General features: G+C 42.9%; 6 protein-coding genes and 1 long non-coding RNA gene across 19 annotated transcripts in view; 4 read left to right on the top strand and 3 right to left on the bottom strand.

Moving 5' to 3' along the window:
• Window positions 1–207,490, top strand: part of PATJ (PATJ crumbs cell polarity complex component) — a 215,077-nt gene extending 7,587 nt beyond the window's left edge. The window contains exons 4-46 of one of the 5 annotated variants that reach the window (XM_054037446.1): window positions 1,617–1,811; window positions 3,990–4,129; window positions 9,894–10,089; window positions 11,679–11,807; window positions 14,422–14,634; window positions 20,070–20,172; window positions 21,119–21,207; window positions 22,693–22,834; window positions 23,130–23,264; window positions 31,361–31,437; window positions 32,969–33,025; window positions 35,291–35,425; window positions 40,530–40,697; window positions 45,265–45,396; window positions 62,788–62,997; window positions 64,620–64,739; window positions 66,142–66,519; window positions 68,157–68,247; window positions 74,812–74,965; window positions 76,210–76,281; window positions 77,745–77,922; window positions 79,885–79,995; window positions 84,715–84,792; window positions 88,912–88,950; window positions 90,962–91,067; window positions 120,086–120,282; window positions 127,005–127,096; window positions 137,369–137,441; window positions 141,527–141,619; window positions 148,830–148,904; window positions 149,415–149,532; window positions 151,296–151,432; window positions 176,552–176,635; window positions 181,522–181,715; window positions 183,514–183,661; window positions 184,839–184,925; window positions 190,761–190,878; window positions 192,330–192,367; window positions 192,798–192,920; window positions 195,668–195,772; window positions 199,707–199,813; window positions 201,391–201,514; window positions 205,631–207,490. In XM_054037446.1, the coding sequence (XP_053893421.1) occupies window positions 1,617–1,811; window positions 3,990–4,129; window positions 9,894–10,089; window positions 11,679–11,807; window positions 14,422–14,634; window positions 20,070–20,172; window positions 21,119–21,207; window positions 22,693–22,834; window positions 23,130–23,264; window positions 31,361–31,437; window positions 32,969–33,025; window positions 35,291–35,425; window positions 40,530–40,697; window positions 45,265–45,396; window positions 62,788–62,997; window positions 64,620–64,739; window positions 66,142–66,519; window positions 68,157–68,247; window positions 74,812–74,965; window positions 76,210–76,281; window positions 77,745–77,922; window positions 79,885–79,995; window positions 84,715–84,792; window positions 88,912–88,950; window positions 90,962–91,067; window positions 120,086–120,282; window positions 127,005–127,096; window positions 137,369–137,441; window positions 141,527–141,619; window positions 148,830–148,904; window positions 149,415–149,532; window positions 151,296–151,432; window positions 176,552–176,635; window positions 181,522–181,715; window positions 183,514–183,661; window positions 184,839–184,925; window positions 190,761–190,878; window positions 192,330–192,367; window positions 192,798–192,920; window positions 195,668–195,772; window positions 199,707–199,813; window positions 201,391–201,514; window positions 205,631–205,777 (5,508 nt within the window). In that variant the 3' untranslated portion in view covers window positions 205,778–207,490. The other 4 variants (XM_054037444.1, XM_054037443.1, XM_054037442.1 and 1 more) reach the window with 4 other exon arrangements.
• A 28,988-nt stretch (window positions 207,491–236,478) lies between these two features.
• On the bottom strand, window positions 236,479–290,048 carry KANK4 (KN motif and ankyrin repeat domains 4). 2 transcript variants are annotated; one of them, XM_054037785.1, is made up of 10 exons: window positions 289,652–290,048; window positions 264,933–265,013; window positions 261,048–263,126; window positions 259,867–259,978; window positions 256,345–256,575; window positions 255,120–255,207; window positions 252,964–253,183; window positions 249,890–250,032; window positions 244,097–244,297; window positions 236,479–238,617 (listed from the first exon to the last, which is right to left on the bottom strand). In XM_054037785.1, exons 2-10 carry the CDS (start codon window positions 264,946–264,948, stop codon window positions 238,516–238,518), a joined length of 3,192 nt encoding a protein of 1,063 aa, XP_053893760.1. In that variant the 5' UTR covers window positions 264,949–265,013; window positions 289,652–290,048; the 3' UTR covers window positions 236,479–238,515. The 2 variants fall into 2 exon arrangements, with proteins under 2 accessions (XP_053893760.1, XP_053893759.1); XM_054037784.1 differs by lacking the exon at window positions 289,652–290,048 and adding an exon at window positions 269,967–270,253.
• A 31,828-nt stretch (window positions 290,049–321,876) lies between these two features.
• USP1 (ubiquitin specific peptidase 1) lies at window positions 321,877–336,022 on the top strand. Of its 3 annotated transcripts, none has more exons than XM_054037415.1 (9): window positions 321,877–322,041; window positions 322,836–323,061; window positions 325,151–325,274; window positions 326,778–326,885; window positions 327,513–327,673; window positions 329,034–329,743; window positions 330,569–330,739; window positions 331,243–331,444; window positions 334,445–336,022. In XM_054037415.1, exons 2-9 carry the CDS (start codon window positions 322,892–322,894, stop codon window positions 335,181–335,183), a joined length of 2,385 nt encoding a protein of 794 aa, XP_053893390.1. In that variant the 5' UTR covers window positions 321,877–322,041; window positions 322,836–322,891; the 3' UTR covers window positions 335,184–336,022. The 3 variants fall into 3 exon arrangements, with proteins under 3 accessions (XP_053893390.1, XP_053893388.1, XP_053893389.1); XM_054037413.1 differs by having other exon boundaries at window positions 322,817–323,061; XM_054037414.1 differs by lacking the exon at window positions 321,877–322,041 and adding an exon at window positions 322,153–322,346 and having other exon boundaries at window positions 322,817–323,061.
• Window positions 336,023–344,576: 8,554 nt separating this feature from the next.
• Window positions 344,577–516,665, bottom strand: DOCK7 (dedicator of cytokinesis 7). 5 transcript variants are annotated; one of them, XM_054036949.1, is made up of 51 exons: window positions 516,581–516,665; window positions 497,979–498,084; window positions 462,181–462,356; window positions 461,857–461,925; window positions 458,728–458,857; window positions 458,405–458,617; window positions 457,880–457,965; window positions 454,364–454,430; window positions 452,861–453,010; window positions 449,540–449,620; window positions 447,196–447,361; window positions 446,377–446,519; window positions 443,787–443,880; window positions 442,231–442,393; window positions 412,828–412,945; window positions 412,015–412,085; window positions 408,794–408,932; window positions 408,272–408,373; window positions 407,932–408,018; window positions 407,066–407,297; window positions 404,446–404,610; window positions 403,450–403,619; window positions 399,891–399,983; window positions 398,551–398,640; window positions 397,444–397,539; window positions 397,180–397,320; window positions 396,917–397,030; window positions 395,767–395,937; window positions 394,386–394,525; window positions 385,624–385,793; window positions 383,427–383,581; window positions 382,184–382,366; window positions 381,406–381,541; window positions 380,060–380,156; window positions 379,610–379,627; window positions 376,199–376,295; window positions 375,136–375,270; window positions 374,015–374,167; window positions 372,257–372,415; window positions 371,840–371,940; window positions 370,015–370,207; window positions 369,346–369,489; window positions 368,030–368,161; window positions 366,419–366,433; window positions 356,888–357,013; window positions 355,400–355,489; window positions 354,401–354,637; window positions 352,938–353,081; window positions 350,938–351,044; window positions 349,682–349,849; window positions 344,577–346,906 (listed from the first exon to the last, which is right to left on the bottom strand). In XM_054036949.1, exons 1-51 carry the CDS (start codon window positions 516,616–516,618, stop codon window positions 346,864–346,866), a joined length of 6,414 nt encoding a protein of 2,137 aa, XP_053892924.1. In that variant the 5' UTR covers window positions 516,619–516,665; the 3' UTR covers window positions 344,577–346,863. The 5 variants fall into 5 exon arrangements, with proteins under 5 accessions (XP_053892924.1, XP_053892920.1, XP_053892921.1 ...); XM_054036945.1 differs by lacking the exon at window positions 399,891–399,983; XM_054036946.1 differs by lacking the exons at window positions 366,419–366,433; window positions 399,891–399,983 and having other exon boundaries at window positions 356,888–357,022.
• Window positions 427,761–439,235, top strand: ANGPTL3 (angiopoietin like 3). The gene is made up of 7 exons (XM_054036950.1): window positions 427,761–428,289; window positions 429,435–429,545; window positions 432,068–432,185; window positions 433,061–433,174; window positions 434,481–434,576; window positions 436,495–436,767; window positions 437,607–439,235. Exons 1-7 carry the CDS (start codon window positions 427,795–427,797, stop codon window positions 437,786–437,788), a joined length of 1,389 nt encoding a protein of 462 aa, XP_053892925.1. The 5' UTR covers window positions 427,761–427,794; the 3' UTR covers window positions 437,789–439,235.
• Window positions 516,666–534,123: 17,458 nt separating the features above from the next.
• LOC128842604 (uncharacterized) lies at window positions 534,124–537,250 on the bottom strand. The gene is made up of 3 exons (XR_008446036.1): window positions 537,163–537,250; window positions 536,171–536,289; window positions 534,124–534,260 (listed from the first exon to the last, which is right to left on the bottom strand). It is a non-coding gene; the product is annotated as an uncharacterized LOC128842604 (long non-coding RNA).
• A 2,448-nt stretch (window positions 537,251–539,698) lies between these two features.
• ATG4C (autophagy related 4C cysteine peptidase) lies at window positions 539,699–570,758 on the top strand. 2 transcript variants are annotated; one of them, XM_054037845.1, is made up of 11 exons: window positions 539,699–539,836; window positions 543,826–543,954; window positions 545,711–545,794; window positions 546,504–546,737; window positions 551,198–551,528; window positions 553,484–553,554; window positions 555,775–555,911; window positions 559,619–559,697; window positions 560,363–560,439; window positions 564,655–564,774; window positions 569,286–570,758. In XM_054037845.1, exons 2-11 carry the CDS (start codon window positions 543,879–543,881, stop codon window positions 569,454–569,456), a joined length of 1,380 nt encoding a protein of 459 aa, XP_053893820.1. In that variant the 5' UTR covers window positions 539,699–539,836; window positions 543,826–543,878; the 3' UTR covers window positions 569,457–570,758. The 2 variants fall into 2 exon arrangements, with proteins under 2 accessions (XP_053893820.1, XP_053893821.1); XM_054037846.1 differs by lacking the exon at window positions 569,286–570,758 and adding an exon at window positions 568,843–569,275.
• The last annotated feature ends 5,958 nt before the right edge of the window (window positions 570,759–576,716 follow it).

Genomic DNA, 576,716 nt, shown 5'->3' with positions numbered 1-576,716 from the left:
GGCCGTAGAAGACCTATTTGCATGTACATGGAAATACATCTAGGAGCAGAGTTTGTGGCAAGTGCATAACAAATGAATACCTGGAATATTCAGAATCGTTATTCAAAAAGTTGATTTTGTTCAGGTTCCTTTTAAACATACTCCTGAGCGAGAGAACTCTTTCTCCTGCTTGGCATGTCAACATTTGTAATTCCCAGGGGAAAGCTTCTGCATTTGTTAGTTGACTGGTGTTGCTATACATTGAATTCCAGCACCTAGCAATTATAGCATGTGCAATCTGTTGCTTGTGGACCAGACCCAGCCAGGGGGAACACAGGTGTGGCCTGTGAACTGGAGAAAGCACAAGTGGCTCTTCTGCTGTTGGTTCTGCTTTCCTGCACTCTTGAGTGGTAACACACTTTGGCTGAAATAACTGAATCAAGGAAGGCTCATGAGACCTGGGATAAAATTTTCAGAAGTGCCTAGGGCTACATCTACACTACGGGGGGGGTCGATTTAAGATACGCAAATTCGCATAGCTGAATTCGACGTATCGCAGCCGACTTACCCCGCTGTAGGGACGGCGGCAAAATTGACCTCTGCGGCTTCCCGTCGACGGCGCTTATACCCACCTCCGCTGGTGGAGTAAGAGCGTTGATTCGGGGATTGATTGTCGCGTCCCAACGGGACGCGATAAATCGATCCCCGAGAGGTCGATTTCTACCCGCCGATTCAGGCGGGTAGTGTAGACCCAGCCTAGGTGTCTTAGCATAAGTCCTGTTGACTTGCAGTGAGACTTAAGTCAGGTCTACATTACAAACTGTTACCAGCATAGCTATATTGATCAGGAGTATGATGAGATATGATTTGTGACCGCCATAGCTGTGCCAGCAAAGGCCCCTTGTGTAGATGCAATTATACTAGCAAAATTGTGCTTTTACCAGGATAGTTATACTGGCAGATAAGCCAGTATAGTTTATTTGGCTCAGTTTTGCCAGTATAAGCTGTGTCCACACTAGGCTATAGCCATACTAACAAAGCTTTCCAAGTGTAGACCTGGCCTTAGGTACCTAAGTCTCTTTTGAACATGGGACTTAGGCGCCTAAGTGACCCAGGTACATTTGAAAATTTAACCTGTGGTCTGAAGGCTATTTCGACACTCACTCCTTCCACATGTGTTTAGCTCCTGGGGAGGAGAGGGAAAAACAGGAGAGTAGGAAAAGACCAGAAAGAGGGATGTAATAAATATAGGGAGAATGAAAGGGAAGAAAAAATATTTTTTCATTTAAAAAATAGCTGAAACATGGAGGGATTGTATTTTAATTCTTTTTTTAATACCAAAGGAACACTGTTTTGGCTATTGCTGGTGTCATGCTGCATATCTTTTTCTGGCTCCAGCTGATTCTGCATTCTTTCTGCCTCTTTCTTTTCCGCCTGTTTTTATTTTGTGCGCAAATTAGATGTCGTCCCTTAGTAAGTGCCTGTTCCTGTTAGTCCTTTCACACACTTGGTGAAATAGTTTAGGTAATCCTGATGTATGTACTAGGTATTAATATTCTGATTTAAAATGCTGATAAATTGTTTATATGGCTGGTTTTGTACAAAATATTATACCTGCAAATCTGTTTTTATAACAGCTCAATTACATGCCTTCAGACCGTTCAGTGGACTTTGATTTTACTAAGAGAGGGTTACTAGTATTTGATGCTGACAGATCCATTACTAATGGGAACATGTATATGGCTTATAATTCATCTGGACCCAGAGTAGATCCACTCAATCCAAAACTAGGAGCTGATGAATTCAATATGATGATCCAACAGATGGCAAAGGTAAAGTCCTGTCATGGCCAGTGTGTTTAAACTTATTTTCAACAAATGTTAATTCTTTTGCATACATTGTGTTGCAATAGATTGCCAAACATAACTTTCTGTACTGTATCTGGGGGCGTGATGTCTTATAACTCAGTAGGAGAGTAGAGTTGGTTGGGATTCCCCCGCGGTGGAAAAACTTTGACAAGAATGGAATATATTTCGCTTTTGTTGACTTTTTTTTAATCTGATAATCAATACCCCAAAACAGAAAAAATTCAGTTGGCGAAAACCATAATTATTTTGCCTATTGATGAAATTTCATGGGAAATAGACATTTCCTGAAAAAATTTCAGTTTTGAATTTTAACCTGCTGAATAGGAACGTGTAGTGAAGCGATGACTCACCAGCACGGCGCCTCCTGCTGGTCATCTCAGGAATTAGCTCATCCAGCACTCAGAGCGCCTGCTGCTGGCCGATTGTCTCATTTGCCTCAGGCCCTTATGTCCCTCCCAGACCCCGGTGCCCCTTACCTTGAGGTTCTGCCCTCTGGTCTCCCCTCCCAAGGAAACCCCCAATCCTCTAAACCCACCTTGCCTCAGTGGCTACTGTCAGTCATCATCCAGCCCCCTTTCCTTGGGGCAAACTGCAGTCTGGAATGGCCACTCATCATTGGCAAGGGGGTCAGGCCAGCTGCCTCTGCCTAACCCCGGGCTGTAACCTTTGCCACCCCAGTACCTGTTTTGGCCTTTTAGCAAGGCCCGCAGCCTGGGGATTTACCAGGCTGGAGCTCCCCAGCTCCTCTTGTCTTCCCCCAGCCCTGCTTCGTTCCCTATACCCTGAGTTCCCAAGGCTGGCAAGAGAGTCCTACAGCTCCTGGCCCACAGCCCTTTTATCAGGGTCAGCTGCAGGGCTGGCTCCAGGGTTTTTGCCGCCCCAAGCAGCCCAAACAAACAAAAGCCGCGATCGCGATCTGCGGCACTTTGGCGGGAGGTCCTTCACTCCGAGCCGGAGTGAGGGACCCTCTGCTGAATTGCCGCTGAATAGCTGGACGTGCCGCTCCCCTCCAGAATGGCCGCCCCAAGCACCTGCTTGCTAAGCTGGTGCCTGGAGCCGGCCCTGGTCAGCTGGGCCCTGATTGGGCTGGCCCCAGCTGTGGCTGCTTCCCCAGTCAGCCTAGCTTGGCTGTTTTAACCCCTGTTCTCCAGGAGTGGGGCAGCTGTCACACTACACAGAGATATTAACAGTGAAAGTGATTTAAAACATTTTATATACCCCTTAATTTAATTTTAATACAACTTGATTTTAAAACCTAGTCAGACTGGTACTAACTTCATGAACATAGGTGGTGTAGCATATTCGTGATATCACTATATATGCAGAGCCATTGTTGAACAGGCACAGGGATCCAGCCATGTAGGACTGGGCTTACCCTATGCATTTAGACCTGGGCATTGTTTTCATCAGTTGGGTTAATTGGTTAGTCATTCCTTTCTATATTAAATAACTGTTTCTAATTGACTACCTTAATGTAACTGTAGTGTTTTAAGCACAACTTTTCTCATTAGTGTGCCATTATAGCTAAATCTTTTACTGGTTGAGTTAAAGACTGAACATTATTTTAAATAAAACAGATGTGATTAAAGTATTTTTTCATGGGTATTTTATGCCAGTAAACAAACGCAGAAACTCTGTACTGGAACTGAAAAACAGAACAGTTGGGAAAAAAACAACTGGTTACTCTTAAGTGTGAAATTACAGGGGGAGGGAAAAAATGTGTTTAAAAACCATAGCCTTTGAATACAGAGCTAAAAACTCATCCTTTCTAAAGCAAAAAGCAGCCAAAACACAAGTTATTTGGTTTAGTTATGCAATATTTCCAGAAATGCTAAATAAATTTCATTAATCAGCATTTTGTTCATACTTTTTGTCCAGTTTGGAATTCATCTCATAATCTGAATGAAGTGTGAAAGCAGCTCTTAAATTTCCTGAGGGTTCATAACCTTGGGCTGCCTGTATATACTGCATTCTATTATATGAAAAATAATAAATAGGAGAGTTTTATAGAAATAACATATGTTCTAAAAAAAATAATAAAAATATGCAGAATTTTGAAGGGGAAAGACTAGTTCTCCTTGTACTCATAAATTTTAAACAAGATCATTCTACTGTGTTGAAAATTAACCCTTTTTTTATTAGGGCAGGCAAATAGAATACATAGATATAGAAAAACCATCTGTTGGAGGTCTTGGTTTTAGTGTGATTGCCCTTAAAAATCAAACGGTGGGAGAAGCTGGTATCTTTGTCAAGGAAATCCAACCAGGAAGCATAGCTGCCAGGTAAGAATATGCATAGTTGTGTTTTATTAACCGTTATTTTTTAAAATCCTCTTTCAGAAGTGTGGCAAAATTGTGATTTTTTGCGTGTTTAAAAAAATAATTGCAAGAAAAACACTGGCTAAGATTTCAAAAACTGACTAATAATTTTGGAAAAAAACGAGGAGTCCTTGTGGCAACTTAGAGACTAACAAATTTATTTGGGCATAAGCTTTCATGAGCTAAAACCCACTTCATCAGATGCATGGAGTGAAAAATAATTTTGGGTATGCAGTGTTGTAGATGTGTTGTCCCAGGATATTAGACACACAAGGTGGGTGAGGTAATATCTTTTATTGGACCAACTTCTTTTGGTGAGAGAGGCAAGCTTTTGAGCTTATACAGAGCTCTTCTCCGGTCTCGGAAATGAACTCAGAGTGTCACAGCTACAGCAGACGAAACCACACTCTTGATCATTACATTGATTTCTGTGGGGGAAAAATTGACTATGAAATCCTTACCAAACATCTTAACCCCCACAATCTCTCCATCACCTAGAGCAGGGGTTCTTTCTGAGGCCCCGCTCAACATGCTAGAAAAACTCTGGGGCCCGGTGGATGGACCCTGGAGTATAGGCATAGTTTGATTTCTATGGGAGGGTGTGGGGAGGGGAACAAGGGCTGGCAGGGCTTGGCCCAGCTCTGCATAGCAGGGTCCAGGGAGGGAGTGCTACCTCCAGCCCTGGCCACCCACCTGTCGGTGGCTGTGTGCCGGTGGCTACTCCCCGAGGGCTCTGCTGGGCCTGGAGATGCCTGAGTAGCTCTGACTGGCTGGGTGAGCAGTCAAAGGAGGCTGGGAGTTGAGGAGCAGATGCAACCCAGGCACCAGCAGCAGCAGATGGGGGAATGCCACAGCTGCCCACTCCACGGCACCACCAGCCAGAGGAGCAGCTGCCCCTCACTGCCTGGCTCGGTCTTCCTGCCTAGGATCTGGCCAGAGGGTAGGGGCTGAGGGAAAAGAGGAGGTCAGGGTGTGTGTGTTGAGCTGCCCCCAGGACTACCCCACTCTGAATAAGGTACTGCAGTTTGGGGAGCAACACCGTTGTGCCCCTTCAACTCTGCCCAGGGGCTCAAGGTTTCTCCTGGCATCAGGGGGACGTGGGGAGCTCGGGGTTTCAGCCCTGCACTGCTCACGGCTTCAGCCCCCCATACCGCTCCCTGCTTCAGCTCCATGTGTGGCGGGTGTGCCGAGCCCCGGTGCCGTTCCCCACTTCAGCCCAAATGAGGTGCCTGGGCTTGCAGCTTCAGCCCTGTGCTGCTCTCTGCTTCAGCCCCAGGGGAGGTGCTGGGGTTCGGGGCACCGGGTTTCAGTGGCAGGGCTCCGTGGCCCCCCTGAAAGGGCTTGCAGACCCCTGGTTGAGAACCGCTGACGTAGAGGACAGCTATACAGTCCCGATATTCAACTACCAAATACTGATCAAACCAGTAGACAAAAGGGGGCGCCATCCTAGTCCTCAACCAAGATGACTCTGTTAACGAGGGCAAGAGACAACTCTGTGTCACTACCTACTATAAAGAGCTCAAAGAAGATCCCACACCACAATTTACCCAGGAATTTACGGATATCATGAAATCCTTCCCCAAACAACCTCAAGAGATACTCTACAACCTCATCCCCCAGGGACCTTCTACATGCTTCCCAAGATACATACACCAGAGAACCCAGGCAGACACATCCTATATGGCCACAGCATCTTACTGAATGAATATTGAGATTCATAGAAACCATCCTCAAATCACTCACCACACAAAGGGCCAGTTTCTTCCAGGATACAACCAACTTCCTCCAGAAACTCCTCTACATTAACAACATCCCTTACAGTGACAGCATTGCTGCCTGCATCAAATATTTACAAGATAATCGACAACCCTCAGCTATCAACCCCAAACACCTGACCAAATTCATCCTCACACATAATTTAATATTCAACAACAAACATATTGTCGAACCATGGGTACAGTCATGGGTACTAGGATGGCTCCAATATACTAATCTCTTCATTGGCCACCTTGAAGAAGAATTTTTGGAGAGATGTACTATGAAACCAATGATATGCCTGATAGTCTGTCCAGAGGATGAAAATATCTAAACTCCCTCAGATTTCCACCAGAACTTCAACAATCACCACACATCCATTCTACTTGCTACAGTGGGAATGTTCTAGAGAATCAACTTCCTGGACACCACAATCAGCTTCAACAATGGAATACTGCAGACAACTGTATACGAGAAACCCACTGATCTCCACACCTACCTTCACAGATTCAGTAACCACCCCAAAATGCACCAAGAAATCTGTTATCTACAGACAGGCACCACAGTATATGCCCCAAGGAGAAAGTCCAGGACATATTTCTTAACACGCTTAAATACCGACTTCACCAAACAAGGACATTCCATCATAGAAGTAGATTGCATCATGGAATAAGCCACCCAAATACCAAAGGGAACGTGCTTCAATACAGAAATAAAGCTCCTTCTGACCACACACCTCTAGCTGTCACCTATCACCCCAAACTGGAACTCATATTGGGGTATCCTCAAACAATAACCCCTATTGAATGGGGACCACATCTGGAAAGAAATTTTTTCTAACCCCGCTCTTCTGACATTCAAACAACCCCCCCATCCTCCTCAAGCTCATCATCAGAAGGAAGCTCCCCACAGACTAGGACACATGAACTCAAAGTGGCACCAGACCTTGCCTGAACCACAGATGCAAAACCTGTAGTCATATCTTCACTGTTACAATGATCAACACTCCCCACAACACACCTTTCAAGATCCATGGGTCCTACACATCCCTATCACACTGCACGAAATACCCCTATAATAACTATGTGGGTGAACCCTCTTCACGTCGCTATCACTGACCTTTCAAGCGATGTCTGCACTACTGCAGCATTGATGCTCCGATAATCGGTGCATCGGCGGTCGATTTAGCAGATCTAGTGAAGACCCGCTAAAACGATGGCAGAGCATTTTCCGGTCAACCCCCGGTACTCCACCGGGAATGAGAGGAGTACGGTAAGTGTGTTTCCCGTTGACCCAGCACGGTGTAGACACTGCAGTAAGTCAACCTAAGCCACGAGTTGCGTAACTTAGGTTGACTTACCACAGTAGTGTAGACAAAGCCTCAGTCCTCATCCTCAAAGGAAACCTGCACAACACCTTCAAAGGATGAGCGTGGGAGCTTAAATTCATAATTTTGCTAGATACTAAAAATCATGGACTGAATACAGACACTGGATTTATGGTTTATTACAATAATCGGTAACCCACCTAAACCCTCCCACCCCCAATTTGTTTTCCTTTCTTCCCCTATGACTGGAGGGGTGTTAATGGGCCATTTCACCTTGAATGGTCCCTTGAAATATATGTTAACTACTTATGCTAAATAATCTGACCCACTTTGCATTTAGCTGTGACGCTCCACGGGCAGATCTATACTTAAAATGCTGCATTAACACAGCTGCACTACTGTAGCACTTTAAAGAAGAAGCTTTACACCGATGGGAGTCCTGTCAGCATAGTTAATCCACCTCCCTAAGAGGTGCTGTCTACAAGGGGGGTTAGATTGGTGTAACTACGTCGCCAGTAGGTGTGGATTTTTCACACTTCTGAGTGACCTAGTTATACTGATGCAGGTCTGTAGTGTAGACCAGACCTAAGTACGTTTCTCAGACCCAAAGAAGAATTCTGTTTAAGTTTGAAAGCTTGTCTCTCTCACCAACGGAAGTTGTTCCAATAAAAGATATTACCTCACCCACCTTGTCTCTCTAGTAGTTTGGGTGTCTTAATTTGTGGCTGCCCACCTTTCTGGGACCATCTTAAAAAAAAAAAAAAAAAAAAAAAAATCATGCCCCTTTATCAGAGGACATGTGCTCAGCACTTTCTGAAAGTTAGGCCCTTTTACATGGCTGAGGTTGGCCACCCAAAAATGGAGGTGCCAAAAATCACTAGTCACTTTGGAAAATCTTGGCATGGCCGCTATGATTGATTAACCCACCCCATGAACATTCAAGGGACACAAGGAACTTAAAAATCATACGCCTGTTTGAATTTTTGAACGTGCTATTAGTGTCCCTGAAAGAGATTAGAGAAGAAGGAACACTATTCACTTTACTTTGTGCATACTCTGTGTATAGTCAGTTTTACTGTTTCCCATGTAAAGTTCGGTCCCGATCCTGCTGGAGGATTCCTGCACAGATCTCCTTGGAGGATCAGGGTTTTAGGCAGGTCCCTCTGTGGTTCGTGTGGGTCCATCACATAGAGACACAGGACATCCTTTTAAAAAACAAATGGCAAAATTACAAAACTTGAACCCCCCTCTCCCCCCCCCCCACTGCATGTGCGCCCCACTGGCAAGTGTAGTGTCTAGAACTACTTTTAATGCATTTAAAGAAAATGTGACTAGGCTTCAAAATGATGGTGTCCTTTCTAAAAGAACTCATCCTGGAGTGTACCAACACAAGATTACTCTTCCACCCCCACCTCCCTATCGCGGGGAGAGGTTGGAATGCAGAGGGCACACTAAGGAACACTTAAGAAAAACGTACTAAGCTGTTTAAAAGTGGAGAAAGGTGAATTCATTTTGATGTCAAAGGGGAATATTACACTTCAGGGCATGCTGGCCTGCTGCTGACACGATGTGATCATGAGATATAAAATCATGATCTCTGAACAGACACCCATTAGGGCAAAGTTCAAGGAATTTATTTACCAAAAAAACCTCCATGTTGTTGGTTTTGTTTTATTTTTAAATTCCACTTAAATGCTTCTCATTTTCCTATATGCATCCGAAGAAGTGGGCAGTAGCCCACGAAAGCTTATGCTCTAATAAATTTGTTAGTCTCTAAGGTGCCACAAGTACTCCTGTTCTTTCTGTGGATACAGACTAACACGGCTGCTACTCTGAAACCTTTTGAGATGAGATCTTCTGAAGGTGACATAGGTTAATGGTGGTTCCTACAAAATTCTGGATGCTGTTTCTGTCCCAGTAAGCATCTGGTCTAGGTCTCTGGAAGAATAATTTTATAAATATTTTTATGAAGAGGATAAAGATTTTCTAATCACAGATGTAAATTCGTCAATAATGTGAACTAACTTCGTAGGAGTTGTACCATCTTAGGCTAGCAGTAAATTGTACCTCTGTTTCCAGAAGAAAGCAGATTCATAAAAATTAGTGAATCTTCACCAGTTAAGGGAGTTGAGTTTTGGTATGTTAAGGTGGCTATTGCAAAGTTTGTTGAAACACAGTACCCTCTAAATGTACATCTTAACAATCTTTAGGTTGAATAATGAGAGAGAGCCATGTCCTGCTGTAAGTACTTGGAGATAATGTAGCATAGTGCTAAAAGGAATGGAAAATACTCTTTCTCTACCCTATGCCCCCTTGTGTAACTACAAGAATTAAATATCTCTGGTATGAAGCATAATCAAGAATGAGCTAGAATTTCATTGAATTTTGAATGGGAACACACTGAAAGATCTAGATGTACCATAGTAGTGTTGCAGCAAAAATCAATTTGACTGGGTTATTAAATAGAATGTGGTATGCACATAACTTGTATGCTAATGGAGACAGTGTAATAAATTAACAATTTTAATATAATTCACTTAATATTGCATTACCGTCTATTCTGAATGTTCCAATTTAGATGACAAAATCCTGTTATGCAGTTACATCTTTTAAAAAATAAAAAAAATCTTTTAATCTTTTATCAAGGGATCAGAGATTAAAGGAAAATGACCACATTCTGGCCATTAACCACACCCCGTTGGATCAGAACATTTCCCATCAGCAGGCTATTGCACTGCTCCAACAATCCACAGGATCTTTACATCTGGTTGTTGCTAGAGAGTCAGTCCAAAGAAACAGCGGAGCCTCTGCTGTCTTAAGTGACACACATCGGCCTGAAACTGTGAGTAATGATGCTCTCAATCAGTTTTTGGAAGGTGTTAGTGCTTTTTAAACATATGAAAGGATTTTTATAGTTTTAACTATTTTTGTTTTACGGCAGCTAATGGTATGTGCTTTTTAATTGTGTCTAAGAATGCAGGTATTTCATTTTAAAGTTATCGTGCCCTAAATATAATGTTTCCATTGCAAAGCTGCCTGAATTTGTTATAAAGTAGATACTGGGTTTTTTGTGGGGGACCTGGAGCTGACGCTTTAGTCGGTTGACCTATTCTCAGTAGCGGAGCCTACTTAGGGTAGGGCAATTTACAAGTTCACCCAATGCAAACCATTTTACCATGGGCAATTGGACTCTGGTTATGACTTAAAAGAGGGTAGGCAGTGTTTACTTTCAGCAGTCTCCACTGATCAGAATACGATCTACTAAAACCTTAGCTCCCCAAAGCAATGTCTTATTTAAATAAAGTGATGCATACATGCATCACTGTGAAGGGAACATCTTGATTGTATGGTTAGTTTGCCAGTTTTTCATATCAACTTTTATATGTTGCTAGTCTCCACTGATTGTGAACCCACTAATTTTCTTGAGCGTGAGCGCTTATAAACTCAGTTATGTGATTTCACAGGCCCTGATGATGTAGTAGGGCCACACATGCCTGAGAATGGGGTTTGCAATATTGGGATCTTAATTTGTTATATTGGAAGCTTTGCTGGAGATCTTTTTAAGAGGAATTTTTGTTATACTGGATAATTATTTCCCTCATGAATATTGTAGAGCTAGTGAAATTTGAAGGTTTTAGTGGATAATCAATATTGTTTATTGCTCTGAAAATTTTAAAGAATTAAATTTTAACTGCTTTGTCATTAAAGCATTTGCATCAAACAGACTAACAAAATAAAATAGAAATATATTTCTCTGTGGGGGGTCTTTAAACTTCCTTTATGATTTTTAACTGATCTTGGCCAAGATTTTCAGTATACTAATAAATCCTTTATTCAAAGAAGTCTTAAACCTGCCTGCTTTGCCTCATTTTGGTTTCTATGTGAGGAGCTAATATGACAGAAAAAATGGCTAGCGGTTCAGTTGTTTAACAGAGTTGTTGTTCTCAAATTGTCTTGTACACCACAAGGTTGCAGTGCAAAATAGCTGAGAGATATGCTTCCGATTCAGTATGGACAAATTTATATTGTGCTATTCATACAGAGTGTACTGGAGCTCTATACAGCATGTAAGTGAAATAACAGAAGTAGGAAACTAATCCAATATTAAACAAAAACTGGGCTAATGCAGACTTCTCGCTATTTCGCCCCCTATGGGTTGCAGTACACTTGCTTTACCAGAAATTAAAATGGTAGTCGTTACTATTGTAAGAAATCGTAAAATTGCCTTTATGTAGTCCAGAATGGTGTCTTACGAAAGTGAAAAAGCAAAATGTATGCAAAACCCATTGACTGACTGACCAAGACTCAATATGGCGCCTGTTTATATGTGGGGAAATTGCTCTGAATAAGATTATTAATAATTACCGGCGGAAATGAAAGCTGGAAATATTATTAACTGAAATTAAAATCTCCCTCTTCTATTAATTGCAGATTCAATGGGGCCATGTTGAAGAAGTTGAACTGATTAACGATGGCTCAGGATTAGGTTTTGGAATTGTAGGAGGAAAATCGAATGGTGTGGTTGTAAGGACTATTGTTCCAGGCGGATTAGCAGATCGGGTAACTTGTTGTTTTATGTCACTTCTTCTTTGGTTTTAAAGTACAAGAACTTCTTTTGACAGTCCTAAAATAAACTAATATATGTAAACAAAAGGAGTCTGATAGCATCAAAGACTGAATGCCAATATATATATTGTATATAGAAATAAATACATGTTAAAGGTATGATGACTGACAAAAAGTCAACACTGGAACTGAGCTAAATTACTTCTCAGGCACGGCATGGCTTTTATTGCATTCCAGATCAGATAGAAATATTAAAAGCTTGCCCAGCATTATAATTAGCATTCAATAAAATTTCAACCATTCGTCATCGGTGTTGGGACAGCTGCTCTTAACAGACATACAGATTCTATATAGAATGTGTATATTTGGTTATAATTTTATAGGGGCCAACTCTGCAAACTCACGTTCTCATATGTGTAATCCTTAATCATGCAGGTTGTCCCACTAAAGTCATTGGCACTTACTTGCATGCAGGGCTGGTCTTATGAGTAAGCAATGTGGGCGACTTTCCAGGGTGCAGTGGTCAGGGGGGTGCTGTAGTCAGGATGCAAGGAGTGGGGTGGACCTGAGGTAAAAAGCTGCGGAAGGGAGCTTGGGGAATGGTGGGGGCAGAGGGGCCCAGGCTTGATATGGGCTGGTGGGGGAGCTTGGGGAGACAGCAGGGGCTAGGGGGTGGGGAGGCAGCAGGGGCCAGGATGCCAAATACAAGTTCACCCAGGGCATCATTTCCCCAAGGCTGACCCAGTTGCATGAGTATGTGTTCAAAGATACAGTGCATGGGTTATTTATAAAGATTATTTATTTTTATATGAAGAGGCTTGGGCCTATGCAGAGCCCCACTAAAGTCCGTGATACCTACACAGGTGCATGCATTCACCTGTCTGGATCAGATTGCAGCCTTGGGGTCTTAGTCTTCAAAGACCCAATCAGTGGGGGCAAAAGACAGATCTGGCTTCAAGACTAAGCTTGATAAGTTTATGGACGAGATGGTATGATGGGATAGCCTAATTTTGGCAATTAATTGGTCTTTGACTGTTAGCGGTAAATATGTCCAATGGCCTGTGATGGGATGTTAGATGGGGTGGGATCTGAGTTACTACAGAGAATTCTTTCCTGGGTGTCTGGCTGGGGTCGGGAAGGAATTTTCCTCCAGGGCAGATTGGCAGAGGTCCTGGGGGTTTTTCGCCTTCCTCTGCAGCGTGGGGCACGGGTCATTTGCTGGTGGATTCTCTGCACCTTGAAGTCTTTATACTAAGATTTGAGGACTTCAATAGTTCAGACATAGGTTAGGTTAGGAGTTTGATTCTGGAGTGGGTGGGTGAGATTCTGTGTCCTGCGTTGTGGAGGTCAGACTAGATGATCATAATAAGGTCAGAAGGGACCAAAGTCTATGATTCTATGACCAGTACCAACTACCCTCAACTGAAGCATTTAACAGGGTTGGGATTCAATGAGAGCTCATCAATGACTAGTTACTAACTGCTGCCCATAACCTTAGATGTGCAAAAAAAAGACATGTTGCGTTTTAAAATATCAATGTAAGGCAAGAGGCAGGTTATAGGATACGTTCCAATTCAAAACAGAAACGAAAACTGGATATTCGACGAGCTGGAATGGAAAAAGTCTGCTGTTGCTTGAGAGCCTCCTCTATAAAACTGTCTGAAGTAATGAATGCTTCTTCACTTACTGTGAAACACCTCTTTTGCTGTGAGGAACAAAATATTTTGGCTTCCAATGACAGCTGTAAATTAAGATATGACTGTATCAGTTTCAATTAAACAAGAGGTGCGATGCAGTTAAAAATGTGAAATAAGGAGCATGTATATGCTAAAGCTCGATTAAGTAACACCTGGAAGTAACACCAGTATTAATGTGCATGTTCGTTATTATGGGGCCAAGTCCTCAGCTGGTGTAAATCAGTGTACTTAAATCAACAGAAATATGAAGGTTTACACCAACTGAGGCTGTGTGCCCTATGTATGTTTAGTATGGTTCTTTCTTACATTAAAAATAACAGCGTGGGTCTTGATCCAACTAGTGTATCGTTTGTTTGTTTTGTTTAAACATGAGTATTCCTAGTTATGAATGTAGTCCCGTTACATTCAGCAGAGTTACTCACTTGACTAGCCTTTACTCAAGTGAGTAAGACCTGCAGGGTTGAGTTTTTAATATTTGAGCTGTTCAGGTTCTTCAAATAGCTCTAAATCAAAATGTTATGCTTTGTATCCCTAAAATCCTCTTCTGCTATTTGATAGCATAGTTCTCAGAGAAAATCTCCGACTACAGGATTACAAAACAGTGTCCGCATTTGTTTCCCAATAAATATGAAATTTAACCTTTCTGATGAATTGTACTAACAGTCTATATGGTGTGTATTTTTTGTTTTTGTTTTTAAACAGTTTGCTGTAGAACTGGCAACTGTGGAAAAAGCAATGGTTAATTGTGTTAGCATTGCCTTATGTTATTTATTTTGCAGCACTGATTAATCTTATGATATTTGCGTGCACTAGCTGCCCCATGAAAATATACTACTCAATTTCAGTCCTGCAATGTAAAATTTTGGTCCAGTTACTGATTTTTTTTTTTTTAAAATGTTCCATGTTTGAAGGATGGGAGACTGAGAACAGGAGATCACATCTTACAGATTGGAGGAACCAATGTACAAGGAATGATCAGTGAACAAGTTGCCCAAGTGCTGAGAAACTGTGGAAATTCTGTTAGGATGGTGGTTGCAAGAGATCCAGCGTGTGAGATTACTGTGACGCCACCAACCCCTCTGAGCCTGCCTGTTGGTGCATTGCCCTTCTCTCCAGACAAAGGTGTAAGTATCTGACATTTCCTCACAATTCTTCAAATAAGTTCTGCTGTGGTTTACAGCCAGAAAGAGAGAGCACAGCCTTCACAAGTGCTAAAGCGCTTCAGACAGACTGCAACATATTTTGTTCATTTGAGCTTCCAAATATACCATAGTATTAAATGATCTTTTATTTTAGCCATCAGCTCAGCCTTCTGTAGTCTTCTACAGTATACTATAAATACCTGTTATCTCAGGGCCAGACTGACCAGGGCAGTTTCAGTGTTGCAGAATTTATTACAAAGTGAGTGATTTGATTTAACAGGATCATAAACATTATCGATAAATGGAACATTTAGATCTCCTTCCTGGCTTATTACATTCTTGCTCATCTGAGTGGATTTAAAAAACAATGCTGACTTTTTCTTTTCTAAAATCCAGCATGCATTATGACCAGAACAGAATTATTCAGCCCAGTGAGCTACTTCTCTTCATGAAACATAAGTGTAACATCTTCCTAGTCTACGCAACTGTCTTTGATGGGAAATGTATTTTAAACATTTGAATCTTGTTTTAGCAAATCTCCTCCTGGTCATATCAAAGTTGCTTGTTTTTTTTGAAGTCATCCTCTTCAGTTTTGAGTAATTAAAATCAACAGATGCTACACTACATGTACGGTAGGTCTGGAAACATCAACAAAGCTGGGCTTGTACACCATCTGCTACTAATGTCTAGTTAGATTTAGGTGTGGAATCTCTGAGTAGCCTTTTCTTTCTTCTCTTGTTCTTGATTATAACTTGGAATCTGAGAGGAGCTGTTCTTTAAAACACTTTATGTTTGCACTCTTTCCCACTGGACCAGGTTGCTCCAAAGGCATCTCTTAGCTTCTGGTGGGGGAGAGTACTTCACATCTCTCTGGAGAGACCTGACTCGCTGAAGATAGGTGATGTTGAGCTATTATGGGGAACCTGTTCAGTTCTCCTCCTCTGAAGTGAGGCTGCAGTAATAGCAGAGGACTGGGGAATGGAAAGAGCCTACACTCCAAGTAGAAGAGAATGGAAATTTTCCTACTTCCTCCTGTCTTCTCACCTGCCCTCTCGAATTTTCTACCCCTTCAGGAGATTTTGATGCAGCCAAGAAAACATTGGTTAAATAAATGTCATCCTGAGTACTTTAAGCTTGGTGTCTTAAAAAAGGAACATGTTTAGTGCTCTGAAAACAGGCATTTCATAAAGAATCTATATAGTCACGTAGAACCATTTGCTGGCTCGGTCACATTTTCTAAGACTATATATACAGCCTTAACTTTTCCTTCCCTAGCACGTATTATTTTCACATTTCCTGCTTTAGAGACTGACCTTGCAAATTGACTTGTTCAGCAGTATACGTGTGCCATAGATCAAGCTGCAGCATCCTGCATTCTCTAGCTGCTGCAAGCCTTCTAAAATGTCCTCCTTTCTGGTGTTAGTTTTTCCCACCCCTTTCCAGGGTCCTTCACGTTTCTGAGACATCTAGAAATAAACTCAGATATTGCTAGTCATGACCAGGGGTGAAAGTAAGTCCAGTGATTTATCGGTACGCTGGGGCCAGCTCTGGCCCCCGGAAGGGGTGGGGCCTAGGGCGGGAGGGGCGTGGCTGAGGGAGTCAGAGCCAGCCCACCCTGTAAGGTAAGTGCCCCCCCCCGGGGTAGCAGCAGCAGCCCAGGGCTCCGGGGGGTATTTAAAGGGCCCGGGGCTCCCCTGCTTCTACTGCCCCGGCCCTGTAAATAGCTGCAGGAGCCCTGGGGATGCAGCGGGCAGGGGCGTCTCTAGGCACCAGCAAAGCAAGCACATGCTTGGGGGCAGCCCATTTGCAGAGGTGGCAGGGATCCAGCATGGGAGCTGAGAACCAACAGGGGACCCTGGGAGCTGTAGTTCCTTGGTTAGCTCCCTGCCTATAGAGCCAGCCCTGGAGCAGGGAAAGAACTACATTTCCCAGCATTTCCTTGGCCACTACCAACAGGAAAGAAGGGGAGGGAGTGAGGTAGCGGAGACCTCATGCTGCAGCTTGCTATGAATGGAGAGCTGCACTCTGAAGGGTAGGGATACCATATTTCAACATTAAAAAAACAGGACACTCCACAGGGAGGGAGGGTAGCGCCACCCTGCCACCATCCACCCCCTCCGATTGCCCCGCACAGAAACCCCAACCCATCCAACCCCCCCTGTCCCCTGATCACCCCCTCCCGGGACCCCTGCCCCTAACTGCCCCCCCAGGACCCCACCACCCCCTACCTGTCCCCTGACAAATCCCCGGGACTCCCATGCCTATCCAACTTCTGCCTGTCCCCTGACTGCCCCCCCAGCCCCTGACTGCCCCTCTGAACCTCCGCCCCATCTAACTCCCCAGCCCCCTTACCATGCCACTCAGACCAGCATGTCTGGCTCCGCGCAGTGCTAGACACGCTGCATACATGCTGCTGTGCACCCCCACGGAGTCACAGGCCACCCTCCCCCCCCCCCCCCCCCCCCCCCCGCCTTCCAGATTTGAACACCTCAAAATTCAGGAGTGCTCAAGCTCAGTTTGGGCAGCTGTTACTTCATTTCTCCCAAATCAAATATACTGATCCACTGTAACTTGCTGTAGAAAAAGTAGGATAAAATTGAGCAAGAAATGCTTCCCAGTGGTTATTGGGACTGGAATTGCTATTTTCAACAGCCATTGTTTGTTTGTTTGTTTTAAAATGAAGACAGTGATATTGCATTGGCAAATTCCCCATAGAAAGAAAGAAAGAGTGGAACAAAACAATAATAAAGGCACCTCAACTTTTCCTCATTTATGGAGGACAGTCTTATAATATGCATCCAGATATCCTCCAATCACACAAGCTGAAAATTGTTCCACTTTACTGCAGTTCTGTAACCAGATGGGAACCAATCCTGTCTGTGTTCTGTGCACATCTAAAATTCACGCTGAATGACCTGCCGTGGGAGCGAGTTACCAGTGGTGCAGGTAGGGGAGGGTGGGAGAGAGCCCAGGGCTGGGGCAGCAGGAGGTGTGTGTGTGGGGGGGGAGGGGGCGCAATGGTGGGGGGGGAATGAGGGAGCCCAGAGCTGGGGCGGCAGGGGGCCGTGGGGGGGTGGGGAGAGCCCAGGGCTGGGGCAGCAGGGGGGTGCGCTGAGGAGCCCAGGGCTGGGACAGGGGGCAGCCAACTTTTTTTTTTTTTTTGCTTGGGGTGGCAAAAAACCTAGAGCCGGCCCTGGCGGCGGAGCTCCAACAGCTATTTAAAGGGCCGGGGCAGTAGAAGCAGCGGGAGCCCTGGACTTTTTAAATAGCCCCCAGGGCTCCAGCAGTGGGGCTCTGGTGGCAATTTAAAGGGCCTGGGGCCCCAGGCCCTTTAAATTGCCCCCTGGGGAAGCCGGGCCACCCCAGTATGGCAAACCGGCTCTTGCCGGTACGCCGTACTGGTGTGTACTGGCTTACGTTCACCTCTGGTCATGACATCAATTGCATTCTTTGTTGGCAGGGCCCAGGCATTTAGATTGAAGAAGTATCTGGTCAATTTGCTGGTAGATTAGTCTTTGCAGAAATTGACAGCGGTAGCTAATGTGAATGTGTTTTTCCTGCTTCATTTATTGTACTTTTTAAAGGCAGGTCACGAAAATCACTTTGCACCAAGGAATCTACTGCACAAGAAAGATAGCAATTTTTTACTACCAGAATCTCGTTCTCCTCTGACTTCTGAGAAGGCTTTTACTAGCTGAGAATTTTACAATGGCAAGATTTTTCCAGCATTATGATTACCGCTTAAATCAGCAGAAATATGTCTTGAATTGCCAATTAGTTTGTTGTATATTAAACCACTAGTTTTGCATTAAGCTACCACAGTTCTCTACCACAGTTTCTAAATCCACACTCCTTTGTGTATACACATGTAAGGAAACAGAAAATCTTATACAATTAGTCATGAGCAAGGCACATACGTGCAAGGCACATAGCTACAACCCACCAATTTAGCCACAGCTCGGGAATGGGTTGTTATGTTTGGGATTGTGTGTCTATATTTCCCAGAATCCACCCGTTAAGTCCATATTCTACTACTCCACTTCCAGTAACGTTCCATAGATGAATATTTTTGCAGAACTAGGAAATAGCGTCAGTCATTCTGTGAAGTGCTTCTGGTGCTAAGGTTTCTGGTGTTGCCTTTGAAGGAAAGGTCCTGGACTGTCAAAATGGCTCTGTGGGGAGAAACACAACTAAAGATCAAGTGAGCAAATCCAAAACGGGGGATGGTGAGGGCCAGCTTCAGGGGACATATCCGTAAATTTCTCCTCGGATCAGATCATGTCTGAATACCTTATTAGATTGTAGCTATTTATCTAAGAAAACATTGAACAGATGATTCAGAAGCCAAAAGAAGTGCCAAATTATGTACTATTCCATTCTTCTCTGTTCTAGTTTCCCTTGTTATGATGAATGGTCTCATTTTTTTTTTTTTTTTTTAAAGCTGTAAAGCTTTTAAAAAAATTCTCCAGATTTTCTCCCCGCTCCCATGATTTAACTTGTACTCAGTGGAAGTGATTTTTAATGTGGCTTTGACTTCCTGTTATCACTTCACCTTCTAAACAAGTCCTTTGAAGCATCCACTTCTCTGTACAGTCCAGTCCAGTTCAAATCAGGATAGTAATCATTTCAAACTTGCCCTTAAATGTAATTAAGTAGATATGCATATGATTGATATAAAATAAAATGGTGTCTTGCACACCTAGCTTTATCTTGAACACCATATTTTAAAACGTGCTATATGCATTTGTTGGGTATAATTACCAAAAAGTGCATATCATTGGTTTTTTTTCTGGTAGCACCCACAGTATGTTGGATGCTTTCCAAACATAGGAGTGTAACAATTTCTGTCCGAAGGAGCTCATGAGCACGTTTTACACTAAAGAGAACACGTGTGTGGTTTCTTTAATAATTGTAAGGAATCAAAATACTTTCCATTAATAGGGTCCAAGAGAAAAATAATTTTTGATAAAGCCAGGGGACTGAGAGCCAAGTATTTTCTGTCTTCCACTGGCATGGTGTCATGATGTCGTGTACCTGAAGCAATTCTCTATTCCTAATTAACCAATAGAGACTTTCCAAAGCACTTACTCTGTGGCATTAGGTACTGTGATAAGCATGGCCCCTTGGCTGTATATGAATATCTTATGTTTTTATAGACACTTGTTTCTGATATCGTATATATTATATAGCCAAGATTTTCAAAAGTGACTAGTAATTTTGGGTGCCCAAATTGACAGCTTTATTTTCTAGCCTCTGGAAGTGAGACCCCCTTTTGAGGTGTCTGAAGTTGGTCTACCAAAATCACTGGTCACGTCTTCAAACCTTAGCCTGTAGTTTAAAATGTCAGTGATATAACAAACATTTTTACTGTAATGTGGACATTCAGTTTTATAAACTGTATAATATTTTATTTCTAGGCTAACACCACTCTTTTTGATACCTATGACGTGGAGCTTACAAAAAAAGATGGACAAAGCCTCGGTATAACAATTATTGGATATACTGGAACATCTGATGTAGGTGAGTTATACACTGACTGATTATGAAAGACTAGAGCAGAGGTTTATCAAATGCCCAGACTGGCCTTATGTTTTTGCTGAAGTCTTTGATACATGCCACATAGCTCAACATGCACTTTCATTTCTTTAATGAGTTCGATGTCTGAGATTTAAAGACCTATTAGATTATCCAGTCCATCTCTCTGCCAGTGCAGGACTGTAAGCATCTCAACAGTGTTTAATGTGTGTGCCATCTTCACGAGGTGATTCTTTTTCAGCAGATAGCTATTTCATACTTTGCACTAGCGTCTGAACTCTGGGAGCACACCAAAATATCTGTACGTAACTACGGGTGCACAGAGTGCTTTTGTCCAACTCTACACATGAGAAAGAAGGAAAGCTTTTTGTGATTTCTATATATCCCTTACAAAATATATTTATACAATAGAAAAGTGCATTTGTGTGAGATTTTTCACAAGGGATTTGTCTGATTTAAATTATTGAATTGCTAAAACTAAATGTAAGAGGATGAGCGAGGCCTTGATCCAGCAAAGCACTTAAGCACATGCTTCACTTCTAAGCATAAATACTCCCCTTGAAGTCAAATTTATCATTTGTAAGTGATTTGGTGGATCAAAGCCTGTATAGGCATGGAAACTGACCTATCATAGAAAGGGACTTTTCTGAGCAGGGTAAATCAACTAGGACAGTATAAGGTTGCTTGCATTGCTGCTCTTCTCTTGAGTGCAGATTTGGAATCATGCATAACTAGTAAATTATGTGAGTGTTGTGATTTCAATGTTCATTTGTGACTAGGAGGAGATGCAACTTCATTCCACTTGTGGACCCAGGTCTCCAGAGGTGCATGGTTCTTAAGCTCTAAATAAATGTGTGCTTAACAAAAGGCCCAAATTAGTACTTTCTTTTATTTATTTATTCATTTGTTTTTGTTTTATATTTTAAAGCAGATTCTTCAGGGATCTTTGTGAAAAATATAATACCTGGCAGTGCTGCAGATCACAGTGGCCTTATACAAGTCCAGGACAAAATTGTTGCTGTAAGTGAAATATTTCATTGGATCAATTTTGGAACTAGCGGTTATTTTACATATATCTGGATATTTAAAACACACTCTACTAAAGCTTGTTCTTCATTCACACTAAAGCACCTCCAGGTTGTAAAAGGGAGGAACGTTGGCAAATTTATGACTGTCAACAAGAATTACTATTTGAGCTAATAGCTCTGGTTTGCAGTGGTTAGATTATTAGTGTACTACCAAAAATGTGAGAGAATCGTAAATAGTAAAACAGGATAGATGTTTGGATTGAAGCATCTTAGAGCAGGGATCTTGACTTAGGGCCTGATTAAAGTACTGAGCATAGGGTGACCAGACGTCCCCGAAGATCGGTCGGGACACATTTTGTCTTAATATCCGCCGGCCGCACTGTGTGGGTTTTTTTTTTTCGTTTTGCTCAGCCGGCGGCTCCTCACCCCACCCCCCCCCCCCCCCACCCTCATGTGTCCCGATATTTTCTTCCCCTCATCTGGTCACCCTAACTGAGCATCTTCAGTTCCTGTTAAAGTTAGTGGGATTTGAAAGTGCTCGATACCTTGCAGAATTGTGTCCTTTATGCCCATCTATAAGTATTTAACATTGGGTTGACATCACCAAAACATTAGTAACGCAGATGTTAAAAAAGATCCTTTTCTTTATAGGTGAAAAAATTTAAAACCGGCTGGATAAACGTCAGGGCCACGTTAACATGTAATGGCTAACTTTGCATTGGTAATACAAGTAGGAATAACTCTAAAGATTTCTTATCATGAAAAGAGAGATCTGACTTTTACAAAGTGCATATAAAATATTTGGGAGCAGATGTTCTGTAGATACAATGCCTAAACTTTCAAAGCCTGGCCTCTCCCTCATTTGGTTCCCACTTGTACTTACAGCTGCAGTTTTGTGTGTGCATAGTCTAGTCAAGGGTCAATAAAGTTTACCCACTTCTCATTTGGGGACTGTGGAGTCCAGGTTGGATTAGTCTACCCACTCCTTTTTTTACCATTATGCACTGATTGCGTACGTGGTTATCTGCATATTTATGTGTGGAGGCTTGGTAGAGGTTGGCAGAAAACTTATGCTATGATCTGAACAGACTGTTAATCTCTCAAACTCATCCAGGAAGCTCCATGCACAGTACTGTGCAAGCTGCTGTCTGCACACAGTATCTCTGCTGAAAAGCAAACGTATTTTACGTTTCTGTAAATCTAGTAAATTGCTATTTTGTATTGGCCCACGCCTGCTATCAAGGAGAAGTTTTTATTTTTGTATTTTTCTTTTAAGAAGAAACTTTGAAGATGGCATTTATCTGATTATTTTGAAGTAGCTGAATTAATGCAATTCTTCTTTTGCAACCAGTGCAGTCTGTGAGGGCCATCAGTATAACTGTGAGAGACGAGTTGCACTGTTGGTTTACATATCTCTGTGAATGTTAGAACTCAACTGTAATCTGATGTCTATAATCTGATGGTGTTTCTGTACTAGGTTGATGGGATTAATGTTCAGGATTGCTCCAACCAAGAAGTGGTGGAGGCGCTGCGTCGCACTGGCCAGGTGGTGCACCTTACCTTGCTTCGACAGAAACCTTCTCATGCTTCTTTCTCTTCAGGAAGGTCTTTAGAGAGAGGTAGTCCTTTTTCTCCCTTTGCCAATGGTTAATTTAATTGTTCTTCCAATTTATAATGACCAAAATAAACGTTTAGGGCCTGTTTCTGTGAGGTGCTGAGCAACCATAAATCTTGGGCTTAAGGGTCCTCTGCACAGAATCAGACCCTTCGACATAGGATGTAAGGGTGTGTGGGGAGTGGAGTTGAGAGCAAAGTTTCTGTAAACTGAACAAGGAAGCTGCTAGTGGATACTGGTTAGCATATCCTATATCCTCTGTACTACCTGGCTGACTTGAAAGTTTTTTGGATTTACAGAGCAGCCAAATATGCCAGCCTTAGTCCTGTCTGGAGCTGTAGAGACGGAAACTAATTTGGATAGTGAGAATGAGGAGGATCAAGAGGACAAAGATAATTTTGAAAATGAAAAGAAGCAAAATCTACACAAAATAGGTATGTTGCTGTTTATTCTCTCCTGTATATCTACTGTATATCTACTGACTTCTTGAAATTCATTTCTTTAACCCAATTTTCATAGTGATGGGACAGTTTGGCTTTCTTTGCCTTGCACAATTTTAATTTTCTGCTCTTCAATGCTTTTTTATTTAACTGAAACCAAAATCTAAGACATGAGGCAGTAAACCGTGAAGTTTTTCAGTGGTGGGAATGAAAAGGCACAGATGCATTTCTGGTTATGCTAGAGGGAAAAACGAGCATTTAGCGACTCTACTTATGTAGAGGCAGAGGAGTCGATGATGCCAAGGGACAGGGAAGGTGATAGAGTTGCTAAAATAATGGAGGCGAGAGGGAGGTTTATTTGAAGAAAGATGAGTGCAGGTTTTGCCATACTGAGCTTGAGGTGCTGGCAGGACATCCATGAGGGAGAAGCCAGAGTGAGAGTTGCAGATAGAAGACTGAACGGGGTAGTGCCTCTCTTTATCCATTTCTTTTCAGTAAGTACTTCTGTACAAAGGCTCATCTGTAGTCTCTCAGCTCAGTGTGCTGGAATTTAGGCAGTGTAGGCATTATTGATATTTCAGACAGGATATAGTGCAGTTAATCTGGTGATGCTGGGTTTATGAGTACTGTTGCTCTTTAGACTTCTGCAAACTAATGACATCGGAATGGTTTTAAAGCTAGGTAAAGCTATCTGTGGTATATAATGTCCTACAGCCCTAATCAAGAGTCCATGTTTGGTAGGACTCAATTTCCTTACAAAATTAAAAAGGCTCAAGATACTCACATTTATCAGCTACAACGTGCTTTTTCATAACCTTGTATCTTTTTTGCTTGCCTAAAATTTAAAAGCATTCATTTAGTTGGAAACTTTGTTCAGACTGAAACGTGTATAAAATTTCAGCCTGGAACAGAATTTAATGGCCAGTTTAAATTCCAAAAATGGGTGCTTATTTTGGAAATGCTGACAGGCTCTTAATTATAATGGGGCTAAAGTAAACACTGCTAATTTAAGGCCCTGCCTAAACTCTGGAAGTGCCTTTTAAAAGTTAATGTAAAAGGTGTGTTTTATAAAACATGAACTATTTTCCTTTAGGCCCAATTGGACTAAATTTTTATTAAATTTTCCTGAAGAGGTATTAAATAGTAATGCTGGCCCGCTAAACCGTGTTTAAACAACTCTGTCATGATACATGGTTCAGGAAACAGTGTGCATGGGGCCTTAAACTTTCTGCTAGCAGACTAGAGAGGCAATTTAACTTACAGCTGCATCTGTAAGAGTGAAGACTGGACGAGAGTGCTTGTTTGTTTCGTGCAGCAGTATATAAAACCTGAAGAGAGAAGCTAGTTGTTTAGTCAGAAAGTTATGAATCCAGACCTGGATAGAGAACAGCGTGTAACATTAGGGAGGAAAAAGCTGTTGGAGAAATCAAAAAGCTATGCTGTTTGAGAAATCTTTAATCCAAAGCGAAGGACACATCGCTACATAGTGAGCCTGTGAGAAGGGGAGATCTTCAAGACAAAGAAAAAGGCCAGGGTTTGAAAGTTCCAGGGATCTTAGTCTACACTTAAAAGTTAGGCTGGCATACTTACGTTGGTCGGAGGGCTGAGAAAACGCACCCTTGATCAACATAGCTATGTTAACCTGCCTCCAGTGTAGGAGCAGCTATGTTGACAGAAGAATGCTTCTGTCAACAGAGCTAACTTTGGTTGGGGAGGTGGTGTTCCTACACCAATGGAAAACCCCCTATCATCGGTGTAGGCTATGTCTATGCTACGGGGTTATACCAACAGAGCTATGCTGGTAAAGTCTCTGTAGTTTAAACACACCTCAAAAAAGGCATTGTATTCCAGGAACCCAGTGCTAGTAAGGTGGGGAAGAAAAACTACATGAAAGCAAAAGTAAAGAGGCAAAGTTCTGATGATATAGAACGTTACTGCTAATGCAAACCATTGCTGGGAAACAATTCCATTTCTGAGGCCTTGTGTAATATAGCATGTACCACAAACCATGAAAAACCAACCCAGAGAAGTGACCAAAAAATTGGGGGTGGGGAGAAAGGAATCTCATGGTACTGGGTGGAGGCACTGGAATGAGATATCTTGAACCAAACCTATAGATCCAAAAATCTTTTCAATTTTCAGGAAGTTCTCTTTAATGGGCTGAGCCCCAAAACATCAAATATGGACATGTGAATTTAGGGATTGTTTTGGGTGTGGGGGAATGATCTTAATTTTCAGTTAACTGAACACATTAAGAGCCTGATCCTGAGAGGTGTTGAGTGAGCATTCCTGGTGGCATAGAAGTGCATATCGGACTCCACTGGGAGTTTCAGATGTTCAACCCTTTTCAGGTTCAGGCCATAATTTTGTAACAGAAAAAGGGAGTTCATAGAGTCATATTTTATAAAGCCAGAAGGGACCATACGTCTGTAAGCAAACTCTGGTTAAACTAACTGTCTCTATCTGGATAATCAGGACAGAGGTGACAAGTCTGGTAGATTCTGGGTGTGGTCAGACCCTGGTTTGGGACCACCTAATCCTGAATCCTGAGACGGGGGTGGGGGAATTATTTTCTTACCGGGTGTCCATGGGGAGGTTAAACCCTATCCTAATGCGTGGATGCAGTTGACTGTAGGGGAACACAGGAGGCTCCTGTTAGCAGGGCTGGCCTCAACGCTGACCTACTCCATTATCTGAGGACAAGATTGGGAGTATTTATCTGAGTTACTGAATGGAGTTAAGACAGGCCTGGATTGCCCAGAGAGGCTAACTCAGGAGATCCAGTCCCTGGGGTGTTGGTAGCTATAGGTGAGGAGCTACACCCTGGAGTTGGGGTGTCTGGACAAGAGGATGCTCCCTCAGAAGCCCCACATAGTGACGAAATGATGCCAGTGCCGCAATAGGACTGGGGCATCCTAACTAGAGGGACCAACTTGGCCAGAGATCAGAGGGAGGATAAGACCTTCAGCCAGGCCTATGACCAGGTGTCAGTGGACGACAGAGAGGTAATAGACCCACATCGAGCAGAGCAGTACCCACAATTTAAGCTCCGGCCTGAGCGACTATACCAGCAGGAGAGAGACCGACCGACTCGTGAAATTTGATCGCAGTTCCTCGTTCCTCAGTCTCATCAGTGCAAGTTCATGTGGCTGGTTCATGCTGCCTCCACTGCAGGCCACCTCAGCATGAGGAGATTATGGCCAGGATTCTAGGCTGCTTCTACTGACCCGGAATTCACCAAGAAGTCAAAGACTTCTGTAGCTTATATCCCAAGTAGCAGCTCATTGGGCCTAAAGAGGGGTGACCAAAGCCCTACTAGTCCCATTCCCATTTGAGAGAATCGGGATGGATCCGCTCAGACTCTGAGAAAAGAGTGCATCTGGTTATAAATGTATACTGGTCAGACCTGATTATGCCACCTGATATCCGGAAGCAGTCCCATGGCACTGCTCCAGTGCAAAGACTACTGCAGCAGAACTTCTAATGGTCTTTGCCCACATCAGTGTGCCTAAAGAAATCCTAACCAACTGAGGCACTAATTTTGTCTTCCATCTGTTGAAGGAGACTTGTGAACTATTAAAAATAAAGACCCTACAAATGTGCATCAATCACCTGCAGACCGATGGTTTGGTCAAACGGTTCAACCAGACCTGAAAAGGATGTTTAAAGAAGTTTATTACTGCATATCCTAGACACTGGGATCAACTGATCCCCCTCCTTTTTATTTGATAGTTTGGAGGTACCCCAGTCATCTACTAGATTTTTCCTGTTTGATCTCTTTTATATGAGAGACTACCTGGGGTATCTTAGACTTTGTCCATGAGATGTGGGATGAGCAGGCTTCTAGAACAGAGAATGTTGTACAGTACATACTAAAGCTCTAGGAGAGGCTTGAAATCCTGGGGGCCTTCACCAAAGAGAATCTGGCCCAATAGTGAGCCTTTAACAAAGGGATGCATATGTGTGTATTTAAACCTGGGTACTTCTTCTCCCTAGCACAATGTCCAAGCTGCTTACTAAGCATTAAGGTCCATATTAAGTATTACATCAAGTGGGGCCTGTTAATTATGAAATCAGACAAGAGGAAGACAATGCAGATCTACCAAAGTAACCTCCTGAAGGCCTGGAAGGACCGGGAGGGCTTGTTTATAACTTCTTATCCATCTGAGCCAGAATTGGGACCCCAAACGTCTACATTCCTGGACCCTGACTCAATACAGATTGGGGGGAAACTTCCATCCAGAGCAAAGGGTCCAAGTGAGAAACCTTATGAATGCCTTCCTGATGGGGTTTCCACCCCAGCCAGGATGAACTCACTTTGTTCAACATCATGTCCAGATAGAGCAGGGACAATGCACCTGGGAGAACTCCCTACTGCTTCCCAAAAAAATGTGGGATGCAGTGAAACAGGAGCTCTGCACCAGGTTGGAGCTAGAGGTCACTGAAGAATCCCACAGCGACTGATGACACCCAGTTGTCCTGGTCCCTAAACTGGCTGGCATGATCCAGTTTCTGTATAGATTTTTAGAAAAGTTAATGCGATCTCCAAATTCAACACATGTTGAATGTCCTGGGTGGTTGAACTACTAATCCATATGGGTGAGACTCAATATAGTACAGCATTAGATTTTACCAAGGGATACTAGCAGATCTGTCTCATACCAGAATCATGTGAGAAAACTGTCTTTGCTGCTCTGGTTTATATCCTTTAAGGACTATGCCCTTGGCCTCCATGGTGCCCTAGTGACATTTCAATGGCTCCAGTGACCCAAGTTCTCCGATCTCATGGTTCATATGCTGCAGTTTATTTACAGGATGTGGTCTTCTATGGCTGAGACTGGGAAGCCCACTTGCAACTAGTTGCCACTGTCCTCCAGTCCCTGTGGGAAGCCAGCCTAACCACAAACCCAGCAATGTGTAAAATTGGAAGGATGACATCATCCCACTGGCATATCGTGTGGGGAAAGGTCAGGTCCAATCCCTGTAGACAAAGTTCAGGCCTTAAAAGCCTGCCCAAACTCGACCACAAAAAACAGGTCTGGAGATGCTTAGGGCTTGCAGGTTATTACTTCCAGTTTGTGCTAGGGTTTTCCATGATAGCGGCACCTCTCATGGACCTGATTAAGGACAGCTGTCCCTAGAAAGTTTGATAGCCTGTCTGCAAAAAAGCATTTAAAAAAATGGATAGGCCACTTGTGTAAAGAGCCTGTCCAGTTCACCCGAAACAGAAAACCCCCTGCTCTGTTTTCGAAAGAACTTATTTTGCAGACCAATGTGTCGGAAGGAGGCCTGGGGAGGCAATCAGATCCCAAGAAGTAAATGGAGAGAAACATTCCATGATATTTTTTAGCCACAAGCTATTCCCTCAGGAACTAGCATGTTCTGTGATAGAAAAAGAAAACCTGGTGGTGAAATGGGCTGTGGAGTCTCTCTGATATTACATCCTGGGAAACCCATTGAAGCTGGACACTGATGGTGCCCCTTTGAGGTGGTTAATTGCAGTGAAAGACACGAATCCCTGCCTTATGCACTGGTACCTGTCTTTCTAGTCATATGCCTTTCAAGTACAGCATAGAGCTGGAAAGGCTCACCAAAAGGTGTGTTTTTTGTTGTTTTTTTCCTGAGGGACAGAGGGCATAGACAGCTGGCCTGGTTCCTCTGATGCCATCTTGAAGGGGAGGGGGTGTGATGGGGTATACAAACCACACATTGGGCAACATTATAGGGTTAATGAGCTGATGTGGCTCAAGTGGCTCCACCCCACTACACCTGTGAGAGATGTCAGACATGGAGGGAGGAGCTCAAAATGGGGAAGCCCAGCTCAGTTGAGGGCAGACAAGAGCTTCTTGGATGGCCACAGCCTGGTAGTCCCACCCTGAAGGATGGAAGGGCCTGCTTCACCTTTTGAGAGCACTATTCCTCTGTATTTGCCTGTCAACTTAGTTGGGGGCCACAACTTGACAAGGGTTTCTGAAGAAAGAGAGCTTTACCACAGTTGTGGAATAGTTCATTTGTGTTAATTCTCTTTGTTCATTGACAAACCTGGAAATGGCAAATTAGTTGGGGCTCTGCCATAGGGCTGAGCCTCTTATGACTGGAACTGGGGTAGAAAAATACCTGGATGGAGGAGAGCAGAGGCGCAGATGAATGCTGGGACCCAGCCCAGGGCCTAGGGGGTGGACTGGAGCAGGAACTCTGATGACACTCCTTGGTATTCCTCTGAGTTGGAAGGATTGTCTGGATGTCCATGCACATGGGCAAGGGTAGGCATTTGTTTGATAAAAGATGCATGATAGTAAGTGAATATTTTTGTGTTTGTGTAATTATGGTTCATGCTTGAAGCAGCTGGAGGGTAAACATAGTGCTCAGTCTGTACCTGATAATGAAGCGAAGTGGGGCTAAAGAAGAGCATCTATTGACATAAACCTACATTTAATGGTTAAAGAGAACAATACTTATCCCATATTTCATGAATTCAGGAGACTTCAATGTAGACCCAGTTAAAAAAGACAGTGTTCTTTGACGAATCCATAGTGTAACTACAGAAGCCTATCTCTAAAGAATCTATTGCAGGCTTAATTCTTGATATAGTTCAATAAAGAAACAATGATCTGACTAAATCTGACCTGAAATCCTCCTGTGCTTGCATCTCTTGAGTCTGAGGTCAGATGTATATGTACAATGGAGACTTCAAATTGAAATCTGAGCTGCTTGGTTCTATACAGAGAAATTCTGGTTAGACAGCTGAAGTAAACTTGGCTGTCTGCTGTGACAGAAAGTGGTTGGTAGGGATCTAAAGCTACATGGGGCTCAACATTGGGAGGGAAAAATAATTAGCATAGAGACCTGATCTCTTGGGGGTGTTGCATTGTAATGCAAATAACTCCGAGCCTTTGTTTTTAACTGTTGCTATTTGATTCTTCCATTGTTACTGAAATAATTGAATAGCTTACAATTCCAAGTAATAAAGCGATATAATGAGGATTGTGTTGCAAGTCTGATTTGTTAGTTCTATCCTCTAATATTGAAAAGTGAAGGGGAGATTTTCAAAGGCACCCAATTCCTCTTGACTTTTAATGGGAGTTACGCTTCCAACTCCTAAGGTATTTTGTTTAACAAAACATTCAACATTCAAAATGACATGCACGCACTTAAAGACTGAAAAGGGCTGCTGTTGTGATTTGCATTCCGATTCCGGTAAGATGACATGTCAGTGATACCAGTGTTCTGTTATTTGTCCAGACTTGTGACAATATTATGGCCATTTAAAAATAGTTTTCAGTAAATTCATTCTCCAGTTGCTGCTGCTAGTTGGAATTTTGCTTTAGAGTTTGACTCTTACCAGCTCAACATTACTTAGGCTAGGAACTTTATATGTGTGCGATGAGCTTCTGGGTGAGGTCAAATGCAGGGCAGCCAGTCATTTTATGCTGTCTAGCCCTGTCAAATTGTCTTACATGACTATAATACTGCCTTGGTTGCATAAGTAAGAAAGCTGAAAAGATATAAATGTCAAGATAGCCAAGTTCCCACGGAAGACTGGTTTAGAACTGGAGCTTATATTAAAGCTCATGTTACTCACTGGCCTAATTAAACCAGACAAGCCTTTATACCTGCCAAATGTATAAATAAAGTCTGCCGCTGCATTGTGCTGATGCAGTCCCTTGATAACGGCAATGTCTTGTCAGGTGTTTACTTCTCAAAAGGGGTTGGTGTGGGAAGGGGGGTAGCACTGCTCTGTAGTGGTGAATGTTTAAACAGCAACAAATTATAAAGCCATGTGAAATTTGCTTTGCAACCTAAAAGAGTGATTTATTTACGGTATTAAACGGTACAGAACTCACATCTCATCAAAGCAACCATTACCTTTTATGCTTCTCAACTGAATAAATTTCACTTCAGCAGTAGCTGACATTTGCATTGTTTTTCTTGCAAAAGTCTATTCTGATTTGCACTGCTTGATAGACCCAAATTAATGTATTTTTATTCTTCTGATCATTCTCCATAATATTTTATTTAAGCTGCATCTTTATTGAAGTAAATGTACTTGGCAGGGTTTAGTAAATTTAACATTCACTTTTATATTTTAGGAAGAGACCCAGACTCTCCAGAAAAGGAGTTGAAATCCAAATGGGGAAAACTGCTGGGACCTGATTATGAAGTCATGGTATGTTATCCTTCAATAAAGTACACTCATTTATGTTTCTTTAAATTACAATGCTGTGAGCTTAACTTTACAAGCTGCTCAGGGGTTGGAACAGATCAGTAGAGTAGCATTTTTTGTTTTCCCTGAACATTCAAGGATGAAATATAGGGATGTTATAATTAACACATTTTTGTTCTGTTTATATCTGTACTATTGCGTAAGTGTGAGTAATGTTTTTTTTTTTTTTTAAATCAACCTCATTTTAAAATTTGTAACATATCAGCCACTTAAAATATTTGGCATTTTTATGATTGTTTTTATGATCTGTTTGTTTTATTGTACACTTAGAAAAGGCTCAGGATATGAGTCGTATGTTTCATAATGAATCTTACATTTTTATTAGAAGAATGATTATCAAAAGTATTTGGGAGAAAAGGAAGTAGTTCAAGTTAGGGGCAACTTTGTGGTGCTAACTGCCCTTTAGATTTTTCTTCACGTCTTATTAGAGAATTGTCAAGGAAGAGATTGATTACATTTCTAAATACGAGTCATCACAGGGGGAATGACCGGGTTTTTTTGTATTCATTACTGCTTTTTAAGACTGCTAACTGAGTGCGTTTTAAAATAAAGCATTCAAGCCAACATCCTTTTCTGATGACCTTAAAAAAATGGTTTATCTTTGCAATACATGTCCACTTGATTCAGAGACTTATTTTTACTGTTTGGCAGAACTATCACTCCAAATGTCTTGCTGGAAGATTTAAAGTAGAATTAAGAGGTGTCTTGAGGAGCTCCCTTCTCTGCAATCCATTAGTGCTCTTTTAAGAACTTTGAAGTCCATATAAGACTGTTTTGATTCAATAAATCTAGTTACCCATGCCAACTGCAAGATATCCCCATCCTTGCACTGCCAGAGCCTGACATTACTTTCTTTAGCACCATCCCATTTTCCAATATATGTATGGGAAGTAAAGCTGATTCATGAAGCTCAGTGGGACAAATTTTCCTTTCATTGTAGCAAATGTGGTTGTGATGGTGAAAATGTCAAAATTTGGCCCATCTGAATAATAAAAGATCATGGTTAACCAGCACCTTTTTCAAAGTCTTTGTTTTCTTCCTTTGCATATGCCTCTTTTCCATTTTGCAACACCTCGCTTTACCATGACGCACAGTTTGGTTTGAGTCTGATAATGTAAACCCTTACATTGTCCTTACAGCCACACACAGCTTCATTTAAATCTATAGGACTACTAAAGGTTTGAAGGATTGAGCCCTTTCTGATCACTTTATCAGCCACCAAGACTTTCTGAGGTGAGGGGCTGGTTACCGAGTGTGGAATTTAGATCCAGTCACCGGCTATGTGATTTTGATAGCTTGTGGTGATAACTCCTAAGGCACCAAAGTGGACCAAGACATGAATTAAAAAGCATAATTTTCTTGTCCCCTTATTTTACTGTTGGCTGTTCTTATAATCAGTCCTTTACTATAATTCAGCACTCTATTAAAGTTTGTATACTAGTAGTATTTAATTGTCATGGTGTACAATTTTTAGGTGGTTCGTGTGGACATGCCAATTACAGATGATGCTGAGCTCCAGAAATACTCAAAGGTATGGAATCTTATTTCATTTTCTCTTTTTTTTTTTTTTTTTTTGAGATGGGCATGAACCAAAACCCTAGAGATGAATACTTCTGAAATATGGGTGAGTTCCAGCGTTGGCTCTAGCTCACCTCTTGGAGAAATACTGCCACTTGCTGCCAGTGCTGCTTAAGTATACTGGGTCTGAATTCCTTCACACGCCTTTTCTGAAAGAAGAAAAACCCAAAACCAAAAAACCCCACATAGGAAAATAGACCACGTAGAGTGTCCTAAATCTCCTCAGACTCTGTCGGGCAAGTGGGGAGCATGACTTTCAAGAATCTAGGGCCTCTCACTTCTAAATCTGGGGGCTGCTGGCTTCAGTGCTTTAGCTGATGCCAGCTGTTAGGATAGGAGTTGGAGAGAAGCAAGAGTGGCACCTTGAATAATACCTGGAAACCGGTGCAGACTATGGAGCAGAGTGTCACACTGACTACAAGAAACTTTTTGCTCGGTAAGGTCCTAATGCCGTACGGGGTTTGCAAGTATGGACTCTTACTACTGTATGGAGTCACATTGACTGCAGTATCAGAGCCTAAATGGGCATCTGTCCAGAAGCAGCTGGGTACCAGCAAGATCACCAAGTTGTGAACTTGAGTGATAGAAGTCAGGCAGAGTTCCTAAATCAAGGGAACAGATATTATCTCTGCTATCTTCTTTGTTTCTTCACAGCCTGCTAGCTTGTCTGGATTGAGCCTCAGCTAGCCTACTCAGAAAGTTTTCCTAATGGTCGCAGATATTTGCTATGTGGAGATTTACTAGAGAGGAATACAGTGTTGAGGTTGTCCCTAGGAAAATGGCCAGCACAAAATCAATGAAATTTCTTGTGGAAATATGGATACAAGTGATAGCAACTATTTGCAAAAGATGCTTCAGAGAGATGTTCCCTGCCCCAAAGCCTGATAGAAATGTCATCAAGAAATGAGATGACTGATTGTATGGTTAGGTTTTATTGGCTTCCTCTAAAATAGTGATTATGATCCTGTGACAGATGTGGCAATTTCCTGCAATACCCTTGAAAGACTTTATTAAGTTTATGTACTATTGTGGACTGGGATTGTATGTCATCTCTTTAGGGGGAGAGATGTGACGTGACTGACATAAAACTTGGAAGTTCAAAAGACTGTACTGAAAATATGTCAGACAAGTATAGACTTTTGGGACAATAAGTGTTACATGGATTTCCTGGGGAATACCTAAGGAGAGGTTAATGCAAATTCTCCAACTCTGGTTATGCAAAAACCTAGAGTTATGAAGCTATGCTCTGAGGCAAGGGTCTTGTCTGCTGATTACCTGTTAGGGAGTGCCAAGACCAAAGGGCCAAGCTGTAGAAAGAAATAGCAGATCTACCCAGCCTGGATTTTGGTTCTGGGTTCAAGACAGATATGAACTTGTATCGAGGAAACCCAGTGGTTGGTTTTGAAGGACTAAAACCTATCAGAGCTCTAGGCTGGAGTTGGGTGACCTCATAATTTTTTTTAGCATATGTGTAAGAACTTTTATTGTTTCTAATGTTTTCTCTGTAATGCTTTTACCTTATGAATAAATGTGGTCGCTTAGAAGTTGTATGGTGACTTACAACTTTGGGCAGTAAACTGTCCATAGAAAGCAAAGCACAGACGCTAGCCTTTTTAGGCAATCTGACTTGCTGGGCATATCACAGTGGAAGGCGCAAGGAGCTGTATAGCCTTAAAATCCCTGATCAAGAGGGAGTGGGACATAGGTCTCTGCCTAAGAGAGGTGATGACTGGGAGCTGTAAGCCTAAAGAGAGTGCCCTTGATTAACCATGGAGGGGGAATACAGGTGCCTTTACCGTGAAGCTGTCACAAGTAAGATCTTCCTCTTTTGGATATGCCTTTAGTAGAGAGTAACTCAAGTTTTAGACAGAGGATAGATGTCAGGTGCTCTTTTTAGGGGCAGTCTTATACATCCACCTCTCTTCTGGTTGTTTTTTTTTTTTTTTTCCAGTTCATCACTGTAGTGATATTTTTGAGAAGAAGATAGTGATGTACATTTTTCCAAAAGACAGACTGTGCAAGGAAAAAACAGCAATCTAACTGAATAGAAAAATTAACAAAATTTGTGTGATGCAACACTAGTTATGTCAGAGTTAGGATTTAAATATGCTAATGTGCAGCTAGTTTAATTTGAATTGGTCAGTTATTGAAAGTTGAATGCATTTGTTACATATAGGAATACATGTTTGTAAACATAGGCACTGCTTATTTTTTGCAGCTATTGCCTCTCCACACTTTGAGATTAGGAGTTGAACTTGATACATTTGATGGACATCACTACATATCTTCAATTGCTCCAGATGGTCCAATTGCTATGCTTGGCCTACTGCAACTAGAGGATGAACTTCTAGAGGTAAAGTCCACAGAACTAGAAATGAAGTGTTGTTCTTTCTGCTCAGACTCTTTAAAAATATGCTTTTATGACATTTTAGGTTGGCTAATGCATGTGCACAGTAGTATCTTTTAAACAGTCAATGGGTAGGAGGAGCATGGGGTTAGGAGTCAGAAAAGCTGGGTTCTGTACTATTCTGGCTCTGCCACAGGCTTCCTGTAAGATTAGGGACAAGTCAGTAAATTGGTTTGTGCCTTAGTCTTGCTGTTGGTGAATGGGAAAATAATGCTGCTCTGCCGTGCCAAGGGTCTTGTCAGGTTTATGTAATTATTTGTGAAGTGCTCAGATACTAAGGAGATGAGTGCAATGATGATGTTTCTATTAGGCATACTTTTTAATCTATGGTACCTGAATTAAGAGTCTTTGGCCTTGTCGAAAAGTTGATCTAAGCTACACAATTTGAGTTACGTGAATAGCATAACTCAAATCGACCTACCTTAGATCTATTTACAGTGGGGGCCACACTACGCAACGTCGACGGGAGACACTCTTCCGTTGACTCCCCTTACTCTTCTCTAGCAGGTGGAGTACAGGAGTCGACGGGAGAGCGATTGGCGGTCAATTTAGCGGGTCTTCACTAGACCCGCTAAATCGACCGCTGATGCATCGATTGCCGCAGGGTTGATCCTCTGGTAAAAGCCCTTTGAATAGTTAACTTTTGCATTTCTGTGGTTGGTAATCTCTCTTTCTGAATATTAACCACCCCCCAAAACCCTACAAGCACCCAGTCACATTGCAGTGATGGTTTGTGTTATTCCTTTCACTCTCTGGAACTTGGATATTGAATTCAAAGACAAAACTTGTGTGTATGAGCAAGCAGAGTGTGATTAATCTGCACAGAGTAGGTATTGGGGTGTGGGCTTGTGCTGCTTTGGTGTGATCAGACCAGAATAAGGACCTGTTTACTTTGGAGAAATACATATAAATATTTTTAATGGCAGGATATCAAGGATAAAACAGTAATTTTTTTCAATTGATTTTTTTGCTGTTTCTTTATTAAGACATGGAAAAAAATTAGCTATGTAGGGTGGTGACGTGTAGGGGTGAGAGTAATAGACTTCTTAAATTGAGCTTTACTGGACCTGCTCCTAGTGGCAGCAAAGAACAAAGACCCACTGACTTCAGTGAGAAAAGGATCAGGGTCTTTGCTAGATTAGTTCATCTTTGGTCCAGGGCTCAGGTGGCCTGGGCTCTGGTTATTATTAACCCTTTAGCACCAAAAACGCTTACTTGTATCACTGAGAACTAATGCATGTTCTTGTATTATTGCTTAACAGAGGAAATCTGGATTTCCACATGACAGGGTTAATGGAATGTTGAAAGTGTTATTTAAATATCTTGGCCATTAAACAAAAATTTGAATACTAAAAGCAAAAAAATCCACACTCTGGAAAAATGTTATTGCATAAATAATAAAGAAAAATTGTTTCAATTTATTCAAGTCCACAAGTATGTCCAGCGCTAGTGAATTTTATAATTTTTAACCCCCCGCCCTCCCCTGTAGCTTAAAAAACAACTGAAACAAAACTGTGCTCTAGGGCTAAAACTATATATGCCAAGTTTCAGCCTAGAGCATGTTTTTACAGCCAAGCTATAAATCCTCTTAAATAGGGGCTTGTAATGGAAATTATGACAGTCCCTTAACTAAAGCGAACAGCATTACACAGGTGCTGATATAACAACTGGAGATAGTTTGGATTAATAATGAATGAAGGAGGTACATTTTTAAATGTATAGCAAGTTTAAACATTTATAAAGGTCTGTTTGATAGGAATCATAGTACTTACAAAAAATTCCTGTTTTAACTGATTTTCTTGTGTTTGTTTTCATGGTGTCCGTTGCCTCCTTGTCACTCTTCCAATCCATTTTGTTCTAAAACCTCCATTACTGTCATTCGGTGGAATGGCTAGTATGAAGTGATCAGTGGATGGGGCATCTGGCACCCTTCCTGCTTAGAGATTGATCTCCAGCAGCTATAAGAGAGCAGCGAGGGAGTCCCCAAGTCTGCTGGTGGACATAGAGTTGCCCTTGTCATCAATCACAGAACGCTGAGAGATGATAACTTCCCACCACACTAGCACTCCAAATGCATTTTAAAAAAACAACAACTTTGCACTGATATTTTTGTTTAAATAATTAATTAACGGTTTAGCCTAATAGCTCAGCAGTCACGGCCATGCTGGATTACAGTTCCTAGAGCTCGTTGAAAACATCTGCCGTTTTAGAGGGCAAGAAAACAAGAATTCCAGTTCACAACAAACGTCAAGGTTTTGACTTGCAGTTTCGTTCTGATGTGGAACGAAAACGAGGCCTTTCTCATGAGTTTTTGCCGAACAGCACCATAGAGTTAGGTGATGCCTATGCTTATGACAGCATGTAAAGTCCTGGCATTACACATGTAGCTCCATACAGCAGGGAAAGGCTCTAGAAGCAGGACACTACATTGCTAAAAATGACAGTGCAGACGTGGGAGGCACTGCTTAGGCATCTAAAGAGCCAAGTAGGGTATACACCCTTAAGGTTCAGGCATGTAGAGCACACTATTTGCCTAAGCAGTGCCTCCTGTCTACATTGCTACTTACTGCACTGCCTACTGCTACACTGTGCTAGTTGACCGTGCAGCATCTGTACTCTACACGCTGCTGTAATGTAGACATAACTCCAGGTCTGCGTGTATCTGTCTCTCTCCTGTTGAAATTGTTCTGCTTCATATAAATAATTGTTAGGCCAAGATAAAGACATTGACTCCATTGCCTCATAGTTAAGACATTCACCTGGGATAGGAGAGCCTCAGATTCAAGTCCCTGCTCTGAATAGGGCAGAGTAGGGACTTGAACCTGGGTCTTCCATGTCCCAGCTGAGTGCCTTTGTCAGTATGCCATTGGCTATTCTGAGGCATGTCTCTCAGTCTCTCTCTCTTGAGCTGAGAAACCTTTGTGATGAAAGTTTTGTTGAAACAGAGATGCTTCTGTGACCAGCTTGTTTTGTAAATCAGCGTTTCCCAATAAAATATATTTTGTGGGAAAATTTCCTGACAAGCTCTGCTGACTGTATAACTCTAGATCAGCGGTTCTCAAACTGGGTCGGGACCCCAAAGCGGGTTACGACCCTGTTTTAATGGGGTCACCAGGGTTGGTGGTAGACTTGCCAAGGCCAAAGCCGAAGCGTGAGCCCCATCACCTGGGGCCGAAGCCCGAGGGCTTCAGCCCTGGGTGGCAGGGCTCAGATTACAGGCAGTCTGCCTGGGTCTGAAGCCCTTGAGCTTTGGCTTCGCCCCTCTCCACTCCCACCCCAGCTGGGGCGGCGGGACTTGAGTGGACTCAAGCTTTGTTCCTTGCTGCTGGGGTCATGTTGTAATTTTTGTTGTCAGAAGGGGGTTGCGGTGCAAAAACCCTGCTCTAGATTATCTCCTCAGTTGTGTTACAAAGTTGAGAGGAAAATGGTAGGTTCTTAAACAGCATAACTCATATTTAAACTACATAAACACAAAGCAAAAGAGGAAGAATTGATCTTATCTAAGGAAAAGTGATGACTCTGGAAGATAGGTATATGATATAGTATGGGGCATGTAATCTTAACCAAACCAACCTAAATCACATCCACAGGGATGGAGATACTGGAAATGACATTGGGCAGATCTTGACTTCAGTAGACATATGCACTACTTGATAGCTGTAGAATCAGGGTGTTTTGTCAGGCCATTGACACTTGGTGAAATTCTGCATTCTTTGTATATGTAATATTTTTACAGTGCAACCAAGTGTAACACCTAGATACGTTCTTTGTGTGGACACTACCAACTGTTAAGTTGAGAGAGGGTGGAAAACTCATCATATTTAGGTTTCTTAAAAAAGAGGGGGAGGAAAGAGTATTATTGCAGTAAGCCACTTTGAAGGGAATATTATTTTACATAACCACCATCTGTGGTTGTAAAAATCATTAGCGATTGCCTTGCGGTCTTCCGTTATCACTGAGCAGCTAAAGTTTATGGGATGATAAGGCTTAACTTGTCAGGACTTTCTGCTGAATTGCTTATTGTAATTGCTTTTTCTTTTTATTGTGTAAAGCATTTGTGTATATTCTCTCAAGGATCTAGTTCATTTCATCCATTTGACTATATTTTTAAAGCCTGCAACAATTGTTGAAGTTTGGACTTGGTGCATTTGATTTAGAACAGCTCAAAATCATCCAGATCTTGAATTGTTGGTGAAATATTTCCTCAAACTCTATTTTTTGATGCCAACACACCAATTGCCTCTCCAGAATGTTTTGGGATTTCCAACCAGCTCTACTTTGGCTTCATCATTGATCCTAACTGGTATCCTTGTTGGCAGACTTGGCAGAGAAACCATGGATTGACTGGGACATGGAGAATGAATAACACTCTCAATCTGGCCCACGTAGAACGTAATTTGGGCACATGGGTGGGACAGTGGGCAGGAGTTTGCATTGCCAGTGGGATGCCTGTTGATGAAAAGAGCACTTCAGTCATGTGGGCTGTCAAGCCAGCAGTTTATACAGGCACTGAAAAGCGCTTAATAAATAAAGCGTTCTGACATTAGGACTAATTCTAAAAGCACTTTAAACTAAAGTCAAGTACTGCTGAAATCAGTTTTCCTGTCTGTGCATTGTGGGAGGCTGTGAATAACTTACCTGGAAGGAACCCAGAAAGAATGACTACCATGATGAAGGGATTAAGACCAAAATGCCTGCTGTAGGAGGTGTTGGGACTAGAAACACAGAGGGCAGGAAATAAATGAAGGGAAGCTGAATAAAACAGAAGACATGGATCACCACTATGTAATAACAATAAAGTCACCAGAATCCGGAGATGGAATAACAGTCTTACAGTAATTTATGTATATTTTAGGGGGTACATTAACTAAACCACTCAAGCTTCACTGGAATCCCTCAGTGAAATTAGACCTTTATACAGTTGGGGAGGACAATTATTGCATATAATGTAATGGTTTAAAGTAAACAAGAGAATATTTTTATTGCAGAACCTGATCAATATCCTTTTAAATATCTGAATGGTGGTGCATGTTTTCTCTTTTCTGCCTAGGTAAATGGAGTTCAGCTTTATGGAAAATCCCGCCGTGAGGCAGTTTCTTTTCTGAAAGAAGTGCCGCCTCCGTTCACTCTGGTTTGTTGTCGGCGCCTGTTTGACGATGGTGGCGAATCCTTTGTGGATGAGCTCAGCACCATCGAGGTTTCGTCTCCGGAGCCAAAGGTAGCGCTAAGAGATTGTTTAGCTCAGTTGGACAGAAGTTCACTAACTTTCTAAAGACAGTGGTTTTTTGGCTTCCCTCTTGTTTGCTTCAACCAATTTCAGCTCTTTAAAACAAAAATGTCTGAAATCCATTTGCGTGGATATGTACATCAGCTCTTTGTACCCAACTGTCTTGCAAAATGGTCTTTACATCTCATCACTGTTTCACATGGAAATGCCAAGCAGGTTAAAAGACATGAGAAACCAGCTCAGTAAGAGGGATTTACTTTGTACTTATGTAGGGTCATCACTTCGAATCTTTAACAAAGGCTCGTTGTATTTTGTCCTGAGGGTTATCCATGTGCTTGGTGCTGTTGGAAACATGAAAGATAACATCTGTTTCCAATCCCAGTAAGATAAACAACACAGCTCTGATATCATAATACAACCAGATGATAGGATTCAGCACTGATTGTTTGATTTGTCAGAAGTTGTTGATTTGTTCAAATCGCTTTGCTATGTCCGATGTCATCTGTGGTTTTTCAAACACCTTTCAGAATCCTTTTCTTTCTTCTTCCTTGCATTAATCCCATCAAATGGTTTCCACTCTGTGAGTTCTGTCCCTCCAAAGTGTTCTGTTCAGTGCCATATACTTAGGGCCCTACCAAATTCATGGTTGTGAAAAATGCGTCATGGACTGTGAAATCTGGTGTCCCCCGTGAAATCTGGTTTTTTGTGTACTTTTATCCTATACTATACAGATTTCACGGGGGAGACCAGCATATCTCAAACTGGGGGCCCCAGCCCAAAAGGGAGTTTGCAGGAGGGTCACAAGGCTATTGTAAAGGGATCACAGTATTGCCACCTTTACTTCTGCGTTGCCTTCGGAGCTGGGCAGTTGGAGAGTGGTGGATGCCGGCCACCCAGCTCTGAAGGCAGTGCCACAGGCAGCAACAGCGCAGAAGTAAAGATGGCAATACCATATCATGCCAGCCTTATTTCTGCCCTGCTGCTGGCAGCGGCGCGGCCTTTGGAGCTGGGGTCCCAGCCAGCAGCTGCAGAACTTTCTGCAGCCAGGGGAGGTTCCTGGAGATGGATCTGAACCAGCCTTGGGAAGGGCCCCTGCAGGGGAAGAGGAAGTCCTGTCTCTCACCAACCCGGCCAGGACCTGCAGCTGAAGTGTGGTGTATGGTAGGAGCCCTCAGCCAGGGTGCCCTCAGCCCCTTCCCCTCCCTAGGTCCGGGTCCAGCACTCGGGGATTAAAGGGGTCTTGGGCTGTCTGTGGGTGTGTGTAGGTGGGTGTGTGACCACGGAAACCTGCCCCCAACCATGGTGCCCTGGGTGGTTGCCCATAAGGCTGGCCCTGTCCACCCACAAAAGTGTTCTCCAGCTGCCCAGCTCTGAAGGCAGCACCGCCATCCCCAGCAATAGCACAGATGTAAGGGTGGCAACATTGCGACACCCCTCCCCCACTACAATAGCCTTGCGACACCTCCCCCACCATTGCCCCCTTTTGGGTTGTGGGCCCCACTGTTACAACACTGTGAAATTTCAGATTTTAGTATCTAAAACAGTGACATTTATTATTTTTTAAATCCTATGACTGTGAAATTGACTGAATTTGGTAGGGCCCTACGTATTCTCTATCACACCACATGCTAACATGTCTTCCTTTATGCCATCCTACCACTTCTTGGGCTGGCCTTTCTCTTTTTCATTTAGTCTTGGTATATTGGGGTCTTTTACTCACAGTTTGCAGGACTGTGGTTTATATGCTCATGCCATTTGAGTCTGTTCTCATGTTTTTTTGCATTTTGGGGGTGTTACTCTGAGCATATCTCTAGCATACACATTCCTCATCTGGTCTCTCTTGCTTACACCACTTGTCTATCTCCAAATTCGTATTTCTGTGCGACATCATTTGCTCATGTTTCTTCTTTGTTACCCAACACTCAGCAGCATACTTGAAAACTGGATGAACCACAGTTTTACAGACTTCTCCTTTTACGCTTACTTGTATCTTCCTTTCACACCCTACACTACTTACCTCTTTCCTTTTGAGCCAAGCATTCATTATCCTCACTCTCTTATTTAATCCTCTATTTTCTCAGGTTCTGGACCCCCAATACTTGAAACTGCATTTTCAGTATTGACTGCGTGTCTAGTTTGAAGGATAATTCTACAGTGTTCATATAATTGAAATTACATACCATGTTCTCTTTCTCTGCTTATTTTGTGCCCCTGTCTCTCCAACACATCTCTCATTTTATCAAGATCCTCTTGTAGACTATTTTTCTTAGTGTATAGAATGATATAATCTGCAGACAACACGCACCAAGGTGTTTCCTTCTGTATGTTCCTTGTGGAGGTATCCAGGATGAGGTTAAACAAGAAAGGGCTCAATGCTGATCCCTGACACACTCCCACCTTTAGCAATAGTTTGTCTGTTTCACCACTAGAAGTTCTGAGTGTTGACCTTGCATCTACATAATGGTTTGAACAAGCCACGCATAGAGTTCTGATACCATTTTCTGCCTCATACACCACCAGATGACTTTCCTAGGAGACTCAACATCTTTTTAAAGTATGAACACGAAATCGGGTAGGAAAGTTTGGAGCATCGTGACATTTGTGCTTTTACATATATAAATACAATGTGCCAAGGTAGCTTTTGGTAGTGGATGTCCCAAACTCATTAACTCAATGAGAGCAGGACTTGGCTTTAATTAGTGTAGTAGTGACAGAATAGCCCAAGTCTTTGGGTGGGTTGAAATGAACCATGGTGAGATATTCTGGAACTTAAATAGAACACTGTGAATCTGCATGTGAAAATTATATTTCATTAAACAATAACAAATCTAACTGATTTAGTGACATTTTCTCTTTAAAGCTAAAGCACAAAGTGTTCAACAGAGACCCAGGAACACTTGACTAGAAGGTGCATGGATTTTGAGTGATGCTTTGACTTTTTCATGTTCCTAGGCTATGACAGTATTTTAGGTAATGTGTTTTCAGTGAAAGATATTTCATGTTCGCAACTTTAATGTTTACTCAGGTAGGTTACTAAAAACTTCATTGTACTATAAATACAAGGTATGTAAATCACTAAGCTAGCATGCTGACTATGTACATCAAATACATCATTCTTCAGCTTAATAGGTGAGCAGGAGCTTTGAATTATACTAAATCTAAGCCTTGCTCCCATTAGCTGATTACTTCCATCTTGCAAATCAAGTTTTTATGCAAAACTGGGAAAACAGGAGCCTTAGCACTTATTTCCATGGTAGAAGCCTTAAAAATCCCAAATTAAGTGTTGAATCTTGTAACATTTTTCCATTATAAAATGTATTTATTCCTGGTTGCCCCTTCTCCCTGATCTAGATTCTGCTTGGTAGGATGGCCTTCCTAGGAAGATAGGTTGGCCAGTACTATGGATATTTTGTTCAATAGTGGAGGCACAAAGAGGAACCATGTGCCATTTGGAATGGTCCCTTCTATTGTTATAGAATTCCTTCTTCCTTACTACTTGACTTTGCCTTTTAATGAATATTTTTCATCCGTATGACACCAGTTAAGTGCATTTGCCAACAATTGATACTGACTGAATGACCCAAAGACTCTCTTGCTCCTTAAATCCACCTCCACAATATTTCTACTTTCTTCTGATCTAGGGAGCAAGAAGCCATGTCTGTGATTATAGCTTCTTTATCCCTTTGGGCCAGTGGTGATGGTTTGTGATACCTGCGTGCTTACACAATGAGCTGAAATTAAATGATTGCTATGTTAATAATGGAAGGTCCTCAAGTTTCCTGATGACAATTTCCATTCAAACTTCGCAGAGATCATGCTACTTGCCTGCGGACTTCCTTTTTTTTCTTTTACATTTGCAATATTTTTTCTCTCTACAACACATGATGCAATAGCAATAAAATTTGTAATCTGTATTTTATCTTAGACAACAAGGGATGATTTTTTTCCCAAAACTTTTTGAAATACACTTGTGAAGTCAGTTATTTTTAGAGGGATTTGTGTTTCTCTCTCTTCCAGAGTTCAAAGGTTAAAGGAAAAAAAAAAAAAGTTTTTTCAAAGTCATGTACTCACATAGTTGCAATTTGGGATTGATTAAGATTCTAATACTTAAAATCCTCAGGACCTTCTGTCTTTTCATGGGCTTTCCCTTATGTGGTGGTTAAATCCTTGTGTTGAGAAATTTATTTTTCCTTTTATGCATCTAATGGGATGGCCGAAGTCCATTGACATGTAAAAGGTTAGTGCCATTAGTGTAATTAGAAATAATCCTTAACGTTATATAATTACATCTCAGTATGTGTGTGCAGTGTTAGGCCCTGATGGACATGTTTAGCTTTGCTGTTGGGAGTGGTCACAATGGGACTTCCTGTGGTAAATGCATAAGTGTTTGCAAGATCAGGACCCTAGTCTGGATGGAATTAGAGAAAAAGGATATATAATATTTCAGATGAGTTCCATCTTGGATGAACCATTAATGTAGGAGGAATATTGAATGAATAAACTTCCATCCAGAACTAAAAATAGGGATAGTATTTGCAGCAGATATTTTATTTTTCAGATGAAACCAGAAGTAGACCTTCATCCTGAAGAGGAAGGAGATGGTGAACTAGCATTGTGGTCTCCTGATGTGAAAGTTATTGAACTAGAAAAAGACTATAAAGGTTTAGGATTCAGCATTTTAGATTATCAGGTATGCTATTCCTTGTACTGTATATATCAATAAATACTGAAAATACCTCTGATCCTCTCTTTCCCTTTGTACTGTGCCTAAAAATTTCCTGTAAATATTGTTATGATGATTTGGTAATATATTTATAACATACTACAGTGACATTGCACTTGGACTTTGAAATTTGGGAGAAATTATTTGTTCCTTTGAGGCCAAATTTTCTTGTTACACTGGACCAACTATGTAAAGTTGGTAGAACATTGTTTTAACCCAGACTAATTACTGGATATAATAAAGTGCAGTTAATCATCCTCTAACTCCTAACTTTGTGTTTAAAGGCTATGGGTTCTCTTAATCACTGGGAATTACTTTATAAATAATTGAGTAGTGAGAAAGCATTTAGTATCACAACATTTTTTTGCTATTTGTTAAATGTTTTGTCAATTTCCCCTCTCCCTCTTTCAGTTAAAAATACATTTGTGATGAGCCTGTTAGTACAGTGCTTTGCACAGGGGCTCCTAGGTGTCACGGTAATACAAATCAATAACCTGATCCAAAGGCCATTAAAGTCAATGGGAAGACTCCTGTTATGATCAATAGACTTTGGATCAGACCCTTAAAGCACAACTATTCATTTTCCAACTTAAGGGCCCTTGATGCCAAGTTTCACCACAATTGACTTCCATGGTGAGGTTATAAAGCCAGAAGTGACAAATGGGGTCAGCATGTGAAACCCAATTCAACTCCTCTGCTAATAAAGTAATAAATTGCTTTAATTTCATGTATTGTATAAGAATAGGGTATAGACATTAAATAATTTTGTCTCTTGACTGCTTTAAATTTTTAGACCAATGTACTTGGGGCACAGAATTTTTTCATTATTTTTCTTAAAAGGAGCTGAATCTCAGACCCCAATAATAGCTTAAAGCAAATTATTCTTAAAAACAATCTTTTTTTTTTTATGTTAAAAAAAAAAAAAAAGTTGTGGAACAGATTTCATAGACATGATCCTAAAGCTCCTTAGTAATTAAGAGCCAAAGTCTCTGCCAGTGTAATTGGGTAAAATTCTATTGAATCTGTGCCCACTTACATTAGTAAAGAATTTGGCCCTAAATAAAGATATAAAAAATATCAGAATTTTAAGGTTAGGATGAAGTTTTTAAGGTTATCCGTCAATGTGATATTTTAAAACCCCTAAGCACCATACTCCTAAGAATTAAAATTGCTGGATTGCTTTTCGTAATAACATAAACATTTGAGCGCTGCCTAAACGTTGTGGTTGAAGGAAAAAATGTAATCTATCATTGCACATAAATGTCAAGTGATATAAAAATCAATTATATTTTATACAATAAGACATGAATCAGGAACAGATTAAAATAAAAATACTTGGGGTATTATGCAAAACCATTAATTCCGTATTTTGCCAGTGTGATTTAAGATTACTGAAAGTAGATCCTGTTAGTCATTTTTGCTGATATGTGTTGTGATACAGTGCCAGTTTTTCAGTAGAGTCCCTGGGACTCTACAAAGCAGCAATACACTGATTTGTTTTTAAGTTCTCATATAATCAGAATTAATGAAGGCTTTAATAACAGGCTTTTTATTTACTTATTCACAAATGTAAATACATTAGTAATATTGGGATCCTTGCAGATTTAAATACTTTCAGATCAATATTAAATAAACCGTAATCCACTTAATCTCAACTCTATAATTACAAGATATTGTGCTATTTTTCTGTTCAGGATTGCCTTGTAAAGCTGTGTTGCTCTTCCCAGAAGAGGGGAGTGTGTGTGTGTGAGAGAGAGAGAGAGTGCACTTCATTTAAAAAACAATTAATAGTCCTCAGTCATGGAAAGAAGTGGTCTGAGTTTGCCTACTGGAGAATTATCCAGAACTCTTGCATGGGGTGATTTTGAAAAGCACAAATGAGAGGTGCACAGCTCTCACTGAAAATCAGTGGAAACTGGGTGCCTAAAATCCCATTTCTGCCTTTAAACTTCCCCCTCCTAAGTTAATACTGCTTTAAAAATGTAAGTGTCCAGCCCCATGTAGTTTGCTTCTAAAGCTTTATTGAGAAAAAATTCAAGCTTTACAATGGCAAATATACTGTTTACAAGATGTTTTCACTGTTTATACGTAAAGTGCATAAATAGTGTCCATTTAGGTGACCAGTAACTTTAAAATTTAAGTTTGGTATTTGTGAGATAATTGAGTTATAACATTTCTTGCTGTGAGTGATTTAGATGATAAATCCAAATGAGTGAAACTCCTTTTTTGCAAGGCAAAGGAAAGATGATTTTGTGGAAGAACAAAGACCATATCTGTGACTTTCAGTGTTTCAGGTATTAAACTGTAAGCTTCTAATGTATAGGCATATTGGACCAGAAGTCTGTGATAGTGGCTGTTACCAGACGCTTTAGGAAAGGTGCAAGAAAACCCTGTTGTAATCATTTATGGAACTACCTGCCTCTTGGGATGGGTGGTTGGCGGGGGGGGAGGGTGTTCTTCTGACTCTCATCCTTGAATGGCTGGTGTATACTCTGAAGCAAGAGAGTTTATTCCTCCATCTTAATTTTTGTTATCCTATCTATCTGTTACGTTCCTGGCATACACATAGAGAAGTTTGTTTAAAAACATAAAATACTTTTGCTGAAAGGTTGCAACATAACACTGTTTCTTAGAATTCAGAATGATACCGCACAAGAACCCAAAACCAGAGATAAAGCAGGCTCCCCATATCTTACTCTAGGCGGGCTCTCTGCAGACTGACTTCTGAAAGACCCTGATTGCATGCTTCCCTACATAGCCTCCTAACCTGCAAGCAGGACTAGGGAAACCTTTAGGATTTAAAGTGACAGGTTGTAATTTTTACACTGTTTTCAGTACAGCACGCTATCTGATATAACTGTGAGGGTATGCCTACACAGCAAAGAAAAACCCCGGGCTGGGCTGGCCTGTGCCTGCCGACTCGGGCTCACAGGGCTTGGGTTACGGAGGCTGTTTCATTGCTGTGTAGACTTCTGGGCTCAGGCTGGAGCCCAGGCTCTGTGATCCTGCAGGGTGGAAGTCTACACTGCAATGAAACAGCCCCCGCAGCGAGCCTGGAGTCAGCTGGCACAGGCCAGCTGCAGGTGTTTCTTTGCTGTGTAGACAAACTGAGTGTTCTCATTATCCATATAAATGTTTAATCCTACATTGAATCCTATTAAACTATTGTCCTGAAAGATCTGTTGTGTCCCAGTGTAAGTTTTCTGATACTTCATAGTACAAACCCATTTGTGCTTCCGAAAAGCAATACTAATAAAAACTCTTAGCGATGGAGAATAGGAATTGAGAACTGAGAGAGTGAAATTATTACTCTGGCATATTAATTTTTAATGGACTATCCTTCTCATGATGTTACATCTATAAAATAAATAAGCGTATCCCAAGTGATCTAAAAGATATTCCGAGAAATGTATAAATGTAATGTCAGCTAATTTATACTTAACTTACATAACTTTAATTACAAATTAATTATACTGATTAAGAGTGACCAATAATATTTCTACCTTTTCCCTACATTTTGTTTTTGTTTTCCTTTTTTGTGTTTAGTAACTTAAGTGCTTGAAATCAGATTTTTTTTTCCTATTTACAGGCTCCTCATGGAAGGATCTATTGCTGAAACATATGGTATCACTACACGAAGAGTGGGGCGTAGCCTTTGTGCTACCATAGAACATTTGTCTAAATTTTAAGCTTGGGATTTTCAGCTTTGCATGGTCATTTAAACTTAATAGATCTATTTGCATTCACCAGATCTACTAAATTGCAATGAGAAGTTTTAAAACTACTAAGCTTAATCTTGCAGGCAAGATGCCATGCTGTAGAAACAGGTGATCCCATGATGGAGCCCCTAAAATTGTGTGATATGTTTCACTGGATTCCTCCCTGAGGGGGTCTGTTTATTTTAAATAACAGCCTCCCGCTCAAGACTTGGTTGCTTAAAATGAATAATAGTGCTGATGTTGTAAAAATACAATGTGGTGAGATCAGTCAGATCTCTTAATTTAAGCCTGGTCATTCTTGGGGACAGTTTGGATGGGATACCTCTGAAGGAAAATCCCAGGTACAGTGGTACGTGATGATGGAGATTCTACAAGCGGTATGCCGCCTTCTGAGTTGACTGTGAACCTATATCTCAGTGGAGTCATGAGGAGCATTGTGTTACTGAAGATTCCATCTTAAAACACAAGTCCTGTCCACTTTCTAGTTATTAAGGAAGGCATGGTGTAAAGTTTAGTATCCTGGCCAATTTCTAGGTTGAGCAATATTCTTTATCTCCTTTAATTTTCCCCATAATTTCACTTGGAGGAGTTACTCTGCTCCATCTCCTAATTAACTTTTATGTAGCATTGCTGACATGTTCAGTGGTAACTACATTGTGGTGGTGGGTGAGTGATCCTGATGTTTAATCTGTAAAGTGCTTTGGGCTCGTTTAGGATATAAGGTGCTGTACATGAACATTGTTCTCTGCCAATAGGGGTGAAAGTTTTGCTTATTAGCAACTTTGACTATCACAAAGAAGGGGTGGAGGTTTGGTTCAACCAGAGGACTAAATCACCCAACCAGCCAGAGGAAATATAAATGTTTGATGAATAGCCACCATTGCTAGTAGTAGTGATACTTTTTTTCTTTCCTTTTTAAGGAAAAGGCAAGAGAAAATGATGCTTCAATCGGAAAAATGGGAAACACTGTTATATAAAAATGAGTATGATCATGTGGGGGTAGATAGGGAGGAAGGAAATTCAGCACCCAAGATATAGACATTTAGAGACTGATGAAATCAGATACTAGGAAGGATAGTCCATTGAGCCTTGGGTTCTGAAAAAATAGCCTTTAGCATAGACCTAGCAGAGCAAAGAGATTCCATAACCAATTAGTGATGTGTTACAGACGTATAGGGAAAACCACAGGCAGTTGTCCTGCAAATTTTGTGCAATTGTATTAACCAGAAGCTGACTCTTTATCAAATTAAACAAGATGCTGAACAGACTTTTCATGGAGCGTAATTGCCTGTGTTTGGAATTCACAGTACTTTAAAATATTTGATATGTGAGTACAGCTAGAACGGTGGTGAGGTGGTATGGTAGTGCTGGAGGTATAAGAATACTGGCAGAAAGGTGGGCTTGCATTGTACACAGCATCTTTAATCTACAAAGATTCCAAAGTACTCTTTGAATTGCTTCAGTCACACCTGAAACTCAGTGACTACTGGGGCCAAATGCAGGTGCAGTTGAACAATGCATAACAGAATACAAACAAAAAAACCGCACAACCATTTCCAAAAGAGGCCCCAGGAGTTTTAAAGAGAGACACCCTAATCCATTCATATGCTGCTTGGAGTGTTCACCAGTTTGATTTGGGCTGGAGCATTGTATAACATCCCTCTTCCTAAACACTTTGCGCTCTTACAATTTTTGGGGCTTAGGCCACCTTGAAATGAATGTGTTTTGGACAGAGAGGCATATTCACATCCCCATGAAGTACACTTTCACCTGTTCATGTGATGGAAACCAGTGGCTTATTGGCAAGCATAGTCATACAGCTATATTAAAAAGCAGTTGTATCGTGGCTATCCGCTTGGTACTGGAAAAGCTGATGAAGGCTGCTTTTCTTCCATCTCTACGACCCATCCATATTTATTAACATCGAAGTACTGTAAGCCTTAATGCCAACTGTGCTGAAGATCTTGTCTGACAGAGAATTTGCATCTTTCCCTTTATGGGAAAGTTCCACATCCCTTAAATCATATTAAGCTTCTTGATTTGAAAAATAATACTATATAGTGTGTTCATGAATGTAGCTATTGAGAAAATTCTCTCATAGTTCTGCTTAAATACTGCTTTTCAGTACTGAAAAGGGGATGAATGGAATGAACACATTCCTGATGGAGTTTCTAGGGTACTTGTGATGAGTGACTTTCAAAACCTCAATACAGCAGTACTAAAGGCATCAGGAGTGCAGAAGCCACTTTAACAGATCAGAGGCTTTATATATCAGCATGAGATCCAGATGGGATAGACGGAAAAAGTTCACTGTTGTAAAGAAACTAAAGAAGAGTTGAGATGGAAAAAGTTCTAAGAGGACTTGGATCTGTGCTGAGGTGCAGTTTGGGAATGGTAACGCTGATTTCTCCCAGAATGAAAAGTTAGGAGAGAATCCCATGATGTGTTACAGGAGGAAGAAGAAGAAAGAAGTAGTATTTGTAAAGGGGACTGCCGTATCCCATGGATTGGCTCTCATTATGTTTCTTGGGGTTTTTTTTAAGCAGATTTTGCTTTGTGAACTGTCATGGTTGTTTTCCAGGTAAAATACCTGATTTTGGAGAGATCTTGGGCATTAGGCTGGAACATCTGTTCCTGTTCATTCAGAGTCCTTGAAATAACTAAAATAATAAACAGTAGTATTAAAAGTTAGAAACCTTTCCCTCCTCCTCCAGTAAATACAGATTGGGTCACTTTTGAATTTCTTGTCTGCTGCAAGAAAGTCTTTTATCTTTAAATGTACAGGAAATCATCATCATTATTCTGTAGGACAGGGTGGGAATTTAAGGAGTCAGTACTGTAGCTTGAACAGTAGTTAAAAAGCGAAGTGTTTTCTAAAAAATTAGTCATGAAAAGACTAGAAAAAGCTGTATGAATGATTGGTGGTTATAGAAAGGCTCTGCAGTCTTCCTGTGACAGTTGGAAGCTCATTTATGGCCCCAAGCAGATAAATGTGTGTTGGGACACATTAGAGGTGATAGGTGAACCTGAAAAGGTTCAGAAAAGTCCCTGAAAGTTAAACATCTCCACGTTTTCTCAGCATCTTCTCTTTCTCCCAAAAAAAGATGCAACTCATGAAATCTAGTCAAGATTTACCATTCTGACTATGTCCGGTTCCCCTTCGAATCCTTTCCCTGCCTTCTCCTTGCTGCCTTCTACATCAGTATTTAGAATACTGTAAATAAAATACAGTATTTAGAAAAGTGAGCTTTGTCCTCACTTTTATGTCTCTCTACAATTCTTCCTACTACCATTCTGTTCTCATCCTTTTCTCGTGACCACTTCACTCCACCAAAGCTCCCACTCCCAACAGTCTTCCTTCAGCCTGGCCTGCTGCATGTAGACCCTCATCCCTGAACTGTCCAGCCCTGTCTCCAGTGTCCCCTTTAGATTCCACAGTCCCTCCCTATTGCAAGGGAATGGCTGTTGCTTATATCCTATGGTAGTCCTTCCTAGAATTCCTTGTGCCTCTAACTCCCATCTTTAAAATTATTACCCTGTGCTCTGTCCAAACTACCTACAGTACATCCTTACTTCCCCAGCACATGAACCTCTTCCGAGCAGTAATTAGTCTGTACCAAGAAGAACAGGAGTACTTGTGGCACCTTAGAAACTAACACATTTATTAGAGCATAATAATAAATAATAAATAATGTGTTAGTCTCTGAGGTGCCACAAGTACTCTTGTTCTTTTTGTGGATACAGACTAACACGGCTGCTACTCTGAAACTAGTCTGTACCAAACTCGGTGGCGGTTTGAGTGAATAAATGAGTAAAGGCCATTAAGTTCATTCCACTTACAGTAGAAGACAGATTTGATTTCAGACCACCAGGAGTGAAGGGCTAGTGCAGAAAACCCATTCTGCCACCTACCCCTCCCATCCAGTTATTTATCTTTCCTCTTTTTCTGTGTTTTGTTTTTCTTTCTCTCTGAATTCCTGTTTCTTTACTGACATTTCTCACAACAGAAGTTTTGATTAATGCCAGCTGTGAACTAGTTTCTGAAATTCTTTTGCTTTATTCCCTCACTGCAGATCAATAAATACCCATGTTTTATTTCCCAAGCTTTGCTTTCCTCCATCCAAAAAAAAAAAAGCAACCTCGCCTTTTTTCTGTTTCAGGTTTGTGTTAAAGGTTCACATATTAATAAATCTGTAGTTTACCCGCTTGCTAAGGTATAGGTTCTTTTTGTGTGGAATAGTTATGAGTAAGTAGTGTTATTGGCTTCAATTTATCATGAGCAGGAGTTGCAGAATCAGGTCTTAAACATTTTGTATTCCAGTCCAGTTGTCTCCGGAGTCTTGAGTTTGCTGGTGATTGACTGCAGGGTGGAGCGTGCAATGGTAGAAAATAGCCAGATCTAACAAACTATTAGCTCTTTCCAGGAGGTGAAATTTTGAAAGACATCTTGTAGAGTTAGGGCAGCTGTAACTGTTTTTAGAATTAACTTCCCTCCTCACACCAATGCTACAGGGAAAGGGCTTTGATCATTTGGGCCATTAGGCTTAAACCGTCATTGCACTAACCCCAGAGAGGACTGGGAAGGGAAAGGGACTCCCATCACAATTTCTCCTCTGCTCTCCTCTTTCCTCCAAGGGGAAAGTAAGTTCCTGCACCTGAACAGGGTTCAGCTTACTTCTGTCCCCACAGTTCTAACTAGTTTGATGGCCGGCGTGTTGAGGAGGCTTTGCAGAAGGAGTAGTGTCCATGCTTTGCCTGAACTCTTAACTGGATGTGAAGCCATGGTATAAGCATCTCTAATTCAGCTACGCTGGGGATTGACCAAGGGGTGAGGAAAGGGATTTCCTCCTGTCCCTGGCCATTTTCGGGATAGTCAAAATCAAGCCCTTGGTAAATTACCCGTTAATCCTCACCATACTATTATCTATGGTTTGCTTGTTCTTTGTTTGGGGCTTAAAGAGGGTTATAATCTGTCTACTGCTCAGTGCTCAGTTTTTGCTGAGAAGTTTAGTTTGTGAAAGTGTGTGTATGAGGTTATTTTCTCAGTACGTGTAATCGTGATCAATTTCTCAACATTTTGGTCAAAGGGGAAAACAAGGTTTTGGTTACATACAGCAGAACAGAAGAAACAGCAAAATTAATGACTTTGGGAGGTCTCTTGAATATGGAAAAACTGTCATAAAAATAATGCTGGGAAACAATTTACATATTTGGTTTTGTGCTTTTTCTAGTAGAAGTCAACATACTTTCAAACAGACAAATTCAGCTTAAGATTTAGGTCTGATATTATGTTTAATTTTTTCTTTTAAATTTTGAATATCTGGGATGTTTTTTGATTGTAACAATGCTGGCTTTCCTATACTAACCAGAGATCTATCTGTCTGATAAATATATTTCATGTGATTTGCAGGCCAAGCTGATTTGCATTAATGGACAGAATAAATTTGAGCAAACTGTCTGCTTATGTTGGTTGAATCATGTTTCCTTTTTCTGTTCAATATTTTTCATGCCTTAGCCCAGTTATTACTAGTTAAACTTGATTATATGCCCTTGGTTAACTTTATACCTGTTGAGGTGAAAGATTGTAGTTTGAATATCAGAGAGAGATTTAAGTCTTATTGAATTCAAGATACAAAATGAAGGTTGTAAAAAAATAAATTGATATACATTAGTACTGTAAGTGATCCCATGCAAAATGTAATGTCACAGTAACCTAATTAACATCCTCTGATCTGTAACATGTTTCTCTTGGCTCTGTCTTATAAATCCCGCACTACACAAATTGGCAGATGCAAAATTGTTCAGATAACTTAAAATTGGTACAGAAAAACTGTCTCAAACGGTTTCTTTTGGGACTGTTTACTGTACCGTGCAGTACTATTCTTGGTACACATTAACAGGTAAGTTCTTTTGGGGCAGCAGGCAGTTTCTTGCAATGTTCACGGAAGTTGATCCAGCCTAACGCAGATTTTAAGTGGTGTCAAAGCTAATACATTCTGAAACTAAGGGAGAATAATAGTGTATAGTAAATGTCAGTCACCTGCAGTTGTATATTTTCACATATACTCCTTCTACGTGAGTCTAGGTATGGTTAGCATTAAATCTATACTTATTAGGCTGTTGCATTCAGAATTTTGATGCATATCCTCGGTGCCTAACATATTGTGCAAAATCTGATAGCCCAGCAGAATGGGATGCATGTTGTTAACCTAAAACTCCTCTGTTATTGTGGGTACTGTCACTGGTCTTTAGTGCCCTCTATTGGGTAACACAGAAATTTCATAGGCTTTGAAAATAATAAAGGCATCAGTCAATGAGTATCATTTTTAGAGTGACCAGACAGCAAGTGTATAAAATCAGGACAGGGGGTGGAGGATAATAGGTGGCTATATAAGACAAAGCCCCAGATATCCGGACTGTACTGATACAATCATTTTTTGTATAAAGAAACTTGGTAGCTGAGAGTTGAAAACCATCAGTGTCTATGGTATGTGTAACTATTGCTTCAGCTTCACTAAAAGTATGAACTCCATCAGCATAGCCCCATGGGGTTATGCTGACATATGCTCATGGGGCTTATAACAGCATTCCAGCAAGCTCAGCTTTTTAAGAGACTTCTTGCAGTTCAGAACCAGGACCCCCAGAGAGAGCAATTCAGGTGGCCTCTTTTTGACTCTTGGCATTGTTAAATGAATCCAGAACAAATGAGGCTCTGAGAATGGCAAGGCAAACATGACACCCTAGCTCAAGGAAAGGTTTGTGGGTTTTGAATGGAAAAAACTATGGTTAGACATAGTATATTTCACATTTGTGTTAAATCTGAGTAAATTGTGACCATTTCGTGCAAGTTCATATGTACTAGGTCAGGCCTAATGCAAAGGTAAAAAAAGACAACTACCAGGCCCCATTTCCTAAAGGGATATTTGAAGGTGCAGTCACCTCTTGTCTGTTGAGTTGTGAACATGGTAAAATGTGCCAGATCTTTTTAGTCTTGTTTGATCCCTAAGGAAATAAATTTGTCCCAGTGACCATGATAGTAATGGAAGCTCCCCACCATTTTCCTCTCGAGACCTATTAATTTGCTTTTCCTGTTTGCTTATAAATAATTTTACCATTTACTTTAGAAGTGCTTCCTTAGACATATATGTCTAGTTTTAGACAGAGGACTTGTACTGGAGTGAATTTGGCTTAATCTGTTTTTAGTTCTCCCAGCAAGATAACATTTTAACTCTAAATTGGGGTTTTCCCTAGTCTATCACACTCATCCTACCTCCCAGGTAAATGAGCCTCTTACCTGGAAGTCACTAGCTGAAATCCAGACATGGCTGGTAGTGACTAAAGACAGCCTTATCTGTTGGCTTAATGGTGGCCTATATGAAATGAGTTGATAGCCTCAGTCTAGAAGATAAGTATTCAAGATATAAAACTCACCATGATTAACACTCTTGTTGCTAGTGGGAAGAGAGAGACCATGGATCAATGTATGAATATAGAGGAGGTCACTACAGAGCGCCACAGGCACCTTAGCAGGGCTGTATGGAGGAAACTTGCACTGCCATTGCTTGCACAGCTCCTGTGACTACATAGAAAACTCTGGCAGCCAGTGCTGTCAACATGCTGCTAGGTTTCTAAAGTCCATTTTTATTCATGGTTTACAAGACACAAACATGAGTTAACTCATTTGCTATCAGCATTTAGCAAGTACTGTTTTTTCATAGTGTCTTTGTTATTAGTTTTGAGTTAAGTCATTAGTAAGAGAGGGTCTTTGTTAAACGCTTTCTTTTCTTTTGAAAAGAAAAGTAAAATGCAGTCCAAAGATTTTAGACCAAAGCTATCCTCCCAAATTATACAGCTTATTTATTGCCAGGTAAATCTTTATTTTTTTTAATAGCTTCAGACCACAGAAAGCAATTGTTATGGAAAGTTGTCTTCTGGCCATCACGTTGTGATGCATGGCTGTTGGTGACAAACTATTCAGCTTGTCTGGAGGACTGCTTAGGTTTCTGACTGATACGCCACTGTCACTGTGGTTTACATTGCTCTTCTCTTCCTGTACAATAGCTCCCTCTGCTTGAAAACATCAGCGTAATTATAACCTAGAGCAGAATGAGACCCTTGTTTTGTATTAGCCGGATTGGTGATTTTTATACTAATTCTTCTTCTGTGTTTCATTCACTGATGTTTAATCTGCACAGATATTTGGCTTGCAGTGGGGGCAAGTGAGACGCTGCAAAATAATAATAGTCCTGCCTTTTGACATCTTACCCTGACCAAGTCAATATAAAGAATTGTGCAAGTACTCTGGCCTTTTCCATGTTAGCAACAGAACCAGAGCTGGTTGGTATATTTTCAACTAACTGAAATTTAATTGAAAAAAGCTGTCTCGTCAAGGCTAAAAAATTTTGGTTTTGATGAAGACTTCATCAAAAGGAGAGAGAGAAACTCGGACTATAGGCTGGTGGTTACAGTGCTTGTTTGCAACAAAGGAAACCTCAGGTTCAAGTCCCTGCTTTGCATCTATCCCTGATCTGGGATGAAAATCTCTGCAGAGCAAGGATTTGAACCTGCCTCCCCCACATCCCAGGTCCTAATTGCCAGCTTCATGCAGATTTTTCTTTTCCCCACCACCCCTAGAAACTTTTTCTAGCATAATTTCCTGACATAGCTGTGCCAGCAAATCCCTAGTGTAAAAGCAGTTACACCACTAAACTGTGCTTATGCTGGTATAGTCTAAGGGCTAGTCTACACTACAAAATTAAGTCGACTTTATCTAATTCGACCTCAAGCCCCCAAATTAATGAAGTCGATTGTGTGTGGCCACACCAGGCTCATTGTCTCGATGAGTGCGTTCTCAATAGCAGAGCCTGTATCAATGCACAAAGCAATGCATCATGGGTAGCTATCCCAAAGTGCAACTTGCCGTGGTGTGTTTTGGGAATTTTGTGATGGGAACATTGTATCGGCATCCCATGATACACTGTGCTCCCTCCCTCATATCAATGACACACAACCCAGTGGTTTTCGCGGTTTAAAACCACCGCGCGTATGCCATAACCCCAGAAGCATGGAGCCTGTTCAATTGTGCACTCTTGCTGTGAGCATCTCAAACACCTTGCGCCTTCTTCTGCAGTATTTCCAGAGCTGAAGTAGGGCCCACCGCGTGGAACATAGTGATGTCCTGCAAGCAGCCCTGCTGCAAGCCATTGAAAACACTTCACAGTTGCTGCTGGCAGTCACAGAGCAGCTGCACTCTGTTGAGTGCCATTTCTGGTCCCCTGAAACAAGCACTGACTGGTGGGACCGCATAATTTCGCAGGTATGGGATGACGAGCAGTGGCCACAGAACTTTTGAATGCAGAAGGCCACCTTCCAGGAACTTTGTGCAGAGCTTTCCCCTGCTCTGCAGTTCAGCAACACAAAAATGAGAACTGCTCTGACAGTGGAGAAACAAGTGGTGATCACGATTTGGAAGCTTGCAATGCCAGACAGTTACTGGTCAGTCAGGAATCAATTTGGAGTAGGTAAATCAACCATGGGAGCTGCTGTGCTCCAAGTTTTCAGGGCTATTAATCGACTTCTGCTACGAAGGGTAGGGTGTCTAGGAAATGTGCAGGACATAGTGGATGGTTTTGCCACGATGGGGTTCCCTAATTGCCGTGGGGCGATAGAGGGCCCGCATATCCCCATCTTGGCACCAGACCACCTTGCCAAAGAGAACATAAACTGAAAGGGATACTTTTTCAATGGTGTTGCAAGCGCTGGTGGATCACAGGGGACATTTCACCGACATCAACATAGGATGGTTGGGAAAGGTTCATGACGTGCGCAGCCTTAGGAACTCGGGTCTGTTCAAAAAGCTGCAATCTGGGACTTTCTTTCCGGACCACAAAATTAACATTGATGGCGTTGAGATGCTATAGTTGTCCTGGGGGACCCAGCCAACCCCTTGCTCCCATGGCTCTTGAAGCTATATACTGGCCGTCTGGACAGCAGTAAGGAACGGTTCAACTATAGGCTCAGCAAGTGCAGAATGGTGGTTGAATGTGCCTTTGGTCGTTTGAAAAGGCACTGGAGAAATCTATTAACAAGGTTGGACCTTAGTGAGGAGAACATCCCCATGGTTATAGCAGCCTGCTATGTGCTCCATAATATCTGGGGGGAAAAGGGAGAAATTTTCCCCAGGGGTGGGCAGTTGAGACAGATCGCATGGCAGCCATTTTTGAGCAGCCAGACACCAGGGCAATAAGAAGAGCACAGCATATCTGCGAGGCTTTGAAAAGTCATTTCAGTGATGAGTCACAGTAATGTGAGTTGCTTGTCTGCATTGTGCTTTCCCAAATCTTCACCTGGCTTGTATCACTTCACCTGGCTTGTCCCTGTAAAGCCAACCCCCTGCCCAAGCCCACTGCTTCTACTCAAAGTACATTTATTTCTCGAATCAATTTGCTTTATTTAAAGAAAAGTAAGTAAAGAGGGAGAACAGAAAGAAAAGGTAACTCTGGGGAAAAGGTTGTACAGTTGGAATGGGAGAAGCGTTTTCGGCTGTGTAATATAACACCACATTCCAGACCATCAAAGGTCTGTAAATGGGCACCTTCTGTTCCTTGTACCCTCCCCCCACCTTTAGTTAAGTGAAAGGGATAATGGAGTTTTTGCCCATGCCTCATGGAACGCTTTGGGAAGGGTGATTCTGCATCAGGCGATGCTGTCTGTCTGTCCACCAGGGTCTGCAGAGGAACTCTACCCTCTTGCTTCTGTTCCTGCCATTCAACCAGACGCCTCAACATGTTTGCTTGGTCCCTCATAATCTGAAGCATCTCATCCTGCACCACATGCTCTCACAGGGCTCCAGGGTTAAAATATTTCCTGGCTCTCGGGGAGAATAGAGCCACTGCTCGCCTGTCTCCCATTCGCCTCTTCCTCATCCATCATATAATCTTCCTTGTTGTCCCTAGACTCTCACACCTGTGAGGTGTTCACGTTGCTTGTGGGGTGCTGGTAGGGTCCCCCTTGAGAATCGCATGCAGCTTGTTGTAGAACTGGCATGTGTGGGGTTCAGCACCAGAACGACTGTTCACCTCCCTTGCCTTCTGATATGCTGGGCAAAGTTCTTTTATTTTCATGCGGCACTGCTGTGTGTCCCTCGTGTAGCCCTTCTCCCCCATTCCACGAGCGATCTTTGCATAGATGTCAGCGTTTCTTCTGCTGGATCGGAGCTCTGCCTGTACAGACTCCTCTCCCCACACAGCGATGAGATCCACCACCTCCTGTGCAGACCAGGCTGGAGCGTGTTTGGGGCGTGCAGTCTCCATGATCAGCTGTGCTCAAGTTGGCACACTCTCAATGCTGATCAACCAGGAAATGGGAAATCAAAAGTTCATGGGTCTTTATCAGGGGGTGGGCTTTTTCTGTGTACCTGGCTGCAGTGCAGCAGAGTTGAGAATGATCTCCAGAGCGGTCACAGATGAGCATTGTGGGACACCACCTGGAGGCCAATTAAGTCAAATTACACAATGCTGCGTCTGCACTACCTCGCAGTTGGCCCATGAAAATGAAACTAAGCGCTACTCCGCTTACAGACGTGGATTATAGAAGTAGACATCAGAGGCGACTTAAGTCGACGTAAAGGACCCGGTAGTGTAGACACATACATTAACAGGTCGACTTAAGGCGGCTTCCTTCAACCTAACTCTGTAGTGTAGACCAGGCCTAAGTCAGTTTGGGGAACCAGTGTAAACTATACTGGTATAAGAGCAGTTTTGCTAGTATAAGCTACAACACCTTTTGAAAGTTTCCACAAAACAGAATTGTCGTCCTCTGATCAGCTCTAATCAAACTCTTCACTGCTCTTCTGTTTAAACATGGCTTTGGTAGTAAGGGTGGGCAAAGCTTGCTGTGTCTGTTTACTAGGGGCAGACAATCTCCCAATTCTGGAGATCCTTCTTATTCCGCCTCTTTGTTTTTAGGGCATCTGATGGGTTCCCCCATTCCCCTCCTCTCTAGTGTCAGATGTAACGTGGGGGCATGTAATTGTTAAGTCTTTACATAATATGAGAGGCTTGGCATTTTAAACAACCAAACAGCTGTGCATGTTCACAGGTACGTGCACGCACAAATCTCTGTAGGAAGTTTTCTACCCAAAGATGACTTGTCAGAGGTGCACTGTGTAGGTCTGAGCACAAGTAACAGGACAGTCGAAGCATGCAGGCAACCATGCAGTGAGCTGTGCATCAGGGCCTGGAAAAGAGAGATTACTAGATCTGATTACCAGACCCAATTCATGCAGGGAAGGGACTGGTATAGGGAGTGAGTGTCCAGTATTTGGGAAGTGTCTAAAACGGAGTCAATCTTGGAGTTGGCTGAAATTAGCTTGTTTTACCTTAACCTGATTCAGCTTCAGGCCTTTTCCTTTTTTTCTCCTGAACTGATTTACCCCTCTCTAATTTCAGTCTTTTGCTGACGTTGCCCCACCACCTTTAAAAAAAACTAGTTAATTGTTTATTTGGAGGTGCTTTCTGTGTGTGTGTAACCAAATATGAATAAAAACAAAGTTAAAGGAACATTGTTTAGCTTGCAAAGTCAAACAGTCAAAAGTTAGGAAGTGCCATTTTTATGGTGGCCTGTGCAGTCTTAATTCTGCCCCCTTGTGCATCCATCCTGTGCACTGAATGAGCTGGGTCCTCTGGAAAACCAATATGTGCTCATGTAATTATAGACACAATGCATGCACATAAGGGGTATTACAAGCACTAGAGAGAGAGCGAATGTGTGCCAGAATCTTAAAATAAATTATGCATGGTTTAACAATTATGAAAGGTGTTGCAGTGTATATTTTCTGCTACTATATAATGATTGAAATCTTTGGTCATTTTATCTTATTGGACTGAGGATGGATTTTCAAATGGGTAGACATTTGACGGAAGTGGTACATTAGACATAAATCAGAAGAAAAACAATTGAAAAATATTCCTAAAAGGAATAAGCAACTTTCAAACCAGTTTATGAATCAATGATCATGAAACATCTGTCCATCTGTGATCTTTCCTACTTTAAACTTTCCCATCTTTTCAAGCACTCGTTTATCTTCATTAATAATCCTCTCCTGAAAACAATCCTATGTCTTGTTTTTTAGCACTGTAAGTGTCTTTCTGTGTATGTAAAGCACCGTGTAAATGTATAGTGCCCTATATTACAATAATCTGAGCAAATGTAACTGCTAAATCCTGAACACTTGTGTAAATTGTAAGGATTTGTTTTAATGTAACTTTTGCTGACATGAAGCCTTTAAAATCATGTGCATGGATATTGTCTGGCTTTTGGTCACAATAGGGCGGATTGGAGGGGTTGTGAAGGAGCCAGCACTGCTTTTCCATCTGCAGCTTGGCCTGTCCCCTCCTCCACTTGAGAGAGCTGCTTTAGGAAGGCATAAATCAGCCTGTTCCAGAGCCTGGATTTGTTAATCTTCTGAGCATTGCCCATTTTTTCCCCTCTCTCTGTCTTTCAGGCTGTTAGGGCGGTTATATTCATGGACCGTCCTTTTGTTGTGTGTGTTTCTAACCTATGGATTAGTTATTCTTTTGTACATTCAAAATAAATAACACAACGCATTTATTGGGTTTTGTTGGGGCTGCTTTTTCAGGATCCCCTAGATCCAACAAGAACGGCCATTGTGATCAGCTCTCTGGTAGCGGGTGGAGTAGCCGAACGCGGGGGTGAACTGTTACCAGGCGACCGCCTGGTTTTTGTAAATGAGAAATATTTGGACAATGCCACTCTAGCAGAGGCGGTAGAAGTGTTGAAATCTGTGCCCCCAGGTACTATTCGCCTTGGCATCTGCAAGCCTTTGGTGGTAAGGACTGATTTTTAATTTATTCTATGTTGTCACAACAGTGACACGTACGGATGTAACGTGAGCATAGTCCCCAATTCAACAAAGCACGTTGTTTAAGTCTGTCCCTATTCAAGACATCACCGAAGCAAACGCTTAACTTGAAATATGTGCTTAAGCCCCAATCAGTAGGACTTAAGCATGTGTTTGAAGTCAAGAACATAAGTACTGTCCTGAATAGGGATACTTTTTGGATTCGGGACCATACAGCAGACTTGAGAACACTGTTTCATTGTTCATTAATTAAGTTTATTTGTGTAGCGCCATATAATAAGACCCGAGGCCATGAAGTGCTTGCAGTATAAACAAACAAAGAAGCACTGAAAGAGTAATGTAACAAGACTTTTGGATTCTTTCCTTAAAAAAAAAAAATAAAGTATATACTTGCCCATATCCTTATTTAGCTTCTTTCTTTGTCCCTTTTTAGGGCTGTCAACTAATCGCAGTTAACTCGCGCAATTAACTCAAATTAATCGCGATTAATCACAGTTTTAATTGCTCTGTTAAACAATAGAATACCAATTGAAATTTATTAAATATTTTGGATGTTTTTCTACATTTCAAATATATTGATTTCAATTACAACACAGAATACAAAGTGTACAGTGTTCACTTTATATTATTATTTTTATTACAAATATTTGCACTTGTAAAAATTAGACAAAAAATAGTGTTTTTCAATTCACCTCATACAAGTACTGTAGTGCAATTTCTTTATTGTGAAAGTGCAGCTTACAAACAGATTGTTTTTGTTTGTTACATAACTGCACTCAAAAACAAAACTATGTAAAACTTTAAGGCTACAAATCCACTCAGTCCTACTTCTTGTTCAGCCAATCACTCAGACAAACAAGTTTGATGCCAACGCCTGTTCTCACTTTCGGGTGACATTGTAAACAAGAAGCGGGCAGCATTACCTCCTGCAAATGTAAACAAACTTATTTGTCTGAGTGATTGGTTGAACAAGAAATAGGACTGAGTGGACTTGTAGGCACTAAAGTTTTACATTGTTTTATATTTGAGTGCAGTTATTTTTTGAACATAATTCTACATTTGTAAGTTCAACTTTCATGATAAAGAGATTGCTCTACAGTATTCATATGAGGTGAATTGAAAAATGCCATTTCTTTTGTTATTGACAATGCAAATATTTGTAATAAAATATAAAGTGAGCACTATACTCTTTGTATTCTGTGTTGTATTGAAATCAATATATTTGAAAATGTAGAAAACTTCCAAAAATATTTAAATAAATGGTATTCTATTATTGTTTAACAGTGCGATTAATCATGTGATTAATCACAATTATTTTTTAATCGTGTGATTAATTATAATTAATTTTTAATTGCTTGACAGCCCTACTTTTTTACTTTATTTTTTTATGTAAACCCATCTTTTTATCCTTTCAATTTATAGTAAAACAAATTCTGATCTCCTTCCCCTTCCTCATTCTCTCCTTCTCCACGGTCATTTCCTCCCTCTCCCCAGCAGCCCCACCTTTTTATTTATTTTAAGAATTTGGGGCTTTTTTGCTTTCCTGACGGTGTTTTTAATGCTGATGTATGTTTCAACTGCCTTTATAGGGAGAAAGCAAAGAGGAAGAGAACTTTTGCATTGTGGATCCCAGCACCATTGAAGACCACTCTGCATCTCCAGCACCAATAAATGATATTCATTCATCAATAATGCTCGAGGCACCACAGGTATTTGGCTGCTGTTTCGTTCTATTTAAAAGAGATAAGAAGGAAATGAGTTTCTAAAAGCCCCCTTTCACGTCCCAAAAACAAGTGTCCTTCAGAAGAGATGTCAATCCAAGGTTCATTCTGACTGGTGGGAAAATGTGAGTCTGGGATGAGCCTTGTATTCTGGTAAACAATCCCTCTCTAAAACAAATCCCAAGATTCAAGGCTTTTTGTGAGCAAATGCAGAATGTGTATGTGACACCTTGCTTACAGAGATACTGAGCTACCTTATTTACTAACCCGTTGCATTAAGATGCATTGTCTTACCTTGTATATGAAAGGTGATATGAAGTAAGACTGTTAGATCTACTGCTAATAACAATCAATTATTGATTCAAGAAAAAAGAATGGTATGTAAGCAGGATTTCTTTAGAAAAAGGCAGTCTGTTGTCCTAGGGTTGGGGTGCTAGCCTAGGATCTGGGAGTCCCAGCTCTGCCACAGACTTCAGGGACATGAGGGGCTGGAGTTTGATACCTTCACTTTGATACAGAAGCACCTTACTTCATATTTTGACTTCAGTGGGCTTCTCATGGAGTAATATACTACTTAATAGCAGTAAAGGTATTGGAATCTGGCCCTAGAATGTCAAATTCTCCTGTAACATGTCTCTAGCTGTAACTGCTTGTAATGAACCTAGTGTGTGTAAAATAGTGTTTGTTTGTTTGTTTGTTTTTAACCCCCCCCCCCCCCACCAAAACTGGTCTGTCACTCACCAGTGTTAGTTATTGCCTCAGCCCACCAATTTGCCTAATCACTATTGTGTCAAGTTGGCACACTTCAAAGAAAGCAGCTCTAAAAAGGGTAATGGCAGGCACCCTTTCTTGGATTAGTATTTCAGCTGTGAGATGAGTGGATTGATCTGACTGTGGAGGGTGAGATGTTGACCTTTTAATTAAAGGATTGTGTGGAATAAGCAAAGGATGCCTTCCTGTTTAAACTGATGATGATGGGGATAATGTACATGTTTGCATAGCGGGATGGCAGATAAATCCTCAGAATGTTTTGTTAGATTTATTTATGCTTTTCCCTGCAGCTCTTAAAAAATACTGTCTAACAATTCCCGTTCCCCAGCTTCCACCCAGACTTGCTTTTTCCTATAGTTCCAGGAATAGCTGAGCAGCTCCCAACTTTCATTTCTTTATTGTTTTTAAAAAGTCATATCTATATTCATAAAAATGGTAAATCAGGGCAAGTTTCAACGTTCCAGTTTAGCTGCTTCTACTAAAACATAAAAGTTAACGGATACTCATTTAAAAACCAGAACGGTGGTTGTAATTTTAAAATGTGCCTGACATAAAACACAACTGTAAGAGAGCTTGCAGGAAACATGATGTCAAATCTATACTCTAATGTTTTATGCAGGGTTTTAGAGATGAAACATTCTTTCAAGAAGAACTTGTCGATGAACCACTTCTGGATTTGGGAAGGCCATTTCAGCTAGCTCAGAATGAAACAGAACATAAGGAGTCCTGGGAAATGCATGAATTCCTTAAGGCTAAAATGGAGGAAATGGGTGAAGAGCGGGAAATGTTAGTGGATGAAGAGTATGATGTGGACCCGGATTATTTTACATATGCCTCATCACATGTAAAGGACACAACTCCACCTGCTGGGAAGAACCTGGTTTCTATTGGAGAATGGGCGAAGCAACTTGAGCCAACTAAAACACCAGATTTAAGATCCCTTATTAGCACAAATGCTAAGCAGTCCCCACATTACCTGTATGATGATGAAGAAACGGTAAGAAATGTTACCCTGGGTTTCAATCCTGCATCAGGATCAGCTAGTATGGCTCCCTTGTAACTATACAGAGTGCTAGTGAAGTTGGTAGGAGACCAGCTAGCAGATACTGATGCAGGATTTGGACCTGTTTTCTATCATGATTTTTATACTCTTGTTTTTTATGGTTAGGTGGATTTTGACATAATTTAGACAAGATCTCTCAGTACATCGAGTAGATACCAGTGGACATTATTCTCTTGCACATAACACATTCTTAAAATCCCAAAACTAAAATGTATTTCCTTGCTGAATTTTGATCACCATTTGGCAAATAATTTGCTATGTTGTTAACGCTGCAGAACTAATGATGGCTCCCTTTGTGACCCTTCTGTCTGCATCTTTAATATAACTTGGCAGGTGTGTCTTCCATCATCTCTTATTGGCGCACAGGGAGATTCAAAGCTCTCTTTGCCGTCTTCTAACTTCTGTCTCTTGTTTTTCTGCAGTGCTGCAGCACGTCAGTGAAACTGACTGTCATCCTGATCTCTTATCGCACCAGTGCAGAATGTCTTGAGGGCTGCCTGTGCTGCATTGTTAGCTCAAGCTATAACTCGAGCGTTGCCCCTAACCCAGCTGCTGTTCATGCACACACATCTCTAGCTCGAGTTCAGTGGTGCTTTAAATTCAAGTTTGCCAGCCTGTCGGGGCCATGGGTTGAGGCTCGCGTACCGCTGATGCTGGAGCTAGTAGAGCAGTGGGGACTACTATGTGCTGCTAATCCAATCCCTCTGTGCGGCTCAATTATTTTGCAGTGGAACTGCTGTTACTTAAGCTACTCTAGCTCGAGAGAAGATAACTGATAACTTGAGCTAATGCGGAAATGAAGACAAGCCTTAGAGATCTGGATGTTTGTCAGTTCCACTGAGGGCAGCTGATCTGTAAGACACTGAGTGGAGCAGTACATCAGGAAATGATGAGGGGAAAGAGATTGTGACAGACAGATAATACTGGGGAGGGGAGAGGAGGGAGGGAGACCGCATAAGGCTCAATGTGTGAATGAAAATTTTGCATCCTCTATTTACTCTGAGAATTTCTTTCCCCTCTGAGTTTGCTTTCTGTTCCTGCATCCCCCAGAAAAGAAAGTGATTAAACTGGTTTTCTGTGCACCTAGTTTGCCTATGCAAATCAATTTTACCCTCAGTTTCCAGATGAAGAAATTGAGGCAGAAATGTTAAGTGACTTGTTTAGGGCCACAGAGCTTTTAGCGGGGAATACAAGGTCAGGTCTTTCATCTCGTGTAGTCCTGTGCTCTCTATATAAAGATGCCAAAATGCAGCTTCTGGTGAATGTGATATTGATCTAAAACTGTTGTTATTCCACATAAGTGTCAGGTGAAAAACCTCTTGCTTCCTCTCTGGGTTGCAAAACAGGTAGATAGTATGAAGTTCATTTTATATTTTAATCACACCTGACATTGTTCGCGCTCATTGTTGTTGCCTAAATGAGCAATTAATTTCATAATTATCCAAAAAAAATTAAAGCAAGTTACGAAAATGTGAATGTTTGCTGTAAAATCAATGTTTATGTCAAATACTGCTATATGGGGCAATACCAATGCTGTCTAATTTTTAACATCTCTTTTCTCCCCCATGAAGTATGAAGCCACAGTGGAGAACAACTGCCAAACAGCCATATTTGATGATATTGAAATGACTGAGTCAGTAGCAAAAAGCAAACTGGATTTAGGTTTGTAAAAGGCTTTTTTTTTTTAATGCATTAATCTTATTTACAAAATTAACTTTCATTTTGCAATACAGTTTTGTTCATATCTTTCAAACAAGGTAGTATCCACAGTATGAATCAGACTCACTTAAGACGATGGTTTGGCTTTGATGCCTTCCTTAAAAAGGGCCTCCTCCAACTTCAAAATTCCATGTGTCTCTGAAAATATTTACCTACTTATTGTTACAAGTAACACTTAGTGACTGTAGCTGAAAGAGACCAGAGAAAATAATGCTATGTTTCTCAATTGTTGTTTTTAGCATGTTTGCTGTGTGCATTTGACTCTTGTGTTGTCAGTTTCCCCTATATAGTAAGGATTCCATTGGAACTACTTATACTCCGTAAGTGTTTGCAGGATTGGGCCCTAAGTCAGTTTCCATTGTTGGTTGTGAAGGACCTTCACTACTACTTTTTTTTTTTTTTTTTTTTTTTTTAAATGATGGTAGAACCTCAAAAATGAAGCAAATTTTACTGCAAGTAAATCTTTATTCAGTTTTTATTTTTATTAACCTATATTCGGCAATATTGGAATCAATAAGAGGCATTAACAATTTATGATGGGGTGCTGTCTATCGTATTTGTGCAATCTCACACTCAGTGTTTGGATGGACAGAGTAGACCTTGCTCTCAGTTTGAGCCCCAAACTTTAAAGCTGGCAGGTGTAGTAGATCCAAGATGTTCCCTGGAGAATGGTCCCTGAAGGAGGACATCGTCCACCTGATCTCCAGTCATTGGGGTATGCCAGCAGTGGACCTGTATGTAACACACAAAATGCAAAGTTCAACAGTTCTGCAGCAGGTATCCAGCTCAGAAAGCTGCAGCTCATGATGTGATCACCACCCTGCCTAGCCTACATGTTCCCTTTGGTTTCTCTTACCTTCTGAATGTAGTCCTAGATGGGCGTCCGCTGATCCTCAGACTTCTGGAGTGTCCTCAAACGCTCTGGTCTGCAAATCTGACCTTGACCAGGGGAGCAAGTTTGGGAGGAACTGGTTGAGAATTTGAAAGTGGAAGGCAGCTTAGGTGAAAGTGATCATGAAATGCTAGCGCTCATATTTCTAAGGAATGGTAGGAGGGAAAACAGCACAATAAAGATAATGGATTTTAAGACGGCAGGCTTTAGCCAACTCAGGGAGTTGGTAGGTAACATACCATGGAAAGCAAGTCTAAGGGGAAAAACAGTTCAAGAGGGTTGGTAGTTTTTCAAAGAGACATTATTAAGGGTACAAGAGCATAGGAAAGATAGGAAGTATGGCCAGAGACCATCCTGGCTTAACCAGGAGACTTTCAGTGATCTGAAACTCAAAAAAAGAGTCCTACAAAAGTGGAAACTAGATCTAATTACAAAGGATGAATTATAAACAAATAACACAAGTATGTCAGGACAAAATTAGAAAGGCCAAGGCACAAAATGAGACTATCTAGAAACATAAGGGGTAACAAGAAATATTCTACAAATACATTAGAAGCAAGAGGTAGACCTAGGACAAGGTAGGCTGATTACTCAATGAGCGAGGGAAGACAATAACAGAAAATGTGGAAATGGCAGACGTGCTAACTGACCTGCCCCCTCTCCCCCCCCTCCCCAAAAGGTTAGTAGCGAATTGATGTCTAATATAGCGAATGCCAGTGAAAATGAGATAGGATCAGAGGCTAAAATAGGGAAAGAACAAGTTAAAAATTACTTAGATGAGTTAGATGTCTTTAAGTCACCAGGACCTGATGAAATACATTCTAGAGTACTGAAGGAGCTGACTGAGGAGATATCTGAGCTGTTAGCGATTATCTTTGAAAAGTCATGGAAGATGGGAGAGATTCCAGAGGACCGGAGAAGGGAAATAAGGACAACCTGGATAATTACAGTCCAGTCAGCTTAACTTCAGTACCTGGAAAGATAATGGAGCAATTAATTTAAGCAATCAGTTTGCAAACACCTAGAAGATAATAAGGTGATAAGTAACAGTCCCATGGATTTGTCAAGAACAAATCGTATCAAACCAACCTGATAACTTTTTTTGACAGGGTAACAAGCCCTGTGGATGGGGGGAAGTGGTAGATGTGGTATATCTTGACTTTAGTAAGGCTTTGGATACTGTCTCGCATGACCTCATAAACAAACACAACCTAGATGGAGCTACTATAAGGTGGGTGCATAACTGGTTCGAAAACCGTTCCCTCAGATGGGGGTTGTGGTGCAATGAAGTTTGAGAACCCCTGGCATAGAGAGTACACTTCTAAAGTTTGCGAACAACACCAAACTGGCAGGGGTCGCGAATGCTTTGGAGGATAGGATTAAAATTCAAAATGATCTGGGCAAACTGGAGAAATGGCCTGAAGTAAATAGGATGAATTTCAATAAGGACAAATGCAAAGTACTCCACTTAGGAAGGAACAGTCAGTTGCACACACACAAAATGGGAAATGATTGTCTAGGAAGGAATACTGGGGTCATAATGGATCACAAACTAAATATGAATGAACAGTACACTGTCTCAAAAAAAATAAACATCAATTTGGGATGTATTCGTAGGAGTGTTGTAAGCAAGACACAAGAAGAAATTCTTCTGCTCTACTCTGTGGTGATTAGACTCAGCTGGAGTATTGTGGCCAGTTCTGGAGGCCACATTTCAGGAAAGATGTGGACAAATTTGGAGAGAGTCCAGAGTAAAGCAACAAAAATGATTAAAGGTCTAGAAAACATGACCTATGAGGAAAGACTGAAAAAATTGGGTTTGTTTAGTCTGGAGAAGAGAAGACTAAGAGGGGACACGATAACCGTTTCCAAGTACATGAAAGGTTATTACAAGGAGGAAGGAGAAAAAAATGTTCTCCTTAACCAATGAGGATAGGACAAGAAGCTTAAATTGTAGCAAGGACGGTTTAAGTTGGACATTCAGAAAAAAGCTGGGTGTTGGGGGGAGGTCAGGGCAGAGGGCTGGAGGGGGTGGGGATGCAGGGCAGAAGGCTGGGGAGGGTGTGGGGGTGCAGGGCAGAAGGCTGGGTGTTGGGGTGGGGGGATGCAGGGCAGAAGGCTGGGGTGCTCGGCTCGTGGGGGTGCCCCTGCCCTGAGTGGCTCAAGGCAGGGGACTGGGAGGGATATGCCCTGTTCCACCCCCTTCCCCAAGGCCCGTCCCTACCTCTCTCTGCCCGCTTTGCGGAGCTGCGTGCACGCTGCCACTCGGCTCTGCTCTGCTCCGCTCCCCCTCGCAAGGGCCCTTGCCGGCAGGGAGGGGGGGGAGGAGGAGGGGCCGGAATGCACCACGTTGTGGGAAGAAGCAGGGGAGCGGGGGGGCTTGGCTGCCGCAGGATCAAGCTTCTGCCTCCTGCCCCCGCAGGAGAGAGCGGTGGGCAGGGGGGCTGAATGGGGCGGGGGGCCGGGACCCCCCCCCCCACACACACACACACTGCTCTCCCTTGCAGAGGCAGGAGGTAGAAGCTTGGTCCTGCGGCAGCCAAGCTTCCCTCCTCCCCCTTCTTCCCCCAGCGTGGCGCTTTCCGGCCCCTCCGCCCCCCTCCTCCTCTCCTCACCGGGCAGGCAGCGTGCCACTCAAAATCGGCTCATGTGCCGTGTTTGGCACGCGTGCCGTAGGTTGCCGACCCCTGGTCTAGATAATACTTAGTCCTGCCATGAGTACTGGGATCTGGACTAGATGCCCTCAAGAGGTCTCTTCCAGTCCTATGATTCCCTATATGGGTGGAGTTTCCTAATCAGGGACCAGTTGGTGCTCTCTGTAGATGATGAATGAACAGAAGGGTAAATTATAACAATGTGATGGACACCACTGGTAGGGCTTAATGTTTTACAGGCAGTTTCCATTATGCCACCATGTCAGGACAAGGGTAGTAGTGAACACCCTGAAAAGCTCAAGGTGCTCCCTAAAAAAACATTTAAATAGCATTTTCTTAATAATTTAATCTTTGGGACTGGGCTGGTGACATTTAATTATTTTCACCACTATTCCATGATTTGTGATGTCTCTGCAAGGCCAAAATCATGATTTTCCTTAAAATTGATGGTAAAATACTGTTCTGTCTACTTTCAGTGGAAGTAATTTATTGGTCAGTCTGGGAAAACACTCAGTGGCTGGGTGAGGGAGATTGATTTTTTTTTTGTTTTGTTTTTGTTATGCCATCCCCCTCTTTCCAGCAGAGAGAACTGTGTGGACAGACTCTTGCTCTTACACAGAGCCTATGGAATGAAAAATGAATGACATCTCCCTTGATTTCAGTCGGATTCCAGGCAGGCACAGGCATCTGTCTGCACAGTTCTCTTTGTAGGATGGAGGCCTGTATTTGCTGTTTCTAAGCACACTTCTCAGTGTATCATATTACAAGGAGCATCTCTCATTTCAGTCCTCTAGCATTTCTGTTGTCTCTGAAAATTATTTACACCAGAAATGCAGAATTGCTGAACTGAGATTATATTATTTATGCAACAGGAGTGAGTCCCCAGCAGCATTTTAAGTTTTCTTCATGAATGTTTGTTTTGTCCCTCTTTGAGTCTTAGTTGAAGAATATTTAGATAAGTTAATGTATTCAAGTCAGCAGGCCTGATGAAATTCAAGGTACTTAAGGACTGAAGCAATCTTTCAACTGTTAGCAATTATCTTCGAGAACTCCAGGAGGATGGGTGAGGTCCCAGAGGTCTGAAGAAGGGCAAAGATAGTATTGGTCTTTAAAAATAGAACAAAGAGGACCCAGGGAGTTGTTATAGACTAGTCAGCCTAACTTTGATACCTGGAAAAATACTGGAACAAATTATTTAATCATTAATTGGTATGCATCTAGAGTCGTGGTTCCCAAACTTGTTCTGCCATTTGTGCAAGGAAAGCCCCTGGCGGGCTGGGCCGGTTTGTTTACCTGCCGTGTCTGCAGGTTTGGCCAATCGCGGCTCCCAGTGGCTGTGGTTTGCTGCTCCAGGCCAATGGGAGCTGCTGGAAGTGGCGGCCAGTACGTCCCTCAGCCCGCGCCACTTCCAGCAGCTCCCATTGGCCTGGAGCAGTGAACCATGGCCACTGGGAGCTGCGATCAGCCGAACCTGCGGACGCGGCAGGTAAACAGCCCGGCCTGCCAGGGGCTTTCCCTGCACAAGCGGCGGAACAAGTTTGGGAACCACTGATCTAGAGGATAATAGGATTATAAGGAATAGCCATTGTGAATTTGTCAAGAACAAATCATACGAAACCAACCTAATTTCCTTCTTTGACAAGGTTACTGGCCTAGTGGATAAGGGGGAAGCTGTAGATATGCTATATCTTGATTTTAATAAGGCTTTTGACACATTTCCACGTGATATTCTCATAAACAAACTAGGGAAACGTCACCCAGATGAAATTGCTGTAGGTGGCGCACAACGGATTGAAAGACCATACTTAGAGTAGTTATTAATGATTGGCTATCAAACTGGGAGGGCATATTTAGTGGGGTCAGAGAGCGGAAAGTCCTGGGCCTGGTATTAATTCAGTATTTTCATTAGAGACTTGGATAATGGGGACGAGATTATTCTTATAAAGCTTGCGATGATGCTAAATCAGGAGTGGTTGCAAGCACTTTTGAGGACAGGATTAGAATTCAAAACTATGGGAACAAATTAGAGAATTGTTCTGAAATTAACAAGATGATAGTCAATAAAGGCAAGTGCAAAGTACTTCACTTAAGAAGGAAAAATCAAATGCACATCTACAAAATGGAGAATAACTGGCTAGGCAGTAGTATTGCTGAACAGGATCTGAGGGTTCTAGTGGATCACAATTTGAATATGAGCCCACAATGTGATGCAGTTGTGAAAAAGGATATTATTAACAGGAATGTCATATATAAGGCACAGGGTAATTGTCCCACTTCACTCATCACTGGGGTGGCATCAGCTGGAATTCTGTGTCCAATTTTGGGTGCCATGCTTTTGGAAAGATGTGAATAAATTGGAGAGAGTCAAGAGGAGAGTTTAATAAATATATAAATAAATAAATAAAAGGGTAAAAGGTTTACAAAACCTGACCAGTGAGGAAAGGTTAAAATAACTAGGCATGTTTAGCCTTGAGAAAAGAAGATTGAAGTGGGACCTGATGATAGCTTTCAAATATGCTAAGGGCTATTATAAAGAGAACAGTGATCAGTTGTTCTTTATGTCCACTGAAGGTAGGAGAAGATTAAGCCCATTACTTCTGCATCAAGGGAGAATAGGTTAGATATTAGGAAAAACTTTTGAACTATAAAGGGTAATTAAACTCTGGAAGAGGCTTCCAAGGGAGGTCATAGAATTCCCATCATTGGAGGTTTTTAAGAACCGGTTAGAAAAACACCCGTCAGGGATGTTGCAGGTTTACTTGGTCCTGCCTAAATGCTGGGAGGCTGGATTTGATGGTCTCTCCAGGTCCCTTCCAGCCCTACATTTCTATTACATCTCACTTTTGGGCCTTGGTTGGTTGAGAAGTATGCTTCCAAGTATAGTAGTTTCTAGACAGTGTTAATAGTCAAAAGGACAATAGATATAGAGACATTTACATCTAGCTATTTTATACCATTCAGGTACGAGGCTTCAGAACGACTCAAAAAGACGTAGGTTAGTTGACCTTGAAACAGCTGAAAGGGATGAACAAAAGATGGAGGATTACATTCTTTCCAGGAACCAGGAAACTGGGAGAGCTGTCACTCCTGCTCAGCCTGCAGCAGTGTTGTCCAGGTATGGAGGAAGTACATGATTTACACTTAGTTCTTTTCTATTTTCCTCTTGCTTTAAGTTAGCTGATTAGTAGAGCAGAAAGTTTTGATGAACTAAATGTAACTTTAATCCATAGAAGTCAAATCTTTGACCCCTGCACAAGCTAGAATAAACTGAATTTTGCAGATGATCTCTGCAGTAACCACATGACCTGAACCCTCACCACCCAGGCTGCAGAGCACTAACAGAACTGTATCACCTTGGCTACAGCCCCTGCACTTCCCCTTGGTAGAGGTTTTGGTCAGTGAATCTGTCTCATCAGACCTGTCGATCATGTCTTCAGCCTTTCCCTGACCTGCCTCTAACCAGGGCCGGCTCCAGGCACCAGCCTGGCAAGCAGGTGCTTGGGGCAGCCACTCCGGAGAGGGGCGGCACGTCCAGGTATTCAGCGGCAATTCGGCGGACGGTCCCTCACTCCCGCTCGCAGCGAAGGACCTTCCGCTGAATTGCTGCCACAGATCGCGGCCAAAACCCTGGAGCCGGCCCTGCCTCTAACCTTCCCTCTGAGGTGTCGCAATGAAATCTGCTGCAATGCATGTGCCGATGTGGAGTCTTTGCCCCACCTTTCACCATTCTGCTCCCCTTTTGTAGTGTAACTGGCAGTTTGGGCCCTCTGCGCCTGCAGAGAATGTGTGGAGAGGGCTCTCGTTCTGTGGGAGCACCTACAAGTGCTGCTTTCTAGTGGAGACATGCCACTGGAGTCTCCTGTTGGGGAAGCCTGGGCTATTCTTTGAATAGATAAATCACATGTGGTATAGCACTATAATTAACATCCCGCTCTCGGGGACAGAATGGCATGCTCAGGATCTGCTCACATTACCTCTCATTTGGCTTTAGGAAGAGTTTATGACTTGCCAGTAGACTAGACTGCCTTTTGTGGCTTGCAGTGCACAATTCGTGTTATTGATAGCATATTGGCAAATGTTTACTGCCTAGAGAGACCTGTAGAACCAGTAATAAGATGCACAAGTTTAATACATAAAAGTTTAAATGTGCTTTCCCCCCATCTTATCTGGCTTATGTTGCAACCTTAACTGTGTTTGAACCTATATATATGTAAGTATGGGTATCTTGTCTCCTGTATAGCATTTTTGATTTAAACATGAATATGCTAGAATGTATTATGTGCTATGGCAGAAGTGGCAACGCCTGTGTGAGTATGTGTGGAATGGAACATGTTTGTTTTTTGTTTTTTTTCCAATTAGTGAATTACCTGAACGAGAAGAAGGAGAAGGAGAAGAAACTCCAAACTTCAGTCATTGGGGACCATCCCGAATGTATGTTGTTATAATTACATTCTTTCTTTTTGCTTAGGAAACATTTGACACCTTGGGGGCTCCAGGAGTTATTACACTCCTTACTGTAGACTTTTCTTACACATGTGTGACTGTTTTCATGGCCTTTTATTTTAGAGTGCTCTAGAATAGTGTTAAGGTAGTTAGGTGCTCTGGGCTTTATTAAATACTGTAAATGCTAACAGACGTTCAGTGGAGAAGGTTTATATATTCTGTGTATACAACTAATTTTAGAAAGCTGCCAGCTTTGTGTTGCAGTTGAGCTGAAAGTTCTCGTTCACCTCTTCGCTACTGGTTTGAAATGTTACACATCAGAATTCTGCTGTCAGGTACATGGGTTACTCTGCTAATCTTAGTGGCATAACTCTGAATTAACACAAAATTTGGTCCAATAGTGTTTGAATGTCAAACTACCGAAAAATATTTCTAATCTACAAACTAGATAGCAAAGTGAAATAATTCCTTTGATATCTCTCTTTCCAGTCTGTGTATGTTGTATATCTTTTACAAAACAAAGGCCATCTGTCAGTTAAGGAGGCCTTGTCAAAGTTATTTCACTTTGTTTTGAGAGACAAGTTTGAAGAGGGAGTGGGGAAACAGAGATAAAGCAATTTAAAATACAGTTGACAGTATTGTGTAATTCTGAACTATTTGCATAATGTTGTTGCATGACAACAGTTTTATTATCAGAACAGTTTATTTTATTTCTGACATTGAAATACGGTGGAAATTATGAATACGTTAATATTTACCTTGAGAAAGGTAACTGTCATCCAGATAAATTTATATGCCATTTGATCAGATGAGTTTTCTCTTACAGAAAGAATTGGTTACTTTAGCTTCATTTTTATACCTTCTTAAACACATTGGCTGCCTGCAGTTCAAAGGTCATGTAAAAAGGTGTGATTCAGGGTTAGGCATAAACAAACCTAAAACTTCAGCACAAGTAGGAGCCTATTATATATGACCTCTGATACATGGCAAACAACTTTAAGATCTTTTCAGGAATCCTTTTTGACCTCTCACTAGTATGTTCAGCAACCTGAATATCAATTGACGTTTTCTGTATTGAAACACTTAATATTAACAAATTAGTATCGCCAGGTTGGTTCAAGCTGTTCTCAGTAGGAGCCCACCACTCTGGAATTTGATTTGAGTGATAGAACTCAACTGTGTTTATCTCGGTACCTATTTTTTACACAGACTTTCTCTGAAGGGAAAGGTCATAGGAGGGGAAGCAAGTTGGTTTGGTGGCAGAGTTTTGTTGTTATATTTGTTCACTGATGAGCTCACCTGGACTAGCAACAGGTGCTTCTTTTAAAGATTATTGCTAGTAAATTGATGAAACCTGAAAAACTATGTTATAGATTTTTGGAATATTAAATATTATATATTTAAATCTGTTAATAGTTATAAAATTATATGGTATTGCTTGCGTTTTACAGTGTTGAAATCTTCAGAGAGCCTCACATGTCTCTTGGAATCAGTATTGTTGGTGGGCAAACTATTATAAAGCGCCTAAAGAATGGAGAGGAACTTAAAGGTATCTTTATCAAACAAGTCTTGGAAGACAGCCCAGCTGGAAGAACAAAAGCCTTAAAAACTGGGGATAAAATACTTGAGGTAAATGCAGATAAATTTCCTTTTCATGCTTTAAAAAGAGAGCATAGCTTCAGAGAGCTGTCTAGAAAAAGAAAAGTGGAATTAAGCATTGAATATATTGTGAATGTGATTTTACTCCTCAGCGTGCATTGTTCTATCTCTTTTAGAAAGGTCTTGACTATCGATTGCTTCTGTTAACATCCTATTGTACTATTTCAGAGAAGTTAAATAGGCACTGATTTTAAAAGTGGTGTTTTATGAAATAAAACAAATAGAAATCCTGCTTTTCTCACCATTTTTTATGAGCCATTCAATTGAAGAATGTAAGTTATTCTGGAATAGTTGCATGATTTGAGTGGTTCGTTCTTCATGCTAAGTTTTGTGGCATTTTTAGAAGGTATTCAGTGTACAAGCTAGTTATATATTACTTGTGGAGTCCCTCATGTTAGCAGTTGCTTCGTTCTTTGAGAGGGGAGAGTAATTTTCATAGGTGCCATTATCACTGGACACCATGTTGCAATTTTTTGGATACCATGTTGTGGTTCTTCACTCTCCCCTGAAACTGCTGTGACAATGTGATTCACTAGGTCTGATATGCTGTCTTATAGCTAGGTGGAGCATTGTGGGGCTTTTTCTCTGTAGTCTTGCTAACCAGGACTGCTAATGGTCCCCTTTTGCCTTGGCCCTCTGGCCAGGTCATTTTTTGCGTCACCCCCTTCTGGGTAAAACACCGTTGTCTCTCAGGAGTCCCAGGACCTCACAACAGATTGACTGTCCATATCCAGGCCCAAAAATCCTCCCGGCCCTCTGTCTGAGGATTTCCCACTAATCTTCCCAGTGAGGCTATAGAGGAGTCCTGTCCCTCCCTCTGCTCAGGGTTCCAGTCCAGGGACCCTTGTAACAAGCAGTTAAGGTCTGTCTGGTCAGATCTGTTGCTTGTTCCCTGGGCTACTTCCCACATTGGCTTGCCATCTCCACAGGGAACTCGTATTCTCAATGCAGTGTGGGCCCGGCCCCAGGGTTAAACTCTTAGTTCCAGTCCTCCAAAGCAATAAAGGAAATGCAATTAAATTAACAGGAATAAAGAGCAGCATCAGCTTCTCTTTCCTGTCAGGATCCTGGCCGTCTGTCCTATCGCTCTGAGATCGCAGGCAAACAAAGGTAACTTGACTCTCTGCTGTGCTCCTTTCTGGGAGCTGAGGATGAGAGGTCTGTCCACCTCTCTGCAGGCTGGGTCCCTCTGCAGTGGTGCCTGAGCCCAATGCTGCCCTTTAACCCCTTCTTGCCTGCTTTGGGGTTTGTGTATCCCATGAGATCCCCCAGAATGAGTACTTCCACATATGATGTTCCGCTGTCAGAAAACTGACTGTCCTTTTTGTGTCTGCTGCCTTCCAGAAGTGATGTGCTTTGAAAGTTGCTTCAAAACATAACTAGCTTATTCTTAGGTAAATTGAGGATTCATGTGATACCAAGCATTCTCTGATTTTATCTGAAAGTAGAGTCTTTGGTAAAATACAGCATGTGCCTTTAATTGTGAGCCCCTGACAGGGCCGGCTCCAGGGTTTTGGCCGCCCCAAGCAGCTAAAACAAAACAAAAAAGCCGCGATCGCGATCTGCAGCAGCAATTCGGCGGGAAGTTCTTCACTCTCAGGCGGAGTGAGGGACCGTCTGCCGAATTGCCGCCGAATACCTGGACCTGCCGCCCCTCTCCAGAGCGGCCGCCCCAAGCACCTGCTTGAGAAGCTGGTGCCTGGAGCCGGCCCTGTCCCCTGAATACTATACCTCTGCCCTGCTTGTTCCTCAAAGTGTTGAAGAAATATACATTATGTAGTGTTTTCTTAAGTATTTTTCTATCCTATGAAACCTTTTGGTGACTTCCTCTGATGTGCTAAGCTTCACTGTCAATAAATGCATGTAAATCTCTTGTTGTAATTTATGAAAAAGACAGATTGCCTAATAATGAAGATACACTCCATTTGTTAGGTGTCTGGAGTAGACTTGCAAAATGCCACGCATGAGGAAGCAGTGGAAGCTATCAAGAATGCAGGAAATCCTGTTGTTTTTGTTGTTCAGAGTTTGTCTAGTACCCCAAGAGTAAGTTACCCTTTTTTCCTTTCCTTTCTTTTTTCAAAACTTAATTCCTTTTTAATATGCCTTTTATTTGAAACATGGCCAAACTCCTTTCAGCAAGATTTGGTCATAACACAGTTTCCCTTGCATACTCTGACACAGTTTCCAGTCAGAGACCATATGGTTACTTCTTGGGACAGATTCTGGTCTAAATTACTCCAATATAAATTCAACTGACTGTGTTGACTCAGCAGCGTTTACCCCACGGTAATTGAATTAGAATCAGCCCCCTTGTGTGTTACCTGGTATTCTAAAAATATTTCCTCTATTAGCCAACTTTTTTTAAAAACATAATGTAATGAAACTTGATTGTAGAATAGCATCCTCCATACAAACTGTCCCCAAAGGCTTAAAATACAATTACAAGTATGAACAATAATTATCCGAGATAGAGGAAAAACTAGGAAATACAGGCAAAAGAGAAAATGATCTCCCCATCTTCTGGGCAGTGAGAAGAGGCAACAATTATAGTCTACCATCCCAGAAGTTCATGGAATGTAGGGCTGAGGCAGGGGGTTGGGGTGTGGGAGGTAGTGCAGGGTGTGGGAGGGAGTGCGATGTGCAGGAAGAGGCTCAGGGCAAGGGGTTGGGGTGCAGGAGGGGGCTCAGGGCAGGGGGTTGGGGTGAGGGATGCAGGAGGGGTTTGGGGTGCAGGCTTCAGTCCGGCGCTGCTTATTTCGAGCAGCTCTGGGGTGGCAGCGGTGCGCAGCAGGGCTAAGGCAGGATCCCTGCCTGCCTTGGCCCTGCGCTGTGCCCAAAAGTGGCCAGCATATCTGGCAGTAGCTCCTGGGCGTGGGGTGGGGCAGGTGGCTCCGCCGTGTGCTGCCCTCGCCTGTGGGTACCACCCCCAAAGCTCCCATTGGCTGGGAATGGGGAACTGCAGCCAATGGGAGCTGCAGGGGGCGGTGCCTGCAGGCGAGGGCAGCGCATGGAGCCCTCAGCCCCTCCCCTCCCCCAAGGGCTGCAGGGACGTGGTGCTGCCCGCTTCTGGGAGTGGCGAGGGGCCAGGGCAGGCAGGGAGCCTGCCTTAACCCTGCTGCGCCACGGGGCTGGCAATCCCACGGGCCAGATTGAAAGCACTGACCGGCCGGATTCGGCCTGCGGGCCGTAGTTTGCCCTCCCCTGACCTAGTGAGTCTCTCTGACAACTCATTAACCACACCTTACACAATCTGGCACCAAAATGTCCACTCCTTCTCCACAGCCCCAATGAATCTCTGTTCTGTGATGACTTGCAGCAATCAAAGTGAGAAAGGAGAATGTCCAAGCAGTGGTGGCAGAAAGCATAGGCACCATACAATGGGCATAGTTGTGATAATACAATAACTTCTGTCTATATATTTGACCCCTTCTGAGAAGCGTGTCAGGAAAATTGAGTCTTTTCCTGAGACTCTTGTCCTTACCCTTCTAGGTCACTGAAAATGGCCTCTGAGAAGGCATAAAGATAATCGGGGACCCTTAGTAACTTTGGGTGCCTCTGTTTTTGAGTGCTGAGGCTTATACACCCAGAATCTGACTTTCAGCATTGCTGAGCACTGGCAGCTCCCATTGACTAGTGGGAATTGTGGAAGCTCAGCACCCCCGAATATCAGGTTCTTGGTCAAAGGTGAAGCACCCAAACTTAGAATTTATTACGGAGGTTGGAGAGGAAGTAAATGATCACAGGTCACATAGCAAGTCAGCAGCAGAGCTGGGAATGGGACTCAAAACTCCTTATTTCCTTTTGCATGGCCTAACAACGCTGCCTCACCAGTACTGAAGAAGATGGAAGCACATTGCCACTTCAAATAGCTGGACATGTACCATCTGTAGTAGTTAAACTTACTGTGGTATTAGCAATATTTCCCATTCTCAGTATAGGGAATACCACAAATATGGTATAGGTACACACCATGGTGCTTAGACATCCATTTGTTTCAGTGGTGTAAACTGCACCTTACGTTGGTATCTCTACTACCAATAGCTGGGGTCTCAGAGGTGTTTTGTTTTGAATTTAAGATAGTATGGTTTATACATAAGGGAGTTCCTTCCCTGCCAGGTGTTCGAAACACTCTGATATTTGTTTCAGAGTAGCAGCCGTGTTAGTCTGGATCCGCAAAAAGAACAGGAGTACTTGTGGCACCTTAGAGACTAACAAATTTGTTAGTCTCTAAGGTGCCACAAGTACTTCTGATATTTGTGCTGCTCTGCTTTTAGTAGTAATTTCTACTGCCTGCTTTGGGATGGTACACCCATGTTTCATACCAATCATTCTGTAAAGATATTCTATAGCATTCATATTCCTGTCTCATTTTTAACTGTTGCTATGGTGAAATACTATTCTCATGTTGTTTTGAATATTGTACCATTATGCACCTTATTGAGGGACCAAGTGTTCCAAATTACATTAGTCAACAAATATTTTACAATATATAGTATAACATGGTACTCTCTTGCTTGAGGCATTCCATGTAAAGGACATTAATCAACTTGGAGTAATTCAAGACTAGCCCCTTATATTTCATTAAGGGTCCTTACAATATACTGAAGAATATATAATGAAAAGAGCGAGAGAGAGAGATTCAAATTCCAGCCTAAATAGTTAGTTTGGCAAAGTTTTATAAGCAACCGAAAACAGGGTCTTCTAAGGGGAAGTATTCGGCAGCCTTAAGAATGGTGGGGGGGGATGTGAGGGGGGAGCCGATAGCCTCCTCCCACATTTTTAAGGTTGCCCAATACTTGTTCTTAGAAGACCCTGTTTTCGGTTGCTTATAACTTTTGCTAAACTTAACTCCTTAGGCTGAATTGTTCCATGCCAGGTGTCTGTGCCAGGCTGATTTTTTTTTTTTTTTTTCATGGTGGTGGTGAATTTTAGCCAAAATGGCTCAGCCATTCTGAGAATGAGGATAAGAAAAAGGAGCTGGAGGCTAGGGGGTAAAGTTCTGAGATTAGATGTGGGGCCGAGAGAGAGAGAGAGAGGTTGGGACTAGGCGCTAGTGGAGACTAGGCGCCTGGAGGCCTGGGAATGGGAAAAGAGAGAGACAGTCAATGAGGAACAAGGTGCGTATGGAGGACTGGGACTGGCTGTGCAGGGAGATTGGTAGGACTGGGCACATTAGGGGAGGGAGGACACTGGGACAGGGAGTCTGTAGAGGGATACTAGGAACTGGCGGGGCAAGGAGACTGAGGCTGGGATGAGACGATTGAGGAGTGGAGACTGGAACTGGCAAGGGTGAGGAGAAAGGGACTGGGACAAGAAGTCACAGGTGGAGAAGACAGGATTGGAACAAGGACGGGTTGGACAGGGCAGAAAGAGGCAAACTTGGGGGTAATGGGCAGAAAACACTGAGCACACTCCCCTCTAGAAAGAGTCATGAGTCTCACCATTCCTCTGCTATCAGCAAATACCTGTGGAAACTCCCTGGCAGAGTGTCTCATCCCACTCTAGAGCTGGTCTACATGCAGATTGACAACTTATTACTGTTGTTAGTTACTTCATTAGCTGAAGTGGCAGAGTTCAGTGTGGTGAATCTGATGGTTCAAACCTGCTGATGATCCATGTGGATGTCAATATGATGTCACGTGATGGAATTTGTTTTTTAAATTTGATTTAAAAAAAAAAAAACCTAAGAAACTATATATATATATATATATTATTATACACACACACACACACACAAATTATGTTAAGGGAAGATTATTAATATTGCAAACTCAAGTTCTCAAAAGTTAGAAAGTGCAATCTTAATTTGTGCATATGCATCATGATGCAGTCTTTAAATGATCACATACTAGTTTTTCCACAGGATTCCTGCTTCATTTAGTGCACTGGATGGATGATGTTCACTTAATGAGAAGCTGTTCCATATTTTTTTTTTTTCTCCTCATTGTTCAGTGTGTGGCCCCTGCCTAACATACTGCCATTATTCAAACCCTGCTCCTAAGACAGCATTCTGAATTTACTCTTTGGCTTTTCTGTGATGCTCCTCACGCTAGATCTGAGTGCATCACAAACATTAATTGATCGTCAAAAAAACCCTGTAAGATGAGGAGGTGGGATAGACAGATGAAGGTACTAATTTTGGGTGCCTTGAGACCTTGGACCTGATTTTTCAGAATATTTAGCATTAGATAGCACTTCATATATTCAAAGCACAATTCCTGTTGTTCACTTGCAGCTGTGAATGCTCAGCACTTCTGCAAATCAGGCACCCAGAAAATGAGGAATTCAGAGTTAGTGACGACTTGTGAAAAGTTTGGTTTCAAGTAACTTGCTTAGTAGGCACTCTTTAGCAAAGAGAGGAATAGAATCTAATTCTTCAAGGCAGCATTCAGCTACGTTAACTGTGTGACCTTTCTTTGTCTTCCTGTAGTCTCTTGCCTCATTCACTACACACCTTCCAACTTTTGCAACAATTGAAGCAAGTGTTCTACAGACAACAGTCTACTTTGCTACTCTACACAATGCTTATTCTCCCCATGGCAGCTCCATACTGTGCACTGAATGAGGCAGGTGTCCAGTGGAAAAGATAGTATGTGGTCATGTAATTAAAGTCTGTATCATAATGCATAAGCACAAAGCCCAAACCCAGGTTGTACAGTCAACCCTAATTCTGGCTTTTCTGATTTTATGAGTGCTTGACTGTGCATCTATGTCTGTCTGTCTGTCTATCATATGCGCATGTCTATTTCTTATGTTTTGCAGGTGGTCTCCGTGGTACAGTCTAAGATAAATAAAACCAAGAAAGATCAGGACACAGAAAGAGAAAACAAAAATGAGAAGGTATTATTTCATTTGTGTATCGTATCCAAGCTTTACTGGGTCAGATGATATAACAATGTAGTTTATAAATGAATACTAGGCTTTTTATCTTAAATAAAAGGGGTAAAATGCTACAAAAATGGTATGTATGTTAACTACACTGAGTAATATTTAATATAAATAAAGTTTAGCACTTTATCTGTAGATTTCAAAGTGCTTTACGAAGGTGAGTAAGCATCAGTATCCCCATTTTACAGCTTCTGTCATAGCAACTGCCAGCCACTAGCTATAAAGTGGAATAATAGAAAAGTAACTGTGTAGTTTCTTGAAAAAAGGTTAATGATGTGGGTCTTTGCACATATTTGGCGTTGGGAGTAATGTGTTTCTGTTGAGACAGTGGATGCTGGTATATATTTGTTAAGATTGCTTTCAGAGCCTTAATTCTGAATTTCCTGACTTTCAAATGTTTGGATTTTTTTCCTGGTAAAAACTACCGGCCCAAATTTTCATACTTGGTTGCCCTAGTTAGCACAGTGCTTTTTGTGTCCACACACAGAGAAATGCCCCAGGTGATGTATAGTTGGTTTACTAATGGTCTAATATAATCACTTAGGATGATGTACCTTTCTGCAAACTTAATAATTGGTTAATTAACCAATTGATTAATTTTAATGACTGTATGGTAGCAGACATACTAAAACAGTTAATCTGGTTTCCTATATCTGTCCTGCAAAATCTCCCCAATCACATTGCTTCTGGAAGCCAAGCTGGGGATTGTGGCATACGTACCCAGAAGGCTTTGCAACTGAAACAGTGTAGGGATAGCACTATTGTGGATGTTGGCCAAACTTAAACCAATTCAGCATGGCTAGGTTGGGTACGCTGACCCGTGTGTGCTTGAACTGGTTCAGTCCTCGAATGTTAAACTCAAAGGCCTTGTTGCTTTAGAAAATGTTTTGCAGGCTACTTAGTGATTCAGAATCTGGGAGTTTTCAGGTTATCCCAGGAAAGCAAGGAAGCTAGGGTTTCGTGGCAGTGAGCAGTACTTGAAATAAAGCAGTTACTGTACCCCTAGCTTGGTTTTATCTATCTTTGTAATCTAAAAAGCACATCCACTTGCAATTTTGCTGTTTTTAATCTCTAGGACTCCAGTGTGTGGAATGTTTAAAACTGTAGGAAGTCAATGAGTGAGCCTAACCTTTTTCAAAGCTGTTAAAAGTAACCCTTCTATGGGTGCTGTAACGTAGATGAGTAGAATATAGAACAGCTTCAATGAATAAGTGAGGAGTTTCTTTTTAGCTTTGAACGTTAATTCACAAAGCAGACATCATGTGCTTCAGCAGGGGCAGCTCTCAGTAAAAAAAAGATATGGCTATGAGTGGATTATTAGCTTGCATTCCTATGGGAAATCAGTGATATTTCTAGTCTAGTCGTCAAAGTGTCATGAAAGAACTAAGTTTGAAAGCAAAATATCCAACTTGGAAGTGGTTGCACAAACTGCATTCAGTTTAGTCACTTTATAAAGGTTCAGACAATTATTTTTCTCCTACGAAGGAAATGGCAGATCACTGTAACTCAACTCTTTTGAAGGGGTTTGAAGTTTGTATTCTTGTCTGTTACATCAAGTAACAAAAGGCTCAGTGGGAGGTGCCTGGTAGCCGAGCCTAGGGAGAGGCAGAGGCCAAAGGAGCACTTGGTTGGGGAGAGTGGGAAAGCCGGAGCAAAGAGGGCAGATGGGAGGACCTTGAGAAGCAAGTGGGATCTTGGAGGGGAGCTAGAGCAAAGGGAGCCATTCTGGGGCAAGTTTCTGGGAGATCTTGTGGGAAGAGGGATACTGGGGGAGAGACTGGGAACCTGGGAGCAACAAACAGAAGGGAAAAGAAAAAAGTCTTGTGTGACCTGAGTGAGGGATGACTGGGCCTTTCTGGGGATGAAGGAAAAGAGAAGTAGGGATTTGGCAGAGAAAAGAAGAGTTGTATATACAGCACAAGTAAAACAGCATCACCCAGTTCAGGGAGAAATGTGTGAAAGAGGAAAAAAAGGCGACCAACACTGGAGGTGTTTAGCAAGTGGCTGGTGGTCAAAGAGATCTGGGGGCACGAGGGTATAGGGTGGAGTTGAATTGAAAACCGGGACAGAAACTTTTAAACTGGAAGAAGAGAGGAAGGAAGCCAGTGAAAGTGACAGAGATTAAGAGTGATGATCTCATAGCCTGAAGCGTGAGAATGGTCTAGCTGAGGTATTCTGAATTCCCTGAAGTTTAGAGGCTACATAAAGGACAGAATAGTGGTAGTTAACTGAGTGATTAAGGCATGAAATAAGGATTTCAGTAGTGGCAGTTTCAAAACGAAGTCTAATTTGGCCAGTGTTCTGGAGGTGAATGTACAGATAAAGGAGGCGTGAAATGAAAGAAAATTTCAGGGTCAAGGCTGACACCACTGCTTCTGACCTCAGGAGCAAAATTAAGGAGAGTTATCGCAGGCATGGAAAATAAAGAATTTTTTTACTCCGGGGGGAGGACTTAGCTTTTAGAAGCTTTAGAGTAGCAGGATGTTATGCGAAAGCGAGGAACTGATTATCAGGAGGAAGTGAGAGTTAGACAGGGCATAAATGTATATGTCATTTGTGTAAAAATTATATCCAGGGTTGAAGCAATGAGATGATCCAGGGTGAAGTGATGGAGAAGAGGACTAAAATAAGAGCCTCTGGGAATAATTTCTTGAGAACAAGTAGGAAGTGAAGAGAGTGAGATGTGAGATTTTCTGGCTAATGATGGCCAGCTGGTACATCCCATTCCTGGAGGCAGGCAGTTTCAGTTTTACAAAACACTTTGAAAACAAGGCAGAAAGCTGTCATGGAGAGGTGAATTTGGAGAAGGCCCCTTTTTCATTACTATGTGGGAAATGAGTTTTCCAGGTATGGCAGTGGACGATGAGCACCAGCTTGTAGACCCGGGCAGAAAATCTCGACTTCACAGAGGTGATCCTTGTACCAGTGTGAGCAGATGATGTATGAGAGAGGGGGAGAGAGATTGGGTTAAGAACTGATAAAGTATACAATACATGAGTCCTGGTGAGGAGCTTGTCAGCAAATGAGGCATTGAGGAGAGTGGCACATGGGAAGGTTTTGGTTCTAAGAATAGTTTTAAAAGAATTTCATTTATTGTCTTTGAGGCATATCGATCGGATAGATACTACAAATCCATGCCTGGAATTGAAACTTCCTTATTCTGCAACCTATAAATATGCCCCTGATGCAAATGAAATACCAAGTGTGGTCTGAGGACACTGTTCAAGACAAGTGGGAATCTCATGAGGAATTTCTTCAGAAGTCAATGTTTAAATTACCTTGTAGGAACCTGCTGGTAGAAGCTGCACTGTTAAGTTAGACATGATCCCTGACTGTTCATAAAATGGAAAAAATGCAGTTAGTGACTTCTGTTATTATGTTAAGCTTTGCTGTTGCTGAGGTAAAGTACAAATAGTGTGTGTGCCTTAATCCAAAGCCCACCCAATTTAATTTAGAGACTCCCACTCATTTCAGAGGGTTTTGAATCAAGGCATGCACATAAGAAGTCCCATTGTTGGGACAAGATGAAATACCTGATCAACAAAATCCCAGTGTCTACAATCCTGAATTGTAGTATTTGCTTTACAATTAAGATCAGGTGCTATACAAAAGTGAAAAATCGGACAACTCTGGCCCAAATAATTTGCAGTCTAATTCTGCTATTCTAAAAAATCCCAATTATTTAAACTTGCAACAAAATAGCAATGGATGCCAAATGGAGATGCTTTTTCTTATTCATGTTTGAAAGTGTGTCTAATTTAGAAACATTTCTGTCATTCTATCTGCTGCAGCATTTTGGGCTTGTGCCATGTAACTACCATTAATGTTGTCTCTTTTTAAAAAATTATTGAGGCCCATTGTCAAGCTTTTCTGAAATCCCACTTTGGGTCAAGATGTAAGGAGTAACAAACTTAATTTTATTCGGTTGAAATAGGAGTACGAACCATTGCTAGAAAGAAGTGAGTTTGGAGTAGGATTTGAGGAAATAGGGTGGCTTTGTGGCATATAAAATCAGAGGATACACCAGGTTAAAGCTATTTTAACTTTGTTAAAATCTTTCTTTAAATATAGGAACTGCCAGCTACATCCTCCAGCCCCACAGAAAATCAGGTAGGTCCCATACTCATTTTGCTGACTCTTCCCAACAAATGTTCTGTTCCTTTCTCTGGGCAAATTCCTGAACTTGTCTGAAGTGCTCCAGGATGAAATCTTACCACTTTTACAGGAAACCAAGGGGATAGGGGCTGTTTGTTTGCCTTTTGAAAATAGACTTTCATTTTCTTGAATATCAGGAATTTGATTGTGAATCTTTCACACAACTCTAGTGAATAATGGAATCTACAGGCAAGAGGTTGAAGTTTATTTACATTTTTGTATTGAGTATGTTGACGTCCGTGAATTGGCAAAATGCTCTCTTTTGGAGGACCTGATCCAAAGCCCATTGAACTCAATTAAAAAAAATTCCAGTTGACCTCAGCGTGCTTTGGATCAGACTCTACATGACGATATTTACAAAAAATCAGGAAGTGATGGAACAAACTTATGTTAGGCTTTTTAGAGCCCTGGCCAGTAAAGATCTGCTTTGGCTATAAAAACCATTACAATCCTTTTAAAGGTTCTGTAAGTTTAATAGAATAGGAAAACAGAGGGCACCTTGCTTACCTGGGGCTCCGAGGAGCTTTAATATTGATCTTGAAAGTGCTGAAAAAAGAATTGTAAAGAATAAAAAAGGCTAATAAGTGGACTCTAAAGTATTAATGGTTCTGATTTGTCACAGGCAGTTGGAAATGTGCGGTGCAAGTTCTCCAACTCTACTTATTAAAGAATTTAGAATACAAAAAATGAGTGGCACTTGCTGGGCCTCTTGTCTTGGTTTTATTTTAGTTAGTTTGTGTATGTGTGCGTGTGTGCGAGCTTTCTTTTGTTGGGTACTTTTGGGGAAAAAACTGTTGCTTTCTTAAGATCCTCTCATTAGACACCCTTACTACAAATTGGTGGAATTCACTTGATTTATTACTCTTTTGCTGGCCTCAGTGCAGCACTCTGCTGTAATAATTTTTAAACGGACAGACGATATTGTATTAACTCCTACAATTTTGTATTCAGATTCCGTTGCGTATTAATGATTAGAATATTTTAACATAAATTTAGATTAAAAATATTTTATGAATCTATGTGCAGGTCCTGTTTTCGTTCTATGCAATGGAAAATATTATTTCAGATCTGATGTTTGATTCCCAAATGGTAATTCCCAGCGATTAAAAAAAAAAAAAAAAAATTCATCGCAGGCATTTTTGTTGCTCTAATGGCCTACTGTACTCACTGTTCACTTGCTAAAGTGCATCCTGCTATTAGTGGTGTGATTGTAGGGGATGTAATTGAACATAATTTAGTGAAATCATGTAGCTAACCTAAAGCATGCTCCAGTTATTTTGAACCTATAAAAACAGTTGCTTGGATGTTTCAGCTCCCGTTTTCATTAGATTCCAGAGTCCTCTTTTTATACCTGATATGCGTCGCTATATGCATCATTATAGGAACTGTCTTTATTTATGTGAGGTAATAGAATTTTACTGTAAGTTATAATTCAAATGATATTTTAATTGGTACAAAAATGTAGATGAAATATGGTGTCGTATTTTACGTGTAGGAGCTATAAGAGGCTTAATTCTGATTTTGCTTGCTAAAAGTGTTTTTTATTTTAAACTGCAGCAGGAAATGGTAATGGAAGATGAACAAAGGGTTTAAAATCCATGCTGGGATAATATTTAATGTTCTGTTTTTAACCCCTTCATTAATGGTCACATGTTTGTTGTACTCCACTAAGTAGGTGTACAATGAAATACCAGTATTGTTCCAGTAAATAAATGTGCAGTCCATTTCATATTATTATTTTCTTTCATTTCTTTTTATCTTCAGAGTCTCTTAAAATATTTTTCATTTGTAAAATTTCTTGGAAAAAAAAAAGGAGTGAAAGTGCATTATTTTTAAAAAACTGTATTAAACTGAAGAGTATGTACGTACATGGGTAGCCTTTTAGTGTGTGGAGAAGAAAGAGAAGTAATTTGTAGGTATGTGGCAAAATGTTTGAAACCTCTTTATTTTGTTTTTAATCCATCAGAGAAAAGTGGGGGCACCACCTCCGATGAAGTTGCCACCTCCTTATAAAGCACCCAAAAGACTCCAGTCAGAGGAGGATGCTGTGGAGGAGGATTTTTATACCGAGGGTAAGTAGTACCGCATTTATCTAAGAAGCGCATTGTATTTTTATGGACTATAATCGGTCTGTGTGATGGTGCTACATAGCAGTGACATTGTTATTACAAGTACTGTGCATGGATTAATTTCCGTCAGCGTGAGTAGTGCTCCATAGGATGTGGAGAGCTGGTCTCAAACTTCTCTTTACTGTAGACTGATCTTTTTAAGGTGGAAGCTCTTGCCCTTCCAACTGCAACCCTCGAGCTTCCCTCTTTGCCGGAGTGCGGAAAGGTGCTTGAGTCGTTTTTAGTTTAGTTGGTCAAAAAGCAATGAACAAGATCTAAGCTGACCTACAATTTGCAGGGGAGTGTCGCTGCTTGAAGGCAGATAAGATGCTTCAGCATTTGTGACAGCAGCAGCTGTGCAGATCAGTTTGAGAACCATCAGTACTCAGACCCCACCCCAAAGAGCTTGCAGTCTAGATTATACATCACAGTGCTGGCATTATATCTTTCTTTAAAAAAAAAAACGCAGGGGAATTATTATTGGAATTACGGTTTAAGGATTTTAGGGCAGAAGCATGATTTTAATGAAGGTTTTCCGTGAAGAGCCTGAGGGAGTGAGAGAAAGTTATGCAGAAAGTGGGTAATTAAGAGGCTTGGGTGGAACAAAAGGAGCATCAGGTCTGTCACAATGGGCTCCTTGAAAGGTGATTTATTTTGTATAGCACCCTTAATCCCCAAATGCTATAATTTCTACAGATATTTCACATTGATTTATGCTTTGATCAGCATGGAAGTGCAGGCATCTATAAATCGGAACACTATGTCTGTTCAGGAGTGCCCCGCAACACTTCCTAGAGGTTCAGGACCTATTCGGGTGGCTCTAGCTTTAGATAAACAGAAAGTAATTACGCAATAGGAGTGACTCTCAGATGACCAACGAGAGGTGATTTGAGAATTATCTATATTGCACTCAGCACCAGAGTAACTGAGAAACTTACAAAACTAGTCAATGTGTTGATTTCCTCTCCTCTTGTTCCTCTCTCCCCCTTACTATGGACCGGTACTTGTGTGTGTTCCTGTGTGTGGTGTTATGAGTATTTTTGTTTGTTTGTTTATTTGTGGGAAAGCCAGAGGAAAGAGATGCATTTTGCTTTTTGACCTGTAGGTGGTCAGGTCTGTGGCTAAGTCTTGTTCTTGTGAATAGAAGTTCTAAAGCCATAGGACTGCTGATGAGGAAGGTCTCTGACCCGCTCTTATAAATTTAATCCTTGTTGTTAGCAATGCCATTTTACCTCTCAAGCACAGTTGTTGTAAGCCTTGATCAGAGGCTGAGACAGTCATCAAGATGGTTTTGGGTCTGTCCCATTAAGATTTTGGAGGTGAGGATCTTGATTGGTTATTCTCTGGGGAACCAGCTAAGGTTATGTCTACATTACCACTTATGTCGGTATAATTTATGTCTCTTAGGAATGTGAATAAGCCACCCCGCTGAGCTACATAAGTGAGACTGATCTAAGCGCCGGTGTGGACAGCGCTATGTCGGTGGGAGACCTTCTCCCGCCGATGTAGTTAAAGCCGCTCATTGGGGTTGGATTAATTAAGTTAATGGCAGAGCTCTCTGCTGTCGGCTTAGAGTGGCTACACAAGAGAGCTTACATCGGCGCAGCTGCACCACTGTAAGCTCGCTAGTGTAGCTATAGCCATAGTAAATGGAGCATAGGGTGATGTGTTTAAGTCCGCCTCTGTTGCTTAATTGGTGAGCTGCTGTATGTTGAACCAGTAGGAGCTTTTCCAAAGTTCCTACTTTCAATCCCAAGTACAGAATGTTACTAGAAATGAGTCTGGAAGTTTATAAAAGTGTCGTAGGTCCTTATCTGTCAGGTTGGATGAAGCATCTGGGCCAGCTGAAAATAGAAGAAGGCATTGCGGGGTGCTGTAGCTGTTTGTAATAGGGAGAAGAAATGCATAGCATTTGACTCCTAACTCTCTCTAGTTTTAGGATAAATGGATTTTCTGCCTTTCTGGATCCAGCACTGCCTGATGAGGCCAAGGTTCCAACCAAGTGTTTCATGGCAAATGTGTAGCCCCAGACCACTCCTTTACCTCACTCTCAGTTGTAACATTTAAGCTGGGATCGACATTCCCAATTTAGTGTATCTACAGTCTGCTTCAGAAAGTGAACCAGGTTCATGCAGGATAAAAGACAGCAAGATAGGATGGTCTTCAGCCTGAAATAAAAACTTCAGAATGGTTTGTTTTAATGACTATTTTCAGAATATTAAAGAAAATGTGTGTGGGAGGGTTTTTTATTCTTCTCTTGGGAATGATTTTCCATGGTGGAGGAGTAGGTTAGTAACCCACATGCCCTCTGAACAGTGGGTTTCAAATAGATATTTTTTTTTAAATGGTGTAAAATGAAGCCACTTGCACTAGCAATAAATCATGGCAGGGTATACATCAGTGGGCATTGGTGTGCTGGTTTCGTGGTTGAAGCCCAGAAATGTGCACTAAGAATTTGCCAATAGACCACTAATGCACACCTTGTTGTAGCTTATTACTAAAATGAGGGGTTGGGAGTGGAAAGGGAAAAAAATTAGTTTGTAAGTAGAGTTTTTCTCACGGTTTTCCATAGGCATTAGGAGCTATGGAATTTTGTTTGACTTTATAATTGAATTATATGCACACGGCAGAGGGTCATAATTTATCCTAAAAAAAAAAATATACAAAAATTAAAAAATTCAAAGTGAGTGGAGTAAACCAGACAGACGTTAACTCTGGCAAGAGCTCAGAATCCTGTCATTTCAAGAGGCATTTTTCATTAACTTCTCCCTTTTAATTAGAAAATGAAATTGATCTGATTGATTCACATTGGTTTTTAAAGTAAAAGAAAAACGATTTGTAAAGAGTGGTTTTATGGTGATTCAAGCTCTAGACTAGGACTCAGGATACTTGAGTTCAATTCCTGGCTCTGCCACAGATTTCCTTTGTGTATTTGGGCAAGTCGCTTAATCTCCCAGCACCTCAGCTCCCCATCAGTAAGAGGGTATAATAATACTTCCTTCCCTTTGCCTTATCTATTTAGACAATTTGAAGTCAGCGGAGCTGAGTGAAGGCATAGGGGTCTATCTTCATGGTGCTCCTTGCAGGATTCTTGCCTTAGGTTAGTTATGAGCACTTAAGGGCAGGACTGTCTCTTTGAATATGTTTTTACAGATGCTAGCACAATGGAGCTCTGATCTCAGTTGGAACCTCCAAAAGCTTCCCTAAAGCTGATGTTTCCAGAAATACCCAAACTAGTGAGATGTGATGACTTATTCTTTTTTCATAAAATCAAACATCTACACCTTTAAAAATGAATCTATTTCCCCACCTTTTTGTCAACTGTCTGAAATGGGCCATCTTGATTATCTCTACAAAAGTTTTTTTTTCTCCTGCTGATAATAGCTCATCTTAATTAATTAGCCTCTTAGAGTTGATATGGCAACTTCCACCTTTTCATGTTCCCTGTATGCATATATATCTTCTTACTATATGTTCCATTCTATGCATCTGATGAAGTGGGCTGTAGCCCACGAAAGCTTATGCTCAAATAAATTTATTAGTCTCTAAGGTGCCACCAGTACTCCTGTTCTTGTTGCAAAAACATGCTGTACATTTAATGCGCAAAAATATAAAATTACAAAAGGAACCAAGAAGGCCATAAATATCATGAAATAATGACATTAAAAATATTAGAATAGTCAGATTACTGAATAATTGTAAGTGTTTGAAAAAATGTCAGAAGTGTTAAGGATTAAATTGACTTTGATAAATCATTGAAGCTATTGGGGGATCTGGTTGCTTAGAGAACAGGAGTATTTGTGGCACCTTAGAGACTAACAAATTTATTAGAGCATAAGCTTTCGTGGGCTACAGCCCACTTCTTCGAGTTTGTCAAGTCCTTTTGGGTGAGGCTGCATTGTGAAACAAGAAAAATAACACAGTGACACACTTTGCAGGGGACTGGAGTAGATGACCTCTCGAGGTCCCTTCCAGTCCTATGACTCTATGATTTTCATTGCTGCTGCAAAATATAGAAATGTTTACTCAGAGACAAAGACGAGGAAGCTTTTGCAGTCAAACACTGCCTCTCCAATAGATGTCACTACAATCAACAGCAAATAGCAATGAGGGTTTCAAAGAGTGTAAAGATATGACCAGGCAAAAATAAGTATATAAACCTTTATGAAAGGCTGAGGCATTAACAATTTCTAATATTTACAATGTTAATTTTGGTAAATGTACTAACAAGTGTATTCAGCTTTGTGTGTCTTCCTAGATAATGCAAAATACCCAGGATTACACAAATAAAGCTGACTTTCATTTTTGAGCTGCATGTTAATCCTTATTTAATGTGTCTCTACACTGCTAATCTTCTCTTTCTATTCTTATTCAGACTTGTAATTAGCTAAAATACGTAGGTTTCTAGCTCACCCCTAATAAAAGGACCAGAGAGGCACTGCTTTATAATTTAGAGCGTCCTTGCAAGCCTTTGTACCACATGAGGATACAGACCCTGATGTCAGTGCCCTTGTTGTGTTTTTCTCTTACGTTTATGAATCATACACATAAACTTTCTTAATCTGGTGTAGTGCTGCAATATTGAAATTACATTCTCAATGAATTACTGGTAACATTGTAACTGGAAACATTTGTGTCTGGAATTTTACTATGTACATGCGTATAATCCACTGAACAGATGGTTTCTCTGTGTGTGTTGTGCATATATATTACAAAGAAAGGTTAGATTATGTTAAAAATGAGTGAATTAATGGTGATACAAAATAACTGAATTACTCAAGAGAAAGCGTCACTATTTGGAGTAAAGAATTAATAGGCAATTCCTAACATGACTACATTTAGAAACTGCAGTTATAAACCTGTAAAACTTGTAACCATTTTTAAATGACCAAAATGAGAAATTTAACATCTCTTTAACGTTTCAGTTCAAGTATTCACATTACAATAAAACCAATACTGCTTGTTTAAGAGTGGTGATAAAATACAATCACTGATGAAGTTGAAAATTTTTGCATGCTAGTAATGGTAAGATAGTTTTGTGTCTGACACATAAAAATGATGCAAGAACACCGTTTAGTAATAGAAAATTATAAGATGATACATTTGTTCAAGTCACTTAGATTAGCAAAAGTTCACTGATAACCCTTGTAATTTGCACTAAAAGGATGCACAGATATAATTAATGCCATTAACTATTTCTCTCTCTCTCTGCAGTAAGAGTGGCTCATTAAACACAATATTAACTGCAACTAGCTGTGAAAAACATAAATGGTTATGTTTTAAATAGACTTGTTTCTTGGGATAGAGATGTCATTTTTAATGCTAGCAGGGTAAGCCAGTGCAACAAACAGCAGCCGTAGAGCATCAGTGGGTCAGATGTGGGAAACCAGAGATTTGCTTCTCCCTGCGTACTTTTATAGGCAGCTTTAATCTGCTGACAGATGTAACTGTTAGCTTGTGGGTAGCTTGAAATTAGCGTAACTGATTGCATCTCATAATAGAAAGAGACGGACAGTTTGCCCTTAAGGAGAGAAAATTCTCAGAAAAATAGGCCCAAGGTCGTTGGAAGAAAGACGAGCACTGAGTCTGTGTATGATGAGGATTTGAGCTGCTTACAGCATTGAATGTTTGTCAGGAATGCAGATCTCTTGAAGTACATGCTGGTACAGCAATGGTACAAGGGGGGTTCCCAGGTAAGGATTCATATGTGTGTGTGTGTATATATATATATGCATTGTAGTTGTTTCCAGCAAGCCATTTTAAATATTTTAATGATCATTCAGAACTAATGAAGTCATAAAGGCAAGAGAATAGTATAGTAGCACAAACCATTTTTCTCAGCTGAGAGCATGTACCTGTACTATGTAAGACTCTTAGATGAATTCAGTACCTTTAAATTATTTGTCTTATGTTTTATTGTCAATCACTGTTCTAATATACTTGAATGCATGACACCAGCATGCAAAATTGACAACAGCAGGTCAGTGCTTTAAAGTATCAGAATTCCTAATACTAAATTTATTTTTGGTACATGGAATAATCTACTCTTTCTCATAACTGTTGTTGTGATGTGGAGACAGATGGCTGAATTTTCTTCACTTTGCCTGGTAAGAATGTGTTAGGTAAATATTTTTAGAGTAGAATAAAAAGCTGCTGGGGAAACCTAAACTGAATATTCAGCATTTTCATTGTATAAGGAAGCAGAATGGGAATAATGCAACTTGGTAGTAGACAAGCAAGAGCTATTGCAATGAAGTGTGATCTAATCTTTGTGTTGCCTCAGATCTCATTTGATGTTAGGTATGATCATTTTTTCTGACACAAGCCAGGTGTCCAGGTATTAGTAGTAAAGCATTTGTCATGAAATATATTTTGTCTTGGTATTGAAAGGTTTGAATATTAAATTCTTCAAAACATGATAAGGGTGTTGGGGAAACCTGATGTGATCTTATTCAGATACTGCAGATGCCTAACTTCTCCTAACTTATTACTGTAGAAAGTAGGGTTTGTGTTGTAAAACTGCGTACAAAAGGCATTACTGTACAAACATACTTAGAGAGGATTATACTAGTAGATATCTCTATTACTTTGTCACTGAAAAACACAGTATCACTGCAATGACTTGCAATTAAAAACGTGGCATGATTGGACAGGGAAAATGTTTTTGAGTATTTGCATGAATAATGAATCAATACACAGGAAGAGGCTATGTGTCTAAATTATTGAACAGCTGATTTTTAGATATCTTTCAGCTATAATCACAAATGATGCTATATTACTGTGGGGGGAAGAGATATGCAGCATGTCTGATCCAGAATAGGCAGAGCCCAACTTCCAGATATTCTTGGTTTTAAGCAGTAGCCATTGGGAATACAAAGTGCTAATAATCCTCTATAAGAAGGAAAAATAAAAATGTTAATGTCTATTTTTTATATAGAGATCAGTTATTAAATTGCCCATAGAATGACAGTAATTGAGACCGCAGTCCAGCCTAATTTCTTTAACTGTTCAAGAAAGTCAAAATTATTTTTCTCGCACATCAGTAATGTGCATTTCCCCCCTTGATCCAACATACTCATTTTTAACAACTAGTCATCAATATTCCTTCAGCTTTGTACAGCTATGAAATACATCCAAAGGCTGAACTAGAATTCTTAGCCATAGGTATTTGAGATACATAACACAATGACTGCCTGTTTTAAAGTATGCTTTTATACCTGTGGAGTGCCAATATACATGTTGAAAAGTAATTGCATCTTGGCATTTTGCCTATGATGTGTCACACAGATTGACATCTGTTTTTCTAATCTATCAGCAGTTCTAAAGCACCTGTCTCCATAGTATCTAAGTGCAGTACAGAATTAGAATTAGAAGAAACACAGTGGGAACAGAGGGCAGTCAATTTTCTATCCTACTGTAGAAATATGATGAGCCTCTAATTGTTGGTATGATCTTACACATCATGAGTGGGTTCATCAGTGACTGGAGGCTGAAATTTTCTCTCCTTGCTCCTACCAAAAGTAAATTATTACTAAGGCTGTAAAGTCATCAAATCACTGAGCTTTTGGTGACCTTAGAAGACAGTGGCAATTTGTTGTGCTTTTGGTGGTAGCATATGTGTGCGCATATGTATATAAACATATGGACTATGCGAGGGGGGTGGGATAAGTAAAGGTTTGAGCAGCATGATTTTGTAAGGGCTGCATTACTGCAATTACAATGACAAAGCCATGAGTGAGCTGTGTAGGTCATCTCAAACTAGTGTCCGGAAAACCTTTTGTCGCACACTGTTTCCTGTTCTGTAGATGCCATATGTATTATAGAAAAATATTGTGGGAATGTTTTGGAGAGCTTTTGAAACTTGCACTGAGACTATTTTTTGTATCCCTCTATCTGTAAAGTCAAGTGCATTAATTACCATGAGTCTAAATGCACAGCTCGGCGAGCCATAAGAACCTGTAAAATTAGCTGAAGTTGCTTATCTAGACCTAAAAATGTTGCAGTTTTAAGGACCATTACATCAGGGTCTTACAGGGTAGAAGTGAAAGCTGACTCCTGCTGGGAAACAGAGACTCTTCCCTTCTCTTGGTATAATGCTTCTGTTCAGAGGCCTACAGGGCCATGAGATATTGGATGCAAGTCCCAACATGTAGAAAAGCTGCTTCTTGCCCCAAACTGAATCTTAACCAGTCTGGGCCTTGAGCGGGGGTAGATTGGGTGGAAATTGCACATTTATGAGGAGGAAGAGGAAAGATTTGAATTTAAAAAAAGAAAAAAATAGTTGTTAGAAGCTTTCCCAGGCTTTGGAATGTTAAAGTAAATGCTAAGGGAGCATGTGCTCGTGAGGAGGTGAAAGATGCATGATAATCTTATCACATTTGTTCTGTCTTTTGTACAGCACCTAGCACAATGCGGTCCTGGTTGATGATTAGGGCTTGTAGACACACACAATGTATGTGTAGGGGGAGGATAGCTCAGTGGTTTGAGCATTGGCCTGCTAAACCCAGGGTTGTGAGTTCAATCCTTGAGGGGGCCATCTAGGGATCTGGGGGAAAAAAATCTGTCTGGGGATTGGTCCTGCTTTGAGCAGGGGGTTTGACTAGATGACCTCCTGAGGTCCCTTCCAACCCTGATATTCTATGAAACAGGGCTAAGTTATGTCTCTTCAAGCTGTGCCTGCGAATAAGGAGGATTATACCAGCCATACTGTTCTTGAAGGTATTGTGGTATTCTATCTTAGTCCCTCCGTACGCTGTGGGATCAGGTCAGCTAGTGGTACCACTTGCTACACGTTTTTATTTATTTTTTTAAAGTAGGCTGCACTTCCCCTATGTAATGATCCTGGTGCTGTCTGGTTTGTTGGGGTCACGGCTCTTTCCTGGCACAGTCCTTCTTGGCCTTTTGGCACTAACAAGTCCCCTGGGTGCCCAACTAGGGCTGAAGGGGCTCCCTGGGCGCTCTCACCCTTCCAGCATACCGGCACCAGGTTATCCATGGTTTAGTCCTTAAAACCTAGAAAGCCTTCTTCATCAGATTACTAAAACTGACGATAAACCAGATGTAAAGGTTTAATTCCGTTCTTTCCTGCCTTAAGTTGTGACCGATTATCCTAGGAGTTGTTTTGAGAATAATACGATATAATTTTATAGTGTATAATTCATGTGTTCATCTCAGGACGCACAGTAGTGTCACATCTTGGGAAGTCCTGCAGTGAGAAGGCGTGGGGGTAAGTGGGCCCACTAGACAAGGAGATTCATGAAGCACTGATGACACCATGCCAGCAATACAAGCTAGTTGATGGTATAGATGAGATTAGTTTTGAATATTAATTTTGAAGGGGGGAAATTCATGATGTGCGGGAACTGGACAGACTGTTGCACATAGCTGGTGAGGTCGAGAATGGAGAGGGGGAAGAAATGCGATGAGTCCAGAACTTGCCTCACAGAGGTGGAGGTATGTGAAGGGATGAGCTTAAGGAGGCATATGGAGAATGGCTATGAAGGGCCTTGAGGAAGATGGAAAGGATTTTGTAATGGAGGGAGAGTTAGGCAAGGCCCTTTAGGATCAGGCATGGTTGGACTAGATGACCTCCTGAGGTCCCTTCCAACCCTGATATTCTATGAACAGGAGTACTTGTGGCACCTTAGAGACTAACAAATTTATTAGAGCATAAGCTTTCGTGGGCTACAGCCCACTTCTTCGGATGCATATAGAGTGGAACATATATTGAAGAGATAGATATACACACATACAGAGAGCATGAACAGGTGGGAGTTATCTTACCAACTCTGAGAGGCCAATTAAGTAAGAGAAAAAAACTTGTGAAGTGATAATCAAGATAGCCCAGTACAGACAGTTTGATAAGAAGTGTGAGAATACTTACAAGGACTAACATAGCTGCTACTCGGAATCCAGAATGGTCAGATCTGCTTTCTCACCATTAGCTAGCCAGAAATGCTTCTTCAGGGGGGCCACAGTATCCACCCCCTCTTCTTCTGACTTGGACTCAACACAGAAACTTCTAGATTATTTTTGCTTCTGTCTTGCAACCTTGGGTGGATCAGCCAATGTTAAGTTTTGATTATCACATACCCAACACATTTAGAAAGTGTTGTGCAAACATTAACTAATTAATTAAGCTGAAACTTGGTTTAAGCTGCTAAACCAGATTTTTTAAATTTAAAAATAATTCATTAAGCCAATGTAGTTCTTGTCAAATAACTCTGATTTTACATAGCCCTACACCGGATTCGCAGCTGTTAGTGAGACTCTGACGTTCTCCTTTTTCAGAGGTATCAATAAGTAGTCTAGACTCTGAGCCCCTTTTCCTCAGCAGAGCAAGAGTCAACATGATGGGAACAATCATGGCAGAGTTCCCTTTCTGTGGCTTCAGAGGCCTCTGGTCTTTGCCTTGCTCTGCCATGATGAAACAGGGGGGACAAATTGAAAGGTCATAATAGGTAGGGTGACCAGAAAGCAACTGTGGAAAAACGGGACAGAGGGTGGAGGGTAATAGGCGCCTATATAAGAAAAAGTCCAAAAAAATGGGACTGTCCCTTTAAAAACGAGACATCTGGTCACCCTAATAATAGGTGATCCCTTCAGGGAGACAAGTCCCAGACATTTCAGCTCTGTGGGGGACAACAGAGAATGAGAAACATATTGCTTATTCTTTCCTCCAAATCAGCTTTAAAACGTAGGATTGCAATGGATAAGTGAGAGGGTTGAACTGCCACTCTGTTTGCACCACTAGGAGGAGGAAATTTGGAGCATGCGGGGAAGGCACATAGCCCACAGTGTTGAAGAGAAGTCTGAGCTCCCTCTGGTATTTGCAGGAAGAGGAACACATCTCAGTTTTTCCACATTGAGGAAGCATGGATTAGGGTTACCATACATTCAGATTTTCCCGGACATGTCCATCTTTTTGGTCCTCAAATCACCGTTTTTGGGGAATTGCCAAAAAGCCGAACGTGTCTGGGAAAATGCCGGCATCCCTGCCCCAGTCCCCTGCTTACCTGAGCAGCTTCGGCAGGCTGCGAGCTGCAGGCAGATTTCCCGCTGTGGCGGCAGCTGCTGCTGCTCCCCCCAGACATCTCAGCTCTGTGTGGCTGAAGAGCCAAGCTGCCCGAGTGCTACCGGCTTCACCGTTTGCCGGGCAGCCCCCAGACCTGCAGACCCTGCGCCCCGGGCTGGGCGCTTCCCCAGAGCAGCCGGAGCCCGGGAGGGGAAGCACCCGGCCGGGGGCGCAGCGGGTCTGGAGGTCTAGGGGCTGCCCGGCAAACTGTGAAGCCGGTAGTGCTCGGGCAGCTGTTTCGTGTGGCTGGGAGGGAGGAGGGGGAATGCGGGGCGCTCAGGGGAGGAGGCGGAGTTGGGGCGGGGCCAGGGAAGGAGCGGGGCCAGGGCCCCGTGGGGTGTCCTCTTTTTTTAAAACCTTAAATATGGTAACCCTAGCATGGATGCCAAGCCAAAAAGCACCGCAAAGAATTAAGGCTTTCACAGCCATCTTTATTCAGTCCCACAGCACACCCCTTCTTCCATCAAATGAACAAGCAGTGTTTGATTACCAATTTAGAGAAGCGCTCTTGCATCTTACTGGTGAGATGAAATCCTAGCAGACAGTACACATAGGTGCGAGCTAGAAAACCTTCATATAGCAAGAGGAACCTAGGGGAGAGGTTTTCTGTCCCATTTCTGGCTCCCTCCAAAAACCAGTGGACATGGCAGGAGTTGTGGAAAGACATTCTGGAGCAGGGCCTGGGGGATCTCTTAGACTACATACCGATACTTTTGCGTACATGCACCCTGACATGACTATGCATCCTACAGACGTGCATTTATACAGATCGTTCCTGCAGCTTAGAAAGGTTGGTGTTGTCTAGATCAGTGGTCTCCAAAGTGGGGTGCGCAAGAGGATCCTTAGGGGTGCACAGCAGGAGGAGCGTTTTTCTTTGTTTGTTTGTTTTTGCTTCGTCAGTTCGGACGGGAGTCCGAGCGGCTTTTTTTTTTCAAGAAAAAATGGTAGAGCCGGCGCGGCAGGGGGTGCGTGCTCAAAAATTTTTTACTGATAGGGGTGCGCGATCAAAAAGGTTTGGAGACCACTGGTCTAGATTACAAACATGCATAGTAACCTGGCTGTTGCAATACAGATTTGGTATTATTTCAGATTAGCCCGGAAGTTATAGATTTACAAATAGCGATGAATATTTTTGAATATTTCATATTGTAATATCTCTGGCTTTCTAAAGAACCCTGTTAGGTATGTAAAGCTGCCAAATGAGCTGGGAATCTCTCCGAAGACTTGCTGTACTGTACCTGCTCTAAATTCCAGGATTTTGTGATAAAGCCTTTTAAGCCTTCTAGTTTAGCCCCTGAATAATGTAGGATTGTCCTATACAGTGAGTTGTCTACTGCTCTGTCCAGTTACATATTCAACATCCAAAAAGATGGAGTCTCTGCCACCTTCTGTGGGAGGCTATCCCATGTCTAGATGCAATAAAACTGTATGGAGGGTGCTGCTATACCCTTAGTTCAAAATGGGCTCAAGTTTTATGGGCTCAAGTGTCAACCTTAACATGATTTTAGGGTAGCCGTTTGTGTTTTCATGCAGGATTTTATCACAGGAAAAATTACTTCAGCACTGTTTGATTGCATTTAATCAACTCATGCCAGTATGATGTTCAACCAATTAGTAGGTTTTGTTTCTTTCTAATCTAGCTAAAACATCCTGCATTATCAGCAGCTAGGCAGTAGGGAAGAAATAAGCTGGAAGCTTTTGCCAATCCTCTGCACCAGAGTACAGAGCTCTGCAGGATTCTCAGCAGGCCCTGAGACTCTCTAAACTCAGCAGCCAGTATTTTACATGAATAACTGATTGGTAGATCAGAGTACCCAAAGGAGGTCACGTCTATGTAGGGATGAGTGCTTTGATGCTTGTTAATATGCAATTTGAAAGGCAAATAAATAGGCAGAAGTGAATTTCATTCATAAGGAACAACTGCACAGCATAAGAGGACCCTGTACGGCAAATTTTCCCTAGACTGGCAATTTTTTTTAAAGAGGCTTAATTTTTCATAGATAAGGAGGTGTGTTTTACATAGGATCATAAATGTACGTAGCAGTTCATAAAAAATATAAACAGGAAATGTCTCTGCTCCTAAGAACTTAGATATGATATACAGTATGGGTATACTGTAATTATGGTCTACTGATGACCCTTCAGGTGCAGGACTTGAAGTAAGGATATAAGATAGTGGTGCTCTTCCAAGCTGTGCTCAAAAGTAAGCTCCATCTACTTGAGAAGCCATGCTGTGTTTGGCTCCTTAGACTTGCCTTTCTTTTTAGTGGGATTCAAATTCTAGACTTGGTTCTGCTCGGCTCCTTGGGCATGGCGTTTTAAGGGCCATGAGGGGGAGAAAAAATGAGTGGTGGCATGATCGCTAATGCCATCCACTTACGTGACCAAAATGAAATGGCATTCACCATAGGTTGTGGAGATCCTTATTATATGATTGCCCTTCTATCTTTTTACCTGGTTTGATCAGCAATGAAATGCTTAAGTGTTGTCACTTATCAAGCCTCTGCGTTATTACTTCATTCAGATGAATAGAGGCAGTTCTTCCCTCTCAGAGCTATTTCGGGCTCTTTGCAAACTTGAGTGAACGTCATAGCATCAATTACTATTCCTGAGGGAATTCTGTACCAAATAAATAAATAAATAAATAAATTGGTGCACAATATTTTAAAATTCTGCAAATTTTATTTGACAATAAATAAATGTGGAGGCTCCAGCATGGCAGTGGGGAGCACAGGCCACTCGTCTCCCAGGACTTGGTGGTGAGGTTGCACTCAACCCTGATACAGTAAAAGGGCTAGGCCTGCTCCAGAAACACCCCAGGGCCCTGCCTCTCTGCAGCAGGTGTAAGCAGGCAGGCTCAGCCCAGTAGGGTCCAAGTGTAGAGGGGCTTATTGTTGGGGGGGATCCGGGTGTGGGGTTCAGAGGGTTCCATGTGGGACAATCTGGGTGTGGGCAGTTCAGTGGAGGATCTGGATGCACAGGGGTTCATTGGGAGGTTCTGCGTGCCGGGGCAATGGGACTCTGTCCAGTTGAAGCTGGTTGGGGCTTGGCGGGGGGGGTCTGGGTGTGAGGAGGATGGGGCTTAGTAGGGGCAATCTGGGTGTGGGGGGGGCTTACTGGGAGTGGTCCAGGTGATGGGGGAGAGGGGCTTGTTGGGGTGGGAGTCTGGGTACAGCTGGTTGGGGCTCAGTGAAATGGGGGTCTGGGTGTGGGGGGCTCATTGGGGTGGAGCAGGGGGCCTACTTAATGGGGGAGCCCCCATCCCTTCCTCCATTCACCCCAGCCTCCTTGCCCTGCCCCACCGCGGGCACTCAATTATTGTACAGAAAACAGAATAGCTCCTAGCACACAGAAGGGGAGTGTGATCAGCACTAGGACCTGGGAGGTGGTGTACAGCTGCAGAATCAGAGAGCTAGAGCAGAACCCTCCTTCAGCCAGGTAGCTCTGTGTTCTTAGAAATGGTGGGGGAGCAATGGTACATGACCCCATGTGTCCCTCCATACCGTGCCTCTGTGTTGGGGAGGCTATGCCCTCCTTGCCTCTCCCCCCCCACCTCCCCTCCTGCAACTACACCCATGGACGTCCCCTCGCCCCCACAGGTTTACCTCTCCACCGGTTGCTCTGGGCACTGGAAACCATGCTGGCATGTGACCGCTCTTGTGGCTTCCCTGTCATTTTCTGCAGGGATGCAGAGAGATTTGTGGGGAGACATGAATTCTGTGTGCACAGTGGAGCAGAATTCCCCCAGGAATAAGTTGCATTCAGTTAACATTAGGCAGGTTTTCTTTACAACCATCAGGGCTGGTGACTTATTTGAAAAGAGCGGGTGGGGAGTTTAGATTCTGGACCACGTGATAGTAGTTTGCAAGGAAGGGGAATGCCATAATTCTGTATACTCCCTCTACCCCAACCACCTGTTCTAGACACATGGAAACAGCATGTTTGGGGAGTAAATGCAACTCTGTTTGGGAGATATGAAGCAGAGCTGAACAAATAACAGTAAATAACATATTGAATGAAAGTAACTTCATTCTATTCACCAGTTGTCTGAAAACAGATTGTCACTTCTTGCAAATACCATTTACTCTATGGCTGCCTGTTTGAAATTTGGAATCTGTGATACAAGTTGTGTTGCTTAGTTGTGTTCAGTCACATAAGTCAAATGATATTGCTTCTTTTTGTTGACTAGATGGGTGTAACTGTTATAATCAGGTTTATAGTAGATAAACTCCAGAAAGCAAAATTTAAAAATTGTTTTCTGTAAATACTTGTGATAGTAAAATTCAATCAAAGTTCAGGAAGGCAGTCACCACAGGAGGAAACAAACATGAAAATCGATCCCATCAAACTAACTTATCTTTTTTGATTAGATTACAAATTTGGTTGATTAAGTACATTACATCAACACTATTACTTTTGACTTCTGTAAGGCATTTGACTTGGTACTGCATGACATTTTGATTAAAAAGATGGAATGATATAAAATTAATATGGCACACATTGAATGTGTTAAAAGCTGGCTAATTGATAGTTCTCAATGTAATTCTAAATAGGGAATCCCCATTTAGTGGGTGTGTTTCTTGTTTCCTGCAAGGAATCTCTTCTTGGTTCTATGCAATTTAACTTTTTTTTTTTTTTTTTTTTTTTAATCAATGACCTGGAAGAAAACCTAAAATCATCACTGATAAAGTTTGCAAGTGATAAGAAAATTTGGGGAGTGGTAAATAATGAAGCGGGCAGATCACTAATACAGAGAGATATTTATTGTTTGAGTGCAAGCAAACACTGTGTGTTTTAGTATGGCTAAATGTAAATGAATATATCTAGGAACAAAGAATGTAGGCCATATTTACAGGTTGGGGGACTCTATCCTGGGAAGTAGTGATACTGAAAGAGATTTGGAATGTGGGGTGGATACTCAACTGAACATGAGTTCCCCATGCAATGTTGTGGCCAAAAGGGTTAACATGATCCTTGGGTGCATAAACAGTGTATTCTTGAGTAGGAGTAAAGGTTATTTTACCTCTGTTTTTGGTGCCCGTGCAACTACTGCTTAAATACTGTGTCCAGTTTTGATTTCCACAATTCAAGAAGGATTTTGATAAATTGGAGGCGGTTCAGAGAAGAGCTACAAGAATGATTAAAGGATTAAAAAAACATGCCTTATAGTGATTGACTCAAGGAGCTCAATCTATTTATCTTAACAAAGAAAAGGTTATGGGGTGACTTGATTACAGTCAATTAGCACCTACATGGGGATCAAATATTTAATAGTAGGTTCTTCAGTCTAGCAGTGAAAGGTATAACATGATCCACTGTCTGGAAGCTGAAACTAGCCAAATTCAGGCTAGGTGTAAATTTTTAGCAGTGAGAGTCATTAACCACTGGAACAATTTACCAAGAGTTGTGGTCAATTCTCCATCACTGGATGTTTTTCTAAAAGATATACCTCTAGGAATTATTTTGGAGAAGTTCTATGGCCTCTGTTATGGGTCAATCTAGATGATCACAGTGGTCCCTGCTGGACTTGGAATCTGTGAATTCAAATGGATATTTTGCAGAAAACATTTTTCCATCTCTTGTAATGAGGTGCTGCAAAAGAGAAATGGGATTTAAGGAAAAATTTGAAGGAGGTGGCAATCACCTGCCACATGGAAATGAGAAGTTATTTCAAGCATTTGACAAGGCATGAAAGAAGATGGAAAGCTAAGGCCTTGGCTACACTTGAGAATTCTACGAGGGGAATAACTTGCAGCGCTGCGAGCGAGCGTTCAGCGCTGCAGGCGCTGATTACACTGGCGCTTTACAGCGCTGCGCTCGGGGGGGGGGGCGTTTTCACACCCCTGAGCGCAGCAAGTTGCAGTGCTGTACAGCACCAGTGTAGCCAAGGCCTTAGAGTGGGAGTCGGAGATGAGGGAAGCAGTTAGGAGAAAGGAAAACAGTTTATAAAGATCCCAGATAATATTAACTCTCAAAAAACAAATAGGTACAAAAAAAAAAAAGAAGCCTGAAAGTTAGCTTAAAGAATATTTTGTCATTAATGCTCAATGCATACTGCTTATACAGTTCTCCTTTATGAATGGACTAGTTTTATTTTCAAGGATAAAATCATCACATTTTCACAGATCATTTTTTGAATCAACATTTATTTCCTTGCCTCAGGTCTTATGAGAGATTGATGGCATTTAATACAGATAATGCGCGCGCGCACACACACACGCACACTACAAAAATAATGCTATAACTTCTCACCTCTTCTGGGACATACATATATAAAAATAAGAGTGAGAGAGCTTCTTGTTTTATGGTAGGCATGGGTTGGGAATGTGTGTTAGTCTTTGTCAGACACTTCAGCTAATAGAAATGCTGAGGTTACACTTGAAAAGTGAAGTAACATACTTTGAAGGTAAATAACTTACATCCAGTTTGCCAGTGAAGCAGAGCCCTGGTTGGGGGGCTGTGTGTAGGTGCACAGTCCCAGAGAACTGCAGGAGAACATTGTGCTTCAGAGAGGCTGCTGCTGCACCATCTCATTGGTGAGGTACACTACACCTCACTTCTCAGCCAGCTAGCTCTGTTGGCTGGTGCAAGGTGGGGAGGGGAAAGGGGCTTCATCCCTGCACTTTTTGGAGGTGTTAGTACCTATGGGATGTTAGCCCAGTCCTTGTGCTCAAGGACCCCAGACCTGAGGTCGGGAAGGCATTTTCCTCCAGGTCAAATTGGCAGGGACCATGTCGGTGTCGGGGGGTCCATCTTCCACTGCAGCCTGGGGTATGAATCACCTGTTGGGATCATCTGGGCGTGTCTCATTTAATTCCCTGCCATTGTAAAGTATGTCTACACAGAGTTCTAAAACCCACAGCAGAGAGTCTTAGAACCTGGGTCTACAGAGTCAGACTCACACTACAATGCTCAAAATAGCTGTCAAGATGTTCGGGCTTGGCAAGAGGGGTGGGTTTCAGATGCTGAGCTCTAGCCTCTGACATACAATGTCTACACTGCTGTTTTTAGCACTGTAGTGTGAGCTTGAGACTGTAAACCTGGGCTCTAAGACTTGTTGCCTCAGGTTTTCAAAACTCAGTGTAGATATACAGATAAAGGCCTCGAGCGAACTGGTGGTTCCCCTGTCTCTCCTGTTCTCAGCCTGTGATGCACAGCAGTTAGGTTTCCTGAGAACTAAAATACTTCAGTTAAACTAAAGTTATCGGCCTCATCATAGGCACATTTGGGTGAAATTTATAGTTTGTGTTAGGCGGTCAGACTAGATGATCCCCTCTGGCCTCACACTCTGTGGAAGAGCTGCAATTACGGCGAGCCCCTGTGCCTCTTCTCCTGTCACTTGGTGTGGGGACTGACCACAAGGCAATATGTGATGTTTCCAGTTAGGTCCATGGGTTCTGAATATATCAACGCTATATTTTAAATCCCATTCATTTTCTTCTCCAAATGTCTGCTTTTATGACACCTAAGTAAACGTTAATGAAATTCTTTTGTCCATCAGTGGTTTTGAACACAATGGGAAGTGTTATTTTTTAGATAAGGTTCATGGAGCTCTTTGCCTCCATGGAGTTGAATGTGTGGCTAGTGGAAAGATCACTGGTATAATGTGTTCATTGTTTGAATGTCAAGAGAATTCGGAGCCCCAGTTTGTTAAATTATGGCCTTTTTAATGTGCTCATTTAGGCTCTTGTAAATTGTAATCAGTAAATTAGATGTGTTGCCCTCACAGCATTAGGGTTAGCATTCCAGGGACTCCCTGCTCTTTCTTTTCTTTTCTTTTCTTTTCTTTTCTTTTCTTTTCTTTTCTTTTCTTTTCTTTTCTTTTCTTTTCTTTTTTATGTTTAAAGTGAAACTAAGCAGGGAATTAGTTGTTTGATATGCGAGATTGGTTCTATGTTGTGTACGCTAGCTGCATGCCGATGTCGATCAATGCTGAAGGAAGAACAGTGAATGCAGTATTTCAGCCCAAGCAAAACTATCCATGAAAAAACGATGGCTGTAACAATGTCTTGTATGATTTGATAGAAATTGTAGCCCTGGGTCATAAAAGCAAACACAGAGGGATGTATAAGGCCATGACAAAGTCTCCAAAAGAGAATATGTGGTGTTATTTGGAGCAGGGATTCAAAGATTGCAATATCAGCTTCTACATAAAAATTTAATCTGTCAGTCTCTTCAACACATGCCCCCCCTTCTCTTCTGTCCCACATACCACCTCATGGTTCAGCACCCTTTAAAATAAATAAATAAAAGCTACCTAGTAGCTCAATCATCCGGAACTTTTTTTCTTCCCCTTCCATCATTATCTTTCTAGATAAATTTTCTTTTATACCAGGAAAATACACATTTTTGGTGGTGGGGGCAAGCTTTCCCCTTTCTAATTTCAGCTCATTTAACTGGAGGTGAAGATCCAGCTGGTCAGAGTTCTCATATTTGGGAAGCAGTTCCCGGAACCTCTCAAACTGGGGGTCAGGACCCCTCGGGGTCACAAGATTATTACATGGGGGGGTCCACAAGCTGTCAGCCTCCACCCCAAACCCCGCTTTGCCTCCAGCATTTATAATGGTGTTAAATATATTACAAAGTGTTTTTAATTTATAAGGGGGAGTTGCACTCAGAGGCTTGCTATGTGGAAGGGATCACCAGTAAAAAAAAAAAGTTTGAGAGCCACTGCTCTTGTGGGACCGTCCTATATCTTTGTAACTTCACACTTTACACAATCTCTTGTCTTCCTGCAGGATGGTGGCTGTCTTTAAATAATGATGCACTATATTTGTTTCAATATTACAGCACCAATGTTCAAGTAATTTGGGTTGTAATTGGCTAGCCATATCTCCTACTATTTATTTTCTTATTTCTCCCCATTTAATGTAGTGATAGTCAGTGGAGCAGGAAAGCATTGTGACAGCATAATGGCAGATTGTTTGAAAGCAATTGTCTTCCGTTTCCAAGGCTTCTGTTTAAACTGCAATAATTATCTGCTAATATATCTGGGATACATTATTGCAGGATTGATTAGTAAAGAACTTGTTGGTGCTATGGTCCTATTTAATTATGTACATGTTTGTATGTATATAATATATGTATTGTAAAAAGAAACTCTGTAGATGCTGCACTAGCTGGCTAAATATTATTTGTAAGATGCATCTGCTGAAGTTTAGATAAGCTTATTGTTCATGAAATGCGGAAACAACTCCATATAGTGACAAAACTCAAAGAACCTAATACCCTGGGTGTAATGCAATAACCACAGAATTACAATTGCCTTGTGTAAAGTATCTGCTAATGAAGGCAGATAATAGAATTCTTGCAAATGCTAACTGGCTCCCCAGTGCTAGGCAGAGAACTGAAAAGTGGTACCAGCTGGAGGAAAAAGACATCTAAAAATGCATTAAAAGATGCCTTAGATGCATGTTTGTTTCAGTAAATACTTGTATAAATGATCTTATGAGAGTCTTATTAAGAGGCAAACTGAGAATACTAACAGAATGTTATAGGAAATTATCAGGAAACCCAAAGGATATTTGTATGCAGACTGGATAATGACAGTCCTGGGAATAGTATGGTAGCATTTACACTACAATCACCTAGCACAGAGGACAGCCCTTTGAGGAGTATTTAAGTAGTAGTAATAGGTGGAGCTTGTAAAAGCCAATACTTCCTATTATCCCAAATAGTAAAAGAATGCCCTGCTGAGCAGAGATTTAATTTTAAAAACAAAACAGAATATCTGTAGTGTGTGTGTGTGTGTGTGTGTGTGTGTGTATTTTTACACATGCATGCATATAAATTGCATTTACTGTAGCAGTAAGTGATGAATGTGCCCTATTACCAGACTAAGAGGGGCATTCAGCACATGAATCACTCTGTGTGTAATTTCCTCTGTAGTTCCTTAATCTTTCAGCATTTTACCACTCTAGTCTCCTCAGCAGGGATACTGTTTCAAATAATTGCTTCCTAAATAGATATGGTAAGTTCATGAAGAGCCCAGCCCACACAAAGGAAGTGGGTGTATGTGGGTTTTTCACACAGCAATGGGGAGAGAAAAACATTTTAAAAAGAAATGGTCCCTTTAATAGTCAACTTTTTAACACTTCTGTGCTCCTTTCTGCAACGACCTATTGTTGTCTTTACAGTACCTTATAGTGCACTTCTGCTCTGCTAAGTAACATTGTGGGGTTGAACTTGAAGCACTGTTTGGCCCTGCTGTTGGAACTTCATAAATAACAATGACGAGCCACAATCAGGGCCTGGTCTACACTATGAGTTCAATTCAAATTTAGCAGCGTTAAATCGAATTAACCCTGCATCCGTCCACACAACGAAGCCATTTCTTTCAAAATAAAGGGCTCTTAAAATCGATTTCTGTACTCCTCCCCGACAAGCGGAGTAGCGCCGAAATCAATATTGTCATTTTGAATTAGGGTTAGTGTGGCCGCAATTCGATAGTATTGGCCTCCGGGAGCTATCCCACAGTGCACCATTGTGACCGCTCTGGACAGCAATCTGAACTTGGATGCACTGGCCAGGTAGACAGGAAAAGCCCCGTGGACATTTGAATTTCATTTCCTGTTTGCCCAGCACAGGAGAGCACAGGTGACCACAGAGAGCTCATCAGCACAGGTAACCATGCAGGCTGATAATCGAAAAAGAGCACCAGCATGGACCGTACGGGAGGTACTGGATCTGATCGCTATATGGGAAGAGGATTCAGTGCTAGCAGAACTTCGTTCGAAAAGACAAAATGCCAAAACTTTTGAAAAAATCTCCAAGGGCAAGATGGAGAGAGGCCACAATAGGGACTCAGAGCAGTGCCGCGTGAAAGTCAAGGAGCTCAGACAAGCTTATCAGAAAACAAAGGAGGCAAACGGTCGCTCCAGGTCAGAGCCGCAGAGCTGAGCTGCATGCAATTCTAGGGGAGGCCGCCACCACTACCCCACCTTTGACCGTGGATTCCGAGGCGGGGGTAATCTCATCAGCCACACCTGAGGATTCTGCGGACAGGGAAGAGGAGGAGGAGCTTGCGGAGAGCACACAGCACTCCGTTCTCCCCAACAGCCAGGATCTTTTTCTCAGCCTGACTGAAGTGCCCTCCCAAGCCAGTACCCAAGACCATGACCCCATGGAAGGGACCTCAGGTGAGTTTACCTTTTAAAATATAAAACGTGGTTTAAAAGCAAGCGTTTTTTAATGATTAATTTGCCCTGAGGACCTGGGATGCATTCGCAGCCAGTACAGCTACTGGAAAAGTCTGTTAATGTGTCTGGGCATGGAGCGGAAATCCTCCAGGGACATCTCCATGAAGCTCTCCTGGAGGTACTCCAAAAGCCTTTGCAGAAGGTTTCTGGGCAGTGCAGCCTTATTCCGTCCTCCATGGTAGGACACTTGACCACGCCATGCTAGTAGCAAGTAATCTGGTATCATTGCATGACAAAGCCTGGCAGCGTATGGTCCCGGTGTTTGCTGGCATTCAAGCAACATCCGTTCTTTATCTCACTGTGTAATCCTCGGGAGAGTGATATCGCTCATGGTAACCTGGTTGAAATACGGGAATTTAATTAAGGGGACAGAGGTGGCTGAAAAAAAATCCTTCCCTGTAGTAAGCCAAGCGCGGGGGGCGGGGGGAATTGGCGCTGAGCTTTTCACGTGTGGCTAGCAGGGATCTTCCCTGATACCAGCCATGCGGTGGGGGGAGGGATAAAGCGATCATCCCAGAGAATTGGATGGGGGCGGGGGGTTAGTTTGTTTTCTGCTGCTGAAGGTTAACAGGAAAACGGCAGCACTCAATGAGCTTTGCTTGAATTCTGTTGCCCGGACCTGCGTCTGTGATCTGTAGCAGCAAAGCCACAGGCACTCAATATTAAGAGGCAAAATGCGACCTTGCACAGAAATCACATGTGCTATGTAATGTGAATAGTGTTGGTCACTGTGAAAGAGTATAAGCATTGTTCTGTAAAATGTATCTTTTTAAAAAATTCTCTCCTTTTTTCCCTCCCTCCAGCAGCTGCAAATTTCTCAAGCCTCCCTCCTCCGTCCCGAAGGCTATCTCAGATAAGGCGTCTGAAAATGTGCTTAGTGTGGCCGCATACATTCGACTTTATACAATCTGCTTCCAAAATTCGAATTCTGTAAATTCGGATTAATCCCGTAGTATAGACATACCCAAAGTTTAGTCCCTTTTTCCTTAGGGGTGTGGGCTCACCAGTACTAGTAGGACTAAAACTTCTTATTGTCACTTTAAAAAGTGAATCTGACTCTGAATAAGCAGAGCCGAGAAGAAAGTGCTATTTTTATTTGTATATTCACTTCTCGGAGTCCAACACTGCTTTAAGTACAGTGTGCTGCAGTTTCACAGTGCTGAGTAGAATATTTATAATTAAAATACAATCTGCTTTAATGCATCAATTATTTTCAGTTCCAGAATATAACTCCATACACAGGTATTGGTTATAGAAAGTCACTCCAGCAATAAACCTCTCCCCCTGCAGAGTCTGTGTACTCATGCTCCGATTGGAGAGCGGGGCTGTGCTATGTGTTCCTTCCATTCCCTCTGTTAGAGTCTCAGCTGAGTGAGCAGATGGCCTGACTGCAGGTTACCTGGGCCTCCTGCCTGGTTATGGTGTTTCCATGCCAGTGTTGTGGCTGCAAAATCAGAATTGGCCCTGCTGATTACTTCTCAATTATAATTTTATAATCTTTATAATTATATGTAACTAGTACAGAAAATTTTGATCATCCTCAAGGTCTACTGCCTCACAACTGATAGAATAAGGAAAGAAGCTCCAGCAGCTAGGGCACAGGGCTCCAGGTTAGGGAAATAGTGGTTGTATTCCCAGCTCTGTTCTGTGACCTTTTTGCAGCTCACTTATCCTCTCTGGCCTCAATTCTCATAGCTGTACAATTGGTGTAAGAAGTCTCAACCCCTAGGTGAATTAGGGAACTATTAATTCATTAGTGATAAGGCATTTTGGATAATACACAAATAAATATACAACAGCAAAGTGTCTGCTTATTGTTATGAAATTCCTGGCCAGGGTAAATAGATACCCAATCCTGTGTCTTAACCACCAGTCCAGACAAAGCTTAGAATTGAGAGTTACTAATAATAGACTCTGCTGATAGAACACTGAGCAACTGGTCTTCCTGCAGCCTGTAACAGTGCAACTCATAACTTCAGCCTCAAGCTAGAGCATTGAAAGGAGTATTAAGGATCTGATTCTGTCACGGAGGTCACGGATACCATGACTTCAATGGACCTCCATGACTTCTCTGGGTTCTGCCTGCAACAGCGGGGCTGGAACAGCTGTCAGCCCCCCACCCAAGAGCAGCAGCAGGGCTGGAGTGGTGGCCTGAGTCAGAGCAGTGGCTGGCAGTCTGCCCATACTGCTGGAGTAGTGGCTGCCAGAGCAGCGGAAAGGGCCGGGTCAGCCACCACTGGAGCAGATGCAACCGCTGCTGCCACAGGAGCAGCTCCCAGGGCCAGAGCAGGAGCAGCGGCTGTCAGGGCCAGCAGTCAGCCATTGCTGCAAGAGCAGCGGCCGGGCTGGGTCAATGCTGCAGGAAGAGCAGCGGGGTTGGAGCAGTGGCCTGTAGTCATCCCATGGCTCTTAGGGTGTTTTTAATAAAAGTCACGGACAGGTTGCGGGCTTTTGTGAATTTTTTTTATTGTCCGCGATCTGTCCATGACCTTTATTAAAAATACCGGTTGCAAAATTTTAACCTTAAGTATTATTGACAGGAGGAAGAGAGTGAGAACAGATTAGTCAAATTTTAATCTTTCTTTTTAATGGTCAGGCTGAGACACATGTAACCATCAAAACCTATAATTTTCCATTTAATTTGAGAGGAAATAAGTGCCAATGCCAACTGTCTATATTTTTTTAAAAGCCTAGTTTGTTTTGGAATTGGTGTTTGGGGGGAATAGAATTTAACAAGTAAAGTTTATGGCAGATATCTGTATTATTTTATGAATATTATGTAAACCTCAGTTTGATTGCTATATAGTTTAAAGGGTGTCAACTCCTGCCACAGCTCACCCCAGGTCAGGAAGGCAGACAATGACTTTATATAACCCAGTCACTGGTACTTAACTGACAATACAGGTGTGAAAACCTTTGAAGTTTTGCCTCTGACCAAGCTGGGCCCAACATCCATTGTTTTGGGATATGGGAGGGAGCCTTCGGGCAAGAAACTTGAAGCAAAGAACTCTAGAGTAGATAAAATCCTGAGGCCCTAAGAGGCAGTGACTGCAGAGAAGCAGTCTGAATCCCAGTCCTCAGAAGTGGACGTACCTAGGATAAGTTGGGGTTACCTACGCTTTGAGGGAAATGTTAAAAGGGAAACCATATGTGTGTGGGTCTCTTGTTTTAGCCCTTTTCCTGTGAATCCTATGTTCCTATGGATAAATAAATAATTGTTTTGAAACAACTATTCTGCGTCCCGGTATTTACCTGGTGATCAATCGCTCCCAAAGGGAAATCTCTCTTGCAGGTGCAGTTAGACCTGCTGAGAAATCATGGCTGGGTTCCTTAGCTCGGACTATGAGGGAAAGAATCATGGGATTCCACCCTGAGATGAGTGAAGGCACAGGGCCTGTCACTTGAAAGGATGCAATGGAGAGAGAGAGAGGAGGGATCAAAGCTGCAGCTAATCCTGTAACTGTGATCATGGGGTATTAATTTTAGTCTTTGAATCTGTGTGTGTAATTGGTGCATATCTTTGATTGATTTAGGGAATCGGGGAATGATCCTAAGTACTGAGTACCCTCAATTCACATTGAAGCCAATGGAAATTGAGGGCAATTTTGCAGGATCAAACTCTATGGTGAAAGTTTTTCTTTTTCTTTCTTTTTCATAGCTATTTTTATTCACTTTTTATTTTATCTCTCAGCGCTTCCTCCTGTTGCCATGGCAACATGCAGTAGCAGTTAAATTGTACTGCTAACGTGCCTTTTCCTGTAGTAGAATGGTAATAGCTAATATTTGATCTAGCCCAAGTGCTGACTCAGGGATGCAGTTGTACATATACTCTCCCTCTTTACTCTTTTTAATGAATAATGCATCAGTCTCATTCACCTTGTGCTTCTTAAAAGTGATATCCAGTCACTTAACTTACAGTTAATTACTTCAATTTTCTTTTTTGATGCCTACACCACTGAAGTGTTGGAATTAGCTGATGTTATCAAACTGGCTTTAAAAACTCTGCTGAATTTGGAACAAAATGGCACAGGACAATGAGCAGCATGAGACTTATCTTTCTAAGCAAAAGTTGTAGAAATCTACATGCTAGTCGGAAAGAATCTACCCCATATTTTTCCCTTTGGAAAAATGTAAATAGAGATTTTCTCTCCGGCACATTCACTTATATAAATCTAACATTGCATTCTAACTAACTTTTAAAAACATCACCATTTGCTTTGTAGTGCTCCATCAAGCTGAATGGAAACTTTTTTTTTAAAAAAAAGCCCCACCATAATAGAAGCTCAAATTAAATGTATACCCCCAAATTTAAAAAATAGTAAGAGAATCAAAAAAATGTCGCCATGGCTAAACAACAAAGTTCAAGAGGTGGTTAGAGGCAAAAAGGCATCCTTTAAAAATTGGAAGTCAGCTCCCACTGAGGAAAGTAGAAAGAAGCATAAATTTTGGCAAGTCCAAGTATCATTAGGCAGGCCAAAAAAGAATTTGAGAGCAACTAGCAAAAGACTCAAAAACTAACAGCAAAATATTAAGTACGTCAGAAGCAGGAAGCCTGCCAAACAATCAATGGGGCCACTGAACCATGGAGGTGCTAAAGGAGCACTCAAGGAAAACCAGGCCATTGTGGAGAAGCTAAATGAATTCTTTGCATTGGTCTTCACTGCAGAGGATGTGAGGGAGATTCCCAGACCTAAGCTATTCTTTTTAGGTGTCAAATCTGAGGAACAGTCTCATATTGAGGTCAATAAAGGAGGTTTTGGAACAAATTGATAAATTAAGCAGTCATAAGTCACCAGGACCAGATGTATAGAACTACTAATTGTGGTATGTAACCTATCACTTAAATCAGCCTCTGTACCAGATTACTGGAGGATAGCTAATGTGACACTAATTTTTTTAAAAGGCTCCAGAAGCGATCCTGTCAATTACAGGCTGGTAAGCCTAACCTCAGTACCGGGCAAACTGGTTGAAACTATAGCAAAGAACAGAATTGCCAGGTGCATAGATTAGCACAATTTGTTGGGGGAAAGTCAACATGGCTTTTGTAAAGGGAAATCATGCCTCACCAATCTATTAGAGTTCTTTGAGGGGGTCAACAAACATATGGACAAGGGTGAGCTAGTGGATATAGTGTATTTGGACTTTCAGAAGGCTTTGGACAAGGTCCTTCACCAAAGGCTCTAAGCAAACTAAGCAGTCTTGGGGTAAGAGGGAAGGTCCTCTCATGGATCAGTAACTGGTTAAAAGACAGGAAACAAAGGGTAGAAATGAACAGTCAGTTTTCTTAATGGAGAGAAGCAGTGCCCCCCAGAGATCTGTACTGGGACCAGTTCTGTTCATCATATTCGTAAATGATCTAGGAAAAGGGGTAAACAGTGAGGTGGCAAAGTTAGCAGACCATACACAATTACTCAAGATCGTTAAGTCCAAAGCAGACTGTGAAGAGTTACAAAGGGATCTCACAAAACTGTGATTGGGCATATGAAATGGAATGTTGATAAGTGCAAAGTAATGCACATTGGAAAACATAATCTCAATTATACATATAAAATGATGGGGTCTAAATTAGCTGTTACCACTCAAGAAAGAGATCTTGGAGTCGTGGATAGTTCTCTAAAAACATCTGCTCAATGTGCAATAGCAGTCAAAAAAGCTAACAGTGTTAAGAAGTACACCTTTACCCCGATATAACGCAACCTGATATAACACAAATTCAGATATAACGCGGTAAAGCAGTGCGCTGGGGGAGGCGGGGCTGTGCACTCTGGCGGATCAAAGCAAGTTCAATATAATGCGGTTTCACCTATAACGCGGTAAGATTTTTTTGGCTCCCGAGGACAGCGTTCTATTGAGGTAGAGGTGTATTAGGAAGGAGATAGATAATAGGATGGAAAAGAACATAATGCCACTATATAAATCCATGGTACATCCAAACTTTGAATGCTGTATGTAGCTCTGGTTAAAGATATATTAGAAATGGAAAAGACACAGAGAAAGGCAACCAAAATGATTAAGGGTATGAAACAGCTTCCATATGAGGAGAGATTTAAAAGACTGGGACTTTTCAGCTTGGAAAAGAGACAACTGAGGTGGGATGTCATGGAGGTCTGTAGAATCATGACTAATGTGGAGAAAATGAAGAATAAAGAAGTGATATTTACCCCTTCACATGACACAAGAACCATGGGTCACCCAATGAAATTAATAGGCAACAGGTAGGAAGGAACTGGTTTTTCACACAATGCACAGTCAACTTGTGGAACTTGTTGCCAGGGGATGTTGTGAAGGCCAAAACCATAACTGGGTTCAAAAAAGAATTGGACCTATCCTCCATGAATTTATCTATCAATGGCTATTAGCCAAGATTGTCACAGATGTAACTCCGTGCTTTGGGTATCTCTAAGCTTCTGACTGCTAGATCCTGGGACTGGATAACAGGGTATGGTTCACTTGATAATTGTTCTGTTCTGTTCACTTCCCTTTGAAGCATCTGGCATTCACCACTGTCGGAAGACAAGGTACTGGGCAAAATGGACCATTTGTCTGACCCAGTATGGCCTTTTTTATGTTCTAATTTTATGCTGGGAAAACCCCAAATGTCAGAAACCTGTAGTGATGCTGAGAGTCAGGTAATGTGTAGCACACCTATATGTGTTCACAGTTGGCTGCATATAATTTTATTTTGTGTTTATTTTGTTTTATTTTTGTAGAGAAAATCAGACAAAGATATGCAGATCTGCCAGGGGAGTTGCACATTATTGAGCTTGAGAAAGATAAGAATGGGCTTGGACTCAGCCTTGCTGGCAACAAGGACAGGTCTCGTATGAGCATTTTCATAGTTGGCATCAATCCAGATGGACCTGCAGGAAGAGATGGAAGAATGCACATTGGTGATGAACTTTTAGAGGTAAGTGATTCCTTCAGCTATATGATTGGGTTGGTGTCAAGAGAGGGAGGAAAGCCTGTGAACCTAGTAATGAAATACAAAATAAAGATTTGGTGCCAGTTCCTGGAACTGTGGTGACTTATGCCAGCTGAGGATCAAAGAAACAGAAGAAGGTATTAAGATGACTGGAAAATAGGTAACATTCACTATGCAGATGAGACAATGCTGTTGGCTGATTCGGAAGGTCTGATGAAGTTATTAGAGGTTATATGTGAATATAACAAAGAATATGGGTTAGAGTTGAATGTGGACAAGACAAAAACTATGGTGGTATCCAATGATCCTGCAATCTTCCAGTGAGCAACATAGTCATATAGTAAGTGAGAAATTATTGCTACTTAGGAAGCATTACAGAAGATGGAAAATCAGATATTGAGGTCAGCACCAGAATAGCAAGAGTGAACTCTCAAAGAATAAACATCTAATGAGAAAGGGACATAATTTCTGACTGTTTAAAAACTTATGTATGGTCTGTGTTAAATATTGTGATCCATTTTACTCAGTTGTTAGAATTTAAAACATTGACTTCTTTCTTTCTTTCTTTTTGGTGATGTCTGGTGCAAACTAACCCACAGAGCAAGTTTATTCTATCAGCAAATAAAGTATTTCTTCTTCCTTTCTCCTCGACTCCTTTTCATCTTCCGGCTTGAAACACATTTCAAACCTTTCGACCTGATATTTGACTACTGCAGAGTGGCACTTAGTGCTGAGGGTCTTTTGCTATTCCCGCAGTAGTTCCCACATCATGACTGCTTTACAGGTTTGAGAAATCATTCATCCCTGTGGATGTTTCTCTTCTCAAGAAGCTTTCACTGAAGAGTAGGTATGTGCTGACCTACTAGACTCAGTGGGAGGTGATGTTAGATCTTTCAGCAATTCTGTCTCTGTGTTGTATGAGTACTGAGTATTTTCTCTCATTTCTTAAACCTGAAAAGGAGAAGTCTGTCTAGAGATGCCTTGGGAGCACTTAGAATTATCTAAAGATTTGTCAATGTCTAATTATAGGTTTTCAATACCCATGCAGTGTAAGAGGCTTGTTTTGAAATAAAGTATCACTGTATGAAAATTTGTCTCTGTTAGGGTGATAAATTGCGTTAAAGTCTCTGTCTCTTGCTGAAATAATGACAGGCAAATTGCCCTTTCCTGCAAATTCCTGTTGGTCCATGCTTCAGTTACTATAGAATCCTAGGGTTAGAAGGGACCACAGGGGTCATCTAATCTAACCCCTTGTCAAATGCAGAATTTGTTGTTACAACTTTCAAGGGACCACTACATTTTACAGAAATGTTAAAAGGTAATTTGTCATTCTTTCTCACACTTGAGCCCTAAAGAAAAGATAATACTTTAGGCTTTGTTCGCTAAAGTCTAGTAACCTACCCACACCTGTATTCTTTACTGACTCTCAGCTCAGGCAAAACTCCCATTGATATCAGTGGATTTGTGGTTCAGGCAAAGAATTGGGGGAAAGATGGTTGCCATTAATAGGTCTGGCACAGACTTTCTGGGTGGTCTTTTTAATCTCCATCAACTTCCTGGTGCCTCAGTTTCTCCATCTATAAAATGGGGGTAATAATACTTCCCTACCACACAAGAGTGTTACAAAGCTAAAATCATTAGTGCTTGTGAAGTCCTTTGACCTCTTCAGATGAAGCAGGGGAACTAGAATGGGCATTAAAACTTAAGACTGAGAGATGGAAACGCATGATGAAGTTGCAAGTTATTGTTTGTTTATTATGGGAGTTTGTACTTTGGCAGGAATGTAGATTCTGAAATGTACAAAGAATTAAAGATGAGTTGAACTAGACTGATAAATCTTGGGGGTGTACCAGCCCAAACAAAATGGACCCACAAATAGAATAGGTGTTATGCTGCTCAGAGATCAGGTAGTTTTGGATGCTAGCTCCCTGAACCTTGGAGGATTTTTACACCTATATGCTTACACAGATAGGGGGAGCCTCTGAGGTTTTCGCCTGACTCCTAAATTATTCCCTGCATCATATAATCCTTCTAACCATAGGTACTGCTGTCCTTGAGAGATGGGCCATGTGGCATTTCTGGTGAATTTTATAAATATTTATTTTTAAATGTTACTTAGTAGATTTTTGGAGGGTTTGGGATTTGCATATGTGCTGTATGGTTGCAAGTTGCAAAAGAACTTGATGTTGGCCTAACTCTGCTCCCTGTGAAGTCAGCGATAGAATCACGATTTCTACAGTGGAAGAAGAGTAGACCAGTGCTCACCATTTCTGAATTGAACAAACCATTCCACAGGCCTATAAGTAAATGCCACCTTTTGTTTACCTTTAGGATCAAATCAAACTCACCTCACTAGTGGCCAAAATTTACCATGTGATTACTTGACTTATGTGAAATGATTGGGAGGTCTCAGTTCAATTCCAAGCGGGCAGAGGTCCACTGCACCAAAACATCTAGAGTTGAAAAAGGAGTGAATTGTGAATCAGTCCCTTGACGTTCCTGTGCGCTGTGAATTATTCAAACCAAGTGACTTATAAAGCCAAGTAAAGCTTTAAAACACCTCAGTATTATATATATATATATATATATATATATATATATCAGTTTCGGCAACAAGCATAAAAATTGGAAGGGCTCTAAATCCTCATGCTGCAAGATATAAATTGATCACTATTTGGGGTTAGATGTCAGACCCCCTCCACCAATGGTATAGTGTTATGCAGTTGGCTGGGTGTGCTTTTATCTACCTATATTAAACACACACACACACACACACACACACACACACACACACACACACACAATAATTTAAAGAACATTAAGATTGCAAAGTCAAGCAGTCAAAAGTTAGGAAATCCCAGAATTAAAATTCCCTGTGCGATCTTCATTTGATCCCCATTGTGTGTATGTGTTATGATATCATCTTTAATTACATGATCACATTCTATTTTTCCCACAGGAACCATGCCTCTTTCAGTGCACAGCATGGACAATGCTCATTTAATGAGAAACTGCTCAATATTTTGTCACATCTTCATTGGTCAGTGGAGGGCCTCCTGCTTTATTTATTCCATGCTATTTATACCCCCCTCTAAAAACATTGTTTGTTTCCTCCTGGGCTTTTTTATGGCACTTGTCACTTACAGTATCCGAGTGCTTCACAACCATTAATGAATTTGTCTTTACAACACCCCTGTGAGGTTGGGAAATACCTTTATCTCCATGTTACAGATGGGGAACTGAGGCACAGAGAGATTACCATCAAAAACGCCCACTGTTGTAGTGCCCAATTTGAGACGACTAGCACCTGATTTTTTCAGCGTACTTAGCATTATATAGCACTTCATATGTTCAAAGCACAGCACCCATTGACTCCAGCTGCAGCTCTCAGTGCCCAAGTTTTCTACAAAGCAGACCCCAAGGTTTCAAGCAGGGCCCGCAGTTAGTGAAGAACTGTGAAAAATTTGGTTTAAGTGACTCGCCCAGCATCACGCAGATACTCTTGGGCAGAGGCAGGGATAGAATCCAGTTCTCTCGTTCAGCATTTAGTTGCTGAGACCGTCCTTTCTCTTCTTGCAACTCCCTGCCTTATTCACTACGTATCTCCAGCTTCTGCCACAAATGACAGAGGGGCCTAAAGACAGCAACCTTCTTTCTTATGTACACTAAACAAGACAGGGAGCTTATGGAAAAATAATATAGGATCATTATATTTTCCCAAAAAAAGTATTTTTAGGGTGTATCTATAGCTATACACTGAGTGGGAAAATATTTATATTTATACAATAGGTTCAGCCCTATCCTCCTACTCTTTCAGAAGAAAAAGATGTGAGGCCAGAGCCCGCTCTCCTTACACAAGCAGGTAGTCCCAGTGATTAAATAGAATTATTCCTGTTAGTAAAGTGAACAGGATTTGAGACTCTGGCTTTCAGACCCTAGAAGATCCATTGGAGGAAGTGATGTCATCTGAGTCCCTCTGTTTGGCCCAGTCTCTCAGGATCAGAACAACAATGGCCAAACAGTGTTGGAGTCCCAGGAGATGGTGGGAGTAGGGGCCACGGTGGTAAAGCTTGCTGCAGTGGTTGTTGGTAGACAGTTATGGACTTGCATGTCATTTACAGATTTAAGCAAGTGAATACAATGTGAGATACTTCTTAAGCTTGTGAAACCATCAGATAAAACTTCAGTTGCCCAAATCTATAGTACACCAGTTGCTATGCACTGGATGCTGCCTGGACTCAGCAAGCACGTCCTAAAACAACATAACTATTGCCATAGTGACAGAATAAAAACCTGTGCCTACTGACCTGATAACCATCATAACCAGGTGATGACACAATTTTTTCTCTCTCTGTGATGTCTTGATCTTTTCAAGAAGACGTGTTTTTTTTTAAAAAAAAAATCCATGTAGAGAGCCCATTGAGTCACTATGTTCATATCTACTTAGTTTTTGTTTTTTTGTTTTAGGGATAATGGAACTTTCTGAAGTTATTGTTAAGCATAGCAGCAAAAGAAAACATTTAACATAAGCAAACTGTAATGCAGAAAATCAAACATAGTTTCCAAGTAGCTGGCTGTGGGTTTTGATTCCCACAAAATAAAGTATGGTAAATATCCTACCGTATTTTGTGGCTCTGACATGTCTCCCATTGAAAAGAGTTCAAAAAGGTGGCCCTTGTTGAAATTCTAGAGGTTCTCTTGCAGTTCCATTTCTGTAGGATTTTATATAATCCTTCATCACTGGGGTATCTGAGCAGCTAACATAATAAATTTTCTTTCCAAAAGAAACCCTTTTCTTTAATAAAAAAAAAAAAAAATTAATTTAGGCTGTCACTGAAGAATAACTACATGGGATAGTTGAAAACCTCAAGGGAAATATATTACTTTGACTACATTTTCATTTTTGGATAATTAAAATAATTGTAACGTAACTCCAGCTAATTAAATTTTGGACTCTGATACATTTGCAAAGTAGGATTAATTTAACCAGTGTAAGAAATATAAATTCTAATCTAAATAGGCAGTTGTTAAGAAAAATTGATGGCAATTCTACTAAATCCAAACTATTTATAAAACAGATATGTTATCGCTAGTGAATATTTTTTTTAAATTGAGAAAAAAATTTATCACAAATTAATCTGCTAATTTGAACTCTGAATGTCTCTATGGAAGTATTCCCTTTTTGCCAATTTCTTAAATTTTACCTTTGAGTTTAGTATACCACCTCCAGAACTGTATCTCCTTGTGTGGTAATTGCAAATAATAATAACTTGAAGCTCTTCAAACTTTGGGGTAGTGTTATTTCCTTAGTGCCTGATCCTTTCATGTTCTGTGTATCTCAAATTGCTATTGACCTCAGAGGGACTTTGGAGTATACAAGGAAAGCAGAATCAGATCTTACTATGCAAATATATTTAGGCACTCCCAAATATCAAACTTTTGAAAGGGTGGTGAGGAAATGAAGTGGGGAGGGGGGAGGGGAAATAAGAAATATATTTTGCAGGAGTATTTGTAAAATATGGATATGATTGTCATACAATTTGTTGCTGGATTACTTTAACCATTTGAAGAATATTTACCTGTTGATTTCCCCTTGGAAAATAACCCCAACAACAGAAAATGAATGTCTTTTAAAATGTATCATGGGTTTTTGTTGTCCTCAGATGGAGAAAAGAGTCAGCATCATGTGACTAGCAAGTGCAACTTGATCACTATTGACCTGTAGGCCACAGTTTAGGATCAGCTGTTAAAAGCTGTGTTAGAAGTCAATTTTAGATAACATTTCTCATGTTGAATTTTTTTAGAACTTGCCATAGATGATCATTAATTTGACTCTGAACACCAGACATTGTTTATTTTCTTTATTTAACAAAGGTTTGAGCAGTGTAGGAATTCTCTGTCTCATTTGTACTGAGTGATGGAAATAGCCACTAGTATAGGCAAAACTTAATTCACTATGAAGCTGCTCATTTCTTGTATTAAGCATTATGCAACATGTTAATCATTTTACAGCTCTCCTGGAATACTTTCAGCTTGGCAATATTAATTCAGTATAAAATATATATATTGCTTTGAAAATAAGAGTGACTAAACTGTAGAAAATTAGCATTTTTCTCAATCTTGAAGCTACAGCTTCATGGTCTATCTTGAAATCCTGATGGAGAAATAGGGTATTCTTCAAATAAATTCCATATCTATTTTTTCCATAAGAGAAATGATAGAAAAGCTAAATTAGTATTATAAAGTGTTACCTCTGAATTAAGTATCACATCCTGCCCTTCTCCTGCACATGAACTGATGGCAAGATAATAGCCTGGATTGTCCAAATCAAAATTGAATTTCGAGTGAGTGCACTGACAGAGGTTAGCGTTGTTTACTTTCTCCTGTATGCTTCTTCATACACTATCTTACCACAGTGCATTTGTGCTTGAAACCTCTTCCGGCATACTGATGTCTTACTAAAAGGAAAGTAAAAATGTAATGTGCAATGCTGATATGCCTATTTTTAAGATCCTCATAGGCAATGGGATTTATATTTCATGCGCCCCTCATTTTCTCTCTATCGCTTCATCTTCCTTTTAGCCTGTCATCATCTTTGAAGTGTTGGATTATGCACTATAATTAAGTTCAAAACAATACATATTTAGCTTTAGTTTTAATTAAATACATTTGTACATGAACCATTTTTTCCCCATTCTTTTTAACAGATAAACAATCAGATATTGTATGGAAGAAGCCACCAAAATGCCTCTGCAATAATTAAGACTGCTCCGTCAAAGGTCAAGTTGGTTTTCATACGGTAAGACCAGTTCTCATCAAAACATCTAGTTGTAGTTGAGCCCGTACATTAATAGCCTCATTTTCAGAGATGCTGAGCCCCCTTCAGTTTCCTTTGAAATAAGATAATATTTTTCTTAACCACGTTTCTGAGCATTGTTGAGAAGATCTCTGTAATGTTTTTTAAAATATCTTTCCAAGGATAACTGTGATGGCCTGCTCACCCTCTGGTGAACAGCTGACACAGATGCTTAGTGACTGTTTATCTGGTACCTTTGCTGCCACCATTATGTACACCAAGTATTCACTCTTTGTCTCTCTTAGATTTACAGTTAAAAGGTTTAATCGTTTCTCCCTAGGAACTGGAAACCCAGAAATACACTCTAGCATGTGTTGGTTATTATGTAGCATCACTTTGAGAAGTAGCAGTTATGTGCTACTAAGTTATTTAGACACCTATCAGGCTTAGTCTTAGAGTTAGTGCAAACAAAGCATCTTATTTATTACACTAAGGACAACTATAATCTAACATGGAGTTGGAAGCATTAAAGAAATAGTTTTATACACAGAAACTGCTCAACTTACCAGGTCTATGTAACTCTACCTTGAGTGTCTTAATTATTTACAAATATACATACATACTGTGCCAGGACCTGCGTGTCCGTCACTTTTTCTGAGAAACTCTGCCCTCCAGAGCCCACCGCAATCTACCTATATGGGAAGCTTCTGGGGGCTAGGGACACCAAGCTGAGCTCTCTTCAGGTTTCCTCCTCAGAGCTCTGCTAACCCTTATTAAGTGAGCCACCTTCTCCAGGCAAGTCTATCTAGACCTTCTGTCTGACCCTCCAACTCCCTGTTCCCTGTGACTGCCCTGTCAACCTTCCCAGACCTCCCTTCTCAAGATCCACTCTCCAAATGTCACCCTGACCAACTCCCCCCCGAGGTTCCACCCTCTGGTGATGTCACTGCAGATGATGTCACCAGCCTCAGCAGTTCCTTAACAATAACTTTGTGGAAGTCTGAGAGATGCAGGGGGCAGTTCACACCTCGTAGAGCAGGGGGTCTCAAACTGGGGGTTGCGAGGTTATTACATGGGGGGGTCACGAGCTGTCAGCCTCCATCCCAAACCCTGCTTTGCCTCCAGCATTTATAATGGTGTTAAATTAAAAACACTTTTTTATATATTTATATGGTGGGGTCGCACTCAGAGACTTGCTATGTGAAAGGGGTCACCAGTAAAAAAAAAAAAAAAAAAAAAAGTTTGAGAGCCACTGTCTTAGAGCTCTGGTTTCAAGCTGCCTGCAAATGGCATCATTGCATCATTCATGGTTTCATGCTTTCTTCTGTAGCCATCGGGTCTAGAAACTAGGATTCTCGTGTTGTCAAATGTTTATGTTGTGTATGCACATGCCTGTGACTTAATCTGGCCTGACTGGGAAGGGAAATCATAGAATCATAGAATATCAGGGTTAGAAGGGACCTCAGGAGGTCATCTAGTCCAGTCCCCTGCTCAAAGCAGAACCAATTCCCAACTAAATCATCCCAGCCAGGACTTTGTCAAGCCTGACCTTAAAAACCTCTAAGGAAGGAGATTCCACCACCTCCCTAGGTAACCCATTCCAGTGCTTCACCACCTTCCTAGTGAAAAAATGTTTCCTAATATCCAACCTAAACCTCCCCCACTGCAACTTGAGACCAGTACTCCTTTTTCTGTCATCTGCTATCACTGAGAACAGTCTACATCCATCCTCTTTGGAACCCCCTTTCAGGTAGTTAAAAGCAGCTATCAAATCCCCTCTCATTCTTCTTTTCTGCAGACTAAATAATCCCCGTTCCCTCAGCCTCTCCTCATAAATCATGTGCTCCAGACCCCTAATAATTTTTGTTGCTCTCTGCTGGACTCTTTCCAGTTTTTCCACATTCTTCTTGTAGTGTGGGGCCCAAAATTGGACGTAATACTCCAGATGAGGCCTCACCAATGCCGAATAGAGGGAAATGCTCTTTCTCTTGAAATCACTCCTTGTAGCTTCTGTAGGACTCTTTGGTTTTACTTGGCCTGCTACAAACCCATAGAAAACTAAGCAGTTCCCATGCAGAATGGCTAATTTCTAGGGTTTATATATATAGGCCACAAAGGGATGCTGGAGGAGGATGGGTTTGGCCACTGGGAGGAAAGGCCAGGTTAGGCTGTCTGTGATGAGTTCCAACCAGCTCTCAGAACGGGTTAGGCAGCTGACTTCACTGTTAGAAATAGAGAACTTTTCATGGAACCCAGAAAAGTTCAGTCTTGAAGAGAGAGCCCCTTGGGGAGAGTAGGCAGGTGGGAGTATGAGGCTTCTTGCTTGATATGGGAAGTGATTTCTTCTGAGTGGCTTTTGATGGGGCTAGAAAGCTGGGGACGGGCTCATTTTTAAAGAGGTATGCAGCAAATTGGACTCAAGGAGGGAATAAGGCCACCTTTGTGGTGGTTATGTGGGGGAGGGAATGAGATACTGCAATGCACCAAGGACCATTATATGTATCTTTCAGTTCCTAGGGATCAAAGATGGGTGTATTTCTTATGTTTAGATCTGCTCAGGAACTGAAATTTCTGTCCTGCAAAAACGCTTTCATTTTGGAGAGGTGGCCGGGGGAGATTCCAAATCAGACCAAACAGTGAGAGATGTGAGATTTTCACTGGGAGGGACCGAGATGGAGTTTTTCAAAAATTTCCGGTCCCAGCTCTCCAGCCTTTCCAGCTCTGCAGCAGCCAGTGAGCCCATGTTGCCAAGGAACTGGGGAGGTGTGCAAAGAAGCTGTCAGGAAACCAGTGAAACTTGCCTGGTTTCCCTCAAAAGATTGATCAAAATCAACACATTCTTGTGGAACCTTTTGATTTTTGCCAAATCAACATTCTCTGACAGAAAAATGTTCCACTGGAAAACTTCTGACCAGATATACTTCAATTCTAAGCAGGAAAACTCTGTATATTATTCTGGCTGTAAATGTATTAAGACATCCTAACTTCCTCCACCATAGTCCCAGCCTAATTAGAGCTTCCATTGTTATAATTTGCGGGGAGGAGGTATCATTAGAGTGAGGACTGTCTCTTGCACACAGTTCTAGCTGTATACACTTTAATACTCAGGAATGATTAATTTAGGACAAATGTGTCTAGTCTAGTTGTGGCTTGCCTCATTTAATTATGCCCATACCAATTGATTACATGGACTTCTAACCCATATATATTTGTGTGGCATATCCTATAATTTATATAATTTATTCATAAATACATATTGTAATTGATGTATAAACACATTTGTGTGTGTTTATACTCACACATCTGTCTTTGAGGCACAGTATACACAAATATAATGGAAGAGCTGAGTTAGAGCAATGAAGAATGAGTCACTGTACTTGGCAGTGCAGAGGATTCAGGGGAGATTAATGACTTTGCCTGCAGCTCCTGTGTAACTTTCCCCAGCCATTGAAAATTAAATGTCACATACGACAACTCACTCTCCATTAGTTAATTGCATGTGGAATGTGTGTCTGGTGTGAAAGCTCCAGAGGCTGAAGCAGAACATAGGAAACTGAACCCCAGAACTAGATTTAGTGCTGACTGTCGGGCCATGTCTCAGAAGAGCAGATTGCTTGCGAAATCCGCCACACTGCATCGATCAGACACACGTTTCTTTGAACTTTCTGTAATTAAAAATATCACAAGGCTCCTCATAAAGGTATCTCACTTGCTGCAGAGTCACTTTGGATTTGAAAATTTCTAGCATGTGTTTTGGATCACATTTAAAAGATATTCATCTATAAAGGCAATAGAAGTGCTTGCCTCAATCTTCCTTTTTTTTCCCAGTTTTGGTCATCTATGAATGAATCCACTGGAATGAGAAGAGCTTCTTTTTAAAAATAACAGTTGCTCAACTACATGCCCTGAATTGGATTTGCTGTAGCCATTGAATTTGTTCCTTGGGCTAGAAAAGGTGTCATTTTAAAAGTTGTTTTCCAGGTTATAAACATGTGTAATGTCTTTAGACTTCAGCAGAACAAGTGTCTTGTCACTGCTGTCTACATTATATTATGGTGCATTGACAATGGATGTATCTGTCTGCTTGACCTGAGCACCCTTTCAAATATTAATGGAAAGAAAGCCTCTTCAGAGGAAAGTGTGGTTAGCAAACAGAGCAGCAGCTGCAATGAGTAGGCAGTAAAAGAGGGGGGGGGGGGGGGGGGGAAACAACCGCAAACTCACTGTGTCTAGATGTACACTCACCCTGTAAGTAAACCAAATACACTACAAAAGTTTGTTTCAGAATCCTGCAAAAAACAAATGTTACAGGCTCGAAGTCTAGTTAGACTATATTATACAAGAAACCATAAGCTATTTAATATAAACTGTTCTGGGCCCAATCATCATCATTCTATTTCCTGAAACCCTCTTCTCTATTGTCTCATTAAAAAAAATCCCCATGTCCCTCCCCTTTCTACTGGGTTGTTTATCTTTTCTTATTTAGACTATAAACTCTTTTTGGTATGTGATTGTGTCTCCGTTTGTATGCGTATACGCTGTTTTTTCATGTGATGACACAGCTTCCAAATTCTGTCAGCCCCAGAAGTGGTTCAATTTAACAGGTCTTTGGAAGCTTGTTTGCTCACTTCTTTTCAAGGCTTTTTCTTAAATCTCTTCCCCATAATATTTCAATGAAAATATTGAAACACAGCTAACTCATACCTCGTTGCTAACCATATTGGGATTGAAGAGCTATAGACATCTTGAGTCTCGATGCATCTTTTCTGTCTGCACATACAACAGCTTTTTCAGCTAAAAATGTAAGCGGTGACCGTATTAATGACTGCAAACTGTGCCGATGGGTTTGCTGCTTGGATGACTTCAGCTGTGTCCCTCTCAGCATTAAGGATCTGGAGAGAGCGGAGTGTTATTGCATTTATTATGGTTGAAAACTGGGGATGAGTCACCCACAGATAGCAAAGAATTTTATCTATAAAGTTTCTCTTGTTAGGAGTTTCTGGTACAGCTCCACCTTACCTTGTTGTACCAGAAAGTCAGAACTAAATAACTGAAGTGATCAAACATTAAGTTGCACAGAATAGCAACTTCAAAGCAGATGAACTTGCCCGTTCTCCAGTTGGATGTCATATGGGACCCTATAGATTGGTATATTATACAGGTGATGAGAATCAACAGCCCCAAGAATAGCGATTCATCCAATGTAATAAACTCAAGTAGAAGCAGCAGCAATAGTGGATAGTGTTTGACTTTCCAGTGTGGTCCCTAGTTGTGAGCTTTCCTTACAGTGGAATTGGGTTATGTATAGCCAGGACATCTGGTCACCCTAACTGGTACTGACAACACCTAAAGAACCAACCACAGAAATGAGGCATAATGGATCCCTCAGGGTCCAGTGGATGAGAGTGAATGGGTTGTAAAATGAGATGAAGGGCTTAGACATTTTATTGCATGTATAGGGTTGGATGAGCCAGTCATGACCATAGAAGAAATACAAGGTGTCTTCAGCCTTTCCATTTGTACCAAGAAACAAATCCCAGCTCAAAAACTAAAGTGCAGTATGAAAAACTTGTGTGATATTTTCTCACCTCTAGATAGTGTTAAAAACTGCATTACCGCCCGTTCCCGAAACTTTTGCTGTTTAGACAAATTGCTGTAATTGCAATGAGGAACATAGAAGTCCCCTTGTATTAGAAAGTTTTTCACGCTAATTTGTGATCTTTTCCACTATAAAGTTGACAAGCTGTTTCTGGCCAAACTCCAAAACACAGGCCTTAATGCAGCACTGTTTCCCAACAGCCTTGTTAGTTAGTTACATAAACTTGTAATAGCACATGAAAAGTTCATAGTTGTATTATCACTGTGGTTTTTATTTAGATTCAGCACATGTTGGTATTGCTTGGCTTTCTCCAATAACAAACTGGAAGACATTCAGCCTGTAAACATAGTTTGTTGTTGGGTTTTTTTTTTTTTTAAATCACCTGAGCATTGTAAAGTATAATCTTTTGGGGAAGCAGAGCTCAATTCAAGCATTGTACTATATTGAGTGGTAGGCAATGCTGTTTTCTAGCTAGTATGGCAAATGGGGCTTGTCTTTGTGAATCCCAAGTACTGGAAACAATAACTATCTTGGCTGGGATTTTCAAAGGAGCCTAGAAGAGAGAGGTGCTCAAATCCCATTGGAAATTCAGTAAGAATAAAGCAGCTAGTTTCCTGAGGCTTTTTTGACATACCCAGCCTTAGCCCCCAGTGGGTGCAGTTTGCCAGACAAATTTTGAAATGTTACTTGACAGTAATCTGGAAGAGTAGTGGAAATTTTACTCTGATATCTAAAATATTTTAAGGTATTTTTGTTGGGAGATTCTGTCGGGCTTTGCTTTCCAGAAAAGATCAAAAATGGGCTGATGCCAAACACTTTATTTCCAGGTTTGAAATTCTCCCATTCCCCCATATATTTTTTTTAACTTCCTCCTAGGCTTCTCCTGTTTTGGTACTTTATATATGATGAGCAAGTCCATATGTCCAGGAAGTTAAGACATTCATTCTCTTATTTTTAAGATTGCAATGACCCAGCCTACCCTGCAGCCCAGATTAAATGTTCATTTTTAAATGATTGTCATAAAATAAGCAGCTAGTTAAGTGTAGACTGGAAAAAAAGGGCAAAGGATGAGCGGGGGAGGGATAGCTCAGTGGTTTGAGCATTGGCCTGCTAAACCTGGGGTTGTGAGCTCTATCCACTCAGGGATCTGGGGCAAAAATCAGTACTTGGTCCTGCTAGTGAAGGCAGGGGACTGGACTTGATGACCTTTCAAGGTCCCTTCCAGTTCTATGGAAATAGGTATATCTCCCAATGCAGTAGGAAAAAATCTTTCAAGCTGATGCATAATAGCAAAGAGTCACTGGGGGGACAGTTGTTAGAAGCAATATGCCCCTCTATCAGCCTGACCACTTCTGTCTAACAACTGTCCGTCTAGTGACTCTTTGCTGGTGTGTGTGTGTGTGTGTGTGTGTGTGTGTGTGTGTGTGTGTATATGTATACACACACACACACACACACACACACACACAAATTTGCTTCCTGTTAGGTAGAGGAATGTCTAATGGTTTATACTTAGTGTGGTGAAGAGGAGGGAAGTATGGTAACTTGCTCAAACAGGCATGTGGGAGAGAACTGCCCTTGCCAAAAGTGCAAGCTTTCTGCCACTTATGCATTGGCTTCAGTCCGGCTTGCCTTGATCCTTTGCACTGAGTTTCTTATCGCTTCAGCACTATGAGATAGTGACTGCTATTGACGTAACCAGTCAGCACTCTTTTACCTCTGACTAAAGTGAAAACCTGGGGAGCCTTCCATCCTAAAGTGCTTCACATCATATAGACGTACAACACCACTGAAATGCAGACACGTCTTTGGTGTGAGTTCAACAATCGGGTGGACAATATGCACGCAGCATCCTACACAAACTATGGAGGAGAGTTGGAATAAGGACACTGGCATAAAATTATGGGATGTTTAACATCCTTGCAAAATGGAGAGACATTTAGTTTTTTAGGTTATATCGTCAAGACGAGCATAGTGTGTAAATTGCATGAAAGTTGCTTTGACCTTGAAAAAATGAAGGACTGTCTCGACCCTGGTGAGATGTGAACATGTGCTTCCAGGAAATCTATGCACAAGTTGATGTTGGGCAATATTTTGCATGAGGTGGTATCTTAGAACAGGTTTCTTAGTGGTAACCATAGTAACGAATGGCTCATGTGCTGAATTTTCATTTGCAACCACTGCAATTCAAACGTGATGCTCAGACCACTAAGCATCTGCTCCAACATCAAAAGACGATGATAATTCATTTTCATTTTAAATAAATTCCTGTTTTAATCAAGGAAATTTCTGGGAGTGGAGTGCAAAAAGCAATTTATTATTAGCACTGTGATTTTAAAATATGTTCCCACTTTGAAGCAGTCTCCATTGAAGAAGTATTAAAGTGTTTGAATTTGTACAGTTATAACAGGGATAGATTACAAATTGTGACTTTTTGCAACCCTGTTTTCCCCCCCCCCCCCTCAGGAATGATTGTAATTTCTTATTATATGGAATAAAAATGATCATTTGTTTAAAATGACATACATTTGTAAACCTGATGATACTGTATGTAAGTTCAGTAGAAACTATTTTATGTAAGTAAAAACAATGTTATAATATTGATATTAAGATTTATGTTTAGCAATGTTTTAGAGTTATAACAGCATTTCTCACAAAGATTAAGATGAATGCATTACCATTAGGTTATACATTTTGCATCATGAGCTGTAGATTATGCTAACTTTCATGCTATTAGTGCTTATGTAAGACTTTATCCATTGCGGGGGGGGGGGGGGCGGGGGAAGCTGTATAACCTGAATTAATAGTAGGCAAAAATTGCTAGGTTTCTTAGACATCTTAGATTTGCTGATTAATTCTCATATGTGAGAACTGCCATGTAATTGCAGTGTACCATTGTGAAAACAAAAGCAGGAAGAAATGTCCTTGCCTAATATGCTGTTCTGGTACAGTAATACATGCTTGGAAATCGTGATGTGAAGATAAGAAAATCTGATGCTGCTTCTTACGTCAGATTTCTGCCATGGCCTCCTGCATGCGTGAATTGGTGACACGGGTCATTGGAGCGCAGATATTAGCATATTTTCTGAGTGCTGCGAAGCTTTGAGGATGGCCAGAAGGAGAGGCTGAGAGAGCCTAAAAGTGATCATGATCAATATAGAGACTTTTTTTTTTTTTTTTTAACAGCATGGCTGCTTGGTTGAAGATAAAGTAAATGAATTCACCAACCTGTGCATGTAGGATTTATCAGTTCAAATGCTTATGATTGCGTTCACCATCTTCTGCTCTACTGAGGGGTGTTGATCTAGCATTGTCTTTCTGTCTGAGTAATCGGGCTATCCTGGATTTACATGTTTAACCCTTTGAGGGATAATTGACAAACCATACCCATGTTTTTCCTCCAGACATTTACATTCTAAAAGTGATTTTATAATGTACATTTGTCTAATGTCTTATTTCTGTAATTAAAGGAAAGAAAATCTTGTGCTTAAGACACTGGAATGTGGGAGATCTGGGTTCAAGTCCTGGAGCTACCACAGGTTTCTTGTGTGACCTTGGTCGTGTCACATAATCTCAATCCTCTGTCTATAAAGTGGGAATGATGATGTTTCCTTTTATCTGTCTTGTCTATTTAAACAGTCCCAATGAGCTTACAGGCTATGGTTATGGAGCACGTAGCATAATGGGGTCCTGAACTCATTTGGAGCCTCTCTGCACTGTTGTAATATAAATAATAAAAACATTTTTGTTGTTTCATTTGTACAGCTTTTTAAAAGCAAAACTGGAACTCTCCCTTTTTTTCTGTATGTCAAATACTTCTTTAAAACAATATAACAGCGTTAGCTACAGTCTCCTTGGTTATGTTTTATTAAGATCACAAAGGTGTTTACCTAATTTCTTCAGCCAATTTTGAATGTCACTCAAGACATCCTCTAGCAAGGCAGAACGAATATCTGTCAGCCTTCCATAAAAACATCTTTGATAGTTGCAAAGTAGTCAGTTGTTTTAGGAGCACATAGTCATCCAAGAGGAAAAAGATACTTCAAATTATTATTTAAGGATTATCTTTGAAGAACAATGCATTAATACATAATGGATTTAGTGTTTTGTATTAACTGATTCCCCATCCCTCATTAAAATAATGGTAAGTTTGTTTCAGATTTTCAGAAATGTATACAGCAAATATGAACTGAAAAGAAAAAGCTATTTTACTAACACAGGTAGTAGATACAATAGTAATACCTATATGCCTGATAGGTGAGTGCATTAGACATGCGATGGATAGATACTAGGAGCCCTTTTCTGAAGGGATTTTGAAATGTTTTTATGAGCAGGAAAATAAATACCCATGCAAAACACTTTTTAAAGGTTGTATTTTCATTTCCCATTTACTGTTCTCTAATACTATTGAATTGCTCAAACCCTATTGAACATAAATTAAATTATTTCCCAAGTATGTGCTATGATCATATATTAACTAATAAGGGATGCAAACAGAAGTGAAAAGTGTGCTTTTCTAGGCTCCTAATGTTTTTACATAAGATATATTTTACTAATAAACTGTACCTAAAAAAAAAAAAACATAGTACATGAGGCAAGGACCAACTTAAAAAATAGTTTAGCCTTTGTGTCTGAATGTGTAATAAACTGATTCTGCCTCTTTTGATGTTTCATAGAAATGGAGATGCAGTTAACCAAATGGCTGTTACTCCTTTCCCATTACCTTCAAGCTCCCAGTCTTCCATTGAGGTAAGATGTGTTTTTTGATTAGGGTTTACTATTTTAGATTAATCATAATTAGTACAATATACATTCAAACACCTTGTCTGATTAATCCCTGAAAGCTAATATGCATTAGGTAGGAACTGGATCAAATGTGTGTGTTTTCCCTTGTTTTTTAAATGAAACAATTGGCATGGTGCTAGGTGACAAGATATTGTCTTAGTTACTGTGATACAGCAGGAAAATAAATCATTGAATGAAAGCCTTGCTGTCTCCTGTCACGATTATTTTTGAGAAAGTTGAAAGTTTTGTGGTGGGGAGATGTTGCCTGGAACACAAGTGAAATCTGAGGATCCTCCCAGTGAAGAAATTGGCATTTTCTGTGGGAGACATGCAGGGAGACATCTTGTAAGTGAAGGCCAAGCAGGGCCGCCCAGAGGATTCAGGGGGCCTGGGGCAAAGCAATTTCGGGGGCCCCTTCCATAAAAAAAGTTGCTTTACTATAGAATACTATATTCTCGTGGGGGCCCCTGCAGGCATACTAAGGCCAAGACGTCCCACCAGGTTTTGATTCCCTCGCCCGCGCCGCTTCCCGCCGCCCCCATTGGCCCGGACGGCGAACCGCGGCCAGTGGGGGGGCCACGATTGGCTGAACCTGCCGCATCAGCAGGTAAATAAACTGGCCCGGCCCGCCAGGGTGCTTACCCTGGCGAGCCGCGTCCCAAATGTTGCCGACCCCTGCAATAGAACTATTTCCATATTTATTATTTGCATTACAGTAGAGAGGTAGGTCCCAACAATGATTGAGGGCCCTGTTGCACTGAGCATCATACAGTTACATGGTGCAAGATCATCCCAGCTCCTAAAAGCTTTCAATCTAGATAGCCAAGGGTGTAAGGGGAAACAGGCACGGTGAAATAACTTGTCTGTTTGGCATGACCAGGAATAGAACCCAGGACTCCTGATTCCCAGTCCTGTGACCTAGCTATTAGACTATGTATGTGATTTACCGCCATGCTGTATACTACATTTCTGTAGTGGAAATGACAGTATGTTACTATATCTGACGTATTAACATGGAGTTTTAGTGTATAGTATCATAATATGCATCTTAGCAACTAAAACCATATGGATGTTTGTTTGTTCTCCTCCAACAGTAAGAGCTTCCTCGGTGTGACAGTGCTGTTCTATATTATGGTTGTTGCATCAGCCCTAATGTGACTCTTTTTATCCCTTTGAGCTTTATGAATGCAATGTGCTTACTACGCAATGCAATCTGGAATGTTACCACATCGTTATCAATTTGATGTCTCATCATCATAATATAACTGAGAAATATGGTACTTATTTGTAGATATAGCACATGGCTAGCCTTGCTGCTGCTTATTAATTCTATATCTTCTTGAGCTAATAAAGCAAAGCAGGTTTAATAAGTCAATTGGGGCTTGGTCTAGCCTTGAATTGTAAAATTCTGGTCATTAGTACATTTGCTTTTTGATATTTTAATAAGCATTATTACAATCATGCAGCCTTAGCTCACGCTTTGCAATGTTAAATGGAACTTCTGGAGCATGCTTTTTGCAGTTTTCAAGTTACAGTAACATTTAAGGCCATTTATTGTACATCCATGATGCAATTCAGGTGCTATTATGCTGTACAGAAAAGCCACATTAATTAGCTTTTGTTTCAGGAGAACTCTTTAATTAAAACCCTGGGTTTCATTTACCTATTTTGTAAAATAAGAATATTGCCTTTTGAACTGATGCTTCATGCTCCTTTGGGTCCTGGTCCATGCAGCCAGAATCCTTGTTCGTCTGCGGTTTCTAGGGACCAAGCCTTTAAGTTCACGTTAAAGTTTTCTTGGTCATTTTGTGATGACCTCAGTAGCTGCTGTTGTCCCCTACACTATATCTAGAACGCCTCCCTTCTCATGTTGGTAAATAGTAAAGGTAAGACAAGTAGTAACTTCAGCTGCTGTGTTCTTGCACCCTCATGGTATTACCTGTTACCCTGCCCTTGAAGGGTTCATTCCTGTGGAGCTGCATGTTTAATAACCTTCACTGAAAGGCAATATAAATTTTGAAGCAGCTTTGTGCAAATGTACATTTGGGGGAGAGAGGGAAAGGTTTGTCATTTTATTTGAGTGGTTGAATAGCTCAGGAACTGGTGATAGGTATAGAGCCTTCTACCTCTAGTTTTCCATTTTCTAATTTAAGTCATCAGACTAGAAGTTGTTTTCATGTGATAGTTGTGCCATATCCCATGGAACTCTGTTTGGTAGTCTCACTCCAGGTTGCCATGGTCAAGTTTTTATATCACCAAAATCTACCACTATGCAGGAACCAAAGAATTCTGTCCCTTTTGCTATTTGACCCTTAAAGGTAGACCCAGTAGATGGGTAAAGTTACGTGCAGTGAAGGGACTTTTTTTTACATATTTTGTGGCTAAATGCAGAATTTTGATTTCTAGGGCTATCCATCAGACATTTGACACCACTTTAAAAAATACTTCAAATGGTTGTCATAATTATGTAGGGCTTTATATTACACTTTTTGCTGTAAATTAATTGTTCATATCTTAAAATGTAGACCATATTATGTACTTTCAGAGGAGAGACTACGCAGATGTTTAACAATATGTATGGCTTGTAGTTTGCATAAGAATTTTTGTATCTTATAAACAGGCCTGGAGAGACAAGGTGGGTGAGGTAATAATTTAGCAGTATGTTATGATGCCTACATAAATACAAAATACTATTACTAAACAGAATTAATGTTGATCTCTTCATTTTGGTTGAAGTAGTTTAATGAGAAAAATGGCTGACTAGCAAACATTCCTGTAACATGGGGACATTTTTATTTCTGTGAAACCATAGGACAGGACCACAATAGACTTGTACTGGTACAAAATGAGCTAGTTAAACCAAAATATAGTGTATAAGTCTAATAGAAGCTGTTTGCAAGAACCTTTATATATCATAAAGCCACCTCTTACATAATGTTTTGTAACTGGGATGAGGCATTGTTTGTGAATATTGAATGGACTGAGCCTCCTAAAGAATGGAGAGAAGTAGATTACCTCTTCAGATGGCAAGATGGCCATTTGCATAATTCCCATTTTACTTGTTCAATGCCTAACAAGAATTTAGAATAGCCTGGTAAAGAAGTCTGCTAGTGAAGATCTTTGCAGGAAATTGGATTGGTAATATATAGTTAATTTTGCTTTGTAAGGAAGTGTGTGCTTCGGATATAGAGCAATGACTTGAATTAATTTGAATGATTAAAAAAAAGAGAGGGGGGGGGGGAACTAGCCCTAAAAACAGCCTTCGTCTTCAGGAGCTGGGTAAAAGGAATAAAATTCTCAGGTAAAAATATATCACATGTTTGCTAGGGAGAGAAAAGAGGCTAAAGTTTCTACTTCTGTACTCTTGGTTTGGAATGGTTTTTTTTAAATACAATAGCCCTTTCTTAAGCATGTGCTGCATCATTTTCCAGTCATGATTATGCTCTCTGTATATATGTGGAAAGCACAAGTCACCATGGTATCTATGCACCAAGTACCAAATAATGCTGAAACTTAATTTTTGTAAGACCATTTTCTCTGCTTCAACTATGGTAGCGTTGTATGTTCCATTGCCTCTTCTTGGTGTGAGACCTCTAAAGAAGGAAGAAAACTCCTCATCTGGCATATTACTGCCTCTATTGTGCAAAGGGTGTATGTTGCATGTGCTGTAAAGGAGGGAAAATGTGCTCATCTTCACCTATTGCAGAAGGGAGTTCCATAGCTGAGCACCATTCAGTAAAACACCTTTTCCTCCTGGTTCATGAGCTTCATCCTCAGTAGGGTCAGAATAGTTGTCCCCTAAGTGCTGATTTCAATATTCATGGAGTGATGTGTAAGAAGAGGTGGTCCTAATGTAAATTGATCCTTGACCAATAAAGACCAGCACTTGCCTTCTGAAACGTGTAACACTGATTTTAATCAGTGATGGTTCATTGTGGATCTTCTTCCTTATTTCAAACAAGCATCACATCAAATAAATGCTGTCTAATTTTATCATGAGCTATTTAGGGGTAACGTTTTGTTTTGTTTTTTAAAACAATCTTTACCAGGATCACAGTGGCACTGAACATGCAAGCAGTGAAGAAGATTGCAGCTCAGAAGTTGTCATGAAAAGCTTGACTGATGATGAATGTATCAAAATGGTAAGTGTCACTATCTTTAAAGAAATGTGTTTAGTCCTCCACAAAATTCAAAGCTTGAGAAGTGCTAACATAAAATGGGTTTGGGACACTCCCAACTGTGGTGCAAGAGCACAAGTACCAACCTCAGGGCAGACTGTTAAAACACTAGGGCACAAACCCCAGATTGGTCATGAGTCCTAAACTTAGATTTCACCAACCAGCTGCATTAAGTGCAAACTCCTCAAGTGTATTAACAGCCTAAAACAAAATCACAGGAACTTCCCTTTGATACTCTGGTCTGTCTTGTCACCCAGATGAGGTATCTTTGTAATAGATGGCCCTTAAACCCAAGGATCACAGCAATATTCATTTTACTCCTAGTCTCAAAATACCAGTCACTTTCCCAATACCTTGGATCTCACATGGAAGACAACGCTTGTAGCCATTCCTATAATAAATTATATGGAGATATATTAAATAGGAAAAGGAAGCTAGTTATTTACATGGTTAAAGCAAGTGAATATAGACAGGTGAATTAGTTAGGTTTTAAGGGGTAATAGAGGCTTCTATAACCAGCAAGCTCAATTTGTCCTTTAGGGTTAACCCAGAATAAGCAGATGGGGATCTCTTCCTTCCTAAGAAACTCCTTGCTCTTCCAAAATCCCTCCAACACAGAGATCCTTAGTTCCTTTCGTTTGGTGTTTTTATCCCCCTCCTGCCATATGCTCTCAGTTGCAAACTCAGTTGATGAAAATAAGTCATGCAAGTGGACTTCTCTCCCCTCTGGGGGGGGAGTGGGAGAAGGGTTGCAGAACAACTCTAAGAGCCTTAAGTACAGTGTTTCTCAAACTATTGTACTGGACACCCCTTTCACATAGCAAGACCCCCCATTATACATTAAAAACACGTGTTTATATATTTAACACCATTATAAATGCTGGAGGCAAAGCGGGGTTTGGGATGGAGGCTGACAGCTTGCAACCCCCTGATGGGTCCTGACCCCCAGTTTGAGAACCCCTGCTTTAGTACTCTTGTTGACGATTTCTCAATCCAGATGTAGGGAGTTGCCAGTTGTAAGATCCAACCATGGCCAGTCTGGTATCAACGGGTTTCCTCTTTCCAGATGGGTGTATAAGGAGCCTCTCTCTTCACACTAATTAATGGCCCTCTCCTGTATGGTGATTCATGCAGTCATAGAGGCTCGTAATACATCCCTTCAAATATTACATTGCAATATGGAACGCAGATATTACAAGTCAGATTAATGAACACAGCAACTCACAAGCATTCAATAGAATCCAAACACTTTCTTATAATTCTAATGCCTATCCTATCAGTATTAACCCACAAGTGAGCCAGACAGATTTCAGCTATGTATATATCAGAGTTCAGCGGAGACATGGGGACTTTGGCATGAGCTGGTGCCTGGTCTGCCAGCATCACAGGCCTCATTCTGTTTTCACGCTATTGTAGTACAACTGAGTTTTAGTGAGTAACTCCTGATTTATCTAAGCGAGAGGAAAATCAGGTGTATGATTTCCTACACCTGTTCATATGATTGAGATGTAAATACAGTTCTATATTGAGGTACAGCAGTTGCATGCAGCTCCCTGGTCCTTCTCTGGAGCTATACTCAGCAACAAGGATTTCACATCTACTCGACAATATCTTCCGTGCCCCAGAAAAAAGCTTGTGGCTGTAAATCACACTCATATTTATATTCTAGCGTCATAGATTTTTAAAATCAAAAGGACCATTATCATCCTCTAGTCTGTCCCTCTGCATAACACAGGCTATAGAATTTCTGCATCAAATCCATAACTTCTGGTTTAATGTGGCTCTGTCAGAGTGTGTGCTGTAATAAATATCAAACTCTGCGTTGATACGTGGTGGTGGTTGTTTAATGTGTTAGGATTGTGGGTTATCAGAAATCTAGAATTCCTGGGGGTTGTGCCTTAATCTTCTTTTAAGGCTCTGTTAGAGGTTAAAATAGAGAAATCCTAAGTATGCTGAGGAGTGACTAACCCACAGAAACATAAAATTTCTTGGGACAATCATTTTGTCTGCCTCCCAACCCCCAACCATCCACCCCAGGGCCAGCTCTGGCTTTTTGGCCACCCCAAGCAAAAAAACTGCGGCGCGGCCGGAGCGCGGGTGCAGGGGGACCGGCTTGGGGGGGGGGGGAAGGGAGGAGGAGGGAGGGAGAGAGAGAGAGAGAAGGGGGGCAGCCAGGGCTACAGCAGGGGCGCTGCCACGCGCCCCCTCCCGCTGCGCCGCCGCCTGCCGCAAGGGCTCCGCTCCGGTCGGCGGGGAGGGAAGGAAGAGGACTGCCCTGCAGGGCGCTCTGGTTCTCCATGCCGCCGCCCCCTACAGCCAAAGCGGAACAAGAACAACAACAAAAACAACAACAAAAAGTGGCCGTGCCGCCCTAGGATTGGGCAGAATGCCACCTCCAACAATCTGCCGCCCCAAGCACCAGCTTGCTCAGCTGGTGCCTGGAGCCGGCCCTGATCCACCCCACACTGTTTAGTATAGTTCTTCAGGTAGTGCATTAATTGAGACCTGCTATTTATGCATAATCTATGTAAGATATTTTCATTGAAGGAATGGCTTTTTTGTTTGTTTTGGGGGAGTTGTTTTTCTTTTGCTTCACAAAGTCTTTGGTTTTTGCAAACCTATTTGTTTTTTGAAAATATTTGAACATTACAAACAAATACTTGGAACTCCACTGAGTTTTTGCAAAGAACCAGAAGTTGATATAGTATTTGAGCATTGAAATCAGCCACCAAGCTAACATTGGTTTGTTTGTATTCCTGATTGACAAAGCACTCATGGGTTGAATTTGTGCATTTGAATTGTCCAAACCACCCCAGAAGTTCTGCAATGTTAATGGGCTTGAATACGAATGAACTGGAGTTTTAATGCATGAATTCTAACTGTACATGCAAACTTTTGTTACTCTACCTGCCTTATTTGGCATACTGCAGCTGGGAAACTGAGATACAAATTAATATGAAAAAAATACACAAAGTCTGAAGTGGGTGAAAGAGACAAAGAACAGTTAGAAGAAAAGCTTGGGCAGATATTATGGAGTGGATTACAGTGCAGGAGATGAGGGCAAGAGATGTAGTTGGGGGTGGCATTTTGGAATTCTTTGAAAATTAGGAGGTGAAGCATGAGTTTAATGTAGAAGAGTGGAAGCTATTTCAGAGATCCAAAAAAGGAGCGAGGAGGAAGACGTGGCTGGAGCAATGGGAAAAGAAGATTATGTTGGCAACTGCATTTTGGATGTAATGGAGCAGAAAAGTTGGGAATTGGGGAAACCAGTGAGGACAAGGTTGTAGTAATTAAGACAGGAAGTTATGAAAGCATGAACTAAGTCATTGACAGTAGGGGCGGACAGGAATGGATGAATGAGGGAAAGAGTCCAAAGAAAACAATGGAAAGATGTGGGGAAAGAAGGCATCAATGTGATACTCAGATTATCATATCATTATCAGACGGGAAGGATGTTAGTGTGTCAACAATGACAGAGAGCAAGAAGAGAAGAATTTAAGGGGAAAGATAAGATTGTTTTTATAATAATAATAATAATTAATACCTAGCTCTTATATACCACTTTTTATCACAGATCTCAAAGCACTGTACAATGGAGCTCAGTATCATTATTGCCATTTTACAGATGGGGAAACTGAGGCACGGAGCAGTGAATTGACTTGCCAGAGCCAGGATTAGAACCCAGGTCTCCACAGTTCCAGTCTAGTGCTCTGTCCACTAGGCAGTGTAGTCTTGATCCTGTATATGTTGGTGTACATCCACTGAAGTGACTGGATTTACGTTGGGGTGAGTTTAGACCACTGAGTCTATCAGTAATGACCTTACACTCAATGGTCTAAACTCACCCCAATGTAAATCCAGTCACTCCAGAGTCAGTATCATCTATCCATCTGTCTATCTATCTAACCTATCTATGGAGTTGTCAAACTGAAGAGAAGGTGAAATTTGGAGGATTTGGAGGTTGGATATAGTGCTATTAGGTTAACCAGGAACATCCTGGTGGTTTCAGATGATACTGACCCTGGAGCTAGGGACAGAATAGGCCGTAAAAATAGTGGCGACCGGGTGGAAAGTAAGCTGTGTAAGATCTTTATCAAAATCCAAATTTTGAAAATTGCTTGGTGAATCATGGCAAATCACTCTAGAATGTGGAGTTGATAAAGGGTGTTGGAGATTTCAATAATATTGGCTATATAAATACTCATTTTTATAAGTGGCTTAACAGTTGTTGCTTTCCTCCGAGCCAGAAAGTTGTGTGTTCAAGGCCCATACTGCTACTTGAACTTTTTGCTCTTTGCTAACATTGCAGGTCTATGCTCAATGACTCATTCTTTAGATGAGAAGATAAACAGAGATTCCTGCTGCCAGTCTCTTGGTGACTGTCAAGGCTAAAGGAAAATGATGTCCTATTGCTGAGAGCATAATATTTCTGCTATTGCCCATAGTCATGTCACCACGAGTGTTTACCTTATTTGTAAATTTATGACAAAAAATACGAACTTATATGCAAAATTCTCTCTCAAATGAGTCCAGCTGAAAGCTGCACCATGACACCAGACATTCTTGATTGTACCAGCTGACTGAGTGCAGAATGTTTTCATTTATGTTCGGAGGTTCTAAGAATGTAAACAGCTCAGGACATTTTTGACATGAAAGTTTTAAGAGGGACTTCCAGCAGACTTGCGTTTTCCACAGCATGGGTGACACGTCCAACCAGGTGATGAAAGCTGTAAAGTGATTCAACTCACTGTGTCCATTAACTCTTGGTAAATTTGTCAGGCTGCCCCGGGGGACACTATGCTGCCAGTTCATCGCTTGTAGAAGTGCAAAGTTACATAAATGAATTGGTCATGGACCTGTTTGGATAGAGGGAGGAAAGAAGGGAACTTATTTCTCAGCTGGGATCAATGAAAGTGCTACCAACTAAATACAGTGCTAACGGGGTAGTTGAGGTTAGCTGACAGAATGCTTTGACGTTTTCTGAGGATCTGGCTATGCTGATTCCTATGAAGGGTCATAGAAAAAGAATGAAATTTTTTTAAAGCCATAAAGCAATTCTTTCACAATTTGGATCTTGACTGAGATGAAAATGGTTTGAGTGATAACTGAGGGTACTCATCAAGCAGCTTGCATTCTTGATGTATGTGGGGCATGCATTGCTACATCATGTAAATAGAAAGGATAATTAAATTAATATTAAACAGATAGCATTGTATTCAAGATATCTGAACATGGAACATTGATCTGTTTTTATGCAGCTGAAAGCTGTGTTCTTGTCGCACCCAATGTGTAACCGAGGAATTTCCTAAAGTGGTTTCTGGTACATTTGAGGGGATTAAACCCTTGCTGAGCACAAAGCATTTGAGAAATTTTCAGGGATAGATTCACAATAACCCTTGTGTTTTTCAACAAGTTAATGTCTGTTAATATGAATTTGAAGCTAAGAGTAATAAAATAACTTCTTAATGTGCAAAGACTTTGATACATGTGAGATGTAGTTTCACGTTTTGAATCCCATAAAGCAAAATGAATAATGAAGAATAATAATAATGAATGATGGAGCAAATGAAATAATTCCCCACAGCTCATTAGAATAATCCCTTAGAAAGCAACATCTGTAATCTTTCCTTACATATTTTTTCCTTTGCCATGTCTAGTAATAGAGTAAACTTTCTCTACCTTGTCTTCCTGCTATCTATGCAGACTTTAAAGGAAATCTTTAAAATAATTTAATGTATTTCTTTTACAGTTGCAGAGGTCTCCTTCTGTTTTTCTTACCCTTAGATGATTAATTTTTATGAGACTTGAGGAAACAGGGCCAATATTTTTCAAATGTGGGTACTTAAAATTAGACACTCAAACCTATATTTAGGCACCTTAATAAGTGTCCTGATTTTTTGCACTGGTGCTGAGTACCAATAATATCCTTTGAAGTCAATGCCCAGCATTTCTGAACATCAAGCTGCTTATGTAGGTGCTTTAACATGGGTATAAAGAGCTGTGTTTAGTTACCTAAGTCTGCAAATGTTGGCATAAATTAATGTAGCTTGGCTAAAAGACAATGAAGAACAGTCATGACTGTCTGGAAACATTTGAAGAGGGTATACGCCAAAGAAGGACAGGAATTCTTTAGGATGTTACAAGGAGATAAAACTAGTAGTGGGATGAAATGTAGGTTAGAAGAATTTAGACAGAATATATTAAGGAAACTCTCCTAACAGTGAGATCTATTTGTGTCTGGAAAGAGACTGAAGCACCTTTGTTTGAGATATTTATAACAAGACTGGATGAAACATTATTAGTATTTATTTTGTTGTGGAGAATAATCTTGCACTGGCAAGGGAGAGATGGATTAGATCACTGTTTAGTTCTCTCTTATTTGTTGGCCCAATTCAACAAGATCCCATGCAGGGCCGGCGCAACCCCTTAGGCGACCTAGGTGGTCGCCCAGGGCACTACAATTTGGGGGGCGTCGACCGTGGTGGTATTTTGGCGGCGGGACCTTTCGCTGCCTCTGGGGGGGCAGCATTTCGGGGCGGGACTTCCGCCGCCTAGGGCGGCAGAAAAGCTGGCGGCGCTCCTGATCCCATGGGATTACTCAATATGCTTAAAGTTAGACACATACCCAACTCTAATTTCTTAGGTACATAGGAACATGTGAATTGCCAGACACATGGCGCATCTAATCCAGTAACCTGTCTCCCACAGAGGCTAGTACCAGAAGCTTTAGAGGAAGGTGCAAGAGACCCCACAATAGACAGATGTGGCATAATTTCACCCCCTTTTGCTTCCCCTCTCTGCCTCCCCAGGAGTCTAACCTCCCAACCTCTATATTGCATCTAAATTAATAGGTTTCAGAGTAGCAGCCATGTTAGTCTGTATCCACAAAAAGAACAGGAGTACTTGTGGCAATTTGTTAATCTCTAAGGTGCCACAAGTACTCCAATTCTTTTTGCTAAATTAAGTACTTATAGCCCTGGATAATCCTTGGCTTCAGCATCATGAGGTAGCAAAGAGTTCCATAGTGTAATTGTGTGTCATGTGTAAATAGTATCACATTACAGAATCAGAGGCTTGATTTCTCTGGTTTTGAAGAAATTTAATTTAAATGAAAGTTGAAGCTGATGTGACTTCTTACTTTTTTTTAAATAAAATTACCCTTTTCCCTGTTTAGGATGTCAGAAACAAAGCTGAAAAACAGATGTTGATGGTAGATCAGCAGGATTTGGTGGAGCAACTTCCAGAAAATGTATGTGTGTTTATATGTGAGGATGAGTTTGGGGGGAGGGAAGTTCAATTGAAGAAATGTTTGTTGTATCACAATTTACGCTACCAGGGCTCGTCTATAACTGAAAAGAGATTGAACTAATTCTTATTTGAACACTGAATGGTGTAAAAATATCCTTCTCTTTAAATATGTAGAAATAGTCATGCAAGACTGTGTTAAGAATACAGTTTCCTGTTTTTAAAAATTCAGAATGTTGTCTCTCAGATAAGTCTCTTATACCAAATGAAATTCCATCAGACTTTCTTTGCAGGAATTTCTGGATTCACAGTATCAAGCCTACCCAACTTGGCTCTTTTTAAAATATTAAATATTCTTAAACTGAATTTTCTATTGCCAGTCCAATTAATGTAAAGATCTTCATACTGTGCATTAATCGATAGCTACTGTTGATTTCAGAACAACACATGCTGCCTTTGTATTTTTTTATTTTAACAATTGAACTATTTTGATTTCTCCTTTCCTTTCTTTTAGGTCCTCAATCAGTTAAAACAATCAAAATCTTCAACCAAAGCACCCACCAGTTTACATGAGATATCTTTGGCACCAACACCTTCTTATCTTTCTCCAGAGGCAGAGTTCACCAGCCATAGTGAGACCCAATCATTTCTTTCTGCCAGATAGCTTACATTAATGGCAAAGTTATCCCAGTAGTATCATAGCAAGTACTGTCAAAATGAGTTATAATATTCTCCTATAACTGGGATTGTTTTGGTCCTTCTTAGACACGTTTTGCTTTGTTCTTTTTATTTTAATGTTCCAAAGGGTCAATCATAGAATCATAGGACTGGATGGGACCTCAAGAGATCATCTAGTCCAGTCCTCTGCACTCATGGCAGGACTAAGTATTATCTAGACCAGGGGTTCTCAAAGCCAGTCTGCTGCTTGTTCAGGGAAAGCCCCTGGTAGGCCGGGCCAGTTTGTTTACCTGCCGCGACCGCAGGTTTGGCCGATCGTGGCTCCCACTGGCCACAGTTCACTGCTCCAGGCCAATGGGGGCTGCAGGAAGCAGCGCGGGCCGAGGGATGTGCTGGCCAGCCTTTCCGCAGCCCCCATTGGCCTGGAGCAGCGAACCGCGGCCAGTGGGAGCTGCGATCGGCTGAACCTGTGGACGTGGCAGGTAAACAAACCGGCCCGGCCCACCAGGGGCTTTCCCTGAACAAGCAGCGGACCGGCTTTGAGAACCACTGATCTAGACCATTCCTGACAGGTGTTTGTCTAACCTGCTCTTAAAAATATCCAATGATGGAGATTCAACAATCTCCCTAGGCAATTTATTCCAGTGCTTAATCACCCTGACAGTTAGGAAGTTTTTCCTAATGTCCAACCTAAACCTCCCTTGCTGCAATTTAAGCCCATTGCTTCTTGTCCTATCCTTAGAGGTTAAGAAGAAAATTTTTTCTCCCTCTTCCTTGTAACAACCTTTTACGTACTTGAAAACTATTATGCCCCCCCCTCAGTTTTCTCTTTTCCAGACTAAACAAGCCCAATTTTTTCAATCTTCCCTCATAAGCCATGTTTTCTAGACCTTTAATCGTTTTTGTTGCTCTTCTCTGGACACTCTCCAACTTGTCCACATCCTTCCTGAAATGTGGCACCCAGAACTGGACACAATACTCCAGTTGAGGCCTAATCAGAGCAGAATAGAGCGGAAGAATTACTTTTCATGTCTTGCTTACCACAATGTAACAATTTTTTTTAATATAAAAAGGTTTGAAACATTTTCCCCATTATTTAGTATTCTTTTAAAAGTTTGAAGGAATTTTTCTTTCCATATTGATTTCCTGTTCCACTGGTAAATAGTAGGGTTTTTTCTCCATGTTAATAATAATAATAATTAATAATTACAAGAACGTGATCATAGATTGTTTAGTTTTTGTTTGTCAAAAGGATGGTCATTAGTAATATCAGAAGTGCTCTTGTGTCACAAATATCTTGGGCCACTTTTGCTTTTGGATAGTTGCCCTTTGCAGCTGCAGAACAAAAGTGTTGCAACAGTGCATATGACCCACGTCTAGTTCTAAGTGACAAGTTGATTTTAAAAAATCCTGAATGTAAGCCTGAAAAATCCCCTGTGTTTCACTGCCATGACACTGCGTTGTCACATCTAAATGTTTTGTCATACTGATCAAAATCACACAAGTCACATCTCAATTTCTGAAGTCAATTTCACACCAGATTCTAATAGTTCTAAGCTCAGATTTTAGGTTGTCTTCACAGTATTCCTCCTACATGACTGTATAGGGATATTGAGCAAGTTTTTTGCTCTTTAATTACTAATGTGCATACTTATTAGATCAGTTATATACACATTTAATATTGCTGACTAATTTCTTTTTCTTTTAATGTTTTTAGGCAATGTACTGCCTCCTCTGTTGCCAGTGGATCCAGCCACATGCCCAATTGTTCCAGGGCAAGAGATGACTATAGAAATATCCAAGGGGCGATCAGGCCTTGGTCTCAGCATTGTAGGAGGGAAAGATACTCCACTTGTGAGTTTGTTAAGCTATTATTCATTACCTTAATTAAGAAGCAGAAAAAATAAGGAAAAGAAAATTTTGAAATAAGCAATACCATATATCCAGTAGGCCTCTGCTAAATTATTCAGTGTTGTGAATGGCATACAGCTGCTTTCATAATAAACTTGGTAGTTTTGCCTGATATGTAAGATTCAGTATTTATTATTTCCTTTTAAATTGACAGTTATATATATTTTCACTACTATCTTCCATTACCATCATAATTGTTTATTATGTACCCCACTTTCTACAATTTAAGCCATATAAATTAAAGGTTTCGATGAGTTCCCATTGCTCACTTTTATTATTCCTAGAATGAGCTCTATTTATTTTACACATAAGCCTTCTCCCTCTCATTTTAAAAAAAAATAATGAAATTGTAAATTACTGTATTTAATCTGAAATGTCCATGACTGGATCACAAAATGAATGTCACAGCTTCGCTTTGTGCTAACACCTGCATACTTTAAAAACACAAATGCTTATTTTGTGCACTGTTTAAGCAGGACACCTATTAAGTCCCTGCCAGTACCACCCCAGACTGGACACAGGTCGGCAAAGATAATTTTATTACTTTTGTGTGTGCTCCTTGGTTTAGTCTACCCCTCCAGCCATGCTGCTTAAAAAGTTTGATTTTTTTTTGTCAGTACCATCCTAATTTGTATTGTATTCAGCACCATTAAAGTATATCATCGATATGCAAGTTCAAAAGGTTAGCTAGCCTAAACTTTTTCTTTCTTGTTTGTGCTAGGTGATTTGTTATTTTAGTTCCTCACTCTTTCTCTGCGAGATACAATATAGTACTATAATTTAACAGACTTTCAATATTAAATTCTTGGTATCAGCAAATTGAGTCTAGAGTTCTCTGTATACAGCTCTGTTGCAGTTTGCATGAGAATTGGGTCATCTTGAATCTTGCCATGAAGTGCGTTAAGCTGATAGAGTTGCTTCGTAATCTCTTTACATACAATTATTCAAGAAAATACATAGTAATACATCTTTAAGCAGTAAGGTCTGTTACTCTCAGCAGGTACAACTTGAAACATTTCAGAGGAAGTCACATCTTAAGCAAAATATAAATGAGAGGGACACAGCACAACTGGGTGATTTCGTTTATAAATTGTAGGCCATGTCCTGGTTTTATAATATTAGAACCCAGATCTGAAGTAGTTCAGAATTTTGGTCCCATTTATCTGAAGCTCCAAAATGTGTAGGGTTCCAGTAAATGATTCTCTTTCAGATGGAGTTTCGAAAAACTGGGTTGAGCTGGTTTAAGGTTTTCAAACATCATTGGTTCAGTTTTGGTTTTGTAAAGCTGTGGGATGGTTTATGTCCAAGTTCCATTTTATCAAGATCCCTAAAACTCAGGGGATTCAAATATGGGGTTTTATATTGAGCCATCTCTTTTTGCTTCTTCATTTAAATGTTTTCAAATTCCAAGTGGCATCCTGTCATAACTAATCCATTATAAATCTTTCCTGAGAATTTCATAGTAATGAAATACATAAAAGTTTCTGCTGAGGGGCAAACAGGAAAAAAAAAAAAAACACTGTGCTATAAATTCAATAGCTATTATAGACTGGATTCTGTGTTTGTTAGATTATTTATTAAAGCGTCCACCTAGAAATTTGTAAAGAAAACAATTTATGAAGTTATCAACTTGCTTTCAGCAATAGAGAAATTCATCGTATGAAGTAAATTTTCAAACATGTCTGACTTCCTTTTTTAAGTTACAGGACCTGCCAAAATAAATCTTAGCTGGTCTTCATCTTGTTCATTTTGAGCATTCAAAAGCATGCAGTATTACTTCATAGTAAACAAGTTGCTCTTATTAGACCAGAGGTTCCCAAAGTGGGCGATACCGCCCCCTGGGGGGCGCTGGAATGATCCAGGGGGGCAGTAGTCGCCTTGGTTGCAATTGGGGGGCGTTGAATAAAAATAAGGGGGCGGTGGAAGCATAAAGAGAATATAAGAAAATTTTGAAAAAACGTTCGTACATGTTTCATCTGTTGTGTAAAATAGAGTTAAAGTTATAGTGATTACTCTATTTTCCAAATAAATTCACAAATTATAACCGATCAGGTGTCAAGTCCGCCAACAGCTCTTAACAAGCAAGTGTTGGCAGGCGAGCGTGTCGCGCATTGTCGGGAAGTCCAGCATGCATCGGCAGGAATATGTGCGTGTAATGACTTGTTTACAATACAATACTATAAATAGGCGACATGTATGAAATCTAATTTAGATTGTTTCTGACTTGCGTAAAAAGCAGTTAATAATAGTGCAATAAGTATTTAAAAATTTTTATTCATATTCGATACCTTCGATCTTTACGGATTACGGATCACATACAAAGCAAATTGTATTATTGTTGTTTCAATAAAACAGCAATTTACCCGTGAGTATTTTTATACATTTTCTTACATATCTACCGTACATTTCTGTGTCTCTAGTGCTTACTAATAAAATCGTAGCAGGCTTGTGTCGGTACAGTACTATTTGAAGTGTACAGTCAATATATTTGTCATATTTTATTACAATATTAACAAAAACGGGGGAATGAAATCGTAAAAAAACTGTTAACTATTAACATTTATTTATATCTATCGAATCATCTGTGTTAAGTGGTAAATAAGGCGTGTGTTAATAAGGAACAATTATTTAAATAAGGGCAAACTAAGTTAAAACTATTAACTGATTTTTAATTGCATGTTGATTATTTTTTAAATTAATTATTTCTTGATAAATTTAGTTTGATATTTGACAATTCAATATCAAATACATATATCTAATGCTGAGCAAAGAACAAAACCCAGTTTATTAGTTTCATTAGTATTTTAGTTTGGTTGTCTTTTGTCGTCTTATGCAAAAACCACTGTATACCTGATGTCGTGGGCGATATTCTAATAACACATCTTTCTTTACTATATTGTAGGACGTAAGTAGAAATATAGGTACATAAAAGAACGCAAATTTGTCACTGCATCTTTCTGTTTGTTCGCTTAAAGAAGGTAGATTTCCAGGGGGGCACTGAGTAATTTTTTTTCTGAAAAGGGGGCGGTAGGCCAAATAAGTTTGGGAACCATAGTCTGGTCTGCTAATTTACTGTGGGGATCTAAGGGATTCTTTCTTCAGTTACATGCACACAATCTCTCTTCGCTTCAGTGGGACATGCATATGCATAACTACAGACAAATTGTAGACCTAAAGGGGCCAGATCTTCAGCAGGTTTATTTGACTTAGATCGGTTAATAGAGCTGATTTACACCAACAGGTGACCTGGCTCTCAGTATTTTGATGCCATGTTTGTCACTAGGGCAAAGAGATGATTGTTTTGTGGTGTGATGGTGAAAACTGAGAGAATAATAAAACAAAACAAGGAGCAGTGGAGGGAAATACCATCTGCGTTTGTTAGAAAAATTTCTCCTCCTCCCTCTGGCTCTGTGGGATATAAGGTAAGAACAAAGGAGTGGAACTATTGATAGCTAATTAGCATGCCCCATGCTTCTTTTCATTCTTCATTTTCAATTATGTGGGATAGGTGGGTAAATTTTATATTTGTAAAGCCAAAATAATTGACTGGTAGCTTCACTGCTTGTGAGTTATTAGATACTCAGGGCCCATAGATATCTGCAGCCACTTCAGGCCTATTTATGTGGCAGGAAATTGTGCCCATGGCCTGTAGTTTTCCATAGTGAAGGGAAGTTAATTTGAAGCTGGCTTCCACAACATGCTTGCATTTGATACTTTAAAAATATATTTTTTTCAAATGCGGCCATTGGGAGTTCTTGAGGTCAGGGAGCAAGCGAACAGGAGCACTATCCTGTAGGCCTCCATTTATTCTGTACACTCTCATGTCTGAAAGAAATAGGGAGTTGATGTCTTGCATCCCTAGAGTATAAATGCTACAGGTAGAAGATAGGAATGAGATACCTATTGTAGGTGTCACAGAGATGTACTCCATATGGGGATAGGCAAGCAATGGTAGAGCAAGAGCAGGCTTGTGCGAATGGCACTTCCTTTCACATTGAAGCTACTGAAAAATTTCCCTCTTCACTGCTCTCTCAGAAAATCAGCCAGTAGCACATATTTCTTCTTTCCTTTCCTTCAGAGTTACATCTGATCCTCCATGTGTTTTGTGTGTGGATAACTTTGTGGAAACATTTGAGGGGGGAATTATGTAGTCATTGAGTTGTGAATAATAGGTGCTTTAGTGATATACCTTGGCTCACAATAATACTGTGATGTGCTAATATCACAGCTGATCCATGAAGAGCTTGTGTATTTTTGCTAGGGCTGTTTAATCTAGAAAGAAAGCTAGGGTAAGAACACAAAGACCTAGCCCAGTATGTTTTTTAATATATTTGCAGCCAAAATTATTTAATTATTCATTTGCTGCTCTGGTTTTTTTACTGTTAACACAGTGAACCACAACAGCCTTCCTCATGGAATAGAAATGTCCAGTTCAAAATTATTTTGAAGCTCCTTTAAGTTTATGATATACTGCCCTGGCTTTTGGCATTGTAAATCTGGCAGCCCTGAAAAAATAAGCACCACTTAAAAATGAAATACATTCTATGACTTTTAAGTTATAACCTTGAATATCATAAAAAGTCACAAACTAGAGGCATTAAAATATGGCAGAATGTTACAGCGAGGATAATTTCCACGGGAGATGAGAATGCAGTTTCTTAACTAAAATATTGTTTATCGGAAAGAAGACCTTAATATTCTGTTTAAAAAAACTTGTCAAGGTGCATGCATTGTAATTGAGTATTCTGGCTGCACTCAAAGGGGAAGCAGGGAGAGCACTAGACAGAACTAATGTAATTGTTGGGAGGACAGATCTGGAGAAGTCAGGATTGTCCTTGGAAAAATTGAAATGTCTGTCAGCATTTTTGTTGGGATTGTCTTCTCTTCTTGGTGCTCTCCTAGCATTTTAGGAAGAGTAGTTAATCCTTTTCATTCTGAGAGCTGGTTTTCCCACTTACCTTACATTGCATCTCTTCAACACATGGTCTCTCCTTTATAGCAGTTAAATTGGGGAAGCCTCTGTGTGAATTTGACCAGCAATGAATTTTGTAAGAGTAGTGTGGTAAGGCTTCTCCTTTCCTTCCAAGTAAGTCATCTCTGATATAAACAGTCTCCTTTAACTTAGGGTGTGGAAGTAAAGAACAACAAAAAACCTTAGGAACCCACCTGGTATTACATAGCACTTACTCAAGGCCCCATACATCACAGCAACATTGACCTAAATTCTGTGTTAAAGGACCTGGCTTCTGTGGTGTGTGAGGCTGGAAGTTCTGTGACAGCTTCAGATAAAGTTTTAAAAATGAAGCATTTTTAATTGATTTAAATATGAAAATGAAAAACACAACCAAAAAAGTACTCTGTTAATCAAATTTGGTATTAAGTTTAATTTATGGTGCCCCAACATTTTTAATTCTCCGTTTACTGAAGAGCACTCTTGAAAATGCATACAGTATCTTCACTGTAGAATTTATTGGAGGAGGAAGTCAAGCTAGAGGAATTGGTACCAGGTAGGGGACAGTTTAGGGCTTTTAGCACCTGGGGAAGCCTTAGGTTGGTTTACTATAGTGAGGAATGTTTCTGCTAAAATGTTCAGCAATTAAATAGTTAACACTATTGACATTTAAGTTGGCATCATTAAGTTTCAGGGTCAACACCTCTTTGAAAGCAAGTTCACACCTCTTAAAGCCATTTTTTCAGGCTGTTTGCAATGACTACATTGGTTACACTCAGTTGAAGTTTGCGAGGTTTTCTGTACAATCACTAATAAGAGCTAGTGCTAAAATTTATTTGTAATGGAATACATTTGTTGAGTTACTCTACTGATGAAGAGCATAATATTGTCCCCCGGAGGATAGTAGTAATATATCGCTCCTGAATATTGGTATAAAGTGTTAATAGTCTATTACACAATGAATGAAACTATAAACAAAAATGGCTATAGAAATCTTATGTTTTAAATCTTTTTTTATTATCCAAGAGAAGAAGCAAATGTGGTTTTGAGGGTAAAATATTTAATTTTAATTTCTTAACCATGCTTTTATAGCCATTTGATGGGTGTAACTAAAATGTCGTACTTAACTTAATCTGAACACTGGAAGTCAGAAGTTGCTTCTAATTATGGCTTGCAAAATTCTGTGGATTTTCAGGAAATCACTTACTCCCTTTTCACATCTAGTTTTCTCTGTCTACAAGATGGGGGATAATATCTACCTCTTGGGTTGTTGTATGAATTAATGCTTTTGATGTGATTTAAAAGTAAAAAGTTATAAGTGCTAATTATTATTACTAATGAAAGTTTGGATCTTTTTAATGAGACTAGAGATTTTGTAGGCAATAAAATATTTGCCTTTAGGCTCTGTCTGATGTAGCTATATCTGGATATCAAATATATACATACACAAGCATGCTACTCTGATACTGTATCATATGTAGAAAAGAGTACTTCTAGACATGTTGATCAGTCTCACGAGTTGACCTGTTCCAAGTCCTTAGATTAACTAATGCAATTGGGAACAAAAAGTAGTCATAAAGGCATCATCCTCTTGGCCTTTGTGAATTCTTAATGAATCAATGAGGCTTTTTTTTTTTTTTTTTTTTTAAAGTCTGTGTGAATTAAGTATCTGTGATCATACTTCTGGGATTTACATAGACTTCTTAAATACCGTGTGCTTTTGGGGGGCACCATTAAACTTAATGGGAATGTTTATTGTTAACTTAAATGCGAGAATTATCGGGGCCTTTATTTCCATCTCTTTGCTGAATGGTGTGCACTCAAGGAAGGATGACATAAGTTCAACTCATTCTTTTTAGTCTTCAGTATATGAAGTACACTACTAATCAACAGGCAGTCAAGGTGGTCAGTAATCATTAAATAGACCTGTAGTGTAGATGCTTTAATCTTTGTGCCAGTAGGTAGAAACTTTGAAAGCTATGTATAAATGAGATACTAGTCTCATTTAACATTGTTGGCACCCTCCTATAGAACCTTGTTTAAACTTAATGTAATTTCTCTAAACTTTAACTTTAAAATATGGTTCTGTAGGAAGGTGCTAATGGAGATAGAAAACTGTAAGTTGATAGGGCCTTTGATGTTTCAAGCAATGAGAAAATTCTTCAGCATTCTGGATAGTTTTGCCTCGGTGTGTGGGCTAACCTAATTGTGTAGTTGTGTAAAATGGTTCAGATGGGCCAGTGTAGATTGCAAATTGGACAGGTATCTCATATAAGTGAATTAATTGTGAGTTGTTAGTCTCATCATCAAATTTATAAAATAGGAGGCAATTTGATGTCAGCTGCGTTAATGTCTTTGACTTGAAATAGTGGAGAACTGGGTTGGTTTCTTGAATGGATAACATAAAAATGAGATTGGTGGGTTCATCCTTGTTCCTAATGAACATTGGCCCACAACAAGAAAACATTGCATACAAGTCATCACAAAGAGGAGTCTAAATAAACAAGAGTTGCAGATCATATACTTGATAGCCTTCAGTAACCTGTATCCTTCACAAGAGCTCTACTTTGCCAAGAAGTGTCTACTTTTAGAGGGTCAATCACTTTCAAATCAATGACAAAATTTAAGCTAAAGCTATTCAAAAGCAATAGGACATCTCAAAAAATGATTTCAGGAATAGCTGTGCCTCACAGGTAGTTGAAGCAACTTAGCATTTGGCTTCATGTCTCCTACACTTTCATTCTTTCATGCATCTGATCTACCCTATGGTATACATTGGGTCCTGGGTATTTTCCTTCACAATTTTAATTTAATTAAAAAAACGAGAGTGAGGGAGTTAAAATTTTGTACATGGTCCTGCACTTTTTTTATTCCCTCTAAAGTGAGCATGTATACGTTTTCAAAACCTTTGGTTTGCTTTGGCATGTGATTCATAGCTCTTTCTATCATTCTTTCTTAAGTCATATATTTTTACACTAAACATCTTATTACCTTAGTTTTATTATTTCAGAATCAAAGGAGAGTTTGCAAATGTCTATGACTGCAGACTGAAGGAATGTTAATGAATAGTGCCATTGAATTTTCAGGTTTAAGCTTTTCTGATCTTAATTAATATAACCGTAAGCAAAAATATTATGCAAGCTGAATAAAATTTGAATAAATATGGACCAGATGTAACTAGAGAGGCCCATAAAATGTAATACAAATATTATCCATTTCCTTAAAATAAATCTATATTTTAGCATGAAAAATTATATTCATATTGAAGTTGTGGGTTAACAGTTTTTTTTTAAATGGAACTTGGCAAGTGAACATTTCATGCAGGGGTTTGTACTTAAATGGGACACAGATTTTTTTCTTGACCTTCTGTAGAAAAGTTTTTCAATATTGTGAAATGAAAAATATTTTTATGTTAACACAGTAATACATTTTTACGTTATGTTGCCTGTTTTATTACAGTAGTGTTTTGGCTTTGCATTTTGGGTATCTGTTAATCCTTTGTGAATGTTAGTCATTGCAAAGCATCTGGGTTCTGGAAAGGACTCTGCATACAGCATGGTATGTTAAATATACTACTTACATAAGGTAGGCATTTTGCTATTAATCAGCCTTTGGTTGCTCTTGCTGAACTTTTGTCTTCTGGGTTACATTTAGATCTGTGAATTTAAAAACAAATACTCTATATAGCACAGTTTATTTGGTGTAACTTCCTCTGCCTACAAGTAACCAGCAGCTGGATTTATTTTAAATTCTGGAAAAATCCTTATATGGGGCCAAATTCTTCAATGACACCCTTCATGCAACCAGCTGACTTCTACTGTTATCCATGAACCAGCCTTTAAAAGTGTAATGACAGATTTATAAGGTCAGGCACAAAATCTGTTTTCTCTCCCTTTACTGTGATGATTGATGATAATGAAACAATTAATGATATTTTACTAGCCCTGGGTGAGTGGATGTGTCTGTAATCCTGTAGTACTACTAATCATTGGAAGGTCCTGCCCTCTTTATCAACTTTAATAGCTATGTTTATTGGCTGCAATATACTTTACTGCATGGTGAATTGGTTTGAAATGTGTTATTCTGGGTTAGGCAAACAGTACGATCGGTTAATCAAATCAGAATACAACTATTTCCTCATAAGACTGTGAATATTAAACAAAAGATTGCTCACATTATCATGTGTATAATTTACCATCCATAGTTCCCCTTTGGGAAATGCTTGAGTTCATATAGAATACTTCACATCTTACATATTTTATATCAATAAAGTCTTCTTGTGACTAAGTAACAAGAAGTTGTAAGACATAAAATACTGCCTTTAAGAGAGCCTCTGGGAATTAGTTTATTTTAAAAGCCTTTGAGTTAAGAGATTCGATATTATTGTTCTTTAAATCTGAGACACAGTAAGTAATGTGTCAAACATTAATCATATATTTTTAGACATTTATTTTCCTGTTCTCTTCCCATACAGTTGCATTTGTTGTATACCTCTCTTCTCCCATTGTTTGTATATGGGAAATGCAAATAACTGCACTTCTTGGGAAGCAAAGAGTTAAGATTTGTCACTTATGGTAAGAGTTATCAGCAAGAGTCTACCTACTTCCTTCCAGTTTTTTGTCTTCTGATAGTGAAGGCATGGAACACCTGTCTCAGCCCTCCAGCTCTGCCCCCTTCTCTCTCTCTCTCTTCCTTAGGAGAGAAAAAACTAAAAGATAGAAAAAGACAATGGAAAAAGGATTCAGACACAAAGACAAATATTTTTTTTATCTCAGTGGTGATGCCCTTGACTGTGCCAAAGTGGTGGCTAGATATTATGGAGGTTGTGCTGGTGGTCCATCTAGATATCTGGCTCAGAGACTAGAACAACACATTGGAGACAGGGCAAATCAAAATTAACTGATATCCCTTTTATGGGGATTAAGCTTTTCGGAGACTATCTGGACAAGGTAACCAAGGACCATTCGGTGTCATGCAAAAGAAGCCTCTTCATCAGAAGTTCAGGCCTCCTCCCTTGTCTAGGCCAAGGTTCTGGAAGTGGAGGATTTCTTCTCTCCACTTCTTTCTCTTCCTCAGTATTCTTCACTTCCTCTTTTGTTCTTGGCCAGCTTGGTCTCTCTTTTCTGCTTCAGTTCTTGCAGGCAGGGCTCATTCCCTTGCATCTCCCCACTACTCCCCCAAAGCTCCATCCTTCAGCTTGAGCAAGCAGGCTGACTGGAATGAAGTGCCCCTCCCTTTCACCCCTCCTCCAGAACCCCAATATCTCGTAATGGAGGTCCTCTGAGCCAATTGAGCCTGGTATTTTACTTCCAGTGTTTCCTGGACCTGACACAGATTGAGGCTTCTGCCGAATCCTGGAGCTGTGCTGCTTCAGCTACTGGTTCCATAAGCTGTAGTTCTCTGTGGAGGCCCTCCCCCATAATCCCTTCTTATCTCCCTACTTGCCAGGGGACTTCTTTTGAAAGAGGATGACTGTCATTGATTAGTAGGGTGCATTTTAGTTTCATGATCCTTGCATTTGTTTTTTTTTCCCCTTTCCCATTGCCCCAAATGTTTGCAAAGGTCTTGATTGGTCTTGTTGCCAACTTGCATTGGGAAGAGGCTCCTGGTCGAAACGCCACTTCTTGTCCTTCTGAGCAGGAGGAAAGAAATATTGCAAAGGGATTAACTCAGTTGCCATTAGCTCTCAACAAATGAGTGTTGGAGTCTCAACCAACAAACGTAGAGTTTCAGGTCTACCACTGATGGGATATGCCTAACTGTAGATGGCTTATGTCAGAACAGCTGGTGAAATTGCCCCATGATTGTCTGTGATTCTCGAGCCTGAGGGCTCACCAGGTCAGTGCTTTCCCTGTTTAGGAAGCTGATTTCATTCATCTCTCCACAGTCACATAGCTTCTCTGAAAGATCAGGTAGAACAACCTGTGGGTAACTATGTTCATTCTCTGATGCCTGTGCTATTTGTGGTTTTTAGACCTCCAGGCCTGGATAGGAGGGGATCTCTGACCAATTGTTCCTTCTTCACTGACCATATGAACCAGTATATTCACCTAAATCTCACTCTTCCTTGTGTGAAGAAAAGCTTCACACACGTGACGTAATGAGAACATGGTCATTCTATCCAGACAGAACAAGATCCTTCAAGAATACATGCAGGCTATTTATGACCTTTGCTGCCAGAGTCTAGAGACAACCTATATCCACATAGAGGTTATGTGAGTGGGTCTTCGACTATGTAAGAAAATGCTAGGAGTTATCCAGAAAAGATTCCCCCAAGCCATGTTAGAGCTCAGTGCATTAGAGCTCAGGCAGCCTCCTGTTTGGGGAATATTCCTCTACCTGAGATATGTAGAGCAGCTATGTGGAGCTTGAGCCACACGTTTACCACTCACTGTTCCCTCATATAGGTTTCCAGATCAGATATCAGTTTTGGGAGGGCTGTCCTGCAGTCACTATTCAAGTAGGACTTCCTCTTACCCATGTTCAAGCAAATAGACAGCCGCTTGTTAGTCATCGAGAGTGGAATCTGTGCGGCCAATCACTGAAAGAAGATGGAAAGGTAACTTGCCTACAATAACTGTGGTTCTTCGAGGACAGACTCCATAACCCTTCCCCCCACCATTATGGAGTCTATTCCTATGAGATTCTGCACTGAAGAAAGAACTGTGTGGTTGGGCCTGTTGACCCTTTATGCCCTCAGCTAGAGTGGGCCTGAGGGTACCAAGGGCACTGGTGCAGTCCCAATAGACACCATTGGCCAAAGAGAATCTGATCTTGTGCACATGCGGACTAAGGGTTGAATCTATGAACAACACATCTTGAAGAACCACAATTACTGTAAAGTAAGTAACGGTTCTCTTGCTGTAGTTTCCCTTTGGCTTCAAGATATTCCCATCACCTTTTACTCCTGGTTCCATAAATATGGATGTTTAAAATTTTAGAAGTCTGAAAATTTCCTGTTTAACATGGAGCACTGCTGTTTGCATATCCTGGCATGTACACTGGGCCTTTCAAACACACATGAGAGCTATTAAATAGTATTTCACTTTCTGATTTGTATAGTGTTCCGAGATTAATGGAGCATGCATTGTCAAAATACTCAATGATTAAAATGTCTAGTTTCGGCACTTTTTTGCCTAAATAAATAAATACATAAATAAATAAAGCAGCATGTATTTTGTAGCAAATAAATATCTTACTTTAAAGAACCTTTTACCTGATATATTTTTGAGCTTCTTTTTTTTTTTTTAACTTCAATTTTTGTAAAGTGCCGAGCTTACCCATAATGCCAATAGGAGCTGCAGATGCTTACTAGCTCTGAAAATATATAGTATTTTCGTTGTTTGCAGTGTTGTTGTAGCCGTGTTGGTTCTGTGTTGATATCAGAGGGATGAGGTAATACCTTTTATTGGACCGACTTCTATGGGTGAAAGAGACAAACTTTTGAGCTACACAGAGCTTTTCTTCAGTATTTTTGTTCACACATAGGGTGACATGTTTCCCTTACGGTGTGATTCTAGTAAAATGCAGATCAGGGCCGGCTCCATGCACCGGGCAACCAAGCACATGCTTGGGGCGGCACCTGGTAAGGGGCGGCCAATCTTGGGGCAGCAGGGGGCAGCGCGGCATGGCATTCCACTCGGGGGGGGTTCCGGCAGCGCGGTGCTCGGCGGGGGTGTGGGCTCCGGCGGCGTGGCACTCGGCAGGGGGGGCAGCGCAGCGCTCGGCGCTCGGAGGGGGGGTTCCGGCGGCTCGGCGGGGGGGGGCTCGGCGGGGCGGCGCTTTTTTTGCTGCTTGGGGCAGCAAAAAAGTTAGAGCCGGCCCTGATGCAGATTGTTTTGAAGAAAATAGTGCAGATCAAAAATATATGTGTATAGTCACATATGTTCCTTTATAAATATAAGAGAGCACAATCAGAAAATAAATGCATTGCTGCAGTATACTGCCTTCGGCTGGCCGGCCCTCAGAAGTGTAAAGCTCTGACTAAAAGCAAGTTGACATTCTCCTTTGGTAGACGTTCTCTTTCAGTAGATGTGGTTTTTGTTTTGGTATCCATAGATCATGGCTTCTGTCCTTGGGACCCCCAAGATAACCATGATATCTTTGTACATTGATGGAATCATTACAGATTGCCATTCAGTTGTTGGATGGCTAGACTAGGATAGTGCACAAGACCAAGACAGGACATAAGACACCTATATAGCATACATATAATATGTAAGCAGCTTTTTAAATATTAACTATAATAGTGCCACTAAGAATCCCTAACTGTAACTTAAATGTTTTTTGATAATTGTACGTGTATGTTCAAAACAGTATAATATAATACCCTATGCATATAAGGCCTGATCCAAAGTCCATTGAAGACAATGGAAGACTACCATAGAGTTCAATATACTTTGGACCAAGCCCAGAAACAATAGGAGGAAGGATTACTGTTTGTTTAGAACTGTAAGTTAAGATCAGTCTCTTTCTTTCTTAGTGCTGTTTTAAAATCTTGACTGTGCAATCAGCATCCATTGGTTCAAATTGTTTGCATCTACTTGACAAGTCTGATTAAAATCATCTGGCTAAGACTATGTAAGAAAAATAAGACTTTGGCAGGTCAAATGCATTTTTTAAATCTGGAAATGTTCTTTATCAGAATAAGTGTAGCAATGACAACAGCGTTCCTTTTATTACAGTATATAAATTGTGACTATATAGCCCACTTAAATTTCTAACATGTGCAAGGACACCAGTTTAATGGGGAACCAACTGCTTTCTCAAAGAATGAATGTAAGTGATTCAGGCTAATAGTTTTTGACATTTCCTGAATCTAAGCCTTCAAGAAAGAGGGTGACATCAGTAGTGTTTTTAAGTATCTGGAGATTTGTATGTACCAAATAATATTGGGGAAGGTTGGTAACTGACTGGGCTAGCTGGTTTTAGAAGGAGCTGTGAATGCTGCCATTAGATTGATCACACGCACAAAAACTACGTAAAAGGAATTAAATACAGGGTCTTACAGTGGAAATTGTTAGGCAAATTAAGCTACAGATAACACTACCATCCATCTATAACAAGGCTTATTTAAGTTAGAAAGTACTTCACACTACAGGCACTGTGGAATAACCTGTAAAGAAACTGAGTATTCAAAAAAAGAACAGGAGTACTTGTGGCACCTTAGAGACTAACAAATTTATTAGAGCATAAGCTTTCGTGGACTACAGCCCACTTCTTCGGATGCATATAGAATGGAACATATATTGAGGAGATATATATACACACATACAGAGAGCATAAACAGGTGGGAGTTGTCTTACCAACTCTGAGAGGCCAATTAATTAAGAGAAAAAAAACTTTTGAAGTGATAATCAAGCTAGCCCAGTACAGACAGTTTGATAATAAGTGTGAGAGTACTTACAAGGGGAGATAGTCAATGTTTGTAATGGCTCAGCCATTCCCAGTCCTTATTCAAACCAGAGTTGATTGTGTCTAGTTTGCATATCAATTCTAGCTCAGCAGTCTCTCTTTGGAGTTTGTTTTTGAAGTTTTTCTGTTGTAATATAGCCACCCGCAGGTCTGTCACTGAATGACCAGACAGGTTAAAGTGTTCTCCCACTGGTTTTTGAGTATTTTGATTCCTGATGTCAGATTTGTGTCCATTAATTCTTTTGCGTAGAGACTGTCCGGTTTGGCCAATGTACATGGCAGAGGGGCATTGCTGGCACATGATGGCATATATCACATTGGTAGATGTGCAGGTGAACGAGCCCCTGATGGTATGGCTGATGTGATTAGGTCCTATGATGATGTCACTTGAATAGATATGTGGACAAAAACCAGTGGGAGAACACTTTAACCTATCTCCTATCTCCCCTTGTAAGTACTCTCACACTTATTATCAAACTGTCTGTACTGGGCTAGCTTGATTATCACTTCAAAAGTTTTTTTTCTCTTAATTAATTGGCCTCTCAGAGTTGGTAAGACAACTCCCACCTGTTTATGCTCTCTGTATGTGTGTATATATATCTCCTCATTATATGTTCCATTCTATATGCATCCGAAGAAGTGGGCTGTAGTCCACGAAAGCTTATGCTCTAATAAATTTGTTAGTCTCTAAGGTGCCACAAGTACTCCTGTTCTTCTTTTTGCGGATACAGACTAACACGGCTGTTACTCTGAAACCTGAGTATTCAAAGTTTCTAATGAAGTATTTATTTAAAATTGTGATAATGGAAGTGTTTTATACAGGTTTATCTCCAATCCTTAAATCAGCTCTCCAGATACAGTGTGTTTATCCATGTATTTGTACAATGCCCAGGGCACTGAGGCCTAATCCTGATTAGGATTGTAAGTGCTCGTACTGTGCTATTGCATGGTAACAGGAAAAATTGTATTCAGAACTCTGAGTTTCAACTCCTTGCCCATACTGCATATCTTGTACTGTGTATCTGCTGTACACCTTCCTACTATTTGCTCCTCTGTGTCCGAGTAGAGTTGGGTGGGAAACAGTTTTCCCATCCCATGAGAATTTTGGTATTTTGAAAAAATTCTCTGTCCTAACTCAGGACAAAAAAAAAAAATATATCAAAATCTCGAAATTTTTCATGACATAAACATCTCAAAATAGCAGCAGCAGCAGCAACATCTTCAGATCAGGTCAATCGTTTGATTTTGACCTTTTAAAAATGATTAATCTGAACATCTCAACGAACCTTCCCCGCAAATAGTTTCGGGTCATTTTCTGGATTTTTTTTTTTTAAAGTTCCTTGAAAAATTCCCAGCCAGCTCTAAAAGTACACAGTACTTGTTGCTGTGTACTGCAGACTCACAAGTCTCTGCTGACTTTTCCTAACATGTTCCATGTGCTGAGTCTGCTATTTCAAGTAGAACTGATAGAAATGTGAAGGACTGGACTCTTCTCAAATCTTGCATACCTTGTCTTGGTTCTACTGCCCCAGTACACCAGTTTGCATCTGAGGTTAATCAAAACTCATTGCTGATACCCATGACTAACTTCAGATTAGAATATGTTTGTCAGCATCATCCCAGGAGCTTCAGCAGGATGAAAAGCCCCAGCACCAGCACTTTAACATGATCTTTCATTTTTTTAAAGAAGATGTAAAACCTGGAGGGGAAAAAAAGATTGACATTGGAGTAGCATGGGGTTTTGACGCATGAGGCGTTGATTGCCCAAACGTAAATGAATTTGTTGTCACTTAGTTCTTTTGGTGGCAGCTGCTTAAATTATTTCTACAAAACCCTGCAGTTCTTCTTCGAGTGCTTGCTCATATCCATTCCATTAGGTGTGTGCGCGCCGCGTGCACGATCGTCGGAAGATTTTCTACCCTAGCAACACCGGCGGGTCGGCTGTGGAGCCCCCTAGAGTGGCGCCTTCATGGCGCTGAATATATACCCCAGCCGACCCGGCGCCCCCTCAGTTCCTTCTTACCGCCCCTGACGGTCGTTGGAACTGTGGAGCGCGGCATAGCTGTTCTCCACTCTCCCTAGCTTAGTTAGTTATTCGCAGTTGTAGTTATAGTTATAGTTCTAGTGTTTGTAGTTTAATAGTTAAATAGTTTTTAAAGTTGTTAGATTTGTTATAATAGTCCAGGGGACTAAGGGGGTCGTCGCCCCCTTTCTCCCCCGGCCGCGGGCCCGGGCTCATGCCCAGAGCTCCCGGCTTCAAGCAGTGCGCCTCCTGCGCTAAACCTATGCCCACGAGCGACCCGCACGACTCCTGTCTGAAGTGCCTGGGAGAGTCCCACCAAACAGATAAGTGCAAGATGTGTAAGGCCTTCAGACCAAGGACCAAGAAAGAGCGGGACTTTCGGCTCCGGCAACTCCTGATGGAGGCGGCACTTAGCCCGGACACTCCTTCTACGAGCCAGGCCCAGGCACCTAGCGCCTCGGTGCACAGTGCCCCAGCAGCACCGGCAATGCCGACAACGCGGGCGGTGTCGGACAAACCTCCCCGGCACCGGACCTCGTCGGCACCGCAGCAGGCACCTCGGCGCTGGTCATTATCCCCGGGGCATAAAAAAGCCCATAAGACGGGGACCTCTGTACCGAAGACGCCGGCTCCCCCAGTGCCGGGGGTAGAGCCGAGTGCGCCGGTGGAGCACCGGAAACAGGTGCCTCCAGCACTGTCGACTCCGGCACCGAGGCCGTTGAGTCCGGTGCAGATAGCGTCTCCACCGAGACCGGCGGTAATACAACTCCCGTCGACTCCGGAGACCTTCGTGGCGGCGAGAGACTTGATAGCTCTCACGGAGCCGGCACCGCCTCAACCACTGGCACCGACGGCACCGTTGACCCGCCCGGTCCAGTCAAGGGGGAAACCTGCCTTGATGCGCCCTCCATCACAAGGGCTGGAACCTCGGCACCAGTCCAGGTCCAGAAGCAGGTCCCCACGCCGCTCGCAGTCCCGGCACCGAATATCGCCTCGGCACCGGTCGTACTCGCGGCCAAGATCTTCGTCGCGGCACCGGTCTACGTCTCGGCACCGCTATGATCGTCGGCACCGATCAACGTCGAGACGTAGTTCTCGGCACCGCAACGGTCGACGCTCGACGTCGAGAGGCCGCTCCCGGCACCGGGCATACTCCAGGTCCTCGTCGAGGTCCAGATCCGGCTCCCAGATCATCTCCGGACCGGTACCGTGCGGCACCGCAGCCCACGGGGATCGTTTCATCTCTCTCGGCACCGCCATGGCCGTCAAGATCGGTGTCTCGCTCCTCGGAGGACCTGTCGAGATCGGCATACCACCCTCAAGGGCAAGCCGAGGAACGGAACTTGGGCCATTGGCAGGAGATGGCAGAGGACCACTCTCATGGACCATCTCACTGGTCATTTTGGACCCCGTGGGCGTACCACCAGGAGCAAGGGGCTCCAATACCATCGACCTCTCGCTCGGGTCACTCGGTTAGAAGGGCCCCAGAATCCACCATCTCTCGGCCTCCGCCAGGGGGCATGGAGGCTTCCGTGTCCACGCCACCTGACACCATAGACCCGAGTACAGGTGATGCTCCGGCCCAAGAGCAGGGGGATCAGGACCCCCCCTTGGATCCAGTACCACCGGAGGCGTCTTCCTCCTCCTCTCCGGATGAGGCAGTGGTGGGCACTTCATGTACGGGTCCCCCTCCGATAGATCTTCGGGCTCACCAGGATCTCCTGCGTAGGATGGCCCGTAATATGGACCTGCAGGCGGAGGAGATAGTGGAAGTACAGGACCCTATCGTGAACATCCTCGGAGCGGATGCCCCATCGAGGGTGGCGCTACCCCTGATCCGCACGATACAAACCAATGCGGATACGATATGGCAAACTCCTGCCTCTATCCCACCCACAGCGAGAGGGGTGGAAAGGAAGTACTTTGTCCCGTCTAAGGACTACGGGTACTTGTATACCCACCCCCAACCGTGTTCACTGGTGGTGGAATCAGTGAACGCACGAGAGCGCCACGGCCAGCAGGCTGCAGCGCCTAAATCAAAAGAGGCTAAGCGGCTCGATTTGTTTGGCCGTAAGGTTTACTCAGCCGGAGGGCTGCAACTTAGAGCGGCGAACCAACAGGCGCTATTGAGCCGTTACAATTTTAACTCCTGGAACTCTATGGGGAAGTTTAAGGAGTTGATTCCCCAAGAGTCCAGGGAAGAGTTTGGAGCCATGGTAGAGGAGGGTAAGAAGGTGGCTCGGACCTCCTTGCAGGCCTCCTTGGACATAGCAGACTCAGCTGCGAGGACCCTGGCTTCGGGTATCGCTATGCGCAGGATCTCCTGGCTTCAGGTTTCGGGTTTGCCTCCGGAGCTGCAGCAAACCCTACAGGATCTGCCCTTTGAGGGACATGGATTGTTCTCGGACAAGACGGACTCTCGCCTGCAGAGCCTCAAGGACTCGAGAACAATCATGCGCTCCCTGGGGATGCATGTTGTGGGCCCTCAGCGCAGACCATTTAGGCCGCAGCCTCAGCGCTTCTACCCCCCCCCCCCCGCCTCGTCAGAGACAGGACTCGACCCGGAGGCGAGGGCGAGGTGGTAGAAGAAGGTGGGCCGGCCCTCAACCCGGCCAGAACCAAGGGCCACCTAGACCACCTTCAGGCCCCAGGCAGAACTTTTGAAGGTGCGGTCGAGGACGGTGCCCCAGTCATCCCCCAGGATCCAGCCCCCTCCTTTCGGGATCGTCTCTCCCACTTCCACCGTGCTTGGTCCCTTATAACTTCGGACCGTTGGGTCCTCCGCACAGTGGAGAGGGGATACACTATCCAGTTTTCTTCTATCCCCCCCTCCAACCCCCGTTCCCCGTCCCTCTTCAGGGACCCTTCTCACGAGCAACTTCTTATACAGGAGGTTTCCACGCTCCTTGCTATGGGGGCCATAGAGGAGGTTCCAGTAGAGTTAAGGGGCAGGGGATTTTATTCCCGTTACTTCCTGATCCCCAAGTCCAAAGGAGGTCTGCGGCCCATCTTGGACTTGCGCGGACTCAACAAATTCGTAGTAAAGTTGAAGTTCCGCATGGTCTCTTTGGGGGCCATTATCCCTTCCCTCGATCCTGGAGACTGGTTCGCCGCCCTCGACATGAAAGACGCATACTTTCACATCTCAATTTACCCACCTCACAGACGCTTCCTGCGATTCGTGGTAAACATGGTGCACTACCAATTTGCAGTCCTTCCCTTCGGCCTATCCTCGGCCCCAAGAGTGTTCACGAAATGTATGGCTGTCGTGGCAGCGTACCTTCGTCGGCAAGGGATACAGGTGTTCCCGTACCTAGACGACTGGCTGGTACGCGGTCGCACCAAGGAGCAAGTTCAAGCTCACGTCCACATAATAGTGCACACATTCAACGAGTTGGGCATCCTACTCAACAAGGACAAATCCACTCTAGAACCTACCCAGAGAATAGAATTCATAGGCGCAGTTCTAGACTCCAGACGTGCACAAGCCATCCTGCCAGACAACCGATTTGGCACCATCACGAGCCTCATTCAAGGGCTCCAGGCGTTCCCAACTACCACGGTGAGGTCGTGCCTTACCCTGCTGGGTCACATGGCCTCCTGCACGTACGTAACCAGGCATGCCAGACTTCGGCTTCGCCCACTCCAGACCTGGGTGTCGTCAATATATCGACCACATCGGGACAGCCTGAACATGGTGGTCACGGTCCCGATCTCGGTCCTGACCTCCCTCACCTGGTGGCTAGATCACAATGTGGTCTGCGAGGGGATGCCATTTCACGCCCCACAACCCTCTCTGCACCTGGTCACAGACGCTTCATCTCTGGGTTGGGGCGCCCATCTCAACGAACACCATACCCAGGGCCTGTGGACTGCACCCCAGCTAGCCCTGCACATCAATGTTCGGGAACTGATGGCGGTGCGCCTGGCGTGCCAGGCATTTCTCAACCTCCTACGTGGCCGATGTGTGTTAATTCTCATCGACAACACCACGGCCATGTTTTACATCAACAAGCAAGGAGGAGCACGTTCGTCAATTCTATGCCAAGAGGCCATTCGCCTGTGGGACTTCTGCATCGCCCACTCAATCCATCTCACGGCATCGTTCCTCCCTGGAGTCCAGAACACTCTAGCGGACCGACTCAGCAGGTCCTTCCAGACGCACGAGTGGTCTATCCGTCCGGACATCATACATTCCATCTTCCGGAGGTGGGGGTTTCCCCAGATAGACCTGTTTGCATCTCGAGACAACAGGAAGTGCCACGTGTTCTGCTCCCTACAAGGTCGAGCTCCGGGCTCCCTCTCGGATGCGTTTCTCCTTCCCTGGAAAGACCACCTGTTTTATGCCTTCCCTCCGTTTCCTCTGGTCCACAAGGTACTGCTCAAATTGCGCAGAGACCAGGCACAGGTAATTCTGGTTGCTCCAGCGTGGCCGAGACAACATTGGTACACCACACTGTTGGAACTCTCGGTTCAGACACCGATCCCGCTTCCGTTGTGTCCGGATCTCATCTCTCAGGACCACGGCCGGCTGCGTCACCCCGACCTGCAATCACTCCACCTCACGGCGTGGCTGCTCCATGGTTCACCCAGGCAGAGCAGCAATGCTCACACTCTGTCCAACAGATTCTGCTGAGCAGTAGGAAGCCCTCAACACGCACCACGTACCTGGCCAAGTGGAAGCGGTTCTCCTGTTGGTGCGAACAACGAGCCATGTCCCCGTTGCAGGCACCCATTCCTCTCATTTTGGAATATCTCCTCTCCCTAAAACAGCAGGGGTTGGCGATATCTTCAATTAGAGTTCACCTGGCCGCTATATCGGCCTTTCACCCAGGGGAACTTGCGTCCTCGGTATTCTCTAATCCGATGGTCGTTAGATTCCTCAAGGGCTTAGACCGGATGTACCCACAACAACGTCAGCCCGTTCAGACGTGGGACCTCAACCTGGTTCTCTCCAAGCTCACAGGTCCTCCATTCGAGCCACTGGCCACCTGTTCACTTTTGTACCTATCCTGGAAGACAGCCTTCCTTGTAGCCATCACCTCAGCAAGGCGCGTTTCTGAACTCAGGGCGCTTACATCCGAGCCCCCTTATACAGTTTTCCATAAGGATAAAGTGCAGCTTCGTCCACATCCTGCCTTTCTCCCTAAGGTGGTTTCTCCTTTTCATATCAACCAGGACATCTTTCTCCCGGTCTTTCATCCCAAACCACATGCCACTCGCCAGGATCAACGTTTGCATTCCCTGGACGTACGAAGGGCCCTGGCCTTCTATATTGACCGCACAAAGCACTTTAGAAAGACGACGCAACTCTTCGTTGCAGTGGCCGACCGAATGAAAGGCTCACCGGTCTCCTCACAACGCCTATCCTCCTGGATTACGTCTTGCATCCGGACTTGCTATGACCTGGCAGGTGTCTCAGCACCGCACCTCACTGCTCACTCCACGAGGGCCCAGGCTTCCTCGATGGCTTTCCTGGCACAAGTTCCGATCCAGGACATTTGTAGAGCAGCGGTTTGGTCATCAGTCCACACATTTACAGCTCACTATGCACTAGTGCAGCAGTCCAGAGACGATGCTGCTTTCGGATCAGCGGTTTTGCACACAGCAATGTCTCACTCCGACCCCACCACCTAAGTTGGGCTTGGGAGTCACCTAATGGAATGGATATGAGCAAGCACTCGAAGAAGAAAAGACGGTTACTCACCGTTGTAATTGTTGTTCTTCGAGATGTGTTGCTCATATCCATTCCAAACCCGCCCCCCGTCCCCACTGTCGGAGTAGCCGGCAAGAAGGAACTGAGGGGGCGCCGGGTCGGCTGGGGTATATATTCAGCGCCATGAAGGCGCCACTCTAGGGGGCTCCACAGCCGACCCGCCGGTGTTGCTAGGGTAGAAAATCTTCCGACGATCGTGCACGCGGCGCGCACACACCTAATGGAATGGATATGAGCAACACATCTCGAAGAACAACAGTTACAACGGTGAGTAACCGTCTTTTACCGTTGGTATTGTTCCTTAAATTGATCTGTTCTTTTGATTTCTTAATTATCTCTGTTACTTGATTACATAGCTCATAGTATTTTGCATTCCTTTATGCAGAATGACATCTTCTTTTTCCTTTTTCTTTTTTCCCTTTTTTTTTTTTTTTTTTTTTTTTTTGCATCAGGGATATTTATATCAGCTGTAATCCATTTGTGATAACTGCCCCCTGCCCCGCCAGTTTTGCTCTGGATAAATGGTGTATATTTATCAGAGAACAGAGTTCGATAATGATGCTGTGCTTCAATAAGAGCAGAGTAGTTGTAAATACAAGTCTACATCATTAAAACAAGCAGTAGTGGGACTAAAATGGAGGAAGCTTCTGGACGTTTTCTTTATCACAGGATTAGCCTTTGGACATTTGATTTCCCCCCCTCTTTGTTCAGGTTACACCACGTGCGCCAATAAAGTATCACACAAAGATACTTTTCTCTTGTCATGTAACCTTGCGATGAGTGATGTATATATGCAGCATCTAAAAATGTTTTTAAAAACATGAACACACTTTATATGCTACCAGCAGCAGCTGTTTCCTACTTATATGCAGTCAGGAAGGGACTGCGAAGCAGGGTCTGCACTTTACTACCTTACAGCCTTGTGCTACAAAGCCTGGAGAAAGACTGTTTGTTCATAATATATTGGGCTGATAAAGGGACTCTGAAACTATAACATGTTTGTAGGTCTCATCTACTCAAGAGATGAGTATCTGATACCCTCAGACCTGAGATCACTACACATGATTATCGGCTGCATTGTTGCAGCCAATGATTCTTTGTGTTTCAGTGTTTGGAGAGGACAAGGAAAGAAGGAAAGTTTTATATATACACTATAAAATGGCATATCTTTTTTGATGATGAGGCCAGTTGTCAGAACTGTGGCCTAAGAAATTAGGGTTACCATATTTTGTGCCTCCTAATGGAGGACACTCCCGGGGGGGCCGGCCCCGCCCCCAGCCCCGCCCACGCCCCCCGCCCCAACTCCGCCCCCTCCCAAAGTCTCCGCCCCCTCCCCTGCTTGAAGCCTGAAGCAGGTAAGGTAAGGGGCGGGGGAGGGAGAAGGAGGCGCGGCGCGGCCCAGGCTGGCCCCCGGCGGCTCCAGCCTGGGTCGGCTCGGGCCCTGGCCGACCACCCCCGGCGCACCCCCCGGCTCCCAGCCCCGCGGCCCGGCTCCCAGCCCCGCGGCCCGGCTCCCGGCTCCCCGACCCCGCTCCCGGCCCCGCGGCCCGGCTCGCGGCCCGGCTCCCCGACCCCAGCCCGGCTCCCGGCTCCCGGCTCCCCGGCTCCCAGCCCCGCGGCCCGGCTCCCGGCTCCCCGACCCGGCTCCCCGACCCCGGCTCCCGGCTCCCAGCCCCCCGGCCCGGCTCCCCGACCCCGGCCCGGCTCCCGGCTCCCCGACCCCGGCCCGGCTCCCCGGCTCCCAGCCCCGCGGGCCCGGCTCCCGGCCCGGCTCCCGGCTCCCCGACCCCGGCCCGGCTCCCAGCCCCGCGGGCCCGGCTCCCCGACCCCGGCCCGGCTCCCAGCCCCGCGGCCCGGCTCCCCGACCCCGGCCCGGCTCCCAGCCCCGCGGCCCGGCTCCCCGACCCCGGCCCGGCTCCCGGCCCCGCGGGCCCGGGGCCCGGCTCCCGGCCCGGCTCCCGGCTCCCCGGCCCGGCTCCCGGCCCCGCGGCCCGGCTCCCGGCCCCGCGGGCCCGGCTCCCGGCCCCGCGGGCCCGGCTCCCGGCTCCCGGCCCCGTGGGCCCGGACCGGCCCGGCACTGCGACCCTGGCCCGGCCTGGCCCCCGACCCGGCTCCCGGCCGGGCACCATGCCCCCGGCCCCGCACAAAGAGGCCCCGGCCGAGCCTCCCGATTTTCCCGGACATGCCCGGCTTTGGGGGATTTCCCCCCGGACGGGGATTTGAGCCCCCAAAAGCCGGACATGTCTGGGAAAATCCGGACGTATGGTAACCCTAAAGAAATACTGCAGTGGGGTAATGGGGGTGAAGGGAAACAATGCAAAAAGAAAGCACTAGCAAAATAAGAAAATGCTCTTTGTAATGCTTTTTCTGTGGGGACATCTACTGCTGGCAATAAGAGTGTATCACTGAAACCTTCCCTGAACTACATCTGCCACTGCCAACAGTTTCCAACCTCAGTAATAAACTAGTATTTACCATTGTTCATTTCTTCTGGATTTCATTTCTTGCAGATCTAACCACCCTATTCACCACACGGCATCAAGTTCCTGCCTAATGCTGAGCATCTATGCCAAACCCTTAAAAATACTCATAACTCTGAAAAGTCTGGTTTTAAATTATGTCATAAAAAGTAAATGATATTAATGCACCAGTTCAGGTAGAGTTCATATATTGCTGATGCCAATGTATAAAAATGATAGAAACTTAGTCAGAAATACTACTCTGAAGTGGTGAGCAAAATATTTTTAACCAAAATGTAGATGATAGCAGATGAATGGGTGTAATAATTTTCTTATAATCTGTAGCACAGCCTTACTTGTCTTCACATCAACTAAATCATGGAATGCTGTGTCTTTGGTGGTTCTCAGTTATCTGCTGCGTGATGTGGATGAGTAACTATCAATTTTAAGAAACTTTTGCAATGGATGAGAATTAATGCAGAAAATTTTGTTTCTACAGGATGCTATAGTTATCCATGAAGTTTATGAAGAAGGGGCAGCAGCTAGAGATGGTCGACTCTGGGCTGGTGATCAGATTCTTGAGGTAAATTAATTATGAAGCCTATTTAAATAGCTTTGTATTTAATCCAAAATTGCTTTCTTCAGAGGACCACTCTAACCACTTAGTAGATTCTGATACTTGTAATGAAGACACCGGTTATAGTATGTTCAAGAAGCTTTTTTTTTTTTTTACCGATAAGAAAATCCCAGGAAATAATATTTCACAAACTGCTATAAATTACCAATTACAGTTTGAAAATATATTACATTTTATCAGACAAGATAGTTTTTGAATTACATCAATGTCATGTACAAATGTACAATAGTTAAGAATCATCCATCTGTTTAATCTTTTATTTAGAAGCCTGCTTTATAGTGTAACCTTTAGTACCTTTGTTATGCTTTTATGTTCTGCAATATATATGTAGAGCATGTCATTGCTATTCTGGTCAGCATTAGTACAACATCTTCAACAGATTAATAATCGTAAGTGTGTATGTTTCATCAATAATCAACATAATTATAAAGGTGTACCATTTTTACTACCCTTTTTATAAGCTTGATATTTTATCTGGACCCCAGAGCCTTTTAAAGCATTATACTGAGAAAAATAGTGTGTTTATGGTTTATTTTTTAATGTATTGTCTAACTGCTTGTCTGTAACTATACATGGGCATAAAAGCTGAGCTTTGCAGGATATTGTGCAAATAAGTGGGTGACTCCAGTGTCATTCCAAACTATTCATGCAGGCTGATCTATGGAGCTTAGTCTGTGGTGTAAAACCTTTAGGCTTGTATTTTGCTTATATAATTAGAGTAATTTGATTGACTAGTTCTATATGCACATGGTCACCAGAACAATTTTATTTGTACCTTAATGTAACAAAAAGACTGACACCATAATTGTTAGAGACAATTCAATAAATTCAAATATATGGAAATCTAGAGAGGAAAGGGTTAAGAGAGGGATGTTGTTGACTGCAAATTAGACTTGAGACAGGCTCTGGTGGTTCTAGTACAGCTGTTTTTAGTGTCTCGCTGTCAGATCAGGACAAATTCCCAGCACACCCATTTTGCTGTAGTGCATGGGGTTAGAAAAATAGTGAGGGGCACTTGGGGAGTCTTTTTTACAACTCCTGCACAGAAAATATTTTTTTAACGTTAAGTCTATATTTATTTTCGTTTTATAAACAACTGTGTCTGAACAACATATGATTATTAACCATGTGATAAAAATGCAGAAGGTTAATAAATTCTTCACTGACCATGCAGGAAGGTGCAAATGTGTGTATGCCATAATGTTTGTATGAATTGTAACCTTTAAAACTGCCCTAATGAGGCAAACGTACAACATGTGTAGACATATGTGTGTAAAGAAAAATATAGGCGTGTATAGCATATTCATAAATATATGCATCCGATTTAGAATTAATGAACTTAGTGTATTTTATGACTAATATATGACTATGATATGATTAAGAGTACAAAGAACTGACCTTTTCCCTGCATAGTAACTTATAAAAATAAACACTATTGTATTTGTGTCAGTATTATATTCTATAATTATTGTATTATACTTTATACAATTACTGTTTCAGCTTCCCTATTAAACTTTTAAATTTTGACACACTAGAATTTTTTTAATATATGACAAATAAATGAATACACAGAGCAAATAATCTGAAGTTGGCTTAAAGTAAATTTGAAGGATTAGATTTTTATCTGTAAATGTCAATTTCACCATACACACACAAACCAAGGAAAGAATATTTCCATTGATGGTAATCGAAATTTACAGATGGGCAAAGTAACAAAAATGCTGCTTGAGAATTTATTAGAGTTTGATTTAAGGATATTTACTTTGTATAATTTGACATGTGAAGTTGACAATTTGCGTATTAACATGTATAAAGCTTTAACACTTTTTGAATCTCAGCATCTACTGTCATTAAATAATTATTTTCTCTCTCTCACTCACCCCCACCCCCATATTTTCCTGCATCTGTGAAAATTTAAATGGATAAAAATTGGGGAGAGGGGGATGCTTTAAAACTCATAATTTTATACAACTGTGAAAATTTAAATTGATAATTTAAAAGAAGTTTAAAAATAAACATTGGTATCGATTGACATTATGTAAAAATAAAAATTGAATTCTGCAAAGCCTACTTTAAAGGATATTGATACAGATACTATGTTTGGCTAGATCTGGAATCAGAATTCCAAGTTTCAGTACTTTTTGAATACTTCTAAATTTGCTCAGACCCATTGCACCATTCAAACTCAATCTGAATTTACTAACCTATAATGCTTTCAGATTAGGTCGAGAAGCTTAACTGAGAGCTTCTGTAGTGGTCTTGTGTGCCATCTATTGGAACAAAGCACAATAATCATCTAATAGCTACCTCTTTAAAGCTAAAATATTGTCACTTCCTAACTTTTCTGTAAGTTTACATTTGAAGATAGTGAATCTACTAATGAGAATTAGAGAAAATAATGCTCTCTTACCACAGATGAGAAGATCTGGTTTCCAGCCAGCACTTAATTTTTTCCTTATTTTTTCTGTTCTTCAGCATTGTGATATTGGGGGGAGGGGGAATCTAAGCATTCATACCAGCAAAGAAAAAGCAACAGAAATGTATAATGTGCAGAGGAGAAAGATAACACTTTCACCTCTGATATTGGGAGCGGAAGTAGCTTTATGAATGTAAATGAATTGAGTTTGGTCGTTTCTCCCCATTGTTCAGTAGACAAGAGTGAACACTACAAAGCCACCAGCTGACAGCTTTCTGATCAGGAGAGGCCAGGACAGAGTTACCATAAAAAGTACATCTCACTTCAAGTTGAGGTGACCCAGTATAAGGCATCGTAGGAAAGCTCACAGTGCAATGTGTAAAGCTTGGCACTGTAGAAGCATTGGTCATCAGAAAATGGTGCTCAGCACCTCAGAAGTTCAGGCCACTAAGTTTGAAAATTTTGGCCTGAAGTCATGGTAGGTGGTGGGTTTTTGTCTATGGATATCTGCAAGTGTGAGTTTTCCCACAGTGGCCTATACCCGTCACCTCCACTCAAGATGAGAGGTGACAAACTAAAATGTCGATTTGATTCTCCTTTGCTTTTCGCTAGCTGGCTTCTTTATTCACCTCTGTTGATAAAGGCAGTGGGGAGATATCTGCAAATACCAAATCACTGAATACCACATATCTTGCAGTCAGTTTTAGTCGATAGGAATTTTGCCTGCGTAAGGACTGAGGGATCAAGCCTCAAGTTAGAACCTACTGAAAAGGTTTTAGATAACATTGGGAATTATTATACAGTACTCTTTATGATGTTATTGCACCCATATTTTCCAAGAAAGGAATGCCCTGGTTTGCTGTGCAGTACTTTAAAAACAGCGTTGTCATAACTGAAATACACAAGGTCAATAATCAACCATGTCAAATTGGTAAACCATAGGGTAATGTAAGAATGGCTAATATACAGTAGATAGATGGATGGTGTTGTGGTTAAGGCACTAGATTGGGACCCAGGCAATCTGGGTCCAGTTCCTGCCTCTGCCACAGATTTCCTGTGCGACTGGGCAAGCCAATTTCTTGCTCTGTGCCTCACTTTCCCTCTCTGTAAAATGGAGTAAGAATACTTCCCTGCCAGACAGTGCTGTTACAGGGATAAATACATTAATGTTTGTGAGGGGCTCAGATACTGTGGGGATGTAAAGCTCATTAATAACTGTGTGACGGGTTGGATCACAGAACCCCCCTTGGAAGCGGCCAACTGATGTGCCAAGACTACTTCTGCCCCTGCTTTCCTGCCCTGTCAGCTTAGGACTTCAGTGCCCTGCCTGGTTTGAGCCAGACCCGCTAGCCTCCTGCAAACCCAGACCCAGGTCTGAATCACGTCCCCTAACAGCTGCAGGCTTAACTGAAAGCAACTTACAGAAGTGTTCCTGTCTTTAACACTCAGATGTCCGACTCCCAATGGGGTCTAAACCCAAATAAATCCGTTTTGCCCTGTATAAAGCTTATGCAAGGTAAACTCATAAATTGTTCGCCCTCTATAACACTGATAGAGAAATATGCACAGCTGTTTGCCCACCCAGGTATTAACACATACTCTGAGTTAATTAATAAGTAAAAAGTAATTTTATTAAATACAGAAAGTAGGATTTAAGTGGTTCCAAGTAGTAACAGACAGAACAAAGTAAGTCACCAAGCAAAATAAAATAAAACACACAAATTTATGTCTAATCAAACTGAATACAGATATTCTCACCCTTAGAGATGCCTCAGCAAGTTTTTTTTCTCAGACTGGACACCTTCCAGGCCTGGGCACAATTCTTCCCCCTGGTACAGCTCTTGTTCTGGCTCAGGTAGTAGCTAGGGGATTCTTCATAATGGCTCTCACCTTTGTTCTGTTCCACCCATTTATATATCTTTTGCATAAGGTGGAAATCCTTTGTCCCTCTCTGGGTTCCCACCCCCTCCTTCTCAATGGAAAGACACCAGGTTAAAGATGGATTCCAGTTCACGTGACATGATCACATGTCACTGCAAGACTTCATTCCTCCCAGCCTGACTTACAGGAAGGCTTTCCTGCAAACAGAGCCATCCACAGTCAGTTGTCCTGGTTGATGGAAGCCATCAAGATTCCAAACCACCATTAATGGCCCACACTTTGCATATTTATAATAGGCCCTCAGAGTTATATTTCATATTTCTAGTTTCAGATACAAGAGTGATACATTTATACAAATAGAATGATCACATTCAGTAGATTATAAGCTCTGTAATAATACCTTACAAAAGACCTGTTGCATGAAGCATATTCCAGTTACATTATATTCACTCATTAGCATATATTTATAAAATCATATAGAGTGCAACGTCACAAACTGTAATTAGGAAAAATAACAGTTTGATGGTTATTCCAGGTTAATGGCATTGATTTGAGGAAGGCTAGTCATGAAGAAGCTATCACAGCCTTGAGACAGACACCTCAAAAGGTGCAACTGGTTGTTTATAGAGATGAAGCTCATTATAAAGATGAAGAGAATTTGGAGATTTTCTATGTAGATCTACAAAAGAAAACAGGCAGAGGACTAGGTCTAAGCATCGTTGGAAAACGGTAAGAACTTCTGTGTTTTACCACAACTGCGTTCCAAGTGAGACTTTATTTTGCCATACGAACAATTGTAGCCGTTACATAGAATGTGAAATACAGAAAGAATGGCTCCAGCCACAAAAGTCAGGATCTGAACTTCTCCGTGGGGGTTTTGGGGTTTTGATTTAGACTCCTCTAGAAATAACAGTGGCGTGTATGTAATATAACAACACTATTTCCAGGGCTATTTGTTGTTTCCCTTAGCATTTGGCATTTTGTAGCATAACATAATATTACTAAGAATATCAGTTTGCGAAGGGTGTGGTCTAGTGAGCAAACAAAGGACTGAGAGTTAAGCGCTCTTGTGTTTTATTCCCAACTCTGCTTGTGTCTGTGACGGCTGGCAAGTCCTAACCTACCTGGATTAGCTTTCCTAGCTTTAAAATGTGGATAGTACTACTACCCACTGCCTGGAACTATTTTGAGGATTAGTTGGAGAGCTCTACAATCATTAAATATAAAATACTAATAAGAACACAATGTGGAGTCAGAAAGGGTACAGTCAATAATAGCTGCTTAAAAAGTAAAAGTAGCTTTTTACTAATGTATTTTTAAAGCATTTCTTTTAAAGTTGTTTATACTAAAGCTGTGGTATATTAATTTATCTTTTATTGCTAGAGAAAACTTATAGCACAAGCAAAGTCATTGATCAGTCTCTGTGTGTAAAACTCACAGCAAGTGCTGTTTCTTACTGCCAAAAAAAAAAAAAATCATCATGTAGTTATCCAAACGGCTTGTGGTCAGTAAGGATTCTATGGCAGTTTTCACAAGAGATGTTTAATACTGGTGTTGTGAGCAGATTCTCATATAGGTTATTTAATTCTATTTCCTGAAACCTGATATGGTATTCTCCAGCCCTCCCCACAACTGCCTTCATGCTGGACTGTTGTGTAGTATTGCTACGTGCTCCTATGGCGCGGTTGCGTTTCCCTCCAGAGCTAGCTGAATTTCTGTGGTAGATTAAATTATCCCTGTGTATAATTAATATTATTATATACCATTTTGTTTGTGAAGCACTTAGGTTCCTTCAGGATAAAAGAAGTTAGTATTCACCTGTCTTTGGCCCTTTACTTCCTCCACACCAAGCTGAAGTAGCTGAACTAAGTACCAGGAAGTTCTTTAGGGACTGAGGAAGTAATTTTCCCTTGTTCTGTGGCGGGTGGATCCACTGGTCTTGTCCCCTTCGTGTTTTAACCCACCTCTACCCTGCTCTTGCAAGCCTCACAGTCTAGGTACTTGGGACGTCCCACAGAGCTGGGCTCTGTGCTGCCCAGGGTGCATAAATTCATGTGCAAGCTACAAAAATCTCTGTGCAGTGCTCTGTGCTCTTCTCTGTGCCTTGGGGCGCTCCAAGACTGCAGAAAAGAGATAACATTTGGTCCTGTGTGGAAAAGGAAAATCTATAGTGAAGCCACTTCTTACCAAGCGTATCAAGAGATAGTCTAACTCTATCCTTAGCAGATTGTGCCTTGGTGTCTGGGCAGTATTTTTATATTACAGTAGCATATGCTTTTCTTATCTGAACAGATTGTACACACCAGAACTAATAGCACAAGGGGAAAGGGAAATAGTGCATGGTTTCCTATTTTAATGGGTTTAAAATCTGTAGCTTATAATCACCTCAGAAGGTTAGGTGTAATCTAAAATTAGTTTTTCTCAGCTCCCAAGTTTCTTTTAATGTCTCATAAATGTATGTAATCTGAATTGCACTCACAGAGACTAGTGGATTGTGTAATTAGCCATATGCTTCTTGTATTATCAGAAATGGAAGTGGAGTGTTTGTTTCTGACATTGTTAAAGGAGGAGCTGCAGACCTGGATGGGAGATTAATACAAGGAGATCAGATCTTGTCTGTTAATGGGGAGGATATGAGGAATGCCTCACAAGAGGTTGTTGCCACTATCCTCAAGGTGAGTACATAATACATTCTTAGATATGAAACTGCAGTTACTGAGTGTATACAAGGTAATTATCTTGGGGTGCTATTTACACATAGCCTGGACAACCTGAAACTGATTATCAAGACAGATAGGGAATTTGATAGGGAAATTACATTGGGAGATTCATTTAGTTTTAGCTCTTCATATAAATTTATGTAGTACATAGTAGCAAAATGAAGATACAGATATCACTTTAGGCATTTATTTGAGAATGTAACCATTTATTTCAAGCAATGGGAAAATGTTATGAAAGCTGAGAGTCATAAAATTGTGGAACTGAATTGGAATGAGATGCTTTTGGGTTTGCTGGCACTAACCTAGCAGCCATAGAACTGCAGTGTAAATTTGTTCAAGCCCAGGCTTTCCTCACATGTTGGTGCTGTTGTCCTGAAGTACTGGGGGACAAATCCTGGCCAGAAATACATCCAGAGCGTGGACAAGCCTGCTCAAGGAGACTCTGCCCCCTCCTTTGCTACACATGCACAACACTTTCCATGGGACTGTGGGAAAGGACATTGTGGATGGGCCAAGGAAAGAATGCCTGTGTTAGGGTAGGAGGGGACAGAAGACTGTGGATGCGATTTCAAAGCATATTATTGTAGCCTGCTACCTCTGCCATCTACCTGAAATTATGTTGGGAGGAGAGGTCTCTGTCCTCCAGATTCCATGTGCAAAGTTCTTTTATTCAGGCTTTGCATGAGGGCAAGGATTTGGACCATCTAGGAATCCGCAAGCAAGGGTATGAGGATGTGTTATTAAAGTGAATCTGCTTATGTCAAATTCAGATTCATTCTGTTTTACAGTATTTTTCCTGCTGATGAATTGTTTTCTGTTGGACAGGTAGGGTGGGGTTTGCTGCTGGTTTGTAATGGGTGGCTGAGCATCTAGCTCCTGATCAAAGGGTCATTCAGTCAATGGAAAGACCTATTGAAATCAATAGATTTTCTATGAAGTCCTTAGAATCTGGGATGGATGCCTTTTACGTTGTTCAGATAAAACAAATGGAATAAAAAATTAGGTTTTAGGTTTCAATTTTCAGTGGTTTCTTCAACATTATGGCCTGAAAATATATGTGAGTAAGTCTAGGAAAGCAGAAATATTGTAACCCTGTTTAAATACCGTGTATTATATGTTATTATATTCCAAGTGTGCTCAAGGGCTAGTGCACCTAGAGATTGGAAGACTGAGAGCTGGTTCTTGGTTATCATCACGGAAAACATCCCAAAGCAGTCAGGTTAGTGACAATTGTATCAATAGACAATAAAGTCGTTGTAGTCTTCATGGAACATAGATGAGGGTCTGTCTGGAGCAGCTGACAGAATCTGGGACGTGGATTACTGTTTTAAAATTATCATTATACAATGCTGTTCTTTTTCAGTAGTTTTAAGTAAATCTCATTAATCTACAAGGTGTTTAAATTAGGTGTCCTACACTTAAATATTGGGCAAGGAAAAAGAGGAATGGACCAGGGCTTTCATTTTCAGCATGTCTCTGGTTTGAGCATACCACAGACCTTTAATCACTTTTCTGTCTAATAAGCCTGCCCTCCCCCCAAAATTGGAATGCTACGTTCCTGTAGCTATTTTTGTAAACCCAAAATAACTTAATGACACTAAAGTGTATCTTTGCCTCGCTTATAATAGCAGAGCGGTGTGCAAAATATTGCACTCAAAGAACACACAGAACAATTTTCTACTTTACTTATTTTTTTTCCAAAATAAAGGAAAATGCTTCCTTTTTCAACCAGGGCAATTTTTTAGCACTTGCACTGTGAATAGTGTTGCCATCAAAACTGAAATCTGTGTGCAACAGTGGAGAGTGGCATTATGGGATGCTGTCTCACCTGAATCATACTGTTTTGACCAGGAAAACTTAAGGTCATAATAGAGATTCCTTCTGGGAACTCTGACTCACTCAAAGTATTTACATTGTGCAAATCAGATTTCTCTCTGGGGGCACCAGGAAATATTTTGAGACCACATTATCGTGGTTGAAGATGCAGCATACTACCTCCTCCTCTGTACACAGCCAGCTGTATGGGCAAATACATAGTGGTATGAAGCCCAGCCTTACCCCACTCTCTCAGGCAACTAGCACCCACACATGTGCTGGGAGAGAATAAAGGCTCTGCTTCCTAGCAGGATCTTGATCATCTCCTGAAAAAAGGAGAGAGCTCTTTGCAGCCTTCTCCTCTCTTTGTGGAGCCACACAGGAGTTGCCCAAAATCTGGTCCATGGAAAATATGCCAGCACTGCCTGTCTGTGCTTCATAATTGTTAAAGAGTGTAGCTGAAAAAGAGGAAGAAATACTGAAACTGAGCGTGGATGAGGGTCAGTCAGCAAGAAAGCAAGTGTTGGTTGTGGGGAATCTTGGAGTGGATGCGAAAGGGTAGATACACCTACAAAACAAAAAAAGGCAGTGGAATAGATGCAGATTCAGAAGGAAATGTGGAACACCTAAACTGCAAGGTTTCACATGTAAAAGTTAAAGTTTAAGATTCCACTTCAGATAGTGTAGGTAATGGTATAACAGCTTCTGCTGTTCCTCCTGGTAGAATTAGAAATCTGGATGGATGTATCTCCAAAGTCAGTAACAGAGAAGATGACTTGAAAATTGTACTTGTTCAATAACCACTCAGGAGCCTATGTTCCATTTTCAAAAATGACATTTAGGAGGCTTGAGTCTTACTGAAAGTTAATGGGACTTAAGCTCCTAAGTGCTAGGTCACTTTGAAAGTAAGATTTATGCTCTTATGAAAAAATTTACCCTGAGTTCCTGAAAACCTCTGTTTTCTACAAAGGAAGAAGGGTTGAAGTTCTCTGCCAGGCTTTGAGCCAAAATTAATACATAGAATTATGATGGCGGCAAAGCACAGCAGAAACTCCTCCAGGAATAGAACTCAGCACCCTACTCCAAGCACTATACAACACACCCCAGGTGACTGCTACTAACATGTTATCCGAGACCTTGGGACCCTCATTTAACTTCTGTGTTTCAGTTCACGCAAATGAGGATCATACTTCCTGACGAGGTGTATGTAAAACTCAGATGTTCCTCAGATGAAAAGTGCTGTATCATTGTGTAACCACACAGACCAAAATTTTCAAATGTTTGTGTCTAAAGTTAGGATCCTAAATCCATATTTAGGCATTTTCAGAGGTGCTCCAATACTTGCAAATCCCACTGAACTCAATAGAAGCTGCAGGTCCTCAACACCTTTGAAAATCTGGTCCTTTTTTTTGTTTGTTTTTTTGGGGTTTGTTTTTGAGTGCCTAAGTGTATGGATTTACGAGTTTTTGATGCCCATGTTTTGGTCGGTATTACTATTATTGACACTGAAAGTGTCTGTCCTATAGAGTATGCATTAGTTGGGGGAAGTAGGGTGAAAATTGATTTGAGTTCTGATAATTGCATGATGTGTGGATTCTTGAAATCCAGGGCTAAATGTTCAAAGTGGCCTTAACATTTGTACTTTTTTTCCCATGTGCAATTCTAAGTACCTCAAAGCTTGGATTTTGCAAGCAGGTCAATTGCAAATACTGAGGTATGTGAACTAAGAAATGACTTTTGAAAACCTGGCTTCCACTCAGTTTTCCACATAGATCCACCAAAGTTTAAGTATTCTATGTTAACTTATATCAGTTGAAGCTGTAACTTTGTAAGTGCTATGTGGATCAACATTTTTAAAATGTTCTACATTAGCCCAATAGTCCAAACATTTAAATTTGGTGATTGGGCAAACAGTTCTTAAGTTACTGTAAATTGTGGTACTATAAAGAGAAGATTTTCAGGTGTTATTGTAGCTTTATAAAACTACACAGCAATGAATGTAATTCCATAGGTAAATACAGATTTTGTGACAATCGATTTATCACTCTTTTTTGTTTCCATTTAATGGTACACATCCCCTTCTCACTACATAAGCACATGTGCCTTGTTTGTACTGCATATCTAAGATTTGCCTCACTCTGAACTATTCAACAGAAACTTGTCTGGCCTACAAGCATTTATTTCCGAGCTTTATTCCGGACTAGTCCATGGAGCTCTCCAGAGAGCTTGTGCTAATGAGTTCTCCATACACTCTAAGGAACACTAATCCTGATTCCCCAGAAATTTTATTAGCACTTTGTGGCTTGAAAATCTATTTGACTAGAAATGTTTCTTTGGCGCAAAGCATACATGGCTGCAGCTTGGCCGCTGGGATTCAAGTAGGGATGGATGAAAAACTGTGGAAAATATCCAGATGGACTGGAACCTCTCTGTTCCTAGATTTGGATAGAAATGAATAGTACATTAAATGGCTTGTCACTCACCTAGTTCTAGTTATCCAAACAACAAGTTTGCCCTTTGTCCCACTTACTTTTCTATCTCATTCTGTCCTTTTCTATACCCAGGGATTGGACCTGTACTCAAAATAAAAGTATCCATTTAGGATTCTCTGCTTCTCTCTACCATCACCAAACTCAACTTTAATCCTATTGGCCCATCCCACTTGCAGTTCCTTTCTGCTTTAGCTGTCTAATTCTTTAATATCACACACACACACACACACATGTCTCTCAGGTAGTAGGGATGTCCCATGGATTAGAGAGTTACTCATTAAAGCCAGTAGCAGGAATGATATGAGTTTGAAGAAGCATAGAAAATACAGTCTCCCTCGCTGGATACAAATCCAGGTCTTGGGGTGGATTTATCCTAGCCTTAGCTAATGTGACAAAGTTCCTCCTCTGCCTTGGTGGGTCCTGCACTTATTGGCAGATTTGCTCGCCTCAGAGATTCACAGCAGCCCTCAGTTTGGCCACTTTGGCTAGTGGCTCAAACCTGCCGTTCACTCATCACTGGCCGGCATGGGGAAAAGGAAGGAGAACAATCCTCACAGTCTCTGCTGATCCACCTAGTGGGTCGAGGGACAGGCCAGGGACCTTCCCCTCTGGTGGGGCCCACAGTCCAGGTCAATTTCTCCTGTATCCAATAGGGAGTTGGGGAGATGGGGGGAGCCCAGGCCTGCCCTCTACTCCGGGTTCCAGCCCAGGGCCCTGTGGATCACAGCTGTCTACAGTGTTTCATGTAACACCTGTGTGACAGCTACAACTTCCTGGGCTATTTCCCCATGGCCTCCTCCCAAAACCTTTATCGTTACCACAGGACCTTCCTCCTGATGCCAGATAGCATTTGTACTCCTCAGTCCTCCAGCAGCACGCCCTCTCACTCTCAGCTCCTTGCACGCCCCTCACTGACTGAAGTGAGGTCCTTTTTAAACCAGGTGCCCTGATTAGCCTGCCTGTCTTAAGGGATTCTAGCAGCTTCTTAATTGACTCCAGGTGTCCTAATTAGCCTGCCTGCCTTAATTGGTTCCAGCAAGTTCCAGATTTGTTCTGGAACCACCCCTGTTACCTTACCCAGGAAAAAGGGACCTGCTTAATCTGAGGCTAATATATCTACCTTCTATCACTCTCCTGTAGCCATCTAGCCTGACCCTGTCACACTAACAAATCCCTCACCAGGTTGTCCAAAGGAAGAGAGACTTTGATTGATGAGGTTTAAGAGTTTAGATGGGCCCAAAAAATAACTCCCCACCCATCTGAAAGCATATACGATTCCTGCCCCAAACCACTTGTGCACAGGGCCAGACTGAGAATTTTGGGGAAGTTCAGCAAGACAATTAATGGGATACAATCCAAAGGTCATTGACTCCTATCGTGAAAAAAGTGTCTGTGGGAAGAGAGGAGGTTTTGGTCCCCCACCACCCCACAGTGGCCTGCTGCAGAAGTTAGAGCCCTGCAGCTGTTCCCTACATCCCTAATTCAGACTGTATATATTTGCATTTTCAAGGCTGTCTTTGCAAGGCACGGGGCTAGAAACTTTTTGTTCAACATGGAAGCTGAGTATTCTATGTGTAGTCCCCAAACACGAGCCCCATAATCCATCCCTTCTACAGAAAATCCTCTGGCAGAATCCCGAGGCAGGGAAATTCCATGAAAATCCAGAGATTTTTTTCCCCAAATTCCTTCAGTGGAGTGGGAGCAAAGTGTAACATGCTCCACTATAGAGGTGGTCACGTCTGGCCACCAGAATTCATGGATCTTCTGAGATTTCTGAATCTCGGGGATCTGCAGAAGGGCACAGGGTCGTACATCCAGAAGCCTCTGCAGTGGCTATAGCAGGGGTGGCCAAACCGCAGCTTGTGAGCCGCATGCAGCTCTTTTACAATTGAAGTGTGGCTCACGGAGCCCCCCACACTTCTTCTCCCCCCATTCTCCACCTACCAGACTTGGGTGGAGGGGAGCTCAGGGCTTCTGTTTCAGCCGGAGCGGGGCTGAAGCCCCAAGCCCTGACAGGTGCCTCCCACAGGGCAGAAGCCACGAATCCCAGCAGACACACCCTGTGGAGCTGAAGCCCTGCACCCCAGCAGGTGCACCTGGCTTTTGAACTTCTGAAGATTATCTTATGCAGCTTAGAGGGTCAGTAAGTGTGGCCACCCCTGGGCTATAGCCTTCTATAGCTCCCTGGCAGCATGACTGTGTTGCTTTTCCTACCTGCAGCAGCCATTGGCACACTCTTTAAAGGGGGATTCCTCAGCACAAAAGAGGCTCGGTATTAAAACTGATGTCCCCTCTGGCTGTACTAATGCACCTGTAGAATTCCCATAGGCTGCCAATGGAAAATGCACCATCCCTCTCATCCATCCTTACACGCAGTCCCAGAGGCAAATGGAACTGTGCCATGGAGGTGTCTGATCCCCACTTCCATGGGGCCAGGAGCAGATCAGCACCTGGGTGGTCCCCACCGTAGGTGTATCTAAGAAGTGTAGTCTGGCCCTTTATGACTAAGACCAGTATTGTGTATCTGACCAGGGATGATAGACCACTTTGGAGAGGAATGTGGAGTAGATGCCTGAGTTTCCAGTGCAGAAGCCCTGTGGATGCAGGAACTAACCAGTCTGAAAACCATTGAACCTATCTCTAGTTTCACTTCTTTGGCACAGATGGGCCCTCACTTCCAGAAGAATAAACCTGGGGATAGCGCATTTGGTTTGCCCCACAATTACTGGTTTTATCTTTATTTTCAGGTGAACCAACACAGCATGCATAGTCACTTTCATCCTGCACTGGCTCCAGTCATCACTACCTTACAGAACTTTGTCAGCACCAAGAGGCTGTCGGCAGATGCATCTCAGAGAAATTCAGGTACAAACTAGAGAGAGATGCCAAAATCACTGTGTGTGTTATTCCTCAGAGACATGAACCTCTGCTATGCTGGTTTAAAAATAAAGTCCTATATTAGCTGAATCTGGTTTCCTTATCCATCTCCCACAAGATTTATTCTGACATTCCAAACCCCCTGAGCAGCTTCCAGCAAATGCCATTATTTTTAAGTAAATTTCCAGAGAAATGTTTCCTTCTTCTCTAAATATAGACTTCCCACTCCCCTCCCCAGTTTCCCTTACCTGAGGCCCAGAATAGGCAAGATTCTTTCCTATGTTAATAACACTTACTTCTATCCCTGAGAGGGCCTGAAATATTGCCATTTCTTTGCCATGCCTTCCATAATTCACTTCCAGCTTTGCAACTCATTAGCAGTGTGCCCATCCCAAACTCAGGCTGAGAGAACCTTTATACCCCTATAGTACCATTCTGTATTGTATTTGTGTGCAATATAATATAGATATCATCTGTAGAGAAAATTACTTCTATATATTAATCAAAATCATTAACTCTTGAAAGAGACTGATAACATTAATCTTCAGAAACACATCTGATATATTTTAATTAAAGCCAACACAGTTACTGAGAAATCCTTTCTAGAGACTTACCCGTTAAAACCCTGGATCTGAATACTCAAACGTTGAGGCCATTTAGCTCCAGTTTCATATTTTTTGCTTCTAGACCATCTCCAATTCTTTCATATAATTTTAGTGCTTTTTAGCTGGCACTGTAGCTAATTGTCTGCCACGAGGAATCTGTGCCAGCCAGACTGATTAACTGGATGTCTATTATTTACTAATACAGCACAAATTAGAAAAGGAAATCAATAGAACTTTAGCAGGCACAAACCAGACATATACACAAAAAGAAGAACAGGAGTACTTGTGGCACCTTAGAGACTAACAAATTTATTAGAGCATAAGCTTTCGTGGACTACAGCCCACTTCTTCGTAGTCCACGAAAGCTTATGCTCTAATAAATTTGTTAGTCTCTAAGGTGCCACAAGTACTCCTGTTCTTCTTTTTGCGGATACAGACTAACACGGCTGTTACTCTGAAACAGACATATACAGTACCCTTTGTGGTGGGGACACTGTGATTTATGAATAATAAGCTGATCTTTAATTGAGTGCAACACACAATAGGTCTATATTCCCTAGGCCAGCAAAACACTGCTATTTAATAGATTATGTGAGCAACTGCTGCGTAAAGTGGATGTCACAATGGCATCTATCAAACAGAGTGATTGTATCCATGTTTATCACTTGGTGAAACAGAAATCCTGTCCTTGTCACATGATCAGCGCCCGAAAGGGCTCTGCTTTGTTCAGTGATAACTTTGGCTAGTCAGCCAGAGATCATTGTCACCTGACAGTGTTATCTCTTAATTATATTATCTCTTAATTACAGAAGCTAATTGTTTCCTTTTTAGTAGGAGCAGATATGGACCTGAGGACTGTGGAGATAATGAGGGTCAGTGAGTTATTTTCTGAAAGGTGTTTGTTTCCAACGATAGCTGTTAATTTTTCACTACTTTTTGGCATGCAAAACTGCATTATTATTTAATTGGTGTTGGCACTTTATGGTTTTAATTCTAGCTAGATATGTGAGGTGTTGTTACTGAATTAAATATGTCCAACCTGCCTGGGTATCTCAGGTTCTTTTACAGGCTTGGGGCCCTATCCTGCAAACACTTGCTACCAGGCATAGTTCTCTGTACAATGTGGCTGCTTATAGTAAGTGTATAGTAAGCCCCATAGTAATGTGTAGAGGACCAGACTGTCGCCTAACAGAACTGTTGTCTTGAATCACTGAGTGCAGATGGGGAATATATATATAGACACACACACACAGCTATACATTGTTACACTGTGAATTGTTTTGATACGTTTCTTCCTTTTAGGGACCAAATGATGCCCTTGGTATCAGTATAGCAGGAGGGAAGGGAAGCCCATTAGGAGATGTTCCAATCTTTATCGCCATGATTCAAGCCAGTGGAGTAGCAGCACGTACCCAAAGGCTCAAAGTAAGTGGAAGGGGGAATATATATCACCTCCTCTAGTATTCACTATTTTATCTTGTGCTCGTTTAGAAAAGGAGGTCTCAAACATTTGTAAGTGTGGATCACTCCTGGATAGGCACCTTGTCTCCTAGACCCTCTCCCCTCCCATTCATGGTCAGAGATGGCCGGTGCCTGCTGCTGCTGAGTGTAGTACATCCCTGTGACAATTACATTGATTGTCTATGTGAAAATGTAACATTCCGGAAGTATTTAAATGTATTTGCAACAGTCTCTTAATGCAGTCCAGTAGCTGGGAACAGAGGGGAAAGTCAGCACTACATGACCAGTCAGCTCTCTGCAAGGATCAGAGGCAGTTGCTTCACAGGCCATAGGTGGTCCATGGACAACTGGGGCACCCCTTAGATCTTATACAAAACAAAAACTCTGGCAACACGTAACTGATTTTAAATTGAAACTGACTTTTTCAGGTGCCAAAACAAAAAAAAATGACACTTTAAATTCGAAAGACTGTTGCTATTATGTTTCAGTTTTTGATGAACTACTGTGTTGAACATCCCACAATTATTGGGTAGACTTTCAGGATAACTATCATTATTAAAATGATTGCAGTCTATAAGTACTTACGTGAGGAACAAAAATGAGGGAATGAGCTCTTAAATCTAGCAAACAAAAATATAACAAGATCCAATAGCTGGAAATTGAAGCTAGACTAATTCAGACTGGAAATAAGATGTAAATTTTTAATAGTGAAGCGTAACTAACCATTGGAACAACTTATCAAAGTTGTGGTGGATTCTCCATCACTTGCAATTCTTAAATCAAGACTGAATGTTTTTCTAAACGATATACACTAGTTGAAATAACTATTTCAGGGAAATCCTACATTATTGCTGTACAGGAGGTCCGACTAGATGATCTATTCCTGGGGGAATTCTGCGCTCAATATTTTAAAATTCTGCAAAGTTCTGCATATTTTATTTGTCACAATAACACAATATAATCATGCCAGTTTCAATTATTTTGGTAATTTTTTTCAAAATACCTGTCAGCAAGTATATCTGTAATAATATAGACAAAAAAAAGATTCAGGAAATATTTTTTTTTTTGACAAATAGATTCCTTACTATGCAACTTAATACAGAACTTTGAGTAATTTGTTTAAACTACAATACAGAAACATATTTATTGCACCCCTTAGAAGCAGTATAAAGGCTTGGGGAAGTCAGGGGTAGTGGAGGAGCTGAGGGAGAGGGAAAGAGCCCAGGAATGAACCTGGAGGGTTGTTGGGTGTGGGTGGGAGAAGTAGGAAACAGGTTTTTTGTTGGGGGATTGTTAGGGAGTTGGGGAGCCTCCCCCATGCAGACCCTGACTGACACTCTAGCCTCTCCCATTCATTCAGTCAGGCACATCTGCCCCTGTCCTTATATGCCCCTGCACCCCCCGTCCCTGTGTGCCCCTGCACCCTTTTACCCCCTTGTCCCCATGTGGCTCTGCAGCCCTCTATCCTCCACATTCTCATGTGGCCCTGCAGTCGTCCCCCCCCCATTCAGCCTCTGGCTCAATGCTGTCACCCCACTAGCTCCTGTGTCCCCACCCAGTCTCTCTCCCCTCACTAGCTCTTCTGAACATCAGTCTGTGAGCCGCCCCACTCTCTGTTCTCCCCCTACACACACCCACATCCTGTGCCTCCTAAACTGGCTCCACGGGCAGGGTGGTGTGATGAACACAGCCAGCTGCTGTGGCAGCGGCCTCTGGTGTGTGAAAGGCAGAACTGCAGCACTTCTGGGGAGGGAATATATTTTATGCACAGGAAAAAAAAATTCTGCACATATGCAGTGGCGCAGATTTCCCCGAGAAGTAATGATCACAGTGACATGTCTGCACTGCAGTTAAATACCTGTGGCTGGCCCACGTCCACTTGGGTTAAGGGGCTGTTTAATTGCAGTGTTGACATTTGGGCTCAGGCTGGAACCTGGGCTCCAGGACCCTCCCCACTTGTGGGGTCCCAGAGCCCAGGCTCCAGCCCAAGCCTGAACATCTACACTGAAATGGAACAGTCTCTTAGCCTGAGACCTGCAAGCCCAAGTCAGCTGACACAGACCAGCTGTGGGTTTTAAATTGCAGTGTAGATATATCCAAGGACCCCTTCTGGCCTTAGAAGCTATGAATCATAATCTGTGGAAATTACCTACTTGAAAGAAGAATATACATAATATGCACAGGAAAGCCATGGCTCTGATCCTACAATGAGATCCACTAGCATAGACCCGTGCTTAACAGAACTCTGCAAGGGTGCTAAGGCCTGGTATATCAGCAGCATACGTTTTTATTAGACTCAAAAGCTTATATATTTACTCATTTATGAATTAATATGGATAGCGTCTGCTTTCTTATATTACAGTTAAAACACACACCTGCACCCCTCTCCTTATCCATGTATGTGGACATACATGTGGCCTTTCCACATGGAATGAAAATGGTTGGTTGCTAATGTCATTCTCCTTACTTGCAAATGTAATCAATAGACTATGACCTCTCTTTGTTTATCTGGGCTGTTATTTTTTAAGAAATGTGCATTATCCTTACTCTGAAGAATGCTGAATGATCAGTGGAAATACAGAATCCTCACAAAAGACATACTGTATATGAGAAGGATGAGTCTGCAGTGCCAATTTCATAAGGAATTTTAAGCATCCTTAAATTTAATTTTCCTTAATGCTAGTAATTTTCCATTACTGTTGTACTTTTAGGTTGGAGATCGGATTGTCAGTATTAATGGGCAACCTTTGGACGGGCTGTCTCACGCTGATGCTGTTAATCTACTAAAGAATGCTTATGGGAGCATTATCCTGCAGGTATGGTGATAAATTGAACATGCAGCTGCATGAGGGTAGATAAGTGGTGTTCAAAAAAGACTAAGCATCACTGGCACAAGACATCACAGCACAGTGGGGTGCTTCTTGATGTGAATTATACAGGATGAAAGCAATAAATTATTATTTTCATTCAAAAATTCTTTATTGCCACCCATACAGACTGTGAGTATGATTATATAAAAGCATAACAGGGGGAACAAAATGACTTGTTGCTACACATGATAAAGCAACAAAGCTTTTAGCTTCCAACACTTTTTTTTAAAAGTAAGCTAGCTACAAACATGGAATGACTCCTTTTCTTGTGCTGCTAGACTGGGACTGAGCTGCCCAAAGTGTTAATTTCTTTGTTCGTGGAAGTGAAAAAAACCTAAAACTCTAGTTGGGTTTGGTATAAATTATTACATCTCAATTCAATATATTAGTGTGTAGGACTGATTATCAACCAAATTACAGTACTTGGGTACACCGCTGATAAATGTGGCAATTAAGAGTAAAAAAATACTATTGAAGAATGTGTAGTTTTTATTTTTGATTACAGCAGCCCTCTTCTGTTTCTCCAATATACACAACTTGAACCTGCTAAGAGGAAAATACTGGATACAAAAATCTCGTATATAAAAGCTGAGAGTTTTTTCTCTCACATTCACAACTGCTAGATAGCTTAGAATTTGCTTAATTTCTCTCACATTTTGTATTTTTATTCTCAATACAATGCAGTCCTTTTCCACAAATAAAAAAAAGTTCCTTTTGGGAAACTAAGAAGTTACTTTTTATAATACAATTAGACAGGTAAACAAAGTATTCAGGTATATTAGTGGTGGCTGTAAGTATGATGAACAGGAAATGATTATATTAATGCTAAGTATTGGTACTTTTCATTACTTTTTTATTAGAACTATTCCACTTATATTGTTTTATCAGGCTGATAATCATGACTGACATGTCATTAAGTAATTGTATTTATTATCAAGTTAGACCACCTCATGGCAAACTGCACTGAAAGGTCAGATAATTGTGTTCACTGGGGTGGAAAGGCTTATTATCGGGATGTCCTGGGAAGGGTGTTAAAGGAGTTTGCAAATGGAAGATTAGATTCTCGGGGGAACAATCGTCCCTTCCGGCTGTTTTGATGCTTCGGTTTAAATTAATCTGCTTTCTGCAGGTGTAGTAATGAGATAAGCTTTTTACAAGGTTGTTGAACTCTGATACATTCTTACTGCCACAGATTTGTGAATATAGATTTATTTTGCCATCGGGTTTTATTTAACAAGGAAATATGACAACTTTCCCCCCTGCTGGAATATTAGAATACATTTATTTACAACCGCTTCTAACTTCTGAACTATGTGCAATTCTGCTGTTGTCCTGACAACCCCAAAAGGGGTGAATTATGAGCCTGAAACCTAGAACATGAAACTCACATTAAAATTGTGGCATTCTGGTTTTTGCTTGAGGATTTTACTAAGGGTACATCTATACTTACCTCCGGGTTCGGCAGTAAGCAGTCGATCTTCTGGGATCAATTTATCGCACCTTATCTAGACGCGATAAATCGATCACGGAAGTGCTCGCTGTCGACTGGGGAGCCTGCCTGCTGCGTGTGGACCTGCGGTAAGTACCTTGTAGTTCAAACTAAGGTAATTCGACTTCAGCTACATTATTCACATAGCTGAAGTTGCGTATCTTAGTTCGAACTGGGAGGTTAGTGTGGACCAGCCCTAAGAATCACTGTTTGATGGGTTAGGACAGGGGTTCTCAATTTTTTTTTTTCTGAGCCCCCTCCCCTCCCCCTCTCCCCCCCACCGTACTATTAACAACTCTAGGGTCCAGTGGGGAGCCTTGCAGCTCTGGGCTTCAGCTGCCCGGCAAAGGGGGCTTGGGGTTTTAGCCCTGCAGGGTTCCAGGCTTCGGCCACTGGGGGGAGGGGAGGTTTTGGGCATAGATGTATTTTGATTTCTATTGGGGGTGAGGGGCCAGGGCCTGGTGGGGTATGGGCCAGCTCTGCATGGCAGGGCCCTGGGAGGGAGTGCCACCTCCACCCCCTGACTCACCTCAGCAAGCCACCAAGCCAGTCTGGGTTGTGGGAGGAGGGCGCAACCAAAAATTATAAGTCAAAGCAGGGTGGGGAGGGTCAGCTCAAAAAGTCTGAAAACCTCTCGAAGTGCAGGCAGGGGGTAGCTAGGAGCTGTGTGCAGGCAGTTGGGAGGGGCACAGGGTGTAGGCGAGGGATAGCTAGGGGCTATGTTCTGGGAGGGGACACCCCTCCCTGAGCGTCTGCTCCCTGAGGGCTCTACCACCCCTGGCGCCAGCTCCACCTGCCCGGGCGGCTCTTATCAGCTGCACAAGCAGTGAAAGGGGGCTGGATGCTGAGGAGCAGCTGCAGGCACCAGCCAGGAGCACTGCCAGCTTTTTTGCCGCCCTAGGCAGCAGAAGGTCCCGCCCCCGAAATACCACACCCGACAGAGGCGGTGGAAGGTCCCGCCCCTGAAATACCGACGACGACCGGGGCGGCTGAAGATCCGGCCGCTGCGGTCACCGCCCCCCAAATGTTAGCCCCCTAGGCGACCACCTAGGTCGCCTAATGGGTTGCACCGGCCCTGGCACCAGTAGCAGCAGGAGATGGGGGAACACCACAGCTGCCTGTTCCGTGGCATCAGGCAGAGCAGCAGCTGCCCTGCACTGCCGGGCTCCAGCTACCTGTCTCTGACCTGGCCAGGGGTCTGAGAAGCAGGTTTGCTGTCTCCTGGAGTCATCTGAATCGTGGCTGTAGAGTGCTCACCCAGGGGAAGTGAAAAGCGAAAGCTGTTCACTAATGCGTGGCCTTTACTAGCTAATGTAGAGAGGCATTTCTGAGCTCCACATTTTTACATGGCTCCTTTACATGGCCCTCAGAGAGTAAAATACATTGCAGGAATACAGACAGTGTCTAGAAGAGAAGGGGAGATACTTTATTGGAGACAAGGCATATAAACAGAGAACTTGAAAGAATGGATTGAGTTGAAGCCCTCTATACTTCTATGTTTCACTGAGAAAGTAAATCATCCTTGAACTTAGCTTCACCTTACATTTCACCTTTCATGTCACTGGTTTCATCTAAAGTATTAAATTCCTTTGTGTTCTCTACTCTACTACTGTATGTGAATTGCCCACATAGTGATGGTAGTTGAATTTGTGTTTGTGGGTGAGATTACCCAGATATAAGGTGTAGAGGGAGAAGGAGACATTAGAATTGGTGGGGGCAGAAGGATTAAAATGAGGGCCAGATTTGCTCCCTCCAATGAGAAATAAACAAACAACCCAGAGATATGGGGGAGAATGAAAAGAAAAATTGAGATCTCCATTCAGTAGCTTCCAACAGATTGGTCTTTTGGAAGGTTAGGGTTATTTTGCTCTACAGGATGAGTAGGAGTTTCAGCCTCATGGATGTTTGTATCTCTGGGATTCACCAAAGATCAGGGCCTTTGCTTCGTACCAGCTTTGATGCCCCATTTGTGTCCCTAAGACCTTCCTAACAGCTCTGGGGCACCATTATGTCCCCCTAATGTGGTCCCTTCATCTGCTGTTGACCTTGGAACCTGGCCTCTCTCCACCCACAATGCAGGAACATGTACAAAACTTAATATTGTATGAGGCCCCAGGGTAATCTGGCCTTAAATTAGAATAAAAGTGTTGTGCTGTATCCTTGCAGAAAATTGGTGGTCCTCTTACATTTTCTTCATGAATCTGTGATTTGAATGTAATTTGAGTTCAATTTATAAAGGACTTAAAAGATTTTAAAAAGATTTTATATGAAGTTTTGATTGTAAAAAGTAGCCATTTTTCTTAACATACTCAGTATTTGTTGTGTAATAAGTAAAGATGATGTTTAGCAGTCTGACCCCTTGCTGACATTTTCTTGCATCCTGACTTTCAGGTTGTAGCCGACACCAATATCAGTGCCATAGCTAGCCAATTAGAGAGCATGTCTGCTGGATGTAATCTTAACTCCCCTACTCTTGATTGTCATTCTGAAGATCCAGAGTAAGTATGCACTCTTTGATGTTGGAGTACTCTAGTTCAGAGTACTGCCTGAAGGATACTCAAACATTTCCATTCCCTCGCACAGGCCTGGACAGTGTGTTTGCTCTCTTCTCTTGTCATTTCTTTTTCAACTAATTTTTCAGCACCTTTAAAATGCTCACTATTGTCCTCTACTGGCGAGGAGTGGAACCATACCTGCCTTCATCTGGTAATTTAAGTGTGAATCTTCATGCTTTTGTTTTTGATAGATTTCCAAAAAGCACATCTCCGTAGATTTTCCAGTTGATGTGTTGTCATGATAGTTCTGCTCCTGTTTCGCAGCTTCCTCTTTGAAATGAGTTATGACAACTGCAGTTCAAAATAATCCATCATCTTGGGGATTAAACAAGAAGAGGTTTTTCGAAAGCAGGGGGATTGATGTAAAAGTTCCAAATGTGCATGTATTTTGCTGAGCTTGAAGATATTCATTTATATTAAAGGGATTCTGTCTTCCATTAGCTTTTTCATTGTATTGTTCCTTTAGTCAATAATAATAATGCTTAGCGCTGTGGAAAAACAAAAAAATCACAAATATTATCTCAAATTGTTGCATGAATGAGATTTGTCCATGCCTCTCTTGTGTTCTCTTTCCATGAATGTACATCCAGCCAATTTGAACTCTCACAAATATTTGAAAAAAGGGAGTTTTCATTTGAAGTTAAGAAGTTGTGGGAACTATTTTAAGCTTGCACATGCTAATATTTGCATTGAGTGCTTGTGCACTTCTCCAGTCAAAGAGCACAAATCAGATTGTTTTGACCAACTCAGATTAGCAAAATATCAAATACTCTCAGTCCATAAAGTTTAAAAAGTGTGTTACATCTGTAAATTACCTTGTGCTCATGAACTAGTAATGCTTCAAAACACTGGTGAGATAGAGAAGAAAACCACATTTTTCATATGAGGAAACTGAGATATGAATGATTATGGGCCCAATACTGCATGTTACTCCAGGTTGGTGGACTTCTGAACCTGCACAGAGAAACTTTCAAAACTGGGGACTTTGCCACCTTTTGGTCCATGCTATAAGGGTGTGATTGAGCTGAAATTAGCACTCAGGAGTTCCTGACTTCCAGTTTTACGTTCTGTCCACTAGACAACATTGCCTCTGAAGTCAGGTGATTATGTTGTGTTGCTATGAAATGATGTTGCAAATTCACTTCTCCTAAACTGGGGCAGAAGATGGACTGTCCAGGGAGCAAATCTTATTTAAAAACACATAGCAATTGTGTGGGCCTTGCTCCTGAATCACAGTCTGCTATTGGGGAATAATGTGCTCTTTTTGAATCCTATTAAAGGAAGTATATAAAAAATGAAGTCAATGGGACTCTACTTAGGTTCACGGGTCCATGTTAGTGCATTCCAACATGGGATCAGAGCCATGGTTTGTGAAATTATGAAAAACATCTTAAAAGGAAAATGGGTGTTTCTATTTGAATCTATTTGAAAGTCTGCATCTATTTGAAAGTGTTCCTTCTACAAAAAGACCCTCACTTGCTATATATTGTTTTTCTAAGTGGTATTCATTGTTTTTTCAGGGCTCCTCAGCCTAAGATTATTGCTTTGGAGAAAGGTTCTGATGGCCTGGGTTTTAGTATTGTAGGGGGACATGGAAGTCCCCATGGAGACCTGCCCATTTATGTCAAGACTATATTTGCCAAGGTATCTTTTTTTTTTTTCCTTTTTGCATATATCTTTTAAAAACCCTAAAATTAGGAACAGATAACAAGTCTAATGCAAAAGAATTGTGTTCCAAACTCATTGTCTGGGTATGTGTGATTTGATCATCATTGCCGGGACCCAAAGCTCACTATCAGCTAGCAAGGATGAGGGAAAAGCTGCTATTTTATTATACTGACATGTGGAAAGAGAGACCTTATCTGAGCAAATACATGTTACTCTGTGTATTTGGGAAATGTCTTTAAAATAATCTGTATAAGGCTTTATTTATTTGTAGGTCTCAAAGTGCTGTGCACCATAGGCGCCAACTTTTCCTGGCGCCGGTGGGTGCTTGCATCCCCTCATCCTCGACCCCGCCCCGACTCCACCCCTTCCCTGTCCCCTTCCGCCCCTGCCCCACCCCCATTCCAACCCCTTCCCCAAAGTCCTTGCCCCTATTGGACTCCTTCCCCAAATCCTCACCCCGTCCCTGCCTCTTCCCCGCCTCCTCCCCTGAGCTCGCCACGTTCCCACTCCTCCCCCCCTCCTCCCACAGCTTCTTTCGCTGCAAAACAGCTGTTTCACGGCGGCAAGCGCTGGGAGGAGAAGCGGGGACGGCACGCTCAGGGGAGGAGGCGGAGGTGAGCTGGGGCGGGGTTCAGGGTGGGGCGCTGCCGGTGGGTGAAAAGCACCCACCAATTTTTCCCCGTGGATGCTCCAGCCCCAGAGCTGTATATGCTACTTATACACTTGTGCACAGCATAGGCGCCGACTCTATGGATGCTCCAGCCCCGGAGCACCCACAGAGTCGGCGCCTATGCTGTGCACAAGTGTATAAGTAGCATTTTACATTTGGGAAATAGTTGCAGAGATGTTAAATGTCTTGCTAAGGTCACAAAGTTAGTTGCAAAGCCAGAAGTAAAACTCAGGTCTCTGTGGTCAGACGCTCCCTCACATCCATGTTGTGGCCAACTTGGATGAGAAAAGGGGAAGATGCTATCAGCCTGATTCTCCATTGCCCTGTGTGTTGTGAGGTCACTTACACCAGTGCAAACTGGGTATAAAATGCTACCATATCACAACAGTAGTGTTTCACACTTTGCACTGGTGTAGATGACTTCACAAGGGGCAGGGTAATGGGGAATCAGGCCCTACCGCTTTGTTAATTTTTAACTTACCTGTTTCCAACTTGGGAAGTGCTCAGCACCACCACAGCCTCCCCCTTCTCTCCTTTTTTAACTTTCAAAGTTGTAGTTTCAAAAGCTTTGAAAGTGGCTGTGGGGGTTTTACCTGCTGTGCTCAGCTCTTGTTCAAGAGGAGGATTCCTGCCTGCAGCCTGACAGTCTTGTTTTCTTGCAGCTAAGGTCCTATGTAAACATGGACCGAGACACAGAATTTGCATTGGGCTTCAAACTTACCTAAAGATATGGCATGCATGAATCCAAGATCTTGGTTTGGCCCATTGTAAAAATAGGGACTAGTCATGAGGTGCAGATCCCCATCCTAATTTCCCCATCACTCACTGATGTCAAGATCTGGAATTCGGGCTCAACTGAATTCTAGCCCTATTGAATTAGGAATGCTTAACAGAAAGATGTGTTAGCATAAAGTCACTTTTATAGTACAGTCTCAGTGAATTAGACCAAACAGAAAAAATGGTAGGGGACCGATGTAAGGCTGCATAAATATCTGGAGGGTTCCACAAACATCTCAGGCCAGTGGTTTTGTAGAGTGTTCAGGGCAGTTAGAATTGATTTTCTCTTCAGTGAATCCACAAATTTCAATAGAAGAAAAGACTATGGGACTAGTACTTACGTTTCAGAATGGCTTTTTGTCTTTACCTTCAAATAACCTCTTGCGTAGACTCTCTAGGCATGTTTCTAATCACTGGTTTGCTTTATACTGACTCCAAGGCCCATCAGATGCAGCCCAGATGGAGAGAAGACTGCTTTTATAAGCTTTTGGCACAAGGCCAGAAGTTTAGTCTTAATTTTCTTGTCCTAAAGCCATCAATGCATTCACGAACCCTGATGTGACATACCTACTGCACAATAATACAAATGATTATTAATAATAATAATGCCTCCTGCCTTTTATGTCATTGGGAACCTTATGCCTTCAGCAATACATTTAGTTGTTTTAGTGGAACATCTTATAGTGTTTTGCTCTGTTTTATGTAACTTTACCTACATTTTTTTTTTTTTTTTTTGGAAGGAAAATAAAGTCCACCCTTGGCACTGAGCAAAAAATAAATAAATAAAACTAAAAGCTTCCAGGTTTCTATAAATACTTTTCTCTTTGATCTTCTATACCAGTTCAGATACTTGGGTTAGGATTCTTCCCAATAAGCAGATGAACACAGAACAGTAAAGGCCTGGTTTTCATTTGCATGGTGGTCCTGCTAGACTACTTTTGGCAGTGTAAAGGGGCTTTAAAGTGAGTGTGTATAACGGGGCCATTGTGTAAATGAGAATCGGAATCTGTAACTTTGAGGGTGTCGCTTCCCACCCATATGAGCAGGGCCGGCTCTAGGCACCAGCTTAACAAGCAGGCAGGGCCGGCTTTAGGCCAATTCCACCAATTCCCCCGAATCGGGCCCCGCGCTTAAGAGGGCCCAGTGGCAGGGTTGCCCAGAGTTGGGGGGGCAAGTGGCAGAGAATCCCTTCCCTGGCTAGAGGCACCTTTTTAATTTTTACTGACCCGGCGGCACTCCGGGTCTTTGGCGGCACGTCCTTCAGTGCCGCCGAAGACCCGGAGCGAGTGAAGGACCCGCCACCAAAGACTAGGAGCGCGGCCCGGTGAGTACAAGCCCCACGTGTTTTTTTTAACGTGGTTTTTTTTTTTTTTTTTTAAGTCATCCCTGTCAGGGCCCCGTCGAAACTGTTCGAATCGGGCCCCGCACTTCCTAAAGTCAGCCCTGCAAGCAGGTGCTTGGGGCGGCCAAGGGAGAGGGGCGGCACCTGCGGTAATTCGGGGGCAGCAGGTCTCTCACTCCCTCTAGGAGCGAAGGACCTGCCGCTGAACTGCCGCCACCGATCGCGGCTTTTTTTTTTTTTTTTTTTTTGCTTGGGGTGGCAGAAATGCTGGAGCCGGCCCTGCATATGAGAGTCAAGCCATCTCTCAGCTTTCAGGTGTTTCTCTCTCCAGCAGGCAAAGAATACTCACCCTAGAAGGCTGCTGCTGGAGGAGAGCAGGCCTCTGAGGCGAAACAGAAGCCCTGTGGCACACACCCTGTGCAGCTGCCCTAACAGCACACATAAGGCCCTCAGTCCCTCATCCAGTGCCCCACCTCATTATCCCAGAAAAGAAACCAGGGCCAGGTGGGGCCATCCTCCAAATCAGCCACGCATTGCTAAACCCCAGGACCGGCTCCAGGGTTTTTGCCTCCCCAAGCGGCGGGAGGGGGGGGAGGGGGGAAGCCACGATCGCAGTTGCGATCGGCAGCACTCTGGCGGCAGCTCCACCGTGCCGCTTTCTTCTTCAGCGGGAATTCGGCGGCAGGTGCTTCCCTCCGAGAGGGACCGGCCACCGAATTGCAGCCAAACAGCCTGACGTGCCGTCCCAAGCACCTGCTTGCTGGGCGGGTGCCTGGAGCCAGCCTGGCTAAACCCTTCCACCTAAGGGATGGCTCAGACTCAGAAGTGCTGAGTGGGAAGGATCTCCGTGCAGAGAGCCATGACAAGATAGAAAGTCCTAGAAAGGTCCCACTGTCCTTCAAAGGACTCTGCCCCATTAAAGGAGAAGGGGTTCAGGAGGTCCCAGCCAGATTCCTACACTGAGGATTGCAATGGCTCTAGCCATCAGACTAAGGAAGTGTACAGCCCTCCTTCTGCTTCAAAGACTTGACCCCTTCCTTGAGGAGAAACAGATGTCCCAGAAAAGGACACAAACAGGGCAGCAAATCCCCTGTGCCCCCACCCACCCACATGCATCAAGCCTCTGCCAAATACCATCAGCATTTGCCAGCACGATACTGAGTCATGGCTGCAGGAAAGAGTTGAGGTTTAAAACTGGTAACAAAGAGAACTAATGTTGTTGAGCAGTGTCATGCTGTATTTTTTTTAAAGTAATTTAGAATTAAATCACATCACATTGTTCGGTCATTTTTGTTGTTTGCAGGGAGCAGCTGCGGATGATGGCAGATTGAAGCGCGGCGATCAGATTTTAGCAGTTAATGGAGAAGCTTTGGAAGGTGTTACTCATGAGCAAGCTGTAGCTATTCTGAAATGCCAGAAAGGATCTGTAATATTAACAGTGTTATCATGAATCTCATTGCACACGTGGAGATGAATGCAATTATTTTAAAACATCGTAGCGCTGCTATAATAATGTACAGTCCTGAGTGAGATGAAAAACAAACTCCAGATAAGATTAGTATATTCTAATCCTATTGCCTCTATTGTTTCATTTAGTCATATAAATGAAGCTTATTGGTCAGTGATTTTTCTACTTCTTTAATATCTTGTGGCTTCTGTTTCCTCTCAACAAGGTTAACTTAGAAAACTTTAATGAACTGTATGTGTTTTACTTTAGTTAAACATCAGTTTATCCCCACCAGTGGGAAATCCCTGTTACAATTGCTGAAACTGGAATTAACGCGCGCACACAAAAGAGAATTTAGATCGTCATCTGATGAGCAAAAATAAATGCTAAGTGATTTGTCATCACTCATTATTTACTTATGCTAATTGTCCTTTCAAGTATGCCAGAAAACATTAATAATGTAATTAAATTACCACAGTTCCAAATGACGAAATATCCGATTCTCCTCTGGGAAAGTGTTTGTGCTCTGCACAGTAAGTTTGACAGTCAATGCTAACTTTTCATATTTATCACTCTGGATAGGTCCATGCCAGTTAGTGATTATTATTATAAATAATAAATAAAATAAATAAATTAATGGAGATATCCTATCTCCTAGAACTGGAAGGGACCTTGAAAGGTCATCGAGTCCAGCCCCCCGCCTTCACTAGCAGGACCAAGTACTGATTTTGCCCCAGATCCCTAAGTGGCCCCCTCAAGGATTGAACTCACAACTCTGGGTTTAACAGGCCCATGCTCAAACCACTGAGCTATCCCTCCCCCCCCTCATTATTGTGATGAGTCAATTTGCAGCCTTTAACATTAAAAAAAAAAAAAAAAAATGGGGGAGGGGCCTGTTTTTTCAGGTCTTTCAAAATCTCCCTAACAGTGTTTTAAGATCTAGATGTGGCATGAGCAACATGTCTTATTCTGTTCTAATTAATTTTTTATAGAAAAAGAAACGTTCTGAAATGACCAAGATGCTCAGAACATGCATTTGTAATTGTGCTGAATTGCAGTACCAGTGTCCACAGTTAGACTTCTAAGAAGGCCAGAGTTTGCCTCCATAATGTGGCACTATAATTCAGCTAATGTGAATGCTAGTAAGTTGTGATTCCCACTAGCGCTGAGGGCTAAATGAAGGCAGATTGAACCATTTTGCAAGTTTCCAAAAGTCTGCATGGTGTCAGCTGGTGTGGGAAAGGGACCTTTACTTATCAGAAACTACCACCCATCCAGTATTCTGGGCTTCAGATTGCTAGAACCTAGTTTTGTGCAATGCCACTAAGAGATTTAGCAAGTGAACTTGTAAAGCAAATAAGCGGTAATGCAAGTCCATGCAGTTTAATCTTTCTAACTTTGTGGAGACTGGTGGCATGCAGAAAGCACCTCCGTATGATGTAGGGCTAAGAGGGCTAATTTTTAATGATGATAATGATACAGCAAGGAAAAGTGAATAAAAAAAAGGAAAAGTATTGAAATCGGCAGCTGATTTAATTATCAGTTGTGTATGAGACCTTCCTATCGGTAAATGAAACCAGGCTTCCTTTTGAAATCCTATAATTACTGTTCTTCAGAATGTTTTAGCTAAAATGTGATATTATTCTCCTGACTGTATAAAGAAAAGTATATTGAAGTGAGGTTAAAAGTGGTAAAGTAGTAAGCATAGAAGAGGTGATGAGCATCCGAAGAAGTGGGCTGTAGTCCACGAAAGCTTATGCTCTAATAAATTTGTTAGTCTCTAAGGTGCCACAAGTACTCCTGTTCTTCTTTTTGCGGATACAGACTAACACGGCTGTTACTCTGAAACTTGTCATTAAGAATGTTGCTTTCCTTATCTCATTTAAAAATGATCTCTAAATATAACAAATCACAAAGTGCATTAACTTGTTGGAATATTTTATGGGTATTCCATAAATAGTGCCTAAAAGAGACTTATGTTTTGAAATGGATTTCATTTCCATTGTGCAGGTTGATTATTAATATGAAGTGTTAGAGGAATCTTGTTTATAGATGCACATCAAATGTCCAGAGGTACCGAATTGAAGAACTTTTAACTACCCACCTTTGGTTTCCAGAACAGCCAAGTATGCAGAAGCTAAATGCACCTAGATAACCCTTTAAGATGCACCTTGATAAAACAATGTTGCAAGGTTATGACCAAAATCTAATGACTATTCTGATCAAATAACCATTACATGCATACTTGAAAATATTGCAACATTATTCTATTAAAATTTACATGGCCATTTGTCATCTCTTATGCACATATGGCTGATATAAAAAATATAGAATTTATGGGCTGAGATTTTGCACTTCTTATTGTTCAGATTTGAGATAATATTACTGCTTCTTGTAACTTGCACTTTTTCTGTGTGCTGAGTATGTTACTGCCAAAAATTGCATTGCAACTACTTGATAAACCAGTGAACATGTGGGGAAGGCAAGTACAGTATTTAAAGGACCAATTCTAGATTACATTTCAATTATGCTTGTCTGGGTCGAAGTGTTCTGGTTTGTTAAAATTGTTATCTACGTCTGTGCAAGGGGAAAAAACAATGAAACTTACTGATAGTATGTTTATGTATATCAGTAAAATAAGATATTTTATTATTTCCAAAGATTCTAAATAAAGTTCAGTTACTAAGAAGTTGTGCATATTTTTTTTATTTTTTGTACTTTTAAAAAAATTCGCTTCAAGTCCATGTTATGGTAAATTTTATCCCAGGGTGTAATGTTTGCTATTGACAGTAATGAGCCTCACTTACTTTCCAGTAGGAGTATGAACATCCGTACCTATGGGACTGATCAAAGAATGTTTTGACAGGCAGTTGAGTCCATGCCCCCCAGCCAGGGCCGGTGCAAGGAAGTTTTGCACCCTAGGGCAAACTTACACCTTGCGCCCTCACCCCCATCCCCAGCCCTGCGGCAGCTCCCTGCCCCCCCCCCCCCCCCCCGCGGCAGCTCCCCGCCCCAGCTCACCTCTGCTCTGCCTCCTCCCCGAGCACGCCGCCCCCGCTCTAATTCTCCTCCCCTCCCAGGCTTGTGGCACCAAACAGCTAATTGGCGCCGCAAGCCTGGGAGGCGGGAGAAGTGGAGCGGAGACCACGCGCTCGGGGAGGGGGCGTAGGAACGCTGTAAAAAAAAAATGGGGACACTGCTTTTTGGCGCCCCCAAATCTTGGCGCCCTAGGCAACCACCTAGTTTGTCTTAATGGTAGCACCGGCCCTGCCCCCAGCCAATCAGATTGCTTTTGGAGTGAAACTTTGGGAGCAAAATATCTTGTGCACATCCATACTCCTTTAAAACACTAATTCCTCTGATGCAAACTATTCTAGGATGTTAACCAATTCGTTTTAAGCAGGGAAGCACCAACAAAGCAATCAGGTTGGGAATACTGGGATCCAGAGTAGTTAACAGAGTTGGGAGGGAGGGAAGTGTGAATGGAAAACAGGGTGGCCATTGCGGCAGGATATGTCAGGGTCGAAGTGGTTGATCAGCAGAAGAGCAAATTTGGCTGTAGGAAGTCTGGTTGCAGGAATTTTGCAAGAGCTTTTGGTAGTACTGCTCCCCACAGCCCCAATCCAATCCAAGGTCTTCTCCAAAAGACCCATGGCTGTGGATTGAAGATCCTCATTTGTCATGTTTTTTATTTTCATAAAGGTCATGGTTTATTCACAGTTCCCTCTATAGTTTCCCCAGGCAGCCAGAGGAGTTGTAGGAGGAATGGTAAATAATCTGTGATCTGCATGACACAATCAGTGGCAGTCAGTAATTCTATTTATACTTTCTAGACTATCACGACAAAGAAAAGGGCAAGAGACTGACTCTGTATTATAAATAAAGGCTAGGATCCTCCCTTATATTTCTACTTCCCCCAATCCAGGGCAGCTTGAGCTGTATGCTTGCCAGGCCCCAAAGAAGCAAAAGATCTTGGGCTCTATCCCCTTTGTAGTTGTCAATGCCTCTGTGACCCTACAGCTCAGTATAAAATGATGTTCTTGCAACCACACACTCATGACACTAGTTTAAAGTCTACTTCCAGACACTAGGTTAACTGGGAATAATAAAAGGATTGTGTCAGATTATACTTTTACTTGAGGAAGAGCTGTAATGCCACTAAATACCTCGTAATTAATCAAATGGTGATTACAACCATGGAAGTGTCACATATAGAGCCTATTGAGGTAATATGATTATGTTGAGATGGAGCAGTTGTTATACCTTCGCCTGAAAGGACTGGAATGAATTAATTTAACATTACACATGTATAAAACTGAGCATTGGTGTATAATTCCATTATCATCTTTCTCCACAGTTTCACACTTCGTATCCATAATTTAGCTGCATGTACACTCGATTTAAAACACGGTCTTAGTCATTGTTTTCTCAGTTATGAATATTTTGTTCTCTGATATTATGGACAATCCTGTGATATCCAGATCCTTTAAGAAAAAGACAAATAAGATCTTTTCACTGTACTGTAATGCTCTAAGCGTAAAAGGAATGAGGATCTTTTTCACTGTCTTAGACCTTGTCTAAAGACACGAGTTCTATATATAGTTTTAATATAATGTAATACTGGTATATTATTAACTCTTTGTGTGATAACACCTAGAAGCCCCAGTTATGGACAAGGACCCCTTTGTCCTCGGCATTGTGCAAACACAGAACAAAAAGACAGTCTCTGCCCCCAAAAACTTACAATCTAAATAGCTGCAGCAATACGAGCCTTAGTGTACTACACCTCTACCTCGATATAACGCTGTCCTCAGGAGCCAAAAAAAAATCTTACCGTGTTATAGGTGAAACCGCGTTATATCGAACTTGCTTTGATCCACTGGAGTGCGCTGCCTCCCCCCCCCCCCCCCCCGGAGCACTGCTTTACCGCGTTATATCTGAATTCGTGTTCTATCAGGTCGCATTATATCGAGGTAGAGGTGTACTATAAAAGTGTTTAATATCAGTATAGTTTATTCCCATGCAGGGAGGCACATTTATTATCGATACAATTGCCTCCACATGCAGGGTTTTACTGGTATAAATATATTGGTTAAAAAAAAACACACACCCCTCCAAAATAGTTACATCAATCAAAATTTGTGTGTAAACCAATGCAACTCCTCTAGAGGTGCATTAGGTAGAATAAAATACACACAGAGACAGACCAGAGTTCACACTTTACACAAAAAAACATATTTCTTACCAGAGCTGCGGTCACTTACATAGTCTCCTCAGCAAACTGCCACAGGGTGGAGCTGGAGAAGATCATTCTCATACAGTCTTATAATTTCCCCCCCGCCCGGGTTCCAAAAGGAAATTAACTCCTTTGTTTGTGAATGCGTCATCCTTCCAATCCTGCAAAACTGTCTCTTAGTATCTTAGATTTCCTTTTCTGCAGTTTGAGATGTACTGTATGAAAGGCTGTGTGTTGGAAATAAATGACAGCATGACCATGTGAAGCTCAAACTTTCTTCTGACATTGTGGGAAATCCTCCTTGGAGGGTGTTAGCTTGAACTATATAACGTAAGATCCTTTATTAAAGGCAATAAATGTTAGAAATCACAAAACATAAAGTCACCCCTCTGGCCAGTGACAGCAGATCATGGGTTGGTTTCCGGCTGAAAGAGAATCAATTACATGGCGTCTGGGTATTTTCTTACTGTAACTCAGTTATTTACAATCTGTGAACAAAGATGCTCACAAACATCAGAGGTATACTTCTCTTTCTAAAATGTCATCCCAAACAGTGATGGCACGAGCAGACTAAACAATTGCTTAGGGCTCCAAGCAGCTCAAGAGGACCTGATTTAGTATTACCTGCAAAATGCTGTTCATCTTATTTAACATGGACTTTTTAACCCATGTATTAGTGTGTGTTGCATTGGCCTATTTTTTGTTTTTGTGGAAATAATGCAATTAGTATTTTTAAAGGTTGGGCGAGGACCAAAGGGAACCCTCAAAAATATTCCTCCTTAGGATCCCTGATGGGCTACCACTGCCCCTGATCCCAAACACCTAGGAGCAACTCTTCCCTGAGAATTAACTGTAGTTAGAGAGATTAAGGCAGAGAGAAAACTCCCACTGCTTGCAACAGCTCCTCTTAACAAAAAAAATATGTTTGTATAACAAAGCAGCAATGCAGGAAAAGGAGCTTGTAAGACTGTAACAGCACCATCTGGTGACGCCTACCATAGCAACAGTGAGCATGCCAACACTCCTGATTTTTGCAGGAATTAGGGAAGGGATTTTGCCAGGGGCTGGAGCCAGTCTCTAAATAAGGCCAAGAGTACCAGCCCTTAGAGAATTTGAGCCCTGGCTGTCTGCCCCACTTGCCTGCCTCCTGAGACAGAATACCCAATCAGTGCTGCAGCTGGCAGAGCTCGCTCTCTTCCTCCCCTTCCTCCCCGCTCTTGCCCCAAGAAACCTGAAGCTATTCTCACAGGAGGGGAGCAGGGAGCTGAAAAGCCCAGCTGCTCAGGATGGATCTCACTCCTCCTCTCCTGTGAGCAAGGGGGACAGAGGTCTCTGACCCTCTCCGGTCCCTGCCTGCAGCCCGGCCTGGGAAGGTGAAGAGCCCTGGAGCTGCTCCGCCCAGGAGGAGCAGAGGTGAGACTGGGGAGTAATTTGGGAGAGTGAGCAGCACTGATGTCTCTCTCTCTGATCCGAGGGAGGTCAAAAGACAGACCTTACCCCCCCACACACACACACAAAATACAACCTTTTTCTTTTCCCTCATGATTTTGAATCTCTGGAAGTTGGCAGTCCTGAGGGTCTCTTCTCACATTCACCGAGTAAGGTTGCCATGTGTCTGGTTTTCAACCAGGCCGTTAACAGTCCAGTTGGCGGTGCTGCGGATTTAAGACGGGCTAGTTCCCTACCTGTCCTGGCACCGTGCTGTGCCCTGGAAGCAGCCGGCCGGTCCAGCTCCTAGACGGGGGACCAGGGGGCTCCGTGCGCTGCCCCCATCCCAAGCACTTGCTCTGCACTTCCATTGGCTGGGAACCGCATCCAATGGGAGCTGGGGGAGGGGTGCCTGCGGGCGAGAGCAGCACGCACAGAGCCTCCTGGCTGGGGCGCAGCGCAGAGCCAGAACAGGCAGGGAGCCTGCCTTAGCCCTGCTGCGCCACTGACCAGGAGCCACCTGAGGTAAGCCCGGGCCCCATTCCAGAGTTTGCATCTCCAGCCCAGAGCCCTCACCGTTTTCCACACCCCAACCCCCTGCCTCAACCTGCAATCCCCTCCTGCACTCTGACTCCCTCAGCCTGGAGCCTCCTCCTGCACCCCAAACTCCTCATCCTTGGCCGTACCCCAGCCCAGAGACCATACCCGGATCCCCTGCCTCAACCCGCAGCACCCTCCCGCACTCTGAATACCTTGGTCCCAGCCCGGAGCCCCCTCCTGCACCCCCATCCCCACTCCAGAGCCCACACCCCCAACCCAGAGCTCCCTACCTCATTTCTGGCCCCACCCCAGCCCCTGCATCCCCAGTTAGAGCCCTCACCTCCTCCCGCACCCTAACCCCCTACCCCAGCCCAGTGAAAGTGAGTGAGGGTTAAGGAGAGCGAGTCACCGAGGGAGGGGGAATGTAGTGAGCGGGGGTGGGGCCTTGGGGAAGGGGCGGGGCTAGGGTGTTTGGTTTTGTGCGATTAGAAAGTTGGCAACCCTACCATTGAGTGACTCCTGTCTTGTTAGTGGAGTTACTCACAGTTTACGCAACTGTAAATGAGTGGAGGATCAGGCCCCTGGTGTTGGAAGTTTCCAAGCTGAGTGCCTGCTAGTGGAGGGTTATCGTGTTCCGGTGGAGACGTGATATGAATGACTCTCTCTCTAGCCAAGCTGGCAGGACAGAAAAAGGCTGATGCCTTGTATAAATTAAAACATTTATATTAAACGTAGTACAGATAACAGGCCAGGCTATGGAATTGTCCCACCAGATCCATGTGCTGCTGGGCCCCTGTGGTTGTAGAGCTCTGCCCTCCTATGTAGAAAGAGGCTCTGGATGTCTAAGATTCATGCTGCGGAAAGGAGCAGAGACTGGGCAGACTCCAGGGGGTTTATACATCATCTCCTGACAGCCAGCAGAAAACATTTCCTGAAACCCCATTTTCCAAGGCCTATGACCTGGGGCAGTTCCCTGAAATGCAGGTCCAATGGAGTGCCATCGTCTCAGACCTGGGGGAGTGAGATGAAGAACCCAGGCAAGGACCACTAAGAATTGTTAAAGATCCTATGGCCCTTTTTGCAAGGGTAGGGTTATCAACACTTGTGCCCTGGCCAAATTTCAAGACAAGTAATTATATGCCACTTTCCTAAAGTCCTCCTGCAGTCTTCAAAAGCACAGAGCCTCCACTTAGCTAGCATTGGCCTCCCGTTGATCCGCCAGGCTGGGTGATGGGTCCAGTGGCTCATTCTGCAGGAGTCATTGATCCAGACCAAGGGATGTGCCAATGTGTTGTGATGTGACAATCCAGCCTCCAGACGTGATGGGACGTGCTCGATCACAGGCTGAGTCCGCCGCCCAGGAAGAGGTACAGTGAAGTTCAGCTTCTGATGTTGAACCACAATGATAACGCCGTGGAAACACAAACTCGAGCTGTTCCTGATCCCACCTCGGCCAGGTACGGGAATGTTATTCATGCCTATTTTATAGATTGCAGAGAGGATCAGGGACAAATCCTATCCCTGCCTCCTTGGCTGTCGGGGGGCCTTCTGGTACATACCACTGCATGGAGAGTGGGCAAGTACCATGCCAAGTGTACAGCATGTGCTTCAAATACTCTGTGGATCCCTCCACTCAGCAGAGCAAGCAGGCTAGAGGCTGCTGTAGCCAGTCTATGACCTGGAGGGGAGGTTTTCTTACTTTTTGCTACTCTGGCTTCCCAACACCAGCTTCTAGGGCTGAGCATTAGGGAGATGGATTTGTCCCTGAGTAACTTGCCAAAGGGTTTGCAGTAGGCCCGTGGCGGAGCAAAGGAAAGGATGGGTGTCCTGTCTCCCCGTCAGTTCTGCTCCGTTCTGTTCTTGCTGAGTTCCTCTACTGTACTATTTGAGCACCTTTGGCTCAGTCCATTGTCATGCTGCTTCCATCTTCAAGTCGCCAGGCTTTAAGGGGTTAAGCTGCAGAGGTTAGAAGCAAGTTTAACACTGTCCTGATTCCCCTTCCCCCATTGCACAGCTGGACAGGTGCAATGAGGAGAGGAGTTGGCATCACCTTCCTCTGAACCATCCAATTTGGGGCACTCTTGGGGGCAGGATAGCAGACGAGGTGGAGCAATGGTCTGATAAGGTACATTCTCAAACACTTACATAGTCTCCTCAGCAAACAGATGGTGCAATTTCCAGGCCAGTTCCAAACAATTTCCAAACCAGTTCCCTTCATTAGTGGCTGTTGAGGTCATGTAGTAATGGCTCAAACGCTAGGGAAGTCTGTGGTTTGCAGCACGACCGTGCCCCCAGCACTGTCAGTCTGTGACAGGTGTGTCATATACAATCCAGGCTGTATCCACGTTTGAAAAACACCCCCTTAATGACGTTATCCGTCCTGATCTCAGCAGCAGCTATTTTCCTCCCAAATCATTTAGTGAAATTCCTTTCTATCACATTGGCCTATTATCTAAAGCTTCCCATTGAAAAGCAATTTTATTCCATGAAATCATGCCCATCTGAGATGGTTTTATCTGTCCTCATAGTTATATGCTTCAGTGTTCCTGCCAGATAAGCAGAAAATCAGTACATAACTCTCCTGTTCTATCGTTCCCAGAGGTCTATTATCTTTCTTGGGAAGCAGCTAAAGCTGGATGTCCATTATTTTGTGGTCAAATGGACTTTAAAAATGCTGCTATTTCTTAAGCAGAGAATAGTTTACTGAGAGGGGCTTTTCCTTCCTTTTGACATAAAGAAATTAACCCTCTGCTTCTTGGAATCAGGACACCTGCCAGTAATGCCACAAGTTTGCAGTGTGACTGTCTTGTCTTAGCTTCTCCTCTGAAGGTATTCATAAGTGTAGAGACAGTCTTGCTGGTTCCTCCTACTGATGTCATCCTTGGAGTTCAAAGTCTGGAATGGCAGGCTTCTAGGGTCTCTCATTATTACATATGGGGATTTACCAGGGTCAACTCTCAGTAATATTAGTCAATGGGATAGCAAAACCCTACAGTGTCATGTGCTGTGTAAGGCATAAACTGTTCCCAATCACCCTGATATCTCCAATGCCCCTGAATATCCGGTATCCCTTATGAAAAAGACACACGATGATTGCATGTGCTGAGCAGTTTGGACTGTGAACCTTCATTTTGCTCAGTTTTCCAGTTGGCCCTCATCTCCTTAATGAGCTGCTGACCCAAAACCCAATATCTGAAATGTGGAGGGGAGTGAGATCCCTTGGCCCACGCCGCTTCCCAAAGCCCCCATTGGCCTGGAACGGTGAACCGCGGCCAGTGGGCGCTGCGATCGTCCAAACCTGCAGACGCTGCAGGTAAATAAACCGTCCCGGCACCCCAGCAGATTTCCCTGACAGGCCGCATGCCAAAGGTTGCCAATCCGTGGTCTAAGATATTACTAAGGATTATTATTTATTGTGTCTGATTTTCATCTCATCAAACACATTGTGTAAGTCAGGAGTAGCACCATTGAATTCAAGGAGAGACAACGATAGAACAGGAGAGTTATGTACTGATTTTCTGCTTATCTGGCAGGAACACTGAAGCATATAACTATGAGGACAGATAAAACCATCTCAGATGGGCATGATTAAGTAAATGGGATTAAGTAAAGATGGAATCAAGCCCAAAGACATCTTGCAAAATTATAACTGACTGTTTGTCCAAACACAGTCTTCTCCAACAGATTAGTAGGAACAGCAAGTTTTCTGTCAAAATCCAGGCCTAGCTTTTAAAAACTTAGGTTAAAAAAAGCTGACTACGCGGAATCTACAGTGAGTTTGTCCAGTATTAATGTTGTGGTCCCATGGCTTTTTCTACTGAAATTTCACTAGGTGGAGCAATAGACAAAATATTTCAGTTTTTACCTTCCATTCAATCCCAGTTCTTTCTGATATATTTCCCTTTACATCTCTGTGCTCTGGGTTTGCTGTTAAAGCTCATTGATACTTCAGCTGTCTCTCTCCTAGTTGTGTAAAGGGGCTATGCAGAAAGATAGGTCATGTGATAGCTTTATCCCTTTAACCCTTTAGTTACTAGCTACAGCCCAGGTGGGAAACACCTGGGAACTGGCTAATTTCTCACAGCAAATGGTTAGCTACTGGGGCAGTGGGGTTCTCTGCCCTGGGAAGAGGAGAGGGAGTCTTGCTTCTTGGAGGTGAAGTAGGATGGGAGTCTAAGGATAAAAAGCCATATACAGCCCAACTATCCTGTGCTGGGAACTCCTCCCTCCAACCCTCATAGGAATAGGGAGGAGTAGCATAGAGAGGCAGTCATATGAAGCACTGGGGCTGACCCTGGCATGGAGACCAGGTGATTGTGTAGGGAGGTGATTGTGTAGGTGCCACAGAGGAGGCGGGTGGGATGGGGTGGGTGCTCAGCTGGTCAGATGTTGGGTAAGTGGATGGGGCATCATTTTTCTCCAGGGTGGGGAACGTAGGGGCTTCCTGTTCTTGAATGAGAGAGGCCAACGTCCTGGAACAAATTATACAGGCCGTATCCTGAGTGTGCCTAGGGTTAAGGTGCTGGGCATGGCAGACGAATCTAGCCCTGGTTGAGGCTCCTTGTTGAGATGGTTATTTGGATGCGCTGATTATGTGTATCTAGGCCACGTTACAGTGCCAACTGGTGATGCTGTTGATCTGCATGATAGTCTGTCAGAGGCGCTTGCTCAGTTTAATTTCCCAGGCAAAAGATAAATCAATCCTTGCCCCTGACAGCCTAATCTCTTTCTAAACAATTAAGCTCTACTGACAGCCACAGAGCTGGGAAAATTCAGCCCGCAGATGAGACCATTTCTGCATGATAAACCACTAGGTATAAGTTTCTGCAATGCAGCTAACAGCAGCAGCAGCGGCAACGTTTTTTGGCAAACAATGGTGTGATGGATACCTGGGAGAACTGCTGGTTTATAGTAATAATGTTCACTCCTCTGTCTCCACGCCTTCACCTTATTAAAGTCAGTAGAGTCATCCCTTCCAGTGCCTGGTTCTCACACATGCATCGGGAGCTGGAAATGGAGCCCTGCCCATTGAAGTTAATGGAATGTTTCCTATTGATGTTTTGGATCAGGCCCTTAGGTCCCCATAAACAGGCCTTTACCAGCTGGATTCTTTACAAGGCAAGATTTTCTCCTTTTGCCTCTCCCAAGACACTTGAATCATCTAAGGGGCATCATTATTAGCAAAATATGTTCTTTCTCAATAAGGCTCTGTCTCTCTGCCAGGTTTAAGGTGACCAGAGGTCCCGATTTTATAGGGACAGTCCCGATTTTTGGGTCTTTTTCTTATATAGGTTCCTATTACTCCCCCCCCCGCCCCCCCACTGTCCCAATTTTTCACACTTGCTGTCTGGTTACCCTAGCCAGGTTCTCATCTCCCATTGCCAGGGTGGGGATTTATACAAAAATGGGAATTGCCTACATGAAGTTCCTAAATATAACTGAGGAGACGGTAGCTCCAGGTGTTCTTATGTTCTCCCTTCCACACCGTTCTTGGTGTTGGGCCAGGGTGTAATAATATGTTGTCTTTCTCAGTGCAGGCTGTTCTTACCCCCCACAAGTGTCTGGACTCTAGATTTCTCACCCATGTGTATCAGCTACAGTCTTTGTACTAACAGAGCTGGTTCTTTTAGCTCAAGCAATAGAGGCTTGTGGTTTTAGATCCAATAGCGTTGCCAGGTGTCCGGTTGAAAAGGGAACCTGGCAGTGTCGGGTCAGCCGCAGTAACCGGTCTCCACCACTGCCAGAAGAGCAGCAGCTGCAGCTGAAGCCACATGGAGGAGCTGCTCTCTGCTCAGCTCCTGATGCCTGACTCAGAGCAGTGTCTGGCTTCCGGACCAGGCTCCAAGTGGCTAGTGCCGGAGTGGGTGGGAGGGGGGGGAAATCCTGCCTGCCCCCCTTCTGCCCCAATTGCCCAGGCCCTGGCCCCTCGCTATGGGGAGGGGACTGACCCCTCTCTGCCCCCTTACCATGGGGACCAACCCCCGTTGTATCTCACTGTGCCTCGGCTAGGATTGCCAACTTTCTAATTCCACAAAACCTAACACCCTAGCCCCGCCCCCTTTCCCTCCTCTTCCCCAAGGCCCCGCCCCTGCTCACTACATTCCCCCTCCCTCAGTGGCTCGCTCTCCCCACCCTCACTCACTTTCACTGGGCTGGGGGAGGGGATTGGGGTGCAGGAGGGGGTGTGGGCTCTGCGGTGGGTTCAGGGTGTAGGACGTGGCTCTGGGCTGGGAGTGCAGGCTCTGGGGTGGGGCTGGGGATGAGGGGTTCAGGGTGTGGGAGGTGGCTCTGGGCTGGGGCAGAGGGTTGGGGTGCAGTAGGGAGAGAGGGCTCTGGCTGATGGTCCAGGCTCTGGGGTGGGGCCAGGAGGAGGGGTTTGCGGTGCAGGAGGAGGCTTGGGGGTGCTCAGGGCTGGGGCAAGGGCTTGGGGCAAGGGGTTGGGGTGTGGGCTTACCTCGGGTGGCTCCCAGTCAGTGGTGCAGCGGAGCTAAGGCAGGCTCCCTGCCTGTCCTGGGGCATTGCGTTGCACCCTGTAAGTGGCCAGCAGGTCCAGCGCCTAGGCAGGGGTGGGGGGGTCAGGAGGCTCCACACGCTGCTCTCACCCACAGGCACCATCCCCTCAGCTCCCATTGGCCATGGTTCCCGTCCAGTGGGAGTGTGGAGCCGGTGCTCGGGGCTGGGGCAGCATGCAGCGCCCTGTGACCCCCCTGCCTAGGAGCGGGACCTGCTGGCTGCTTCCGGGGCGCAGCGCGGTGCCAGGACAGGTAGGGACTAGCCTGCCTTAAACCTGCAGCACCCCCAACCGGACTTTTAACGGCCCAGTCGCTGGTGCTGACCAGAGCCGCCAGGGTCCCTTTTTGACTGGGCGTTCCGGTTGAAAATCAGACACCTGGTCATCCTAGCCTCGGCCCCACTTCCACCCCGCTGTGTCCTGATGGGGCAGGCTCCGCGTCAGCTCCTCCTGGCCCTGCAGGCAGCAGATGAATCCCAGGAGAGGGGGAAGTGAGTGTGGGGGGGGGGGGAGAAGAGTGAGTGACGGAGTGTGGGAGGAGAGGATAGTGAGCGGGGGCAGGGCCTTAGGGGAACAGGCGGGGCAGGGGACAGGGCAAGGGTGTTCAGTTTTCAGCAATTAGAAAGTTGGCAATTCTATATCCAGAGATCTGGCCTACAATCCCCACTGCCACTGACCCTCCCAGATGCATCACTGTCTGTGAAGTTAGGGCCTGATTCTCCTCTCACACGGGTGTAAATCAGGAGTGCAAGTTCTTTGAAGTCCATGGTGTTATGCTGTTGTGACACGAGAATCTGGACCTTTGCCTCTTGTTTTTACCTTTGACAAAAGTCCACAGTGTGGAAGCAGATGGAAAGTGCAGATTCTTTATTGGATAATGACAGCAAAGCCTTGTACGTGTAACAAGGCAAGTCGACAAGACTCCAAACGGGGAGTCAGGAGACCTGTATTCTATTCCCAGCTCTGCCTGCTGTGCGACTTTGGGAAAGTCACTTCACCTCTGGCTGCCTCTCTTTCCCCTCCCTTCCTTTGTCTGTCTAGTCTATTCAGCCTGTAAGCTCTTCAGGATAGAGAACGTCTCTCGCTATTTGTGTGTACAGCACCTAGCACTATGGCTGAGGCCTCTAAATACTACTGTTGTTATAGGCAGGGCTGGCAGGGCTGCCTAGTGTGCCGATTGCCCAACACTTCCTATTGTAAAATCCTGTTTTCAGTTGCTATAACTTTGCCAAACTTTAACCGTCTGGGTTGAAATTTCCCACACCAGGTGTCTACCTCAGGCTGACTTTTTGTTAATTATAGACAAAATGGTTCAGCTGTTTCTGAGAATGAGGTCAGAGAAAAATACATTGTTTTGCCCATGTTAAAAGATTCTAGGGACCTTCTATTTGAAAAGCTCTAGCATCCCTGTGCTTTGGAAGCAGGGACTTGGCATTTTATCAGGGAATGGCCTTTGTGCCAGGGATTTGCCTTTTGCAATCCCTCTGAAAATCCCCCCCCAAATCTGGCCATGTGCTAAGCCTCTGAAAAATCTCAGTTTACATATGACAAGAAGAGACTTCTTAGAGTTTAAAGGCTAAAATCTCAGAAGATTCCATCCTCACTAAGCATGCTCCAGCCTCTCTCAGCTCCTAGTGCTGACTGGACTGTGCATACATCATCCCCACAGAGTTACTGAACATGCTCAAGCCCAGGGCTGTGGGGATTCAGAAGGACTTTCCCTATAATGCTGTTTCAAGCTGTCTTCCAGAGCTGATCCCCATAGAAGATGACAATCTACTACTGCTATCAGATACTCCGTTAGGTCAAGAGGCAGAAGTCTGTGTGGTGGAAAGTGAGTGACGGAGTGTGGGAGGAGAGGAGTGAGTGGGGGCGTGGCCTAGGGGGAAGAGGCGGAGCAGGGAAGGTCCCAACCCTGCTGATGACCCATGTGGGTGTCAATATGATGCCCCAAAATGGAATAGCTGTTTTGCCAGGTTTTTTTAAATTTACACACACAACCATGTTAAAAGAAGGCTGCAAAGTCAAGCACTCAAAAGTTAAGAAATCCAGCATAAAGGTTTCCTGTGTGTATGTGTTATGATACAGCCTTTAATTACACAATCACATACAGAAGTCTTTGAGTTCTCCTCCCTAGCTTCAGCCTCAGGCCAGTTCCTCAGCTGGTGAATTCCCAACTGCTCCATCAAAGTACTTGGAGCCACGCTGACGTCTATCTGCTGAGGATCTGCTTAAACAGTGATTTGAAAAGCTGAGAGGATATGGAAAGAGGTCACTTCAGGTGACCTTAGACTCATGTAGTAGATATTGCACTTAGGGTGACCAGATGTCCCGATTTTATAGGGGCAATCCCGAAATTTGGAGCTTTTTTCTTATATAGGCACCTATTACTTCCCACCCCCGTCCCGATTTTCCACACTTGCTATCTGGTCACCCTAAGTGCACTGAGGAATTTAAACTTGGATTATGGCTAATTCTACTCTTGATTACACCCAGAAAGCTAAGAGGGACTGCACAGGTGTAATTAGGGCAACAATTTGGAGAAGCAGTGCGGTCTAGTTGAGATAGTTGGTCATTGAGCTGTGGATTGGGACTCAGAAGACCTGGGGTCTATTTCCTTTTCTTCCACTGATCTGCTATGTAACCTTGGGCAAGTCATTTCCCCTCCCATCCTTTGTCTGTCTTGTCAAGATAGATAATAAGCTCCGCAGGGCAGGGACTGTTTCTTCTGATACGTTTGTACAATCTCTGTCACAATGAAGCTTGGATCTCAACTGGAGCTTCTGGGCCCTATCCTAGTAATAATAATTACAAATCTTAGTAACTGGCAGAATTTGAACTCTCCTCCTGTCCTAATAAACATAGTTCTTCTTTGCAGAACGAAAAACTCTACAAAGAAATTAATTAAATGTTAATAGAAGTGAAATGTAATGTTTGAATTAGCCTAAGTAATGTTAGCAAATTGTTGCAAATTATTTCTTTCCCTTCGCTGCAACATACAGTCTCTCATTGACAGAGAGGAATGTTGTTTGGTACCATGAAAAATGGGACTAGTTGTTTTGTTTATTTTCAAGTCTGAGACCCACCATTCTTTGCATAATTTGCATTATTTTTTTAACATCCAGTGCCATTAGTTGGTGAGCACAATGCAGCCTTTTTCTGCATTCTCTGATTCATGGAGACCGCACATTTAGACATGGACTGGAAGTTTTCATTCCTCACATATCTCCAAGATTATATCATGACAGCTCTGCAGAGAACAGCTCTTCCATTTGAATCCTCCCCCACCCTCCTTTTCTTTACTCAAAAGACCTCCTCTGCTTTTAGAGAGGGAGTCTTCTGTGATCACATTCCTGTTTGCTTCATAGACGGTGAAGATCCGGGATTATGGAGTGTATGTGTCTAAAAATTGTTCCATTAATCTCATTTAACACCTTATTACCAAAATATTAACGTAATTCCAGCATTTCAGTGTCCTCAATTTGTTTGCAACTTGCAAGCAGCAAGAGGAACCATTAGTGATCATCTGTGTTTCTTCATTAAACAAGCTAGAAACTGTGGGCCAATTCTCCCTTGCCCTGCATCTTGCGCAGATATTTGCACCAGTACAAAATTACCTAAAATGCTGCTGGATCAGAATAGGAATATCTTATAAAATTCTTACTCTGCACTGGTGTAAATGAATGCACTGGGGGGCAGGGCAATGGAGAATCCAGCCCTATATGCTAGGAGATCGGACATAAAAACACCGCTCTGATGCCCAAGACGATGTCATCAATCACTTGATCTCTTAGTGCTTCCCTCTGTGGGGCTAGAACTGCAGGGGCATAAGCCTCCAATGGCAATTTCAGCAGCCACTTGGGCGGGTCTGAGGTCTGGGGGGTTGTGGGTGGTGTGGGAAAGGGGATAACTGAGGAATGGGCTTGCCCCGGTGGCACCTTCTCAGGCCCAGACTCCAAGGACATCAGTGTATACTGCACCACAAATGGACTTTCTCCTCTGCTCTCGGACATCTGCTGGGGCTCACTAGTGCCCTCTGGACTGCAGCAGAGAGTGTGGGACAATCCTGGATCTTGCAGAGACCTCCCAGCCCCCCCTTCCTCCCCTCCCCCAGGAGCAGGGCCCCCAAGATGAGGCAGTTCTGGGTGCTGGGAGTGGTTTGGATAGTTTGTTTACAGGAAGTAATAATGCCAGGGGGGGATGGAAACTGTCTGCATAGAAAAGGCAGAAACAGGCAAACCAAATAATATCAAGGGAGTAGGCAGTGAGGCAAGGGTCACACACCTTTCCCAGGTGGGGGGATGTTCAGAACGCACATGGGGTTATGGTGTGATAAGAAACATTTAAATAAACAAGTATCATTGGTTCAACACTGTCAAGGGAAGTCCAGTGTTAGTGCATAGGAGCACAAAGGATAATCTCTGTTACCTTCACCGTCCCATCCCCTTTCCTGTCTGGAAACCCATGTGTTTTGTATGGTCTTTGATCCCATTTTAAGCTCTGTTGGGCACATTTTCTTACATATTTACACAGCGCCTAGCACAATGGGGTCCTGGACACTGCTGTGTCTGTTGCTTTTTCCACAAAAATAACAATACGAAGAGACCACACAGGCACAGCTAAGTCCTAAATAACCACATCTAGTCGATATACATAAACCTGCTGAGCCTAGCGAAGTACACGCTGCTGGTCTGACTAGTCTCGGGCAGCTTCTACCATGTGAAACACAGTCAGTGCAGCTAGAGGGCTCACAAACTATTTAAAGGCACACTACCCTGTTTCTATACACTACTACAGAGATATCACAATGGAAAAGGGCCAGACTGCACCCTTACTCTAAATTTTAGTGACACTCTCACGAAACACCCCATTCATTTATATTCTTTAGATTTATAAAATAACAAGAAGAAGAGACATCTGTGTACTCTTGACACATATGACATATACTTATGACATGAACTAAACAAACCACAGAAAGAAACAGCAACCTCATAACATCTAATAACACTAAATCGCCAGGCAGCAGTGGAAAAAATAACTAAATTCCTGTTTTTTCTCTATACATCAACTCTAAAAATATTTGCTTCCTCATAGCCCTCCTGAAAATCATGTTCCCTCCTAAGACAATAGCCTTAGTTGATCCACTCAGGTAAGTGCTCATGCAGAACGAGTAAAGGTTCTACAATCTAGCCCATAATAAACAACCCAGGCTATAGAGTCCAAGGGCCAGATTCTGGCACACATATCAACACTGAGTAGTACCTAATTCCATGTGTAGTCCCATTGATTTCAATGGGTCTGTTAGAGGAGTAGGGTATTACTCAATGTGCATAAGGCTGTCAGAATCTGTCCTTCAGTTATTAGCATGTACTAGACACTAGTGAAACCGAGTAGCTCTGGTGAATACTAATAAATGTTTGAAAGGTCAAACTAATCCTTCACACATGAGAGTGACCAGAGGTTTCATGACAGAAGCAGTGCAAGCTCAAGTGAAATGTTTTATTAGAAACGGCATGGCTGTTTTTATTAGGCCAGACAGTAGCTGTGTTTGGTTAGGTGCAATTCACGTGGGTGTGGGTCTAGAGGGTGCAATGAATTATCACATTAGCTTTAAACATATGGAGACTGGTTTTAATCTTACTCCAGATTGTGAGGTTTTGGTTATGGCACCAAGACACCTCAGAATTTGAAACAATTAAAAGTGGCTGGTAATATGTGCTCCAGACATGAATAGCATTGAGTCTGCAAGTCAGGACTGAGATGTATAAGCTGTGTGAGCTCAAGTCAAGCGGAGCGCCCCAGGGATTGGTCCTGGGGCCAGTTTTGTTCAAAATCTTCATTAATGATCTGGATGATGGGATGGATTGCACCCAGGGCCGGCCTTAGCAAGAGCGGGGCCTGATTCCTGGGGGCGGGGCTTGCCGCCGGCAAGCCACACCCCCAGGAATCAGGCCCCGCTCGGGCTGGGGTCGCGGGGTTTGGGTCCGGGCCGGAGCCGCTGGGGCCGGGGCCAGGCCGGAGTCGCTCAGCCCAGCCCAAGCCAGAGCCGCCGGGGCCCGAGGGGCTCGGGCCGGGGGTGCTCGGCCTGGCACCGCTCGGCTGGGGCCGGGGCCGGCGCCCTGGGGCCTGAGCCAGAGCCGCCGGGGCTGGGGCCTGAGGTGTTTGGGCCGGGGCCGGGACGGCACCCCGGGGCCCGAGCCGGGCCGGGGGTGCTTGGCCGGCACCGCTCGGCTGGGGCCGGGGCTGGCGCCCCGGGGCCTGAGCCAGAACCGCCGGGGCCGGAGCCTGAGGGGTTGGGGCCCGAGCCGGGGCCGGGGGTGCTCGGCCGGGGCCGGAGCCGTGGGGCTGTGCTGGGGGTGCTCGCCCGCCGCGCCTCCTAGGAGCCCTCCTTGCGCCCCCCCAACTCCTTACCTGTTGCTGCCGCCGCCTGCCCCTTTTCAGACTTCCCGCGAACATCTGATTCGCGGGAAGCAGGGGCGGGGGAGGGGAGGAGTGGACAGCTGCGGGGCCCTCTTAGGCGCGGGGCCCAATTCAGCCGAATCGGCTGAATCGGCTTGAAGCCGGCCGTGATTGCACCCTCAGCAAATTCGTGGATGATACTAAGCTGGGGGGAGAGGTAGATACACTGGAGGGTAGGGATAGGGTCCGGAGTGACCTAGACAAATTGGAGGATTGGGCCAAAAGAAATCTGATGAGGTTCAACAAGGACAAGTGCACATTCCTGCACTTAGAACGGAAGAGACCCATGCACTGCAACAGGCTGGAGACTGATTGGCTAAGCAGCAGTTCTGCAGAAAAAGGACCTGGGGATTTCAGTGGATGAGAAGCTGGATATGAGTCAACAGTGTGCCCTTGTTGCCAAGAAGGCTAACAGCATATTGGGCTGCATTAGTAGGAGTGTTGCCAGCAGATTGAGGGAAGTGATTATGCCCTTCTGTTCGGCACTGGTGAGGCCAAATCTGGAGTATTGCGTCCAGTTTTGGGCCCCCACTACAGAAAGGATGTGGAGAAATTGGAGAGAGTCTGGCAGAGGGCAATGAAAATGATTAGGGGGCTGGAGCACATGACTTATGAGGAGAGGCTGAGGGAACTGGGCTTATTTAGTCTGCAGAAGAGAAGAGTGAGGAAGAATTTGATTGCCGCCTTCAACTACCTGAAGGGGGGTTGCAAAGAGGATGGAGCTAGGCTGTTCTCAGTGGTGGCAGATGACAGAACAAGGAACAATGGTCTCAAGTTGCAGTCGGGGAGGTCTAGGTTGGATATTAGGAAACACTATTTCACTAGGAAGGTGATGAAGCACTGGAATGGGTTACCTAGGGAGGTGGTGTAATCTCCATCCTTAGAGGTTTTTAAGGCCTGGCTTTGGATGATTTAGTTGGGGTTGGTCCTACTTTGAGCAGGGGGTTGGACTAGATGACCTCCTGAATTCTCTTCCAACCCTAATCTTCTATGGTTCTCCGATTCTATGATTCTAAGTCACTAATTCTATTTGTTCCTCACTGTCCTGGACCCTAAATTCACCTGCATTGTTTTTTAAGGTATAGGTAAATAAGAGAGTAACTAGAGAGCTTGTAGGTTTTATTTATGCCATGAAGATTAATGTAGGCTTTAGTGAATAGACATGACAACATGATTTTATATGGCAGTGAAGGTGCACCTGATGAATCCACAGAATGTTATGCTTGGCTATTTGAAACCATGAGAAAGGATAGGCAGTGAGTAAATCATCTTAAAGATAGATGCATTATATACAGCTGAGTTACTTCTGTATCTTACCCTTTAGAGAAAATAAACTCTTATATGATGGGGCCATAAATATCCTTAGATGAATTCCTTACTGTATCTTAATGGTCTCCATTTGTATTGTACAAAGCTTCTCTTCAGGGTATATTCTGTCTGTCTATGCTTAATGTAACCTATACTACACTCACCACCATGGTATTAGAGTTCATGAACCAAGGCTAACTCTTAGGTCCCTTGTGGAATTAAGATCTTTTAGGTGATTATCTATTTTAGGGTTTTGTACTGCCTACCACCCATCATCACAGTAGCGAAGCATGAATGCATTGATTGGATGTTATCGGTATTCCAACTCTGTTTGGCTGAAGTGGGAGGGTTGTATGGTTTGGTTTATGGAATTGTGTTAAATAATCTTGACATAAGGTTTAGCTAACATATTATGGTTCTGGCAATGATATGTTATCTATGTACTCTAATCAAATCTAGTAATCTAGTCTGATCTAGGCCTTTCTAATACACACATCACTGTGGTTTCTGGACTCCAGATTTTAGAGTCTAGTAAATCTGTGTCCCAAAGACACTTGGCATGCAAGGGAATGATTCTTCTACTGTTTTCTCTTATATCTGTGATGATGTGGTTTGATACAGATGTTCTGAGACAGGACAATATCGTTGTCCGGGTATTGAGGATACATCATTTGCAGATCTCGTGCCCTACCTAAACCCACTTGCTTGTTTAGGTATAGTGACCAAGTGATAAAATATCACCTCTGATGCATATATATTGTTGCCATTATTGTCCGTAGTCAGTCTGTTTGTATCCATAGGGACCTCCATGGGTTCTGGCTAAGGGAGGGTTCAGTGTTTTGCACAATCTAATCCTATTCAGAGGACAAAAGTGTCTCCCTGCCCTGGTCACTGGCGAGGAATTGCCTAATTTTTATAGCTATATATGGAAGTGGGCTGCCAGTAATGATGATGTCAGGGGAGTGAAATGAGCGTATTTAGTCCACTGACATTTGCTTAAAGTAAAGGGCTCTTTGGCTCTCTCAGTCTAGACCATATGAGTGACCAGCCTGACTTCACTTTTTGCACCATCAGGGTGGCTGAAAGGAATTTGCTAAGCAATGCTAGTGACAGAACTATTGCACGGTAACAGGGATTTCAGCCTCCTTGCCCTGTGCTGATATAGCACAGCAAGTCATTGAAATAGCTTAGTAGGTAGGAGGAGACAATCATGACTTTAGGATATGGTGTCTGTCAATTGCACTTAAAACAAAAGTATGCTGCTTTTGTCAGTCAGTGACTGGTACCCAGTGGGGGTTCAGGAGGCCGGTCGTACCTGGCTTATTACACAGTGGCTTTGAAGCCTCAGCAGCCGGGCTGTCTCCCTAGCCACAGGGTGAAAGTAGCATTCAGCTTCTGGTTAACTCTGGCAAAAGGTGACCTAGAAATAACAGGTAAAAGATAAGCTGATATTTTGGTGAGAACAGGGCTGCCCTTGAAAAGCATTTTTGCTGTGCTTAGGGCCTGATCCCAAGCCCACTGAAGTCAACCGGTGTCTTTCCTTTGATTCAAGTAGGCTTTGGATTAGGTCCTTCATGAGGTGGATGAAAACCTGATCTTGTATACCTTGGACTCTTGTGCAGTTAAATAAAGCTCTATCCAAAAATGGATTCCAGTTATTGCCCTGCCCAGTGTTCACTCCTGCACACCAGGAGAGCAATGTGCCCCAATACCGTGGCATGGGGAAGCCCTGTCTGCCTACAAACATACCGTACGACACACATTTACCAGAATATAATATGATGGCTGCCCAGCCTGGCAGCTGATCCATTATGTTGTCACCGGTATCTGGTTGCCTTGCATCAGTCACATCAGCTAATGCCCTGAAGCAGCGCCACACAATTTTTCACAGTATGACATAACAAAAGAGAACTGATGGCAGAACAGAGCTTGTCTCTGAGCGTCCCCTGGCTTAACTGATTTGCCTGTTCAAATGTGATTTTTCTAAGGAATGTTTTTAATCAATAATAATAATGGAACAGACCCTGGTCCTTAATGGAGGAGAGCAAAATCTATAACATTTTTGTGGTGAACTAGCACTGTGAGGATCAAAATAGCATTCTCAACACCCAGCTGATTTCAGCAACAGCTTTGCCTGCATCAGGACTGCAGATGGAGCCTATGGAGAGAGTCTTCTAGTAGCTGTTCAAAGGTCACAGGCTAGACACCTCATGACCGTATTGTGAAGATTCCTTCAGTGGAAACAAGATTTAAAGAGGGGGCATTTTTATGACCAGATAGGATTTGATTCACTGCACTCTGAAGTCAATGGTAGCCTTTCCACGCATTTCAGTGGGCGATAGATCAGGTCCATAATGCAGAGAAGGCCAGGGGTTCTGTTTTAAGATACAAAGGCGGCACCATAAAGCTTTGGACCAATCCTAACCGCTACTACGAAAGCTTGGATTAAATTTCTTTTGATCATGAGACTCGTTACCTGGATGGCAAAGAAAAGCCTGTGTCACATGTGTTTGTAAGGGAGGGGCAGGGCGAAGTCGAAGCCACAATAATTAACCCAGGCTGGTATTTCTATTATGATAAAAACCCCTGATTTTAATGAACACAATTACTTTGCAGACTGGAAGTTGGGATACAGAACATGGCCCAACAGAATTTTCTTCTCCAAATTGTAGAAAGACCCGCGGAACAAGAAGTATATTTTAAATTTGGGGTGCCCAAGTCTGGTTGAAAAATGGTGACAAAAAGTGAAAATTTGAATCAAGATGTTAAAAATCCATATTGCAGGCCGCTCTCCTGAGAAAGTAATTTATTATCATTAGAGAGAGAGAGAAGGGTGCAATGTGAGCACAGGCTTGGGAGCCAGGAACTCTTGCAAGCTAATCCTGGATCTGACTCCCTCTGAGGCATTGAGCATGTCACAACCTTCCTGCCTGCATTTCCCCAGCCATAAAATGAGTTGGAGGGATGTCTGAGGGGTTTGAAAGCCAAGTAGGACACACTTAGGCCTTATCTAATCTTGTCAGGAAAACCATGCCCACTACAGCGCTCAAGGGACATGAAACTACAGATTTAACCATGTTTTCAAAACAGTGCCCAGATACAGCTGTGTGCATAATTGATTTTTCAGTGCACTGGCAGTTCTGAAAAATAAACAAAAATCAGATCAAACTGAACCAAAAACTTGTACAAAACTTCATCGAATTGAAAAAAATCTGTTTTGGGTTGATTCACAGACACCTGGCTAGAGGCAGCCACATTTCCTTTGTCTTTGAGAAACTGGTTTACACAAGGTTGTCTGGTAAACACATTTCAGACTTAATTTTCAACTTATGTTCATCACCTTACATATAAGGTTGCTACATACATTTCACCATCATATTATTAACCAGCAAGTTATTAGTTTTCAAATGATACCTCAAAGGGCATATTTTCTACTAAGATTATTACAGTAGTGGGTAGGGTGTGACTATAGGGGTGCATTTGGTCACAATGACAATGAATAGTCATTGGGCCCAGGAATGATTCCCAGCTAGGTGGTTAGGGCACACACCTAGTCTGTGGAAAACCCAAGTTCAAGTCCCTGCTCCAAGGCTTATGTAATTATTTATACAAAGTGGAATAGCTTCTGCAACAAAGAGTGAGAGAGACCCACACCAGAATATCCCACAGCCCAGTGGCTAGGGTGCTCTCCTGCAGTGTGGGACACCCAAGTTCAAATCCCTTCTCCATATCCTGCAGGGGTGGGGAACTGAACCAGATTCCCAGAGTAGAGCTGCCCATTTGCAGATTTCCCTGCTGCCTGCAACAGAGAATCAATCATCTGGTGCTTAGTTGTTGCTCCCTGAGAGAGGAAGAGAGAGCAGGAAACAGTTGGAAGGAAGAGAAGAAACAGAAGGTAAAGGAATGAAAATAAACATGCATATTAAAGGAGCTAAAGTGCAAATCAGGAAAAAGTAAAGGTCAGTCGGGAGGGAGAGAGTAACAAAAATAAATAAGAAACCCAAGAGAAAACAGAGACTTGTAAAAGAAGAAAATAGCCTTAAATGGGAAAGAGATGAGAAAATCAACTGTGCGAGCACAGGAACTGCCATGCTGGCTCGGAGTGATAGTTCTATATAGGTTTTTATACTGCATTCATCATTGTAGTACCTGAATGCCTAGGTCCATATAGTTCTGTATCCTGATCTCTGAGCAGGACCGGATGGTTCAGTGAAGGGAAAGAAATAATATTTATGTACCCACCTCACCAGGTTTTGTGACGATTAAGGGCCTGATCCTGCAAAGTGCTTGAGGTTATTCAAGTTTGAAGCTGACAAGTGTTTCTAGAAGTGTATAGGATTATTATTATTAGAGCAACTTTCCCAAATAAATCCAAGTGCAGGAGCTGCAAAACATAATCTCTTCTATTTGGGCCCCAAAGAACATGAAGTGGGTGGTTTCAGAAACCTGTTGGGCTTGTGTAAGGGAAACCCTACATTTATTTTAAAAAGGGAACTGGATGCAGAAATGGCCTCTCACGCATGTTAATCTCTGTTCTTTTTGCAGAATGTTACCCCTATAGCCCTGTTAAAAGGCTACTTGGTGAGAGGCCATTGGGGCTTTTGGAAAATGTTGTGCCCTGAAAGTGTGGGGGGGAGGGAGAATTTTCCTTGTTGCGGAACAGTAATGAAAGAAATGCTCAGTTCAAACCAGTCTCCAAGGTATGAAATACCAACTCCCGAGTACAAGGGAGATTTAGGTGGCTGGGGTTGTTTCAGGATAAAGGGGAACAAATTACTTCTCCCTGGCTCTGTAGTCAATCCACAGCCACTGCTGCACCCTGAAAGGTCTGGCAAGCTAAATGAGAAGCAGAGAGAGGTGTCCAGATACTCTGGTGAGGGGCAGGTAGTCTAAAAGCCTAAGCGAGGGAGAAATAGAGTGGAATGGGGAGTGTGAGAGAAATATGAGGAAAGCTTCCACACAGAAAGATGGAGGAAAGGGGACAGAGATGTGGAAGAGAGGTGGTGGGAGAAGAGATGGAGAGTGGAGAAGAAAGAGAGAAGTGTAAGAGTTGAAATATCAGATAAGATTCTTTTTCGTGGTTATGGACCCGTAGCTCACATCACTATTGATAAGACCTGTCCTGGGATTGTACTGAGAGAAGATTCAACTTCCCGGGAACATATGGAACAATTCTTCTCACAAAGGGCGTCATATCTTTGTCAAAGTGACCCTACATTTTGCTGGAAAAAACCCCAGACATTGGTGGTGTCTTCAGGAAGGCCTTTAAAATCTTATTACAGCTCACAAACATTTCAACCTCATTTAAAAAGCAATGGTTATTGTCATATTCCCATTCTGATGCCATTTTGCAAGCCTTGCTTTGGAGTTTAGTGTGCGCTGAGATTATTATATATTTTGCCCCATGGGAGCATCAAAAAGGAGAAGGTTTGCATTTGTGACTGCCCGTTCTCTTGCTCTGTGTGTGCATGTGTGAGAGAGAGTGTCTGTGTGTATTGAGGAAAGGAGGAACCTTTTTTCTTTTGTCAGCATTTGAATGTTTCTGTTTTCTTCATTGAAATTTCTAATTTCAAAACATTTAAATCAACTCTGCAGCTGGTCAAAAAACAGGAAACTTTTTTTATTTTTAAATGGTCACAAAAGTTTATTTCCATTTGTGGCAGAAATTTTAAATGAAAGGAACCAGCTCTCGTGTACTTCTTCATTTGTTGTTATGAACGAGGTGGCCCACCATTAGGGATCCTGGATGCAAAGCCAATCACAGAACCCACTCAGGTGAACGGCCATATACTAAAGCACTTTCCTTTGTGCCCACCAATAGGCGCACTCTAGGCCCTTTTGCAGTGCAAAGCAATTCACATAAAGAAGTGGGGCTGACTCCTGGGGCCAAGTGTGGAGACACCACATGCAATCTGCAGGGCTGGCTCCAGGCACCAGCTTAACAAGCAGGTGCTTGGGGCGGCCAAAGGAAAGGGGCGGCACCTGTGGCAATTCGGGGGCGGCAGGTCCCTCACTCCCTCTAGGAGTGAAGGACCTGCCGCCGCCGCCGCTCGTGCTTTTTTGCTTGGGGCGGCAGAAATGCTGGAGCCAGCCCTGGCAATCTGAGAGGCATTTTGGAGCTAACAGACTTTTCCTAGGTTTCAAATTCCATTGCTGGAACCAGACTGCATGCTGAGTAGTCAGTTCAAATTTGGGGTGATCTGTGGAAGGAAGCAGTCTGCTTGGCTGTGAGGCTAAGAATATCTCCTTCTTTGGACAGGAGAGTGGTTCCTTATCTGGGATTCCTGCAAAAGGAGGTTGCCTGTATGTAGCTTGTTCTTGCTGCTGTTCAGGGAGAGAGGACGGGTGCCATTTTGTAAATAAACAAATTACACTAAATTACAAGAAAATACTTGACTGGCTCACCAATTGCTGCTCCAACTGGGAAACTGACCTGCAGGGCCCTGAATTCTGACTACCGCTCAGCCAAGGAAGAAACAGTTGTAATGGGTCAGTGGCATGAAAGAGACCAGATTCTCATGTCAAAAGTTTTCATTCATAGATTGCTGGGCCCCAGACTACCACAGCTCAGTCGCTGCGCACTAGCTGGGCACCGGTGTTTGAAAAACTCCTGTCACATTGCTGCATTGGCTTCATTATGCACTGAGGCAGCACTGCAGAGGGAGCTGAGACAGGACAGCAGGGGGAGTCCTTAAAGCACAGAGACACAAGATTTTCAGGGACTGGACTCCCTTTCATACTCCCACTTCCCCCACTCCCTGATTTCCATCATTTAGTGCCAGTTTCCCTAAAACAGCCTCCTTCCCCAAAGACTGTTCTGCCCTCCACCCACCCACAATTTCTCCCTCTCTCCTCACCTCTCCCCCACACCCAATACATTCTGTGCTGTTCTGGGTATGGAAAGTAACTGTAAACCATGCTTAATTAACCTGTAGGCTCTGGTTGCTATGCACTGCTCCCCAACAGGGTAAAGTAAGCCAGAATGTACTGGTGAATTTGGCCCTAAAAGTTAAAATATTTTAGGCTGATACTGTCTATCTTCAAAACATTAGAAATATCACACAGCAACATTTGCTTTGGGGTTTTTTTGTTCAGTGTTAAATCTATGACATTTAAAAAAAAATGTAATAAGGAAATTCCCAGACAAAAAAACATATTAAAATGGAGTTAAGGTTGAAAGTACAATCTGTTATTCAGGGAGAATACATGATGTTTATCCCAGAAGCAAACTTTGTAAACTGAGGAAGTACAGAATTAGTTAGTTACATTTTAAAATAAATTCAAACAGGTGAAGGTGTGGAAATGCACAGGTAGGGCGTGCAAACAACCTTAACACTGCCTTATATGTACAGTGGAAAAAATATGAAAAAGAAACAAACCCTAACCACAAACACTAAAATACATAAATCGCAATTGTTTGTGTTTTGATGCTGTCACCACAGTGCTTTCCTCGCTGGGATGAGCTGAGGTACGAGTGTACCACTAAAAACAAAAGAATTATAGGCTGAATTTGTACATGACACAACTCCGTTACTTTCAATGAAGTTGAGTCTTCTGACAATACTCTTGGGATGAATTTAATAAAGCAATAAAGCATTATAGTATATTTTTACTACTGTTAGCTAAATTCCTTTCTTTTATTCTCCCGTTACAGAATAATTTATTCAATGTAGTTATTGGGTAACCATACTGGGTAATACTTAATGGCAATATCTCAGGTTAAAGATAATTCATTTCTTTGTACCCTTTCAGGTATCAGCCAGGCCTGCAAACCTCTTGGCGGTTATTCCGTCTCTTTGAGTAGTAAGCTCCAACAGTGAAGAGATAAAAAGCTTGTTTCTTGTTATTAATTAAGATTTAGGGCCTTCGGGAAGGTGACTCTTTACTGCAGGGGTAGGCAACCTATGGCACACGTATAACGATAACAATTCTAACTGCCTGTGTTTTGAAGAAATATCTAAAACAATGCATATTTTATGTAGCGTATGTACTGAAACCTCTAGGTGCTGCAGCATGAGTTAAGGAGTTTGGCAGATTTCCCCCTGAATTCTTTTGTTTTTAGTGGTACACTCGTACCTCAGTTCATCCCAGCGAGGAGAGCATTGTGGTGATATAGTGGCAAAAGCCAATTAATTCCAGAATTTTGACTAAACCATTCAAATACTGAAGAACTAAAATGCTTGGTTTGACACACATGATTTACCAAATTTTATATGCTAGCTTATATTTTTACATTAGCATTAGTTAGATTTTGGCTGCCTGACACTTTCTGTAGTTTTTTGCTAGAGGTTCAATCCAGATTTGAACTTTCCCAGAGTTCTGAGATATTCAGATGGCGGTTCAGGACCATTGTTCATTTATAACTTTGGTTTTGAATCTACTTACATATGCAGTAGCTTTTTCTTCTTTATCTATCTGCTCTTTCTTTCTAAAGTCTGATTGTGGCAGATAGATAAACTTGCAAGGCACTCATATACTTCATACAGTGCTGTATAAATGAACAATATACCGCTACCTATTTGTTTGTGTTTGGTGGCCCTTTGTGTTCCTTTCTCATTACTCTTCTCAGTCTTTGGTGAGTTCCTATTGCAAGTCAAGGATACTCCTGTAACCTTCACTTCTGAAAACCTCCTTTCATTTTGCTTTGGCTGCTATGGGTCTGCCTCATGGAGCATAACTGCTAGTGGTATTTGGACAACTCAGCTTGTTTTTTAAATTGATTTTGTGTTTGTTTAAAACTTGAAGAGTTGGTGTCGTGTATTGATTACCTCTCAAATTCCAGGATTTGTGTTAGTAATCCTGGCATTGTTTAATCATTTTATAAGTTTCTCATCATATATCCACTGGAGACCTACTTGCCTCTAGAAAGGGACTTTGTCATTCCACTAAAATGTGTTGGCGATAATAGACTTAGAGGTTTTTCCTTGTATTCTGTAACCTATATCATTCAGTTTCCCTATCTAATTAAGACTAAAACCCACGTAAATACAAAAGGTTCACAAAAGGCCCCCTTGTACTTTATTAAACATGGGTCTGATTCAACTCCCACTGGAGTCAAGAAGAATTTTTCCATTGACTGCAATGTGTGGTGAGGCAATGGGTGATTTCACCATAACTGCACCCCCATTTACTATCAAGAGAACTAGTTCACTAATAAAATGTGTGATCTAATTTTCTGTCCCAGAAATGGAGAAGGAAAATAGGTATAAGAACAAATGCAGGTAAATTAAAATCTGACTTTTATTCACACATAGAGGAGATAAATTCATTTTGGGATACAGTAAAATGAGAGACAAATATATGGGATGATGACCATACAGATTGCTTTTGATTAAGAACCATGAAAGAAATAACAAGAATTATACAGTAGATTTCAATGTGAAAACATCTGAATAATGAAAAAGAACAAAGGATAGGATCCTCTTTTCCTTACTTCAACAAAACTCCCACCTAAGCCATTGGAGTTTTGTTCGAATGAGGACAATGGGATCACGCTATCAGTCTTGGAAATGATTTTGATATGCATTGCAAATGCAAGGGAAGGGGAGGGGGTGACTCAGATGAGATTTAATAATATGCTATAATGTGACTTACACATAAACCAAAAAAGTTAAACCAGGATTAGGTTTTGTTTAGAAATAAAAACGAGGACGTTAGAAAAACAATACATTTTATTTGTAGTAAGTGCTACTGGATCCAGTCTCACTGACTTCATGCTGCACACAATTTGAATGGCTGTGCACAATCAGGGTCTGATCCCAGGCCCATTGAAGTCAATGGAAAGACTCTTCCAATGGAAGAAATGTAACATCAAGGCTTGTTAATTTTTTGTCTTAATGAGAATGGAAAGATGTTTGGAGGGATAGGGATTTATGACCCCATTCTGCTAGGTGCTGAGTAATTCTTGCGAGATGCTGAATTCAGTGAGAGTTGAAAATGCTCAGTATCTCACAGGATGTTCTCGGTACCCTGCAGGATGGCACCCTTTGGCTGTGACTTTCACAGAGGAAGGACCTTTGGGACATACCGTACCTGCTTTGAAAGAGGAAGGCAGAGTGATCTGTAATTGCTGTGCTTGGACCACTGGAATGTAGGAAAGATCTGCCTTATATATGCACTGCAGACAGTGCTGGATTCCCACCAGGGCCCAAAGGGCTGTATACTTCAAGGAGAAGCCCTAGCTCTCCTTGAGCAGGTCACTCAGACTACACAGGAAAAATCTGGCAGCTAAATTACTACACAGATTTAAATCTGTCCAGTTTTGGGGGTTCCAAAAGTTTAGCATGCTGGAAACTGAAGAACAGATGTTTGGCCAAAGGGCACTTTCTGGGTGGAACCTATTATCATCGGAAGTGGTTCTATGAATTTAAATATGCAACCTTACAGACAGTATTAACCCATCCTTGCAGAGAAGGTTTATGCAATGATCAAGTAATTTGTCTCCTGTACTGTGTTTGGATAACCTGATACTTCACAATTGTACCTCAGCATCCTATAAATGATATATTGTATATGCCAGTGGGCCACGGTTCCTGCTAAAGTCAAATTTAATTAGAAAAAATGAGAGCCATATGGTAATTCTGAATACAAGAAAAACAATGCCTGTGTGTTTGGATCTGGCACACTCAAATATTTTCTTAGAGAATTAATTTTAATTCTTGCTTCTGAGCACATAACCACACATAAATAGGATTTGATATTTTTATATAATCCACCTGACTTGTATTTACTGCTATATATATTGAGTAAGCATTGCCTGCTAGTACATACAGAAGGTGTAATAATAAACAGTAAGATGTAAACTTGCAAGTTAAATGAGACACATTTTAAATAGTTGATTAGAAAGAACACCATTATCTAAAATTACAAAAAAAGTAAGTATTGCTTTTCTAATGTGCATTTGTTTTTTGTTCACCAATGTGACAAAATTATACTGTGAGGGGTAGATAGTGGAATTCAGTTTTAAGATCAAGATCAAGTGTGTTAATAAAAGGCAATACAATAATCTAACTCTCTGAAACAGTATTTGAGTCATTTATGGCACTATGCATAGGTTAGAACTATAAAAGCAGGCTTAATGAGGGAAATTATATATTAGGAATGTATGCAAATAGTTGACATAGTTCACTCCCTCAATAAGTATAGAAATCAGCAGTATCAGCTACAATCATTTCCATCTAAATTGGAAGCAGAGTTGTTAAAAGAATGAACCTTTTGTTATCCATTGACCATTCCGACAAATGCTATTTTCCATTTCCTTTATTTAGCCAAAGACCGGCTCTGCTCTTTGTGGGCTTGGAGAAGCTCTGCAATTTCCATGTGGGCAGATTTCAGAGCGACAGACAGAGCAGAATTACCACTCTACATGGGAAAAAAAAGAAAATGAATTTACTATGCAAATCTTTCCAATAAAAATCTTACTGGACAGCTAAGGGTTAATGTCAGTTGACTGTGGAGAATTGCATGTGCCAGTTCTACTAATGGGAAAAGGGGTTTCATGCATTACAGTGACAAAATTGCCCATAACGTCAAAATGGCCTAATCCTTCATAGAGTCATATAGTCCAAGGCCAGAAGGATCACTAAATCATCTAGTTTGGCCTCCTATATATCACAGGCCACCAACACCACCCAGGACCCACACACTAAACCCAACAACTACAATGAGACCAAAGCATTACAGCCCACAGGATACCAGCCTATTATGTGCCACAGGCAGAGAGTAGGAGGGACTGAAGAGGACAAGTGCTCAAGGCCCCAGCAATGACAGAGAAATGATTCAATGAGATATACGCAAATAATCCTGGCAAGCGACCCACACCCACATGTAGCAAAAGAAGGCAAAAAATAAAACCATGGTGACTGCCAATCTGACCTGGGGAAAATTCCTTCCTGATCCCATATATGGCAAACAGTTAGGCCCTGAGCATGTGAACAAGAACCAGCCAGCCAAGCACCTGAGAGAGAGAGAATGCTCAGAGCCTCCTCAGAGCCCTGGCCCTCCCTGCCCAATGTCCCATCTCCAGGCGTGGTCATCCCTGATGCTTCCGAGGAAGGAGAAAATAGTATTCAAATGCCAGATGTTTCCCCCTTTTGTCCGTTTTCCTGAGGAAAGCATCAACTGTAAGGAGATGTGTGTGAATCTGAACATAGTCTCTGATCACAGTATTTAGCAGGCTGCCAATCTTAGTTACCAGAGCAGCTGCTATGTACATTGGCCAAACCAGACAGTCTCTCCGCAAAAGAATAAAGAGACACAAATCGGACGTCAAGAATTATAACATTCAAAAACCAGTTGGAGAACACTTCAACCGCCCTGGACACTCAATAACAGACTTAAAAGTGGCAATTCTTCAACAACAAACATTCAAAAACAGACTCCGAGAAACTGCAGAACTGGAATTAATTTGCAAACTGGACATCGTCAAATTAGGCCTGAATAAAGACTGGAAGTGGATAAGTCACTATAAGAACTAAAAATTTTCCGCCTACTGTTACTTACACCATCTTGTCAACTGTTTGAAATGAGCCACCCTGATTACCACTACAAAAGTGATTTTTCGTTCTGTTGATAATAGCCCACTTTAATTGAATTGTCTCAACACCCCCCCACTTGGTAAGGCAACTCTCATCTTCTCATGTACTGTTATATATATCTTCCTACACTCCATGCATCTGATGAAGTGGGTTTTAGCCCACGAAAGCTTATGCCTAAATAAATTTTTTAGTCTCTAAGGTGCCACTAGTACTCCTTGTTGTTTTTGTTTTTGCTGATACAGACTAAGATGGCTACCACTCTGAAACCTGCTTTCTCTCAGTAGCTGACGACCCAAAATTAAGATGAGTTGTGGAGAGAGATTATAACAATCTCCACTTGTGTATGTTTATATTAAACAAAAGACATTATATTTGGTGTTCAGCTTATAGTCATGATACTGGGCTGTCCATCCTGAAGTTGGTCAACTTGATTTATCAGCATAAGACAATTTTTGCCATCTTGCTAGGTCTAGTTTGTCTGTTTCTAATTAATTCATCATGGTAGTATCTTGCTCAATTTTGGGTGTTGTCAGCAATGACTATTTCCCATTAAATAATGTCCAAAAAATTGCTGTTTATTTAGAGTGTGGTTGTATTTGTCTCCATTTGAGTGTATATGTGTAAACTACCTATTGCCACTGACTATGCAGACACAGATTGAATACAGTCTACTGTACTAATCTCCGATAGCTAGCCCTGCCCGTACGTTCTTGTCTGCTCTTTCATCCTCCTCTGGCATCATCTTGAAACAATGCTGCTCTCTGGTAATGAAGGCTGTGAAATTCATCCTGGATAATCAACAGTGGTTGTTGAAGAGACAGTGCATGATCCACCTCCTTGCACACGAACAAAACCAATGCATACGACTACTGAGAAATTCCACACTTACAGCCACTGTATATAATTCCTCAGAAACTTCATCAGTTAGTTGGCAGCGTGGTGTGCTGCCAGCTTGCAACTGGTCTGGCTAGTAAACATTTAATTGTGTTTATGTAAATACCATTGTTCAGTCCTTGTCACAATACCGAAAGCTGTAAATGTATAAGCAATGCTTCTTTGGTGTTTCACATGAGAAATATGATAGCAAGGCACCTGGTACAAAAAAGCAGCTTTGTGATGGATTTGGATTGATTTGGGGTCTTCAGCAGGTGACTAGTTTCGCATCAACAGTCACCTTTCAGATTAAAACCTTCAAGTAACATTATAGTGCAGCACATCTTTATCCCTCACTAGCACAATCTGCTGTCTAATTAATTGCGTTAAACAGAGGGAAAGAAGCAGATACAAATCTGTAATCTTCTCGATTCCACAGGCATGGAGGAAGCTAAGTTATTGCCTCAAATGGTCTTCTTTATTCTACGAAAATTTCCTCTCCTGTTGTTTCAGTGTTTTCACATTGCCAGATGTCCAGGTGAGATTATGATGTACACAAGCTGTAAATAACAATTTCTGCCCAGGAATTAACTGCCAGTAATTCACTCAATGGGGTTTTCAGATCTTCCTTAACTAAATAAGATAGTGATTCACATCTTGTGCTGCTACTGAAGACTATACTCCCAAGGCTGAAATGAGATTTTTAAATGTGCTAATGTGATCTTTGCCAAGGCAGTAGTTTCCTTTCCAGCCAGATGATTTATCCAATTTATGAGGGGTGAAAAGGGAGGACTTGGACAATTTGATATATATTGCTGATAGGGCTTTCGTTGCAAGGCTCTCTCTTGTCAAGATCCTAAGAGCTCACTTCTGCCTTTCAGATGCATTGGTGCAATTCTCAGTCATTTAAATCAGTGTATCCAAAGGGCAGAACTAGGCCCTGATGTGTTTTTCAACTCACTTCCTGTCTTGTGACTGCTGTCTGGACATTCGTACTAAATGGCATGCTACGTGCTAGCCTATTTAAGGGATTAATGGAAAAACTCCCATGGACTTCAGTTGAGCCAGGGTTTCACCCTATATATTATTAACAGGTTTAAATACATCTTGGCAAAAATTTCAACAAGGTTGGCTTCCCTTTTATGGGTGCAATTTGCACCTACAAAATTTGTGCCCATGTTTTTGCACCCATAAGAGTAATCTGTGTATTTGTACCTCTAACTTGGCTGCAGGTGCACATCAGGTAGTTAGAACTGCAACCACTCTGCAGCAGCAATGCATTGTGTTGGTTCAAAATCTCAGCTGAATATTTCACCTCTAAAAGAGCAAGGTGTGACCTATGCTCTATTAAAAATGTACCCCTTAGTGTCTGTAGGTGTGCTGGGCATAAATATTTCCCCATTGTGATTTTCTGACATGTTCATAATGCAGTGGTTCTTTCTGCTGGAGCTGAGAAGATCATTCAGAGGTACTCAACACCCACCCATTTGACATCAATAGGAACTGAGAGTACTCAGGGCCACAAAGAATCAGGACACAATGCCTAAATATTAGAGCTGATCAAAAAAGTAGAGTTTTTTTAGTGGGAAGTGTTCATTTTGGGCAGAAATTTGAACACCAAAATATTCTGGCTGAGAACTGAAATATTTTTATTTGAAAATACTGCTCTGGTGCCTTATGGGAGTTGTAGTTCAGGTGATTCAAGCTCCAATTCTCCTCTGTTGGCTGGGCTCCTTGGATGGACTACATCTCCCATGATAAATAACAGTCTACCTGCGTGGAGAGGAGAAGTGGTGCAACATGGGAGTCCCTGGCTGTGGTACGTCATGGAAGATTGTGAGGGACTAGTGTATGTCTGTATGTTAGGGTGACCAGATGTCCCGATTTTTGGAGCTTTTTCTTATATAGGCATCTATTACCCTCCACCCCCGTCCCGATTTTTCACACTTGCTATCTGGTCACCCAACTGTATGTTCCTATATCAGATTACAAACTTCATTTTGTTTTGTGAGTGCCATTTTGATTGCCTACACTTTTGCCTTTTACCCTCCATCTTCTGCTAGGACTTCCAGGGAGGTGTCATGAGAAATTCTTGCAGCTAGCAGAAGGTTAACAATCCAGGGTCATTTACTTAGATGGTCTCCCATTCAAATACATGCACCCTAAGACAATGACCTAGCTGCTGCCTGAGGAACCAGTTCAGCTAGGTGAGTTTGTAACCAAGTAATGAATCACCTGATGAGGGATTTGAAGTCACTGAGGAGACTGGGGGTGTGTGGGGACTGGAACCTTATAAAAGGAAAGCTCTCTCATTGGCTGTTACAAATGGCATATCAGCATTCTGAGGAAGGAAATTAATTTTTCAGTTGTGACCCCCTGTAGTTAAATGGTGGGTACACTCAGTTAGTTGATTCTGATAGGTGCAGTTCTTTCAATGGCCCCGTCAAGTGGAGAATTGGACAACATTTGATTATGTGCCAGGTTTTTACATAAAACTATATGGTTATAATGAAGCTGTGGTCTATTAACATAATATTTTTCTGTGGTTTCAGCAGTGCATCATAATGCTGGAATAAAGCTCTAAGCCAGAGTGAATCTTCCTCATTATTTTCAAGATGTTTTTACACTTCTAATTATCTGGTATATGCCAATGGGGCATGTATTATCATTTGTAACTCACTTGTTGTCTGTAACCCACAGTGACGAATGCAAAGGGCTGTATCCAGGCGTACTGAACATGTACAAAATAGGAAACATCTTGAGCTCCATGTTGCATGCGCACAACTCAGGTGTTACTTATTATGGTATTTTAAAGAGATAAAGGCCTATGCTGGAATCATTCTCTCTCTCTCTCTCTCACGCTCTTTCATCTACCAAAACTCCAGCACAGGATGCCGCTGTAGTTCAGTAGTGTTGAACGTACATGTTCACTGTATTGTACAGTGACCCTGTCTTAAGCGAATGCTCAATAAACTGAAAAAAGGTTTTTCTGCTTAATGGAAATGACCTCCTACATATGCTGGAGTACAACTGTAGTTAGTACATTTGGGGATACTTCGGAGGTAGTCTATGAAGACAGTAGCTTGTCTGGTAGGGCAGGTCTCATTGCACTTCTAAGTATGCAATTGTGCAGCTTGGCTTGGAATTGAAAATTGAGTTAAAATGTGGGTTACTCATCCTCCAAATCCTTAAACTGATCCAGTCCCCTTTATTTGTGAGACAGGCAAGGCACAGAGCCAAAGCCCACTCACTAACATATCTGATAAGGGAGATACTTTGGTTTCCAGGAGGTGTCTAGTGTCTGCTCCAGTTCTAAGGCAAGAAAGCCATATGGTTTCTTTCAATATTCACTAATTGGCTCCTGGCAGTGACTGTCTGAATATATATATATATATTTTACAGTACATGCTGCAACCACCTGTTTCCCTTACCTTGTCCGTTAATGTAGTGTTACAACCAGGGTGAGCCAGAAGAAGCTTCGCGATCTCAGCATTGCCATGCTGACAGGCAACCATCAGTGCTGATGTCCCATTATCATCCTGCTGGTTTATGTCAGCCTTGCAGGACAACAAGGCTTTCACCATATCTCCCCTGTCATGGCTGACACCTAATATTAAGGCAGTCTGGCCTCCCTAGGAATATTGCAAGACAGACTAAACACAGTGACAGACCCATCAAAGAAATGTAACTTTATTTACACAATCTAAGCATTCAAATAGCATAGCAGTCTTGCTTGGAACACAGGTAGCCCTACAGCAGATGCTGTAACAAATCCGTGGCCATTTATAACTTCAGGGTTGACTCTTCTACATGTCATGGCTCCTCAGAACTTCACTGTGACAGTAAGGCTAAAACTCACATCTGATCTGCGTGCTCCAAAAGCAAAGGCCCTGTCCTTGGAGCTATAGGAGATTATCCATTAGCTAGTAGCTGCATAGGGCTTATGACATGGAGTTCCAGTTCTGTCCTGTAGTCAGAGGTGATACATGTTTACACTAGCCAGCTCAGTATCATTTTGTCTGAGGTATGAAATTTGGAAGCAAATTACAATGGGAGCTCTCACCATGACTTGAGCGCTGTGGTGTGTCAAAAGCCCCTTGAAATCTGGCCCTGGCCAAACTGGCCATGTCTTTTGTTTTTATTGCTAGTGTAAATATAAAACTATCACTGCTTGTAACAGCAAAGTAAACTAGTGAAAGCTAAAGTGAGAAGGGCCCGGTTGCCCTTTACACGAAGGTCCTTAGTATTACACTTATAACCACACTAACACTGCCTTTACACTGCCACAGCAAAAAGAACACAAACGCCAGAGTTGTGTCAAGGAACCTTAGTGTAAACCAGAATCAGGCCCAGAAAAGTTTACACAACCATGACTAAATAATCATGTGTAGTGATATTGTTTCAAAAATAATTATTCTGTGGTGTCCTGATAGTTCACTCCTGAACAATTGCGCCTCCCCATAGTGGTTCACATTCTGGGGGTTTTTAGGTTAATTTAATTCACCTTCATTTCTCAGACTCTTATTTCAGATTTTAGCCATTGTTTAGCAAGCAGGTGGGAGTCAGAAAAAATGAATGTTTGCATCTGCAAAGTTCTGCATCTCAACTCCCATCCAATGGCAGCTGAGGGCACTTAGCTGCATGTGGCGGATGCTCAGTATAGTGAAGGATCGAGCCCTCTGAGTTTTCCTTCAAGTACTTTAATTAGCAACTGATTGATTGATTGATACTTGTACATAAAAGCATGGATTGAGAAGCAGCATTGAAACAGGCAAAGTCCAGAAGGTTTAATTCGTCACAGTGGACTGCACAGTTTGGCTGAATATGCTGCTTTAACTTTCTAAACTGGCAACTTCAATACAAGACGCACACTAACACACACAATCTTGCTTCTCAATTTCATGAACATAAGAACAGCCATACTGGGTCAGACCAAAGGTCCGTCTAGCCCAGTATCCTGTCTTCCAACAGTGGCCAATGCCAGGTGCTCTAGAGGGAATGAACAGAACAGGTAACCATCAAGTGAGCCATCCCCTGTCGCTAGTTCCCAGCTTCTGACAAACAAAGGCTAGGGATATCATCCCTGCCCATCCTGGCTAATAGCCATTGATGGACCTATCCTCTATGAATTTATCCAGTTCTTTTTTGAACCCTGTTATAGTCTTGGCCTTCACAACATCCTCTGGCAAGGAATTCCACAAGTTGACTATGCGTTGTGTGAAAAAATACTTCCTTTTGTTTGTTTTAAACGTGCTGCCTATTAATTTCATTAAGTGGCCCCTAGTTCTTCTGTTATGAGGAGTGAATAACACTTCCTTATCTACTTTCTCCACCCCAGTCATGATTTTATAGACCTCTATCATATCTCCCCTTAGTTGTCTCTTTTCCAAGCTAAAAAGTCCCAGTCTTATTAAACTCTCCTCAGACGGCAGCCGTTCCATACCCCTAATAATTTTTGTTGCCCTTTTCTGAACCTTTTCCAAGTCAAATGTATCTTTTTTGAGATGGGCTGACTACATCTGCACACAGTATTCAAGATGTGGGTGTACCATGGATTTATATAGAGGCAATATGATATTTTCTGTCTTATTTGGGAATCTCCCTCACATCCTCAATCGTGAAGACCGATGCAAAGAATTCATTTATTTTCTCCACAATAGCCTTATCTTCTTTGAGTGCTCCTTGAGCATCTCAATCATCAGTGGCCCGACTGGTTGTTTAGCAGGCTTCCTGCTTCTGATGTACTTAAACATTTTTTTGCTATTACTTTTTTAGTCTTTGGCTAGCTGTTCTTCAAATTCATTTTTGGCCTTCCTAATTATATTTTTATACTTCATTTGCCGGAGTTTATGCTCCTTTCTATTTTCCTCACTAGGCTTTAACTTCCACTTTTGAAAGGATGCCTTTTTGCCTCTCACTGCTTCTTTTAATTTGTTGTTTAGCCACGATGGCACTTTTTTGGTTCTCTTACTATGTTTTTTAATTTGAGGTATACTTTTATGTTGAGCCTCTATTATGGTGTCTTTAAAAAGTTTCCATGCAGCTTGCAAGGATTTTACTTTTGGCGCTGTACCTTTTAATTTCTGTTTAACTAACCTCCTTGATTTTGTGTAGTTCCCCTTTCAGAAATTAAATGCTACAGTGTTGGGCTGCTGTGGTGTTTTCCCCGCCACAGGGATGTTAAATTTAATATTATGGTCACTATTACCAAGCGCTCCACCTCTTGGATCTGATCCTGTGCTCCACTTAGGACTAAATCAAGAATTGCCTCTTCTCTTGTGGGTTACAGAACTAGCTGCTCCAAGAAGCAGTCATTTAAGGTGTCAAGAAACTTTATCTCTGCATCCCTTCCTGAGGTGATACGTACCCAGTCAGTATGGGGATAGTTGAAATCCCACATTATTATTATTGAGCTTTTTATTTTAATAGCCTCTCTAATCACCCTGAGTATTTCACAGTCACTATCACCATCCTGGTCAGGTGGTCTGTAATATATCCCTACTACTGTATTCTTATTATTCAAGCATAGAATTATTATCCATAGAGATTCTCTGGTACAGTTTGGTTCATTTAAGATTTTTACTTCATTTCTTTCACATATAGTGCCACTCCCCCAGCAGCATGACTTGTTCTGTCCTTCCAATATATTTTGTATCCTTGTATTACTGTGTTCCATGGATAATCCTCCATTCCACCAAGTTTCTGTGATGCCTATTATATCAATATCCTCATTTAATACGAGGCACTCTAGTTCGCCCATCTTATTATTTAGACTTCTAGCATTGGTATATAAGCACTTTAAAAACTTGTCACTTTTTAGCTTTTTATGCCATTACATGAGGTAATTGAATGGGCCTTTTTTTCTTTTGACTGTTTCTCATCAGATCTTACATGTATTTTATCATCTTCCTTCCTCTCCTCCTTATTAGGACATAGTGAATCTCCATTTATAGACCCTCCCCTAAGGGATGTCCGAACCATGTGCTCCTCCGCACCTGTCAGCTTTTCCCCAGCCCTTAGTTTAAAAATTGCTCTATGACCTTTTTAATTTTAAGTGCCAGGAATCTGGTTCCATTTTGGTTTAGGTGGAGCCCATTCTTCTTGTATAGGCTCCCCCTTTCCCACAAGTTTCCCCCATTACTAATAAATCAGAACCCCTTCTCCCTACACCATCATCTCATCCACGCATGATGAGACCCTGCAGTTCTGCTGATCTAACTGGCCCTGCGCGTGGAACTGGAAGCATTTCAGAGAATGCTACCATGGAGGTCCTGGACTTCAATCTCTTACCTAGCAGCCTAAATTTGGCCTCCAGGACCTCTCTCCTATCCTTCCCTTAGGGCAGGTAATCATACATGCTGCATTGGGTGCAAAAAACTAGAAAGCCCCACTCTGTTGCTGGAATTCTGCCTGCATTCTCTTTTTATTCCTGAAGCTTGTTCCTTTGTTGTTGTTTTGTTTTTATCAGGGAGTGTTTTGGGCTTTAAGTTTAAAGAAGTTTAAGGAATGTTAAGTGTATGTAGCCCCCCCCACACACACTCCCCCTGTAAACTCCCTCGCAAAACTCCCCTGTTCACTAGCTCCTCTGGTTGCTTAGGTGTGGGCATTTCAAAGTCATCTTGTTTAGCCAGATCTTTCACTCCTTTATTCAATCTGAACTCACACTGGGAGTAAGTAATAGGAATCGAACAGGTCTGATTATAATTAGGGTGGTATGAACCCTGCAGGGTTTGGCTTGTGAATGAGTTTGCCAAGTGAATCCTGTAGTTTGGGGATGGAAGGGAACCTATCCCTATGGTTTCCATGCATCATCCAGTTCACAGATATATTCTGTATAAAAACTTAGAATCATAAAATTGTAGGACTAGAAGGGACCTCGAGAGATCATCTAGTCCAGTCCCCTGCACTCATGGTAGGACTAAGTACTATCTAGACCATCCCTGACAGGTGTTTGTCTAACCTGCTCTTAAAAATAACAGATGATAGATATTCCACAACCTCCCTAGGCAATTTATTCCAGTGCTTAACCACCCTGACAGGAAGCTTTTCCTAGTGTCCAACCTAAACCAACCCTTGCTGCAACTTAATACCATTGCTTCTTGTCCTATCCTCAGAGGTTAAGGAGAACAATTTTTTTCCTGCCTCCTTGTAACAACCTTTTATGTACTTGAAAACTGTTATCATGTCTCCTTTCTGTCATCTCTTCTCCAGATTAAACAAACAATTTTTTCAATCTTCCCTCATAGGTCATGTTTTCTAGACCTTTAATCATTTTTGTTGCTCTTCTCTGGACTCTCTCCAATTTGTCCACATCCTTCCTGAAATGTGGCACTCAGAACTGGACACAATACTCCAGTTGAGGCCGGATCAGCGCAGAGTAGAGCGAAAGAATTATGTCTTGTGGCTTGCTTACAACACTATTGCTAATACTCCTCCCAGAATGTTTGCTTTTTTTGCAATGGTGTTACACTGTTCACGCATATTTAGATTGTGATCCACTATGACTCCTAGATCCCTTTCTGCAGTACTCCTTCCTAGGCAGTCATTTCCCATTTTGTAAGTGTGCAACTGATTGTTCCTTCTTAAGTGGAGTACTTTGCATTTGTCCTTATTGAATTTTATCCTATTTACTTCAGACCATTTCTCCTGTTTGTCCAGATCATTTTGAATGTTAATCCTATCCTCCAAAGCACTTGCAACCCCTCCCAGCTTGGTATCATCCGCAAACTTTATAAGTGCACTCTCTATGCCATTATCTAAATCATTGATGAAGACATTGAACAGAACTGGACCTAGAACTGATCCCTGCGGGACCCCACTCTATATGTCCTTCCAGCATGACTGTGAATCACTGATAACTACTTTCTGGGAATGTTTTTTTCCACCCAGTTATGCACCCACTGTATAGTAGCTCTGTCTGGGTTGTATTTCCCTAGTTTGTTTATGAGAAGGTCATGCAAGACAGCATCAAAAGCCTTACTAAAGTCAAGATATACCATATCTACCACTTCCCCCCTATCCACAAGGCTTGTTACCCTGTCAAAGAAAGCTATTAGGTTGGTTTGACACAATTTGTTCTTGATAAATCCATGCCGACTCTTACTTATCACCTTCTTATCTTCTAGCTCTTTGCAAATTGATTGTTTAATTATTTGCTCCATTATCTTTTCAAGTCTATGTTCACTTGTACAAACAAACAGGGACTGTTGATGATTGTTATGTACCTGACTTGCCCGTATGTTTACGTCCCCTTCTTTCAACAGCTTTAAGACCACCTCCATGTCTTCATCACTTTCTGCTGATGCCAGTGGTGTGATCATCACTGCAGTATATCCAGCTTTATTTTGATGGTCCACATCACAAACACCTAAAGATGAGGGGGGAAAAGAGTCCTGAAAATCTACAGATAGTGCAGGGTTGAGTGACATAGCCAAAACACTCTATACTATTTACAGATGGATAACGGATACCTGTGAGGAAATTTTAGGCCATTTATGGCCAGTTGCATCATCACAGGAATCTGCTCTTTTTAACTTTTTTTTTTAAAACTGATCTCACATTAATATTGAGATGTGAAAGTGAGAGGCCTAGAAAGTTGAAGCTATAGCAAAGCCAGTGGTTGATGCTCATGACTTCAGATACTGATTTTTGCCCTGAGTTCAGTGGCAATCACTTTCAGGTGTATGCAAGTCAGGCAAAAAGTGCACTAAGGATCAGCTGTGGAAACTATGTGGATCACAGAGAAAATGCTAAACATCAGCTGGTCAGAAAAAAGGGAGGAAAGAAAGGAAGAATTTGAAGGAAAGAGAGAAGGAACCCAAAACGGTGGAGAAACTGAAAGTAGAGATAAAAGAGTAGAAAGAGAAACACTGGAAGAGAAGAAATAATCAAGTGGGGTATTGCAGAGCAGCGAAACAAGTGAATTAGAAGGAGACAAGCTGAGTAGAGAGAGAACGTAATTATAACAATTATAGAAAATGTGACCATCAAAATAGAAGTGAGAGAAGTAAAAGAAAAGCAGAAAAAATAGAAAAGGAAAATATAGCAACTTGGAGATCAATCATTTTCCCGATTAAATTAATGGGAGCTTTTCTACTGTCTCCACTGAGAGCAGAACTAGGCCCTGAGAAGATCTGTAGAGAAGAAAAATGACTGTTGACTTGAAAAGGAGAGAGACCCACACTATCATGAGTGGAAGGGAAAAAAATAGAGTGCAGAGGTGGGGGGAAAGTCAGTATATAACATAGACAAGCAAACTGAGCAAAACAGAAATAAAAAAAGAGAAGCAGAGTATCAAATATGAAAAGATGTAAGTATTACTTGTAGCCAGCATTTAAGAGATGGATGCAGTAGTTCTTATTCAGGCAGGAATGACCAATGGCTTAATCAGTAGCCTAACAGAGGAGTTGTGTTTTGGGGCAAGTCTGTGAGTGACTTAGGAACTGCTCCTGCTCCCAGTGAAAAAAATGGCAAAAATCCTATTGATTTCAATGGGAGTTAAGCACCTAATTACCTTTGAGGATCTGAGCCCAAATGACTTGAAGACTGAGTAAGTTGGCTGTAAGTACAGAGTCGCTGGATGTTATGTATTGCTCCGAGCTACTTGGAATTTTGTTTCTAAGCATTTTTAAGTTGGGTTATGATCATCAAAGTTATTCTGAACAAAATGGCACTGTGCCACTGCCATCATTGCTTTGTATGGGTGACATTTGCCCCAGTGCAGAGGGCCAGTTCCAGACCTATGAACCACTCATTTAAGTTCTCAGAATAGGGCTTAAGTAGAAGAGTGAATTTCACCCAACATGCATCCTAAATCTGATCTTCTTAGGTTGCTCCTGTAACCAAGTTTTACTAATGTTAGCATTGCAGAGCTGATATAGCTATGGAACAACAAGCTGGATTCTGACCTTCTTTGCTTGCACAATCTCAGGTAACGTGCCAGCAATGAATCTAGATTGTTAGTGATGAAGTGCTGACCTGAAAGAACACGGCTTGCTTGCAATATGATGTTTTAGGCTGAACTTGCAAGCGCAAGCAGTTGGAAAAATCTTCTTTTGATCTGTAAACTAAACAGATTTGGGGTCTGATTCTGAGCTACACTGGCTCCTTCACATCACTTTGGCATAGGGTGACCAGATGTCCCAATATTAGGGGCTTTGTTTCATACAGGACCCTATTACCCACACCCGTAGGACCTTATCATCCCCCTCACTAGCTGTCCCCATTTTTCACACTTGCTAACTAGTCACCCTATTTTGGCAGCCTGGGGTGTGAACACATTCAAGATAAATTTGTTTCAAAATGTGAATGAACATTCGTAGTAAATATGTTTCAGTAGCTGATCTAAATAGAGATGCAGCATGCAATTTGGACTATTCTAATTCTGACACTTTTATGCACTTGACAAATGATTCCGTTCATTTTATACACAGCAAATAGGCTAATTCTATTTAGAAATGCATCACTCCTACTGTTCCAGTGTGTGCTGTTATACTCTCAGCCTTCTTATTTACTGTGCCTAAACATTTAAATATTCCCCGTTGAGCTTAGTCGCCTTGGGGTATTTTCTAAAAGAGTAGAACAAACTTCTCTCAATATTCTGGGGTTGCTTGGAAGTCTGTTAAACAATGGGTTTATAGATGTGTATGATAATATGCCATTTCCCTAACATTTAACAGAGTGTCTTGCCAACCAAGCAAGGCAAAAAGCTTCATTATTCTGTCTGGAAAGTGCCTGCATTTTATCTGATAAAATCTCAGCTGGACGTTTAATTCTTTACAGTAGGAGCTAAAAGTTCAATAGTTTAGAATGCGGTTCTCGCTGCAGAGATAGAGACCACTATGACAATCAAAGGGTCTGATCTTGCCAACATGAACTGCGGAGCACAATGCTTACTCCTGTGATTAGTGCCACTGAAGTAAGCACTAAGGGCCAAATATTTAAATGTATTTAGGTGCCTGAAGATCCCCCGCAGTGGGATTTTCAAAAGCACCTAGGCACTTAATTCTGTTGAAATCCCACTAGATATCTATCTGTATCATCAGGCATCTAAATATCTTTAAAAATCTAGGGGCCCAATCCAACTCCTACTGAAACCATTGGAAAGACTACCACTGACTCCAATGTTGCTCCATCAGCCACATGCTGGGTAGTAAATTTTCCAGGATTGGGCCCTTAAATGGTGACCAGATTTTTAAATCTGAAAAAGACATTGAATGTGATTATATGAAATAATTGGCAAGTACCAACCTTTCCCTCCCACCCCAGACAAAAACAACAACAAAGCATTAGTTCCCACCTGTATCTAGTAGAAGCTTCACAATCAGAAAGTTGGAATGGGAAACACTGTAATGAAGAGCTGTGTTCCCATTTCCATCCGCCAAGTTTATGATCATCTTCAGTAGCTGGGGATGAATTGCTTTGAATTCTTTGAGATAAGCTGCAACAACCTCAGGGCTGGAGGATTTCCTAGTAGAGACTCGGAACCACTCTTGACAGACCATGTTTAAGATGTGTCTCTAAAACACCAACATTTCACAGTGACTTTCAGGACCTTACTTTTTCAAAAAGTAATGATGCCAGTTCCCTTCGCTATTGCTCTACCCTAGGGTTGGTCCCTGGCTGGGGTTTTCACTTTGTGGCTGGCAAAGAAAACTTCACACTTATTGGCAGTGCAAAAGGATGGTTTGTTTTAGCAAAGACAATACAAAAAAATCTTTAAAAATAGAGGTAGTTTCTTACTGGCTTTTGTTAGTTTGTTTTTAATTGAAAAGTGGCCATCCTAAGGGAACTAAAGTGACTAGTTCTATATATGAATACATGGAAAAATTTTCTCATGGGCAAGTTATCACTAGACTTTAATTCAAGCAGCATTCATATTTATTGATACATTAATGGAAACAAATAAATCTGAGCTCATCTCCTATATCCTGTTTTATGGGCCAACTAGAACAACAGTGTTATTTTTATATGATGTCATCAATCTAACATCTATATTAAAACATTTTACCAACTTCTCTTTACCTACGTCCAATAATAAAATAATAATAATTAATACATTTATCCCAAATACTCTATAAATCCAGGTCTAAACTGTAGCTTCTCTATTTGCCTCACGTACGGGGAAGTGCATAACATAAATTGTGATTCAGTCACAATCTGACTCCTGGATCCCACTGTCTCCAGGGTGGAATGTACTGTGCAGAAGTCCTATACCTGGCACTGTGTGTGTCTCCTCCATCTGGTGCAGCTGTGCTGTCCATCACGATTGGTGGGTGGGGGGGCTGTCCCAAGGTTCTGCACATTCCCCATCCCCTGCATGCCCATCAGTGTGGGATGGGCTCTGTGGAGGCTACCTGCAATGTGTTGGCATAGGGCAGCAAAGGGAAGCCTTACTGACCTGTGCAGAACATAGGATGGGGCAAAATACTGGCCTCAGCTATGTGTGTGTGTAGAACAATCAAACAGCAGCTAGAGTAGAGAAGAAATTCTTTAGCGCTACATGTTTCTCCTCTAAGTGATTCAGCCTTTGTATGCAAAAAGGATTCAGCACTCAGTGTTCCCATTAGGCACGCTCCTGTAGAACTTTTCTCTGTTCTACTCTTAAAAAATTACTAATAAGCAAAAGCTAATGAAGCATCATTGTCTTTCTCCTGACCAGCCCACAATCAGTCAATTTGCTGTTTCTCTGAGGCTCTCTTTACAGACTATGTAGTCACATTTTTGCAAGGGATATGTGTGTCTTCTCACCCACCCCCCAGCTGGAGATCTAGGGCCCTGCCTTTGCCATACCCTCAGTTGCTTGGCTACGGAAAGAGGAGGAGATGCTGGGCAAATTTTTCCCCTTCTCCAGTGCTCTGCTTGTTAAAGTTAATACCAGATTCTCTTGCACTGAGATCTGCTTAATGCAGCAGAATGTGTGTGTATTGGGGGGGAATGCTGGAAGCCTGTTACAACTCCTGGTTCTATGCCCTGCACTGCTTCAGCCTATGCCCTGGCATAGGTTGGAGAAATATAGTTGCCATATGTATTTTGACAATGTTGAAGACTGCTTTCTGCATGATCCAGCATGTGTTTAATACGCAGGATGGAGTTTTTGCATAGTTTTTGTTATTTTATTCCCCTTGCAGTCTAGAAGCAGGGAAAGATTATTTAAAGGGGGAAAGGAATTTTTATGTCAGTTTTAGTCTGGCCCAGTTGAACAGAGGAAGCTTGGAAAGTTTTCTCCCTTTTTCTGTAGGTCATGAATCTAAAACCGAACCTTGAGCTGGTTTTGAGTTTCAAAACCAAAACTGGACAACAGAAGTTACCTTGACCCACCTCTCCTTATAAAGCTGCCCATGGTTTGCTACAATAATTCTGCAAAGCATTGTCTGGATGGTCTAAACTCTAAATGGTTAAATGTAGCACAGACAGGGGGGTTGCATTTTAAATTCAACTGAAAAATACCAGTACCAAATGTTTGTCATTGGTGGTCCTTATTTCTGAAAGGTGTTTGCTCAATAACAGGCAGCCATCAAGAAAATCTTCTGAGAGTTTGCATCTAAAATGGAAAACACTCTTATAAATCCACTGTAAGAGAGAACTAGTGCACTCTGAATTGGGAAGATAACTTGCAGGGTGTATCTTTAAGCCCCAATGCTGCAAACAAACAATTATGCATATTGTTCCATTAACTTTGATAGGATTGTGGGCATAAAGTTAAGCATATGCATAAGTGTTCATAGATCGTACATGTTACATAGGCAACCAAATGTCTTTTATATTTACAAATCACCACTTTCACAAAAATTCATGCAAAAGCAATTTTATTCCTGGATCTTCCAGGAAATCTACTATAGTTACAATTAAATGTCTGTTAGGACAAAATTAGAAGATGAGAAACTTTGGATTCTGTACTAACCTAAGAAAATATGTAGCTGTTTAAAGCCTGATCAAGTGCTCACATAAGTCAATGGGAGTTTTTCCATTGACTTCAATTGACATTGCATCTGGCCCTAAACCAGTACAACATGACAGGTTCTGATGATGCGTGGATAGCTCTAGCCCAAAACCCCTTATGAAATACAAAGAGCAGAGTATGGTACAGAAATTCCCATTGATATATTGATTTTCACAGCATGAATATTCTAATGTCTAGGCATGTGGTTTGAAAATTGGCATATACGGCAAATGCGCTATTGTAACATACTTCGTGCAGAGAAAAATATAAGGACTGAAAGCCCTGTTTTAGTAATTTTAGTTTGAGTTCTTTCCCCATGAAAAGCACAGATCTCTCGAAAAAGCTTAATGAAATGAGAACTTAAGACAAAGCCATGGGTCCAGCAATATTATCCTACTGTATCTGCATCATTATGATAACCTAGCCACACAGGTACTGCATGACTCAGAATCAGTCATAAGAATGTAAGAATGGCCGTACTGGGTCAGACCAAAGGTCCATCTAGCCCACTGTCCTGTCTACTGACAGTGCCCAATGCCAGGTGCCCCAGAGGGAGTGAACCTAAAGGTAATGATCAAGTGATCTCTCTCCTGCCGTCCATCACCACCCTCTGACAAACTTTGCTGCTAACAAAGTGGCTGCAGTCTTCCACTGAAACTTGGAACCAAAAATCACAATTTGCCATTGTTCATTAGTCAACATCGCTAATATGTTGCATTAGCCTGTTTATCTGATTACCTGTCAGTCTTGGGTTGAATGCTAGCCATTGTTATTTCTTCCAGTTCCTGTGGCTCATTGTCTTCATGTCTAGTGCACTGGGAGACTCCAGATGAGGCATGTTTGTTTTCACGGGCAGCTTTCACCTGTCTGTGCTCTAAAGTGTCATACTTCCTCTCCATCTCGCTGTCAGAATTTCCTTCCGATGAGCTGTCTTCACAGCTGGTGTCTTCACTTGACGTTGTTTCGTAACTAATTGAGGACACCAGATATTATTCACTTTTCCTTCCTCCTCAGCAACTATAGGGCCTGTGCCAATACCCATTGAAGACACCCAATGACTCCAATGGGCTTGGATGAGGCTCATAGTGACATGCATGTTAGACACAGTAAAAATATGTCAATATAAAAGATTGGCACCAAACCAAAACCCTAGATCCAGACCCCAACTTTGAAGTTCAAACCTACTACACAGGAACTCTGGGTTCAATTTCTAGTCGTCTTGTTTCCCAGGCCAACGGGCGTGCTATCGAAGCAATTTGCTGCTAAAATTAGGGATAGGGAATGTCACTCTATAGAGAATTCCCCCTGGCTAATTTAAGAGCAGTGGTGTTAATATGTTACATGTATATGGTGCCTTTTACTCCAAAGGATCCCAAAATGTTTCACACACTGAAGCTCAGATTCTGATATCTTTGCTTATATTGAGTGCCACCATCCTCCATAGGTAGTTCCATTGATTTTTATGACTACTTGTGAAATAGGTACTACTCAGCATGAGCAACGCTATCGGAATCTCAGCCACTGAACTGCAGTGATTTCTGGGGTAAACAACAGCACATATAAGTACAGGGAGAGAAACCCAGGATCAATTTCACATGCATAAGTCCATGCCCATTGAGGGGAAAATATAAATCTTTCAGCACAAATAAAAATCAGCTGAAGAATTCTTCACCTGAGTCACTTCTATTGGCATTTTGTAACTGTTCCTTGGGTGATCCATTTTTTTAAATAATTATAATACTCAACTATCACTCACACACAAATAGGCATCTTTTCATGGGCAAGACGTGAATTAGAACTCCTTGGTTTGTACACATATACATATTTTGTGGGTGCAACTTAACAAGCTATTTTTGAAAACTTGGCCCACGATGACATTATTAATGTATGGGACACTTTTAATTATAGTATATTCCATTTGCAGTTCATTTGGACAAATTATCCAATTATGTCTACTGTATGAAGCAAAAAACCTGAAGCAATATTAAGAACAGTTGGTAGACTTCAGCACATATCTGAAAAGAACAACATTCTCTTCATAGTTTCATTCCGCTTTTCACTTATAAGCAGGGGTGAAAGTAAGTCCAGTGACTTACCGGTACGCTGGGGCCAGCTCTGGCGCCTGGAAGGGGCGGGGCCTAGGGCGGAAGGGGCGTGGCTGAGGGAGTCAGAGCCAGCCCCAGCCCACCCTGTAAGGTAAGTGTCGTGTCCCCCCCCCCCCCCCGGGATAGCAGCAGCTGCCCGGGGCTCCGGCGGGGCTCCCGCGTCTATTTAAAGGACCAGGCCGGCAGAGGCAGCTGGAGCCCCGGGCCCTTTAAATAGCCTCTGGAGCCCTCCCCACCCCCAGGCTCCGAGGGCTATTTAAAGGGCCCGGAGCTCCCCTGCTTCTACCGCCCCAGCCCTTTAAATAGCCGCCGGAGCCCTACCCCAGGAGCCCTACCCCACCGCCGGAGTGGTGGTGGGGCTCCGGTGGCTATTTAAAGGGCTGGGGCAGTAGAAGCAGCGGGAGCCCCGGACTTTTTAAATAGCCCCCAGAGCCCCGTAGCCCTACCCCAGGGCTCCAGCTGTGGGGCTCTGGTGGCAATTTAAAGGGCCTGGGGCTCCTGCTGGGAGCCCCAGGCCCTTTAAATTGCCCCCGGGGAAGCCGGGCCACCCTGGTTCGGCAAACCGGCTCTTGCCGGTACGCTGTACCGGGGTGTACCGGCTTACTTTCACCTCTGCTTATAAGGCTCATGAGATAACACTGCTATTAGATAAGGATTCATAACGGTACACATTCATGTATCAAATATATAACTTCATGATTTAAATCTTTAAGAGCATGGCTTTTGATGATTGTCTGTTTAAGCAGCAACTTTCCCCCATAACTGATCTTTAATTGATCCCAGTAAGGTGACAATTTGCATGCAGGCAAATTTATCTCCCTTCTAGAGTAAGCCCAAATGCAACCTACATTAATTTTATTCACTTAGAAAGGAGTGCTTACTTATACTTTCTTTTTAAGTGCTCCTGAAAGCTCCCAGAGTGTCGACACTGGAAACAGATGTTAATTAATCAGCAGAATGGGGCAAAGGGGTAAGATTCCATCATGCTGCCCAAACAATGTGCCTCAGACCTTGCCCAGAAAGACCATTTCTAGGGTAAAATGCCATTTTGTCTCAATTCAATCCTTGGCCTCTCTGCTGAGACTCTCAACAAAGATGTTAATTCATACCAGCTTGAGCGGTATGGACTTTGGTCCACAAGAAATTCAGCTGAGTTCACGAATGCCTAACTCTTATGATGGTCATGGATTTTGCTCAGTGCAAATTAGATTAGATGTAACTGTGAAAAATTCCATAGTGCAATTTCTATCTATCTTATATACTTACGGGCCCCCCGTTAACGTAGTATCAGAATGCCTCAGACTCTTTTAATGTAGTTATCCTCACAACATCCCTGTGAGGTAGGGGAGTACTATCCCCATTTTGCAGTTGCAGAACTGAGGCAGAGAGAGACTAAGTGACTTGCCCAAGGTCACAAAGGAAACCTAACACAGTGCAGAGAATTAAACCTGGATCCCCCAGGACTTAGGTGAATACCTCAACAATTGGATCATCCTTCCTTTCAGTACCTGACTCATCTGGTAGTGTAGACCCTCATCCATCTCCCACTGCAATCAATTGAAGAACTTCCATTTACTTGAGCAGGAATTGGATCAGACTCTGAGTTTCCAAGTTGATGATAATGAAAATATATTACATGTATTGGTCTCCGTTCAGTTCTTAGTGAACAAGTGTCCACATAATCCCCACTCCTATCACAGCACTGACTGGCACTTTTGTTGGCTGTCGTTATAGAGAGACCAAGGACTGAATAGGCATAGATAGAACTTCTTTTAGGCCAATACTGAGGCACTTTTGATGGCAGGGTGTGGCTGCCTGTGCAAGGCCCATTGAAGTTAATGGAAAGATTCCCAATGACTTTGAGGTTTTGGATCAAGCCCTAAATGACCTGCGTGCAAAGGAATTCAGTCTTCAAGGATGTCAATCCAGTACCATTCATTATTGCTGTAAAGTGCCGATGTCCCAGTCATTCCCATCAGGTTTTACTGCAAAGTTATTGATATTAGATTGAAGAAGGAATAAAAGAGATGCCATTGCAAATGGCCTTTTAATTAAAGATTTGTGGGGAGGGGGAAATCATATTTCCTGAGAGAGAGACAGATGAGGATAATATTGTATGTGAAAAGGCAGTTTTATCTTCTTATCTGATGCTTACCCACCATTTACCCCAACAAACTGAAGATTCTTTTTGGTCCCATTACCTCCTGCATGGAAACCATAACCTTTCTTTTTCATGATTGATTTAAGACTTGTGGTTGGAGAGATTTCTAGCAAAATACAAAATCAGAGATTACGAAAGTATCTATGTTGTCATAATTGTTAGTCTCAACTTTATTTGTATGCCTGGAACAAACTACAGAGCATAAGCACAATTATGTCACACTTATCTAGGTATCTTGGGTTTATGTTACATGTTACCTTATGAAGGACCGTATATACCTTACAGAACTGCAGAGGCAGCTGTATATAGTCTAAATCTGGGCTACCACCATTAAAACAAGGATGGCGATCTGACACACACCTATAAATGACTGGTAAGTATCTGCATCTTGTCCTAATATAAGGAGGCTTTACTGGTATAATAATGTTCTACTACAACCCCTTAATTAGGTCTTTTTGCACTTTGGATATTGATGTTGTCATTGAAATTCATGCATAGTGTCCTCGGTAACACTCGTAGTGTCAGCCTTCTATATAACACTACAGAAATGAATTACTGCACCTGAATTCACATCCTTTCATGCTATATTGCTTGAAACTAGAGGCCTTGGATTTAATTACACTAATACCCCCCTCTGGCAGTGTAGAGGAGACAATGTAAATGAGGATCAGGCCACAAAAGAATAAAATAACCTAATTTCACATGGAATATTTATTAGTTATTTATCTTAAAGGGCACAGGTCTTTTTAAATACCATGGTCCACATCCTGGTGTGAACTGGCTTAGCTCCATTGAAGTTAATGCTGATTTACACCAGATGAGGATCTGGCCCTGTGCTCACTAATGAAGTGCAGAATCATAAAACCCAATTAAGAAAAGCGATGAGCAACTCTACCTGACGGACCAGTCCCTCTCAATAGCATAAGGGAACTTCGAAAAGTTCAGATTGTGTGTAAAACTTCAAGTAAAATGTCAAAGTTTTCCACCGTGCTATAAAGATTACCTCTCTCATCTATACTTAAGGAAACACAAAGAGCCTGTTTCTGTTCTCACTGACACTGTCTCTACATTGATGTAACACCATTGACTTCAACGGAGTTACTGCTAATTGATGCTGGTGCAAGTGAGAGAAGAATCGGCTCGGATGCGTTTAGACCTGTGCCGATGTTATTTACCCAACTGTTGATACTGCGTGTTCGAGTTCTCCTTATCTGATGGTGCTTGGGTAGAATAGGCAGATAACAGCAAGTTTAAGGAATTAACTATCTGATTCTGGATGGAACTAAGCTTCGATGCAGGGTGTTTAATAGCGCTTGCTAACTCTGGATAGCCATGCTCCAAGCACATCCACTGCTCTTGCAAAAGCTCCTGGATTTTTTTAACATATTGGCCTATGGGGTCATCTGCAGAGGAATCTTGTTGTTCTGTATGGTTTTCCTCCTCAATCAGATCTTGCTTTACATCCCCGGCAAAAACTGGTTTATTTCCACCTGGTTTATTTCCATTCGAGTCAGCTCTTCCTGTTCTTGAACAGCTTTCTCCAATCAGAGAGCTAGCAGCACAAGACTGTCTGGCATAGCTGTTTCTTTGATGTTGACAGTCATCATTGATCTGTTCATCTATCTTCAGCTCAGTGAAGCATGATGTAAAGACAGGAGGCTCAGTGTCAATTCCAGTTCCTATCTGTTTGGCAAGAGATGCAGCCCCTTCCTCTCTGACACCAGTGTGAACAGCTGCCAACCCCTGATCTGTATGAACAGGCATTCTTCTTAACTCCTTAGCCTGCAAGTTCACGTTGTCCACTCCATAGGTACCACATCCTACAGATTCTGTAGCGACTGGAATATTAACATTGACACCCTTGTCATAGGCCTCCTTAAACGTGTTTGCTTGCATAAGTTCAGTGTTCACTGCAGCATCATGGTATTGCAGGACATTTCCATCCTGCTTGGACGGTTCAGTTTCTTTGGTGTTTTCCTGACAAAGTTTCTCTTCCAGTTGAGCTTTGGAACTTGCCAGTATTTTAATGCTTCTCTCCTTTGCTTTGATCTCACTATCCTGCTGCTTCAGCACTACTTTGATCTGCTCAAGTTCCTCTATTTTGCTATTTAGTTGCTCCTCCAGAACAGTGATCTGTTGTTTCAGTGCTGTGATCCTGCTGGGTTCTACTGTGTCACAAAGCAAAGGTTCAGGATCTACGTTTTCCTCATTTGCTCTAGCCCAAACACTTCTAACTTCAGTCTTCTCTGGTGCACATGGCATGATCTCATTTATGTTTAACTTTATTTCTTCACGGTTCTCATTTTCAGGCATAAACTTGGGGGCATTTGATGAGATTGATTCATCCTTGACTAATTCAGGAAATTTATTTGTCTCTGGTGCGTAGCATTCCTCTCCTCCACTCTCTGTAACCAGGAGCAGCTCTTGAGCTATGAAATGCTGGCTTTGATGTGGAGACTGGATTAGCATTCTCTCCCTAGGAAACGCTAAGGGTTGGGGATCCAGCTCGGGGATGGCTTTCACCTGTTGTCCCTCAGGCTGCTCATTTTTCTGGAACACCACTTTGATTTGCTCTTGCACATTCCTTGGCTCTTTGAGGAAATGTAATGTGACACTATCAGAATAGTGTGAATCCAGTAACTCCTTTGCAGGGCTAAAGGGAATTTCTGTGAAGCTCTTTCCATCACAAGGCTGAGACAGTGCAGAGGGCTGAGAAGGCTTGGAGCACTGACTTTCCTCTTCTGAACTTTTACTTGGTAGAAGTTTGGCTGGCATGCTGGAAGCCCTTAACAGCTGTGGCCTCCCTCTACAGCTGCCGGGCTCTTCTTCATGGTGGATGACCTCTGCTTGTCTGATTGTTTCTGCTAAAAGGGCCTTTTTTCTGTAACTTGGCTCCTCTGCAGTTAAAGATTGTGGTGAGTCATACGATGTGATAAGACAGGTGGTTTCTTCTGCCCCTAGTGATGCCTTCCTCTGTGCAAATGAACAGGTTGCAGTCCAGCTCTTATTGGGGGAGGAAGCGTACGCACGGGATCTGTTCTCAGGCAGGCTGAAATTCCGAGGCAGTGTGCTGAACTTTGGCTGTTTGGCCTTCCTGTGAATGTGAACCCTTTTAATGGTATTTCCTTTTTCAATGTCATCCACATATTTCAGAAAGTCCAGGTCTAAATGGAAGCCATAGGGTGTTTCAACAGAATAAGGGAGACTTCTGGGTTGATCTTTATCCTCAGTGGGTTTTGATGGCTGATTGCCAGCTGAAATAAATGAGACATTACATTTTAAAAAATTAATTAATTTAAAAAAATCTAACCAAGTTTGCAACAGAAAAAAAGAGGTCAGCAATGATTTATTTTGTCTCAGCTTTATACCTTTCCCATTCATCTTCCGCTCCTCAGACCCAATCCTTGGCTGTGGCTGAGGAGACAGCATGGAGTGTGTGGACAGGGAGGGCTGGCTGTGCATTGATCCAGTCCTCTGGGGTAAGTTAGAGCAGTCTGAAGGCTGTTCTAATGTTCAGCAACTATCAATAGCCTGAAGGAGCCAAAAGGCAGCTGCAGCATAGCTGAGAATCAGGGATCTCATCAGTATGCACAAAATGCTGAAATGCCAGCCGGCTGCCTTCCTAAATCATTATGCAGTTAGCCTGCATCTACCAGGAAAAGGGAGAAGGAATGGTTTGTAGTTTGTCATTTGTAATGCTAATGTCGCGTCTGATTAGAGATATAGCCACAGAGCAACACATGCAAATGTATAATCTTCTTTTCTGGAGCTGACTCATGTAATTGTTGCACTGAAATTTGCTAAATCATTATTTTAATTGGCAATTATGTAAATAGCAGGTTTGATAGGCTGAGCTACAAATTTGTCTAAGTATTAAAAAGCTGCTGATGTATAATAAATCCTAATTCTAGTGTATAAGAAATCCAGCTACAAACCAGATGATAGAAACTATCCATGACAATTACATTTGGAGCTTTTTGCAAGTCAGGCAACGAGACATTGGTTGGCCCTATGGACAAATATTGTCACCCTAGTTGTCCTTTGAAAACAAAGAATACCTCTAAACGGCAGGGTGCTTGGCAAGTTGATAGAATGGATAGAACTTATAGTAAAATCCACAGCCCGCAAAATTCATAGGCCCAAATTTTCGAACTAGTGCGGTTAAAGTTAAGCACCTAAATCCAAATTCAGGAAACAAAATAAGTGTCCTGATTTTCAAATGTGAACCCATGAAGTTGTGGTGAGTTAGGACTGCTAAGAATCTCTGAAAATCAGGCCATTGATTTAAATATGGGTATCAGTGCCTAACTGTAGTTACCCAAGACTGAAAATGTTTGAGCATTCTTCCCTTTGCCACTGCCCTTGTGAAGCAGTCTTGCAGGGGCTGATGAGAATTTGGCATAGATATAGACCCTTTCATCTCAAAGGTTTCCCAAGCCCTTTATACAAACAGCCAGGAGCGCCGCCAGCTTTTCTGCCGCCCTAGGCAGCGGAAGGTCCCGCCCCGAAATGCCGCCCCCCACAGAGGTGGCGGAAGGTCCCACCACCGAAATACCGCCGCAGTCGCCGCCTCCCAAATCGCCGGCCCTGCAAACAGCACCACTGAAATGCAGCCACCTCTGGGGAGGAAGCGAGCACACTGGAAATAGTGGAATGAGGAAGGAAAATTTTGTGTAAAGCGACACCAAGGCAAAGCCCTACTTCTCTTTTGAAAGGTAGAAGGGGATCATTAATGTCCATACAGAATATACAAGACCTTTGTCTTTATGATCTTATCTGAAAGCACCATACACAATGCTTGAAACTCCACTGTAAACAATAGAACTATCATACTTATTCTCTGCTACAATAATCACAAATCAGAGCAAAACAAGAGTGCATCATGTGTGTCTTGAACGATGCACAAACCCTGCATATTTTTATTGTTGGAAAACATGTCTCCATACAGTTAGAAGAGCATGAATTATTTACTGTATAAACAAAATACCTTGGTTTAATATTTTTTAAACGATAAAAGAGTTCCATTCAACAGTGTTTAAGTAAAAACACAACCTCCATACCATCTGCTTTCTCCATAATGTGGAATGTGGTCCAGGCTGTCAGTTAAACATCATCCAACGAGTCAATAAGACTTTGTGCACCTAAAAAAATTAAAAGGACATTTAGACAAAGTCTCAGTATTTATTTCAAAGCCCAAGTACACCACACCCCATCCATGTGTAAGGTCTTCCATCTAGTTGTAAGAAACTCCTCAGTTAGCCAGAATGGCCACTGCTGAACAATGTGATTTTTTAAAAAATCTTTTTGGTACAACAAAAGTCAGGTCCTTCCGGGAGTACAGTTGACGTTAGTTACTGTTGTTGCAGTACCTTGCCTCTTACTTGAAGTATTCTGTAGCCAGATGGTGTACAGAAAACATTTTCAATAATATTTAAATCAATATTTTCTCTTCTAGTGGTAACAATTCCTGCTTCCTAGACACATCACAATGAGATGCTGCTTTAATTAGCTGTTAGCCTGAGATCTGTAATAGATGGTATATGAACTCTTTAGCCAAAATACATTGATTACTATGAGATATAGTTTGTAATTTATATACTGTGTGATATTTCATCTCCTGGTGAAAAGAGCCAGGGGTATATACGGCTACATAGAGTGGTGGCTTGTTTGGCATTTCTTTGCTTAAAGCAGCCAAAGATTCAAAACTGCTACTAAATATCTTTAACACAAACCCCATTATTTCAGTGTGTGGTCGATCATATTAAGATAACCCTTCAGCTAAATGACTAAAACACAGTCGTGCTTCTTGCAGGAACATATAACTCCGTCTGTCTCTTCGATTCAGACTCTTCATTGTCTAGAACATGATCATCGTCCTTCAACGCTCCCTCCCCGCTCATCTTCTCCTGATTCTGAGTGATGGCGTATAGGACTCCAAGGATCTCAAGAGGACTGTGGATGTTGGGACTGAGGACACCCAAGCCAAGTCGGATGGGAAGCCCCTACTTCTTCTATGCCTGGTGGCTGGATTCTAACGAGGTCAAGGCAACTGGAGCTCATCAGGCAACCAAGCCCACTAGTGTATATACCAGACAGGAAAAGAAAGTCAGGGCCAGAATGGGAGGATGATTTCCCAGCTTACAGGAGGAGACTTTGGGTCCCTCGTGTTTTTTTGAGGTGGGTTTGTAACCTCAAAGGGAGAACTTTCTTTAAGATCTGGGTTTGTCCCTGGAAAGAGAGGCAGGGAGGACCTGCCCTGTGCAGGCTGGAAATCCACCTTCCGCTGCTCCCAGGGCTGGAACCATGCTAGAACTACGAGAGTGCAGCCTTGCCCCCAATGCACCAAGTCTCTAATGGGGTTGAAGGCTTGAAGAGCCCTGACCTCAACTCTCATTCTGACCAACGTTGGAAAAACTCTGATTTCAGCCTACTGCCCCGGGGCCGGCCCCTCCTGAACCTCTCTGCAGCAGGCAGTCCCTCAGGATGCCCAAACCTCTGATCTTTCACCCATGCCTGTACTCAAGAGAGCAGAAAAAAGGTGCATGAATTGCAAGGTCACAAGAGCCAGAAGGAAAGGAGGTAGACAACGCTGGAGAGCTGAACTACTGGGGAAATTCCCCCAGCCCCTGGCATAAGACAGACTAAGTTGTGTGGGAGAGCAAAGAGCTGCTCAGTAATGTCCAGTTTCAGAAGCTGCTGAGGGTGGAGACTCACTGAATGCAAACCCTGGACCAAGTGTGTGGGGGAAGGGCAGATAACTAGTCAAGAACCGCCCTCATCTCATTAGCCCTATTGGCAGAAGTGGGTGAAGAGGGGGAGATGCCGCCTGATTGTTTTCCACACAGCTGCCCTCTTCAGCACCATTGCCCAGGTATGCCCTGCCTCGTTTCCCCCTCTATGCTTCCAGCTCCTGTCACCTCAGCTGCTGCAGTTCCTTACTCTGTGTCGGACTCCAGCATGCTCAGAATTCCACTGCCACCTGCTCAAAAGTAAAAAGAAGTGCAATCAACTTAAACCCATTCCAAGCCAGCTCTGCTGACTATCCATTCATTCAGGAGCCAATTCAAATTGCTCTTCTTGGTCCACATTCCAAGCCCCTTGTTCACTTTTTAACTCTTACAGTTTCGCCTGAGGAAGGACTTCAGCATTTGGCCCATAGTATTAAAACCCTCCATGGACTTGCCCCAGCCACATTTATTGGCTTTTATCCCTCACTGTGTCAGTCATTCCACTTATCTAGTATTGATCTCTTCTCTGCCCCTCCACCCAATCTCATCAAGGTTGGTGCAAGAGACTTCTTCTCTGCAGCTTTCCTATGTCTGTCCACGTCTTCATTTAAAATAAAATGTTCATCTGAAACCATAGCTTGTCTTAATTCTCCATTCTTTATCCCTTAAATGCCTCTCTTCCTGTGAGATTGGTTTGAATTTTAACCTAATTTATTTCTGTTTTAATTTTTAGAAGAGCTGCCCAAAAATGGGACAGATGCTGCTGGTATGTATGTTTTACAACATTGAAATGAAGTGCTTAAATTATAGAGCTTTCAAATAAAGACACTAGAGAAAATGAGATTAAACTGTGCTGTGTTACCCATTTAAAATTATGAAAATATTTTTATGAAACCACAAATAACTGGTAAGAAACTTATTGCTGCATTAAATAAGTGTGGTCTCTGCATCTGAGTATGATGGAGTCTTCCGAAACACATTACTATAAAGAAAACATTAATATGATCCCAAGGTTACTACCTTATACACAATTATAACTGGATAGTGTAACAGACACCTGGCAGACTAGTAATTTGTTTACCCATCTTAATCCTGCAGAACCAGTCAAAACCACGTTTATGGTAGATTTCAACCAATACACTCCTAAAATATTCCCAGGCTAACTCCATTTTGTACATGAAAGACCGTTTCTCCTGCTTTTCCTCATGAATAAACAGCATGTGCCAAAATTAACATTAATCACTTTCTCCAATGTTTTTATTTTACTTTTCCAATTACAGTCAGTTACACAGTGATTATGGATTCCAGCCACAATCTGACCAGTTTTATTTCACTCTTCTAGGTCATTTACAAAGAAAAAAAATCCAATCAATATGAGGTTTTTAATATCTAGATAATTAGACCTAATTGATTCATTTATGACTTGGCTTAGTTCCAACTTTCCAGTCATAAAATTGATATTATTACTTTTCTCTTTTGCCTAATCTATTTCAAAATAACCTCATAAAATGACTTCTGCATGTACCATACCAGCTTCTAGACGTACTTCAAGTGCCTCCAGTGTAGTTTGTACATGGTTTTGATGGCTAACTGCCAAAAATATGGGTCCTATTACCCCTAGTATCCAAACCAACATTCTTCCATGACTAGCTACCATGAAAACTAGATCAGAGTGAAGAATTTCATCAGAATACATGGACAAATTATCCAGTCATCTCTCACAAGAGCTTCAAACAGTCTCAAATTGGATTCTACATTTTTGTTTTTAACAATAAACCAAATAAGACAACACCAAAAAGATATTTAATTTCTACTGAAGAAGGAACCAAATAGCAGGCAGGATGATAAAGTACAACAAGGTCTCACCACAGTCTAATGTTGTCTCTGATGGGAGACTATGGAATGAAAAATGACTCCCACATACCACTTTGATCCCTGCTCCCATACATAACTTCAGGGAAGCTTGAGTGTGAGGAGACAAAGCTGCCAGCTGGTGTGATCAGTTTTCAGATGTGCATTAGTGTTCTGGACGGAGCTCTGAGGGTTTGCAAGAGCCCGCCCAGCTATGCACAGTTCCATGGATCGCATTCTGCAGACATAGCACACGTGTCCTCCTGATTCATCTTTGCCTTACAATACTAATATAACTCCACTGACTGCAGAAGAGCTACTTCTGATTTACACTGGTGCAAAAGGAGGATCTGCCCCTTAGACTTTAAATGTAGAGAATTTAGTGCATCTGAAAGACAGGCCTGAACTCTCCTGGTTAAGACCGCTCATGCACCACAACATCAACGTGCTTGAGCCTTCACCTCCATCCCCACTCAGTCCTTGTCCTGTACTGTGAGCGACAAGCTCACCCCCACTCAGTGCTTGTCTCCTACTGCAACTTAGTGCCAATTTGCAGTGGATTCTTGTGCACTAGAAGCAGGAATGAGCCTTTTCAGATATGCCACTGAACAGCCTTCAGATTGGTAAAGCCCTTCAGTTACTACCAACCTGGGACAGATTTGAACTAGTGCCCTAGGTCTGTATCCTGTTCTCCTCCTCTAAATCATCTAGCCCCTCATGAAAGAGTTTTCAAAGATTCTGTAAGGTTTTCTTCCCCTGTGGTAAATACCTTATGAAACACTGTCATTATGAACCTTTAATATACATTGACAGAAAACACATTATGTATACGTTTGTTAAATTGACCCTGCCTCGGATTTCAATATTTGCAGACTTTCCCTATATCATACAATAATGGAAAACACTCAATTTTAATCCCCAGGCAGAGAGCATCTCAGCATATATAAAGCATCTTTGATTTTTAGTTTTACTACAAAGAATAGTGTTGAGGAGGATGAGTTCGTATGTACATTAAAAAGACCTCTTATGAGGCAAGAGCATATAGAGAAATAAACATAAAAAAGTCAAATATTTGACACAGCAACTTCATTCCCTCCGTTCCCCCATTTGCAAGGACAATGTATTGTCTTTTTAAAAAGCCAGGTCTCAAGGAGTAATCCTTTACTGTCAGATTTAACGCTCCATTTTCTGACCCCCATTAGCAGAATAAAAAACAACACCTAAGATCATCCTCCTGGAGGTTTTAACTTTATAGGCGAAATTCACTCTAGGAAAGGAGTCTGCTACCACCAGTTTTACAAATGAGAAACATTTATCCCTGTGACTATAAACAAAGAGATAATTCATGCCTGGTAGATGACATATTAACACAATCTTATTAACTATTTAAATAGATCACAACATTTATTTATTTTTTTGCCACTGGCTGTCATTTTCTCCTGCATTGCAGCAATTGCATTTAGCACTTCATTATGAAAGAAAAAGTATCATTAAAAAAGCACATTGCCAGGTTACCTTCTCATCCTTCCATCTACAAAAAACAGGGCAGAAGAGCTTTTTCCATTCAGAAAGGTATCTTTTCACTGCTGCGAGTCAATACTTATAGGTTCAGAGCAGCAAATGTGTGAGTTCCAGCTGTTAAAGAAGTTGGTCAGCTGATCAGTGACCTTGCTTAAAAAGCAAATACTAGTTTAACTAAACAGAGGGAGCAGAACAAAAGATGAATTCATTTTATAACAAGCTAGCACATAATTCTTACACATCCTTTCTGGAGAAAGTTAAAATCCAATCTTTAAAGTTAGTTACATTTTCTGTAGACAGTGTATATTATCTCCCCATAAAAAACGAAATGCAAAATGTTTAGTCTACTGGGGAAATTTTTGAACAACATATGACCTTATCTGCCTTATCAAAAATAGGATTATTTAAAAGTCAGTCAATAATTAACTACACATTTCTCATTTCATCTGATGTTACTCATTAAAGAAATTCTTCCTGGCTGACATACACCTTCATTCTGAGCTTCAGTTCACATTCTGCAGCTTAGCAATTTTGAATACATTATTAATTCTGGTCAGCATTTCTCCCAACAAAAAATAAAAACAGTCCCCTTGATTAAAGGACAGAAGCTTTATTAGAAAACACAACATGTTTCAATATTAATAATTAATTCTGCTTCAGTCCTACCATAGTGCAATGAGTTATACTAGAAATATCCTCTTAAGAATTCATGGTTTTGTCTGTGGCTCAGAGTCCTATAGTTACACTCATCAATCTGCTGTTCTGAGGAGCTGAAGATAAGGCAGCGAATCTATTTAACAGGACAAGAAAATCAGCAAAGCACCTTCTGTAATTACTGAACATGCCACTCTATTGATTTTACACTTCAATGAATTGCAGGTCATCATGTAGCAGTTGATAACTGCAGCACAGAAAGAGGACTTCTAGTACAACAAGCAGGGCCCTCTGTAGAATGCCCTGCTGATTGAAAGGAGACACATTTAAACTCTGATCACCCATCTCTTGTCGCATTTATTGTTAGCAGCGGCAGGATACAGTGGTAACAAAGGAAACTCGTAGCATTGCTGTTCCCATTGTGCTATGCTAACCAAAGGAAGGAAAGGAAGGGATCAATAGGACAAGAGAAAAAGCAGTTTGTCTAAATGATGCAACATTTTACACTGGGTTTATCAATGCAAAAATAAAATTCAAACAAACATAAAACACCGACGGAATCAAATGGTCTCAAAGATAAAAGGCAAGCACAAATGAACCTCCGGGTTCTGAGGTACATTTGAAAACATTTCAAGTGAAAGGCTTGTTTCCTCACCAATCTTTGCAATGTTAAATATAACTTCTCAAGTTATAGGTAAATGGTAGTTTGTGAACTAACATAAAGCCCTGCAGTTTGCAGTCATTCAGCTTCATGTATTTTATGCCCAGGGCTACCACAGCTGTTGAGCTGAAACCAGAACATATAGCTGCCCCTTAACACAGTAAAAATTGTGTCTTCTAGATTTTGATCTGTAGAAAACTGAAACTTCATTAGAGATTGAGCTTGCGAGTAGTTTTTAAATGGTAAGTTGCCATTTTTTAATGTGCCATGCAATGATAGGGCACGGTTCCTATCACAAAAGTCCTACATAACACTTCAGGCATGGCTTATGAAATTCATCCACTTCCCAAAAGTGCCAAAACTCTTTCCTGCTCTGCAAAGATAGAATTCAAAACTGTGCCAGAGAATTGAAGGGCTGGATTGTGATTTAATCCAAGGTGTGTAGCTGAGGTGTGTAGCTGCACTGCCCCTCCAACACACCAGGGAACAAACTGTGATTCTCAGTTCATAATCTGGTTCCTCTTATTCCAGAAGGTAAATCTAGTCTATGCAAGCAGATCCCTAGCTCAGCTGTGCTGGCTGGCACAAGAAGAGTTAAGATTTCCACCTGCCCACCTGTGTGGGGAGTGGGAGTAGCAGGCCCATGCTGGGAGCCACAGTGTGTGTAGCCCACACAAGGGAGTTAGGGACACCTGATGTTCCCTTGTTCCCCTGCATGATGATCTTGCCCTAAGCAAACAGAGAAGGTGGTGCTGGCTATGGGGGTTGATAATGGAGCACAGAGCCTTTCACTGGTAGGTTTGAATCTATCCCATGTCAGAAATGACTGAAAGTTATGAGTGTCTGATCAACACTGAGGGGGTCTCTGTAAAGTAAGTTTGTGGCCTGAATCCAGGTCCTTGTGCACAAGTATTTACATCACCAAACTGGTATTAGAGCTGATGCTAATAGACCATCTCGGCAGAGAGACAAAGGATTGTTTAAGAGCGGAAACTGTATTCCTCCCTAGACGTGAATTGCTGGGGCAGGATTGGAAACGTTGCAATGCTGCCCACTATGCTGTACTTGATTTGTGCCTCTTCAGAGGGCTTCTTTTTCCAGAACTGTCAATCCAGCACTTTTCATAACCACAAAATTGACTAAAAAGACAGTGATAGAATAAACAGTGAACATTGCAAACAAAATGACCAGGATATTATCAGTGGCAAAGTAGATATGTTTGGGTCATAGTTTACCCAAGCAAAACTGGGCTAATTGTACTCCTTGAATTCTATTGGCATTCATGGAACATTTATAGTACTTTTGAAGGTTAGAGTGATTGCACACAGATCTTACAGATGCTGTCAGGTCAAATTTGGCTGAAAATTTAAGTTTTGTAAAAAATAAGGTATTACAAAAACTAAGGGCAAATATTTATATTAAATGATTCCATTAGGTTAAAAATATATTTTGGATACAGTGTTAAGAAAACAAGGCAAATAAACATTCCCCTGAAGCATTTGCAACCCAAACATTGCGCTTCTGCATGCGAACCAGCAAGTGAAATTGTCTGGAAACAGAAACAAAAGTGAAACTTCAGTGGTCCATTTGCATTGTCCAAGCAGTGAGATATGTTCACTGTTTGCACAATTAATTAAAAATAAACTAGCCACTTCAATGGCTTTGAAAATTTCACTTGGTACACTTTTCATCATTAAATCAGCACACACGATGACATTATGTTGTTGCATAGTGATAAAGTTAAGTCCTTGTATTTTTCTTTTACAGTTCATTAATGTGGTCGGGTGTTCAAATATAACTTCTAACTGTTTGATTATTTAATGATTACTGCAAGTTTGATGTGTCAGATTCTACTGGTTTGCTGTATTCATGTATCCTGTGATAGGGTATGCAAAGCCCACACTGAGGGAGGAGGAGTTAATAACTTTGGGGTTCAATCAGTCCTGACCTGCTGCACGTGCAGAAGTTATCTGGCCTGGCCGGAGATACCTAACAGGGCTGAACCTGGCTCAGTTGGGGTCTGATTGAGAAGGAGAGCAGATCTCTGGCTCTTATTCAAGGAGAGAGGTATGGCTGGATCTAGGAAGCTGAGGTGACCTCATGGCAGACAAGAGCCTCCTTGAAGGAAGCAAGGCAGGCCTGCGATAGGGAGCCCAGGGCAGTTGTAAAGGAAAGCAGGGAAAGTGAGTCTCCCTAGTATTCTCTGTGCTGGTGGAGAAGCTTGCCGGGAGCGGCGAAACTCCTTCAGGGTCAGGGACTGCCCCGTGAGAGGAGTAGAGAAAACTCCCCTACAGCAGAGCTAGCTGGATGATGGAAAGTACTAAGAAACTCTGCAGGAGCCTGGAGAAAAGGCTTTGAGAATGTGATGCTGGTACATGGTATGCCCAGGAAGAGGCTGTGGGAAAGGCCTAAGATAGGGCAAGGTAGGAAGAAGTCCAGGGAGGCAGCCAGGGAGTCTGTGTACACAGGCCTTGGCCTTTTATTAAAGGTGCCCTGGACCAGAACCCAGAGGGGAGAGAGGGCCTGAGCTCCTTATTGGCCTGCTGATGAAGGTGGTGTAGAAATTCCCCTGTCACCAGGGGTAAGGATTATTGAAATCCTCTGATACAAGGAGTAAGGGCCAAAGGCCCAACATGAGGTTGGTGGGTTATTGTTTGGACTCTTTGTTAACCAGGAAGGGCCAGGAGTATACATGTACTGGCTGAAGGGCTGAGTCCCAAGAAGAGGTGGATCACCAGCAGGCCTAAATGGCCTTTTGGTGGTGACAACTGAGGGGAAGGCCCTGCAACTCTGGGCTCGGGCCTGGCCACAAGGGAGTGCTCTAGAGATGAGTCATACTCTTCCATAACTGTTCTGTATATAGTCATGCCTTTTGCTCTTTATATATGGTATATTTTCTATACTATATGTTTATATAAATAATTAATTCCAAGTATAATGTCAGACCATTTTCAATTAATTTTTCCCTTTTGAAAGACCCAGTAGTATGTTCTTATTCTAGCCTCTCCTCCTCAGATTCACTTGGCTAAAACATGCAGTCTTAACCAAGCAAAACTCCAAAGGATTTGAAGTGGGTTGACAAATCCCTGGGGCTCTGATTCAGCAAAACACTTAAGCATGGACTTGAGTCTCTCCCTGCTTCATAAATCACGTAAGCCTGGGCCAAAGACCCATTAAAGTCAATGAGATATAAGCATGTGTTTTAAAGTTGAGCACGTGCGTAAATGGATTGGTGAATCAGGGCCTGACGTAGAAATGCAGCCCTACAGGAGGTTTGGCCCAGTGTCTGATCTATATTTAAGGATCTCCAGAAGAGGTACCAGACTGTGGCCAAATTCTGCGCCTCTTCAGCTTGTGCTCACAAATGGGCATAAGGCAGTGCAGCAAAAATAAAGGCGAAAAGTCTGACCCAGAAGTGTTGCTGTTGATTCTCTACCAGATGCTGCAGTTCTTTAAACTCTTGTTCTCTCGAGTGCAGCTCTTTGCAGGAGTGGAGTTTATAAAATGGAGTACACTCAGCCAGTTATGGTCAGTTGTTTGTTTGTTCTCAGCTTGGCAGTCAGCAATGACACTACTCCTATCTTCAGGAGACAGTGCTTTGATGAAGAGTGCTGGTTATTAGGGACGCATAGTAATGCAAACGCTAAGGGGAAGTGAGGATTTTTCTTGTATTGGCCATGAATATGTCTGCATAGGGAGACTGTGGCGGCATGAGATATAAATAGCTGATGTTAAAGAGAAACACTGACAGGATAGATAGATGGGAGAAATTATCCAGTGAGCTGTTCTGCAGATTTATCCCAAACAGTGCGATGGAGCACTAGAAGATCTTAGATCATCTGTCCATATATGTGGCAGGTACATGGGTTAAGGCGGCACCGGAGCAAATTTAATTCTCAGTCCTGAATGCTCTCTTTTGTGTTAGTGAGCTTGCACAGCTTGTTGGGTTAAGCCCACAGTTCTTAGCTTTTCCTACCCCATATTGGAGAAGGGAAAAGAAAGCAGCAAAATCAAATATTTCCAGGCTTTGAAGTAAGTGATGGGACCTTTACAGCTGGATTCAGTGGCAGGAGATGGCAATGAAAGGTCGGGGGCGGGAAGGAGGGAATTTGTGGTGGCAGAAAGCCGCTGCAACCTTTCCTTTGCCAAGGAATCCTAGGGGGCCCAGGAAATGGCTGGAGAAAGGAGTGGTCAGGAGTTATGCTGATTCAACACACCCACTGGAAGTCCTCCAAAGGAGCCCCATCAGTAAGTTAAACCTGCCTGCTTAATGGAGAGCAAGGAGTGGCAACACCATCTGTTCTCCCTCATAGTGAATTTCCCCTAGGGGAAGAGAGGGCCGGGCTGACACAGGGAGATGTAATTTGCACACCTCTGTGCCAACTATCTACAGGGAATCTAGCCCTTGCTGTTTAAAGTGTTACCAAAAATCTGCTCTATCCAGGTGGTCTGCTTGATTACACAATAGCCCAGCAGAGCTATTGTTACAAGTGGACATACCATGAACAAATATGGCCTCGCAGGGAATATTTGTTACACGTATTTTCAATTCTGTTTGGATACACAGGAAGAAAAATAATGTGTTTTCAATCTGTTGGGTGCAGCAGTGTAAGAGAGAAGTCAGCTATGTAGTGATGGGCTCAGATGAATTGAAATTTTAGTGTGATTAAGTAGAAAATGGCCTGGTTAAAACATATGTGGCTTGTGTGGCAGGATTTTTTGATGAAGTGAGACTTAAAGACTGGAAAGATCTCTCCTGGTTCACCTATCAGTAAGTCGTCACCGTCATTATTATTACACAGCACTTTACAAAACAGGTGAGATGAGGGGATCCCCTAGTCCAAGAAGCTTACAACAATCTAAGGCCCTGATCTTGCAAATACTCATACATGTATCTAACTTTACTAGCATGTATAGCCCTATTGAAATCAATGGGATTAGTCGGGGTAGTAGATTAAGCATGCGTTTGTGTCAGCCATATCTGGGCCCAACTAATAGGATACACAGCAAAACTTTCATTGCAAGAAGGTCTGGGGAGATTAGCTTCCTAAAAGAATGAGGTAACTTCAGGGAGGTCCAGAGGCAGATTCTCCCTTCTAAAATTGCAGCAGCATAACATTGGTGCACTGTGGCGTGCAGGAAAGCAAAGGTTCTCTTCTCTAAGTGCATGTACAGAATAAAAACATTTGCAAAGAGAATCAAGTACATTACACAATCTTCCTTCTCTGGGTACTTAGGCTAAGTCTACACTACCCGACTGAATTGGTGGGTAGAAATCGACCTCTCGGGACGCGACAATCGATCCCCGAATCGACGCTCTTACTCCACCAGTGGAGGTGGGAGTAAGCACCGTCGACAGGAAGCCGCAAAAGTCGATTTTGCCGCCGTCCTCACAGCGGGGTAAGTCGGCTGCGATACGTCGAATTCAGCTACGCTATTCACATAGCTGAATTTGCGTATCTTAAATCGACTCCCCCCTGTAGTGTAGATGTACCCTTAGTGAGACAATGTTGTCTACAAGTTAGAGGAAGGGAGTAGAACTCGGAATTCCTTGGTTCAATTCCCAATGGCTTTACTAACTTGCCAAGACCTTGGACAAATCGCTTCCAGACAGATTTTCAACAATGGGAACTCTGGTGCTCAGTCCTAGTGAAAATCAGGCCCCTCTTTTCTCTGTGCCTCTGTTTAGCCATCTGCAAAGTGGCTATAACAATGTTTCCGCCATAAGGATGTTTTGAGGATGGATTGATGTTTGTAAAGTGCTTTGAGATCCTTGCATGAAAGGTGCTATGTAAGTGCAAATATTATTATGCTGATCCATTTAGAATGCTTTTTCTTCTCATTTTAAGAGCATGTTACTGGTCTATAGTTATAGTAGATAACAAGGAAAACCTTTGCAGTCAGGCTTTAAGCAAAGAATGATGGTATGATATACTCCCCCTGTGTTAACCTATTGTATACATCATTTTCTTGACGTCAAATAGAGATCTAGATCTTGGGGAGCACATTTAATTACTTTTTTAAAAGAAAAAATTACAAAATTAGTGGATGGAGGTTGAGCAGTAGATGCAGTCTATTTAAATTTTAGTTATATTTGATACAATGCCTCATGGAATCTTACTCTCAAAATTGTGTCAAATCAACTTGGATATGAACACTGTGACTGAGAAAGAAGGAGCCATAACAAAGGATAATTAATGCTAGATAGCAAAATATCATCTTAGGAGGTGATATCTACTGCAGAACCACTGGGGAATCGGTGTTAGGTCACTTTTACTTAATGTCTTCACTAATATTCTAGGGTACAAACTGCACATTAATGGAACTTGCAGATGATACTAAATTGGAAGGAGCTGCAAACACCAGTGGAAAAAGAGAATACAGGATATGAGCCAAAGTCCATTGAAGTCAGTGGAAAGTTTCCTGTAGACTTCAGTGGGCTTTGGATCAAGCCCATAGGGAGATGAGAAATGTAGGCAGAGAATAACAAATGAGATTCAATTTGAGAACATGCAAGCTGGGTCATGTTAATCCAAAGCGCACATTCAGAGGGAGGCAGAAACTCACTATCAGAAAGACAGTGGCCAATTGGAAGAATGACAAAAGTACTTGTGTGGCTGGCAGGAATGGCTTTCAAGAAAAAAAATAAAGAGTTAAATATGTCTAGATATGACAGAGCGGATAAAGTCTTGAAACTGCTTGGAAACCTAACGCTGATACATAATGCAGCCCCTCACTTAGGCTGAAATTCACCCCTGTGCAGGGGACCAGCCCAAGAGATATGCATTGTTTAAGTCACGCCCAATTTTAAGGATTGAATTGGTACATATTCCTTGTGCTAGACCTCTGCATGGAGTGAATTTCAGCCTAAGTCAGTGGGCTTTCACAATGAGGGCGAGGGCATCAGTGCTTTAGGAGTTGCTGGTTGCCTGTGAATTTAATCTTGAAAGGGTTTGGGATCTGATTACCTCAGATACTGCCCCTCTCTCTATGAGCCACATATCCACAGTTGCAACCAGTGAAGAGGTCTGAGCTGGACTTCCCTAGTTACGAATGGGTGGGAGCTTCTGACTGAAGGCCCCTCAACTGTCATTCCCTTGCCCCCTTAGTGCACTAGCGCCTTGTTAACTTTCTATACAGACTATGAGCTCATCTTTTTCTCCCGAGCACTCAGGGTATGTCTACGCTGCCATTAAAAACCCGGGGCTGGCCAGTGCCAGCTGAAGTGGGCCTGCAGGGCTCAGGCTCTGGGGCTGTTTAATTGTAGCATATACGTTTGGGCTCAAGCTGAGACCAGGCTGCAGACTGAGCCCGAACATCTACACTGCAGTTAAATAGCCCTGTGGCGTGAGCAGCATGGGCCAGCCGTGGGTTTTTAATTGCCGTGTGGCCATACCCTAGGGACAGGCTGTCTGGGGATATGTTTTATCTGAAGCGTGGGGGTAGGGTGGGTGTTTACAGATGAGCGGTTCACTATTTATTGTGTTCATGGCCTAAACACAGAAGTTAGATACACATAAAATACTTGTTCTGGAAGGTTGCAACGTAACGCTGCTTTCGTTTGTAAAATCCAGAACCTAATACACAAGAACCCAAAACGGAGAGACAAAGCAGGCTGCTCCCTAAGGCAGAGAGCCACAGCTTGCTCTAGGATGGCTTTTTGCAGGTTGACTGCTCCTGAATACTCAGCCTGCATGCTTCCCTACAGAGCCCCCTAGCACACATGCAGGGCCAGGAAACACCTGCCAGCTTAAAGTGATAGCTTGTAACTTTAACACGGTTTTCAATACATCACATTAATCACTCTGCAATATTGACATTGTAAGCTCCTCTCCCCACCAGTGCCAGACCATGGGATGGGGGCACCTGCTATGTAACATCCTTTAGACACTGAAAGAAATGATCTAATTAATATTTGAAGGGTGTGAACTCCAGGGAGATCTGGGAGTTCATTATAAAGGTGTAACCAAGAGTGATGGAATGAAATTAAGAAAGGGAAACATTAGGCTGAGCTTTCTGACAGTGAGCTCAGTTAGTCCATTGATTAATCTTCATTCCACTTCATTGCCATGTTTAAAATTAGGCTGACTGTATTAGGGAATGTACAGCAGGGATAGGGTGACCAGACAGCAAGTGTAAAAAATCGGGACAGAGGGTGTGTGTGGGGGGGTAATAGGAGCCTATATAAGAAAAAGACCCCAAAATCAGGACTCGCCCTATAAAATCGGGACATCTGGTCACCCTAAGCAGGGAACATACCCGCACAGTCAGGGAAAGTGGGCTACTTGTCCAAATAGGCCAAATTCAGCCCTGGTGCAAGAGAGCACAGCTTCATCGCTTGAGGCTTCCCTGAGGTTCGTCTGTCTCACTCAGGCATCTGAACTGTCCTAGGAGCCTCAAGAATTGGAGAGAACAAATGTGGCATTAAAGGCTCCTTGAGATCCTCAGTCAAGTGCAGCTCCGGCAGACTAAAGGACCTAGAGTCAAGGACTCGCAGAACCATTAGATTAGTAGCCAACTGTGTTGAACACCAGATGACTATTAGACCCCAATAAATGTGGCTTCAGTAGGTGTATGCACAAGAGACAGGAGCGGCGCCAGGATTTGTGGCGCCCTAGGCAGGGGTCCTTCCGCGCTCCCAGTCGTCATCGGCAATTCTGCGGCGGGGGGTCCTTCTGCGCTTCTGGTCTTCGGGGCACTTCGGCTGCGGATTCCGGAGCGAGTGAAGGACCCGCCGCAGAATTGCTGCCGAAGACCCGGAGCGCGGAAGGACTCCCCGCCGCCGAATTGCCACCGATGGCGGCAAAATGCCGCCTCCCCCGAAATCCTGGTGTCCTAGGTGACCACCTAGGTCGCCTAAATGGAAGCGCCGGCCCTGACAAGAGATAATGACTTGGCAAATTTAACTCAGACAAATCTGGCTGCTGAGTAACTACCCCAAAATTACTTAATCAATTAAAGGAATTGTTTTCAAAATAATATGTCAAACTCTCAAGGAGTCTTTAGGTGTTTAAATAGCCATTTAATGAGATGGCAGTAAAAGTTATGCAGATATTAATTTTACTAAAACTGATTATTGCTGTTTGTTAAATATAGTTAATGCTCTGTCAACATTTCCATTAAAAAGACAAGTTCAAGGCAAGACACATCCTATCTAGAGACTTCCCTTTTATGACTTGCCAGGGTAAGAAAAAATCATTCAGACTCTTCCTCTAAAACCTCTTTGACTAGTGGCCGCTAGTCTCTTCTGGCCATGAATCAGGTAGTGTTATAAAAGCAGTGTTGGCAATTCTTGTAATTTTTATTGAGTCGGGCAATATGTGGTGTGTTCCTTAAAGTCCCAGCTCCTGGCTTCATGTGACTATATGAATCTCGTGGTTGCAGAAAAAAGTGTGAACATGTGAATCCTAAATACTTCAAAACCAGAAGGCAAATAAAAAGAACCTAATGCTAATATTTCATTATTATTAAGCCAATCTCATGAGTTTTTGGAAGCCTGACTCATGGTTTTTGAACATTCAGACATGGCAATACAATGAAGCTAGAAGCGCCAGGTTATTCTTCATCTCTTCTGACTGCTTGCCTCTGTTTTTCTAGTTACTGTACATGCTGGAACAAAGATCCTCATCATGTAGGCTTCGGAGACTGGGCCTAGCAACATCTCAGTACAACCACCACCATCATCATTGACACACCCACTGCAAAGGAACCAAGTTGGTGGCTTCTCCAAGTACACAAGGTTATCTGCAACTTGGCCAGACTTTAATGCTCCCAGGCCTTTCTGAGGAGGTTTCCATGCTCAGGTAAGAACACAGGATCAGGGGTTGTGCTGGAGTTTATGGTGGAATGGAGTCTGTAGCTGCTGTTAAACAGGAAGGAGGTGAATTTAAGATCCACCCTGAAGGGAGAGCCACTTTTGCCTGAGTTGATTTGGAAAGAGCCTGATGGCCCACCTTGAGGGATGGAAAGAAGTCTTGGAGCAGTGTCTAATTTCTTAAGAAACAACAGACACCCAATGGATGCTGGACACCTAACTCCCCTCTGTGCCTTTGAAAATCTCCCACTCTGTGTCTCACCTGCTCTCTCTCTGCTGTCTCATTTGCTGGGGACAGGGCAACTAAGTTTTTTTTTTCTCTGGCAGTGGTCTGGGAGCTGGTGTGATTCTCACACAGACCCTCCTGTGTGCCCCAGCTCTGGGCATGGAACTTGACAGATAGCCCACACCTTCGCTTTCGGGGCAAGCTTGCTGCAGAGAGACTTTGAAGGACAGGGAGCCCAGGCAATGAGAAGAGAAGAGGCTGAGTGAGGCATTTGGGACACCAAGAACTACTTACTCTACCCCCTGGCAAAAGAGGCCCAAGGATTAACTGCCAGTAGAAGACAGGGCAGAAACTAGGAAGATGTACACTCTTCGCTAAGCTGCCTGGGTGGAGTGAAGCCCTTTTCATGATTCCCTGGACTGCTATTTCTTTTACTTTTTTAACAACCCTATCACCCCTGCTTTCTCCTGTCTGCCACGGGAGTTAATGCCCATTTCAGTTCCCTCCAGCTCTCTGATCTTTAATAGCTTGCGGGTCTGTCTACACTAAGGAAACCCTATGTTGGCACAGCTACGCTGGCATAGTAAGAGGGTAGATGCAGCCTACACTGACAGAGGGGGGTTTTCTATTGGCATAGTACCACTGCATCCCAGAGCAAAGCACTCTTCTGTCGATATAGCTGCATCTACGTTGGGGATCATATCAGTGTAGCTACGTCAGACTTTTCAGTGTAGATCTGCCCTTGGACATCCTCAGCAGTTGGGCGTGAGGGAGAGATAGCAAGGTACTGTGCTCAGACCCTCAGGGAACAGCCCCTTCATTCTTCCTGTGGGCAGGCCTGCACTTGAAAGTCATATCTGCATAGCTACGCCGACATAACCCCCAGAGTAGATACAGCTGTGTCGACAGAAGAGTGTCGACAGAAGAGTGCTTCCATCAGGGTAGCTAATGTCGTTCGAGGATGTGATGTTTCCGCATCTACAGAAAACCCCCTTCTGTCTGCATAGACTCTGTCTCCATTACGGGGCTCTGCTGGTATAGTCTCTGTAATGTAGACATACTCTGTGATTAAATAAGGGTTCCCAGCTCACTGGCCATTAGCAGTGCCCATCACCGCAGCTAATGATTATAAAGGATCCTTTTGTGCAGAACACCCGAATTTTGGGGGTTTTTTTGAACCTCCATCAACGTGCAATATCCAATGTGTTCCACTTTATTCCACAGTTGCATGAGGTGAAAAGAACAGGACTTGGCTCACTGTGTAAACCTTCAGCTCACAGTCCATACCACTTGCCTATATAAAAGCTTGCACACATAGCAAATTTTGCCATGTTGGAGGTCTGTGTTACAATGTGATCATTCTCCCAGCTCTGATGGATCTGTTTGGTCTTGTCTGTGTAGATGGAACTATTTTCATAGCCCTGTAAAAACCTAGGACCTAACTCCAGTCTCAGTTACATCTAATGTTTTTCCCAAATTCTGATATGTGATAACGTTAGAATCATGGAGACACACACAACAGGTAATTTAATGTGAGAAGGTTTTAGAAATAAGGGCAGCTCCTCAGTTGTGAGTAGGCAGCAGGGTGAAAGTGGCAGGAATCCTGCTCTGCAAAGCTCAGGTTCTGCTCTGTTACACCATTGTAAAGCAGGTGTAACTTCATTTACTCCAGCTTTTTCTCCAGTGTAACTGAGAGCAGGATTTAGCCACAAGCAGGGAGGCCTCTGACTGCTCACAAGAATAAGACTAGCAAGGAGGTGTGCAAACTTCTCTAGTCAGCCATGCTCACAACTATCCTAGCTTAGTGAATGATGGGTGCTCACCTTCCTGCTGGGATCTTAACTCAGTTGTGACCCGCATCCTGGAGGGGAATTGTAGCTCTTTTTAAGGTACCAGGTGGACACTTTTGCTTTAAGCTTTATTTTTTGTAGTGGTAGTGTAGTTTTATAATACAACCTCTGAGCATCCTGAAAGGCTCACTACCCTTTCTTCCTCCTGCAGTGAAGAAGGCAAGAATGACTCTGCAGCACTGAGTTCTCACAAATTTCTGACCATACAGGAGGTTTTACTACTTGTACCCATCCACTCTGCCAGACAGTTCAGGGAAAAGGGAGCTGAATCAGATGGAGAATAAGAGCAGATGCATTTTTTCACCTGTTAGCTGAGACATCAAATGGGCCAGACAAGCAAATAAGAGGCATCACAATTCAGGCTTTTTGTGTTTTGATGGGACTTGCGTAACAAGTTGAGTTATGTAAACCCATGAGAAATTGTGACAGAAATGTCAGATCCTTCTGCTTACAACACAGATGTTGAGCTTTAGAAAAATTACATCTAGTTACAGAAAGGAATCTAGGATTGATAAGCATATAATAAGTGTAGTCTGAAAAGTTATCTCAGGACAGGCATAAGAGCCAGGAATTCTAATACTAGCCCTGACACTGCCTGCCTGTTTGGCTGTGGGCAACTCACCTAACTACTCTGCTTCAGTTTCCCTATCTAAGAGGTGGCTGAGAGTACTTCCCTATTGTGCTTCCGAGGGATATTGCGAAGATTCATTAGCTAATGTTTATACAGTGTTTGTTCTAAGTCTTAGGCCTGGTCTACACTTGGGGAGGAATCGATCTAAGTTATGCAACTTCAGCTACGTTATTCACATAGCTGAAGTCGACGTACTTCGATCTACTTACCACAGTGTCTTCACTGTGGTAGGTCGACTGCTGATGCTCCCCCGTCGACTCTGCCTACACTTCTCGCTCTGGTGGAGTACTGGAGTTGACGGGAGAGCGATCGGCGATCTATTTATCGCGTCTTCACTAGACATGATAAATCGACCCCCGCTGGATCGATCACTCCGGAGGTAAGTGTAGACATGCCCACACTGTATATCAACAACTAAATAGTGGCTTCTGTATAAAGGCTAACAGTGCCAGCCCACAGGGCTACCTGCCTCCCCATGACTATATAGCAGCATTTCTGCAATGAGCCATTTGGCACTGATTCCTAGAGTTTTGAAAAGTTTATGGATTCTGCCAATTTTACAAAATGAGATTTTTTTTTTCCAAAATAAATCCCCTATTTACCAGAGGCGTGTCACAATTATTTCTTACTTCCATTTTTGCCCCTTTACCATCTCTTTGGGCTGACAGATACAAAAGCAGGGTGGTCACTACAGGGACGAGTCCTGAACTTGCTGAGCTGATGGCAAAGCTCTCGTTGACATCCAAGGGACTAGGATTTGGCAGTCTTCCCTCCCCAAAGCCACCTTGCAGTCTTACATTCAAAGTTGATAAAATAAAAAGCAACGTATTTAGTGTATTTAAAATGGGCAAAGTTATTTTTTTCTCCTTGTACTGGTATTTTTATTATTGCACAGCTGGGCTTGTAGCGTATGTCCAAGGACATCTCAGTCATGTGTTGTATGGCCTGACATTCCACTGGCTAAGGAAATGGCTTCTGGTGCATAGTCTAACATATGCACATGAACATATTAAAGGAGACCAAGACTTTCATAGAATGTAGACTTTGTCCTTTTTATAAGGAGATCATCAGCACGCACCTTGTCTTTCATCTATGGCAATTTTTGAACCTGATTCTGCTCTCATAGTGGTGTAAATCAGAAGAACCTCCATTGAAGCCAATGGAATTACAGTGGTTTAAAATTGGTGTCAGACCAGAATGAGGCTCATGGACTGTAGTTGGTCTTGCACATTATTACACTGGTTAATGGCCTAATTCATTCAGAAATATGTGCAACATTCACTTTACACTGCAGTTTACAGATTGCCTTTTCCGAAGATGTGCACACTTTTCTGATTCATTAACTGCATTCAGTCCAGTACAGAACTGATTGCACTTCATCATGTACTCAAAATGTGGACAAGTTCAGTCCATCAAACAATCCCAAAACATACACAGTAGCAGTCTAGGTTAAAGATATCAGCTGCCATGTTTAACTGAGAGTTTAAAAGTTATACAGTATTTGCTGAAATCTGTATCGTGCTGTTCAAGAACAATGAAGTGTCATAGCAACTATGCTGTCATATGGTGCGCTCAGTGGGGAAAAAACATTAACACAAAATGTCCACTTGGAACTTGTCAGGCCAAATTCATCCCTGGTGATTTTCCAAAGCCTTCCCTGCAGTCCTAGCAAACATGGATTTGGCCATAATGCTTTGAAATAAAATGTTACTTGAAAAATATTTGGTGGGCATGTTCCAGGAGCATGACCTGAACTAGTAGCTTAGTGGTAAAGATTGAGTGAATGAGCTTTATTAATATAACATCATGCATCTTGTAGGATCCCGGTGTATTTTGTAAATTAAACAATATGCAGGGATCAAACTACCCATCAGTCAGATGCAACCATTTCTGGGAAAGCCGAGTCTGTTATATTATATTTCTGTCCTCAAATGTACATACTAGCATTAGACTCTATGGGCCATATTTTAAGTACCCACTCATGGACCAAATTTTAAAAGTGCTTGACTTCCATACGAGCACTCAGCAGTTCCCAGTGTGATGCTGTTTTTGTTTTTTTTTTTTAAATCTGGCGGTGTATGTTTGCTGACTTTATTGAAGGAAGGATCACAGAACAAAATGGAATAATTTTGCAACATACGGGCTCTATTATTTATTTTTATTACAGTGGGGCCTAGAAACCCTAACTGAGATCAGGGTTCCATTGTGCTAGGCACTATGTAGTAAAAGAAAATGCGTGCTCTGAAAAGCTTACAAGCCCAAGGTCCCCTGCCCCCCAATTCCTTTTATGGAGGTGAATCAAGTCCCATGTAGTCAGAGTATCTATATTACAACACCTGATCTCTACGGCGAGCACTTCCACCTTCTTCTAATACAGCATGTATTCCCTATTTCTGGAGGCATCACAACAGAATGGATCAAACAGCGGTCTGCTCTGGTGTTGCAACACTGTTTGTACATTTTATTTCTAATGTCCAGATACCACTATAACTACCAATGGGCCTGGCAGAGAGGTGGGGTATCGCTGACAGACCCCAGTTGTCAGGGGGCAGCATTGAACCTGAGATCTTTGGAGCGAAATGCATCAGCCTCAATTTCATGAGCAAAAAACTACCTGCCTATTAGCCAAGGCTATAGCAGCCACATCAATCTCTAGATAAAAACAACGAGGAGATGCAGGCATAAATATTTATGTAATTTTCACTCCATGCATTTTAAGAAGTGGGTTTTTTACCCACAAAAGCTTATGCCCAAATAAATCTGTTAGTCTTTAGGTGCCACTGGACTCCTCGTTGTTTTTGTGGATACAGACTAACATGGCTACCCTCTGAATCTCTAGATGGTCTAAGCAGGGCCGCTCAGAGGATTCAGGGGGTCTGGGGGCAAAGCAATTTCAGGGGCCCCTTCCATAAAAAAAAGTTGCAATATTATAGAATACTATATTCTTGTGGGGGCCCCTCCGGGGCCAGGGGCAAATTGCCCCACTTGCCCCCCCCCCGGGCGGCCCTGGGTCTAAGTGCCTCTAGAGGGGGACAGAACACCACACCAAACAGGCAAGGGTTACAGTGGCACTGAATAAAAAGCAACAGAGGGTCCTGTGTACACTGAATGATATCCACTACAGTACAAGGGACTGAATCTGATTTCACTTACACCGGTTTACACTTTGTGACTCAAGTGACTTCAGTGGAGTACTGCAGGTTTACACCAGCGTATGTGAGATTGGAATCAGACCTCTATAAATTTTGCCTTAGTGCTGTAACAGGTCACAGATTGAAAGTCTTGTTTATAAGAAGGCAATTTACCACTGGGCTCACCAGCTCCTGGCAGGGCTGCGACTTGAGACCTATTACCAGTGAGAAAATGTAATAAATCTTGTGATGAGAGAAATTGCACTGTACTCACTTTACTACAAAAAAACAAAACAAAACCCCCCCACCACCACCCAGGCATAAGTATTGCATAGTGACACAGAAGTAGGTCCATGAGCCGTGAGCTCCAAGCCCCAGTGCCCCGCAGGGCAGAAGCTAGGAGCCCCAGTGCCCCACGGAGCAGAAGCCCTGAACTCCGGCACCATGCGGGGATAAAGGTGGGAGCCTGGAGCCCCAGCCCCCCATGGGGCTGAAATCCTGAGCTCCAGTGCCCCGCTGGGAGCCTGGAGCCCCAAAGCTGGGAGCCTGGAGCCGCAAGCCCCACGAGACTAAAGTCCAGAGCCCACAGAGAGGTAGAACCCGGGTAAAGTTACACTCTGAGTACCTATGAGGATGGGTAGGGGTGTATTACATCCTGAGTACCCATGAGAGAGGTTTAGGGATGGAATCTTAAATTGTGCAGATACCATGAGCCCCAGTACCCCTATGGGGCTGAAGCTTGGAGCCCCACGGGGCAGAAAGGTCAAGCCCCCCCCCCCACATACGCTGCAGGACTAAAGCTGGGAACCTGAGCCCCCGTGTAATGACCTGACACTGTCAGGTAATTAAGCCAAACTTCTAGGTTTTGTCATTTTGAAAATAGCAATAGCAACATTTTCATGAATTTGTTTGCAACCCAAACACTGCAGCACTGTGCTGGTGCATGAGAACCTGAAAGTGAAATTGACTAGAAACAAAAATGAAAATGTCTAGTCTATTTTCCTTTTCCAAGATGAATGAAATTTTGAAAAGGAATCAGGAAAAAAACATCAAAAACAAATTAAATTTTAAAGTATTTTTACTGGGCACACAGGCCAGAGGAGATATTTCCCTTTTAAATGTATATATTTTAACCTGAGATGGCACTTTTATAATCTATGTCGTTTTCTTTACTCTTTGCAAATGTGAATAGTGTTGATTTGTTTAGTGCTCATACAGTTCTGGATGTTCTACCCCAGGGGTTCTCAATGTTTTTCTTTCTGAGGGCCCCGCAACATGCTATAAATATTCCAGGGCAGAGGGAGGCATAGAGACAGGGCTCCTGGATCCAGGTGCAGGGGGGGCTCCAGTCTCTGAGCTTCAATCGCAGGAGGGGGAGAGCCTCAGGGCTTCTTCTCCATGGGGCTGGAGGTTCAGAGCTTCTTTAGCCCCATTAGACTGGGGGACTCGGGGCTTCTGCAGCACCAGGTGCCGGAGTTTGGGGTTTGTGCCCCATAGGACACCAATGCTCAGGGCTCTCAGCTTTAGCGCTGCGGGGCAGAGGGGCTCGGAGCTCCAGGTTTTAGCCCTGCAGGGCTCTGGGCTCCTGGCATTAGCAGCTCAGGGCGTCTGCCCCTCTGGGCACTGGGGCTCAGGGCTCCTGGCTAGTACTCTGTGGGTGCTGGGCCTCAGGGCTTGTGGCACCCCTGAAAGGGGGGGCTATGCCCCCCACAGTTGAGAACTGCTGTTCTATGGTATTATACAGTGCTTGATTTGCTGTGTAAATGGGGGAGTAACTCCACTGAACCGAATGGGATAAAACCAGGGTGAGTGGAAAATCAAGCCCATTCTCTGCCCCAAGAACTTGCAATGAATGTTACAAACAGTCGGGGGAGGGGGAGCATTTAGCGGGGTTTTTTCCTTCTCCTCTCTCCCCCTGCTATTGATAGGTTCGTTTTTGTGGCCTTCCCATCCTGAATGGAGGATGATAAGCAAAGTATTTGTAAGAGTTCATGTTCCTGGCCGGTTCCGCTCAGAAGATGAGTCTCCCCCAGTTAGCTTGGCTTCCTTGGAGTGTACAAGCACTAGACAGTCCTGGGGCGAGGAGTAACCCGAGGTCACAAAGGGAGAATCTCCCCGGGAAACAAACCAGCCTGGCTCAGCCAACTCCAGCCAGTTCCCTTCTCAGAGCGGCGCTAGCAGCCGCCTGGCCGGTTCCCGGCCATTTCAAAGGGAGAGTTGCGCCTTGTGGCTTGCAGTTGTCGGCAATCGCTTTTCCTGGCTGCCCCAGCCGGCTGTTGTTTCCAGCTGTGGTGGGGGTGGGGCAGATATCTACCCTCTTTCCCCCCCCCCACCCCCCCAGCCGCTGTAACAATAGATGGCAGAACTGCCTGCAGCAAACAGCTGGCGTCTAACTGCCTAGTCAAGCACGGGGCGGCTCGGCCCGGCCCGGCTCGGCTCGGCTCAGCAGCTGCTATTAACCTAACCGTGCCTGATCTCTCCCCCAAACTGCAGCTCTGGGGCTGGGCAGTCCCGGGAAGGGCGATCAGGTCCCCGGGCGCTCTCCGGCCGGAGGGGCAGAGATGCTGATGGAGCCTTTGTCCCCCCCCTTCCCCGTCCGAGCCCCGGACTCTAGGAGAGATTGGGCTGGAGACAAAGGCGGCGCCACAGCTGGCGGCCGGGACGCAGCGGAGGGGGACGCGCCGCGCTGACAAAGGAGCGAAGTTTCTTTACCTTGGGAGGTGTCTTTAGTTCCTGCCTGGCTCGTCCGAATCCATCAGCTGCTCTCAGACCGCCTCTGGGCTGGCAGCACCTTCCCCCCGCACTGGGCTGCGTGTGCTGCGGCTCCCCGCCTCCCGCTGCCCGGGGCTGAGTGAGGGGGGATGCCCCCGGAGACAGCCCTGGAGTCAGATGCAAGGCTCGGTGCCTTCCCCAGGACTTTCTGAGCCTCCCTTGCTGTCCGGAGAGCTGGCCGATCCGCACAGTGCCCACAATCCTCTGGCTGGTAGAAAGCTCTCCCACTGCTTTGCCTTTCGGGATTTCAGTGCGGCTTCAGCATTTCACGCGACCCTCTCGCTTATCTCAGTGCGTGTCAATGTCAATGAAAGAAAAGCGAAACGAAAGGGCTTAAAATATCGGATTCGCTGCATGATGACTAGACTCCTAACACCTAGTAGTTACCTGGTGCTTTGCCGTCTCCAAGCCTTATGCTGCTCATCCATCAATCTTGTAACCCCCTTTATGGTTTATAAATGTATTAATAACAAGAAGACTGAAATCTATGGTCTGATTTCTACCAAATACTGCGGGGGGGGGGGGGGGGGCAGGAACTCCAGCACTTTCTGAGGTCTTTAAGGTCTACACAAGTGTTCTAATACAGCACACGCCATTTGATTATATTCAAGGAGCCAAATTCTGCTTTCAGACTGGTTTAAAGTAATTCTGTTGAGGTCAGTGGAATGACTGTATTTGAATCTTTGTAATGGAGTATAGCATTGAGCTATGGCATTGAATTCAGCAGTCACAGAAGCAGTGGTGTATATTAATTTACACATGAGGTGTAAGAGGGTTAAAGTAATAATAATACTTAAGTCTTATACAGTACTGTGCTCTGTTCATCCATCCATCTCAAAGTGAACCCAAAGTTGAGCATCATTTGTTATCCACATTTTTAGACAGGGAAGCTGAGGCCTTACTTAAATTCACACAGAAGCTCAGTAGCAGAGGCAAGAACAGACCCTGGCTCTCCTAATTTCCAGACCAGTGTCTTATCCATGGGTCCCCACTGCCACTTGCACCCCAATGCCATTCAGTGAGTGTGTGACAAAAATGTAACTTACATAATGGGACAGAAGAGGAGTAAAGCAGGAAAAACAATTAATGGGGTTGGGAAGACCCAGGTGTAATAGCTGATTCCCCTCACATACACCTTATCGATGAAATTACACCAGTGATGAATATGGTCCCTGGTGTTAAATGATCTGGAGTAGGAAAAGATGGGTTTTTTATATATATATATAGAGAGAGAGAGATACACCTCTCTCATAGAACTGGAAGGGACCCTGAAAGATCATTGAGTTCAGTCCCCTGTTTTCACTAGCAGGACCAAGTACTGATTTTTGCCCCAGATCTCTAAGTGGCCCCCTCAAGGATTGAACTCACAACCCTGGGTTTAGCAGGCTAATGCTCAAACCACTGAGCTATCCCTCCCCTGGGTTAATAGTAACCAACATCATATAACTGACCTTTTTTCCCAAGGGTATGTCAAGCCTGAATGTCTACACTGCAGTTTTATAGTTCCTTTGCCCGAGCCCTACGAGCCTGATTCAGCGGACATGGGTGAGCCATGGGCGTTTTATTGCACAGTGCAGACATTCCCCAGGTGACCCTTTGAAGTCCTGTACTGCAGTGTTGCACTACAGAGTGTAGTATATATTTCCAGCTATTGTTTGGTTTGGGTTTTAATTAGAATTACTAGGCTATACTGATGATAAATATAATCAACTAGCGAATGTGTCAGAGAGGGAACATTCAAAATAAATGGTTATACTGTAGTTTTGTTACAGTTCTCTGGAAACCCATCTAATCCTGTTTGCACATGTAAAAGCAAGGTGCCACTGGGAATGAATGTCCATGCCCACACTGGCTTGTTAGTTCCTCTTTGGCATCCTTAAGCTTCTTCTTTCGTACACATCACAATATCTAGATTGTTCAGCCATCTAACTGCTGCATCATTGAGGGTAGCAAGGTATTGCCTTCCACCCTCTAATCATCTAATTGAGCACACATCCGCCACATGTTTGACCATTTGCATTGCTGCCCTGCAGTCACACTGTGAAGATTGGACTAAGGAAAATGTCTTCACTATGGCAGCTGCTCTGGCTGTTCCAATCGGCAGCCTACTAACCCACATCCAGGATCTGCATCCCAGGTTGCAAACAGGTGGATGTAAGTTAGCCACGGCTTCTGAAATTCATTAGCATGTCACTCTCTCTATCCCAGAATTGCTACCAGGACATAGCTGTTGGCCTTGTTATGCTGTTATTCACCTAAGCTTGGCGCTGGGCTAGCAGTCATGGGCATGAGTGCATGAATGGCTGCCGCAAAAGGATGGCACAAAGTCAGTCATAGCAAGTCAGCAGGAAGTGCAGGTGTGGGTGTTTTCTTCTGGAGACAAGCAGAGCTTCTTGGAGGACATGTCCGCTGCTTGTTTGCATCTATTGGAACCATTGTGAGCCTTGGGTGTAGCAAGTTGTTTTAATCTGCCATAGGATGGCATCTCATTGAAGTTTTGGGGGAACGATATGAGCCAACACTTCTAAATTAGATGGTAATGAGGAATAATAAGGCAACTACTAATGATAAGGGTGGCTGTGTTCGACTTTGAATCAACTAGATGTGTGTGCCGATTTCTGCTCCTAACTGCTGTGTGATAGCCCACTGGGGCATCAGGACTGAGGTTTGTAAAGCATTTGCCTCTGCTCCCCAGGAGGTTCCTGCTAGCATCTGGATCAAGGCAGTGTGGGAGGTGGTCATTTTCTTTGTGTTCTAGATGGGACTGGTATGCTAGACTGTGGCCAAGTTTGACTCCTAAGTAAGTGAGAAATGGCTGGAAAGGGAGTGGACAATCCTCAGTACAGACTGTAAGGGGTGGATTGGCCAGACAATTGTTTAGATGGAAGGTTGTGGCAACTATCTGAGACTCTCTTAAAGTAAGTCTCCACTGACAAAGGTAAGAGGACAGAGCATTCATGTCTTGACTGGGTGACCCTTCAATAGTATGTAGATCAGGGGTAGGCAACCTATAGCATGCGTGCCAAAGGCGGCACGTGAGCTGATTTTCAGTGGCACTCACACTGCCCGGGTCCTGGCCACCGGTCCGGGGGGCTCTGCATTTTAATTTAATTTTAAATTAAGCTTCTTAAACACTTTAAAAACCTTATTTACTTTACATACAACAATACTTTAGTTTTATATTATAGACCTATAGAAAGAGACCTTCTAAAAACCTTAAATGTATTACTGGCACGCGAAACTTCTGAAAGGTTGCCGATCCCTGATGTAGATCATCACCCACATCAGCAAGACAGATGCTAACCAGGTATATGTACTTATCAGATGTAGTTGTTGGTAGGTCATAAGTCTATGTGTTGAAAAGGAGATTAGCTAGAAAGGAGAATGTTACATAGATGCCTAAGCAGGCTTATTCTATCTCCAACTTACTAGATAAAGCTCCGATTTGTTATCTTTTCTTTGATGAACCTACCATGGGCTTACAGGGGATAGTCTGCAACAACTTAGCAGTTGCTTGGTGACCCGCTAGGACAGACCAGACTTGTCTTTAGATCTAAAATTGCCTGTGGGCACTTCATTGTGTTTTTGAAATGATCCTTCAGTTGGCCTTGATTGTACAGTGCCGTTTTCAATCCCACATTAAACTGCATCTGATTTTCTGAAATAGCATCTTGCCAAGGTGTGATACAGAGGCTCATTGGTGCCAGTTGGCAAAGGATTCACTGTTCTTTACAAGCAACTTACATCTCAGATCTGACAAACCCACTACATCTAATATTCCGTTTTCATGGTATTTATCCATAAAACGTAGCATGTGAGGTCTGTACTGAAATCTTGTAACTTATCAATACTCATAATCATTGCAAGATGTATGCATGGGTAATAAGTAACAAATAATGTAATTATGTTGGAGTAAAAGTTAGTCACTGGGGAATCTCATGTCTCAGTGATGGTCCATTCGAGCAGGAGGGAGTTGTCATCTCTGCCTGGTTAGCTGGTGATGTAATGCAAGGCTTGGTTGTCTATGCTTGCCCCACCTCTGAACACTCAATGGAAAACCATCAAGGACACATGCAAACCATTGAGATGATGTGGAGATAAAAAGGAACATTATAATAGACCAGGGATCGCCCTGTCTGTGAATGAAGACAAAAGACTGATTCAGTATATGACAGGGTGGAGAAAGACACTCTGCATCCATTCACTGAGGAGACATCTTGTTGAGTGTGGGTGTTTCATGAAAGATTGGATCCTGGCTCCTGTGAAGCCAGCCAGCTTTGCAAAAAGACTGAACTTTGGGGTGGAAAATCTACTTTATTAGCTAGAAAAGGTAACAATAAGGGTAGGCCCTAGTTTGCATTTTATTATTTTGTTTTATATTGTGACCATTTGTTTTAATCATTCTCTCTTGTTTCTAGTGGAGCATCTCTTTTTTCTTAAATAAACATCCTTTAGTTTTATTGTAGAGTGCTCACCAAGCGCTGTGTGTTATACAGGAGCAGTGGTTTACAGTAAAACTGGTAAACTGGCTACGTTGTTCCTTTGGGAGACAAGGATCTGGGATTTCTGTGAGTAGTTGGGGTCAGGAGCTGGATATCACAGGGGAACTTTTCAAGGGGACTCAGGGACTGGGGTGCATCAATTGCAAGGCAAAGACAGTGCTGGCATAGCCCAGAGAAGAGTGCTTGAGTGGCTGGTAGACTGGTGGTGCTAGGGAGCTAACACCCAGCTACCACAAGCAAGACTCCCTCACTCTGGAGGCAGGGGTAACAAGGTAGCTCCTCTCACACAGGTGTAGCATGAATTTTCATACTTGAAGGAACTACCAAATCAGATCACTCTGGTTAGTATATTGCACACTGTAAAGGCCACATTATGGTCTTGATCCTTCAAGTCCTTCTGTCATGCACAGCAGGAAGCCCAAGTTTGTTGCCTTCCAGTACAAATGTGTGAGCATCAGTGTGGTTAAGCACTTGGCTTAGTTCTCCTCCCTGAATGTAAGTTAGCCTCATGCCCCCTTTGTGTCCACTCTCGTATTCTCACAGGTTAAAGAAGGGGAGGAATGTGGGTGCAGAATGGAACTGCCTTAAAAGACATGACCTTAAGTGCCATTCTCAGCATCCCAATGAGGCACTGAGATGCTGCTTCTGCTCCTAGGCATTTGGTGGCCGCACAGCAGCGGACTCATTAATGCCAGATCAGGTTCCCCATCCGGCTCTGCTCATCAGTCTTCCCTGGTCCTGATTCATGCAGTACTCTGCCCCTGCACTGTGCAAGCTCAAGTGCTAGGTGGGAAAAATGATCCCTCCTCATTTGTTTCTGTGTAATAAACTCTTTATGGGCCAAACCCAAAGGAGCTGTTTCTGGTAGCTTAGCTATTTTTATAAGATGTTACACAAGTGTTTGCTTCTGTGGTCAGCAGCTGCAGCCCTGGCATCACTTCAGTCATATGTTGTCTCCTGGACATGCATTGCAATGTGAATTGTTAGTAACAAATAAGGCTGCCCGTGGCTCTGATAACAAGGCAATAATGCGTCTGAATGAACAACCAATTAGACTAAAACCTCAGTAGCTTATTCAGAGAAGGGAAAAGTATCGACAGCAGACATATTGGCTTCCATGCTTTTTTATCACCATTATTTGAGTAAAACAGAAACAGTATAAGAGGTTTTGAACTTCATGGAAAATAATAAAATTGGTCAAATTCAGGGAATAAATTTGATGGAAAAGGTAATGTTAATCAAGGCAGATGGAAGAAGCAATGGGGTAGTGGTGTTTTTAAAGTGGAAATATATTGCCCTGGACTGTTTTAAGGTAATATACCTCTAGATGACTGTAACCCATTATAGGGAACTTGTGTGTTTTTGTACTCATGTCCTGTCATTGTCCACAGATCTGGGAAACGGAGAAATTGGCATTGTTCAGTGAAGATTTTTCCCTCTCGTCATTGAGAGCTGGAAAAAGGTGAGCAGGTTGAGCTCTTGAAATACAAAGTGGGCCACATTCTCGGCATACCTACACACTTCTTCCTTTACATCCATTCAGGCCTTGATTCATTGAAATCTATGAGAATCTTGTCTTTCTACTGACTTCAGTAGACTTCCATTCAGATACATAAAGAAGTAAAGAAATTAGTTAACAGAAGTATTTCGCTTCTGCTATGTCAGAGGCTAGTATAGCAACCTTTGGCCTTTTGACTAAGGGCAGGTCTTCACTACGCGAATAGCGTAGCTGAATTCGACGTATCGCAGCCGACTTACCCCGCTGTAGGGACGGCGGCAAAATCGACCTCTGCAGCTTCCCGTCGACGGCGCTTACTCCCACCTCCGCTGGTGGAGTAAGAGCATCGATTCGGGGATCGATTGTCGCGTCCCGCGATCCCCGAGAGGTCGATTTCTACCTGCCGATTCAGGCGGGTAGTGTAGACCTAGCCTAAGAGACCAGTCTCTCTGGAATCAGTGAAACCAGACTGCTAATTCCACAGAGTTGTACCTGCTTATGCAAAAAGTTAATTTGGCCCTCTGTCTGGTAGGGGAGAAACAACCCTGCTGCTCAGAGCCACCAGCCACTGTCACAGAAATAGAAAGAAAAAAGAAAAATGAGGATGGTTTAGAAATACAGCTAACGCAAGAAATGAAGAAAAACAAAGTGTGACCTGTCCTGTATATTAAAACCTGTCAACATTTAAAACAAGGCTCCTGTTGTCAAGGGGCTAAGTTTTCATAAAGGCAATCCTCACAGCAGCAGTAAGCGGCTCTCCTGTCTATCTGATGTGTACATAGAATTCTTCAGAGCTCTATATTTGGCTGACCATCATGATATTCAGCAAATATACAATGTGAGGAGCTGGGTTAAAAGTCCAAAAGTGGGTGGAGGTGTCATTAAAAGAGAGAAACTGCCTTGAACAACAGAGTTAAATGGATCAGACTCAGACATACATTTTGTTTTTCAAAAGGAGAAGTACAATTGAAGCTATGCACAATTGCTTTAGTTTGCACGCCATGGCAAATGGCTAGAGCTGCAAGAGACCTGGAACTGCATTGCAAGACGAGTAATCTGTCTGTAGGGAATAACTGTTCTCGATGAATTTCAATGTATTTGGTCTCAACAGGCTCTTCTTCAATCTAAGTGATTTGAGCCTATCTGTTCTGACACCTTCCTTCCCTCCCCCTCCCCACACCTTAAACTAATATTTAATGTGGACAATGTGAGGAAAATCCAGTTCACATTTTAAGTTTTGAGCTCCCTCACATCTTTTATGTAGCGAGACCTACCATGATCTTGGTGCCTGCATCTGTAACTTTCACTCTATGCATCCAAAGAAGTGAGGTTTTTACCCACGAAAGCTTATGCCCAAATAAATCTGTTAGTCTTTAAGGTGCCACCAGACTCCTTGTTCTTTTTGAGGATACAGACTAACACGGCTGCTACCCTGAAACCTGTCACTGTAATGAGATTACCTTTCAAGACTCCAAGGACATAAAGAAATTAGTTGTGTTTAGTGACCTTATGCAGCAATAGCTTCATCTTTTGGGCACTGACATTTATTCTTCTTATTTGACACATGTACAGCTAGACTCTGACCTCTGTTCCATACTGAAGGCTCTCTGTCTGCCTCTATCTTTCTCTTCCTCTCCATGTCCTCTAAAGTGTTCGGTCATATTAAGACTTTCAAAGTTCCTTGCACAGTCAAACGGAGGGGATAGGGTTTGAGCATTGGCCTGCTAAACCCAGGGTTGTGAATTCAATCCTTGAAGGGGCCATTTAGGGATCTGGGGCAAAAATCTGTCTGGGGATTGGTCCTGCTTTGAGCAGGGGGTTGGACTACATGACCTCCTGAGGTCCCTTCCAACCCTGGTATTCTATGATTCATACTTAAAATCTGTTTACTACAAGCCACCACCCAGTTGCATATATTCTGCCCTTGGGCCAGGTGTAGGCCAATTGCAGTGTTGGACTCGCTCAATTCTTGGATGGGAGACTGCTGAGGAAAACATAGATGCTGCAGTGATGGTGGTGATTCAGTAGGTGGCCCTCTTTACTCTGAGTCCATGTTGAATCAGTGCACCAATACAGTATTAGGGAGCACTCACAAATCTGTCTTCTGACTGTGTTGAAAAACTGAAGTCCAGACCATAAACATCTCAGAGAAAAATGCTGCTTGAGAACTTATTAAAGTTTGATTTAGAAATATTTATTTGTATATTTTGACATGTGATGTTGACAAGTTGTGCTTTAACGGTTACAAAGCTTTAACTTTTTGAATCGCAACATCTAGTGCCATTAATTGTTGTCTGAGTCCCCCATAATATCCTGTGAAAAATTAAATAAACATGTTAAAAGCATAAAACCCATAATTTTGTACAACTTTGGAAGAATTAAAATTGATAAAAATAGAAAAAATACTTAAAAATAAACACTGATATTATGTGTTAAAATTGTATTTAAAAAATGGAATTCGGCCAAGCCTATCTGTACATCTGTCGTAGAGGCTGGATTCTCAGAGCTGATGGCAGGGTGACGTGCATTGCTGTACAGCCATTTCAGTGTTTCCTCTCTCATTGGGCCTTCCAGCACATTGTCTGATGAGAAATCTGGTGTCAAGCTAAGCCCTTTATTATGAACAGGAACAATGTATAGCAGTGAGGTCACAAAACTTTCTGCTGCTCTATGTTCCTGCAGCCTGTGACTGTCCTGAGCTGGGCTGCTGCTTCGGTTCAAATGCTGCCCCAGCAGGACGTGTATCCCCGGAAATCAAAGACAGCATCTAGAGTGTACAGGAAGTGTGATATCTCTGCACATCCTGGAGGTCTTTCTTACTCAATAGCACACTGTAAACCAGTTGGCACTCTGGGAAAGCATGTGCATAAGCAGCTGGGGAGCTTGGAGGCGGTGTCATGAGTCTCAGGGCCTAGGTTATTGGACTGTGGGGTCTCAGCTGTCAGAAAGGGTTGAGAGTAATAGGATCTGCACCCCGAGAGTGTGCCCTGAAAGCCAGAGGCAATGTCTGGACTCTGCTAAGACTCAGGGAAGCTTAAAAGCAGATGGGTGCAGTATGTGGGACCCACATAGCGGTGTGGTGAGTGTGCAGAAGGGGGAACTTGAGCAGGGCTGTGACAGCTGTGGAAGGTTGGGTTTTGTTTGTTTTTAACTTATGAATCCATCCTGCCCCATTAAAGATGAACAGGAAAATAGTTACAGTCTGTAAGAGTGAGTGCCTAAAGTCAGAATACAGCCTCGAACCTTCATTAGTCTAAGGAACAGTGAGTGGAGTCTGTTGCTTTCACCCTTTGATCTCCCTCCATCCAGAAAGATCCAGGATTCATACCAGACAGGCTCAAACAGGCATCTATTATATATCAGACTTCTGCTATCTGTGTAGCACATTTTTGGGGAGACAGGATACTTTTTCATCCCAGGATGAGATTTTTCAGGAGGGTTTTATTAGGTGGGCAGAGGAGCAGGTGCTATTCAAAGCTTTAGACAATTTCAGTAGCTGGTGGAATGATAGGTAAGGGTGTCTGTCAGCAGGGGAGGACATGTTGGGTCCCTAAATTAATCTTTCAGGTTGGTGGTGGCAGAGGAAATGAGGCAGTCATAGAAGGCCAGCTAACTAGAGAAGTTGTAGGTACGTGCTCAGAGAGAATATTTACATAGCAGGAGCCTCAATATAGTGGTTCAATCTCTGCCTATGCGTGGACTCATCCCTTGAAAGCCTTTTTCGTTACAGGGTGGTACTTTTGAGAACACTTCTTTTTCCAAAATCTTTAATGGTGACAAAGAATAATGGTTGATTTCCACTTCTGGCTGACTGTGTGAGGGGAGAGAAAAGACACTGGCTGCAAGATGATTTTCTGAATGCCCTTCCTTCCTGGAACTAGACTGAGCTTGAACTATTCACCTACACAAGGGGTGAGTAAGAGTGATAACACCCATTATATCACTCTAGAACAGTGGTTCCCGAACTGGGGTTCATGAACCCCTGGGGGTTCGTGAAATGTTACAAGGGGTTCTCGTGAAAAAATTTTCTAATGGTGGACAGAGCTGTCCATAGGGACCGGGACAATTTGGGGCCAGCAGCCCAGAGCCCCTGGACTTCCAAGAGCTAAGCAGATCAAAGCAAGCATATCTATCACACTGAGATTTAAACTTCAAGACTCCTTATAAGAAATGGAAAGGGAGGTGGATATTTTTTGCTGTTTTTAAAATTAGACAGCTAGTATTGTTTTTAAAATTACTATGAAGAACAAGTTTAAGCTTTATTGTAACCTGCGTTGTTTGCCTGGACTGCTCAAGACCTGAATGCTTGTGTAGGAGGAACTCTTTGAGTTGGCTTCTTAAATACCTTCATGCTGTTTCACATCTGATACTCCTTGATGAAACATAGGAGCCTTGTCTTATAAGAGGCTTATTCAAAATGATACAAGCTACAAAAGTGAGATCTTGGAAGAGTGTTGCCATTTTCATAAAGTAATAAAAACACTGTAATGATAAATAATAAGTGTGTAATAAGCTTGTCATAAAAACAAATTTTATATTTCCAAGATCACTGCTTTTATAATTTATACCCAGGTAAAGGAGAAATTCCCTGGAAATATTCATTTTTAAGAGGGGGGTTACGAGACTTGACATTTTAGTGAAAGGGGTTCACAGGTTGTTAAAGTTTGGGAACCACTGCTCTAGAACTACCCTGGGCCCAGGCACGCAGGAGAAGTTACTTCCCTTCTGGAGAAGGTGAGCAGAGAGGAACACAGGGGGTCTTGGTGCCACCCCCACTTGCTGGCCAGAGTAGGGGAGGGATTTACTGCTGGTTTAGCAGAGTAGCAAGGAACTGTTTCATAGGCAAGTTTTTGATGGCTCCCATGGCCACTCCTGCAGTGAAGCAGGCTAAGCACTATCCCTTGTTCAAGGCCATGCCTAAAGTCACAATGGAGCCCTAAATACTGCTAGTGAACATGTGCAGGTTTGGCAACAGATATCCAGGGGATTGCATGTTTGGCAATCCTCTGTGAATGCTCTTAAACTTTAGTTTCTTTTTAGGATTAATTTAGGACTCCAAATAATTCCCAAGATTTGTGTGTTTAAAAGCTGAGAAGTAGGGAGCCGGTGTCTTTACTAGATATATACACGATATATAATGAAGCATGTTCATTTCTCTTGTTTGAATTTGCCCAGCTGCAAAGATGTAAAATTCCAACAAATAAAATTCTTCTTCAGATATGATCCTTTTTAATGCAGGGAATTACTGCTCAGGCAAAGTTTGCCCACTGAACTTACAGAAGTTTATGATAAAGTATGGGGGGCATTTTGCTGCCTATCTACATGGAAAACTGTGTTTACAAACTTTCAGAGCTATAGATGAGTATTTATTTGCCAAACCATAGATACTTAAAACTGATCAAGAAGCCAGACAGCCTCTTCAAAAAAAAAAAAAAAAAAATATCCCTCCACTGCAAGAGTTACTGGGTGAAATTCTATGGCCTGTGTAACGCAGGAAGTCAAACTAGATGATCATAATGATCTCTTCAGCCCTTAAAATCTATTAATCTGATCCTTGCATTATAGTTGGTCCCAGGGCAATCATTTCAATTTTAAAGTAAATATTCTTCAAGGGTGACAGGAAGAGACGGGGAAAAATATTTGTGCCCTCTTTTGCTTCTTTACAATCTCCCAAGACTTGATGGGTGGTCTTTAAAAGATCTACTTGTTTTTTTTACATTAGAATTTTCAGGAGGATTAGGTCTTGTCTTCCTCATTTTAGCCGGAGGACTCGTTGGAGGCATCAGTAATGGTGGTCACCCTTTAAAAGTTTCTTCCATTTTGAAAGATTCTAACAGTGTGAAGACATTTTCTGTACTTAAAATGAGGAATACCACGGGAACTAGGAACATTCCTTGAAACTGAACAAACTTTTCAAGTGTGACCACTGTCTGTGGTGTATGAGCATCTCAGCCCTTCTTGAAAGGGCAGGGTGTTGAATCCTTAATGGTATTTTTTCTTCCAACTGTTTCTCAGATAGTTAAGGTAGGTTAACAAAAGACAAACAAAAAACAAAGTGTTGAGCAATTTGAATAAAAATAACTTCCTTTCTGAATTAATTAGGTTATACTTACATGATATCTTTGATGTCATCATCCTGTCAGAGTAATCCAGGAAAAATAGGGTAGACAAAACCTGAATTTCTAATGCAGAAAAGAAACTAACTAACTAAACTTGTGTGGGTTCTTTTCTTGTATCATAAAGAACCCTGTGTGGACAGATGAGCTAGAAACGTGTCAGAACTGCAAAGCTCAGAACCAGATCTGAACCTGCCCATAGCTTTGAGGATGTTCAGATCTGGGTTTTCATGTTTTGGCTTGGGCTGATCTCACAAGGGGCCAGAGCAATTCCCCGCCCAGGACTGGGACCAGCCCCGGCCACGCTGCCGACTCAGCCTGGCAGATCCAGTCACTTCCCAGCAGGGCCAGTGAGTGCGGCCAGGAGGCAGGGCATGGGGGAGTGGGTCTCTGGGAGGTTAGTGGGGGGGGGTACTGGGCTGTGAGGGGGTAGGTGATGCTGGGCAGTGGGGCAGGTCAGTATGTGTTGGAGTGCTAGGCAGTGGGGGGGTCTATTTGGGGAGCTGTGTAGTTGTGATGATGGGACTGTGGGGAAGGGCACTGGGCAGTGGGGGAAATCTGTGTGTGTTGGGGTGCTAGGGAGTGGGGGTTCTGTGGGGTGCTGGGCAGTTGTGGTGGGGCTGTGGGCAGGGAGGCACTGGGCACAGCAGGTCCAGGGGAGGGGGGCTGTGTGGTGTGGCATGGTCCTGCCCCCGAGGGAAAGTGGCAGTACAGGGCCAGACAGGCCAGTGTGTGGCTGGTGACTGCCAGTTTGTAAACAGTGCCCTCGCACTGGGCTGGGCAGAGCAAGGCTGCCCCTGCCATGCCATGCCCCATTGCTCCTGGCTGGCCCCTCGCTCCGGGGACTGACCTCCTCATGCTATGCTCCATTGCCCCCAGGGGGGCTCACAAATATGTTTGGCGCCAGGCCCACAAAAGGTTAATCCAGCCCTGCTCTTTAGGGCCTCCCATCCTCACCAGACCGGGATTAGGGTTGCGCTGCTGGGGCAGAGCATGCTGCTGTGCATTCAGTGCCACCCTTGACTACAACTCCAAATGGTGTCTAAGAAGATTTTAGTATAGTGCACCTATTGGCCCAGGAGGCTGTATCCACCCCTGCATGTTACAATATAGGTCATGACTGGGATGCTGCTGCAAATTGTCCCAGTGTGCCTGTCATGATCCAGGCTGCAACATGATCCCTAACATGGGTCTACAACCCTGTTACTCAGTCACTACAAACAAAAAGATTATATGAGAAACAGCCACCCCTAACTGTGCCACACCAATAGATGCTGATATAGACTGACCTGTAGTGCAGATGAGGTCTCTGAGACTAAGAAAAGGGAGAAGGAAGCAGATGATACATGTTCAAACTTCAGAAATCAAATGGACACGACAAAACTGAACGTTCCATACCACAACTTGTCCTGTGCTCCTTTTGTGATGTCCAAGTAATTTAAAGTACTTTTTTTTTAATGTTTGTTAACTTTAAACATTCTGTTTGTGAATCTGTATCACTTTCGAAACATTTAAACACACAAGCACAAAAATGTGAGCTCGCCTGCCAAATAAATGTGCCCTGGCCAGCTTTGCTGAAAAAAGTCACCGTGGCTTTGCAAAGATAAGCAGTATAGGATTGTGCTTATAATGCAGTCAGAGAATTGCTGCAATTCAATTGCCTGCTATCTGCAATTCAAGTGCCTGTTTATAGGTTCTAACTCGAAGAAAAAAAAAGAAAATTCATATTTTAGGACAAAAAGAATTCCTGTAAAGTAGAATTGTCCTTTTTCCATCAAATTCCCTTTGATTGTCTTCCTTTCTGTTCTTGTTTTCTGGCTGCAGTTTTGTTCTCTGAAACGCTTAGTGCTGCGTACTAAGTTTTATTAGACTGCATGTTTCCACCCTAAAAATAGAACAAAAGAATAAGCAGTGCACAATAAACAGAAATGGCTGGTTGATATTTACATTTTTAATCAACAGCTGCTTTGTGTAACCCCTGTTGAAACTGACATGTAGACACAACAAACAACTGAGCTTCTTTGTTTCAAAACACACAGTGGATGGAAGTAACTTAACCATCTAGATCAGGGGTTCTCAAACTGGGGGTCGGGACCCTCCGGGGGTCACAAGATTATTACATGGGGGGTCACAAGCTGTCAGCCTCCACCCCAAACCCCGCTTTGCCTCCAGCATTTATAATGGTGTTAAACATATAAAAACTTGTTTTTAATTTATAAGGGGGATCACACTCAGAGGCTTGGTATGTGAAAGGGGTCACCAGTACAAAAGTCTGAGAACCCCTGATCTAGATTGTTATATTTTCCCCATACACCAGGAATAAAGCATGTATTTCTTTGTGTAGATTGCTTTAATTTCAGAGTAAGGGAAACAGCAAACAAATAAGGAATAAATACGAAGGACCAAATCTTCAGTCATCATTCCAGACTTTTTGGTCCTCTTCTTAGAAAGCCAGCTATGGATTTCCCTTGCTTATGGGAATCTTCAACAGACTTGGTTGCCGAAAATTAGGCAACGAAATCAATATTTAAGCAGTTAAATAAGTGGCTTGACTTTCAAAGGTGTTGAAGTTTGTTTCAGTGATTATGCTTACAACTGAATGGGCAGCTCCCTATCCATTTGAGAACGTTCAAGCAAGCATATATGTGCATTTATTTGATTCTGAGCTCAGGCATCAAACCAGTCTCTCTCTCTTGTTTTTTTAAAAGGATACGCTAAAAATGGTGTTAATATAACATTATGGCAGAAGGCCACAGAGCACAACATTAAAATGAACACCACATGCAGTAATACACAATACAACATGTACACCACAGGGATGAATTACAGTCACCGTGGGAATCCCATAGCTTTGAGTTTCCTGATTTTTGTGATTATGGTCATATAAGATTTGCCATACTGGTCCATCAAGTGATGACATTGATCCATCATGTCTGGTACCCTGCCTTCAGTGATGTAGCAGAGTGAGATGAACAACTCCCATTATACCCTAGCCAACTGAGCAATGCCATATTGGACCCAATTCTGCAAGTTGCTGAGCACCTAACAGGAAGTTTCAACAACTTATGAGATTGGACCCATTGTTTTTGTGGATAAATGCCTAGGAATTCTCTAAATCCTTTTCACAAAATTGTTCTGTTGTGGTGAGGGGTTTTTTTGAAAATTCTCCTGGCACGACTATAGTTTCTAATTAGTGACCGGCCCAAGCCACTAAATTTGGGGCTATTCATATCCATAATAGATACTGGATACGTTACAGGAGTGCTCTAGAAATTTGACATCTGTACATATGTAAATAGGTGCCAATAGATGGTACTCAAGAATATGCAGCATAGCTCCTGGGTTGTGTAGGTTTTAATTTGATCCCATTTCTACTTCATAAATTCAGATGTTGCTTGGTCAGATGTTTTTCCATAATACTGGATTATTGGCAGAGACAGGAAAGTAATTTACCTGAAATGTGGCAAGCAGCCATGAAATAGGGCACCTGGCTTTTCATCTGCATTCTAACACATTATGGAAAACTACACTTCCTGTCGGAGCAGGGAATCTCAGGGGCCATGTGTCACCTTGAACTGCGCTTTGACTCCTAATTATGAAAGAAAACATGCATGCAGTCAGTGAGAGAGAGCGCAAACACAACACTCTAAGACCACTTACATAATGTGATCCTTGCTCCAGTGTTATATGTAGGCTTCAGAGGCAACCCAATGAAAAACATTCTGTTGGCTCCAACGGAGGACCCATTTTATATCTGGCATAGATTTCTCAATGTACAGAACCATGTACACATACAATGTTACAATCTTATGCATTTATCTACCTATTATGTGTGTAATTATATCTATACAACTTTCTAATGAGTAACAGATACATATACAATTATAGGAAGTTCATATAGCACATCCAACTGTGTTTCCCCCATGTTAAAAGAGAAACTAGAGCTCTGAGGCTACCCCATGAGTTACCTGGAGCTGTAGATTTCAGTCTTAAAAACAAAAAAACTCTGTGTTACAGGAGGGGCACATTTCAAAATCTCAGGCTGTTACTGAGATACTCATCCAAAGTAGCCAGGCCTCCATTCTGAAGTTTGCTTTTTTGAAACTAAAACAAAAAGGAGTTTGTTGCATTGCTCACAATGGTAGTTTTGAAGCTTGGGTAACTGTAATAATTTCCAATGTATTCATTGGTCATTTCCTGTTTTTCCTGAAGTCTGTTTTTTTTTTTTAACTGCTCTAACTAAAGCTTTGTAAACAATGAAAGGATTTTAAGTGGCTAATAAGCCAAAATTTTAGATAACTTTTCAGAACGATATAATGGGCCTAGTTAGGGTTACCAATTTTGGTTGGATGTATTCTTGGAGGTTTCATCACATGACATAATCTTTAATTCCTGGAGATTCCAGGACAATCCTGGAGAGCTGGCAAACGTAGGCCTGGTGTAACTTCTTTGACTTCATTAGGTCAAGTATGGCTGAAGCAAGCATTATCCTACAGTCTTATGCTCTTTGACTTACTCCCCAGAGTCTCTCTACTCCCTCATTAGCAGTTCTGCACTTTTCCAGAGAGGAAAGATCCAACACCTGTCATGGGACAATGCCTCTATTGTTGCATCTTGCAGCCATGGCTCCTTTTGTTGAGGTCATGTCAAATCTCATAGTTAACAACCCATCAATATCGCTGAGAAAAGAACTAGCGCATCTCCTCCCCCCAAATTTGGCTTTTTTTTTTAATGTCAGAGGTGACTGTATTTCAGTGTTGGGTGAATTGATTCTACATATACCTTCATTGAGGTGATATTAAAAGACTAAGGGATTGCACACTTTATAGCTTGTGTAGACTGAATTTATTGCACACACCAGGTGCTCCTTACATCCCTCCATTTCCCCCCGCCCTCCTCCCTCCATCCCCCTCTATTTCCAGGGCTCCCTGCATTTCCCCCTTCTGGGGTTCTGTGTGTCTCACATTCCCCCTCTTCCCACAGTTGGGTCCACAATGCTCTGACGCATGCCAGCAGCTTCAATACCAAAGGCTCCCAGTCTCCCCTCACCCCCACAGCCAGGGATTCTGTGTTCATGTTCTCTTTCCCATCCTCTCTACCATTATTCTTCTTTCTGTCTGGAAGATAAGTCATTGATGGCTGCCGTCAACCAGTTGTTTGATCTAAAGACAATTGCAGAATGCTTGAAACTGTGTCTGTACTAAAGAGCTGGCAGTGGTTTCCTGTGTCCTCCGTTTTCCCTCTTTTGATTTTCTAATTTCCCCTAAATCAAGAGCATTCTTCTGTCTGTTGATGCCTACAACATTTTCTGAAGTTTTAGAATTGATCAGATGCTGCGTTCAAAAGTTATCACATTAAATACATACAAACACAGAAATGCCATCGAATTGACTTTAAGGTCTTTACACAGATGGCCAATAAATAAATGGTTACAAAGTGCTTTGAGATCCAGGGAATATAAAAGTGAATGTACCAGTGTAAGCACCAAGTGTTAATATATCTCTGAATCTGAGGAGAACCCAAGCTGTTAGAAGTGGGGAAAGTCAGGTTCTTCTTCTGTTCTGGTCACTGGGAGTGGCTAAGGGGACGGGGCAGGATGTTTCATTCCCCCTTCAATCTGCTTATGAATGGTAGAGTTTGCATGAAATGGGAGTCCCCAAAAGAGTGGAATCCTGAGGGTTCGCTGATTTTGCCAATATTTAAAGCCAGTGCTGTTTTGAAATTTATGTTCAATATTCTCACCTGGTGCCAATGGCTGTGGCCCCTCCTGATAGAAGGTATTTAATCAATCATCGGAAGCCAAATTGATTTTGTAAATGTAAACAGTTCAGGGATACAAGAGCATTTTGCAATCGTTCCTGCTGTGAGGTCCCTATGTCTGGGTCTGAGATGGGGGTGGGGAGGTTAATGAAAGAGCATATTGTCTATGAACAATTCCCACAATGTCCACAAAATTCACAGAATGCTTTTGACAATGCAGGAAACCTTACAGATTTATATGCCTAATGCTGATATAGCCCAGGAGATTTTAAATTGATCATTTTTCTATAATGTATATAACTCAACAAGTAAAGGTTGCAGAGCTCTTTCCTGAAGGGGCTAGTACTCTGTAATGGAGACTCCCTCCAGGACTCTACAAATCCCACCCTCCCGGGAAGCTGTGCTTTTCAGCCACTGCATATGGTTATTTCTGGCTCTGTCTATAGAGGTTTTTAGTTTCCTAGTGCAGCATATGGCTACAAATCTTATCACATCAGGAGTGGTTTAATCTCTCACATCTGAGTGTTTCTGAATGGTATGTATGTATGCAAGTACTGCTCCTTAAACACTGCTCTTGTACTGCAAGGGAGCCAGGCTTAGGAGGCTTCTAGACACATCTCCATTATGTGCTTTGTTAAACCTCAATATATATTTAATGCGTGTAACCCTTCTGCCAGGTGAAGCCAACAGCAACAAGGGCCGGGTTCAGTATCTAGGGGTTCCTTTTCAACAATATAACACAAAACCGGCTCAAGTCCCCACCCAGTGACCTGGAACAATTACACACACCCCTTGTGCGCCTCTAAGAGGCAATACTTCCCCTCTCGCAAGCACAGGGTCTGAATGTAGCAAAAACTTTTAATAAAAGGAGGGAATTAACTCAGCATTAATTTTGGAAAACACCGCAACTAGGGCTCATAAACACAAACCATGAGCAAAAGATCCACCCCCAAGTAAGTTGGGCAGTGTCCTTTTTCCTTCAGGGTCTTAAGTCCAGCAACCCAAAAGTCCCTTTAACGTGCCCATCCCTTCTCTCTACCCCACTCACAGTTGCTGTCCTTGGCCATTGCAGCCCCAGAGTTCAGAGGTACATCCGCAGAGTTCACCTCCCACCCTGTGTGGAAGGCGGGGGTAGGTGGAGAGGAGGAGGCATCATATACGCTACACTATTCTGGCACTTGATCGTCACCATTGCCACGCCTCTGCGGGGCTCTGCTCTGGCTCTCTCCACCAGCTTCTCTGCTGACCGCTTGCCACGCCTCTCCACCAGCCATCCTGCTAGCCGCTTGCCACACCACTCCACCAGCAGCCGCCCTGCTAGCCGCCTGCCACACCTCTCCACCAGCTGCCCTGGGTAGATATTAAAAGGAAAGTTTAAAGATAATTCAACCAGAATGTCCTATAATTTGCTTTGACCTTCTCTTTAGGAGCTGGAGGGACTAATTTATGAGGAAAGATTAAAAGAATTAAATATGTATGGCTTGGTCAAAATAATGCTAAGGGGAATAGGATAGTAATCTGCAAGTATTTGAAAGGGGAGGAATTATTTAGGACTGTCAGAGGGCTATAAATAATCAGATGAAATTACATGTGGAAAATGTAAGATATATTTCAAGAAAAAGTCCCTTACATTGAGATCTATTAGACTGCAGAATAGATTAATCAAGGGATCATATGGAAGCCACATCGCTTGAGCGTGTTTAAAGCTAGACAGAGCATTGGGGGATAAACTGCAGGGAACAACCTTGTTTTAACAGGGTGCAGACTCCGTAAAATGGGTATTTTCAGTTTAACTTATTTGATTTTTTGATCACATTTGAGGGGCTGGAAATCTGGATAAACATGATTTTTCTTGTGATCATTTCTCCTAGGGGAGCTGAGATTACTGCAACTGATCTGGTTATTTATCTCAATTAACAAAATAAAACAATAAACCCTATGATGGGGCGCACTTGCCCCACACTGGGGCGGTTACTGCAAGGGTTAACGCTACTCTCTAGGCCAGGGGTCAGCAACGTTCGGCACCGGGCCGGGCCAGTTTATTTACCTGCTGACGCGGCAAGTTCGGCCAATCGCGGCCCCCACTGGCCGCAGTTTGCTGTCCCGGGCCAATGGGGGCAGCGGGAAGCCGCGGCCAGCACATCCCTCGCCCGCGCCTCACCCAACTACTGCATTTTATCTTAAGCTAAGGCACTGAGCCTGCAAACATTTAACCACAAAAGTAACCGCACTGAAGGCATTGGCCCTACTCACATACTTAAGCTAAACTAAAGCTTAACTTTAAACACACAAGTGTTTTCAGGATTGGGATCTAAGATTGTAAACTCTTTGGGGAGGGACTGTTTTATTGTATGTCTGTAGAGTGCCTAGGACAATGTGGCCCTGATCTGATTGGCTCTAAGTGATGCTGTAATGTTGTAATAGTAGTCTAAATCAATCATAACATTTGGCAGTTTCATAGAAGTTGTTATATCAATAAATTTCTTCACCTCACTGTTACCTGCATAATCAGAGTAAGGATTTTTTATTCAGAGTAACAGATACTGAATTCCCTACCGATAAATGCAAAGGTTACTCCTTCCTCATGTAGTTAACAAACCACTGGTTTTAGTTAATGTGGCTGTAAACCATCAGCCACACATCTTTCATTTTAACTTCTTAGCTTTTTAAAGATTTGATCAAAGCCCCAGAGTTGCTATTCATCAGTTCTGTGGAAGCAGGAAAGTGTCTGTGCTTCAGGTTAACAGCTTCTGCTTTTCTAGCCCTGTATCTTTTCCTTTGATGTGTCAAAACATCATGATGTTGATATAAAACCTGGAAAATATTACAAACTTTTCACAGAAGATTAAAAAAAAAATCCTATGAAATCTATTGCAGACACTGCAACTGGCATCAAACATGCTCTTCTCTAAGATATATGGCAGCAAATTAAGTGCCTGATCTACAAAGGTGCTGGGGTGCCATATCTCTCTTTGACTACAGTGGGAGTGCTAGGGACTCAGCATCCAAGATCACAGGGTGATATCTTATGTGCAAGGATCCAGAATAAGGCCTATGCACCACTTAAGTGGTGCACAGCCCTTTCAATGTCATGCTGCTCACACTTTCAATAGACTGCAATAACCTCTTCTGTTATATTCTGAAGGGGTGGGGCATGCATTGCCCTGAAAACAGCTTTTCATTATCCCTTTTCCAGGAGGAGGCAGGGACAGGTTTGTTTTAGCCAAAACAATGACTTTAACTCCTCCTGAGATTCCATTTACACAAGGGAGTGTGTCATGGAGTACTGTATCCATGCCAAACACAAGCCCAGCCCAAGCAAAGGGACTCATTCCTTGGAAATGTATTCCAAACTGTTACTGATTCAAGGTGCAAACACATGCAGAACTCTGTGCGGTCTCAATGATTACTCCACTGTCCTGCTACTGCGGATTTGTTTCTCCACTGCCTTCCAGCTTCCCACACAAGGGGTTCCTCAGTTGGCCGCTTACATTGGCAGCACAAAGCAGACTTAATGGGACCCTGATTACTGAACGACCAAGAAATGGTACTGCTTTGTCACCACCCACCTGGGCTGGGTTTGATTTTACTTGTTGCTTTATATGAAGGGACCTACATGGGATTAAATGTGTGTGTATTTTAACTGCTATGAATTTAGTGCCAGATTTTTCAATGTGAGCTAGATGCCTAAATCCCATTGAATGTCAATGGGAGTTAGGCACTTTCTGCGTAGGAGTTTTTGTAAATCCTACTAGGTGTTTGTCTGCATCTTTAGGCACCTAAATACCTTTGTAAATCTGGCCCTCGGTTCTTTAGCTTAAAGGGGTATATGTGCGCAGTGGTGCTCAGGTTCATGCAGAAATTCAAACTTTACCCTCTTACTATAGTTATGTGTAAAGCAAATTTGTACAACAGTTCTGTTATTACTCCTACAATATATAGTGCTAGAACCATAATTCAAGGATACAAACTCCATTCAGGGATACTGAGATATAATAACAATTTATTCATATAACAAATTACATAAATCCAGAAATATTACAAAAACCTTTTCAAACTTAAATTGATGTACCAACTCTATACAGTATAACAATCATTTTAAGGTAATGCAAATAATAATACTTGACACAGATATGACAATGCCCTGGATAAATCTTGTAGGATTAAGATAAACGTTACTGAATTAAGTTCAACACCTTTGAGAGCCACTATATTCAAAATGCAATTGTTTATGTGTTGTGAGATTGTATGTAACTTTGGGGATGCTAATGTCATTCCTCTGGTTGTCGGCCCTTTTTAGCCACCCCTCTGGAGAGGTTCAAACTAAATCCTCCAGGGATCAAGAGACAAAGAAAGGATTTTGGGATAAATAGCCTGATTTTAAACAGGCTCAGGGCCTTCTTCCTGATCCCCCAAGTGGACAGGAGCTATGGTCTATGGCAGGCCCCAACCTTCAAGAAGGGCTGGAAGGACTTGGTCTACTGATATCCCATAAGACTGAGTGCTTGTTATGACCTGAAGCTATGAACTTGAACCCACAAGGAAACTCCTTGTTCATCTTTGAGTGCTTGTTCATGTCCACTCCACTCAGCTGTGTGCGCACACACATGCATGGCAGCCGGAAGATTTTTTCCCATAGCAGCATCCGTTGGGTCGGCCTGGGCGCCTCCTGGAGTCACGCCTTCATGGCGCTCAATATAGAGCCCGGCTGACCTGCCACCTCCTCAGTTCCTTCTTACTGCCAGTGATGGTTAGCTGGAACGTCCCATAGCTCTTGCTTTAGCAAGCGCCTCTGTCCGTTTTGTTTGTTTATAGTTCTTCTGTGGTTAATAGTAGTTTTATAGTTAGTTTAGAGTGTGTACCCGGAGCCATTGTATGCCGTGGTCCCCGGGGTTCAAAAAGTGTGAGGTCTGCGCCAAGTGCATGCCAAAAAGTGACCCACACACGACATGTTTAAGATGCCTAGATGAGGGTCATCAAAAGGACCATTGCAGAATCTGCTGCGAGTTTCGCCCCAGAACTTTGAAAGAGAGGGAGCAGCGGCTCAAAGTTCTGCTTATGGAGACAGCTGTTTTCCCCCATTCAGACCTGGGACCAGTGATCCCACACCCAGCACCTCCTCCTTGGTGCGGAGCGCCCTGGCACCGTCATCCCAGGAACCGGTGCCGAGAAAGGACTCTGTGCAAGACTCTCAGCACCATCATGGCTCCTCCTGTATCCATTCGGTGGGTAGGCACCGGTTGCAATTGCTGGTGCCTCAGAAGAAAAAGAAGCCGGAGAGTGATCATTCTCCCCCGGCCCAAACTAAAGAGCTGACGACTGTGAGAGCCCAGTTGGGCCACAGCACCACATTGCCTGTGAGGGTCGTGTTGACTCCTGCCCTGGAGGAGCAGTTGAGTCCAGGTCCACCCTGCTCGCTGGAACCTACGAGTCAGCAGCTGCAACTCCCATCAACCCCGGAGGTGTTTGAGGCGGCTCAGGACTTATTACGCCAAACAGCGCCGTTCTCACCTCTGAGGAGGGATGAACTACTGGCACCAACAACACCGGCCCGCCCCATAGTACAATCAAGAGGGAAGCTGGCCATATTGTCCAGGCGCTCGCCTTTTCTACAGCACCCCCCGCCACCAGTAGCCCCAGAACCAGAGCCCAGTCGGTCTCCTAGCTTCTGACGCTCGGCGCCTCGCAGCACAGCTCCTCTGTGGTCTTCTTTTTCTGAGACCTTGGAGTCGGAGTCCGACTCCTATCGCTCCGGCAGAAGTAGGAGCAGGAGAGCCAGGTCGCGGCAGGAGAGACGAGCCTACCTGGCAACATGGCTGCCGCAGTGGCAGAACTCGACACAGTGGCTCTTCTGGACGCCCTGGGCCTTCCATCAAAGCCAGGGACAGAGCCAGGGGTTGTGCTCGGCATCAACATCTGTAGCTTTGGCTACCTTCGTGCCACCTTCTGTCCCTCATGGACCTGCAGCTCCGGTGCTCTCTGGTCAGCCGTTTCCTGAAGGTCTCGACAGGAGACATCCGCATGTCCAACAGCCGGTCCCAGCCTGGGACCTTAATCTGGTCCTTTCCAGACTGACGGGGCAGCCTTCGAACCACTGGCGACATGCTCCCTGCTCTACCTATCGTACAAGGTGGTGTTTCTGGTAGCGATAACTTCAGCCAGGAGGGCATCTGAGCTCAAGGTCCTAACATCAGAGCCTCCTTACACCGTGCTCTATAAGGACAAAGTTCAGCGCAGGCCACACCCAGCTTTCCTCTCGAAGGTTGTTTCCCAATTTCACATCAACCAGGACATCTTCCTCCCAGTCTTCTATCCTAAGCCACACTCAAGTGGCAGGGAGCAGAAGCTTCACTAATTGGATGTCCACAGAGCGCTAACCTTCTACATCGAGAGAACGAAGCCGTTCCAAAAGTCAATTCAACTGTTTGTGGCTATGACAGACAGGATGAAAGGTCTTCTAGTCTCCTCCCAATGAATTTCTTCGTGGATCACGTCATGCATCCTGGAATACTACACCCTGGCAGGAGCACCTGCCCTTCCGCTCACAGCGTGCTCCACCAGGGCGCAGGTTCCCACCCAGGAAAATATGCAGAGCGCCGACATGGTCCTCCATACATGTTTTCATTGTGCATTATACGATTAACCAGCAGGCCAGAGACGACGCAGCCTTTGGTAGAGCAGTGCTCCAATCAGTGCATAACTCCAACCCAGCCTCCAGAACTTAGGCTTGGGGGGTCACCTGATTGGAATGGACATGAACAAGCACTCGAAGAAGAAAAAAGAGTTACTCACCTTCTAGTAACTGTTGTTCTTCGAGATGTGTTGTTCATGTCCATTCCAATACCCACCCTCCTCTCCCTCTGTCGGAGTAGCCGGCAAGAAGGAACTGAGGTGGTGGCGTGTCGGCATGGCTCTATATTGAGCGCCATGAAGGTGTGACTCCAGGGGGCACCCAGGTCGACACGACGGATGCTGCTATGGGAAAAATCTTCCGGCTGCTCTGCGTGTGCACACACCTGACTGGAAGGGACATGAACAACACATCTCGAAGGACAACAGTTACGAGAAGGTGAGTAACTGTTTTTTAGGGTTGGGTTGATCTTGGATAAACTTATTAGCATGTAAATAGGTTCTTTTATTGTTTTTAATATGGCTTCTCTGTAGTGCTTTAAACTTAAGAATAAAATAGGCTTGCAAAGAAAGTGCTGTATGGCAAAGTATAACTAAGGCTGCGATTTAGTCATGGATTCCATGACTTCCGAAGACCTCCATGACTTCAGCCAGTGCCGGCTGGGAGCTGCAGGGTCCCCTGCCACCTGCAGAGGCCGGGAGCAGCTGGGTACCCCTGCTGCTCATCCCCTGAGCTCCTGGCGGCGCAGGAGGCAGGGGGAACCCCACAGCTTGGAGTCAACGGAGGGGGGACCCTGGCGCTCCGAGCCCCCACGGCTGGAAGGGGATCCCTGGAGCTCCCAGCCCATCCACAGCTGCCCAGGCTCCCCATTTTGTCACAGATATTTTTAGTAAAAGTCAGGGACAGGATATGGGCTTCCATGAATTTTTCATTATTGCTTGTGACCTGTCCCTGACTTTTACTAAAAATATCCATGACAAAATCTTAGCCTTACGTAAAACTATTGGCAATTACTCTGTTTATTAGGCTCTGAAGAGACAGCAAGTAGGCCTGGTTAGGCACATTGTCCCTGCAGGGAATAACACAGTGAAGTTAGGAACTGTTCAGCCTGGAGAGACACTGGTCAGAAGGAAAAGAGATGCATGTCTCCATGCACGAGAGGTGAGGGCCCGGGGAGCTTGAAGCCTGAGACTGGGTGCCCTTGCTGTACTGGGGGAGTACAGGTACAGTTGCCCTGACCTGAGACACTACTATCCCTAAAATGCTGTCCTCTCCTAGGTGAAACATGGTAGCTCTTTAACAGCGAAGAGCAACATTAAACAGACTGATGCAGGAAGTGAAAAATAATATATGGAAATGACATTACAAGGGGAACATCAGGGAGGTAAAATATAATTATTTAAATTGAAATTTGGCCAAGATACTGTCACTAATGCAGCAACTCTTTTGAAAAATGCTGTGGATCTTTAATAAGCATGGATAGTTGGGCTTTAGGTTGCCTTATCCAAAAGACAGCATAGTAGCCCCTGTATGATACTGGAGCATTGTTTCGTAAATGACAAAGGGAGGAAGGCCACCTACTGAATCACCATTTGAGTTTTTCTTTCAACCTTTCCATTTAAATACTAAGTAGGCCCAAAGATAAATTCTGATGAGATCACAAGGCTTACAATTGTGCACTGCTTAAACCTGTTATGAAACCAGTGTCACCTGATTATACTTTATTGAATATTGTTAGAATGTTCTTTCTAAAGGAATTTTCCAACTAAGCCACACATGTAGTAGCAACAGACATCTGCATCTGTGTTCAATAGGTTTTTAACTTGATGTGCATAGCTGTTGCACCAACCCCAAAAAATTGTGAGCATCAAAGGAGGTTTCTTAGCTTCCATTGGATAAAAAAATAAATCTTGAGAAAAATGTTGACATTTGGGACAATATTAAATTATGCACCATCGTGGTATATGGATTTAATGTATCTGTTTCATATTTAGTATGAAATATTTACTATAGCAATATCTCCTTCATATGGTGTATCCCATCTCTCTCCGTATAAATCCTGTCTATGAAAAGGAGCTGTGAAAAATAGAAGACCTTATATGGAGTAAATAAAGAGCAATTTACAGACAAATGATGAATCTGAGAGATATGGAAGACATCCTAAGAGTAAAAAAAAATCCTCATAATTCATATCAAGTGAAACCACAAGTGAAATATGGAGGCCTTTCATCATAAATAGAATGATTCTATGTTCCACAGATGTTCACTTTGTCATGTCTATTTGAAAGATTTAAAATAATGTTTCATTCTTTTGTATTAAAATATGACAGAATTCTATCGTTTCAGGTTGAGCAGAGCTGTTTGTGTGAGTAGAGAACATCTCCTGCTGAAGTCATAGGGGACCTTCTGCAATCTGCTTTGCCTCGTTCCCAGAGGGTAAAAAAATATATTCCAAAACTCCTTATTAGTTTGATATTCAGTCAAAGATTTTTCTTTAACAATGGAAAGATATGATTAGTCTGGGATGAAAAGTTCTGCTGTACATAGAAAGGGTTCTTTGTAAAACTCCAGATAAAACTAAAACAAGGCGGGTTGAAACAGCCTGCTGAGTCTGCAGCTATAATGTACATTGTATGTACTGGCTTCAAACCCTCATCAAAAGTAAATGAGGCTTTGTCTACACTTAAAAAGGTTTGCTGGTACAGGTATACTGGTAGAGCTATACCAACCAAAACCTTCTTAGTGCAGACACAGCTCATAGTGGCAGAACTAGTTCCCCAAACAAAAAAACTATACTGTCAAAAGGATTTTCTATCTGTATAACTATGTCTACAGTAGGGCTTTTGTTAGCATAGCTATGTAGGTTAGGGTGTGATTTTTTTCTCTCACACTCCTAACTGACAAAGCTATGGAAAGTTTTACTGGCAGTGTAGACCAGCCCCCAGTAAGGACAGTAGTGACTGCACTGATTCCAGATAAGCAAAATGGCTGCAATGCTGTTATTTTAATATGTTTAGTAAATTGGGTTGAGTCCTGAAACATTTCATCCCCAACACATATACCTGTGCTTGTGTGCAAGTCATACCAGGCAGGGACAATGCATGAGTTAGTAAAGGATGATGAGCAAATCCCATACAGCCATTACTCTACTTGTCATCCTGCTTGCATGGAAAAGTAGTATACAAGTGGCCTGTGGCAGGGGATGTGCCTGGAGTTATAGTAAAACCTTAAGATGTACATACTTTGTAGTTTCAGGGGACTGTTTGTTTCTTTAATTTTGTAATTAAAATTAATTATATTCCCTTAAACTGCGATACTGACCTTTTAAACTGGATGTACCCCTACACTGAAAAGTGTAAATGCACTATTTATACTTGTCTTAAAAAATATCAAAATCCAGAAAGAATTACAATAATCTCTTAAATTTAGTTATTAATTCAAACAAGCCTAAATTAAATTGAAGCAGCAAACTATGGGGGAGTGGGGGGAATTAAGTCTATCTGGTTGCACTGAAACTCCATCCAAAGCTCCTCACCAGACTATTGTTACAAAGTTTACAACAACCAGAACCTGCTCATTTCATGTTTATTCTCAGAAGGCACAACTCAGTATTAGGTGCTTATTGGAAATACTAATTTTACAAGTTAACTCTTTAATATATGTCACAAACCCCAGAGTGGGTGTATACTGTAATTAGACCAAAAGGCATTTCTTACTTTAACAGTAAAAGACATTTTTAATGTAACAATATTTCAGATAAATTAAATGTTTTTATAACAAAACAGATGCAAATATTCATTAAAATTGCAATACTTAGAACACATACAGCACTTTTCACTTTCAAAGTGCTTTACAAATCTTTACCAAATAATTCCTCACAACACCCTTGTGAGGAAGGTATTACGCACCATTTTACAGGTGAGGAAATTGGCAGTGTGTGACTTGCTCAAGACACAAGAGGGGGGAATCTGTCGACCATAAAACTAGAACTCAGGAATTCTTGGCTTCCAATCCTGTGCCCAGACCATACATCTCAATACAGTTGTTACTTTAAACTTTGTATAAGAACACCCAAAAAGTTGTTCTAATAAGAGGTAGCCTCCATATAATGGTTTGGGTACAACAGATTGTACAGAGGTTTTGCCTTATTTTTAAGTTTGGTGCAGCTGTAAGAACCAGTGTAAATAACACTACATTTCCCCATTCAAGAACTGACCAAACATAGGTTTAATTAATTTATGAGATTATCATCATCATTAACTATTTATATTGCAATAGCACTTGGGACACCATTCATGGATCAGAGACTCACTGTGCTAGGAACTGTGAACAAATCCCCAAAAGGTGAACCCTTTAAACTTTTTCTTTCTTCTTGCTAATATAATCCATCCTGTTCAGATCAAGAAAAAAGCCTTTAGATCTAATACTTGTGTATTTCAACTACTCAGGTAAAAGAAATGAAATATAATTAAAATGTTGGCACTTAGTGTCCAAAGAAGAATGTATATTTCAAAGCACTTTTGGGAATTGTTCCTTGACACAAAACATTATTTGGACCTGATATTTGATGTAAGTTTTCTTTTTATTGTTTTGTCTACTTTAAATTTGATGTTACCTCCAGAAATACATAAAATAAAAAACATGAAAAAAATTGAGCCTGGATTAAGATCATTCAAAACTGGCTATTTAGCAACTTCTTTTCAATAATATAAACTGAATGAAAGCAAACATTTCTAACTACAAGACCATGAATTCTCTACTCCTGATTTTTTTAACAGTCCAACTTTACTTGTTTCAGTTTTCCTGTAAAGGTCACGTGCAAAGGGAAAAATGGGGTTGTGCCCTTTTTTGTGATAAAGGCTTGAATTTTTTTCCTGCCTTTTTTTTTTTTTTTGTTTAAGCCTTAAAAGGATGTCAATTAGGGTTACCATACGTCCTCTTTTTCCCCGGACATGTCCGGCTTTTCGGCAGTCAAACCCCCGTCCGGGGGGAATTGCCAAAAAGCCGAACATGTCCGGGAAAATGGCGGCTCTGCTCCTCCCCGACTCTTCGGCTCTGTTTAAGAGCCGGGCTGCCCGAGCGCTACTGGCTTTGGGCAGCCCCCCGTGCCTCCGGACCCTGCGCCGCCGGAGCCCGGGAGGGGAAGTGCCCGGCCAGGGGCGCAGGGTCTGGAGGCATAGGGGCTGCCCAAAGCCCGAGCGCTACCGGCTTCACGGTTTGCCGGGCAGCCTCCAGACCTTGCGCCCCCAGCTGGGTGCTTCCCCTCCTGGGCTCCAGCTGTGCTGGGGAAGCGCCGGCCGGGGGCGCAGGGTCTGGGAGCTGCCCGGCAAACCCTGAAGCCAGTAGCGCTGGGGCAGCCCTTTCCCTGTGGCTGGGAGTGGGAGGGAGCGGAGTTAGGGTGGGGAAGAGGCGGAGTTGGGGCGGGGCTAGGGGTGGGGAAATGGGCAGGGCCAGGGCCCGTGGAGGGTCCTCTTTTTTTATTTATTAGATATGGTAACCCTATGTCAATTCTTATTTCCTTTTTGGTGGTGGACTTCTTGGATGACTCAGATTTGTATAGGAAACTTCCTCAGACAATAATTGAATGGGTCGGGTATTAAATCTTTCCAAAAGTCTCCCAAGTATTTGAAATAGGTGTAAACATAAAAAAAACAAACCCACAATTTTAAGCAGTGTGGATAACCATGTCCTGTCTACTAATAAGATTTCATTTCCTTTGGTCATGTCTACACAGTGAGTTAGCATGCAGCAAGCCAAAGAGCAAATCTACAATGCATCACCTTGATGTGTAATGTCCCGTGTGGACACTTGTAGTTTAGTGAAGGTCCTAGAGTGTGGGTTAGCAACTATGCTTTCAAACAGTAGTATGCTAACCCACACTCCAGGACTTTCTCCGTGCTACACTGTTTGTAAGGGTGTCCACATGGGACTTTGTTGTGCTGCAAGCTGATGCGCTGTAGACCCACCTTGGCTTGCCCTGCAATAACTCGCCACATATATGAGCCTTTTCTACCATGGTCATAATCATACTAGTTCCTCCACTGTCCATGGAGTCTGTCACAAAGTCTAGATTTCTAAAGTAAAAACAAGAAGGAAAATATTTTCAAAGAGAATCTCCACCAAACTTTCAGACCTGCTGCTCTAGAAATCAGAAAGAGGGAAAAAAGGGCACAAACCTATTTTTCCTTTGTTACATCACCTTTAAAGCAAAGCTACAAGAAACAACTAAAATTTGACTTTTGTTTAAAAAAAAAAAAAAAAAAAAACAGTCAGGTAAAGCAGAAGCAAGGGTATGGGTGAAATGTTTGAGGGGGAAAAAAATATATGAGGGCTCTGGCCTACTTTCCGTGTGCTGATTTGAACTACACATTGTGGGTACCACCTAGTGGAGACAGGGAGGATTCTTCATCTTGCATTCTTTATTACCTTTACCCTACTACTTACAGCCGGGGGCTTCCCGCCCAAAGGCAATGCTCCGCCTCCCAGACCAGTCACCTTGACCCGAGAGGGCGAGCATGCACCTGCGCTGGTTCTCAGTCCCACTGCAACGAGGAATGTAAATATCGGTTACGAACGTTGACCGGTTAAATGATTACAATGATATCGTTTAATTGGTTAACTGTTACCCAAGGTCGCTGCGGCTGGGCTGGCGCAGCCGGGACCCCTCTGGCCAATGGTTAAGGGCCGGTTAACCGATAAACCTCCTGCGTTGGTTAAACGTTTACATCCCTGTTTGCAACCCCCGTATTCCCGGTTGGGGTTTAAGCCGGAGTCTCTCGTGGATGGGTTTCTCAAAGCCCAGCCCGGGCAGGCGAGCGGTGACGTAGGACTCCCCGCTTCCAGGTGCCCAGGCTCAAGCCGTTTCTCGCAGCTGGCTGCAGGGAAAAGCTTGAGCGCAGGGCCGAGCCCGCCGTGGGCTCCCCAACGAGCCCCTCGTGCTGGCGGAGCCCGGGGCAGGACTCAGCCGCATGGGCCGGGGCGCCCAGGCCAGAGTCCCTCAGCGATGCTGCTCAGTTCATGCCACTTCTTTCCGAAGCTCGCCCTGGACGATGGGGACCGCGGGGGAACTGCTGCCCGCAAGGCGCGGGGACAGCCGACTGGGCCTGCGCCCCATACGCCGCCACCGCCGCTCCGCCCTATGCCTCCCTCGCCGCAACCCCCAAGGTCTCACTCCGAGAGCCGTTAAGTTACCCGGGTCTATTTGAACAGCATCATAGGAATAATCGGCTCGCGCAAGACGCTGATTGGTTGATCGTCTCGCGCTGTTATTGGCGGAGGCGGCAAAGGGTGGGTGGGGTTGAGTCGGTGTGACAGGACCTACTCACTTTCCTTGGAAAGGGAGGGGGGCAGGCATCCATGTGCGATGGTTTAACCCGTCCCATCCCCTTCCTAGGCTCGAGCTCTCTGGCCAGGCCTCTACCGCCGCACGCGCGCGCCCCGCCAGGACCCCGCGGGCTGGCCAAAATATTGCCTGAGTCTAGGAGACAGACAGTTGTGCTGGGGTTCCTAGCGCGCCCCGTAATGCGGCCTAGCGCGCCTACAAGATTTTTGTGAGGAGACGAAGCTCTGTTGGCCGCGGCTACCCTTTCAATCCCGAGGGGCCTGGAGGGATTTCTCTGCTGGCGTTTGCTCAGGAAGGCCGTACACGCCCTGGCGCGAGGGGGCAGGTGTAGGGTCCTGGGGCAAGGGAAAACCCGCCAACTTTCCCGTTGTGGGGAGCGCGGGACTGGGGCGCCCTATAGTCTCCATAGCAACCAGGGAGGGTGATTCTAGGAGAGCGTGCCCCCTCCCGGCGGCACCGGGGCCAAGCGAAGATGTAGCGGGTGAGGAGACGCGGCGCCGGCCGGCAGGGACCCTCCCCCCAGGAGTCACAGGACTCACCCCATCCCTTGCGGGTCAGGAGCGGGGGGAGGGGGCGAGGCCGCCTCCACTCACTCTGGGGCCGGTGGAGTTTGGGGGTTTCCCCTCCCGCCTCAAGTGCCTGGGGAGCCTGTGATTCCTTCCCGGGGACACGCTCCAGCAGCTCTCGCGGTCGCGGTCACCCTCCCCGGCCGGGGGGAGGGAGGGAATGGCTGGAATAAAGGGCTGAGTCGGCTTTAGTCTCACGAACTGCGGCGCCAGGGGCCCTGTGGGTATCAAGTGGCGCGGGGGGGGGGGGGGGGGGGGGGGGCGGCCGCCTTCCCGCGTCGGGGCCAAACCCCGCTGCGGGCTCGGGTTCTTCGTGCTCGCAGAAGGTGCTATCGCTGGGCGGGCTTCCCCGCCACGGCGCCCCCAACAGCCCCGCTCTCCAGCGCGGGTCAGGCGGGCTCCAGCGCATTCATGCCTTGGCCCCGTGTCTGCTGTGAGGTGGGCCCGATCTTCTACACTAGACTGAAACGTCAGCGCAGCCCCTTTCAGGCAGGCCCCTGGACACAGCCAGGGGAGACGACCTGGTTTTGGTCATTCCCAACCCCCGCCTAGAGTCAAGAGTGCTGAAGGTGAAGCGGCTCTTGCCCAGTCCTCTGAGCCACGCGGGCCACTAGAAAGTACTGTCATGAACTTTTATTGCATGCATGGCCGCGTCCCATAATAAAAGTAAACGTAACATGTATTTGACAGGTGTTACTGCCGCTTGCAGCTTTCTGTCTAGGGTGATCTCATTCCCCGTCCCCATTATTTGTGAGTGAGGAAAAAATGCCAGGTGTATTACCGACTGATGCTACTGGGCTTTTGAGAGGTAGTCCGTCAAAGAAAAACAGACTTTCCCTGAAGCTTTTCCAAAAAAAGGAAACGAAAAGAGCACTGGATTTTACAGAGTCACAAGAAAATGAACAAAAGAGTTCAGAATACAGAGGCTCAGAAATGTATGTAAGAGTTTAAGATTTTCTGATTATAACCTGGTCAATGCTAAACATTCTAAGAAGTATTTTTATTTTATGTGAGAAATAGTTTGTTTAATAATGGACAAGTAGGAGTAAAAACATCTTAATAAATGGATGTCTTATCAACCTGGCTCTTGAAAACTAAACTGTTCTGCTTGGGCTCTTGAAAACTAAACTGTTCTGCTTGCTGCACTGCTCCAATAGAGAATAAATGTCACAAAGCATGTTATAATGGAATGTTTGAGTCAGTTTTATCTAACTGAACTGATTTTGCTACTTGAAACCTGTTTTTCTGAAATTTAAGAAAATGAGAGGTGACTGAGTTTACACTTATGGATGTTAACCTTCCTTGTAGAATGTCTAACTTGTGGAGAATGTGATCAATACACTAAGCTAACAGAGGATACTTATTCAGATTTATGTCTCAAATTATTAAAAAAAAATATTCTGGCTTTAAAGAATTTGCAAACCACAAACCTGTTTTTCAAAATGAGATTGAAGTGAGTCTTAATGCCTGGGCAAGGTTCTGGATTTTAAAGTTCCATTTCTAGTACTTGTACAAGCATCGGCAGTTCCAGTACTAGCTTTCTTCCATTACATTTCACCAGTGTCCCTCAATGAGGCTTCCAGCTCACTTCATACCAGGTAATGAAGAGGGTTAGATGGGAATAGGAGAATTACAAGCACATTAAATTACAAATGCACTGATGACCATTTAAGCCTTTGTTTTATTACACCAATACAATGTGTTAACAGTCTAATGCTTCTACACTGGCTTTTGGTTGCTTCTCTACATAATGGACTGAGTCTTGCCCTTGGGTTTGTGTGCAGGAATTTCTGCCATGATAATCTTTTGGCGATGGGAGGGGGAAGGTTAGAATGGAAAGTATACACTGTGGCATTTTTTGCTTAGTGCTGCAGTAACTAAGTCTATGAATAACTCAAATGTTATAGAAAAACTTGTAGAGTTTTTTCCATATTGGTTTGAAGGACTTCAGAAAAAACTGTCTGACTAGGTGTAGCACATAGCACATAGGCGCCCTACCAAATTCATGGTCCATTTTGTTCAATTTCACTATTACAGGATTTAAAAAATAATAAATTTCATGATCTCAGTTATTTAAATCTGAAATTTCATGGTGGTGTAACTGTAGGGGTCCTGACCCAAAAGGGGACTGGTGGGGTTTGCAAGGTTATTGTAGGGGGGTCATAGTACTGTCACCCTTATTCCTGCACTGCTGCTGTTGGCGGCACTGCCTTCTCCGCCTGCCCAGCTCTGAGCAGCAGCTGCTGGCTGGGAGCCCAGCTCTGAAGGCAGTGTGCCAACAGCAGCGCGGAAGTAAGAATGACATGGTATGGTATTGCCACCCTTACTTCTGTGTTGCTGCTGGTGGGGTGCTGCCTTCAGAACTGGGTGTCTGGCCACTCAGCTCTGAAGGCAGCGCAGAAATAATGGTGGCAATTCTATGACCCCCCCTACAATATTCTTGCAAAGCCCCCACCATGCCCTTTGGGTCGGGATCTCCAATTTGAGAAACACTGGTGTCCCATGTGAAATCTGTATAGTATAGGGTAAAAGTACACAAAACACCAGCTTTCACGGGGGAGACCAGACTTTGCGGTCCATGATGCGTTTTTCATGGCTGTGAATTTGGTAGGGCCCTACACATGGGTATTGTACTATTCCTGGAATATCTGTGTGCTTATTGCAAACCTTTTTGCATAAATTTCCTAGTAAATACTGTTTCTGTTGAGTGGTTCCATCTTTGAGCATACAGCATAGCATGAGTGTCAAAAACTGATAGTTTTGGTACCATCTATGATCTATTGACAGTATAAAAAGATTAATTTTATATAGTAGTATAAGGGCCAGATTTTTTAAGGTATTTAGGTACATAACTCCTTTTAAAAATCCAGCCCCAAGTGTTAAAAGATGTTTTGTAAGAAGTTAATGATGTGAAGGATAAACACTTCAAAAGGTCAAGATGTATATGCATGTGTTCTAAGATGTAAAAAAAAAAAAAAAAAAAAGTCTTGCTTTCTATTACATACTCTCTTCTCTGTTTGATAGTGATCAGGTTGTTCCTGCAGCACAGCCTCCTTCACCCATTAGTTGCGAGAAAAAAGACAACATGCTGCCTTTTGTGGGCTTGAACAATCTTGGCAATACTTGTTACCTTAACAGCATACTTCAGGTAAATTCAATTTTGGGGATTGGAAAAGATATTTGCGTTATCGTTAAACATTTTATACAAACACTTTAGACTCCTAATTTGACAAAATATTGGGTAAAAATGGGATTGAAGGGAGATACCGCACACTCAAGGCAGCCAATGGTGCACATATATCTATATCTACTCCTGCTCACTTGCAGGAGTAATTGTTTTATAAAGAAATTACTGCGTTGCCCTAAAGGTTTGCTCCCAGGATTTGGCACGAGTTGGCCTTGTTCTCTGACCACACCACTTTCCTCGTTTTGCGTCATTGTGCCAAGTTAGGTGCACGAGTGGAGGCAGAACTTGGTGATGTAAATCCCTTTGTATTCTGCAGAGGGATGCAGATTGCCCTTTAATTTAATAAAGCAGAGTTCCATCCAACACTAATAGTTGGAATATTCCAAGGGATGTTATCAAGTAGTTGAAACTCACGATTTTATTATTTTTGTTTCCCAATTTATGAAATTAAAAAAATAACTAATTTGAATCTCTTTTAAAACTGAAGTATTCCCTGGCAATGTTGGAAACTCAATATCTTTGTGCTAGTGCAGGAAACCAGAAAGACAAACTGCTGACTAGTCATTTCTCTACACAAGTGTAAAAAGTGTAGTAAAGTGAAAAAATACAGTGTAAGTGATGGAAATGAAACAGCTGTTTAGTTTACTTTTCAGTCGTTCATGTTAACTGACTTATCTTCTATCCCTTTAATCACATGGGTGGAATTTTCAAGTGTCTAAGGGAGTCAGTTGCCCAATTCTTATTAAATTTTGCAGCTTTTAAAATCACTGGAAGTTGGACATCTGACTCCCTTTGGCGTTTTAAGTATTATGAGTGAGATTTTTCAAATTTGCACCTTAGTTTTAGTTAGTGGAGATAACTATATAAATAGTCAGGGATTCAGAAGTAAGCTTTCCACTACAGCTCTACATTCCTGAATATCTCTCGTACTGTAAAATGAGTGTTGAGTGGCAGGGAGAAGCTTAACTTATTGGACTGAAATTTGGTAGACAAGGTTCCCTGATCTGCAGCAGACTTCCAATGGATGTTGGATTGAGCACCTAATCTTTCTTCCTCAGTTCCTTACCTGTAAAGTGGAGATAGGAAAGAATTATCTCACAAGGACTTTGAGAGGATAAATTCACTAATGTTTGAGGTATTACAGTATTTATGACCTCCATTTTCTCAAATGCCACAGTGATGAGAGCCACATAAGTACCTAGGTAGAACTTCTTTACTCTTGTGCTTAAGTTTTTAACATGAATATTATATTAATATTGTTTTTAAATTGTACTCTACCTATATTTGCACAGCCTGGGCCATCGAGGTTTCTGCATCCTGGCGTGCTGTACAACAACCTAGGAGAAGCAGAAGCAGATCTTGGCCTATGTGCATGGACTTTTAATGTCAGTTTTAACTTTAATTTCATGTACAACTTTTGCTCACTTTAAATTTTTTTTTCTTGTTTTATACTGCTGCTGCTAGGTGTTATATTTTTGCCCTGGCTTTAAAACTGGAGTGAAACACTTATTTAACATTATTTCAAAGAAGAGAGAAATGTTAAAGGATGAAGGAGAACAAAAGTCAGACAAGGTAAATTTTATATATATCTCATTTGATCTTTCTTTAGCTGTAATTATGCAAGTAAGTGCAGAATAAATTAAACGATCATATCTTGGAATATGTAGGGGCACACAGTAAAGAGCTTTTTTTAACTTCCTGTTGAAGAAAATTTACCTTTATTATAGTGGAATCATTTTTGACCCATTTACAACTTATAACACTGCCCTTCAAAGTTATTTCTGGAAGGTTTATAAGTAAGATTGCAAATCTTTCATGAACGTCACAGATTCCGTGACTTCCGCAACTGCAGGGATTGACCCCGGGCCGCCCCCTCCCCACCCCCCCGGAGCGGCAGTAGGGCCCCGGGCCGCCCCCTCGCCCTGGAGCGGTGGTGGGGCCCCAGGCTGACTCCTGCCCCAACAGTTATTTTGGGGATAGAATATCCGGTGGAATCTGTTGGTCTTTCATATATTGCTTCCTGCAGGCAAAAAAGCAATATATTTAATGTTTCAAGAAGCACCTGCTTCCATCCCCTTAACTGATAGAAATGCTGGCAATGACAGACAGAAAAGGGATAAAGGAGGCAGGGGAAAAAACCTTCAACTGTTGTATTCAGAGGAAAAAGCGCAACTATTGTCTTTTCTTTTATGATTACAGGGAAGTTGTAAAGAAGATCCTTTGGCAAGTTATGAACTAATCTGCAGTTTGCATTCCTTGATTCTTTCAGTGGAACAGCTTCAGGCCAGCTTTCTATTAAATCCAGAAAAATATACAGATGAACTTGCTACTCAGCCAAGAAGGCTACTAAACACACTTAGGTATAAATAATCTTAAATGAAATGTCAGAATTTTCACTGAAATTTGAGCTGATTATAATTTGTGTATTACAATCTTAAGAAAACATTGGGGATTGATGTTCTTAAATTTGATACACTAACATAGGAAATGTTCCCCCCCCCCATTCCATGCAGGGGATTGCATCAGTTCTGCTACTCAGAAGAATTCTCTAGCAGCCACATAGTGAAACTGATATAATACCAGTCAATTTTACTGTGGGAAGATGGCCCAAGATAAAATTTGTGCACCTACTGTTTCAGCTTTCTCTTGTGGTATCAAGGTTTAGAGCGAAGATTACAGGCCTTGATCCTGTAAGGTTCTGAGTACTTTGGCCCAAATCCAGCAAAGCATTTAAATACGTTTATGTCACTAGGACTACACAAATGCTTTAATTTAAGTATGTGATTAAGTGCTTTGCTGGATCAGAGCTAGAGTGCTCAGCACCTTGCAGGATTCAGCCTGTGAAATAGCCATTTGCCCCCAGCTTCCTTTCCATGGCTACTTGTGGTACATGGACCTTCTCTTCAGGCCTGGACTTTTTACCCAAACATCCCTAATTTTGAATCTTTAATCATATTATAGTTAGCTACTTAGTAAATAGTCTGCAGTGTGGCACCTCTAATTTTTTATTCTTAATCCAGTGCAGAATCGTTCTTAAAATTGTGCTCTGCTTTTTGTCAATTGTAGCACTTAATGGGGATGGGCATTATTAAATAATTGAGGTAAACTGGTGGTATTTATTGATAATACACCTGGACATCGATCTTGTGGTATTGTTCTATCACAGAAAGGTAGTGTCTAGCAAATAGAGAGGGGACACAAGGAGTTAGGATGGGGGGACACAAGGGTTCTATGTCAGACTGCCTCCAAATTATGATATTGGTCAAGTCAATTCACTTCTTTGGCCTCAGCTTTCTCATGTGTAATATCCAGAAACATTTATTGCACATGGATATTGTGAGGTTGTATCTGTATTTATATATAATCTTTCAGTTGAGAACATGAAAGTGTTTTACAAAGTAATACATCTGTATCAATCCTTTAGTATTAGTTTCTTAATGTCTATTGTAAAATGTAGTCTTATGTTCCAATATTTTCATCCTTTTGTGATTAACACAGAAGTGCTACACAATTTTGGGTTAGTTTCTGAAATGATCAAATCCTTCCTCTTTGACTCTTCTTGTGTTTCCACCCTAGTCTGTGGGCTCTCTCACTGCCAGGCATAAATTAAAAATATAAAATCTACATAGGAGTTCCATTGTAACACAATAACTGATCACATGTGGTAGGCTCCAGATGTATCATTTCAAAACAATATAACACTTCCCTTTTTCTCAATAGAGAACTTAACCCTATGTATGAAGGATATCTGCAACATGATGCCCAGGAAGTATTGCAGTGTATCCTAGGAAACATCCAGGAAACGTGTCAGATATTGAAGAAGGAAGAATTGAAAAATATTCCAATGGAAGAGCCTATAGCTCATTTGGAGGAGAAGTCTAATCAAAATACTGAAAGCAATGGCATTAACAGCCCTGGTGAGGAAAATGACTATGCAACAAGCAGTCACACTGCAGAGGAGTCTGAAGACAAACTATCCAAAGGAAATGGGAAAAGGAAAAGTGATACTGAGAGTGGGAATGCAAAGAAAAAATCTAAAGTATCCAAGGAGCATAATGCAGTAGAGGGAAATCAGAGACAGACCAGATCAAAGAGGAAAGCAACAGTGGAGAAACTAGAAAATCATACAGATGCCATTGCTAAGTATTCTATTGAAAATGAGATTGCAAAGCCAACACAGAAGAAATCACGACTTAGATTAAACTGGTTTAAGTCTTCAGGCAAACAACCCAGCATTCTGTCTAAATTCTGTAGTGTGGGAAAGCTAGCAAACAACTTGGGATCCAAAGAGCAGATGAAAGAAACTGATGGCTGTGAGATTGAAGAGGCATCTGTAAAGTGTGAAAATGGTAATATAAAAGAATATTTTGAACCTGCATCCCCTGTGGAAAGTGCTGGTGAAAAAGGAATTGAAAAACCACTACAAGGAGGTTAGTAAAAAATGTGTGGGCTTAATGTAAACACAGTAGGACCAAGAAACAAATACACCTGGGAAGTTAGTGCTCAAATACCATAGTGAGGATTTGAAATCTATTTTTCCTTAAATGGAAAATTTCTACACCCAATGTAATCATATAGGATATATATCTATCTGGAAGGGACCTTGAAAGGTCATCAAATCTAGCCCCCTGCCTTCACTAGCAGGACCAAGTACTGATATATAAATAAAATACCTGACATACAGATATGTCTAAGATATATAATAATAATTAGAAATTAGAGTGTGAGCAGAAAATAAGGCTCATTGTAGTAATGCAGTGTAAAAGGGTTAGAAGAATGCCAAATTTATACTCGTATTACCTCTTGCTAATTTATAATGTAGAGTGTGGGTTGTGGACTTTGAAAAGTCCACAAGTGTTTATGTTCCTCACAAGAGAATTATTTATCATTAAGGTTAATACCAACATATACATAATCCATTAATGATACAAAACAAATTACCCAAGATGAGACATTTTCAATAAAGGATAAATCTAGAATCTAATCTTAAAATAAAATTTGAAAAATTTGAGTGTTCCAAGATCAAGATTTTTTTTCATATGCTTTATTCAATACCCAATTTATTATGTGCTTGTTTTTATGGTATGTTAAATATTATAATACAAATTAAGGAATTTGAATATCTAAAACTGAGACCATGTCTGTTGTGCACAATGCCAGTTCAGAAAGAATAGTACCAATAACTGTCCTTCATGTACTACTGTGAATAACAACTTTTTGTTAATATAAACAATCTATTATGTAACTTTTTCTAGGTTCAGAGTTAGCTGTTTTTGAATTAGTGGAGAAACTGTTCCAGGGTCAGTTGGTATTGAGAACACGATGTTTGGAGTGTGAATGTTTTACTGAAAGAAGAGAAGACTTTCAAGACATCAGTGTGCCAGTACAAGAAGATGAACTTTCTAAAGCAGAAGAGAGTTCTGAAAGTAAGTAACAGTAAAGGGTCACAATGTGCATATCTGATTAATATATTTATAGTTTTGGGATCGGAGGGAGGGAGATGTGCCCTTGGTGTTTATAGAGGAATGTTACTTTGAAAAATGTGAAATGAAGTAACATTCAACTTCTGCTCTTAGATACACATCCACTGACTTCCCTAGGAATTGTGTGAGTTGTGCACTTGTCTTATCTCAGCCTTTGAAGATTTTGTTTAAATCTGAAACAAAGCAGCATACCAACTGTTTTTCAATCTGAGTTAATCTACATCCTGGCTGGTATCTCTCATTTTTGCACTTCCTGAGATTCAATGAGCAGAGATAATTTACTTATCTTGGTTTAGGGTCTATTTGGTGCATTTTTAATATTCTTAACTTTAATACTAGTTCTTGCAAGTGTCTTAACTTTTATAGCTCTGTTTTAAAATTCTTGTGGTATATAATGGAAATGTATACAACTGTGTATCTGTAAATGTAATAATTCTCTTTTGTAGTTTCTCCAGAGCCAAAAACAGAAATGAAGACCCTAAAATGGGCAATTTCACAGTTTGCATCAGTAGAGAGGATTGTGGGAGAGGATAAATACTTCTGTGAAAACTGTCGTCATTACACAGAAGCAGAACGCAGTCTTTTATTTGATAAAATGCCTGAAGTTATAACAGTTCACTTGAAGTGCTTTGCGGCTAATGGCTTAGAGTGAGTATTGCAGATAAACTATATTAAGAAACAGTGCTGCTGGAAGAGAAACCTTGCCAAAACAGATGCAAATGTTTAAATTACAAAACTTGTTTGTAAACTGAATTTAACTTTGAAACATCACTTGTGAAAACAGAGGAATACAAGTAGTTTATTAGCTGTTTAGCACAGGCTCTTCCTATTTTAGCAAGCCACTAAAGAATTTTCTCAGTGTTAGATTTTTACCATGTTTTGTAATAGCTTGTGAAAGCTGGGGAAAATATTCTCAACATCTCATGCCAACATTTTTGTTTTCTTATATTCCTAATGGAGCTTGAAATTAAGATTTAAAAAAAATTTTTTTTTTAAAAGAATAACGTGTTAATATCAACAATGGGGATAGATTAACTATTTCAGGATAACTAGTTAGTTAAAGGAGCTACAGAGCATAAAACTGGATTTGGCAACTGTAGATGGTAGAGATTTTGTCACTGAGTGGAGGATATTTTAGAAAGAAAATACTGGAGATTAGCCTCCCACGTTCACAACACATTTTTAAAGTATACCAAATTTAGACCATAGTAATTTGACTATGCCTTTGACTTTAAAAACACTCCACTACATTAATTTAGTTACTATAAGTGCTATTTACGTCAGTGCCTGTAGTTGAGCATTGGCAATATGCTCCTATACTATGTAAATCTTTATTTTGCTGAAAAGGTTACCGTGCCTAATTTCAGTATCTACTTTTTCTTCCAAATTTATGAATGTGAACAAAAATATTCTAGCAAATAGAAATGAATATGAATAGTACAATAGCAGTACACATCTGAGAATTTGGCTACAGCAACATACTTAATACAATTGTTTTAGGAGCAAGTTGGAAAAGCACATGAGCAAGTCACAATAGCACTATTCAGATCTCTGTAGAGACATACCCATAAAGTGACAGAAGGCCACATCTGAATACATTTTCATTATATTGTAAAATGTATTAAGAAGGTTATTTGTTGTAATCATCATCCAACCAATACATTAGAAATTAATGATCTAACATTACTATTTGAGCTCACTTACAGTTTTTCATATGTTGAAACAACATATGCAGATTTGATCTGGCTTTCCAGCCTTCCCAGTATTATAAATTACAAGTGATTACTTTCCTGCCACCTGCATCATTTCCTCAGGAAGCAGTAAATGGACACACTGTGCTTATTGACTCAATATTCCACCACTTTACTTCAGTCCCAGACCATGTTCCATCTTCCTGCTACTCAATACTGCACAGAATCAGAATTCAAGATATTAAATTAAATTACCCAAAGTTACAACTTCACTTACTGATTTAGGATGTTTTAGAGGTCCTAAATCTGTTAGAAGCTTCCTGTGTGACCTTGAGCAAGTCACTTAATTTCTCAGGGCTTTAGTCCCTATCTATAAAATGGGGATAATACTTTCATTCAAGATATATTTTGAAACTTAATTAATATTTATAAAGTGCTTGGGGAATCCAGGTGGAAGGTGCTAGGAGTAGCACAAAACATGACTTGACAAATGAATGGTGCTAGGATACACTGTAAACAGTTACTGATAGCAACTTTATGTACATATATTTATAGCCAATATAAATGTCTGTTTGTAAAATAACCACATTTTCAAAGGGTTATGTTACAATATTTTGTCTGGTAATCTTCTAAGCTCCTAAATAATGAATTTCTCCCAAGTGCCCATGAGTGCTGTAGAAATGAAAATCCGATCACAAAATAACTAATTGATAGAATTAGAGCAGAATTCTAATGAAGGTACCTCAGTCATCTTCTTTATTGCCTCCTCTTCAGTAGACCATTCAAGTTATAAAATGTTTACCTTGCATTCTTGTACATATTCCTTGATATGCAAACTAATTTTAGGCATTTCTTTGTTTTGTTTTAATTAATATTCTGAGTCAGATGGAAGAGCCCATACATTTCTGATCCTTCTGTAAGCAATTCAAAAATAAAACTATAGGGGGCTCCTGTCCCAGGGACCCTCAGTTTGTTTATAAGCTTAAATAACACTTTGTCTTCCTTGAGGATTTCTTTAATAATTTCCAGGTTACACAGCTGTTTTCCAAATGTCCTATCATTTTTTCTTCTGTCCTGGTGATCTTCAGATCCTCACTCAAAAATATTCACACTTCCATCCAGGCCAGTGATGCTATTTTGAATTGAATCTAGTCTCCCCATTTTCCCTTTGAACCATCTTGAATGCTTTCTGCAAAGGTATCATCAGCCAAAGTGCAAGGAATAAGAACAGAGAGATCAAACTTAATACTGGAGTCAGGAATGCAGCTGAAACGGTTTGGAAAGTTTATTCTAAGGTTCCACTTTTTGGTTTCAGCATTTTAACTTGGAATAGCAGTACTATATCTAAATCACTAGGCTTGGAGGAACAAAAGACACCTGCAAAACAAACAAGAACTGCCAAAGACAGTGAGCCAAAACACTTTGGCTCACTCAAGACAGTGAGCCAAAACACTGTCTCAGGTCACGCCCATTGTGAGCCTGACTGGTTTATACATGAGAAAGTCAGCTCCTTTCTAATCTGACTGGAAGAAAAAAATAGGACAAGAAGAGTGAAAGCTGAGCAATTGAGAGAAGGGATTTTTAATCACTGTTTAAAATTTTGGATTTTTGGTTAACATCTAGTTAGTGCCAATAATTGAGTAATGTTTTGGAGAAAGGAAATCTTTGTTAAAGATTCAGTTTCACCCCTCCAGTTAAGTTGTGTGTTAATACACATCCTTTGAGTCCCCCAATAATTTTTCTAGTGATACTGGGGAAGACCAGAATTGACATTCCTATTATTTATAAAACAAGCAAAAAAGTTTTTTGTTGTTTAAGTCCAAGCTTTTTAAGTGTCTATACATTGGAGTAGCAGAAAAAGGCTAGAAACTTTTTTTTTTTTAAACCATCATTTGTAGGTCACAAAGAAAAATGTGAAATGATCCAATAATCTAACTTTACCATTTTTCTTTCAAAGGTTTGATTGTTATGGTGGACTGTCAAAGATAAATACTCCCTTATTGACACCTCTTAAACTGTCACTAGAAGAATGGAGCACAAAGTCTACTAATGATACCTATGGATTATTTGCAGTAGTAATGCACAGTGGCATTACAATTAGCAGTGGACACTACACGGCTTCTGTCAAAATTACAGATCTTAATAGTCTAGAATTAGACAAGGGCAATTTCATCACTGACCAGATGTATGAAGTGATTAAGCCAGAACCACTGAATGAGGAGGAAGCAAGAGCTGTTGCTGAAGATTATGATGATGGTGAAGTCTCTTTTAGAGTCAATGGAAATGCACAGTCAAGTAAAACTTTGAGCAAAAAGAATATGGAAGCTGTTGGACTTCTCGGAGGACAAAAAAATAAGTCTGACTGTGACTTGTACAACAACAAAGCAACTAACCCTGAAAAGGTTGTTAATACACTAACTGAAAATAAAAATTTTGAGTCTACCAGTACTAATGGGATCTTGGAGTTTAATAAAAGTACTGAAAATGGTGATCAAAATGGTATAGCTTTCAGTGGACTAGAAAACAAAGCTTTGTATGTGTTACAAAGCTTGAAGGAATATGAGGGAAAGTGGTTGCTTTTTGATGATTCTGAAGTGAAGGTTACAGAGGAAAAGGACTTTCTGAATTCTCTCTCCCCTACATCGTCATCTACATCAACTCCTTATCTTTTGTTTTATAAGAAAATTGTAGAGTGATACCGTATTTTGTAAATATTGCAGATTTGCATACACCTGTTGATAGATATGCTTTTTGCATCAAGATTACCTTGATGTAACAGCTGTTTGTCTTTTGAAGCTACTGGATGAGATTATTATAGATCTTACAATTCTGTGTAAACAGCACAATCTGAATTAACAAACCATGTCATAGAACTTAAACTCCTACTAGAACTTCTGTACTGCGGACTAGTGATGTCACCTAGGAATACAAATTTGTATAGATTTTTAAAAGATGTCCAAAAATACAGTAGTGGCTTTTAAATAACTAGTTCTGTTACACCTGACTTGCGTATTATTAGCTTTTTAAAAAAAAATAAAGTTATTTGTATTCATATTCTGGAGTAAATTTATATTAACTAGTAAAACTTATCAGAGGTTGTGTATTTTTGTAACACTGGAAGCAATATTTCATATCTAGTCTTTGGGGCATCAGTATAGGGCACATAAAGTACGGCTATAGCTTAGTGATGACCTTCTTCCCCCGCAAATATCTTTGCTGTGGTGTTCAAAGTACAAAAACAAACGGGGTCTTGTTAACTCATTTAATGTACTGGAAGGAGTGGTACAGCATCTTAAACTTTAACTTAATAGTGGATGTGATGCATACTAAGATTCTTTATATTGCAAGTATTAACTGATTCCTGTTCATACAGATTTGAATGAGCTAACCTGCATCTGTTTTGCATAGGTGTTAAGTGGACAAAGTGTAAATATGTGTGATATTGTAGGTATATCAGATGTATTTGTGGGAAGAAAGAAAGCAAGTCAAATTGCTCATCTGTCTGCGGTGTAATAAAATATTTTGTACTTTAAAAGCCCTTTGCATATCTGTTTGGGTGGATTAAGAATTCAGATGTGATCTTATTACCTTAATAGGCTAATTTGTACTGAGAGCTCATTGAAACATGGGAAAACTAAAGCATTAGCTTGATCGTGAGTGTGTGTGTGTGTACACAGATGTATGAAATTAATGCCTATCATTTTACGTTTTTATTTTGTCTGAGATGAATAGATCAGATTATGTGTGAGAGCGTCTATTGCTCCGGCATTACTTTCTCTTCAATCAGTGGGGGATAGTAGGGCATAAACACATCCTGCTTCTTGGATCTTTCTTCGAGGAATAAATGTTAACTAAAATTGCTTAGTTCTGGCTTTTACAGTAACAAGATAATGACACTGGACAAAATTTAAAACCTTATGTGAACAGCATTTCTGATCCATCTCTTCAATAAGTTTTAAGGCCTACAGTAATTCATATGTTAAACTGTCAATAGTCAAAGGAGTTTACCAATAAACCTTAGGCAAAAGGAAAATAATTTGTCCCAGTTAGGACTAGGGTGTTTGCCTGCAAATTCAAAGGCAAAGATTTTTTTGAATAGGTGCTAGAAGAAATCACTTAAGGTAAGATCCTGCTGTTGTTACTCTGCATAGTACCTTACTGCCTGGATAGTTCACTGCTTTTAGTAGTTGATCCATAACTGTGTTTTTAAGTTAGGCAAAAGAAAAGCCATGTAATTGATGTACTATAGTATGCATGCTCTACCTTAAGTCTTCAGAACATGCCTGTCGCAGGCAAGGGGGAGGTGACTGATAGACTTCTACTTTAGTAAGCTTAATATAGGGTGACCAGATGTCCTGATTTTTATAGGGACAGTCCCGATTTTTCTTATATAGGCTCCTATTACCCCCCACCCCCATCCCGATTTTTCACATTTGCTGTCTGGTCACCCTAGCTTAATAGGAGGAGAAGTTTAAAGGGCATTGCTTAATCAGATGAGTTCAGTGAGCACACATCACTTCCTGAAGATTGCAGCTCACATTAACTCCCGGTTTACCTAAGTTAATACTGTACTTTTCAGTCTAAGTGTAAATTCACACCGAAAGGAAAGGAAAGGCAAGGCTACATTTTGGATCTTCTCTTGCTCACATATTGCTGATTAGTTTCCACCACTCAAACACAATGAATATAAAAGCCTAATAAAAAATGGTTACCTACGTCTTGTAACAGTTGTTCTTCGAAATGTGTTGCTCATGTCCATTCCAATAGGTGTGTGTGCGCACGCCACATGCATGATGATCGGAAGGTTTTTCCCCTACCGGTACCTGTTGGGTTGGCTGTGGAGACCCCTGGAGCCTTCATGGTGGTATATATAGGTCCCTGCTGACTCACCGCCTTCTCAGTTCCTGCTTGGCAGAATACTCCCAACAGAGGGGAGGCGGGTGAAATTTGGAATAGACATGAGCAACACATCTCAAAGAACAACAGTTACGAGGTAGGTAACAGTTTTTTCTTCTCCGAGTGATTGCTCATGTGCATTCCAATAGGTGACTTCCAAGCAGTTTCCCTGTGGAAGGGGTCAGAATTCACTTGGTTGCTGAGCGTAGGACTACCCTGCCAAAGACTGCATCGTCCCTTGCCTGTTGAGTAATGGCGTAATGCAGGGGTGGGCAAAGTTTTTGGCCCGAGGGCCACACTGGGGTTGCAAAACTAGGGAGGGCCAGGTAGGGAAGGCTGCCCCTCCCCAAACAGCCTGGACCCTGCCCCCTATCCGATCCCTCCCACTTCCCACCCCGACTGTCCTCCTCTGAACTCCTGACCCATCCAACCCCCCAGCTCCTTGTCCCCTAACCGCCCCCCTGGGGACCCCACCCCCTATCCAACCTCCCCGGCCCCTGACTGCCCTGACCCCTATCCACACCCCTGCCTCCTGACAGGACTCCCATGCTTATCCAAACTCCCCCCTCCCCCCTGTGTCTCCTGACTGCCCCCCCCCCCCAGAATCTCTGCCCCATCCAACCGCCCCCAATCCCCATCCGCTGGGACCTCCTACCCCTTATCTAACCCCCCGACCTCAGCCCCCTTACCATGCTGCTCCACACCACCTGGCCAGACCCAGACACGCTGCTGCGCTGCCCTGCAGGAGTGCGCAGCCCTGCCACCCAGAGCACTGCCCACATGGTGGTGTGGCTGAAGGGGAGGGCCTAGGGTCTAGCCTCCTTGGCTGGGAGCTCAAGAGCTGGGCAAGATGGGCCCGCGGGCTATAGTTTGCCACCTCTGGCGTGGTGTGACGTGAAGGTGTGGATGGAAAACCATGTTACTGCCTTGCATATGTCCTGGATAGGGACCTGCGCCAAGAATACTACGGTTGCACTCTTGTGGAGTGTGCCGTAAGCGGAGGGGCTGGAATTTTACCCAGCTCATAGCACGTCCTGATACAGTACGTGATCCATGATGAAATGCACTGGGACGAGATCGGGAGCTCCTTCATCCTTTCTGCGAGTGCAATAAAGAGCTGTGGTGACTTACAAAATGGCTTTGTGCGCTCAATGTAGAATGTTAGGGCACAGCTAACATCCAGGAAATGGTACATGTGCTCTCTGTTACTGGCATGAGGCTTAGGGAAGAACACAGGTAAAAATATGTCCTGGTTCACACGAAACTGGGAGACTACCGTTGGTAGAAACGCAGGGTGAGGGCATATCTGCACCTTGTCTTTATAAAAAGACCGTATGGGGGGCTTGGAAGTCAGCGCTCTGAGCTTGGGTACCCTTCTGTCCGAGGCTATGGCCACCAGGAAAGACCACCTTCCAGGAAAGGTAGGACAGAGGGCAGGTTTCCATGGGCTCAAAAGGGGGCCCCATGAGCATGGACAGGACCAGGTTGAGGTCCCACTAGGGCAGGGGTCTCAAATGACCACAAGGGCCACGTGAGGGCTAGTTAATTGGCCTGAGGGCCACATCACTGACACCTGCCCCCTCACTGCCCCCACTTCGCCCCTTCCAGGAGGCCCTGCCTCTTCCCACCCCTTCCCTGCCCCCATTCCAACCCCTTCCCTGAAGTCCCCACCCCAACTCTGCCCCTCCCTGCCCCTAGAGAGTGCATGAGGTGTTTGGCGGGGGCTCAGGGCAGGGAGTTGGGATGCAGGCAGGGGGCTCAGGGTGAAGAAGGGGTGTGGGATGCAGCAGGGGGCTCAGGGCAGGGAGTTGGGGTGCAGGCAGGGGGCTCAGGGTGAAGAAGGGGTGTGGGATGCAGCCGGGGGCTCAGGGCAGGGGTGTGGGGTGCAGCAGGGAGCTCAGGGTAGGGGATTGAGGGGCAGGGAGGTGGGGGGGGCGGCGGCGTGCAGGAGGGCTCCGGGCTCCGGAGTGGCAGTGGCGCACACCGGGGCCAGGGCAGGCTACTGGCCCGCTGCACTCTGGGAAGTAGCTGGAACCATGTCCCTGGGGCCCCTGTGGGAGCTGTGCCTGCAGGTACCTCCCCCGAAGCTCCCATTGGCCACGGTTCCCCGTTCCCGGCCAATGGGAGCTGCGGGAGGGGGGAGGGTACCTGGAAGCCAGGGCAACACACAGAGGGAGCCCTCTGCTTCTGCACCCTCCCCTCCCCCCCGGCTGCACGGACGTGAGGCCAGCCGCTTCAGGGAGCGGCGCAGGGCTCGAGGGGGGCAATCCTGTAGTTTGCCCACCAGTGGCCTGGACGTAGGCCGGGTGTTTGAGACCTCTGCACTGGGGCATGGGCTGTCATAACTGGGGATAAAGTCTGTCCAAGCCCTTAAGAAACCGGCCCACCCCGGAATTGCCGAAGACCACCTGCGGCCCCTGGGTGGAAGGCCAAAATGGCAGCCAGATGTACCCTAAGAGATGATATTGCCAACCCCTGCTGCTTGAGGTATAACAGGTAGTCCAAAACAAGGGGAATTGGCACTAGCTGCGGTTCGGTGCCCCCCTGCAGAGACCAGATGGAAAAGCGCTTCTACTTTGCCAGGTATGTGGCATGAGTGTAGAGTTGCCTACTTCCCAGCAGGACCTCCCTAACTGGGTCCGAACACTGAAGCTCAAGAGGGTTCAGCCAGGGAGTTTCCACACCATAAGGTGGAGGGACTCCAGGTTGGGGTGTTGTAGACGGCCGTGATGAGGGTCGGGCACACAGGAAGGGCTCTTGGTCTGTCCACTGAGAGGTTCAACAGCATGGTGAACCAGTGCTGGCGGGGCCATGCTGGTGCTATGAGGATCAAGGAAGCCCTGGCGCGGTAAGTCTTGAGGACTTTGTGTATGAGAGGGAAGGGCGGGAACGCATACAGCAGGTGACTTGTCCATGAAAGTTGAAAGGTGTCCGCGATGGAGCTTGGGCTGTGGTTCAGGAAAGAGCGGAACCGCTGGCACTTCTTGTTGTTCCGCGTCGCAAACAGGTGTATCGAGTGGGCGATGCAAAAGTCCCACAGCTTGAGGGCTTCCTGGCACAGGGGAGAGGAGCAAGCACCACCCTGGTTGTTTATACAGAACATTGCTGCAGTGTTGTCCATCAGCACCGATACACAGAAACCCTGCAGGTGGACCTGGAACGCTTGACATACCGGAAGAACTGCCCTCAGCTCCCTTACGTTGATATGCAGCAACAGTTCTGCGTGGGACCACTGGCCTTGGGTTCTGATATTGCCCAGGTGCACTCCCCACCTGCAGCTACCATTGGAGAGACTCGAGGATGCAAGGGAGGAGGGTAACTATCGTGTCCAGTGGGTCCCTACCCGGCCTGTGCACCCAAGCCAACCACGCCTGGAGGGGCTAAAGGCGTAACCTGGTGTGCTGGACCACGTATGTGCAGGCTGCTATATGCCCCAATAGTTTCATGAAATTTCTGGCAGTGGTTGTGGGGAATCGGCGAAGGTTTTCAATAATGTCCGTGAGTGCTTGGAAGCACAGCTCGGGCAGGAACGCCCTGGCCTGGGTTGAGTCCAAGAGAGCTCCTATTAATTCTATTCTCTGTGTGCGGGCTAGTGTGGAGTTGGGCACATTCAATATGAGGCCCAGCCTGTGGAATGTGGCCCTGGCCAGAGACACATCCTCTGCAGCCTGTTCTTGCGACTCGGCCTTGATGAGCCAATGTATGGGAATACTTGCACCTGACATTTGCGGAAGAAGGCTGCCACGACTTCCATACAGTTGGTGAATACCTGGGGGGCTGCTGAGAGCCCAAACTACCTGAACTGGTAGTGCTCACTGCTGACCCCGAAGCGAAGAAAACATCTGAGGGCCGGGATAATGGATATATGGAAGTGCGCATCTTTCAAGTTGAGGTTGGCGAGCCAGTCCCCCGGATCCAGGGAAGGAATGATGGCGGCTAGAGAAGTCATGCAAAATTTCACTTTCCTTATGAATGTGTTGAGGTCTCGCAGATCTAGGATAGGCCAGAGCCCATCATTGGCCTTGGGGATGTGGAAATAGCGGGAGTAGAACCCCTTGCCTCTGAACTCCTGAGGAACCTCCTTTATTGCCCCTAGAGCGAGGAGCGATTGCCCCTTCTGCAGAAGGAGTTGTTCGTGAGAAGGGTTCCTGAAGTGGGAAAGAAAAGGGGGGAGGGAAGAGAATTGGATAGAATATCCCAGTGATCTGGGACCAAGCACGGTAGAAGCGGGAGAGTCGATTCACAAGGGGGGGTAAGGATCCGAGTTTGATACTGATGCTCTGTCCTTGGGCACATCTTCAAAAGTTTAGCTTTGGGTGGCCTGGGGGCTGTGTGGCCAAACCCTGGCCTTGGCCTGAGGAGGACTGTGATGGGCGCCTCCTATTATTTCTGCCCCTGAATGAATCTTGCCTGGGAGGCCCAGAGTAGAAACGGGATGGGGGCTGAGGCTTAAAAGGCTTTCTTTGGGGTGCAGGGGTGTGGATCTCCAAAGACTTCAAAGTCGCCCATGAGTCTTTAAGGCTGTGCAGGCAAGAGTCCGTATTTTGGAAGAACAGGCCTGCACAGCCAAAGGGGAGGTCCTGGATCGTATTCTGGACCTCAGGTGGTATCCCCAACACCTGCAGCCATGCACTGCGGCTCATTGTAAGGGCGGTGGCCATAGTCTGAACCGCCGAATCTGCTGTGTCTAACACGGCCTGGAGGAAGGTTCTCGAGACCACCCTGCCCTCCTCAAAGAGCACGCGAAACCCCTTGCGCGAGTCAGCCGGGAGCAACTCCTGCAACTTTGCCAACCAGCTCCACGCTGACGGGGCCTGAGCTTGCGGTGCCGGAGCTCACACCTGCGGGGCCAGGGACTGCACTATCATGGCAATGAGGTCCCACACAGCCTCATAGGCATGGAGGGGAGGTCGAGCTCTTCCTCCAAATCCTCCTGAGTCAGGGAGTCCACAAACACTGGACTTGACGGGCCTCCTGTTGGGGCTGGAGTCAATGGTGCCGGGTCTTGAGGTCCAAACCATGGGTGTCCCGCCGGAGGACGCATCCTGCTGGAATCACCTCACGGCTTCTTGATGGGTAAACGACCCCTGTCTGCCTTCTTTTTCTTATGTGGCACCGGGGACTGTAAGCGGTGCTGCCTGGTAGCACTGGCCTTACGAGCCAGGGAGCGGCGCCGGTACTCCTTGGAGGAGTCCTTTCTCGGTGCCGGGGCGCTGCGCACCGATGATGCCGGTGCTGTTCTGGTGCCGGCTGGGGCGGAGGGCCGACTCCATTAGGAGGAGCTTTAAACAGTAGTCCTGCTCTCTCTTAGTCCTGGGTCTAAAGCTCCTGCAAATTGGGCACTTATCTGTCTGATGGCTCTCTCCTAAGCACTTGAGACAAGCAGTGTGCGGATCGCGTCTGGGCATAGGTTTCACACACCTCTCGCACGACTTAAACCCCTGCGACCGAGGCATGCCACAGTGCCTGGGGAAACCCCCCCAAAGTAAGCCCAACTAACTACAAACCACTATATAACTAACATAACTATTTACAACTAAGAAAAGGGAACCACTACATAGGCTCTTGCGAATGCAAGAGACTGAGCTGCTCCAATGATGGTCACTGGCGGTAAGAAGGAACTGAGCAGGTGGCGGGTCAGCAGGGACCTATATACACTGCCATGAAGACGCTCGACGGGTACCGCTAGGGGAAGAACCGTCTGACGATTGTGCACGCGGTGTGCACACACACCTATTGGAATGCACATGAGCAATCACTCGAAGAAGAAAAAATGCTATTCTGTTCTTACTGGTGTTAGCTAGATATCAACAATGAGTTCATGAGAATTGTACCTATGTATCTAAGGGCAGCATTGAGCTTAATGAAACACATGCATCCTGTTATGGCAAACTAACCTTTAAGTGAATGTTTGTTCTCTATGTAGAAACATCATTGCAGGTACCAGCCAGAACTCAATCCAGTAGCTCTGGGCAGAAAAGGGGTATTTGTTCACAGATTAAAGGAGTTACAGGCAATTGGAGTGGGAGGATTAAAACAAAGAATCTATACTATTTTCTATCCTGTAACCCCCTATGGCCTGGCATTTTACAAAGCTGAGGAAAAAGCACAGTATATATTTTACATCACACATAATCCTACAGATTAAAACTTCAAAAGGTACGATCACTGACAACGGTTGAGCGGAGGAGGGAGTCCATCAATCAATTAGGAAAGACAAGGACTAGAACTCAACCCTTACAGTTCAAACATATGAAATATCCTGCATTCTTTGAAGTACAATGAAGTCCTTTCCTGATTAAATCTAGGCTGAAAACCATCTTCCTTTCGAACACTTCATTATGACTATAGTGGAAGATGTCATAGGCATATTTTCCCGTCTGCTCTTAAAAGTGTGATACATACATCATAGGATCAGTAATTTATATCTGTTGTCATGACAGTGGGTGACATGGAAACTTTATAGAAAAAAAATCATGTCTGGAACATTCTCCATAGAGAAATATAGTATGCCCTCATTTCCAGCACATATTTAAAATTATCCTTGTGTAAGGAATTAAAACTATAAGCTGGCCTATGAGTCACAAAAGAAAGGGTGATAAAGCTTTACTGAAACTTCCGCAAAACTAAACTATCCTTCAAGGTGGGGAGGGCTGCTGCAAAACCAGGTCCCTAGTACGATTTAAACATAGCTCAGTTGTGCAGGGCAAATAGGATAAAAATATATTAATAAATATGCTTCAGCCTTGGAGTGATGTAGGTCTGTAGTGTTACTGAGGAGCACATTTAAAGGTGGCTTGGTAAATATACTTATGCTAATATAAGCTCTTTATTATTTGAATAAGTCTATAATGATTCTTTTTCCAAAAGAGAGAGAAATCTGGCTTTGCATGCCTCTTGATGCCTTCTTTCTCCACAGTAGGTATCAACAGAAAGTGACTAAATTATTTGGTCTAAAACAAGAATTGTCCAATCTGAGTATAGTACTACCCTGCAAAACTGGCACAATCAAAAAGCCCTAAATATAAAACATCCTACCACACAATCCTACCACACCTAGTGTAGGGCTTGCTCAATTTCAGCCTGCAAATGAAAATACCTTTTTCAAAATTTTGGCCCAAAAAGGGATTAGAGCCCTGAAAGATTGTTTCCTTAATATAAGTCCTTCAATCAATTGCAGCCACAACAGGATATTGAAACAATTTTACATGGAACAAAGACGACAGTATAACCAATGCTAGATCCAGCTCTCTTCCATAATTACATGCAACAGCTGTAGAGAAACATCTTCATTTTTAAACAATCAAGCATTTTCCACAATCCTACTGAATACTGACTGAATGAAAAATATCCTCTGGTACAAGTTCGGAACTAAGAATGGGAACAGATGTATCAGATGCTTACTTGCCTAAAGCCATTTCTACCATTCCTGAAATGTCAATTTACAATAGTTGAACAAATGCAGTCTTAAATTACTCAGACTATTGTTTCTCTGCAACTGAAAACAAATAGGTCAGAATTACTATTTAACTTTACAAAATGATACATAAGGTAACGCTCCATCACAATTTTTAGATTAACCATCTAAATATAAAATCATCTAATCATCTAAATATAAAAACTGTCTGAATCTGGGATAAACTCTCCAGATTTACATTGACTTGGGGTCCTTGTCTTACACCCGTTGTAGTCAGTGGGAGTCTTTCCACGGATTACAGTGGGTTTAAGGTTTAAGATTTAAGAATGGACATCGTTCCTTCAGATGTGAACGTATAACAGAACATTGTATGTAATGAGTTAATTATTTTGGGGCTATTAACCTTTCCTTCTTGATTTTAAATATCCCTTCAATGTGGGGGAGCTACAGCGACCTTTATATTTAAGTTGCTTAACATTTTCTGTTATAAAAGGTTCTTGCAATCTTTCTGCTACAAAAGTTCTTGAACTTCCATTTTTTGCTGCAGGCCTCTGAAATTGGCGTGGAGAAAACCCCTTAGGCTAGAGAAATGCATTTTCTTTGGCCGCCAAATTCCATTCAGATCTAGCTGAGATATAAACTGTTAAAAATAATTACTTCTGTATAACTTGTGTTCTTCAGGAAAATTTTGGCTACCAAAGTAATCTTCTAAAGAGAAGAGAAATGCTGTTCAATTTTTACCTTAAGAAAAAAAAAAAAAAAAAAAAAAAAAAAGCATTGCAAAGTACATACAATAAAACTATGTTAAAAGAAAGTTATTTAGATTTCAAAATCCAGCACTCAAAAATTAGGAGACAGGATTTATAGTTGCACAAGCAACCTTAATGTGCCCCCTTGTGCATATGCAGTATGATTTAATTACACTATCATATACCATTATTTTTAGAGGACCCCTCTCTCAGTGCATAGGTTGGAAATGTAAAGAGTCAGAATTAAGGTTGCAAGGCAACCATAAATCTGGGGTTTCCTAACTTTCAAGAGCTTGACTTAGCAACTTAAAGAACTTTCTTTAAAATGTAGTTTTCTTGTATGTAATAAAATGTAAACTGTAACTTCTACTAAGCACCAGTGCAATTATATATGTATATTTTATTTTAATTTATTTAAATGTGTATGTCGTTTTCTTCCAAGATGTGTTTTTATATAAAATTATAATAAAAAGATGACAATAAAAAGTAGCTTTACCTCAAGCACACTGCAAGGCTAAACTATACACATGAGGGGACTACTGTGCTGTAACTGGGTTTCCTGGTTTAGTAGAAATTACAGTGTAAACAAGACTGTAGCAATACATCTACTTTACCAGTACAGAAGAAACAGGTTAGAGTAAGTGGTAACACATTCCTATGTACAACAAAAGTCATTATCTTAGGAGCATATGTAAAGTTTTTTTCCTTGCAGCAGTCCCCTTCAAAGATACAAAAACAAGTTAGAGATGATATGGTCACTCATTTAAGAATTGTTGTCTTAAGACTTACCTTTCTTTCTAGCTTTCTCCTCAAGGGTGATGAGCCCTGAAGTCCAACACGTAGTGAATTAAAATGTAAACATTCACATATTTAATAGTACCATTGAAATAACCAGCACTACATTAAAAACTGTTCAAAAATGCATTTGCAAATGCTCCTAATATAAATTAAATATATGAACTAAAAAGGAAATATATTTAACATTAGGTAATGCTATAAATAATGGTAAATGCATTTAGTGTACCTTTGAGTCATAAAAATGCCTTAAAAACAGGTAAGTTTACAGCATATCACCAGTACTTTGCATACCACTGCCATGATTTTTTTTAAACATCAGTAAGTCTACATTGGACAATTCAGAATAATTTTTGGCCACTTAACACTTCAATGTAAGTAAGTAAAATGGGTGTATGTATGGTGTCCAGGATGAAGTCCAAGTTTTATTTCTCAATAAAACTTCTTTGATTCCCAACGTTGATAACATGGCTTGCTCTTTTCAATACCTTAAAATTAAGTGCATTTTGGAAAACTTGTTTAGATGTCCATTTTGCGAAGGCTCATTCTGCTGAAGGAGTCTCTGAGGGGGGGAAAAGAAAAAAACAAGACAATAAGCTCATATTTCCCATTGTGAATTAAAAAGTCCATGCTCTCCATTAAGATGAACAGTGCTTTTCTGTACATGATTTCTATGTTTGCTCACTGCAAAAACTGACTTGAATTTTTAAAATTAGTTTGCTAATTTGGGTTTGCATTTTGAGAACATTGGTGTGATTGTGTTTTATTGACATGAATATTCGCAGATGATGAAATTCAGAGTAGGGTTACCATATTTTGTGCCTCCAAAAGGAGGACACTCCACGGGGCCCTGGCCCCGCCCCCAGCCCCGCCCCCTCCCCCGCCCCAACTTCGCCCCCTCCCCAAAGTCTCTGCCCCCTCCCCTGCTTCCCGCGAACATTTAATTCGCGGGAAGCCTGGGCAGGTAAGGGGGTGTGTGGGGGGAGGAGGTGCGGCCCAGGCTGGCCCCCCCTGCGGCTCCAGCCTGGGTCGGCTCGGGCCCTCGGGTGCCGGCCCTGGCCCCCGGCCGACCACCCCCAGCCCGCCCAGCACTGCCGGCCGGCCCCCGGCGGCCCAGCGCACCCCCCGGCTCCCGGCCCCGGCGGCCCAGCGCACCCCCCGGCTCCCGGCCCCGCGGCCCAACGCACCCCCCCGGCGGCCCAGCCCGACCTCCCGGCCCCGCGCACCCCCCCGGCGGCCCGACCCCGCTGCCCAGCGCACCCCCCGGCTCCCGGCCCCGCGGCCCAACGCACCCCCCCGGCGGCCCGGCCCGACCTCCCGGCCCCGCGCACCCCCCCAGCGGCCCGACCCCGCTGCCCAGCGCACCCCCCCCGGCGGCCCGACCCCCCGGCTCCCGGCCCGGCCCCGCGAACCCCCCCGGCGGCCCGGCTCCCGGCCCGACCCCCCGGCTCCCGGCCCCGCGCACCCCCCCCGGCGGCCCGGCTCCCGGCCCAACCCCCTGGCTCCCAGCCCCGCGGCCCAGCGCACCCCCTCGGCGGCCCGACCCCGCGGCCCCGGCCCGGCTCCCGGCCCGGCACCGCGCGCCCGGCACCGCGACCCCGGCCCAGCCCTCCCTCCCGATTTTCCCGGACATGCCCGGCTTTTGGGGGATTTCCCCCCGGACGGGGATTTGAGCCCCCAAAAGCCGGACATGTCCGGGAAAATCCGGACGTATGGTAACCCTAATTCAGAGGGACAGCACAAGGCCTGGGCACCTCTTAAATCCTATGGGAAATTTCACTCACAAAACATTTCTAAACTTCATGTGAGAAAACCAAATCTGAAATTCATATGCATGAGTAGTTTGGCAGAAGGCCTCGTGAGATCATCCAGCCAGGGAACAGAACAGAAACCAAACTATGCGACTTACCTGACCAATCAACAACAAACTAAAAATAGCTCAAATAAGGAATACTCAGAGAATAGTTCATGAGCCAGCCACAGAGTTGAGAACAAAAAAAATTTTGAATATTGATGAAACTGGAGGAAATTGCCATCAATTAGTAGAAAAATACACTAAATCTGTCAGTTATTCATTGTGGATTTTTTGCTGAATTCTAGTTGGACAGAGTTCTTCTCTGTTTGTTTTTCCTGTTGCTCTCCACTGCTGAACAATGGCTACCCAAACGGGAAACTTTAGGATGAGGGCTATATTCTTTTGAAGCAGTTGCATGTAGCAAGAGTTGTTCTGAAGACCACACACAAACAAAACAGTAATAATGTTCATACAATGAAAGGAACTGTAGCTCGCTTGCTACTTGCATTTAATAGGTTAGGCTTCTTCTCCTATGCTTCAGTGATGTATATTTAAAAAACAGACTGGTTGGCCATTAGGACATATTAAGTATAAGTCCTTAGCACAGTTTTGTGCTATTTCACCCTAACTTGCTACTGGATCATTGCACGAATTATAATGTCACGAGTATCCTCCCGGTCCTAAGAGCCATAGAAGACATACGAATGGCAATTAGGGATAAAGAGAAGGCTAATTTCAGGAATTGCCAAGCCTGCTACTTCTTCAATAAGCAAGGAATATGTAACAGGAGACACTTAATCACTATCTTGTTCTCAGGATCGTAGATTGAGGGCTATCATTTGTAAGGGGTTGTAGTAGTTTTGGGTGGGTGCTTTTAACCCTAAATCCATTGCAGGAACAGCATGCAAATTCCACTTGCTCCATCATAATATGTGCACTTGTTAAAATCAACTCTCATAACACTAATAGCGTAAATGGCTCCTGACCTGGCTGATAAAATAATTAATGATTTTATGTTAAAACCCATTGCAGAGGAATGGAAATGGTTAGTCTGCTTCGGAAAGGTCTCCCAACATGGACAACATTCACTGGCTTTCTAACGTGAAGCTCTATAATCCATACTGTGCATCTGCTAGGATACTCACCCCAGGGGTTCCTTAGCTACCACGCAAGGGATCATTGGGCTTCACTCCCCACAATTTTAGGTACAGAACTGACTGGACTTGGAGGAGGAGTGGTCTTGAACCTGTTATGAGGAAGGAGCATCCTAATGGAATGGGGAGAAAGGGGCCATACCAGAAAAATCTGCAAAGGCAAACTGACCAACCAATGCATCCTGCAGTGCAAGACATATGGGGAAGTGGATGGACCCACCTGCATTTCCTCTTCAAAGATCTATGGTAAGGAAAGTGGTTTTAAGCACTCCCAGGGGAGTCTCCTGTTCCCATTCCTATGTCCTCTTTATGCCATATCATTCCAGCTGAGTTTTTGTTTTTAAATATTACCCGAGCTAGGTTGAAATAGAGTAAAATTAACATCCACCTGTGGCAAGCGACAGGCAAAACTGCCTTGTATAACTGCGGGATCTTTCTATTTATCAAGGGCTGGAGCGCTTCCTTGAGCCGGTGATAGTTCCTTTCAAGCTCCCGCTGATATTCCTTTTGGTCTGGACCTATCAGGCTTTTGTTTTTGCGTAACGCATCTTCACACCTAGAAAACAAAATTTTGTAAAACTCTGGCAGACAACAGGGGACCTGCTTGCTAGATGCTTGTTAATTTATTAGTATGAGAGCATTTAATATTCGCCTGGCTTGACACTTAATATCCTCTATCTTGTCTTTTGGGTAATAAGGACTCAGCTTATCTGGTTGGTTTCCTTGGGGAGAGGATAGTGAGTCATATTTCTAATTTCCATTTTATTCATAGAGTTGTGATTCATTTTTAAGTTTAATTTGTTCTCCTATAACATTTCTCCTCTGTGAGGATGAATGGAAAGCTTATCTCCACAGCCATTTTCAGTCCAAGGGGGTTTAAAGATGGATGTTTTCACTGCCAGCCCTAGGAAAAGATTATCAAGCAGCAGACTATTAAATGTTCACTGTGAACTCTAGTATTTTGAACGATGCAAATTAAACAACGTGTCTAGATAGGAATTAATAATATCAATGCCACTTTATTTCATAATGAATAACCAGGCTGCTTCTGGATCTACGAGCGCAGAAGAGGAGGGCAATATTGTAATTTCAGTTATTTTCACCAATTGTTTAAATGCTCATGAGATTTAGTGCCGGATTGAGACTGCAATTCTCTTTGCCAACAAGGAAGGAAAAATAGAGCAGCAGCACACGTCCTCAGAGAACTCTGCCAACATGTTTCAAACCCACTCGGAGAGGGTAATTCAGTGTCCCTGCCAAATCAAGTTTGCCTTTTCTGTTGACACTATCAATAAAGATGTTCATTAGTGCCAATTACGGTAGTGGGGTTTTTGAGATGAGGACACCTGTCCATAAGGAACTCTGCCGAGACCCCCCACTTCATTTCACATACACACCCATACCTAATGACTTGGGCCACTTGACAGTACTTCTCAGAGACAGATGGCACCAAGCAAACAGAAAACACATTTTTTGAACAGACTTGTTCCTCGAACAGAGCAAATGGTGATTACTGAATCTTTTGCTACATTACAAGTGTATTCTTTTAACAGGCACTGGACACCCCCTTATATTAGTATATCAATTTCTGTTTAATGCACTGAAAATAATGTTCTTGGAAGGCATTTGAAGCCAATACTCTACCTTTTTGTGAAGTCTTTGAAACAGAGCCGTAGTTTGTTATGGTGTCTGAAGAGCTTTGGATCATTAGGTATTTCAGACAAGAAAACCTGTGCAACTTCTAATGGTCCCTTTAGGAGTAGAAGAGAAAACAGTAAGCTTCTCTGCACGCCTGTCGTATCCATTGGAGAAATCTTACATATAGAAACTTTCATAAAATGCAACATTCCCTTAGAGGGTATTTCTTGGTGAATTGTGTCTTCTAAGTCCAGAGTAAATCACCAACTATCATGACAAGTGAAAATGTCTGTTATTCTCAAGATAATCTTTAAAGCGTGGGTCTGCTTTTGGAAAGTGACTGTAAAATACATGAGATTCCACATTTATTCTTTCTCAATGGCTTCTAAATCAAATGTGCTCAGTTGTCAAGTAAACAGATATTTAACACTGAAAACTGAACCAGTACAGTAGTTGTTTGCCAGCCCTGCAAAATGAACGTAGGGTCTGAAATTCAAGTTATAATTTTTCTGGTTTGTGCAGTAGTAAAGATTCTGCAGGCAAAAATCTTCCCTCATCTTTTACCTGTGCAATTGTATTACTTTCAAGTCCACTGATATTGCAGAAACCAAAATACAATCCCGCTCACTCACTCTTAGCTTTGGTAGCTCTGCAGGGCTAACCAGAGTGAGAAGTAGCAATACTAATTTTTATCAAAAAAGCAAGCAGATATGATTCCGAATACCAACAAGCAGCAGGTCAGCTGACTAAGATGGGCCAGTTTCACTTAGTCACTGTATTGATCAGAACCACACTTTCAACGATTGCCGCTCAAATCATAAAATCGCTGATAGTAACTAGTCAAGAATCAACAGAAAAATCAATCTTGCATATGTGGTTTGGGCTGTAATCCTACTGCAGAGGAAAGGACATTCACCAAATCCATCATTCAGAGTGAGGTACTGTAAACTATTATTTACCACCTCACAGAAACATACAAAAAGCTGGGGTTCCAGCGGCATCATTCAATTATATTTGCCATTACCTAGAGCAGTGTTTCCCAAACTTGGGACGCCGCTTGTGTAGGGAAAGCCCCTGGTGGGCTGGGTCGGTTTGTTTACCTGCCGCGTCTGCAGGTCCAGCCGATCGCAGCTCCCACTGGCTGCAGTTCGCCACTCCAGACCAATGGGGGCTGCTGGAAGTAGCGCGGGCCGAGGGACATACTGGCCGCCAGGGGCTTTCCCTACACAAGCGGTATCCCAAGTTTGGGAAACACTGACCTTGAGCATTTGGACAGGAGAAAAATTTCTCTGGCAGCAATTATATTAGAAATGCCCCCATTCTATGGTATACTTGGTTTTAATTCAGGGCACTGAAACTATTTTCCACTCAGAGTTGACTTTCTGTTGCTGAGGTACTTTAGTGCTGTGTTCCCTCAACAACAGAGAGAGTAAAATCTCTTTATAACCTCTCTGGATTTTCACTTCTCCCCTGCTAGACTATCCCTAATGCCAAAGGTGTCCAACCTTTGCAACACAAAGGGCTACAGTGGCAATTTGCCCGGAGCACAATGCTGCCTCTGATTTGTAGGTGACAACAATTTTAAAAACAAAACGATAATTACTATTTACAGAGAATGAACAATATGCTCAGCTCTGTGCAAAACACAAAGGAAGGTACCAAACCAACACAATAGCCACTTTCACGCAGGTTTTCCTTGATAGATGAAGATAAATTGTATGTTGTTTGCATTCCCCAGCAATAAAAACCTGCAGTTGATCTGCTCTGTCCACTTCCTGCAGAGACCAAGTTCTGGTTGCTTGATATTTTCATCGGTACTTTAATTGTGCTATTAGCTGTGAAGTATGTTTCTAAAGTGACTTTGCACATTTTTAAAATTAAACGAAAAAAATCCGGACAAAAGCAGTTTTCACTGACACATCTTTAAGCCCCCACCAAGCTTGCACATCCATCTGAGTGATCTGCAATATCCGCGCGTGTTTAAAGCACGATAAAGTGATTCTCACCTGATTTACCGTTGTACCTACTGAACCTTGCAGCACCATTTGGAGCATTTTGGGGTCTGCTGGATCTTGATGAGTCGCAAAAGCCAATTCCTGTGTTTTTTTCTGCATGTCCTCTATGGCAACTTCGATGGGTGTCAAAATTATCTACAGAGGCAAATATTAGCCAGAAATATGTGGACTGTATTTTTTTTTTTTATTATGGCCAAGATTTTCGAAAAGAGGCACCTAAAACTAGGCTCCCAGGGTGGGATTCTCAAAAAGCACCTATGTGACTTGCGAGCCTAAATCCCATTAGAAGTGAATAGGACTGGTGTTCTGAAGTCACTTTGGTGCTTTTGAAGATCCCACCTCTGAGCCTTCATTTAGGGTCCTAAATAAGTGACCCGGATTTTCAGAAGTGCTTCTGGAGCTGGGTGCTTAGAGCTTTTAAAAATTAGGTCCCTTGTGCCTGTTGCACCCCATTGTGTTCGATCAACCCACATGCAAGAAGTTGTAGGATTACAGCCTTATTCAGGTACCTAAATATGCATTTAGGACCCTGGCTGTAGGTTCCTGTAGTGGAAAATCTTGGCTTAAATTATGTTAGGGACAATTCTTTCTATTAATGGCAGGCTTCTTTTTGAAGTAAGTGAGGGAGGGACCCAGTGTAACTGCTGAGGTGGAGCACATGTTCCTCGAGCAAAACGGCAGAGACATAACTCGTGCTACTACATGGCAGACTCAGAGCTTGTCTACATGCACAGACTTGTACACATTCAACTTCAGGGGTGATTTTAAACCAGTTCAAACGGCTATGTGGACACACTTATTTTGGTTTAGTTTAAACTGATTAGGAACAGGTTTAAGCTAAAGCAAAATAAACTAAAATAAAGAGTGTTCCACCTAGGAGTTTCCACTGGTTTAAGTTTGTGTATAGACATGGCCTCAGATAGACTAAGGTCCAGTACTGAAATGCTCAAAAGGAACAGACACTGCTGAGTCTGGCCTCTTCAGTGGAATGATGTAACCACAGCTGTTAAACTTGTAGGAACTGGCTTTGTCGTTTGGGATGACACCACAAAGCCTCTGGCTTTGAAGGACAGTCCCTCCTTTATTTGATTCAATACATGCAGCAGTGCTTTCTGGAGCATGCAAATGCCCATAACACAGATAAACCGCTAGTGAGAATGAGTGACTTTGACATCCAATGGGCTAAAGTTTCATTCTTTATCCCCTGCAAATTGTTCCAGTAAGAACCTCTTTGTAATGTTTTAATAAAGCAAATAACTAAGGATTGCCCATCTTTGTCTGTAGCAGCCTGGTCTGCTTTACAGAGCTCACTATGCACGAGTCTCAGCAATGCAAGAGAGGCTGATAAGCTTATTTCAACACAGCTTATTAGACTTTTTGTTGTGGCACTACAAGGCACTCCCCTCCCCAGCCACTGTTCGGGATTCATAATAGACCCAATGCACAGGTCTCACCTCTTCTTTGTGACTGACATTTATTCTGGTTTTAATGTAAGGAAAAGCATGGGAGGTCGTCAAGATTGTCTTCCGCTTGAACTGTTCATGCAGCTCCCCATGAGCACGTCCGTCCAGGGTGAAGGGCGTGCAGTACATGAAACGCCGCAGGTTGTAGTTTTTGTCAAAATAGGTTATCCTGTCCTTCATCTCGTATGTGTCGAAGTAGGGCTCCACATAGGTTATCTGAATGTAGGCCTGGAATAGGGAAAACAAGTTTTCAGATAACGAAACACAATGCAGAGGGAAGCCAGAGTGCAAGGAGATAAATTCTGCTTCCTTCCATTTAGCTGCACAATAACCAGCTTCACCTTTAAGAAACAGGACTATTTTTCACTCTCCTCTCTTTGGGGTACCTCCTGTAGACTTAACTCACTTTTTACTCTGTCCTTACTCAAACAAAGCTCCCATTGGCTTCTGTGAGAACTGGGCATGCTCAGCAGCTTTTGGGGAGGGGGAAAAGCAGCCCCCCCCCCATGTGTGGGTCTCCTTCTTGTCTGTGCTCATCTGCAGCACTATTCCCCACTTCCCTATGGCACCTCCAGGATCCTGGAGGAAGGAGTGGGCAAGCCAGGTGCTCGAAGATGGGGGCAATGAATATTACACCACTCCTTGCACACAGCAGAGATGATGAGGAACCGATAATGCAGCATGAAGCTGTATTATCTTTTTCACTGAGCTCTCTTTGCAGTGGGGATTTCAGAAGGCCCTGACTTCCCACTGATCTCCCCAGGATCCACAGGGCCAAGGGGCATGTCCTGCAGTCTATTCTGCATTCTTCTGTGGGAACAGTGGTGTGGGTGGAATCTCCACATGGGGATCCTCACAGGTTTGCCACCTGTCAGCCCTCTCCAAGGAATTTCATTGCAGAAGAGGCAGTATCCAGCCCAGGATTTTTCCCTTTGTGCTTTAAGTACTTAGAAATGGCTTAAACTTGACAGTTGTACTTTGCATTCTTACCTTGTTAGGATCTAGTTTGCATTTGTCTACAGGGTTAGAGTCCTTAATCACTTCAACCACATCTTCACCAAATCGCTCGCCGTAAAATCCCTGAAATGGAGAACACTGCATTGAAAGACACCTATTTCTGTAATCACAGCAAGGGGTTGGAGAGATCAGGCCAAATTCAGCACAGGTGCAACTCCAATTGCCTTCAATGCAAACTGTGCCCGGGCTGAGTTTGATCTGCTGAACTTGGAGAATTAATCAGTTAGGTTCTAGGGGTTACAGCTCTAAATCCTTCCAATCTCATATGCTGACAAGTCATCTGGCCTCCTTGTGAATCTGTCACAAGGCTGAACATTGGGCACAACACAGGATCTTTTTGAAAAGCAGCTGGTGCGATAGGATTGGGATTGGCTGGTTTGAATAAATTAGATGTTGGGTGGGGGAATCTGAATATCCAGATTCTAACCTCAATTACACAATTTTGAATTTGGAGCAGCTCCATTAATTTCAATTGAGTTACATCATCAGGGTAACTGAGATCAGAGTCTGGCCCTATACTTGCCTCCATTTGATCAGGGAAGGTACACGGATAAGTGAAATAAACTTTACAGGATACATTTTCCAGTGATTTTAGGTGCCTCATTTTTTTGGGCACTCAACCTGAAACACCTAAAAGGGGCCTGATTTTTTGGGAGGGAGGTAGGGAAGGGAGGCTCATCTCTTTCTGAAAACCCATTTACATTTGTCTACAAACTGCTCTGATTCAATCTCCAAAAGCATTGCCTGAGGATACGGAAGAAATCCTAACAAGCCAAACTAATATCTCCTTTATGCAGTCTCACTAAGGGGAAAAAGATAAACACCACCTGGTTTTGGTGGAGCAATGAAACAGAAGGGCTGCACGGGGCAGTCAGGTGAGATCCTGGAATGAAATATTAAGAGAAAGGGGGAAATGTTAATGCAGAAAAAGGACAAATTTTAGAAGGATCGAGAGGAATGACTGCAATAACCGTATTAGCAAGGGCCAGCTGCACTGACAAGGATGAATACACAGTATAATACACCAAGAACATGGAAGTGATGTATCAAGTCTTGGCCTCTAGCTACAGGATTGAATAAGTCTAATTATTATTTCTGAGGGGAAATGCAGGGAGGCCATGCGGGCCCCTCTCAGTAGAGCGTGGGGTCAGTGATTGGAGGGAGATGTGATGGGGTGTTGCATGCTAGAACCGTTCTTAGCAGCTGAATCACTGAGTAGAGCTCTGGGAGGGATGGGGTAACTTAGAGCAGTTTATGTTATGCAGGAGGCTGTTTTGGTCCCTGTAGCAGCCCAGAATCACGCTCCAAGAGGCACAGCACAAAATCTCACCCACTGCCTTTGCCTAGTGATTGTTGTTTCAGCCACTACCTACGTTTCATGATAACAATCCAGCTTTTAAGGCTCGAGCAGCTCAATTGTAATTTACAGAGGGAATTTCAGGTCTGCCACAACAATCTCACCTCTAGTCTATGGGAAATTTCGGCTAGCTTTGTTATCGCGGGCTCCTTGTACACAAATTCTTGTTCATCCAAGTCTCCAAATTTAGTCCCGTAAAAACCGACCCGGAAGTATGTACCAAACATCCGCTTTCCATCCTACGTTTGGAGAGACAAAAGGCACTTCAGTATAAAGACTCATTCACATATATTGTAAACTTGAGTGTTTGCAAAAAATTTGCTCCTGACTTTGAACTGCCATTTGCTTTGGGAGGTGGGTGGGTGGAGGGGATAGAGGTACTTGGGCTAATCAACACTGAAATTCAAGTTACAGAAAACACCACACTGAAGATAAACTCAAAACTAATACACCTCTACCCCGATATAACACGAATTCTGATATAACGCGGTAAAGCAGTGCTCGGGGGGGGGGGGGGGGGGGCGGCTGAGCACTCTGGCGGATCAAAGCAAGTTCGATATAACATGGTTTCGCCTAAAACGCAGTAAGATTTTTTGGCTCCCGAGGACAGCCTTGTATCGAGGTAGAGGTGTATCAAATCAAAGTTATTGGAGATAATTAATAGTCTGATCCTGCAATGAGTTTCCTCCTGGGAGGACCCCTATTGATTTAGGAGCGCTGCCATCCCTCAGGCAGAACTCACTGCAAGATCCTGAGCTCCACTGAACTCATTGAAGCTGTGTAGACGTACATCAGCTGATTAGCTGGCCCTAGGTTTAAGGGAAATCAAGCTACAGTCCTTATCCTGCAATTTGTAGTGAACAAGCAAGCAGCCTGCTACATGTCTGACTACACAGTCCCATTAAAGTCTAAGCAGCTCCAAGTCAGAGCCATCTGTTCATGCACAACTAACTGCAGGATCAGGGCCTAAGTCAAGATCCCCTTATACTGTGATTTAAAAATAATCCAAAATTTAAAAGGTGTTTTATTTATTTTTTAAACATTGTGTTGACAGAAGCACTTTAATTCTCCTAGGGTAAACTATAGGGCCGAAGTCACTCCGAGTGGAAGCAGTGGCTTCCAGGCACTTGCTCCCATTTAAGCCAATGGTGAATTTGGCCCACAGAATGTCATAGCCACGACAATTAAAGTGAAACACACAGGTTTTTGTCAGAAAAGTCACATTTTAAAAAAGTGAGACTGAAAGATCGGAAGAAACATATTTAAAAAAAAAAAAAAATCACACCTCTGATTTTGTTAAGGATCAAAACAACTCATCACGCTGCATGCAGAAACTAGACGTGCTTTTTAGAACATGTTCACCTTTACTCTCATGGGAAAGTGTGCGGCAGAACAGAATGCATTCTCTCTCTCTCAATCTGAGTGTTTGGGTGTCAAATGGCACCTCTACATGTCCAGCCCAGAGCGTGGGATTTGTATTCACTATTTTGCGGTGGGGCAATGCCGCAAGGCATTTTTGGGGACATTTGACTACTTTTTAGGTTAGGTGCAGAACAATTTCTGCAGTAAGTTGATCTTTTGTGGTGATGATGAAAATAGTCTGGACGGCAGGAAGGATACAAAACTGGTAAGATAAAAAGAATCTGATCCATGAAAAATGACCAGTCAGAGGAAAGCATTCAGATATCTGACGGGAGTTCTCCTTACTGCTTTTAAATAATAAAATTGTAGGTTAAGTGCATTTCCTTCATTTCAATGACTATATTTCTTTGTAATGAAAATACATAATTGTTTGAGAGCCACATTATCCCCTCTGCCTTGGTGGGTGGAGAGAACAAAAAGCAGGCAAACTAGAAGGGGTGGAAATGCCATTCGCACAGCATCACCCCCCACCAGCCCAACCGAACGCCCTTGGGACCTGTGGCTGCTGAGCCCTCCAGTGCAAGGAGCTGCAGCACCTGGAATGCTCCGGTCCCTACGCTCATAGCAGGAAGTGGTTTTATTGGTCCCTTGTGCAGCAGAGGTGCCTTTTCCCTGGACAGGGCAGCCAGCTGGGCTGCCTGCATACCTAGCTCTCTGCGTCTGGTGTACAGCAGAGAGCTCCCAGAGAGCAGGAGCTTGGTCTAGGTCCATGTTCCCCTAGGCCACAGGAACAGGAGTTTTCCCTACTCCCCTAGATTACCAGAACAGAGGAGAAAGGAAGAGCTGGAAGATGGCACAGCAGATGTTGAGGTGCCCATGGCTGAAAAAAAATAAATAAAGCTTCTGGTTTGTTTTTGATGGGTCACACGCTGGCCTTGTTACAGGGAAGTTAATAGAGAAAAACATTCAGGCCCCACTTCAGCAAAGGACAGGGTGTAACTTTAAGCCATTGAGGAATCACACTGGGCCCGGCTTCACACATGGGCTTAAACGCTCCGCTGGATTATTGTATTTTAATCAAAGTATTGGATGCTACATTTGGGGACTAGCGACCATGACTGCCTCCATATCTCTCAGCTACCCCTTATTTCAGACCCATACCTCCTCCCATCCCACTCAGTCCTGGTGTCCTTTACTCTAAACTTATCAGACTGAGGCATGAAACCCAGGCAATGGACAATGTTATCTATGCTAAAGAAAACGCCTCCTTGTTTCCAGCTCACTGTGCTATTTGTTTTCTTCTTTCCATCCTCTGAATAGCAATGCTTGCAGTACAAAGCACCTTTCACCAGAGGATCTCAAAGCGCTTGACAACAAATTATTATTTCCATTATGCAGCTGGGGAACTGAAACACAGAGCTAGTCAGTGTCTCCCCCAATGTTACGCGGAGCCTGATCCTGTACTACCTACATGTCAATGGGAATTTTGCCATTGACTGATGAGCACAGGATCAGGCCCACAGCGAGTATGGAACACCCTTCAGGTCTCAATTCCTAGTGCTCTTCCCTATTCACTAGACCATGCTGCCTTCCTTTTTGGGTCTTTGTCCCATGCTACAGGCCTGATCCTGCTCTCATGGAAATAAGTGGGATTTTTGCTATGGATTTGCACTGGTAGGATTGGGTCATGTATCTCTTCTATTTGGGCCTAGGCAGGTTGAGAGGCAAGTCCTGCATCCTTTAGCCTTAAAGGTACAAAGCAATAGTCCAAATACGTTTTTAAAAGTTCCTACAAGTCTCCATCGATGGCAATTCTACTGAGCACCTCCTGAAAGTCGCTGGGCACCCAGTGTAACAAACTGAGCTCAGTGGGAGTGGAGGGCACTTCCCACCTTCCAAGAAGTGCTCAGTACTGTGCAGGATTGGTCCCTGTGGTTCTGATCGTCTCAGATGCTGAGCACTTCCGATGAGGTGCACAGAGCCCTTCGCTCCAACTGCACTCAGTTCCCCACAAATTCATCTCGAAAACTAGCTGGATTCAGCGTCAGAATGAAGGGGTTTGGGCCTGATACAAAGGGATATTGGCTTCACCAGTGTGATATATTATTTAAAAAAACATATACTACTACCAAAGCAATGGTTGCTTACAATAAAATGTGAAAGTCTTTTCAGGATGCATTTCTATGCACCCAACTCGCAACAGGAAAAAATCAAAACCCACAGATTTTTCAAAATCCAAGGCTCAACCACCTGCATGCTATTCCCTCTGAGAGGCTGTCCCAATAGGAAAGGAGACAAAAATAGCTTTAAGCCGCTTCTGTGATCTCCTGATCTTGGGGCTGTACAGTCCCTGGCACAAGTTGGAGCCGCCTTCAGGCGGTTCTATTGTGTGTAAATTCCCAACAGCCTCCTGGATCATAGCAAGGGATCAGACGGATCTAGGGGTATCCTGGCCATACCCCTATTCCCTAAACCATGCCGCTTCCCTATACCAACCAAGGATTCCCCTAAGATAGAGCCTTAATCTCGGGGGGGAAATGGTGGCTAATGATTTCAATGGCATGAAGCACTATGCCAGGTAATAAGTGCTTGCAGGATCGGGCCCTTAGATTGTAAATTCTTGGGGCATGGACATTGTCATAGATACTTTGTTAAGCACTAGGCACATTTATGTTGCTATGCAAATATCCACAAGTAGGAAAAGAAAACGTTGGCTGTTCATCATTGCAAAATACTGAGGCTTTATTGGGGAAATTTACTAAACCCACATAAAACCAGCGTGATCAGGTTGTGTGTGCACATGTCCAGGTACATACATATGTACAGGGCAGTGACGGCAAAGGCAAAATCCATCTCCCCAATCTGAAGCCAGGGTGGGGGCTTAGTACAGCCTCACACCACATGCCAACATCCTTCACCATTATAAAGTCCATTTACAGTGGCTTTTTGTGACAATGAACAGTATTTTAAGCCAGAAACCAAGTCACTTAAGCTGAATCTCTGACTCCTGAAAATGGTCCAAGCAAGACGATGTGAACAGCAGGTACGATCCCTGCTGCGTCGGTATGGCTGGCAGTGCTGGTTAGTGCATTAGCCTTTCACCTCTGGAGTCCTGGGCTGCAGCTCCCTATTAGTCCAAATCAAAAAACTGCCTTGCGACATGGCGCACTCCAGCCCAAGCGGCATCTGTGTTAAAGACTCAGGACCTGAACAGCAGGGATGTTACAGGTCAGAACTGAGGCGCGTGGGCGGAGCTTTCATGGCACCTTGCTGCAGTATGTGAGATTTTCACTCCTGGGCTTCAGGGACTTTGGTTTACACAAGCCACTCTGCTGCACTGGGGGATTGTGTTCCAACAAAGACAGTCCCATAGTTCAGTAGCGTGCTTCAAAAAGGAGTGAGCCTGTGTCAGTGTGGGCCCTAAGCAGGAATATCCCCCCTTGCCTCCCCAACACATACTAATAATTAAGAGGGGAGGCCCCTTGAGCTGCTCGGGGACCTAAGCAATTGCTTAGTCTGCTTATGCTTAGTGCCGGCTCTGGATTGCGCCCATCTACACAGGCAAAACAATCATTTTCAGACACTAGTTTGTGCTAAAAAGATCCTCTGGTGGGGGTGGTCTGCCTATGTGGACATACTGTTTTTCTCCCTTCCATAAGCGCCCACTTCAGGCACAAGCTACATCATTAAAATGTCTTAAAATGAGTGAGCGTTTCAGTAACATTTAGCCCTTGGACAGCTGGGGCAGGATTTCTTTAAGGGTTAAATAACACGGTAGGAGTGGGTATGGCACAAGCTCTGTATCCATGTACGTGAACCCTGTAGCCGAGCTGCCCAACATGCTAAAGGAACAACTTCATCCTCCTTTAGCACCATAAAAAAGCATGTTTCCCTGATAAAAAACAATGAAACATCTCCTGAAAGCCTCCTTTCGTCTCCTGTCCTCTCAGCTTCAACCGTTTGCGATCTCCAATGTGCTGCCGTATGTTGCATGCACTTTAAAGCCATTTTTAGTGTTGGGAGGTCAGCCTTGCTAAGTGGGCACAAGATCACTGACAAAGGAAACAGAGCAAAGGAGAAGGAAACATTTTAATGTGTATTTGAGTTTTCAAAGGCGCATAAGGAAGTTAGGTGCCCAAATCTCACTGAATTTCAGCCTTAATGTCTGTGTCCCTGTTCTCACCAATGAAATGCACGGCTGCCAAGCTTTGTGCAGTTCTGTGTATGACATGGCATGCAAATTATTTGAAAATATGCAAATCGGTTCATTAAATGTGCATATTTGCAAATACCTTGTATAGGATTATAAAACTTTGGCTTACGGTCAATATACCTCTACCCCAAGCACTGTTGGGGTGCTGACAGGTGTCTGGGGAATAGGTGGGTGCTATCTAGGTGGAGGTGACTGGGAGAAGCTTTGGGGTAGTTAAGGGAAGCTGGGTTTGGTGGGAAGGCTGAATAGCTTGAGGTAGAAGCTGGGGGCAGCTATGTTTGTGGGGTGGCTTTTGAGGGAGGGACATTGTGGAAAGATGAGGGCAGCTGGCTGGGGTAGAAGCTGGAATCTGCCAGGGGTGGGCTGGTTGGTTGCCAGGTTTGGGGGAGATCTGGGACCAGTACTGAATCCCCTTCCCCTCAGTGCCACTTGCTACTTCCTACCACCATCACCGCCGCCTGGATGCTCTTTCCCTGCTCAGATACAGTAGGAGGTGCAGCGACAGGGAGCCGGCTTGGCTGCCAGCTGACTAAGAACACTCATGAACAACTAATTACCCCCAGTGCAGCCACAAGTGAGTATCTGCATGTGCAAACCAGACAGCTGGGTGCACACACACACCCATCTGTATGGGCAAATGCTCAGGTGCTATTTTTATCCTTCACATATTTTTAGTAACAGTGAACCTCCTGGAATTGGGAAAAGCCCAGTTTCCAGCCTGGCTGGGAAATACCTCAGGGCTTTTGCTTGTGTTAAGCCAGTGTCTGCTCAAGTTACTAGAACTAGGAGCCAAGTGAGCCAGTCAGGCAAGGGTTGATTGCAGAGTCAGAGGCAGTTACATGCAAATTTGGGATTAATCAATTCAAATCATTCTAGCCTTTGCCTAATGGCGTTAAAAAAACAGGTCAGCCACCTAGGACAAAGTAGGAAACTGGACACAAAGGGGAGGTAGTTGTTCTTTGAATTCCACTGTCTAGTGTGAGCAAGGTGGCTCTCCAAAGGTGTTTGTTGACTGGGCAAGACTGAAGGACAGCGTCAGTCTAGGGCCTACTCAAATGTACCTCAGTAGCACCAGAAGTGAAACAAAGAATTGAATTCCACGGCTAATCTGCTGGCAATGGGCTAGATCAGCATTTCTCAAACTGGGGTCCGCGGACCAACTCCTCCCTCTTCCTCCCTCAACTCCTCCCCTTCTCTCTCAGCGTCTCCTGCACGCTGGGGAACAGCTGTTCAGCGGCATGCAGGAGGTGCTGGCAAGGAGTGGGGACGGGGCGCACTCGGGGGAAGGGACCAAAAGAAGTGGGGAAGAGGAGGGGCAGGGGTGGAGTGGTGACAGGAATAGGTGGGGTGGGCTGGGGTCTGGGGCTGAGTGGGGCACTAGGGGGTCCGTGAAAATTTTTAAATCAAAATGGGGGTCCTTGGGTTGCTAAAGTTTGAGAACCGCTGGGCTAGATGAGAACATACATAATTTAAGGGTCTTGTGTAATGAGCATGTGATGACTCTAATTTTGCCAGGATTTTCCCATAGAAATTAATCAATTCCAAGGGCCCTGTACACATAGAACTGAAAACAAAACAAGTAATTTAAAAATATTACATTGTTTCTGAAGAGAGCTAAAAATGCAATTATGAGGGAGAAATTATTAACAAAGCATTTTCTCGCCTATTATTTCAAGAAAAATAATAGGTCTTTGGGAGGAGACGAGAATGAAGGTGAACACTGAGTAGCCATTACAGAACTGGCAGAGCAGATAACAGCCACCATGATTTATGAAGGGTTCATGATTGTTATTATGCATGGTAAATACCTTTCAAAATCACTGGAAATAAAGGTTTAAAGTTATCTCTTGCACACACACCAAAAGCTTTGCCAACTAGATTTACCTTATCAAAGGGCTGAGAAATTAGACACAGCGGGGGCCATCTATTGACAACAGGGTAGCCTGGGTATAAATGCAGGCAGAACTGGCCCAAAATAGGTATGAGCAAAAATAACTCCTTCATACATGTTAGAGAGGGAGTTGATAACCCCAAATCTCTCTATTATGGTGTTTTACATTTTCGTGCTGATTTTAATCCAACGTACGAAGTGTTTAGACAGTCTTGCCAACTCTTAAAGTTCTTTCAGTGTTTGGTGGTTTTCTTAAAACCACCAAAACACCAGCTCTTGGAGTCTTGTGATTCGGTAAGCATCTCCACTGGCTTTGTTTTTAAACCCACATGGTTGCAGTGAAAAGCATGAACAGGTGAATCGTAACAGCTCAAAAACCAGAAGGTAAATAAAAATATTAAAAAACTCATGATTTTTAAGCAACATCTCATGAATGTTTTGAGACCTGACTCCTGAACACTTGAGTTGGCAATACTGCTTTACCTGGATCTTTTAGTTGGCATTGCTCTTTGGTAAAATGAAATTATTGAGGTCTCCACAGAGTAAAAAAAAAAAAAGAAAAAATCCACAAAGTAGGAACTTACCACAACAGACAATAGTAAAAGTGGGGAGTAGGGTCAGCAACCAGGGCGATAGAGGAGAAAACAGAAAGTATTTTAATTAGGGAAATTCCAAAAAACAAATAAGCAGCAATTGGCAGCAAATAAATAAATTAAAAAAAAAAAAAAGAGGTGCGCATCAATTAAAATATTTTAAAAAATAAGGAAAAAGAAAAACATGCAACAAACGTGAAGGCTACGAAGCAAAAAGCTCAGCAAAAGGTGGCAACGAAAGTGCACAGCAGTAGACGAGAACATAAACCATGGGTGTGTTTTACCATGCAATAAAACAAGACTGAATGATGTTAAAATCATAACCAATGACAACGGGATACTTCAGGGGTCGATTTAGCATCATGAAGATTGATCAAAATAGATGCTCACAGGCTTTCATTACTTATTGGATATTGAGCACACATAACTTACATTCTATGATACAAACGTTGGATTGCTGGGTCACCTCATCTGCTAGGACTTGTCACCGTAAAAAGCAAGCGATTTACAAGGCAAGTTCTTTACATCAGAAATTACAAGTAAACTATTGAACTTTAATTCTTGACAAGCCAGAATTAGACATGAAGTTTATACATCTCTGGCCAAAACTCTAGGTGTAACAGAGAATATGTAGGACCTCTTATGTAGGCTCCAACTCAGAAATGCGTGTGCTTACGTGCTTTCCTGAATTGGGGTCTTAAAGTACTGAACGATCTTGATAGTAAGAGTGGACCAGATTGAGTTGCTTGATTTAAAGTAAAGCAGAAGCAAATATCAGTGCTTGAAAAGCTCTTTTGGGAACTGAGGAAAATAATCTAGGAGTGTATTTACAAAATGTTAAAAAAAATCTTAGACCATCAAAGTTGATGTATAAGAGCAAAAATGAAAACACAAGCAACTGACCTATGAACTGATTCATCAAAATCACAGTGAACTGGTCTGTGTGAGAGATCTAGTGGACACTGTTTATTTTTAATCCAAATGAGTGTCTCTCGTGGTGGATGTTGTAGAAATGCAAGCAGAGGGCCTCTGCTAAAACTAAAGCAGCAGAACAAAATCTCTGGTGTTAAAAGAATTGAGCTATTTTATTCCCACCCAAAAATCTGCATTAAAAAAAAGTATTCAGCATTTGTTAATTACCAAGATTAAGTGGCTCTAGTATGAGCGAATGTCTGCTTAACCATTACAGGTTTCACTTTTGACACCTTTGAGCATAAGCACTTAAATCGACCCCTGTGGGTGGGGTGAAAATATGGTATGAAGAGATGATATTCTGTGACAATGCTGATGAGAAGAATTATAAACAAAATATAAAAACAAACTAGTGATGATACAGTGGCTCATTCACCAAAGAACCTCATTAGTGGAACACATTGGCATCCATGCACTACCTACAGCTTCTTAGAAAGAGTTTCCTACAACTACCACAATCGTTTTATTGATATTTCTTTGGTTAATGAATTCAGTTTAAACAGCAGACAGCAACAGAAATACCCACAACTAGCACATGTGGGCAAAGCATTGGCATGAGTCATCTGATCAATTAGTGTTCTTTACTAACTAAAATATTACCTACCTCCCAGCCAGTACTCTGTATAATAAAAAGTAAAAAGGGCATGTCACAGCAACAAAAAAAAAAGATGTTTCAAAGGTCAAAACATGACCACTAATGTAAGGTATTATTAATCTGAAATGGTCTCATTGATTATAAGTTACCAGGCACCTATTGTTTCCTTTGGCTGAGAAGGACATTACATGATTGATTAGAGAGAGATCAACCACTTTTTTGTCCTTTATTAGTCTGTTTATCATGTCTGGTTAATATCAGGAATTCTGGCACAGTCATGCCGCAAGTTATGTGGAGAGAGCAGGGCCAGATCCTCAGCGGGTGTAAATCAGGACAGTCGGTGGAGCTATGCAGATATCCATCCACTGAAGAGATGGCCCAGCTTATACTTTTATATAAGTGTAATTAAACGAATGGTCACACATCATACCAGGCTATGTGAGGGCTGCATACTAAACCATCGTATTGATATTTGTTTTAGAATTGGCTGCTGAGTTCTTATGCTCCCTCACAGAAAAGGACAAGTGCTGTGGGCCAATCCTGTAAGGTAACAAGCACCTCCATCTCCCATTGAGCTGAGGTCCACTGAGCTCAGTGGGAGTTGAGGCCTTTCACCATCTTCCAAGAAGTGCTCTGCACCTCACAGGATGGGTCCTACATGGCTGCTCTGACCCTGCAAGATGCTGAGTGTCTCCTATGTGGTTCCTTTCAAATCCCACTGAGTTCAGGAAATCTTCCCAATTCAGGACAACTTTTAAGCACATGATTAAAAAGTTAAGCATGTGTTTACATGGGGGCCACAGTTTTTACAATGAGCCCGCTTGGAAGTGAGCTCAGTGATTAGCAGCCTATAGCCTGATCTTACATCACTGCCTTCAGTCGGAGCAGGATTGGCTATGAGATAGCTAATAGTGCACGGAAAAGAGCAGGAGATTGCACAGTGTATTTAGCTGAGACTATTGCTTTGCTAATAACACAGCCCAGCTACCTCATTCCTAAGTGTTTGCTTTTTCAATGACATGGATAATGTTGTCTGACTTTTAGTTATACCGGTGAATACAATTTTAAGGATTTTCTTTTAAATAATAGGTGTATTCAGAATGAAATATAATTTCAGAGGCAGGGAAACAAGGATATTTTGATTGGCTTTTACATTTTTGTTTAACGAAAAAAAGATTTTGGTGACGTTCAAAATAGCTCAAGAAGTCTATGAAGAGCTAAATAAAACCCAAACATTTCTTAATGTTATTTAGCAAGCTAAATGTAACAAACCTTTTTTCCTAGCATGCAAACGTATTTTAAAGTAACACCTGAAATTATACATCTATAAACTAGTAAGCACAATGCAACTGACAGATTTCTTATTAACTCCTCATCATTTTTGTTATTTACACGAAAAGTTTGTATGTGCAGACTTGACATCCTTGTATGATTATAAAGGTCCCGAGAGTCAATGCTCATTAGCGATCCTTGCATTTACTGTGGACCATCATTTTGATGTTATTCGTATAATCTGATTGAAATGGCTCTCCTTGATAGTTAGCTTTTGGTGGAAAACAACACTAAAACATTTCAAATATCTTCACAGTTCATACTGCAGCTGGAGATTAAAATAATTACCTGATGAACAATTTTGCTGAATGCTTCTTGGAGTTTACCATGAATTGTGGACAGTTTCTTGGCATCTCTGTTAGCTTCATGAATAGGAATAAGGACTTTGTAAACCTCGTTAACGGCTTCATACATGCCAGCCTACAAAAATAATATGTATCAGATGGATCTTTCTATCAATTCAACAGGAAAAGAAAAGAAATACACCTGGTATATAATACATGCTCACAGTACTTCAGTAACTAAGATTACAACATTGAAGTGGTTGTTTATATGCTTACATTTATTGTAATTTAATCAGGAATTTTTTTTAGAAGAGGTATCAAATCCTCAGTAATTCACAGAACCAAAAGCACATATAGTAACACATTTCTATTTATTTTTAATAAACTTATTTATTAGTGAAGAGGGGAGAGGCTGAACCAAATATTAAACAAGTCAATGGGAATAGTATCTACGTCTGAGTGCACAGTATGGCCCATTAGGTTTAGTGTGACTTGGGTCTATGTAACTTGTATCCTGCATTCTCAAACTCCATGAAATGGGACTTTGAAGTGTCTCCCTGAAGCGTGTCTGCCAAGTAGCACCATTTGCCCTCTCACCCATGGTGATCTGACTAGGGTTCCACCCGTCACAGATGGATTTAGAAGGATCTGCAGAGGCACTATGCCTCCCTACTCCCTCATGGCTTTGCCAGTCCATTGCAGGAAATGTGCTGCTAGGCTCTGTCTGTTGCCACAGGGAATTCCAAATCATGTTGTGGTAAATAATTACCTTGTCCTTAAAAGCCTTTCTCTGATGGGTACTTTACTACCATTCCGTTACCATCCCAACCTCTGCCCATTCCTAGCACCAGCCTGAACTACCCACAGATCACAAACCCTGCCTAGCAATCCCTGGAGGGACATCTGTGATATGAGGACAGGGAGGCCACAAAGATACCACTCACCAGCTGTGTGCGCCAGTCCCCTCTACTTAAAGGGGTGGAAGGAACTACGTGGTCTTTAACTAATAATGTAGAGATAATATTTGTCTTTTACTAATGGTGAATTAGAACTAGAATTAGAACTTCCCAACTAACTAAAACACAATTACCTGAAATGCTGAAACGGAAACAAACCCACAAAACCCACTCAGTGATAGGCTATGGTTGATTACAGGGGCGAACTGAGCTGCCCAGGAGAAAAAATGCTACCAACGCCATAAAAATAAACCAAGTGATATGGGAGAATTGTACAGTTTCATTTACAAAACATTTTCCTGAATATTGCCCAGCACTATGAGCGTTGCTGAAGTAGATATATAGAGAGATTAAAATCTTCTACCATGGAGAAAGATGCTGCAGCCTGTTCCAGCAATCCCACCAGACCTGCTTCTGTAAAATACTTCCCAGAACAGATACCTTCTTCATCTGGTGAGACAACATCATCAGAAACTGCGGATTCTTCCAAAACATTTGAAGATATGTTCTAAGGAGACACAATTTAGATAGAGTTGAAAAGTTTTATTTAAGCAACTACACTGAATACTCCAAAAGATACAGTTAATCTGATATTGGGACAAAGAGCTTTATTCAATTTTTACTCAGGCAACATCCTCTTTGAAAGAGGCAAATTTCAAGTACTTTTCATTTCACCACAGGCCCTGATCCAGCAGAGCACTTACACATATGCTTAACTTTAAGCCAGTGGGACTACTCACATGCTCAAAACTAAGCATGACCTTACACGCTTTCTTGGATTGAAGCCTGATTCTCTTTGTCACAACCTAATCACAAGAACAGTTTTCAACAACTGTTTCAGAAAAGTTATATCCTGTCTGGAACAGCAAAATCGTATTAGATGAAGCTGTTTTCAGGACTGCTTCTTGAAAATGCTTCTTAACACTGCCAACTTTGATTTGTACTTAGGACTTTTATTATTGTTTCGTATCTCAGTATTAGATGGTAGAAAACCAAAATGTACAATTTGGGGAGGACGGAAGCACATTCCTACCTGAAATGTTACACACCCTACCGGAAGGTATTTTCGATCCTCAAGCATGCTTAAATATTCAGCCACAAGGGCTGCCGAGTGGACCAAACACTGGGCAGATTCAGCATGATTGCTCCTTTCAGAATGCTTTCCAGCCATGTTTTGTAACCAGGTCAGTCGCAGATCTGGGGAAGTCTGATAGCCCTTCGCAATTCTAGTTGAAAATAAATGTCTCGCAATTAGTGTTTATTTACTTATATGTATATTTTACAAGTACCTATCCATAGTTCTAGGCTTGAGATGAACAGCTATGAACTAGAGTCATATACAAAATAATTGCCTGGATTTCCAAGCTAGGAAACTCTTGGTGTTGTTATCATTTAACATTTGTATTGCAGTAGCACCTAGAGGCTAACCAAGTTGGGGCCCCCATTGTGCTAGGCACTGTACAAACACTGGTGTAAATATATGCTATAGCAACAGCACAGGAAGAAACAGGGTGGTGTTTAAATAGAAGACCTCATTTTAAAAACACTTTGACAGTGAATGTAATGTTCTTGGAACATAATAGCAAAGGGCTTGATCCTGGGAGGTGCTGAGAACTCTAGCTCTGATCCAGCAAAGTGCTTAAGTACGGAGTAGTCCCACTGGCTTCAAAGTTAAGCATGAGCTTCCGTGTTTTGCTAGATCAAGGCCACAACACACAGCCTCTCGCAGGATTAAGCCCTACTGGCTTTGGGCTGGACAGGGCATAGTGTGGGCAGACACTGTGTGAGCTTCCCCCCTCTTCTCTGCCAATGCACTTGGAGCATAACCTGAAATACCCAGACTGATTCAGTCTGGGGCTCCTCCTGAGCAGACACTGCCCAATGGGTTGAACAATGCTAATTTCTGTGGTGGTTTGTGGGGTGGAAATTGGGATCAGACCCCCAATTCACCACTTGTCACCTGATCCAAGATGTGCCTTTCGTGCACCAACCTGCTACAGTGCAGCAGGGGAAAAGGCGCCCTTATCCAGCTCTCTTAACAGCAATCACACTCCCAAAATCTAAGACATTTGGGCCATGTTTCACTGCAGGCTGATCAGACTTGTTCACCAGGCTCCAGGACCTGGCCTGATAGTTTCAAAATAGACTAATAGCAGCCATTTTAGCTGCCTCTTTCTGTCCTGCTTATCACTCCTTTCCTTTTGCCTATTGTTAGCTATGGGCCTGCACCTGGTCCCTCTGCATACACTAGTTGTCTTTTACTTCTGTGGAGCTAGACTGGGTCCTGTATCCCAGACGCCTTGCACTAGTACACGGGTCAGAATCTGGAATGGAAAATGTTACCTGACGTTTTTCCTTCCAGGACCGATCTCTCTCCCAGTCTGCCCCACCCATGAGACGTTCTTCAGATATTTCACTGCTGAGGAAGGCTGCATTGCTAATAGCTTTTTATAAGAATTCAGTGTTTCAATGCTATTTTGGAAGCACTAATCTTGAGCATGGGAGGAAAAGGTTTGGTCAAATTCTGGGGCCTGTGGGTGAGTCTCAATGGCCTCCTGTATTTGCAGGAAAAGTGGTGCCACTGAAATATCTCAAACTGGAGGAGAGGTGAGCATCATTTGACCTCTGCATTTAGTGATATTGGCATGCTCAGCACCATGGGGATCATGGTAACACAAGGAAAGCCGTTTTAAATGTAAAAAAGGTGATTGCTACTTTAAAAAAAAAATCACTATGACAGGGTATTTCAAGTTCTAAACATGGGAAATACAGCAAGCGCTGTGATACATTCAAATACCACAGCTGATTGTTCAGTGGCATCCACTGGACATCTTCTGCAATAGGCATGTAAACTCTACCTGTACATCAAGTCTATCAGCATTTCTGGATCTTCCTGGTGTTCCTTCATTTTAACCGTATCAGAGAGGATCATATGGAGGTTGAACACAAGATCCTGGACCTGGAATACAGAAGCCGATGTAATGAATTGCCCTCAGGAACCTCACTATACACTAACACATTAGGCCCGCTGCCTACTCTGAATCTTTGTGCATTTGCTCCTTGTTATCAGTGAGAGCTAATCAAGGGCTTGAGTTTTATAGAGCAGCTCATGGATCCCTCTCCAGGAAATGTATCCGACAGCCCTGCTATACGTGGCTTCATCTAAAATCAGCCTGTTTTAAAAACCCAGAATGAGACACGCCCAAAGGCTTCATGAAAATCCAGCCCCTCTTTCCAGCTAAACGTAACTCTTGGCCCGGTGGTATTTCTCTAACCTGATCTGGGAATGTCGTCTCCCGGAGTTCCAGATCTTCTTCAGCGTACGTCAAAATAGTCTTCAGAGAACGTCTCAAAAATTCCTCATTGAAATTCTGGGACGTTCCCACCAGGGACGAGAGGGACATGGTCACCTGCATTTTCACTCTGGCAAAGTTCTGCAACAGAAAAGTTACTACAATGCAATGATTCCATAGGAATCGTAACTGTTCACTGCAACGCCGGCGCAGTGGCGTTTGCATCCTTCCACCAGCCATGGACACGGGATAAAAACCAAACATTTAGTAACACCTTCCCTTTCTTAAGGGGGCTGGCCAGCTGAGCAGCCTCAGTTCTTTCCCTGCCTCTGAACAATGCATTTGTTTGGTGTCTCTGTCACTTTGTTTGTTGTGTGTCTTTAGCTGGCATATGGCAGGGGTACTTCGCGCCAGACCAGTGTTCTCCAGAGAAGAGCTGTTAGATTTCCCGGCCTCTTCTTGCTCCTCTCTTGAGCATGGTGTATGAAATGACCTGTTGGCCCCTGTGCGTCCCAGTCCCTTTAAAGGAAAAGATTACCCCGTGTGTGCATGACCTTCTATTTCAGGTACCCCATTCTGTGTTGTTTCAGCCCACAGGCCAAATCCTCAGCAAGAGGGTACAGAGAGGCATTGTAGTTTTAGTTGACAGAGTCCTGTGATAGCAACTAAGTGAGCTTCAGTTCCCTTCCCCTTTTTGCTCTCAATCGGAGAGCATCTGAGCTCAGAAGGCTGTGCACGCTACAGTCTCTGCTGTTCACAAACAGCAAAGATTTTACCACAAGATGAAAGATCTAATCTCAGCTGCAGGAACTCTGTGATGAAACACAAGGTGTTTGGGGTGTGCTTTGTAAGATTGCTGCAGTGGCGCTGTTAAAACATTTAATAGTAAAGTGAACATTGGGAGCTCTCTTTGTAATGTAAAGTGCATATGGGGAGAATCAGGCTGAGATCCAATTAGATTCATACAGAAAACAAAACCAACAGCACCTAATTAGTCTGGATTCATGCAGACCTTTCACAGAGGACACATTTAAGCCTTGTGATGGGACAGCCAAGGGGGCAGGTTGTGGCTGTCTCTTACAGGGGTGTGCAAGGCGGGCAGAGGGCAGTTCCTGCAGTGGCCTCAGGGGTGCATGCTGCCCCGGTAAAGGGTACAGAGGCGTAAGGAGCCGGCAGGGCCACAGAGGAGAATGCCGGCTGTGCTCTCCTAGGTGGTAGTGCACTAGTGGCATTTCCCAGGAGTGTTGTGTGTCACTGTGCGCTCCTGGCCTAATGTGGCCCCACACCATCTCCCGCAAGGGGCCTGCGCCTAACAGCCCGACCTGGCCCTACAAAAACAGTGAGTAGTAAACAAGTCGTTCAGTTTGAGAAAAATTCTACATTTCAATGGAGGTCCTCGTCCGTTTTTTTTTTAATAAGTCCCTATAAAATGACAGAAGAGGCAGCCCGGTCTAGGGGTCAGGGCATCACACTAGAATGCAGGAGGCTGGGGTTCTAATCTCTGCTTTGCCGCTGACCTGACGTGTGACACACAGCAAAGTCACTTCACTGCTTGGTGCCTTTGTTTCCCCCTCCTATTCTTTGCATGTCTTGCCTATTTAGACTGTAAGTTCTTTGGTGCAGAGACTGTCTCTCACCAGTACAGCGCCCCACATCATGGGTCCCTGATTGCCAATGGGGCTTCTAGGTACTACCGGAATATAAGCAAACACCAAATGTTAGCAGCAGCCATATACTTACATTTCCAATCTCGAAGTTCTGCCTCATAAGGAGGTAAAGAGAGGCACTCGCATGGGACCGTATGGTACTAATGCTGCTGCTGCAGTGTCGCAGAAGCCTCAGGCAGAGATCAGCACACTGCTCGGTCTCTTCTTCGAACAGCAGCTCAGGGAACTGTAGTGACAGCACATGAGAAAAGTAATTCTGCTGGGGCTGCCAGCATCAACTACTGAACCAAGTTCCGAGGTGAATCTAAGGATTCATCTACGCGGACAATTTAAACCGCGGCAAGCTGGGGTGTGAATCTACCGTGCACTAATCTGTGGCGGTCTGTCTGTGTGCGTTAGCAGTTCATTAGAGTGCTCTGGGCTAGTCCTGTTACAAAGAGGACTAGATCAAAGCGCTCAAATGAACTGTTAACATGTGTCAGTTGGATGCACGTGGACAGACAGACCACAACTGGCTAGCGGGAGGTTATATTCACACCCCGGCTTGCTGCGGTTTAACTGTTCATGGAGACAAGCCCTAAGTAACATTACAAGGAGTTTATATCGGTGTAAATTACATTTTCTTCCAGTTCTCTCGGTTTCTATGTTAAGCCAGCTTAGACTCCTAGTCTTTCTTACTCAAACTTCATTAGACTCATGGATCAAACTCCAAGGTCCGAGGGTCAAATTCTGTACACTAGGTTGGACTCCATTAAGATATTAACGTCTACATTACCCATGTCAAGAGGGCGTAAATTACATGATGAGGAGCTGGAAGAAGGAGAAGAAAAGTGACATTACATTAGGATAGAGGGTCCTTGGTGTGCATTACAGCAACATGGGCTCCTTAGGCACTGGTAGGGTGGGGGTAAGTAGCTCTAATAGGTCTCAATGACTAAGAGAGGCTCTAACTTGCCCATCAGCTCAGTGTGTGTAGAAAAGATGTGATATCATTTTAACAAGCAGCCCAGCAAAACAAATTCATTTTGTCCACAGTAGTCAGACTTGAAGAACAAACAGCCTCCTTTCATGCATCAAACCACACAGCGTAAACACTAACGTTAGGAAGTACAAAACTACAGCCTTGCAGTGACATGACCCAAATACTGAAGAGAAAACCCCACTACATGTGACAGCCCCCTGCAGGACACTCACCTTTGAAACCAGAGCTCTCTGCGTGGCGAAGCAGTGTTGCAGATAAAGTGCACTTTGATTACAGGCCATGCTGTGGAGAAGAACTTTCAGCACCCCACCGAGAATGCTCTCTTTGGATTCCGTCACAGACACAGTCTGTCGTCAAAATTAAATCAACAGTCACATGAACAAAGTTAACCCTTCGGCCGATCAGGTGGTGCTACTGTCCCGAATAATCTTCACTGACCTATTACAAATGTGTGAACCTCACAAGTGTCTGAGCCAAATCCTCAACAGGTGGAAATCAGGCGTCTTACTGAAGCCGATTTACACCTTCTGAGGATCTGGCCCTTGAAGCATTATGTATGCGCTAAGCTCTATTACAAGTACTGTTTTAGAAACACACTTTGGCTGGCTCTTGAGTGGGTTTGGAAGGTGGAAGATGTGCCCCGCACAACAGCCAGCCACAACTGGATTCTCTGTGTGAAATTCTGGCTCCACTGAAGTCAACAGAGGATTTGCCATGGATTTCAATGGGGCCAGGATTGCTCCCTGCTAACACTTAAACAACCTGACAGACAAAGAGCAACAGGGACATAGTTGCAGAGAGGAGCTCACTGCACCTCCTTATGGGATAGTTCCAGTGGCACTGTCCCCATGTGCCTCTGGGAAGCACAATGCCTCCTGCAGAGCCCTGGGGCAGAATGGCAAACCTGGGAAGGAACTAGCAGGAATTTGTCAGAGGAGGGCAGGACCATGGAATTATGACATTCTGCCAGGCATTATTTATACCTTAAAACACGCAAGCAAATATTTCCGGCATTACACTAATGAGGGCGACAAGCACCTTTACAGAAGGTTGGAAGAATGCTTGTGATTTATGAAATGGACTGTTATAAGGCTTGAGGAAAAAAATCACTGGGATTTTTTATCTATTCTAGGATCTCACCTCCTGGATCCCCCTTTCCTGCTGCAGCAGCAAAGTTTAAATACGAACAGCAGGAGGGCACAGTTTAAGAATCTGAACCACTTAACCTGCTAGCAAATGTTATTCGGACATCTGCAAAATCCCCCTCGTCCTTACCTGGACAACAATTTCTAATGTATCCAAAATAATCAGATTTGCTTCAGTTGCAAGATTTCCATCAATAAGCGCTTCATGTTCTATCTCTGCCCTTGATCTAACAGAAGAAAAGACAGCATTCAAGTTATAGTTAGCTTAAAATTCAGGCCGGCATATTCTGAAGGCTCACCAGTGGGAAAACCTTGTTATAAATGCACACAGTTAGTTACGGACAACACCACAAGACTATCTAAATGCACTAATATATGAAAGAGTATAGAGGGAGGGAGAATGTTTTTTTTTAATTAATGTATAAAAAATTCAATGTGATTTAGGTTTATCACCCTCAGGCTAGGTCATGATAATTTCTTTTCCTTTCATTACTCTAGCAGTAACCCTCTAATAACAGCGTAAGCATCAAAGTCCTACTTCAAAGGTGGTTTAATAGCATTGTAAGGCATGCAACAAAAGAAATAAAACACCTTTTATTTTATGTTACAGGATACGAACACAAGATGGTGCTCTATGAGCTAGTATTTTTGCACTGTCTGCACTAGTTTGCAACCTAGTAGCTAGGTTGGGTCCAGTATACTGTATGTAGTATGTATATCTGGTATTTATTCTTTTGCCTCTACATTATATTAAAAGTTTTTAAATATCAGCTTTCCAGAGAAAATCATATGATTGTGCTATTAAATACAATGCACCTGCTTTCCTGGAAAAGCTGACTGTGGCCCCAGTCCTACTCTCACTGGTAGTCCCATGTCTTCAGTGGCACTATTTAACTTCAATAAAATTAGCTGGATTTGGCAAATATCCACTAGTAATTTTAAGTGTGTGATTGTGGCTTGCCTTGCTTGGCTGAGCAGGAAGGTGGGTGGGGAGGGTGCTCCCCTTGCATCCTTGTGTAGGGAAAAGCTACAGTATGGGAAGGACACACAAATGAGCTGGCTGGATGCAGGCAAAATGCACACACGGTCCTTTCAAAGATGCCAGAGCTCCTGCTACAGCACTGGCTCCTCCAGGGCCCTGGCAGCAATTCTACCTAACTCAACCAAATTTTCTCCTGGAGCTCCTGCTGTAGCATGCCTGCTCCATACCCTACCACGGAGGCCGGACTATAAGAGAATACTCTAGTCCTAAATCTCTAGACTATGAAGGCTCTGGATTGAGGCATAGACTGTACCACTATTTAAAGGATATCAATTGCAAAAAGAAGGGCTGGGTGGGATCACTTCACTTGGCTGTACAGAATTCTTTGTATTGAGTAATACTCTACGTTCACTTGTGATTATTCTAATGTTAAACTCAAAGTGCCAAATTCTACCCGTAGATGGAGTATGTGCTCACAACTCTCACTGCAACCAGTGGGAGCTGTGCAGAAGAGAGGCCAGATTTGGCTCAGAATAGAATGCACAAGTATGACTTGGAGAGTGGGTTTATGGAATTGTTTTAGCAGATTTTTCTTTTAAGAGAGAAAGTTAAATTATCTTTTGGCTACCCTGGTAGTTCCGTTAGAGACTCCAGCTGTTCAACAGGTATGTGAGGCCACTAGCAGGGATAAGAGAGATTGTTTGGGGTACAGTAGCATCAGCAAGATGATGACATACAGCTCTATAAGCCAAATCCGTATGTGGTGTTTTTTTATATCCGCTACTATGGAATCACATGAGGGAGGAATTTGCTCCCGTGTCTCTATTTCATTGGATCTGACAGTGCAGTTCAGCTTTGCCAATGTCTGGACATGACTGGAGGTTTGGATAAAAGCTACCTGGCCGACGAAACAAGAGGTTACAGTCCTGAGTTGGGGAAAAGCAATTGGCAGGGATGGTAGAGGTGGCATTAGCCCTTTAATTTCCAGGAGCTATGTCTGTCTTTTGTTGTTGGATGCCTGGCTGCTTCTGGATAGCCAGATTGCAGCAGTAGCCAAAAGAGCTTTTTTCCATCTTCATGCAAAGTATTTTTAAGGGACCCATTACCGTAGAATTGAAGTTCCCTTTTGCTAGATGGTTACAGCCTTTCCTTTTGGACAGACCTCACCACAGTCATCCATGCCAATGGACCACCAATGTGTACTCTACTTCAGAGAGAGCTTGGAATCCTCAACCATTGCAGAGTAAGGCTATTGCTTATACAGGGGAGTTTCACCCCTGGACCATTTCACACCTTTGCTCCACAGACTGTGCTGGTTTCCCATCCATTTCAGCAGGCAGTTCAAGGTGCTGGTTGTGATCTAAAGCCCTTTGCACACAGGAGTCTGCCTATCTCCTCGTACTCTTGACAGCTGAGCCAAAAATTCCTATGTCTGAGGGCTGGTGGCTGGGTGTTCTTAGTGAAGGGTCCTTGACTATCTCCTAGATCTAAGTTTGATGGCTTTCAGAATATGGTACAAAGGCTATTTACTCAAGCTTTTCCTGAGAAGTGGGGAGAGTTCTTTGGTTTTTGGAGAGGGTTAGCATGGCTAACTTGTGTCAGTGTAGCTCATTTTGACATGTGTTCAAACACTATATAATAAGTGGATGAAGAGGTATAAGATACACCGCACATATGTAACATTAATTCATTGTGTAGTGTGTGCCTGTCTCTGTGTGTGTATGTATACACACGCACATGTACACACACACACACACACACACACACACACACACACTTACTTCACATTAACTCTAATTTCTAAAACTCTTGGGTTGATACATGTCTGCAAAATGCAATAGTGAATCTCCTGGGATTCTATTCAAAGCTGTTTACACAGATATGCTAGGGCCAAACAGTAAAAATACTGCATTTCTGTTGTGCCGGTGGCAAGCGCTCTGGAGATGTCACAGAAGGAGAACTATGTACCCCAACATGCGTCGTTGATTGGATGGGTGCTCTGCAACATGGAGGGGATGAGGCGGAGAATATGGTTGTGTCAAGATCAAAGCACAGGGATCCATGCACAGCAAAAATCCACGGCACCACAAACAAAGGAGGGAAACAGGGTCCAGCCATGTGGAGGGAAGGAGTAGATGCACTGTGGGTGGCTTGGACTCTGCCATTTGGGCTCTGCCATTTCCCAGTTCCCTCAGAGTTTCACTTGAGCTGTTTGATGTTCATGGATTTGGGCCAGTCCTTTTGCTGGGCCTTCAGAGTACTATTAAGGGAGAATGGAAGTCTGTGGGTTGCAATTTTAGAAAATGGGAAATGTGCGCAGCAAAACTCACACATCATTCCTGAGCCTTCTAGCAAAAAACAAAGCGAACTTAAAAAGTAATGGGTGTGACAAGCAAAAGGGATTATTTCAGCCAGTTACACACACACACACACACACACACACACACACACACACAAAAAGCCCTCTGCCAAGCATCACAAACAGAGCTGCAATGGTTGAGTATGCAGATGTACAAAATGAAAATTACACAAAAAAGCCACACACCGATGCTACAGTACCTGAGTGGTTTGTGGCTTCTAAAAACACAGCACATGTGGAAAAATAATCAAAGGGATGGATTAGGACAGGAAAGGAAAGCATGCTTGGACAACTCCAGAATGCTCTCATGGAATAAGGGAAAGATGACATGAGACATATATGCTATCTGTAAATATAGCTAATGGATCTTTTCTTTACATTACAACTCACTACAGGAATTTAAAAAGATAATAGAGTTTACTAATCTTAAGTCTCATTCTGAAATGCTGAGAAAGAAATGGAAAGTGATGCTGTGTCTGTCAGCATTAAAACTATTCCCCTATAATCAGCCTGTCCGAGCTTACGGTCTGATCCTGCTCACACTGAGGACAACTGGACTGTTGCCTTTGGCTTCAATGGGAGCAGAGTCAGGGCTTGAGTTTGTAACGTGACCATGCAGTTATTGATGTAGAAGGATAAGATGGAGTTACTTGTCAAGCTTTTCTGTGTTTTGACGCCAGTGAGTCATATCCTTTCTCCATCTTAGATTCTCTTGACTTCCAAACGCACTCCCAGATGGACTTCTTTCTGTCGGGTAACGTCAAATTTGTTTTAAATAAATCAATATTAACTTTTTCCATGTGGTAACCAAAGACTTGGTTGCAAGTAATATGTGATAGACAGCACGAGAAAACTCTATAGTATGCAAAGCCATAACATTTATCTGTCCGTACAGTAGAACCGCAGAGTTACGAACACCTCGGGACAAAACATGGTAGTTGTTCTTTCAAAAGTTTACAACTGAACACTGACAATACAACTTTAAAACTTTACTATGCAGAAGAAAAAAATGCTGCTTTTAACCATCTTAATTTAAATGAAACAAGGACAGAAACAGTTTCCTTACCTTGTCAAATCTTTTTTTGAAACTTTCCCCTTTTTTTTTTAGTAGTTTACATTTAACACATTACTGTATTGTATTTGGGGTTTTTTGTTTGTTTGTTTTTGGGTCTCTGCTGCTGCCTGATTGCGTACTTCCAGTTCCAAATGAGGGGTGTGGTTGATTGGTCAGTTTGTAACTCTGGTGTCTGTAACTGAGGTTCTACTGTGCTTATATGGCACCCCATTACTGTATTATCTGACACTTCACAATCTTTAATGTATTTATCCTCACACCACCGCTGTGAAGTAGAGAAATACTATTATCCCCATTGTACAGATGGGGAACTGAAATACGTAGAGACTAAGTGTCTTGCCAATGTCACTCAAGAAGTCTGTGGTGGAACTGGAAATTGACCCTGTTTCTCCTGGGTCTAGTGACCTAGCCACTGGATTAGCGTTCTTCTCATACTCAACAAATACTCTCAATGGGGTGTTAATTCTGACACATGATGGCAATGTAACTACCAAAACTGTTAACTATTTCACTGCTTATCATTTTAGCAGAAACCACCATCCATTCAGGGACTGAGTTTCCACTCTGACCCTTGACATACATGACAGGGTGTTGGTTCTGCCTACAAGGTCAGGCTAGCATTCCCAGACACTGCTACAGGAGTGCTCTATAAATGGGACAAGTCTACATATGTAAATAGTTAGGTAACAGATAAAGTGCCTACAGATGGTGCTCACAAATATACAGCATAGTTCCTGGGGTTTATAGGACCAATGAAACTTGTGCACTGCAAACCGCTTCCTCTGTGTAGCTCTTCAGATGGAGCTCTTAACCGATATGCATATCATCCTGCAGCACTCTACTGGATCTGGGGGCTCTTTGGGGATAGTTTCAAGGGACTCTCATATAGGAAGGTCAGCAGCAACAGGCAAGCTTACTTACCTAGCTGCCCTCTGCTTCTTCGCACCATTTCTTGCCTTGCCCCTATGCTTCCCAAAATAGCTTCTTCAAGTTTTGCTCTCATGTCCTTCGACTTCTTAAATGTCAGACTGTTCATCCTTTCAAACACTTTCTTGCCCTGCAGATTTCAAACCAGAAAAGCACAGATGTTGAGGGAACCCTCCTTTTACCTGGAATGGACAAGAAGGCTAAATGGATAGAACTCCTATCCCTGGAGACCCTGGAGGATCAGGATGTGCTGTAGGAGATGTCCAGGCCATGATGTCCTCTGCAGGATCTGACAAGCCTGCAGCGGAGAGAGGACAAGGGAGACACGACCGAAGGGAGGACAGAGGACCAACCGGTGACCTGGGAAGCTGCTAAATCTCCACTGCAGGAAGTTTTCCCTGACACCTGAGAGTGAGTAAATAGGACTGTCAGCTTCTCTCTGCTCTTACTTCCTGTGGCAGCCTCTGGGGTAATACATTGGGGGAGGCACTCACCTGCCTGCCCAGGGGAGTGGCAAGCAAACAGAGTCACTTGGTGGCTGGAAGATGGAGGGAAAGGGAAAGAGGCAGAGGACCGGGGGCTGGTGTGTGTACGGAAAGAGGCACAGCCACCAGGATTTTGCGGGTCAGGAGAGGGTGATCGGTGGAAGGGGGCTCTTTGGCACTATGTAAGGGATGGCGATGTCTGTCTTTCACTTTGTACCTGGATGCTCGTCTGAATCCCATTCCAGGCCTCGAGAGAAGTTGAATGCAACTAACCAATATTTCCGTACCTTGTACTCAAAACAGGAGACGCAGAGATACAGCAAATCCAGCAAGCGATTGAGCTGCAGCACGGAGAGGTCTGTGAACCATTTCTGCAGGACGCTTTCGTCGGCATTCCTGAGAACCCACAAGAGGCAGATCAAGAGGCTCCGGCTGGATTCTGCTGAGAAGGTCGAGTGCTGCCGACCACTCTGAACAGACAGGAGCAATCACTTCAGCCACACCGATTAGTGCCCCAAATACTTTGATAGTCCATTAAAAATAGCTGCATCAGGTAATTACGCTGGGCTAACCAACCATCATCTGTCAGACAAGGGCAGGGGCCAGCAGATTTGCATAAATAATCATTATGAGCTAACGTCTGAATCACCCACATCACCCACAATGACAGAGACCAGATGACACAAAAGACACTGGAATTCAGCCCTAGCAACACATTTTAAGCTAAATTCAAGTTATGAGAGTGTCCTCCTTTAAGCTCCTTCTCAAGACCCACCTCCACTATGATGCTTTCAATAAATTTCCAGCTAGTTAACGGGCTGGCAAGGGACCTCCATTCATTAGCAGAATTACAGTAGAGAAGAAAAAAAACACCAACAACCTTGAAACCTGCAGATGATGGGTCTGTATAATCTGATGTTCCCTTCATCTCCAGACCATCACCCCTTCCACTGTCTGAGTCATTCAGCCTCTTGGTCTTGGTATCATTAGACTGGAAACTCTACACTGCAGGGGCTGTCCTCTCTTTGTTTGGGTATAGCACCCAGCAAAATGGGGTCCTAAAGGGTCTATGGGTGCTACTGTAATCCAAATAAGGTGAAATCCACCCCTGTGCAGAGGGCCAGCCCAAGGCTCACGCCCCACTCAAGCTCCATTTATGACTTGATTAAGTGGGGTTTAAGTGGGGCAGAGGCCTTGTGCTGAGAGCCTTTGCCAAAGGGTGAAGTTCACCTATAATGACCATAACAGCAGCCATGGTATGGCATTTTCATCAGCTTGCTTTGAGAAGGAGGAACAGACGCTTGGCAAAACTGATCATTCTAACTATGTCCCCTCCCTCCCATCACAAGGACAGGAATAACCTAGTGCAAACATTATCTGTTTCACATCTCCCACCCCTCCCTCCTGCTAAGTAACGTGCACAGATACATGCTGACCTCTGTCCCTGCTGTTTTGTGATCATCCCCTTAGGGCATACACATATAAATATCCGCCTGTTTACACATGCTCCGAGGAGGAATATTTTTGTACCGTTGATGTGAGTAGAAAACTACTGGGTCGGGTGAGCTGGGGGACAGATGTTCCTGCAATGGCCATGGCAACTGTCTGACTTATCATGCTTCCACCTTCGCTTTCATAATCGTCGATGGTGACGCAGCTTGGCCTTCCTCGCTGATTGTGAGTCTCTGCCGAGAAACACACGCACCTCAGTTAAACGGCGCATTCAAAGGGTCATTCCTCACAGCTCCTCTCTGTTAGTTTCATTTAACTGTCTGGTAATGGTCACTGAAAAAAATACATTAGACTGGTATTGATAGCAAATGGGGATTTTCTCTCTCTCTCTAGTTATGTAAATCAAACATATGAGACTAAGGGGAAATTTTTCAAAAATGTCTAAGGAATTTTGGAGCTTAAGTCCCATTTTTGAAAGTGACCTAGGCACTATGGAGCCCAAGTTTCATTAAAAGTCAATAGGGCTTAGGTTTCCTAAGTGCCTAAGTCACTGTTGAAAATGGGATATAGACTCTTAAGATAATTAGGTCCTTCTGAAAATTTCCCCCAAAACCTTCACCATGTCATTTAACTTAAAGGGCCAAAATGCTCAAAGAAGTATGCTGTATGTAGGGCCCTACCAAATTCACGGCCATGCAAAACACGTCACAGACCATGAAATCTCGTCTTTTGTGTGCTTTTACCCTATACTATACAGGAGATCAGCATTTCTCAAACGGGAGGTCTCTATCCAAAAGGGGGTTGTGCGGGGTGACAAGGCTATAGTAGGGGGGTTGCATTGACACCTTTATTTCTAAGCTGCCGTCAGAGCTGGGCGGCTGGAGAGTGATGGATGCTGGCTGGCCACCCAGCTCTGAAGGCAGTGCGGCAGCCAACAGCAGCGCAGAATTAAAGGTGGCAATACCATGTCATGCCACCCTTATTTCTGCACTTCTGCTGGCAGCGGCACTGCCTTTAGAGCTGGGCTCCCAGCCTGCAGCTGTAGAGCTTCCTACAGCCAGGGGAGGGTCCTGGAAATTGGTCTGACCAGCCCCTTGGAGTGGCCCCTGCAGGGGAAGAGGAAGTCCCATCCCGCAATAGCCCAGCCAGGACCAGCAGCTGGAGCCTGGCATATGGTAGGAGCCCTTGGCCAGGACATCCCCAACCCTGCCCCTCCCCAGCTCCAGGCCCAGTGCCCTGGCACTCAGAGGTTAAAGGGGCCTTGGTCTGGCTGCAGGTGCCCCGCTCTGAAGGTAGCTCAACTGCCAGCAGCAGTGCAGAAGTAACAGTGGCAATACCACAACCCCCCACAATAGCCCTGTGACCCCCTCAAAAGCCCCTTTAACACCGTGACATTTCAGATTTAAGTATCTGAAACTGAAATTTATGATTTTTTAAATCCTGTGACCGTGAAATTGACCAAAATTGACTGTGAATTTGATAGGGCCCTAGCTATATTCCAGACTATTTCATATCCAGCTTCCCCACCCTGGTCTGAAATAGCCCAAACATTTCGCCCTTCAGGACACTCTTGTCTGGCAAACCGTAGGAGAGCTGCTGAAGAAGAAAACATCAGGTAATGTGTAAAGGAACATGGGATTTTGGTTTTTTGGTGCTGTCTGTTGGTACTATTGTTACATATATGGGGCTGTTGTCTCTTTGATTGGATGTATTTTTAAATACGTATCAGAGAGGCTTAGGGTGTCTAGATAGACACCTCTTCTTTTATTAGTCTAAATAAAATAAATCGTGCCTGCAAAATTTGCACGCGGTAAAATTCTGCATCCACATGGGCAAAAGGACACATGCACAATGAATTACTGGTTTTGTGCAAACAAGTGGACAAATGCAGCTTTTATGCAAGGCAATTTTAAGCATACATTTTGCAGCTGGTAGCTTACTGTGCTCACTAGCTATCTTACCGATCAATATTGTCTCATTGTTTCCTACACTCCCGGCCACCTTTCTGTAGCCACCAGTGGTCTTTAATTTTATACGTAGATTTTAAGGTGGAATCGTTTTTTTATTCTCTTTGTATAGCACCTAGTACAATGGATCCTGGTCCTTGACTAGGGCTCTTGGTCACTGTGGTAATACAAATAATAAATAAATATTATACTTTGAAAATAGCAACACCACCACAACAGTTTGGTTGCTCACTCCAACAGCACTGACTTAATGCGCTCAAAAGTTGGGAGTAATTCAACATACATGCAAAGCCTGGTGCACAAAATACCTGTAAAATCATATAGCTGAGGCACGGTTTCCATGATCACGCCAATCAGAGGTAGATACAGCATAGCCACCCGGGCCTTTACCTGTGGGTCAGAGTACCGTGGATCGGAGTCGTGACTGGACAGTAAATTGTGTACCATATTGATGACCTTCTTATGCAATCCAAACAAACTGTTAAAAGAGAGTTGAGTCACAGGGATTGGTTAATATCTTGAAAGCAAACAATACTTTGTAACTAAGTACCTTTAAAAAAATCCTGGTTTTTATTTTTCACCTGGCATGCATATACACAGATCATTATGCAATATTTCTCAATCTCAGACTCATTTTGGAGACTGGCTTTTATGAATTCACTGACAGCTAAGTAGTAATTTTAACTGTAGCACAAAGAATGTAAATGAGAAAAACTCCTTCACTGACATACAGGTCTGCAGGTCCTTCAGAACTGATACAATGTGAATGCCCCAGAATCCTTCTATTGAAGAAATCTACTTATGCTACGTTTGATGGATCAGGTCTTGTTTGTAGAATCTCACAAATTTACAACTGGAGAACTAATGGGATCACAACATCACAAGACACAAAAGAAAGGAACCTAAGAAGGGTCAGGGTTTTTAGTTTAGTTAGACTGTTTAAAACTTTGGTTTTTACTAATACCTATTTAACTGAAACTTCTGACAAGCACCTTAGGATAAAAAATTTCTTTATACGAGATTTGAACATGCCTGCCTCTTCATCTGAAAAAAACTTTTCCCCAGTTCTCTGGTCCTCCAAGGAGTCATCTAGCAAAAAAAAAAAAAAAGGTGCTTGCTAACTTGAAACTGGAAAGTCTTTGAGATGTGTGGTCCCGATCTGTATTCCACATGTGGGGGCACATGGGTACCATGTGCCGGAGCCCAGGAATTCTAACAAGCAGTGTCTGGTAGCCCACCCATACACAGTAGTTCTCTTTGTGCTCCAGACTGAGGGCATAAGAAGTGGTGCAGGCCAATGCCTCTCCAGTTTCTCTTCTTACAGTGAATCCAGAAAGATCTGAAGCAGAGGGGATGGAGGGTAGGTAGTGGAACCCAGATAGGGACCACACGTCTTGAAGAACTTCCAGTTACAGGTAAGTAACCTCCATTTCTTCTTCAAGTGCTGGTCCCTATATGTATTCCACACATGGGTGACTGACAAGAAGTCTTCAGACTGGAGAAGAGTGTGAGGAAGCTGGCAAGAAAGACGTCCAAAGGACTGCATCTGCATCGGAGGCTTGAACGATAGCACGTACTATTTTGTGAATGTGCAATTGGAATTCCAGATAGCCGCTCTGCATACGTCCAGTAACCGTTCTTCCTGCAGTGATGCTGTAGAGGCAGCTTGAGCTCTGGTGGAACGTGCCCTTCCCCTGTCAGGTGAAGAGATATATGCTAATCGATTGCAGACAATGATGCATCCAGAAATCTATTTAAAGATTCTCTGAGAGGATATAGCTTGTCCTCACGACCTTTCCGCTAGGTCAAGAAATGGCCTAGGAGACTTTCGGATAGATTTGGTTCTCTGCAAATAGAATGCTAAGGTATGTCTGATGTCAAGGGAATGAGGTTCTCTCTCCTCAGCAGAGACATAGGGTTTTGGGAAGAAAACAGGTAAGTGACACGGAATTCCAGAAGAACCTTGGGGAGGAATTTAGGATGTTATCGAAAAGAGACCTTTTCCTTGTGAAAAACAGTATATGGTTGAAAGAAGAACAGGAGTACTTGTGGCACCTTAGAGACTAACAAATTTATTTGAGCATAAGCTTTCGTGGGCTACATCCCACTTCTTCGGATGCATGGATGTAGCCCACGAAAGCTTATGCTCAAATAAATTTGTTAGTTTCTAAGGTGCCACAAGTACTCCTGTTCTTTTTGCGGATACAGACTAACACGGCAGCTACTCTGAAACCGAGTATATGGTCTCACATCTCACTCACCCTTCCGGCTGAGGTAACAGCCACTCAGAATGCAATCTTCATGGACAGGTGGGACATGGGACTTCTTGCCCAGGGTTCAAATGGTAGCCCAGGGAGTGCTGATAGTACGAACTGAGGTCCCACTGAGGTGTAGGTTTGACAATTGGTGAAAAGGTCCTAACTACGCTTTTCATAAATCTCACTGTAATAGGGTGAGTAAAGATGGAATGTCCATCTACTAGCGGAAGGAAGGCACTGATCACTGCTAGATGGACCCGCAGTGAGAGCAAATGGAAAGACATGAATGTTTTAAAAACGGAAGGTAATCTAAAACAACTGGGATACTTCTAGAATTTGGAGACAGCTGCTTATGCTGAACCCAGGTAGAAAAACGTCTCCATTTAGCTAGGCAGCAGGTTCTAGTTGAGTCTTCTCTACTTTGAGAAAGAATAGCTTGGATGGATGCTAAGCAAGAGCATCCTAGTTCTGATGCCCATCCAAACACCAGGCCATTAGGTGGAGTAGTTCTGGATTGAGGTCTCTGATTCTGACCCCTTCTTGAGTAAGGAGATTCGGGAAGGGGTGGATCCTGGAAGGAGGACAGATTGACATCCTCAGGAGCTCTGTGAAACAAAACTGTCTGGGCCAGTCCTGACAGATCTTTCTCAAGACCTTTGTAACAGGCAAATAGGAGGGAAGGCATGTCTGAGATTGCACGTCCACAGAAAAACACTGCCCTGGGAACTGCGACCCTTAGCTCCTCTGGGGCAATACAGAGGAAGCTTCCTGTTCATTTGGGAAGAGATCCCATTGAGGTGCTCCCCAATGAGCAACTATCTTGCTCAGGATAGAGCTGTGTATCTCCCACTTGTGAGCTGCAGAGAAGTGCTTGCTCAGGTTGCCTACTAAGGAGTTTTGGGCCCCTGGAAGGTGTGTGGCTTGGACAGCAATGCAGTTATAAATTATTTACAAAGTATGATAAAAGCTGGAGAAATCGGTGGACACAGGGATTCCTTTTCAGGCCATGCAGTGGTAAGAAGGAACTGAGGAGGCGTCAGCTCACACTGCCTCTAATATCCTCAGTCTGGAGCACAAGGGGAACTACTGTGCAAGTGCGGGCCAACGGACACGGCTTGTTGGAATTTCCAGACTCAGGAGCATGGCGTGCATGCGCAGCCCCTGTGCGGAATACACATAAGGACCAGCACTCAAAGAAGAACAGGAAGATAAGGGTACATATTCCTGATATTTCTAATTAAAAGATTCCCCAAACAAACAGGAAAAACAAGAGCAAAAGAACCTTTCTGGCCTTTTTTATTCACTGTAAAGATGCAAAAGAGGACACAGTATAATTGTTTTCCCCTTTTGCAGGTCACCAGCAACACATTCCTTTTCCAATATGTAAGTTATTTTTTTCTTTGAATCTCAGGAGAGCCCCACTCTGGTCCCTTCCTTCAACACACTTTGGCAACCTCTGTGGCCTTAGTGAAAAGGAAAGAAATAGGAAAAACCCTTGGGTAGCTCTATAACAACTGCCTGCAGAGCAGATGCAGATCTGTCGTCTATAGGCAACAAGCTTGACCCTCCTCAAGGTCCTTTGATCCAATCCATGAAGCAGGAAAGTTTCCATGCTCCACATCTTTGTATTACATGGCCCCCAGGATTTGACCCTTAGGTCTTAAAGTGACCTAGGTATTTCAGGCACCATATACTCTACAGCTATTACTAAGTCAGTGGACCTGGTTACAAAAGGCTACCATTTGTAGATAAACCTTGGATTGTCCACATTTTTAAACAAGTTACAAGAACATACTTAGGGGTGTTACCCCTGGTAGCTTATAGAATAACTGCATTGTAACTGGGTCTTCCAGCTTGGTTATATGTGCAGTGTCACTGGGACCTAACACAACTAGGGAGGAAACACTTAAAGTGTCAGGAAATTACAAACCACGATTAGAAAAAAGCTCTTTGCTATAATTGTAAAGTAACTGCCTTTATGTCCTGTTAGTAAAAGCTGAAGGAAAAACTGCCTTGGAGATCACAGTGTTACCCAGCTTATGCAACACAATCAAACTTTATCTCCGCTCCACCACCACTTTCCATAGTTGGCATGAAGGAGATGGGAGCTGATATTTCCGAGCCATATCAGAGAATAACGAAGAAAATCTATTAGTCTTGCTAGCTGAGCTTGCATTAAGCAGACCTCGCTGCCCACAGCTGGTCTCTTTGCCATCTCAGTCCTAGATTTACCCTATATTCAGGTGTTGCACAGTTGTATTATATGTTCTTTGTTTAATTGGGAGCTGTGCCAAACATTGAGGGCCAGATTCTGATTCCCTTATTTGTGTTCAATAGTACGTACCTTCCTCCACAATTCCACTGAGTCAATAGGATTCTTCAAGGAGGAAGGTGCTACCCAACTTGAGTAAGGGGATCAGAATCTGGCCCTTAGACAATGAGCAACATCACCAACAAAGAAGACATTATGTGCTAAGACAATCCACCCAGGACTTGATTTGTTTGGACTTTCTTCTTCTGTCACCACAGCACACTAGTTGTCTCATCCACCTGTTACGCCTTGTCTTTTAGATTGTAATCTCCTTGGAGCAGGGCATTGATTGTATGTTTGTATAGCTCCTAGCACAATGAGACCCCAGCCTTTGAACACTAACACAATATATGGCAAACAATAATAGTAATAATACATTTAAAAGGTATTACTAAGTCTTTTCTGTACATGAATTATGAAGTTATTCCATGGAAAACATGTATAGTACAATTGAATGCCAACAGCTTGCATACAACAGACAGGATAATGGAACAAACAAGTTAAACAAGTCTAAGTTTCAATAACTTTATGTCATGTACAGAGCTCAGAGGAGAACCCATGAATTTCCTATATAAAAGCAGTTAGCTATGCATCCTTTAATCCTTTCCCACTGCAGGGCAACCATCTGGGAATAATTCTAAATTATTCCAGAGTACTGTGGCTGAAATAGATAACTTTTTAATGATTAGCGTAGTCTTAAGTCCTGCACTGATAAGCTGTTCAAATCAGGAAATGTCTTACAGGTCAAACCCACAACTGGTGTAAATCAGTGTACTCCACTGAGGTCAACAGAGCTACGCCAACTTACATCATCTGAGGCTATGGCCCTTAACACTCTCCATAGGAGAGTGGTGGAATGCCGTAATTGCAACGTTGATGGAACTGGGGGAGAGTCCAGATAGTTTAAGCCCTAAAAGGTAGTCGAGTATTAATGGAAGAGGCGCGGGAGTAGGAGCGGTTTGATTGTCAGAGCACCAGTGCGTGAATCTCGTCCACTTATGAAGATAGGTGGTACGTGTGGAATGTGTTCTGCTATGTAAAAGTACCCTTTGTACCTGGGCCAATGGGAGCTGCAAAGCCAGCGCTGTGGGCAGAGGCAGAGTGCAGAGATGCCTGGCCATGTCTCCGCATAGCAACTGAGAAAGGGGGATGTCGCCGCTTCCAGGGAGCCCCAAGGTTAGCGCCGCCCAGAGCCCGCCTCATCCCGTCCAGTGTCCCAACCCTCTGCTCCCTTCCTTACCCAAACTCTGCTGCTGCTGTGATGGCCTGAGACTGCCCCAGCAACGGCCGGTGTGCCTGGCGCAGGGGCTGTCTGAGCTGCCCCGGAGCCAGGCGCACTGGCCGCTGCAGAAGTCTCGGAGGTCACAGAAAGTCACAGAATCCGTGACCTCCGTGACAAACCCACAGCCTTACTTATGAGGGAAGACTGAAAGTATTGGATTTGTTTAGTCTGGAAAAGAGAAGACTGAGAGGGGACATGATAACAGTTTTCAAGTACATAAAAGGTTATTACAAGGAGGAGGGAGAAGAATTGTTCCCCTTAACCTCTGAGGATAGGACAAGAAGCAATGGGATTAAATTGCAGCAAGGGAGGCTTAGGTTGGACATTAGGAAAAACTTCCTAACTGTCAGGGTGGTTAAGCACTGGAATAAGTTGTCTAGGGAAGTTGTGGAATCTCCATCATTGGAGATTTTTAAAAGCAGGTTAGACAAACACCTGACAATTAGGAAGTTTTTCCTAATGTCCAACCTAAACCTCCCTTGCTGCAATTTAAACCCATTGCTTCTTGTCCTATCCTCAGAGGTTAAGGGGAACAATTCTTCTCCCTCCTCCTTGGATACAGAGGGACCCAGACAAATTAGAGGATTGGGCCAAAAGAAATCTGATGAGGATCAACAAATGCAGAGTCCTGCACTTAGGGACTAGGCAGGAGTTCTGCAAAAAAGGACCTAGGTGTTACAAGAAGCTGGATATGAGTCAACAGTGAACCAGAAGTTGGATATGAGTCAACAGTGTGCCCTTGTTGCCAAGAAGGCTAGCGGCATTTTGGGCTGTATAAGTAGGGGCATTGCCAGCAGATTGAAGGACGTGATCATTCCCCTCTATTCGGCATTGGTGAGGCCTCATCTGGAGTACTGTGTCTAGTTTTGGGCCCCACACTACAAGAAGGATGTAGAAAAATTGGAAAGAGTCCAGCGGAGAGCAACAAAAATGATTAGGGGCCTGGAGCACGTGACTTATGAGGAGAGACTGAGGGAACTGGGATTATTTAGACTGCAGAAGAGAAGAATGAGGGGAGATTTGATAGCTGCTTTCAACTACCTGAAAGGGAGTTCCAAAGAGGATGGATCTAGACTGTTCTCAGTGGTACCAGATGATAGAACAAGGTGTAATGGTCTCAAGTTGCACTGAGGGAGGTTTAGGTTGGATATTAGGAAAAACTTTTTGACTAGGAGGTTGGTGAAGCACCTAGGGAGGAGGTGGAATCTCCTTCCTTAGAGGTTTTTAAGGTTAGGCTTGACAAAGCCCTGGCTGGGATGATTTAGTTGGGGATTAGGTCCTGCTTTGAGCAGGGGCTTGGACTAGATGACCTCCTGAGGTCCCTTTCAACCCTGATATTCTATGATTCTTTCAGGAATGGTCTAGATAATACTTAGTCCTGTATTGAGTGTAGCGGATTGGACTAGATGACCTCTAGAGGTCTCTTCCAGTCCTATGATTCTATGATTACTGGGCAGTGTAGTGAGTCGGTGTGGCTCCCCTCCTGCCCAGAAGAGGGAGCACCCTTGCAAGCACCGGAGTGGGTGGAGCCACCGCCGCCTGTTCCCGCCCCCTGGAAGTCAAGGGGCGGGACAGGAAGTATAAAGGCCGACCGCCAGAGCTCAGTCAGCCGCCAGCCACCACAGGGAGCAGATGTGCGGCCAGGAGCTCCCGGCCGGGAGACCTCCAAGGCCCAAGGCCAGGACCCTAACTGGCCAGAGCTGCCCCGGGCCCACTACGAGGAGAAGCCGCTGGAGCCCGTCCGCTCCCGTCGCTGGGAGGAACCCTTGGAACCCCCCCACACTAACCCTGAAGGCGAGACTGCACCAGAACCCCTCCGCCCCCGCTGCTACCCGGAGGAGCCGCCCGAGTGCAGTTGGCCTGATTTCCCGACGGAGTTACCGGACCTGCCACCAAGCCCTGGCCGAGAGGAGCCCATGCAGCTGGACTGGCCCGAGCCCGGTGCGACGAACGAGGTAGGCCCTGAGGGGGAACCTGGAAGTAGCCCGGGAGTAGCCGACCCCGGTCAGGCTGCAGACGAATGTGAGCCAATGTCAGTGTGTTTCGGGCAGGATACCCCACTGACCAGCAGCGGTAGTAACCGCTGCTAGGGCCCCGGGCTGGAACGCAGTGGAGTGGGTGGGCCTGCGTTCCCCCCTGTCACCCCCGCTCACGGGTGGCAGGCTTCCCCCTCACCCAACGCTCAGCTATAGGATCCTGGGCGTACCCCAGCCGTTTGCCTGCTTGCTCAGCCCCTGCAACCAAGGGCCTGAGCTATCACTGTGTGTGCCCCGCCCTGATCCAGGGCCTGGGCTCTTTAACTGTTTGCCCGCTCAGCCCCTGCACCAGAGGGCCTGAGCTATAACTGTGTGTGCCCGCCCTGACCCAGGGCCTGGGCTCTTTACCTTTGCTCTGCTCAGCCCCTGCACCAGAGGGCCTGAGCCCCGAACTAACTGTTGTCTGCTCAGCTCCTGCACCAGCGGGCCTGAGCCCTGAACTCACGGTCGCGTGCTCAGCCCGTCTGAGGGCCTGAGCCCTGAGCTAGCTGTCGGTTTTGCTCCGCCCCTGCACCGGAGGACAGGAGCTTCTGAACTAACTGGCTGTTTAATTCCAGCAGTAGTGAGTCGGTGTGGCTCCCCTCCCGCCCAGGAAGGTCGAGCCCCGGCACGGACCTATTACAGGCAGTATTCCAAACTCTGAAAATTTCTTGCTGCATAACCTTGATAAACAACTTTAAAATATTCTATGTTTCACTTTATCCATCTGTAGTAAACTATATTTACTGGTCTTACAGGGGAGTTGTGAGGCTTAATTTATATGTATAAAGTACTTTGAGATCCTAAGATGAAAGGTGCTACTATACCTAAACCCAACATCAGCAGACATTTTCTTACTCTTGAAAATTATGTTCTTGCTACTGCTGCAAAAAAGCTACTTTCTGCAGACTCCACAGCCAATTGAAGAGTACCATTGAAAGCTCCAATGGGAGACTCTCATCCCCTCATTCTCAGCTAGGAGAATGTGCCTGTAAACGGGATTGGAGAGTCGGAGTTAAAAGAGAGAGGAAAGGGGATAGAACAAGTAGGCAGGGAGGATTCTCGGGCTGGAGGACTTGTTTTCTACTCCCACTCTCCTCTCAGATTATACATGTAAATTAACTCTGTTCATGGCAGTAGTTTGCTTGCGATCCACCATCTACTTAGATTACAGTAACCTCTTGGGAAAAAGTTAAAAACTCACCCTTCAGCATCAGGATCTAAAATGACAGCCAGCTCTGTTAACACAAGCCCTGCCAAGTAATGCTGCTGGCGGAAAGGCACAGACAATTCAAACATATTTGCAATCTTCTGGTCTTGGACATTTGTAGAGAATCCAGAACTCTGTTGAAAAACCCAAGCATTAAAAGTTGTGTAATGAGCCACTGAGACACAGAAAGATACAGCTTATGAAATACAGGACAAGCCCTGTCCAGATTCAATAAAATCTCATGTCAGCCACTATTTCACTCATTTTTTGGCTACATATCTACTTATGTTACATGTAACTTCATTAACCCTTCAATAATTCAGAGTAGATGCATTTTACTTTTGTTCCCTTCTTAGTTAAGTATATGCATTACAAACCAGAGGATGAGAAAACAGTTAATCTGATGAGCAAGAGCAGGGCTACTGAGCAAGGCAACGTGTTTGCTGAGTAATGACTATTTTTTGCACATTCACTCTTTTGCACAGGATGGGAAAAGGTAGTAGAATGATGCGTTACAAAATGATAATAAATGGACCTTGGTTATTTTAATCATCACAGAAGATCAGCACAAGTCTGAATAAAAGACTACTGTTCTTCGCTTCAAAGGAAAACGTTCTGCTTACACATTATGGCTAAAAGTTTAGGGTTTCAGAGACGCACTTTAAGCTTTCATTATGGCAATCCTAAAATGGGTAACTTAGCTACAAGGAGTAATGCCAAGTGTGCTGCCCATAGGCCCCTCTAAGCCACTCTACCTGCATTGCCCGTATTTTTTAAATAAGTGATCAAAGAGGCATTAGCAGGAAAGGAACCTGAACATGTGTGTGACACACCTGTCTCTGAGATTTACTCATAGACTCTAAGGTCAGAAGGGACCATTATGATCATCTAGTCTGACCTCCCGCATGATGCGGGCCACAAAAGCTGACCCACCCACTCCTGGAAGAATTCTCTCCCTTGACTCAGCTGTTGAAGTCCCCAAATCATGATTTAAAGACTTCAAATCGCTGAGAATCCTCCAGCAAGCGACCCCTGCCCCATGCTGCAGAGGAAGGCGAAAAACCTCCAGGGCCTCTGCCAATCTACCCTGGAGGAAAATTCCTTCCCGACCCCAAATATGGCGATCAGCTGAACCCCGAGCATGCGGGCAAGATTCTCTAGCCAGACCCTCTGGAAAAAGTTCTCTGTAGTAACTTTTAATATCCCATCATTGACCATTGTTACTAATTACCAGCAATGGCACGTTATTGACCTATTGACTAAAATCACTTTATCCCATCAAACCATCCCCTCCATAAACCTATCAAGATTAATCTTAAAGCCAGAGAACAAAGCTCAGCTTGAATTTCCACGTGGCCTTTGCTGCTTTGCCTACCTGAGAAGTTGCCGAAGACACAGACGGTGAGGGAGATGCAGGTGGCGTGAGTAGGCTACAGGGTAAATTCAGGGTGACGTAGTGCTCATGGCTGCAGATAATGCGGAGGAAGTCCAGCCTCAAGGATACAAGGATACTTGGATTTGGTAAGGAATAAAGCTTTGAAGACACCTGGCAAGAACAACACAAATTATACAGTTAATAGTAATGCAGCACACAAATGCAGCATGTGACTTCTGACATATCCTCCATCACCATGTTATACAGCAGGAAAGACTAGATTAAAGGGTTTTATAATGCTTTAGCTGTCATTAAACAGCAGTAAGACACACAATACTTCTCTGTAGTTTCAATTACAAGAGTCACATGTGGAACTGTACATTTAACATTTACCACAGCCGACAATGCTTATAACAATATAATATTTGCATAACAGGCACACTAATTACAATTACAAATTAAGTCCCATCTACTTCACATGCGATATTGAACTCCTATTGATTTCAGTAGGGAGTTGCACAAATAAGATCAAGGAAAACACATCAGCAGGCTGGCTAGTCACACACATAGGTGCTGGAGCTAGGGGTGCTGCCACGCCCCCTGGCTTGAGGTGGTTTCCATTATATACAGGGTTTACAGTTTAGTTCAATGGCTCTCAGCACCCCCACTATAAAAATGGTTCCCCCCCCCCCGGTCACACAGTAGGCAACATAGTTCAAATACTATTATCGTTCAGGCCATCTACTATGGAATGTTTCAATCTGTAGTAAAGATGAACCTGAAGCCCAGATCCAAATACCCCCACACATCATGGATGCTCAGATCCAAATTTTGCAGTCAAGCCCCTTTCTAATCTCTTCCTCCATTACTCTGGTGGCAACAAGCATGGAGAGAGACTCCTCCCTCCCAGTGTAACTCCATCAATTTAGTGGATTAACTCCTGATTTAGACAGTATACCTGAGAAGGGAATCAGGCACAGAGATGTAGAAGCATTAAAACACAAGCTGAATGACACATCAAGCTAATTTTTTGTAAAGTCACACTGATAATGGAATGTTGTGCTCCTGCTTCGCAGCTGGTCCTAAGGAAGTTACAGTAGTGTGGTGTGACACCGTATCCAGCTAATACATAACATTTCTCTGCATTTACCTGTTTGTAGCAGGCCTTAATAAGGCTAAAGACAAACCCTCTATCCATGATAGACAGCAGATCATTGAGGAAAAATGCAAGACTGGTGTTGAGCCTTTCAATCATTTCTGTATCCTGAACGGGAGAACAAAAAGAGAAAATGCAAGGAAAAGAGCACTGTTATATATGGTAACACAACAGTTTCAAATTAAGGCCCTGATCTATGCACCTGGATGGAACAAGCTGCAGAATTGGCCAGGATGCAGCTAAGTGCTTGCCATTACCTTCTGAAACCGAGAGACTATATCATTGGCAATTGTGCTGACCAGAGCACATATGTCATCCATAAAACGTTCCGGAAAACGATTCTTCCTTGGAGCATCCAGTTTGTCAGCAAAATACAAATGATGCACCATACTCTTCACCTACAGGAAACATATATTACTAGTAACGGTCATTTGTGGAAAGCATTATGCTATTAACAGTGGTGCCTGTTTTACTAAAAACCTGGATTAATCCTAAAATTAATGGGTTTCCAATTTGCTCACCATAAGCTCGAAGAAGAACCACGCCTGCTGTAAAGCTGCCTCCCGAACGCTTCCACTGCAGACGACCCACTGTAAGGCCAGTTCTTCATGAAAAAGCTAAACAGATTCAAATCCAAAGTTAGTCCTAGTACCCAGGTTGGCTTGCAACACAATCCACGTGAAAAATGGAAGCACAACACATGAAAAATATGGAGAACAATGAGGATAAGCAAAATAATAAATGTTAATGCAACAGCAGTGACAATGTCCCTTAAAGGATCCCCCCAATAACAATATAGGGCGCTGCTATGATGTGTGAGGTGAGAAACAGCACGTCATTTTGGTCCAACATTAAAATTTAAGTGTTGACAATTTTCTTCCCTCCCAAAATATTTGTTGCTCAAATTAGTTTAAAAATCTACCTTTCTGCCTGGTCAGATTCTTGAAGTAAAAGGGAGTAAAAAGGGGACATATAAAGCAATTTGTACACAACTGTATATTTATTTTGAGAAAGAACTTTAGCAAAATGGTACATATGGGAAAAATAAACCATATTGTGCTAACAGCCACCTTCTTGCTTTAGTTTCAATTCCCAGAAAGAACAAATCACAGACTAGTAGAAGTCACTGGTGTTGTTTTTATTATTCAAAAAGTCAAGAGATTTTGTGTCACTGGCATTATTTAGGAGTAGATTCTTACCTCCTTTCAATGGGCGTAAATCCAGAGTAAACCTGACTTCACTAGAGTTACACTCGATTTACATTCATGTAAGTGAGGTCAGAAACTGGCCCTCAGTGTTAAATAGCTAACACATTTTAATTCATTGTATTAGAGCAAGTCATTTACATAATCCAACAGCAGCACTAATATTTTTTTAAAACCTATAGTAATTCCATCTAAGCAACAGGAACATTCATCAGACAAGCCTCTCCTGCTATTTTTACTCATCCTCATTCACTGAGTCAGGACATTTTATATTTGCTAGTGATCTAGTATAGAGAAGTGCTCAGCAAAAGCAGTTCCCCAATGAACTCTGAAAATCAGGCCAAAATAAAAGATAGACAACCATGTTTCAGAATGACTCGACCTCCATGCCCCACGATATCAATTGTCTTCACTGACATCTACCTTTTTAGTTGGTAACCGTCCTGTTAATGTTTGTAAGAAACTTGACGTCTCTGTGTGCGAAGACATACGATTACAACTTCGATCTGTAGCCTACGGAGTGGAGATGAATGAATGATGACAGCACATTAAAGTTTGCTGGGGATGGTTTCTGCAGCTCAAGGACAATGTACATTTACAAAATACTGTTTAACAGTAGATCTCACAGGTTTTTACACCTTCCCTCCCTCTCAAACTCTTAGCCATCTGTTTAAACAAACAGAGTGACAACAATAAAAAGCATTGTTGTGGGTTTTTTTTTTTTTTTTTTTAAGATTTACATGTTCTTTAAATAAAAGCATGTTTTTATGCACAAAGACATTTAATGCTGCAAAGCATGAAACTTTTCCATACTTATATTCTGTCAGCATGCAGATGTCTGGAATGTAACATTTTTATATGTTTCAGTGTTATACCTCTCAATCTACCAGTCCATATGAGTGGACGCCCCTTCCCCCCACAAAAAATGACCCACCTATTAGTACAGGGAATTAGAAAATTACATGAGATTTTTTCTTTTAGCACACACAACTTTATCCATAAACTCAATTTCTGGATTCAACACTTCTGATGGAAATAACTTGCCTTAATGCAAGTTAGTTCAGACTAGATTTGTGTGGGAGGGAGGTAAATTTAAGTTTACAAGGAAGGAAAGTTGAGAGGTATGTTCAAAACAATCATGCAGTGTAAAGCAACAGGCAACCAGGGTTAAATAAGTGAAACCCATCTTATGTAAGCCACTACAAATTTCATACTTTGCAACACAGAACAGATACAGCTGCATCTTATGAATCATTGCTTCCAGTACTTTGTTTTGGTTTAATTATCTCTCATTCAAACATTCACATTAAAAAGGAAGGATCAATTGAATATGAAGGATACTAAATGCTTTATGAAAATGGTAAAATGGTTCACGACGTTAAAACAAAAAGCAAAGATGATGCGGCATAAAATTGTGATCAACGTTCCCATTAAAAAAATGTGCTTCACCTAAAGTAGAAACTAATGTTAAAAAACAACAACAAAGGAAAGGAGCTGTAGCATCTACATTTCACAAACCAGCAACTACTGAAATGAAAGGAAGGGGACACTGTTTATGCATTTTTGGGGTTTTCATGCAGTGTGGGAGGGAGGAGGAGAAGTGCTAATTTTAAAATAAAAAATAAAAATCACTAACTTTTCAAAGATTGAAAAAAGCAAGCCACCAAAACTATAGTATACACTTAAAGGGAGATGTTCTTTAGGGAAAGATCAGCCAATAAAAAACAAAAACAAAAAAACAAAAACTCTAATGTAGACACCACCTGTGTTGACTCTGCACTTGGACTGGGGTTGGATCCCCATGGGGCAGCTTTGGGACCACCAGTGTTTACCCAGGAATTGGAGCGGTCTAAACCCTGGGCATATAATAGAAAGCAGTTGGGAAAGGAAAGACATATTACATGTTGCATGCCACACAGTAGTCTAATTTAGAGATATGCAGTCCTTAAAAGAAATCAAAATGTGTTTAACACACGTCACCAATTAGTACTGTTAAAGCAACCTGAATTCTCAGGCATGTGTTGAGAAATTTTAGTCCCGAAGGTTATTTTTATTATTTTTCAATCACACAAACGTAACATTAACACTGATGAGAGCATCTGTTCAGGCTACACCTGTTGTATTTGTACTCTCCATGCACCAAAATCATTATGAGACCAAATATTGCTCTTACTTACATCTTGAGTAAATCCAGTGACTTCAGTGGAGTTACTCTAGATTTATACTGATGTAGCAGAACAAAATCTGGCTCATAGAGGATGGGAACCACAAAAGATGGTCTGTGAGGTTTCTATATTTCTTGAGCCAGGCTATTTGCCATACAGTGTTCATAAACCCCACAAGTCCTGTTGAGAAATGTATGAGCTCTGAAGAGACATCAAAAGAGCTCTCAGACATTTGCATGTTCACAGCAAAGAACGCTAATATTCTGAAAAAAATAGTGCTAGGCACTCGATGTCAATAAGGACCAAATGGGAAAAAAGGTGTTTTTTCTAGACCCAAAGCTATATTTGAGATATGACATTTTGAAAAAAAAATTAGGCTTTTCATAACATGATAATTTTTTTTCATATTTTCATATGTTGGAGAAAAAAACCACCCGTCTAATTAATATGGAATTTGTTCCCCAAATCCTCCTCCACCAAGAGACTATGCATACAACATTTCAGGTGGAAAAGAATTATGTTTCCACTCATTAGTCCCAAGAAAGTTAAAGAAAAGGTAGGAGCAGACAAAACTGAGCTCATTCCAGAAACTGTTTTACATCATCAGTTTGATTCAAAGACTATTGAATGCGATGGGAGCCTATTAACGCCAAGGGGCTTTGGATCAGATCTTATGGGATAATTACTACATACATAGCTCCTCATAAAGAAGAACAGGAGTACTTGTGGCACCTTAGAGACTAACAAATTTATTAGAGCATAAGCTTTCGTGGACTACAGCCCACTTTTTGCGGATACAGACTAACACGGCTGTTACTCTGAAACTTGTCATAGCTCCTCATAACATTCTCAAATGAACTTCAGTCCTCACCTGGGAGAGAGGACTTTGCAATCTCCATGCCAACTTTGCTTAGATGCCCAGAAAAGGTGCAGTTTAGATGCCAGCTATGATGGTGGTTTTTGAAATAGAGACTTTTGTCAACTACAAACTGGATCCAGACCACCAATTCATTTCTCACAACCCATTAAAAACTCACACCAAACTTGAGTCCAGATTTATCCTTGAGGTTATGCTATTGAGCCATCCAGTATGAGAGAGCACAGCGTTGTTGTAATTTTGCTCAAATAGACTCAGTAACAAACAGACAACACAAACTGGAAAATGTTGTTCTGTTCTGAATTATGATTCAGCAGAAATGAAGAAAAGCCCTGATCATGGAAAGGCACAAGCGTAATTTTACACTTTGAGTAGAAGTCAATGGGACTACTTGCAGTGAGTCAAGCTAAGCACATGTCTTGATCCTGCAAACGCCTAAGCACATAACTTTGCTCACATGCACAGTCCTAATGACTGCAATGTAGATCAAGTGACACATGGACTTACGTGTTTACAGGAGTGGGAGCCAATTTTGCTTTATATTGGAAAGTGTAGAAGCCCCTCCCCCTGTCACAATGTATAGAATTGAGAGTTTCCTCTCCTTTCAAGGAGTAGTAAATATGAAGTACATACAACTTGTTAAATTCCAGGCAATGACTGAGGTCCCAGTCCTGTAAGAGGATCTGTGTGGGTGCATCCGCTTGCTTGTGCAGATCCACTAGCAGGATTATATTCAAGCATTATATTCATAGCAGTCAAAAAACGGATATTTTCTGTTTTTTTCCCCAGCATACTTCCAACAATTTAGGAAATCTACATATTTTTATTACAAGCGCAAAATGGTATAAAGGCTATTTTTGGCAGACGCCAAATTTGCTTCAAAAATAATAAGAATCCCAAAATAGTGAAAGACAGAGATTAGTATCAGATCCAAAACCTCCTGCATTATGTTGATCCAAAGCAATCCTTAAACACTGTAAGAGAGATAACTTAAAGATTTTTAGAATAAAATCAGAAATATGAGTCAGTGATGGCTTAAATGGAATCTACCAGATAACCCACACAACAGATAACAAATATAAGGGTTTATTCCAAACAATTAAATGAAACAAACAAAATGATGGGTGCTTTTTAAAAATAAAACACCTCTCATGATTGGTCCTATTTTCAAGTGAAGGCTCTTTAGTAGGATGGTCACTTGCTTAAATCATTATTTGGGTATGTACAAATGGTATTTTGCACCTATGTACCACTTTCAGCATTTTATGAAGACATCTATATTTTGACTATTGGATTTGATAGATTTAAATGTAATTATTTTTCTTAGATTCTGTATATTCATATCCAGCCTAGTATCTGCTGACCAAGCTACTGGCAAGAAATATTTCCATTAACAGTAGTCTACACATTAGCTTTTTAAGCACAGAGTATGTATCTGGAAGAAAATCTCTTTCCATTTTCTATTGCCACATTATTCACTCAGTCAGCACATGGAAAGCGTCTAATATCCTGTGTAAATTCCACATGCACATCGCTCCCCTGGGCGTTTCACAAAAGGTCAAGGTTGTTTAATTAGTGAGACATCTAAGAGGATCTTTAAACTTTTTTAAATCTTCTAGTCCTTGCTTTATTTATTTATTTTAAATAATGATTCACCGAACAGAACTTATCTTGTCTTCTGTCTGGTGAGAAAATTACATTTTTAGTCATTCAAAAATTAGTGACATCTCTGTCTCAGACCAAAGCCTCCCCTGCCTTTCTTTGAATACAGGATTGACAAATGTCAAACTGACCCAGGTGGGTGACTTTACTAACAAACTTGATTAGTTGATTTTTCAAGGACTGGGGGTAAAAGTTCTTTCAAGATAATCCATGCTGGAAGAATGAAGGGTGGTGGTACTGGTGGGGAGGGGTTGTGACACTTTATACCAGAGGAGGGCCAGAGAATATATATAAAATAAAAAAGAATCCTGCCCTCTCAGCCACCATGTCTTTACAGGGAACACTTGTCAGGAGACAGGGTAATATCCGATTGGTACTTGTTTCTCTCTCCTCTTAGGGGTCTTTAGCAAGTCAAATAGAAACAGTGGCATGTGTTCTGGGAGCAAGATGCCAGCTACTTTCCCAGCATAGGGAAAGACACTGAAGGGGTCATCAGTAAGGATGAGTGAATACAGATTTCTTTTTGAAAGGACAAACATGTTAAAGTTCCTTCTTCATTTGTTTTAAGATTGAAGAGAAATGTGGAGTTTCCTAGGAGCCTTAGTTGTGCAATCATACCTTACTTCCAATGATTGACCGTACTTCATCATCTGGTGAGGTCGGAGTCCCAGATATATCCGGATTGCTGTTACTAAGACTCCTTGAGCGATTCAAATTAAGGCTTGCTGGTCGGACAGCTGATCGAGCCATAGTAGCATAATGCACGGATCCCCCCAAACCACCAGGACCTACAATTTCACACAAGAGAACATCTTGTAATGTTATAAATCATGGCCACAGAGTGGCTGCTTTGCACCAGTCTGCTGCTGCAAAGCGTCTGCATACCTGGTGGATCCGGGCAGCAGGGGACTCCTCCGATGGCATAGGGTAGCTGTAGCAGCTCCTGTGCCATCCCCACACCTGGCTCTCCAGTATAGGGGATGTGGCTGGGAAAAAGGGGGCATGGTCAGAAGGCCATTCTGTCCACTGATCCCTGACTATTGGAATGGCCCCTGGGGACTGTTGGCAACTGGTATAAGATAAAGCAGCCTTCAAGCTGCTCTATCTTGTGCTTGGAATCATGCTGATATTTGGCAGCCCCACGCCTGGGGGGGGAGGGGAGGAGGTGTCACAAAAATGGCTTAATGTCACATTAATTCCACTCCAGATTTGTGTCAAGCCCAGTCTGTCCAATCTGGAGAATATGAGCTCATGTGCACATTCACAAAAGAATTCATTTACTCCCAAAAAAGAAATCTACTGCTACGTATGCTTTGCAGTTATATAACACTGCCCATCTGACACTCAACACACCTTACAAACATTAACTGATTAAGCCTTCGAAGCAGGCAAATACCATTAAATCCTTTGTACAGATGGGTCCACTGAGTCATCTGTGGACTAACGACCAAGCTAACAACCAAGATGTAACCCCCCAGGGATGGTTGCTAGCACCTGTTCTAAACAAGGAACAATATTCTCTCTCACATTCAGCTATGTATAACAAAGCTCTTTCACCAAACGCAATTCCAATTGCTCAATAAAATGTGTTTTAAAAACAAGAAGTGAAGATACCTGGTGAAGGTGAATTGGGATAGGTATTTGGTAGACGAAAAACATAATAAATATAGGAAGTGAGAAGGTTGTTTCGGCCATGCTGGTCCTGGTTTCCTTCTAAGTTTTTGTGGAGTCTGTTTATGATTGATGCCATCGCTTCAAAAGATGCTTGACCCAGGTTAACTGAAAGAAGTAAGGTGAGAAGTTTGGTTATAAGAGTTCAGCAGTACCTGTGATCACGCTATAAATGCTCATTCCATTCATCGCTTAAAAGATAAACAGCAGAGCAGGTCATAAAACAGAAAAAGTTTCTTATGAAGTATTTTACTTGAAATTTGGACCAGCTCTAACAAACAGTTTAAGGATCAGATACGAGCTGTAGTGATAAGCCTCTATTTGGTTTCATATAAAATTTAATGATGTTAGGGCTCAGTCCTAGAACACTGGAATCAACTGAAGTTTTGCCACTGATTGCAATGGGAGCAAGCTCAGGCCGCGAGTTAATGAAAAGATAAAATCCTCGGGATGTTCACAGCATTCTTCTCCATTAACAGTTTTGCTGCAGTCAAGCTGCAACTGAAGTATGAAATGTAGCAACAAGAACTGCCCAGTTCTGTATCTGAACCGGTTATGTTCTAAAAATGAGTACACAGAAAGCCTAATGTGGCTATAGGCTAACAAGATATGGGCAGACCCATGTTTGTAGCTGGAATCAGTTTATGACCATAGTTATTTAAAAGGCAGCCCCCAGTTTCATGAGCCCAAAACAAAAGACAATTATGGAACAAGAGAGCTTTTTTTAAAAATAGAGCCACTCTTCATGTTTCAAAAACACACCCTTTCCCAAACAAATAAAAAAGAAAATGATTAGTGATTTTCAAAGACATTTAGGGGCTTTTGACATATCTTCCATTATGTCTAAATTCATTAGATTGCTTTGAAAATCTCAACTTATAGTTTTAAACAATGAGGGCTTGAATATCATTTTCATGCAAGACCTCTTTATACTACTAGAGTGGTCTAATAAGGCTTAGTGCAAATGAGAATCAGGTCCCAAGATTTAAAATGCTTACTATTTGGTATGCTACGTTTTAATAAGAATGGGCCAAATTCTGCTCTCACTTACACTGATATAAATCCAAAATAACTTCAATGAAGACAGTGTTGGATCTCTAAAAGCAGAATAGGACCCAATGCCTGTACTATATAAGCTGACATTCACACTTGAAATCCTTCCTCCTTTTAGAAGACAAGCTGAATCTCAGAACTGGCATACAATACATATAACTGCGCAAATGGTGCAAAAGTCACGCTAGCTACTTTTCAAGTCTATTTCAGCTACATCATCAACCTCATCCAAAGTGTATTAATTCTATTCCTGTCTATTCAAGATATCATACCTACATACAGCATAGGTAAGTATCTACATGACCTCAGAGCACGAGTCTCATTCACTTTCAAAGGCAGCCACCAGTAAATTCCAACTGTATATATTTATTGTGGGTGCTCCAGGAGTGAAAAGTAACTTGCTTATCAGAAGCACAGAATACCTCAACAAACTTGCTCACTTATTCCATCTAATCAAACAATCCCCTGCGCACACTGTGGACAGTAAGTACAGCAGTAGCTTCTTCACCTGTGTTTGAACTGTAGGACTTTAAATACTGACAGATTCCACTAAGTGCTCAATTATACCATTAAAGCCCAGCCCATAACAGAGAGCTGAGTGGAGCTGCATTGCTTGTGGTGGAGGCAAAGGGTGGAATTACTGCTGGCAGGATCAGATTCATAATGACTACATTATGAGGAGGGGGTTGGACTAGATGACCTCCTGAGGTCCCTTCCAACCCTGATATTCTATTATTCTAACTAGATAAGTTCATGGAGGATAGGTCCATCAACGGCTATTAGCCAGGATGGACAGGGATGGTGTCCCTAGCCTCTGTTTGCCAGAAGCTGGGAATGGGCGACAGGGGATGGATCACTTGATGATTACCTGTTCTGTTCATTCCCTCTGGAGCACCTGGCATTGGCCACTGTCGGAAGACAGGATATTGGCTAGATGGGCCTTTGGTCTGACCCAGTATGGCTGTTCTTATGTCCTTATGAACAAACAGCATCTAAATCTAATGTTATCTAGGCCAAGATTTTTCAAGGTGACTAAGGACGTTGGGGGTCTCAAACTCTAGGTGCTCAGCTTGGTGACACCTTAATAGGTCCAGGTTTTCAGAAAGTGCTGAGCACCCATCCTCTGAAAATCAGGTCTCTTTAAGCATCTTAAATTGGGCAACATAACTCATAATAAGGGTGACCAGATAGCAAGTTGCAAAATCGAAACACTTTTTTTCAGGGAGTGGGGAAGGGGGATAGAGTTGTGTATATAAGACAAAACCCCTAACTTCAGGATGTCAGGTCACCCTACTCATAAGTCACTTTGGAAAAATCTTGGCATTAGATATTTCTAGTATGTATCATTACAGATCCAGATGCTAGCATGTTTTATTTTGAGGATACATTGTATATTTGCATTCCTAAAATGTTGGCATGAATATGGGACTGTTTTAATTTCTACGTAAATATAATAAAGTTGAAAGCGTCAGTTTATCAACTGTGTTTGTATAAAACTTCAAGAAAATACCTATTTGGCCTGCAATGACAGGAGGTCTCACAACCAGAAGAATCAGCTTGTCAAGCAGGAGATGAAGAAATCGCACTACCGGCTCCAGCTGAGATGAATTTAAAGCTGAAATGCTGCTCTTCAATTCATTTTCCAAATTGTTCTCCATAATTCTCATGTCTCCTATTCGCACAGGAAACATGTGCTCGTCCAGAGCATGAACAAGTGCAAAGAATTTGTCGAGGTAAGGGTCCTACACACAAATAAAATGATATTTATAAATGTGTTACTTTCAAAGTCTCAGTGGATCTATCTTAAGTATCCCATTCATTGAGGATTTATCAACAAAACACATGCAAACCCCCACCTCCAACCACATCACAAATAAAATAACACAATATGTAAAAACATCCAAAAAGAAACCTGGGACTTCAAAATAAAATATGTGAAGTATTTATTAGTCAAAAGGAGTGCAGTTTCACGTTGTAGTTCAAGTACAACTGGAAGAGGACACAATTAGGAAAGGAAAAGAAAGATAAACAGGAAAAAAATGAAAGTCTGAGATCTGAGTAGTACATGTATCTAAAATTACAAGGATATAGGCCACAGGCCGAGGAGCTGAAAGTGTTGCAGGCCATTCTGTCATTAGGTGTGCACCCAAAACTCCTACTGACCTCAATGGCAGTTATCAGGATGCACTGTCAGCAGAACTGGGGCAATGGTTCTGTTTTCAGTCCTCTCAGAACTTTACATCCCTTGTTACTTTAAACTTTCATTGAAATTGATGTGAGTTTATTACACATGTATTACAAGTGGGAGATTCAATGTTGCCATTGTCAAATGACTATCAAGCTACATGTGTGACTAAGTCTGCTATTAATAGTTACCTGTGTGTGGATGGATGATACGGCAACAACCTCTACATTGAAAACTCCTTTGTGATTATCTACCCACTTCATTCCAGGAAGGGGCACCTATAGGAAGTTAATAAAATCATTAACTCATATAAGACACCTCAGGCATTACCTGTAGGAAAAGAGAAAGCACCTCCTTTGTAGAGATAAGGTTCTTCTAATTAAAATACTAACTCAATTTTACTGTCAGATGATACACACAGCACTTTTTAGAGTTAACAGTTTTCAAGAAATAGCCTAAGAATTTCAAATTTTTCTATAGCTTTTTCCTTATATCTTCTTCTGAGGGATTTCAGCATGAGCAATAACTGACCTCTGGAGAAAGCACAGAATAAGCCTGTGGTGGTTTTTCCAATGAAACAGGTAGGCAGAACTGACCAGTCTTCAAACGTCCATTTTGAAGCATTGGTATCCACTTTAAGAGAGGAGGGGAAAAAACAACACAATATATTGAGTCCTACAGGGCTGAATTTCACAGCAAACATTTTCTGGATGGAAACATGGCTAATGTGTGATTAGTGGCCATGCTAGACTTTTACAAGTTGAAGCACTATTCAAATTATGTCATCTACATAACGGGGGGAGGGATAGCTCAGTGGTTTGAGCATTGGCCTGCTAAACCCAGAGTTGTAAGTTCAATCGTTGAGGGGACCATTTGGGGATTTAGTTGGTCCTGCTTTAAGCAGAGGGTTGGCCTAGATGACCTCTTGAGGTCCCTTCCAACCCTGATATTCTATGATGTGACAATGCTGAGTAAAATAAAAACAAATACATTAATAATATATCCTGCTTTGGATCAAAATTTGATTTTGTTGAAAGAAAGAAAGATGCTTACAGTGTATCCAACCGGCGTCTCAAGAGGAGTGTTTTGTTTTTGTTGGCAACTGACATGATAGAAAGTAAAAAGCAGGTGGTGATGATCAGTTAAAGTGGCAGGGAGTTTAATTTTGATTTCTTCATGAAAATCAGGCGATCTGTTTAGAAACAAAATCATCAAGTCAGTTACCAATTCAAATTCTGTAATTAGGATTATTACTGGCATTCAGATAAACCACGCTTGGCCTGGTTGCTTCGCCTTTATTTTTTCCAAAATCCTTTTTAGACTGGCTTAGATTGAACCCTTTGTGCAAAGAAGGAAATAAATGGAGTACCTCAGAGGATTACAAGTTTTACTTTCTGATCAGTGTTTGGAAAAATATATTAGCTCAGACAATATTTGTACTGGTCTGCCAAAAGTTGTCAGAATACATTGGGCCTTAAACATGGGTGTCATCTTTTTGAACAATTAGAAAAAGTATTTTTGCTATTTCATTGAACAGTTCATCAAATCTGATTAGCTTCCAGACTTCATTTTTTAATTTAATATTTTATCACGCTGCATTTCTCCTCCCATCAAAGTCTGAGTGAATGCTAGATTCCCATGCTGCTGCGGTTGTCATCTGCAGTTCCTGTTTCCAAGTTCAAGAGGCGCTCTAGAGTCTAGTGAGCCAATTAAGGACAGTTCACAAAGCACGGAAATGGGTGCTTCACTTGAAGCACATGAGCCTTGTGCTACTCACACCATTAAAGTTCACTCTGTGCTTAAGGGATTTGCTGGATGGAGCTTAATGTTTTATGCCATTTGAAAGCTGAGTTTTCCAGGTTTCTGATTCTGGCTGGGATTTTTAAGGGGATGTCTTTCCTGCAGAGTTAACTTGGGATCTTACTCAGGTATTGCTGCTAACCTCACTCCAATTTACACACAGAGCCCCCTCACCTGATCTGGATGGTGCTTTAAGCTTGGGCTAGTTGGCCAGGCTGGAGCGACAGGTTAAAGCCTGAGTGCTGATTTCACTCAGGTTAGTAACCCACTCATGCTTCAGTGCAGATGCAGGCTAAATAACTCGAGTGCTGATAGTCTATCAGTGCCTTCCCACAATTCCCCCATGTGCCCAGAGGACAGACGAGTTCCCCACAATTCACATAGAACAGCTCAGTTTATGGCACTACAAAGAACCATAGGATGTGCCCTCAGAAATCTTAGCAACGCACATGGGGGAGTGCAGCACCAGTGAGAACATAATAATTTGAGTCTGGCTTTGCAGTGTGGCTGCTTACACTTGGGAATAGACTAACCTGGGTGCCAATCACCAGAGTTAATCCTGCAGTGAATCCAGACCCTAAGACAGTGAGGTGCTCACCTCCTCATGCCGTTGTTTTCAACCTGGGATCCGCAGACCTCTGGGGGTCTGCAGACTATGTCTAAAATTTCCAAAGGGGTCAGCACCACCACTTGAAAATTTTTAGGAGTCCACAAATGAAAAAAGGTTAAAAACCATTGTCCTAGTGAATTTCACTGGAATTTGGGCACCATAGGCTCCTTTGAAAATCTTAGGTTTTAACAGCATTTGTTATAGCTCTAAGCATTCTAGAGACTGAGGCTTTGGAAAGAAGGTCAGAATTGAAATGGGGAAGAGGTACAAGGGTAATCAGAATGATGTGATTTTTAACATGTCCTAGGTCTTGTGAACCATAAGAAATGGAAATGAAGTCTACACATTTCTGGAAGGCCATAACTCTAGGCTGTAACAAGTATATATAGCATATATTGTTAGCCCCTGTTGTATGAGAGATATTAAATAGTGCCTGTTGGAAAATCTTCATAAAAATATTCCCAATTTTTGATTGACTAATATTAAACATTAAAATGTTCACAGGTCCTTTGGACCAACAGCACTATTTCAGGAATGGTCCAGAATTTAAATGATACATTCCTGGACCTCATGCCAGCTCAAGCTGGAAGCAGATCTATAATTTATCAGCGTTTTTGCTCATTTTCATAAATATCTTTGCGTTCAACAAAGCATTTTTCCTGTCTACTAATATAAATAATTAAAAGTATGCTTTATTCTAAAAAGGAAATGAATAAATGAATTTCCTTTCTAGAAATATAAAGGACAACTGGAGTACTACATAGACTTCTCCTGCCATCCATCTCCACCCTCTGACAAACAGAGGCTAGGGACACCATTCCTTACCCATCCTGGCTAATAGCCATTAATGGACCTAACCTCCATGAATTTATCTAGTTCTCTTTTAAACCCTGTTATAGTCCTAGCCTTCACAACCTCCTCAGGCAAGGAGTTCCACAGATTGATCTGTTATTTAATTGTTTTTGAGTGAATGCTAATAATTATAGATTAGGTCAATTTTCAAATGAGACGTTCATTGTATTTTCAGCAAAAAGCAAGCACATAGATCTGGCATGAAATCCTTGTAAAGCATCCACTGACTTCAATGAGGCCAGGATTTCATGCTTGATTTTTGTATCAAACTACCAATTGTCTGCTTATTTTAAGTTAGAGCCATACGGAATACAATTTTCACTAACTTTATACATTGCAATCAGAGTCCAACCCCAGTCCCACTGAAGTAAGAGCCTTGTCCTTCAGTGCATTTCTGTAAATGCAAGAGGTTGTGAACAAATGCAAAACTGGGGCCAACTTGTGCAATCCTTACTCAGGTGAGTACTCCTTGCCTCAGGTAGTGCCACTGGCTCTACTGGGACTATTTTCATGAGTAAGGACGATTAGTTTGAGTAAGTGTGTCTGAGTCAGAACATTGGGCTCAAAAACTGCAAGCTACCAAGTACTCTGAGCATGTGCTTAACTTTAGCACATAAATAGTCCCCATTGACTGATATGCCTAACTTTACGCTTGTGCTCAAGTGTTTCACTGGATCAGGCTGGTGTGCTCAGTGTCTTGCAAGAAGGAACCTTTTAGGATTCAATTCACCTCTCACATCAGGTTTTACCCAGAATACTCCTGATTTATACCCCCTAGGAGAGCAGACTCTGGCCCTCAGTCTCTATAAAAGTACAACTGGAGTATTAGGTGCTGTCTTTACTTTTTAAATATGATAAGCACTGAGTGTATTGTCAGTGTTAAATAAACAATGAGTCAGATTCACATTGCATTGCTCCACATTCACACCAGTAAAACTCCTCTGACTTGAGTGGAGTAGCATTGTGGTGAATTAAGCCCAATTGTTTTTTAAAAGCAGCTTTTGTATTTTACCTGTTATGATATACTACCGCTGTGTATGCTTCTTTTGAAAATTCAGGACAGCTAGATTTACCAAAGATAACCTGCAGAAACACAACAGAAGAAGCATTAGAATTTGCGCCAGAGTTCTACATTGTTTGAGGCTTAGGGCCAGATCCTCAGCTGCTGTAAACTGAAGTCAATGGAGCAGTAGTGATTTACACCAGCTGAGGATTTGGCTCTTCATTGCAATACAACATCTTTCGATCATTTGAAAAATTATTTCATAAACCCAGTTACAAAAATTGGGTGGAGTGGGGCCAGCCGAAGACTTGGCCGATGAGGCCGTGTGGTAAAGCTAGCCCTCATTCTCAGCTGGGCAACACCAGGAGGAAGGAAGCAAGGGGAACAGAGAGAACAAAAGAATGGGAGTGTGAACGTGGGAAAGGGAGAAGGAACCCACAGACAGATTCTCAGCAGGTATAATTCAGCGAGCTCTGTTGGCTGAGAATCCGGGCCTGAATAAGAGTAGAACGTAAGATTAAATTTTTTTTGCCACTGAAGCAAAAATATTACATTACCAGCCTAACGGGCGGCCACTACAGACTTCCTGAGTCTGGCTCTGGAACATCAGTTGCAACTCAGCTGCTTGACAAACTGCATTTAAATGTGTGCTGTGTTCTGAAATGCTCTTATTTTAATTCCAACAGAAACAGTCATCCTGAAAGATCTTTTCAGAGCATTGTTAGTTACTGCACCACCGTTCTGGCTGCAGTGCAGATGGTAACACTTTACATTGGCAGCACCCAGCAGTTACAGGAACTGAAAGCAAAGCATATTCCTTACTGGCATGGCATTGCTTGGATCCTCTCCGTACATAAACTGGACTTTCACAGTGATATTCCTGGCAGAGCCCTGCCGGTTGGCAAAGTTAAGGCTCTGAGGGTAGACATACAGAAGATTTCTGCAAAAAACAGAAGCATTAGTATTTACCTCAACATGAAAACTCTGGGTAGCACACACAACTATTGACACTATAATCTACAAAAACAAGTAGAAATTCAATGGAACATATGAAGGTCTTGGCATTTTTTCCTTATTACCCCCCCAACACACACTCCACCCTCAACGGTGATTTGGTTATAACTCATGCTCCAAACATCAAACCTCAATTCTCCCAGCTAAGTGACAGGCTCCGACACAGTAATTCTATGCCATTGCCATTCTAAAGCTTTCTTGCCATTTTAAAAAGAGTTCTTTTCAATGAGTTTACTACGTCAACAATTCCATTGGAAAGCGAGAGCATCAATAAGGAAGCATGTGCAAAGTTTTAAATTGTCCCAACACACCCACCCACCCGTCTCCCATGAAGCACCTGCCTTGCTGACCCTTGTGAGGGGATGAAGGAGAAGACATCAGGATGGTGTCAAAGTGCAGTTCTCCTCTGAAAAGTGACTATATAAAAATGGCACCTACTTACTCAGCGGATCTGCACCTTCTATCAGTTGTACCTGCTCACTCTGGTGACTGAAATAAGGTTTTACTATTTTTTCCTCCTCTTAGAACTGCAAAACCCATACAAGTGAGCTGGATTTTATTCTGACTCATGCATCACCAACAGTATTGTGAACCACAAGCTCCATTCTCTCTTATGTAGCAATTCCTCCTGCAGGGGAGAGAGGAACCTCCAGGTGATTGATTCCTCATCGTCTTGCTCCTTGTGCAGTCATCTACACCAGTGCAAAGCACGTGTAAGACAGATGTAGCGCATTACTATTCTGATTTGGTGGTAGTTTTTGCACTCCCTTTGCACAGGTATAAATGACTACACAAGGTGTAGGGCAAAGAAGAATCAAGTCCCAGGAGTTTCAAACACTCAGCGTTGCCTATTCACACTTCTATTGCAGGGGAATGGTTTGCCCCAGCCCAGGGATCCAGAGGAAGCTGGAATATCCACCCCCTTCACAAGCAAGACCACACTGGCCCACTGGTCCCTGGAAAGCACAGATCAGAGGAGACCAAGCACTTTAAAGTCACTATTCTCAGTCACACTATGGCCCTTTACACCACTCTCACAGCACAGAGTCCTTACATTGGAGATGTATATAATTTACACCCATTTATAATTTACACCCCTTGTACATTGCCAAGAGACAATTAGGGCTTGTCTACATGAACAAGTCCTCTGTGACGTGGGACTAGCTCAAAACCTTCTAATGCACAGGTAACAAAAAGATGGTTTTTGCCCCAAAGAGCTCCCAATCTATGTTACTAAGGCCTGGTCTACACTACGACTTTAATTCGGATTTATCAGCTTTAATTCGAATTAACCCTGTAACCATCCACACAACGACGCCATTTAATTCGATGTAAAGGGCCCTTTAAATCGATTTCTGTACTCCACCCCAACGAGCGGAGTAGCGCCAAAATCGATTTTAGCAATTCGAATTAGGGTTAGTGTGGCCGCAATTCGATGGTATTGGCCTCCGGGAGCTATCCCACAGTGCATCATTGTGACCGCTCTGGACAGCAATCCGAACTCGGATGCACTGGCCAGGTAGACAGGAAAAGCCCCGCGAACATTTGAACTTCATTTCCTGTTTGCCCAGCATGGAGAGCACAGGTGACCACAGATACCTCATCAGCACAGGTAACCATGCAGGCTGATAATCGAAAAAGAGCACCAGCATGGACCGTGAGGGAGGTACTGGATCTGATCGCTGTATGGGGAGAGGATTCAGTGCTTGCAGAACTTCGTTCTAAAAGACGAAATGCAAAAACTTTTGAAAAAATTTCCAAGGGCATGATGGAGAGAGGCCACAATAGGGACTCTGAGCAGTGCCGCGTGAAGGTCAAGGAGCTCAGACAAGCCTATCAAAAAACAAAGGAGGCAAACGGTCGCTCCGGGTCAGAGCCGCGGACATGCCGCTACTACGCCGAGCTGCATGCAATTCTAGGGGGGGCTGCCACCACTACCCCACCTTTGTTCGTGGATTCTGGGTCGGGGATAGTCTCGACGCCTGAGGATTCTGCCGATGGGGTAGAGGAGGAGGAGGAGGAGGATGAGCTTGCAGAGAGCACACAGCACTCCATTCTCCCCAACAGCCAGGATCTTTTTCTCACCCTGACTGAAGTACCCTCCCAAGCCTCCCAAGCCAGTACCCAAGACTCTGACCCCATGGAAGGGACCTCAGGTGAGTTTACCTTTTAAAATATAAAACTTGTTTTAAAAGCAAACGGTTTTTAATGATTACTTTGCCTGACTTTGCATTCGCGGTCAGTTCAGCTACTGGAAAAGTCTGTAGCTACTGGAAAAGTCTGTTAACGTGTCTGGGGATGGAGCGGAAATCCTCCAGGGACATCTCCATGAAGCTCTCCTGGAGGTACTCCGAAAGCCTTGCCAGAAGGTTTCTGGGCAGTGCATCCTTATTCCCTCCTCCATGGTAGGACACTTGACCACGCCATGCTTGCAGCAAGTAATCTGGTATCATTGCCTGACAAAGCCTAGCAGCGTATGGTCCCGGTGTTTGCTGGCATTCAAGCAACATCCGTTCTTTATCTTGTTGTGTAATCCTCAGGAGAGTGATATCACTCCTGGTAACCTGGTTGAAATACGGGAACTTAATTAAGGGGACAGAGGTGGCCGTTCCTACTGGGCTGTTTGCCTGTGGCGGAAAATAAATCCTTCCCTGCAGTTAGCCAAGCGCAGATGGGAAATTGGCCCTGAAGTTTTCCGCGTTTGGCTAGCAGGGTTCTTCCCTGTTACCAGCCACGCGGTGGGGGGAGGGTACCGTGATCATCCCAGAGAATTCATGGCGAGGGGGGGGGTCGGCGGCGGGGGGGGGGGGGTAGTTTGGTGCCTGCAGGGATCTTCCCTGATACCAGCCATGCGGTGGGGGGAGGGGTACCGTGATCATCCCAGAGAATTCATGGCGGGGGGGGGGTTAGTTTGTTTTCTGGTGCTGCTGAATGTTAACAGAAAAACCGCAGCACTCTACTTGCCTGAAGGGGCCCAGACAAGCCCCCCCACACTGCCCCCCCCCCCAACTGGCTGAGATTGGCCAGGCTTCTGCAGCACTCTACAGGCTATGCTTGGTATGTGGGAAAGGAGGGTGCAGAAGCTGTAAAACAATGGCTTACCATGGCCGCATGCAAGCCGAATTCTGTTGCCCAGACCTGTGATCTCTAGCAGCAAAGCCACAAGCACTCAGCATTAAGAGGCAAAATGCGACCTTGCACAGAAATCACATGTGCTATGTAATGTGAACAGTGTTGGTCACCGTGAAAGAGTATAAGCATTGTTCTGCAAAATGTAGCTTTTAAAACAATTCTCTCTTTTTTCCCCTCCCTACAGCAGCTGCAAATTCCTCAAGCCTCCCTCCTCCATCCCGAAGGTTATCACAGATAAGGCGTCGTAAGAAGAAGACGCGGGAGGACATGTTTTCTGAAATTATGCAATCCAGCAGGAGTGACAGAGCTCATCTGAATGAGTGGAAGGAAACAGTTTCAAAGTATAGGAAAGAAGTCAGTGAACGTGAGGAGAGGAGGGACCAACGTGAGGAGAGGAGGGACCAACGTGAGGAGAGGAGAGACGATCGAGATGAGAGATGGCGGCAGGAAGACCAGAGGATGAAGGATGCAACGCTGGGGCTGCTCCGGCGTCTGGTGGAGGTTCAGGAACGGCTGCTGGAAAACAGACTGCCGCTTCAGCCCCTGTTCCACCCTCCCCCCTCCCCATGTTCCGTATCCTCCTCACCCAGACGTGTAAGAACGCGGGGGGGGAGGCTCCGTACACCTTCCCATTCCACCCCAGTAGACAGCCCAAGCAAAAGGCTGTCATTTTTTTAACCTTTTCTTTGTGGCTTTTTCCTTCCCAGCAATCCTCCTCCCAAATACCACCCGGGTTCCCTCCCTCTTTTTCTAATCTATTAATAAAGAATAAATGATTTTTAAATGATAGTGACTTTATTTGGTTTGAAAGAAAGCTGGGGGAAGGGGCAGGGTGGGTTCCTTACAGAAAATCAGTCAGTAAAGGGGGAGGGTTTTCATGAAGGAGAAACAAACAGATATTTCACACGGTAGCCTGGCCAGCCATGAAACTGGTTTTCAAAGCTTCTCTGATGCACAGCGCTTCATGGTGTGATCTTCTAATCGCCCTGGTGTCTGGCTGCGCGTAATCAGCAGCCAGGCGATTTGCCTCAGCCTCCCACCCCGCCATAAAGGTCTCCCCCTTACTTTCACAGAGATTGTGGAGCACACAGCAAGCAGAAATAACAATGGGGAGATTTCTTTGGCTGAGGTCAGAGCGAGTCAATAATGAACGCCAGCGACCTTTTAAACGGCCAAATGCACATTCTACCACCATTCTGCACTTGCTTAGCCTGTAGTTAAACAGCTCCTGACTCCTGTCCAGGCTGCCTGTGTATGGCTTCATAAGCCATGGCATTAAGGGGTAGGCTGGGTCCCCAAGAATAACTATGGGCATTTCAACATCCCCAACGGTTATTTTCTGGTCCGGAAAGTAAGTCCCTTGCTGCAGCCCTTTAAACAGAGTAGTGTTCCTGAAGACGCGAGCGTCATGAACCCTTCCCGCCCAGCCCGCGTTGATGTTGGTGAAACGTCCCTTGTGATCCACAAGTGCTTGCAGCACCATTGAAAAGTACCCCTTGCGGTTTATGTACTCGGTGGCTTGGTGCTCCGGTGCCAAGATAGGGATATGGGTTCCGTCTATTGCCCCACCACAGTTAGGGAATCCCATTGCAGCAAAACCATCCACTATAGCCTGCACATTTCCCAGAGTCACTAACTTTCGTAGCAGCACCTGAGTGATTGCTTTGGCTACTTGCATCACAGCAGCCCCCACCGTAGATTTGCCCACTCCAAATTGATTCCCGACTGACCGGTAGCTGTCTGGCGTTGCAAGCTTCCACAGGGCTATCGCCACGCGCTTCTCAACTGTGAGGGCTGCTCTCATCTTGGTATTCTGGCATTTCAGGGCAGGGGAAAGCAAGTCACAAAGTTCCATGAAAGTGCCCTTATGCATGCGAAAGTTCCGCAGCCACTGGGAATCGTCCCAGACCTGCAACACTATGCGGTCCCACCAGTCTGTGCTTGTTTCCCTTGCCCAGAATCGGCGTTCCATGGATAGAATCTGCCCCATTAACAACATGATCTCCAAAGCACCGGGGCCTGTGGTTTCACTGAATTCTGTGTCCGTGTCCGTGTCCATGTCCTCATCATGCTTGTCGCTGCGCTGCCGCCGCCGCTGCCTCCTCGCCTCGTTTTTCTGGTCCTGGCTGAGCATAAACTCCACAAGAACGCGCGAGGTGTTTGCAATATTCATGAGTGCTGTCTTGACCTCAGCGGGCTCCATGCTTGCCGTGGTATGGAGTCTGCAGTGTTCACCCACCCAGGAAAAAAGGCGCGAAAATGGTTGTCTGCCGTCCGTTGCTTTCATGCAGGGAGGGAGGGAGGGAGGGAGTGAGGCTGTACCCAGAACCACCTGCGACGATGTTTTTTGTCCCATCAGGCACTGGGATCTTAACCCACAATCCCAATGGGCGCAGGAGACTGCGGGAACTATGGGATAGCTATGGAATTGCTACCCACAGTGCAACGGTGCAGAAATCGACGCTAGCCCCGGTACTTGGACGCACACCACCGAATTACTGTGCTAGTGTGGCCGCACTCATTTCGACTTTATACAACCTGTTTCTCAAATCCGAATTATCTAAATTCGGATTAATCCCGTAGTGTAGACATACCCTTACTTTCCCCTTCCAGTCCTTCATCCACCCTTACAACTATTCTGTTTAGGCTCTAAGATGAGAGACAACGGGTGGACACAAGAAACAGACGTGGGGAGCACAAAGGAACAGTGAGATAATTCATCAGTGTAATAAGCAGCAGCCTCAGAGCATAAGTGACAGACTGAAAACAAAAAGGCTCCTCTTAGATTGTCATCACAAATATCTTGCTCTCTTTATGTGTCCAGAGCTCCCAGTAATTTCAGTAAGAATTCTGTGCATGTATAGTGGGAATAATACTGGGTTTGAGATCTTCTGCAGGATTCTGAGAAGAGAAAGCTGCTTTTAGGGGGGTCCCACTGAAAGTCGGCTCCTGTACAAAGCAGCTCAACGCTACAGCACCAGAATGCAATATGGGGCTGGCATGGTGAACTCAAATTACTTTCCCCCTCCAGGCTGTGGAATGTGCCTACTTCTCACACGGCAAATTTCCTCTCTTCAAATGAAGTCCTTCATGCTGAATGAAGCTTTTGAATTTCATCCTCATTGTTCACCATGCCTAATCAACGTTCTCTTGTGCTTTCAGAGGGTGGCTCATGCTTTTTTTGTGGCTCCACTAAATGTCCTCGTTCGGGCATGAATACAATTGCTCCGCGATGTTCTTTTTAAAAATAGAAATTAAAATTTGCTTTAAAATGCACTTTGCTTACAAAACTTTCATTAAGTATTATTAGTGCTTAAGACAGGGATTTAATGTATTTGGGAAGCCATGCTACAAGATCCCTGTATTAAAGGCAGTGTTAGGGCTGAGTTATGTAGAATAGTAGAGATGGGCCCAAGCCAAAAACCTAGATCCAAACATCCATTCTTCTCTGAGGGGCTCGGAGGTGGTAGGGTAGAAGCTATCACAGCTGCTCTGTTCCACCCAAGGAATCCTTAAGCAGGGAGGGAATCCACAAGATGACTTTAGAGTGGCTGTCACACTGCAGCTAAGATCTGGCTCATCAGCTTTGGATAAATTCACAACCAAAAATACGGAGGGAAGACTATTAGTTGCTTCCTCCCCCCACTTCTTTTGATCATCTCTCATTTAAATAAAGGCTGTTAGGACAATCATCATGTATATTGAGGGTACATTTTCAAAGGCAGTAAGGTGTAGAATTTCCATTAATTGTCCATGGGCATTAGGCGCCTAACTCCTGTTTGTGCCTTTGAAAATTTGCCCCTGATGATTAGATGATACAGCCAGCGGTGTCATAAGTGTGCTTTGTCGGGGACTTAAATACAGTTCATCACAGGATAAAAAATACCCAGCTATTCAATCAGAATATGATCCTGAATCAGCATGACCTGGTTCTCAGCTCACTCACATGGCCCTGGCATCACTTCATTATACAGAACTTGTACAGTAGGTGCTAGACCCCAGTTTCATCTTCATTTCCCCTTTCTCCTGTTAAGTTCTCATTATTTTTCCTCTCTGCTAAGCCATCAAGCCCCATGAAACAAGTCTTCCCTCCTTCATTAGAGTCACTTCATCATAAAGGCTCATTTCATCACTTGTTTTGCACAACGTGCTGGGCACTTTATAGACTGGCTGGAATGCCGACGATGTTATCACCGTCCTCTGAACATGCTGAGAGAACGTGAAGTCAAAGATTGGCAAAGATTGCCTAGCTATGTGGGCTTTGTGCCAAGTTACTGGGCTGTTAAGGGTTAATTATTTGGCACAACTTTGTTGGCAGGGTCCCTGAAGGTCAGAAGTCTACAGTCTTAGCATGGTTTCAGAGGAGGAAAATAGAGAGACAAGACTGAGTGGGACACTAGTGTGGCCAGATATTTGTGCAGAGGACAGGGCTAGAGAACAGAGGGAGGATTTGCCACTGGGATGGGGCTGAGGTGGCAGTAGACATGCTCGGTCTATGGTGATTAACAAAGGACCCCACAGGGACTTCGGCTGCCAAGTAACAGTCAATACCTTGTGGTTTCATTCACAGGTTTTTAATCAATAAAAGTTGCAGCCAAAGGCTCTAAATCCGAAGACTGGTGTCTAGGGCTTTTATTGCAGGACATCTGCAATGCTATGCAAAATGTATGCAAAGCTTATATTACTTGCAAAGGAGCTCAAATGTACTTTTACCTTCATAAAATGAACTGTTAAACAGCGAAATCTTTCTCAGCCCAGGAAATGAAAGCACCAGGCAGTTCTCTAAATATTTATGTAATGTGATTGCAGCCATTTTCTCAAATCCTTAATTTTTAATACATTTATAAAGAGGTGATCCTGAAATCTTGGAGGGAATTTCTCACCGTTGTTAAAATTTCCCTTTTCTGTAAAATCCAAAGACATTTTTCTTTGTTTTATTCATACTATAAAAATCCTTAAAAGCTCACTTAATGCGGGTCAGCCAGGTAGCAGGACATGAATGCCCTTCAGAACCATGTTTGTTAAATACATCTTTTTTTCCTAGCAGTGTGAGGTCTCAGCTCTCAGAGACAATTTTCTCCTACAGGCTCGGAATAACCCCTTGAAACTTATCATTTAATCAGGCTAGCTTTTTCCCCCCTGGACCTGGCTTGTGCGAATCTCTTCGGTGGCTTTGTTGTGGTATTTTGAGGGTGGGACTTTCAGAAGTCCACTGCTGTTGAAATAAATGGTAAAACTCTCATTGATTTTGTTGGGGACAGAATGGGCCAATGACGAGTGCTTTGGAAAATCCCACCCATCATTTTTTTATTTTTGACTTTAATCGTTTACACCACTTCTTCCCGCCAAGAGCACTGGACTTACTTATACTGTGCTACACTGTGGCTCAATTCTAGTTACTTCTTGAACCATCTCCTAAGTCTTACTGAGAACAAACTCCAGGGCAGCTTCTCTTCTCCTTGGGAAAAATGAAAACACTGGAAAAGTTACTGGGGAAAAATTATGAAAAATATTTGAAAAATGGAAAGTGGCTTTGTTTTAAACTCTGAAAACGAAAGCAACTTCAAACATTTGCCAATGTGTTTTTTAATTTTTCAACCAGTTCTACTATTTTGTAACTTACAGAACAATAGCAGTATGGGACAACGACAACTAGCTGTCTTCCCCTGTTATGAAGTGGTGCCATGCTTAACTGAAAACTTTATCTGAATTGCAATCACCAAGTTAAGGGTTCAATGACTTTTAGTCTTTTGACTATATGACTGTCATGGATTTTTCCATGCAGAAAATATGTATACCTTTAACATGCATATTTATCTTTCTTTTTAAACACTGGAAGGGAGGAACAGGCTGGGCCAATAGGTATTTTCCATCTTTAATTCCTATAATAAGGGATCTATCCAGATCAATCATTTAAAATAAAACTCCACAAAACATTACAAGTTAAACTGTAAGGGCCCAAAGAAATTTCGGCACAGACACAAGTACAAACTCAGGCCTCGATCCTGAAAATACTTAAGCATATACTTAACTTTACTCATGTGACTAGCTCCTTTGAACACTATGGAGATACTCACATGAGTAAAGTAATAATGCAGGATATAGTTTTTAATAGGACTGAAATCAATAGGGCACCATACACATTTAATGTGTTTCTATGGAAATTAATCTGAAAATGCTTAGAATTTAGTAGAGAAAGATATCCTTCCAATAGTAGTTTTGGTCTAAAGTAACTTGTTATAGGCTGTAATCTCATGGACGCACCCCTTAAAAACCCTGATACTATGTGGTACAGCAATCAATCAATCTCACTGAATCTAATGCTCTGGTATAAAGCACTATGCATTCTATATCACAGTTAAATATGGTAATCATTATTATCTCACTACAGGGGGGGAGGGATAGCTCAGTGGTTTGAGCATTGGCCTGCTAAACCCAGGGTTGTGAGTTCAATCCTTGAGGGGGCCACTTGGGAATCTGGGGCAAAATCAGAACTTGGTCCTGCTAGTGAAGGCAGGGGGCTGGACTTGATGACCTTTCAAGGTCCCTTCCAGTTCTAGGAGATGGGATATCTCCATTATTTTTTTTTTTTTTTTTACAAATATGACTACTCTATCACAGCATTATTATAATTTTACTCGTGGCGTTAATATATAGCATAATCTAATAAAGGCTAAAGAAGAAAGATTAAATGGGTTCATTTTACCAATAGGCCAGAAGTGATTTGAGCTAATACATACTCTGTGCTATTGCTTCAAGATCTGTTTATAAAGAAATGTGGCCTGCAAGTAATGTAATTGCTTCACTCTTGGTTCCATTAAGCCACAATATTTGTGGTTATCATCTTGTAGCCAAGTTTGTGAGCAAGGCTAGGGTCAACGTCAAAAGCCACAGCCAAAGTCATTGTTATTCAATGGATTAGTCACGTTCATCACAATGTACCTGGAATCTAAAGCCCTGATGCAACATAGCACATAAGCACATGCATAACCTTTGACATGTGACTAGTTCCATTAAAATCAATGGAACTACTAAACGTACTTAAAGATATGCATGTGCAGCGCTTTGCTTAAATGCGTAAACTTTTGGTGTGTATATGGACTCCACTGGTCTAGGAAATAAGTGACTAGCGGCTGCTGTCATGAAAACAGGTCAGGAGACCACAATTTTCAAATTTTATTATCAGTACCTCATAATGCTATGAGTTTGTAGCATACCTGGGGATAGTGAATATTTCTGTTAACTTTGTAATGATTTCTATATCATCACTCTTAATTGTGCAGATCAAACTGAGGCATCTTTAGGTAGCATTACACTTGTAAAGTGTAAAGCATTACACTTGTTTAGTAGATACACACCAAATACTGCTGACAAAAACCGAATGCACTGTTTTTATTCCCTTTTATTTCCTCTTACAAACAAAACAGCACAAAACAAGAACCTTGTAAAAAATTACTTGACATTTCTCTAACACTATTAATTTGAAGATCTCAAAGTGCTTTACAAACATAAATTAAGCGACAGGACTCTAACGAAGGAGAGTATTATCTCCTTTTTACAACTAGGAAAACTGAGGTACAGGCTGGTTAAGTGACTTGTCCACGCTAATACAGCAAGTTAGAGAACCCAGGAGTCCTGACTAGGGCCGCTGAGAGCGGGTTCGGGCCCCGGTGAAAAATTTTTTTCAGGCCCCCCAGCAAGGGCGGACTGGCTAAACAGGGCTGACGAGAGGGGGGGGAAGCCGTGCCTTGGGCCCCCTTCTGGACCGCCGGGCCCCGGTAATTTGTACCGGCTTCCCCCCCCTCTCGTCGGCCCTGGCCTTGACTCCCCTTCTCCTGCTCTCTTCACTCCTCTACACATTCTCTCAGGGAAATACTAAACCATTCAATAAATTACAAACTACTTAACTTCTATGATGCTTCTTAACATGTTGAATATGCTGGGCAAATACACCTTCAGTGCCACCACAATACTTTGTCCATCAAGACACACTGTTCTGATTTCAATGGAACTCCAGAACATCAATGCACAGGAGATGATCAGCAGAGGGAATAGGACAAACGGAGGTGAAATGATTAGGAACAAACAACCAAAAATAAACTCGTTTCCAATGTCCTTTTACACTAAAAAAACCTCCACTGTTTGTTACATCTGACAACAAGTGACCAGAGAGACACAGTGGGTGAAAGAATATCTTTTACTGGATATAACCTCACCCACCCACCTTGTCTCTCTAATATTCTGGGACCACCATGGCTACAGCAACACTGCATACAACAGGTGACCAGACAGACTTCACTACTGGCTGGCTGGGCTAACTGTGCATGCCTCTTGCACATAACCACAGCCAAAACTTGAAACTGGACCCTGCCTGTCACTTTACTAGGGACATCAAAAGAGAACCTGCTTGTGATATGGTTACTAAGATCTGTGCTAAACTTCTCTCAGCTAGAAATGGCTCCTTCTACATCTTACACGCGCTTATTTCTTACCTGACTTAAAGCAGGTTCTAATCAACTAAAAGGAAACAAACCATCAAAAAAACCCTTGCATTGAGGGAAGGTAGGGGTGTGTGCGTGTGTATACATGCACCTATATTCCTTTAGTGACGGCCATTTTTTCAGTTTTGTGATTTGTTCTATCAGGTAAAGAGACAGGCAGGGTAGTCACGTCAGGTTAAACATGAAATCTTTTGGAAATTTGGTTATAAATTAAAAACATGTTAAGATCACTTGTGCCAGGGGCTGGGCTGGCCCCCTGCAGCACCATAGACAAGAGGAACACAAAGAGTGGCACAAAGCTGTCTTTGACTCCCTACCCCACTTGAGTTCTGTACCCAGCGTAGTTCCGCTGGATCCTAGGACTGGGGCCCAAGTCCTCAAAATATCGGAGGGTAAAGAATTAAAAACCATGGATTGCCCTCCTGATGTTTAAATCTTTTCTTTGCCTGACTTTTTAGATACATTTCAGGATCAAATTATTCACAGCCCCTTGTCATGCTGTCTGTTCATTCATCCCGTCATTTTACGAATGTTTCCTACAAGACATTTTCTAGTGATTTGTCTCAGCATTCTTCCAAAACCTCAAACATGGTCGCCAACTGCAGGCTCCTGCTAGCAGACTGCATGGCAAGGCCCAAGTCTGCTGGATTGTTGTCTCTCATCAAGATTATCTCCTTGGGATACTATGAGAAATGTGGTTGTGATCTGCTGTGAAGTACTGACTATTACATCAGATTATTTCTTGTATTTGCTTTGATCATATGCCAGCCGATTTATAATGAAATTCCACTGTCCAGAGCTATGAACTTTATCCAGATTCTCTATCGGTTTTCTGTGGCTGGTGTACATGAGCTGATCACTCAGATTCCTACTGCACCGATGTAATATATTACTCTACCTATTAATCTGTGCAATAGAATTTAAAAATAATTTTCATGCCACTTAATATTTTATGATTTATTGCATGTCACCAAATTTCCTCATGCAGAGGTTCAGTGCCCGGGTTAACAACTTCATTTCAATACACTGTCCTGTTTGACACTGAGTTATGTGCACATATGCAAATAAATAAATAAATAAATAAAGTTGAGCAACTAGGAGGCTCTCCCCACTCCAGCCAGCACTCCGGGAAAAACCTTGAAAATCCTCCAAAAGTGCTAGAGGGCACATTATAATCAGTATGGGCAGATTTCCTATATTTGTATGTGACTGCACCACAAGCCACTGTTAATTCAAAACTTCACTGCTCCTTGCAAACTGATTGGTTCTAAAGCAGGCAATCGTTCCAGTCATAAAGCTGAACACTTTCTTCAGAACATCCTTGCAAGACTACCCCAACCCAAACTTTATTTATTTAGGGCCAAATCTAGGCCATGGAGAAGGATTTTAGGGCAAGGGAGATCTATATATGGGTATGTCTATACTACGGAGACAATACTGGCATAGCTAAACTGGAATAGTTATGCTGGCATAGTTTCGTAGTGTAGACGCAGCCTGTGCTGACAGAAGGGGTTTTTCTGTTCATGTAGGAACACCACCTGCCCGAAACAATATTAGCTATGCTGATGGAAACACTCCTCCAGTGACACTGCTGCGTCTACACTGGGGATTATGTCAGCATAGCTATGCCAGTCGGGGGTGTGGTTCCCCCCACTCCTGACCAGCACAGCTATGTTGATACAGAAGCTCCCCGCCTTACGCAAGTGTTCCATTCCGGAACGCCTTGCGTAAGTCGAATTTTGCGTAAGTCGTGAACCTATTTCCGACAATTATGGGAAAAAAAAAAAAAAGCTTACAGAACTTTTTCCATAAATCCGGATTTCCATAAGTCGGGTTTGCGTAACCTGGGGAGCGTCTGTATAACTTTCAAGTACAGACCAAGCCTAAATACGGCTTTGTCCCTCTCACCTACCCATGGGAATGCCCATGGTTTGGGGCTTTGCATAGCCAAGCTAAATTAATGGCTGGAACTTACATTGGCATAGCTACATCTCTCAGGGGTGTGAAAAATCCACAATCCTGAGAGACATAGCTAGGCCGGCCTAACCCCAAGTGTAGACCGCGCTAAGTCAAAAAAAGACTTAACTATCATCTCTTGGGAGGTGGATTACCTATGCTGATGGAAGAACACCTCCCATCAACATAGGTAGTGTCTACACCAAAGCATTACAACAGCACAGCGGTAGCAGTTTAAACGTAGACATACCCTACGACCAGGAAAAGTTTATCTCACTTGCATCATCCACAAACCCATGCAAATTCACCCTGCAAACATATGGAAACCCCTGCAGAATTTCCCGCTGAAACTCATGATGTCCTAAAAACACTCCCAGCACTCAGAGGACTGTCCAGCATAGGCATAGAGGGGATGGTAAATGGTAGCACAGCTACTTAGGAAGAGGATATCAAGGAAGCGGATTAGCATGGATTGGCAGATGCTCCATGTGGATGGCTCATGGTTTGCTGGAGTTTCCTTTAGGTTCCTAAGGAATCATGAGCATCAACCTTTGCCCTCCTGATCACATGATGCCTCAGAAACCCAGTGGTTCTGATTTCCACTGCTTGAACCTTGAGAAGTCATGTACACTTGTGCAAAATGATCACAAAGTGAATCTGCCAAATCAGAATTCTCCACTCATATACACCAGTGATAGCATTTTACATCCACCCCCAATAGAGGCAGAATCTGAAACACAGAGATTGCGTCTCATTTATGCTAAGGCCCTTTTACATTCCTCTGGCAAAGTAAAGAACCCTTACACTGTAACTCAGAGGTAATTTAGACCCTTATCCATAGTTCAAGATTATGATAAAAAAAAAGAACCTGTAAAGAAAGGGGTATATCCATCAATACATCACATCGACCAATAATTTTAACAACAGAATAGCTGGCATATTGGAAATCTAAGTACTAGTTTAATCAGCAACAGGCTGGTCACACAGGTTTATCTTTCCAGATATCAACCTGGACAGGACAGAGGTTACATTAGTTCAATTATACATGGTTTAATGATCAACTGAATCCATTTGCCTTTTCTGAACCGAACAGGCATATATATAGGCTAAATTCTTCGACCTAGAACCACCATACAGGGAAAACATCTCTGTTCAAAACTACCCTAGGACATTGGAAACAGACACCATGAAAATAACCCTCGTCTTTCTTTTCATTGCCCCTTTTGCTATTTCAAGTAACATTGACAAGGACTACTCTTCCTTTGATTCTGCACCTCCTGAGCCAAACTCAAGATTTGCCATGTTAGATGATGTGCGAATTTTAGCTAATGGGCTTCTCCAGCTTGGGCACGGCCTTAAAGACTTTGTCCACAAGACCAAGGGGCAAATGAACGACATCTTTCAAAAACTCAACATTTTTGACAAGTCTTTTTATGAGCTCTCACTGCAAACCAATGAAATCAAGGTAGAAGAAGAAGAGCTCAGAAAAACAACTTCCAGATTGCAGGCCAACAATGAAGAGATAAGGAATATATCCCTCGAGCTGAACTCAAAGATTGAAGACCTATTACAAGACAAGATCCAGCTTCAAGAGAAAGTAGGGGGGCTGGAAGAGAAAGTAATTAAATTAGTCCACATCCAGCCTAAAGTTCAAGAACCGAAAGAAATGACTTCACTCAAAGTAAGTAGACTTGAGGAAATCCAGAGAGTAGAAAGCCAAAGTAAATCGGAATGCTATTTTAGGGAGTGTTACTCTGAAAGCCATGTTTCCTCCACACATTTCTAGAAGCAGTAATATGTATTTTGAGAAATAAGCTTTGTATATTAATCTGGAGACTAATAGTCTTGCAGAAATCAATTCAAGTGTCTTATTATGGGCCACAAAATGTCATCAGTTTTAAAGCATAAATCCCCAAAGAAATCAGTGAGGAAATATGCTTGAAAACAGATGGAATGATATGGCCCTACATATTTTGTTCTGCACTTAAAAAAAAAATCAATTTCAAAGTACACTAAACCATAATGGTAAACCCTTTGGAAATCAGATTAACAAAACTACAGCACAATACAGTTCATTGCAAAATGGTGGTCTATGTGAATTCTGATAGGTTTAATGTTTATAAGATTTAGTAACATTTATTTAAAAAATGAACTTTAAAGAGGGGCTATCTATCTATGGTACTTATATGGTCCCCATCACCACAGTACCTGAGCACCTCAAAATTTTAAATATATTTATCTTCACAACACCCTGGGAGGTAAGGCAGTCCCATTATCCCCAATTTACAGATGGGAACTGAGGCACAGAAAGGCTAGGTGACTTGCCCAAGGTCACACAGAAAACTCATGGCACAGCAGGGAAATTAACCCAGGTCTTCCAAGGCCTAACCACTGGAGCATCATTCCTCTCTACTGGCCTACTGGTATGTGTTATTTATATAGTTCAATTAAAAACACAAGACAGCTCCACAAAAATTCATTCTTTGAATCACCTACAGAGTGGGATTAAAGTGTTTGAAATAAAGGACCAAATGAAGGTCTCTGAAGCTGAGAGCAGTTTTGCTCAAGTAAGAGCTACATAAATTTGATCCAAAATTGGTGTAGATACTCATTGCAGAGGAAAAGAGAGGATTCTGCCTCACAAGATAGGACAGGGAAGGCAAAATAATGGAAAACAATAACCATTGTGCAGTGGTTTTGCCTTTAAAAACTGACACCGATAGAAAAAGATTGGGTTGAAGGCTACTTTTGCTAAGGCATTAATCTGATCTTTCTAACACAGAATGAAAGCTGTCTTTGATGAAGTTCCACTTTTTTCTCCTCCAGAATTTTGTACAGCAACAGGACAACCACATTAGGCAACTTCTCAAAGTTGTACAAGAACAGCATGCACAACTTGATAAACAGCACAATCAAATAAAGGAGCTGGAAGAGAAGGTAGAGGAACTAGTTATCTGAATACACTTCTCCTTTCCAGAATTCATTCTGATTGTCTGAGATACCTAGGGGTGGAAATAACCCCAGGGGCCAAAATGCAAATCTTGGGACACAATCTTTTTGTGGGTGTGCAACTGCTAAATGCGACAGAACTGTTGTGGTACTGTGGTATGTGTTTGGGGCTAGGGCACAGGAATGATGAGTATAAAGTTCTGCACCATGGACCATAAAACCCAAGTGGGGCATGTTTGGGGATTGTAACTTTTCTCATTTTGTTTAATTCTCTAATTACCAATCTCACTGTTCTTCCAACTCTGTCCTTTCTCCTGCCTCCCAGTGTTAAGTTATTTTCCCTTTTTCCTCCTCTCCGCTGCTATATTCATTTCAACACAGCACCATGCCTCTGCACTAAAATGTTTAACCTCTGTTACCACAGCTATGGGTACAACTGACATGTTTTTGAAATTGATATGCTCCTATTTAATTTCACTCCTCAGAGCAGGCCCCAAAAGAAAAGAGTTTTTAATGCAGGGCCCAAGGGCTCCATAAACTCTCTACAGGTTGGGACTAGTTGCCTGAGTGGTGTTATTTAGGTGCCGACTTAAGTTACCCCTTGGGGGGAGGGATAGCTCAGTGGTTTGAGCATTGGCCTACTAAACCCAGGGTTGTGAGTTCAATCCTTGGGGGGGCTACTTAGGGATCTGGGGCAAAACCACTACTTGGTCCTGCTAGTGAAGGCAGGGGGCTGGACTTGATGACCTTTCAAGGTCCCTTCCAGTTCTAGGAGATGGGATATCTCCATTTAAAAAAAAAAAAAAAAAAAAAGTCCATCCACTGATCAAGATACATGTCAAATGGACAGGTAAGCAAATTGGCAGCTTATCTCAGTGAAGGAGTTTCATAGACCAAACATGAGTTTCAAAGAGGCATTATAGATTCATAAATTCTATGGCTGGAAGGGACCTCAAGAGGTCATCAAGTCCAGTCCCCTGCTCTCACAGCAGGACCAAATACTGTCTAGACCATCCCTGATAGACATTTATCTAACCTACTCTTAAATATCTCCAGAGATGGAGATTTCACAACCTCCCTAGGCAGTTTATTCCAGTGTTTAACTACCCTGACAGTTAGGAACTTTTTCCTAATATCCAACCTAAACCTCCCTTGCTGCAGTTTAAGCCCACTGCTTCTTGTTCTATCCTTAGAGGCTAAGATGAACAAGTTTTCTCCCTCCTTCTTATGACACCCTTTTAGATACCTGAAAACTGCTATCGTGTCCCCTCTCAGTCTTCTCTTTTCCAAACTAAACAAACCCAATTCTTTCAGCCTTCCTTCATAGGTCATGTTCTCTAGACCTTTAATCATTCTTGTTGCTCTTCTCTGGCCCCTCTCCAATTTCTCCACATCTTTCTTGAAATGTGGTGCCCAGAACTGGACACAATACTCCAGCTGAGGCCTAACCAGAGCAGAGTAGAGCGGAAGAATGACTTCTCGTGTCTTGCTCACAACACACCTGTTGTTGCATCCCAGAATCATGTTTGCTTTTTTTGCAACAGCATCACACTATTGACTCATATTTAGCTTGTGGTCCACTATAACCCCTAGATCCCTTTCTGCTGTACTCCTTCCTAGACAGTCTCTTCCCATTCTGTATGTGTGAAACTGATTGTTCCTTCCTAAGTGGAGCACTTTGCATTTGTCTTTATTAAACTTCATCCTGTTTACCTCAGCCCATTTCTCCAATTTGTCCAGATCATTTTGAATTATGACCTTATCCTCCAAAGCAGTTGCAATCCCTCTCAGTTTGGTATCATCTGCAAACTTAGTAAGTGTACTTTCTATGCCAATATCCAAGTCGTTGATGAAGATATTGAACAGAGCCGGTCCCAAAACAGACCCCTGCGGAACCTCACTTGTTATCCCTTTCCAGCAGGATTGGGAACAATTAATAAACTACTCTCTGAGTACGGTTATCCAGCCAGTTATGCACCCACCTTATAGTAGCCCCATCTAAGTTGTATTTGCCTAGTTTATTGATAAGAGTATCATGAGAGACCGTATCAAATGCCTTACTAAAGTCTAGGTATACCACATCCACCGCTTCTCCCTTGTCCACAAGACTTGTTATCCTATCAAAGAAAGCTATCAGATTGGTTTGACATGATTTGTTCTTTACAAATCCATGCTGGCTATTCCCTATCACCTTACCACCTTCCAAATGTTTGCAGATGATTTTCTTAATTACTTGCTCCGTTATCTTCCTTGGCACAGAAGCTAAACTAACTGATCTGTAGTTTCCTGGGTTGTTTTTATTTCCCTTTTTATAGATTAGTATATTCAAAATCTCCAAGAACATTTATAAAACACTTTTCATATTGTACTGTACACTGATTACTTCAAAAGATTAAATTGACAATAAAAATGGGTACAGTACTTTGGATCGTTGAACTAAGTATATGACTTTTGATTATAATTCCAAGATGCTTGGGAGATCAATAATACATAAATATGCTTCTTTTCAGCTAAGCAATACAAGTTTCCAAGAAAACACAGAGAGTTCATTTTCTCTGAAGCAAACTGAACCAAAGATCATTCCCCTTCCTTCACATAATTTCACAGCTCCAGTTCAGGAATTCAATGGTAAGATCATATAATGCTTTAGGTATGACTGTGTAACGCATTGTATTGGCAGTAGTGCATATGCGTGCATGCATGTGCTCATTGTTAAATGGTCAGATACAGGAGGTTTTTACCTTTCTTTTTCTAGTTTCTCTATGAAGCCAGTTCTTATGAAAGGGGATGGGTTTTCAACTTTGGAGACTCGAGTCCTCTATTTAACTACATAAAAGGTGCAGCAGTGCACATTTCCCCACACTGCCCCACAAATTTGCCTCCACTTTCACAAAGTGGGACAACTTCTAGGGTTGAAATAGTCCGGTCTCGGTAGGCAATTCAGTCTCTGACCTTTCCCTGGGTTACATTTTGTATCACACATACAAGGCAGTACCTTTACTGTCAGTTTTGATGATGCAGGCATTTGTCCATTTGGAAATGGACTGAGACTGGGATTGACAGGACTTGGATTAGATTTTTAAAGCTGATCAGCATTTTTAGACTTCAGCAATAGTAACGTTTGGGAATTCAGTCTAATTCAAACAACCATGATTAGAACTTTGTGGAGAAAAGAAGTCATTATGTCCAACGGTCTGTTCTTAGACTATCCCTTTTGTAAGATTATCTAAATTGAAACCTTGCCTAATTGAGCAAACACCAGCTGCCCAACAACCAGTTGGCCACTTTTCCGCTGACGTAATTTTTAGCCCTCAGAATTTAATTTGCCCATTTCACAGAAGGAACCGTCGTAAAAGAACACTACTGCTGAACTAACTATTCCAGCTTCTGTTTTGTTCCAAGAGGCTCGAAAAAGGCAATTACCTTTGCAGTGTTGGATTGTGTCCTTCAAGCTTCTTAACTGCAAAAAGATATCTGTAATTCTTTAATTATTGCTATTCCAGGTGTTGCTACTGATTGCACTGCCCTTTATAAGAGAGGTGAACGGACGAGTGGCATTTACTCTATTAAACCCAACGGCTCTGAAGCTTTTAATGTCTATTGTGAAATGCAATCTGGTAAGACCAGCTACACTAGAAGCAGTATAATTCTTCCTTTACCAGTTTACTGATAAACTGAAATGTGCTTACTGCCCTAAAATGTACACAACCTTACAGCAGACCACCCACAAGGTTGTCATCTATTATATAACGCTGACTGCAGCCAGTGGCATTTCCGAATTCGTCCCTATTTTTCAAAATACCACAGAGAATTGAAGAAATCACTTCCATTCTTTGTTCAGTCCATTCTTCAGTATAAGCAAGAGGCAAATCCATTAGCCTCTGCGGGAAATAGCTTTTAATTCTTACAGCCGAATGACCACTAAAAAGCAATGATTACTAACACTGTATTACAAACAACTAGTAACTTTTCTAAATTAAACCAGTTAATTGCATAACACTCACCATGGCCAGCTAACAGTGGTTATGCTTTGAATAGTTTGACACGCATTCTTTATAAGTAAAAAAAGCAACAGGACTTTTTGTGGCTTTTTACAGATCCAGACTAACACGGCTACCCTTCTGATACTTGATTCTTTATAAGGTTATTCTGGGGTACAGAATTGCCATGAGTTTATCCATGCTAGCACATTTCAATTAGTTTGTCACCAGTCAGTGACCATGTTGGATCTAAACAAGGATTGTGTTCATGCACAACATGGTTGATACACACATAATAACTATGGCAACTACCGATGGTATATCTTTGCCAGCAGCCTACGCTGGTATCTGCTTGTCTTCCTGTAACAAAGTCATAATGCTGTTATTTCGTGGTACACACGCATGTGTATCACCAGTCTGGCCAGTTGTCCTTCCTCCCATCATATCAGACCACAGCACAGTGCCTCTCAGACTGGCAGTGCTGCTCTATGTAAGTGTCCTCTTGGCTCCCTGATCTCTGGCACAGCTGCCTAGAGTTTCTAAGAATACACTGATGCAAACATAGTGAGGTATGGTGATATGTTTGGATGTGCAAACATGGTTGGCCTGTGGTTTCACTGTGAAAAGAAGCTGCTGAAGGGTCATAATTCAACCATGTTTGTTGTAACTGGGTCAGATGAGGGTGTCATGACCTGGTTACTTCAAAAAACAAAAAAATCAGTCACGCTTTATACGAATGTTAGCATAATATCCTAAGCAGTCAAGAGCTACCACTTAAGAGAATTTTGTTGACTGTAAATGGTATTTATAAAATGCCCAGCAAAACTACTAACATGGAACAATTAAATCTCTTTTTATCTATTGCTCTGCTCTTGTCAAAGTCCAAACAAATGGTTCAAATGACCTACCAGGTTTATGTTTTCCTTCCCTTTGTCATTCACAGACAGCTCATGGACAGTCATTCAAAACAGAGTTGATGGATCACTAGATTTCAACCAAACCTGGGAGAGCTATGCAAATGGTTTTGGTGATCTCAAGGGTAAAGGCACTCTTTTTGCTCCTTTATTTTTTTATAGGCTGTTAGCTGCTTTCAGATGCTGGAATCTTGGATGAATCTAGCGCATTCACACACCAGCAGGCAGAAACAAGCAAACCAGTCTGAGCAGCTCATATAGCTAATGTGAGACACTGTCTATGGCATACCAGGAAACATAAGGCCCTGAATTCAGCAAAGCACTTAAGCAGGTGCTTACCCTTAAACGTACTCAGAAGCTTTGCTAAATCAAGACTAAAAAGACTCATTTCAGCTTTAAATGTTATTTTATTTATTTAGATTCTGCCCTTTTCAAACTCCCCACCCAAAGTTCTAGGTTTCCGTGATACACATTTCCGACCACAAGAAATACACAGTAAACAGCGGCAAAGTAAGCAGCACTTCTTCCTCCAACCATACCATGTAAAAAGCAACAGAGGGTCCTGTGGCATCTTTGAGACTAACAGAAGTACTGGGAGCATAAGCCTTGCATCTGAAGAAGTGAGGTTCTTACCCACGAAAGCTTATGCTCCCAGTACTTCTGTTAGTCTCAAAGGTGCCACAGGACCCTCTGTTGCTTTTTACAGATTCAGACTAACACGGCTACCCCTCTGATACTTGACAACCATACCATGTTTACACTAAACACCACCACATCAATTGTTCAAGCTCAAGACACCATTAAGCTAGACAGTATTTTCCTCTCTACACGTCCAGTCTCCCAATCGTTGGCAGCCAATCATCTTACCTGGCATGTGAATGGTGAGGAAACACCCATGTTTATATTAGTGAATCATCAACTCTAAGACCATTTTTAATGCCAAGCATTGGCTAACAGCTTGCCTATCCAGCAGATTTTTCTATGCATCTATTAAAAATTACTTGATTCTCCTTTTACAGAAAAAAGACTCACCGTGGCAGGACTCAGGTGGCAGATTCAAGCCACCGATTTCCCAATCTACCCACAGAGCAGTGGGTAGACAGCAGCATGATATCAACTATTGCTTTCTTTCACATCTGCAACAGTGAAGAGTTGCTCCGCTCCTCCCTCTGGTGTTGGAGCAGTAAATAGGACTGAGGCAAGCATTTTCTCATGTAGGAGGATTTCTGCCTCTTATTTTAAGGAATGTGCCTTACTTGGTGTAGAATTCCCACATCCCATATCAACATAGGGTGCATTTTGTTCCACAGATCAGAAAAAATCATGCAAAGGATCATACAAGTATACAGAGATACCAATGTATGACTGTGGCCTGTGAAGGATTTTCTAACATGAACGTAAAAGGGTGGAGTGCTGCTTCTTAAAGTATTGTTCTGTATTTTTTCAAAAGAGCTTGTCCTTTGTTTCTTGAAATGTAGGTGGGCACCTTGCTTGTGTGGCATTCACATTTGGCAGTATTGTTTTTGTACGGGGATCAGCAATAGACATAGTAAGAAGTTGGTTCATATTCTGCTAAACGATATGTTCAACTATCAAAAAGTCCATGAAGGAGAAAAACTACTTAAATTAAATCCATTTTTTTAACATAAGGGCATCAAAATCCCAATTTAGGCCCACCACCACCACCCCCCCAACCACAAGTGAAATCCATTTCCATTACAATTAAGTTTTATATATGTCACTTGCTTCACTTATCATACTGTTTCAGTTACGCATTTTTTTTAAAATGTCTGGAGTCCCCTTTGCAGTCCTTCACAAGCGCTGTGAAAATTAGGAGAGGTTCCATTTCATTTATATATCTAGTTTTTATTGATCACAAGTGTGTAATTAAAAAGATGTAAACAAAAAGAATGTTTCAGGAAAAGATCAAGAGTTCCCAAGACTCATACTATTGATTTAATTAAGCAATGAATAAACCTTTTTAAATAATTGTGCTCTGTCTTAACTCCATACTAATGATATTCATGCAACCTGTCCTTGCAGGGGAATTTTGGTTGGGACTAGCGAAGTTATATTCCATTGCTAACCAAGCTGACTACATTTTACGTATTGAGCTGAAAGACTGGAAAGATAATAAACGTTACGTCGAGTACACATTCACCCTGGGAAGCCCAGAAACAGACTACACACTTCATCTTTCAGAGATCTCAGGAAATATTCCCAACGCACTGCCTGAACAAACAAAACTGAGGTTCTCTATGATGGATCATGACAATGCTACAAAGAGAGATTTCAACTGTCCAGAAAGATATTCAGGTACCAGTATTCGAAGCACATTAAAATTTCAGTTCCTTTGTTACATTAGATATAACTTCATGAATTATTGGGAATCTACCTATAATGGCTCAGCTGTCATGGATGTTAGAGATTGAAAAGACTAATTCATAAAATCTCTCCCCTGCAAATGAAGAACATAAAATAAAATAATAATTATCAGCACTTATATAGTGCTTTTTCTCCACAGATTTCAGAGTCCTAAGACACCACCTGAGCATTATTATCCCATTTCACAGGTGGGGAAAACTGAAGCACAGAGATGCTAAGTGACTTGCTCAAGGTCATAGAGTGAATTAGTAGCAGAGATAGAAATGGAACTCAGGGGTGAGTTCCTTGTTCATTTAAGTCAATAGGAGTTTTGCCACAGACTTCAATGGAGCCAGGAGTTCACCTCCCATGTACTGGGTCCTAGTCCAGCGCCCAGCTACTGGACTACATTGGCTTTCTACATGTAATCCCTTCTCATACAAAACAGAAGATGGACTGCATATTAACTCCACTCTATCATACGCAGCAGACTATAGTTAAGCCTGCAGCCAAGTTTCCATTTAAAGCCTGATTTTGGTCTGCTTTAAAATGTACAAAATAAGTCATATTCACCTCAAAACTGATAGCTATATCTAGGACAAAGGTAGAATTTTCCTATACATTTAAAAACCAAAAAACCAAAAGAGAGTCTCCCATTGACCTCAATGGGAGTTGGATCAGGCCTAGAGAAGCCTTATTTTGAAAATGCAGTCCAAATCAGTGACTAGCCTTCTGACGTCAAACAGGAAAAGTAAAATTTGGACTAAATGACACCAAAATATTGTTTTTAGGTGGCTGGTGGCACAGAGCGTGTGGGGAAACCAATCTGAATGGAAAATATATCAAACCAAGATCAGAAGGAAAACTGGAAAGGAAACGAGGAATATCCTGGAAGCCTCAGAAAGGAAGATTCTATTTGATCAAGTCAACCAAACTGATGATACATCCTATGGATTTAGAAAGTTTTGAGTGAAACCTCATTCTGATGTGTTTAATTGAACACATATTCACTGAACATTAAACATAACATGAACTAATAATCAGGGCTGAATGCCCAAATACAAGGCATTACATATATTCCATACTACTCAATGATACAACACGGAGGAGTCTGCTATGGTCTTATGGTATATTTTGAGAATATTATTATTTTTTCCAATATAAATATATTTCAAGTTCAAAACTACGTATGCATCCCCACCTTTGAACACTAGTGCCTAGAAACTGGATGTGTTTTTGATATTTTGGCAGACTGTATTGCATGTGGACAAGAATTTTCAGGCCAATGCATTCGTTTCTGGATTATGTAGAGGAGAATATTCAAAATGTTTCAATAAAAATAACAGACTGACAGAATTCTACAGAAAACATTTAAGTATTAGTTTTGAAGAAAAAAAGATTTTACTTTATAAAGTAACTTACTTTCATGTTAGACTCAAGTACTATAGTCTTGGAATGTGTCTATGCATGAATGAATTGGCAAATAATTCTGCATTTTATGGTACCATGTATTTAAATGTGAACATCCAGCTGTGCATCTTGAGCCAGATCTTCATTGTTGTGCTCATGCAACTATAAAAGCAGCACATCTGGAAATCCAAAATGTGAAACTAACCTTTTATATTATACTTTGTAGAATAATTATTAGGGCCTGATCCAAAGACTGCCATTAGTTTTTCGCATGGATTTCAATGGGCTTTGAATCAGGCCCTTAAATTACCTTTTGGTATTCCTTATTTATGGAATCAACTGGTGGACAAAGTGCTGTGTATGAAACAGACCGATTGCCTTTAATATAAATAGAAATCAATCCTGCAACCTGTACCTATGCAAGAAATCCCACTGAAGTCAATGGTGCAACTCAACTAATCACATTGGTAAGGACTATAAGATCCTGCAGGACCTTCAGTCACAATCCTGCAAACACAGATTTGCATAAATTTACTCAAAGGAGGAACCCGCAAAGATGGGACTATTCACATATTTACGGTTAAGCGTGTAAGTGTTTGCATGGTAGGAGCCGTAGAATGTGATTATTTTGAGTCATATTGACTTTTGTATCTTACCTAACAACTGTACTGTATGAATTTTGTAGCATTTTAACATCTGTAGCCATTAAACCCCCCCCACCTTTTTAAACTATATTTTGTCAAAATAAAAACAAGGTTGAATATAATTAGCAAATTTCAGAGAAACAATGAACTAACTAATTTAATTAGATGTCTGATGCTGTTGAAATGCACTCATTACAATCAAAGTAAGATGCTCAATCAAGAGAAACTGCACATTTGTACCGATGTACTGGAAATGTTTAGTTGTTTGTATGACACTTTAAAAATCAATAAAGAAGATTTCCAAAAAGAAACTAATATGTACCATGAATAAAAGAATTCTTAAAGGGTTAGTTTTCTGTGAGTTGGTTGAACCCATACAGAGGTTTGTCTAGTTCACAGAGGCCAAGGAGACCCACACCAGCTTAGAGGAAAGGTAGTCTGGGGATGAGGACAAGAACTGTCTTGGTGCTGCTTATCCTCTGTGCAAATCTCAAGTCCCCATCTGCCAACATCCTTGGAAGACAAGAAACAGCAGGGCTGTCTCACCAGTTTTTCCCACCAGCTTGTGCTGTTCCATCCTACCCCCAGGACTGGATCCTCACTCCCCTGTCCTGCCCCTTGTAACAATGCCTGAGTGATAAATCTACTGTACTGCTATTTAGACTGTACTTCGAAGCTCTCCAATTTCAGTGGTCTGGTGTTGGGTTTTTTCACCGCTAATAGACTAATCCAGAGACACAAACCAATTCACTGTCCAGTCAAGAAAAGTCATTACTTCCTGGTTAAGCCCCAGTCACTAGACCCATAGAAGACTGCCAAACATCTGGAAAAAAAAAAACAATGAGAAATGTCCTGCCCCTGAGGAGCAGGAAGTTGGGTCTGCAGAAAGATATATAAGCCATGGGAATTGTGGGATAGCATTGGCGGCCTATTCAAACATGACCTCAGCAACACATGCTTTAGCTTTATCCTCATTGCAAAGTGGGTGGTCTGAGACACAAATTTCAGTCAGACATAGGTACAGGGGTACCTATACTCTTGGACACGCTAGCAAGCATGTATTCTGAGGATCTAAATACATGTGTCAAGGGCTTTATGTATGGATGGTAAGATGGGGTTGGGCTAAAACACGTGTCAGACCTGCAGTTTAGATACACTTTCAATGGACTTCAGCACTAACTACTTCTAGCGAAAGAGCCCAAGAGTTCAACTCCTTGGTAAAAATCTTCTAGCAGGAGAGAGGGTCTTGACTGACAGGTAGAGTCCGATGTTTTAGAACCCCAACATCTGACCCTTAGTGTTCTATGATGAAGAATGTGAGATGGGTTTTCATCTCCCTACTTTCACTGCCTCCATCTCCTTTCCCCTCTATCACAGCTGCAAAACGAGCCCTTCCCCACCTCATCGGCTTCCTCCCCCACCCCCAGTCTCTGAAAGTGAGACTCTTGAGTGAGCAGCCCATCACCAACTCCTAATGGCCAGGCTTTGAGCTAACAGCTGGGTTCTGGAGCCAGGCCAGTTATGCCCGGCCCACAGCTGCCCAATGACTGCAGCCTTCCTGAATGAGGCAAGGGATGGAAAAGATTACGAAGGGGAGACAGGGCAGATCAGGATGGTCGGCTAGGAGAAGAATGAAGTAATTTGGAAGGGCAGAGAAGGACTGGCTCCCCCAGAAGAACCCATCCTCTCTTCTCCATAAAAACAGCATGTCCCTACCCAACAGGGGTATAGGGAGGATAAATCCATTAAAGATTGCGAGATGCTCAGATACTATGGTAATGGGAGACCATATAAGTACAATAAATGAAGTAGCTAAAGAATATACTTTCAGAAACAGTTTAAATGGGTAGCTGGTAATAAAAATATTTGTTTTATGCATACTACAAGGAACAAAAAAAGTTTTAGTCTTGTAATGTGAAATGCTGATGTTCCACATGATCTGTAGGATATTAGTATAATTTCAATGCAGGTAACTGATTTTTAATGAGCTTAATCGTTTGACTATCCATAGGATTTATATCTGAATATGTATCGAAGTGCTATGAACAGGTCAACAAAATATTTACTGTGAATATATTTAAGCAGTTATTAGAGATCTATGAAATGTTTATACTAAAATGTAATGCAGAGATGTGAACTGGTGAAATGACTCAGCAGAAAAGGACAGTCTCAGTCAGTAATGTATACTCTTCAAGGGTTAATGTTTATAAGAAAAAAGCAAAAAAGTTAAAATGGTCTGAAAGTAAAGACAGCAAATCTGTCCTCCAGCTTGGAGGGGAGCTATGGTTGGTCAAAAACAGTAATAATTTTCTGCAAGAATTTTTATTATTTAATCTTTTCCAATTTTGGGGGGGATTTTCTTTTATTTTTTATTTTTCACAGGAGATAAATGTTCTTTCTCCTTTTTCCCCTCCACCAAAAAGGGGGTAGAGGAGGCGTATGAGAGAAAAATGATAGGGAATCCAAAATACTGAAAACTGAACACACAACATTTTGTGTTTTGTTCTGGTGCAGTATTTTGAATGATAAACCGGTAATGCACTATGTAGTTCTGTTGACACATCAAAGGGCTGGGTTGAACCTAAAGCTGGTGGACATTTTTTCTTCTAAACATTTTTTTCAATTAAAAATAGCTTTTCAAATTATAGGAATTTTTTCTACTAAAATTTTCATACAGTCAAAGACATTTTGCATCAAAAAAATGTTTACAAGAAAAATTTTTGATCATCTCTAGGTCCAACCCAATCCTATGGCCCCTGAGCATGTGACCCTATCTTCCCAAAAAGCATTCTCTACCTTCTGCCTTCTGCTTTTACAGGACCTCCCCATGACACATGAGCAAAAGGAGGCAAAAGATGTGCTAAATTAACTCCCTGTTCACTGATACCATAGCCTCGATTTACTGACACAGTTGTAAAACTCATTTGGATTTGAGTTTCATTATGTAACTGAAAGACAGCTCAGGTTTATGGTTTCATGTTGGGACTGTGCTGAAGTAATTATGATTTTAACACAAAACCACATGAAACATGTGAGGTTGCAACTGAAATTTCCTTTGAGGTTTTGGGTTTGTTTGTAACCGAAACTCAAGCAAACCTCATACAGACTAAAAATGAAGACAGCTCGCTCAGATTGTAAGAAAGCCCACAAATTGCTGAGTTTTATGCAGCTAGGTCTACTAGGTTCTGCAAAGAACTGTTCTACAGCTGTTTATTTTTTGCCATAAGAATCTGACTCTTTATGATGTCTTTGGCACAGGGGATCTGATGCTGTGGCAAGTTTTGCAGCAAACCACACGATAAGCGTGGAAGGTCTGGACCTGCTGATCTCATGGGGATTACAATGTATTTCAAAATCTTACCTGTAAGTAGTATTTGGAATATACACATCCCTAGCAGGAAACTCCAGTATCTCTCTTGTAGGTCTAACTCTGCTATCTGGGTACAGTTTGACTTGCAGCAATTCTGGAGTTAGACAGTAATGAGGATTCTCTGGGGCTGGAGATATGTCTATCTTCAGCTGAGCTAAAGAAAAAAATATTTTTATTACAATAATTGAAAGAAAAATACAAATTCAATGGGCATATTAATACTGTTTTCTAGAGTGGAGAAGGGTAATATACTTGCCTTTCGCTTCTGAAAAATATCCTGAGAGTAAGCTCTATTAGCCTGTGAAATACAGTAACTCCTCACTTAAAGTCGTCCTGGTTAACGTTGTTTCTTTGTTACGTTGCTGATCAATTAGAGAACATGCTCGTTTAAAGTTGTGTAATGCTCCCTTCTAATGGTCGTTTGGCAGCCACCTGCTTTGTCTACTGCTTGCAGGAAGAGCAGCCCGTTGCAGCTAGCTGGTGGGGGCTTGGAACCAGGGTGGACTGGCAGCCTCCCTATCAGCTCCCCCTATCAGCTCCCTGCTCCCCTAAGTTCCCTGTGCAGTAGCTGCCTGCAGTTCAGCTGTGTCCCTCCCCCACTGCCATGTGCTGCTCCTGCCCTGCGCCTTGGAGCTGCTCCCTGAGACTCCTGTTTGCTGTGCAGGGGGGGAAGAAGGGTCGGGAGGTGTCAGGGCGTCCCCCCCACTCCTCCACCCCGTTTACCCCATCTTCCATAGAGCAGGGGGGACACAGGACAGGGCTTTGCTGGCAGCAGCTGCAGTCTCAGCAAACTGATCTAATTAACAAGGCAGTGTACTTAAAGGGGAATGCACATATCTCCCTCCATTCCTGCTGCCTTGTAAAGTGAGAGAGTTAACCCTTGAGGGCTCAGCCAATTGCTAGTTCATTATTGAGCAGAAAGGGAAATACCCCACCCTCTGACGCCTCCACCTCAACCAAGCTTCACAATCATCATCACTGTGTACCAGTATTAAATTGTTTGTTTAAAACTTGTGTGTGTGCGTGCATGGGTACACACGCGCGTGCGTTTGTTCGTGTTCTTTTGTCTGGTGAAAAATATTTCCCTGGAACCTAGCCCCCTCATTTACATTAATTCGTATGGGGAAACTGGATTCACTTAACGTGGTTTCACTTAAAGTCGCATTTTTCAGGAACATAACTACAATGTTAAGTGAGGAGTTACTGTAATTTACTAAGGGAAACATCTAGACACCCATCACTTGGCACTTGAAATACTAGACTGCATAATAAATATACAATCAGGAACTATCCTGAACTGCCAATGATATGGTTTACAATAGTAGGATTTTCCCATCTAGAAGATATGCATAGATTCTACGATGCCATAGTCCTGAGGCAAATGCACTGAAATAAAGGATTGGGGGGCACAGATGGGCAACAGAGAATGAGTAAGGGGAATCGAGTGGATGAATCAGGTGGGAGTTGTGAGGGACAGACAAGCAATCTTATAATATACAATCCAAAAAGGTTTCCTTCCAGCACTTTCCATCAAGATAGTTAAATACCTGTAATGGGTCTCAACCTCCGTAAAACGGAAGATGGTCTTCTCATATCCGCAAGGAACTTGTACAAATCTTCATCACTTAAGCGATCCCCTTCCTATTGTTAAAGAGAAAAAAATGTTTAATACAGTGCCTACATAAGAATGCAATTAGACAAAAAAAAAAAAAAAAAAAATCACCTCTTGCCTTCCTGCACCTGACTCTAAAACGTACTTTCTTGGAGGAAGATGATGAGAACATTAACAGGTTATGTTAATATCACGGGCCCTTCATTATGGGAACTGGATGACATTTTTTATTGGAAACTTTTAAAAATAAAAAATAGCCTTTTTCAGAAATCTCCCCAGCCCCAATTTTTTTTCTTGTTTTCATCAAAACAGAAAACTGAATTTTCAAATTATGAAATTTCAAAGGATTTCCCCCCCCTTTCTTCCCTCTACCCTTTTTCTCCTCTTTTTGCCAATGAACACAATAGAATTAATGATGTCTACGGTTTTGAAGCGGGTTGAGAGAGAGCAGGGAGAGGAGTTCCACTTTGTCCTTTTTCTTTCTTTTGCCACTTTGTAACTCTTCAAAACTTCCTCAGCTTTGGCTTGGGAGAAGTTAAAGTGGCAGAGTTACAATTTCACCTTTCCTTTTGCCACTCGGTAATCCTTCAAAAATTGAGGACATTTTCCAGAGCAGCAAAAAACATGCTAATACCACCGTGAACATCATTTTATTGCACTGGTGGCCAAAAAAAGGACAGGGGAAGAGGTTCGGGGGGATCAAAATTTAGAAAATGATAAAAAAAAAAAGTTTTCTAAAAAAACTTCAAACAAACTAAAAAAGTATTCTGTTTCAAATCCTGTGAAATGGAAACAACTTCTAAATTTTTTCACAAAACTGATTTTTCCATTTTTCAACCACCTGTATTCATTACTAATTTGGTGAAAAGACATAAACTGCAACAAGAGAGCAGGTATGCTACTGAGTAGAGCTGCCAGAACATTTTGGAAATTCACAATTTCAATAATCTCATCAACATTTCAAATTTTGACCAGAAAAGGGGATTACATTTTTGTGAACATTTTGGCAAAAGTTACCTCCTCTTTTTTCAACAAGCTCTACCACTGAGTGTTTCACCAATGCCCCAATGGTACCACCTATGGAAGCCCAAGCCCAAATCCTATAGGGCTGGATTCTCCTTTTATTTACACTGGTTTTCTGCCACTGTAAGTGCACTGACTTCAATGGAGTTTCTTGATTTACTCCAGCATATGCAAGTACAGAATCAGGCCCTCTGATTTCAATGAGAGTAATCTAGGCCCCATGTTTCAGGAAAACTAGAGTGTAAATAGTTTTTCTATAGATAAAGTTACTCTTTTCACATCTTAATAGTTTCCTAGCGGTGAATGAACTGGTTCTGAAAATACCATTTTTATTTCATAAATAGACATTATGCACTATTACATGACATCACAGGATAGAAAGTAGAGTCTCAAATAACAATTCTTTTTTCCAACAAGGCCCTGCATTAAAGAAAATTGGGAAATGAAAGCATATAGTTTTAGGTCAAGAGTAGTTACCAGCCGCTAGTCCATATGGGAATTAAGAGGGGGCAAATAATAATTACCTCATACATTACTTAATTGAAAACAAAATAGCTTCCATTAAAAAAATAGTCCAGCCTCCCTTACCATCCTCTTAGCTTTAAATACCAAATGTTTTGAAACCTTTCCCTCACTGCTGTTCCTCAGGGAAATCCAGAGCCTCAGCTGAGGAGAGCTGACATCAGTATCAGAAAGGATTTGTTCCACCATGGGATCTGACCTCCAAATGCTGAGAGTATCCCAAGAGCTGCTGGCCATTCTCATCTCCCAGTGCAGAGCATGGTCTTGCTTTTATTGAAATCAATGGCAAATTACCCATTGAATTGAATGGGGTGGTTTGAACAGAAGTTGAGGGCACTCTAAGAACTGAGGTCATTATGTGTGAGCTGATGATGCAACCACCATGGTAAAAGTTATGCTACAGTTCATGGCCGAGAGTAGTTCAAATACATCAAATATCCTTTGGCACATATTCATTCAAATAAAAATAATGAATTCTCACTGGCTGTTTTGTGTTTTCTTTTGTGATTATTCGATCAAACCAGTATACTGCAGGAATGTTCATGAAAACAGTGAATTTTAAAAGTTTATTAGAGAACACTGGAGAAGAATGAACTAATATTCTCAGAGGAAACCCATTTCTATGAGTTACACTGATCCAGTCAGGGAACAGTGACATTGCCATGTGACCGAAGGGTCCACTCAGAACAAACTGACACAGCTCAAATTTCATAAATCAATTATTCACAATGAACTTCTCAAAAAGAATCCACAGATCACGACAAACTGTTTGCAAATATGTGTCTGTAGACTAAACTTCCAGTAAAATAAATGAAATCAGATGCTGCTCAAACACAATTTGTTTGAATGGGACAGCAAGGCTAAATTCCATCAGTGGATTATGAATTATCCACTCAGCTCTACTCTGACCTCACCGGGAGGGTGAAACAAATCATACTGTGTCATGGGAAACACCACAATGACCATGGCTCATACAGTACCTGTTTAAAGAAGTTTGTCACCGTAAGAGTAGCTGGTCTAAAGCTAGTAAGGTTGCAAGTTTCATCTCCACTGGTTGTCCTTTCTAATGAACGCCTTCCAACAATACTGGAATTCCGTCTCTCTGACCAAGATCCTTTGCGTTCTAAAACAAAATGAATAAAAACTAAGAGAACTACATTTGTTTCAAGCAGATTTTCTACACAAGAAGATAACTGCTGCATTCAAAAATTATGCAATAAGCATGATAGAAGAGGTGGTTATGCTAAGACAATCACACTCCTGAGGCATCAGGAAGCTATGAAGCACAGCTGAATACCTCTGCTCCTTTCATAGCAACCTCACCCCAGTGCCTTATTGCTATTATAAAAGTCTTTATTGTGTGGAGATTTATGTATTTCTCTTGTGCTGAAAGATGATGAAGTTGGCAGTTTTGGGGATGCTGAAGAGCAGTTTCAGATGAGCTGTGTGGTTCACAAAGATTAATCCACTCCTTTGGAAAATGTTCATCAGCCTACAACCCTCTTCAGTCTTAGCAGCCTGGATATAAATAGCATATAACAGATGGTTTGCTTGTAAAATTCTTGAAAGATAAACCTATTTGTTACCAGAGCCTTGTCCTTTTTATTTCAACCCTTTTCCAGGACTGTTACAAAGGCGGGGGGGAGGGGAAGCGGGGGAAACAAGCTGATAAAAGGAAAGAGCAGTGGATATAGGGCCTGATCTAAAGCCCATTGAAGTCAACAGAAAGACTCTTATTGACTTCAATGGGATTTAGCTCAGGCAAATATTCCCTTATGAAAATGCAGGATATACTGTACCTCCTGTGCCAATTTCTACTTCTGTGGAATCTCTCTCCAAACTTCCAGCACTGCTGACTATGTTCATTAAATGAATGGCTGTCCAGGCAAAAGGCATTCGATATTTGCCTAGTCTTTGGCAAAACTGTTCTGCTTGGCTTTTCAACTTTTCCAGTTTCTCCTTATTCTGCAAACAAAACATTAATTCCAACTGATTAAAAAAAAAAAGGAAGGGGAAGCCAGCCTCTGTTTATCAAAAACGTTTCTGAGTGCTTTGTCCATGCAAAATAATAACAATTATTTTTACACCGATCTCTAGTATAATAAATAAATAATGATAATAATAATACTTTGCACTTCCGTAGCACTGTCTATCCGAGTATTCCCAAGTGCTTTACAAACAGTAAGGAATTTAGCCTCAGAACACTCTCATCCTGTAGAGCAGTGATGGTCTAAAGGAGAAGCTGATTTAATGTTCCTAAGCTTCCAGACACTGCCAGTTCAAATCACTTGGCCCTCTGCCCTCACAAGGCAGCTAAATTATACTCCAGGAAGTCCACTAGGGATTTCATTATTACTACTGATTTTATGAGGTGATACTATGGTGAAAGGAGCACCATAAAACCCTAAAATAATAATACCATCTATCTTTTATATAGCACTTTTCTTCAGTGCTTTACACAGGAGGTCACTGTCTTTATCCCCATTTTACACATGGGGAAACTGAGGCAGAAAGCGATTAAAGAGGCTTGCCCACGGTCATATAAAGTCTGTGGTAGAGCCCGAAACAGAATTCAGGCTTCCTGTCTCCCAGTCCTGTGCCTTTAACATGCAGGTCCCAATTCATCAAGACATGACTTTAACCACATGCATAGTCCTTCGACTTCCATGGAAATCCTCACATGATTAAAATTAGACATGTGCTTAGGTATCTTGCTGCAACAAGGCCTTCCAAACACGTCTTGCCCAAAATTCCCAAAGCACCTGTCTAACTGATTCCAAAATACAATATACATGCGGGGACATGTCACTCATCACAGAAATGCACCCATCACCATGGTATCTGAACGCTTAGGGAGCATCATTGCATAAGAGTCCAGAAGAGAAAGTGAACATCAACTTTGCCATCTGGAACTATGAAGGAATTTTAGGCAGGCAGAACTGAAGTAGAATTTAGTTAGCAACCACAGGTTTGCAGTCTTAGCTCTTGGAAATGTAAGGTGACAGATTTGAGGATCACATGCAGGCAGAACATCCATTTATGGTGCATCCAGGCTTCACCATTTCCTTTTGCTTTTCACTTCATCTGCAACGCTCATTCAGGAAATCAGAAGTAAATTAAATGATAAGCAAGAGAAGATGCCATGCACCACCTCATTCTATATTCCATTAGATCAGGAGGGGTCTTCCTTAAAATGGCTGTGAAATCATTTTTTAAAATTAAATTGTACAAAAACTGACTGAGCTTGAGTAAAGTTTTACAGCTCTAAACTGTAGCTCTTCTAAAGATACAATGGAGATTTCCCATTCTATAGCCATTGTTGATCTTGGAGTAACCTACAAAGGAAAAGATCAAAGAAATGCCACAGCACAAGTTGTCTCTTAGATGCTACTAATATTCCTGTCTGTTCCTGAAAGCCAACAAAATCAATGCACTCCCTTCTAGCCTCTGATCCACAGTAATTTACCATATCCAGGCTTGCACAATCACCACTTTAACAGCTCAGAGTTCATTAAAAATTATGGTATTCTTCTGAGCTATGAAAACTAGTTCCAAGTCTTCTGCAGTGCAGCTAGGGTTTCCACAGTAAAGAATCTGGTTGTACAGGGGGGAAGCAAGGGAGGAAAGGTAGGAATTCACCGGAAGTGTGGCCCAAGAGGCCAAGCCTTTTGCTGCGCTTCATTACACATAACTAAAAAAATATTAGAGACAAAAATATACATTGTCTCTTTTTGTTCATTTGGCTACTTTGTACACACAACAGGAGCACTGGGATTACAGTTTGTTTCATGATAGTCAGTTTCCCCCGCAATGTGTGGGTGGATCTTCCACACAACATCAGAAGAGAGGAAAACATTTTAAGAAAACAGGAAAACATGGTTGTAAAAGCACCACAATTCAAACGCTAGCAGGGGAACTCCCCAGCAGCTGTGATACTGGGATTATTTTATAATTCCCTTTTCGAATTTGACAAGATTCCTAGTTAAAGGTATTGTTTTAATAACAGGAATAGCAGGAACCGGGACAAACCCACAGTAAAGGAAAATAAGGTCAATACATTTAATTAAAATATGAATGATTAAACTTCAATATCTTCGGAAGTATCAGTGCCAACATTGCCTCTAAACTTCCAAAAATGCTTACCTTTGCCGCATCAGCTTCTTTAAAAATCATATAGGGCTCTGCGCATTCGCCAATATCCCCCTGTTGTAATACTTTTTCCAGCTGTGAAGAAACAAGGGATGTTAGTGAGGACAGGGACATGTATTTATCAGAGAATGGCAAATTAATTGAACACTCTATGTAGCTTAGACATGTTCAGAAGAATAGATATTCAAAAGAGCTGAAGCTTGTTTCCCTTTTGCACCTGCAAATTTAACTGTAGGTGTAAATCAAAGAACATGCTCCTTGGCCGGATAGTCGGAAGTGTGAGTAACCCAATTTTCACCCACAATTCAGCTGCAAGTGCAAAAATGAAGGTGCAAATTACAGCCTTCTAAAAGTTTAGCCAATTGCCAAGGGCTTTTAAAGAGTTACGTGTCAGATTCTTACTTCATGATTCTTCTGAATTTGGTTCTTCTCAATGTTATTTTATCTATATCGCAGTAGCACCTAAAGTTCTCAACCAGACTGGTGTCCCATTATGCAAGGCCCAGTACAAAGGTATAGAAAAATACTGTCCCTGCCCAAAGAGCCTGAAATATAGGAGATGAGACAAAACAGGTGGATCACACAAATGAGCAGTGAAGACAGGTGGGGACATATCAATTGGTTTAAAAAGAATCCCTGCCTTCACAAGCTAAGCATTGCATACTTGCCATTACTTAGACTGTAAGCTCTATGGGGGCATCTTTTTGTTCTGTGTTTGTACAGCGCCTGGCATAATAAGGCCTGGGCCATGACCAGGGCTTCTAGGTGGTACCATAATACAAATAATAAAGAAGAAGATTTACCATCATCCTTTGCATGCCCAGATTAGCTAGGATGGTTAGTTAGAAATGTTCAGATGCATAGCTAGTGATTTCATAATACGGGGGTAGGCAACCTATGGTACGCGTGCCGAAGGCGGCACGCGAGCTGATTTTCAGTGGCACTCACACTACCCGGGTCCTGGCCACCGGTCCAGGGGGTTCTGCATTTTAATTTAATTTTAAATGAAGCTTCTTAAACATTTTAAAAACCTTATTTACTTTACATACAACAATAGTTTAGTTATATATTATAGACTTATAGAAAGAGACCTTCTAAAAACATTAAAATGTATTACTGGCACGTGAAACCTTAAATTAGAGTGAATAAATGAAGACTCGGTACATCACTTCTGAAAGGTTGCCGACCCCTGTCCTAATACATAACAAAGCTAACACCTATGTGAAAATTCAACTGACAAGGTAAGCTATTTTTCTAGCTTATTTACTACTATTATCACATGACAAAAATCAAAATACCACTGTTAAATAAATGGCTACCAGCTGTGCTTACCTCACTGGGTTTACAAGCCCTTGTGTGCAATCACAAGCTCTTCTGGCTAGATCCTGATCTCAGTTACATGGTGTATATCTCTGCCTCTCATCTTGTAAAAATCAGCTACTGTACAAATGTAGACCCTGATTTTACAAGATATGCAATGACAAGTGTGGCAAATCTGGGATCAGAATATGACCTAAGCTACCAAACTCCTTGATCTTTCTTGGGACAATTTTGACTGAGCCACCATATTAACTTACTTCCAAAAGTTTAATCTATCTGTGCATACATTCAGAATCAATTTTTAAAACATAGCTTGCTATAGGGTGATGTAACCAATGGCTGCAAATAGAAAGGGCGTGTCACATTCCCTTTTCTCCACTGGGGAAGAATTCATGCTGGGATTGAGGTAGAGAATTTATCCAATTCCCAATTTCAGCGAGCTAGGGGATGAATGTCCCTCCCATTGGGGTGTTCTTCTAGCCAAATGAGAGGAGGAATAATGTTCTTTATCTTCACACTCCTTATTCCTGAAGTTACCAACACTACATTTCATGGGTCTAAGTTTCCACCTGGCCTTATCCCAGCCTCCCTCCAGGGAACCACAATTTTGCGGGTGCCAATAAAAAGTAGGTGCAATGTATATAATTTAGATGTTTATCTACTTGATCACGCTCACAGATCTGGTACTTAGATATCTTACATGACATATATTGTTCTTTCAATTACTGGCCAGGTTTGAAGATAGAGCCCTATACAGATGCTCCCCGAGTTACGTAAACTCGACGGACGCAAATCTGAGCTTAGGGAAAAAGTTCCGTAAACTAGAAATAGGAGGGGGTTTTTTGTTTTGTTTTGGGGTTTTTTGTGTAATGGTTGGAGATACATTTCCCTAGGGAACAGCAGTGAGGGAAAGGTTTCAAAACATTTGATATTTAAAGATAAGAGGATTAGAGACAAGTACTTTGATTTACCTTTCCCTGGGCACTAGTAATATTGTGTATCAACCACCATGGTTGTTTCAATTTGTTTGCCGTTTTAGTTTTTTGCATCTTATATTTACTTTTGTAAAGTCTGCTATGGACAGCATATTAGGATGTATTCATTAACATATACGCTGTTTCATTGTATAAGTAACTATGAATGAAATGCATTAGCATCTCAAATATACACTCAATACCAAATCACAATACTTTTTAGAATACTGAAGCCTCTGTGCATGATAACTTTGAAGTCTATTTAAGGAAACTCTCCCCTTTCAACTGTGTGTGAAAGGAGAAACTGTTAAAATGATACACTAACTAGGCAAAAAATGGAAATAGAATCGTGGGATGAAATGCAACATTATCGGCACACTACATACTTAGGTCACAGTTAAAAAATTCTATTTAATTGTCAATGGGATTTAGGCTCCCAAGTGTCCAAGGCTCCCACTTTTCAAAATGAGATTTAGGCTCTGAAATCAGTTAGGCATTGCAACACCAAGTGCAGCAATGCCTAAGTCTCTAGGTATCTGAGGCTCAGTAGAACTTCAGAGGGAGTCTCCTGATAAGATCGTTTTGAAAACGCTCCTAGGTGCCTATCTACATCTTTAGGTGCCTAAATATCTTTGAAAATCTGGCCCTAGGTCACTTTTGAATATGGTACTTAGGTTCATATGCATCTTTTTAAAAATTTTACCCAGTAGCTTCTCTATCATTTTAACGCTCCATCAAACTGTTTCCTTTCACAGAAAATAGCAGTCCCTAAAAGCAGCTATGCACTAGGCTGTTTTCTAGGGTTTTCAATATTAAAACCAGCCTACTTCTCCACTGGAGAGTGTCTGATATAAAAATGTTTAACATAAAAAGATCATTTGAAATGGGAATACCCCATGACCATCACCCAGGGACAAAATTTGCCTCAATACATTTGAGTCACAGGTCGGTGTGGTCTACAGGTCCTAGTTTTTTATTTAAAATAAACAAGGAACAATGACATCACACACACACTTCTTACCTTTATTACCAGAAAGACATCCTGAGAGGGATAAGTAATAGAAAAGATGGCTGATCTGGCCAGAGTGGTAATGGCAGCAGGTGGGACATGAGGACGCAGCATTCCTTTCATTTGTTCAGAGTTTAAATCAAAGTAGAAGTTCTCTGAAATCTAAGGGAGATGTTAGCTAGCTCTAGATGTTTGTTACACTTTATAGTGAACTCTTCAGGAACACCCCCGGCAATTTGAAAACATTTCTGAAAAAGACTGCACAATGGCCCCTGTTGATATCACTTATTTAGCAAACAACACTACCAATCCATACTGTCTGAAGTCCAAAATAATCAGTTTCATAAAGGCAGACAATAGGGGGGAGAGGAAAGCAAAAAGAAAAGAACAACGTAAGTTATTTATAAAACCTACTGTCCCTCTCTCAAACATGATTCAGATCTCTTGATTAACTATTACAACAGTTTCAAAGTGTCAGAGAAGGAAATTATCTATAAGAGTAGTTTCCCCAGGCTAGGCTGAAACACAAAAATAGCATGGCATGGGCTGAGTAACCTTAATACACTGAAACATTCCACAGAGACACCAAATACTAGTGACTGTAGTAAGATTCCAATGCCAAAAGGAGTAACATGCCATTATCAACAGCAGAGGTCACTAAAGCCACTTCAAGAACATACCACATGAAAGAAAATGACTGAAATGATAAGATGATCAAAACTGGCCTGTGAAATGTGACTGAAAAATTAAGCCAAGTTCACAAAGTCGACCTACTCACATTTAAAAGACTATTTGAGACAGTCAAGCATTTGAGGGACAGTGTCAAAACATATACTTTCTTTTTAAAAATATCTTTACCTTGGTTACTAACAATATCTTGGATTATGAAAACCAAAAGAATTTTCAAAATCTAGCTTACTTCTCACTACTTACACTCCATTCACTTTGCATTTCACTCAACTTGAACTGCAAAAACAGACCGGTCAGTTTTGTTTCTAGTTTCAGTTTCCTATTCTCATGCACTAGCAAAATGTTATTTGGATTGACAACATGCCAGGGCAATGTTTGAATCACCCAAAAAAAATAAAAAGGTTTAAAAAAAAATCTTTATTTTTTAGTTTAAGTTTTCCATTCATACATTTTGAACCTGAAACTAGCTGACAGTGTCCCTTTACAGGTATTCAGATTTAAGTTGCTTGCATATTTTTAGAAAATCATGTATGTTTGAATTGATGTGTCATTAAAGACAGAGAGAATGCACCTTTTTAAAATTTCTGTAATACCTTAACTTGGATCCTGAGCCTGCAAAATGTACATGTTTAAATACATGAGTAGTGCAACTGAAACCTATACTTTACTACTGGATGTCATACTTCCTATCATAAGTACTCCCATTGGCTTCATGGTAGGAAGTATTTGCAGGATCAAGGCCTTCAACCATAAGTTCTTTGGACACATCTTTAATGCTCATACACAAACATGTCACTGTGTAAGTAAAAAATAATAACTACATACCTTTTTCTTTTCTTTAACATCATACAAAGCCAAACTTGCAAAAATGGGTTCGATTTCAATTTCAAATCTTTAAGGGAAAAGACAAATAAATAAATTGATTTGACTTGGGTTTGACTCAAAACCAAAAACCTTGCAGGGTCCTAGAGCCCAAGCTCCAGCCAGGACCCGGAAGTCTACGCAGCAATGAAACAGCTCCACAGCCCAAGCCGCGGGTTTTTCTTTGCTGTGGAGACCTACCCAAAAAGGACCGGAATCTTATTACAGAATTCTTTCACATGAAAACAAATTCTGCTCATGCCAACATTAGCTCAGTCTGACTACTGGATATATGAAACTTAATAGTATCCTTTTTTGTCAGGCTTCTCTCTCTCTCTTCTTCAGTTGGCATTTCAGGAAAAGATACACAAGTGGCATCTGAAACAGCTGTCAGCAGGCAATGAAAACTAGACTATTTCTTCTTTCACAAGAGCAACTGATACGGGAAGAATTCCAGGGACTGATCCTGGTCTTGTTGATTTGCAGCGGTGTAGGATCAGAATCCTAAACTCAAGGTATGTATTTGGTTATCGTCTACTGGTACTATTGGAAGCAAAGGAAAGCAGTCTAGTGACTTCCTCGAAGAAAAGCAATGATTAACTGATATAGCTGGACCAATGGAAATGGAGGAACCTTAGCTTCTGTGACGAGAATTCACTGTACACATAGACATAATCAAAACGGCTCATTAACAATGTCAAGCTATTTTGAAAGTGACACTGTCACTTACCAACACTAGTTATCAGGAAGTGTCCCTGACTTTCCTGAAAGAGGAACTGTTAGAAGTAAGATCTTGGGGTTTGGTTTCTGTGTTTTGGTTTCCAATTACTGTTGACAACTACGTAAACAGAAATCTTTTTTTTTTTTAAATGTTAAGTGCATGTTTCTATATACAGCAAAAATAGATAATTACAAGGATAAAAATCAAAGGAACGAGGCTCACTCTTCATTAGAGGGACATTCTGGAACAGGCTGTATATTACTAAAGAGGAATATTCTCAAAAGACTAAATATAGCAGAATAGAGGTACCACATGAAGCTGTATGGACAGTCTAATTATCCTTTACCTTTTAGATAGAGGGAAGCAGGGCTGGCTTATTTGTTGGCTCCTATTTGGCTCAATGTATTGTTTGCAATGCTTGCCTTTTGGTTTGCATTTCTGCAGTGTGTGATCAGACTGAATGCTGACTTTGTTTCAAAGTATGAAATCAGCTCAAAGACTTTTATTTATTGGTATCACAGCATACCAGAGGTTTGATGTTTGAGACTCACTTTCAAACATAATCCCTTCTAATCAGCACAGACAAGAATTGTGCCCGTCCCAGGAAATAACCCACCTGACCCTCCCCACCTGCCCGCAAAAAACACACAAAAATAGTCCAATCATCTATTGCTTCCACAGTAAAAATGGATGCTTTAGAGTCAAATTCTGTCTTTGGTTGAACACATGGGCCTGTAAAAAGAATCAGGCTCCGTTGGGATCTCTTTCATGCTGGGGAAAATTTTCAAACAGAAATTAATCTATCACTCATTCTTTGTATAGCTTTTCTTGCCATGCTTGTGTATTATCAAAAGATAATTTTTTCAAAAGATATATGGAGGGGCTGCTATGTGTCTAGTGGTTGGAGCAGGAGACTGGGACTCAGAACAGCTAACCTAGAATTGGTAAAATTTCTGAATCACAACCATTTTCATCTGAAAAAGTTTCCAATTTTCAATGGAAACATTTTTGGCTAAATTTCTTGACCGGCTCCATAGCTGGTTAGAAAACTAAAAACAATTTTTCTAAGGATTTGCATCAACTTTTTTTTAAAACGCTTGGCATCTGAATTTTTTTCTTCCATGAGAATTTGCCACCTAGATCTCTTATTCCCAGATCCAGCTCTGACTGAACATGTGGTCTTGGACAAGTCAATTTCTCTGGGTTGATAACCTCCCATCTGTAAAATAGGGGAAAATAGCACCTACCTTATGGTAGTTTATATTTGTAAATATATAATATGTAATATATACCATCTATTATTACAGATGGTATTATATTATATTATTATATATATTATATTATTATATTTGATAGCATCTTTGAAATCCCTGGATTAAAGAGTCTAACAAAGTGCAAATAATCATGGGTGTGAATAATAATCAAGTGTCCATCTTTCATCAGAGGTGTAATGATACTCCATTGATGAAATTATATTCATTCCAAAGACAAGTTTGATGCCACTATTCAAAGTTATGACTTTGCTGTATGGCCATGCAGTCAAGGCAGTTGAGTATTCACACCACAAATATGTGAAAACTAATTGGCAAGGGAACAGAGCAAATGATTGTTCAAGTTAGTTACTGTTGTGTAATTGTTCACTTCTCTAGTTAGACCCAGTGTGCCATTTCAGAACCTGTCTGATTCCTGGGGTATATGCTTTTGAAATGAACGAATGGTCCCAAGAGCAAAGGCATATTTTAGTAGATAAGCAGCAATCTGGATTCCTGTATCAGACAGCAGTATGTCCACTAACTTATTTCCACTAAATACAGCTATTTTTGGAGAAGTAGCTTAACTGCTACGGCATATTATGTTGTTCTAGCTCATGACATCACCCAGTAAAAGAAAAGGCAGAAATAGCAGCTCATCTCTAAGGCTCTATCAGGTCCCAAAGTGTTTTACCTGCAGGAGGTAAGTCCCACCTATGTCTCAGTTATGAGGGTCAATGTAGTCTAACTTGAGCTCTCTAACAAGAAGGCTTGACCTAACTGAGGACACAGAATCTGAATACAGCAGTGTGGAAAATCAGTTTTGTACTTTATTTCTCTAAGGAAATAACAGTAAAATTTTACCTTGTGTTATTAGAGAAGAGTTATAGGCAATGATCCAGCTGCAGGTAACCCTATATTCAGGAGCTTCACTTCATTAAACTTGTTTAACAGGTTTCTATTCCTCCAGTTAAAGCTTGCTAAGTGTATAAAGACTTAGCTCTTAAAGTGACACAAGTCAAGGTTGTTGAGCCTCAACCTTCACATAACCCTGCCAGTTGTCTCACACTGTAAAGCCTCATCTTAAAAATCTGCAGCAATGTTTTCATTATGATTATTTAAAAAAATTAATAAATAAAACAACCTTTGCTACAGGGCAAAAAACAAAATGCCTGACTTACTCCAAGGCCCAGTGTAACAAATCGAGCATGTGTGGGCTCGTGATAGGTGTTAGGGCACATCCACAGATTTGTCTACAATGGATGTACAGTGAGCTGGGGAAACATAAGTGTTTTCTGTTTCACACACTTACCACAAAGGTTTGACACATAAAATTGGCTGATGTGAGTTCCATAATATTGCACAACTAATGACAATACAATACATGCCTTTTTCAGCCTAAGAACAATCTTAACTGTGTCCCTTTAAGTAAGGGGTCACCAATGGAGTTACTCCCGGTAAACATTGGAATAACAGCTGAATCTGACCCTATATTAAAATAATACTTACTTAAGAGACAAACACTTCACAAGAAGTCTCTGACCAAAATGTTCTTTGGGTACTTCTGGGACACAAAGCCGTTCAACAGGCTCCTCCTGGAATTTGTCACAGAAGCAGTCATTTACACGCGGGTCATTGCTACACTCCAATCGTATCATTAAAAAGCTAATCCAGGTTCAGATTTTTTTTCTTCTAAGACATAAGTAACAATTTAATCCTCAAGATTTAACTGCATGTTGCATTCACTGTGACTATAAATAAGAGCTAAGGGATTTAATTTAGGGTATCTGCATAATAGGGGACTGGAGATCTATAAAGAAAAAGGGTCTTTGGAAAGTAATATCCTTGGCTAGTTCATGTGCTCAAAACATACGCTACTTCAGGCAAATTGGAATACAGTTTTATGGAAATTAAATTGAGATGATCTTATTTCCTTAGTACTTTAAATCCATGGTAATTTGACTTTGTCCCACATTCCCCTTATTCCCTATGTTTTCTTTCTAGACTAGTTCACTCCACGTTCACTCAAAATACCTCATCTGGTGCTGGATGCAATGCAAAAAGCTCCTTGTGTCTGTTTGACTTCCTCTGGTCATCATTTTGATGGTCGATTTCCTCATTTGGGGTTCGGTCAAGTAGGTTTGGAAGAAGAGCATCAGGAAGGGAGTTCTTCAGATCAAAAATACTGCATGCCCAGCTGCCCCGTGGAGTATCATCTATTGACATTGAACGCCTTTTAAGGTCATCCTGAGATTTAACAAATTAAATGTAATTAATAATGCAATAGGGAAGGAGTCGTATTTTTAAAACATGGCTATCAAGTAGCTTTTACATGGCAGGGTTTTAAGGCACATTACTTGTTCATCCTGGTAACTGTTGCCATCTGGAGCCTCATCCGACTCAAAGATCTGTTTGGGGAGCCCTTTTTGCCTCTCTTTCTGTTTGTCTAATGTGTTGGGATTAAATCCGGTTCCCAGTTTGTGATATCTATTCAAAACAGAATATTTCAAGTAATTTTTATCCTTCTCAACCCCATCCCCGAATAAGCATAATAGAGCATATACAGTATTATCACAGCACCATTTTAAATTATAAATCACTCCCAGAAATATTTGTTGTCATCCTTAACAATAAGCTTGCAATTATGTGTGCTGCTGTGTGGAAGATCCAGGTTTATTTCCTGTTCTCAGTCACTTCTTGCTCTGCACTGGACTGGGAATGATTCATGTCACTCCACGCCAATATGATTCCATTAACATACAAAACAGTACTGACTAGCTTTGAAAGGAAATCCTATGTAGTAGGCCCAAGTAACCTGAGTGGAAAATATGGTGATTGTAAAGCTGGACCTAAAGGTGGAGTGGGTTAAACTGGCTAAAAGTGTGGGGATGAAACAGCCTTTGGGGTTCACAGATAACCAGGCTAGGGAAAACATGGATATCTTGAAAGCTATGGGCCAAATTAGGTCTGATCCTGTGAAGTGCTGAGTAATATGCTAAGTGACCTCAAATTCCAATTAAATTTGAATAATACAGGCCCTGGTACTATTACGATTTATCAGTCAGCTACACAGTGTTTTATCCGGATTATCTGAATGTGCAAAGCAAAGACTCAAAAGTATTACATTTCAGTCACTGCTTAGCTGATAAAAGTAAAATTTGTTTTAATCATAGCTTCATTCAATGCTTTCTAGGACAGCTGCCTCCAGGGTAGGGTAGCAAATTATTGCAAAGGTCAGCATTAGGAAAACCTATTGTTTTCTCAGACAATGAGAGAAAATGGGTTTACTATTTCCAGCACAATTAGAGCACTCAATCAAGAGAACCAAGTGCCCACTAAATGCGCTGGGCACAGAGAACTGCAAACAAAGATATTGGAATAAGGGATTTCTCCCCAGTTATGTTCTGCAGGATCAGAGGGGAGACATGTCAGAAGCCTCTTTTTATAGCATCCTTCTAATCTAGATAAGAAGGGCTGGATTTAGCTCCAACCAAAGCTAGGTCAATGCCACTCTAACCACGGACCTGAAGGGACTGCTTACGAACATGCCCCTCTTCATGTACAGCAAGCTGCCCCTGCAGCAGTCACAACCCTGACAACCCACAGAGCACACGACAAACTCGGTCTTCCCAATTAAGCAGTCAGACTCTTCTGCTTCACACACAACCCTGCAGTCCTTATTCAGGCAAGACACCCACTGTCTCCCACCAGTGTTTCGTCTGCACTGTAGGGACTACACTGAAGGGTCAATCTGCAAGATTCCTATCAGTTCCTGGAGGTGCAGAGCACCCTCAACTGCTAAGGGGAACTGGGTGCACTCAGCACTTCCAGGAGCTGCTCCACACTTGTAGGATCAGGCCCTTAATGTGGGCAGCTGGCCACCTTCCAAGGTCCCCCCATCCCCCACTATCACTTTGCTCTGGCTATAGATCATACCCTCTGCAGGGGTTGGGAGGGAGTGGGGGGATGGAGGGGTGAGGAGAGATGTTACCTCCAGCAGTTGGTGGCTAGTATGCATCAGCTGGACCACAATCCGGGAGGGTAATTTTGTCTGTGCTACTGCTGGTCTCAAAGGGCACAGTGATGCCTCTAGCAAGACTGAGTTGTGCCGAGGAGGGGGAGGAGGCCCACCACTTCCATGCCAGAGGTTGGAGACGTTATGCCTTTGAAAGACACAATGTCTCTTGGGCACTCGGCATGCTAATCTGTACAGGGAGCACTTTCCTCAGGGCAGCCACTTTGGTCCACAGGGTGGGAGTGAGAGCCAAGCCTCACCCAAACAGACACACCTAATTTTATGCTACTAACCTCCAGAGGCTATGTCTATTCTACACACCCACTGTTGGGAATCAGACTTGCTTGCTCCCTGTATGAGTGGCTAGATATGCAGGGTAGTACTTCTTGCACTCTTTACCTCTCTGGTGCACCCACATAGGGGAGGGCATCATTTAGACATGCGCATTTGGAAACAGTGAAAACCTTTGTTAAATGTTGTGATGCGTGTCTGCTGGCTATGTGGGTTATGCTGCCCCAGTATATGGCGGAGACTAGAGTATTTGCTTACAAACACTGAGTTAACAGAGCCCCCCTCCCTATATATATATATATATTTTTTAAGAATTACAGATCTTGCTTTTATTAGGTTATGCTATCTCTGAAAAGCAAGTCTTCAGCATCCCCTAGAGTGGTGCTTGGGACAATATTAAATTCAGTGAACTGTAGCAGCTGCCACAAGGACATAGCAGCAGCTATAGTAGTTTCATTTTCAGGTGATGTAGCATCACATGGATCACTTGCTCCTTGGCCGCGAGTCTTTTATAGTCTCCAGAACTTTAGTCATTCAAAACACAGAGTTTTAAAAGAAACACTACCCAGACATTTTCCTATTGATTTGCATAAATTAATCAACTTATGCACAGGCTCTCAACAGTTAAGTCAAAGCATTCTGTAAATGCTGGTAGAGTTTAAATATTACTGAGCATTTTTAAAGTAATGTACAACTGCAAAACCTCTTTGAGAACACGATTATTACTTTAGACACCTTTACTACAGAGATGCTCACCCACCAAAAGTGTACACTAAACCTTCCCAAACCTATTTTCTTTTTGTAAGAAACTGATGCTGAAAGAGTGAGAGAGAGAGATTTTACCTACATGTTTATATTCCCTAATTTTTTCCTACTGTCCAATACCTAAAGGAAGTTATCACTGATGACAGTGGCGTAAATTTTCAAAAGCGACTAAGGGATTTCTGGTGCTTCAGATTCTGGGCATGGAACATCAGATACCTTAGAAGGGCCTGATTTTCAGAACATGTTGAGCATCCACTTCACGTGGTTTAGGAAGCCAAATATGGAGAGGGACCCAAAATCCTAGTCACTTCTGAAAATGTAGGTCTGCAGTTATTATTCAGTTTGCTCATACCAGAATCCACCTTGAAAGATCAGGACCTTAAATCAAAATGATAAATATCACATTGTAACTTACTTTCTGTTCACAATTGCCCAATCTTCTGTGTAACTTCTTACACAATCCCTCACATGAGGGTCCATTTCACTGTAAAAGAATAAGACAATCTCTTCAAATAAAAAAAAATTGTTTTTTCTAATGACACACTGACTTTTCACTTCATACTATATTAAAGTACAATCTTTTTCATGCACTTGGAAGAAGTTATTACAAAAGAAAAATTTGGCCCCCACCTCACAAACACTTATACCCCAAGCAGTTCCTTTGAACTCAATGGGGTCCACTTCCATGTGAAAAGATACATGTGTTTGCAGGTCAGGCCTGCAGTTTTCTGCACCTTACCTCTCTTCAGGTACAGCTGACACAAGAGTCCTACATTCTCGAGGACTGTACACAACTTCAATATCATCTGGAGGAAATTCAAGCAAGTCCCTCAAAGGTCCGGAATCCATTGTAAGTGGATGTGTAATAAGGTAATCTTCCAAATCCACTGGATCCACAGCTTCCGTAAGTGGAACCTAAGAGAAGCCAAGCCACGGCAGAGTTTTTAATGAGAAAAATCAAAAGCAAGTCTTATTTTCCACTGCACTTTTAATATATGGAGATATATCTATCTCATAGAACTGGAAGGGACCCTGAAAGGTCATTCAGTCCAGCCCTCTGCCTTCACTAGCAGGACCAAGTACTGATTTTGCCCCAGATCCCTAAGTAGCGCCCTCAAGGATTGACCTCACAACCCTGGTTTTAGCAAGCTGATGCTCAAACCACTGAGCTATCCCTCCCCCAGATTGACCATCCAACTAAAACAGCAGCTTGGCCTATTGCCAGATTTCAGTTAGTCTTTAACCAACGTACAGTATGAAGCTAATTTTCACACCTCCCGGTATGTATATTATGCTAATCATTATGGTATCACTGACATTGCTTCTATCACATTTTCAGTAAGCGCTGGAAATTCATTAGTTTAACTCAAAAGTAAATCTCACATTTTATTACTGGTGGTCTGTCACTTTCTCTTTGATTACCCACAAATCTGGACTAACCAACGAAGGTCACTCTTTGTCTCAAGAGACACATAGAACTCATTTACCCTGGGGAATGCAAATACAGTTGCTAAATCAATATAAACTGTGAAGGGAACACCCCCATAAAAGCTAACACTGTCTCCATATAAATGTCTTCTCTTGGGAATGCAAAACATAATCTACTCTTCCCCCTCAAAGAGTACCAGGGATTTATACTGAAGAGTACATTGGATTTGTTTGCTATGCACTAAATCCTGTAGTCTTTTCCCCAGCTCCCCAAAGGAGTTTTACTTGTGTAAGGTCTGTAGGACTTGCCCCAACCACAGCAACATGAATGGCAGATTCCAACACCTGGCAATTCTTGACAGCATGTGATCCCCAGAATGAATAGGGTTCCATACCCCTACACGACCAGACAGTGTAGGCCCAAAAACGTGCCTGACCTGAAAATTGTTATAACCTGGATAGGGAATGTACTCTGTATTAAAAAGGATGACTCCTCACAGATTCTCAAATGGAAAAGTTTCCAAAATGAAATCTACCTGCCTCTGTTGGTCTATTCTGCACTAAATCCTGTTCTGCATAGGTTCTTATACCACACTTACCATCATAGTATCTGAGTGCCTTACAGCAGTGCACACCAACTAGTTTTTTTAAATGCATATGCAAACCCCACCGGGCTAAGGGTTTTGGGGGGGGAGGACACAAGCTAGACCCACTGTCAACACCCACAGAGTATGTCTACACTGCAATGTAAGACTCAGGCTTGAGCCTAAACCCCTCTTCCATCTTAGACTCATGCTCAGACCCAGGGTCCTAAAACTACATGAGGATGGGGGGTTTGAGCTCAAGTCAAACTGGGACCCAGGGCTCAAGCACTATTGCTTTGCAATGTAGACACCCTCCCCCAGACTCAGGTCCTGGGAGTCCACCAAAAGTAACCCACAATCCCATGGGCCAACTTCCTCTGTCCTCTCTCTCCTAAGAATCACCAAGCGACTTCACGGAAATGGAAGCAAGCTCCCTTGCTGTAGTGCAGCAGCTCAGCAAGTCAGTGTTTAATTCTTCCTTTTTTTTTTTTTCCTAACCGCTGAGCTGCAAACACACCTTTGGAGACCCTTCTGTATTTGCAATGGAGACTGATCAGAAGCAATCCTCCGCAAAGCACCCTGCTTCATGGTTGCGGGTGCACAGCCAGATTGTGGTTAATCTCAGGTGCGAGGCCAGCAAAACTGGACAGCAATAAGAGTACCAGGAATGACCACGCATACCAGCCAATAAGGAAGAAGCTGGCAGTGTTGGGAATTTACTGGACTGGTAACCAGTACAGGGAACAAATTAAGCAGCTCAGGACCAAGTACCAGAAAACCAGGGACCAAAACTGCACCTTGGGCAACTCACAGACATCATGCCCATTTTATGAGGCATTTGACCAGGTGCTGGGCAGTGCACTGAGCACGGAGCCAATGGTGCTGCATGATGACCGGGTTAGCAAGGATGGTGACCTGCTGGCCCCAGAATCCAGCACGGGAACTGATGGGAGCCAGCAGCAGGTGCCAAATGAAGCTGGTGAAGTGACTCTGCTGCTGACACCAGTCCCAGAGGAAGCTTTGCCACAGGAGCAGCTGCAGCATATGCCGGGGCTGTACTCTGAGCCACTTTTTGAGGCTCTCCTCCATCCCACCCCACCCCACCCCCGAGGAACAGCCCACTGTGGAACTGGCATCAGAAACAGAAGCTGCCCCAGAGCAGAAATGGGAGGGATTTCCATTCTATGAACCAATGCAAAAGTTATTACAAGCCCCGGCTAGCAACATATATCTGCTGATGATGGATTAATACCAGCGCCGTGGTGTCCCCCCAGCCTACCCGCCCACTTCCACCATGTGGAATTCAAAATGGCAACTGGGAAATGCAAACAGTAAAAAAACGCCTTGAAAAGTGAATTTTTACTGGAAAGGCACAGATCTTTCCTGTTTGTTAAAAATAATAGCCTTACATTGCCATGCCTGTAAGGACACTACTCTGCAACCACTCAGCGGCGTAGCTATAACGTGCCGCCTGAAAACAGTGAACTGGGGGAGCCAGGGACTGTGGAAATGTGTTCCATTTACAAATCTGTTTTGCAATTTTCAGGAAAATAGAAAGCAGCTGTGATTTTTAACTTACCATTGTCTCTGCACTTCTTTCACTGTGATGAACGCGGCTGTGTCCACGGAGCTTCTGTGATCTGAGGCAGCCCTCACAGTATACTGAAGTTCAGTTTTCAACAGTAACATTTCACGTCCTTGAAATTCCACAAGGATTTTTTCTGCACTGACACTAACTCTGTGTGTCTTGTCCTGTTCCAAGGCCCTTTGCCCTCTACAGCCTGCAGCACCTTCACAGCTTCCCTACACTGCAGCAGAAGCCTGGACCAATGCACCTTTATGGACCGGTCCAAGAGGAAACATTTCCATGATGAACTTGTGGTGGAAGTTCTGGACAGGGCCAACAAGCAGGCCCAGTACCAAAGACAGAGGGACTGACAGCGAGAGGAAAGGCATGGGCGAGAGGAGAGAGGAAAGGCTGGCTGCACAGCTTGAGGACAGGGTTTCGGCATGGGAGCGGGCACTTCCTTCGCAGTTCCTGGAACAGGAATGGCAGCTAAGGGAGGATGTCAGAGCTCAGCAGAAAGCACTGTTGGAGTGGCTGCTATCACTAATGGTCAAAAGAGCACTGGCTCCTGTTGCACCTACACCACAGCCTTAGTCCCCTGCATGGTACCCTGGGATGCAGTCCAGGAAAACCTTGGACAACTCCATGCCTGGGTGGTCCACGCAGTCAGACCTTATGAGCAGCTGGGCAGGGCAATTGTGTCCCATGCAGTCTTCCATACTGACCCCCTCCCCTGTGGATGCCTCCACTCTCCTCCCCTGGTGCCAAGCAGACAGCAAACATGGAAGGAATGGAAAGGAGACTGGGGGGCCAGGGACATGAAACAGTAGTGGCTCTGTCTTATATATGGTTTTACTGTATGCATTTGTTCATGCACTTTTTTGAGATTCTGTTGTTACTGGTGTTTTGGTGTGGAAGTGGCAGCTGGTCTGCCTGGCAGGAGGTTAATGTTGTACTTTTCTAATAATTGTTTATGAAATGTATTGCTATCACTGCATCACCTCTTACAATGTGTATTTCAGATAATAAAGGTGAACACATGATCAGGGACAATTGGGAATTTGTATACAAACACTGTTTCTCAGTACAATTAGTCACATCAATCCATACATCAATCACTTCCTTACATCAATTCATACTGTGAATCAACCTTCCTCTACCCCCCATTTCATAAATGGTCAGGTGATTCATAAGTATATTACATGGCAATCAACCCTCCAAGCAGTGAAACCCCTCTCAAGCAATCAACCCATCCCCCACAAGCACATTCATAAAAGCTACTATTCCCCCCTCTTCCACTGGCCCATGCAAGTCCCAAATGAGGCAGCACAAAGCATCTCTAACTTCTGTTGCCCGGTTGCATCCAGCTCCAACTTGTTTCTGGGGCAGCATGGCTGCCCTCATACACGTCTTTATGCTGAGGGTTGGGGAAAGCTGCTCACAGAGCTCCAGAAGTGTAGTTTTCTTCATGCAAAAGCTCTGGATCCACTGCTGGTCATACCAGGTCTGCAAGAGGAGGTTGTCCCCCAATCCATGCTTACGGTCTACGTAAGCACTGGTTTACGGAGGGGGCATCAGCAGATATACCAAGTGTCATGAGGAGCATCAGCCAATTCGAGTCTGCCATGTCTGTGTCCTCCTCCTCCTCCTGCTCTGCCACATGCCTTCAGTGGGTCAGGAAACACCACCAGAATATCCACCAGCACCTCATGGAAGCTCTGCTCATTTCCACAGAAGTGAAAGCTCAAGCAAGAGAAGTTCTTCAAATGTTGACTCCTGCATATTGCTGGCTCCAGTTGCTGGGAGCACACAGACCAAAATGACAGCATGGCAGGATGTGCTGGGAGACTGTTCAAACTTCCTGTAACATGTAGGGTGGAAGTTTTCCTGCACTGCACCATGAAGAAAGGGACAGAATGGCCACATTTTTAGAGGGCGCTCAGAAGTCTGGGATGCAGTTGGTTGGACTCGGGTCCAGCATACTGCTGGAGGCCCAGGTTAAAAAAATTCCTAACCTAGAGTTGGCAATCAATGTAGATACTCAAGCCCTGGATTCTCAAACTCAGGCTCTGCTGACTTGAGTCCCACTAAACCTGGGCTTATATTGTAGTGTTGATACAGTGCCCTTCAAAAACAGGACCCCAGCCTTCCACGATGCCGGATCTCGAAAGGTGGAGAAATACACCCCTCTGGCTGAAACCTTGAGAGCTAAGCATTACCGGGTTTAGACACACAGGCTGTTCGTTGGAGACTTGGGCTCATGGAACCCCAGTAACGAGTCAGTGTTGAGAGAATGCGGAATTGGTCAACGCTACGCTCGGCTGATGCGGCAACTCATGGTGTTGGACGCCATCAGGTGGTCGAGGGACATCTACGTAGAACGCATCACTGGACATGGGCAATACCAGGAGGGATAAGCTGGAGTGCCGATTAGAAGCGCAGACGAGAAAGTAACTGAAATACTTTCCTCATGGATTGTATTTTCTAAATGTACAACCTACCCTAAAATCTCAAATACTGAAGGACAATCTTCACTCACTGATATATTTGCTTTCTACAACCAACTCTCTGTATAATTTTTCATGAGTGATGTACCCAAATACTTGGATGCAAGTATTTGGGTACTTCACTCATGGGTACATCACTCACTCTAAACTCAGAGGGGTAGCCATGTTAGTCTGGATCGGTAAAAAGCGACAAAGAGTCCTGTGGCACCTTATAGACTAACAGACGTGTCAGACGCATGCGTCTGATGAAGTGGGTATTAACCCACGAAAGTGTATGCTCCAATAAGTCTGTTAGTCTATAAGGTGCCACAGGACTCTGTGTCAATATCTAAACTGTATTCTTAAATTTATTCACCTAAATTTGGGTTATTGCTGATTATGCACTATATGTATCTTATGACTTTAAAAACAAACTTTGTATTTGTGGATAATCTAAGCACTATACGCAGATGTACAGACACTTTTCTTAACCTGTGTATTATACAATTTTACATTATTATACAACATTAACTTTAATAAAAAATGTTATACCCTCTGCGACTTACCCATAGTCAGCATACAAGCATGCTTCTAAGGCAGAGGTGGGCAAACTTTTTGGCCCAAGGGCCACATCGGGGTTGCACAACTGTATGGAGGGCTGGGTAGGGACAGCAGTGCCTCCCCAAACAGCCTGGCCCCCGCCTCCTATCCGCCCCCTCCCACTTCCTGCCCCCTGACTGCCCCCCTCACAACCCCCAACCCATCAACCCCCCCTGCTCCTTGTCCCCTGACTGCCCCGACTCCTATCCACACCCCCACCCCCTGACAGCCCCCCCCCCGGGACTCCCACCCCCTATCCAACCGCCCTCTGCTCCTCGTCCCCTGACCACCCCCGCCTGGGACCCCCTGCCTCTAATTGTCCCCCAGGATCCCACCCCCTTATCCAATCCCCCTGCTCCCTGTCCCCTGACTGCCCTCCCGACCCTATCCACATCCCCGCCCCCTGACAGGCTCCTCCCGGGACTCCTACTCCCAACCCTCCCTGTTCCCCATCCCAACTGCCATCCCCCCAGAACCTCCACCCCATCCAACCGCCCCCTCCTCCCTGACTGCCCCCCAGGACCTCCCACTCCCTTACCCAACCCCCCCGCTCCCCACCCCCTTACCAGCAGCAGGAGCTCGCAGCTATGGCACCCGGCCAGAGCCAGCTGTACACATCCCATGCTGTCCAGGAGCGGCAGACCAGAGCTCGGCCCGCACAGCGGCATGGCTGTGGGGGTGGAGGGACAGCGGGGGAGGGGCCGGGGACTAGGCTCCCCGGCCAGGGGCTCAGGCCCCGGGCAGGACAGTCCCACGGGCCGGATGTGGCCTGCGGGCCGTAGTTTGCCTATGTCTGTTCTAAGGCATGGGCTACACACAACTTTTGTATTGATTTAATTATGTTGGTTATTTTATAGCAATCAGTGATGTAGTGGTAAAAAAAAGAAATGGGTAAATTAATCTTAGCTGAACTCCACATTCCCCAGATGAAAAGTCGGTAAATTCCTAAACTAAATTCCATATTCCCCAGATGAGAAGTGGGTAAACTCAACTACACTACTGATACCAACATAGACATACCTGTACAAGCCCTAGTGTGGGTGCAGTTCTACCAATATAAACGTGCCTTATATCAGTGCAGCTGATTCCTCTTCCTGTACAGGAATAAGCTATACCAGTATAAGCACCTTTATACTAATATAACTAGGTCCACCCAAGGAAGGTTGCACCACTTTAATTAAAGTGATATGACTTGTGTGTAGACAAGGTCTTATTATGTAAATTTACATGAATAAGCAATACTGGTGTAAGCACCTGAATACCGCTGTACCTGTGTCCGCAGTAGCATATTGTTCTTCTTTTAAAATATCGGTTTCTAAACAGAGATTGTTAAATTGGTACAAAAACTATGTAGGCAGTCTCTAAGGCATGGGATTACACAGATTTTTATGCAGCAATTCCACATGATTATGACCTGGGCACCGCCATGGAGGCGGCATAAGATTTGACTATAAAAGATTTTTCCCAGAATGGTGCAAAAATGCGATTTTGTCAGATGGAGAAGGACAGAATACAGACTGTGTAAACTGGATACACATATGCCTACGTATGTATAAACCTCCTAGTCTGAGAATTTACGGTACTGTATTTTACACACACCCCTATGATGAAAATGAAATATTAAAAATAAATTTTCCAGAAATCGTTAAAAAAGTAACTGACAGTGTCTCAAGAATTCTTTGGCACATCTGAGAAAGATCTTTGGCTAGACTGAATATCCTAAAATGAGCCATATAAAAGACCAATGAGTATTAAAGAATTTTTCACTGCTACTTCCTCTTGTCATTCAGGCCAGACACACACTTTTCACTCAGGCCCCATCTTTCACCGGAGAAAACTTACATGTAAAATTACATCCATTGATCTGAGACAATGGAATGGACATTTAATTTGCCTTGGAATTTAGTTTCTCAAAGTTTTCCTATCCCCACCTAGAGACTTCACTTCTTAATCCTCTCTTTTAACAAGAAGAAACAGAACTGACTTTACTCCGTTGCAGGTAAAAGCTAGAGTTAGTGTTAAAAGAGTCTCTCTTACTGCAGCCAAAAAACCCTTAAAGACCACTAATGTTCTCAAAATACACATGGCTAAATCTTCAGCAAATGTAAATTGGTGTAGCTCTACTGAAGTGAATTGAGCTATGCCAGTTCACATGAGCTGAGGCTGAGGCCCAGGCCCAGAAACTTTAGAAAGTCTGGAAATTCCAATTAAGGCTCCAGAATATAAACAAAACACAGAGTATTTTAGAAGTACAGAAATTCACCATGACAGTCATCCAAACAACCTTAACTTTCCCCCTTAAGATCATTAACCTTCTATTTCCTTCTCTAACCTTACTTTTTAGAAAACACACTGCAATTATACAGCTTGCAGGTGGATTTTGAAAAGGTGAACCACAGAGAATTGATTTTAAGTGGCTCTCTACAAACATCACCCTAATAAGAAATGTGAAGCTTTATCACTACACTAACCTTTACTCTTGACATATAAGTGTCATAATTTCATCATACCAGATTAGGAGGAATGTACATGTAGACATACTAGCTCTGTTTAACACTTGTGCAAGTGGCTACACGTGGCAAAGCTATATGTAGTATGCTATTTGGATAATTAGGAATTCTTCCATGGACTGTATATAGCTGTACAGAAGGGCAGAGCTATTAAATAACTAACCTGGCATGTATATAATGCTGTGCATCCAAAGATCTCAAAGCACTTCATGAAGGGTGAATAAGTATTATTCTCTCCATTTTACACACTGGGAAATAGAGGCACAGAGAGGTTAAATAACTGTGCCAAGGTCACAGAACAAGTCAGTGGCACAGCTAGGAATAGAACTGAGGTTTCCTGATTCTCAGTCCAGAACCCTATCCATTGTACAATCCTGGTTCCCCTGGACACTACTAAAATGAACCTACGTGCAGGAAGGACAAAGGTTGTTAGAGTTTCTGGTTGTTCTCAGGGGTAGCATAACGGGGTAAAGTTAAGGTTGGGGGTAGCATAATAGGGGTAAAGTTAAGGTTGTTTGAATGATCATTTTATATAAACAAACACACACACACACACACACACACGAACATTTTGGGTTTAAAATGTGCTATCCTTCCTTCTGGCCTCCACCTGCACATTGGCAGTTTCAAACTTCATATACCCTAAGATGCACTGTCCCAGAGCACCTAATATTTGAACCAAAAGTTCTATCACTAAGTTACACGCGTGCACAGCTTGACAGAGCAGCCCCCCTTTCTCATTTCCTCCCCATTTTTCTAAGTTCCTCTCCCTCAAAAATAGTAGGAGGGAAAAACACATCACTGCACAGTTGTGGCTGGAGACTGGCTACACTGCACAATATATATTAACTCAGTACCATGCAGAATAACTCAAAATATGTGATGTATGTAAGGATTTAGTTATGGTTGTAGGGGAGATGCATAATTTGAATTTCCTGACTTCTATGCATATAAAATCTCAACCGCAGTACTCCAGTAATGTAGGTTTTTTATATTTAATAGAAGAAAAAAACTATTACCCACATGATTGAAGGACTTCATCCTAAAAAGCGCCAAAGGACCTACTGGACACCTGCCAATGCTACTGCACTCAGTGGGAACTGTGGGTGCTCCACATGTCTCCAGACTAAGCACAAGGTTAGGCTTAACAGTTTTTCCACTATGCCTCTTCAGATGACTTGTACTGTGAAGATGTAAATAAACATAAAAGTCAAACCCAGAAGCCTAGTATTAGTCAAACCATCTGTGCAGCCAAAAATACTGTCTAGCACCTGAGTAAACAGGCCAAACATAAATTCATGGTTATAAAGAGGAACTAGTTCATGTTAGACTACTGGCAGATAAACGGAAAGTGCATTGTTTTAAGCTTTAGCTATTTGTGGGGTAAAAGGTGAAGAAAGAGGAGGGAGAAGTAGGGATGAGCAAACTCATCTATACAAAATAAGCACCAACCCAAATCCCACCAGAAGTTTAACTGAACCAGGATAGACTCTTTTATGAAGTTCTTAAAAGTTCGCATAACTTTTCTTTTGCACCGTTTTTCCACTGTTACACACCTCTGCAGTCTTGGTTCTGTCCAGGAACAGAAACAATGCACAAGTGGCTGTTCTCAGAGTATTTCCAGTTTGACCCAGAGCAGAAGCACAGCACACCCAATGAACTTGTTTCTCCTAAAATTTCTGGACCACATATGCAGACCCAAGGAGTCTGGATAGTTCAGATAAGCTCTGGATGAGCATCTCAAATTTTGGTCACTTATTCGACCCAAACCTCTTGTGGAAGCAGAGAAAGAACTGTCATGCATTGCATCCCCTTCCTGTCAGTTCTTTCTCTGCGTCCACACTCTAAACCTTATTATCTTAGGCCACACCACTCCCACTGAGATGAAGAACCTGTTTTATTGGTCCAATATTGGAGGCTACAGAGCTGGTTCAGTTTCAGATGACTCTGAGGAAAATTGTGATGCAGCCAATAGATGACTACTGATGGCCTATCAGGACATTATTATACTTTGTTTATGACTCATCAACCACACAGATCATCTTGGTCTACAGCTGAAGTGAGGATAAATGACAAGAACACTAGTCAAAATCTCACGCCTCATCACATAGTAAAGTGTTTTGAAATCTTACACTGCAGTCACTCAAGAAGCAAAGGAAGAAGTCATTAAGTCCAAATCAGTGGACCTGTTTCAAGCCATTAGACAGTTTGATAAATTCTCAATGTCTCCATCTGGAGAGACAATTGAGTATTATTCACTCCAAGACGGCAAGAAATGTTTATTGTACTTTATGGATAAAATCGTTCTAATTCAGTCTGAACTTTGGTTTCTGTGGGAACACGGCCAGTGTCTTCTCTATTTAAGTTTTGGTCAGTTCCTCTAACCGAGGATCCAAAGGTGGTAGCAGACCTTTGGACAAACACCTGCATGTTCAACCTCTCCCCTTCCTAGCTGGTAAAGTCTGATGGAGAAATAATAGGCTATTATTATAAGAGATGTCAACAATTCTCTTCAGGTGCGCACAGTGCCAGCTTCTATTAAAGAAGTGGTTAGTAGGCCTTTCCTCAAGAAGCCACATCTGGATATTGATAATCTTGCCAACAACAACCTTGGAGGTAAAATCCAGGCCTCACGGAAGTCAATGGCAAAATTTCCATTACTGGTCTCTAATCTTCCTTTATCTTTTTTAGAGACGGTGGTGTTGACACAACTCTGGCTGTCCCTGCACTCCTCAGATTTCTTTCACCCAGGTCAGTGCAAGTTTGGGAATAGAGACATTGTCTCTATGCCCGGGTTCAGTAAAACTAGCAATAGAGAAGAACCAAGTAAGCGTCCACGCTGTTCCTTTGAGACCGATCAGCTGCCTTTGATACCACTGACTATGTTGTCTTGCATGGATGATCATAGAATACCAGGGTTGGAAGGGACCTCAGGAGGTCATCTAGTCCAACCCCCTGCTCAGAGCAGGACCAATCCCCAGACAGATTTTTGCCCCAGATCCCTAAATGGCCCCCTTGAGGATTGAACTCACAACCCTGGGTGTAGCAGGCCAATGCTCAAACCACTGAGCGATCCCTCCTTGTACTTGAGTAGCTCTGTTCCTTTTTTCTGAAAGGACTCAGAAAGTAGTGTTGGGTGACTGCTCATCTGGCCCAAGGATTATCACATACCTTGTCAGCCCCACCTCTTCAATGTGTACATGAGGCTGTTGTGGCCTGACAGGTGCTATGGATTTCCAGTATTCAGTTGACACTTTACATCTCTGGTCTATCAGACCCAGTTGGTGAAGGCAATCAACTTACCACACTGTCTTGCTGGGACTGAGGCTTAGATGAGGTTAAACTATCTGCAACTCAATCCAGACTGAGATTATGCTGGTAAAATGCAGGAACCAACCAGAAGAAATGGCAGAGTTGATAACAGTGCCCTCTACTGGGGCAAACTGCCAGTGCTTTGTTACTCCAGCTCGGAATCTGGGGGTCCTGTTGTTGGGTCCAAGTAGCTGCAGTGGCCTGAGGGTCCTTCTGTATGGCCAGCCAGCAATGGGGCCAAGAATTTTTCTTGGCATTTACACTTGGCCAGAAGGTTACAAAATGTTCCTTCTGATGTGAACCTTGGCCATGAAATGAATGGCATTACAGCAGAGATGGAGATAGCCCATGAAGGGCAGCCTTATTCAGCATGTGACCCAGTACTCACTGAAGTCAATGGAATGCCTTCCATTGATATTGACTTCAATGGGCACTGGATCAGGCCCTTATAGCACAGGTTTTCAATACTGCTGTCTCAAAATATGTACAGTGAAGCCTGCCCTGAGCTCCACCTACAATAGTTCACCCCATGTCTCAAGAGACCTCCAATGTTCCAGCTTGGTTTTGCTTGACCCCTATTTAAAGCATATCAATTTTTGCTGATCCCTGGGATAGTTGCTCAAGACATACTTCATTCCATTTTGATCCCCAAGGTCAGATTCTGTCATCCATACTCACAGCAAGCAGTACCTTACTCTGCAAGTAACCCCATTGAAATTAATATGGATAAAATGCTACTCATTGACTAAGGTGCTACTTAGTGTGAGTAAAGGTGGTATAACCTGGCCCCTAGATAAGAGGTTGTACATCAAGTACAACATATAGATAAACTGCAGCTCCTACAATGCAGGCAGTACAAACGAAATCACTCGGAGCTGGCTCTTTTCCAGGGCTGGGCCAATAAAGTTTTTATTTTCCTGAATCAAGCACATCACTTGTAACTAAATACTGTGCATATATTTTTAATCTGTCCATAGACACACACCCCTTGCCTGCTTAACTAAGATACCAGTTTGATTGATTGGGTTTATATAAACTATTACATTACATGGGTGTATTTGTGCCACTGGAGTTAAGGCTGTCAGCACCTGCCTTATAAAACCCTATTTCAAAGGTTTATAACTCTTCTGCAACAGAGACAGGCAAGCTTCTTTCCTTAAAGCTCCATTATTCTTCACTGTTATATTCCCTTAAAAACTTGAAAATAAAATTTTGTTTCCTATTGACTTTGTCCTTCTCTACATGGCAAACATAGTATTTTACTCTAGTTTAGTGCTCTTCCAGCCAAAACACGGCCCCTTCCTGTTTATTTCCCTCTCTGTGCATCTGTAGTATCATTGGTTATGATACAAATGTGTGCACAGCTCTGGATATAAGAGGACATGTCCTCACCTTGAGTAAATGGGCACAACTCCATTAAGGCCAATTCAGTGCTCCCATTTACTCTAGCTAAGGATCTGACTCATGATTTATATCAGGGGTCTCAAACACAAGTTATTTCCTGCGGCCTACCGTAGGCACCGACTCCACCAGCAGCCAACCTCCCCTCACCCACCCTCCTCCGAGCGCGCCACATCACTGCTCCTCTGCCTACCTCCCCGCACTTCCCGCCACCAAACAGCTCAGGATTTTCCAGGAGGGAGGGGGGAGGAGCGGGGATGCGGCGCACTCAGGAGAGGAGGCGGAGAAGAGGCTGGGCCAGGGCGGGGGTTTGGGGAAGGAGTTGGAATAGGGGCAGGGACTTTGGGGAAGGGGTTGGAATGGGGCGGGGAAGAGGTGGGAAGAGGCGGGGCCTCATGGACTAGACAAGCAGTCTGAGGTATGAAGTTCAGCATGTATGATTCTTTCCTGTGAGTAGTTGGGAAGAATGTTTGTTAAAAGTGGCAACGTATTTTGTATGAATAGTTACTTTAAAAAGTTCCTGCCATTACAGCTATGTTGATAGACGAGGGGTGGGCAAACTTTTTGGGTCGAGGGCCATATCTGGGAGGGGAAATGGTATGCAGGGCAGGGAGTTGGGGTGCAGGAAGGAGTGCGGGGTGTGGGAGGGGGTACAATGGGCAGGAAGGGGCTCAGGGCAATGAATTGAGGCAGAGGAGGGGTGGGGAGTGTATGAGGAGGCTCAGGGAAGGGGGGGTTGGGGTGCAGGAGGGGTGCGGAGTGGAGGGAGGGCTCAGGGCAGGGATGCAGGAGGGGCTCGGACTGCAGGAGGGGCTCAGGCGGGGGGTTGGGGTGCACAGGGGTGCAGGGTGCAGCGGGGGGCTCAGGGCAGGGGGGTGGGGTGCAGGAAGGGTGCGGGGTGCGGCAGGGGGCTCGGGGTGCACAGGGGTGCAGGGTGCAGCAGGGGGCTCAGGGCAGAGGGTTGGGGTGCAGGAGGGGTGCAAGGTGTGGGCAGGGAGTTGGGGGCGGGGTGCAGGAGGGGTTCGGGCTCCGGGGTGGCAGCTGCGCACACCGGGGCGAGGGCAGGCTCCCTGCATGCCTACCCTGTCCCTGGCCCCATGCCACTCCAGGAAGCACTGTGGCCACTGGTACCTCCCCAAAAGCTCCCGTTGATTGTGGTTCCCCGTTCCCAGCCAATGGAAGCTGTGGGGGGCAGTGCCTGAAGGCAAGGGCAATGCTTGGAGCCCTCTGCCCCCCTGCCCGGGGGCCACAGGGTCCTGGTGCCAGCCGCTTCGCAGAGCAGTGCAGGGTCCACGGCGCCACGGGAGGCAATCACGCGGGCCAGTTCCAAAGCCCTGATGGGCCAGATCCGGCCCGCGGGCCATAGTTTGCCCACCCCTGTGATAGACAGTTAGTGTAGATCATCATTAGTGTTACTGACCACATAAGGAGAATAGTTACAGGTGTTTATATTTTATTAAAACCCCTCTTCATATCAGTTTTAAAAAAGTTAATACATTGACTTTTAATAGCATACTATATTACTCTTTTTCATTTTTGACTATCCTTTTGTATCATTGTATGAAAAGGTTTCAGTGATGTGGCCCTCAGGCCAATGTATTAGTCCTCATGTGGCCCTCGTGGTGATTTGAGTTTGAGATCCCTGATTTATACGATGATTTGCTAATGGTGGGATAGTTGCACATTGGGTTATGCACTGATTTATGATCCATGCAACCTCACTGGTGTAAATCCACAAGGTAGGTCAGAGAGAATTTGGCCTGCTGTGTCTGGGTGCTGGTTCTTTTGCTTGAATTTCATGGTACACATAGCCGTGTCAGCGTGGACAGCCAAGGCCAATCCATGACTTTGCATTTCTTAGTGAGATGAATCATTGCTCATCCCTTTTATCGTTTTTTTTAGGGAGGGGGGCTTATTTCCCCCAACCCCAAATACATACTTGTTTCCATAGGGGGATGACAGATGCACAAGGGGAAAGACGAGCCCCAAGAATGTCAGCACCCCATCTTACTCAAGCCCACTGGAAGTTCGTTCATGAGAAATGTGGAGACTTTGGGGGGGTAGGGGGCAGGGGTGTAGCTGGGTGCAGGGAGGGCAGACCTTGGAAGTGGCCTCTCTACACAGAATAATTTCCCTCCAGACATGCATAAATCCTGGCAGAATATCCCACTGCTTACCACAGCCTTTCCCCCCTGCTTTTCCCAATGGTGTGTCTTCTATCCTCTTTCTTTGAAAAGGCACAGATGAGACCAGGAAGCCAGTGATAGCATAATGCTACCATGTGTCTGTGTCTGGAGGGTGGGATACTCAAAGTAGCATGAATGGACTGCGCAGGTGCAGATACCAAGATTATGGGCACTTAAAATAAACAGGATACCATCCCTTAGACTCACTTTTTTCACACTGCTCACAAGAAATGACGAAAGTATGATTATTTAAACAACAAAACATTCTCATTGAGCCATGCTAATGCGGTCCTTGAGTCAGTTAAACAATACTGACTCAAGTAACCTTCCTTCTTCCCCACTCCATCCCCTCACTTTAGTTTTCTATCCTCGCCATGTATGTCTATGTCTACACTACAGCTTGTGTGGGCATAACTTATGTCACTCCACGGGATGAGAATAAATCCCCGCCCCTCGCCCCCACAGGGAGCGACATAAATTACGACAACATAAGAACCGGTGTGGACAGCGCTATGTCGGCGAGAGAGCCTCTCCTACTGACACAGCAACCGCCTCTCGCTCACGGGGGCTGGAATAATTAAGCAACTTCTTTAGAGCAACTTCTACTGCAGCCGTGCCATTACAAGCCCCAACTGAGATTGGAGCTGCATTGTGTTAGGTACTATACAAATAATCCCTGCCTTCTAAACAGGTAAGGCCGACAAAGGGAGCATTATCATCTCCATCTGACAGATGTGAAACTGAGGCACAGAGAGGCCAAGTGATTTGCCCAAGGTCACACAGGGACTCTGTGGGAGAGCTGGGAATTAAACCCCAGTCTCCTGAGTCCCAGTTCAAGACGATCCTTCCTCTCTCTAAAATGAGCTGAAAGACTATGAAAGGCAGGGACCATGCTTTTGTATTTGATTGTGAAGAGTCCAGTAGTATTTTGGGCTCTGTAAAAACAATGATGGGTAAGACAGGAGGGCCACATCCATGGTCTCCTGTGTAGGAGGGAAAACCCTCCTCCGAAAGGGATGACACTGCAAAAACATGGGAAGTTAAATCTTTCAGAGACTCCTAAAGTAGCTTCCCCTCTGCTGTGGGGCAGGATCCTGGTTAGTGTTTTTATTTGGAGGGTAGGTAGCTATTTAGAATCAGGATGATATTCTCCGCCAACTCTGAAAGTAATTCAAATGTTCATCTTAAACAACTCTGGTATTTCTTTAAATATGAAACCATTTATAACACTTTAACATTACGGCACAACCTGGCAAGCCTTGAAACCTCATTAACGTTTCGTAGCTCCTTTGGTGTTCTCTTTCCAATTACAGAAACGTAGGGCTGGAAGGGACCTCAAGAGGTACATCTAGTTTAGTGGCTCTCAATCTTTCTAGGCTCAGGACCCATTTGTAAATGTTTATGGCCGGTCGTAACCCAGTAAATAGTCTGGGGGTGGAAGCCTGGGGTGGTTTTGGTCAGGTCCTGCCCCACCAAGGGGGTTGGGTCCTGCCCAGCACTCACCCCACAGTCACGGCTCCTGCAGCTCCTGTGCTGTGGGGCTGGCTGGGCGTGGCTCTCCACTCCGGGCGTGGCTACCTCAGGGGTTGCAGCGCCACTCAGATCTGGCCCCGCCTCCTTGACTGGACCATTTTGAGAGCGGAATTGTGGCCTGGCTCACGGGGTTGCAGTGCCACTCGCTCAAATTTGGCCTACCCAGACTCCCGTCATCACGACGGCTGGGCCAAACCTGAGTGGCACTGGGACCCCAGAGGTTGCAGTGCCTGGAACAGGGAGGTGAGCCCAGCCAGCCCCATGGGACAGGAGCCGCAGGAGCTGCCACACGACCCTTTGAAACATTCCGGTGAACCAATTTTGGGTCCTGATCCACGGCCTGAGAAACCCTTCTCTCATTCATCCCCCACACTGAGTATACCTTGGCTATCCCTGACAAGTGTTTGTCCAACCTATTCTCAAAAATCACCAATGATGGGGATTCTACAGCCTCCTCAGGTAACTTGTTCCAGTACTTAACTTTCCTTAGAATTAGAAAGCTTTTCCTAATATCTAACCTAAATCTCCTTTGCTGCAAATTAAGCCAATTAGTTCTTGACCAACCCTTGGTGTACATGGCGAACAATCCCTGTAGCTCTCCACAGCAAGCGGTCACCTCCACCTGCTTGGCCCATCATTCAGTGAAGCCACTGGCCAGTTTCTATTCTGCCAAAATGCCCTACCATGAAAATGACACTGAAGTCACAGAGACTGAATTGTTCCACCAGTAAATGAAATTGACAGGAGACTGATTACATGGGACAAACCATGATAGTTAGAAATGCTGGGAAATAAAATACAGAAAAAACAAATTTGTACATGACAAAATGAGGTTTTGGTTTACAATCACTAATTTCCTGAATAGTGACAGTGGATTTTTTTACCTCCTAAACTGTGAATTAAGAGCAGTGTTCACTTCAAGGGCCTAATCTTGCTCCCATTAACTCTAGAGGTGCATGATTAAGCCCTCAGGTACTAATAAGTAATTTTATACATTTTGTTTTATAGATTCAAGGACAGGGCAGATCTCAATAACCATTTTTGCATCACTATTAATAAAATTATTATAGATTATTCTTATAAATTTGATTACAAATTTGCCCTTACCGTCACTGAATTTTAAGAGATACTTACACTTCTGGTCATAAACACAATAGTTCACACGCTTATTTTTTAGTTGCTTAATGAAATGAAATGTTCAAGCTATTTAAGAAAATGCCTAGAAAAATCTCTGCTTTCTGTCAACTAGTGACAGGGACCAAGTATCAAACAGGATGACATCTCCTTAGTCTTAAATCCATATTTATTACCTCTAAGTGTGTTTACAAAGATTCTGGGATGCAGCTTTATAACTTCTATTTTGTTTTAACATTCTATACTATTAAAACAACAAGGAGTCCGTGGCACCTTAAAGACTATCAGATTTATTTGGGCATAAGCTTTCATGGGTTTTTTACCCACAAAAGTTTATGCCTAAATAAATCTGTTAGTCTTTAAGGTGCCACCGGACTCCTCGTTGTTTTTGTGGATACAGACTAACACGGCTACCCCCAATACTATTCTATACTATTTTATTTTATACTATGTTTTGAAAGATGTAGATAAGTGTTAGTTATTGTGATTTGTGCTTTACATAGAATATCTAGTAGGCATCTTTAACTGCAAATTGTAAATGTACTACAAATGGTAGGTCATAAAGCTTGACCAAAAGGTTCCTAAAGGCAATTAACCAACACTTGTGTCTTCACAAAGAACAGAACCCCGCCCCCATCTACAACTTACCCAAAACAGCAGTGTGGTACAGACATGATCTTTATCTCAAAAAACAAAACAAAACAAAAAAACCTTGAGGTTTATGTTTTAGAAAGTGACCTGGTTGTGTAAAATGATGTAAGTCTATTCCTTATTCAGAATATTCCAAAGAGGAGCGATGCTTAGGATATGTTATCAGAGCTATAAACTAATAAACTCGGCCTCTTTACCCATTCTCTTTGCAAAGAGAAAAACCTTTGGTTTCTAAACTCACACAAATAGAAATATCCTTGCTGAAACTGATTTCTTTCTAAAGTCTTCATTCATTAAACATTGAGACCATTTATGGTTAGAAATGTTTTACAGATATTTAAAGATGAAAACCTTTGTTGTTCTTCAAATACTTAAGATATACTCTTTTAAGATGCATATTTGCAAATACTTTTATCTAAATGCAAGCCTGATACCATTGTTAAGTAAATAGTAAGATATTTTATGCGTAAATCTAGCAAGGTCATTTGATGTTATAACTGGTTACTAATGTAAACAGCCATTTGAGTATAGAAATATTTGTATTAATTGGGGAATTAGTTATCTGGCAATGCTTAAGCCACCCCTCACCAAACTCAGTAAGATAAGAGTCACCTCTCGAAGGATTCGTAAGATGAAAGAAAATACCTTCTTTCTTGACTATTTAATATTAAAGACTCCCTTTAAAATCATTTAATTTAAAAAGACTATGTTTAGAGCTGAAAGACTTTGATATAGAAAATAGGAGTGTTTTGACTTATTTGAAACAGAATTAACTACTACTATACCCTGAATCAACTAAAGGGATATCTCAAAAAATGGAGTTTAAACTACAGCAGAACCCCATTTATCCGAGCCTCCATTATCCAGCTCTCCGTATTAACCAAATGGGGGCTGACAGCTCCGCTGCCCGGGGCTGAAGCTCTTTGCCCATTCTCCAGATTATCCAAATTTACGTGTCTGGGGATGGAGCAGAAATCCTCCAGGGACATTTTTATGAAGCTCTCCTGGAGGTACTCCAAAAGCCTTTGCAGAAGATTTCTGGGCAGTGCAGCCTTATTCCGTCCTCCATGGTAGGACACTTGACCACACCATGCTAGTAGCACATAATCTAGTATCATTACATGACAAAGCTTGGCAGCGTATGGTCCCGGTGTTTGCTGGCATTCAAGCAACATCCGTTCTTTATCTCGCTGTGTTATCTTCAGGAGAGTGATATCGTTCATGGTAACCTGGTTGAAATACGGGAATTTAATTAAGGGGACAGAGGTGGCCGTTCCTACTGGGCTGTTTGCCTGTGGCTGAAAAGAAATCCTTCCCTGCAGTTAGCCAAGCCGGGGGAGGTGGAGGGGGGGCAATTGGCGCTGAGCTTTTCGCGTTTGGCTAGCAGGGATCTTCCCTGATACCAGCCACGTGGTGGGAGGAGGAATAAAGCGATCATCCCAGAGAATTGGATGGGGGGTCGGTTAGTTTGGTTTCTGCTGCTGCATGTTAAGAGGAAAACCGCAGCACTCAACAGGCTTTGCTTGGTATGTGGGAAAGGAGGGCGCTGCTTTTAGGAAGGTTGCAGAAACCAAAAGACAATGACTTACCATGGCCGCATGCAAGCCGAATTCTGTTGCCCGGGCCTGCGTCTGTGATCTCTAACATCAAAGCCGCAGGCACTCAATATTAAGATGCAAAATGTGACCTTGTACCGAAATCACATGTGCTATGTAATGTGAATAGTGTTGTTCACCGTGAAAGAGTATAAGCATTGTTCTGTAAAATGTATCTTTTTAAATATTTCTCTCCCTTTTTTCCCCTCTCGCAGCTGCAAATTTTTCAAGCCTCCAGCCTTCGGAATGGAGGAGATCTCAGATAAGGCGGTGAAAAAAAACGCACGCAAGACGAAATGTTCTCTGAAATCATAGAATCGACCGCAATGAAAGAGCTCATCTGAATGAGTGGAAGGACACGGTATCCCAGTACAGGAAAGCTGCCAGTGAACGTGAGGACAGGAGGGATCAACATGAAGAGAGGCGGGACGCTTGAGATGAGAGGAGGTGGCAGGAGGATTAGAGGAGGCAGGATGCAACGCTGGAGCTGCTGCGTGAGCAAATGGACATGCTCTGGCGTCTGGTGGAGCTTCAGGAACGGCAGCAGGATCACAGAGTGCCGCTGCAGCCCCTCTACAACCATGTTCCATAGCCTCCTCACCCAGATGTGTAAAAATGCGGGGGGGGGGGACTGGGACCCTCCCAGTCCACCCCAGCAAAAGGCTGTCATTATTTTGAACTTTTTTAGTGGCCTTTTCCTTCCCTCCTATCCTCTTCCCAAACCCCACCCGGGCTACGTTGTCAGTTCTCTCCCTCTTTTTATAATCAATTAATAAAGAATACATGATTTTTAAATTATAGTGACTTTATTTCCTTTGAAAGCAAGCTGTGATCGAAGGGGGAGGGTGGGTTGCTTACAGAGAATGAGTCAATCAAGGGGGTGGGTTTTCATCAAGGAGAAACAAACAGAACTTTTGCACCGTAGCCTGGCCAGTCATGAAACTGGTTTTCAAAGCTTCTCTGACGTGCAGCGTTTCCTGGTGTACTCTTCTAATAGCCCTGGTGTCTGGCTGTGCGTAATCAGCGGCCAGACGATTTGCCTCAGCCTCCCACCCCGCCATAAAGGTCTTCCCCTTACTCTCACAGAGATTGTGGAGCACACAGCAAGCAGCAATAACAATGGGAATATTGGTTTGGCTGAGGTCTGAGCGAGTCAGTAACGTGCGCCAGCAACCCTTTAAACGTCCAAATGCACATTCTACCACCATTCTGCACTTGCTCAGCCTGTAGTTGAACAGCTCCTGACTACTGTCCAGGCTGCCTGTGTATGGCTTCATGAGCCACGACATTAAGGGGTAGGCTGGGTCCCCAAGGATAACTATAGGCATTTCAGAGTAGCAGCCGTGTTAGTCTGTATCCGCAAAAAGAAGAACAGGAGTACTTGTGGCACGTCCACGAAAGCTTATGCTCTAATAAATTTGTTAGTCTCTACGGTGCCACAAGTACTCCTGTTCTTCTTTTTATAGGCATTTCAACATCCCCAGTGGTTATTTTCTGGTCTGGGAAGTAAATCCCTTGCTGCAGCCATTTAAACAGAGTAGTGTTCCTGAAGACACGAGCGTCATGAACCCTTCCCGGCCATCCCACGTTGATGTTGGTGAAACGTCCCTTGTGATCCACCAGTGCTTGCAGCACCATTGAAAAGTTCCCCTTGCGGTTTAGGTACTGGCTGCCCTGATGCTCCGGTGCCAAGATAGGGATATGGGTTCCATCTATCGCTTCACCACAGTTAGGGAATCCCATTGCAACAAAGCCATCCACTATGACCTGCACATTTCCCAGAGTCACTACCTTTGGTTGCAGCAGCTTCTCAGTGATTGCTTTGGCTACTTGCATCACAGCAGCCCTCACAGTAGATTTGCCCACTCCAAATTGATTCCCAACTGACCAGTAGCTGTCTGGCGTTGCAAGCTTCCACAGGGCTATTGCCATTCGCTTCTCAACTGTGAGGGCTGCACTCATCTTGGTATCCTGGCGCTTCAGGGCAGGGGAAAGGAAGTCACAAAGTTCCATGAAAGTGCCCTTACGCATGCAAAAGTTTCGCAGCCACTGGGAATCATCCCAGACCTGCAACACTATGCGGTCCCACCAGTCTGTGCTTGTTTCCCGGGCCCAGAATCGGTGTTCCACGGCTATAACCTGCCCCATTAACAGCATGATCTCCAAAGCGCCAGGGCCCGTGGTTTGAGAGAATTCTGTGTCCATGTCCTCATCACTCTCGTCGCCACGCTGCCGTCGCCGCCTCCCCCTCGCCTGGTTTTTCAGGTCCTGGTTCAGCATAAACTGCATGATAATGCGCGAGATGTTTACAATGTTCATGACTGCTGTCTTGAGCTGAGTGGGCACCATGGCTGGTGAACCTTGAGGTAAGTGGGACATAGCAGGAAAATTAAAAAAAGCTTGGTCCCCTGGGTACTATATCTTGGTCCTGGAGTCACTGTGGTTGCACTGGGGCATGTGAAAGCTGGTCCCTGAGTGGGCTCCATGCTTGCCGTGATATGGCGTCTGCACAGTTCATCCAGGAAAAAAGGGGTGAAACGGTTGTCTGCCGTGGCTTTCACAGAGGGAGGGGTGAGGCTGTACCCAGAACTACCAGCGACAATGTTTTTTGCCCCATCAGGCATTGGGATCTCAACCCAGAATTCCAATGGGTGGGGGAGACTGCGGGAACTATGGGATAGCTACCCACAGTGCAACGCTCCGGAAGTCCATGCTAGACTGGGTACATGGACGCACACCGCCGAATTAATGTGCTTAGTGTGACCGCATGCACTCGATTTTATACAATCAGTTGCCAAAAATCGAATTCTGTAAATGCGGAATAATCCCATAGTGTAGACATACCCTTACTCTTATTACACTCTTACAGACATGCTTCCTTATGCTTTCAGTGCTCATCTCTAACGCAAACAGCAGCAGCGACAAGACAACTATCAAGAAGGAACAACCCTCCAGCCCAGCACTGCTTCTGTAACATGATGACATCACCCGGACTACAGGATTATTGATAAAATGGAGCATACAAAAGCCCTCCCAAGGGACAAGATTTAACTTGTTCTTGTAATAATGTTAATGGGACATTGGAATGCTCTAGTAATTTCAGATACTAACAGCTTAGTCTGTTAAACATCAGATTGTTTATACTAGGTCTTCCCAGAGAGGAGACATTGTTAACTTTAGAAAACAAAGCAAAATGTGGGATTTAATTTGATTTTAAGATTCTTAATATTAATTACTATGCCTGTCTTGAATGACTTCTTTTAAACGGGTTATAAACTAAGTTTTCCATGATTAGGGTGACCAGATGTCCCCATTTTATAGGGACAGTCCCGATTTCTGGAGCTTTTTTTTTTTTTTTTTACATAGGCACTTATTACCCCTCACCCCCTGTCCTGATTTTTCACACTTGCTATCTGGTCACCCTATCCATGATAAACCAAACCTCATTGACCAGCCCTTAAATGAAATTCCTTTGCCCATCTACATGCTGCTTTGGTTCTCGCTGATATACTAAAACAGGACTCGTTACTGATTTGGGGAATAATGAACTTTGGTTTACATTTACCTAGGGAAGAGTGTCACTACCAGAGAGGACCCCTTCAAAGTATCATCTCTGTTGAAAGTTCTCCACGGAGGAAATGGTCACTGAAGTAACCCAGTGGTGGCTGGTGAACCTTGAGGTAAGTGGGACATAGCAGGAAAATTTAAAAAAAGCTTGGTCCCCTGGGTACTATATCTTGGTCCTGGAGTCACTGCGGTTGCACTGGGGCATGTGAAAGCTGGTCCCTGCAGTCTGGGTGTAAACTGTAGATTGCTCTAAAGTACTGCACTCTACCTGCCCACGTAGACCCTGCTGATGTGCTCTAAAAGGTATCTAGAACATGTGAAAGTAGTCCTATTTGAAACGGAACTATGTCAACGCAAAGTATTTATCTTTTAGAGTCCGTCAGCGTGGGGTAGTCAGAGCGCAACATTTTAGAGTGCTTGACAGTCACTGCAGTCTGTGGCTTGGGCAGCGAATCCACCACCCCAAACCCCACTGAAAATCGCTTCAGCTTTGCCTCCTGATTGACCTTGGCTGCAGTCTGTGCATATGCCACAGGCGCAGTGGAGAAGAATGCCCTGCTACTAGATATATATAGTTGTGGCGTCCCAGGCGGAGCGGATAAAACGCACGACCAATGTGGTTGCAAGCTGAATCCGAATCCTGTTTATTGCAAGCTTTCTTTTATAGTTTCTCAACATTACATAACACAATTAGGCTATAATAACACATCTACGGATTGGACAAGAAGGAGAATCATGTGTTTATCACATGTATAGCCCCACACCGATTGGTTCAACTGTTCCTTACATAAGGCCATGATTTGTTTACCTCATCTTATATAATACTAGACCACCAGGGGGTCTTACATAAGGCCATGATCATCTTATATAATCCTAGACCACCAGGGGGTCTTACATAAGGCCATGATCATTTTATATAATCCTAGACCACCAGGGTACTTACATAAGGCCATGATTTGTTTACCTGGCAAGTGTCCCATCGTGACCCTTACCTCCTCATGGAACTTTTCATTAGGTTGGTGTAGGGATGATACATCCCCACACCTCCCCCCTTTTTCTTAAATAAGGCCTATAGGAGGGTCCAACTAACATTAGGACAATTACTAGCCACCTGACTACTTTTTTTTTTAACCTATAAAACTGACGACAGATGACATTTAACAACTGGGAACTATTAAAAAACATAACATTACATAAATACCCACGAAAACCATTGGGGATCCGATGGGGTGGCCATGAACAAGCAAAAAGGGCTTCTTGGCCAGTCTGGTTCGCCCAGGTGATACAAACATTTTGTCGTGGGTTAACAAAAGGTACAGAGTTTGGACATACAAAGACCCCTGCTCCTATAATAAGGAGTCCGAACAAACAGAAGTACAGCATTATTAGGTGTTTAGGCTGTGACAAACAAGTGCAAGTCCGGTGCCACGGGGTTCTGTGGATCCGGTGTTACTACTGGATAAGCCTCAGGCGCAAATTCCCCCTCTATATGGGCTTCCCTAATAAGTCCGTGCCAACGCCGTACGGAGTCTGGGGGGCCCGAGCCGCCCGGGATATTGTCCGAAGCATGTCGCAGGGTGGAAACATCGGATGAGCAAACGGGTTGGCGACATCCAGTGGCCGGTGCGTGGACACGTTATCCCGTCCAGTGCACCCAATCGCGCAGCCCCACAAACCACAATGAGGACGGGGGTAGCTACATCATCCGCCGGAGGGATCTTATCTGGCGGTTTTTTCCTATATGTCCTTTCAAAGTTAGATAAGCCTGGCTCCGCCATTCTTTTCAACCTATTCCGCAACTTCTCACCCTGCCCCGGGAACTCCGCCCGGAACTCTGGGGTACAAACATCACTGGTGACAGGAAAGCCGGGCTGGTTCAGGGCTCGCAATGTGTGGGACTGCGGGGGATGGCTCTCACTGGCCAAATGGGAGAACTGATTCAGCATGTCCTGTAGCTGAAGGCCCTGTTTGTACATTCCCGTGTTTCTGCCCCCATTTCAACAAACGGGACAACGCGTCAGAGGGAAGCTTCTCTCCCCGCTTTTTAGCGATGCGTAATAAAAAATCATGCACCATCTTCTCCCCTGCAGACAAAGCAGAGCCCATTTTATTAAAAGCAGCCGCTTACCTGTGAGCTCACGAACGTCTCTCTCGGACGACCAGGAGCCGGTATCTTCCGGTACCTCCTGCCGCGGCTACCATCTCCGCCTTTCCTCACCGAACGCTTACGTTGGCTGTGAGCTCACGAACGTCTCTCTCGGACGACCAGGAGCCGGTATTCTCCGGTACCTCCTGCTGCGGCTGCCACCTCCGCCTTTTCTTACCGAACGCTTCAGTCGGCTGTGAGCTCACGAACGTCTCTCTCGGACGACCAGGAGCCGGTATCCTCCGGTACCTCCTGCTGCGGCTGCCACCTCCGCCTTTTCTCAAACCATGTTCAGTTTTTGGTCGTGCTCCAGTTGACACTGAGCTTGGCAAACCATTTAAATCTTGGTACCCTGCCCTCTTATTCCCACAGATTCCCTTTATCTCTGTGAAGAAGGCCTGTCTCCACCTTAACAGGGCATGGCTGTTTGCGCTTTTTGGAAGAAGGAGTTCTGGAAGGAGAAGAGCCAGCACTGAGAGCCTCTTCAATATCTAAATTCAATTGTTCCAGTTTCTTCATGAGAGATGACATAGAGTCTGACCACTCAGATCCTTTTTTTTGGTTGGATCTGCTTTCTCTTTGCTCAGCTTTTGAGACAACACCTGTTGGGTCTACTGTCTGAGAACATTGATCCCTGCTCCACTGGCGGCTGTGTCTAGTATGATCTCTGCTAGCTCACTCTGGGCAAAGTCCTGGCTGCCTTGATGTCCAAGCCGAATCACGTCGGGGTCACCATTTGTGGGGTTCCAGGCGGAGCAGATAAAACGCACGACCAATGTGGTTGCAAGCTGAATCCGAATCCTGTTTATTGCAAGCTTTCTTTTATAGTTTCTCAACATTACATAACACAATTAGGCTATAATAACACATCTACGGATTGGACAAGAAGGAGAATCATGTGTTTATCACATGTATAGCCCCACACCGATTGGTTCAACTGTTCCTTACATAAGGCCATGATTTGTTTACCTCATCTTATATAATACTAGACCACCAGGGGGCCTTACATAAGGCCATGATCATCTTATATAATCCTAGACCACCAGGGGGTCTTACATAAGGCCATGATCATCTTATATAATCCTAGACCACCAGGGGGTCTTACATAAGGCCATGATCATTTTATATAATCCTAGACCACCAGGGTACTTACATAAGGCCATGATCATTTTATATAATCCTAGACCACCAGGGTACTTACATAAGGCCATGATTTGTTTACCTGGCAAGTGTCCCATCGTGACCCTTACCTCCTCATGGAACTTTTCATTAGGTTGGTGTAGGGATGATACATCCCCACATATAGTGAACACAGAAAATCTATAGCAGGCTGCTACGGATTTGCTGTATTCAAAATTGGTATGTAATCTCTCTCACAGACTCTTTCCCTCACACACAAATGTGTGGGGTATGTGTACTTTGGTGAGCCCCAACACCCTTCATACACGACCTGCCACTGAAGTAACCATTGTTGATTGTCTGTGTTCTATTTAGCTTGATTTTAAATAATTGTAGTTTTAATAAAACAGTCAGTTAATAATTGTGATTATTTTGCTTGTCTTTAATCCTGGTGTCCCCTAAGGCCAGGCAAAGAACCTCATGTGACTAAAATAGTTGGAGTCACATCCCTGAATTGGCATTAAGAGATAAAGACTTGGTTCCTACCATTTCTTGTGTCTCTAGAGTATATATTTTGTGTTTAGGGGATAAAATTATGTGGCACTCAATGCCTTAAACACTCTACCCCACGGGGCAGGCTGACAGAAAGAGGAGGGTATTATCATTTTTTCCCTAGCCGTATTTTCCATTCTTTGGCAAACATTATCTTTTTCCTCTTCTTCTGAATGAAGTTAAAATTAACATGGGTTCTTTTGTATAACTACATCATCTTATGTGATAATTACATCTTAGCTTTGCAGCCACAGAGGCTGATCTCAATGCCTATTACATCCATGGAAAAGTTCCAATTGGCATTGGCTCAAGCTCACAGATCTGAAAGTACCTTTCAAAGGGAGGAAGTATCATTAGCCTCATTTTACATGGGGAAACTGAAGCACAGAGAAGAGACATGTTAAAGTCAATGTCACAGTGGGAATAGAACCCAAGCCTCCCTACTCCTAAATCCATTGTCTTACTCCTTGGACCACGCTGCCTGCTAATATTAAACCCAATCATGCAATCAAATATAACATAACAGGCAATGTCAGTGCAGTTTCAGTTGTGGAATAGTGTTTTCCTTCTGCAAAACCAGCTGAATGACAAAATATTTTGCAGATCCCACAAGATGTTACTTTTTAAATTAAAATACATATTTACAGTCCAGACTATTTCCTTCCTACCCTAATCAAATTATAATAAATTATATTTAAGGTATTTTAGATCAAATTTTGGCCCCAAAAACATTTTTACCATGAAATGTTTTGCCTTTCCAAGTTTTGACACAACCTTACTATTCTGCAATTTCCTGCTATGGCTTTACAATGCATAAAGAGATGCACATTTAAACATACACATCAACTGAATGTTTAAAGTATTCACAAATCAATGACTGCATAACTACCTATTCTCGTTTTAACATAAATATCGTTAAACAGCAAAAGCTTTCAAAACAGCTGCTAAAAAAAAAGAGCAAGAGAGAGACAGACAACTAGGTTAGATGTTAGGAGACGAAGAGAAATCTTTATATTTACTGATTATTTTCCAGCCTTTGAGGGCATGGTTTGATCTTTGTAAAAGGACAATAGCAAACATGTCAGTCAAAGACAAACAACAACAATGGATACTTGACCCTCAGCCTCAATCAACAAGTCTGCTCTTACTATCCCAAACAAGAATAACCGCAAGCCCTTAAACACCAAACCAAAGGCTGCACAACAAGATTCAGAGAAAGAGAAAGTCCTTGTGTTGCCCAGACAATAACCAGAATTAACCCAAGACTCCCACTTAACATTCCAAACACACCCAGGTAAAACCACACCTGACATGCTAATGAATGTGTCAGCTAGGTCCCTAACTTGCCTTTAAATTCAGTGGAAAACAGCACAAATGACAAGTGCATTGGAGGCTCAGCAGTGAAGAAGTTACCAAGCATCACAGCGTAATGAGTTGCTGTAAAGAAAAAGTAAACATTTAATGATGGGAAAGAAAGTGGTGACAAACAGATAAGAATAGCCCAGACTTAACTGTTCAATTTAGCAGAAAAACAAGGCAAAGGCCTTCAATTCTCACTGGGCCCAATCCTGCAAACTCCTACTAAGCAAATTTCTTCAGCCGGGTTGAATACCACAAAATCAATGGGAGTTGGGGGAGGAATTCAACACCTTGCAGGATTGGAAGAGACAACAATCCACTTATCTGTGCAAAATCTCCTAATTCACCTCCCAAAGGCAGGGTCCAAATGCTCCCGGAAGTCTGTTGGGTATTATTACACAAACTCCATCATGATGGAGGGGCTGCCGGGCCAAATTTCATTGAGTGGCATTGCATGCAGGGTCATATCACCACCCACATCTGGTCTGGCCAACTTTCGGGCTGCTGGTCCTAATCTGAGTGGCACTGTGACACCATGTGCTAGGTTGCAATGCCATTCATTTGGTGGCCCTTTCAAACAGGGGTCCCAGATCAAATTTCTCCTCTTACCCTCCCCCCCATCCCAGGCAGCCCTGAATCAAACTTTCTGAGACCTTAACTTCTATTTCTTACAGATAAATTGATAGTTGGGGTGTGTAACTGGGTTTTCAAATCTAAGGCCCTGAGCTTGCAAAGACTTATGTGCTATGACTAGTCCCATTGAAGCCAATAAGAATATCCAGTGGGTAAAGTTAAGCACATGTGGAAGTGTCTGCATGACTGGGACCTAAATTTGTGAATTCCCCAAAGCACAACTAGAAAGAGCTGCATTTAAACTGGGACGGGGAGGAGGAAGGCAATAAATCATAGGCTCCTGTATTGTCACCTTAATATAGTTAGTATATTTCTCCCTAGCTTCTACGAGTAGCAAAAATAGAAACAATCATGGAAGTATTTTTTCTGTTGCTCATGCAGCACGAGGATCTCTCCAAAATACAGGGAAAAGACTAGTTAAATTTCATTTACCGCACTGCATCCCATACTCAACCATTATCTAAGGGTACGTCTATGCTATCCGCTGGATCAGCGGGTAGTGTTCGATGTATCGGGGATCGATTTATCGTGTCTCGTCTGGATGCGATAAATCGATCCGCTAATTGACGCCCGTACTCCACCCTCGGCAGGAGGAGTAAGCGGCGTCGACGGGGGAGCCGCGGCAGTCGACTCGCTGCCGTGAGGATGGCCAGGTAAGTCGAACTAAAATACTTTGACTTCAGTTGCGTATCTTAGTTTGAACCCCCCGCTACTGTAGCCCGGGCCTCAGAGAATGCAAATGTGCTTCAGTCAATGAGAAACTAAGGGAGCGACCTTGCAAGGTGCCAAGTGACTTCTATGTTACCAACTCCTTCACAAAGGCATATTGTTTCATAGAAAATGTCTACAACAGACAGCGTGTCATGAGACTTTCAGGACAATTACCCGCTAAATTGCTAATGAGGAAACTGCCAAGACAAGGTCAGTGGCGTGACCTCATTCAGATCGAAGCCATCTACAAATACAACTGAGCAGGATGTCTTTAATATTACAGGCTGTGTCTATGCTAGCATTAAAAATTCCTGCAGCCTCAACAGTGGGAACACTAGTGTAGACCTGCTGCCAATGTTTGAGTCTCCACATTGAGGCAGCATTGTCTAATGGATAGGAACTGGGGCTGGGAGTCGAGAGATCTGGGGTGTATTCCTGGTATAGACAGTGAGCTGCTGTGTGACTTTTGTTTAACCTCCCACCTTTTATCTCTTTCGGGCAGGGATGATCTCTCACTATGTATTTGTACAGCACTCAGCACAATGGGGTTCCAATCTCAGTTGGGGTCTCTAGGCACTAACCCTAATATTATAAGTGATTAATATGCGGTGGTTGGACATGCCTTGTCTACACTAGAGCTACCATTGGAGACATGCATTAGAGGGAAATATTAAGAAAAAAAATAGGGTAGATAAGGCCAGTGGGGGCCTTCACCAGTCCTCTTCATTAATCCTGCTGTGTACCACAGGCTATGGCAAATGTTTAAAGACACATCTCCAATATGAAAAGTAGAAGAATTCATTAACCTTTTCATACCTAGATGAAACAAAATTCAATAAATGAACTCATGCTTATTTAATTTTCCACCAGACTTTTTCACAAGCTCTCTGGTGATTGGGCAACAATATATTAAACAATAAGTCAGATAATTCACTCAAGCAATTACACTATCAAATGTATCCAAACATGGGATGAAATGTAGCATAAAACAGCAACTTAGGCCCTTGTCTTGCAAGCCCTTGTGTGCGCAGACCTCTATGCGCGCAGAGACCGGCTGTGCAGAATCAGGGCCTTATATTTTATTCTCTAGAACACACAAACTTTTCCCAGAACAAAGACTATTTCTGCATAACAGAGGCAACTGCTAAGGGTGTGGTTATCATAAAGCACTTTCTCTAAGGGAATTTACTGTCCAATGCCATGCATAGTTCTTTCTGGCATCCCAGAGGTATAACACGCAGTTGAATTCTGCCCCTGGACTCATGCATGACTCAATGACAGCCTATCATGCATGCCCAAAGAGCAGAATTTGGCCCTAAATTCTTTACAACCAAGGCCCTGTCGTATTAGTTACACATTCAGAAAGATTCTTTACTTGCCCAGCCACATCCTGTCAGCATGCCCACTACCACTTTGAGTTAATCTTACTTCTGAGTAGCATCTAGGCTCAGTATAAAATTTAACATGACGAGCTAGTGGCTAATCACATCAACGATTGTGAAGTGAAGTCTGATATGAAATGCTGAGCTTTCAAGCAGTGTGCCATTTTCTGAGATGCTTGAGATCCTGTTTTACATTTCCACTGACTCCCCATATACACACATAGACACAGGATGGCGCAGAAGTACACATACACAATAATTCACTAGTATTGGTAGGTATGGGGGGATGGGAGAGGATGACGACCTTACAGCAATTCAGTGGTAAGGCAACATACCTCTAAGGACCTGATCCTGCTCTGAAAACAGTGTGGGTAGATCCCTGTGCTAGCAGAGTCCCCACAGTGTCCACTCACACAGTTCTCAGTGTAGCATTGGAGCACTGAATGTTTGTTTTGATGCCTGCATGATGGAATAATCTTACAGAAGAAAGAAAATCAGAGGATACAATGCAGATAGAAGAAAGATGACAGAGAAGAAGAAATGATACCCAGGTTTACCAAGGTATGGTCAGTTGAGCAGTATCTGGGATAGGTGCATGGAAGAGATCTTATTTATATACCTACTCCTGGATTACAAGATAGATTCTACAGGATTGGCTGGGTCATGATTGCTCTAACCTGCTCCAGCTGCTGTCATACCCCCCATGGGGTTTACAGCAGTCCAGGACTGCTCAGCTAAACCTCCTGCCATCAACCCTCTCCTTCTTTCTGCCTCCACCCTGGAACACCTCCAGGATTTCCGTGGCATTACCACAGAGCTATCCCTATAGCCCCTTTGTGCCTGCATAGCCAACATCACTGACACAAAGGCCCATAAGGCAACTATGGATGTGGCCCTCAACATTTGTCGGTGATCTTGGTGCTGCAGCATCTCCACGTGAAGCAGAGGAAGATATCACAATTACTGCAGGTACCAGGAATGATAAATGAGGAGTTTTGAATAAAACTGTACAAAAGTAACCCTTCAAAAGCATTCCTGAGCATGAAGCTAACTCACTTCTTTAAGCTGGAGGTCATCCCTGCCTTCTGCGATGCAAGCATGTCCTTTTAATGTTAGGTTGACTCTAAAGAAGTATGTGTGCTCTGGATGAGAAAGCTGGAAAGGTTTTAAATGCATCACAGGGGATGCAGAGTAAAGTAGTAGGTGCTATATCAGAAGCTGATCCTCAGTAGGCCCTTACTGCAAAATAGGATGACCACATCATATCCGAAAAGCATGTGTGCCAGGGTTCCATGCTCCAGGGAGTACTTTCAGCAACTGATACTACACAGAAGAGAACCCTTCACTGCACAGTGGTATGAAATATTAAAGGTTACAGGTATCTAGAACTTGGAATGCAACAGTGAAGCAGACCCATTTTATGAGGACAGGGTGATGTAATGAATTACTTTTAACCTGATTGGTCTAACACAGAGCAATGATGTAGGCATCATGAATGTTTCCCAGAATGCAGTTCCACCTTGAGCAAGTACACTGGAGTTTTCACACCCTCTGTATCTGATTACTTGGATTTACGTCCAGAGAGCTGGTTCAATTCTGAAATCTGACCAGAAAATGGTGAGTATAATTTGCCTCAATGTGGGCAATGCTGACAATTTTGTTTCCAATATTCAACTGCTCTTATTAAAAAAAAAAAAACAAAAAAAAACCCCACTCAGCTCATCTGAATAATTTCACGTATTTAGATAAATGCACACTCCTCAGTGATAACCATCTCCAAATTCTCACATTCCCTTCTAAAGCATCTTATCAGGAGAGAAACTTATTCCATTTGCTGCCATTCCATCCCCAAAGACCAAGACAAGACTCCAACTTTCTAAGGCCCTGACCCTGCATTAAGCTGTGTGGGCAGAACCCTGCATGCATGCAGAACTGATTGCAAGACTGAGACCTTAATGGGATAAACAATGGCTATGGTCCTACAAAGGGAGCCACAGGAACATATCTTTGGAGGAGCTCGCATCGTCATAAGTGTCCACCCATGCAGACCTGTTTGCAGGATTCAGACCATTGATCTAAAGCTGGGGTCGGCAACCTTTCAGAAGTGGTGTACCAAGTTCACTGTAATTTAAGATTTCGCGTGCTAGTAATACATTTTAACGTTTGTAGAAGGTCTCTCTCTCTGTCTCTATTATATAAATAAACTATTGTTGTATTTAAAGTAAATAAGGTTTTTAAAATATTGAAGAAGTTTCATTTAAAATAAAATTAAAATGTAGATCTTAGCAATTTAGTGTGATCCTTGCTTGGGATCCTTGTCTGGGGTTCCAGCCACCAGACCCGCTCAGCCCGCTGCCAGTCTGGGGTCCAGCCGCTGCCCTGCTCAGCCCGCTGCTGGTCTGGGGTTCCATTCACTCAGCCAGCAGCAGGCTGAGCGGGCCGGCGGTGGGCTGAGCGGGGGGGCTGAGCGGCTCAGTCAGCTGCCAGTCTGGGGTGCCGGCAGCACTCAGCCTGCTACTGGTCTGGGGTTCCGGCTGCCAGCCCCTTGCCAGTCAGGGTCCCAGCCGCCGGCCCCACTTAGCCTCCTGCCGGCCTGGGTGAGCAGAACCCCAGGTTGGTAGCGGGCTGAGGGGGGCCAGCAGATGGGATCCCGGCTGGCAGCCGGAACCCCAGACCGGCAGCGGGCTGAGCAGGGCCAGTGGCCGGGACTTCAGACTGGCAGCGGGCTGAGCGGCTCAGTCTGCCGCCGGTCTGAGGTCCTGACCGCTGGCACTGCTCAGCCCACCGCCGCTCTGGGGTTCCGGCTGCTGCCCCGTTGCCAGCCGGAGTCCCGGCCGCCAGCCCCACTCAGCGCCCGCTGCTGGCCTGGGGACCCCCAGGGAATCCCAGGCTGGCAGTGGGCTGAGCAGGGCCGGCGGCTGGGACCCGGACTGGCAAGGGGCCGGCAGCTGGAACCCCAGACCAGCAGCAGACTGAGTGCTGCCGGCATCCCAGACTGGCAGCGGACTGAGCCACTCAGCCCCCCGCCGGCCCCACTCAGCCTGCCACCAGCCCGCTCAGCCCGCCACCGGCTGAGTGAATGGAACCCCAGGCCGGTGGCGGGCTGAGCAGCTCAGCCCGCCGCCACTCTGGGGTTCCGGCCGCTGGCTCCTGCCAGCCGGGGTCTCGGCCGCCGGCCTGCTCAGCCCACTGCCAGCCTGGGATTCCCTGGGGGTCCCCAGGCCAGCAGCGGGCGCTGAGTGGGGCCAGCGGCCGGGACCCCGGCTGGCAACGGGGCAGCAGCCGGAACCCCAGAGCGGCGGTGGGCTGAGCCGCTCAGCCCGCTGCCACATGCCATCAAAAATTGTGTGCCATAGGTTGCCGACCCCTGATCTAAAGAAAGGCCAGCCTAATTGCCTCTCCCATCCCCTTCCTGCTCCCTATACACCAGCGGTGGAGTGCGGCTGGCATAGAAGCTGGCTATGCTGCTTTGTGCCTGCTGAGAGCTCCCCTAAAGGAACTCTCAGCTAGCCAGTTAGGCAGTGCAAAAGACAGAATCTGATCCTGAGTCATGCAAAATGGATGGAATTTGGGAAGAGAATCTGGCCTAGGGTGACCAGATATCAAGTGTGAAAAATCGGGACAGAGTGTGGGGGGTAATAGGCACCCATGTAAGCAAAAGCCCCAAATATCGGGACTGTCCCTATAAAATCGGGACATCTGGTCACCCTAATCTGGCCCCATGTCTCAGAAGGAGGCCTCTGGGCTAAATTGACAAGGGAAAATTCAGCTGAGCACTGCAGGACCTAATAGGTGGCATTCGCAACACTGAGTGAGGCACCCAGGCTCCCCAGGCATTGTATGGGGAGAATTAGGTGCCTAAAAAGGATTCACAGAAGCCAACAAGCTGAGGAAGGGATGCCCAAGATAGCCAGTAGTAAATTATTTGCCTAAAAGTTTTTACTACCAATTAATTTAGTAAATTGTTATCACTTATATAACAACAGTGATTTTTTTTTCCTGATCTGCAATCAAAACAACTTGCATCTTCTTCTTTACTGTGACACTGTATAAAGTACTCTGAACAAAAAGTGTTACTTACAGTTGTATGATGGGAGACGCTGCCTCCAATGCTAAGGTTTTTGAGAAGTTGAGGAGACCCGCCATACTGCCCCGAGATCTGCTTCCTGACTTCTGCTGCCACAGTTCTGAAACAAGAGAGGAACAATTTAACTTTTGTAAACCAGGGCAAAATGTCAGGTAGGTGGTTCTGCCGTAGGAATATTGCTGACCCATGAGGACAGAATGTGTGTATCAGACTCCCCAGTACTTACAGAATCTACTGCAGGGCAAAAAATTCAGATTTTTAACCCAAATACAAACATTTTCCTCTTGTGCGGTGCATTTCCAAGCCACAACAAAATGAGATGGGGCAACTAACTGGCTGAACCTGTCCCTAGCAAGCTCCTTCCACTTTCCTCTGCGGAAAGACCTTCTGCAGCACTCTCGGTGCCCCCCAGCAGTTCAGACCTCAGTCACAAAGCAGCTCTTATAAATAAATAAATAGAGATATCCTATCTCCTAGAACTGGAAGGGACCTTGAAAGGTCATTGAGTCCAGCCCCCTGCCTTCACTAGCAGGACCAAGTACTGATTTTGCCCCAGATCCCTAAGTGGCCCCCTCAAGGATTGAACTCACAACCCTGGGTTTAGCAGGCTAATGCTCAAACCACTGAGTTATCCCTCCCTGGGATATGTATGTGCCCACTCTCTCATTCCTGAACCCTGTGTGTGTGTGCCATGACTTCTCTTTCATCTCAATGATTACAGATTGGCAGAGACTTCTTTGCTGAAGTCCAACCCCCTCTACGCCCGGAATAGCTGTGTAGCCTAGAAAGTGGGTTGGGATAACTGAGGAGGCGACACCTGGAAAATGCACTGACTGAGCCCTGGCCAACATTTAAAGCTATTTCTCCCAAACTTGTCGAAATCTCAGGAGAAGGCAGCAAAAGTACCGCTGTGATGGCTCTGTAGCTGGAGGCTGAAACAGGCCCACATCCTCTGTGGCTCAGCACAGAAAAAGACATGCAATATATGCTGACCCGCTCAGTTACAGTGCCAAATGTTCTCTGCTATAGGTGAATCCCACCATTACCACTGCTTTCCTCTTGGGCACAGGGGAATGCAATTATGCCCCTCTGTGCTTGCAAGATGAATCAAGTACACTGTGTCCCTGTACCTATTGGGTTCCGGGAAGTTGGCGGGCATAAGCCTGCCCACTGCTAAAGGATCTCCCCCCAGCCTAAGGGGAGGATCCACAGGACCTGGAACTCAAATAATTACGGGGGACAACTAATGTAAAAACAGGGACAGGAGTGTGGTCAAAGGGTCAAAAGAAGAGAACCAGACGGGGACACCGAGCAGAGAACCCCGGACAGCGCCCACTGCTCCTCAAAGGTGTCAAGGGAGCCAGTGGACGCCGCCCAGAGGAACTCTGCCCGGATACGTGAACGGACAGAGGATCGGAAACAGGCCCCACAGTCACAGGAACCTCCATCGGCCAACCTCCTCTCCCTGGTTTTATAGATGGCTTGTTTAGCCAGTGCCAAGAGGAAGTTGACCAGGAGGTCCCGCGACTTTGTGGGGCCACGGATAGGGAGTGCATAAATGAGAAGGTGAGGGGAAAAGTGTAACCAAAAACGTAACATAATGTCGGTGAGGAGCCGGTGTAGGGGCTGCAACCTGGCACACTCTAAATAAACATGAGCCAGGGTCTCCCTCACGCCGCAGAAAGGACAGGTGTCCGGGACAGGGGTAAACCGCACCAAGTACACGCCCGTGCTCACGGCCCCATGAAGGAGCCGCCAGCTGATATCCCCGGCGGGCCTCGGGACCAGAGTGGAATAGAGGCTGGCCCACCGGGGCTTCTCACCCTCGACAGGTGGCAGGAGGTCCCGCCACTTTGTATCGGGGCGGGACACGAGGGTGAGGAAGTGAAGAGTGTGCAGCACGAGCGTGTATAGATGTTTCCTTGGCGCGGTCAGGAAACGAACCGGCTGCAAGTCATGCAGCCGGCTCACGGAAAAGGGGCGGGGGGGCCGGTTGGGTCCACGGGGCAGGGGCCCGATGAAAATGTCCGGAGGGCCAGGGGTGAAGGGTGGGCGGGGGGTGCCCTCGTGCAGGATCTGGTCGAGGCAAACCCGAGCAGCGGGCGGCAAAGCAGCCCTCACTTCCTGAAGTATGCGCTGGGGAGTACAAGGCCTGGAGAGTCCCATGCGCCGAGCGAGCGTCAGGGGATCCAGCCAGTCTCCCCGGTCATAGTCCAGGAGGTCTCCGACTCTAGTGACTTCTGCCAGGACCAACCTCTGGCGCACCGCGGGGGACTCCGCCACCTGCACACGAAGCTGGGGATTGTGTAGCAGGGGCTCCGCGAGGAGATCTACCCCCCCGGTGGCCGCCACGGACCTGGTCGCTGAGAACAGTTTCCAGGTCCGGAGGAGGTCCTGGTAGAATACCGGCAGCCCGGAGAGGTCTCGCGGAAGACCTCTCGGGTCGAGATAAAAGAGCTGCCGGTCGTATCGGAGCCCTCGGAAGCGGCGCAGGAAGGCGTGCGCCAATACGCTCCACGCCGGATTACCTGCACCATAAAGGAGCCTCTGCAGGGCCTGGAGGCGGAAGACATGGACCTGAGTGTGGAGGCACTTCAGGCCCTGCCCTCCCTCCTCCAGGGGCAGATGGAGGACCCCTGCAGAGACCCAGTGCAGTCCTGGCCAAAAGAACTCCAGAATCACCCTCCGGAGGTCGGCCAGGAAGCCCGGGGCCGGGACCAGGGTGTTGAGACGGTACCAGAGCATGGACAGGACTAGTTGATTGAGTACCAGTGCCCTCCCGCGAAGGGAGAGGCACCGGAGTAGTCCTGTCCATTTCCGGAGTCGCTCCGTCACCCTGCCCTGTAAACCTTGCCAGTTCTCCGGCGGGGACGGATGCGTGGCAGAAAGGTAAACGCCGAGATAGAGCAGCGGACCTGCGCTCCACCGGATGGCCTGAAGCGCGGGTGGGAGGGAGCTCGCCTGCCACCCAGCCCCTACCACCAGGCCAGAGCTCTTGACCCAGTTGACCCGGGCGGAGGAGGCCGCCGAGTACACGGTCTGGCAAGCCTCCACCCGCACCAAGTCGCCCGGGTCCTGGACCACGAGGAGCACATCGTCGGCATACGCCGACAGGACCAGCCGCAGCTCCGGTTCCCGAAGCACCAACCCCGTCAACCTCTTGCGGAGGAGACAGAGGAAGGGCTCGATTGCCAGAGCGTACAGCTGGCCCGAGAGGGGGCACCCCTGCCGTACTCCCCGCCCGAAGCTGACCGGCTCGGTCAGGGTCCAGTTGAGCTTGACCAGACACTCTGCGGAGGCGTACAGCACCTGGAGAAAACCCACAAACTGGGGTCCGAAGCCTAACGCCTGCAGAGTGCCCAGGAGATACCCGTGGTCCACCCTGTCGAATGCCTTCTCCTGATCCAGGGACAGGAGGGCGAACGACAGACCATCTCTACACCCAAGTTCCAGAAGATCCCGGACCAAGTAGAGGTTATCAAAAATGCTACGGCCCGGGACGGTGTAGGTCTGGTCTGGGTGGATCACGTCCTCCAGCACGGACCCCAGCCGCAGCGAGATGGCCTTGGCTATGATTTTGTAGTCCGTGCTGAGGAGCGAGACGGGACGCCAATTCCGTAAGTCACGGAGGTCCCCCTTCTTCGGCAATAAGGTGAGCACGGCTCGCCTGCACGAAAGAGGGAGGACCCCGCTCCGCAAGGCCTCGGCCCAGACGGTGACTAGGTCCGGGCCGAGGACGTCCCAGAACACGCGGTAGAACTCCACGGTCAGCCCGTCCATGCCCGGAGATTTATTGGTGGGCATGCGGCGGAGGGCTTCCGAGAACTCGGCCAGAGAGAGAGGCGACTCCAGCCGGTCCCGGTCACCCGCGCTGACCGTTGGGAGTCCGTCCCAGAGCACTCTGCAAGCGGTAGGGTCGGTCGGATCCGGGGAGAAAAGGTGTGCGTAGAAGGCCCTGGCCCTCTGGCACATCTCCACCGGATCCGTAAGGGGGGTGCCGTCCTCCGCTAGAAGGCAGGTGACGTGCTTCTTGGCCCCCCTCCTTTTCTCCAGGGCGTAGAAGAAGCGGGAGCCGCGATCCATCTCCCGAAGGAGGCGGATGCGGGATCGAACAAAAGCACCCTGGGCCCGATGATCGTCGAGGGCCCGGAGCTCCTCCCGCTTCTCCCGGCACGCTCCGCAAAGGGATGGATCCTCAGGGCTGGCGGCCAGACGCCTCTCTAGCTCCAAGACCTCCCGTTCCAACTGCTCTATCGCCGCATCCCTCCGTCGGCTGGCGCCCCGGGTGTAATCACGGCAGAAGAGCCGGGCGCGCACCTTTCCTAGGTCCCACCATCGCCGCGCCGAGGGAAAGGCACGCCGCTGCCCTCGCCAGACCAGCCAGAACTCCCGGAAGGACGCCACGAAGCCCACATCCTCCAACAAGCTATTGTTAAAGTGCCAATAGGCCGGCCCCGGCCTCTCCCCACATAGAGAGGCCGTCACGGTGACTAAATGGTGATCAGAAAAGGGGGCCGGCCGCACATCGGAGGAGTGGGCCCGTGAGAGATGGAGATGTGACAAGTAAATGCGGTCCAACCGGGAGTGGCACGACCAATGGGCTTCCACCCGGACGTAGGTGAACGTGGAGACGTCGTCCGGGTGGTGGTCGCGCCAGACGTCCACCAGGGAATGACGTTCTACAATCTCCCGGAGGACGTCCGCTGCGGCCGGGCACTGCTCGGTCCCCGAGCGGTCCCGCTCCTCGAGGGTAGCGTTGAAGTCCCCGCCCAGAACCAAGCACTCACGAGGATCCAAGGTGCCGAGGAAGGCGGATGCCTGCTGATAGAAAGGCAGCCGCTCCGGGCCCGATGTCGGGGCATAGACGTTGACAAGATTGACCACAAGCCCCTCCATATGGACCCGGAGGTGCAGCAGGCGGCCCGGCACAACCTCGGCAACCCCCAGCACCTCGGGCCGTAGGTCGGGAGAGAACAGGGTAGCCACTCCAGCCGTACGAGCTGTGAGATGGCTAAAATAGACCCTGTCTCCCCACTCCAGCCACCAGCTGTCTTCGGCAGCCGGATCCGTGTGGGTCTCCTGCAGGAAAACCACAGAGTACCCCCCTTCCCGAAGGAAGGAGAGCACCTGGCACCTGCGGAGACCCACCCTACAGCCCCGGGTGTTCAATGTTGCAAAAGAGATAGGTGGCATGAGGAGGGCTGGGGGGGATCCTTGCTGGCAGGGATGCTCGCGGCCCCCATTGGGCCGCGCAGCAAACCGTGACCCACTCCGAAGGTGAGCAAGGAGTCACGGAAGCTGCGGACCCGCTGGTAAGCCGCAGCGCCCTGCTTCCCGGTCCTTTTACCCTCCCCCATGAGGGCCCTCGCGGCCCGGAGGATCTGGTGGAAATCCCCCCATCGCTGGAGAGCGAGCGGCACCTTATTGCGGGAGCCACGCACATCTTCTAAAAACTCCCGCAGCTCTTCTCGCAGCATATGGGGGGGTGGGGTCACTGGCTGAAGATCATCCCCCATTGGGGCCCCTGGCTCGGCCCCGTGGCCCACTGAGACGGGCAGGCAAGGGGCGGACCCTCGACGTGGCGCCCGATGGACCGGCGCCACACGGTCCACCTCAGACCCCGGCTTAATGGGGGGCGGCGGCGGAGGGAGAAGAGCAGCCCCTAGTGGGTCGGGACTGGGGAACACAAAGGCCGCTCCCTGGGGATCACCCTCTGGGAAACAGAAAGAGACATCCCCAGAGGCGGCAATGGCATCGTGGGAGGTGGAGGGGACAGGGCTGGGGTCAGGAGTAGGGGTAGGGCCGGGGGCAGGAGTACGGTCAGGAAGAGGGACAGAGGCGGGATCCTGGGCCCCAGGAGCTGGACAGCTGGAAGGTAGCTCCTCTCGGTCGGGCCCAGGGGTCTGAGGGTTAGGGAGGGGGTCCCCAGGGATGCCGGGCTCAGGCTCTACGGCAGATGGAACAGCCACGGCAGCAGGTGGTGAACAATCTGCAATGGGGCCCCCACTCGGGAAGGAACTCAGTTGCCCCACACCAACAAGGGATACCCCTGGTAACTCGAGTCCCGGCCGCGAGGCACCGGCCGTCGCCTGAAGAGGCTTGGCGGCCGTCAGCGATGTGTCACCCGCAGCCGGGCAGGGCAAGGAGTCCAGGGGTTCCTCGAAGGCAGGAGCAGCGGTCAGGGGAACAGGAGACGCAGAAGGGGGGGTTGAGGTGAGAGCGGCTAGATCAAGGCCCGCTGGCAGAGGGTCGTCCTCCCCCTGGGTGACCGGGGTCAGACCCAGGGCCTCGATCTCCTCATAGATAGAGGGCAGCTCACCTCCCACCACCCCGGGATCATCCCCGCTAACACCCGAGGCGACGCTTGCCTCGAGCATCGCAGAGGGTATAGGTGGTAAGGGGGTAGGAGGGGCCGCAACGTGGGCCTCCGCGAGGAAGGACCGCGGAGAATGGATGGCGGCATCCTCCGGTGCTGCCACAGCTTCCCCAACCGGCAACGGTAGATGTAATGCGCCCGCTGGCAAAGCGGAAGGCTCAGCAGCGGAGCCCCCCTTCCTGGTTTTCCGGGGGGCCTCCGCACCGGATGGCAGGAGTGGAGCTCGAGCCTTCCGCTTGCCCCGCTTTCCCTGTACTAGGGTCCAGCCCTCCATGGCATCGTCTGCGGGCTGGGTGACAGGGATCGGGTCGGGGGGCAGAGATGACGGCTTGAGGACCTGAGGAGGTAACAATGGGGTAGTAGGAGGGGGGGCAGAATCCCCCTGGGGAGGGCCCTCTCTCGCGCCCGGCAATACCCCCACCGCACCCTCCTCTACAGGCCCCGCCACAGTGCACATAGCAGAGACGGGGCTCTCTCGCTCATCTGGGCATGGTGGGGGAGATACCCCTTGAGCCCGAGCGGGAGCAGTGGTGGTCCGAGAAGGAGGAGGGGCGGCTCCGGGTACCGGGCAACTAGGAGCGCCAGCAATGGTGGGGCTGGCACTCTGCCGGGGCTCGGGGGTCCCGGACGCTCCTCCGTGCCGGGCCAAGGGGCAGTCCCTCCGGACGTGCCCTATCGCCCGGCAGAGGTAGCACCGGGCCTCCCCCGTAGAATAGTACACCCGGCAATGGGTCCCCCGATAGGGGACCAAGAAAGACCCCTCAAGCGCCTCTCCAGCACGTGCCGCCGGCGGCAGTTGGAGCTGCACGTGCCGGCGGAACGAGAGGACGTGACGGAGGGCGGGGTCCTTGCAGCCTAGCGAGAGAGGGCGAACGATGGAAATAGGTTTCCCCAAGGTGGAAAGGGCGGGCAGCAGGGCGACATTGGGAAGGTAAGGAGGAACAGAGGTAAGGACCACACGGACACCCAGGTCTTCTAGCGGCTCCGGGGGGACGAATACGCCCCCCACCGCCAGGCCTTTCTCCACCGCCTCTTGGACGGCGGCCTCCGAGGCAAGGAAAAAGACAACCTTGCCATACATTTTGGAGGCCGCCACGATGGCCGCGGGCCCCACCACCCTCGCCAACGCCCGCACGTAGGTCTCCACGTGCGGCGAGGCGGGCACCTGGAGGCAACGGATGCCATGCCTCCTAGTCTAGGTGGGGAAGGGGCCCAGGCCACTATAGTTGGAAGCGGAGGCGGTGGATGGGCGAGATGGCATACCGGTGGCCGCTGCCACCTGGGCATACGCCCTAGGGGCTGGGGGAGGGGCACCCGCAGAGCTGGTGGAGGGAGCAGCGGGAAGGATTGTTGCGGTCGGTGGCAGGGCCGCGGCAGTGGAGGCAGTCCCTGCCATGGAGGGCCCAGTCTTTTTAGCGGGGCCCTTTCCCTTTTTCTTGCCCTGGCCTTTCCTGCTGGCTGGGGCAGCTCCCCCATAATTGGAGGGAGCTAGGGACGTGGCAGCAGCGGAGGTCACCCCGTCGCCTGCCGCTGCCAATGCCGCAGTGGTGGCAGGTGGCTCGGCAGCGGAAGTTGAGGTAGAGGCTAAGGGGACAGGCGGGGGAGGGGTGGCGGGGCCTACTTGGGGGGGCTCGCCCGCCGTGTTCCCCTCCATATTAAGCAGGGAGGGAGGGAAAAACACACTGGAGAAAAAAAAAAGGGGGGGGGGGGCGGCTAAAGGAAAGGCAGGTCAACCACTCCTCCTCGCTAGGCTGCAGGCAGGGAGGAGGGCACCGAAACGCAGGGAGATGCGGGAGTATCAAGGGCTGAGGGGGGACAGTCACCGACACCGGCTCCTCTAGTTACACTAGGGGAGGGAAGGTCACAATAACAGAAGGGGGTGCAGTGAATAACCAAAATGTGATGGGGGGGCACAAGCGCACGGGAGGGGGCATGGGCACACGAGGGGAGGGGTCAATCAGGGCAAGGGGGGCGCAAGGGAGCAACGAGGCTGGGAATGGGGCAGAGGAACCAAAGGGCTAACCGCAGGGCTGGGGTGGGACAACGAAACCAAACTACAGAGGGAAAAGGGCGGGGCAGGCAAACAAACTGAAGCTGGGGAAGGGCAAAAGGCTACAGAGGGCAAAGGGGGTAGGCAGCAAAGGGCAAAGCTGGGGGGCCTGTTGCAAAAGGGGAATGGGTCAGTCCAAGGGGGGGTAGGTGCGCCCACGAGCGCTTGCGAAAAGTCAATGTGCGGGCCGCCTGCCCGCCGCTGCAGGCCCAAACGCTGTCAGTAGGGCGTGGCAGGCCAGGAAAGCAGCAGAGTCCCAGAGGCAGGAGCGGAGACAGATGGAAAATGGGCTGTGGGGTTGGTGGTGGAGGGGGCAACGGTGGTGGTGGGGGTTTGGGGGGGGGGGGGGGACACACACAGATGGACCAGGGGGCAGGCTCCACGCCACACCCCCTGTGTCCCCACAAACACAGTCTAGACCCCCACCACTAGAGCACAGTTCGAAAATTACTCAGTCCAAATCAGCCCCCTCCACAGTGGTCTCCAGAGTCTCAAGCGCTCCCCCAGCAGCCGATGGACCGCGCAGTCCTCTTCCTCCACCTCCAGGCTCCAGCAGCTCCCCAGGACACGCACAGCACCCGCGGCAGCAGCAGCTCCAGCAACCCTGGCAGCCAGGCAGGAAGGACCCCCACAGGTGGTAGTGCTGATGGTGAAGGGGGGGGGGTCTTAGTTTCTCCCTCCAGAGATGGTGGGGAGGGGGGGTTGGCCGGCAAGGCCCCCCCACCCCTGACTCAGCAGCAGTGGTAGCAGCAGCAGTCTAGGGAGGGAGCTCTAGCCAGCAGCAGCCCAGGGAGTAAGGGAGAGCTCCAACTAGCAAGGCAGGTGGAGAGAAGAAGGAGAAGGAGGGAGAGCTCCAGCCAGGAGGGCAGCCACAGAGGACACTGAGCACGCTCTGTAGAGGGGTGGGTACTCCGCTCCAGCCCTGAGGGGTTTAAAACAGTCCTGGAGGAGGGCTGTGGAAGGACAAGATGCCTGGGCTGATTGGGAGGAAGCAGGCTCAGCTGGGGCCACGCCCCAATCAGGGCCCAGCTGGCCCTATAAAGGCTTGAGCCAGGAGCTCAAGCAGACAGTTCCTCTCTGTGTTCAGAGAGAGAGAGAGAGAGAAAAAAGAAAAGAAAAGAAAAGAAAAGAAAAGAAAAAGAAAAAGGGGGGAAAAAAAAAAAAAAAAAAAAAGGGCCTGGCTGCAGGGAACTTAACCAGGTATCTGGTGTAGAGCAGGGCTGGGGAAAGGCCAAGGGAGCTCTGGCCTAGGAAAGGCCTGGTAAAGCCTATTAGGTATTGGGTTGCAGGGGGCAGCCCACGGGTAGCCAGAGGCAGCAAGTCCAAACCCCTTTGCATGTGATGAGTGGCTTATATGCTCCAGTCTGCCCCAGTGAATGGGGGCTAGATGAGGCCTGGCAGTAGCCAAGACTGAGGTGAAGTGGGGATAGTGGGTGGGTGTTCCCCTGGGTGGGGAGACCCTGAGACTGAGGGGTTACTGCCAAGGGGGCAGCACCCCAGAGAAAGGGGCACTGAGTCCTGGGGGAGGACATGGGGGGGCCAGCAGTAAGGTGGATCACCAGCCTGCAGAGTGTGCTCCTGGCTGGAAAATGGGCAAATTCCCAAGGATGACCAACAGGAGGTGCTGCAGGGGTGAGTCCACCCCCTTACAGACCCATTTGCTTTTTTTTTTTATGTTCCTAGACAAGCGGTCGTCTGTGCGCGCCCCCCCCCCCCCCAAACAAAGGGTAACGTTAAAACATAAGATAGCTTTATTTACAAACAGTAGCAAAGGGACTGAGACAACATATGGAAAAACATGGGTTAAAAAAAGGAACATCCCTAAAAACAAAACTGGGCCAAATCCTGGGCCTTAAGTTGTTCACAGTGCTCCACCCTGCAACCCATTAGAAACCTTCCCATAACCTTCGAAGGAGATGGAACACTCCCACCAGAAACTGAGCTGGTCAAAGTGTTTCAAATTTTGAAACCTTGACCAAAAAAAAAATTTGTCAAAAGAATGTCACCCAGCTCTTTGCAATACCCTCTCTCAGGAGCCCACCCCGTTAGCCAAAGGCAATGCTCAGCTTGCCCAGCCTCAAGTCAACCCCCAAATATCTTCCAACGTTTTTTCAAACACAGCAGGCTTTGTGGTGTAAATCAGCAGAGGCATAGCTAATTGAGCTAGCTCTGACTTAACTCTTAGGTAAGCTACCATAGGGTGTGATGGGCTGTTCAGGCTCCATCTGCTGGAAAGAACCTTTCTGAGCAGGGACTTAACAGGGTCTGCTCTCATTGTTGGGATTGCCAAGGAACTCGGCAATGGCGGAGTGCAATGGGGCTGACAGCAGGAGGAAGGAGGGAGGAAAATCTATTAAAAGGAAAAGGCTAGAACAACCCGGCCTAGTGTGGAGAGCAGATGTTTCCTCGGCCCAGAGAATGGGGGTAAGGTTAGCTAGAGGAAGCACTATTTTACCTTAAAAATAACTTGGACCATAGAAAACTGTTTTTATGCACTCTGGCTGCAAGAAGTCATTTGCTTCATATTTGACTTTACTACAGGAGGCTTTGTTTTCATTTCCAGAAGCTGAAAGTTGAATGTAGACCAGCCAGCTCCTGCTGGGGACTGACAGACAGCCTATTCTCTTCCACAAGGATCTATCGTCCTTGTGTTAGTTTTTCCCCTATCCACTGGGTTGTTAGTATTAATAGAAAAGTTTGGAATGTACTAATATGAGTCTTAGACATGGAAAATATTGTGCATCTATAGCTGATGAGACTTAAAAGCATGTCTTATGTTGCAGATGATCCTGGCTTTAAACCTGATCCCTTACTTGTTGCATGTTCTGTGTAATTCCTCAGGCAACACAGAGCAGAGCTCTTCATTGCAGGGCTGGTATGAAAGACTAGAGGCTACAGTTATCTAGGACTTGGAATGCAATGGGGAGAGGAAAACAAATCTTTCCAGAGATTTACAGATCTAAATATTGTTTCTAGATGGAAAGTTTAGCCAGAGGAACAAATTTACCTTCAACTGTGAAGCCACAGATGATGTCTAGATATGTTCCTAAATGTTGCACCTCTGGCAGTGTGGTGGCTTCTTTAAACTTGACACCATCATGTAACAACCCATTCTATTCTGATGTAGTTCTTAGTTCTGTTATTCTTTATAGGTTCAGCACTTGCATGATAATGACCTGGGTGTTTGGGAATTCTTGCAGTGGTAGGAGGGCAAAAATGGAGATTTGTCCCAGTTTCAAGCAAGGGCCAGTTACACTACAATTGTGGTGTTGCCTGGCTACACTAGTTTGCATGAGTGCAGCTATGGCGGTTGAAATAATCAGTACTGACAAGGCCTTAGCTAGGTAATTCAGTGCAGTACAAGCCTGCATGGAGGGTAGGAGAAGGGATGAAACATAATAAAACAAAAGGGGACATTGCTATAACCATGAGATGGTGCTTCTTTGAAGGATTCTCCACTACTATCATTCTAATCTTCCAACTGTCCAAACAAAGACCTAGCTAAGTACTTCTGTCCAACAAACTAGAATCCTCTTCTCACAACAGAGAAAAGTGATCAGACTAAGAGGAAAAAAAATGAACCTAAGTCTAGAAGCCAGAAATTGTGAAGTGTTTGGGATGATTTATAAAATCAATGGAATCATGATATCTGAGCCCCCAGCAGGAGTACAAAACAGTGAAGGAATGTCCTATAGCAGTTAGGCTAAAAAGGCTGTAATACTCCAAAGATCATCAGAAAAAGCTTTCCTGACACAAGCCTCTGATTCAAAGACTCTTGTGGTGGTATAGAATAAAATGAACAACAGTGGTAAAGCTTTTAACTGGAATGACAAATCAAGAATTAGTTCTGCCGTAATCATCTGACGCTAACATCATACTTAGTTTATCTGGAATTCTTAGACAAATATTCCACAACTTTGTCACAGGACAGTCACATGACTTAAAGTACACTTTTTCCTAGTAACACTCTTTCTGATCTTATTCTTCACTCCATAATTACTGTGAACATATGTGATATCAGAAAAATACAGAATATGCCAAAAGAGGGGGGCAAATCCCCTAGGAGCCCGTTTTTAAAGAAAAACAAAACTAGTCTTGTTTTTTAAGTACTATCGCTAACTAGAAAGTGAGCTGCAAGCAAAACCAAACTTAATTGCACTTTATATATGATGAAGAATCAGTAAAGACTGTCTCCATCTTCTCTCCCCCCCCAACCCCATCCTCCCACAAAGCTTCCTGATTGCGTGGGGTTTTTACACTGGAAATACCAGGTCCTTGGCAATGATATCAAAGTTAACTGAGCTGCAGATCCTCTTACTTCTCACAACAGAGAAGGGAGGTTGGAAAAGAGGATGCGGAGTCTTGCTATTATTCTATCTACTCATGTTTACTGGCATGACCAGTTAAATCAAATCAGTTACTTATATCAAAGTATAAATAGAATTGAGTAGCTGTCCAGGACAGATGTTAACAATGAGTTTCTAATCATGTCTACTTGCTGGTGTTACTCTCTTCTAAACTAGAAGCAGGCTGCTAAATACTATGAAGACCATACATCATCTTTCACTTCTCCCTAAAACATGCTGTTTTTACTCGCATTTTAATATGAGATCTTATTTTGTCAAGTAGTTTGAGGAAGTATCTTTCCCATAGTTCTCTATATTTTGAACTGTGGAATAAAAAATGTCTGTTTCTCTCTCCCATCAAGATTGTTACTCTTTCTGGCTTTCCAGTTCTTTTGTCTTGTTTATGATCCTTAATCCTGTATTTGGTGATGCTCTGCCTAGAGTATTTCACGGTAGAAAGACAGCCTTACAGTAAAGAAAACTTGCAGATCTATAACAATCAAGCTGCTTCTCTTTGAGCAGTTCAGAGAATTCTGTTCAATGTTTCTGTTTTAAAAAGGAGTTTGAGCATTGTTCATTTCTCAGTTGGATTATTGGTAGCATGGCTTTGAGCATCAGTGAATGTTATTCCACTCCCAGATCTGAAGTTTGTGTATTGGTCTTCTAAGCTTTGTCTACATTGGGGATAATTTCTGGAAGATTTTTCTGCAGGGAATATAACTGGTTCTAAACCTGATAAGAATCTGAGGAAAACTGCTCTGGGATAGGAGTGTGTCTTGATTAAGATGATACCAGAACTACATATCTTGTGGGTTTTTTCTGTTGGTTAGCAGAGGAATAACCCTGTTCTAATACTACCAATATAGTAAAACCGATAGATTTCTACAAAGGCAAACAACTGTCTCACCCTTCATCCCTGAGCTGCAGCGGGAGGAGCTGCGGCCCAAGTTACATTCCTGTAAGGGGTTCCCCCAATGAACTTATCAAGATCCTCCACCAAAGAGGGAAATTATTTCTCATATGAACTTACACCAGGAGGAAGCAACAACTGAAAGGTTCCTCTTTTGTCTTGAGGTCCACCTTTAGTGATGAACTGTTCTCCTTGCCCTTATTCCATTGACCAGTCAGTCATTTTTCTGAACTCTCTCTAGAATGGTGTACACTCAAACACGTTTGAAAGCCAAAAGTTAAACAGGTGCAAAAGTCCCAGCACCTACTGTATCTCTTTAGGGACTGGGGGGCTGAGGTTGGGGAGAGGGAGTGCTGATGCTTTCACTAATGGTACCTTGCACTTCAGCCTCTTCTAGTTTGCTGCATTTGTGATACCAGCTATAAAGCTATTTAATGTGAAGATGACATTACCATGTCCACTGCATTTGGTGGCTGGTCCTGTGCCCACTGAAGCCAATGAGGGCTCTGATATTGGTTTCAATAGGTGCAGGATCAGACCATCTCAGCATGTGAATTATTTGGGCTAAGAACAACCCTCAATCTCTACTGGACCTAAGCAGACTATGGGCCAGAGACTTACATGCCATCTTGGCAGTATAAGGGGGCATTAAAGTGGGTTAAATGTAAATTTACTCACTTTAAGGCCCCTTTATATTGCCTGAGGTGTAAAGGGGGGCTTCAATATGAATGAGATACTGGCCCTGAATGTAACAGATGGAAGAAAGTGTAATAATATCAAAGAAGGAAGATAACTAGCACAACCTGCTAACATACAGGAGGTCAGAATCCAGGATTCCAGCTTTTTAGACGGAATGCTGAGCCCCTGAAGAAGGTTGCTTCATGCTTTAAAACCCTTCTGGGTCCCAGCAAGAACAATGCGCTTAAGAGACTCTGTACTAAGGCCTTGCCTAAACTAAAAACTTGTACCATTTCACTGGTATCGCTCAAGTGATACAAGTGTGGATGGAATTATATTGGTATAAAGGTGCTTTATACCAAAATAGCTATTCCCACATGAGGAGGCAAGTAACTAAACTGTTACAGAAGTACCTTTGTATCAGTGTAACAGCATCCACAGTAGAGTTTATACTGACATAACTATACTTTTGTATAAAATCACATGCCTAACTGATCTACATATACTGGTACAAGTTCAAATGAAGACCAGGCATTAACTAACCCACCTCAGCCGGGAAAGTCAGCTCAACACTGAGGTCTTTTTAGGTAGGATGAGGGAGGAATAGTACATACATAATAGTCAAAGTGCAGGCCAAGAATTTTGCATCTTTGTGAACACTTCCAGTAAGAGAATGTTGCACTGCAGTGGTAAGATTGACATTTTATAATAGAGATATTGAGAAGTGTTGTGAAACAGCTGCAACAGTCTAGCACCGCTGCTGTTGCTCATAGTAAAATAACCGAATAGTGATGAATGTATACCACTGATGGGACTACTGTTCTGCATACACTTCTGAGGTAGACCATGTTGGTTGGGGGAAATAGTAAACAATGTATCAGTGCTATGATGACTAGGAAGCACAGAATTACCTGGAGAATATTTCAGAAAAAGTAATAACTAAAGTCTATATGCTTCCTCACTCAGAAAATTCTTCCCTAAAACTACTCTAAATCCAACCCTGAATCCTGCACACACACCGGCAGGTAATCCTACAAATTGTATTCTGCTTTAATATTAACCAAAGTGTGTGCTAGCTACATAAACATACTCGCTACAGGCCAAATTTAGTACTGTGTGACTAGCTCTAGGAGTAAGGCAAACAGGATGTCAATGTGTGAAAAATGTAACACGGATATTCTACTTCAAACAATGGCATGAAGATTAAAACAAGAGAAGGCTTCCGACAGCCACAGGGAAAAGCCCTAGGAACCTACAAGTGCAAGCAGCTTGCTTGTGGCCAGAGTTCAGATTCTAGGACTCCACCACAGCACTGTTTTGAGGAGCAATTTGTGTATTAGTATAAGTACAAAAATATGTTCCCTTGCTTCAGAATTCCTAAATACTGCTCTACCAGAATAACTGGACATAGGGCTTATCCAGTCACATCCATTAACAGTAGTTTTGCTCGGCCTTCTGGCTAAGAGAGGTGAAAACATTATTAACCTGTTCATGTGCAGGTAAAATTCACATATACAGTAAATCACATACTCCATGTCAGGAGTTCCATAACTCTTCTCTGCAACTGTCAGAAGGGAAACATCTGTACCTGCACAGTGTCATTTGGTTGCTTTTAAACACAACAAATGACTACAGCACTGCAAGGTATACAAAGATGGTATTATAGCAACTTTTCCCCCTTCCTATATTGTGAGGTTAACATCTGTAACACTGGTTGGGAAACTTGAAAGCTACTCCACTAGAGCCAGACAGACGTCACAAAGGGAGGGTGGCAAACTATTGTGTAGACTCTTCACTGAAGCTGCAGAACTCACAAATTCTTACTCCTGACTTTCCTAGAACTCCTATCTCTCATGCAGCTGTACTCATGACAGCAAGCTAGAACCAGGAAAAGTGCCCTGATGGCAAAACCAGCTCCTGCCTAGGGTCCCGATTTTATAGGGACAGTCCTGATTTTTGGGTCTTTTTCTTATATAGGCTCCTGTTACCCCCCCACCCGCATCCCGATTTTTCACACTTGCTGTCTGGTCACCCTACTCCTGCCACACCACGTGATGGGAAGAGGTATGGTGAAATTCTTGGGCCATCAATTTTTCATATCAACTTTTAATACATTCTAATAAATCTGAAGCCCCTCTTCTCTCCTGCCTATTCCCTAAGAAGGAAAGAGCACAGAGCTGCATTCTCTCCTGGAACCCCTGCAATGGGAGGGACAGCACTCTCCCCTCCCCCACCTCTTCCCATGAATCACTGCAGCTTTCCCATTCAGAAAACTGAAAGTGACATTCAGTTCCTGGCTGCCCAGAGCCATCTGAATAGCAGCAGTGAAATTTACCCTGGTCTAGATAATTTCACTCTGCTTCTTGGGAAAGGATGGAGCAGCCACAGAGACCCTTAACCAATCTGGTATCAGGCTCTCAAAAACAGCACTGCATCAGTTCACATTTGGAAGCGCTTATGGCTGGAAATGTAACTTTTAAAAAGGCTGTAGGAAGTTGCTAATGGAATTCTTTTAAATTCTGCTCTGTTTAAAAAAAAAAAAAAAAATTCATATTACAAATGTTATATACAGCTTAGTGTTTGCACAGGCAGGGCTGGCTCCAGGCACCCAAGCACATGCTTCGGGCGGCGGGGGGAGCGCGGCGCGGCATTCCGCCGGAGGGGGGCGCTCCGGTGGCGCAGCGCTGGGGGGGGTGGGCTCCGGTTGCGCGGGGCTCGGCGAGGGGGCAGCATGGGCACGGCGCTAGAGCGGGGTTCCGGCGGCACTCGGCGGGGGGGGGGGGCGGCGCGGCACTCGGCGGGGGGGGCGGCGCAGGGGGGTTCTGGCACGCGGCGCTCGGTGGGGGTGTGGCGCGGGTGCGGCGCTCGGTGGGGGTTCCGGTGGCGCACGGCAGGGGGTGGGGGCGGGCTCCGGCGGCGCGGCGCTGGGGGGGGGCGGCGTGGGGCTCGGCGCTCAGAGGGCGGGTTCCGGGTTCTGGCAGCGCTCGGCGCGGGGGGGGGGGTGTGGCACTCGGCGGGGGGACTCGGGGGCGGCGTTTTTTTTTTTTTTTTTGATGCTTGGGGCAGCAAAAAAGCTAGAGCCGGCCCTGTGCACAGGTCTCTAGACAAACAAACTAGCTGGCTTATGACAGCATGTATGAGGAAGGGAGCTGTAGCTCCCATTTTACAGATGGGACTGAGGCAGAGGTTAAGTGACTCTCCCAAGGTATCTGTGCTGAGCTGGTGCTAGAACTCCATGGGATTCCAGACCCATGCGCCTTCCAGTAGATGAATCTGTGACACATACATTTGGTCAGTAGAGGAAGAATTATATTCCAGTAGTTTTAAATTCTTGATACAATGTCTGAGTAATATTTTATACTAGTACAACCTTAGCATTGTACCCATATATCTAGACAGCACACAGGGAACAGCTCTAATTTTTCACCTGGTACAAAAGCATAGGTGAAATGCACAGTGCAGAATGCTGTTAGCAAGACCTGCCTGCTGTGTATTTAACGTAAGGCGTTTTAATGAAACGCTGAATTGAGGTGACACCATGTACACATATATAAATACACAATAACAACTGAGGATGGAGCTTAGGCCGGGGATCTCCTTCCCCCACCCCCTTTTGTGGCAGAATGAGGAAACACAATCTCCACCGCAACCCCAGAATTGCTTTTGTTGTTTTGATTAGAGCAAATCCGTGGCCACCTTGGGCCAAGCGGCACGGCAGCCTTCTCTTTCCGAAAGGATCTTACCTGCTACCAGCGGGGGTCAAAAAGCCAGGAGCAAAAAATTACGCTGGACATCACCCCGCTGCACTGACAGCGCCGGCCAGGGGGGCGTTGGGAAACCTGTCAGCCTGCATAATGGGAATGTGGCGGACCCTGGGTTTCTCCAGCATCCAACGTACGTAAACAAACCTCCCCAGATCTTCCCTCGGAGCGCAGTGCACCCACACCCCCCTGCATCCCAGCCGCTCACGCCCCCCACCCCAGATCGGGACCATGCACAGACAAGATGCAACCTGGGGCAACACAAAACGAACCGGCCCCACCCGGGCGCATGAAAACCCGGGAGGGGGAGCTGAACAGCAGGGCGGGTCAGCGGGGCATCTCCTGCCCCGACTAGGCCCCTTCTGCCGCGACCGGCCCAGCCCGGCGCTCAGTGCCTGCCGGGCGCTGCTCCAGCGGGAGGCTACAGTGTGGCGCACGCCTCCCGGGAGCGCGGCGCTCCGCGCGGGCCCTTTACCTGCTGATCTTCTGGGCGAAGGCGCGGCGCTCGGCCATGGCGGCGGCTGCTCGGGCGGGGAGCCCAGCGCGTCTCCCCGCGCCTTCCTCGCGGCCGCCGCTCAGCCTGGAGCAGCCGAAGGAGCCGGGAAAGGGAGCCGTACTGCTCCGGAGAGACACGCAGCCTGAATTTGCCGGCCCAGCATGCAACCAGATTCCACGCTGACAATCCCATCCCACCCCTTCCAGGCAAGGGGGCGGGGGAAGGGGGAGGATGAGCCGCTCTTAGCCGATATGCGGTACGGCGGCGGGGGGAGCCCAAGGGCTGTCTGAGGAGTTATTGTCCCATTTTAGGGCGGGGGTTAGGGCAGAGCTGCCCCAGGCCCCCAAATCTCCTCTTGGGGCGTGACTGGGAGTCTCCCTTCCTCCGCCCTAGCCAGCGCTGGGAGGGGGGACCACGACACGCTTCTTAACGCCATTGGAATACATGGAAGAGGGGAGCCGGGGAGCTTTGCAGGCAGGCCCTGGGGAGAAGCGACAGGGCAGAGATTCTGCTGGACAAGGCAGGGAGCGTCCCTGGCTGGCAGATGATTCTTTTCAGGCCTTTCCCAGTGAGGGCGGATAAATAGACGTGTTGGAACCCACCTCCCAGCTCCACGGGGTGTGGAAATCCAGCCCCTGACTTGGGCCCCACAATACACGGGCCATGCTTTGTTCCACAGTGTCAGCCTGGAGTCTGTCTGTCAGACTGTCAGCTCTCTGGGCAGGGGCGCTATGGCTGTACACTACACAGGGTTAAGCAGGCTGTTTTCCCCTAACCAAATAACATCCATCTCTTACAGATAAGTATGATAACACTTCTCACAAGGAGATCGCTAAGCGCTTTGCAATTATTGTAACATATTTAGCCTCACACCATCCCTCCAAGTAGGATTATCCTCATTTTACATCCAAAGAAGTGGGCTGTAGTCCACGAAAGCTTATGCTCTAATAAATTTGTTAGTCTCTAAGGTGCCACAAGTACTCCTGTTCCTCATTTTACAGATAGCAAAGTGAGGCATAGAGAGGCCAAGTGATTTACCCAAGGTCACACATACCATCTAGCGCAGGGAATTGAACCGAGGTTGCCTAATTCTTAGATTTCTACCCAAATCACTGGGTCATTCTTCCTCGCTAGAAACGTGGGTTGCTGGCCATTCTAACTTGTGAGTGCATTCTCCCAACTGGGTTCAGATTACAGACATTTTGAAAGAATCCTGAAATACCTTTTGGTGTAGACAAGACATCATTGTGCTGTGACTCTTACATTTTATACCTTTTGATTTAGTCAAGTAACAAGCCAAAAGGTCAATTTTTCTGCATTTTTTTTTTCATTTTATTACATCCATTCTACCCTCTGCCCCTCTGTTTTGTCCATTTGCATCTTTAAGTGATGGAGCTGTCTTCATTTGTCACACGGCACCTAGCACAATGGGTCTTGATCCTTTCACTAGGTGCTGCTGTAATACAAATTATCAATAATAGCCATATAATGTTGCACACTGATGATCGGATATACTTTGTGCTTGCCTAGCAGTTCTTCATCTAAGATCTCAGCATGCTTTAGAAAGGGGAAGTATTGTTATTCCCATTTTACAGATTAAACATAAAATCATAGAACTGATGCAGGCAGAGGGTGCAGCAGAGGCAGCTGGAGCCCCAGCCCTTTAAATAGTCCCGGAGCCTCCCTCTATCCCAGGGCTCTGGGGGCTATTTAAAGGCCTGGGGCTCCCCTGCTTCTACCGCCCTGGCCCTTTAAATAGCCGAGGGAGCCCTGGGGAAGCAGCGGGGCTCCAGCGGCTATTTAAAGGACCAAGGTAGCTGGAGCCCCACACCCCCTGCCCTGCCCGCAGCCAGCCCCTGTGTCCAGCCAGCTCTGCACCTCCTGCCCGCAGCCAGCTCCTACTGCACCCCCTGCCCTGCCTGCAGCCAGCCCTGCACCCCCTGCCCACAGCCAACCCCTGCCACACCCCCCTGCAGCCCTGCCTGAAGCCAGCCAGCCCCACGCACACCCCTGCCCGCACCAGCCCTGCACCCCCTGCCCTGCCCACACCAGCCCCGCACCCCCTGCCCTGTCTCCAGCCAACCCTGCCACAACCCCCTGCCTGAAGCCAACCAGTCCCGCACTCCTTTGTCTCCAGCCCTGCCAACCCCTGCCGCACCCCCCTGCAGCCTTGCCTGAAGCCAGCCAGCCTGCCCCACACCCCCCTGTCTCCAGCCAGCCCCGCACCCCTTGCCCTGCTTGCAGCCAGACCCTACCTCCAGTCAGCCCCTGCCCTGCCTCCAGCCAGCCCCATGTCCACTGGTGCCCTGCAGTTCCCAGGGCAGTAACCCTGAACATCTGCTTCAATGAGGGGGGGCAGGGAGAAGCTGGGACCCACACATGTGCACACCACTAGGGTGACCAGACAGCAAGTGTGAAAAATCGGGACAGGGGGTAGGGTAATAGGATCCTATATACGAAAAAGACCCAAAACTCGGAACTGTCCCTATAAAATCGGGACATCTGGTCACCCTACCACACCCCCAGGGAGTGGCGGGGACCCACACATGTGAAACGGAGCTCATTAATAACCGATCATATGATCATAATATATATGCAATGTACATAATATATAATTTTATTATTTATATAGTTATGGAAAGTAAATAATACATGGAAGAAATTAAAGGCTTTCTTTTACATTTTTTTTTTTTTTTTTTTTTTTTTTGTTAGTCATCCCTACCGGGCCCCGCCAAAAATGTTCGAATTGGGCCCCGCACTTTCTAAAGCCGGCCCTGACTTCAGTCACCCTGATATTTGCTGGGAGAGCAATACAGCGGTGCACAGACAATCCAGGAAGTTTTTGGAAAGTGTAGGGGACAATTTCCTGGTGCAAGTGCTGGAGGAACCAACTAGGGACAGAGCTCTTCTTGACCTACTGCTCAAAAACAGGGAAGAATTAGTAGGGGAAGCAAAAGTGGATGGGAACGTGGGAGGCAGTGACCATGATATAGTTGAGTTCAGGATACTGACACAAGGAAGAAAGGAGAGCAGCAGAATACGGACCCTGGACTTCAGAAAAGCATTCTCTGACTCCCTCAGGGAACTGATGGGCAGGATCCCCAGGGAGAGTAACATGAGGGGGAAAGGAGTCCAGGAGAGGTGGCCGTATTTTAAAGAATCCTTATTGAGGTTGCAGGAACAAACCATCCCGATGTGTAGAAAGAATAGTAAATATGGCAGGCGACTGGCTTGGCTTAACAGTGAAATCCTTGCTGATCTTAAACACAAAAAAGAAGCTTACAAGAAGTGGAAGACTGGACAAATGACCAGGGAGGAGTATAAAAATATTGCTCAGGCATGCAGAAGTGAAATCAGGAAGGCCAACTCACACTTGGAGTTGCAGCTAGCAAGGGATGTTAAGAGTAACAAGAAGGGTTTCTACAGGATGTTAGCAACAAGAAGGTGGTCAGGGAAAGTGTGGGCCCCTTACTAAATGGGGGAGGCGACCTAGTGACAGAGGATGTGGAAAAAGCTAATGTACTCGATGCTTTTTTTGCCTCTGTCTTCACAAACAAGGTCAGCTCCCAGACTATTGCACTGAGCAGCACAGTATGGGGAGGTGGTGACCAGCCCTCTGTGGAGAAAGAAGTGGTTCGGGACTATTTAGAAAAGCTGGATGAGCACAAGTCCATGGGACCAGATGCGCTGCATCCGAGGATGCTAAAGGAGTTGGTGGATGCGACTGCAGAGCCATTGGCCATTATCTTTGAAAACTCATGGCGATCAGGGGAGGTCCCAGATGACTGGAAAAAGGCTAATGTAGTGCCTATCTTTAAAAAAGGGAAGGAGGATGATCCGGGGAACTACAGGCCAGTCAGCCTCACCTCAGTCCCTGAAAAAATCATGGAGCAGGTCCTCAAGGAATCAATTTTGAAGCACTTAGAGGAGAAGAAAGTGATCAGGAACAGTCAGCATGGATTCACCAAGGGCAAGTCATGCCTGACTAGCCTAATTTCCTTTTATGATGATATAACTGGCTCTGTGGATGAGGGGAAAGCAGTGGACGTGTTATTCCTCAACTTTAGCAAAGCTTTTGATACGGCGTCCGACAGTATTCTTGCCAGCAAGTTAAAGAAGTATGGGCTGGATGAATGGACTATAAGGTGGATAGAAAGCTGGCTAGATCATCGGGCTCAACGGGTAGTGATCAATGGCTCCATGTCTAGTTGGCAGCCGGTATCAAGTGGAGTGCCCCAAGGGTCGGTCCTGGCGCCGGTTTTGTTCAATATCTTCATTAATGATCTGGAGGATGGTGTGGATTGCACCCTCAGCAAGTTTGCAGATGACACTAAACTGGGAGGTGTGGTAAATACGCTGGAGGGTAGGGATAGGATACAGAGGGACCTAGACAAATTAGAGGATTGGGCCAAAAAAACCTGATGAGGTTCAACAAGGACAAGTGCAGAGTCCTGCACTTAGGATGGAAGAATCCCATGCACTGCTACAGACTAGGGACTGAGTGGCTAGGCAGCAGTTCTGCAGAAAAGGACCTAGGGGTTACAGTGGACGAGAAGCTGGATATGAGTGGACAGTGTGCCCTTGTTGCCAAGAAGACTAATGGCATTTTGGACTGTATAAGCAAGGACATTGCCAGCAGATCGAGGGACGTGGTTTATTTGGTATTGGTGAGGCCTCATCTGGAATACTGTGTCCAGTTTTGGGCCCCACACTACAAGAAGGATGTGGAAAAACTGGAAAGAGTCCAGCGAAGGGCAACAACAATGATTAGGGGGCTGGAGCACCTGACTTATGAGGAGAGGCTGAGGGAACTGGGATTATTTAGTCTGCAGAAGAGAAGAATGAGAGGGGATTTGATAGCTGCTTTCAACTACCTGAAAGGGGATTCCAAAGAGGATGAATCTAGACTGTTCTCAGTGGTACCAGATGACAGAACAAGGAGTAATGGTCTCAAGTTGCAGTGGGGGAGGTTTATGTTGGATATTAGGAAAAACTTTTTCACTAGGGGGGTGGTGAAGCACTGGAATGGGTTACTTAGGGAGGTGGTGGAATCTCCATCCTTAGAGTTTTTAAGGTCAGACTTGACAAAGCCCTGGCTGGGATGAGATTTAGTTGGGGATTGGTCCTGCTTTGAGCAGGGGGTTGGTGTAGATGGCCTCATGAGGTCCCTTCCAACCCTGATATTCTATGATTCTGGGAGCTGCTTGAGGTAAGCACCGCCGGGACCCTGCGCCTCTGAGCCTCTCCCCGCACCCCAACCTCCTGCCCCAGCCCTGATCCTCCTCCTGCCCTCCATTCCCCTTAATCCCAGCCTGGAGCACCCTCCTGAACCCCAAACTCCTCATCCCCAGCCCCACTCCAGAGCCTGCACCTCCAGCTGGGGCCCTCACCACCCCCCCCAACCCTACTCCCCAGCCCAGAGCCCCTTCCTGAACCCTGAATGCCTAATTTCTGGCCCCATCCCAGAGCCCGCTCCCCCAACCAGAGCCCTCACCCCCTCCCGCACCCCAACCCCAATTTTGTGAGCATTCATGGCCCGCCATACAATTTCTATTCAGAGATGTGGCCCTTGGGCCAAAAAGTTTGCCCATCCCTGTTCTAGATGTTTGCCATAATTAAGTCACACCTTGATTGCCATGACATCACAATGAGACCATTTGTTCGCTTTAAGAAGTAATAGCCACTCAAAGCCATGAGAAACTGGTCTCAATCTGATGTGTGGGCTCAATACTTCACTCCAGTGAATTTATGTAGCTCTAATACACATTAATTTCACTTTATGTGGCTTCAGTTCCGGTTCATGTAGAATCACATTCCCTGAGTTTGGTTTCAAACAACCCCTGAAGCTCAAGGTAAAACTAAGATGAATCTACCAAGTTTCACCTGGTTTTGAACTTAAACCATGAAAACTTTGCATGGTTTTTATAATGAAACCATAAACAGATCCAGGTTCTTTCCCTTTAACAAACCTTTTGTTGTATGCTGCTGTTACTATTTGCATTGCCTAGGGGCCCCAGTCATAGACCAGAACCCATATGATAAGTGCTGTATAAACACAGACCAAAAAGATGGGCCCTGCCCAAAAGGGCTTACGGTCTAAGTAGAAGACAAAAGCCAACAGATAAATATAGACAAATGGGGGAGTCCGAGCCAACAATGCGTCATGATAGGCAGTGGTCTTTGCACAGTAGCAGCCTAACCATTGTCACTGACCTATGAATTTTAAGTTTGTGATTAAACCAGTTACATTTCACTTAGTATAGCGTTTGCGAAAAACTGAAACCATCTCTAGTATTTGCAACAAGGCAAAAGTCAGAGCAAATACTGAACAAATGGCTTTAACTGGAGAAAGGAGGGCTTTGTGGAGACAGCAGGAGTAGCTGAGAAGAGAGTTGCTGGGCTGCAAAACAGATGCCCTGTCTCCACAAGGGAAATCTTCTAAAACATTTTCACTGTTGCTAACATTGTTCCTGCTCAACATGTTTAGTGTAGGCTAAATTGTAATAGGGTCTAAAAACCTTGTCAGCTGCCCATCTTCTAAGGCTCCTAATGATGCTAACACCAGTGATGACAAGGTCACAGTGAATGGACTCTGACTTCATCAGGGCTAATGGGCTAGATCAGTGGTTCTCAAACTTTTTTTTTTTCCATGGACCACTTGAAACTAGCTGAGGGTCTCAGTGCACCACTTAATGATCTTTCCAAATGTTTGTACCATTAGCTAACTATTGTAAAGCACTTTGGATAAAAGCACTATATAAAAAAAACCTTAATAATAATTAACATTTTTTGTTCTACAAATAAAAGCACACAACTCATATTTTAATATCAGTAGTCTAACCTTTCTAATGTGATGGATGTGCCCTCTCTCCCCTGCCGTGGCAGCCCCTGAGGTGAGGCTGGGAAGGGGGGGGGAGGGCATCTCTCCCTCTCTTCCCCACCGCAGCAGCCCCCGAGCTGAGGCTGGGAAGGAGGGGGGTCTCTCCCCTGCCACAGCAGCCACAGAGCTGAGGCTGGGAAGGAGGTCTGTCTCTCCCCAGCAGCCGCAGCCCTGCAGCTGGGGAAAGTCACCTCTTTCTCTGGCCACTGCAGCCCTGCATGTCCCAAATTCCCTCCATCCCCACTTCTCACCCCACCGCTCCCTCCCATCTACCCTCTATTTCCCCCAAGGCCTCCACCTCACCTTTCATGTGCGTCTTCTCCAGGGTCCAGGCACCTATTAGTGGAGCCAAGCCTGCGGTCAGAAGCACTCCTTCCAGCAGCCGACGGTGGGCCTCATGTGCGGGTGGATGCTGACCCACGACCAGTTAAATAAGACACTTGGGTGGTTTTGCATTGCTCAGATGAACACCTTCGGGCCCTTCCCCAACAACCAGCAGTACACAAGAGACTACGACAACGCGTACACCATGAAGTCCATCATGGGGGACATCACTCAGGACTGGGTGGGCTGCATGCAGGTGGTCATCAAGACCCACTGACCAAGACCCCTTCAGGCCAAACATTGTGAGACTTACACCAGTGGAAAGAGAAGATTTTTATCACTACAGTAGGGGACACAGCACATGGATCTAGTCCTGTAACTTACTGAGAGACTTGGCTTTAGAATTATGATGATATTGCGTACAGAAAAGCTAATACTGACGATTCAGAGGTTTCTAAGATTCTGATTATAACTCTTCTTTCCTTCTGAATGCCAAACTATTGGACTCATAGTAACAAAAGAACCTGGCTTGGCATATAGGGACATGAAAAATAGTCCCAATTTTTTTAAATTTTGTAAATATAGGTTAAAAACTTTCTAAAATATTTTTTCTATTAAATTTGTGGTATATAGTCAATACTTAATAATATGGGGTATAATTTTCAAAAGCACGTAAGTCCCATTGATTTTCATTGAGGCTTAGATTCCTAAGTCACTTTTGAAAATGGCACTTCAATAGAAAAATTAAATAAGTCCCATTTTCAAAAGAGACTTAGGAATCTAAGTCTCAATAAAAGTTAATGGGACTTAGGATCCTAGCTCACTTTTGAAAATTTTTACCTGTCGTGTAAAGATTTTATGATTGATTACTCATCAGGATGGCTTGACTTGTAGAACTTGAGTAATGTGGCTTTCCCAAATAAAACCTTTAAACTACACCATCATGCAGTGTAATATACCATTGCAAATACCTGTAATATATTCTTTATGCATTGTTTCTGATTAGATCTACAGTGAGAAGGGAAAATATAACTTGATCATTTGATAAAATTTGTAGTATCAATTATAGCTCACACTCTGTGCTGTTCTTCCAAGATGTACACCACAGTAAGGCACAACGCAAGGGGGATGGACTGCAAAAGTAGCTTTAAGCCACATTTGCATACATTTGATTCTGAGCTCCACGTCCAGGGTCCCTTGTAGCACTCAGTCGGCTCTGCACAGGGAGGTTGCATCCACAATGCACTGTAAAGTAAAGAATTCAGGAGCTACTCTAATTTACCATGTCCCCCTTCCAGGCTTTCTATTAGCTATTGCACAGCAGCTGATAAATGAGAATCTCGGTCACTAAATGTACTGGATAGAGCTGGGCAAATCCCCCACCCCCATTTATTTATTTATTTATTGGAAAATAGTAAAATCACACCAAAATCTGCCTTTTTCAGGGCACCAAAACTATTCACAAACTTGCGTTGAATTTGGTGAATAGTTTTGGCTAGAAAAAAGCCTGGAAATGTCTAAATATTTTTTAAACAAACCATTTTGACGTTTTGTTTTGAAATGACCTTTTCAAAATGAAATGTTGATTCAAAAGGTTATGTTCGACCCAAATTACATTTTGGGGTGGTTTTGGCAAGAAAAAAATTGGAAAAAAAAATCAGTTTTGGTTCAAAAAGAACCAAATTTGGGAAGGGGGATGGGTAGATTTTTGGATTCAGACATTGAACCAAGAAGCCAGTTAATAGCTCAGCTCTAGTTGGGATTCCACTCCTGCTCTGGCACAACACGTGTGCGTAGGAGGAGGCCTGTGTAGGGCTGCCTCTGGCTGTCCTATGCCAAGCCCATGTCAGAAGATTTCTCCCTCTTCCAGCTAAGGGGCTCTTAGGGTGCCTGTACATCACTGCAGCAGCATACCCTATGGGGGCAGAATCATTCCTTTTTTTCCCCCCCTTTTTTCTTTTTTTTTAAATAAATTATTTTGTTTTCATTTTGTTCAAGCAGGTAAATATCCATACGTAGCAAAGTATAGAAGTAATAATAGAGATGAGAAAATCCTGACTTCATGTTATCTAATGTGTAAGATCTGCCCACATAGAGAAGAATGTATATTTAAGTTTCCCAGCTATAAAATGAATAAAACGAATATAGTCTTGTAGCTAATGTAGATTAAACCATTATTTATATTCCCTCAGTGTAGACTTATCCATTGCAGATTGATAGGCTTTCTCCATATATTTGGTCTAAATATGAAAAAAATCTCTCAACCCAGTGAACCTCAACAAGCAAATATCAGAAAAATAATAGAAACATTTCTTGTTACTTTCCAGATAACTGCAGCCCAGCAACAAACTACCACATCAGTGCCAATGAATTTAAATCATATCAGATGGGTGAGGCTGGTAGAAATGTATACATGACCTTGTAAGGAAGACCAACAGATACTGTAGATTGACTGTCTCAACATTTTTCAGCGCATGGAACATTAACCAACAGAATGAAGGGAAAACTGAAGATCTGTAAGAAAAGGTGCAGTCTCTTTTCTAGTATGCTCCCAATAACAGCAAACACTAACATTCATGTTATCAACAAATCTTTTCTCCACACTACTGACAGGCAGTCTGACTGATCTTCTGGTTCAGAACCATAAACTCGGCATTCTAATCCTAGTGCTGCCACTGACTTGCTGTGTGAGTGACAACCTCTCACCTCGATTTCCTCATCTCTAAAACTGGAGATAATCTTTACTTGAAAAGGTGGTGTGGAACTAATTCGCTAAATTTTATACATTGCTTTTGAAAATATAAAGTGGTATGTAAGAGCTAAGTAGTACTGTGATCCTGCAACCATTACTGGAGTAGTGCCATGAATAATGCTATGGAAGTCAATGGCAGTACTCGCAGAAAGCTCTACACTGGGGTAGTATGCATTTGCAGATCTGGGCCAATCATAATTAAATGAACTTGAATAAATTGTTTGTAAATGCACTTATTCTCTAACAAAATAAATTTGTATATAATAAAGAAGAGAATGATTTTACAAACCTCACACACATAAACCTGCTAAAATGCATTTATACCTTATGAATTGCCTGTCAGCATGGGATTGTGGGGATCAGTGTTTGACTTCCACTGATTCAATAACAAACTTCCTAGATTCACATTAAAGGGTTGCCTTTTCTAAATGCCATTTTGGCAAATTCAGTTTGTCCTTCGAAAGCTGAGTTGTGTTCTTTCTGAAATTAAAATAAAACTGGACCCTGTAGGCGAGAAAGAGACCAAACCTAACATCAAACTAAAATATGTTAAAGGAAATGGATACATACAAAAATTCATAGGAAAAGCTTGTGAAAATAATCAAGAAGAACCTGGTCAAGAAGGATTCCTCTATGGAGTGAAGATAAAGGAGCTGTTCGGGGAGCAACAATACACCTCTACCCCAAAATAATGCTGTCCTCGGGAGCCAAAAAATCTTACTGCATTACAGGTGAAACCATGTTATATCGAACTTGCTTTGATCCACTGGAGTGCGCAGCCTTGCCCCCCCAGAGCACTACTTTACCGCGTTATATCCGAATTCGTGTTATATCGGGGTAGAGGTGTATATGGAACATCTCAGCTACCATCTGTCTACCTGTGCTTTTGGAAAAGCTCTAACAGGCTCATACTTTGCTGATGACAAAATATCACAATTGTTGAAGACACTCTGCTTATGTCTGAATTTGCAACACCTGAGGAAGCAGATGCATCAGGTGAGGTATTCAACTTGGGTAGTCGCTCTCTTTGGTTCAAAAATTACAGCCTATGGCCTTGATCCTGCAAAGGCACATACACATGCTTAACTTTACACACAGCAGGGTCACAACAAGTTGAAATTTTTATTTTCAACTGAACGGAAATGAGATTTGAAAAAATTAAACAGGACCTCTGCTTCAGTTTCCCTGGCATGCCTAGAGCAGGGGCTGAGCCAAGGTTACTGCCACAAAAGCTGATTAAGTATCTATCTATCATATCTCTCCTAGGTGTTCTAGAAATTCCTGTAACTAAAATATCTAAGGGCTGAATACATTAGAGTGTGTAAACTGAAATTAATGTAGTTGTCAAGGCTGCTTCCCCACTTTGAACTTTAGGGTACAAATGTGGGGGCCTGCATGAAGACTTCTAAGCTTAACTACCAGCTTAGATCTGGTCCGCTGCCACCATTCCCAAGTGGATTCCCTTCCCTGGGAAGCCTTGAGAAACTCTTCACCAATTCCCTGGTGAATACAGAGCCAAACCCGTTGGGTCTTAAAACAAGGAGAAATTAACCATTCCCCTCCTTCCTCCCACCAACTCCTGGTGGATCAAGATCCAAACCCCTTGGATCTTAAAACAAGGAGAAATCAATCAGGTTCTTAAAAAGAAGACTTTTAATTAAAGAAAAAAGGTAAAAATCATCTCTGTAAAATGATGGAAAATAACTTTACAGGGTAATCAAACTTAAAGAGCTCAGAGGACCCCCCTCTAGCCTCAGGTTCAAAGTACAGCAAACAGAGATAAACACTCTAGTAAAAGGTACATTTACAAGTTGAGAAAACAAAGTAAAAACTAACACGCCTTGCCTGGCTGTTTACTTACAAGTCTGAAATATGACAGACTTGTTTAGAAAGATGTGGAGAACCTGGATTGATGTCTGGTCCCTGTCAGTCCCAAGAGCGAACAACAACCAAACAAAGAGCACAAACAAAAGCCTTTGCCCCCCCCCCCCCCCCAGATTTGAAAGTATCTTATCCTCTTATTGGTCCTTTGGGTCAGGTGTCAGCCAGGTTACCCGAGCTTCTTAACCCTTTACAGGTAAAAGGATTTTGGAGTCTCTGGCCAGGAGGGATTTTATGGCACTGTACACTGGAGACCTGTTACCCTTCCCTTTATAGTTATGACAGTAGTCAATAGAGGACATCATAATGTAGAACTTGGGAGAAGCATATTGTGTTGTTTAGAGGTGCTTGTAATTATTAGAACTGGGAGCACTGGCTGTTGGGAGTTTGAAAGGACAGGAAACAGGAAGGAGCGGGGAGGAGTTGAGGAGGCTGAGTGAGAGTTACAGAGGGTGCAGCAGCAGCTTGGTAAACAGGTTTCCACTGTAAAAATAAAGTCCTGTTGAAGTTTGTTAGTACCTTGCCTGGTTAATACAACACATATTGACCTTCTTGACTAAAGCAACAAACAGTTTCCTTTTTAACACTAGAATAATTGTCTTTTGGGTCTATTTTTTAGTATTTTATGGTTCACAAATGTGTTTATTCACACACACCACTGGGGCTTGGAGATCCTTCCATGCATTTCTCAAAAGTCTGGAAATTCCTATTTCTCCCCTTTAACTCTTCCTTCACCCTTCCTCCAGCCTTTACATTACAGTAATGGATGGGTGAGGCTTAGACCTGTTAATCAGCAGCACAGTTTCAGTAAAGAGCAACTCTGGACACTTCCTAACAGCCTACTGGACATGAAGCGTAAATATTGACCACATGGATACATTACATTTCAGCGTCTATCAGACTAATTAAGAAATAAACTTTCTTTTAAACTGCTGAGTGATCAAATGAAGCTCGACTGCACTCACTGCTCTTCACGCAGTAACTTAGTTTCATGGGCAGAAATGTGACTATTTCTATTATTGAAAATAGAAACATGTATCTCAAGTACAGAAAACTACTAAATAACTGACTTCAAGGCACTGGCCCACTGCAAGTCAAGTGCTGCAACTTGATTTTCTTTGTTGGTATGAGGCAGTTGAAATAGTTTGCAGCCAATTATTTAAACATAAAACTAACAATGATTTTATTTTTAAATGAACGCAACTAGTTAAAAAACCTGTACTAACATGGTTGTAAATAGGAGTTATTCATAGGGACATAGATGTTCAAGATGGAGGGATACTGGATGACCTAGCCAGTATATCCATGTGCCAGTGCAGGATTATTGGCAGCTATATATATATATATAGATAGATATGTATAATGGCGGAGATGTGGAACCTCTCCCACTCCACCAATCAGCAGCAGGGCTTTGAAGGCTAAAATTACTCAGAGCCTCATTGGCTGGGGATGGGCAAATAGGAGTAGCTGACCTCTCCACATCCCAGAGTCCTGGTTGGCTAGAGATCTGGCAGCACACAGGAAGCCAGGGGGCTATGCCCCCCACTTTTTAACATATGTTTCTTATGTGCTGTGGGAAAAACACGATCATACTGCTAATGGCCAAGATGCACTATGAGATCGGATCAGATGCATTCCTAGATATCCACGGCAATCCTGGATAATCATGTAATGAAAACTGCATTAAGTTTACATTTTTTGCTCAGTAGATATCATATTACTTCTATCTTACAGCCTGTTGATGGTATTTGTTAGGTTTTCTAAAAATATATTTTTTATTTTATTTTTTTATAAAACATTAGAAAAAACATCATTTTATATGGTAGCTCGTAGTGGGGACACATTTACCTCCCTTCAAAGTTGTTTGTTGTTATTTATTTTGTTGACACCTTTTTCCAAGGACATTTAAAATTTAGGGTTACAACTGTTAAAATATGCATTACAGATAAACAAGGATGATTCAATTGTGATGTTATAGAATTGCAAGTTACAGTTCAATAATAATAGTGGAGTATACACAATAAAATTATAAATGCAAGTGACGTACAATACATTAAGTGCAAAAATAAAATGCAGACCCAATGTTTAGAACTAAAGTTGTTGTTTTTTTTGTTTGTTCATATTATAATATACCTTAAATATTATAATGTGGCTACATTTGGTATTCCGGTTATTTATGTTACAGTTGTACTTTACAGGATATTTAAGTAATATTTTAGTTCCCCTGCCACGTTGGCCTTGTCCCCCCCCCCCCCCAAACTTCTATAAAGGTTCTGGCATCCTTGGCTGGTAGGAAATACCACTCCTCCTTGGTACTGCCAGTTCTCCACTGATTAGATTGCCAATCGAGACGGAATCATGCAGGCTGCAGCAGGGAGTTCATGCTGCCACTGCAGGGATACAGCAGGTTGAGACTTCTCCACTAAAGAATCAGCCACTGTCTCAAGGAAAGGAGGAGCCTTAGTCAGGGACAAAGGAGCCAAGACCGGGGCAGGCAAGATTGTTTTTGATTGATGGAGCCTGAGTTCCTTGTAGGCATCTGGGATTTCTGTAACATACCCACTGACTGTTCCTAGCAATTTCAGTGGGATTCTGTATAGACTAATAAAGCTGTTGGGAGAAAGCTGTGCCTTGGATTGATTCTTGGGTGAATTCCTGCCTTCCCAAAGGCAGAGAAGAGAGCCACCAGCACAAAGAATTAGACTGAAATGGATGTTAAGGTAAAATGAGTTTCACATAGTCTAGGCCCAAACACCTGCTGACCTAACATATAATCCATAAAAGGCACATACTGAATCCAAAACCCCAGAATGAGGCTCAAAGAGGGCTCCAGTTAGTACTGGAACAAATTAATTAGGAAGGTTGTGGAATCTCCATCATTAGAGGATTTTAAGACCAGGTTAGACAAACACCTGTCAGGTTGGTCTAGCTCAGGGGTCGGAAACCTTTCAGAAGAGGTGTGCCTAGTCTTCATTTATTCACTCTAATTGAAGGTTTCGCGTGCCAGTAATACATTCTAACTTTTTTAGAAGGTCTCTTTCTATAAGTCTATAATATATAACTAAAGTATTGTTGTATGTAAAGTAAATAAGGTTTTTTAAAATGTTTAAGAAGCTTCATTTAAAATTAAATTAAAATGCAGAGCCCCCCAGAGCGGTGGCCAGGACCCAAGCAGTGCGAGTGCCACTGAAAATCAGCTTGCGTGCCGCCTTTGGCATGCAGGCCATCAGTTGCCTACCCCTAGTTTAGCTAATACTTAGTCCTGGCTCAGTGCAAGGGATTGGACTGGATGACCTATTGAGGTCCCTTCCAGTCCTACATTTCTATGATTTTTTATGAAATAAAGCCAATCTAGATTCTACCATTAAGGTTTTAAAAACTATGAAAGACAACTTACATGGATAGTCTTTAGGCCCCATATATGTTGCAACCATAACTTCATCAGGGGTCCCTAATTACAACATGGTTGAAGTGTAGTTGGGACCTAAGTGTCCCTACAACTAGTTTAAAACTCTGAAACATCCAAAGCTTTAGCCTGGTTATGCTAGATAGGCCCTAATGCACTACAGCTTTTATCCAAATTATAATCAGAGTAAGGGAAAACCCTTGGTCTAACTAGCATTCCTGACTCTATTTATAGTTGTAATGTAAACAGAGCCTTCAATTTAATTAACTTTATGGACCTCCAGTGTAAAGAGTGCATAAGTGAGCAAACAAGCTTCTGTATTCTGGACTACAGAAGTGGGGAGGAATAGCTCAGTGGTTTGAGCATTGGCCTGCTAAACCCAGGGTTGTGAGTTCAATCCTTGAGGAAGGCCACTTAGGGATCTGGGGCAAAATCAGTACTTGGTCCTGCTAGTGAAGGCAGGGGGCTGGACTCAATGACCTTTCAAGGTCCCTTCCAGTTCTAGGAGATAGGATATCTCCATTTATTTATTTATTTTTATTTACTAGAGTCCAGCAATAAACAGGCATTGCTGGAAACTGCTCTGTTGATCTTGGGAGTGGGTAAAAACTATCAACTCATGACATCAAGGGCTAAAATGCTAGATGGGGGAAATCCAAACTTCTCTGCTGTGAGATTTAGCAACAACAAATACATAGAATTGATTGGTCATTCCCTGAATCTCAAAGTTATAGTTAGGTTCAACCTATGTGTCTATATACTGAAGGTTCACAGATTGACTATATCTAAGAATATTGATGTATTTATGACACTGCAGCAATTCTACTGCACTGAAGGCCTTCTGCACCCAGGTGTAGTGGGATGGAAAAGAAGTAACTCAGCTATTCACTGAGGCATCTGTCCACTAGACAGCTACATCTTTTAAAATAAGTGACTACATTTCATTAGCTTTATTTTCTGAACTTTTTAGAGAATTTTTACTTGGTTCTTATCACAGTAGGTGAGTGACATTCTGCCAATAATAATAATGAGTCATCAGGCTTGTTACCTATGCTGTCTAGCTCTTGCACAACAGTATAAAGGATCTCTTAGGGTACGTCTTCACTACCCACTGGATTGGCGGGTAGTAATCGATCTATCAGGGATCGATTTATCGCGTCTCATCTAGACACGATAAATCGATCCCCGAATGCACGTCAACTCCAGAACTCCACCAGTGCAAAAGGCGGTAGCAGAGTTGACGGGGGAGCTGCGGCTGTCGATCCCGCACTGTGAGGACCCGAGGTAAATTGATTTAAGATACGTCGAGTTCAGCTACGCTATTCTCGTAGTTGAAGTTGCGTATCTTAGATCAATTCCTCCCCCAGTGTAGACCAGCCCTCACACTACCTTCAAAGCACTTTGAAAACACCAGTTAGGAAAAGTATTAAATACTAATTGATATTGTCTTTATTAGCCTATTTATTCAATTCTGTCTGCTATTACTGCTTGTTGTATTATTCTTACATAAAGCTCCTCAAAGAAAACACACTTTCCACTGATAATATGTTCAGCATAACCCAAAGTGCAAATAATAGAAATATTTCATTGCAAATTAAGAGAGCCATCTACTGGCAACTAGGTGAAACCTTTTAAATTCATTAAGGGCCAAATCTTATCGCCTAACTCATGCAAGTAGAATCATAGAATCATAGAATCTCAGGGTTGGAAGGGATCTCAAGAGATCATCTAGTCCAACTCCCTGCTCAAAGCAGGACCAATTCCCAACTAAAGTAGTTCCATTCAAGTCAATGGACTACACATGAGCAAAGTAAACTGGATAATAAGGATCTCTGAATGTTGTATGTTCTCATTACATCCCTCAGATCTATCTTGCTCCATTTAAAGATAGTTCTATTAAGACACAAGTAGGGTAACTGATTCAGCAAGTCAGCGACAGAGCTGGGAACAGAACCTGGCTTCCTGCCTCCCTAAATTACTTGCTGGTATTGTATAATTTAGCACTATTGGAGCTGGGAAGTAGTTTGTATGGAAGTTCATGATATTACAATGCTAAAAGTATAAACTCCCTCTGTGACTTTTGTGTGAAGTTTGCTATATGCAAGATGTTTTCTCCAATATCTCTCCTACAGAAATATAACTTAGTGCAATGGCTCTCAACCTTTCAGACTACTGTACCTCTTTCAGGAGTCTGATTTTTCCTGTGTACCCCCAACTTTCACCTCACTTTAAAACTACTTGTTTACAAAAATCAGACATAAAAATACAAAAGTGTTACAACACACTATTACTGACAAATTGCTTACTTTCTCATGTTTACCATATAATTATAAAATACATCAATTGGAATATAAATATTGTACTTACATTTCAGTGTACAGGTCTGTCACATCGCATTTAACATGTGTGGTTTCAGCTTTACGCGGTCGGCAAAAATAAAAACAACAAAAAAGAGAAAAATAACAATTTAAATACTGTTTCTGTAGTGCGGGCGATTCTGCCTGCCATTACACTCAATGTAATTTTGACTATACGCGATTTTCGCTTTAGGCGCTGACTGCGGAATGTAACCCCAGCATAAGATGAGACAGACCTGTATCGTAAAGAGAGCAGTATAAACAAGGCACTGTCTGTATGAAATTTTAGTTTGTACTGATTTCATCTGTTGTAAACTACCCCTGGTTGAGAACCACTGATTTAGTGTATGTGAAGCAAACTAATTCCACGTATATTGTTATTTATGGTTGCCTTGTGTAATTATTTTGTAATCAAAGCCTTGTTTTGCATGATCTGACGGATGCACAAAGCAGAAAATAAATATTTTCATTCTCTTAACCTGGGTGCCCTAGGGATTAATAGTGTATATCCAGATGGCATATTGTGTGTCCTATCAAATTAAGACATAGTTTATTAGATTTCATTGTAGGGAGGTGCAAGCAACTAATGTCAGGCAAGGGAATAGTCATTTTATTTGATACATCGAACATCTCTTTGTTCTTATGTTGGTAAATTCTGGCCACCCTAGCTGCTCCTAACTCCGTATGCAAGACCATACACTAACAGACAAATACCCTAATCTGTCTTTGTATCTGAAAATAAAAACAAAGATTAAACTCTAAAAACATATTTTCAAATTAGGTTATAAACCATTAAGGGCAGGGACCTTGTTTTCCTCTCTTTGTACAGTGCCTACCACAGTGGACCCCCCCACTGCTGATTGGGCCTTTGACAGCTTAGTTCAACAGCAAATAACAATATATAAGACTACAATCCTGTTTTGATTATTTAAACATTTTATCATCTTCTTCTGGCAGACAAACACATGCAGCATAAATTACGTCCAGTCCGTCCTTGTCACTTTCTTGAGCTAAAAAAGGACAATAGAGAATTGTATGCTGCAGGTGCAACAGTAAAATAGAAGCTAGCTCTTTTATAACATTTTTAATCAGTTTCTCTCAAAGCTCTTTTGCTATCATTATCCCCATTTTACCAATAGAGAAACTGAGGCAGAGAAAGGCAGTGACTTGCCCTACCAACCTGCATGGTCAGTGGTAAGTAAGAATGGAACCTAGGACACCTGCGTTTGCTCTCCACTGGGTGTATGCTACTTTCATGCTTCATGTGATGCAGCATTTCTCTTGTGTGAATGTAACAAATATGTGTCTAGAGAGAACTTGGGGATCTTTTGCTCTAAAACAGCTCCAATAACATGAGACAAGTAAAATAGCTAAGGAGTATATTAGCACTGAGTCTCATTTCCCTATGTAGGTAAGCTGATATGGTTATATGTTTGTAAGGAGATCTGACATTTCATAAAATCATAGAAATTTAGGACTGGAAGGGACATCAATACCTCATCTAGTCCATTCCTCTGCACTGAGACAGGACTAAGTATTATCTAGACCAGCCCTGTCTAACTTTTCCTTAAAAACCTCCAATGACTGAGATTCCACAGCCTCCATAGGTAATTTGTTCTAGTTCTTAATTACTCTTATAGGTCACAAGTTTTTTCCTAATGTCTAACCCAGGGAATGGCAACCTTTTAAAGAAGAAGAGCCATTTTTTTAAATGTTTCTCTTTGACCAAAATATTTTGAGAAACGCATCACATGCAAAGTGTTGGGGTGCAGGAGGGGGTGAGGGCTGTGGGAGGGAGTTTGAGTGCAGGAGGGAGCTCCAGGATGTTGCAGAGTGTAGGAGTGCAGGAGAGGATGAGGGGTGTGGGCTCTGGGAGGGAGTTTGGTGCAGGAGGGGGTTCTGACCTGGGGCAGGGGGTTAGGATACAGGAGGGGGTGCAAGGTGCAGGCTCTGGAAGGGAGGCGCTTACCATAGGCGGCTCCCAGCTGGCGGCGCAGCAGGGCTCAGACAGGCTGCTTGCCTGCACTGGACCCACGTCGCTCCTGGAAGCAGCTGGCTGCTGGCACGTCTCTGTGCATTCCTTGGGCTCTATAACGAAAGGTATTGCAGGGTCAGATTAAAAAGCGCAAGGGGGCAGCCAAAGAGCCGCAGGTTGATGAACCCTCTAAGCAAAATCTCCCTTGCTTCAATTTAAACCAACTACTACTTGTCTTCTCCTCAGTGGTTAAGGAGAACAATTTATTACCCTCCTTTTTATAAAAAACTTTTATGTACCTGAATACTGTTAATCATGTGCCCTCTCAGTCTTTTCTCCAGACTAAACAAACCCACTTTTTCCAATCTTTCCTCATAGGTCATGTTTTCTAGCCCTTTAATCATTTTTGTTGCTCTCCTCTGGACTTTCTCCAATTTGTTCACACATCTTTCCCAAAGTGTAGTGCCCAGAACTGAACACAATACTTTAGCTAAGGCCTTATCAGTGCAGAGTAGGGTGAAAGAATTACTTCTCATGTCTTGCTTACAATACACTTGCTAATACATCCCAGAGCAATGGTCATTTTTGGCAACAGTATTATATTGTTGACTCATATTTAGTTTGTGATACATTATAGCCCCCAGATCCTTATCTGCAGTACTCCTTCCTAGGCAGTCATTTCCCATTTTGTATTAGTGCAATTGATTATTCCTTCCTAAGTGTAGTACTTTGCAATGTCCTTATTGAATTTCATCCTATTTATTTCAGACCATTTCTCCAGTTTGTGAAGATCATTGTGCATTCTAATCCTGCATGGTGTTTTTTCCAATCCACAGGGCTTGCAGTATTGTTCACAAATTTGGTATTGTTCACAGACTTTAAGTGTACTTTCTATGTCATTATCCAAATTAAGATAGTGTATAGAATCAGATCCAGGATAGATCCCTGCTCTCTGAGTATTCTTTTCCAACCTGTTGTACACTCACCTTATAGTAGTTTTGTCTAGGCTGTATTTCTCTAGTTTGTTTATGAGAAGATCACATGAGACTGCATCAAAAGCCTTACTGACGTCGAGATATATCACATCTACTGCTTCTCCCCACCTACAAGGCTTGTTACCTGTCAAAGAAGGATATTAGATTTGTTTGACATGATTTGTTCTTGACAAATCCATATTGACTTATCTTATTTTCTTCTAGGTGCTTACAACTTGATTGTTGATTATTTGCTCCATTATCTTTCTGGATACTGAAGTTAAGATGACTGGTCTATCATTTCCTGGGTTGTCCTTATTCCTCTTTTTGTAGATAGGTACTATATTTGTCCTTTCCCAGATCTCTCCAGTCCTCCACGAGTTCTCATAGATAATCGCTTATGGCTCAAAGATCTCTTCAGACAGTTCCTTAAGTATTCTAGGATGTATTTCATGAGGCCCTGCTGAGCTTAGGACATCTAACTCATCTAAGTAATTCTTAATTTGTTCTTTCACTATTTTACTCTAAGATTCTACCCTATTTATATGGATGTTCACTATGTTAGTTGTCCAATCACTGCTAACTTTGATGTTGAAAACTGAAACAAAAAAGGCATTTAACACTTTGGCCATTGCTGCATTTTCTGTTATTGTCTTTCCCTCCTCATTGAGTATTCAGTCTACCTTGTTCTTGGTCTTCCTCTTGCTTCCAATGTATTTGTAAAATGTTTTCTTGGTACCCTTTAAGTCCCTGGCTAGTGTAGTCTCCAATTTTTGCCTTGACCTTTCTAATTTTGTCCCTGAAGGCTTGTAGTTTTTTTTTTTTAATATATATATTCATCCATTGTAATTCAACCTCGTTTCCACTTTTTGTATGACTCTTCCTTGAGTTTCAGGTCACTGAAGATTTCCACTTCCTATCTTTCATCCAGTAGAAGGGAGTAGCGCAAAGAGAGGGCATATAATGTATTCTTTATGCACTCAAACCTGCCACTAGTGGAATGGGAACACAAGAATGCAGGAACCTATTACTTATATAGTATCTTTAGAAGAATTGACAATCCCATAAATTCAAAAATGATCAGTCAGATGCCCAAAAATCATGACATTGGGCCAAAAATTGCAAACTATTTTTAAAATATTATATTGTTTATTGTCCTGTCTTTTGATTTTTTTAACTTCCTCTGCACCCCCTCCCTCTCCCCTGCTCATGTATGTTACAAATACAGTGTCACCATATCTCCCAAACTTTAGAGTAAGGTGATTTTTGGCCCCTGCTACAGGAGCTCTTACTAGAAGACTCAGTTGAGATCAAATAACAAAGATTTATGTTAAAATGCCACCTGATGGTGCAGAGCTTCCAGCTTCTCCTCAGAACCCAAAATGTTTACTAATTCTGTGTTCCACTGCCTAGCCCAGCAATTAATTCTGCCCCACCAGTCATCGGCACCTTGCCCCTCAGCACATCTCTACTTCTGCAATTGTGAGGGCTTTTCACCCCTGCTTCCAGGATTGGGCTGGCAGCTGCAGCAGGGGCCTATTCTCTCCCAGACTTGATGTTACACTGGTGGAAAGGGAAAACAGACTGACCCATTTTTCAGAGGGGGAAAAAAAAGCAGAACTACCTTAAACTGCTGGACAGTTTCTGCTTCCTCCTCCCTTGCTGTGAAAATGTTATGGGCTGTTCGCTCTCCCCACCCACATCTCTTCTCTTCTCCAGGGGCGGGGGCACCAGTACTATCTTCCCCTGCAGCAGTTCTGATTGGAAGGCAGTGGTGCCTAGTGGATAGGGCACTAGACTTGGACCCAGGAACCCTACAGCCAAGTCTTGGCTTTGCCATGCGCCTGCTGGGTAACTTAGGCATGTCATTTCACCCTCGGGTACTTGGGTTTCCCATGTATAACATGGGGGGAAATGATACTCACCTCCTTTGTAAAGAACTTTGAGCGCTTTCTAATGAAGATGCAAGAGCTAGGTGGTATTATGATTGGCTGCTCCTCCACAGGAGACAGGTAGGTAGGGAAGGCAGCCAATCAGAAGAGTGATGGCCAGTGATGAAAATCAAGCTTCTGGAGTTATTGCTAGGCTGGCTCCAGCAAGGCCGACGTTGCATTATTGGTGATGACACCTGACACGTGCTGACCCTGCTCTGGTGTATTTAACATTTAGCCTTTCGCCTCCAGGAGCGGCCAGTCTGTTTATAGGAGGGCGGGGCTGCAGGTGCAGCGCAAGTACCGCCCCCATTTTCAGCGGCACGTGCATTACCACTGGCACGCCCGCCCTCAGCGCTTCCTCGCCTTCGCCTGTGGGGCTTTGGCTGCTAGGCTTGGTCTCTGCCAAGGGGCGGCGCCGGCGACGCGGAGCAAAAATGCTGTAACCGCAGCCGACCACGAGGCCGGGCGGGGGGAACATACACGACTACCCCAGGGAATACGGCTCCTGGCATACCGCGCGCGCTGTTTCTCCCCGCCGCGAGCAGTGCATGCTGGGACTTGTAGTCTCTGGCATGTCCAGCGCGGCTGAAGGCGTCCCGTGACCGGTGGCCGGAAGTGGAGGCCCCGGAGGCTCTGGACAGCTAACGGCTCCTGCTTTTCCCCCTCAGTTGTACGGCGGCTGCAAGGGGCCAGTCAGCGCGCGCGGTGCTGGAGTGAGCGGGCCGAGCGGGGAGGCTGCGGCTCCGCGCGGGGTGAGCGGCTCCCCGTTCCCGTTCGTCAGCTGGGGCGGAGGGAGCGCCCGGGTCCTTCCCGCGGGCTGGAGGGGGCGAGCGTGGCTCCTGCGGGCCACCGTGGGGGTCGGGGCAGCGGGCGAGGGTGGAGCGCGCGCTCCTCGGGGCACCGAGCCGGCCAGCGCCCTTGAGGGGTGGGAGTGGTTCCTGAGGGAGCCCCTTCCAATGGGGCGTGTCTGTGGTGGGGGAGCTCCTAATCCCCTCCCCCCCAGCTGTGGGGCGAGCTCCTCTGTGACCCCTTGCGGGGATGGAGAGAAGCGCCTCTCAGGTGGGGTGTCCCCCGGAAACTCCCGAGGGTCTCGCCAGGGTGACTCACGACAGGGCAAGAGCCCCTCCTGGGTGCCATGGGTGGCTGGCTGCGTGCCCCATGGTGCATGCCTTGGTGCCATGGGGAGGGTGGCATTGGTTCCTGCAGTGAGTGTGGGAGAGGGATGCTTAGTGAGAGGGATGTGTTTTCTTGGCTGATTTAGTTTTGGGGCATGGGGAGCAGGTTAAGATCTTAATTAACATGCTTTTCCACCTAGGGGAACAATTCTCCCCAAAGGGAGGGAGGCAAAGAGACTGCCCTGGGTGAGGCGGTACTTGGGGGGTGGTTTAATTATGTCAGCAGGAGAGCGCTCTACCGCCGGCATAGAGCGGCTACACGGGAGACCTTACAGCGGCGCAGCTGTGCTGCTGTAAGGTCTGTAGTTTAAACATAGCCTTAATGCAGTACGTCCATTCTACAAGGGCTGCAAACTTTGTGTTTTTTAAACAGGAGCTTAAATTCAGTAATAGTTGATGGCTTAGGCCACACCAGAGAGAGCTGCTCACTTGCTGTTGATGAGTGAGCAAGCAAAGTTTTCAATACCTTCAAGGGTTTTTAAAAAATTAAGTCAGTACGTGTACTTTGATATTTCATTATTGTACTCTTCATCCATCTTTTCCCCTTATCCACGCTTTATCCTTCAAAGCAAGAACCTGTAAACTTTGTTCATAAAGTGCATGTGTATCTATGATGCCTTCTAAATACCTAGCCAGTTATATTTTGTAGTACAAAATAAAGTTGTGAATAGCTCTTTATGCTTAAGAGCATAAAAAAATGCAGTGTAACAGCCTTTCTGCTTTCAACAGTCCGATACGAACATTCAAGAGCCTTTAGAGCAAACAAATCCCAGAAGAATCAGTATCTCTCTTCTCTCCATGAAGTTACTAACAAGGCTAGTTTGCAGAACTAGCACTAATTTCTGCCAAGTTAAGTACCAAGGGATAATCTGAAACCATTCCTAAAGGTCTGCCTGTCAAAACCTTTTACTCTGCATTAAATCCTGAATGGGTAAAATGTTCTACCTTTGTCTGAGATAAAAGCTTGTTCTCTTCACCTGTCCTTAAAGGATATTGTTTTGAAATACCCTTTACATTTATCAGAGTGTAATTTATTGACTGTCTGAATATGTGGTTTTTGGTAGAAAAGTGACTGTAAAAATGATATCTTGGCATTCTGTATTTAGTCTCTGTTAATGACTTCCATATGAAATTTACACACTGTTATTACTGCAAGTGCAATCTCTTTTCTGAAAAACAAACTGGCTTCTTTTCTTCTCACATCACCAATAATAAAGATCCTGGAATCCAAAGTTTCTCTAGCGATCTCATTGGGGATGCATAAAGCAGAGTAGATTAGAGCTTGCTCTTCTGTAGCTAAATTAGTTAGCTAATAAATTAGGTTGTCAGTAAAAACTTTCTACAGCCTGATACCACTCAGATAATTTTGTGTGTATGGTATCTTCTGGCACTCTGTACTGTAGGATTATATTAATAACGTTTCTTCTTAGACAACTTCTCAAAATGATAATAAACCTTTAGTAAAGAACAGAAGCTTTAGGTTTTAGAGGGGGCTTGCAGCAAGCAGTATCTGTTGGGCCTGATTCTCTTCTCACACTGATCTTTTATTGCTATAACTCCACTGATTTCAGTAGAGTTACTCCTGATTCCTATCAACATGAGAATTGAATAGCCCAGTGTGTTTTCTCCCAAAGTGAAAGAAATTTGGCTATTTGAACTTGATATTCTTTTCAATATTATTCGAAACAAAGGAGGATTTCTAGGAAAGAATGTACGAGGTGTCCCGGAGTCCCCAGGCGATGCTCTGGAACTGCTCCCTACGAAGCCAGTCAGGACTCTGGTGGTCTCCTCTGTGTGAGCAAACTGTCTTCAGGGCAAGAAGCTCACAAGGCTTCACCTTCCTGGATGTGACCTTGGAGCATTCAGCATCCTCTGCCCCTCCGTGCGCTTCCTACAGCGAGTCTGCCCAGGTGGGGTCCTGGGGAAGCCACAGGGTCCTGCACCCCAACTTTGCAGTCAGACGTGACTCTTAGCCAGCCAGTAAAACAGAGGTTTATTAGATGACAGGAACATAGTCTAAACAGAGCTTGTAGATACAGAGAACAGGACCTCTCAGCCAGGTCCATCCAGGGGGGCAGCGAGCCAGACACCCACGTCTGCACTCACTCCACGTCCCCAGCCAGCCCCAAACTGACTTCCCCCTCCAGCCCCTCCTCCTCTGGGCTTTGTTCCTTTCCCCTGACCAGGAGGTCACCTGATTCCTTTGTTCTCCAACACCTTTAGCTATCCCCTTGCAGGGGGGGAAGGGCCCATGCCATTAGTTGCCAGGAGATAGTGTGTCGGCCATTTATGTGCACTGGTCCTTTGCTCTGCAACAATCTCATCCCCTAGAAACTTAAGAAATGCATAGGGGAAACTGAGGCACCCACACAGTATTCAGGGGAAACATTAAGAACAGTCCCACTTCATCACACGAGGGTAAAAAGAAAAGTGTACCAGTGTGGCTAGCATCTTTTAGGGGAAAACAAGATTTATGTTTCTCTTCAGAATACTAGAGTTTCTTTCATTCCTGAGGTTAGGCAGAGAGAGCTTTTATAACTATAGAGGCCATTGGTTGCCATAAATGACCATCCTTGATTGATCTTATGGGAGCAATAACAGAATCATGAAGAAGCTAATCTCCAGCTCCCTCAGATAATCACGACTGTTATCCGTGTTACTTGTCCACACAAAGTCTCTTCGTTTCTTTCCTTCTTAATTTTCCTAAAAAAAAACCCCCAAGACACACACACGAAAAAAAACCCCTAAAGGACCTGGTTAATAAAGAAAAGGCTGTTGAGTTGTTACTCTTTATGAAGCTTTGTTTGCTGTGTTTCCATTAGTAAAATAGTTGTTAATTTATTTCTTGGTTTATGCGACTGAACAAAATGAAAACTAATACCAGAATTGCCCCTTTCTGTTGGGGAGAAAAAAACTTAGAAGGGGATGTTTGACAAGTTTCCACCTAAATCATTCCATGGATGAGGAGGAAGAAAATAACATGACCATGTTTACGCTCTTGTGCCATAGGCTGCATTTTCACCCCCAACTGTACAGAGCTCTGGAGACACAATGCTTTGTAACTTCTCAGTGGTTCTGGGGACCTTGACATCTCTTCTCCATCCTTATCACTGAGATAACTCCATCGAAGTTATGCTGCCAGGACTTTCCTTTGTGTTGGCTGCCCAGGGTGGAGGGAGAAAGGTAATACAGCCTCGTCCCACTCATTTCTGTTCAGATCCTGACCCCCAATGGAGAGCCTCTCATGGGAAGGGGAGTTTGGGCTTTAGATTTCCAAACTTTTAAAGGGAGGAAAGTGGATTTAATTTCTGTGATGGTGTTGCCCGTGTCTCAAGCCATTTAGTTATAATAGTAAGTCCTCTTGTTTGATAAAACACTGAGTGAATTAAATGCTTTTATTACATTTTCCTAGAACATATGATTGTTTTTCAGTCCCTGGAAGTGGAGGATTCTGAAGGTTTATTATTGTTTCTGGTCATATTAGGTTTAAGTACCTAAGCATGCTGGTGATACTATACAATGTATACTCTATGCCCATAGTTATGTTTATTTTTTGGTTTTTGCAGTAACAAATTCATGCCTTGCAAGACAGTGATGGCTTTTTCTTTAGAATTTGAATATGGAGGCCACAGGGACAGATGAAGTGGAAAAGCTAAAATCCAAGTTTATGTCTGCATGGCACAACATGAAATACAGTAAGTGAAACAGTGGATAAAATCCGGACTCCATTGAAGTCAATAGTTTGCCATTGACTGTGGGGAGGGGGAGCAAGATTTCGCACAGTAAGTGTACTCGTATGTGTATTAATCAAAAATGTAACTTGGACTTTGAAACCAATTTGTACTTCAACAATAAACTAAACAATCTGGGAAAACAAACTCATTTAGATGTTCTCTTTCAATTTAAACATTTTAAGGATTTGTTTTTTCAATGACTGACGTAGATCAGAAAAACAGATGGGCATTAAGCACAGATGACATGACAGTTTTGCGTAGGAACTTAAACAGAGAAGTTGTAAAATCAGGCTATGTCTAAGACCACAGCAGCACAGCTGCAGCTATGCCGCTGTAGTGCTTGTAGTGTAGATGCTTCTTACATCGATAGAAGGGGCTTTTCTGTTAGGCTATGTCTTCACTACCCGCCTGAATCGGCAGGTAGAAATCAATCTCTCGGGGATCGAATTATCGCATCTCGTCGGGACGTGACAATCGACAATAGCTACGCTATTCGCATAGCTGAATTTGCGTATCTTAAATTGACCCCCCCACCCCCGTAGTGAAGACGTAGCCTGAGTGTAATTAATGCATTTGTCCAAGAGGTGGTAGCTAGGTTGACGGAAGAATATATCTACACTGTAGAGTTAGGTCTACATAAACATGAGACTCAGGGCATGAAATTTTTCACAGCCCTGAGTGACAGAGATAGGTCTATCTAATTTTTAGGTGTAGACCAGACCTCAGTATGAGCAGTTCTCATTGGTAGTGTATTTTGATAAAGTTAAGACTCTGGGTCAAATCCTGTCTCCATCAAAGTCAATGGGGTATGGATTTCACCCTTTGTCTCTTATCTCTCAAAACAGTTCAGAAGTAGGCAAATCTCAAAACTTGGTCACAAGGAATTAGTTAGCTTTTTTAACCCTCATCTTCCCAACCCCAAATCAGCCTTTATCTTAATCTTCCCATTTCCACTGAAGGCCTGAGGTGAAAATTCACATCTTACGTCAGCAGGAGTTATTTTTGAGTGAAGACTGCAAGATTTGGGCCTAAATGGGGGAGAAAAAAAGTTGGTGCAATGTTTGCTAATATTAAATATTCGAATCAGGACGTGCAACAGTTAAGATTAAACATGCATCCTTAATCCTACCCTTTGTGGCTATATGTTACGCTATTGTGTTTCTCAATGAAATATGTAAGTGTTGAAGTTCTGACAGCAACGTTAACTCACCCATTTTGCGCGTATATTTTTTTTATTCCTGTTTTTCGTAAATATGCATCTTAATCTTGTGACAGTAAAACTTGCATGATATTCAGTGTGGCTGTTTTAGTATTGCTGTTGGAAGCTTAACTTGAGTATTTTAAAAAAAATCACAAAATTAAACTGTATAGTAATGAGTTCATGCAAAAAGGCAGAGTTAACAAGTTCAAACTTAACTTTTGTATTTCATGACTTCAGTTCTTACCTATGCAATTTTCAGGTTGCATAACATCTTATATGGGTGATATTGAATTTATAAGGGCTACATTATTTTAAGCTTGTTGACTATAAATCCATTCAATGTGTCTTAAAACAGTAGAATCTGTTTGTATTATTCAATCTATAAACTAATTCCAATTCAATGTGGTGTTTCCATGTTCTTACTAACTTGTGTGACTTTTTGTATCGTCAAATGCTTTTGGAAGTGTTTTGAAATATTTCAGCCACAAACTTTTGTTTGCTTTGTATCTCTTTTAGGTTGGGTATTGAAAACAAAAACTTACTTTAGCAGAAATTCTGCTGTCTTCTTGCTGGGAAAATGTTACCATTTCAAGTCTGATGGTAAGTGTAAAGAATTTAATTATTTCTGATACCATTTTGGCACTGCTCTGTGACATCTTTGTAATCATCTACCAAAATCTTTATTAATAGAGAATTAAAGTTCACAATTTAAATATGGAAAAGTTAGAATATTCTCAGTTAAGTTTCCAAAACCAGTCTTAATACCTGCCCCATCCCACTGTTCGCACATAGGCCAGAGAACCTAGCCATTGTCAAATCAGACTTCATCCTCTGTGTGCATACATTTTATGCTTGAGTTTACTCATCTGTGAAGTGGGTACTGAGGCTTAATCAAAAGTACTGCATAAACTCAGCCTTGTTCAGGAGAATGAAATGGTAATACCAACATCAAAGTAATATCTTCCTTGATGATTTCCTAGTCTCTGTTAACTCTTCCCTGTGAAAATTTGCCCTCTTATGGGAACTATTTTCCCAGCATGCCTTTCTTGGTTTGGCCACTTATATTTAGCAGGACCAAGCAGCTGCAGCCTTAAAATGGCCGTTTCAATTGACAGCTGCTGCCTGAATCATTCTTTGTTTCAGCTGCTCCATACCTTTTATGTTTTTCCCTAGTTGTTGCTGAGTTGATACTGGAGTGTCCTAGGAAATTCCTATTTTTTTAATAGTATAATTTTATTTTAATTATATTAATAAAAGCCCTGTGTCAGTTAATTTCAAAGCTGTAACTTGTGTTATGTTTGTCTTGCAGAACCCAGTGAACTCTCTCCAGATGGATCCTGCTTGGATATAGTCGACAAAGTCATTTCTGGAAACGTAGAAGAGTTTCGTAAAGATTTTATTTCTAGAATATGGTTGACTTACAGAGAGGATTTTCCTCAGATAAAAGAATCTGCTTTCACAACAGACTGCGGTTGGAGTTGTACACTGAGAACTGGCCAGATGCTGCTAGCTCAAGGGCTTGTGCTTCATTTTCTTGGTAGAGGTAAGCATGAAGAATAGATCATTTTTGGTTTTGTCAGGAGGTAGAACCAAGCATCAGGATGCAGGTGGCCCTTTGTTAATGATGAGGTACATGTGTCAGCCGCCGCATATGCATCCACTAAACTTAGCTAGCTAAAGTGCTTGCTTGCTTTTGATTCTGAACTGCTTTTTAAGAATATAGGAATTTCTTTACTGAATTAGACTAATGGTCTGTCTAGTCCAGGAACCAGTCTCTGATGATGGTGAATATTAGCTGCTTCAAAGGAAGCTGCAGAAAACCCTGTAGAAGTTAATTTTCGTGGTGGACAAAACTCCTTCTTAACCCTTATTATTCAGAGGTTAGCTTACGGCTGAAGTATAAAAGTTTATGTCCATTTCAAAACTCCTAACTAAAAAATAAAACAAAACACGCACCTTTTACTTCAGTAACTGCATCTTCTTGTTATCCATGTAAATGTTCAATCCTTTTAGAGGTTCTTGACCTCAGTGATATCTTGTGGTAATGAGTTCCACTGCCTAATTGTGAGCTGTGTGCAGAAAGTATTTCCTTCATCAGATTTAAATTTGTCATCTTTCAATTTTCTTTAATTCTTGTATGAGAGAGGGTTAACAGAAGTTTCTAATCTATTTTCTGCATGATTCACTATTTTTTTTTTCCCCTGGTGGGGCTTGGAAACCTTTATTTTTCTGCTTCCCTTTGTGTTTTCTTATCTTAACCTTGTTCTTTCAAGATATACTGTCTTACAGCCGCAGTCTCCTTTGGGAAAAATGGATTGCTTTCTGGGGTTGAGCATATTACCTCTCATGCTCTCCCCAGTCTTTTCAAACCCAAGAGGCGATAGACTGGAAATACACAGCTGTTTCCTGCATGGTAGTTTGTTTCAGTACCACTAGGTCTGCAAGCCAGCCACCTTCTCAGTATTTCATCCTCTTTCCTTTCTTCCCTTCTATAATACATGTATCCGTTCCCTGTTGATCAATTCCTGTGCTGGGTTGGCTGCCCCCATTGTCAAAGACCTTTCAACCCTGTCAGTCCCAAACCCTGGTTTGTTGCAAGGGAGTGTGTTGTTTTGTTTACTCAGCCATTTGGTGGTCTATGAGGGCTGTATTTATAACTGATATACAAAACATAGCATTCTGAAGGTCCAAGTCAGTAATATTTTGCAAATATTATGTAAGTCAAGAACCAAAATCTTGTATGGTTCTTATAAAGCCCTAAAACCAGCACACCAGAAAATGCAATTTTGACTATTCTTTAGTGGTCCAGTAGCAAAATTGTTCTGTGGAGAGTTGACATGTCTAGCATTCTTTTTGTTGTAAGCAGTTCGTCTGCTCATAAAATATTATTTTGTTCCATTTGCCCCAACATCCAAACATATGAAATTACTGTGTTTGGAGATGGCTTATCCCCTGATCCTACCCCAGTTTCCCCATAAATATAACCCTTGTTTCACCTAAATCTTTTATTTAAACTTTTTTAAAACCCTGCCCAATCTGGATAGAACACTAAACATGAATATGCAGGTGAGGCTGTAGGAGCGGCCCAGTTTAACATTACCAAAACAAAAGGATCTTGACTAGTCTTAATCTAAAGTGTATTTCTTAAAAACTGCACTTAAAAATAATTCTTGTACTATCCATGTATCCTCACTTGTGAGTCATGTGCTGCACTACTTTGGAGCTACCAAGCTCCCGCATTTCTGTGGTAGCCCATCTGTATAGGGAAAGGAGACATGTCTGGTCTACATGGAAGTCTTCTGTCATCACCCTGCCCTCAAGGGATAGTGAATCTTCTTTAGAAAAACTTTTGGTGAAATTGGGGTAAATACAACACATTTCAGTTACATCTTCATAAGAAATCTTTCATTGGTTGTGGCTCCTTTTCTAGAGATTTTTTTAATAGTATTTTCTTTTAACAAAAAAAAATCGACTTAAATGCCACTAATAGCTAAAATTGTGCAATGCCACAGCTACATGAAATGCTCCAAATACCGCAGAATGATGTTGTCAATACGTTTAGTTTTTTAATTTTTATGTTTTGGAAGGTTTTACATTTAATTTTGTGGAATGTACACAAACATGGCAGCTTGAGATGTCAAGGTTCAGGAACAGCTAAGTCCATTTCATTGTCTGTTACATTTACATTTGCATCTTCCTTGATTTCGGAATCTTCCTCTGAAGGGCTTAATATGAGGCCAGAGTTTAGTAAGTCACTTCCTATGACTGAAATCTGTTTCTCTTATACATATTAAAGCAGATGTTGTCAAACTGTGATCCATGGTACACTTGTTAGTGCCACAGAGCTGGCAGCTCACAGGGTCTTGTGTCTTCTCATTTCCAGTAGTTTTTACAGGCCTCTTGGCTCTTTATTGTAAAGAAGAGACTGGAGGTCTGTAAAAGCATCTACAAGCAAGGAGGAGGATCAGCCAAGTTGGCTGCCTCTACCAGGAGCAATGCTACTACCAGCCTGATTCCAGCAACTGCCCTTTTAACAGTGATTCTCCTCATGATGCTTTCCATCTCCAGAATGCCCCTCCTATTTGTCACCTCCCAAAGAGCTGTACATCCACAGACCTGCTCTCTGAGCTAACAGTGACAACCCAGACCTGATACACACCTGTACCACCATTTATAGTCCCTTCAATGGCTTCCTCAATTTTCCTCTGCCCACAATCTATTTGGTATTTGCATTGGACAAAGTGCAATAGAGGACATATTCAGACACAGTACACATTCTGGTAACTTTAGTTCTTGAAGACGTGATGCATTTTAAAGCTAAATAAAACTTGAGTTTAAAAAATAATTGTGCAATCTTACTGTATTTTATGTACAATTTACAAATGATCTGTGAAATGTTCACTTTACACCTACCACCATAAAATAGTGAAAAGACACTACTTACAAATCTTAAAGTCAGGTGGCAATATTCTGATGTCAGCGTTACCATTTCCATTTGTATCACTTGCACAGGGTATTTCTGTTAATCAATAGCCTTTGTACGTTGTGGAAAGCTGAAGCTAAATTCTGCCTCAGGACTGCTGGATTCTGTGGCACTCTGATGGAAGTTCCGTGTAGCAATTTCAGATTAAACTGAAGATGAGATTTTTATTAATATGAATAATGCAATTGGTACTGTTTTTTTTATTTAGATACTAAATTCAGTGTACATCATCCCCATAACTTAAGTTTTGATGTGCAGTAGAATTTTGTATTGAAGATGCATACCTGCATCATGGTAGTTATTGGAAGAAGCTGGAGGAGGTTATAGCATCTGGCCAATGTCAGTTTAGGCTTTTAGCAGCTGGGCAGACATAGCAAGCAGTTTGAGATTATGAGCTGAGAACACTAAGTGCAGGTTTATATTAAAATGGTCATCAGTGAAATAATTTAAGTGACATTTTAAATAGTCCTCTTTAGGTATGTGGATTCTACTCCATTCATTTCACTGGGCTCACACCTTTTTAGAGCTGTGTCAGGCTTTCTGCAAATTCAGGGATACAGCACTGTATTGGTGTTCACACTTATACATTTTCAGGTTTGTTTTCATAACTCTGAAGGCTAGAACACAATTGTTTTTAAGTGAAAGGCACATAGATCTGCAGCAGGGATTAATTCCTTGAAAAGTTCAGCAGAGTCATACAGTACGTGGATATCATCTGTCACTCAGACTCATAGACGTTTGAAGGTTTCTTCACAAACCCCTGCTGCAGGGAGTTGTTGGGACCTATGGGAGGGACCCACAATACACTAGTAAGAGAAGCGTTAGTGAATCATTAGTGTTGTATTGACATGCTGAACCAGTTTACGCCAACTAGGCTAGTAATGTAGACACTGCATGTAAGGCGAACTGTTACAGAAAAAGCAGTACCAGAAACATGGACAGGAGATGCTTTGCTATAATAGCTAACCTTGAAACAGTTCTGTTCTCTAGTATAGACAGACGTTACAATTTACTTTGTTTGACAAACAAAATTATGAGAATTCTTCTCCATAAACTTGTCTTAGGAATCAACAAACAAGAAAGAAAAAGCATCAGTCATCAAAGGCTTTGACTTGGATAACTATCAGTTGAACCTTTTTACATGTATTAAATAGTTAACTTATTGTGTTGATATGTAAATTCCCCTACTCTGTGTCTTGTAATTATACCCTAGCTGGCTAAGTCTGCAGAGTCCACTATATCCTCTCCTGGAAAATCCTGCTAGCATTAATGGCTAAGAAAGAAATGTAATGTGGCTAGTGTCTCCCTTTCTTCCTCCTTTCTCCCACACAAATAAAAATAGCACAACCATATTATACTGAGTTGACTTTTTTTTGCCTATATTCTTATCAGCAGCATTTGCATGTCTGTAAAACATAGATTATTGGTCTTATTAAAAATTGGCACTTTTTTGGTAATTATACAAAAAAACTTACTGTTAAGAAGTGTAAAACATATCTTTAAAAAATACTCTGTTGCAGACTGGACCTGGCCGGGTGCACTGAACATTGAAAATTCAGACTCTGAATCATGGACAAGCCACACAGTAAAAAAGCTGACTGCATCATTTGAAGCATCACTTACGGGGGAGAGAGAACCCAAGGTCCTGCCAAACGATCATAAGGAAGCACTAAAGAGAGACTGTGATGACAGTGAAATGAGAGATGAAGTTTATCATAGAAAAATAATCTCTTGGTTTGGAGATTCTCCACCCGCATCTTTTGGCTTGCATCAGCTAATAGAATATGGAAAGAAGTCTGGGAAAACAGCTGGAGACTGGTATGGTCCTGCTGTAGTAGCACACATTTTAAGGTAAAAATATCTCTAAATTATCCTTCATTATTACAATGCCTTAAGTGTTACGGAAGAAACATTTAGAAGTGTCTTGAGATTTCTTCAGGTTAATTGGACACCTACCCATTAATTATTGATTTAGCAATTTAGAAGAGGGGTTTTTTTTTTTTTTTTAGAGATAGGAAGGGAAATAGCAGATTCAGGAACTGAAGTATGAACCTCTGTCCAATCTTGTCATTTATTTCTCAAACATTCCTATTTTCCTCCAGTCTGAGCAACAAGAGACCCAAGGTCTCTCCATACCTGATCTTTAAATAGGGCTGCCTTTAATGAAATGTTCTAAAAACTAACCACTCTTTCAACCTTGGAACATGCATAATATTATAGATTTTTTTTATACTGTAACCTGGGGGCTATAATGTACTGATAGTGTAATGAAATGTCAGAGCTAAAATTGATGTTTTCAGCATTTCTTTGCACACATCAAATTCTTGTGAAACTGTAAATGTATGGGACTATTAATATTATAATTATATTACAGTAAAAGTAAAGGATCTTTGACATTCAGTATGAGTAAAAAAAAAAGGGGGGGGGTCCAATTTCTCTCTACTCTGTGCCTTTATGTGCCATTTCTTTGGATACTACTGATTTTGTTTTTTATAGTCTTATGTTCTCTAGGTGGGTCCCAGTTTAGCCATAAACGGAATCATTAATAAATCACCTAAGCATGAGAGGTCAAAGTTCAGATGTAATTTTTCTACATTTATGTAGATGCTGGAATAATTTCATATACAAGTATACTCTCCTTGAATGAGCCTACATTGAAATACTACAGTGTTTGTGCTATGACAGGTGAAGGTTATTTATGTATTTGCCTATATTTGTAATATTTTCTTCATGTGGTTGATATCTGAAATTGACTTTTTTGTGAAATTTCAAAACAAATATTTTCTACTAATCCATTTTCTAATTTGCAAAAGTATATTTGGCTTCAGGATCCACATGATCAAATCATGCATTCCCTTCAACATAATTCCTACCATTATTCAAACATTGCAAAGCTTTCCTTTCCTAGAACTCTCCTTCTCCTGTAGTGAGAATGTATAGCTCTCCCATAACTTGAGAATGTCTGTATTAAATGATTCTTCAGAATATATTGTGAAATAAAGGGATAGTGACCATTTAATACAATCAAGTATCAGAAGTCAAAGGCTAATCTTTTATTTTCAGCAGTTTAATTTCTTTACAAATTTTGTCCTTTACTGATGATCATGATTCAGACTATCGACATATATTTTCTTTTTAGTCTTTAGGTTCATTACTCTTATTCTTCTGAGGCTAGTTTAGTATTTCAATTATCTTTTTTAAAGTTTCAGTGAAACCTCGGAGCTGTTCAAATGTTAGTTTTTGTTCTAATAGATGTCTGAAGCTAATTCTATATATCTTTAGCTTGTCTTCTTAGGTTAGTTGAGCTGAAAAACAGTTCATACTGAGCCGATACTACTTTGAAGGTTAGTTAAAGGAACCCTATCAACTTGAAAATCCCATTTCTGTTGGCAAATTTAGTATTTTCTATAGTTACAAATAAGACAAAAGATTACTATAACCAAAAGTATGTGGGGTGGTGGTGGCGGTGGTCGTGTTTAGTTAATTTTGTGCATTTAATCGCATTCTGTGTATTGTCACTTTTACTGTTTCTTCTTAATAGCTTCTTAGTTTCTGCTTTGCTGGAAAGGCTTTTATAAATATTCTACAAGGGTGGCTGAAAAAGAAAAACAATAAAATAAATGAACTTCAACTTATTTTTATGTAAGGGATCCTTGTTTAAAAGGTGATCTATCAGAAACTGGAATATTTTGAAATCTGTTTCTTTTAAATTCAAGTTAATATCTCTAAAAATCAAGAATCTAAATTCAGTTTACTGTTAATTTCTTGAAATGAAATACTCTATCAAATCTTTTATTCGCACTTAGAAAAGCTGTTGAAGAAGCAAGAGACCCTGAGTTACAAGGGATAACTATCTACGTTGCTCAGGACTGTACAGGTAAGTGATGTGGCTATTGTAGGTTTTAGTCAACTTTATAAGCGCTTCATTTATGCTTTTCAATTAGTGCTCAACAATATTACGATTTCAAAAGAAAAAACTAAATGCTATAAATATGTTTATTTATTGGAACCATGAGCTCAGAGTGGATATTGATTCCTGCACTACATCTTTGGCTTTTGTCTTGATGAATCAAACATAATAAATGGAAAGGTTGGTAAATTGCTTGTTTGACATCTGATTAGGATAATGGCACTTCAAATAGCTTGTGGATGCTTTTTTTCCATATAATCTGCCTGGCATGTATAATTTCACTCCAATGACTTTTTATTTGATTTTAGGCAGTCTGTTGGTTATTCTGCTAGGCCTACCCTTTAAAATAAATAAATTGGTTTACATTTCCCTTCTCTGTCTTCCTTTTTCCTTTTGGTGAAGTGCAGAAAGTGATAGAGATTTTTCTTAAAAACAAAAACAAACGGTCAGTAATTTAATTTATTATGCATTTTCTTAAATATTAAGCTGCATTCTCTTTGCAATGAGAAGGTCTCATTTCTTGCAGGAATGTGTCCATGGGAAAGTTAACGCACCAGTTTCTAGTAGTAATAAATCTAATCAGTTTTCATTCAAAGATGTGAGCAGTCCAATAAACCAAACACTATGGTTACCTATTTTAACCATAACAGACATCTCACGAACACAAATGCTTTTAAATACTTGGTTGTTATTACAGGCAGGGTAGATTAGGGTTCTGGTGGATGTGCAGAAATGGAGGGTGACAAGAAAAACTAAAGATGTAATAAAACTTTACACTAATGACTATGACAATCCAGGCTTTCAAATGAAAGCATAATATATTACTTCTATAGCTGTGTTCAGTTGCCAAAATTATTACTTTTTATGATATACACCTCTACCCCGATATAACGCGACCCAATATAACATGAATTCGGATATAACACGGTAAAGCAGCGCTCCAGCGCAGGGTGGGGTGCACGCTCTGGCAGATGAAAGCAAGTTCGATATAACACGGTTTCACCTATAACGCGGTAAGATTTTTTGGCTCCCGAGGACAGCGTTATATTGGGGTAGGGGTGTACTGTACCTGATCTTGGGAGATAATACAGGAATATCATTCCTTTCCATGATCAAGCTAGTTTTAAAGGGACACACTCAATTTAATTGTATATTGTAAACAAATTTCTTTACCATGTTACAATTAACACCTATGGGCAGGGGTCGGCAACCTTTGGCACGCGGCCCATCAGGGTAATCCACTGGTGGGCCGCGGGACATTTTACTTACGTTGACTGTTCGCAGTCACGGCCCCCCGCAGCTCCCAGTGGCCGTGGTTCGCCCTTCCCAGACAATGGGAGCTGCAGGAAGCGGCGGCCAGCACATCCCTGTGGCCCTTGCCGCTTTCCGCAGCTCCCAATGTCCAGGAACTGCGAACCGTGGCCACTGGTAGCTGTGGGGCACCGTGCCTGCCGACGGTCAACTTAAACAAAATGTCTCGTGGCCCGGCAGCAGATTACCCTGATGGGCCGCGTGCCGAAGGTTGCAGACTCCTGCCTTAGAGTATTAATAGTGAGAGAATTTTAAAAATCTAATGTGGTCTTAATTTAAATATTGGAAGTAGTTTTTTGTCTTTATGCACTTCTCTGACCAGAGGAACTAAAACAATGGTATTTTATTTTTGTTTAACTCAGGATCTAATAATATATTGTTTGAACATTAATGATTTAAAAAAGCTTTTCTTTTTTTTAAATGCGTAAATGTTTCTATTGGTCACAAGCTTTGGGGTTTTTTTTGTTTTTTTTTTTTTAAATACGAAAGTTAGTTCTAGGACCAAATTTTAAACTATCCATTAATTTTAAAACAAATAGAAGAAATGTTTCTCTGCTCTTCTCAATACCTACTTTCCTACATCCTACATGCCACGTATCCAAACTGTTGAACTCAACAGTGTAACATATCTTTCTACAAAATGCCACTTAAGGTGAGGAAAACATGATTAGTTTCTATTAATACAGGTTTTTTGCGGAAGACAATTTAATGTGGAGAGTGTCATTTTTTTCAGAAATGTACAGTTTTGATTTATCGTGCTTAAATGCAATTTTGCAGGCACATAACATTTTGTAAAAGGTATTCAGGATATTTTTACTTCAAAAAAATTACATGTGTACCTTAATGATGCTCAAGTATATTCATTCTTATTTTCAGTTTACAGTTTGGATGTTGTTGATAGACAGTGCTCTTCTATGGGCTCTGAAAAAGCAGATATGAAAGCTGTAATTATATTAGTTCCTGTAAGACTTGGTGGAGAGAGAACCAACATGGACTACTTGGAGTTTGTAAAGGTATGAAATAAGAGTTCATTGTCTGTTTCAAACAGTAGTACTAGATATGAAAAGATTTTTCATGGTGGTAATCTTCTAGCTATTAAATGCGTGGTGATGATTTTACAGTTGGAAGTTGTAAAGTTTGACTTTACAGATTTTAAATGTCAATATTACAAGATCTCACATAATTGCAGAGCACATGATGTCCTATGGCAGGGGTTGTCAACCTTTCAAAGAAGAAAAGCCATTTTTTATTTTTGTCTTTGACCAAAATATTTCGAGAGCTGCATCACACGCAAAGTGTTGGGGTGCAGGAGAGGGTGAGGGCTCTGGGAGGGAGTTTGCAGGAGGGGGCTCTGGGCTGGGGCAGGGAGTTGGGGTGCAGGAAGGGGTACAGGGTTTGGAAGGGAGGTTGGGTGCAAGATGGGGTTCTGACCTGGAGCAGGGGGTTAGGGTGCAGGAGGGGATGGGGGGTGCAGACTCTGGCTGGGAGGCGCTTACTACAGGCGACCCCCGGCCAGCGGCGCAGCAGGGCTCAGACAGGCTGCCTGCCTGCCATGGCCCCACGCCGTTCCCGGATGCGTCTGGCTGCTGGCAAGTCTCTGTGCCCCTTGGGGGAAGGGGGGCAGCGTGTCTTTTTGTGCTGCCCGCTCCCACAAGCACCGCCCCTGCAGCTGTGAGGATGGTGCTGGGGGCGTGAGCAGCGCGCAGAGTTGCCTCTCCTCCTCCCTCCCCCGTGCTAGGGGTGCACAGGGACGTGCCATCAGTCAGCCGCTTCCAGGATCAGCGTGGGGCCACGGCACGCAGGCAGCCTGCCTGAGCCCTGCTGCACCGGACAAAAAACCTTGCATTACAGAGCACTATTGCAGGGTCAGATTAAAGAGCCGCAGGTTGCCGACCCCTGACCTATGGTAAAACAGTGAAAAATATTCCATTCCTAAAATAGTTTCCTGAAAAGACACTAATGCAGTGACTCGAATTAAAAATAATAATTTAGTATATTTATGGTATTTATATTTGTGGTGCCTTAAATGAACTTTCATATTAGCCAACACTTAAAAAATATAAACCAAGCTGCTTATTTTCTTGTTTTTTTTTTTTATCCTTAAATAGTGAATATTGAAGACTACCAGCTGAACTTTCACAGCTTATTCCTTCTACCTTTTTTTTCAGATTGAAGGGTTATAATCATTTGACCCAATTGGCAGTTTTTGTGGCCATTATTTCATTAGCTGGAGGTTCAGATTACTCTGTATGTGGAAGAAGAGAGTGATGATTAAGAATGAAAAGCCCACCAGTGTATCAAATTGCAGGACAGAGCCAGGACACAGTTTAGTGTAGGGTTTTTTTTTGTCTAACTTCTCATCAACAAATACTCAGCTTTTTTAACTGAACACTTAAAAATGGTCTCTAAGAAACTGGACCATAATTCTCATTCCCCTTGAGCACATGTTGGTAGTTCTGCTGGTTAAAGGGAAGAACTTGCTTAACTCTGTTCCTTTGTCTTTACTATCCTATTGTTAATCACACAGAATCATCCTTTTGAGTCCCATCTAAATTTGTATGATTGGACAGTTTAAGAAGCTGCTCAGTAGCATTAAGAAAATCTGAGATGGGCACTTTTGTTACCGTACCTATTTTTCCTTTCTCTTGACTATCTATTCCATTTTATTACAAAGTTTCAGAGAGAACTATGAAAAACTTTTATAGCCAAGGAGGACAGAACTGTGAAGACTTTTATTTAAAGTATGAAGTAGCTGTTCTGTCTTGATTCCTTTCCTTGTGTGTCTAGACAGTTGGTTTGCTCTTTGCTAGTTAGGTCTGGCACAGTAAAACATATCCATGGTTGCAGACCTGATCTAAGAACCGTATTCCCATTACAATACTTCTGCAAAAGAGCTTTGAAATCTCTGAATGTGGAATCATAATGCTTTTATTTGTAGGCTAACACAAGCACCACTTTTGCCTCTATTTTCATAAGGGTTTCTAATCTTGTGTGGTCACTCTTCTTTAATGTGGGCTTCTGTATTGGTGTTGACCATTGTTTTACTGGAAAACGTGCTGTCATTTGCAGATACCTAACTGGGGCTAGGATAAAAGGGGCTTCAGTTGCATGCATGCAATCATCCTGTCTTTGTAATTCATTGAAAGTGACTTAGTATCTTTGGTGTAGATTTAGGTAAATGAAAACACAAACTTCAGAACTGAATTAAGTAAAGAAGTGTTTACAAATGATTTGGCAATTTGTTGATGATAGTTGTTGTTTGTTTGATTTATAATACCTTTATACAAGAAAAGTACCTGATTACCATAGGGAAATCAGACCTTTGCTTTACCTAAGTAGCTCCTGTTTCAATTTTGCTGCACTGGAATAGGTTGAGTGGACACGGACTTAAACTGTTTTCTCCTCTTTATCTTATATGCATAAGCATGTGTTGTAATGTTTATTACCCCTTTTTAATATTTGAAATAAGTGGTATTTCCTCCTTACCTATTTAAACCACTCAGAAGTTGGTTTCCATGTTGTTAATATCTTGGGTTAGTAATGTGATAGATCTGCAAAAGTAGAAATTTTGTTGTTTGTTAATATTGTCTTTTACGGCCAAACTTCTTGTTGAGAGAGAGAATCTTCACAATGTAATTGATGATTTGTAATGGTCTTACTTTTAGTGGCTATAGCCCTAGAAATTGGGGCATAAGAGCCACTGCCATTTTAGCTCAAATGGTAGTCTTTTGGGGGTGGAGGAGAGACTAATTCCTCATATTGGCCCATGTTGACATCAGAGTCCTTACCAGACTCTCTTCTATTCCCTGGTGTCTGCTATTCTGGGGGGAAATGTTTCTCCCTCTATTGCGCTATAAGTTCCTGCATGAGGAATGACACATGTACTTCTGCCCAACCTGCTGCTGTTTACCCTTTTCAGGTAAACATGGGGTGTTTCTCTTCGAAATAGCCACAGATTAGATCAGAGAGGGTTTGGAAATCAAGAGGCAGCTCTAGTACGCCTTACTTACCTCCTCTTGTCTTTTAGGGAAACTGCTCTTGGAAGCAGCTGCAGACTTCCTGTGGTGTGGGGCTTTTACCTATGAACAGGATGGAGGGGCTCAGTGAAGGGCCACTGAACATAAAACTATAAAATATGTAAAACTTCATGCCAGGCAACCTACAGTGACTCCAACTTTTGTTATGTTACATTTATTCTTTTCTAAAGTGTCCTGCCTATCTTTAAACTGTGAACACCTCAGAACAACTGAGGTCATCCCTTCTTGAATGTCTGCCATCACGTGGTCAGTTATGCCAACCACAAGCATTCAAAAAATACCCCAGAAAACCATAATATTTACTGAAAAATCATGATTGTTGTTTTTTTTAACTATCAGCCTTATTTGTCTTTTGATCTTTGAGTGCTAAAGGTTTACATTTCCTAGATTTTTCTCCAGAGCCACAAGAGCTACATACCTATTTTAAAATTGAGTATTGCGGTTCTAGTATAATTGCATGACTCCAGGAACTGGGGCTTTCAGAAGAACACCAAATAATGAGACTTGCAATAGAGCTGCAAAAGTTGGCAACCCTGGGCACTTCCATAGGTCATTCACACTGACCTCACTCTAAATGTGATGGTCAGGAAAAATTAAATGAATAAAGTTACACCAAGTTACTTTAATTCATCACCTTCTTCTGTTAGCCTTTAAATCTGAATTATTTACTATTTTGTTGGCAGGGAATTTTGAGTCTTGAATACTGTGTCGGTGTTATTGGTGGGAAACCTAAGCAGTCATATTACTTTGCAGGATTTCAAGGTTAGTGTTTTAATAAGAGATGTCTCTTTAGTGTTTTCCTTTTAAAAGCTAGAAAGTTAATATAGGATCAGTGGGAAGCAGAATGATTAAAATAGCAAAATGAGTACCTTATTAATTCATCAGATCTGCCAAAGTCCAGTCATTTGTCATTTGCCCCGCATAGTAATTGGATTCTGTAAAATGTACATTTAATTTCCTTTGTTGCATAAACAAGGCATAATTTATCTGTTTCACCAAACTTTAGAAGCCTTTGCTGCTACTGTCTGGCAGTTCTTATTTACATATTTACTTTTTACCAGTTTAAGTAGTGCTAGTTGATGCTCAAATGACAAGCAATATGTTCTTCCTGTCAGGATGAAGTAGCACAAAGCATTTTTCATATGCAAACTCTAGAATATAATTGTGTGTTTGTAAAAGTAATTTTATCACCAAAAATTAAATGACAGTCTCATCACTTTATAAAAATTCTGCTTATACAAGCATATTTGATTATGCAAAAGTTAATCTGTCCTGCAAAAACCGATGCTTCAGTCAATGAATATCAGTCTGGCAAGCAGTTACTTGCTGGCTTTTTTTTTTCAGCTGTTCTGCATAGAAATTGGATTGTAAGCAGTGTAATAATAAGGTGTTTTTTGAATTACTTGTCTTCTGTTTTGTCCTTGTAGATGACAGTTTGATTTACATGGATCCTCATTACTGCCAATCTTTTGTAGATGTCAGCATAAAGGATTTCCCTCTTGAGGTAGTGTGGATAAAGAGCTGGTACTGTTTTTTTTTTTTTCCATATGAATCAAACACTAATTATTTAGAGCTGTTCTAGCTATCTGTATTTTTACAGTTTTAGTTACATGTTATTTGTCAAAATTTTCCCCTTCTTTATAGACTTATAATCAACAAAAATGACCAAAGGTTAAATACTTGATAGTGGATTTTAATTTATTATGTACTTATTAGTTCATTTATCTTTGTCTGTATCTTGTTATATACCAGAAACCCTCCACAAATAAATGATCATGCCACTAAGTAATTTTACATTATAGACAGCTAGGCAGTACCAGACCTGAAACATTACACATGGGTTCTCTTAAAATAATAATAATGAATTGGTGTCAGAAATGTATGTTACAGTGTAGTAGGGTTCACTTTTATTTTGAACTATAGACTACACAAATTTACCCTCTGCTTCTTTGACCAGGAATTTTCAGTGTGTTGTCTAGGAAGACTTGGTGATTACCATTTCAGTACAGTTGTCTACTTGTAATTACTTTATAGGTCATTCATTTAGCTTCTTAGATAGGATTTTCCATTGTTGTATTGCTTTTACTGATGTCTTCTATGCTGTTCATCTCAACAGATTGTTTTATTATTATTTTTAATCAAGTTAGCTCCATGGATCAGTAGCTTTCAAGGACTTGTCAAGTCTGAAAGTGTAGTTACTGTTTCTTTTTTTAGCTATGGCATGCTGTCTCCTTCAGGTTATAGTTAATGCATCTTGTCAGGCTCTGTCTAGGTCTTGAAAAATCAGACTTTTACATGAGTATTTTCTCCCCTTCTCCTCCAACTCGCATTAAAAAAAAAAAGGAGTAAATCCAGGGAAAGGTACTAAAGAACTGCATTTACAAGCAGTCCGTAGACAAGCCAATATGTCCCCAATTCTCGTGTTAAAAGAGATATTCAGTACAGCAGTTTAAAACTTCTCCTTCTGGATCCTGTGATGTCCAGCCCTTACATGAACCTCCAGCTTCCTCTGAATGACACTCTATCAGCTACGGAACCCATCTGGGGCCTGCGCTTGTTAACTTCATTGCTCACGAAGGGTTCACAGCACCTTGCAGGATCAGGCCACTAGAGCATACAGCTGGTCTCCCGAGTCTAGTTTTTAGCACCGGGGTTTTTCCAATTAAACATTACAAAACCTAAAACACAATTTCACACCATATTTGGGGAGGGAGAGACATTTACTTGCCCCCATATTAGTTGGTACCAGCAGGATTCTGTGGCTGTGATGTCACCAGCATAATGAATACTATGGTGACACTTAAAGTTTTGCTGCAGATACTTGCACAGGGTTGGAGGTGGGGAAAGAAATACTCTTTTAAGCTTACGTGTTGTGAGTGCATCCTTTAACCTGCCAATTGGGGAATTCAGCACATTCTTAAACTGATGACATTTAGTTAAATTTAAAACATAAGACAAATGGTTTGTAATGAAGTATACAACTTTATTGTGGCCCCAAAGCTGTTGCTGCTGTATAACAATTGGTTTAAAAACAGAGAGAAGAGTAGGAATTATTTCAATTTCCTTGTCTAATACTATTGTGAGTAAAGTGCAGTTAACATACCAGCCTCAAAGAGGTAACATGCTGAAGTCAATCATAATATCTTAATCAAAATATTATCAAATAGTGTGTTTAGCAGAACTGTTTAGACACTTTTAAGCTTATATAAACACTAGTAAATATAATTTTAAAACCTAGCACAGGGTTAAAGCAATAATGAAACTAATTTTAACGTTTAATTTTAACAAGATGCTTTAATTAAGGTGTCATGTAGTCTGAGATGATAAAGTTCCCCCTAGAAAACTAGTGGTTCTGAATTTTAAGAGATTTAGGTCCTTTTTATAGTCTCAAGCAAAAAAAATGTGCTATACCTAAAACTTTCTTCATTTTATAGTGCCCTTCTGAGGTCCTCAGATGGAAGTTGGTAAATGAGCTAACTTTATTTGTATTAGGATAGTGCCTGTAGACCCTAACTAGTATCAGTGTCCCATCCTGCTAAGCACTGTGCAAGTGCCTAATAAAATACAGTCCTTGCCCTGAAGCTCCTACTGTCTAACTAAATAAGAGATGGGAGGGGAAACAGAAGCAAAGAGAGGTGAAGTGACTTATCCAAGGTCATAGAGCATCTCAGTGAGCCAGGAATAGAACCTACATCTGTGGGCTCCTAGTCCAGTGATTTATGCACCAGAGTATGCTGCTGGGTGTCATTAATTATGAACTTCCAAATAATAATATACTTTAAATGTATTTTGAAGATGCAGAAGCTGCCAGCTTGGCTTGATCACGTCATATTGCTTTTCTGGATACAGGATCGTGTATCGGAAGGTTGTGCTCAGTGCATTGAATAGTAATGTATGAGTTGTCCAGAAGTGTCAGAACGTAAACAGAAATTGCTCTCTTAGCTTGTTAGCTTTCTCTGTAGGAAATATTTTCAAAATTGACAAATTGTCCAGAATAAGTTGGAAATCTGTATTGGCTTCTAGAATCCATTTGTTGGATGAGTGAAAAAAATATGCCTATCCACATCTCTCTGTGGTAGTGACTTTCACAGCATTAATAAGACTTCTCCTGAACATACTACAAAACTTGTCTTAGGATGTTCCAATACCACCTTTAATGTTACTGTTAGAATGCTTTTCTTAAAGCAGACTCCCAATATCTTACTTTGATTAACTGTGAACAGAATATAATATTTGGGCAGTATTCGGGAAAACATAATAAATAGGTGTAACGGTCTTGCAGAAGTATAACTTGCTAGTCTTTATTGATTTTGTAACAAAATTTAATGTAAAATGTAAACTGTTTTATTTGTAATTGGATCAGTCAGTAGTAAAGAGCAGTACATGCCAATAGTGTACAACGACCACAATGAGAAACACCTTAAAATTTTATGTAGCAATCTGTACTCTTGCCGATCTGCTTTTTACCCAGCTCAAAAATGAAAAGTAGGGAGGTGTTAGGAAGAGGGATTCTACACCAATAGAGTGTTGGATATTAACTTGCTTTGTTGCTGTTTCTGTAGAGTCAGGTTAGAACTTAACAATTGTTATTTTGACACAAGGATAAGCTAACTGAGTTTGTGCCTGATGCACATCTACATATGTATTTCACATTACTTCCTTTCTTATCGGTCACTTGGGAAGTACTCCAAGAATAAAATACTAGTCCAGTCTCAGTAGAACATGAAATGTGGAGCGTTAAGATTTGTTAGATTTAAATACTAAGCTATTATAATTGGATTATTAGTGATTTAATGGAGGGTCTGGGTTACGGATATCTCTGGGTAGTAGTAGGATACAGAGCCTTACCCCTTTAGATCACTGACTGCAGCCTAGATCAGTAGTGACCAAATGGTTTAACCATCAGGTGGCTATACTATGACATGTGAAATGAGTTAATGACTTTTGTCCAGCTCCAATAAACACAAAACCAACAACTGTTACCCATGTTCACACTCTGTAGTAATTAAATGGGCATAGAGACTGAAGTGAACTACCCTATATGTATTCTTTCTAGTTCCGGGTGAAGTAGTGGGGGGAAGTTTGCACAGCTATTGCTCGTAGTTTCCATTTCAAAGGCTGTCAATGTGTCATCTATCATAAGAACAAATTTTGCATTTAAAATAAAAATCCTTATGTGTGTAAAATATGAAGTGGATTTTTGTGCTTGTGATATATTGTAGTACTCGCCCTTTTTTTTTTTTTACCCGTTTTTCTTGCTAATGAAAATATATTCCATCATTTCTCTTTTAGGGAGGTGTGGGGGAAATGGGAGGTGGTAGTAAAGCAATAATTGTAAGAGTTCAAATACTGCTACAAATGCACTTTGCAGAGGAGCATTCACCTTCTCTACCTTGGGAATATTCATAAAATGCTTTCTAGAGCCTCCAACTTTTGACATATTTCACATCCTTTTTTGGAATGGCATTAATGTGGCCTAGTGTGGAAGTTTGGTAAATAGAATATAAACAGTACTAGGTTATGTGGTCTTATGAATGTCCAGGGATGCAATAACTTGAATGTTTTGGGGAACAGAAAAAACTTGTATGGGTTTTGGAGCATATGTGGCATGGTGAATTATATGTTAAAACCATTAATAGAAAGGCAAGTGCATCGATATCTGTGCCTTCCTCATGTCTTTAAAATATCTTTTAAAATGTTTTTATCTCCAAAATTGCAGTCATTTCACTGTCCTTCCCCCAAAAAGATGTCATTCAAAAACATGGATCCTAGCTGTACAATAGGATTTTATTGTAGAAACATGCAAGACTTTGAAAGAATTTCTGAAGAAATAACTAAGGTAAGTGTTGAAATTATGAAATTAATATCTGTCTGATACCCACTATAGTATGTACTATATATATTAAGGATAGAAAATATAGTCTTAAATATACTAAATAGAACCCATCCTATTCTAGAAATAGGGGTTATTGATGAAGCACAAACATACAAGAATTCTAGAATATTTTTACATCCCATAATATGAACATGTAAAGTCGAAAAGGAGAATAACTACCGTAATTGTGTGTTAAGAGATGAGATGATGAATATAAGAGACAGACTGAAACATAACAGCTACTTACACTGGTTTGTAGACTCAGTATAAGATTATTCCACTAGGTGGCACTATTGAAATGAAAATATTTTTGCAGACAGCACCTTTTACAGTCATTGGATTGTCTTCTACCTGAAGAGGAATTTTTAAAATGCAATTCATCCCTTGGAGATGAAATTTTTAAGAAATGGAAATATTTGAGCAAAGCAAAACTGTGCATTATTTCTTGTTAGTATAAGTGCTTTTTTGATTACATTTAAAGATAAAGCAGTGTTTTTATGACTTGCAAAGCAGGTATCATCCAGTAAACCTGCCTAATCATGTCCATTCCACTTTAAGAACATAGGAATAGGTTTATTTAGGTAGGTTTGAATTTAATTGACAGATGTTTTCTTCTAGACTATTGCAGTGTATGAATGCCAATAATGTGATACAGTGCTAATGTGTGTTGTGTTAGCTATGGTACCAAACAACCAAATGTTTTATTATCAAAAATTGCCTATAAAAGGATTCAGCATTAACAAAAGATGCATCACAATATTATTACATGTGCCATAATGGTTTTCACGTCTGTGCAAGGAATTAAGGCTTGTACAACATTAGAAAATATAACTTTCTATGTAAGTGATAAATATTTTGATTAGATAAGGTATGAACCAATAAGTAATATCCAGATTTTAAACTTAGTAACCACATATAGTGGTCAGTAGATTTTTGGTTAATGCTCAAGTGTTTTCTTTTGTATGATTCAGACATGGAGGACTAGAAAGTAGATTTAGAGGACAGGCACTCCAAGCAATAAAGACATGGAATGAAAGTTTATAAAGCAAAGTTTCATTACATTTAGTTTATCTGCCCTGCTGTGTTTGAGAGGAGATTTAAGAACATGACAGAATAATGAATGAGAAATTGAGATATGTAAGAACCTTCTCTTGTTTTTTTTTCCATTGTCTTCCTCTTAAATCTCAGGCCAGGTGAATTTCTCTCCCTATCCATTTGTTGGATGCTCTGAAACAGCATCTAGTTTAATGTCAAAGAAGCTGATTTTAGTCTTAAAACTATTTTACTAGCATTTTGGATTGGGGCTCTTTAATATTAATATGATGACATCAGTGTAAGTATACCCAAAAATAGATTATGTATTTTCCAAAAAAAAGGAAAGTTTTCATATGAATATTGTGTGAAGAACAATCCTCCTGTCATTCTCCAGTCTGCCCCATCAGTCTGTTCATTTTTCCTGCTCTGCCTCTGACTACTACTTTTCTGTTCATTTATTATCACTTTAAGAGTAACTGAATGCCTTGAATGGTAGCACAGTGTACATCCGAGTGGGGACACCCAGGTTAGGTTAATGAAGGACTTCCGATTCTTGCTTCTGTGGCAAGTGACGTAATAGGGTTCTGTAGATCCAGACTCTGAGACTTGCTGCTACTGGTTTTAAAATGCAGTGTAGATATACTCTTGAAATCACAAAAAATAAAGTTGTTATCTTTGAAAGTTCATTACTGACCGTGTACTTTAAATTTTTTACAAAAATTATGAAATGTAGCTAAATTCCTGTTTTGGTCGGAGAGAGCGAGCAGTGGTTCTCAGGCTGCAGAGCTGTTTTTGTCATGCTTTTGCAGCATCTCATAGTTCACTCAAGCAATGATATTTCTGGTTCAGGATAAAGCTTTCCCTGTGTGCGCGAGTGTGTGTGTTTTGTAAGCCAACTAAATTGAAAAACAAACAGCTCTTTGGACACTATTCAGTTACTTTGTTCATGTTTTTTTAGAATGGGTGTTTCTTTGGTAAAAATGCAACAGTGATCAAATTTGTACGAGAAACCAAAAAAGGGAGGTTGTAAAAAATATATATATACATGTTTGAGAACCACAGGGACTTATTCATTTGGAAGGGTGTGTCCTCTCTGTTATCTGTATCCATTGAGCAGATACAATAGAAATGAATGCTTTAGAAACATTGCAGTTGGTTAATGGGACTCAGCATGTCAAATTAATGAGATCTCTTCTGATAATTGTCTCCTGTTCACGTGAACATCTGGGTGGAAGTATCTTCTATAACAAATGTTATATACATACACACTTTTGCATTAACTTTTTTGAAAGCTAGAATACTGATTAAGAAAACCCACGTCCAGAATTTGCCCATTGACTTGGAAGGTAGCGGTAGTCCCTGATTGATATGCAATTTGGAAATAATTGCTCATTTTAATCAAGTTCCATACTGCAATTGTTTCATGATCAGCTTTCTGCTACCTTTTCTAGTTTACTTTCTCTTTCTCTCTAATCTTTTATAATTTCCCTTAGTATTTAGTACTCGAAGAGGTGTCAGAATAGTGGCGCTAAAGAATGAAATCTTCTGTCATCTCCCATGCTGCCTCATTCATGTATCTCAGTCCTGACATAGAGGGACCACCTTTAAGGGTGAGACAGTGGTTCAGTCTCGATACTACTTTGGCTTCTCTGAAACTGTGGGGATGGCTTTTGTGTTGCAGACACATGTCATTTAGGAGTTGGACTATGTGTACTAACCTATTTCACCAAACAGCTGCCATGTGACTGTCAGTTGCTACTGACCTAGGTCTGGCTTCATCTAATTACCTAGTGATGAAAGGCTCTATATAAAATTACCCAGTCCCCTGAGATCTACAGTCTTTCTTCTTGTCTAAACTTTTTTCTTTCTTCCCAGTACTCATTCTTTTCTTTTTCCCTTTTCATTGCCTTCTGCTCATCTCAGTTGTCTGCATGTCTCTCACTTTCTCCTTGCCCTAATCCCCAGGTTTCACAGTACAATAATAGAATGAATTTAAATAGTCTAGAATAAAGTGGAAAATTGCAGAGCACAGTAAAAATTGCAGAATCTGATTTTACTTGGAGCATAATTTTCCAGTGCCTTATTTTTTTTTTTAAATAGCTCATACTGCTTAAATATCTATTTAAGTTTTTTAGGGCTTCAGATTGTTTCTCATTAAAACAAATTATTTTTGGAGTTCATAGTTTGATCACTTCAATGCAGGTTATATCTGTAGACTAATGTAGCTTTGCATATACTATAGCTGTGTATTGCGATTTACTGTCAAAGGTGATCAGCAATTTTTTTAAACTTCAGTGGGTGTTGAATCCCTTAAATAAACAGTGGAAAGGACATTTAAGCCCTTTTGTATATGGGCCAATAACATCTACTATTAAAACTTTTTATTTGTACCTGTGACTGATAACCGTTAGCATGAATAGCTTCCTTGATAGCGGCTCAGCTTCCTAGTCTCTGAGGAGACAGGTGGTATGTCTACACTGTATTGTAAATCCAAGTCTGTGGGACATGGGCTTGTGGACTCGGTATTTCCAAGCCCATGATTGAGTGTCCACACGGCATCATAAACCTGGGTTTACAATTGCTGGACCCTGGTCTCTCAGCCATGCTAGTGTATCCATACTGCATTGCGCAGACCTTCTGACTCCAGTCTGCAGCTTAAGCTGCATCTACGCTGCAGAATGACAGAGCTTGGACCTGAGTCTGAGGAATTTGGACTCTGACGCACCCTACTGGCAGGGCCTTAGGACCTGGGACTTGAGTGTTTGCTGACCTGAGTCAGACTGATTTGTGTGGGAACTGACGAGGGGCTTGAGCTCAAACCTGAATCCGAACCCAAGCTTAGTGTGCAGTGTGGACATACCCAGGGAGGTTTCTGGCATGTAATTAAAAGCTGTCTGTTAGCATTTTTAGTCCACTGTCAGATTTATCTGCTCTTGAGCTGGCTTATTTCCCTTAAATGTATATGTTTAAACTTAATAAAAATTTTGATGGCTATAGGTGCTCTGTTTCTGCCATAAAAATGCTTCCAGAAATTCCAGAAGGTGCTAACCTGCCCACAAATCCTGCTTGGAATTCAATAGATGACAGAGGATATGAAGACTGTTCTGCAACTCATTACACATGAGTGGAAGCTAATGGAGTTCTGCATATGTGTAGTGGTTCAGTTGGCCTGTGTGGAACAAGTTGCAAGAATTGGGGCCTGAAACTCCAAGTGTGGCTATTGTTTCATGAGGTGGCTGAGTTAGAAACATATTTATTTACCAGAAGAAGTGGGCTATTGAGAGTCTGTGCAGTGTTTTTATTCTAATGCGACGAATGAAAATAAAAACAAATATGCATGTTGCAAATTATGTGCGACTGTAATTAGATCAATACACCCAGGGACTGTACCCCTTCATTTTCAATTAACAGTTTATCCGGTATGTTATCTTGCATTATAGATGCTGAAATCTTCATCTAAGGAGAAATATCCCTTGTTTACTTTTGTAAAGGGTCGTTCTAGAGACTATGACTTTGCCTCCAGTCCACTCCATGAAGAAAATGACCTTTTCTCCGAGGAGGAAAAGAAAAGATTAAAAAGATTTAGTACAGAAGAGTTTGTCTTGCTTTAAGGATATTTTACAGTAGGGTATTGGCAGCTGTCCAGGAGAACACTTGCCCTTTTAAAAAAAAATCACACAACACAAGGCAAGCAATATTGAAATTGATCTATTTTCATAAAGATTATAATGTCGTATATGTTTGGTCTTTAAAATGTCACTTATAAATGTAATTAATTATTTTTGTTTGTTCATTGCTAGTTGGATGAATATGATGACACTTTTTGCTAGTGAAGACAGACAGCATTGTTTAGAGCCAGACACAATATAGTGTGAATAGGTACCATACATGCCCTCCTTGATAGCTCTGCCAATGAGCCTAAGTCTTGACCTGCAGTCCCCACTGCTGTTCCAGTCCGAACAGTCTGCCAATTATACGGTGGTTTTGTGATGTGGACATGTCATCTAGTTTTGAGACTACTGGATTGTTTCCAGGTGTAAGCAAAACTTGAATCTCGGGCTCCTGAAGAAAAAGCCTTGTTCATTTAATCTATTTTGCTGCCTAAGCCTCTATAATGGTTAATAATGTAACCATGAGATACCTTTCTAGCATTGCACTACTCAAGATGTAACTTTGATATATCAATAGTAATTGTTAGCTACAATCCAGATGCAATTATATAAGCAGAATTGTGAGTTAAGGTACTATTTAGCAATATGATTTTATAATGGCTACTCATTAAACTTGCTGTTGAACCTTAATATCAGGAATGAATATAAAGTATTGGCTTTTCCCTACCATTTTTAAAGGTTATGTTATTAATATTAACTGCAACCAATCAAAGCAGATAGACAGTTATTAAATGGGAGCAGTGTTTGTTTCCTGTCTCGACAATATAATTGAGACTTCTGTTCCTACCCAGGCAGCTTCTAAATCAGAGCATAAAACAGCAAATTGGGAGTAGACAGTAAATATTCAGGGATATGATCTTCTGATATGTGTCATTACTATACATTGCTTTTGGTGATTTTAGATGTAGAGAACATCTAGCAAATAAATCTACATGAACAGTTTCATGCTTTAACAAACAAATTCAGAATTTAAAATACACATTTAACACTGCCTACAAATTTAAAAATAACTTTATTAAAGGTGTGAGATTAAATGCATGTACTGATGAACTATAATGGTAAATTTCTCTTGTTCGAATTGTTTGAATTCTGGATCTAAAAAAATATTGAGGCAAATACTCTGTAATAAGGCAAATTTTACTGTATTGTAAACCAGCTATTAACTTATTCTAAAGTGCCATTTAGGCACAGAATGCACAAATGTTGTCTACCCAAATAATAAATATTCTATGTATCACTAAAGTAATTTTTTCCTTTTATAAGAACGGAGATTAGAGTTACTAGTAGGGAGATTTTAGGCAGATCTGGGACAAGCACATGTTCATACCAGAGTTGAATTGTTCATTTTCACATTTGTTCATTGAGTTATCACTCCAAAAAACGGGGATTATTTTTCAGTTTCTTTTTTTTTTAATTTAAAAAGAATTTCTTCAGTTGATTGGATATGGTAATCTCCTTATTAAATAATATTTTTAATCAGTGTAACATTACTTTTAGGTCCTGCATCTACATAAGGAATCAGTTGGGGCTGATCTTATTTAATATTTTTTCCTTAATAACCCGGAAGTAGTTGTAAAATTAGTGTGTTAATGAAATGCAGATGCTAATTTGGGAAGAGTTGTGAATACTAGTGAGGACTAGAAAATATTGTAGATTTGAGTTTGGCTTGCATTTTTCTAATGATATTTTTGCTATGGAAAAATAATGCAAAAAATAAATATTAGGGAGTATGTCCAGAAAACACAACTACTGAACAAGACCTATGTGAGATAATGGACAACAAATTAGACATGAGCTTGCACTGTGCTTTAACACTTAAAAAAAAAAAAAAAAAAAAATAGAAAAGAAAGAAAAAAGCCAATGCAATTCTGGGCTATGTATCTAGACACTCATCTCATAAAACAAGGAGGTAATAATTGTTCTTTCTGATCTCCTTAACACTTTCCTTTCTGCTGCCTCTTTGCCGGGAAGGTATTAACAAATTAAAGTTCACTGAAGAATAATAAAAATGATCAGGGGCCTGTAGGCATGGATTTAAGGCAAATTAACAAATATGTATGGCTTTGTTAATCTATTACTAAGAGGAGGGCATGACACTTTACAAATATTTAATGTATAAACACTGGTGAGGAGACGAGGAATTGCTTGGGTGGTACAAGGGCATATAACTGAAATAGGATGAAACTGAAGGGAAAACTTCATACAGGAGAATATTATGATGTGTAATACTCACAAGGAAGTGTTGGAAGTCCCATCACATGTGACTATTGATACCTGACTGACCCAAACACTAACAAATGTACAATAAGGAATAATTATGCGTAAGGTGAACTCGATAAACTAACATCCCTCCCGTTTCCAATTTCTATTACTGTCATAATAAAAAAATAAGTTTAGTATGCCTAAAAGGCTTTAATGCATGGGAGTTTACAAGTAACTTTTTAAGCAAGGAACCAAAAGTGACATTAATTTAGTGAATATTTTTTTAAGTGGTTACCCAGTAGACTTTTTCCTGACTCTATGAAATACTTAGTTTTGACCATGAGGAATAAATATGCTCAGTAAATATTACAATAGTCTGTACGTAAGCAAGTATGCACATAAAGCATCACATCTCCGTTAAAAGAAATGTCCCTCCATTTCCTATTAGAGGCCCCATTCTTTACAGCAGTAATCATAACTGAGCTGCTAGTCTGATGTCTCAGGTTTGTCCTGTGGTGGATAGCTAATAAGCAGAATTAAATTTTGAAACTGGAGTGGGTTTGAGAGGGATGAACATTTTTGCAAAGTGGGAAAGATTGGGTTTGGTATTTAAACTAAAACAGAATTATCTGGGCTAAGTAACTTTATACATGTTTCATCTAAGAGTGAATCTGTTTGCCACAATTATAGACTTCAATTCAACAAGCCATTTCACCACGTTTTAACTTTAAGCATAGTACTTCCTGTTTTTAATAAAACCTTCTTGCTGCAAACTTACCTACAAATGGATTATAGGTAAAAGTGCCTACTGCAGTTCAGTGCATGTAACTTTTAACCTAGTATGCTGACTTAAGGATTGCCATTTCCTCCTCCTTTGCTCCATGGCGGAAGTCACACTTACATCACAAAATAAAACATGCACGTAGCCACACAAGTTAACTGTGTCTATAGAGATGCATGTAAGGATGATTTTATGTCCATGAGAAGAATGGATTGGCGTTCTGACTGCAAATAGAAATAATTTTATTGTAAATAAATGTTAAACATAAAATGTATCTGTAACACTTCAACAGGTTCACATTGTTCTAGGATCTGTAAGAACATTTTCATTTCTTACTCTTTTATAACTTGTGAAGAAGGCTTAATGGTTGAAATACCTTAGCTAACTTAATTTTAATGATAGACCTTTTGTTCAGTGTATATTTATGATAGATAGGAAAACCTGCATTGCAAAACTATCAACAATGTTAAGACAGCTGGTGGTGATGATATTGGGTCCTTTAGTCTACCATGATAGTGTGGCATTCAGAGCCAGCAGCACAAATTTGTTAGAACTAGTAGCAATTTTTAGTTACCTTTTCTCTCACTCCTCCAACTTCCATCTTGTTCCTTTTTCCATGTTGGTGATTTAGGTAAATGCCCCAAAATCTGTTTAAATAAGCATCTAATAAGGAAGGGGGAACGGGGGTCAGAAATGAAAACTGGGGAATCTTTTGAAGGAGGCATGGGGGATTTAATTATAATTCTATGGTACTTCTTGGAAAAAGTAGGCCAGTCCAGGCCAAATTCCAGCTTGGGTACTTAGGGAAGAATTTAAGTTATCCGCTTGTACTTTCAATGAAATACGGTGCTTATTTCTGGCCTTAAATTTTTTTTCACCCATCCCTCTTGGTCAGATCGCTTGCAGCCTCTGTTCTATAACCTCTCTTCCCTGTATTCCTGGCCAATTTGATCTGTTACCATGGATTTAACTATCATGTCTATGTTAGTGACTCCTGCATGTCCTTTGCTATCCATGACATTTCACCTTTGGTGGTCTTCATCTCTACCTGTCTACATAGTTTTCAAAATGCCCTATACTAGGCCTCACTATTTTAGAAATACAGCTAGTTTCATTACTTTTCCATGTTGCCCATAAAGCTAATTATGTAGGTCTTGAACCTAATTGTTCAAGGTTCTAACTCCTTCCAGTCTTACTTTCTGATTAGATCCCATTGCCCCAGTGAAAAATGGCTAGGGCACAGAAAGAAGACCTAAGGACTTCTGACACATTGGTCTGGAAAGCATTCTAGTATATTTCCTGACTCCAGGACAGGCATGCTCACAGGTTGTCCTCATCCCTGAAGGTCCAGGTACAGTGGTGACACAAGTTAAATTACAAGGTTACTAGAAATTAATGTTTTTCTGTAACTACAGGGGACTTTAATTGGAAACTATGTTAATCGCATAGTAATTATCTTTACTTCTACTGCATTATCTCCTGAAAACTGTGCAATTAATTTGTGTCATCGCTGTTACTGCTGCTGCCTTCAAACACAAACTAACTGTGCATTAGTTACTCACACACCCAGCAGTGGCCTATATGCTTAAGTGACTTATACAAATCATTGACTGATTAGTTACTTGCTTTCTTGATGGACCCAGCCTCTCAATATCATGGAAAGTGGCAAATACGTGCATCTTTTATATAGGTCTGTTCTTTCCCCACCCAATAATTGTTTCTGCTGTTCCCTTTCTTTTCTTAGGAGGGGGGGCATTTTTGTTTATCAAGTCTAATAGCAGCAGGAGTCACCTCTGCCAGATCTTTCAATAACTAGCTGGGGCTTTGTCTTCTGCATCTAGACAAAGGCATATGCCTCCATTTATCAAAGTGAAGTGAAGTCTTGGGGTTGTCTTCCACTCATCTCTAGATGATCAATGACTATAACCCCTTTTTCCACCAGCTTTCTATGAAAACCTGGTTCTGATGGCCCATGTGTTTTGTCACCACCAGTCTGTAAAACACTATATCTAGGATTGAAGGTGGATGCAATACAGAGGGTCCACTTTTGTGACTGTGCACCTACCTACTCAATGAGACAGACTACCCATCATGAGCACTTCACCCATGTGTTCCACTTTCTGTTGGTTCCCAGTCTGTGTCCAGTATCCATTCAAAGCCATGGTCCTGATCTTCAAAGGCATCTGTGGGAGACCACATCATTCAGGATTTACCAAGACAACTGCTCTATGGGACAATGCACCTTTCAAAGCACCAAGACAAAGCATACGAGAGCCAGAAGTGGTCATCTTGGTCAAGGGGATACACAGGTAGAACAAATTTCCAGAGGAAATCTGATTAGGCCAGAGTCTGACTGCTTTCAGGACATACTCCAAAACCTTGCTCTTTGACAAAGTATTTCCATCATGATAGGCAGGGTCAATCAGAGGGGGGCGGGAGGAAGGAGGGCCATTTGGCATGGGCCTCACATTTAGACACTTGTTAATTTTTTGGCATTTGATAAGTTTTGCAACTTTTTTATGCACATCCCTATTGGACCAAAAAAGCATTTGTTAAATAAAAAAATATTCCAAATTATGTCTCTCTCTTCTTTTGGTGCCTTATTTTGTTTTCATGTGTCATCATTTTTTATTTTTATTATGGCTCGGGGCCTCAAAAGCTGGAAATAGCAGAAGTGAGCATGAAAGGAGGACTAAGACTAAGGAGCTCTCTGCTTGTGAAATGACCATAGAAATCTGTATGCGCAGCTGTGTATTAGTTTTACAGCAGTCAACTGTGTTAGGTTTGGATGGTTGGGTCCTAGTTTCTTATCTTGTTAAGCAAAGAATTTTTCAGTCCAAGGAAAGTCTTGTGAATTTTTAATCTCTAGACATAAGTGTTGTTCATGGATAGCATGATGCAACCTTAATTGCTGAAAGTGTGGCACTAACATGGGGGAGCATGTTTGTAAATTATGTTAATTACAGTAGAGAATGAGCTCACTCTGGAGACCCGATTTATTTCCAGGAGTTATTGATGACCTGTAAAATCAAATGGTGAGTGAGTTATAATGGTCAATAATAGCAGAAATGAACATAAACAGCATGTTTAAAGTCCAGCCCACCTGGTGTTCTGTTTATGCATCGTTTGTATTGATGGACTATTTTTGTGTATGTGATGGAGCAAATAGTCTGTGGCTGCAGTACCAGGATCCCCCAATAGGGGCAGATTGTGCTTGATTATTTTAAGGTCTCCCAATCCATGAATTATCCATGATCAGGATGTGATTTTTAACAAATGTATTCATTTTTCACAATTATAGGACCGCTAGGCCCTGATCCAGCACTGAACACACTGTGGATGCAGGGTGAGAGTATAGAATGTAACAAAATTTTACCTTGTAGTTTGGTTGTGAACACCTCACTGATTTTCATTTACACAAAGGGCTATTTACACTTCTATGATTGTGTAAACTAGTTACACCCATTTTAAAGCCCCTTTATAGCATCACAGTCATGTAAAAGAGCCTTAAGCTATGTCAACACTAGAGACCTTCCAGCGGCACAGCTGCACCACTGTAAGGTTTCCTGTGTAACCGCTCTATACCGATGGGGGAGAGTTCTCTGGTTGGCATGATTAAACCACCCCAAATGAGCGGCAGTAGCTATGTTGGTGGGAGAGCGTCAAAAGTTTTACCAACAAAAGTGCTAGTGTAGACATAGCCTTAGTGTAAATGAAAATCAGGACCTGAGTAGCTGTCATTGGACCATACAATTAGTCACCTTCATCAGATGGTATTTTCTGTTTCCTCATTGGATGATAAAAGCTTTATAAACAAGAGTTCCTTTCCCAGTTTGCAAGCAATCCATGGGCAGTCATATTGTTTGTCTACTTTGTGAATAGTAAAAAAGGCTTTTCTTAATGGTCGCAAGATCTCTTGTGTGTGAAAGCTCTTGGATGTTTGTTCACACAAATTCACGATGGTTTTGTTTTCTGCAAACGCTCTTTCAGATTAAAAACTTGCTCTGATGTTTATGAATAAAAGCAGTTGTAATTGCCATCAGAACAAATCAGCGGGTTTTTTGTTCTTGTTTATTTAAAGCAAGAAGATGAACAATAAATGTTTAGTGGTTTTTGCCTACCTTTAGCATGAGTGTGTATGTGTGTGAGCATATGTTAACAACCAGGGCTTTGTGAGTTCTGTGCTTAATACAAATGAGAGTAATACATATACAGTC

The sequence above is a fragment of the Malaclemys terrapin genome, chromosome 8 (genome assembly GCF_027887155.1).
Source record: "Malaclemys terrapin pileata isolate rMalTer1 chromosome 8, rMalTer1.hap1, whole genome shotgun sequence".
In the NCBI taxonomy this organism is placed as follows: domain Eukaryota; kingdom Metazoa; phylum Chordata; order Testudines; family Emydidae; genus Malaclemys; species Malaclemys terrapin.
This window is presented reverse-complemented; position numbering and strand designations above follow the sequence as displayed.

Coding starts and splice junctions, on each gene's coding strand:
- KANK4 (XM_054037785.1), bottom strand. Junction 250,033..252,963: donor GAAGCTTCTACTAGATACAG/GTGGGAACTAAT, acceptor CCTCATCTTTAG/GTGTTTGTGATGTGGACCAT. Junction 244,298..249,889: donor TAAACATACGGGCAAGTCAG/GTACATAACAAT, acceptor CAATATTCCTAG/GGAGGCCAGACTGCCTTAAT.
- USP1 (XM_054037415.1), top strand. CDS start 322,892: ATGCCAGGTGTATTACCGACTGATGCTACTGGGCTTTTGAGAGGTAGT. Junction 327,674..329,033: donor AGGCTACTAAACACACTTAG/GTATAAATAATC, acceptor TTTTCTCAATAG/AGAACTTAACCCTATGTATG. Junction 331,445..334,444: donor TTTGCGGCTAATGGCTTAGA/GTGAGTATTGCA, acceptor TTTCTTTCAAAG/GTTTGATTGTTATGGTGGAC.
- ANGPTL3 (XM_054036950.1), top strand. CDS start 427,795: ATGAAAATAACCCTCGTCTTTCTTTTCATTGCCCCTTTTGCTATTTCA. Junction 428,290..429,434: donor AAGAAATGACTTCACTCAAA/GTAAGTAGACTT, acceptor TTTCTCCTCCAG/AATTTTGTACAGCAACAGGA. Junction 429,546..432,067: donor TAAAGGAGCTGGAAGAGAAG/GTAGAGGAACTA, acceptor GCTTCTTTTCAG/CTAAGCAATACAAGTTTCCA.
- DOCK7 (XM_054036949.1), bottom strand. CDS start 516,618: ATGGCCGAGCGCCGCGCCTTCGCCCAGAAGATCAGCAG. Junction 458,858..461,856: donor TGGGCAATTGTGAACAGAAA/GTAAGTTACAAT, acceptor TGTTTTGAATAG/ATATCACAAACTGGGAACCG. Junction 454,431..457,879: donor GTGAAGTGTTTGTCTCTTAA/GTAAGTATTATT, acceptor TTTCCCTTAAAG/ATTTGAAATTGAAATCGAAC.
- ATG4C (XM_054037845.1), top strand. CDS start 543,879: ATGGAGGCCACAGGGACAGATGAAGTGGAAAAGCTAAAATCCAAGTTT. Junction 553,555..555,774: donor CGTTGCTCAGGACTGTACAG/GTAAGTGATGTG, acceptor TCTTATTTTCAG/TTTACAGTTTGGATGTTGTT. Junction 560,440..564,654: donor TAAAGGATTTCCCTCTTGAG/GTAGTGTGGATA, acceptor CCAAAATTGCAG/TCATTTCACTGTCCTTCCCC.